Source organism: Hermetia illucens, chromosome 2, assembly GCF_905115235.1.
Source record: "Hermetia illucens chromosome 2, iHerIll2.2.curated.20191125, whole genome shotgun sequence".
NCBI classification, from domain to species: Eukaryota; Metazoa; Arthropoda; class Insecta; order Diptera; family Stratiomyidae; genus Hermetia; species Hermetia illucens.
In genome coordinates, this window is record NC_051850.1 from 156,834,347 (window position 1) to 157,411,062 (window position 576,716).

General features: G+C 41.9%; 3 protein-coding genes across 4 annotated transcripts; 2 read left to right on the forward strand and 1 right to left on the reverse strand.

The window, feature by feature from the left end:
- Window positions 1-12,960: 12,960 nt before the first annotated feature.
- On the reverse strand, window positions 12,961-325,551 carry LOC119649338 (homeobox protein araucan). 2 transcript variants are annotated; one of them, XM_038051444.1, is made up of 7 exons: window positions 324,974-325,551; window positions 159,704-160,090; window positions 101,440-101,558; window positions 57,093-57,412; window positions 35,629-37,018; window positions 35,308-35,415; window positions 12,961-15,133 (listed from the first exon to the last, which is right to left on the reverse strand). In XM_038051444.1, the coding sequence occupies exons 1-6, from the start codon at window positions 325,070-325,072 to the stop codon at window positions 35,379-35,381; spliced, it is 2,352 nt and encodes a 783-aa protein (XP_037907372.1). In that variant the 5' UTR covers window positions 325,073-325,551; the 3' UTR covers window positions 12,961-15,133; window positions 35,308-35,378. The 2 variants fall into 2 exon arrangements, with proteins under 2 accessions (XP_037907372.1, XP_037907373.1); XM_038051445.1 differs by lacking the exon at window positions 324,974-325,551 and adding an exon at window positions 207,946-209,450.
- A 69,752-nt stretch (window positions 325,552-395,303) lies between these two features.
- On the forward strand, window positions 395,304-515,599 carry LOC119648598. Its single transcript, XM_038050368.1, has 6 exons — window positions 395,304-395,471; window positions 395,587-396,245; window positions 452,778-452,813; window positions 452,877-452,981; window positions 505,558-505,590; window positions 515,429-515,599. The coding sequence occupies exons 1-6, from the start codon at window positions 395,345-395,347 to the stop codon at window positions 515,597-515,599; spliced, it is 1,131 nt and encodes a 376-aa protein (XP_037906296.1). The 5' UTR covers window positions 395,304-395,344.
- A 45,241-nt stretch (window positions 515,600-560,840) lies between these two features.
- On the forward strand, window positions 560,841-562,226 carry LOC119648599 (tigger transposable element-derived protein 6-like). Its single transcript, XM_038050369.1, has 3 exons — window positions 560,841-561,183; window positions 561,261-561,310; window positions 561,810-562,226. Exons 1-3 carry the CDS (start codon window positions 560,841-560,843, stop codon window positions 562,224-562,226), a joined length of 810 nt encoding a protein of 269 aa, XP_037906297.1.
- The last annotated feature ends 14,490 nt before the right edge of the window (window positions 562,227-576,716 follow it).

Consider the following 576,716-nt stretch of genomic DNA (forward strand, 5'->3'; position numbering starts at 1 on the left):
GTAGAAGTGCTCAGTGCACCTTTTCTACCTTTCTGAAAACTCTCCAATTAAAATTATTCAAAAGGAGATTTTCCCTCTACTTCCCATGAAGCAAGGGTGGGTCATTGTTTACCAAACCCAGCTCTTTTCCCAATCGGCGACAAAGCAGAAAACCCAACGAAAACTAACCAGATTCGTGCCGTAACTTCTTTTGAATTCACTCTCGTATGATGCATGAATATCTCATCTTAACTACCAATTTCAATTCACGATCATATTGACTCAAATAAGATACAAATTCGAAAGGAAAGAGTCGAATTGTTGGCGCCACCTGTCTCATGAGGCTATTGTTAGTGCTCACGAGTTTGCATTTATAATTCTCCATGGGTAGACAAATGGTGGAACAATCGTTTTGATTTGATGCTCCATTCCGATTTTATGTTAAGCCAAATTTTGAATTTTTATTGGCCAGAATTATTCGGTCTTTCTTGTTTGCGAAACGGCCAAATAGCAATCAAAATTTAGAGGATCAATGGGCGGAAGATAAAGGTTGCAAAATGAGCTGGTGATAAAACATGAATGTAGATTGGCTATAGCTTTTGTATTTGAAAAAAAATTTCTTTCGGGAAGATTCCGATGATATATTTAAATTTTATATTCTGGATCGTTTTGTTTTTCATCCAATATCCGCGAAAATTTGGATATTGATTAAACTTGCTCAATTCTGCCTGAATTAATGTTAGCAACAGCAATGTTATTTGTTCACGATGAAAGTGAATTATAGTCCGCTAGGTATACATTTCTGGGGATACTAGGAGAAAAAATACAGTTTATTATCCAATTGACATGGAAACATATAAAACTATAACCTTGCAAGGTTGATAAGATGTATAACCGGATATCATGAAGTTTAAGCCGGCTCCATCTTTTTTTGCTACGACCAAAGGTGTGAACTCTTTAGGTATCCACTGCTGCAGCTGAATCGGTTTGTATGAGCCCCACTCTCTAATGAAGCTCTTATCCCTCAATTGCCCCCTCCGCAAGGGTTATCCCGAGAACCTTTCTGGTCTCACATTCGCAACTCCTGCTGCCCTGCCCAGTACCCCGCAAAAACTTGTGATTTACTATGCCGCTACTTTTCGTCAGTCTATATTCCCCCTCCCTCCTCGGAAACCCTCCCTATAGTGGATGTAGCCTGCCCCGCATCGCCTACCATTCCCCTTCTTACACCTATCCTTGTCAAGTACCTCATTGGCAAACATGATGCCAATTTCAGATCTGGCCACGATGGTCTTCCAAACCTCTTTCTCTTCGAAACTGGCAAGTCCATCTCTCTTCCCCTACCTCTTATTTTCAACAACTTTGTCGCCAAATGTCCAAATTTACGGCAAGAAGTGGAATTTGCGGACAAAATTTTCCGGTGATAGAATGTTACGTATGCAAAAACTGGGCGCCAACTCTGCTACGATGAGAGTCCAGCATTGTATCATCTCGACACCAACATGGTCACCAAGGTTGTTAACCAACAAAACTGCCCTAACAGGTTTACCCGTCGTGAGTGCCGACTGCGCGAGATAATATAAGGAACAGGACGCACATGCTGAAGCTAACCCGAATGCTAGCAGTTTGGCGAGATGGAGGCCGATGAGGTTCTTGGTTCTCAAATATTACCTCCCTGTCAGCACATAAAGATTTTATCACGTGCTCCCGGGGTAAACTACTCTAATATGGACGTGAAGTCTCGAGGTGGATTGATATCACCGAAGACTTCAATCCCAAAGAAGCTAAACTGTCAAACGGCCTAAACTGCCAAACGTGAGGGGATTAAATCACAAAAACCTAACGCGCGTGGGATGGACGGGGAAGGATCAGCTTTGAGCCGATCTTGACATCTACGCGACGAGCGGCCCCCGTTTTCCATTCCTCTTCATGGGAGAGGGGGCAAAGGATATTATTTTTAAAATTATTTTAAACTATCAACCATTACCTGTTAATTACCGCGGCGAGTCTAATTAATTTTGAGGGGCAGCTCCCTGAATCTGTGTTTAACAATCGCGTCGCGTCTCCTCTCAAAATTTCTAAACTTTCCCGACCGTCCAAGGCTGTCGTTCGGTTTGTATGACTCCAGAGGTCCCAAAAAATTCCGCAACGTGAACGATCGACTCGAACTTACGACTAGTTGAAACGTTTTTATCCAATTCCTGATGTTGTTAAATAGGTAGGAATACGGGATACTTATCCGTCTCGCATAAGGAGGCAACCCCTTGTGCTGCGAGAATGCCTATTTTGTTGCTTGATTTTCCTTACGATCAGCTTCAGAATTGGATAAAAAAGTTTCAACTGGAAGTCGTAGGTTCGAGTCGATCGTCCACCTTGCGGAATTTATAGGGAAGCGTCAAGAATCCTTTAGCAGCGGAGGAAAAAAGTGGGATTCACCGAATAACGTACAGCGATTGTAATAAGATATCCATAGGACAGACTAAACGCCTGATAACGACTAGATTTAATGAACACATCAAGGAAGCGGTAAGTAGTGTTCGGAAACAAAAGTTTTGTATAAGGTCATCAGTGGAAGCGCACATAGTCGAAGAAGCCCATACCATTCAACGGGAAAATCTTGAGCTCTTGCGTCATACAAACCGAACGCCAACCTTGGACCCTTATGAAAGTTTAGAAATTTTGAGAGAAGACGCGACGCGGTTATTAAACACAGTTTCATGGAACTGCCCCTCAAAATTAGTTAGACTCGCCGCGGTAATTAACAGGTAATTACTGAATAAGTATAAATGAAAAGTATGGCAATTCTTTTTAGTAGCTTTGTACTGATGAAGGGGGTAAGTTGCTTCAGAAATATATATTTACATTGATAACTAAAAATTGTAGTTTGGAGGAAGCTACCCCTTGTCTACCAATTTTAGGCTAGACTACAAATAGCAGACAAAAATCTAATCTCATATAAACGTTGTTAGTATTTTTTTCAAAAACCAGGACCAAAATGCATTTGCACTGACTTCGCTAAAGCCTTCGACACTGTAAATCACAAGATACTTCTATCCAAGCTCTCGTCTGTAAACGTTCCCATACCACTTGTTTTATGGCTTGCCTCCTTTCTTTCCAGCCGATCCTGCCGCATCTCTTTTGAAGGCTGTACTGCCCGCTCCATTTCCCCCTCCTCTGGCGTCCCATCTATTCTGGATCTTTTGTTATTTTTATTTTTTATTAACGACCTTGCCCCCCCCCCCCCCCCTACTTGTCCCTGTTTGCGCTATGCAGACAACCTTAAGCTGTTTTCCGTAATATCTCGCCTATGGACTGTGTTTTCCTTCAATCTAACGTGAACACTCTGGTTCATTGGTGCTTGACTAATGTTTAGCGCTAAATGTCAGAAAGTGTCACTCTATTTGCTACACCCTAAAATCCTCACCCACTTTTTTCTTCTACTCTCTTAAGGGACATTCCTTATCCTGCTTAAATTCCACTCAAGACTTCGGAGTCACTTTCGACAATAAGCTCCGCTTTGACACCCATTGCCTCGAAGTCACTATTGAGAAGTAAAATTGTCAGGCTTTATATTTCGCTCCTTCTCTGATTTTGACTCCATCCAACTCTCCTTAACTCTCTTCAATTTCCTCGTGAGGAATACCCTCCCGTAACTGTGATTGTCTTGCCCTTTAAAATGTGCAACGTAAATTCACCCGTTCCCTCTTCTTCAAGAAAACCTTCCCTCGTGTGAACTTCCCCTCCGGCCTACGCTTTCTGAATCCTTCCTTCTTTCAGCAAGGTAAATCCTTTCTGGATCTATGCACATTTTTTCAACTTTCCTCGTGCCTGATTGACTGCTTCGCCGCTGACGACATCACCTGCCGTCCTGCGGCTTATAACACACATAGCACAGGCATTTTCAACGTGCCCTTTGCAGAGCTCGCAGCCTACTTTCATTCCTAGGCTTTGCCGAAATTACAACGCAGAACAGCTTGGTTCTTTTAACTTCTGTTCTCTAAGTATTTTGAACGCAGGATAAGATTTTTGAGGATAGCGCCTTCAACCAAAAGCTCCAACATATAAATGAATTTGCCTCAGTATCGCCTCCGCGTAAAACTATCCCATTCTTGACTAGAAAAAGAAAATGCGTAGTCAGTGCATTGATCACCTTGTTAGCACCTGCGTGCTCCCAAGTGCCCACTTTACTTGCTATATTTGGATACTCTCCTGAATGAATGGTTTTTCAGATATGACGAAAATTGTGGCAAAGATCGGTAGATATCGTCGGTTTAAAGAAGCTACGAGTGGAGCGGTAAACAGTAAAAGTAAAGTCTATACAAAGCAAATTCAAATTCATGTGTTAGGCTGACACCGCGAATTCATGATCTATGAACCTATGAGCAATTTGTGCTGAAGAATACACTCTAAGTCTTCCCTGTTATTCGTAAGAGCCGAATAAAAGGCTAGCAACCTGCAAATTTCGAAACTCTGCTGCTTCCAAAACGGCGACAATGTCTCGGATAGGGGCTTACTTGGGTCCGTTTTCGACTATGGTTGGTTTTGGAATGTCTTGACGCTCCTCGACAATTTTATCAATGGTCCCCAGAATGCTCGCCTCTCCAACTCGAGTGGGAATTCCAAAGATATAAGCTGCACCTTCTGGGTACAAACGAAGTAAGATGGTGGGACTCGGGAGAGTACCCCTTTCCCTCTTGCAGTAAGGTGCTTTTGTACTCAGGAATGCCGAGTCGTGGCAGGCGTGAATCCGATATCGAATTGTTACTGACGGCGTAAGGCACACTCTCTTGACCTGGAAACAAATTTCCAATAGGATTCTAAATGCAAGATTCCGGTCCAGGTTAAGAAGCTTCACAATTATACAGTGCTTTATGGGAACTGTGTGGATCTCAGCAGGTTTCACGGTTTCGTCATTATGACACTGTTCGTGCTGAGAGCTTGCCCTAACTGACCGACACCATACAGGCAATCAGATTGACTATTTTACCATCAGCTGTAGATTTAGAAGTTGTCATCTGAATGTGCGTAACAAGAGACGGACAGACGTCCTCCTCGAAAGGATTCACCATCTGATGGTCACTTACTTTCTTGCGTGTTGCGTCCGCGGTTTCTCTCAGCGCTGGAGAGCTGCGGTTTTGAACCACCGCCTTTATGACCCAGCTGTCGCCCGACAGTGCGAAACCTACCTTGCTGGTTGGGTAACACATATCTTGATAAGCCCGTCTGAGAATTTCGGCAGCGGAAGCGGATTTTGTTATGGCGCTGGTCAAGTTAATGGAGGATGCTACAGAAAGCAATGATTTTAGAAGTGTACACCGTATCACGAACGAATTTGCATGTGGTCACAAACCTTTTGGTGGTCCTGTGAGTGACGTTAATGGTCGACTCGTCATCCATGACGATGAACTGCTGAAGTGGTGGAAGGAATGGTTCTTAACCGTATCAAATTCCGTGAAGTCCCGCTTCTTGTGGATGAAGTGTGTGGCCACAATAACATGTGGATAAGGACAGCTCCTCTAAATAGAAGACAAATCATCTCGCCGTCAATACATTCAAACAGAGTAAAACCGCTGAGCTTGACGATCTGCCTATTATTCATCGCGGAACCTGCTGTTTCTACAGATCTGCTATCTTGGAAATGGAAGACTTTTCCCAAAGAATGGAAAAAGAGAATGACTGTTATGATTTCAAAGAAGAGTGACTGTGTCAATTTTAGGGATATTTGCATTCTCATTGCTGCCCACGGAGCCTTTTGCATTAGTCACATGAACAATCTACCCATTATTCTGAAATAAAGCGCTTAGCTTAGTTCTTCTTTGCACCTGCTTTTCATCTATTTTGAGAAAGCTTTCGATAACGTGAACAGGAAGTGTGTCTGGCGTGCTCCACTCAAGAGGGGAATTCCAGAAGGCGTGGAAGAGTTCAATGGACTATGACATCTTCCCTCAAACAGTTTGACTGCGCTGATGACATCTGTTTGCTCATTTGCTGCGTCAATAAAACCAAAGTTCTCAATCCCACGGCTCATCGCACTCTCCCTATCTGCTTTGATGGGCAGAGCATCGAACACGTCAATCTGTTATTATATGTTTTTAATGGGGCAATGCTCCTTCTGTGTTAATATGATATATGGGAGTAGCTGATGGAAGGTGACCCCCACTGGCTTCGCCGACGTTTGTCTGCAGCATACTATCGGAGTACGCTGGCTTGATACTATCTCGAATCAAAAGTTTGGTCGCCGCACAGATTAGTTACACGTGGGTGATGTGATCGGAAGGCAAAAGTGGCAGCTAACAGGTCATACATTAAGTAAGGGCGACCTTACATTACTCGCTACGCCATGCGCCGAAGCGCACTCTTCTAAGATGGCCGACAAAGGGGGCGCGAAAAAGCACTTGGCGCAGAATAGTGGAGGAGGAGTACGGTCATCTCCAAAAATTATGGATGGTAGTGCAACTGGCTAGTACAAGGTGTGGCTGGCCGGCTATACCTCACCAAGGCAGAACAGCAACCATATCGTTTAAAAAAGAGCGAAGAAATATGACATTGGTTCCGACAAGATTAACGATGGAATGTTGGAAGATTTTTACGGTAGTAATAGCTATGTTCTCAGTTGGGTCTCAATTTTATTTTTAGGGGGCATAGTACGTTTACCACGTTTACGCGCCGTAGTTCACAGTTGGAAGGAATGTGCGTCAGCTCCCTCCAAGTCTTCTCGAAAAATCTACATTCCTCCTTTAGTGTTCTACACCATGTATTTCTAGATGACCCATCCGTCGGCCTCTTTCGGACAGTCTACTCCATTGCTTAGCACAGTTGAGTCTCACGCTATAAGAAGAGTGGACGCAACACGCGAGTGAAACTAGCGGCCATCAAGTGATAACCACTTTCATTCCCGTTGTTACTGCGCCTCTAGTTTTGTACATCTTGAATCTATCTGTGAGCGCAATGTGGTTAATCCGATTATTTGATCCGTGTTCGTACAGTCTGCGGCCAATGTCAAGACGGTGCAAGTTGTAAAAAGCCGCAAGCCTCCAACATAGTAATTACGGCTTCCAAGGCCGTGTTTTCCACATGTCTGAGCAAGGTTTCATCGCTATCACTCAGCACGATCCGAATGTCACCTTCAGGGAATCTCTCCTATACAACATTGAGTTGCTCATAGAAAGTAGGTTCTGGACCGGAATCTCGTAGTTAATACGTGAGAAACGCGGTATGATTAATCCAGTTCGCACTACCCTTTTATACCTTGCACCAGTCTGGGAGCAAATCAAGGAGGTGCAAGTGCAGTTTACCTTCCTTTAAGTGGCGCTAAGTGTGTGCGGTGCTTTCAATATAACCTCAGAGGTAAATGACGGATGTCCTGGCAAGTGAGTGGGCACGTGAAAAGAGAATGAAATCATCTGAAAAAAGTGGAGAATATCAAAGAGGGACAAGGAAAGAACGGTTTAGAAGGTTGTGCCAATGGTAGAACAACTGGCGACACGAGCAATATAACTCCGTAATGATCAGTCAAAGGAATAGCGCTGGGAGATACAAGTGGCTATGATACTATCTGCACTCGAACACTTTAGGAACGAAATCCAAATAACGAAAAAGGAAAGTAGGAGCAAAAGTGAAATTTGCCTGACGACTGGGCTAATACCTCGAGGCAGATATCTGTTCAAGGACATACACCATGTCTGATTCAAAAGGATGGAGTCACCTATAAAGAAATTCGCCGAAAATTGAGACAGCTTTGTACAGAAGTGGAAACAAACCTATATCTAGGTCAAGGGGACATGATTGTCTGCGAATAACGAACCTAGATTTTCTTCTGATAATATTTAAGGATTATTTCTTATGAAACTTCTTCTTTATACCTTCAGATACGATAATAATATACGCAGTACTGAAACAGTAACTGGTGGAACTGATAATAGGAGAAGTAGAAACTAGACACCAAGGCTTGGCGATATACCCGATACATATTTATGAAGTTGCTGAAAGCATGTTTGGTGGATAAGATCTTTCCTTCGTCACGGAAATATCTGAGGTCAAACCATGGTCGATATTGATCTATATGCCCTTTCGACACCATGGGAAAAACACTAGAACGAGCAACTAATAATCGACTTTTCAGTTGTGCTTCTGGGACCCTCTTCACACAGATAATTTGTCTTCAACAGAACGAGATCCCAGAAAACCGTCAACTTCCCCATATTAGTTAGAGGGAGAGGGCCACGAATATTGCGCAGTAATTACATTACAGGTTCAAAGAACTGAGACCAGCCAATTGCATCCTAATAAAGATATACCAGAGGGGAAAAGGGAAACACCAACATTTGCTAATCCATAAAACTTTTACTACCTAATCGACAGAGTTCAATCAGTCAATCTGTTTATTGAGATGCTAAACCGGGAGTAAGCAGGTTGGACGCTGAGAAAGGGCGATACATTTAATTTTAACCGATTCTCGAAATCGTACCTCACCAGCAAGGGAGACCAGTAGATCACACAATGGTGAAAAGATGAACTACAGAAGAATTACATAGTTTCCGAAATATAAAAGATGGAGATGAAGCGCATTATCAACACTAGTAGAAGGGAATAGCTGTCTATGTCGTATGAGCTTAAAGTTCCACATATTCTTGCCATTTCATAGTTTTGTCCTAAGAATTTGCATCATTTTGAAATCCAAATTACACTATATACAACGTTCGCAGTTTCTGATAAGAGACCACGTAGCTCCAGTTCTCTTGGATTCCGACAGAAAAACTGCAAAGTAGTCGTGGGAGTGGCCTATTTCCCAAGAGGCGATACCTTGATCTAAAGTTATATAGCTTATCTAAAGGTGAGCAGTGATACCAGAAATGAGGTACAATTATAAACAATGATGGGAGATCACAAAACAGTCATCATTAACGCGTATGAGGCGACTTGGGCGATAAAACGAAATTTTGAGAAAGGACAGAGCAATGTTCTCTGGCTGCCTGAAAAAGGAAGATGAGGCATTTACCGAAAATCAGGCACAGGGTGCGAACACTTTCGAAACCCATTTCCCGAGGACATAATTTAGTATGATACCCCGATAATGGACAGGAGGTGGAAAAAGGAAAACTTCAAATTGCCTAAAGAAGACTATTAGGAAGCAGAAGTAAGATGGGCAGTGGCAACTTTTAAACCACTGAAACCCAGGGAGCGAACGGTATCTTCCTAGCACTACTTCATAGGGACTTAAACCCCATTGTACATTGCCTCCTTAGGGTAGCAAGTAGCAGTGTCATCTTGGGGTACATACCAAGAGCCTGGACGCGGGCAAAGTGGTTGATATTTTGAAACTGGGAAAAAATAATACCTTTTAGACTAAATTGACATTCTTCATCCTGAAAACAGTGGAGACGGTGGATAACTACTCTAGAACTAACGTTCTAAGACGTAACTCCCTCAATCCGGTCCAACGTGCTTGCCTAACAGAATGATCAGCAGAAACTATCTTGTAAGTATTGACAAATTTATAACACATCACATTCAAAATTACAGAATGCTCTTTTCTGCAAAGGAGTCAGAAGCATCCTGGCAAACTGCTAGAAAACAGGTTAGTAGAAATATTATATCTGGGAGAAGCAAAAGGGAAATGTACCCAAGAAGTTAACGGCGTCCCTGGAGTCCTTCCCTGGATTGACTTCTCTTCTTCTTCTTACATGCAGATGCAGGGAAGAAGGGCAGCCTTGACAATGTCTTGAGAAATAAGTGAAGCGAAAAGATGCCTAAACTGCAAAAAGATTGACTTTCGTGAAGTATCATTTAAATCAGAAATTTCAACCAAGAACAACAGAGTGGACTGGGGAAGTATACCAGTGACCAACTCCTTTAATCAGTAAATGATTACACCGACTGGTCCCTCAAGGCAGAGGTAGTGGTTGCTGTGGCCAAGGTGGTCCAAAGAAAAATTAATAATAATCGTTGACGCATCAATCAATATTCGATCAGGGCCTTGAAGTGTGTTAGAGCACTTCATTCAAGACCGTAACGGTACACTACAGTACACTGTAGGAGGCAATGTGGTCAGCATTGCGCTCGCCCGAGATTATTACCCTGATTTGACTCAGGTACTCATTCACAGCTGAGTCGACTGGTATCCGACGTTAAATCACGATACAAATTCCGCTGCCACCAGTGAGATTTGAACCGCGACCTTCCGTACGATAGCCTTGTGCTCTAACCATTATTCGGATGCAAAAAGGAAAAATTACTTTGATTAAATAGAAAGCTATATCAGTATATCTCAGACAGAAATATATGCATGCTATAGATAGGTACGCCTACTCTAATACCCAAAGAAGATATGGGGTCGATTCTACGACCAGGTGGCTAATAAGGCTCTCATTTTCAACTAGGTGATCTTTAAACTCTAAACAGGCCTAGACCACCCGTTGTTGCGCCGTGGATGACCTGTGCAAGTAAAAAAACACACTTGGGAGAATGCTTAATATCTGACGCGAAAGCTTGGTAAAGTAACCAGAAGCAGAAAATATCCTAAAATTCTTGTGGGTTATAAGATTGATCGATACACTATAGTTTATAGATACCAAATAGTCACCATAAGGGATTTTGTGGATTTGCTAAACCTTCCATCAGATGCGTCCCTTTGTGCGGATAAGCAAACGTTTGGAAGACGTCTTATGAGCATGCACATGTATGCATTACAAGATGCGCAAATATGCTCATGCTTACGTTGGGTAGGTGCAAGAAAAACACCTAAACGTTGATAAAAAGTGGTTCTGGGATGGAGATGCTGAGAATAAACCAAATATGGAGGAGGCGAAAGCAATCTTCCCTTACAGTGTAGAGCTGTGAAACCCAATTCCGATTTCCAGCGATTGCAGTGCCTCAGTGGTGGAAACCTCGCCTACTGTAGCATCTAATGCCCCGAAAGCTAATAGTGGAGGAAAAACGTGATTCACCTGAGATCCTTTTTACAAGAACTTGAAGCTTGAAAGGCCACAACTAAGGACAATGTCGTCGAGGAACTCGGAAAGGAATTCGGATAGATCTTGGATCGAGACCAACGCAACTGGACACCGGAAGAGTGTGTCTTCCACTGTTAGAACACATAAATGAATCAAGGAGAATACCCAGGGAGAGGCAGAATACCAAGCAAAAATTCACAGTTCTGACAAGGGCATCAAGTTTTCCAATATACGGGCATTACAGGGAAAAATCGTGAAAGCGTCAAGCGACAGTTTCACAAGTGAAACGCAGATGATATCCCTTCAAAATAGGAAGGGTGAGAGAAGAAAGAAGCCTCTTTACCGACGAAAGTTACACTAGAGAAAATTCGGTGGAAAGTTAGTAGTTTTTCGATTCCTCATCGCTGGGGAAAAAGGAAGAATCGAGGACTTATAAATCCTATCAGTGGATAAAGGTGGGCAGGAAAGAAAGAAGATATGTTCTACGCTGATTTCCGTCGAAAAGTGAAAGTGGATCGGGACTTGACAGACTTGAGCAATAGTGTCGGCCGAATTAAGCGAATGCAAGAAACCAATATCTGTGTTTACAATCGGTAAGTACTGAAGACGGTAGCAACTGGCTCCTAAAATATCGATATATGCTAATAGAAACAATAAGGTTGTCTCAATCAAAAAACAGTCTTTTCATATAGTTCAAACACAGGACAAACAAAAAAGTTCGACGCAATAAACCACACAACCCACTATTGTTACAATATCGCGGCGTTGGCAAAAGGCAAGGGAGAATTCAGGACACTAGTAGCTGGAAGAATACTACCGAAATTTTCCAAGAAGGTTTAAAAGGACCATTCGATGAAGCAGACAGTAATGCTTTGAGAGAAACACGAATCCATGTAGCAGGTTGTACTTGTATCGCAAGTAACGTTTCCGCGGCTCTTGTTCGAAGTAATCAAAACTCGTTTTCCGCAAGAAGGAAACCTCCGACCTCGGCCAACCGTTCGACAAGATGTATTTTCTGATTTCTGGGGGGAGAGGGGGAATGGAAAACTTGTGGACGTAATGCGGGTAACAGGAAGCAGAGATTGGACGGGTGGTTCAAAGACATATTTGAATCGTGTTTGGTGAAAGGAGTATTTTCCGGCCAGTAGAAAAGGCAAAAGTTAGTTCTCCTACTGAGGCTCCAAAATTCCTTTTTCATATCGCCCTATCTGTCATTTAAACACTATGCGAAAAATGTTAGAGGGTCATATGTAACCGCTCTTGATCATCGAGTTAGTGAGGGGTCTATCGGAACGGCAATATGGAATTCGATGAACCCGTTCTTAGGGCGACGCTAGCAATGGTCCTGGGTGTCGTTCGAGGGGCGTAAGCTGTTGGTAAGTTTTAAGCAGAGGTGATACTGATATGATATTATAAATGCCTTTGATTCGGCCAATAAAGGTGGGACTAATGTCACCTTGGCTAAACTGAGTGTCCTTGGTTACTTAACGCAGTTGTTGACCAGTTAACTTGCAAGAGATGCTTCTCTGGTATAAAATGAATGATCCCCCTTCGCTCTTCTAGAGAATCAAGCTCAATGCCTCTACCAGAGAACTAAGGCGAATTTGTCCAGGATGATTGTGGTGGATTTTCAAAAAGGTACACCAAATGGCAGCGCCGGGAGGGCCGCTGGGCCCATGCACTCACCCCGTGGTAATTCCTTATGCGCACGAAGTTTACAGGCGGGGGTAGGTTTTAATTGATGAGGACTTCACATGCGTGGAACCTAGTGCTGTAAAGCCTTTGAAAGTTTTCACCTAATTCCTTGCTTCATCTCATAAAAATTGCTGTTGTATAACTTTATGTCTTTGATAAATTCGATAACAGAACTGGCTTTCTATCTTTAATTTTCAAACAATAGAAATCAAAAAAGTAATAAACATAAAACGAATAATAGGGGCCATGGGAAGAGGAATTGAAAATAAAGGTAATTTCATAATAAAAACAAAACAAATTATCTCATTTTTTCATAAATTAAATTCTATTTACTATTAGTTTTGTATCTTGTGTGTGTGAATACGCATTTTCTTTTACTTTTACATATATATATCTCTTACTTAAATCAATTTACCGGTACATTTTTACCTTTATACAATTTCAATATTTTTTATAATTAATCTTATTATATGAAATATACGCTTTATATATAGATTTCTTTCCTATACTTTTATTATGATAATAATTTATCATTAGATTATATGCAAAGTGAAAAAAATAAGAATGAAAAACAACATAAAAGGTCATATCGTTTTACACTTCATTTCCTTATCTTTCTTTTCATAATTAATTCGCTTTCTTTTTTCTTCCTCTTTTATAAGTAGATTGCTTGATACATGGTTTTAATGTACTTTTTAAGTGTTTCAAAACTGATTTTGAAGTTCTTTCCTGGTATATAACAACAGAACATTTACAATGACTTGTTTCTAATTCTCTTGAGCAAACATGATATATGTATATTAAGTACTCGCCAGCTATCTTGCCAGAAAAATATTTACAGGGATTTTTTTGATACTTGCATAAAAGGATTTTGAAATTGTTACTACTGCGGTCGAATCATGGGTGCCATATTATCTTCAAGATACTCAAATCGGAAAGCATTAAATCTAAACAAGTAAGCTTTGATGTGGTCGTTCGTTAAATTAAATTTAGAAATCTAATTTCACCTTATAACGGGAGATGTGAATTTTGAAAGTATACACAAAAGTTTTGTAACATTATCATTTACTACTTAACAATACTTTGGATTTTATTCTATCCATTTTTAATTACTGCTTAAAACACATGGATCCCATTCGCATCTTATTTTATTTGCGCTTTCATTGATTTTCTCTCGTGATAGTTTAGTTTTTTTTTATTTTGTCTCTCATTTTACAAAATATTAATTTTATGATTTTCCTTGTTTCCTTTTTAAAGTATTTTATCACAGATTATAAATGCTCTTACATAAGACAGTTATCAATGGTTCAGTGTCGCTTATGTAATAACCATACTAAGTACAATTATTTTATTTAAATGTGATCTTTCCTTCTTGTAGTGCATCGATAAAGAATACGCAAAATATGTCAATTGTGTATAGATATTGCACCGTTTATTTTTACACTGTTTCAGATGTACAAAATTAGGAGAAAACAACACGGAGTTAATTTACCTTAGTGTCGGATGCGTGGCTAACAAAGATAATTCACAACATTAAACAAATAGGCAATATTTCACTACATTAAACATAAAAGCGAATCAATTTATCTTTTAATAAATAAAAATTGTAAAGACTTTATCCGTAAAAATACGAAACTTGGTAGGCAGTTTCTACCGATTGCAGATTTCTTGCACTCGTCCCAATGTTTGGTGTGGCGTGTGGAGTGATCATTTAAGCAAATGGGAAAGGAAGGGAGCGAATTAATAAATCTGGAAGGTAAAATCCTATCTAGACAACGAGTTTTCTGAGAAGGGTGCTACTGACAATGAAGAATTGAACTAAGGGAAATATAATTTAGATCTTCTTGAAGAAAAGATTGTTTTTATTGCCGTCGTTAGAAAAAACTGTCAATAGTTCCATAATTTTTGTTGATTGATTTGTTCCAGAAATTATAAAACAAAGTATGCAATTCTATGAATTTTATTTCGTACTTTCATTTAATCACTCTAAATTAAAAATAGTGAATCCTCTGATTAAGAAAAGTTTTGTTTAAAGCAGATAATAATTTTAATTTTTTATCTTAAATTTTTGATACTTTTCTATACCTATCCATACTTTTTTTTACAGAAATATACGATAACTGCTTGTTTTTTCAACTATATTTACAAAAATGTTCAAGTTTCTACAATTACATAGTAAATTATTTTTTTTTGCGCTTTTTGTGTTTTACATTTTCCTTGCATTCATTTTTTTATACAATTTTTCTCGTATACATTCTCTGGTGTGTATCAAATTGAAATTTTACGAATCTGGGTGAGACTTGTATGTGTTCAAGCTTTTAAAAATTGGAAATAGATAAAAGTGATTACTGATACACAAAACATTCCTTTGCAGGGCGACTTTGAAATTAACATTTAACATTTTTGTATAATTTCTGTTAAGTGATTTTTTCTGTTTTGCTTAGCAAAATGTCGCTAAACTACATATTGCAAATCGGGCCTATGTTGTCAGCATTTATACATGTAACCTGAAAATAGAAAAGGAAAATATGGTTATAATTGGAAGAAATAACATTTTCTATTTATAATAATAATTTCTATTTATAATAATTAATTAAGTAAGGGGTGTTCATTCAAAACCGACAATCCTACTACGAAATCCCACTTCTATCCGTATGAAAAATATGGTTACAGAAAGTGGATAATGAACCTGAATCCTGGAATCTTGGCTGTTTGTTCGGAACTAGGATCTTCAGGGAACTAATTGAACAGGTCCAAAATACACAATGATGTTTGGCAATCCAGGAAATAAAGTTAATAGAAATACAGTATTTGACTTTCAAGCATACACTCTTTTCAAAATCGAAAAAAAAACATATAGGAGCGAGAATGTAGTGCCATTTTTGTCGAAAAAAAATTGCTATTTGCAACATCACAATGTGCTCCGAGGGATCCAAAAATTCTGTGGTGCGCCATTTTGATGCTCTCGTGATCAAGATTTCTTGTAGAGTGGGCCACATCTTTATTTACTTAGTCCAGGTAGTAAGCCTTTATCATCTGGATCAAGTAGTCTGAATAAAGTCCACCCTTCACAGTCGCCAACGGGTTGTTGACTGCGCTCACGGTGGAACTGTCAAAAATTGAGCCCCGCCTGGTCACTTAATCGGCCCACTTCATCCTCGTTATATTGGCATGATCAAGAACGCAAAGAAGGTCTACTCCGAGCGTATCAAACACACTGTTTGCCGCGACTATGCATTGCCTCACCAGCTTGGAGGATGTCGTCAGAGTTTACAGCTTGGATCTTAGCCAGAAGAACTGTGATATGTTTGGGCACGCATCATGCCGACAGGCTTCCTACTTCTCAAATACTGGAAGGCTGTACAAATCGAGTACACAGCGTGCATTCGAGACTATTCTCGCTGCGGCTCCATAGACAATTCGGAATCCATCAGTAAAGCACACATTACTGGTCTTCCACTCTGTCTTGATTGGAGACCCCACCGCAAAATTTCTCTTGAAGTTCGTTTTGGATGCGGGGTAGTTGGTCCAGGCCCAGATATCTCGAGGTATTTCGGAGTCTGACAGCACTGCATGATACAATTTAGTATGTAAGTTCATGGCGAAAGGTGTAGGAGTCCATTAACATCATCTACAGGGTACTTCACAGCTTTCAAAGCACATGCAAATGTGATTCATTGAACTCTAATAAGCTTGACTGGACTGTGTTTCCTGCTCACCGCCGGTCACCAATCAATAGAATTGTACATTACGATAGGACGGATCACGACTGTGTATATCCAAAGAACCATCCTTGGCCAGAGGCTCCATTTCCTGTAGAAGTCTTCCTTGCATATGTAGAAGGCCTCCAAACTGTCTTATGGTACTTAGTGACTTGATCACTAAACTTGGAACATAATAGGTACGCCATCAACGCGGGGGAGCCGCCACTTCGACAACATAAACATTGCTCCTCCTTTGAATACCGGTGGTGATGGTTGATCTGCTTGTCCAACTCCTATAAAATTATGGCTTGTACAACGTTAATTGTGATGGTAATAAAACTAAAGCACAGTCTCTTTGAAAAAAAAATGGGGCGGTGAGCGGCTTTACCATGGCCAAGAACTTCCTAAGGTCTTTGACCAGCTGGTGGAGAAATTTGCATTTGTCAACGGTAAGAATTAGGCCATTTTCAAGGAGGCGTTGAAAAATGCACTGGAGATATGCGAAATGCTTGGACTTAGTGGAAGATACGACCAGAAAGACACCCAAGTAGACGTATCAGAAGTCAAAGTTTCGTAGTACAGACTAGATCTGGAAGTTTTACGCCGCATTGCACAGGCCAAAAGTCATGCGTGGGAAGTCGATGAGTTCAAAAGTCATGCGTATGAGCTCGAAGAGTCCAAAAGGTGTGCAAATTGCTGCCTTCGGGATATCTTTGGGCGCTGTAGGGATTTGATGGTAAGTCTTGGTGAGATCCAAGGCCGAGAAAACTTTGTTTTGCCACGTCAGCAGACTCGCGAGACACCTCTGTGACCACGGGGCGAGCGTGTACCTCGTGTATCTTATCTGCAGCCAAGACCAGCACCACCAGATTGCCGCCGTTGGCACACGCTAGGATGACCTGCGTGCCCTAAGGCTCTTGCCGAAGCCACAAGGACTTCAGTAGCTCCGAGTTAACATTGTCCCCGGCCAGTTGCTTCATCTCTGAGCTGGGTTTGTGGTCGCCAAGCGTTAGATCCGATAGTAAGTGATTTAGCTTGGCAATCTCACTTGCCGACGGGAGCCTGAAAAGTTGTGATGCCCGCAAGTGCGAATGGCGCTTCAAACTGGAGGAAGCACGCTTCCAAGTCCCGCCACCAAAACGATGGCACCATAACCGAAACGGCAGTTAGAGCGGGAGAGGGCCCCGCGACATCCTTGCTCTCGCGTTACATTATCAACCAATTTTTCAGTAGAATATTGCAGCGGAGCAAAAACTTACCAACTCACCTCAGAAGAAACCCGAAAGAGAGCGGATGCAAAAACAACAAAGACCACGAAGCTGGTCAAAAGAAAGCGGTAGCGCCGACTCTTGCGGCTTGGCGTGTTTTACATAAATAATGATATAGTAAATGAATGAAATAACAGAAAAAATGAAATTCAAATTTTAACTACGCTTAAACTCGTTATTGCCTTCTCGTCGTCACTGAGTGCAGAACGAACCCAATTTTGACCGTTCATAATCCACAAGAAGCGAGCGGGCGGCACTGTGAATGCGTAACAAGGTCAAGGAAGCCATGGAGTTTTAGCTGGGCTGGATAGATAAAACCAAAATGCCGGTCGAATTGGCTCGCACAAACTTTGGTCAAACTTGAATAATATTTTTTATGATTTGTAGATATAAATCTAAAGATGAATAAAGTAGCACCACCACCAAAAAAGCACGCATTTAGTGTGGATGTCCGTGGCAAGCACAGGACGATCTGTTTTGACAGGCTGAAGCTTTTCTTCTAGAAAGCAGACGGCACTGGAAGGACGCGAGAGCATCGCGCTCGTTTTGATGTCCGTCACATATGTACGATCTTCTTCAGCCTTGATAGCCAGGCTACTCCCAAAGATCAACATCTGAAAAATGATCCAAAAATTGGTCACGGAGAATGCTCTGCAGATGCAGCTAATTAATTCTGCCCCGGGATAAGGTGATGTAATAAGAAGTGTCGTTGATGATAACCCTTCCAAGCCGACCCCGCTTGTGAACGGGACAAAGGCTGAAGAAAAAAAAGTTGATGATAACCCTTCATTACGTAGAGTTGATCTTTCTACGGAAAATTTATCCGGTCTTTTGAGAGTTCCCTAGAGGTGCGCCGATTTGTCATACGTTGCAATACCTTCTTCAGCAATAAACTCATCTGAAATTGGAATAGGAATTCCAGATAAGAAACAGATGGAATAATGGGTGACTCGATAGATAGTTGCTCCCATCCTTTCATATGGTAACAGGGTAAAGGAGTTGAGTCATGGATGACGGCAACAGCAGCCAGGTACCACTTTTCTTGTCATGTATCGAGCCTGTTTGCTACTCCAACCTTTGATTCTCCATAGACGGTTCAAAGCTTGTTTGAAAAAGGAGGGGAGAGGACGTCACTAGAATTAGTTTTAGGGAGTTACTAGGGAGCATATTAGGTGATGTTCGTAATGCTCACGGTTAACTCAATGAGGCCTATATCTCTACTAGGATAGTGACTTCCCTCTGGACAGCCAATTAGGAAATTCCTGAAAGCATTCCCTACTTACCGGAAAAGGTGACTAAAAGGGGTGTCTGATGTGGTAAGTAATTGTTATTTTAGCTTTCGATAAGGGCGGACATATTGACTACGATCTTCTGCAATCGGATATGGGCAAGAACTAGTTTTTAGAATGGATGATATTACGAGGTTACGCCAAGTAAGATGAAGGAGCTCTGGGTAGTACTCCTCTTCAACATGCGTAAAATTGTACTCTAGAAAACCTGAATCTGATGTGAGACCAATGCTAACGGCTGGCGTTATTTGGAAACCGACTTCAAAAAAGTTGAGTGGAAACCACACTTATGGAGGAGACATGAGAAACTGAATGTAGAGGCTTTCTTAAGGTCACATGATGACCGTGATAATTTGAAAATTAGGATGGCGATAACAATTTATTTAAGTAATGAGGGAACATGATTTTGGGGGCATTAAAGAAAATTGTAAAGGGTTTTGCATTTCGCGTCATTACTGGTACACGACTCAGGCATAAAGCTTGTATAAGATTATTTGGGTTTCAATTGATTCATACCGAGCATCTAATTAGATCCATTTATCGCCCACAACACGGGGGTCTCGATAGCGACCTACTTTTTGATTTTTGAATCTCATAATGAAGTTGCCGGAGTAAGCTACTTTTTACAGGTGTGTGAATTTCTGGCCCAGCGTTAGGTGAAACTTTTAACGGACATAGTTGAATTATTTGAATGAAGAAACGTTACTTTTAATTCGTTCGACTAATAAAATTCATTATTGCCAAGGCGCTCTCATACTTTATAGCTGGAAGATGTCGAAGTATGATGAGAATCCCATAGGACGTATCTAAATGACACCTGAGATATCAGATGGGGATGTTATCCATAGTGGTTCTTTGGTTTTAGATACTGGCCTTGAACGAATAATTTTCACCATTTGTCTGTTCTTTTTGACAGTTGACAGAAGTGGACGGATCACTTTATCATGATTACCAGTTATATAATATCCGATGAAGCTTTACCACGGAATAGAAGTTGAATCATCTCGGTAAAGCCCTTAAGCAGATTAAATTTACTGGAACAGTTCTGTGATTCCTGTAGTCCATTGAAGTCTCTGCAATTTCTGCAGAGCTGAACTGAGAATCTGGAAGCTTCTCAAGGGAGGGGAAAAGACGATGATCAATAGATGGAGAAGAATAGCACCTGCCCTAAGTGCAACAGTATGAGATATTTGACTGTGCGCTGCTGTGACAAAGATAACAATCAAAATAATCTTGGAAATATCAAAAAACATTTTGAGAGCTTGATGGACAAAGGGTTTTGACTCTGGATTACCTTGTTCTGAAGATAGGAATACTTTTGGGATCAACTAATACATTTGGATCATGTGATTTATTACAGCGTAATCACGAATGATTTAAAGTTCCAAATATTCTCCGATAATACTTTTTGATGTCGGTAATTTCCTCATGATACCTTGGCGGGAAGACTTAAGCAAGTTCAGTGTACTATTAAAACAATAATAAAAAAGAACAATTCGATTGCCGGTTATGTCATACATGGAATTCACTAATTCAGAGTGACTGCCGAGTGCGTTTAGCCGACTGGGTATCAGACTGACAGGAAAAAATGGCAAATTTTGATTGTTTAAACTGTCAGAAAGTAGGCCACACACCCCACATGCTTCCTTTCCCCCTTGCTTGTCTAAAGAGTGGGTTGTATTATTTAATATTTCGGTTCCTCATACGATTCAGATATAGTGTTAGAATAGAAAGCAGGCCGCGAATGGGTCAAGCCGAATGTCACGATTGAGGGAGTTTACATCTTCATCAAATATGATGCTTGATCCTCCTTATTTGTTATCCTTGTTGCGATCCTTACTAAGTGTTGGGAAGACAAGAATAAAATAACCCTTAAAATAAAAAACTTAAACTTAGACACCATTATAATACAAGTAGTTCTGCTCTCGTGGCTTCATCAATATGACTGGACAGATTCTAAGTTTGTAATGCCAGTGGAAAAGTGGCACACGTGAAGCTGTACTTAGTAATATTGACGTTATACCTTAAACTTTTCCTTTAGTTGGATAATTTCTGGCTGGAACCAACAGAAGGAAGACCGGAGGTGAAAAATCGGACCCTGACGAACTACCAAAAAAGATTCACAGTCCAGTTGCTATTTGCCGAAAAAAACCGTGGGAAGTTAAGGATTGCCAGGTTGAGATGACGAGGTCAGTATCTCAAAGCATCATCAGGTGACATATAGCCTCTTTCTACTAGTTCTTAGTGATAGTAGGGCCACTTAGGGAATACCCATCCATTTCTCTGGAATTATGAAAAGATGGTCAGCATGACGTGTACATTGTTAAGTTTCTGTCTGGCTTTTAGACCACGCAAATTTTGCATCCTTCTGTTAGGATGACTGAAACTCGACTCATCATCATTGACAACTGTGCTGAAAAACTTGGGAACGCTGTTCATAGTCTCCAATATATTATTTGTGGAAAAACAAACCGGCCAATCAAGGAATTTTAGTGGTAGGAAAATACAGATCCATAAAATAACAAAACAATATCTTTGATGTCCTTCTTCATCTAGTTTACTCCCACCAGTTCGAACGCTTTTATGGAAAGCTATAAATTATCATATCACAAACTCTGCTAATACTATTGGCGCAGCTCTCTTCATTCCCTTCCTCGATACCATCAGAACTCCTTTGTCATCCATAAACAAATATTCCAGATGTTTAGAGTCAAGTAATAACCACGCATTAAACTTATTTATGCATTCATAAATCATGTTATCCTTGTCATGTGGCTGATATCGTCATTTTTGCGATGTAGTCAGACACTGCGTATAGTTTTTCAGCAGTAAAAGTCAACTTCATGCGGAGTTGTCTGAGAATCCTAACGTATCAGGACACATTAAAATGAATCGTTCACACATTACAGCTCACACGTCCCATAACCTCTGAAATACTCCCAAAGGGATATCATGTCTTTAAGTAACTGATTCGAAGGATTCGATAAATTGATGATTAAATGCCTTTCTTAACTTCCTGCTAACGATGTGTTCTGGAGGAACTGTTCAATGTTGCAACGAGAAAAAATCTACGAGAACCATCTTGATGTGAATTAGGGAAAGCCCACAAGGGGGTGAAAAGCAGCACACCGTCGAAAAAGCCACCACTTAAAGATCGAAGGACGTTGCCATCAACATCATTAAGGACTTCTCCCTCTTGATAGCAAACATTAACTTGACGCTCAGTTATAGTGAGTGGAGGAATCAAGTTGCCGCCGACTTCCCAACGAGGAATTATTGGCTCAATGAAGTCTTCTCCAAAGGTACATCCGATGTCTTAGTCATCGCACGGCATGTTGTTTACCGCAACACTCCTGCTTCTCGAATTCGTCTGCCGGAGTCTATCTGAAACGGCACCTTTCGCTCTCCTTCCAACTAAATAAACTGTTTAATTCACTCCCTGGCTCATTGCGTCCGCAGGCATCAGCCCCCCAAAATGCCAGGCAGTCAGCTCAGATTCAAGTTAATCTTAATGGATTCTGATTGAGATTTAATTATTTTATTCAATTTTCTAGATGACTTCGCCTCCGTTTTCTCCCCCGTTTGACGGAACGGACGAATTAGGCGGGGGAGACCCACAGCAGGCGGCACGAGGAAAGTTAATGAAGTGGGTAATTCGTCAGCTGAATAAGTGGTGAAGATTGAGAGGGCATGGAAAGCACCCCAGTCTCATTTGGTCCTGTCAGGCGTTCAAAGGGAATATGCTACTCTCGAATTGAACTCACAATTTGAAGGATACTCCCGTTGGGCTTTGAGGGGAGTCAATGCACGCGAATGGAAAAATAAATAACTTTTGGCAAAATGTAGGCACACGGAATTTTATGGGAAGGAAAATTCTGTCACGGGGTGGATATATTAGCAAGGACGATACCGTGAAGTACGGTGACTGTATTTATGTGGCTTTTTGTATCTAATGTGTATCTAAAGATAAGTAGGAGTGATGTAGCGGAGCGTGAAGTGGAATAAGTGAGGAAATTTTAGAATAATAAATGACTGGATGGGGGTAATTAATGAAGGTGAACAGTTGAGGTGAGCGGGTAGTTCTTGGGGGTGGTAGAAGATGGTTTCAGAAAGTGTGGAAGGTCTAGTCATTGCTATATTGATAAGCGTTTTTTAGAACTTCCGTTTTCTTCAAAATATCCACATGCCTCCTATTTCAGTAAAAATCTAAAACAAAAATTGGGATTTAGGCTTTTCCCCAAATAGGATGACTGATAAAATGATGAATAACAAATGTTCTGCTCTCAGAATACAAATGCGAATGATTTAGTTCAATCCGGTACCTAATAAATGATTCTCGCGCTATCTAAGCTTGGCATGCTTCTCTAATAGCTCCTTCAAACTTGACCTTCACATCTATTCAACCTTCCGAATGATTGCTCATTTATTTGTGGGGTCTTGGGCGGCTGCATCATATTTCATGAAAAATCAATGGTATCCTATCCCATCCACTTTATGTAACATTAACCCAAAAAGATATCGAGGATGATAACAACCGACAGACAACAGCAAGAGGAGACAACTTATTGTTATTACTCCATCCATTTCAGATTGGGAGAAGAGACAATAATTCGACAAACAAACTGCCGTCACTAGTTTCCATGACAATTAATCAAAGAGTTTGGCTTAGAAGTTTACCGCTGGAATGGGCACGGGCTGCATATGTACGTTACGTATCGTTCTGTTGAAATCGAAATAAAACTCCCACGCATCTATCGACGAACGATCGATAAGTTCGTTGAAACCGCAAACAACGAGAAGAGATGCGAAATTCATTCATATATGTTTCACTTGCCGTAAGTTGGATGCTGGGAGTTGAGGAGATGGTTTGGAAACGAGATTCGGTGGTAGATTTAAAGGGGTTGGCGAGGATTGAGATTGAATTATATCTGAAATTTTTTCCTGGGATAAAATTGGATGTTTTTAGAAACTTTTTGGATGGAGCTCCTGGATATTTAGTCAGTTCCTCCCTTCATCTTTTTAGCGGGTTTAACATCCCTCGTTCCCAAGTTTTTAGATGTACTATCGCATTAGGCACTTTTCGATTGACCACCTTTTTAAAAAATATTCCTGGACCAATTTTTAACATGCAGGGCACCTTCTAGCCCCTTAAAACGATGAGTACCGCCAAACACAAATTGTATCTCCAAAAATAACCTGAGGTCTGTAATAAATAAATAAATTCTAGAAATGTTCAGAGAGGTTGAAAGAAATCACATAAAGGTTGTCTTATTTCAGCATTGTGGCCGGTATAGCTTTGCACTCGAGGCAGACTCGGCTACGTGAAATCCCAAACGGGTCTCGTGTTGGGCCTCTTTTGCATATTTCAACCATCATTAGCGACAGTGATCGACGAGCTGTTGATGTAATCATTCTTAGCATTTTTCTTTCTTTTTCTCATTTTATGTCGATTTTTATACTTTTATTCATATGGACATTTTTACAGATATTGTATTTACCCTCTGTTGCTGGGAGTTGTGAATGGAGGATGCGATTCATCAGAGTGGAATCCTCGATGCACGGATGGTATTCTCAGTCGAGGTATATGGTTGGGATAGTGTGACCAGAAACTTGGTTTGAATAGAGAATTTAAATTTGGAATTACTAACCGTTTATAAAAGTCTGGTGGTCCTGCAATCTGAGCTCCATTAAAGCTTTGGTCGAATGAATTCTGACCCTTACAAGAAGCCGGGGAGGTGCGAGCCGTAAGTTGAAAACACAGTTTTGATAGGAAGATACAAGACCAAGTAATCTCCAGTGCCATCCTTCCTATGGTAACACCAAATTTTCGCATATGGCACAACTACGATTTGGGTTTCTACTGCTACAACCAAAGCGTATCTGATTGGAGAGTATGAAACCCTCACTTAATAATAAAGTCTAAAAAGGCCAACATGAGAAAGCAGATTGTCGTCAACTCATCCGGCTTTCAATGAAATAATGAATTGATCCGGTGATCGTGCTTTACGTACTCATACCCTGGTCGTCGTCCGTCTTCCACCCAATTGTATTTTCGCGATCTGCACCTCTTTGTTTACCTTTTTCCTTCTGACTTAACTCTCGATTTGCATCACCCTCACCTCAACGATAGGCGAGACACTCCCAAAAGTCAAAACCTCGTCCAGGTAAAATAACACTCAGTGTGAATGGAGAAGAAAGAAATAACATAAATAAAATATAGTGAAAGGTGCGGCTTGGACGATCTTACCTTAGAAGGTGTCTCTTATTCCAATCTGTCCTCTCCGATTACCGCGTGCAGGTTGTGCAAAGTTCGAAATCGGATTGGAAGTAGATTTACCTGAAGATATTTTTTCTTATTTCGTGATTTGTTTTTGATTTTTTATTCACTTCCAAGTCGTTCAGGTGATTCAGGTGATTACAGTCCAGGGAAAGACTCACCAGACTATTTATGGTGCAGAGGTGCAACCAAACGGGCCGATACGTACCCAGGCCAGGCTCATTTGCCTAGTTCTCACAAAGAATACAAATCAATCGACAATCAGCTTGAAGGAGTTAATGAAGTGTATTAGTATCTTCTTCTAAAATTTTCTTTCACTTTTTTTTCCTTTAAGTCGTACACCGCCTCCAGTCCATTAGTGAATCTGACAATCTTTTTTCCAGAGGTTTTCTTTGTGATGGGGTCCATATTCCAAGAGGGTCTGCCTTTAGATCACTGGTTTCTTCGGTTTTTTTTCCCAATCGCACGAGAAACAATCTCAAATCAAGCAGCAACAAAAAATATATTATCGAAAAAGATAAAAAATCTTGTGGTGTCCTTCTTTGATTCTCGCTTTCGGTTCCCCGTCCGTTCCTTATTTATTCAAATCGAATTCAAAAGTCTATCGGGCATAAGTGAGTAGATAAATTTTGTCAACTTGCATCAGTTTTATAATTTTCATTATCTCAATGGTTTTCACTTTTTTTTGAATTCATTGTGATGAATATCATTTTGTGGTTTCACCTTTGTTTGGGCCAAGAGAAGGATCATTTGGTGATTATTTTTTCTGGAAACATTTCAAGGGTTTCGATATTCATTGATTTAAATTATCATTATAGGTGAGGAGAGATGATAGTGATGAAGCCGAGAATCAGGCTCTGTGTATCTTGCACGCAAGCCACAAAGTAGTTTAGTATTTATATTTTGAAATAGTCACATAAATATCCCTAGTTTTGTCTTTCCATGGGAGACATAATAATTTTTGGGAAAATCTTGGCTAATGAGATGAAGATTCGAAAAGCCTGGCTAGACAACATGGCTTCAGTTTTTAAATCTTCATTGGGTAAACTTTACCTGAGTTTGTTTGCTTAGCTCAGAAATGTCCAAGAAAACCGGCTTTCCTATTTGAGCTTGGTGTCGGTATTTCTTTTCATGAATGAATTAGTAAAAACGAGAATTCTTCTGGGACTTTTTTTTGGTTTCATGCTAACTTTCGATGATTTTGAGCCATTATTGATATTTTGAGACTAAATATAAAAATATGTGCATGTATGTAAATACTTTTTTTTATAATACCACAAGGTCGTATATTCTCATAAAATTTATGTTTCCTTTTGTTAATGGTAATTTTTAAATTTTGAATGAATTTTATCTTATCAGATAATAGTATCTTTTTAGATACTTTGTTGAAAACGGTTTTAGATAAAACGAGGTGGAAGAGTGCTATTAACAGGGTATTATATTGTAAGCTGGATAAACGCTTGGCAAATAATTTATATCATAGGCGAACGTGTCCAGTAACAAATCGAATAAGTTTAGATAGAGATCTTTATTGAGAAAATAGGAGTAAAAAAATAATTTAAATTCATAAGTTTTGCAGGCAATGGTGAGTATTTTATTTCTATACGTGGCTAGGGACTCGTGAGTTTAATTACACTTTTGTAACTATGCAAACGAGGTATGTTCAAAAAGTATCCGACATCTACTCATAACGTCGGCATTTATTAAGACTTAGTATTGCCACTTCTTGGCTGAAAATCCTACTTTTGTATGTCGAGCTTAATAAGCGTGCGAAATAGCTTCTTTGATCTGCTTAATGTCTTCTTTGGTCCTTTCAACATTTTCATTTTGGAGTAAAAGTTGAGAGTTAAGGAGGTGGAGGGTAGGAGGATACGAAAACTAATGATCTACTGAAATGTTCTGTAACTACGACGACCACAAAACCTCTTTTTAGTAATCCTAAGTACTAATAATGTCTTGTGGGGGGTGCATACTCATGTTAAACCATTTCCTTAGAATCCAAAGGGAGGGTCAGTAAACTTTTTAGGTCTCGCACGCCTCCATTGTGTGAATGAAACTTTGTTTCCGGGTCACACTCGTGACTACTGTGTCGAGAAAGTTGCGAACACTATCCACGTCTGTAGATTGTGTTGCGCTACTTACAAACGAGTGACGACCCAAAATGAGGACGCTGATGCATCTAACAACTGACCACTGTCCTCTAAGAAAAGTTGCCAAGTTAATAAAAATACACATTTTGGACTGACTTTATACACAACCGCAAAAACAATTTCCGTCGCTACAGGGTGCACTGAAGAAGAGAACCAGTTGTTCCCCAAATTTTGGAATATGTAGAATAAAAAACAATTGCCTAGCGACGGAAACGGTATTTGCAATTGTATTTACTTTCACTAGAAGCACCGAAAATATACACAAGTGGAAGAAGAGTTCCATAACCTAGCCAAAAAGTTGGGATTAATTTGGCTTCCCATCACCTACTACTAAAGCCAGTTCCTATCGTGTCGCTGTATTTGACGTGGGATTTGCTTTGATTTTTTTACGTTGTAGTCTCAGTGATGATGACGCCCACCTCACTATACTGACCTAGATGGGCAAGCGAAACTAAAACCACTTAGTTCAGTGCAAAATACTGAACTGTACTGAACTTAGACCCCAAAGACGCGAAAGTGCTACCCCAATTTACCCATCTATTGATGTTAGACTTGTGGGGTCGCGGCCTATGTTGTACGTAAGCCCTTTGAGTCTCAAAATCAAAAAATTCGCATAGCGAATTGGCGAACCCGATCTAGATGAGACGACCCTAATATCGAACAGGACAGCATATGAACCATGGACAATTTTGAGAAAACTTCATGCAGTTTGATATCTAAATTTCCTAATTCCAGGACTATCTCTATATTACAAAACCAAGAAGCCTAGTTTGTTGGGTCCTTTATTCTTATTTTTTAGGAATAGGACTAATTATTTGAAATAATTAAAAACTTTTTTTCTATTCGGTAATGTTATTTATTGGTCTTGCAATTCCGGAACTTGGATTTCGGGAACCACTTGTTCCCTTCATCAGTTGCAGAAAGTCAGAGGCGGAAACTTAGCACCCCGCAATTCTTAAAAAAAAATAGTATGTATTATGTCAGTTTACAGAATCAATCGAAGCAGTTACGGATGCCTGCTAAAATCAACACTTACCCGATTTTCGTGCATATACTTTCTTGCTTACAAATAATCATCATTATCATTATTATATATCATTATTAACACAAAGATATCACCTTGACTTGCAGATATGATCTATAGACATAGTCTTGGTCGATTTCGAAACGCACCATCCTTTGAAGGTGTCAAAGCTGCTCGACTACGCAATGAAAAGGATGTGGTTTGCTGTGAAAAGCTTGCCAGGTGGAAGGCAATGCACATGGTACAAAATAAATCTTACGAGCGTTAATTCAAGAGCAAGTGTCATTTGTAAGATAACAAAAATTTGGTGCCGCCATTTTTTATATTAAGCATGAATAATTTACATTGTTTGAAATATTTTGCGTTTCTAATAGGATCAAGAATACCAATCGTTTCAATAAGAGACCGATTATTCCCCGTATATGACATAGCAAAGAAAAGCTATGATTTGGAGTAGGATGCGTTTATTGGCTTTTCTTTGTGCGTCATTTTGGGAGATTCCGGAAATTTGATGGCTTCAATAATAAATTTTTTGGTAATAGTTCTTCTCACAGTTATATTCTAGTTGCATTTCTAGCCGTTTGGGAAGCCCACACAAAATCAAAATAGAGGCGCGAAAAATGGATCAAAAGGACTAAGAGCTGACCGCCTCAGAGGGTTTTTCTTTGTAGAAAGAAGGGTTGTAAAGGAACTAATTTTTTGTTTTTCGGAGCACATCCACTGCAATGGACATTTTTCGATATTTCTAGAACAGCCTAGTTTTGTGTTTTGTCAAATTAGATGCCTAAGAAAGGCTGAAGCCAACTGTGACCATAAATTTAGTGATTGTGTCTACAATGAATCAATCATCATGGTGGGTCACCGGAAATAAAAAGAAAAATTAGACAATTTGAGAAGGACATTTTTCTTATTCAATGGGGCCGTTTCTTTCAGAACCCATCGTCCCCCATCATCACGATGCAACGTTCGTCTCAAATCTTTAGCTTCCAAATTGGTGGTTTGTCTTGTGCTTGCCTTCTTTTACCTTTCTCCGAGTGTGTGCACGGAAGTTCTCATATGATCAATCCTTGGTATGGTATCCATCGCATGTTGAGCAACTTTATTATAATGGGTGCAGTTGGGTCACCAAAGGAGCTGTAAATAGTTGTACCAAGCTCTTCAGTCTGGTATATCTCGCAGTGATCCGAGTATTGAACCCAAACGCGCTGATTTGGTTTTCCAGTGCTCTACAGAAGTAACAAATGCTTCATTATTATCTTGTGTGTGTAAAATGTGACTTGAAAACCACCATTGCCAGAAAGGAGATGACAAGCTACTAGCTGATTATCGAGTTCCGATTATTGACCTACTGAAAAAAATTCCACGATTAACAGTCACCGGCTTTTTCCAAGAAGCTCCCTTATTTATTGGAAGTACAATAGAAGCTTAAGGACAACGAGTGTGACCCAGTTTTTTACCATTAGTTGCCATTTGGAAATAGTTTGAACAATTCGTGGACGTAACTGTGGAGTAAATTGCATATCCTCAAACGCTTCGTGCTGTTATTGGGCAACAGCAAAAGAAATCTTTTGCTCAGTTATTCCTGAAGTATCGATTAAAAGGTTTTAACTTTCTATTGGAAGATGGATGATTTCGTAGCTTATATAGCAAGGATAGAATTTGCTTCAGCAGGTTGCGGTGGGCAGATCACTCAGTTCATATAGATGAGGATAATCCAGCACGGAAAGAAGACTCATATCTTTAATAGAAAAGGAAGACGTGCCTGAGAAGGAGCGATAGGTTAGGACGGCGAACAGATTTTAGGGATATCGAATTGATCGACTTGTGTGAGGTTCCTTACTAAGGCAAGCTTAGACCGGATACCGGTTGTTGTGCCAGTACTTACTGTAAATGGAATATTCAAATCTGAAAGTCTATATTTCCTGTGGATATCGGCGCGAAAGTAAGAATGTAGGAATGGTAATGGGTTGGCCATGAAGAGAAATCAATGGTCGTCTTATAGAAGTATCTAGTAAAGGCAATTTGAAAGGGGAGACTGGTAGACCCGAGGTGGTAGACTGATGGTATCCAACAAGCCGTGGCCAAATTGTATTATCGGCTGGCATAAAATAGGCCGAAATGGGAAAATTGAAGACCGTCCTTCGTCCGCTGCTTTAGATGGAGATTCGATTAAATATTCCTCCTGTTTTCTATCTTGTTAGATAGATTTATATTTTGTTGTTATCAAACTCAATGCTGTCCAAGTGATAAGATATTGAAAACACCATGTCTTCCCAGAAACAATGCTGTACTTGAAGTTTGGGTCCTTTTCAACTGTTTTTGATAAATTCATTGCGATGGTGAGTTCGTAGCTATTTTCGGCCGTCAGTCAATTTATGTTCCACGAGAACAAAGCGAGCACAAACCTGCCTGAGCCCTCATTTTTCGGCCAAAATGTGATAAAGTGAACCTTTTGATATGTTTAATTTTATCCCCATGTATCGCAACCGAGATCGTTTCAATGTCTATCTGTCTTACGTGATTTACTCGGAAACTGAGGCTAGAGAATTTTTTTCGCACAATATGGTCACCTGGGCTATCAAACGAAAGGGCTCAATTAGTACTTTTTGATATTGGGTGAAATACTGGAGAGTGAGGACTCAAAATGTGTGGCACAAAAAATGAAACAGGTCTCGTTTTTCAAACTTATCCAATCGAACAATCTAAAAAAAATCGCAGTGATGCACTTGTACAAAATCTAGGGCCCAAAATACATCTCATTTCGCTACTTGCTCAAATAAAGTTAATAATAGCATATTGCTATATTTTAGAAATTTATGCGAAAACCTCCTAAGTTCATTCTAGAAGTACGAAATTAGTATCAGTATAAGTGATAATGTACGACACAATTCTGGAAAGTTTGAATGCAACCTAACTATTTCCAACAAAACTATAGAAGGTCAAAGTTTTTTATTCCACGTGAATTCATTGTACTCGAAGGCATATGTAATGTGATCATCATATAAAGTGAACTCACATCACACTCCATCTACTGAATGGCGGCCGCAATCATTTGAGTAGCAACTCGCCCTTCAGTAGATAGTAGATTCAAGACCACTTATCCCTGTATTAGCTGAAACCAGTCGAATTAAACAAAAATAGAGCAAAATGCCATCTGTAGCCGGTTTGGGTTACGCTTCTCCTCAGGGTGTGGGCGCCAGACAGCGTCTGGTGAGATCGCCTCCACCTTGTGATCGAAACCACCCAGCAATTATTTGCGGGTAGTGCTCCATCCAGATGGATATACTCGTATATCTACGTTAGTGCCAGCGATTTTATCAACTTTAAAACCAAACTTAATATTCGCTCTTTGTTGATTGGTTGGTTATGAAATTTCGACAAAATGTCACTGAAACATGTACCTTTCCAACTCTAATGCCGGCTAAAGGATAGCATCATTTTAAATAGTGATTTTGAAAAAGTCTCGTTTACTTTGCGATAGACCTTGCATGACTGTCTATCTCAGCTAGTGCCACGACGTCTGGTGAAGCTGCAAACAACAAAGAACCTAATATTATGATAGATTTCATTTTGAAACCTGGGCGTGGATCTCTACGACGACTCGCCTTTTTCCAATATACGATTCAGCCCGGCTTTGCCCCAGTGTCCATGAAACAGAGCAGGAACAAAAATTCGGCTGGCCTGGCAAAATTTCAGTCATTATTTTAAGAAAATATTCTTCTCCTATTAGGGTTATCTTGCCGTCTCAAGGTGACAACTCAGCTTCTTAGTCTTTTCGATAGAGAAGGTAAGTAGTTTTCTGTAAAATTTGGCACTCGCTCACTCATACAGAACATTAAACCAAAGGACTCCCCGGACTTCCCGCCCCAAATCCCTATCCGATCTTTCAACGTTCTTATCCCTTTCATATCATTCCCAAGATTTCGATTGTAGAGATTTTTCTAAATTTTCCCCCAGATCATTGCGGAATCTGTATTAGTTTGTGACCGGCCAAATTGATTATACTAAAAGTCACCATCCACCACCAGGCCCGCCTGTCAGTTACGCCTGAACAGCCCGCAGTAAACCGGCGTCAGGAACGTGGACCCGAACGTCGGCGATCAAATGAAAAACAATTCGACCATAAGGTAGTTGATACGCCCTGCAAGAATTGTATGTGTGTTTAGGCAGTCAGCCAAAATTTTACGCGTATTTTCATCACTGGTAAAAATGTTTCATAAAAAGACAAAAAAAATATCTCTGATTTGCGCCTTACGAACCTTTCACGAACGAAGTTGAACAAACAAACAAAAATTAAATTGCCATATTCAATTGGACTTTTAGAATATTTGGCATTATTTTGCGTTCCTGTTCCGAGTTTATTATGAATCACTTCTCCTTGACATATTTCAACTTCTTTGTTATGAATATTTTTAAATATTCTTCTGAAATGCAATAATTCTGTAATTAAAACTGTTGCGAATTTAAAGATCCTTAGGCTATTCATCTGCTCACCCTCTATCTTTCTTACCAACAAAAATGAGACAGCTTTTTTGATATCCATATTTTCTAAGGTATGCATTAGCCTGATTAGCTACTCCGTCTATACTAACATTCTATCGCATAATGGTAAACGATCTTTAGGCCAATCGAAACAGGGATGATTCTATATAACACGTGGTGATTTAGAAACTTTTTGACTCCACCGTAACCAAACCTACGACGAGAAAATTGGCGAAACCCATCTAAAAGAGATGACGCTAATACCGAACGGGAGAGCATGTGAACTATAGGCAATTTTGAGGAAACCTTCGTGCAGTTTGATATCTAAATTTCAATTCACGATTCCAGGACTATATCGATTTACAACACCAAGAAGCTTAGGTTCTTCGATCCTTTCTATCCTCTGCTTTATGTATGGGACTAGCTTTCTATTTTAACTTCTCTCTGAAGATAATATGTGTGTTCTTATATTATTTTAAAAATAAATAAAATAAACAAATAAATACTGCTGTAGTCAGTAGTCAGATGGCCCATAATAATTATATACAAAAATGAGGATATGGAGGAAGTTTTCTCTACTTGACGTGGGCTGCAGTAGTTGGATGCGAACAAACAACTACAATTCAGTACTAAGTAAAAATGATGACAGCAACACAATGGGCAATTCTAATTTTGTTTAGTTGAACCATGTTCTACTCATTATACAACTCGATCCCTGGTTATCTGAAGACTGATTGTAAGGGAACCACATTGTCAATACGGCAAGCTAGTAGGACTGGATAAGCTGTACCCTTGGTGCGTACCGGATGAGCCGCCGCGTTGGTCAAATAATAACACGATTGCTAGGTTTTGATTTTATTATGGTTGCTTTGGTCCTTGGTAAGTCCTTGTTAAAATAATACCAACAGCCTAAAAGCGTCTTTGAGGCTCGCGTTCTTCCGCTTTCACTTTATATCAAAACCAGTTTAACGAATTTTTAGCCTTTTGGCGAAAATTTGTTCTATTTTGGCATTATTAGATGTTCCTCGATGCTTCTTTTCATTATTAGGTAGTCTCGAACGTCTCCCACGGAGGGCAATAGCACTTTCCAACTGTATTTTGCAGTAGCAGTTATAAAGCATGATTTCAGCAAATGGAATGATATACCCTCTTGTTTTTCGTTGCAGGAGTCATCCAAAAAAAAACAATGGCCAATTTTCGTTAGTGTTTATCCTTAGAATCATGCACAATTCGCTCAGTATGATATCGCCTTTCAATAAAAAGAATGAATTGTCATACGAGCGGCAACAGTATAAGTACTCCCAATACTGGAATATCAAGTTTGTTCAATCCAAAAGGACAAGGTTTTTTCCACAGTTTATTAGCAACATCAGAATCTTCGTAAGTAGCCACTAGCAACCACGGGCGTTCTAGTCCAGTCGATGTTTAGTTGGTAATACAGCAGCCTAAGATTTCAATAGTTGTTTCAGGGACTTCAATATCTCTTGGAGTCAAAAATGTTGCTGGTATCCGATGACGCGTATTATCCAAACCTGTTCTCTGATTTTCGAAGGATTGTCAAGAGGAATTGCCATCTTGTGGAATTGAACAGAGGTCAGAAGTTGTTTTTGTATCACTAGATAGTGTCAAATTTGTGTTAGACGACGAAGGATTATGTAGGCAAACCACAATTCTTTTTATAGTCGCTTTGGACACTGACAATCATATTTTGTTAAAAGAATAGTTTGGCTTTTGAGTGGATACTAGTTTTTTTAAATCTTTTTAAACTTTTCCAGATTGTTGGTAACAAGGTTTGTCTTCAGAAATCCCCCTTGGGATCAAAAATACGAGTATCACCCAAAGACCGGAATTCTCCTTACCCCCTAGCAAAATCTACTACCAAGTCCTTCAGGAAACCTGGCATGGTATCTTTAATAGATATTTACTTTAATGGTAATGTTTCCGGAAAAAATCCGTGAATAGATTCATCTTGAATGTAGATCTTTGGAAAGGGATATTATTCTCAAATGTAGGGGTGGGTAGGGTCGTCCTCTTTCTATATTTCTCTTAAAGGTTTAATCTGCTTCAAATTTATGATATTAAGGCCATTAGCAGGTTATGGGAAGGACCAATTCACTGACTTTTTTGGTTTTGCTACTCTTGGCCTAAAGTAAAAAAATAGTTTCAGAGGTTTCTCATGGAAATTAAAGCGAAAGTTAATTTGGAGATGGTGGGATATTTTCAAAAAGTAACAATTCCGTGCTTCAATGGGTTCTTGCAAAATATCTAGCAATAAGGATCCATCGAACGGATCAAACTAAAGGGCCAATAATTAAACTTTTCAGCACGAATATCCATTTGGGTTCGTTTTCATTGATAAATCTTTTTGTATAGCTCCAATGCATTTGAAATTAAATCATCAGAGAAACCGATACGATACATACATATTTTGTAATTTAATCTATCGGTAATTCCAATTTCGTTTCATAAAATATAAACTGGACTTACCTTATGCAGGTGAAAAACCCCCCGGGGGAAAATACTAGCATGGCAGCTCACTAATGCTACGCTACAAAACCTCATACTGGCGACACGAACCCATTGCTAATTTGCTGACTGCAAAAGAGGAATCAAAGAAAAAATACTCAAGTCAGAATCAGTCGAACATGCCATGACCAAAAATTATATATACAACATTTTTTTTTACATTTTCCTTAAGGGTAGCAAATTTTCGAACGTCTCTTTTGCTTTTGCGTTTATGGCCTAATTTTCATAGGATCAATTCTCTGAAGGAGTTCTATTTTGAAAGCAGATAAAAATGATATTCACCTTTTAAAGAATGGTTTAAAGGCCGCTACTGAGCTGTCCTGATGCGGACTGTCCAACAACTGTTGATCCTGTATCCGCGTGAAATTTCCCACATAGCTCCCGTTGCTACTTGGGGAGGATTCACCATTGTACCCACCACCGCTCAGATTATTGTTTGTCGCATTCGCGTTGTTATTATTGGCTAAATTGCTAGAGTTATTGTTATTGATGCTACTATTGTTGTTATTGTTATTGCTTGTCCCGTTATTGGTGTTGGTATTATAGCAGGTACCGGTCGTAGGGGTTGTTGAACCGGTAAGCAGACTCCCCGCCACGCTCGGCAGCTTCAAATTCGGAGGGGTCTGAGGTGGTGTATCGGTTTGGACCTCGGGAAACCCCATCGGCTGCTGCGGTTGCTGATGTTGGTGTTGCTGTTGGTGAGTCGTTTGTTGGTGTTGTTGATGTTGTTGGTGAATAGTTGTAGTAGGGGTGATAGGCGTATTTGGATTGCTGGTGGGGCTGGTGGTGGTGGTGGAACCGATCATATTGTTCGAATGATACATTTGATGAGCCGTGGTGGGGATAGAATTGTTGGTGTTGGTAGCTCCCCCTAGAAACCCCCCGTAACGGGAATATTGTGAATTTCCGAAGGTGTTCATCATATTCATTTGATGAGTGTTGCTGTTGGGGTTGTTGTTGGTGAGCTGCTGCTGACGATGATGTTGCTGCTGTTGCTGGTGATTCGGCGATAGGGTTTGCTGATTGTTGCTGTTGTTGGTGAGGTGTTGTTGCTGTTGGTGAGTCATACCAGCCCCCATATTCATATGGCCGGACATATTCATCATGCCGACTGTGGTACCGTTTCCACCATTGTTGCTGTGGTTGTTGGTATTGTGCTGTTGTTGATGAATCTGCTGTTGCTGCTGATGGGACTGCGGATAGTTTCCCATCCAGCCTTGATGTTGCGCTTGATTGTTGTTGTTGTTGTTGTGATGCAGAGAGGCCTGTTGCAATTGGTGTAATTGATGTTGTTGCTGTTGTTGTTGAGATTGATGATGATGACCCAGAAGGTGATGATGATGTCCAGCTACTGAGGGTGGTGGGGTTTTGCAAGCGGCTGTGTCTGCCAGACTCCAGATTTTCGGTTTTGTTGCTGGAATCGGGACACCACAGTCGCTGCTTGTCTGGTTTTTTGGACCGCCACTGATTTCCTCTTTGATACCTGGATAACCGCCAAGCATACTGTGATGCTGATGATGTTGATATGCTGGATGATGTGAATGTGGGTGATGGGACATGGAATGACCATGTCCCGTCATTAATCCTAAAGTTTCAGGTTTTCGATCATCGTCGGTTAGATCGTCATCATCGTCATCTTTATCATGTTCGGATTTAACGTGATGTAGGGGATCTAAAATAATCAGTTATGCGTTTTTGTATAGTTTGTAACGAACAATTAGATATTATCAGGGTCGTAGGTAAGGGAGGAAAGGGTAATCAACTATATTTACTTCACTTAGGGACGTGGTGACCAATAAAAGTAAGCAGTAGAAACCGGACGGGGCAATTTGAAAAATCAAAGTTGATAACAAGCACATCTTGAGGGGTTATCCTACAAGAAAACTCCTTCCCCTGTAGACATTTTTGCGATAGGCAAAACTTTTCTGGTATTCATTGATGAAATGTGAAAGGTATGTGGTCTTATTATTAATTTTGCATATAGCTTGGTTGTTGCTGTCATATCGAACGATATACGAAATACCCTCTCCTGCGAGCAGTGCAATACATAAGGAACGTCCCCAGCACATAAAGAACTCAATTTACTCACCTGTCCCGATACGTATCGTTAAAGATTCATCGAAAACCTTCCCAACTATCTATTTATTACTAGAAGATACCTTCCTTTGATATATTATATTTCTAAGCACGATCATTCCAACCATAATTCCTTTCGCCATATTATGCAAGCAAACATGTCGTTTCTGTGTGTACGTTTACTTGTTTCATAAATATGCAAGTATCTAACCAAGAGCAAGTAAACTCCCAGTTTCGTCGTCGTCCGCACTAAATAGATTAAATATTTACATATGCATCTCGAGATTTGAAATTTCCTGAATTTCTCCTTCGTGTATTACATAGAACAAGGAAGGTATTGTTGACTGCTCCCCAGCCACTTTCTACTCCGACTGCTGCTCTAAATGAGGTAGTGGTACAGAGCCTGTAGTCTGGACGGAGTGTATGACTACATATCTATGTACCCGGCTCGCTATAATTTCAAGTTGCTACCAGATTCGCCTATATATGTTTGCGGCGGACATTATGTGGGGAGTGTAGTTTTGTATTATGGAAATTATCTACATTGGCCCCCAAGGTGGGTGTTACAAATGGTACTTTGCCGGCATGCAGAGTGCACACAACATCACACAGTCTGCGGTATACTCCGGTTATCGTGGTTTTGTATGGAGCTTAGACATTTCAGAGACAATGGTCTACACGTTTGTATCCTCTCGTTTCTCAGCAGAAACATTCATCTGATGATGATGCTGATGATGGTGATGCTAAAGCTTTTATATATTTTCTGGGCACGAATTAAACTGACAGACTGGAGAGCTAACGAAAAAGGAGTTTTTGGTTCGTTTGTTGTACCACAAGGAGGATATGAAGACATACTGCCTTCAAGGAGTATGACCTTAAGCTACTTTTATTAAGAATATTCAATGAGCATTTTATCAACTCCCTTCAACAATTGAACGACAATTAAAGCATCCTTTAATCCGGTCCTATCTCCCTTTAACTAAAATACTTCATCCCCTTAATTCTCTGTAAAACGACTCATCCTTATCCGACCATCATTCATCACATTCCCCAACTGACTTTCACTCTCTCTTCACGTTCCATATTCCTGTTGACAAATCCCTTCAGGAAGGAGGCACCGATAACGCAACAAACGCAAGGAAGAAATAACGAATATGTCACAGTGATTATATTTCTCGTCAAAAAGCATAAGACTGTGAAATGATCGTAATCACAATAGCGCCTAGCACAATTGTCACACATGTACACAACAATAACAATTTTTTTCCTTCCTGGCAAGGATTTTTACTTTCATATCTTGCCGCGGACGTGTATCCTTGATACTTTGTGTCTATGTCTCTCAATATGGATTTGAGTTTATATCTATGGGGGCGGAAGGTGTTTAGTATGCCCTTCAGCACTTCTGTTGATATCCCAACCCATCTTTATTTTTTGGAGTTCAGAGATAGACATTTTTCGCGCCTTTGGTTAGGCCTGAAGTAACTCAATCTAACTTTCTTGTTTCGATTGAGTGCGATGAAAATCTTTGAAAGGAAGAAAAATGATACTTTGAGGGAGGATATTGTATCAAAATGGAAGAGTTTGATATAGGCAGAGTGAATAGAATGTCTCCTTTTCGTTCAAAATGTGCTTGGAACGAGGATGAACTCTGTTTGATTGACATGAGCGATTAATTGGGTGTAACTTTAGTCGGCCCTGCATTAGGACTTAGAAGACCCCAAGGTCATAGAAAAAGTAAAAAGATGTAGCCTTTGAAATTCTAAAAACGAATTTAGGATGGGAAAGTCCTGAGTAGAGATCTACATGTTTAAATTCCGGAAAGAATTTTCTCAAATATTAAAAGTAGCGTTAAAAAATTATAAGAAACTGAAGGGAACCGGAAGAAAAGAGCTAATTAATAGGCCATGGGAACTGAGAAAAAGCCTGACGCGAGGCCAGATTAAAGTTGGAAACATTTGCAACGAAAGCAGGCGAACAATACTTGGAAGGTTATATAACGATGATGAACAAAAGAAAGTGGAGCACACAAGTAACCATAGTAAGAGGTGTGTAAAAATAGTCGAAGAGATTAGACAACGAAGTTGACGCGATGCCCACAGGGAAATGGTTTGGCCCTATTTTGAGAGAATTCAAACTATTCCAGTTTTTGCTCCATACCAGGTTTCAAACTGAAAAATTATAGTTGAATAGCGGAACAAAAGGATAATATTGAAGTGAAAATTAGGACTAATCGGTGTTCATGGATAAAATCAAATTCATCATGCAGCGATGAGCGAGTCGCTTGATCCGAATTGATGAGAAGGATCCTATCCGAAAAGTCTATTAGGCAATATTTATGGTAACAGACGACGTAGGTCCAGCCGTCGGTGGGGAACAACGAATTGGTTGATCCCGGTACGAGACTGGGGATTTGAGTTGAATTGAATTATAAGCAATGACTAGACTTGCTGCTCGGGACGTTCAACGCCAGCTTGAAGGAGGACATTTTTCCTTATCGCTGGAAGGTAGCGAAACTCGCGCTGATCAGCAAGGCAAAATGAAATCCGGAACTTCCGTCTGCATACCAACCGCTTTGTATGCCTGACATGGTCGGGAAAGTGCTCGAAAAGCTCATCGGGAGTAGACTCGTTGAAGTCATCCGCGCTGTTGGTTGGTATTGTCGTTATCCCTAAAGTAGTTCGGGTTCAGAACAAGGAGATCCACGATGGATGGTGTTATGGAGGTCGTGGGTGCGGTTCATCGAACCGAGGCACACGGTCGCCGATCTCGCCAGATAGTGCTCTTCATAACGCTTGACAGATACGCTAGGCACATTAGAAAACTCATTCCACATGCCAGACAATCTCTTGCGGATATTGACGGATTATCTGAAAGATAGCTTCCTGCTCTATGAGACGCTAGAGCGCCAAAGGAAAATAGAGATCACGTCGGGAGTAGCGTAGGGATCCATCCTAAGGCCGGACCTCTGGAGCGCTTCTTACGATAGTCTGCTCAGACTCGATACGCCCGAAGAGTCGCGCCTGGTCGGTTATACAGGCGGCACTTGTTGCCGAACGAATTGTTGAAGAGGCGCAAAGCAAACTTGCGGATTGATTCGACGGGTAAGCGGGTGGATGACTTCTCATGGTTTCAGCCTTTCGCTGGAAAAAATCGAGGCAGCCATCTTGACCAGAAAGACAATCCCCACCCTGCATCCCATATCGATTGGCGAGTTGATTATAAAGTGAAAACCATCCGCTAAATACCTTGGTTTAATGCTCTACTCAATCAAAGCAGCAGCGGATAGACCTGCAATTGGAGTCACGGTCTTGAATCGGCTAATGGCGAATATTGCGGGCCCTATGTCTACTAGGAGACGCCTTATTATGGAAGCAACGCAGTCCGTACTGCTCTGTGGTGCGAAGGTATGGCCTGATGCCCTTGACAAGGAGGTAAGCGCTTTTCTCAAATGCAGAGATGGGGAGCTTTGCGAATGGCGTCTGCTTATCGCACTGTCTCAGAACCGCCGGTGATGGTGATGACGGGAGTGATCCTCGTTGCCCTCTTTGTCAAGGAGCGTAAAGCTATCACCAGCCATACGGGCAAAAAATTGAAAAAGGTAGTTGCCCGTGAAGAACGTTAACGCACCCTTACCCAGTGGCAACTCTCTTGGCAAAATGAGCCAAGAGGTAGATGGACTGCGCGGCTCATCGATAGTTTAGAGCCGTGGTTGAATCGAACTCACGGTGAGAGTGATTACTTCTTTACCCAAATTCTAAGTGGGCATGGAGGTTTTCAGTCTTACTTGCATAAGATTAGGAAGGCGCGATCTCCTGATTGTGTGTTCTGCAAAAGAGTGGCGGACGAAGCTGAAGACACCTTTTTCTCTTGTGAAAGGTAGGACGGCTTTCGTCAGAAACCTTATGCAAACACAGAGGAGCTCTTTCCAGACAACATTGTCAGAGAGATGCTGAAGCGCGCTAGCAGATAGAGTCGTGTTCCGCATTACGTTCGGACAGGGAGGTGTTTAATTGGTAATCCGACAGTATACTGATGCGGGAGTCTAAAACTCTGTGCGTAAACGCAATCATCTACCCTACTCCCAAAAAAAAGCTGTCGTGCTGTAATTTAGACCAGCACTTTATGCTACCACCATCAAAAAAGTTATGTTGTCCTCTTAGGTAAGAAAATGCCTCTTGTCCTTGGCTTTTGGCATCTGCGGTCGTTGTTGCCGTATGCCAATATTAAGATTATATAGTGAACATCCAAGGCAGGCCGCTTTCTCATACTACACTCCGACCCAGGAAAATATCGAACAAAGGGCATTGCCGGGTCAGTTATCGATGGACGTATCGATTAAATGGAGAAAAACGTAGTGGGAAGGTCACAGATTAAGAAAGGATGACAATTCAATTGCTAGCTATTCAATGCAGTAAAATCTACTACTACTCACCACATCACCATCCCAATATGGGCGAAGGGTGGGTCGCTCTAAAAACGTAGGCTTCTCGGGAAAACTTAGAGGAAGTTGACTAATTTCCGAAAACTAACAAGGAATAAGTGTGGTTTATGAGCTAGGCCCCATTTGGGAGATTATTCTTCCAAAGATAGTAAGATTCAGTCATGAAAATGGGATCAGTTTCGAGGGCGTTTTCAGAAAACCTGTTATTGGAATTGGCCAAATTCCAGGAAAAGCGACGATAATATTTCAAGTGTATATATATTCTGTTGACATGAAAATGTCTGCGATAAACTTCCGGGGTTTCAACATTAAGACTGTATTTTCTGTATTTAAGATACATGGTTGCCATTTACCCCCGAATAGGGTACAGCACGTCAACCACGCCTATGTGCCATCATTAATGGTTTGCTGCATCTCTCTCCTTAATAGTATTCATTAATGCTAAAGAAAGAGGGTATTGTGAGTTAAGTCAACCCTAAAAACGCACATGCAATGGATGTCAAGACAACTGATAAAAATTGTTTCAGTAGGAGTGTTTGTTGAAGCCTTCAAATAATGGATACTGTCCTCGGGTTGACGAGGGAGGTTGAAATTGGAATTGATGATATCAGGTACGACTTGATTCCACCTTAAGTCTTCAAAATAAGTGTTGGACTCGTTTCGCGTGCATATGGTTCCGTTCGGTTTGGTTCATTTTCGGTTCAGTTTTGGTCGCTGCCGACAAGTGTGATGCGGTGTTTCGACTTCAATTCGTTGTCCTTTTGGTAATTAATTGAAACCACACAGGACCGAATATAAGGTTTCAACACGGTTCGAATTCGTGTGCAGAGAACAAAAAGCAATCAAGGTTTCCACACACGCCCGGTTCAGTTTGAGTTTTCAGCTCACATCGAGTGGATTTTCATGATAGGTTGTTAAAAGTTTTTGGGTTTTATTTGGGTAACAGGAACCGTGTGAAAAACGTACATGTGAGGAGAAGTTTAATTTGGTTCGGTTCGTTTTCGAAAACGACCGAACCGTAGACGTGTGAAATGAATCTTACGGAGGGAGCAGTTGCAATTAAGAAGTAGGGAGCGATCCAAAAATACGATGGCGTTATTTTTTGAGTCACTAGCCAGATATGACCGTCTTAATGAAATGTTTTCATCACGGCCGAAACTGGCATTCAGGCTAATATTTGTTTTTTGAACACACAACCAAAGGTATAACTACAAAGCCAAAACTAGGGGCGCCAATTTCAAAAGACGGGATCTCTTCTTCTTGTGGCTCTTGAGACTTTGCAACGTATTAGTGGGACCATCTCGATTACTACATTCTTCATTACAAGGAAATTACGTTTTTATCTTCATAGAACTTTAGAGAACGCTTCTTATTAACATGAAGCTTTCTTTCTTCACCTTCATCAAGGTCAGTTTATCTCTTATAAGACGGTTGCAGAGAAAAATGTTTATACCTTTAGTTCGCCGCTCTAGGAAAAGGAATGAAAGTTTAAAAAGATATCCCGATTACAGTAGGATCAAGAGCGATGATCACGATGCTTCAAACGAACTATAGTTATAATATGTGGGTCCGTTTAGGTTTCATTTCGGTACCTAAGTGAAACCGCACAGGACCGGCATAAGGTTTTTCTACAGTTTGAAACAAACTATACTTTAGCCAAAAAAATAAGACAAATAGTCTTTCCCCTGGGTTTCCCTAAAACCACTGGTGATCCACTCGTCAGATCCCAGAACAAGAAACATTGTGAAAGCTTGACAGCCTTATGATGAATATCATGAATTAAATTGGATACAGCAATTAGTTTTATGTGCAAGAGATCTTATTTCAACAATTATCTAGAAGTGTTCCCAACCACATGATTACAACACAAACGTCGTTCCCTAACATTGGTCAAAGTCGAAGAAGCCATCAGAAGTCCAAATTCAAAAGAAGTGCCACCAGCTCATTCAGCACGTTTGAGTTGAGGAAAGATTATGTTAGTTGATGTAATGAGCCGGAGGTCTCCGCCTTAATTGAATTATTAAAGCCTCGAAGGACCGGTCATAATCAAGCCATGGATGAAAAAGGAATACCCTCAGAAACAATTTTTGGAAAAGCTGAATGACAACGTACCTACGATTCGACTGTTATCCTTTAGGTGCCGATTTTTAAATCTATTCTTGATAACAGAATTCAGGACATCGTTCAAATCCCGGCGAATCAAGCCAAAAACTGTCAAAAACTGTGGATCTATTGACGCACTTCACGCTGCGCGATTGCTCATAGAGCGACATTGGGGGTAGCGTCATTCATGATCAGTATGGCTTTACACCTAAAGTGAGGAAGTTGGGATAGAAGCCTCGCAGTGATGAGAATTACCCAACTAAGGTTAGCCATACATCCAAGTGGATGAAAAAACCCAACAGTCAACCGAAATAGCGACAACTTGACATGGTGTATGGTACTTTGACAGCCCCTGGGCCCCACTCAGACTAAGACTGAGAGATGTAGCGAACCTGATTTTGATGAGACGACGCTAATTACAGAGCCTAAAAAAGAAGAAGAAAAATATGCTTTGAAAGTGTAAAGTTGGCCTTGGTCCCAATAACAACACAACACACAAACAACGTCCTTATTAGTTGAAAACTTCGCATATATTGGGCAACAGTAACATCATATTTCGAACATTCTTATACTCCCAAGAGACTCACAGACTAAGCACAAAAGTCAACGAGTTGGGTAGAATCCGATAACTAACTTGTGTAAGCATTACTTGGGCCATGACAGCATTCCCATCCTTAGAGGTCTTCTTCGGACTGGTCGCTCTTCATATCCAAATAGTAGTGAAGATAATAATCGTCAGTCATAGTGAGTGGAAATATGGCCTAAATCAAAGCAAACCCGATATTCTCCTAGGCAACATCCGCAGAAACTAATATGAAGAGATTAGATGCCAACATAAGAAGTTTTGTATGAGAAAACGGAACGTATGGTTAAAACCTAGTATTTAGGTGATTATCTTACAGAAAAAAGAAAGAGTGTAGTTGATCCTGGACTAGGTAAAAAGTACCAACGTCAGTGAGTAAACACACCGGTATATTTCAGACGGAAATATACGCCAAATGAACTATCACAAGTGGAACATTCCAAATCTAGTCGCCAGCCATGCCTCATCAGGGCATTCAAAACCAACTAAGTAAACTTCAAACTGACATGAAAGTATGCATTTTCATGAGGTAAATACCCTCGGTGTGTGCAATAAAGTTCAGAAACTCTGAGTTTCAGGCCATAATAAGCAATCAGGTAATGAAGCAAAAGGCGAACTAGTGAAGTTCCATAGACCAGAGCTCTTCAGTGGATTAATAATTTAGGGATCAGGGATATCTTTTAAAATGTTAGGCTTAGGACAAGTAAAAAAGCTCATGCTACTTCAGTTCATATATCCATGATAGTGGATTGAGTTACATGAAGGTCCTGTGGGTTTAACGTCAGTACCCGCTATGTGGGTATAACCTTACGGTCCTCTTCAGACGCGGACTAATTTGAAGTCCACAATCAGGGTACGTCATGGCCGGCACAGCGGTACTGCAGACTTAGCGGTACTGCAGGCCCAGCATTCATACTAGTGAATGCCAGACTTATGTTATACCTCTCCCACAACTAAAGGGTTCGGCACCCGAGTTGTACAACGCAACTGCACGCTTGAGCCCACGAGAAGCTTTGCCCGTGATATGGGCACAACCAAAACTACCATGAAATTCCCACAAGGAGGCAAATAATTGAAGCGAGAAAAGACTCTACAGAAATTCTCCTGCAACATATGTTTTCGGAGAGCCATCCCAGCTCCCATGACACCAGATAACCTCCGGTGAGGTGCCCACTTATCAGATTCAGCACAGATTAATCCCGCACGTGAACTAACTAATATCAAAGGAAAGCAGTGAAGATGATAAGAAATACACATGGAAAGAAAGGAAGATTCAACCAAAGATTTCAGCAAATTAGGTAAAATTTTGAATTAGTTCTGTTTCTCAGGAATATAGTGCAAAAATTTGCAACAGAGATGCAAGATCGCCTAATATAAACCAACCCTTATTTTCAGTTTTCATTTCCAAGGAAATTTATGTCACTGATTCATTTCGTAATGAAACGTTTCCGTATAAACATAATAACCAAATTATCAATCTTGTATCGAATTTCAATCAACTCCATTACCATAACAAGCTTCCACGTTAAGCTAATCTCGGCGGATTCTTTTCACTTTAATTTAATTAGACCTATCAAAACATATCAATTTCTTATCACCCTCACTTTGACTCATACGAAATAATCAACCCCACAAAATTCCAATGACCCTTTTACCATATAACTGCTCAAACCCATCTCAAATTTTCACCCTCATTTATATTTATACTAGTTAAAAGGTCCATGCGCTATAATAAACCATCTGATCCGATTATTGACAAAATGCGTCTACCAAAACCGCCCGAGGACGAATTCCTCGCTCATCCGAATAGCACTTGCAGCTCTATCCTAGTTCAATGTTCCCTCATATGAATATCACCCTCAGGAAGTATCGTGGTCCCTCGGGGAGTGTGGAGTGAGTGTGTGTATAATGAAATCATAGTGCTATTTTACCCTTCAAGACCTTCAACAGCATCCCCATAATTCAGTGATGCCGAGTAGAAGCGCTACTAGCAATATCCTGAGGAAAAATGAGTAAATCTTTTTCGGGGAGAATGTTGAGTGGTTTTCTATTATCATCATCATTCTCAGGGTCAACTTAACAGAACGGCACTTTCCCCTTGATTCAAAGGGTATGTGGTGTAAATATCATTTTTCTTAGGCGTTGAAGCGTGCAACCCTCACTGACAAAAAGGCAATCAGCATTGCCACATTCTGGTGACCGCCCAGCGTTTTTCTCTCTTGCAACCCCTTGGAGTATTAATATGCTCGCATATGTTTGCTACCCGAGAGTTTTTAGTTGAAACCCACGCATAATACCTACATGGGGAGTTGATACCCTTTCCGCTTCCTGACGGGACGAAATGAATATATTTTGAACCTTTAGCCTTTTTGCGCGGAATATTATGGTGCGAATTGAGTAATGACTTTTCACTCAAAGCGAAATCATTTCAGAAGCGTAACTTTTCCACCTCCTGCCCAGAAGAGAATCCTTTCGCTTTCTTCGGAGAATGGGTGGCGAGATTGTTTAGAGGGTTTATATTCCTTCGGATATCTACACGCGTATGACACTAGGCGATTTGTCTTCATTGTTGACTTTAAGTTCAATCTTTTCCTTAACACTAGCGTTGATGTTGGCGGGGGATAGATAGTCAACGAGGTTTGGTAGCTAACGAAAGTTCGCCTGCTCGGGGATGGAGAAGGGAAAGGACGTTTTGATGATTGCTTGCAAGCTAGCCTTTTCGTTTGAGTTTGTCAAGGGGTTGCTGCCTTTCGTCCATGGTACATTACGAGTGGTGCGTTTGTATGCAAAATGGAATGGCAGAAGGGTGGATGCAGCAAGCATATCGTGGGGCGACGTTATGGGGTTGCGATACTAAGATGCTTGTGTTTATGAGTTTCATGAAAGCACGGAGAGGCTTAAAGACGAGTTAATTGAAACTGAAAAGATGAATAATTGCGGTCTAAATAATAAATTAAATGCAGCATCTTTTTGGAATTAATTGTAGTTTATTATGATTGGTAGCGGAGTTTGGAAAGTTTTTGTTTTGAGAAAGTTGTTGGAATTGCTTTGTTGGGTCTTTAATTTATGATTGCGTTGTATTGAAATTTCCGTATTAAATTCAATCTTATTTTGCAAATTTAAGTAAGCCTGACCCTAACTTTACAGCTTCTGCATCAATAATTCCATTAAATTTCTTCCGAAAAAGATACTTTCAAAAGTTAAAATGATTATTTTCAACTGGACGCAATAATTCCCATACACTTCCCCGGAGGCTGATTTACTTAGGAAATGCTAATCAGGGAAAACTTAGTGACTTCTCTCGAAAAGTTTCTTTAAGACAAAAGAACGACACCAGCTGACATGGTAATTGTGCTCGTACGACACGCACTTGGAAAACTTCACAACTTCTGTGTCAACTTTCGAACAAGCCATCCGCCTTGTCTCCTACCGGATATATAAAATCAAGAGAGATCGTCCTGTACACTTATTTATTTTCGAGGACTGGGCTGCAAATTGTGGGTCTCATCGTACTCAGAGGCTGTCGTCGTCCCTCTACGTCATGAGTCCAATCAACAAGAAGTAACTTAAACTTAAAGTGACTTTTTGGAAAAGTGGAAAACTTTCCTATTCTTGCCGTCGTGACATCCTGTCGCATCTTTTCCATCATTGTAGACGTTGTCATGTGCGCCCTTTATTGTCTAGAGGTGTTAGAATAGATTTAGTGTGTGCAGTGAAAGTGTTTCAATTCAAGTTGTGAGAATTGTCTAAAGAGTTTTGAACTTTAATGGCAATACGTCCTGGAATAGTGCAGGAAATTGCATTGAATAGGACTTCAAGTGGTGCGAATCACATCAGGTTTTACTGCATTCTTGAAGTTAAAGGAAGCTTATTCTGAAAAGAACTGACTTTCTTTTCTGTGCAGACTATGTCCTTTTCGAAAATGTAGTGGCTTTCCGTCTATCACACAATATACGTACAATATATCTCGATATACAGTTACTACCCTCTAAACTTCCAGCACGGCCATCACGCGCTTCTTATCAGCGCTGGTAAGAGTTATTGCTGGAGCTGCTATGTCCTCACAATGGACGACGCTAGGAATTCGCATTCCTTTGGTCGTCCGTCTCGTTAGCTTTATTTATTAAGTGTCACACACAAGTTAACTTTCCCTTTCTGTTCGTCTGGTTTTAATATGGCTGTCGTGATAGGGGCGGAAGAGGGCGGAAAAGAAAGTTACCACTTTTGAGTGATGACTTGTGAGTGCGTGTCAGTATTATATAAATAAATAAATAAGGAAGTTTTAGATCATTATTGCCCAGAAGTTGAGGGGAGAAAGTTTTGGAAATGTGAGCGATTGCTAGGAAATGGCATAGGAAACTTCCTGAATCAATGTTTTCAGATAAGTGGACCGATGGAAATGGGGTAATTAGAGTGAGATTCATTCATGAAAAATTAGATACCGACAGGCAACTTATATTTTAGGGAATTATTCCATTTTGTATTCTTTAAGTTTTAAATCAAATAAACAATTATATTCGAAAATAATTTGCCTAAAAGAGGCCCTAAAGTTATGTGAGCTTGGTATATCCACTTTCGTTAGGCACCGAGGAGAGATGTTTTACCAGGATTTCTATATATTTGACGATTTTGTTCAATCTATGTTTGATGCTTTCAATTGCAAAAGAAATTCCTTTTACCACCGTTTGTTTTGACGATAATGTTGCGATTTACACTAAATTTTCCAGTTTTTGAGTTCACTATTTATAGGTAAAAAGTCGTATCCATTCATAGTTGAAAATATTATGAATTTAATTGAAAGATGAGATTGACTTGTATTTTGAGAACGTAAAAGCGTTACCAGTTTCTTTCAAAATATTAGTTTCACATTTTTAGAGGTTTCTGAGGATTTGTGGGCATTGCAACAACGAAGCCCGTAGATGTGGTGGACGCGCTGAACCCCACATGAACATTATTATATAACTATATAAATTTTGCAGTATGTGCTTTTTCATACTTCGAGCCCCCTCTTTTAGATGTCAAAACTATCCAACACCATTACCATCTAAGATTATTATATTTCCTGTTCACTCCACAGAAGTATAGAGTCTGCAGTTTATCTGTTGGTTATTATTCACATTTTTCTCTCTATTTTATTTTCAATGAGACCGTGCTCAGTGTTATTTTCATCCTATTTCATGTAGGGGGGCAGCACAGAGACGAACATAAACATCCCTGATGACTGTGATTCGAACCCGTTTCAACTATATAAAGGGGCTGACACTCAACCAACTCAACCATTGTTCCGTCAAACAATACTAGTTTATGGTTATTAAAAAAATTAGCTTTTTCTACACGTGTAGTGATATTCAATGGATAGCGTTTGGTAATTCTTATGCTACCACCAAATTTTGGAAAAAATAGGGTTAACTAAACAGAATACCTAAAAAACTTCGGCAATGTTCATGATAGAATCACTAAATTAGAGTGTGTCAATCAAATTATTTCAAAAGTATGCATTTAGTTTGCGAACTGCACAGCTGCGTCAATTTTTTGAGCTTCGGAACTCGAGGACTCGGATATAGGAAAATGTAATCCAAAGGAAATTTCTGGCAACTTCGATATATAAGCTATAAAGATCGTATGGAAGTCTTTGCATAGTCGGACATATTTCTTGATAACGAAAGTGAAGTAAATAGGGTTCTGAGCTGTCGCGTGAGATGTTTGGCCGATTATTGAAAATATGTCCAAGATGACCATCAGGCTGTCAAATTCAGAAGAACTGCGTATTCAAACCTAAACAACACGTCAAGCTAGTTTTCAAAAGAAAAGCAGATGAAGGCGGGCCAAATAGGATTGATCAGTAACAAATGAATACGCCTAGAAGCAAACTCACGGAAACCTCAGGCAAACTGTTCAATGAAACATAAAACATCAACTTATGCAATTCTGAGCAAGATTTAAATACGTACAAAGGGTTTTAAAGAAAATTTATGGAATGATGCAGATGACATCCACCTTCACGGATACGGTGACTCCACCTTTTGCTGAAAATATCCTCGAAGGTAGAACTGTCCCATTTTATGAGAGGGTGGGTGAGAACAAAGTGAGATTTCAAAGGTATTCCACATTTCACAGGGTATTTTACATTGTGTACATGGCAACAGGGAGCATTTGTATATATATCAAGAATCAATGTACTGAAACACATATAAAATTGGCTGCATCCACTTCTTTTCCTTTTTTCACAGCAATTTATGATTTTCACCAAAAATTCTAAATTCTTTTACTTCACACCTGAATCAAAAAAATACTACTTTCCTTATATAAGTTTCAAAGATTTTATCCTAAAAATGTACTTAAGAGCTTCTCTACACCTTAGTTAGTCCTCATTCTATGAAAAAGGATTGCAGCAATTTTCCTTTACCGTCTGTTATGGTTGTGCTATTGTTGGCAATGTGTTCAATTGGAGGTTCCATTCTGACATGGGCTTGTTAATGATTGATGGCATCTAAGAAGTAGATAATTGCGTTAAAGACCTAAATAGCAGACGTTAAACCAAATCATGGTGGCAACAGCCGATTCTGCCCAAAGTCGATGACTGGATGAAAGGATGCTTCGTCGACTTCAATGTTGGAGTAAATATAGATGACCGAATTTACCACACGTGATTTTTATCAATCACTTGTGCGGAAATGAAGCATTAAGGTCGCTTCCTGGATTGGTGGCAAAAAAGAAGCTACAGTTAAGGACTATTTAGGTTGATTGTGCACTCAGTATAGACTGGTACCGTTTTGCTTCTCTAAGAAGGGTTCTGATTGTGATCACAAAATCAATTCGTCTCTTAAGAAGACCTAATCCCACGGTCCATATGACAGGTACTCATGTTAAACCACCAGGACGTAGCTGTCTGTTCATTTCAAATGTAAGTAATTACCATATTTTATAATATTCGTTGTTCCAAACGATGCTATTTGATCCATGCTTTCAAATATATGTATTTCCAAATATGCTGTTGAGTAGCTCCAGCAATATGAGTTAAAAGTGGCTGTGGCGGCTCAGTAAGTACTGCTTTATGGTAATCGATATTCAATATTGATTAAACCTGTCGTGAACGTTCAGTTTCACCGCGTTGTGTATCTTGCTTTTTGAGAATTGCAGCAGCTGGGAAATTAGACATTTTGCTCTTAGATTTTACAAATCGTACACCATGTTGCGAAGATATTTCGACACCTCTTAAAGTGAAAGCTGAAATTGGCAGTTTGTTAAATCATGCATATCGCTTTTTCATGCTTCAACAGGTACTGGTTAGCCCCCTCTCTAACTTCCCTTGCACATTGGGACGATTATGGCCCTACCAATAAATTCATTAATGTTACGAGAGTAGCCCCTCTTCGGGGCGCCATAAATTCTCAATAGGGATGACTTCCAGAATTCTTCGACGAAGTTAGAAAGGGAGGCCCTCTTCTTTCTTTCGTATACTCGCATTATCTTTTCGTTCTCCAGGGGTGGTGCTGACAAATAGTTTGAAGGGCTATTACCTTTTAAGGGAAGGGGGCCGCTGCGATTTTTAACGGGTCTTAAGAGAGTATATCTCCCTCTCCCTTCTTCATACTCTCCTTTCCACCTCGGGGGATGGGGATCAAAGTTAAACCCCACCCTTTTCACATGAAAATGGCCTCAATTTGGAGTGCCATGCCTTTTTCAGCAGGGATAATCGTCCTTCCTTCCTTCCCCTTTCTTTCATGTATATCTCCCCCTCGCCCTCATCTTTTCTTCTTAAAGCGGTAGGGTTGAAAATTAAAATATTACCATGATAACATACCGAAAATTTCTTTGAAAGGCTATAACTCTTCAAGGGGGGGACTACCATGAGTTTTAATCAGAATTGAAGAGGGAGTGACGCTTTCCCCCTACATAAGCTTCTCACTCCCATAGGGATGGTTGATGGAAATTCAACTCTTGCTTCAATTTTCATGGCGATCGAGTGATCTGTCGTAGCACCATCCAACGACGAGCCACAATAATGAGTCCGGAATATTTTCCATGGAAATATACATATATATATCAATTTTCATAACGGTTTGGGAGTCTATCGCTCACAAACGGCGTATATACCAACTCCTTCCATTTTAATATAGCTGATAATTAAATAATCTGTGACGTAGTTTTTAATGAAGAAGAGGATGGGAAGGAGGGAATTCTGTCTCCCCCTGTCATTTACTTGAAGGTAAAAAGAAAAGCATCGAACAGTGTACACAAAGTTGGCACCATTGGCATGATAAAGCTGGTTTAGTTTCATCCTTCTGATTGGATTTGTCAGCACTGAATCGTAATATCATATCAAACTCGATGGTGTTGAACTGCCACAACTTGCTGGTTAAACTCAGTTGCCTGAACGAAAAATTCTTGATGTGCACGACAGGGCATTCAACCATCATTTGCAAGGAAGGGGCCGGAAAATAGTTACACAAAGGGTCTAGCCCCCTTAAAAAAGGGGACTTGAGAACTCTAGTAGGACTTCTAACTGGAGGCAATGTCGATGGTCAACTCGGCAATTTGCAGCGTCTTCAGATTTAAATTGAAGATTGCTTCAAAAGATTTTCTTCAGTAAATGTCTCGCACACTCTCTTCTTTGTTAGATGCCAAATTAGCAAAAGCTTGAGGAATTAAAGTATTAAATGGCAGTCCTACCAGAGTAAAAATCTGTCCACATGCTTGACGATAGGGAATGGGGAAGGGGGAGTTGTTTTTCGTAGGTTAAGAATGAAAATCTCAATGAAGAAAAGGGAAAAGATGCGATATTTTTGAGGGATGCCAAGGATGGCCAACATTTGAAGTATATACCAAACTATTCATAACTGTACAGGTATTCCGTCTTTGTGAACTCTTTGATAGTTAACCTTATAACCTTATTTAGTTTGCTAAGTATACAATACATTGAGATATATTTAAATAAGAACAGCGGTCCCCTGTATTCGATTTCCAATTTCTTTTCTATAATTTTCCTCCAATCATCAGGACTCGATCGAGACTTTGTTGAGGTAGAAAATAGTGTCTGCATAAGCAACATAAAAGAATTTTTAAGATTTGCTGTGACCAGAGTTTTCGGAATTTTTTCCGGCGAAAATGATTGAAATTCATCACGTCGGGGATTATTAACATTTACTACTAAAAGAGTCATCGGGATGCATTGGGAGGAACACCTGTTATGAAATTTTCAAGGATATTATTATAATGGACAGGTCGGAAAACCAACAAGGTTTGGTAAAGCTATCAAAAAGGTGGAAAAGAAGTGTAAATATGCGATAAAAGCGAGAATAATAAGGAAGAAAAGGATCACAGTTTTAGCTTTAATTTGCGTCATTGATTCGCACGAAGCACGACAGGATTCCAGAATTATTTCCAAGTATATGTGCTAGATTTACTATGCCTCCAGGCGCTATTGTTGCTTAAAACTAACTATACATGTTCCGGTAGGCTTGCTGATTATGCCAGAATAGCCCACAATCCATCCGACCGCCGCTTGAGGTGAAAACTCAGTTGAATGATATGGTGAACAAAACCCTCACTACCTAGATGGCCTATTCGACGATTAGCGGTTTAGTGTCTCATTCCATTCAAGTATTAGCTTGTCTGAACTCTCTTTAGATCAGCTGGCTGACCGGATAGTTTTTCAGTCTATCTCCGGCCGCCTGTACAGTCAGAACTTCAAAGAGAAAATATTTTTTTTGAGAATTGTGGGGTCCTAAGTCCGTATCAACTTAATGACGGACCGGATCAAATGAGGAGCAACTTACTCCCTCTTTTTTTGGTCCACGGGTCTCTCGTTTAGGGCTTAGCACCAAAACTATACAAAAAATGTCAGGCTTTACGGTTTCTTACCGCAGTTAAAATTCTAGTGAAAAAGTTAAAAAAAGCCACCAAGCTGATCAGAAATGCGATGAATTTTTTAAAGAAATTGTATCTAGATGTTAAGGAAAAAGTCTAGCCCAGATGCATTGATTTTTCCGTTCGTTTCTACACTTTAAATAATACCTCATCCTATCCCGCCTATTATTTTTCAATAGAATTCAACCATCAACTTTACTCAAGGAGATATCTTAATGGTTCCCTTTAAAAGATTTTAATTCTATACAAGGATACTAGCTTTTATTTTGTTTTTTTTTTTTTAATTAGTTTGAGAGAAAGAGATCTGCTAGAATCTCTGGCTATGCTACTCTAGCTTTGCACTGATGAAGGGTGTAAGTTGCTCCCGAAATATATATTTACATTGAAAACTAAAAATTGTAGTTTGGAGGAAGCTACTTGTCTATAAATATCTGTAACTTGCTCAATATAAAGAAAAAGAGCTAACTTTTTGTCAAAAATGTGGACAAAAAAGATAAGTTATAATAAATGAAAAGCTTCTACGTATCCTGTTCAATCGTTTGTCGAGTACAGGGCATCCGTTTAAATTTAATTTTCAATAAGATTGTCTTTTATATTTAAGAAGTTATTGTTCCAGTGTTACTGTTATCACATCTAATACTGTATAAGTGATAAGCCCTCAGCAGCGGAATAGAGCAAAGATGAACACAAACATCCATGACGGTATTCGAACCAAGAGCAACGAGATCGAGAAACTGACACACATTGAGGACTGTCTAACTTATTGGCACTTTCCGGGAAGTAGAGCTGCTTTTTGGCGTTTAGGGTAAAGTAGGAAATATCAATGAAAACTTCGAAGAAATCAACCCAAGTGTTCAGAGAACCAAACCATGAAATTAACTGTCTTGCTTCTTTCCCCTAAAGCGAAACCTTTCATGAGCTAAAATTGTTTATCTAATTTAAGGCACCATTTGGATTGAGCTAGAACCATTGAGATCGATCTATCTTTAGTAATATCTAGAAAAGAGTGAAACAATTACGGCCAATATTCAGCGCTCAGGAGAAACATTCATACGCGGCATTTTCTCTAACAGGGCCGCAACTAATTGATTAAAGCATTGGTCATTGGTCCTTGCTATTCAAACGAACAAATAGCCACAAAACTATCTTCAGAAGGGACACTCAACCTCTCAACTAAAAATAATAATGATCGATCTAACCTGGGTCTTTTGGCACACCAAGCGACTTTGTTTAGATACCTAATGGCACGGTAAGAAGTATTGCACTAACCTGGAATTTATAGCCTGATTTGGTCTTTAATAAGTGCAAGGAACTTAAACCTATATGGTGGCAACGTCAGCACCGAAAACCAACCAATGAACAACATCGAACCGTACTGGTCAAACGGGAAGAATAAGGATAGGAGAATACAACTTTGAGATCGTTGATAATTTCCCCTATCTAGGATCGAAAATCACAACCGATAACAACTACGATGAGGAACTCCGCGCACGGTTGTCGTCAGCCAACAGAGCCTATTTCAGCTTGCAAAAACTGTTCCGCTCGAAACGTCCCACCATAGGGTCAAAGCTCTTACTGTTCAAAACAATGATCTCACCAGGCCTCATGTATTCCTCGGAGACTTGGGTTCTTAGCAAAAAAAATTGCGAACTCTTGGTCGCGTTCGAGAGAAGAATCCTTCGAAGAATTTTTGGCCCCCTACATGAGGATGAACGGTTCCGTAGTCTATATAACGACGAAATCTATGAGCGATACCATGACCGTCAGGTTGTGGATAAAATCTGGCTGAATAGGTTATGGTGGGCGGGTCACTTAATCCGTATGGATGAGGATGATCCCGCTCGGAAAGTCTATACGGGCAATATCTATGGTAGAAAAAGAAGATGAGGCAGAGCCTGCCTAAGATGGAGCGATGGCGTAGGCCAGGACGCCAGACAGCTTTTAGAGATATCGAATTGGTGGACCTTCACGCAAAACCGGGATGTCTGGAGTTATTAAGGCAGGCCTAGACCGGATACTTGTTGTTGCGCCGTTGATGATGATGAAGGAACTTAAGTGCATTCAAATGTATTTCCTCCGATTTTGGGGAAGCTGTAATCTATTCGGTTGTAATTAAAGTAATTGAAGTATCCATAGCAGCTTCTAATTAGGATTCAGATAAGACTTGGAGCAAACAAAAGATAGTCCTAGTATCCTATCTTAACCTAGCCCTAGTACCCAACCCAAATTCGAATTAAACTCTGAGTCAATTCATCATTAAATTAATTATCCAAGAAAAAAAAATTCCCAACATATATACGGAAATACCTTCAATTGTTTTCATTTCAAGACCAACTAAAAGGCATACGTATCTTATACTCAACAATGCTTCTAAAATTCTTTTAATTAAATTCGGTGCAGATAATAATTATTCAAAGAGGCTTAATTAATAAAATATTTGAAGAAACCAAGGAAGTTTGTAGATAAAATCCTTTCTCAACAAATGGTATTTTAATGCTGCCGCTCAAAATGGAAACAATGTAAATACACGTAAACTCAAAAGAAAATTTTTTGAAATATCTCCAAAGCAAAGACCTAAAATGGAATCCAACAATCTTTTCTTGATTCATATTGTCTTCAAACTGATGCTACTGAGCACCCACATCCACCGAAAATTAAATCATTCAATCTTACCTTTATGATCACGATTCTTATCTGCATCCATATCATCTTTATCTTTTTCATCGTCTGAAACCATTGCATCATCATCATCGTCCGTTTTATTTTTCGGCTCCCACGTCATTTTATTTTCCTTTTTCAGTCTTCGGCGTGCATTTGCAAACCACGTGGATACTTGTGTCAATGTCATTTTCGTAATAATAGCCAACATGATTTTTTCACCCTTTGTCGGATAAGGGTTCTTCTTGTGCTCATTGAGCCACGCTTTGAGCGTTGCCGTCGATTCTCGGGTGGCGTTCTTACGGCGAGCGGCCAAATCATATCCGGCGCCATATCTGAAAGATACAAATCACAATGCGAGAGAAATGTAAATTAAAATGTTTAAAATGTAAATTCAAGCCAAGATTATGTTTTATTTGAGTTTCGGGAAAAATTGAAAGATTTAAGGCAGCAACTAATTTGAAATTATGTCGGGTGGAGCCGCGATCTGAGAGAGCATGTTGAGTGTGAGCCGGAGATGAGTTAGCATGTGAGATGTAAGGGTACCTGTGCTATGTGAATCGATGTTTTTCGAACATTTTAGAAGAGAGAAATAAGAGATACATTCAGTAAATGGTAATAAGCAGTTTCGTGCTAGAACCATTCCTTGTTTTCAATTTAAGGATCTATGTGAAATGTTTGACTCAAATTTTCCATTCGTTAAAACTTCGCATACTCCACGATCCATCAAGTAGCAGTCCAATTCCTTTCAAAACCCCTCATAACTAAAAACAATACAAAACAACCCCTGTGAGACTAAATCCATACATTTCCAAATAAAGTTATCGCAGACCATTTCGTAAGGTCCAGATAACTTTAAACCATAAGGGCATTGTACCCAACAAGAGGCACTTTGTTTGCGGTCTCACCCTCACCGTTGGAGATTTGATAAATTATCACGCTGGGAATAATTTATATGTCTCAAGCACACTTGACTTAGGAAGACACTCTTAATTTCTACGCCGACTATCACACATTCATTATTACGAAAGTTAGGAATTTTAAATCTTCACATGAGCTGCAGGTTTTCTACTTGTTTGTTGTTTTTGTTTCGGGAATTTTGAATTTTCACTTTCTGCACATGTCGCAAATAGTAAATGATACAAAACGATAAAGACAAGCAGGCATTTGAAGATTTTAACGAATTTATTAGTTGACCTCAGGTCAGAGTCGTGACTAAGAAGATGCATATATCATTCGCATGGAGGTGCAACTAAGTTTCTCACTTTAAACGTTTAAACAGTTAACAAGGTAACATAGCAACGATAGGGAAGATGGAGAACATCCTGAATCACAATTTCGGGGCTAAAAATTTAACCAGTTTTCAGTGAAGCAAGTAATAGTATTGAATTGAAATATATTATATAAGGGAAGATCGATCATTGGTGCTTTCGCTTGGTAAGGACAACTTCTTCCTCTAATAGAAGCTAGGGTTGAAATGAGGAAGAACTAAACTGGGAAATCTAGGGAATCTAACCAGTATTTTCTGAACCGATTATAATGAGGAAATCTAGACTAGAAACTGGGATGTGAGGGATCCTAAGTCCACATTCACTTGATGTTGGACCGGATCAAATGGAGAGCAACTTACTCCCACGTTTTTTGGTACATGGACCCCTCATTTGGGGCATAGCACCCAAGTATTCAAAAAGAGGGACTAACGGTGTTGTCGCGGTCAGGGTCAGTGAAATATAAACGGAAATTTGGTTATCATAGAGAGTCAAAAGGATCTGAATTTTCATAGGTGTCCCTACTCCACTCCCGCACCCACTACCAACATTATTCCTATTCTGTCTATATCAGAGCAAAGACCAAGCAAGTAATTCCCACCTTTATTGGGCAACAGATTATTATTAAATTGTTGACGCATGAATGAGTGGAACCTTTAGAAATTTAAACACGAAGGACGCGTCGGAAAATCAAGTTTTGAAGCAAGACCAACGCCTCATCGGCAAAGAAATTGCTTTTCTAGTAGATGTAAGTCACGGAAGTGTACATTATATCATCTGAAAGGAGCTTGTATGCGAAAAGTTTTCAGCACGATGAGTTCGAATCCACGTGACTACCATCTGTGTGGCCCTTGAAGGAAGCTCTTAGAGGTCAAGGTTCAATCACGATGGAGAAGGATGAACTCTTCGTGCGCAATTGAATAACAACTTGGCCTTCAATTTTTTTTTTGACAATGGAATCAGGGAATTTCCAATATGGTGAGAAAAATGTGTTTGAGTACAACGAAGCTATGTAAAAACATAAAAAAAAGACTTGACGCTATTTCGTACTGAGGAGAATCATTAAGAAAAAACCCGTTTATATTTGACTGACCCTCTTAGAAAGTAACTTCATTCAAAATAAACTTCTTGGTTTGCCAGAACATCCTGCTATCGATCGCAGAAGTTAAGATTGCGTCCTAGAAGAAAGGCTCTTGTTTGAAGCCAACCCATGAATTCATTGTTCGGTTGCTTATATGTGCGAAAACAAGGAGTAGTCGGGGAGGACAAAATCCGAGGAGTAAAGCGATTGGTGCAACAGCTCTGAGCCAAAAACGTCACTGGTATTTTTTACCAAAGTCGCTAATTGGGCTAAGGCTGCCAAATGGCCTTAACAGTCGTCGTATCCACTCCAGCTTTATAAATTTTTATATGACACAAAACTTTATTAAAATCTGATGGCTATCTGTCGGCCCGTCCGTCTGTTTGTCTGTCAGTTTGTCACACCCATTTCGTCAGGAATGGTTACTCCTATTGATACGAAATTTGGTCAAAAAGTGGGACCTGAATCTGAACTGAACTTTTTTCACCGAATATGGTGGTATCGACTGGTACTTTCCAAAGCTGACGTTTGATACAAGAGGGGAGTAGGTGGGGACGGGAAAGTGAAAATTTCTTATTCTTGAAAAAAATCACGCAGCTTCCATGGTTCCTGTTGACGAGTTGCTATCGGTAGTGATTAGTTGTAACCATCAATTCAGATTTCAGCAGTTTCTGGTACATTTCCTTTCGGTCCCACCAGATGTACGGTCTTAGTGACGATGGAAGTTTACCAGGTGTTCATTTTCTTGGAGTGGATCCATTTTTCGCCCCTATTCATAATTCGATTGTAAAAGTAACTCCCTCTTGAAGCGAAGAATCCATAACTCACAGATTGTTTCCCGCCTTCTCATCTGTAGTTGACTCTGGTTCTCCCCCATAATACATAAACGATCGGAAATGGTTTGCTTGCTGACACCGGACTTGTTTGCCAGTTTTTGCTAACTTCGTGTCGAATTCCCGTCCAATATACGCTTGAAAGGCGGTGTTTTCAAACTTTTTCGGTTGGCGTGAGTGCTATTTGTCCTTTAATTTGAAGCCGCTCCCTTGAAATCAGTGCACATTAGTGTCCGGCGTTCGAGCAGCATCGCAATAGGTTGCCAAGCGCATCTGATGCTTTCACTGGTGCTATCTCCTTGACTAAAGAGGAACAGTAGCATTTGCTGCCAATGCTCTTTAGTTTGCTCGAAAGTTGTGGAATTAATACGATGGTGGTAAGCAAATATTTGCACAGATGTAGTTTTTGGAAGACTTCCGTTACAGCTGCTCATGGACACGTCAGTTATTCCTACCAACCACTTTGATCTTACACGGTCATTCCGTAGCAAAATCCTAATTCATTAATCGGTACACTTGGTAAGCTGTATTTCCCGACAATATTAATTGCGAAGTAAACTTATGGCGAAGTCTATCTGACGTTTTGCTTCAATTTTTCATCAACTTTTCAAAAAGTTCGAATTTCTTTATTGGTTGATAGCTGGCCTCTGGCTAAGGAGTTAAGGAGAGAAGTCAGTTTGCCTTTTACTTTACTATTTGTAATCAGGTCAGAAGATCCTTAATTGTAGCAATTTTGAGGTCTTTCTAGACGCTTATGTTTTTTATATACTGAGGTGCACTGATGATCATTCGTAGTATTTTGCATTGCGCTCTGGGTAACAACTTGACATTGGATCTGCACGCTGAACCACAGAGCTGAATTCCTTAAAAACAGGGTGGCATTATGAAGACATCGTAAAGAGGGGCCTCTACTCGAGTCCTAGCTTGGAGTGAATTTTACCTCATTTTCTTGAAGGAGCATTATATCGTTAACTGACACCTTTGTGCAATTTTGTCGCTTCACAATGAAAGTGAGGTGACATCACCTTGTTTTGCTGACGCGAATTTTCTGCTTTATAAACTAGTTTTCAATTTATCCTAAGTGGATACATAGATCTTTTTTGTATCCCATGGCAACCGAGGTGGGTACTCCAAGTGACAGTAATATCTGTAAACATTGAGGTTGTTATGTTAGTGCCAGTTCATAGATCCCACATGTTGGTCTTAGGACCCCAGCTTGAGCCAATCCAGCTTGTTTCATGGCAATTGCAAAATTGAATTCTTCACCTCGAATTCGCGCTTTAATATGAAGTTTCCTAAATTTCATTTGATTGCACTGGGAGCAAACCATTTGTTTTGAAGATCAGAACTGCATCCTGTTGAACTCTTGTGCCTGAAGTGGTTAGACTTCCCAACCAAGAGAATCTGAACCAAGACTTTCTGAACGATACTTTCTAACTTATGGAGCAGTCTTTATCTTTGAGAGAATTTTGTGAAATTGCTCGATCCCTGTGCAGAGAGGATAGGGAACATGCTTAAGAGTCTGTAGGATTATTCTTATGTCTGATAATTCCCGCATTTGGGAGTCATTGTAATATTTAGAATTCAAACACTTTAGTAATGGGTGAATCACAAAATTGCTTTGAATATGTGGCCCACGTGAATAATTGCGAAAGAACCAGATGACTTGCGATTTCGTCCAGGGGAGAAACAACTCATCAGGCACAGTTTTACCTCTGTTGCGGGAGCAGTTTCACCGAAGTAGTTAGAAGGTGTTATTTGCCTGCTTACATAAATTCAGATCTGGACAAAACCACAAGTGGTCTTTTTTTGAAAAATTGAGTGCTGGTCCAACAGGGCGGGAAAGTCTCTCCAAAATTAATCCTGTTCACTATCACACGGCTGAGGTTTCCCTCGATCCCTAATGAAAAATTTAGACAAGATCATGCCATGGAACTTCTTTTAAGTCCACCTACACATGAAGGAATTTGTTTGGCTCGGAAGGAGAAGATCTTCTTTGGTATAAAGATATTTTGACAGGCAGTGCAATTTGTGGCCTAGCGTATCGTACCTTTACCTCCATCTGATGCAAATGGGAGAGTGCCGCATTTTCGAGGTATTTCACAACTTATCATCATTATCAACAGGGTAACGATTAGGTGCAGTTTAGGCCCGTTTTATTAAGAAACTTCAAAAACCTCGGTTTTGCGCCGCGGTCCACAAATTCAATGTCAATGCTGTCACCCCCTCCCTTCTCTTCACTACTTTGTGGTTCCATCTTAGGCACGGTCCGCCACTTCACTTCTTCAATCATCATAGATATAGATCTTCTCGGGCGGATCATCCTCATACCCTCCATATGGGTTAGGTGTTCCGACCCTTGGAGGCAGGTTTTATCCAAAGGGATCCTCGTGCAGGAAAGAAACAATTCCTGGGACGATTCTTCTCTAGAAAAAGGCAAGAGTTCGCAATTTGTCCTGCTAAGAACCGATGTATACATGGCCACTGGCAAGATCATTGTTCTGTAGAGTAGGGACTTTAACCCCAGGGTAAGACGTCTCGAGCGGAACAGTTTTTATATTTTGAAACGTCACGTGAATCACCTGGTTGCTTTTTTCTGGCATCACACGTTGATTAGAGCCAATCTAGTCAGTTCAATTAATTTTGTAGTTGATCCAATTCTTTCGTAGACAGTTTTACCTTGGCTTTGTTGTTAGAGGCGACCATCAACTTGATGAAAAGATAGTGCAGTGTCCACATTCCAACAATTTTTCGGGGGGGAGGGATGCATGGTCTTGCAAGGTAGCGGATCCTGCTCGGCAACCTGTATAATTGCTGCACTGAGTGATATGTTCTTTGCCAATTACCAGGACAATATGAGCATCGAGGTAAATATGACTTCATCTTGACTTAGTGCGATTTCTCTCCGTTCTCGTTAAGTTTGCAGACTTGATTTTCCCGGGCTTTCTTTTTCTGTATGTAAAGCCGATTCTCAGCACAACTGAGTTCATGGTGCGTCTTTGGGTTTGTTGCGACGTGTGAGTTTGCAGCATTGGCCGGTATGCAGCATTCATCCGTTCCATTGATAACCAGTTGACCAGCGACCAGTCGTCCCACTTCTTTCGAGCTCCCTCTTTTCGATGTCACTTCTTGTCCATCTGTAGTCTACTGATCCTGGAAGCGGTTCACAATGAACAGCTGACTTCATTTTTTTTCAAAGGAAAAGTTAATTGATACACTAGCTTTTATGCTTTTGAATTCCAGTCCTTTCTGATCTTTGCTGCTTCATTGTTTGAGTCAATACCAGGAAAAGCTATTCCAGATTGTGAGGTGGAAAACCTGTATTTACTTGACTTTGAGGTATGGATTTCTAAACGTCAACTTAACTTACACCTTGACGGTGGGGTCTTATTGCGCAGATGTGTTGCTAGGAACGGTGTTAGTCTCGCCGCTATTAAGGTTTAATTTCTGCTTAACCTTACGCCGCCACAATTGTGAGTGCTTTTAACATTATCGTCCTTTCCATTCTTATTATAGTTAGCTGCTCTGCGGGAGATTGCAACATGCCTGTGTGGAACAAAATTCTTGGCAAGTCTAAGGCTCTAAAATGTTAGTTTTTTATGTGGTTCCTTTACGCCGATTCTTTGGCGGAGTAGGTAGCTTAGGCTGTATATTGTGTACATTTTTTTTAGAACAAATTTCAATAAGGATTCACTACCATCTAATAATTTGCTGGAATCATACTATGTTTTACGGTCGGAAAAACTGTTCTGGTAACACCGGAGATGAACTGCTAGACATTTTCCCAAAAGTTAATTCCCTATTATTTCCTAATGATTGGGGAATGGCTAGATTTCCCAAAAAAATTAAGTTCAACTATGTCCTTTTTTGTCACAATGCGCCCTCTTCTCATTCACCAACAATTACAGGATGGTGGCGCCACGAAATCAAACTGTCGGTCACACCACTTGAAAAGTCGTGATCAAAAATAGGCATAATGCAATATATTGTCCATTTTCCAACTTAGTTACGGATACATAAAGCTCTTTATTGTTTATTATTGCATCAGAGGAGACACATTATGGCCAATACATCGTGTGCACGCAGGCATGATGTTGTTGCTGCTGATGATGAGAGGCAAGGGTCCGTAGGAAAGTCTGCAACTTGAAAATTCGCAATATACCCGCAAATGCATAATAATGCAGTGGATGCTATGGCAATGGCACAGCAAATCCGACGTGGTGTGTGGCGAACGCGACAGACGGACGCTTTGCAATTTATTCGATCATCATTTTGCACAAACAACCGATTCGTTTCAATTTTACGCCATGCTACCGATTCTTTATGCTTCACTAGCTTCAATCGACATGTACGTATGCACCATGAAGGTTGCATGCTATGACCTATTTTCTTTTGGGGAATGGTCATATGCAAGCATGCATTCTGTAATCGGAGATGTTCCTTTTAAAGCATTTAAGGAGGATTAGATAATCCCAGCGGATCAGCAATCTGTATTGCATTAGCCACTAGTTTTGCAAAATTTTATGCATCCAGAGTCCTTGTTGTTAGGAACTTACCTAAACAATTTCTTCTTCCTTCAGCCTTTTTCCCGTTCACAAGCGTGGTATGCATGTTAAAATGGTATAAAGAAAACATGAAACAGCTCCTTTTGAAACCTATGAAAGTTCAAAAGGCTTCATTCCCTGTCATCCCTACAGGCAGCCAACTTTCAAAATTTTCTCCCCAAAACTACCAGCATCAATTGATTCATCCTGTCGCCAGACGGAAATAGAAATGACTATCCCAGCAATAAATAATTTGACTGAAATGTTAATTAGTATTCCACGGGTCCAGAGGGCCCATATATAATCGGAGCAATAATAAGCCAACGTAGAATGAGTCTTCGTTTTCCAAACAAAAGCCGTAGGCTGCGCAACCTAGATCTCCCATTTATAATTTATTTATCCACTTTTTTCCAATTCTTTTCCGTGATTGATTCACTTTTGATGTAAATGAGTAATACAAGATCGCGCCGATACCGCCACTCACCCTTGGTGAGGTGATTTGTCTTCCTTCAAGCGTTCCGTACCAACAAAATCGGTTTCTAAGATCATGTTTCGTGATTAGCCAATTTTTATGCAAAGATTGCCTTTTTTTCTTATTATCGGGTTTGCATACATTTACAAACGCAAGATTATTGTGAAAAACTGTTAGACAAGGAAAACTATAAAGTTAAGAATGAAAAAATTGACGAGAAAAATATGCAGAAAAGACTCGAATTTGGCTAGAAACATATTCCTCTCTTTTTGAACTAGTTCTGAGTATCTTAGACTTTCCTCTGTACTTTATTTAACCTTCTTTTACTTTGAAGCAGAAATATCTACTTAGGGAAGCGTACCCCATCCTGGGTAGTCAAACTTCATTATTAATTACGAAAAGCAACAGTGCGGCATGGCAACAAAGAACCCCATTCTATCAAGTCTCATTTGCTTAATTGAAAAAAGTACTCAGTTTTTCACCGAGTAGAACTACGCAGGACTAGACCCTATAGCAAAGGTGCGACGAAGTAGCTCACTGAGCATAAAAGAAGGTAATAAGGTAGCCAATGTTATGTATTTATGTCGGCTCGCTGGGCTATGCTCTGGGTTAACATTGCATTACTAGACAAGTCCTCATAAGACCTCTCCATAGTTGCCGCTGGAAACTGCGTTTTGACAGGCTCGGAATGTTTTGAACTAGGTTGGGAGGGGGACTAGCGGATAGATGAACTGAACCAACAGCTTGAGTACTCTCCTCTTTGCACTTGTGAAAAGTGGTGAAAGGATTCGAAGGGAAAGGAGGACATTATGCGCGGAGAGCTGTATAGCTGGGGGACGCTTAGTTTTTAAGTCATTGAAGTTCGAATACCCTTCAGTTTCAAATAAGGTCTTTTCTTGGTGGCTGCCTCTCTCGTGAGACCAAGCATGCATGTTACTTAAACTGAAACACGAAAAGATGTTAGATAGGGAAGTGATCCCAAGCGCATGATTGGAGGACGAGCTGTTCAGTCAGGAGATAATGGCTCTTGATAGCAGCACAGCGATTACCAGCCATATCGGATGAAACGGAAGACTGATTGCTGGTTTTTAGTCCAAAAACTACTGTTGTCAAAATAGATGTAATTCTTAGTCGTAGTGTATCTACCCGGCTTGGCGGCTTCCTGCGAAGCCAACATATTAAATGACGCCACTAAAGCCCTTCTCAGAAGCCAGTACCAAAAAGCTAATCGAAATTGAAGAAAAATAGAAGGATGAATCTGAATATCAGGCGGTTGACAGTGAATATAACAGCAAGCGCTTGAAAAGGAAGCAGTAGTTACGGCCCACAGCTAGTTGTGCCCGTTTTAAGAAGAAGGTTGGTTACGTTAGCGAAAGGAGTAAGGGGTGCAATATTATGGAAGGCAACGAAAATTATTCTACAAAGTACGTTTGTCAAAGTCCTTCAACGAGGTTGTCAGGCATCATCAGCAGGTAGTGCTGAAGAAACGAAATCTCATTAGTGCAAACTGTTGCGAAATGTGTGGAATAGTGTGAAGGCGAAGCTGTTTGGTCATCAAACACATCGGACTATGGAATATTGACCCCACGCTTCGATTTCTTCCAGTTTAATCGTGGATACTGTGATGTAACATGTAAGGAACAGTTGGTGTTATCTTAATACAGGAGCCTTGGATTGTAGGAGATATAATAATGAAAGTAAAACATGGATGTCCATTGGGAGAGGCTTAGAGGTTGTATCCTTGCAAAAAGGGATAATATGCTTTTCTGTGCCCTAAACCAGTTTAAAGCGATTTGGCCATGATTAAACTGGAACCGGTGGGGGCAAACAACTTTTATCTTTCCCGAGTGTAGATGGCTCACGACCAATCGGGATCGCTGAAGAAGCTACAGTATTTAGTTTTTTTTTATAACGGCAAGGATGTGAGGAAGGTGTAATCTGTTAACATTTCCTTTTTCAAGTCCATAGATTTGTAAAGCCCGGGAAGAAGTCTTTACTGATAATGCGTTCCTCATGGTGGAAAACTGGAGAAATTATTCTCAAATTACAAGTAGATACTCATTAATCCGAATCTTGTGATAGTCCCCTCCTAAATTATTCAGGAACTAGAGGAGGACCGTTTGAAAGAATTTTGGTCGGGTTATTTAGGCTAAACTTCCCAGAACTCGATTCGAACCATAGATGACTAGCCGATCATTGACAAATTGCAGCTAAAGGTTGAGACTTTAGAGAAGGCAACGTAAGCCGCCTTTAAGTGTTCTTACCCAATAAAGCATGCTGCAAAAATACCATTATTAGAGAATGAAGGCCTACCTAACCTCAGGAATATTAATACGACTTTCAATTTAAGCATAAAAATTAATGGCCAAGTCAGCACCATCTGGATTCGTAAAGGAGTGCCATCAGGACAAGAGGTGGTCCTGGTCGGACTACTATCAAAATATTGGAAGTATCACTGCGTCTGCATGGCATACCAAGATTTTTTAATACTTTCTTAAAAAACTGGACTGTGTCTGGATGGAATCATCTGAAATTTTGGAGCTATTAGTTGATATAGGGTATTCCATAACTTTGGATCAAAGCCCCGTTCAGAGATGCAGTTCCGGTTCACGAAGGAAAAAATCAGCTGGACAGTAAACGCCTTCTCGTCTTGTACACCTCTTAGTCTAGATGGGATGGTATCAGTTATACCGTAGAAACGGCGGAGTAGGATGGTTCCGTGGCTGGTGGAACCCTACCGCACTTGTATTGGACTCGGCCACGTATCACGCATCTTGAAAATACGTTCAGGTAGTTTTCAGACCGAAGACGGGTGCACATAACCCGCAGGTTTCGAAAGATTTCAGGCCTAATAGCACTAGCTCCTTTGTGTTGAAAATCCCAGACTGTGTCCTAGACATCCATTTAAGAACAATCGCAGAGAGATTGTCTTTTTGCAAATCTCAAAACGTCCATATGAAAAAAAATGTCTAAGGCGACTGGTTTAATTAATACAATTGAACAGTATAACAAGCAATGCTCCTTAGGTGTCTATGCGGAAATAGAAAGCGAATTTGACGATATCAGTATTAAAGCTGTGCAGGAGGATCTTCCAAAATAGGGTGACATGATAATCTAATCTGATGATGATATTAGTATCAAGGATATTTCTAAAAGTCATTGTTGAAATTTTGGAGGGAGTGCTGGGCGGCAGGATACGGAGTTGGCAAAAATGCAATGAAAGTTGATGTGATCCTATTCACCACTAAAACAAAAGCATTCGAGTTCCATCACTTGCGGAAACTAAAGGGAAAAATAATGTTACTTCCAACGTAAAGTGCTTTCCTGTGATCCTCGATCTGAAGTGAAATTAGAGACACCATAGAGAACGGCGGATTAAGAAAGTCTGTCGAGTTTTTAATGCTTGTAAAAATATGCGGATTTCACTGGTAGCTGGTCCTGTGAACACAAATATCCTGAATAAGTTCGATGTCAATGGTATGGTGTGCCTGTGCTGCGCAGAGAGTATATTTTAATCAAGCATAGCACGATTTAAAGAACCACCACTATTGCCAAGCAGTTTTGCCAGACGGATACTATTTTGTAGTTGCAGGTATAATCTTTTCTACTCAATTTCCAAATCATTATATCGTGCAGAGCAGTCAGGCTGCGCGAATCAAGATACTGAACAGCAGTATCCTACGAGCAGGCAAGGTTATCACACTGCTTTTTCATCGACGGCTCTGGAGTTACAGCCGGAGTTTTCTCGGATGTAAAAAATGTCTTTGAACTATAGAGTCTTGTAGGTTTCGCCAACGTCTTTAAGATGGAAATATTACCGATAGGAAAGGCTTGTCGCTGGATGGCATATAATCTTCAAAGACTTTGTAGCTATTTTGACCGACAGATAAACGGCCATTCAAACTTTAGAGTCAATGATGGCATCCTCCAAGCTGAACAAAAGCCTCTCTACTCTCGGTTCCCAGACACATGAATTTAGAGGCAAACACGCAGACCGATGATTTGGTCAGAAAGGTTTTCGCTATTGACTGCACCGACTGCCTCCAGCTGGCCGTAATGAAAATCAACTGGCACTACAGATTTTAATCATCCTACGACAAAGCGGGTCTGTAGAGACCACATGTAAATGTTTACACTATCAAAGCGATCTTCACAGGTTATAATAAAGGGTCATGTTTCTAGTCTCAAAATACTTTGCAATACACATTTCTGACATTTGTATGAAGAAAGGGAGACCCTCGTACAGTTCATTTGCGTTCCTTCACGAGCTGATTCTAAAGATCAGAGTCTGGCCGATTTTACTCCTTTCCCCTTTCAACGATCATGGACCTGGATGTCGTGGTCAAAATAGCCTAATGCAGCAATTGTGTTGTGCCACGGCTTTTACCTGTCAACCCCAGTGGAAAGCGCAGCTTCATTTCTAACTATCAGTTTGGTTCCAGGATCGAACACTTAACGATAGATTAAGTGCACCTTGTTCTCATAGATATTAAGGATAGCTAGAGTGACAATCCGGACTAACTGCAGTCACGAGAGCAGAGCCATCCCAAAAACGCAGGTCTGACAGCACCTAAGTACCGCTTCGCTGAAGTGTCCCGCGACCATCCCGCGTGCATGTCTTTTGCTTACCTGGCTTGCGAGTCTAGGTGGATCTTTTTGGACAAAACGAGACTATCCGTGTCGTACACATGATGCGTTGCGATTGCAGTATTGCATCTATAATTGAGAAGATTTGCGAAAAGTTATAGGAATAGTGGAAAATTGGAACAAAAAAAATGCAGGCTGGACGCAAGTGCAGGAAACTGAAAATATTTCTGTTGCGACCTAGAAGGGAAGATCCATGGTGGATCACATCTTCGTCTGATGCTTCTTTTGCGTCAGGTACCGATTAGCCGTGGACTATGGGGTTCCACCTACTTATTTGTCTTGAATGCTTTTTTTGCTCCCTTTCCTCTTGGAATCTAATGCACTTTACGGAAATCGATAGAAAAGTAGATCCTGGTACACTTGACAATTAAAATTATGAAACCCCGAGAATATGAATTTTAGCACGATCCCGAGTCGATCGGAACGAAACCTAATTATGAAAGTATGTAAAAAGTGTAATTGTATTCTTTTTTCTATCTACTAGGTCCCAAGGCAACCTCAAGATACGCACCTGATATTGCCTGAGCCAGCCCGAATTGCACACATCATTGTAACGCCAGAATATCTAAAGGACAACGACTGTCTTTGTTTTGACTGTAGTAATTTGCATATGATACGATATTTAAGGTTGAAAAAGAACAGTAGATTAAATTGGTTAAAAATTTGATAAGACGTCAGTGGGACAAATTGAATATTTAATGGTATCGTCAATTTTAACATTCGGGATTCGGTTACAGCAAATAAGAAATGGAGTCATGAAAATGATGAAAATCGAAGAAACACCGAATGTTCTCATAAGAAAATGGATTCTCCCGCCAGCCCAGCACAAGACTATAAAGCCCTGAATCAGGTACATTACGAAAAATTAACACCTGAACATTTTTTGGGGCAAGTTTCCGTGGAAATTGTGGGAAAAAATCACCTAAGGTGATTTTCTAAACTCACATGATGCTGAATCCGAAAAAAAGTCCTGAGTCGATCTCTGTTAGATTGGTCGTTGTTTAGTGTGATTAAGGTTTTATGTTGGTACGAATCCCATACTTCCCAGTAGAATGTTAGGTGCCTTCTTAAAGATTTCTTCAACTTCATCATCATCATCATCATCAACGGCGCAACAACCGGTATCCGGTCTAGGCTTGCCTTAATAAGGAACTCCAGACATCCCAGTCTTGCGCCGAGGTCCACCAATTCTATATCCCTAAAAGCTGTCTGGCGTCCTGACCTACGCCATCACTCCATCTTAGGCAGGGTCTGCCTCGTCTTCTTTTTCTACCATAGATATTGCCCTTATAGACTTTCCGGGTGGGATCATCTTCATCCATACGGATTAAGTGACCCGCCCATCGTAACCCATTGAGCCGGATTTTATCCACAACCTGATGGTAATGGTATTGCTCATAGATTTCGTCATTGTGTAGGCTACGGAATTGTCCATCCTCATGAAGGGGGCCAAAAGTTCTTCGGAGGATTCTTCTCTCGAACGCGGCCAAGAGTTTGCAATTTTTCTTGCTAAGAACCTAAGTTTCCGAGGAATACATGAGGACTGGCAAGATGAAAGTCTTGTACAGTAAGAGCTTTGACCCTATGGTGAGAAGTTTCGAGCGGAACAGTTTTTGTAAGCTGAAATACGCTCTGTTGGCTGAGAAAAACCGGGCGCGGATTTCATCATCGTAGCTGTTATCGGTTGTGATTTTCGAGACTAGATAGGAGAAATTTTCAACGGTCTCAAAGTTGTATTCTCTTATCCTTATTCTTCTTCGTGTTTGACCAGTGCGGTTTGATGTTGTTGGTTGATTCGTCTTCGGTGCTGACGTAGCCACCATATATTTTGTCTTGCCTTCATTGATGTGCAGCCCAAGATCTAGCGCTAATCGCCGCCTGCTCGATCTGGATGAAGGCAGTTTGTACATCTCGGGTGGTTCTTCCCATGATGTCGATATTGTCAGCATAGGCCAGTAGTTGGGTGGACTTGAAGAGGATCATACCTCTTGCATTAACCTCAGCATCACGGATCACTTTCTCGAGGGCCAGGTTAAAGAGGACGCATGATAGCGCATCCCCTTGTCGTAGACCGTTGTTGATGTCGAAAGGTCTTGAGAGTGATCCTGCTGCTTTTATCTGGCCTCGCACATTGGTCAGGGTCAGCCTAGTCAGTCTTATTAATTTCGTCGGGATACCGAATTCTCTCATGGCCGTGTACAGTTTTACCCTGGCTATGCTATCATAGGCGGCTTTAAAGTCGATGAACAGATGGTACAACCGTTGTCCATATTCCAACAGTTTTTCCATCGCTTACCGCAGAGAGAAAATCTGATCTGTTGCTGATTTGCCAGGAGTGAAGCCTCTTTGGTATGAGCCAATGATGTTCTGGGCGTATGGGGCTATACGGCCTAGCAAGATAGCGGAGAATATCTTATAGATGGTACTCTGCAACGTGATACCTCTATAATTGCTGCACTGTCTGATATCTCCCTTTTTATGTATGAGACAGATAATGTCTCGTTGCCAATCGTCAGGAATTGATTCGCTGTCCCATACCATGAGCGCAAATTGATGAACCCCTTGGTGTAACTAGTCGGCTCCATATTTAACCAATTCGGCTGTAATTCCATCGGCTCCTTGCGACTTATGATTTTTAAGCCGGTGAATTTTCCCTCTTTGTCTAGGCAGGATGAGCATCTAGGTGTATAAAGTTTCATCCTGCTGATTTGTTGGTAAAACTTCCGCGCCTGGAGCGGTTGCTCCCTGTACTGTTCTAGTTCACAGACTTGTCGGTTCTCCCAGGCTTCCTTTTTCCGCCTGTGAAATCGCTTCTCCGCTCGACGGAGTTCGTGATAAGTCTCTGCACATGCCCGCGTTCTCTTAGAATGTAACATTCCTCGGTATGCGGCATTCTTCCGTTGCGTTGCTAGCTTACATTCATCGTCAAACCAGCCATTCCGACTCCTTTTGCGACTGGGGCCAAGTAAGTTTGTGGCCGTATCCATGATAACGTTCTTCAGGTGGTTGTGAAGATCATTTGTTGATGCTTCATCTCCAGGTCCTCTATTGACTGCAGTTATTGCGGCATCTATTTCCCTCTTATAGGTGTCGCGGAGGGTTGTGTTGTGGATGGCTTCAGTGTTCACTCTCGCCTCATTGTCAGAGGGGATTCTAGGTGGTATTGTTTTTCGAGCTCGGAGCACCATGCCAACGAGATAGTCATCTGAGTCTATATTGGCCCCCCCCTATATGTTCTGACATTCATCAAGGCTGAGAGGTGGCGGCGTTCGATCAACACGTCGTCAATTTGGCTGAAAGCGGCCCCGTCTGGAGAGGCCCACGTTTGTTTGTGGACTACTTTCCGCACAAATCAAGTACTTCCAATAACCATTTCGTGTGACCCTGCTAATTGAATAGTCCGCAGTCCGTTATCATTTGTTTTTTCGTGTAAGCTATGGGAGCCAACGTATCGCCTGAATACGGGCTCCTTCCCTACTTGGCTGTTAAAATCCCCAAGTATGATTTTGATATCATATCTGGGACAGGCTTCGAGGGTTCGTTCTACTGCCTCGTTGAAGGTATCCTTCTCCGACTCTGCAGTCTCCTCTGTAGGGGCGTGAACATTAATGAGGCTTATATTTCTAGACTTGCCTCGCAGACTATAACAGCAGGTTTTATTTTTTGGCTGACTAAGAAACCTACTCCGAGCACATGATTTACTGGATGACCGCTATAATATATGGTGTAGCGGCTCTTCTCAAAGGAACCGGTCCCTGTCCATCGTATCTCTTGTAACGCTGTTATTTCAGCCCTATATTGGGACAGGGTATCGGCTAGCTGCTCATCAGTTTTCTCTGTACAGGGAGCGCACGTTTTATGAGAAAATGCGCAAATCGTTAATCCGTTGTCGTTGCCGGGTTCATCGTTGTAAAGTCCATCCTGTCCGAGACTCCTTTCGTGGCTCCGTAATATCGGTTATCCGTGTAGGGTTGTCAGCCCTACCCAAACCCCAACTTGGAGGACCAGTTGGTACAGTTTGTCTCGTTTTTAGGCGCGGGAGACTCGCCTTCATCCTTCTCCATCTGCAGCTTAGTAGCTTTCAAATGTGTCAATGTCAACCGTTTGAAAACAGGAATCATTTTTATTATTCCTTTGTGATTTGACGCTAGAATGAATATCTATGCATATTATTCATTCAATATCAACACGCTCTTGTGAATAACATGCAAATGAAAATCACATAGATCTTCCCATAGCTTTCTGCAGCTCATTTAAAATCATCAGGTGCCAGCATCAGCACAGCTTCAAATTCCTGGAGCATTCCTCAAGCTGAATACTTGGAATTCCCTGCCACGTTATTGAGCCATCAGAATATTCAATCAGAGACATTATCTCCCACCTTGCGGAGCCGAAATCATATCTAGAACGCACAGAAATAGTCAGGAAAATTCCTTGACAACACAACAATCATCATATCGCTCATCTCTGGTTTCATAAACTTTTCACTTGAATTTTTTTCCGCCAATATAATTTTATTTTTTCATCATCAACATTTTATTTTTGTTTTCCAACTCTCCGCAGCCGAAAACGAGGGAAAATTTAATAATTCCTTTCGTTCAATGGCATTCTGATTGCAATACGTGAGTTTATTCTCCCATAAACGAAGGGAAATGAAATCTATTCACAAACTTTTCAACGCACACACACCCACCTCTGGGGATGAAGTGGCGAGGATCGTTTCAGAATTTTTCCTTTTGACTTTCCACGACGCGCATTCACTTTAAAAGTCCTTAAGAGATTTTTTTTGCAAAGCCTCACAACGTGCTACGATATGGTGTTTTCACTCTCAATATGTATGTGAAAACATATTCTGTGAAGCCATTTAGAGTAGAGCCTTTTTATGGGGGATGTACTCCGAGGCGGGGGACCGCCGGCAGACTTGCACCTTCTTCTCACTTGCCGCCAGGGAAAGCGAGCAAGGCAAGAGATTTTCTACTGCTTTTTTATTATTTTCAAGGATACAGCTATTCAGCACACAATACCCTAGTGGGATGTACTTTAATGTCGCTCTATGAATATCACACGGTTGAGGGGAGTTCCGCTCTTTTTTTACGGATAGCTAGGATTAATTTTGATAAATTACTCTTTTCAAAGGACCTTGAAAAGTGGACACAGTTTGTTGCCGCCTAATAAAATATTGGAGCTGAGTCGTATTGATTTTCTATATATAGGATACGATAATGGAAAGTCGCCATTTTAGGGGTTAATTCATATAACAACCGTGCAAGATGCCTGTATCAAGCGTGTATATTACATAGAGACTTTTGGCAACCCCTATTATGTACCGAAACTCTAGGCAAGTTTTCGTCTACTTGCCGGAGGCTAATATCCTTCGATAGATATTACAGCCGACTAGATACTACGCATAGTTCACTCAAGTGGTTGTATAGCGATTTCCCTACAAGCCATCTCTATGAAAGATACACGAGATGAGATAAAGTATCTTCGGGCAGATACAAACTGAAGAGGTTTGTAGTTGTGCTGAACAGAATTTTGTTATCTTCGCTGGTCCTTCAAGGAGACTTACACGTAAAAATTTAGAGTTTGACTTTCGCTGAGATCAGGCACTTTAGTAGTAATAAATTCAAGATTCTAGGAGGATTCGCTCCGTAGCGTAGATGCAAAGATTTTCGTCCTTTAGAAGAGTCTTCTGAAAAATGAATTCTTTCCCATCTTATCTGAAATATAAATCCTCAGAAAAATAGTTACTCTTCCACTGTATCCCTGAAACACTTACCTTACCAAATCTGGTAATATAAAATCCTCCATTCCATGTATAATTCCCTTTAGTCTCGTGTATCAATGTCGACTTGGCCTCACATCACCACCTTCATTCCTCTGAAACCCGAAATTCCCGTCGTCGTCGTCGCCGCCGGAAAACTTTTTGGCACAGTACTTAACTACACTTGTATACATGAAAATGGGACCTAGACTATCCGAACGGACGATTTGTGGGATATTCACCCCTCCTACCACCAATTCTACATAGAATGTGGCAAGAATGACAACTAGAATGGCGCATGACTGCTCTAACTTTGAAGGAAATTCATTTTACTGGATTTTATGGTTGTCCCTGGCCTATCCACCTCCAATGAAAATCTCTAAAGTAGTGTATGTTTGTATGTGTTTGTGGTACATTTTTGGGGGATAAACTTTAGTTTGAGATTGAATGGATGGCAGAAAATTGAATCTTGACGAGTTTTCACCTCAAGGTAAGGCTATTTTTTGGTAAGGATGATGAGATAGTTTTACTACCAGATTGAGTGGTATAAGTAGTTGAGGAGATATTGGAATCACAGTGAATGAGATATGGAAAACCCAGAAATAGGTGATCAAAATTAAAGGTTTATAAAAAGGATTTGCTTTTGGATCTGCTAAGGAAATTTCAGGTGAACAAACCTCCTAAAATTGGGCTTAGACACAAAAATCTTCTCTGTGAATCATAAAGATAAAATTCTGTCTCAAATAATAGTTTGCCTGCGAGTGGCAATAGCCTTAACGACTTTTCTGTAATAAAGTTCGGAAAAGGCCTTCAAAAAAGGAGTGGATAAGACTCAGACTGCCCCCAAATATTCCAAAAGCTTCTTTCCTCGTTAAGTGTCCGTAAGTGCCAATGATGCTTGCCTTTCTCCGCGTGAATGATATTGCGACCTTGCTCCTGTGGGATCCGGAATCCAACACTTCCTCAGACAAACCAATTTACCGAAGGCAGTGAACCTCAGCCTAGCAAAACACCCAAATTAGTAAAACTGAAAGGGTAGACATACAGGCAATTGGAGGCGATCTTCCGGTGGGGGATGAAAGAGGAAAAGATTGCGATTGCCGCCTTGAACGCGAACCAGTATCTGCGTTTAAGGCAAATAGCCAGTATTTTCTACTGATGATGTAATGGTAATCCCATCAGTTGATGGTTCGCTACCACAAGACGGTCGATATCCGCAAATTCAGTCCTCAGTCGAGAGGGAGACTTGCCTACTGTAGCATTCAATTCTACTAGAGAAGAAAAGCAGCGAGAGAGGGATGTCTCCAAAGAAAGCTCACTGATGTTAAGATCGTCACCTATTAAGTCGGCTTTAGAGAACCAACTGGACCAACGAGCCAGCATTCTTTATCAGGTTCATTGTCAACAATATATTTCAGCACAGGTCTGGTTAGAAGTGATGGAAATTGACCTCAAAGCGTCTGGGATATTCCGCTGAGTGAAGAGGACAGTATTGTTTTGAACATTTTGTTCAAAAAACCATTATCGGAAACAGGAAGGAAGATGCGTGGTGTCAACCCCTTGGCAACAGGAAAGTCTGGGGCCAGATAATTATTACAGTAAAGCTGCCCAATACTACTTAGCACAGAAGAAGTGGTGGGGCAAAAATAAGGGGTTCAAGATGAAGCCGGACGAATTCATGCCTAAGTATCTCAACTTAGGACACATATAGGAGATGCCCACAGACTTTTAAGGGGATACAAGTGGAAATGTTTATTTTATTCCTAATCTAAACTTGATAATGTACATCTATCACGTAAGACCCAAACCGATCTCAGCCGACTATGCCTATCGTGGGATACACCATGAAAAACTGCGGGTGACAATTCTTGGTTCGCTGGGCCAAAGTTTCTCCAAGATGAGTTTTTAGTTCCAGAGGAGAATCCATCGGACACACATCAACTAATAACCTTTCAGGTTAGGGGAACAACCAAGTGAAGTGGGGAAAGAAGTAGCAATAGGAATAAATTGGTTCGTTTATTGATATGCCTGACACCCTGCCAACGATAGAAATAGCAAACATATATGACCCCAGAAACATAGCTGTGGTATTAGGTCGAGGTTAGGACGCACACATATGAAATATTCGTCAAGTGCAGGTAGATAGGCACGGCCATGAAGAAGACAGTCATATGGGCTACATTGGAGGACGAGTCTGCCTTAAGCCACGTTCAGTTCAGTCTGTTAGTTACATTGGAAGAGCCCGTAGTGCACCCGACTGCCAGTTGAGCTTAAAGCGCTATCCACGTACCGAGAAGCCGCAACATCATTCGTTCAACTTTGGACGCGGAGAGCCTTGAGACGAGAATTTGATATATATTTATGTGCGAGGATTTATCAAAAATGCTAGTCAGCGATAAAGATGCCCATGAAATTCTCGCTCCTAGCCTGAACAAGTATGTCTGGCTGTAAACGATGTTTCAGATGCCTCAAGTACTAGCATGTAAGTGGGACAAGATAGGTCAAGAAAATGCAAGAGGTGCAGAAATTGATTGATGAGGAGAGTAACCGTAATGCGAAAATGAGGTTGAACCGTATCAGGCTCAACCATGCTGTCGCAAAATATATTTGAAACAATTTTCAGGCATGGCAGTGGTCTGGGCTTGCTGTCTAATACAAGAGACAATGGCGTGTACAGAAGTAAGAATTGTAAGAGTGAATATCGACGAAATCCGGATCTAAAGCTGCTATGACCCACACGGAGCAACAATGACACTTTTTGGACATATCCTAAACAATTTGGCAACGCATACGAAATTCAAACATTAAACCCAGAAACGTTTTTGCTTGGGCTAAAAATGCGACAGCTGTTGATTGCAAGAGACTATGCCCTACATACCCTTTCTGGAGCGAGGTGTAATACTGGCCAATATCGTAAGCAAACCCACTTCTTGGGGAAGGGATTTAAGTGCTACCATTGATATAACTTACATGGGAGTTAAGTTACTAGCATACATGGATTGGCATGTTAGCGAGCGATGCAATCATATCGAAAGTTGAAGAAGATTTAGAGAGCGGAAGGTACACTGACTAGAGGTCAAATGGTACTAGTTGGACCGAAAGGATTTTTAATGGAAATACGTTCGTTAAAAAGCTGTCATCTGTTTTCGAACGATGAGGCTCTATGATGATGCAGAATAAAAGCGAATTATGGGGAACCTGAAAACGGCCATAAATAACTCTGGAGGTCATCGTAAGCACCTTAAATGAAACAGGGAGAGTTCCCCAAACTGCGTTTAGAAGGGGGCATAAAACGTTGCGTTATGAAGAAAATAAGAGAATACAACTTTACCAAACAAAGTATATGAGGTTACGGATTTGCGGAAGGATCCCCGACAGCAATGCCTCGGACTTAGATGGCATTCCCAATAAAGCGTTTAATCTGTCCGCTAAAATTCTACTGGAAATATTCGCTGGAACGGTTGTCACATACATGGATGAAGGTATACTTCTTCATCTTTGAAAGAGTAAGGTTTGATTTTACTACCGAGGCCTAATAGAAGGTAGGAAGAGCTTTGTTGGTATCGCCTGATAGGCGTTCACGATAGGATGACAAAAACCTAGGAGGTTCCGTTTTTCCTTGAACTTTACCTACAAATATAGCTATCACACTGATCGATTTAACCAGACATTGCTATTTAACCAAACATTCTTTGTTATGAGATGGACGAAGGAAGAAGAAAAACAACTTATCATTACGACAGTAGTTCCACAAAGCTTTATACTGCGATGTCTGCTGTGAAATGTCGGGTTTTCTGGCGGAGAGGAGATCACTACGATGCACGTTGAAGTATACACGAATGAAACTTCCGTGTAGTAAAATCATGGCTAGAAGGGTTCTGACTGATAAGTTAATCCAAATCACTAAACGGAGGAAGAAATAATTCAAATTTGGATTCGCGCGTTATCAAATAAAATAGAATCCTGATAATTCGTATGGTTAAGGGACTGACGATTTCTTCTTCTTTTTCTTCAGCCTTTGTCCCGTTCACAAGCGGGGTCGGCTCGTCGTGATCGGCTTCGCCATTTGGCTCTATCAAATGCCTGATCTGGGTAAGGGACTGACGATTTGATACCAAATATCAGAATTACTAATAGTCGGGAGTCCAAAATAAAGAAGTTGACTCTGGAGACCGGCGAGTTTGTAGGAATTAGCCGGGAGTACAAATAATCGATGTATAAATTATCGGGATTTGACTGTGTCCGGATATTAAAATATATTCAAAACTGAACCCGAAAACCAGCCACGAATGCCATACATCATTTGCAATAATGAGGTGGATAAAAACGTAGTCCTATGCACATTCTCTTCTGCTATATTCAATGCCGATTTAGGCGGAAACATTAGACACGTAGACAAATTGCAAGATGTTGAACTCAGCATGTTGCTTAACTTCGCTGAAAATCTACTGCTCCTTGAAAACCACGTCACAAGAGGCATTCAATGTTAAAGAAAAAAATATCTACTCATTTATTTGCATAAGACCAGAGGACAAATTCTACTAAAAAAACTGGTAGAACAGCTAGCAAAACTGCCGAAGCTGGGAGGATACCTAACATATAGAGGGTGGTAGCAAATTCAAAAGGAGTTTCGGGAGGATCCGAGAATCCACACATTCCCTTCCAATGTCGAGGAATGGACTGGAAAGTGACATAAAGAGGTGAGTTGCCGTTCGGTACTAGAGAACTTATTCGCACAGGTTTGCGCTTTATGTTTCCCCAAATTGATTCAATGCGGCAACAAGCATGAGGTATTAGGTATCCTCCTATCCCGTACTGATATATTGCCCAAAATTCCAAGGGAAGAGGCAGACTATGTAAAGTACGCTAAATGCGGTGATTACTCCCATCATCTTAATTCGAAGGATGCTGAAGCGAGAGGAAGGCTGGTTGGTAATAAACTTGTCAATTAAAGTGATACAGGGTGACTTTGGAAAGGAGACGCTGGTGTAAAATTGGCGAAGATCTGATGATATATAAACTCTGGGATAAACTGGCCAACCCCCCGATGTTGTACCTAACGGCGGTCTCTCAAGGCACCTCTAGTGACCCTAATTTCTAACTAGGTGAGAAAAGTTACACAATATGGGCCAGTTCGGATAGCTCGATAGCTTTAGGTTAATTACATCTACATAGTTAAGGGTACCATTTACATATTGTCCAAAAGGAGTCTCGGCCCATACTTCTTGCCATTACGGTGCTTAAAATTTTCCACTATCAACTGTAGAAAATTATCCAAACTTGTAGTTCCCACCGGATGGAGCAACAATGTACACTCCAAGGAAGTCAATAGCTCGGTTAAGGACCATACTTTTTCGGACAAAGGCAATTTCGACTGGTTCACGGAATCCAACCGCTCCTGGCATCTGCCTTCGGGGATATTTGGCGAGGAAGAAGATGGGTTTCTAGAGGGGTGGCTTCGCAAACACCGTGGCACTTGTGTGTAGCCTAAGATTTTCTCACACATGCAAAAACTATGCTAAAACTAAGCGGTAACCTTAGTCCGGTTTGCACATAGGCAACTGAGAGAACAATCTTACAAAAAGACTTTGCTTTCAGGAGATGTTGAAGGGCCCAATAGTGTTTGGCAGAACCCTAACTTGTCATGATTTTCTACAGTACCATCTTCCTTGACATGCGCCCAGAGAACTCTGGCCGTTTGACTTTCATATACACAATGCTACCTAGTTTGGAAAAGTCTTGTACGGTCATCGACTTATTAAGTCTTTTAAGCTAGTCATCAGAGAAACTAATACCAAAGTGGACTAACCCTGTAATGTTCCTTTACTTGTTTAAATTAGATTGCAAATATGGCATTGGCATACCTTTTGACCTCCTCAAATGCTTACCAGGAAGTAAATATAGAGGATGGCTTCCTGGTAAACAAAAAACTTGGGAAATTTCAACTTGTTCTATTTTTGCTGGATATATCATAGATTTACTATCAAATTTCCGCAGTAGTATCTTTTCAATGTTCACGCTACTAATCCAGTTGACGTGTCTAATTGTAGTTTTGTTCTTCGCTTCGAATTACAATATTTAAACTTAATATAAACCAGAGCAACCATCCAACTTGAAGGAGAACTAGTTAACAATGCATTGTCGTGTTTGCCTAGACGAATGCACTTAAATTGCATCTGAGTGCAAAGCTTCTAAAACTGCTAGTCAGAACCGTTCACAGCAACATGCCACTGCGATACCGTAAGTAATTTGAGACAATTTAGACTAATATATGATTTTCCTGTCCCGGACCTTCTACCCCCTCCCCCTTCCTTCATTCTTCTCACAGCTTAGAACAGAAGCCGCCGATTTTCCGTGTATAATATCTTTCATGGTTGGAGGAGTGTTCATAGGTTTTACGAACGTAAAATCGCTATTTACATTAAAGCACAAGCTGCGTTATTATCGATGATATTATGAGCTTGTCACATTAATTACGAGCAGATACTATGACAAAAAGCTTCACTTAAAAGACCACAACAGGATAATTTAGCATCTAGAAAACCGATAGTGGTGGTTTCTAGATGTGTGGAGTTCCCGGTAAACAAAGAAATTGCGTGATGGTCGTTCACGAAATAGTGTGACTTGGTGCAGTAAAAAAACCGTGGAGAACTCAGGTGCACGGAGATATATGAGTGCTACCTGACGTGCACGTATGCGAATGGAAATATTTGTCACTGGGGGGAGGTTTGCAATCGCAAATTTAAACAGTGGAAAGTAATGTGACATGAAATGTTTAGAAAAAGCAACACCAGCCAACATGGAGCTGCTATGCCGAAGTATGTTCGACATGTGCTAAGCATTGTTATTGATAACAATAAAAAAATGGAGTCGGATCTACATGGTTGAATGCATTTTTACATGAATGTGAACATGCAATTTAAAGTTGGAAGATTGGAAATGTTCGCGAACAAATCGAAACAATGTTCTAATCAATGTACATACGTTTGCTGAGTCGGCCTTATGATAGACATGTGGACATATTTATGATTAAAGGAGCACCATTATAGAAAATACAAAAAAGAATGGAACAATGCACCAATATATCGTACATATTTACTTGTATACTTTCTTCTAGAAACATAACAAAAAGTAACCATTTCAAGTGTAATAAAGGAGTTTATGCATTCTTGGCAGTTTATTATTCAAAAGGCTGCCTTAGGAAGCGCTACTTTTAATTTAAGGATAAATTAGAGAAACATCTCATATCCCAGGGGCTTTAAAATTAAGCTCCCAAGATGACTTGAACCAACCCCATTCTCACCCGTCAAAAACTGGTTCATTGTGAAGGGTGTACAGTGTCTAGATCTCTCGTTTCATACTGTCTTGATTTGAGGACATGGGGGTTAATGGACGATGTTATTTTTCATCAAATACCTTCTCTCTGTTCTGCTACGCAAGAGTAGCAGATGGATGGTGACTGCCACTTTTACTCGAATGCACTACTCCTGCCTGAGTCGTATCGCACTCTAACATGAGGCAATACCAAATGTGGAACTTGCATGCAATAAGTTCTGAACTGATTATGGGTTTCTTACAGTGCAATCAAGAAGACTAAATACAGAGATTCATGCCAGTGCATTGTTGGAAATTGTATCATCATCACCAACGGCGCAACAACCGGTATCCGGTCTAGGCCTGCCTTAATAAGAAGCTCCAGATATCCCGGTTTTGCGCCGAGGTCCACCAATTCGATATCCTTAAAAGCTGTCTGGCGTCCTAACCTACGCCATCCCTCCATCTTAGGCAGGGTCTGTCTCGTCTTCTTTTTCTACCATAGTATTGCCCTTATAGACTTTCCGGGTGGGATCATCCTTATCCATACGGATTAAGTGACCCGCCCAGCGTAACCTATTGAGCCGGATTTTCTTCACAACCGGACGGTCATGGTATCGCTCATAGCTTTCGTCATTGTGTAGGCTACGGAATTGTATGATGGGAAAAAATCATTGCGCATGTTTAAACTTCTACGATATATGCGCGAGAAAAAATCCGCGCACTAGGTCTGGTGTTAGTGCCGTATAGGCGATGCAATGCATTGGTATGTGCCCGCGGCCAAGTTGTTACGCGCTCATGAATGCGAGAATGTCACGTTGCACAGCGGCTCACAGCTTGTCACGTGGGATGGGGAAATACAAGCAAGAAAACCAAGGTACTATTGGCATACCGACACACCAATGCATGAACCAAAAGGGCCACGGGCCAGTAAGCTACCTCGTCCTTACTCCACGGATACCCAAGTCGTAAAGTACCCGAATGACATTTTCCACGAGTTCTAGGGAATGAGAATATCATTTTGATTAGGAGGAATTTCACTTTCGTGACTAAAGTGTAGTGGAGAAGAAAACTTGAGCGCTTCTCGCTGGTAAAATTTATTGAAGCCGAAACAAACGTGGCTTGACACGGTGGATGTTGACCTTTGACAGAAGAAAATGGCGAAACCGACCAAGTCGAGTCGACTATGCTTTTGAACGGGGTAAAGACTGGATTTACCTGCACGACCGCTGTGAGATTCCAGAAGGAAAAAGTTGAAAGAGGGAAATTTTCGCGAGAGTCCACCTTACTTGTTCTTTGAGAGTAGATCCGCTATTGGTGTCAATTTTAAATAATTAAGACTTGCTTTTTCTTTTGCTCGTGTTATTTGTTAACTTTGCAAATACCGATATTTCGGGAACCACTTATTCCTTTCATCAGTGCCTCATGCCCTGTAGCACTGATGAAAGGAACAAGTGGTTTCCGGAATATTTTTAGTTGGCTTATTTGGAAAAGAGGATGCGCCACCTTTGTAGACGTAAGAGCATTTCGAATAAGATAATTAATTTAAAACCACTAAAATGTGAACCTTGTTTTCTTGTAAATCAATTCAGACAGCTCTAGGGATGGGTAAACGGATTTCTTTTGTTTTATGACGATTTCTCACTTTATTATTCTCTAATTTATATTTTACTTCAATTTGTTTTAATCCATTCACCTTGATTACTGTTTTTTCTTTCTTTATTTATTTTTCTTTTCTTTTATATTGGAATAGAATTGAACTAAAACCTTTAATTTAAGGACTCTCTTTTCCCTTCCTCTTCTCTAACCACGAGGTGTCGATGCCCACATTAAAGCAAAAGGAGCATCTTCCATCGATTCATGGCTTGAGGAAGGCAAGGCAGGGTGGCGAACCAAAAAGCGTCATGAAGCAGTAGAAGCATCGATCGAGAGTGTGACCCATCGTGGATTTTTCCTCTCGATCGGGCATTCGGGTCTCTCGAGTTTTGGGAGAGCTCTCCCTTCTTGGTCGGTTCAGTCCACCCATGACATTACAGCACATTTAGCTTTTTTACAACAGTGCATAAATGATCCCCAGTTGCTTGCGCCGATCCGCTAAGTAAAAATGTATTTGCCAACACAGCAGCATGTTCACGGCAATGGCAGAACAATGGAATTTATGGGGGAGGTAAAAAAAAACTAATAATCATTTCAATGTTTGAAAATTTATGTAATGAAACAATGGTTAAATGGGTTTCAGGGTTTTGGGAAATTTAAAGGAGAGAGGATTTCGTGATGGCACTTTTCAGAAAATAGATTGATCATTTATCAGTCGACGGCTGAAATATGGGATTTGACAGGAGAATAAACGGTTGAAATATGGGATTTGACAGAAGAATAATGGAGGCCCTAAACGATGCCATATATGTGGGGAGGGGAAAATGCTATATACAAGCAGGAGAAAGCCGAAACGGAATAGTTTATATGCTGCGAAGCCATAAATACTACAACCATCGATTTTTTTTTAGCGAAAATATCTCAATTCTTATAATTACACCGTGTCTATTCTTTCCATTCAAAAAAACATTTTGAACTCTGAAATCCGTTTCATATTTGTTGTTGTTGCTGATTTTTGTTTGCTCCTTGGGACTCCAGTCCAAAATAGGGACCTGATACCACCCACTAAGTGCACCAACAGGACTAATGGCAGGCGCTTAGCCTATGTTGCCAGAAACGCACTATCGTTCTTGGCCAAAAAAAGGCCAAACACGCATTCGTTAAGACCGTAACGATGCACTACAGTATATTGTAGGAGACAATGTGGTCAGCATTGCGTTCGCCCGAGATTATAACCCTGATTTGACACAGGTACTCATTCACAGCTGAGTCGACTGGTATCCAAGCTTGACAAAGTTAGTCATTAATGTTTTAAGTTATGAACGTTTAGTCGTTAATGAGTTGATAAATTAATTTGCGTTTGACAATATTTGATTAAGGGCTTGATATAGGTTAGTGCCTTAAGCCATTCTAGTATACGAAGTGTTGAGATTTTCGGAGGATGTATTGTGGAATCCAGGGTATACGAATGTTGAGATCCAGAAAACCTGGACTGCGGTTTCCATTTAAAATGGCCGAACTGGCTGCCTACAGCTTCCATTCAAACGGGTTTCCGCCCAAACATCAGAAAGCTAGTAGAAACTTGATGCACGAACATGTGAGGCTGGTCGGTAGACAAAAGATAGCTGACACGGCGCCGGTAGGACACTTGCAACGTGGAGGAATACGGAGAGATCAATGCAGGAAAAAGGGAGAAAAGAACCCATATGTGTCATAATCTGACTCTAGCCTCCTTAAAGAAATATAAATGGTCATCAATCATGCAGGGATCTCTGCTCAGGAAAATTTGTTTAAGGTTAAGAAACGTTCTTTACCATCTACACACCTGAAACCGGACATAATCCTTACACCAAAAAATTATGTGTTCGTTGGTTTCCTTAACCTTGAAGTATTAGTTGCGTGAATGTTAGAAAAAAATAGTCCTTTGACCGATGATTTTGCCAGAAAATCATCGTCCCCTTCTCTATAGCAGTGTGTTCCTGAATTGCTTTAAGAGCATCCTCAGGGGAGGCTTCAACCAATCTTGTAGGACCAGGCCCCAGAGCCTCACGAGCCTCAACATGGGCTAGTTGGTTTAGTGGATATCTCGCATGAGCCGGGCGCCATAGAATTTTCAGTGACTTAGAAAGGGGGTTAGAGGCAAAGGTATGTATTTTACCCTCTAGGTGATGCGATAGAGCAGTTCGCCTGAGTAATTTACAGGTATGGAGAGAGTCTGTAATGATGACAACTTTTTTCGCACACATTCTGAAGGTCACATTTATGGCCTGAAGAACGGCAAAAAGTTCAGGAACCAAACTGTACTCACTTTCAAAACGTGAGACATGCGACCCCTCAGGACCAACTATAGCGCATGCAGACCGGTTTTTTTGAGTACAAGAAGGTTCTGAATGAATACGGATTCAGGGTTCCCTCCATCAACTGAAAGCGAATGATTCAGCTTGGATCAGGTTAGGTCGGAATCATGCGGTTTCATTGCCGTCATAATTCTCATGTTTGCGAATTAACAAAAGGAATTAAGCAACATTTAGTTATTATATGCGGTCATGCTGTTCCCAGAAAAGAGATGAGGTACCATATGAGGAGTTTTTTCTGCGCTTGGTGGAATCGTTGAAATATTGAAATTACCCAACATACAGATTATAAGCTTTTCCTGACATAAAAGCATGCGAAGTATTTGATGACTGTAAGGGGGTTGTATATTTGGGCGTGGAAAAGACACCTTCAGCTTCCGAGGAAGAGAAAAGTACCCCTTATTGCTCATAGTCTCACTTTCCTAAAACATCTCCATTTTAAAAAGCGCTGAAAATTGCCATCAGAGAAAATTTAAAGTTCAGGAGTGACAATCTGAATCTAAAATATGAAAGACGAACCCCCAAACTCCCAAAACCTGCTCTATGTCAACCACGAAGATATACAATTGGAACTGCGGTACTTTTTGATTTAAATCACAACACAGCCTAGATATATCCTGGTGGTGTCATTTATATACCAAATAAATGCGCGCCAGATGGTGCTATTTAAATTTGTCAGAATGACGGGTAACGAGAACGCTGTGATTGATACGCAACTGTCACGCAGTCTCGCATGTCGATTGAAATATATTCGCCAGCTAAGTTTTATAGCGTATTACCACCTCTCAGCTATCATCCCCCTCAATTTCTCATACATAAAATTTCTTCACTGCCAGCTTGCTTTCAGAGGGTGCCTGACTGCTGAATGAGCGCGACGGAAATGAAATCCTACCTCACTTTGATGCTCTATCACTTCTCATCCAAATGAAGCGATACCATCACTGTCACGTAGATTCACGCAACCCCTTTTTTGGTGCTATCGCTTCAGTCATGCATAAATGGCGCGAGATGTACGCATAGCGCGCTAGCAATCGCGACGTATCAGTCCAATGCAAATAAAATGACTAGGATAAAGCAGGGAATGATAGTTGCTACGTGGAGCAGGGATATTATGGAGACGTCTCGTTTAATGCTTCCTCACGTATAGTACATGTGTGGTGCTCGGATGTGCGGAAAGAGACAAACCTGGCCGTGCACCTGACTCCATCTTCTAGGCCCTCCATTACGCTAACCTCCCTCGAACAAATATATTCCGGCTCATCTCGAATGCCTCGCTTTGCCCAACTCCTTGGGTGTCGGGGCGTTCTGTAGAGATTTATCACACACGCTCTTGAATCAATTTAATTGACATTTCTCAATCCGTAAAAGCCACAGATTGTTACAGATGAGCATCTATTTTCATTTTCATCAGGTGAATGGATGGATTGATGCTCATCTTGAATTACGGGCATAGTTGAGGTGGCGGGAAATGTTTTGATGTCGTCTTTCTTTCTTGCTCCTTTTCTGAAGGATAGCAACGTGAAGGTGAGGAGAAGGTGTCTACCACATATTGATGGAGTAATGTAGAGTTTGTAGCAATATCTGATTGATGTGATACGGATTGGATGGAATCGATAGATTGGTCTATTTCGTTCGGAATTTAAGCTTTAAGTGATGGAAATCTATTTCATTTTAGTAGAATAAAAACTTTTATCCTAAGTTGGACTAAAGCGAGATTACCCAGACTACCTGTTTTATCTGTTGCTGGGAATGTCACTTTTAAACTTTCTCTTTAACTGTCGCAAAGGAGTTCATGTATGCTCCGAAGAGTTGCTTTTGTAGAAATTTACATTTTCAACATATACTCCCTCCGAAAACTGGACAGGAGACCAATATCAAACTTTAAATTCATAAAATGTTCAATTTAGTGACAAAGTCAAAGAACTTTGATCCTTTCCGACGCTTTGCCTAGAACATTCCAAGCGAAAAATACCCATGTATCCTTCTAGCAAAATTCAAGGAGATGACCACTGAATTCGGTTTGCATGGTGAGAGAAAACCACTTAGTCGCAGCCATGTTTTCTAACCAGCAAACTAGTTCCCCCATCACTGTCATCCTCCTCCTTCATATACAGTAGAAAAAAATCTCCACTGGCGGTGAGTGAGCATGTTCATGCGATTTTTCATTACCGCACAGCCACAGAATAACTTTCACACTTAAATCGACCACGAAAGCAGCCAGCCAGGTCTGTGTGAGCTACTGGTCCCCTTGAATCCTTGCAACTGTACTCATCCGTATCTAGACTTAAGCGGATTCTACGCGAGATGAATACCAAATAGAGTGGCAATGTGGCGGTGCACACGTTATCCTGAACTAAGCATTCATGCGCCATTTTTTAAAGTAAGTCTTAAAGGATGCCGAGTACAAAGAGCTTTTTGTGCACCATCGAACAAATGCTGGGAAAAAGGACAAGTTATATGGAAAGGCGTGCTGATGGTTGCACGCTTTCCAGCATTTTCTTTTCGTCCTTTGCAAATTGAGCCGTTACGGTCGGTAGTGGTGGTGTTTTTTGGGTGATGCGGTTAACCCAGAAGTATAAAGAGAGCCGGTGCTGTGAAGGGACGCGGAAAATTTAATTTTTCCACAATATTCATGTTTTTCTAATGGATACTGTGCACCATTTTATTATAATATATCTGCTTGCAGGCTTCATTGGAAGATATAACTTTAAAATCATAACAACCAACTACAGTAAATCGAATGCGAATCCGGACGGATTACTAAGCTTCCAGCAACTTCCCTTAACTCTGGTCAAACGAACGGCACCTGACTTTCTCAATAGTGAATTAAATGCTTGTAGAGAGTTGCAAAACTATAAAGAACTATAATTTAGAGGAATTTACTTTTGGCGAAAAGGACAAAATTTCGCAAGCAACTCTCTCGAGACCTTCGAATATGGGTTAAATTCCCCACCCCGCAAAAACCAGCTTCGATATCATCGAATCTCGCACTATACACTGCCAGAAACTATAATGCTTCCGTGGCAATTTCACTGCCTTTGCACCGTTTCGAAACTTCTCGCGACCGCCTTTCCGGTGTTCCAAGCCGCACAGGAACCACCCCAAATCAATGACACAAATCAAGAAAAAAAAAATCAAAATCTAATTCTTAGACTTTCCCTTGAATTTTCCTTTATCCATTCCTTCCTTCCTCGTCCAGTGCAAGCACCACCGCGATCTTTAGTTTCTACATGCCCTCGTTTTCCCTCGAGTCCGTTTAACAACGTGGAAAATCTTCTCACATCCTACCCTTGTTTTCGATAAATCAGCGTCCTTTTTATTCAATCAATGGGATAACATTAAAATAAGAAAAGACGATGACGAGAAATTGATAGAGAAATATCGAAGAAAAATTCAGGAAAAGTACAAGTGCGAGCAATGAACATAAAACATTGTGGGGAAGGAATCTGAGTAGAAAGTACAAAAAAAAAAAATCGAAAGCAGCAATTGTCATCGTTTGTCCGCCTGGTTAAGTCCTGCTGTTGTTGGCCGAATAGCAAGGTTCTGACAAGGATGAGTTTTCAAAAGGCATATGCAAGCGGGGTTGTGAACGGGAGCGGGGCTTAAAGATAGAGAGCTCAATGCTCGACGCTATGTTGAAAGGAAGTAGGAAGCAAGGACACCGCAAAACGACATTCCGGAAAAGGACTTTTATCCAATTCGTTTATGGCCATTTGAACGACGAATAGGGTGCTTAACGGGGGGAGGCAGAGGGCTCGTTGTTATGCTATTACTGCTATGGCTCTTATTTCCGGTAGTATTGAGGATACTATAAGTTTCATGCTTACGAGATGAAAACGGCTGTCTTACACCTTCTACAAAGATTACAGGGTGGTCTGGTCGCCAGTACATAGATCTTTTTTGTCCATGCCATAATATCCAATCTCGCCACTTCTCTATTTCTCTCCCGTATGGCGCAGAGTACCGGGAACGTAGTGCTTAACTGGAGGAAATTGGGTTGATATAAATATTTTCTTCTTAGGTTTTTTCTCCACGTCACATCTCTTCGGTTTCCTTTGGATCCGGAGAAAAAAACATTTTTATTCGTTTATCATTATTGCAGAAGGGATGAAGGAATGGGGTTGCAAAGATTTATTTCGATTGCGGCTACTTGTTGAGCTCCTCATGGGCAAGTGCCTAAAGTGTGCACTAAGTAAAGGGCAATTGTCTTGAAAAGGATAGGGAATGAATACTGAGTGAGTAGACGAGGTGATCTCATTGATATGCTATTGAGTTAAGTATTACGGGTGTATTATTTGGGGTTACTTTTCCAATATGTTTGAGGGAAGTGGATTGTTTTCCTTTTTCTTGTTGCCTTCCTTCTTATGGAAGCTGGGGATATGGAATTGATTTATATAGGGACGGGTGAAAGTGATATTTTTCATGAGAATGAAATGATTAGTCCGTTATTCCACCTGTAGGATACGATGCAGGAAGTACGATATATTTGGAGCCCGCTTTGCTTTACTGAATAAGATTTATCAGGTCAGTGCGCCCCAATATGCCATTATGTCATTTGTCATTTCAGTGATTTTATTGACTTATGAGATATTCCGATAGGAGGATGCCTTACATCCTCTTGACTTTAATGGGGATGTAAACAAGTCATAAAAGTAAAATGCTTTTCGGAAAAGAAAATGAACGCTTTTATGTACCCATGTAAAGTTCAGAAATTTAGCTCTAATTTTTGCCTCCCTCTAGACACGTCTAGGAAATGCGTGGATTCTAAATTATTCAGCGTCACAGAACTTTGGCAAAGAAAGGGCGATTCCAGCATGTTGCTCCTCTCTCTCTCCACTTTTAACGTTTTGTCCCAAGCAGTAACAACGTGAGCCCTAACATACGGCATGATTTAGCGAAGTTTGGTACAAACCTCATTGTTATTAACGAAGTTGGAGACTAGTTGCCCGATTCAATAAATCAAATGCATTTGGAAGAAACAACTAATAATAATAATCGTTGGCGCAACAATCCATGTTGGATCAGGGCCTTGAAGTGTGTTAGAGCACTTCATTCAAGACCGTAACGGTACACTAGGAGGCAATGTGGTCAGCATTGCGCTCGCCCGAGATTATTACCCTGATTTGACTCAGGTACTCATTCACAGCTGAGTCGACTGGTATCCGACGTCAAATCACGATACAAATTCCACTGCCACCAGGGAGATTTGAACCGCGACCTTCCGTACGACAGCCTTGTGCTCTAACCACTCAGCTATCCGGACACACAGAAACAACTGCCAAGCCAAAATTAATATAATCCAAGAGTTCCCAGTATTTCCATGGGAAGAGTTTTGGGAATTGAACATTGGCCTGCCCGGAAGTATTGGTCCCTGATTTTCGTGGATTTCTAATTAGCACAGTATATGTGGACCATAAGATATTGAACAAAAGAATGTTTTGCGTTGGCATGGCATGAGTAACCATGAAGACGAAACATTAGGTTATAATTTTATTTGATGTCAAAAGTTACACGGCATAGCTAGAATTTTCTCAACCGACTTGGGAAAAACGCGAGGGGATGCTCTCATGCTCTTGGATATTCCGCTGGAATTGACATCAATAGCACTATACGAGTTAAATTCACTTGAACAATAGCGTTCATGGATGACGGATGACGCAAAAATAGCGGCAGGAAGTATAGTAGACGCAAGGGGCGTTTTTATGTTTGGAGTCTAAAACACCAGCTAATCGGTCAATAAAAAGGGGACCAAATTTAATAATAATAATAATAGACGTGAGATCATAGCGAGGAGTAAGCTGTGACTGCGACCACTACACGGTAAAAAGCAAGTGCCGAGTTTTAAAGTCCCGCAGAATAGAAACTAACCCACTTCGAAAATATGAGATGGGAACCTAAAAAATGATTTAATAGGGGAGGGGAGAATATAAGGTAAGGTAAGGAAGATTAATTAGGTCCTATTCTCAAGAGTCTGACGGCGAAGTCTAGAGATGACATCTTGTATGACTTAAAACGAGCTATCAAAACAACAACAGTTGGAAGTGAATCCCGGCGACGGAGGAATGATTGGTTTGACGATGAATGCCAGGAAGCGCTAGACAAGAAAAATGAGGCTGAAGTACAATAGAATGAAACACAACCGCGAAGAAAAAAAATTGAGAAAATCTCGGACGATCAATTAATTGGCAAAACAGAACATTGGAAGTAATCGCACAAGGGAAGCCTACAAAGTAGTGAAGAGCTAGAGGCGTGTATCGATCAAAGCAAAACCATCCTTTGCGAAAGTAAAAACGATGCAATCATAGAGGAAGAACGTGAATAAAGTGAGAGATGGACATCATATTTCAAAGAACTTTTCAACCCCTCACACACAACTCAATTACCAGAACTCACGAGAATTATGGTCGAGCACCGGGAACACTGAACCGCCAACAAGTTGACATAAGTTGGCATGTAACAATTTCAGAGGCATCTGATTACTTTGCACGATCTATAAAATCTTCACAAAAATTCTAGAGGGAAGAATTATGCTGTACTTCGATAAGGTAGTTGGTGAATACCAAGGAGGCTTTCGGAGCAGAAGATCGACCGTTGACCAGCTATTTACTGTCAAATAGGTTCAAGAAATAAGCTGGAAATTCAAAATCGCTGTCCACCAAATGTTCAAGGACTTCAAGCAGGTATATGACAGAATTATTGCTGAAAGTGTAATGTACAAAGAAAATGAAGCCAACTATTTAAAATATAACGATTGACGAGTACAGCTTGGAAAATGTATGTGTCATGGAATAGTTGTGAAACATGCACCCTAACATAAACTTCGGAAAATCTCGTCAACGCCTTCAAAAGAAAGGTCTAAAGGATTAAAATAGAACTAAAAGAGAGGGTGCCCAATGACGACGAGAGACAATTATGAGTTGTACTGATTTAATAAAACTTGGGAAGTCGCAATGGGTTGCCTAATTTAAGTGCACGGATGACACCCGGATACCTAAAGGAATATTCGAAGTAAGGCAGAAGGATGAAAATCAACAAGAAAACCCCGGAAACTCATTTCATTCATCTTTCAAAATTAGCGGACGCGATCGATGGATCGAGATGGTTGGGGAAAGGACATCCTAAAGGCCAAGGCTCGAAATGAGCTGTAGAGCCTACACACGGGAAAAACCACTCTTGTATCCTTTAAACTCTTTTCATGTAGGTGGACGTTTACACAAAACTTTGTAGAGTTTACGACGTATTGAAGTGAGAAATTCTACAGAAAGTTGTGTAGCCTGACAAGGAAGGGGCAGAGCGGTGAATTTTTTTACAACGGTGCAGTAAATATGGCAAACCATCTGTGTTGAAATTAATCAAAACTGGAGAGCTGCATATCCGCGACACCTTAAAAATGTGGAACGGAAAACGATGCTCAAACGAATACATAAAGCAATTAAACATGGATAAAGCCTAAGGGAAATCCAAGCAAGCATTCGGAAGATCCAGTTGATGTTGACGCAGTTGACAACTGAAGAGCTCCATCGGAATAATTTCAGATAATCGGAGAAAGGCGTGACGAGTGGTCGAGATACGGTTTGGATCCGTTGCGCATTGATGATGATAACTATAACGTACGACACAGAAACTTTCAAACAAAGATCCTCACAACTGCCTTACTCTATCTAATCTTAAATGATTTAAAATAAAAGTAGAGAATAGAGTCTGTAAGCATTAGATACTAAGTCGATCTTCTTTTTATGTCATTACCCTATTCGGTAAAGGGGTTGGTCCAGATGGAGCTTACCAGAGTAGTGAAAAACATAACTACATACTGAGTGGCTGCCTTAGGTAGATTGGTACATATAGTCGGCTTCAAAACTAGAGTCGAAAGAGACAATCAATGCTGTTATTGGAATTGGGTATGAATACTTAGTTAGGTAATGGCCTGTCGCAGGGACAATACGGGTTTCGACGCAACCACTCTCCGGTAGATACAATAAGCATGGTGGTGAACCTGGCAAAAGACGCATCGAATGCTGGTGGTTGCTGTGTGTGGTGGCGTTGGATGTCAAAAACGCATTCAATTCCGCCAACTGGGACCGAATTAAAAGCGCATTGGTGACATAGGTGTTTCTGGATATTTAGGGTGTTTGGTACAGAATTACCTCTCAGAGAGCTCTCTGGTACGGGAGGAATGAGGGTCCCAAAGAATACATCGTCGCAGCGGGGGTACCACAGGGCTCGGTTCTGGGTCACTTGCTGTGGAATGTCATGTATAATGAATGAGTGCTTGTGCTTCCCGTTCCATAGGAGGCTACGATAAAGAAAGAGTATAAAGACCTAGCTGGAAAGGACCTTGAATATAATTCGCACTACTGTCGTGTTAGCGATTATATCTACGTTAAATGGAGCGGTTACCACTTGAAGCCATTTTGGATCACGCTATCCCCAGGGTAGAGGTGAGGCAACGTCTTATGAGTTGCCTCTGCCCTGGACGAAACCGTCAGCCATCTTAAGGTAATAGTGGTGGCACAGAATGTTGGAGTATTAACTATTTCTTTCTGGAGAGTTTTAATTAGTTCTAAAGCAGATATCAGAAATCGAAGCTAGATAACAATGGAGAACGCCGCGAGTTCGCTAATTGGGCACTGGAAATACTGACCGGAGATTTGGGTTTTTGGCCAAAAAACGATCTTCTCTGACAAAGTCAATTTTTGACTCAGCGGCTATATAAACAAGCAAAATTGATCAAATATCAATGCAACCACAAAGATTGACAATCCGATGGGGGGTATGGCATTACGGCATCATGGTTCCTCATTTCTTTCAAAACGAAGAAGAAACACTTCTACTCAATGGTCCTGTGATTAAAGCGAATTCACAGACTTTCTATGGCCAGAGTTTGACAACACCGATATTTGCGAGCAGTGATTCCAACAAGACGGCTCTACATGCCATATTAGAGACGGAACCCTACAAAAAAATTCGCGACTAGATTATCTCATTGCGAATTGTTCATCAATTGGTCGCCACGATCATGTGACTTGACACTCTCGATGATTGTCTTTGAGGTTACGTGAAGTCCTTAGCTTATGCATTTCAGACGCTCTTGATGCAATAATACATATTGGATCGTACCACCAAAAGTCGGGCCTCAAACGACCAGTGCTTCGAATTCGGGGCATGGTTGATGGACTAGGACTCTCCCTGTTCAACCACCGCGTCGTCATACATATCTTGTTAGGTAGAAATTTTCTCACCTGATCATCACTCTAATAATGGGCGAATACCCTCAGGTGTGATCAGTTCATTCTGAGGAATATTTCCACAAGGTGACAATGATAGAAGTGACGCATATCCCCAGAAAAACATGTGAAAGTCTTTCACCACTACTCACTGTTTCGTTATTGGTTTTTTTGGGATCCACTGCCGAAATATTTCTTGTTTTGAAAGCAGTGCGCAGGAAATAGAACTACACAAGCCTTCTTCTTCTGTAGCCTTTGTCCCGTTTAGCGGAGTCGACTCATCTTGATCCGTTCTGTCAAAAACGTGAATTAGAGTCAATTACGAGGACCCACCGTATCAAGCCATTGTTGTTTCGGAGGGCCGTCACAAAATCAAATCAGGGCGGAAAATACAACCATAATATAGCAGAAATTCGCAAAACGTTGAAAACTACATTGCGGCAATCGCTTTGAGTAGGCATGCCTACTGGCATCGCTGAAGGGCAAGATCTGTAAAGCCGAACTAATCGGGTGCCTTACATAATAAAATGCGAACTTTGAATGGTAAAATCCTTTGTTCCAATTTTTGTGTATATTTCCCTGGAACCCCAAGAGTTTTTTGGGCAGGCTCATCAGCTTTCAAAAAATGTTCGAAGATGCACTTTTTCAAAGCATAAACAAAATTGGGTAATAAATTCGTCTTAAAGATGTAACAGTATCTTTACGCCTTGCTTCAAAAAATTGACCATGGGTTTGTTAAACTGTTAATTTACTATTCGGACTGGTCCCTTAGTTTAAAACACGAAAACCAAGTGAAAATTGAATTTGACTCCCTTTAGGTCCCGAAAATATCAACCGACAAGAGTTTTGTTTGGCCCAGCTAGACCTACAATTTTGAAGAATCATATCTTATCTGTGATAACTCTTAGGTTCCAAACTGAATACTGTTTCCCATTTACGGAATCTATAAGGTTCCTTAATGAATATTAGGGCTGAAGGTACTATAATATGTAAGCACAGTCAAAGCCAAATAAGAGAACTCTAAACGCTATTTAAACTAGCCCAAGTTCTACATACAAAAAGTCAACTGCTCAAAATTAAAGAAATAATACTCCTCGAATTTAAATAAATAACTGCCTTTAAGATTTTATTTCCATTCTTTTTATGAAGTTTGTGCCCGAAAGACTCAGCAATTTCAGCCAAACTAGAGGTGTAACTTCCGATCAAAAACGCCGAAAAATTTATGAGAAAAATGGAGGAAATAAAAGTAGTTTCCAAAAATACTTTGCATAGTAATGACGTATGATCCGTTGGAATTATAGGCCTTTCTGTATCTTTCAGAAGAAGATAGAATTCTTTGGGACTCTAGCAAAATTACCCTCCAATTCTAATTCTCGCAGTGAAATTACGAACCATAATAACCGCGAACATGGCTCCAAAGTTAGCGTGCATCCTGAGAAAATTTCTTCTAATTACCGCGAAACATTCCGCATTAGCAATACAGAAGAACAATTGACATCAACAAACGCGACAATAACACTAACTACAACCGCAATAACAATAACAGAAAAAAAGACTCCTTAAAAAACCATTGAAAGTCATAAAACAACTCTAAATTACAATCCAACCCAGGCGTTTGTCGTTTGGCAGTCATCGGTGTAATAATTCGTATATCATACTCGTACCGTTAGCAGTTAATATGGACGGATACCTCCATACAGGTGGAAGTACACCAAGTACACCTTGCTTCGTTATGCTCAAAATCTCGCTCGCGACAAGAACGATTTCACAGTGTTGACAGAACAAATCAAAAAGACATTCCGGGCACAAGGCAAACAATAAGAGAAATGACGATGGAAGGTGGTAATAGGCGGCGAAAGGGTGAGTGAGGGTGATAAAGGGTGAAAGGAGAAAATGAAAAGTGTTTTCTTGTGGGAAATTTAAGGGGAGGCGTAACGAAATATCATTTAATATTTTAGGATTGAGTGGTTTGCTACTTTACGAGCCTTGACTCCCGAGTATCGACCAGAAGTGAAGAAAGAAATTCGAAAGATTATATCTTTTTGATATAAGATTGATAAAAAAGTTTGTAAGGCTAGTTACGGATTAAATTAATAACTTCAAGTGTATGTCAGTTCAAAAATTAAGTTAAAGAAATCCTCCCTTCACCGCGGAAACTTCGAATATTTTTTAAGAACTATCCAGTAAGCTCCCAAAAAATATCTCCCCCAAAAAGAACCCCTTAAAGAAACTTTAAGAAAACCCAGGAAAAATATAGAATAACATTTGAAAGTTCGACTTTTAAAACATTCTTGAACTAATGCCAGATTTTATAGCAGATTACCTACCCTTAACAAATCGGCGCCCAACATGGGTAAATCAAAACAAAAGAAAATTGCGTGATTCTGTCAAGTTAGATTTCTTCACTTTGTTTTTGGCTCGAATGTTGTGGAAAGGAGGAAATGGTCTGGTCATGCTTTAATAGTTTCATTTCGGATATTACTTTTTATTCTTACTCTACCACTTACAATGTAATATGTAAAAAAGTGGGAAAAACTAGCGTGTAAACGGGACTTCATTACAATATTTTTCCACCCGATTTTCCGCATGATTCAATTGGAAATAAAATTTCGCTGATGTTTGGTGTTTGTTGTGATTGATATCAAGGGTTAGAATATCATATTTTGAAATAAATTAAAGATGAGAGATGTCGCAGGAAGCTTCTGAGTGAATGCCAATGTCGAGGTGGAATGGTTGGTGACAACTAACTGTAATGGCTATTTAATGTTGAGAATGGTCAAAGTGATATTTCTGGATGGCAATGATCAACCACAAGAGCAGAGTTATCCCAAAATCTAAAGATAATTGGTGAAATTGACCGGACAGGTACGTCACTTAGAAGCAGCTTTACAGATTCACTTGGTTGAAACTGAACAAATATACGAGTCCCACGTTGGGCGCCATTTTGATTAAGTTGTTAATTGAGGCCGTTAAAAATTTCTCCTATCTAGGGTCGAAAATCACAACCGATAACAACTACGATGATGAAATCCGCGCACGGTTTTTGTCAGCCAACAGAGCGTATTTCAGCTTACAAAGACTGTTCCGCTCGAAACGTCTCACCATAGGGTCAAAGCTCTTACTGTACAAGACTATGATCTTGCCAGTCCTCATGTATTCCTCGGAGACTTGGGTTCTTAGCAAGAAAAATTGCGAACTCTTGGCCGCGTTCGAGAGAAGAATCCTCCGAAGAATTTTTGGCTCCCTACATGAGGATGGACGGTTCCGTAGCCTACACAATGCCGAAATCTATGAGCGATACCATGACCGTCGTGTGGATAAAATCCGGCTCAATAGGTTACGGTGGGCGGGTCACTTATTCCGTATGGATGAGGATGATCCAGCCCATAAAGTCTATAAGGGCAATATCTATGGTAGAAAAAGAAGACGAGGCAGACCCTGCCTAAGATGGAGCGATGGCGTGGGCCAGGACGCCAGACAGCTTTTAGGGATATCGAATTGGTGGACCTTGGCGCAAAACCGTGATGTCTGGAGTTCCTTATTAAGGCAGGCCTAGACTGGATACCGGTTGTTGAGCCGTTGATGATGATGATGTTAATTGAAGGGTAGCCAAAAAGAAGATCCAAGTGGTTTCTCCACGTAAAATATAAGGGCAATGAACATTTATATCGCTCGACGAGCTGAAGGATTGGTTCCAGCGCCATTGACTGACCTTCAATATTCGAACACGCCTGCACCTAGTGCATCAAGTCAAGAAAACGTCAGTCTTTATCATCTTCTGCGGCGCATTTAACTAACAAACGAGAGAGCGACTGAAGTATCCTAGAAGAACCCCCCTCTCTATATTCCCGAACTTGGACAGCAGAGTACAAGCGCGTATCGATGAGCTATACTATGATATATCTAGATGATGGTAGAACTGCGCGGCCAAACTAGCCACTTTTCATTAGGTTTCGGTTTAGCTCTGCCCTCGTGGTTGAACTAGATAAATTCAGATGATCATTTTAACCATTTCTCAACTACCAAATGATTAAAGCACTCGGAATCAGAAAAAAAAGTAACATTTTAACATTAAACTTCACATTCTATTTTTTATTTCATAAAATAAAATTCCAGACGGTCCGGAAACACGACGATCTACAAATCGTTGATACGGAGTTAGTTGTGAATAGTAAAATCGAAACGATGTTCAATATCCAAAAAAATCCATGCAAGAAATAGATATCGAATTGCATGTTGCCATCTATAAGTTTCTTGTTGATTGATTTCTAGCTAACTTCAGAGAGCCCTAGAATTCACAGGCCGGCACCGAGCTCCTTTCACAAGTACTTGCCCTTCCTTTCTGATCTCCGCCTTCCCATTCCTAGGCCCCCACTCATATGCTCAATATTCAGATAATGATTTATGACTAAATCTGGCGAGTCGTTATCATTCATAAATCATTACATTCTCTATACGTGCGCCCATTACACAGCCTCATAATGCCAACATTCACGCACCTTAAATCAAAAATAGTCTATCTGCCAAGCGTACCGTTCTCTTGGCCTATCAAAGGGAGCCTCCGCTCTATCTAGACTAGATATCGACATAAATCCACCAGATAACGCTGGCGATACTATTCAATAGTCCGAATGGACGATTGCTAGTGTGAGTCGTCCGAACTCTTAGTTGTAGGCTTTTCGGATTAATAATTATTTAATCGATGTGATTTATGATATTTCGGGTTGGCCTGATAAAAGAGGAAGCGCGACGTGGACGTAGCATAGCCCGGCTCTCTCATGCTCTGCGTGTTATTTGTGGTGGCGTGCCAACTTTGCCAACCTATAAAAACGTGTCTGAATATAAAGCAAACAACGAACAGTCCTCCCAGCCGCGCCATAACGAGATAGTTACAGGACAATTATGGCATGTCAGTAGCAATCGGGAACTAATGTTTTGTCGATTGTTTTTACCGTTGTGCGGAACGCTTATATTTTATGCGGCACTAGTGTAATTGTTGTTTGTACAGTGTTATGGTCAGTTGTAATGGCCGCGCTGCATAGTCATTGTGATTTCGTGTTGAATAGTTGAATAAATGAATGAAACTAGTGGACAGATATAGAGGACACATCTGCATGTGCAAACGAGAATTATGAGTTTGACTAGTCAGAGTGTAGGTTTCAATAATGCAGATGGTATTTTGTTAAATTTGTGTCATATATAGCCCTCCGCAATTCTACTAGATGATTAACGAGAGCTAAACTGTTGAAATTAAATTACACTTACCCATAAGCCGCTAATGTGGGATCATAGGGATAGTATCCTGTTGTTGGCTGGAGCCCAGCTGACGTCCACGCACTCATGTCCGTCGTTGGTCCACTTTCTTTTAAACCATAGGGATTACTCTGTAAAATACGAAAGTATATACTGACATTAACCTAGCCTGGTCACAAAAAATAATTAATTAATTTGATAAGCAATAACCTAGGAAAAATTTCTATCCTTTTTTCAAAATTATTTACTTAAAGGTAAGTGCAAGGACTAAGTAGTCAATCCTGCACTACAAGAATAAAAAGTTCTTCTCCAGCTGCCTTTTTAGGGAGGGTGAGTAAAAACCTTCATGCGTTGAATGTCGGGCAGTGCTAAGCCGTCGAACCAACAGTTAAGTGCCTCCATGTTATCAAAAAACTACCTTGGAAGCGTTTGACAAATTACTTCTGACTGACCCTCGCGCTCCCCGGCTTTAGGGATGAATGTAATAAATTCTTTAATTCTTTTCACCAATAGGAAGGGAATTTATCAGTTCGAAGACCCCCTACCATCTGGTCCCTTCACCAGTCGAGCACAGTTTTTATCAGGACAAGAAGACCCCTAAGTTATTTTCAGCAGAGCTCCATCCGTCAGCACTCCTTAGCGTCTTTCTGTCAATGTTGACCATCAGAAGCTGCCCTGTGCTTGCATAAGTTGCTGACAAATCCGATCCCAACTTCCACAAGAAAAAAGCTGTAATCTGGATCGCAGATTAGCCCATTGCAAAATATCTAGTCAGGGGGTCACATGGGACTTGTACAGGCAGAGCAAAGTAAGGAAATAGTTTTCAAATCAGCCACTGACCTAAATTTCCGATGTGCTACCCAATCTCGGCTCATTTGCCAAATCTTATGACTTGGCTTTCACTCAGAGTATGGTGCCATTTTTGTCCTCCCCTTGTCTAGGCATCAGCCCAGATCCTTACGCCTTAGATCAGAATTGGCTCCGACACCATGACACGCATGAGAAGATCTGGTGAAAGTAAAGTCCTCAATGTTTGCTTTGGCCGACTTAAGGCCAAGATTCCTACTGCAGCTTTGTTCGACGCTACTTGTATGTGCTTGGAAAAACCCAGCTTGTCGGTTTTGACTCTAAAATTTTCGCACAGATCACCGCGGGATACAGTTTGGCGATTCCTTTTTTAGTCAAAATAAGCTAAAATACTCGATTTTTCCCAGCACACCCCAGCTTATTCATCAGAGCAATATTCAAATTCAAGCACGGTGCAGAATCTGCAGAACCACCCAGGCGTCACTCTTTCAGCATGTCAAATTTTCGTGGACGGTTGAAGGAAGCGTATCAGAGATTCATTTCTAGGACTGACGCTTGTGCTACCTACGGTTACTACCTGATCTAGTTAGGTAACTTTGTCACTTAGTGGCAACACATATGGGTATCATAAGCAAAGACATAAAGGTTGTTTTTCAAAACAGCGGCAGTAAGTTTTCAGAATAGTAAGATCGATAATCGCACCGAAGCTAGTCCAGCTAGGTTACCAACGAGGGCCAGGTAAAAATCCAAAAGGAACTGACACAAAGCTTTCCTACAGTGGAAGGACTTAAGCAAGGGGATGGTCACCCCCCCCCCCTCTTTTTACTTGGTGCTCGAATACCTCGCCAGAGATACGTTACTGGTAAAATCCGCGCAAATGGTGGCATACGCAGACAACGTGGATATTCTTGTGCGATCGATGATTCGTGCGAAGGAGCAGTTCCAGTCAGCAGCAAGTGAAGTGGGGCTGAGGACCAATGAATCCAAAATAAAATGCATAACTTAAACTCGAAAGGCGGCTGATACTATGCAGAACATTGCAATGGGTGAGCATGATTTCGAACAGGTGGACCAGCTCGTTTTCCTAGGAGCCATCATTTCAAACAATGGAAATGAAAAACGCGAAATACAAAGACAGATTACTACTGCTCTTAAAGCATTTCATGCGGTTCTCACCATAATAAGATAGAGGAAAGTATATAGACGCAATAAACTACGCATCTATATTACAAGATTCGTCCAGCTGCATTCCATATGGATGCGAGACGTGGACCTTGACGCAGAGAGAAACGTCCTCCGAAAAATTTTCGGAACCGTAAAGGAAGAGGATCCACATCGAATGAATGCACAAGGGAACAACTCCAAATCGAGAAGGGAAGCCAAGAAAACGTTGGGAGGGCAAAGTGGACGTTGATTGCAGCCCAATCCTAAGATTAAAAGGACGTGGTCTTTGGATCAAGATAATAGAGGGCGATGCATCCGGGAGGCCAAGGATTGATTAGTGCTATATCGCCATCGAAGTAAACGTCACTTTCGTTAGCTATCCGCTTGTCGAGGACCTGTAATGATATGTCAATGAGAAGTGGATAAACAATTATCATCAGGCTGTCATCTTCCAAACCTCGTCCGGGGCTGACATAAAGTACCCCAAAATTGCACTGAGTATCCGATGCCTTTTTGCCCCGGAGTATCGATTTTCAAAAACGAAAGCTCAACCTCTGGGAATTCGGAAATTATGGAACATCGGAGAGAGAGAGAGAGTCCCAAGAATAGAAGGTACTCTCAGCGTAGAAGAAGCCGATCTGAATTCTAGGGAAAGGGAAAATTGAACATTTTAAACAGATGTGCAAAGAAGCCAGATTTCAGAAAATAGTAAAAACTCGCTGAAAATTAGACCCCGCAACTGGAATCCCTCATATTTCCCTGGAAATTGCTTCAGGACAAAACTAGGGAGGTTTGCCCAGAATTTTACTACATTCCCTTAAGCAGGAGTATTTCCTATGAAATAGAAGCAGGCAAACCATTGTGTGATTCCTTCCATACAGACCATATGTCCGCTGAATACCATCGGCATCGGACTATCGAATGGATAGTATTTTATAGATCACTTCCGATCACAACAAAAATGGAAGCATTTCTGAAAAGCTGTCATTTTATGCGTATTTTTCGATGCAAAATTTCAGACGGCTGAACTCATCCGTAGTGCCTGTTAACTGGGCTTCTAGCCAGATCTCTTTCACATGTTACTAAGCGGTTGACACCTTTCTTACAATTCTATCTAGCTTGTTTCTTGTTATGGCCCTTGCTATCCCAAATCCTTGCGGTCTTGTTCACCGCTGAGATTCGTAAAAATCACAGTTTAAATTGCGCAAAAAAGGAAACCAGGCTGATTTCACTCGTTTGAAACCTCCTCTCCCTCCTCCCAAATGCAAATCCTCTCCTCTTCAGGTCCACCCAACTGCTGACCTACGCTGACGATATTCACATTATGGGAAGAACAACCCGAGGTGAACAGTCTACCTTCATCCAGATCGAGCAGGTGGCCCGAGGTCTCGGGCTGAACATTAACGAAGGCAAGACGAAGTACATGATGACAACGTCAGCGTTAAAAACCAAAGAACAAACAATATCGAATTGCACTGGTCAAACGAAAACAATGAAAGTAGGAGACGACAACTTTGAGATCGTTGAAAATGTCTCCTATCTAGAGTCGAAAATTACAACCGCGCAGGGTTGTCGGCTGCCAACAGAGCCTATTTCAGCTTACAAAAACTGTTTCGCTCGAGACGCCTCACCATAGGGTCAAGGCTTGAATACATCCTTTCTGCGAAAAGTTCCACTTGACAGCCACTGCTTCGATTTCCCCAAACGTACTTGTAGAATATTGGGCTTTATATTGAGTTCCTCTCCTGATTTTGGCTCTCGCCAACCCCCGTGAACCAAGGAACATTATGAAGTATTCCTTCGTGATTTCGTCTTCTTCCTGCAATTGTGGTACACGCGCTACTGAGCAAATTTACCCGTTCCCTTTTCTTTTAGGAAAACTTTTTCTGTGTACATTACCCTAGCACTCCCTTACCAACAACAATGCAGAACCTTTCCTTTCCTTATTCCCTTCACACTCTACGCGGGTTTGATGGACTACTCAGCTTTAAAAAAACATTTTCAGGGTGTCCTTTGTGGAACTTAAACTCTATTTCTACTCTTCAGCTGTGAGGCTATGCTGATCTTTCATTGTACTGGAGCTTGGTCTCTTCAACTCGTTTCTCCATATTTTTAAGCGTAGTCTCCACTTCTTACTTTTTTTCTCCCTGCTGCTTACTCTGGCTATTGCCTCCCCCCTAAATAAGTATATCATCCAATACCGTCTGACATCAAAGCAGTTTACGACCTCGACTGACTAAAAATGATGGATGCTAGTAAACTGATCAATGTGTTGAACAGCTAGAATTGTTTGACGCACTATCGCAAATCAGGGATTTTTGGATTGATAGAAGGTTGTTTGACCGATGAGGTTGAATTGTCGCTGCGTAGAGCATCGGCGAACGATAAAGATGCCTAAATGTGCCAAGGAGTGCTCATCATGTGTGGTCTGATTTTTGTTATGGGATTGGTCTAGGGTAGACGGATCCGCTTTTAGACGTTTTCCTTCGCCATAACTCTCAAGAAGAAAAATAAAAGTCGGAAACTACAACTTTGAGACCGTTGATAATTTCTCTTATCTAGGATCAAAAATCACAACCGATAACAGCTATGACCATGAAATCCGCGCACGTTTATTGGCAGCCAACAAAGCATATTTCAGTTTATAAAAACTGTTCCGCTCGAAATGTCTCACTATAGGGTCAAAGCTCTTACTGTAGAAGACAATCATCTTGCCAGTCCTTATGCATTTCTCGGAGACGTGGGTTCTTAGCAAGAAAAATTGCAAACTGTTGGCCGCGAACGAAATCTATGAGCGATACCATGATCGTCAGGTTGTGGATAAAATCCGACTCAATAGGTTGCAATGGGGGGGGGAGGTCACTTAATCCGTATGAATGAGGATGATCCAGTCCGGAAAGTCTATAAGGGCAACATCGATGGTAGAATAAGGAGCCGAGGCAGACCCTGCCTGATATAGAACGATGACGTAGGTCAGGACCCCAGACAGCTTTTAGGGATATCGAATTGGTGGACCTCGGCGCAAAACCGGGATGTTTGGAGTTCCTTATTAAGGCAGGCCTAGACCGGATACCGGTTGTTGCGCCCTTGATGATGATGATAATTCTCAAGGGAGGAGAGACACTTCATGGCAATACGTTGTTGATATCTTTGGACTTTAGATCCCTGGCGGGACTTTGGATCTTCAGGTATAAGGGGCGACTGTATAGCTTGGTTTATTCTTCCCGAGAAGGTTCTTGGTTGCTGAGAAGACTTCCTTGTTGTCGAGAAGGATTTAGTAACTGAAACGTGCTATTTTGATTAGTATGTTTTTGATAGCCAATAGCAAAACTATTCCCTTAGTGGCCTTGAAATTTTCGGAAGAGTCAACATAGCAGATTTGATCTTTTGGAGCATTAATGTAGCATTTATCCAAAAACATCAAATTTCATGATAACAAGTCATAAACTATTATGAAATAAGATTCCATTCAACTGTTTAAATTTTCATTCATTTGAATAATGTTTAACTATTTAAAGCTCAAATTACACCTACGAACCGAATTCGGCCAATTTGATATTCTTTCGCTAAACAGCTCGTGTTACTGATCTTTATCAATTTATAATACAGTCATTGAATTTTCGATACAAATTTATGATTCTGGATAAGCGAATATTTGAATACTGATTGAAAAACTTTGCTACATTAAATCAGAAAGTGCTTCAAGGCTGAATAAGTATAAGATCTTTTATAATATAGGCTTTGGGCTGAAACCATCAATACAAATTTATTACCTCCAAATTTTCAAAAGTTGTTGACACTATAATTGGAATTAGATGCAACTAATTTTTCAAATTAGATTAAATAAGGATTATATTAGAATACGAGAGGTTATGTAATTCAATACGTTGCAGATGACTTTACCAAATTGAGCCTTGATATCTATTCTCAACATATGAATACTAGATTCATTTATATGTCATAACCACATTTATATTTATCTTTCTTTGTGGAAAATTGAGATACATTCGGAAAAAATTGTTTAGAGCTTCGATGATATCCCTCAGCAGTTTCATTAAAATATTCCTCATAAAAGTCTGGGAGATAAAAAGATATTATTGAACAATCGAAAGACCGTTACAAAAAGGCACCTAACTTCTTACTAATTTACCCATTTTATTCGGATTTAAGGAAGCGGATTGGCGGGAGTTTAATTATAGTGCTGATATTATATATCCCCCATTTGAAATGACAGGATTTCACGCCTACCACGGAAAATAGCATCACAACTGTTAGTAGATCGATCCGGAAAAAACTACTTCAAAGCTGATACTGCAAGTAGTCACTACAATTTTATCATTGATATGAATTTATGATTAGATAATATCCACTTTTCTTTTCAATTAGCTAGTACTAAATGATATGAGATACATATGGTGTAAAAGTAGCAAGAGGAACTGATTATAGTAGAAAAATTGTAAACAGCAAGTCCAGAAAGCGGAAGCTGGATACCTCTGGCATGAAAGGTTTTATGTTTTCCTGATATAAGAGACTTGGCGTGCATGCTTTTTCATTTGTGTTATAATTTTAATTTAATTTAGTAGTAATGCCTTACGCTAACTCATCTTTATTTAAATAGCAATTCACTTATTAATAATTACGTACAAATTCATATATTAATTTATTAATTTAGCAATGCTTACTGGGACTGCCAGTCCACACTGATTTTTTATTTTCATTCAAAAATCGGGAAAACAATTTCCGATGTCAAGGTCTCCTAAACGCCATATGTTCATTTCGCCACAGCAGTTCGCACTCAGCTTTAACCAAGGGGTTTAGATGAGATAACCCAGACTTCTCGGCCGCGGCCGAATGGTGGACGTAAAAACATGCGCGGTGTTCACGCTTACCTTTAGTACCCTCTGCCTCCTAGAAGAAAGACTTCAGCCTCACTAAGGAGACGCACATGGACTTACCACCGATGTCTAAACTGAACTCGTGGTCTCCACGCTCAAGGACCTTATAGGGACCCTCGTATGATGGCTGAAGTGGGCTCCGAATAACATCAATCTTTACCTGAACCTAGATGCAGAATTAGAGCTCCCAAAGCGTGTGAACTTCTCTTCACAGATGGCTGTATGGAGGCCAAGCAGAACGAAATGCAAGATCTGCAACTAGGACGGCTCGTCGCGCACCATAATGGCTGCCTTTAGTGTCCGATACCGATGTTCTAGCATCTCGTTGGGCTGTGTTTGAATCCCAAGAGCTTTCCGAGCTTCGAAAAGAGAGTAGACTCAAATTACATTGCCTGGTTTGTCGTGATTACAGCGGTAACACCAAAGCGCAAAATCCACCCATGATAGGGGGCCTCAGCACATGACTGTGTCGTTATATCCTTCAGAGGTATTACCTCAGGGCACCGACTAAATCGATCAATGCTCATGAGACAATACTTGTAGCCATGCGAGATTCGCAAAAGGCCTATAATATCAAGGTTAGGCGCTTAGTCGTGACTTTACGCTTTTGGCGTGCGATGCACTCTCTGGTCCAAAAAGTCATGTCCTTGTTTATGGATGGCCAAAAATCTTTACTGGAGACTAATCGGTTCGTTGTCGGAATGACAGGGTTCGGAAGATCTTGCACGGAATATCGGAGGTATTTGATGCTCCGATATACGGCTAGTAATTCACGATCGTAGGCGCTGTAATTCTGTTAAGCGAGATTCAACTGCTTCGAGATCCCAACGGTTGCTTTGATTCACTAATTTATAAAGAGCAGCACTACTGCCATGTCTGAGGGATCGGTGAACATGGCTAGGGACGCATCCTGTTGAAGGAATACCAAAAGAGTAGCGTCTACCGGCTGTTCCTTGATGGTTTCAAATATTTAGAAGATTTCTAGAGACCACGCAACCTTCCACGAATCTTTGGTCTTTGGACCATGCAGGAAGGCGTTAAGTAATGCCTGATGATGACCGAATTTGGGCAGAAAATGACGGTAGAGATATATCATTCCCAAGAACCTCTTTGGCGACGGAAAGTTCATGATCGTTTGCACCTGGTCTGGGTCGGGTTAAATGCCGTTAGAGGTGATGGAATGACTTAAAAATTACGCCTGCTGCTGGAAAAACTTATATTTGTCAACATTGAGAATTAGGCCACTATCAAAGAGGGGTTTAAAAATACACTCGAGATGTGCCAAATGCTCGGTCTGAATGGAAGATGCGACCAGAACATCATCCAAGTAGACGAAACAAAAATCTAAGCTTCGTAGTTCAGGATGGATGAATTTCTGGAAGGTTTGTGCCGCACTGCATAGCCAAAAGTCATCCGTGTGAATTCAACGAATCCAAAAAGTGTGAAAATCGCTCTCTTTGGAATATCTTCGGAAGTGACAGGGATTTGGTGGTACGCATTGACAAGATTCAGAGAGAAGAAAACAAGACAGCTTGCTAAATAATGCGCAATCCTGGATGAGGAGAATGGGGTGCCGGTCCGGAATCGTTTGAGCATTCAGTAGTCTATAATCTGCACACGATGGCCATTCGTCATTAGGCTTGAGAACCACATGGACTGGAGATGATCAACTGCTGTTAGAAAGTCTGCATATATCCTGTTTGATTAGTTTGTTGAATTGTTTCCGCGCAACAGCGAGCTTCTGGAGTGATAGAAAACCTACCTTCGAGAGCCAGTATTGTTAAGGTGATACTGGACACCACAGTTAACTGCCTGGGAGATACTATATTCGGTAGTAATGTTGGGATATTTTTGGAGGAATGCGCGTATGCGTGGATCGACAACAAATGAGTATGCTTACGTCAAACGTACCGGCATGACGTTTTCCACACGATTCCTGACTGTAAACCGGTCTAGCTTTTTTCAATCGACCTCGTAGCCGGCCGCGCTCTTTTCGCCGATGGCCCACCTGACGGGCACATTAGCCTAGTTGATAGCGAGTCCGCCGGAAACGTGTGCTTGGTATTGCTCCGCCACACTCTTTTGCTGACTCCTCAATATTCATATAATCACCAACATGCTCTGCCCCAATCAATTTAGAATTGCCATTTTGAAGAAGCGATCCGTCATTAACAGCATAATCACCGATGGTAACGCCGTTTTATATTTTAAGTCGGCTCAGGGACGGTAAATTTTCAAAACAAAATCTAGTTTTGTTTCGTCCGGCTTTATTAGGTATTTTTGGGCTGGTTATAGTTCATACACATATCGTATTTTCGAATTTACATAAGGAAGCAAATACCACCTTGCAGCTATTTTGGTACCCCAGTGGCGGAGAAGGGAAGGTCTCTCATTAAAAATATTATGCAACAATACAGCAAAAGGGCAAATAAACACGATAAGCAAAGGCGGATCATTAAGGAACTAAACCAGAAACCAGTTTTTTACCTCAGAGTGACCTGCGAAGACCTGGCACTCCAAATACTAAATAACGGTAACTTCTTCAAGCAAAGCACAAATCCACTACCAAAGTCGATTAAAAGAGTGGAGAAAAAACTAAGGGAATGTGTTGACCTTATCAAGAACATAGCCGCATTACGCATGCCTAATTCCTCTTACACAAGATTCAGAATACAATCCAAAGTACATAAAAATGGTAACGAAACACGGCAAATTATCGCTGACACTAATTCCCCACCTAAAATATTGCAAAATGGTTACTACAAGAAGTAAACGCTATCGGTGACTATCGTAGCAAATATTCTGTAAAAAAACAGCTTCCAGATGGTCGAGAAGCTGAAAGATGCTAAAATTAGGGAACATGAAATCCCAGTTTCGTTTGATGTGAAAGCAGTTTTTTGGAATGTCAAACAGGCCCTACACATTTTGGAATCATGGCTGGCAAACACCGCACTTCAACCAAGGAAATGAGGGAGATATTGGTCACCGTGGGATAATGGTCACTTTTTGGGTTAGATATGATGATGATGTGCTAGGCATCGTGCACAAATCCCTGCTGAATGGATTGCTAAAAAAATCAATCAGCTCCATAAAAATATAATATTCACCATGGAGACTGAACAAATGGGAAAAATACCATTCCTGAACATCAAAATAGTTAGAAACGGGGTAGACTTCGAATCCGATATATTCAGGAAGCCCACAACTACCCAACGAGTTTCCATTCATACTAACATCAATTTGCGGTTTTCCACAGCATGATACATAGAATACTAAACATGCCCCTAACCAGATCGAGATATATTAAAAAACTGACTTATATAAAAGACACCGCGAAAAAATGGATACAACACCGACATTATAGACGCAATAATAAAGAAGAAATAAGCTGTCAATAACAGGAAACAGTGGACGTCGTTACGAGGCACTAATGACAGGCAACAGTGAGATCGAGCATGACATATAAGTCGTTGTGGCACGGCAGTAATGCCCTTAAAAAATTGAAAATAGAAGCTGTCTCAACAAGCAGCTATGCGCGGCTGAAACTCGACTTAGGAGCTTAAAGGACGCGAAATCCAAGCAGAAAGAGAGCGGAATCTATCAGATCACATGCCGGGAATGAACCAGTATATATACGGGGCACACTAAGCGGTTGGTAAAAATACGATTCGCGGAACATACCAAAGAAGCGGAACTAGCAGTAAAAACCCACTATAGAGGCAGCTTCATGATTTTCTTTAGATTTTTCGGTGGGATAGTTTCAGCGAATGGGTCCCTTAAAGAAATCATCCACCCCTCCCACTCCCCGCCTTTCCAACAAATATTAAAAATAAGGCAGGCATCGAACAGTATTTTTTTTTGTGCGTACACGGAGGTGGAAAATCTTAGGAAGACACGTCCGCGTCCACCCCCGGTCTCTCCAGTCCCAGCCCCGTGGGACCACCATTGAGGTATTACTTCGCGGGGTAGGTTTGCTCTTAGGCACTCATCCTTCTCCTATTTGCAGCTTTCCTCCTTCTTTGTTCCTTCAGCAACTCCTCCTGCATTTGGATGATTGCGGAGCTAACCGCAAGCCACTTCTCCTCGGACACCAGTATCTCAGTAACCAAGCTCTCCGGGGTCCTGCTCCTGCCCAGCACCTGGTTTAAGCTCCTTCTCGCCATCGCAAATCGTGGGCAGTGAAACATCACATGCTCTGGATCCTCCGGTATGCCATCACAGCTGGGACAGTTCGGAGAATCATCCAACCCAAAACGGTGCAAATACAGCCTGTAGCAACCACCGTGTCCCGTGAGGAACTGAGTAAGGTGGTAGTTGGTATCCCCATGTTTTCGCTCAAGCCACACCCTAATGTTGGGAATGAGCCTGTGCGTCCACCGACCTTTCGTAAACTCGTCCCATCTGCGTTGCCAGGGATCAAGCAACTCTGACCTTGCCGCATTTCTACGCTGTGCATGCCCCTCAATATGTCTTGCATTGTACAGGACACTCATTTCTTTGGCCAGAATGTTAACCGGGATAATGCCTGCCACCACCAATACTGCCTCATCTGATGTGGTTCTAAAAGCACTGCAAACCCTCAAAGCCATCCGCCGGTAAACCGAGTTCACCTGCTTCCGTCTCTGAGAGTTTGCAAGCGCCTCTGCCCACACAGGCGACGAGTAGGGCAGGATGGAGCGCACCACTCCGGCTAGCACCAACCTCCAGCAATGTTTCGGTCCACCAATATTTGGCAACATTTTTGCAAGTGCCGTGGTGGCACTGGCTGCCTTTTGGCAAGCATACTCTAGGTGTTCCCTAAAACTCAATTTGGTGTCAATTATTACCCCCAGGTATTTGATAGCCGGCTTTGATACGACCGTATGTCCACCGACCTCCGCTTTTACAGTGTTATTTGTCCTGCGTTATTAAGGCCGCTTCCGTTTTCGCGTCCGCCAAGGTCAGCCCGGCCTTTTCTAGCCAGGACTTTACCGCTCTCACTGTTTCCGTTGCGTAAACCTCCACATCTTCTGGGTGTTTTGCTGCAACAACCATAGCTAGGTCATCAGCAAAGCCGACAATCGTAGTCCCCTCTGGGACGGGAAGAACAAGCAGTCCATTATACATGATATTCCAGAACAGGGGACCAAGTACCGATCCCTGTGGTACCCCGGCTGTGACAATGTACTCTCTGGGGCCCTCATCCGTCCCGTACTAGAGAGTTCTCTCTGAGAGGTAGTTTTCCACCAAATTCGCTAAGTATCCGAGGACGCCTATGCCAGCCAACGCCCCTTTAATTCTATTCCAGTTGGCCGAGTTGAATGTGTTTTTGACATTCAACGCCACCACGGCACAGCAGCCGCCAGAAATCAGTGCACCTTTTGCCAGGTTTACCACCATGCCAATTGCGTCCACCGTAGATTGGGCGCGCCGGAAACCAAACTGGCATTCCGATAAACCATTGCTGGCTTCGACGATGGGCAAGAGTCTGTTGTAGATGAATCTCTCCATCATCTTCCCCATCGAACAGTATTAATCGAAACCTTTCATTTGATACCCAACGTGACTACATTCGGTGAAAAACAATTTTACACCCCCCTTTTGCATGTATGAGGACTCCCCTCTTAAAATCACGTTCACAGCTTCCACCTTCTCACCAAATTTCGTGTGGCCGATTTGAGAAACGAAACCTTAAAAATGCATAAAGTCCACAAACTAGACGCCGCAGAAGTCTGGAAATATTTAAACAGAATAACGCCTGGTTGTTGATATGGGCAACTGTTCATCTGGCTTATTCCAGATAATTAGGGTAAGCAATTAAGGGAGTATTACAATTTCAGAAAAAAATTAAATAAATAGTAGTTTTCAGGTTAATTGCTTTAATACGTGATATATAAGGCTATAGAATTAAGTGAAATAAATTATCACAAAACACTAGTCACCGAATGGATACATTATTACCCCACCATGGACTCACCGAGAACTTATCCCCTGGCTCCATTAAATTTTCATATTTAGAACGTATAGAAGAAGATTTTCGAGCAGTACCACCAGTTTTACTGTGAAGTAGGTGCTGATTTTCCATATGCCAGACACTGGTGTAAATACATAAAGCCATTCTCAATTGCCTTAATATGTGGAATCACGAGAAGTCTAAGAAAGTAGGAACCACATTATCAAAACTCCCCTTTAATCTATCGTTTTATCAAATTCACCATTAGAAAATGTGTTAATTACCAATTACAACTTTTTTCACGTAAATCATCCCACTATCGTGAAGCGCTACCACTGTAACCTCTCCACAGTAACTTCTTTATCTTTTTAACGACCCCTCTCATATCAAAGAAAAATTCAGAGCATTTTCAACAAATTAACAGCAGCTTGTCCATATAAACGTAACTAGCATTTAAGACCTGGTGTCACCATGTCTTTTACAGCAGGTCGAATGGAATGACAGAAAAGAAGCAGCAGCAGCTCCTTGTCAGCACAACACCACCAGCAACGGCAGCACCAGTACAACTTCAAATACCTCAGCTCTCCCGTTCGCATTGCATTATCGAGGAAATGAAGAAAAGAACATAAGCACCTGCTTGATAATTGCCTCATTAATTTCACGTTAAATGCTTTCCAAATGCACCTTCTTATACGCCAGCTCGTCCGCCCTCCCGAGTCCGAAGAGCGACCGACTTCGCCCCCAGATAGCCTGCCCGCTTGAAGTTTAGTTCCTATCACGTCTACTTAATATGCAACATACGAACATACGTTTTACACGACAATTTGTGATATCATTACATGTTGCACTTCAATTTCAATAATTTCCCTATATGCAGTTGATGCAGTCGAGCTGGACGGGGGCCTGAGGCGACCGGGGGGAAGATCGAAATGACCGGCGACTAACTGAAAACTAACACAAATTTCTTATCTACACCTTGTAAAATGTCGCGGCGTTTTCGATAACGGGACAAAAACAAGTCTTGGATGGAAATTTAGAGGAATTTCAAGAAGGAAAGGTTCTAAGGTGGTCGTACGACAGGAATGCACTGAATGGCTTTGAGTTATTCGTGGGGAATCTGAGACTACATACTGTGAAGCCACCGTAGGGGTAGACTCGCTATTACAAGAGTGCAGAAATCACCTTAAAGCTAAAACTAAAGTAATGAATCTACGCTGGACTGAATTCAAAATGACTCACTCTACGAATTCTAACAGCCATTGCGAACCCCTCAGAGGAGCTAAAACTAATTCATGACCAACAGAAACATCAGCGAAAACACTCATCACATTTCTAGTGCTAGAATCATTCCTGCAAATGGCGTGGAGTCTAGTAAAGCTTGTTATAAAAACGGGGATGATATTAAACATTTAAAAGTGCTCCAAGCGAAAATTTAACAACCCTTTTTTTGATGTGCATCGGAACGGAGCCGAGCTGCATGCAGTGGAGCTTCATACCTACAAGCACAATAAACTGTCGCGTTGGATAAGGGATCGATAGCGATTCCATATTGGAGTTTTTACTGATGTCAGTGCCCCTTTTTTGTCGTCTCCGGGTTTTTGTATACAATTTGGTATGTATGAAGGTTTTCCTCGGATTTCGTACAGCTAGGAAGGAGTAACAGAGTTTTTGTGAGTACTTTTGGGAGGTGTTTATGCATTGGAACTTTAAATTTGCGAGAACTTTAAAGAAGAGTGCTTGCAAGCTCAATAACTATAACATTTATCTGAAAAGAGTAGTCAGAATTTAAAGGAAAGATTCTTTGAATGTTTTAAGACGAAACCAGGCTTCAATAATTTGAATTTGAGTATAATATTCAAATTTAATTCACTAAATATGACGATTATAGCTGCCGACAAGGAGGACTCATATGGAATGTGCTACTGGATAATTTTTAAATTAAATTAATGGCACATTATTACGATTTTCAAAAGGAGCTCGAAGAAAAAAGTTGAAAAAAATATTCCCCTTGGAAGCAAGAGATATTGGAACGAGAACATAGGTTGACCTCAATCTATACCTCTCAGCCACCAGCCACTTTAAAGTCTGACTCGAAATTTGAGATTACAGTGCGGACCTTTTTTAGAATTTTCTAGAGTTTCGGTAGATTTTATTGACGCTTGAAGAAAATCCACTAGAGAAACGTGAAATTTGTCCTGTGGCGTTGGTTCCTGCTTCGAATAATCTTTTGTCGAAAACGGACAAACGTGGGGCACTGAAAAATGCAAAAAAAAGGAAAACCGAAGGAAAGCAGAAAGCTTTCGCAAAACGGAAACATGGATCTAATACGATAAAGTTAGATAGTAAATTTTTGTAGAAAACTCCAAACACAAGTCATCTTAAACATCAGTTCCTTGGAACTTCAGAAGGGTAGTAGAATCAACACCACTACACCCATAAAACCATGCAGCACATTTGAACCAGAGACAATATTTATATCGAATGATACATTCCTATGAATCAAGGTGGATTGTATGATCATTTTGTAGACGACAGAAAGGAAAACAAAAAGTCCGTTGATCGCTGCTGGTGTAGTCCTCATTAACATGCCAGGGCATGGCACGTGCCAGTGCAGGGTTGACAAAGGTCAGGGCTACAATTGAGGAAGACCCCCTCTGCGAACGGTGCTTGCATCTACTTCATTGACCAAAACTAAATGCAACTAGGCAAAGGGTTCTAATAGACTTCGTCATCTTGCGCGTTTGAGTCAGCGCAATCACCTTTGGACTTCGTACCTTGCATCGAGAATAAGGTTGTCTAATATGTCTTCAAATTCGGACAATGTGAGACTGGGTGGGGCGCGGCAGCTGTGCACGTACACCCCGCTTATTTTTGCACACACACGAAACCACTCGTCAACTGACTCATGGGGCATTATATAGCTTGGTAACCGCACGCCCATATCGCCGTTCTACCAGTCGAGTCAGTGACACGTACACCGCCGTCATGATTTCAATAGGGTTCACTTATGATGCCAATTTACATCTGAGATTCATAAGTGGTCTGCTCAAGTAAGTCCCAAGCGACCCTGCAATGATTAAGGTTCATTTCAATAAACCCCATTTTTAAATTGCAGTCAGTGCCTTCTTGAACTCCAGACTGGACTCAGTACAGACCCTCCTGGAAGTACACCACCCGGGAGAACGGGTGAGAGAAGTGGTAGGGGGAGAGTTGACGGTTCTTGCAACCCCTTCAGCACGCTAGTGTTGCAAGGGGAACTGGAACACTGCGAAAGCGGTTGTTACCCATGAAAAGGTGAGAGCTGCCATACTGTCCTTAGAACATTTCAAAGCACCTGGCATGGATGGCATCTATTCGGCAATGCTAAAGGAGGGTATGGAGCATTTAGGTCGCTCTAAATGCTCCATACCCTCCTCTAAGAAATATTTTTCGAGGATGTCTTGCTCTGGGCTACGTGCCTTCTTCTTGGCAACAGGTTGAGGTAGTTTTCATACCGAAACCTGGGAAAGATGATTATTCTAATCCAAAGAACTTCAGACAAATCAGCTTGACTTCATTCTTGCTGAAAGGTTTGGAGAGATTGGTGGAGCGTCACATTCGTGGAAACGCACTTAGATCACACCCACTTAGTGAAAACCAACATGCTTACCAACGTGGAAAGTCCTGTGAGTCTGCTCTTCATTCTTTGGTCACAAAGATAGAGGATGCAACTTTGAATGGTGAGTACGCGATGGGGTGTTCGTGGACATTGAAGGGGCTTTTGACTGTGCGCTTTTTCAAAAACTTTGTGATGCCGCCAGAGCGCATGGTGTTGATGATGCTTTAATTAAGTGGATCCATGCTATGCTAACGCAAAGATTGTTGTGCGCTGAGGTAGGGGTTCATCGCTACCTGACTACGGAGGCGATGAAGGGCTGCCCCCAAGGAGGTGTGCTTTCGCCGCTTCTGTGGAGTATGCTGATCGACTCACTGCTATGCGAACTGCAAAATTTGCCAATACACGCTCAAGCTTATGCTGATGACATGGCTGTACTTGCTGTTGATCGGGATCTTGGAACGGTGTGTAGGAATATACAGCGTGCCGTTGATTTGATAGACAGCTGGTGCCTTAGACATGGTTTGTCAGTTAATCCAAATAAAACCATAATGGTTTTATTCACAAAAAGGAGAAAACTGGAGGGACTTTGTCTCCCTGAGATGAGGGGTACTACCCTTCAACTCTCCGAAGAAGTGAAATATCTGGGGGTCACTCTAGATAAAAAACTTCTTTGGAATAAACATGGGCTGTGCAGACGGACCTTTGCCTCGACATGGGGACTCAGGCTTCATGTGTTAATGTGGATATACGTTGCCATCATTAGACCGATGTTCGTATATGCATCCGTAGTGTGGTGAATTAAGGTGAGACAAAAAGTTTTTCACCGTAAATTAGCCGCACTGCAAAGAACTGTTTGTCTGGGTATCACTGGTGCCATGAGCACGACATCCGGCGCAGCTCTGAATGCACTACTCAGTTTGCAGCCACTGGATATATTCATTCAAAGCACTGCAATGAGAGCAGCTCATAGGCTAATTCGATTAGATATATGGGAAAACAACGGATGTGGGGGGCACAGAGCATTGGAAGAGTTACTGGGAGGACTGAATGCAGTTCTTACAATGCCTTCCGATTCTCGTGCCCCCATACATTTGTTTGGTAGAAGATATGTAGTTACCCTGAAGCGTAGAGAGGACTGGGAAGACCCAGAGGAATGCGTGGCGGGATATACGAAAGTCTTCTACACCGATGGCTCAAAAACAGAAGTGGGTTCTGGAGCCGGAGTCTACCTCTCGAATAAAACCGGGAAGTGGGCTTTTCTTTTGGGACAATATGCAACGGTTTTTCAAGCCGAAGTTTATGCGATCCTAAGGGTGGCAAACTGGGTGATTGACGAGCGTTGAAGGGCAGGCGCATCACAATCTGCAGTGACAGTCAAGCTGCACTGAGGGCATTGAGCAGTCCTTTGATCACCTCGAAAATCGTTCAGGAATGCAGCAACCATTTGAACTCAATGTCTAGATTCAATACGGTGGAACTACTCTGGGTACCTGGTCACTGTGGCATAGAAGGAAATGAAATCTCGGACGCTTTAGCGAAAGAGGGGTCAATCTCCCCTATGCCGGGACCGGAGCCAGCAATTGGGGTATCAGTAGCATTGGCAAAATCTGTTTTCAAAAACTGGGAACAAATTTCCCATAATGACAGGTGGCAGAGCCTAAATGCTGCTCGACACACCAAACTTTTCCTGCCAGAACCCAACATACGTACCGCAAAGTTTATCCTGTCGAAAAGCAGGAGGACTTGCAGGTGTATTGTGGACATTCTGACAGGCCATAATTCACTAGCTGGGCATATGTTCAGAATAGGAATTACCGAAGATGATACGTGTCTCTCCTGTAATGAGGAAGCGGAACCCATGGAGCATTTCCTGGCATCAGATCTTTGGTGCCGATGTTCTCCAATTGCGACGGGTAGCATCACATCCACTAACGGAAATCCTGCGATACGTTAACGAATCCGGAATATTCCGTTAGACGGGGATGGCGAGTACAATGGGCCAACACGGCCTGAGTGCTCAGAAGCTGTAGCTTCTCCCCCACCATACACACACACACACACGCCTTCTTGAACTGCGGGCATTTACCACTTCCTGCATTGTTCCAGTTTTCGATTCCTTCCTTTCTTTCGCACAATAAGCATTTGAGGTTCCTATTGCACTCCTCGGCAATATGCCCTTTATCCCCACGCCGTCTGCTTTGATCGGATCGCTGGTAGTTGAAGCACCTCTTTAATGAAACCTGCTCTCGCCAACGGCAGATAATCCATCCAATTCAAACCTTTCCGGCTGATAATAATTTCTACGCTGCCTTCACTGACGTTTGAGTATTACCATAGACCTTTCTCAAGCTCACAATAGATTATTCTTATCCAGTTCTTCCAACTTAAATTGTCCTTTTAATGCAGGCCATAGTTCTTTTCTGAATGTCACCTCGTCAAGATTCTTGCACTGTATGCAATTCTCATGCTTTTGGGTCGGAGCTATGACATCCTTCCCAAGCGGGTTCTTCACTTGAGTGCGAAAGCCTTCGGCTTTGCTCAAGCCGAATTTTTTCAGATCAAACATGAGATCGTCTTTCTGGGTCCTTCAGGTCATGTAGACAATTCCACCCAGATACTTTAGGGATTAGATTTCATCCTTTTTAGAATCTCCGCGTACGACAAATCGCCCCTAGTGGAGGAAACAATTGCTTCTGGGCAAAATCGCACTTTTGCTTCCTTCTTAGCTTTTTTATTAATGACCATCTACCATTTGCGCCCCGCTTAAGTTTCCCTTCGATTGCTCATTCCCGCACTTGGGGCATCTCCCTTCTTCGGAACTGCTGGTGTACTTTTTTCTTCTTACGCGCCTGTTGATTTTCTAGAAGATCTTTCTCTTTTCTTTGCTGGCAGGTCGGCAACACTACGGTTTGGTGTTGCTTGGGTCGCCTGTAACGCTGAATGAATTTCAGGTTTCGACTTTCCCTTGGGACCTCTTTTCTCCGCGTGTGATCTATTATAATAATAATAATAATCGTGGCGCAACAATCCTTTTTGGATCAAGGCCTTGAAGGCCTTTATTCAAGGCCGTAACGGTAGACTACAGTACACTGTAGGAGGCAATGTGGTCAGCATTGCACTCGCCCGAGATTATTACCCTGATTTGGCTCAGGTACTCATTCACAGCTGAGTCGACTGGTATCCAACGTCAAACCGCGATACGAACTCCACTGCCACCAGTGAAATTTGAACCGCGACCTTCCATACGACGGCCTTGTGCTTTAACCACTCAGCTATCTGGACACTGATTTATTATAGAGGACCCTAATGGCTCTCACCATGTTTTTAATAGCTTGGTGCACGTTGTGCTTGTCCTGGATGAATTCGGATAGCTCAATTAATTTTGCTTCAACCTACTTGAAAGGTAGTTCCTCCGAATCAGGGCTCTGTTCTGTATGAGTATTGGTCGGAATCTTTCCTTCTGAATGGGTCAATTTCATGGTCTCGGAGTATCTCCTGTGGTCGTCCCTCTTGGACAAATGCGATGCGTGTCGAAATCGTTTTAGTCAGGCAACGACCTCCTTTCGACCCATCATTTTTTGCCTTCCTTATTGGTGTGCAGTCTCTTTATTGTTGCCATATGACCATTGGTATTTGATGTTATTCCTTCTTTGGTTTTTGGTACTGACGTTGTCATCATATGCAGGTTTCGCAAGTACGATTCAGAGTTTCCCCAACCACTTAAAAGTTTTCTAAACTAATTTTAGATTTTTACAAATCAACTTCAGACTTTTCCAAATCAATTTCATAATTTTCCATTTCAAATTCAAACTTTTCCATTCCAAAGTCAAAATTTTCTAACTTCAAAGAAAATAATTTCTTCAATATTTTACTTTTATACTAACTTTTGACCACTAGCTAAGAATGAGCTGCCAATTTTCTATTACTATTTGTTTTAAGGCACCATGGTATTCGGTCTGATAATAAGTGGAATCCTCTCATTTTTTGCTGCTTTTTTCATCATTGCTAGATATAAAATCCTGTACTTGTGACTACGATTAATTCCGTCCTTTCGTCTAGAATCTCATTAATGTTCACTGACAATCGAGCGGGCTTTCTAAGTATTAAGCAGTTTAAATGGTAGGCTTGCTAATTACTTCCCAATATTTACGCGGAGCAAGCGAGGAGTCGGGAGCCATTTTAACTGCTTTTATTACTTTATTTTCTACCGAAGTTCTTTCACCTAGAAGTTGCTTATTTACTTAATTAAGCTGGGCATAGACACAAGGAGGCGACCGCAAATTATGGGTTGAATCCAAAATATTGCTTTTCAAAAAGTATAGACAGTTGACAGAGGACTCCATTCCAAACCGAATACAAAATAGTTCATTAAAGCAAATAATGATAGAAAAGGAATCCCAGCTCTATCGTTATTCAGTGGTGAAAAGTTGGTATAAAAGTTGAATATTGAAAAAAATTCTAAAATTGAAACGAAGAATCCTTATTTCGGAATGGAAAAGTCTGAATTTGAAATAAAAAACCTGAAATTAGTTTGGAAAATTCTGAATTAGACTTCCAAAACTTATATTTCGTCGCGTCTTCATTGATGTGCAGCTCTAGATCTTTCTCCGCTAGCTCGATCCTAAAAATTTCAGGGAGTTTAAAATACGATATGACAGTAACACACTTCAATGGGAACCACAGATCTAGAACATTTCCTTTTTTCCGGTTATCGATCATGCAATTTTCGACCACTCCCTTAACACAAATGGGAGCCAAGGAGATATCTTCATAAGTTACTTGTCGTGAGTTCGAAGAAGACCTAACTACTGTAACTGTAAACGTGAAATGCAAGTGCAAAGTGATTGTGACATGGATGTTTGTGCTCGTCCTGCTCGTCCTGGGTTAAATGAGACTGAGCCACCACGTCCTTGAAATGAAAATTGCGTGATAATACGGACTTTTTTTCATCCTTCTAGAACAGCCGTGTGGCGAGATTTGATGATTTCAAAGAATGGAGTTAATAATAATCATCCCCCATACCTATGTTAGCTTCCGTGTATCCAGTGGGAAACAATTCAATTCTTGTAACGGTACCAGACAGTGGGCTGAGGAATTGTTCAGATTATAGGAATTTAATGGTGAATTTACCAACTACATTATGGAAGAAACGATTCAACTAATCAGCTTAAATGCGGCCTATTTTGTATTTTAACATTAAATTGAATGACAAACTTTACTCTACTAGGGTGGAAACTTATTCTCACCCCTCCAGGTAGAAATCCTGATTACCATTCTCATTTGCAAATAATCCCTGATTAGACAACAATTCTTGCATGCGTACCCGAACAAGTGGAATTTATGTAATATTACCAATAATCCTCACTTTGCAAACAAGCTGACGATGTATATATATTTTTTTCTTTTTTTTTAAATTAAAGACAAACATGTAAAGAAAGCATATGTAAGAAATACACGACGATATGCCCCGTTGTAAACTTAGAAGTTCACCTGCAATGCAAGCTTGTACGCGGATATATTCAGAAGTTCATATCGATTTTGGATTTAGAAAAAAAAATGCTATTTCAAAGTGGTAATCGCCACTCGCCTCCGTTATCCATTTTGTGATTTAGGTATGCGCCTGGAGAATGTGCTTGCTTATGTGGGTGAATATACTTGCGAAACTAAATCAGGCTATCCACATCGAACTTTGTTATTGGAAAGTCTGTTGAACTGCCTTTCAGTAAATACATTTTATAACGATACCATATATACACAATAGTGCTGCGTGCTACCCTAATTTGCCCGGCACAGAAAAACTATCCCCAAAACTGAATGAGTAAAGATAGATAAAAATTAATAAACCATTTTTAAAATTCCTTGCTTACATTTATAGTACCCAAAAAGTCAAATCATCATCATCATCAATGGCGCAATAACCGGTATCCGGTCTAGGCCTGCATTAATAAGGTTAATAAGGAACTCAAGACATTCCGGTTTTGCGCCGAGGTGCACCAATTCGATATCCCGAAAAGCTGTGTGGCGTCCTGACCTACGCCATCGCTCCATCTCAGGCAGGGTCTGCCTCGTCTTCTTTTTCTACCGTAGATATTGCCCTTATAGACTTTCCCGGCTGGATCATCCTCATCCTATTGACCGACATCAGGAACAATCTTTCTTTGTTTAATTTTTGCATGAGGCATCGGAGGTTACCCCATAAGAGTATATTGTACTAGAAGGAACCTTTGCAGTGAAATCCTTTAATGTCATCCGATTGCAACTACTACTTGTCATGAATTCTTTCAGATCTTCCAAAATAATATTTGTATATAGTATAACTAAAAATCTAAAACTGCACAGTTTCAGGTAGCTTTAAGACTCCTTTCAAGAACAGTTTTGAAGACGACTATCCGAAATTATCATATCTGATGGATCAGAAGCAGTTCTTCTAGTTATGAAATATCAGGAAGGGGCCGGAGGGTACTGCCTCCGAGAACAAAAACGAAACTAGATCTTACAGTATTACAGAGGTTTCGCGTAGTAATTTGTAGAATCTGCGGTGGATCAGACAAAATAAGCCATCTTAAAGTATCTGTTGCTTTCAGGACTCGAGCTCGTAGAGAAATTCATTTGAGTGCTTGCAGTTTTTCCTTATTGTTATTATATAGTATTTTTATTATATTATAATCGCCAACTTATTTCCACTTTCCTATATTCCATTCCCACGTCAGAATATTATGCATAACATAAACGTCCTCTTAATATTTTTTTCTTTAAATGATCGAGTAACTTTGCTTCAAAATTTTTAATTGGTGAATAAGCTCCTTTCAATATATTTGGTAATACCATGATGTGTAAATTTTCATTCTAACGTACAATTAAATGCATTTTGCCATATATTACAAAAATATTTAAGAACGTAATGTTGTGGAAGTATTTTGATCAGAAAGGGGATTGAGTTTTAGGGACTTCAACTGATGAAGTTGGCTCAAACCGCCCGTTGATCTGGTAATAGCACACTATGGCTTTGCTTCCTGCCTTTCGTGCGTAGATCCAATTTCGACAACAATTATTTAATTGCATTTTGTTAGATTTTAAGGCATTTTCTTACCATTTTTCGTTCATCCACATTTACTGTTTGTAATAATTCCAAAACTACTCAGGACAAGGGAGTTAGTTTTTCGAAGGCGACGAAGGTCGACCGGGAAAAATTACCAAATATCGTTCGCACATGCGAGATTACTTCCCTTTCGGTAGTTTCAGTTTTTTCAAGAATAGAATTTGGAGGCAACAGGAAGCGACTGTGAAAAGACGTGAGTCTAACCGTTTGTATTCACTTACACCTGGAGAGAAATCCAGGGCTTGAGACGAGAGGTGTCACATTAAGGACTTAGTCTCACCGGACATTTTTTGTTCCTTTTATACGCGTCAAAAATTTGCACGAAATAATATCGATAAATGTGATAATTAGAGAAATGCAGTTTTTTACCCGAAGGTACATAACCTGACAAAAAAAAAGAGAAAATCCCAGATAATCCACTGAACCACGCTACAAATCGTGTGCTGGGAAAATGGAGTTCCTTTGGCTTCCTTTTGGTCCGGTTTCATACGCATTTGAAGTTACGGCTGCAGATTTATCGAGTAAATTGCTCCAGGGAATGTGAATCATCAATGTAGGGCCGTCTTCGTAGTAAGCCCTAGACATAAATTTATGAAGAAAAGGAAACATTTGGATCCGGTTTTGTCTTTTATATTGTTATTTAAATTAATTCCTCTTGTAACTTTCAGTGCAAAGCAACACCTTGTTAGAATCGGTTCGGTTGTTTGTCTGCTTATCTGTCTGTCACACGCACATTTCCTCAAAACCGTTACATCGATTCAAATAAAATTTTGTGGACATATGATTCTATTATTATTTACGCTACCATTTATTTAAATTTTCTATTTAATCTTATTTTCTTTAACTTTCTCATCCTATTTTTACTTTTTAACTTTTCCCTTGCCTCTAAATGGCTAACTTACCATTTGATTTTTCGTTTGATTCTGTGAAATCATTGAAACCTCAGTAATGAATTCACGCCATTATTCTTTTGGTTTGAGGATCCTCCGTCATCGCGTTTCGTCTTAGCGCACAGTAAATATCACATCATAGGGGCATTTTAATTTAAAATCTCCGGGGCAGCGCCTCATTGACATTTGAGGTAGAAGAGACATTAGATGGGGATTTCTGGATTTTCTTTCCTAATTAGGTCACGTGTATTTTCTGTGAATTTTCTCGATTTATTTAAAATAGCATTTCAGACTAAGGCACGGTCCCAACATGATACGTTGGGACATGTGAAGCTTTATATAAGGCTTGAAACGGACCGAATCACCCAAAAGAACCGCCCCCCTTGCAACATTTCCGAGTGAGGATAGCCCAGGGTCGTGACGCATTTTGACCAGACGCTTCTAACATGTGCAATCAACTTTCGCCACTTTTTCTATGTTTGGGATAGCTCTTCCCTCGTGGTTGACCATATTCAATCCGAGTGGAAATTTGGATCATCTGTTACCACTACGTTCACAACTGGTCCATAAAAGCAGATTCGCAGTCGAATGCAGGGGTAAAAAAGTCCTTCAGAGACTATCACCGAAATATTAATGAAATTATTGGGCACCTGTAACATCTGTTGCGAGAAGCAAGATTAGTAGAAACGATGTAGATTTTGTCTTAATTTTAAATGTACCCTGTTCTTCGTTTACACTGCCACAGTGAGAAATTTGTGTTGATTGAGATTTGTATTGACCGATAAAGACCGTCTTTAGTGGGCTATCCAAGAATTGCCAGCAGCTTGGTAGTTGCTGCAAGATTGAGGAAATAGAGTGCCTTCTACTATGGGTATGGCGTACTTAACTTCTTGAAGCCACAATGAACTTTTTTATGTCTGGGGGATATTTTTGTCCTCGCGATTGGGTATAGCCAATCCGAGTAGTAATTTTCACCCTCTCAAATTTCAATGTTTATTACATATCCATGAGGGTAATGCAGTATTCTTCTAGGGCAAAAGAAAAATAGAACCAAATGTTCCTCCAAAAGCCTGAGAGATGCCTAGGCACTAGGACTTCACAATCGTGGTTTCATTCATTATCATGAGATAATCTGCTAGGATTTGATTCTTGAATTTAGTCAATACCGGAAAGTTTAGGGAAAGTGTTGACTCACCCCAGGCCTCACGAAAGGAGGGTGAAAGGTGGGGATTCCCCCGGGCTCGGAGTTCTCCAGAGGGCTTGGAATAGAAGTTTCAATGGAAAAAAGAGATAATAGGGGGGCTCGCATAGTTTTCACTCCAGATCCACATAATCTTCACCCCTGGATTTTCTCTCTACATCCCTACCCCGTCCCAGTTGCTGCATTTTAGTACTCTACTCTCACTTGTGCAGGAAAAATTGCAGGATTTCTGGCACCTCCCTCTCTGCTTTGGTGCTAGTCCTTGTTTCTTCTTCATTCAAAGAGGTTGGCCGAGTTGTTCCCGTAGCACCTCTCAAATATAAGGACCATAGTGAGCTACGGTGATAAAACGTTTTGTTGATAGACTCGGTGTCTTGAGAATGTGAGGTTGAGACTATATGCAAAAGGGGATACTAGAACACTACCAGCGTACAGTCTTCTAAAGATTGATACTTTTTCATGTATATACGCATGTTTCATGGGTTATATATCTACTTATATATAAGATACGTTACCTGCACTACCATGGAATATTAGCACGTGGTAAAAGTTGCCATTCCATTGTCAATCCATTGTATATAAGTTCTGGTAGCCCGGGGATAAGCCAATTTGCCATCACTTATCGAAACATGTGATGAGAAAAAGAGATTGAGGTCTGAAAATAATTTCACTACGGAAACGGTTACTGGCATGACTTTCGATGTATTTGAAGTCGCAGGTTATGCTATGCAAGACTAGACTCCCCTGAGAGATTAGATTTTTGTCTCCTATTTGTAGTCTAGCCTAAAATTGATAGACACGGGATAGATTCCTCCAAACTACAATTTTTAGTTTTCAATGTTAATATATATTTCGGGAGCAACTTACCCCCAGTGCTGTTTTACGGAAACTGGAGAGTGGAATCTTCTTCGAATTGCGCAACAACGCGCTTCCTGAATCTATCAAAAGGGTCGATCGAACGTTGAAGGAAGCTAGTGCGATATTTCGAACATTGGGCGACTCCGAATGCCTAATTCTACGCTTTCAAGAATCAGATGCCAACCGAAAATCCACAAGGAGGGGGACGAGATGCGAGAAATCATTGCGGACTGGAACTCACCGACGTACAATATCGCCAAGTGGTTGATCAATGAATGCCAGGCCCTCGGGACGACGAATAGTAAGTATTCAGTGACCAACTCCCATGAACTAATACAGGAGCTGCAACGCATTGAGGGGATGAGTGAGGATGAGGTGATGGTGTTGTTCGACGTGAAGGCATTGTTTCCCAACACGCCAGTGAAAGAGTCAATTTTCGAGCTCGAGAGATGGCTGAGCCAGTTTGGATCTGGCCCGGAATGAAGAAGAAAAGCTCGAATCTATGTAAACCTTGCGAGGCTCTGCATGAACGAAGAATATTTTACGTTTCGGGATAGATTCTACAAAACTACTTCGGGAGTAGCGATTGCATGATTCACCGACTGATCATACACTCTCCTTCGGAATATGGCTTCAATAAGGAACGGCAGCATATTATTGACACCGCTATTAAGAATGGCTATAAACCTCAGACTATTGAGAAGCTGATCATAAGGAAAATCGAGCAACATAATAGGCATGCCTATACAACACTATTCCCGCAGCATAAGGAGACAAACACGTGACGGAAAAGCATCCCGTATTTCGACCTATTTAACAACATCAGGAATTAGATAAAAAAGTTTCAACTGGAAGTTGTAGGTTCGAGTCGATCGTCCACTTTGCGGAATTTACTGTGAAGCGTCAAAGGTCCTTTGGCAGCTGAGGAAAAAAGCAGGATCTACCGAATAACGTACAGGGAGTGTAACAGGATATACATAGGACAGACTAAACGTCTGATAAGGACTAGATTTAATGAACACATCAAGGAAGCGGTAAGTGGTGTTCGGAAACAAAAGTGGTGCATAAGATCATCAGTGGCAGCGCACATAGTCGAGGAAGCCCACACCATTCAACAGAAGAATCTTGAGCTCTTGCGTCATACAAACCGAACGACACCTTGGACCCTTGGGAAAGTTTAGAAATTTTGAGAGAAGACGCGACGCGGTTATCAACAGGTAATTAGGTTGATAGTTTAAAAAAATGTTTAAAAGTAATTTACGTAGTTAGTGAATAAGTACAAAAGAACGGTATAACCCCAAATGTTTTTAGTAGCTTTGTACTGATGAAGGGGGTAAGTTGCTCCCGAAATATATTTTTACATTGAAAACTAAAAATTGTAGTTTAGAGGAAGCTACCCCGTGTCTATCAATTTTATACTCGTCTGATAACTTATTTAATAGATGAATAAAAAAGTGTTGGGAAACAAAGGCACTGATTGGACAGGAAACGTTATGCTTCCGGAAAATACTATATTTGCCCGCGAAAACCATAGTGCCAAGGATAGCTGGGATTATTCTAACCTGTACATTTTGTTTAACAATATTCAATTCAATGGCTCATATAGCGTTGTGTCTAAAGTTAATATTATTGACAAATTGAATACAAATTAGCCATGTTCTGTACACCAAAAGAGGCAACCAGTCTACTTCGTAGAAACTTCTAAAATAACCTGAACGACTTCTTATTTTGTTCAGAAAACTAATTGAAAACTGATTAACAATTTAAAAATTGTTTTCTAAATGAACTCCGTGTACCAAAAGCTAAATTTGTACGAGCAGAACTACATGCATTCCTCACTGAAAAATATCTTTCATCGACCAAGCAATGCAATCTTCAAGTTTTCCCTCTCCGATCCATTCACCTAAAAGGACAAATCAAGTCAAATATTCAGACATTCTCAAGAATAAACAAATCTCAAATGAAATTCTCCATACCAGAACCGCCATAAGGCACATAACTGGGTACAGCAAACACTTCATTCCCGAACCCATCAGCGACGACATTATGAGCACATTCACATGTCAGTTATTACTTTCCAAGTCATATCGGTGCTCACATATCACAGTCCTTACTGCTATCTGCACTATCGTGTAGCCCATGTTCGGAAGGTTCCTGGAAAGCCATCCACGGACCGGGTAAGGTTCGAGCAGACATGATGATGTTCCCGTCATGCAGAATACTCGTAGAATGCTGGCTGCGTCAATGGCAATACGAAAAAGTTATAACCTGGGGTTTTATTGCATCCAAACTGCATACGAAGGCGGGAATAAGCCATTAGGTGATTGTTAAATGCCATTTTAATTGTTACGACATGGAGCATCTAGAAGTGGTGGATGTAAATTATATTGTTCGCAGTGATGAGGTTTTCCGAGCCGTGCTTCAATGCGACTGCATTTACATAAATAGACAATAAACAATTTCGAGTTGATCGCATAGACATGGCTGCAATATATTTTTAAATTTTAATTCATAAAAATCATACACCGCCATTGCGGCGAGCGAAGACTCGGCCGGGTCTTATTCGCCTTCATCGTTGGCTTGAACTCAGTGACTTGCTACTCCAGTCTAATTGAAGGTGGATAAGGTTACCATTCACAGATGGTAATGCAACCAGTTGCGCTTGTTTCAAGGATATCATGATGAATTCTTGCGCGACGGATCTTTGTTAGATCCGACTCAGGGTTTTCCGCGTTATAAGGCTGAGATCAAAGAAATTTTGCGGTGCTTTGAGTTCGGTGGCTTTGCGCTTTCCTCCACTCTCAACAATGAATTATGCCATTTCAATTCACGCTTTCTTTCCATATATCTATTTCGTCCTACTTTATCGACGCTAGTACACATATGATGTGTATTCCACGCAAAAATTGCATAAATCTGATGGTCATTTAAAACATGACTTAACATAAGCATTACCACAGTTTACCGCGTAACCCAATACTTTTAGGTGGTATTTGCACTTCTCAGTCGACGGCATGGGGAGAAAAAAGGGAAATTTAAGAAGAAAAATAAAATCCGGGCTTGTATGCATATGCACATATGCAATATGTATATGACTCGAACAGCATGTCGTAAGCCTTCAATACGTTGCTCTGCATGTTTACAAGCATGGAGAAGCTTAGAGCACTCGCAATCAGGTAAGGTAACATGACATTGTCCACTATAGGTTAGTTAGCTTCATTTGGTCCGTATTTAGAACCAAACATTGTTAACATCATGTTTAACAAATTTTATAACAATACTGTCAACATAAGGTGGTCGTTCTGTACAGCCAACTGTAAGCACACCTCAGGGAATCATTTCTCCGGTATTTTGGTCACCGTTCTATTAGAAATTGTATAAAATGATAAACAATTACCAATCGATAGCGAATGCCATCTTTTGAAGATTCATTCAAGAAGTCCTGGAAAAGTCGTATCTTAAAAAGGCCACTTAGTTCTTCCATAATACTTCAGTCCCTGCCCTTCAAAATATCAACTTATTTTTCTTCGGAGAGTCCTGGATGTGGTTGTTCCAGTTGCAGATATTCGAGTAGGTAGGTACCCGATCCGTTTAAGCCACTGGTTAGCTTCTTGCTCATATTGTCTTATTTTGCCTCCCATTCATGGAAATGAAATTTTAGATCTGAAACGAGTACGTTTCGAATGGAACTCGACACCTTTAAACCGATTTTCCCAGCCTTAACCTACCAAGTCTTAGTGAACTTTTAAACGTTAACACGATCGTCTGATTAAACATGAGAAATACATACGTACATATTATGATGATACAGTAACTATTATTTCTAGAGGCTATTAGCGGCTCCCGATTGCATTTTTCCGGGTAGTTGTTAGAGCAATCTTGATATTTCTGAAAATTAATCCATTAATCGCGAGGGATAAATATAATCGTGGGTAAATATTTTTACCGGGTTTATATTTAGCAGCTCCTGTGATTTTTACAACCGATTGTCATACTGGCATCTGTAAATGCAAGGATAACGAGCAGAACTAAGCATCTTCCTTGCGCTTGAAAGTACGCCAAGAAAAGATTCCCGAGGCGAAGAGGAAACCTTGCAAAAACGATGTTGGAACCTGCAGGCTAAATAATTCCTAAAATAAGGGTCGAAGTGTTGCCTTCTTCTTCTTGTTTCTTCCGTTCAACTCTAAGTAGATCAAGCTTATAACCTATAGAAGTAACAAACTCAATCCACATGAGTCAGTCCCGCTGCCGAGTGAAATTTGAAGAAAGGAAAGGTAATTTTTTGGCATCTCCTAGCGAGCCTGAACAGACTAGAAAAAAAATGTATGGCTACCGTAATCTTCCAAAGGGAATGAAAAATCCAAACAGTATATTACCTTTAGAAATATAACTGGAATCTGGAAACTTGGTTTACTAATTCCTTATTTGTGCTAATAATGACTAGACTAAATAGCTTCCTTACTTTTCAACATCGTTCAAAATTGTTGAAATGACTCTGATAACTTTGTCCATAATAGCGTTGCTTCTGAGGGCTCGTCGGTGATGTCGCTACTTTATCTAGTTGTGCTGCTCAAGATATTGGTTGTCTGCCTATAGGTTCCAGAATTAATTGCTGGTATCATCGGAGGATCTGTGGCAAGCAGTCAGAATATCCCAAATAATTGGATCGATCCGTCTTTTACTTATGCTTTCCAACCAGGCTTAATCTGAGCTAAAAATCAAGTCGCGTTCAATTTGAGATGCGGAGTCATAATTTTAACAAAATCATCACCTATAATACCTGCTTACAGTTGGTGTAAAGGTGGTTTTAGACCCTCGTCCCCCTTTGCAGGGGGTCCGTTGATTCAACAGATACGTCAGATGATGTTGATCGATTTACGAGGTAACTGGAGTCTGGCTAGGGGTTAGCAGCAAGCAAGGAATAAAGCCGGATCCGCTCAAAGTACGCTATGGAACAGGAGACCCCGGTGACCCCAATGAGATTTCCATAAATGGAACGAAGCTTTCGATGTATATCATTCAGTAAGGGCGCAAATCCCGTACTCACGGATATTTTTCTTCATCCCGGTCAATATATTATATATAATCCAACCTGTATCTTTATTTTAAAGATACGTTTATGAGCTTTCTGAAGTTCATTCCGGAAGTATTGATAATTGAGAATGGCTTCAGAAAGAGTGAATTCGAAGTCGCATGTCCACTTTTGAAGGTTTCTTCTTTGTTTGGTAGCTGCGAGGGGTGACAGAAAATAAATGAGACTGATTTGTTATGTCCCCAAGTTTAGATTTTTTTCAGACATCAATGTTATTCCCTTCGAAGTAGTTCCTTTGGGCAGCTGAACATCGATGAAGACTTTGTTCCTAGTTTTGGCAGCAGAGCTGGAAGTATCCACTCTTTTGAATGTTTTTCTGATGTTTTGAAATGACGTCCTTGAGGGCTTTCTTCAAAAAAAGGAAAAAGTTACAGGGACTGAGGTCCAATGAATAGGGAGGCTGGGATACCACAGGAATACCTTTAAAGGTTAAAAATTCCGTGACAAAGGTGCACCTGTTTGCAATGTCTGGCCCCATGCGAATGGTCCCTTTTCTAGGGCTTTCTAGGACGTCTTTATAGAAAACTTGGTTCGTAATGGAGGAACAAATTTTCTTGTGGACGATTCCCCTTCTATCAAAAAACAAAAAAAAAGAACAAATCAGCATTCATTTCATCTTCCATTTGCTCATTCGAGCTTTTTTGATCGAGGAGAGCTTGCAGTTTGCCACTCCTCACATTGCCTCTTGATCTCAGGACCGTATTTACAAAACCATGGGTTTTCCGCATTATTTTGGCACAGACCTTTCATAGGTGCAATGTTACAACAATCTCGTAGCTAACTGAGCTAACGTAGCTAACCGTGTAAGTTATCTGACAACAGCACTGCGTTGCCAGCACACTTCATAGTCGCTAGAGATTTGGAAAGTCAACTGCCAGCAAAAGGGTTTCAACTTTTCACTAATGAAATGCGGTACCATCAAATCGGTTACCCCCCACTATACACAAGATGCAACTTTGGGTAGAACATTGTAATTATCTTATCGCAACAGAGTTCTTGTTTGAAGTGCTTAACAGCTCCTCCCCGAGTTGATGGCCGATGCTCTTTGACTCCTTTGCATAAAATGGATCAAAAGCGATGAATAAGCGTTGAGGAATCTGAGAAAAAATGATGTAGATGGACTGGTTGGAGATTTACTAACCTTGCTGTGTTGAACGATATAGCGAAGGAGGCAGATTTCAATATAGCGTAACTTTTAAGGATCATGCTCTTTTGAATTTTAAAGTAGATTCCAAAATTTGTGCTTTTGTCTCATTAGGAACGACAATGCCCTACACCTTTGATGATTAAATAGATTTTTTCATTGACAGCTTTATCTTTTACCACAAAATTAAAGAATAGCAGACAAAATCCACGCCAGTGAGTGATTATTGTCTGGATTATGCTGCTTTCTTCTAGAGCACTGAAGTTAAAACTTTTTGTTGAAGGGGTCCACCAGTGGACTGTAGGATAGACTAAAGCTAATATTGGTAGAATTCTCTTGCAGCTGTAGGATCACACCTACTGGAAGCGTAAGTGCATCGCAATTTTACGCATGGGATTTTACGCGGGCCGTGCCTACTAGCGGTTTTATGAAGCTTTCTAACCAAAACATATCCAGAATTGATACTCTGTCGTATCAGGGGACAATCGAGAAACTCATTGCCGAGTAAATATGTAATGGATGAAATACCAATCTTTTGAACAATGACATATGCTTTAAACCAAGTTTACCACTAATCGTGCCTACAATAAAGAAGACAGAGGAGTTCCTAAACCTGATTGTCAAAAATGAAGGTCTCCACATGCGGCTGTAGGAAATAAGTCGCATACCAATGCAGATTTGGTAACATCCTAATGCACATGCATAAAGAGAAACCGAAGCAAGGCGGTGGGTCTATTGCCTGTCGTTGTAGAAGTTGGGCGTTCTTTACTTTGACCTTTTAAGGGCCATGGCGGACAACAAGGCACAGACGAATGCCATGTGAGCACTTCAATAGAATGAACGATCAGCACCTCAACCACCACATCGCCCAGCGATGTTTTGATGCTAGGAGAAATCTCTCTTTTTGGTCGCTTCTGCCATATATTGTTCCGCAAATGTTGTAGTAGGCTCTTGTAATATTCTGAGTTTACAGTCATTTCCGTCAGTATGAACTACGGGCTACACTATACATTCACTGTCAAGAAGAAAAATGAGCAGAGCCTTCACTTTCGACTAAAATTGTATGTGATTTCTTGGGGGTAAGAGAAGCACTAGTTTTCAATTGCGAACCGGAAACCGAGTTACAGGGAGTAATTTATAATATTTTAGCTGGGAATGTCCATCTTTAAGGTCCAGGCTATGGGGCTGACTAGCTCAAATCAGTGTAACGTCAGCAGTTACTACGAGGCACACCTTGCATATAAATTCCTGACCAGCGTTCTCGCAGCAATCAAAAGTTCATTGTGGGTCGGCTTAACACTCGCGAAGCGGTCATGGCATATCTAGAGTAAGTTCATTGACTAGTAAAGCGAAAGGAATACCCTCGGAGTAGGCACACATCAGCTAAAGAGGTGTGTGTACTTTATTGAATTCAGTCCTAGTACTTGGTTAGAAATATACAATGTAGGAAGTATGTTAACATTCGCCATTATTACTGTGAGAGAGGATCTAGACTAGGACTAAATAAGAAATAGAGAGTGTTGAATTTGCCTTTCTTTTTGGTCATATGTTTCAGCAAACAAAGGGTTATCCGACAGATAGGGATGGATTTCAGAAAATTATAACTTCGTTGTTCAGCATATAAAATTTTTATTGATCTTAAATAATTCCTAAAAATAAGGATTTTCACTACATACTCAACCCTGAAACCATACTTTGAGTAGATTGCTTGAATACAATTATACAGTCTTTTGTTTGCATTTCGCAAAAGGCGCTGGTAAATTTTTTAAATGCGAAATTCTGCACCGGATCCAGACCTGGACCCTTCCAGTTCTTCAAGCTGTTTATGGCTCGTCGAACTTCCTCTCCGGTAACATCCGCAAAATTCATGCCAGGCGTATTGGCATGGCGGATGCCTTCGATGGTGATTCACTCAGCATGCTGGGCGAGTAACAGCCAAAGTACACCTCAATACTCTTTCGCTTCCGTCACCGAAAACTGTATTGTCTGGAATCTCTGTTGGGATTCGTTGAGAGATCTGAAAAAGCTCCGCTGGTTCCTCGCGTATGTTGTCTGAAATGTCCTGCCTTAGTGAGCCCCACCGACGTTCCAGACGAATTTTCCATGGTGGATCTATTTGGTCACTCAAACCAATAACACGAAAGCAAATCTTTTGACCATCCAATCTGATAGCCGCAACTGCACCACAATACACAAGTGATTGTAGTTGCAGCAGCGACATAGCAGCACACAGCCGAGATGCAATCTCATCATTGATTTGAGATAGAATTCCCGGAGTTGCTAGAGGTGCATAGAGGCTAGGAATATCTTGTCTATACAAAGCATCCATATCCGAGAATTCAATACACGCTCTTTGGAATTCGTCCTGAACCTCAGCGGAAACCTCAGCTGGACGGTGGAGAAGAGTGCTTGGGCGAGTACTGAAACTGTTGCCTGCAGTGCGGCGTGGCTGTTGATGCCGTCGCCTCTGCCCCCATCGACTCTCGGTCGCCAGTTTTCCCGATGACCTCAACTCGAACATGCTCCCTGATGGGGGCCGAGATTGTGTCGACGCGAGTAACAAAGCGGTACTGGTCTGCGACTCGATGCACAGGCACTTGCGCGAACTGCGGTAAACGTAAGGGGCGGTAAGATTTTGAACGCGCCCCGCTTCCTCAGTGAGTAATCTGCAGGACTGCAAAGTTCTTGCACTTTTCTCACCTACCCCCTCAGACGCTGCAGTGGCGTACAGCCTTTTAAACTGAGGCTATCCACCCCTCCTCCTTTCACAAACGGGTTTGGGACCGGCTAGGGAGTATTATGACATTATTATTGTCGGATAATAGGTAGCTCTTCTCTGGTTACCGTGCATACTTTTATTATCCCGTAAGTCCTTTATGGTAGTCGCAACCCCCCCCCCCCCCCGCTGGTGTTGAAGAAATAACCACGAAATGGTGATGGAATGAACGCACGTCATACGAAGGACCAGTATGACACCCAAAAATGTATGTTCATCTGTCAGCAGAGCTCTCTCAAGAGTGTTCCTTACCGGGGTTGTTTAGGCTTCTTCAGAAGTCAGACAGTTTACTATTTCACCAAAAGATAAGGTTTCTGCTGGAGAATATGCGTAATCTCAACATTAAATCGTGCTCTCTCTGTGCGGGTGCTTGATTTAAACACACCTCTACAAAAATTTGTTCAAGCATTATTTTTACTGCCGGCTTTATGGCTTTTTTCTTCTTAGCCTAGCTTCGTAAGTTGTCTAGGAATCCCCGATTCTTCAAAGATTGAGGTCAGTTAATATTCTTTTTCCATTTCAAATAAATTCTGTATCAGTTTTGGGTTACTTCGGGCTAATCGGATATAAACCCTTCGCATAATATGGATTTGAGGATGTGTAGCAATGGCAATGTGTACTTTATCCCCAAAATGTCTGTATTGAATGAACCAATTGATACCAATTTTCATATTTTCACCAAGAGTTCATTCGGCAGCAGGACCCAAAAACAAAATCCACTATCCAGTGTGAATAAGCCCTTTTCTATTTTGGCAGAATATGCAATATGCAATCAAATTTTCTCTCATATGTTTTTCCGCTGACAAAATCATCGTTACGACTGATCTAGAGATACCCCCCCCCCCTCACTGGGAACAAAATAGGACTACCCCACCTTTTTGAATTTGAATTCCATTTACTTTACTCCAGAAACAATATCGCAATTACTATATAATAAATGCATTACGTATTGACAACTAACTTCTAACTGCGGTATACCCTCTTCTGCCATTTTTGAATTAGTTTAACCTTCAATGTCACAATTGATTTCCGAATCACATTCATACTCCTAATATTCCATTAAAAAGCAAATTTCCATAACGACCCTTTCCGACATCTAGTCCATTACAAAAGCTAAAATTCCAACATATTCAATGTCGCACGGAGGAAATTCTTTTCCATAATCTTTTATAAGGATTAAGTATTCTGCTGCCACTTAATAAAGCCTGTCGCAATCCTACAAAAAATTCAGCATATTGTGACAGGAAAAATGAATCCAGTAGGTATGAGTGAGCCAAAAAAAGACGAGAAAATACGAAAAATGAACAGAAATGAATTTTATCCTAAGTGGTCATCACCATATCCACTCCATGCGAAGTCCGTACATAGAAAGTGGCAAGTCTTCCGGCTTACATTAGGCGCACTTGAAGCCCATAAACGATCCCACTCGAAGGTACAGTCATACTTAATTTCGTATTCATCCGACGTTTCAAGTGGATTGGTATCATTTTTCAGCGCATTTAACACTCACTCACCCTATTAGGGACACCACCACCAGCACTTGGCAACACTGGTCATCATCTCTCTAGTCACCTTCATATTAATGTTTCATCCGCATAATTTGTCTTTAGTCAAGTGAAATTTTCCGAATGATATTACTTAGGTGGTAGGGTTGGTGCTGTAACTTTGGGGAGACACCATGGATTGCGTCCTTCATTGCCGAAAGGTATTTACTTGACTTTGAAATGAGAATGATAGTCTCTTGTAGATTGGTTCGCTTTAGCAGTCAGGAATATGACCATAGTCCTTACAGAGGCATACAAGACGACCATGAGCTTTGAATCCAAATAGGACAGATATAATATCTTGAATGTTAAAGAACGCATTTTATGTACAAATCTAGACAGATAAGAATCGGAAGGAATCGCAAAAAGCCCCGATATATAAAACATATCCCCATCTAAGCAACATCGCTCCAGTCACAAAAACAAGCCTGCCTTCTTCATGAATGTAATATTTTCGATTGCTTCCTTCCCATGTCACCATGATACTATGTCTACTATGCGATAGCCGTCATCATCTCTCATCGTGTCGCTAAGGACATCATTCCCAATGGAATGAATCTTCTATGATATTTTCTTCTTCCGTTTTTTCACGCCATCGTGTGACATTATAAATGTTTCTCTCCCTTACCTCGGCCTATCCAAACGTGGCCGGCCATCATTTCCTCCGGTCCCGGAATACATAGAAGCTTAGCCCACTATGGAAGAAGCTCTCTAGAATATAACCACTTAGCGATGATTATTACTCATAGCCGTAATAGGCAAGATTCGTCGCATATTCCTTTTTTTCTTGGTTCTCCACAATTGCTGGATGGACGACTACAACCACTGGATGTGGACAGAATCCGAAAGGTATTCATTTCGTGAAAGAAGTGTGTAGTTGTGGTCACAATGAATTAGTAGCTCGCTGACAATAGTTCTTTGCATTGAGTGGTTTTTCTCCTTATTGAAGGGCTTTCCTTTATTGAGACTTTTCATAGCTTTTTGTAGACTTCCAGATGGAATAAAAAATTATCCATATACGATAGGCGTATAATTAGTTAATTTATTTCCATGGGAAAGTGCAGGAGATGGAAATGATAGAAGAGATCTCAATGCCTCAATGTCTGCTAATACCATAAAATTATGCAAAGGTAATCATAAAAATGCGAAACTTTTTAGGTCTTATGTGTAAAAGGAAAGGAATTGCATATCATAAAAATCCAGTGGAAATGAATTAAGTGCAAACATTCGCTACTGTAAGAGGCGATATCTATTGTAGCCCAGTTTTTATGCCCTCCGAGATGATATCACTATTCTCCTGCAGAACACAGAATTAGTATAAACAGATACTAAAAACCTACAGATTTTATAAGATGATTATAGGTTTTCTCATCAAAGGAATAATTATTCCGAATGTTAATAAGATACTAAAGTATCTTCATGTAGGGTCGTAGCATGGAATGCGTTAATTGATCCACAACGATTAACACTTTTTCCTAGCAAACATGAAGGAGTGCTAAAGGCTTCAAGATTTAAGTGCTATTCAAAAATTTTCTAAGGTGTAGGTAGAAAACAGTTAAGAAGCAAAGATAAGATATTTCTATATACGGTTAATACAAAATTGAAAACTCTAATGCATTCCTCCACTTGTTTTCGATCGAAAAAGGAGTAAACTCTACTTTTGGGGTTAACTACCATATATGGTTGTTATTATCCTTCAAAGTAGGGAATAACGGATCTATTACACCTACGTAATAATTCTGCCGGTTCATTCAGCTCCCTCCAGGCCGTTCTGAGAAGCTTACACAATTCTGTTCTGCGCCATGTTTTCTAGGGCGTAGGCATGAAAATCGATCGGCCCCTTCGGTGTTCTGTCTGTTAATGCGGAACCCGCGACCTTGGTTTTGTTGGTATTGATCTGCAGTTCAACTTTTTCTTCTCCTTTTCCTTAAATCCAGAGAAATTTTGGCATAGTCCTAAGCTCAGTGATCGAGTAGGAAGATATCACCAGCGTAGTCGAGGTTATTGAAGGAGGACAGAATGGCCCATTCCCCCCTTTCACGACCTGCAAAAACAAGGAAACGTGAGGAGCGTAACTTTATGTCCGCTCGAGAATTAACCATTTGCTTCTTTGTGCATTATATTTACTGAAACTTGCCTATTTGAAAATTGCATAACAAGCTGAATAAATAAGGTTCTTAATTAATATCAGATAAAGCAGTTTTCTCAAAACTAGTACCTCTTCATTTGTCAGATTTCAGTGATTCTTCAATATCTGCTTTTGATTTTTCGCTTTATCTTTTGGACTGATTACCGAATCACTGACATACATCCAATGAACTGACTAATTTACAGCATGAGCTGTTCCGAAACCTTGTCTACCATTGAAATCGTTGAAGGCAAAGCCATAGGTACCAAGTTCATTGGGTCCTGGAGAAAACTCCGCTTCCGAGAGAACTCCCCTTTGCTACCCTTCCCTCGTGAGGCCTTATCGATGGCAACTAAAAGCCGCTAACAAACCTTCATAAATGATTGCTTCGAGCATCTTTGAAAACACAACACATAGCATATTGGAACGATGGGTTGAGTATTTTGATGAACTGCTCAACTACCAAAACATCGGCGAGTTGGAGATCCCGACAGTTGAAGACAATGGAAAAATGCTGCCACCACCACTGCCACTGTCCATACAATCCACCGGCTTAAAAACCTAAGTCACCAGGAGCCGATGGAATTACAGCCGAATTGGTTAAAAATGGAGGCGACTAACTACACCATGTGGTTCATCAACATATGCTCAAGTTGTGGGACAACAAATCAATGCCTGACGACTGGCAAAGAGGCATTATCTGTCCCATATATAAAAAGGGGGAAACCCACAGTGAAGCAATTATAGAGATATCATGTTGCTGAGTATCTATAAGATATTCTCCACTATTTTCCTAGACCGGATAGCCCCATACGCCCAGAACATCATTGGCCTATACCAAAGAGGCTTCACTCCAGGTAAATCAGCAACAGATCAGATTTTCTCTGTGCGGCAAGCGAAGGAACCGTTGACTTTGAGACCGTTAATAATTTCTCCTATCTGGGGTCGAATTGGCGGACCTCGGCGCAAAACCGGGATGACTGGATTTCCTTATTAAGGCAGGCCTAGACCTAATACCGGTTGTTGCGCCGTTGATGATGATGATGACCTTGGGTCGAAAATCACAACCGATAACAGTTGCAACGATGAATTCCGTGCACGGTTGATGTCTGCTAACAGAGCCTATTTCAGCTTACAAAAACTGTTCCGCTCGAAACGTCTCACCATAGAGTCAAAGCTCTTACTTTACAAGACAATGATTTTGCCAGTCTTTATGTATTCCTGGAAGACCTTGGTTCCTAGTAAAAAAAACTGCGGCCAAGAGGCCGCGTTTGAGAGAAGAATCCTCCGAAGAATCTTTGGCCCTCTACATGAGGATGAACGATCCCGTAGCCTACATAACGACAAAACCTATGAGCGATATCACGACCATTTGGATCTTGGATTAAATCCGGCTCAAGAGGTTGCGGTGGGAAGGTCTTTTATTCCGTATGGATGAGGATGATCCAGTCCGGAAAGTCTATAAGGGCAATATCTATGGTAGAAAAAGAAGACGAGACAGACCCTGCCTGAGATAGAACGATGGTGTAGGTGAAGATGCCAGCCAGCTTTTAGTGACATCGAGTTGGTGAACCTCGGCGCAAAACCGGCTACCGCTTGTTGCGCCGTTGATAATGATGATGAATCAGTCACTCAGAAGGGAAATCATCCCGGTCATCAATGTTTTCGAACGAGCTTGACGGTCCCCCAGGGAGTGGTTATCATTAAGACTAAGTTTCGAAGATATTCAGGTGTTCCTGCTGTCATAAAGATAATAGCGAAAATAATCCTAGAACGCATTAAGAAACGCCTCGCTGATCGGCAGAAAACAAACTATTATAGTTTCTGTTCTCCGTCCTCCTTTACGTCAATACCCTGCGGATAATTTGGAAACAGTATTTGAAATCTACATGCCCGCTTTAATTGCTCTACATGAACAAGGAGCGTAGACTGCTTCACGCAGTAGGATTCCGGAGCTATTATCAGAGCCACATACAGTGGCGCAAAATGCTAAGTCCCCATCCAGGGATAGTTTCAAAACGAGTTAAACAAGGTTGCTTTCTGTCGTCGATATTATCCCTTCTTGTTACACATCTATGACGTTCTGTATACTAGATTGCCTGCAGAACGTGGATGCCTTCAATGGACCATGGCATCTCTCCTCAAACAGATCATCTACAATGATGACGTATATTTGGTCTCCCGCCGAGTCTTGGACCTTGGGGAAATGCTGAAAGAGAAGCAAATAGAGTTGGACTGAAAATAAACACCAACAAAACTGAATTTCTCGGACAGACTTCATACTACTCTTATTTATATTAATGGACAAAACCTCGACAGCATGTCTATCTTGATGGGGTTCTTCCTGCTGACGATAGCACCAAAGAGGTGGAAAAATGCGTGTTTGCGAGGTTTGAGTAAACCACCAACAATTTCAATACTGGAGCGGTAAGAAAATGTGGTAACCGAAGTGCGCGGTCAACTAGTCGTTAACGTATCTCTCCAAGATTTTGGAGCAAGAGGAGAGAGGAGAAATGGGGCAGTAGTTCGCAGCAAAAGAAGGGTCTCCGCTCTTGAGGATAGGGATGATAAGGGACTCTTTCCAGAAATGGGGAAAGTAGCATTCTTCCAGACTTTTGTTGTAGATTATGCTCGGGGGGAGAGAAATGTGTTTTCTACAGTTAAGGAGGAAGAGGTTAGGAAGCCCATCGGGGCCAGGTCCGATATTGGGGTCAAGATTACCAATGAGGAAGTCAGCCAAGGTAGGCGTAAGGAGAGGAATGGCCAGAGATTCGGTAGAGTCTGCAGTTATGAAAGGTGTAGAGGGTGGAGGGCTCGAGGTAGAAAACACTGAAGAGAAGTAGGTGCAGAGAAGGTCAATGACAATGGAGTCAGTAAAACTGCTAAAGGAAGGGAGAAATTCAGTGGGATTACGAGAATTGCGAGCGTGAGATCAAAAGGGTTTTAAGTTATCGCGGGCAAGGGCGACTTCGACGCTCAATTAGTACCTTTTACGCGCTTCTCTGACTATTGACTTTTCAGTAGAGCGTATAGCCTCAAAGTGGGCAAGGTCGGCGTCAGACTTAGAAGTCCGAAACTTTTTCCGCAGTGTAAGTTTCAGACCAATGTAAATAAGAATTTCCGTTATGAACCAATTTGGGTATGAACGTAGGCAGGCAGAGGAAGAAGGGACATAACAGGAGAGGAGATGGTAGTTTAGAGCTTGATCACACGATGAGTTCAGACCGTCAAAATTGGCTTTGCGGAAATAGAACTTAGTAGATTTACGCTTGGCTTTGGGTTTTGAACGAGGGAGCTCCGCTTCAAATTCAACAGCGGGGTGGTGAGCATCAGTTTTGACAAACGGGGGTGAGCAAGGAAATAAAGAGAGTTTTTGGTGGTATTGTAATTCAGGGCAGAGCAAGTGTTCATAAAGGAAGAAAGTAGAAGGAAAATGGGAGAGGTTGTTGGAAGGAATTGGAAGGCTAGAATGATTAGACCAGTGGAGCATGGGAGGTTAAAATCTCCACAAAGGAAGAAAGGGAGGGAAGGGAATCTGACAATAAGGACTTCAGACAAACTGTCAAACAATTCTTCATATAGGTGAGAAGGGCAAGCACAGGGGATATACACACAAGACAAGGAAGTTGGGCAGAGAGACACGAAGAGCAACGCCGTCAAAAGGTAAGTCGGAGGAAGAGAAGACGAGTTCAGCGGGGAGTGTATCTATTATTGCAATTAGGACCCCACCGCCGGTGGACTTACGAGATGCATCCCGATCCCTGTCACAGCGGAAAGTGGAGTACCCTTCGGGGAGATCGGAGTTTAATATGGCATCCCAGTTCAGGCCAGGTTTCGGAGATACAGATGGCATGATGACATAGTGTTGCTGAGCCAGCGCGCGAGGATGTCAACTTCGTGTGGCTAACTCACCTTGAAAGATGCGTCGGTGCGTCGGTGTTGTTGTCTTTTGTGAGTTTGACGCAGGACAGAGGAGTAAGTAAACCAACTTTGTTGTTTATAGGAGAGTTTATGGAGATAAAGAGCTGTATTGCACTGTAATCAACTGTTCTGTGGCACTTACTTCTAGGGCGACTCAGTTGTTAGCAGCTCTGGGATAGCGAATTCAATTGGACCTAATAAAAAGCGCATACTCCGGGAAAATTTTATTCCTTCAGATCACACCATTATTGAAGCCAATTTTCGATTTCTACAATATTTTTAAAATGCTAATTCGTAAGTGCATGCTCTATTGAAGAACAATGATAGCCGGAGGGAGCCAAGTTGATTGAATGTGGCTTGCAGGGTAACGTGTCAAGAGCTTCCAACTGACTTTTGACACGCTTTGACGTACATGCCTTTTTTTCTCCGATTTTTGAATTTCCTTTTTCTTATTCTAAAAATTTTCCTGAATTCAGGAGTGCTATTTCAGGGCTCTCGTTTCTATGCATTACCTTCTCAATTTCTTAGTTTCGTTAGATAACGTCCTGCTGTTTTGAACCATACACTTTGCAGTGATGGCTCAGATGCAGATTAGACGTACCTAACATCGTTGGCTATTGACCTCAAATCCAAAAGGAACATCATCGTTCAAGAAGTTTTGATGAAGTACTATAAATGCAATCCTTAGATAATATTAGCCCGAAAAGGGATAGGCAGTTTTCTAAGCAGAAAACTCTCTGAATTTAAAACTGCCACATTGGAATCTATTCTTCTTCTTTTCAGTCTTTGATCCGTTCGATAAGGGATCGGCTAGTCTAAATTGGGCTAGTTTCTTTTCTCTGCCAGAGGCTTGGTACGGATGAAGTAGAAAAGCCCCCAAATCACCATCTAATGAATGATGTCGCCGTTGTTCCGGTCAACCTTTGGGTCATTTCTCAATGCAACTTCAATGTTCAAGCCACTTACGAGGGTTACACACCAACAGTGGCAGTACTATCGAGATACCTCTCTGGAAATTTCTTCAGCGCCAATCACGGATGCCCTTATTTCGGAAGTAATCATAGCGTGTTACACCTATGGTCCAGCGCAACATTTTCGTCTCTATTCCCGCGAGGCGGAGTTCATTGTCTTTGGTAGCTGAACATCATTCAGAACCATAGTCCCCGATCTTGAATTTGATATAAGGTGAGAAAGCGTTTTCACTTTATGGTGGAGGGACCGAAATCAGGAAACCTCAAAAGATTCAAGATTTTTTGGTAGCTTGTTAATCGTCACAGCAAGTATACCGATAAGAGCGGTCGAATGAAAACTGACATAAGAAGAAAAGGAACTAATATTCTAGGAAGTATTTATAAAGTTGATGAAAGTACCGAACTATTCTAACATTTTAAAGTTCTAAACATTTCTCTTTGAAGAAAAAAGCCGTAATCAGAATGTCTTTCGTCTTAGGCTTGCCCCGTCCATAGTGAAAAATCCAATGGATTAGTTCACTTTCCATACTAGAAGGGTGCATTTCCCTCTAATATCGGACTTGGCGCTAGAGCCACTTCACTTTATTGCTATAATTGCTTATTTCTCCGTTCTCCAGAGACATTTGAACCCACAAACTGAACTCGCGATACCATAGTAATTAACGACCGCAGCACCACATTAATTTCTCTTGTATGCAAATATTGTTGACATGCTAACAATAAGGTGTAATTGATTTATTTGTTTAAATCACAGTAACTAAAGTGAAACAAAACAGTTGTGCTGCATATTTACATCTAATTACGCTCATTCCTTGCCACAATACCCACTAGCTCCACTGCTCCCCGAGTGCGGTTAATAAAAATTCCGTAAGGAAATTACAAAAGACCTCTCCATATGGAGCACTGTTATTCACATCCAAGACGTGCAAACTCTCAAGTTCCTAGGTATGTGCCTACATACTTATATGTGGAAACTTTCAAAATTAACTAATTAAATCAGTTACCAGCAATTCTGCTCCGTATACAATTATGTTTTAATTAATTGCACAACATACGGGAGTCACACTAGAAGTTCGATGTGTGCTGCAGTACGTACGCTTCCAGCTGAGCGGAATTTAGTATGGTTTGGAAAATTGTCCATGTCCATGGCATTGCAATGCTCATCATTGCAACAGAAAAGGGGCTCCAGATGCGTGCACAATGAATGCACACCGTGAGTTGGTTATGCATTTTTGCAGGTGGCACAGTACCGCAAAAATAGGTATGCGCCGTAGCAAAAAAAATTATATTAAAATTGATCTAGATCTGCAGCAGAACTATGTATGTATATCCACAAGAAAATATGTTTTATAGCGTGTCACATATGCACGAATCATATGTGCGTGCAATAGTGCAGGGCGTTGTGTGCATATGCAGTCGAGTCCGTTCAATGCAATTACGCTGCTTTAACCTTCCTGGAGAAGTACGTTTTGCTTCAGTTTCGAGTTCTATGTGGGCGAACCTGGCTAATTTGCGAGGGTATTAATATATTTTTAATGCAAATTAAAACGCCTGTGACTGAATTGTATCTGAAAATGACATTAGAAACCATCCAGGCGCTAAAATATCAGTCGACATATATGGTGATGAGATAGCTGCCACGCCAACGCCTCCTTCAGATTTCAGGAAAAATCGGTTAACCAGATAATTTATCTCAATGTCTTTCACAAATATGTGAGAGCAGTGCTATCGTGCCCCACAATTACTGAACAAATCATGATAATCTAATCTACATTTTCATACCAAAAAACCAACTAACCGTCAGAACCGACAAACAATATCTCTGTATGAAGTAATTTTTCCGACTCCCGTAACACTCTCGTTTAATTTACCCCGTCTAACGGCAAAGTAACCATTCAATGAACTTGCAATTTCCGATTTAATTAAACCCTAAGCAACCTGCTCACATAACATTTTGTAATATCACCTCTCCAGCATAATTATAGGTGGAAAAACATAGCAAAAACTATTTTAAAATGGTGCTAAAAGTACAAAATTACACAAAAAGATACACATAATAAAACCGCTTAATAAAAATGTGATTCGGTAATTAAACTTTATGACGGTAAATTAAAAATTTTCACCTGACTGTCTCAGTCAATTCGCTATGCTAGGCAACTAGGCGCAGCGTAGTAAATGCGTTAATGGCCGTACTAGCAACAATTGTTGTATTTATTTCACGATTGTGTAGTAATAAAAATCATGTAATTAGCAATAATTGTTGGATTATTTGTCAAACATTGCTGTCAATAAATGCAAGCTTTGATAGTAGAATATTCTGCATGATAGCATAGAAGTGCTGCGAAAAGTATGACTGCAAAATGACATAGACACTGCCACGGCACATTTTAAACATAACGTGCGCTCACACGGATTCTGTGTTCAAGCCAAGGAAGCGTACATTATTCTAATTGACCAGGGAAGTGGCTATGGTTCCCGATTTGGGTCATTTTTCCGGCTTTTCGACCTTTGGCACAAAACCGAATAGTACTACGACGACCGCTACATTGGTGACCCCCATATCTCGATTAAAGACAAAGAAAAGCTTCTTGTTTAGGGTTTGAGGAATCCTAGGTCGGCATCCACTTGATGTCGGTTCGAACCAAGTGGCGAGCAATTTGCTTTTTTAGTCACGGACCCTCATGTACCTTTAGTGCTTAGGTATATTGAAAACAGAGACAAAGACGACTTACTGCAAATTGCTTCGGTCATGCTTCCTCAGCGTAGAGGTGAAGCAACCTCTGATTAGTTGCCTCTGCTTTGGATGAACCTATAAATCGTCTTCATCTTTTTTTCTTGACGACTTCGCCTTTGTAACACCATTCAAACCATTCATCAGTTTAGTTCCACAAGGAAGCGCTGATGTTTGACAAGATCGTCAGCGAGTTCGATCGAGAAATATTGACGCAAATCATTTGCACAACCATCTAACAAGTTGAACCAACTACTAAGCTGACTATTTTGACACACCCATTCTCCAAAATCCTCGATTACATCTCGGTAGTTAATTGATATCCAGCGAGAAGTCAGCGGATAGTTTTCACGGTCCAATGGAAAAGGCCCTAGGAACACTAAAGAACAATTTAACTTCAGCGAAATAGAACAGATTGCAATAAAGAGGATGGAAAAGTCAAATGTTTGCCGGAGGAATCAGTGAGGAGGAAGTCAGTCAATTTGCAGCAGTTGGGAAGTAGGCCATCTAATCAAAGATTGTACCGTAAATCCAGGATGTATATTGTACAAAGGGGGAGAGAGCGTAGACGGCCGGCACTTTGCAAATAGTGGCAGGTGGGTGGGATATAGGAAGGAGCTGAATGGCATGTCTAAATGAGGTTGGTAATCCACCGCCGTGCAGGACCTGCTTTCACAAACCATGGAAGAACCCACCACCGAAGAAATAATAACATTCCCGGGACCCAGTAAGAGCAAACACCAACGGTGTTCATATTGATCCTCATAGTGCAACAATAGCACAATATGAGGAAACGTTAGACAGCTTGAGTTTTTTGGTAGAAATCAGGTATGGGGAAGCCAACTGGTGAACACCAGGCCAAATTCTGCTTGAAAGTTTTGAGCTGGTTGAATGTATGCTAGAGAGTTAGGTTCGATGTTCCAGCGAGTGAGTGTTTACTATACCTATAGTGAACACCAGGCCATCCTTCTCGTCATTGGAAACGGAGGAGGCGTAACAGAAGTGAAAAAAATTAAGAGAAAAATTAAGATAGCTGGCTGGCCTACTGTGACTTTCGAAAAGGAGACATTCATAGCGGCTCTGGAAGGAAGTCACGACCCGCAGGGAATAGGGAATAGAGTATCAGTTATGTCAACGTATAACTGAGGCACGCGTAACTACAATGTCGCGTGGTGTTTCCACCACAATAGGAAACCAAACTACTGATGGAACCAGGAAATGTAATAATTGACATTAGCGAAGTCTTCGAACGAGCAGATTTTGCCGAAAACAACTAAGGAAGCCAGAGCATTCGCAATCGGGAAAGGTATATCAAAACCTTCGTAGTAGCGTTAAAAAGGCTATACGTGAATGTAAACGGATTAGTTACAGGAAGCTGCAAAAACACGTGGGGTGCTCCCTATATGATGACAAGATTCGTACGTAAAAAGCACCACAAGTGACTTTCAGGAATAAGGCTCCGGGATTGAATGGAATTCCGAGAAACGCCATGAAGTTGATTACTAAAATCAATGGTCTAGTGAAAGAGGCAGAGGTGGTTTCTGTTACTGAAACCTCAAAAAGTACTTGGCCTCCCCGTTTCATTTGTTTTTTTTTTTGACACTATGGGGAAGATATTAGAGACAGCTATATACAATAAGCTATTTCTGTTCGTTGAGCTAGCTTCAGGTCTATCGGTGCAGCGGTGTTGTTTTGGAATCTCCAGCGAATGAGGAGCATTGTCTCTAAGAGAGAAGGAGAGTTAATCCAGCTGCGAGATAACTGCCAACTCCCGAATAAGCTACTAGGGGGGCGTTTTATAGAAAATGGCAGTAACGCTGAAATAACTTCGAAAATGGTTTCTGGATGCATACACTTACTCCATGTATTGAGAGATGGATCCGGCGAATATGTTGAGAATAGAGTTACCACCTAAGACAGTTCGCATCGTTTGAATTGAATTAGCCCTCCAACTGTCCGGAACACGCCGCTACACGTGTGGGCCGGAAGCATGTTTTGTTCCATTGTTCAAGTCTTGCGGATGAAAAAGGGAGATAAAATGACACTCTCAATGTAGTCATTGGACACCTTGGACGAGATGATGTAGTCGGAATCTAATCAAAGGGCGGCAACCATAATAATAACCGCGATTCAATAAAAGCTCTAGGCACTATATCGAACCTGGAAAGCCCGCTAGATGTGAACTAATACTTTATGGTGGTATCGCGTGAATACAGTCGGAGAAGTGGGGGTAGTTTTAGTTGATGAGAATCCCACACACAGCTGGAATAGCGCGATTTCCACTTCTATCCATAATAAAAACACTGCACCTACAGTTTTTCCCGTCACAGAATGGCCAAAACTTTTAGCACGTAAAAATCAAAAGCAAAAAACAGTAGTTCCTAAAATGAACGGAACGTGCCCCTATACAACACACCAAGAATATCGCCGCTGGCCTGGTTGGCTGTCACTTTATTTTAAAAATCGACTTTCTTAGTGCATTTCGCAAAATTCCCTTCGTAGACATTGGCGTTCCAAATACAGCAGTCATTATACTATTCGGATTATTCGAGTCTACTGTTATGATGTTCCGACTCAGAAAAGGAGCTCAATAATTTCAATGATTTATGGATAAAGGATGGAGAGGTCTTGATTTTGTTACTCGAACAGTACAAGGAATACTTACGTTTAATATTTCCTAGACCCAGCGACTGTGGAGTGCAACCAAAATCTGGAAATATATCTTCGGTGTTTTTAGGATGCCAAATTAATGGACATGGTAATATTCTCCGTGGTCTCGCTTCGAAGTCATTCAAAAGTTTAAATGACCAAGAACTGTAAGAAAATTACGTCGATTTCATGGAGTTTTGGAGTAATATTGGCGATTTGTTGCAAGAACTGCCATTTTACAGGCTCCATCCACGATTGCTTGCGCCACGGCAAGAAAAGAGTTAGATGAGAAATCCAGGGGACCCAAAAAGGAGAACGAATTTTCTTGGTAAGTAGAAGCAGCTTAGCGGATGCCGTCCTTCTCACGATGGCTCAACTGAATCAATGACTATGGGTAGATGCTTCAGACGTCGTGTTTGACTTATTTCGATGAAGGCGATTCATAAAATAAGGGTCGCAAGAGAAATGTGTCAGGCGAAATTCGGCAACATTGATGAATGCAGAAACTCTCCTTCTTTCTCGCTACCCTACTGAGTGTTGGTCTAGTAGCCATCCGAAAAGAAATCTCCATTGCGGTCCCCCAGATACGAATTTGTATTGTGATAGGTTTCTTGAACGTGAAAGTGGTCCCAGCTATGTGGAAACATCCATTGTCAGTTAACCTGACATCATCTCCTTAAACGGTCTTGAGAATTTAGTGAAGGTTCTATTCTATTCTAAATTCACGGTAAAGAGCGACGAAATTGGTGAAAAAATCGAGAACATACCGCTTGAAGATCGGAAGATCACCGGTAGCGAACTTGCCGTACGAGTTCCTCAAACCTCCAGAACCAGAATTCACAAGATTTTGCTTGAAAAATTGCCCTATCACAAGATATGTGCATGGTTGGTACAGAGAATATTCGTAAAAAATACGTCAAATGTGCTTATCAGTTTTGGCAACAATGTGTAGCTAACAAGCAGGAATTGTTAGACTTCATCATTATAGGCGACAAAACGTGGTCGTATCATTTCACTCCCGAAATACTATAAAAAAACAATCGCTCGAATTACATCACTCAGCTTCGTGGAAACCAAAAACATTTAAACAGTCATAGCGACCGCCTTTTGGGACAGGAAAGGGTTATTGAAGAAAACTCACATAAGTATGCGATTCAAAACCACCGGAGAAAAAGACTGCCCAAGGGTGTGAGGCTACGTCATGGCAACGCTCGACCTTACGTCTTTGTACAAACGCGAGAACTACTGACAGATTTCGATAGGACTGTCATGAGCCGATTCCCTCACGGCCCTGACATACCCCTAAAGGATTGCTACTTATTCCCAAAATTATAGGAATACTTGGATGGAATGCAACCGCGGATGAGATTCCTCGTATTAGGAATTAAAACTCAACACATCACCGTCGCGAATAGTGATTTTTTCCTCGTCTTTTCAAAGGGTTGGTGACAGAATTGTATGATGTAGATATACAAAAATTGGAACATCGTACACGAAAATGCTTGAATAGAAACGTCTATTATGTAGAAAAATAGTCTAAGTTTTAAGCTTCAAAATGATGTATAAGAAAAGGGAAATAAGTAATGCTGTCTGTCTTTTGAAACCATTGAGAACCTTATTTTACAAACACTTGTGATTTTACTTGGCCTTAGCACCATAGTACAAGAAGATTTAAGCATTTCTTCCGCTAATATGTTGTTTGGCACTTCCCTAAAGTCATCGAGCAAGTGTTTGCTGGATGGAAATAATGACAGTGATCCGCAAGTTTTCCTCAACAAATTGTGACAACTGAGAGAGATCCTACTAAAATTAATAGTCCACTACAACAACAGGACACAGTCTGTCTACCAAGATTTCAAGTTGTGCTCGTCTCTATGGAAGAGAAATCAACATTTCCACGGCAAGACGGAAACTAGCCAATCGATCATAACATCCAGGACAATCTAAAAGTTCTTCGTGATCTTGGAAGAACTGCCACTAAATTTCCAGGCAACATCGATTCAGCCTCAAAACCATTGTCAGTCCAATTCGCCGTCGACTGTTTTCCAAATGATATGCACATTCCAGCCCGTTAAGAAGTCAGTCATCTTCGATCGACTGTGGGCAGGACTACCAAATTTCACCTCAGCGATGTCATTTTGTACCACACGACACAGCAGTCAACGAGCAACTCTCAACATTCCTGCGTGTTTACCCATCGAAGCGCCAACGTGACAATTTTAATTCACCCTTCACTGGAATGGAACCGCTGTACTTTGCCAATCTAGCGTCCTCATTTCTTTCTTGCCATGGGCCTGGAAATCATCTCCTTGTAGCTTTTTGACATACATATATTCCTAAAGTGCATTTTTCAAGGTATTATAGTTTTTGCTCCCAAATATTTACCCTTTCTAACTTGTTCAATTGATGTAGCCTGCACTTTCTAGTGAATGGTACTAAGGTGTCGCCCGCTGGATTGATAAACAGCGCCGCCCACCTGCACCATATACTAGTAATTCTCAATCTAATTTAGATTTTATTGAAGGTTCCTTATTTTCAGATTGAGCGATTGAGGTTATTGCTATAAATGGGAATGAGTTTGTGGTTAGTTTTTGACACCTCGTTTTCGCGTACATCCCAATGGCATGCTATTGTATCTGAATTTGACAAGATTATGTCAGGAACTGTGTTAGAAATTTTACCATAAGTGAAGTTATAATACTTGATCTTGACAGGATCTTCTCACCTGTGTAAATTAACCAAGAGCTCTCTTTGGATAAGAGCCAGCACATGCAAAGTCATAAACCTGTCCTCTCCCATTATCAGAGCTCCGTTTCATTGATCACAAGAATGTAGGAACCGTTTTCAAGATACAGGTTTTCCCGACAATTCCACATTTCCAATTAATTTTGCAAATTTCCTGATCCAGTTGCCATTATCCGATGAACACCCAGAATTAGACTTTTCAAATGTAATTTTGAACCTGTTAGCAGCATTACTGCCATTATCAACTTATTACACATATGCATTACTTATCCGTGGAAAATATGGCTCGTCCGGCTAATTAATTTACTGTGTCCAGCGGATATGTGTGTAAATTCACACACATACGGTTGTCGGACAGAACTCGGTCATGAATATTCATTACTGCATCGACGACAGCAACAGCAGCAGCAGCAGCAACAGCACAAAGCAAACAAACAAACAGCAAGCAACATGGTTAGATAACCTGATATCCGATATCACCATATCTCTCCAATAATAATGCATTATTATGCATGTGTGTATATCCACCACTGGCCGGTAGCTGTGGCATAATAGCATTATTATCGAAACCACTAGCTATTAGTGTTCGGTGTCTTGTTAGTGTCCATTCGCACGAAATTTCACAATTTTTCCAATGAGACAATGGCAACAGATAACGACAAGAATGATGGCGGGTATGGAGCGAAACTATTCATAGAATGACTGAATACAACAAATAATATTGTTGTCGGTGTCATTTTGAATGATTCCATCGCAAAATTCGTATGTGGGAATTATTAGCTCGACTGCGGAAACAGACATGGGAGATGAGGTGTTCGCATGATGATTGATTCACATTTTGCCTGGGAGATCATAAAAAGATTTGTTAATAATTAAAAAAGATGACCACTTGGAAAAAAAACGTTTTATTATGCTCATAAATATGATGCTTTGTTCTCTGTAGATATTTATAGACTTTAGAGTCAATGTGCTGTAGGGAAGTGTATGCCCCCTTGAAGCTTTGAAGGTAAGTTGCTACCTAAATGGCTGACGCTTCTAGAGAGCCTTAATTACTTCCTTTATATTATAAATACATAAGCTAGTGCTAAATAGCTCACCAGAACCATATACTCTAAATAGAAAGCAATTTATGAATTCACATAAAAAATTATTGGTTTGGAGTAAATTTTGAAAATTGTGAGGAGAGCTTTGGCGATAAAACAAGAACAGAAGGCTCTAATGCCTTCAGAATGGTTCCCTTCAATAATAATAATCGTTGGCGCAACAATCCAATTGGATCAGGGCCTTGAAGTCTGTAATAGCACTTCATTCAAAACCATAACGTACACTACAGGATTACAGTACCCTATAGGAGGCAACGTAGTCAATATTGCACTCACCCTGATTTGACTCAGGTACTCATTCACAGCTAAGTCGACTGGTTTCCTACCTCAAATCACGATACAAATCCCACTGCCACCAGTGAGATTTGGACCGCAACCTTCCGTATCTATCTTGTGCTCTAATCACTTAGCTATCCGGACACAAAACCTTAAAAATCAAATACTTGAGTAAATGTGAGTATGGTCAACCGGTATCTACGAGTATATAAAATTCCACGGTGGAGCAACCTGGAATACGACGCGGTTCCACGCTTGTCAGTTCAAATATTGAGCAGAATGTCAAGCATGCTCGCTCCTTGTGTCCTTGTATCACAAGACAACTACTAAAGTACAAGATAAATTAGATTTCACCACAGATTACCAGCATGAAATGTTCAGAAGAAGATATCACACCTTACCCCATTGTAGTCTATGGTCGTCGGAGAACTCCCAGAAGAACTAAATTTTCATAGGTTTGAAATATAATATATTTCTGTGGGCGGCCTTGTCATAATCGTTATGGGCAAGTGTCCTTCTCTGGGAAAAACTGCAATCAGGTCTAGAGTTCATTGAAAGTTGAAATCAACCCAAAAGAAGTCGTTTCCTTCAAGAATAGAAAGAATGTGAGCATTCAACCATGGATGGACAGTCCCATCATTTCTTTGTGATCAAGTATTAAGAACCTGGTCAAAACTCTATCTCACAAGATGTTGTAGAATAATTACATAAACAGCATTTTTAGTGGCGAAGAGGGACTAAAATCAAAGATAATATACTAACTGTACAAGACAATGATCCTGCTAGTCCTCATGTATTCCTCGGAGACTTAGGTTCATAGCAAGAAGAATTGCGAACTCTTGGCTGCGTTCGAGAATTTTTGGCCCCCTATATGAGGATGGACGATTCCGTCGCCTACATAACGACGAAATCTATGAGTGATACCATGACCGTCCAGTTGTTGATAAAATCCGGTTACGGTGGGCGGGTCACTTAATCCATATGAATGAGGATGATCCCACCCGGAAAGCCTATAAGGGCAATATCTATGGTAGAAAAAGAAGACGGGTAATTTTTTGTTGCATTCATATTGCCCTCAAAGGGAGGAGCAAGTTAGTGGCCTAACTTACATTTAAAACAAGGAAGGAGACAGACTCAAAGGCCCCAAGTTGTAGGGTGTTGAAAGACTGGCATAGTCTCAGGATCCGGGAGTAAGAGTAGGTGTCGAGATCTGCATAAGAGACTTTAAAAATGTCGGCACTATGTGTGCCAGTGGAGCTGAAACAGAAAATAATATTGGAGTTGGCAGAGCAGTCCATCAGGCTATTATAGAGTTTGAAAAGTGTATATATCAAGGAAGATGCGGCATTGTTGTAGGGAGGGGAGATTGGGGTTGTGGAGTCGTAAAGGATAGTCCACACAGAGAAGGTTCTTTCCGACAACCAAGATTGCAGATGTGGACTCAGACTACACAGCAATATTCAAGAATGTTGCTGACAAGGGAATTGAAAAATATTAAGGGCTGTATTGAGGTAAAGTCAGAGAAGGAATGTAGGATAAAATCAGACATTTTGAATGTACGATTGCGAACGAAGTGGGAATTAAAACGAAGCTTCTTAAGTCCTGAAAGGAGGTCACTATAGAAAGCTTTTGTCCACCGGGAAAATAGGAAAAGGCCGATGGAACAGTTTAAGCGAATAGCACATCTAGTGACATTTACTGACATTCAATGTTGGCTTGTCAACCGAAAACCAGCGGACCAGAGTATCAAGGTTGGGCTACAAGGGTACATTCCATTGGAGACGAAACAGAGACAAATAGTTTAAGGTCGTCTGTGTAAAGTAATCATGGGCCAGGTGAGTAAGGAGGGCAGGTCATTGATAAAAAACAGGAATAGTCTGGGGCTAAATATAGAGTGTTGGGGAACACCAGAGGAAGGAGAGAAGGAACAGGATGAGTAGCCATGAAAAGAAAGTCTGTAGAAATGGTATGATAGGTAAGAGGGGAGCTAAGAGGAGGAGGATTGGGGAGACGAGAGTATTGTGGTCAACGGTATAAAAGACTTTGGAGAAATCAGTGTAAATAGCGTGTACCTCCTGTGGTGAATGAAAACATTTAGCAACTAAGTGGGAGAAAACAAGAAGGGTTGAAGCAGTAGATGGTAGTTTTACTAAACCATGCTGCTCTTTTACAATGAAATTATCGAAGTGCGTGGTCAGCAAGTCGTTGATGTATTTCACGAGGATTTTGGAGCAAGTGAGGAAAAGAGAGGTGGAACGTTAGTTCACAGCTGGAGGAGTGTCTCCGCTCTTGAGGATGATAACAGCCTCTTTCCAAAGATGACGAAAATAGCGTTCTTCAAGATTTTTATTGAAGATTGTACACAGACGGAGAAAAATGTATTGTTTAGAGTTAACGAGGAACGGGTTTGGAAGCCCATGGGGACCAGGTCCGATATTGGTGTAAAGACTACCAATGATAAACTCAACTAAGGAAGGCATAAGGCGCTGTATGTCCAAAGATTCAGAGCACCTCTAGAAGAGATGTAGAGGGTGCATTGGTCGACGAGTAAACTCAGAACACAAGTAAGAACAAAGAAGGTTGCAGGATTATTGTAGCGATGTAGCGTGGAGTCAGCAGAATTGATGAAAAAAGGGATCTTTGGATTGAAGTGAGCTTACGGGAATGGAGAGTGTTGGAACAGTTTCACGGCATCGCGGGCAAGGGCGGCCTTGCGTTCAACGAGTATCTCTTATGCAAAGCCTTTACAGTGGAGCACATAGCCTTCAAATGAACAAGGTTGGCGTCATTTTTAGAAGCCCAAAACTTCTTGAGTAACACATGCTTCAGGCGAATGTTATAATTGATCTCCATGGTCAACCAAGTTGGGTAATGCAGACGAGTGTGAGAAGAAATGACATAAAGAAGGAAAAATCGGACAGGATATTGTAAAAGGTGCTAGGAACTTTATCACACGTTGAGTTAGGTAATACGTGATCCTAGTTGTTTGACATTAAGGCTGTGTGGAGAATGTCAAAGTTGACTTTGCAGAAGTTGAACTCAGTAAATTTACACGCAATTTTAGAGTTTGAACGGGACAGTTCCGCTTCAATTCGGGCGGAGGATGATGGCGATATATATTCTATTTGATAACAATGCTAACCTCTCTGATTCTTTAAAGTTTTACCTGCTCTAAATTACTACATGTTTTTATGCAAAGTCCTCTTGTCGGAAGAATTGTTTGCCAATATTTGAACTTGATTTTCTAGACGCTAACCGGAAAGCGGATAAACAGTAAAGGAACGTCAGCCAATAAATAGATAAATCGAGGGTAGGTCAGGAACCACATAATAGACCACAGCCTACATTGGTAGTGATAGGCACAGTTAAACTAAACTTCGCCTATAAGAGAGAAATACTCAGCTACGGACTGAGGCCAACAAAACTGTCTCCAAAAATTTGGAGGAACGATAAATCAGAAACTATTTCATCTGATATATGTAACTTCCGGTAATAATATTCCTTAAAATTGAAATATCCCTCTTCAGGAGATTTTTTGCAGACTGACAGGAAATTTTATTATTGGAAATTAAATTGATTATTGAGTACAGGACTACAGAAATATTAGTTTTATTTAAAAAAAAAAAACCCAAAAAACATATATTCATAAATCCCTTAGAAATCTTGGGCATCTACATTTTCTCGAGCATGATACCTTACTCAAACTTAGGACACCTCATTGTTGTGAAGCCAAAATCCTTCGAGACCAATCCTTTGTTATAAAAGTTTGCCAACGTCACAAAATTGGGATTGTAAGTTGGCTGAAGAAAAGTTGTCAAGTTTCCCGCAGCCATACAGAAGAGAATGACAGTGTCACGGTGGAGCACCAAACTAGCCTGGATGGGATTTCGCACCGGCGGAACCGTTTCCTGCAAAATTTTTAAATATGCCTAGATATGACCAATTTTAGAGACACAAACCCCCTGTGGACCACTTACGTAGCCAGAAGAACAGCCAGCATGGTTTTCACTGTTAGCTGCCATATTGTTGCCAGTTTTTGTATGCCTAACGTCAGAACGTTCTTTATCAACATTCAACCTAGTTATAACATTGTCTAAAAAATTGGGCTTAATTTGAGCAAAAATTTATTATGAATCCTCTCTCTCTCTCTGCGACTTTTTGACAGTCGATAACAATTTGTGGGCCAGATTGAAACGTCTGTATGTATGTCTGTGTCTACCCAATAATCCTAACACTTATTCGATTGTCAAAATTCAAATCGCACAAGTAGGTCGCATTTCTTTTAATGTCCCTGGTTTACGGCGGTCCAGATTGTTGATTATCGATCACCTTCCTAGCTCTGCTCAGAAATGTTCCATACTTTTGAAGATCAACTAATAGAATTTTTATTCTCAAGCCTATCCTACAAGAAAGGAGCTAATAGAACTTGAAACTATGATAAATAGTGAATTCATGCTTTCATGGTTTTTTTATTACATGGCACCCAGCAGAGAGTACAATGGACCACTAGAGTTAGAGTGCCCGAGGGCTGAGCCTCTCCTTCACCCCACGGCCGCAGTAAACCAGCATCGAAACGAGTCCTAAAACACATTCCCCTGCACAATATGCTCCCTCGTTTGGAACTATTTTCTTATGAAGATTCAAGTCAAGAGTTGACCTTTATTCAAAATATTTTGTCATAAATGAGGATGCTATTATAAACAATTTTCCAGTGACACTGTATTGAGCGATATTGAAATCAAAAATACTTACAAGTGGTGAATAAAACGCTGAACTATCAACTCCAATACTCGGATATGGATTTTGATCCGTTGACGGATATGGTGTTCCATAAACTCCAACTCCGGCCGTAGGTATCCTTGAATATCCCGATAGGGCTAATCGTGCCGAATCATATTGACACGAACAGACAGTTTGTCCTGATACAGGATCCGTCATAATTGGTCGACCATTTTCACAACATGATCCTGTCGCGGGTGCATTCGATGTTTGCGACATTGCGCCAGGACTTAAAGCACCGGTCGGAGCTCCAGTCGCCGACCCACCTGAGGGACTTAAAGATGGTGCATTAGCACCTGATATCGGTGATTGTGCACTCGCGGCGGTTGTTGTTGTTTGCCCGCCTCCACCGACCAGCAACTGAAAAATGAGATGAAAATAAAGAAATGTTAAAACAAACATTAACAATGGGATTAGATTAAAGCTTGGCTAAGAGAGGTCCGCTATCGCCATATCGGTTTTCACTTCATTAATTTTGAATATATCGAAAGGAATTAATGTCAATGCCGCTGGTTGATATGTCGGGGTTGCCGAATTATTATAAAAAACATTGTTTGATATCCAGAGCAAAAAAATGGTTTTATGGGCATAGTTGATTTGCCTTAAAATCATTAGAGTAAACTAGCGAGAGGGCAATAGTGATGAGCTTTTTTCAACTAAAATTCCACTCTATTCCTTTTATATTGGTCATCGCATTTACTCCAAAATATTATCCCAGATTTGTCATGACTTAGGTCTCCTTCAAAGTCAAATTTTCCTCAACTTTCCTACTTTTTTTTGGCTAGTACCGACAGACAACACTTCCCACTCAACCATGGATCCAAGAGGATCTGCTTTCCATACCAAAAATTTAAAGAAAGGCAGGTCCGCGTATATCAACAAATAAATTCATTATCTTCGAAAAAAGGTGAAGAACGCATCAATTTGTTTCTTCGATGAAAGATTCAACAATGAATTGTTCAACCGGTTTCAAGTCTGAAAACCGATGAAACATTTTTTTTTCTTGAGTGGGATTTCATCTTTTGAGTGGACAACGCTGTTGTAAGCCAGGCTTGCGTCCGTATCTTTGTCTTGTCTGATAGGATTATAAATTGTTAAACCATTGTTTTGAATACAACTCTCTCTTGGTCTTCGCCGGTTTGCAAAATAAATTCCTTTTAAGTGATTTTATTTGGCAGAGTTTTATAGGTCGACAATTAATGGTTGAAATAAGAGTATGTGATGGCCGAAATTAAACTTTTGAGCAATATTTGAAACAAAGATATCGAAATTTTATTTAAAATTGAGGATGACTAAAAGTAGCCATGACGTCTTTTGTCTGTAGGATAAGATTAATCTAGAGTTTAATTGTTGATGCAGTGCAGGCGTAACATTTCCATAATCCTTTCAGGTTCAGCTTAGTTTTGAACAAGAATAGATTTGGGGGTTTATGAAAGTATCTGTATGGAATTGAGAAAATTTAACTCCCTCTCTCCAATTCTGGACCCAGTTGTAAATATTTGCAACAATTAGATAAAAGGTTCCAGACGTAAACAAATTTCACACACTTTCTGTACCCAATCCTAAAAACAACACAAACAGGTTTACAAACAATCCGTTGAGGTCAGGATTAAACCTCACGCAGTGAATCTAAAGCACAACAGAAGAGAATAATAAGGAAGATCGAATTGTATCAAATTTCCTAATGACTGTCATTAAGCATATGCATTGCATCCAATAACCAAGTCGGTAGTATCAAGTATCCAATACCACACAGTTCTCTTCAGCCTTCGAACCCTTCAAGCCACCCCCGCACTTTGGAATCCCTCACCCGCCTTCGCAATCTTCTCACTCGAATAGGCTCAGGTTGAATGATCGATTGGATCGAATGATAAATGAACTGACCTGGTCAAGATTCAAGAATAAAGCCCAGCAAGCGACAGGGTACGTACACACGTACAGCATAAATATTTATATGAATATTTCATGAATGGAAAGGTATAATTGAAATAAGATTAGGACTCATTCGGATAGAGAAGATGACAGCTCTATTAAAATAATACATGCGTTGATTTCATTCAAGTTTTGGGGTGTGGACGGCAGACGATTGGTGGCACTTTTTGGATTATGATTAGTAAGATTTTGATTCAAAGGTGAACGAGGTAAGTGTGTGGGTTGTCTTGATGGATTTAGTAACTGAACGGGCGGGCATAGGTTTCAATGAAGTACATGGTATCGCTTCTGAAATATGTAAATTAGAGCAACAGCGAGAACAGGTCTACTTATGTATAATTAAGCCTCATTATTTGACACCCATCGAAACTTTTCAATGCGGATAAATTATCTCCTCAGTGAGCCGAACTTCCAATTATTTTGTGAAAAAAAAATTCGCCGAAATATTGAGCAGTATTTTCAAAAACCAATGAATGGTGCTTGCGTGCTCCTTATCACCGGGAAGAGCATCATCATCAACGAGGCAACAACCGGTATTCAGTCTAGGCCTGCCTTAATAAGGAACTCCGGACATCCATGTTTAGTCCCAAAGTCCACCAATTCGATATCCCTAACAGCTGTTTGGGGTCCTGGCCTAGACATCTTTCCATCTGAGGCAGGGTCTACCACGTCTTCTGTTTATATTATAGATAATAGACAAAATTATCCTGGAGCATATCAGAAACCACTTGGAATGCTCAATCGATGGACAGCAAGCTGCTTTTTACTTTGCTCTTGCACTGACTACGTCAACGCTATTCGAATCATCTTGGAGTAATCTCCGAAGTTCTGATCTCCGTTCCACTTGCAAATTATCGATTCCGAGAAGGCTTTCCACAGTGGGAACAGAAAGTGCATTTGCAATGCTCTACACATGAGGTGCAGAATATCTCGTACTGAAGATAAACACCATCAGAACGAAAGTTCTCAGTTTGACCATTCTACATATTTTACTTTACCTGCATTAACGGAAAATCTAGAAATGCAGATACCTCAGCACTAGCGCCAAGCTGAGGTCACTATCCTTCGTTCCGTGTCGGTATTCTATCTGTTCTATTGTATGGGAACGGTATATGGAAACTGGACGACAAACCTATCTCCCCGGTGTCTTCGATTTATTCTGGCCCGACATCATATCAAGCCAAGAGCTGCATCGCTGCAGGGATCAGTAATCGGTCAAGGCTGAAATAGCAGTAGATAGGTCACACACAGAAGAGTAATAAAATTCGCAATACCGTTTCTGTTCTAGATAATAATTTTTTATTCTTTCCTCTTTATGAACGGGACAAAGGCTGAAGAAAAAGAAGAAGATTAAAATTATTTAGTATAGTTTTCCTCACATTTTGTGCATTCGACTTGGCTCACCCATCAGCGATGCATATAAAGGAAAACACTATTTGCGGTGCACCTCCTGACGGACTCCACGATTGAAAACCTTACGTACTATCAGCTATTAATTTACAATTTGAAGAAGAAAAAGAATCAGATGAAAATCCAATGAAGGTGTGTGTAATATGGTAGGTCGATGTATCTTTGGGAGCCTAGAGCTTACTCTTGAGGAAAAACAGCTTACCATGGTCGTAGAGATACCACCGTAACGAGAACCACACAGGAGAACAATATTATCGGTAACAAAGGGGACATTCTTTTCAATCTTCCTGAGAGGAAAATTCACAATAATTAGTTTTCGAATTACATAGACATCCGCTGGAGGAAGAAGTGGATGATAAAAAAAAGGAGTGAATTTTTGACTTTGATGGGAAAGGCGCTTGAAAAATGTTAGAAATAAATTCGAGTAATTCAAGTAATTAGTCTGATAGTCAGGTTGGAAGATCGTCAGCCTCTCGATCCTGTGCCCTGGAGTGGAATCATCATTGTGAGCACGGATGCTTCTGAGCCATTTGCAGAATATTGAGTAGGGTGTTGGATGGAAAAGGTGCCTGGAAAATAGAGACTAACAAAATTAGATTAACTGTACAATTCTCGAAACTTGAGGGAAGGGGGCGTTAGTTCTCATCCCGCGTTCGAATTTTCTCTCTACAACCCTATAACATGGTAATGGACGTTCAAGTAAAAGTGATAAAAAATAAAATACAGAGTGAGTCTTTCAGCAACCCTTGGGCAAAAGATCTAATGAGGGGTTTACATGTGGTAGCTCCGAAAAATGTAAAGCGCAATGGTTAAAAAGTGAAACTCCAAGCCACATAACCCATAGTGGTCCATCCCTTCCAACTTGAAATTAAACAAGTCAGGAAACCGAAAGCTAGACGCTTCAGGTACGAAAGGTTATGTGTATTTTTTTTATGAAAAGATTTGAGTGTGCATTTGTCCCATTAGTACCTAGCACGTAAAATATGCATATATTATGTGACCTTATCCACTTTTAGGTGATATTGATATTTATAGTCTTGAATTTGCAGAGAAGCGACAGTTTTAACTTATTATAGCTTATATATATAAGTGCGATTTTCACCAAATTTGGCAGGATCATTTTGTGATTCTAGGGTAAACTTAAGGGGGGTTTTATAGTAATGTACTACTATTAACTTTATTTGAACAGCTATCGGTATTGAGGGCATTTCGGAGCCTAGGCACCATATAGTGGCGGTCCCTTGATTTTTGGAGCTTTTTCGGTTGGGTAGTTTCTGAGAATGGGTTCGTTAAAGAAATGATAATTTTCAACCCCCCGCACTACCCACTTTTTCAACAAGTGTCAAAACTAAGACCGGCTTTGGAAAGTACTAACCGAGACTTTTAATTTGATACCTCACATTACTATATTTGATGAAAATATTACACCCCCCTTTTGCATGTACAGGGATGCCTCCTTAAATTCGACGTAAAAGGATGTAACTCACTATATGCGTGCGCGTTCACACTTCTCACCATTCTACCAAATTTGGTGCCAATCGCTACAACCGTCTTCGAAAAAAATGCGTGTGACGGACAAACAGACAGTAAACCGCTTTTAATAAAGTTTTGTGCTTACACAAAACCCTTAAAAAGCAAAGATCTAGGATTGGAAAATACTGGGAACTGACTAGTATTAATTGTTGATTTTTTCTACAATACTCTCATGTTGAGGAGGATAGTCACTGTATATTTGCCTGCTTCTGACCATCGGTACGGAGCAATGCGCAGAGTTTCAAACACCACTACATCTGCTCTTTATCAATTCGGGGAGGGGGGAATATGAAGTCCAAAACGGGACTTGCCTCAGTTGCATTTTGCCACGAGTTCATTTTACATGTTGTTATTGGTTACTTTCTTCATGCCACCTTGCCCAAGATTGAGAAGGTTTCAAAGGACGAGTTGTCTTCCTCTTCATCTGGAAATGTATCAAGGTGAGACTGTTTGGAACCAATGTCCTCTCTCTTCCGCTATATAGGAATAGCACATAGAAGTGGTCACCATTGTTGCTCGGAAGCTCCAGGCTTTGATCAATTCATGATTAAATTGTTCCATCTAGTCATTTTGGCTTGATACAATAACATATGAAGAACTTTTTAAGCGTACCGACCCGTGAGATACCCGTGAACATGATGATCAAAAGGAAGAATTAGCAGTGGATAAGCCCACATTGAGAAATGGTGGCAATTCCATTGCGAGTTATGCCATGTAATGAAACCCTCTATTCCAAAATGGTCGACGAATAACACGGGCAAGAATTGTGGGGCAGAACAGTTGACGAGCAATGTAAGGTTTTCGGGAAATCGTGGGGTGAGCTGAAGCAGTTCACCCGAAACCAGCAGCGATGAATCGTAGGTGATCGATTTGGTAGTGTCCAGAATTTTCGCTTTCCTATTACCACTTTGACAATTGAATTCGTGAAAGTAATTATGGTAATTGCTGCACTGTCAGTATATTCGCGACAGGGGTGTTAGCTGGTAAATGGGGTTAGATAATTCCAGTTGAATTGAAAACGAAACAATGAAAATGTGAAGAGGGGAAGTTCCATCAGAATTAGATTTGAACTAGCGTTTTTTCAGGCCAGAGGCTATAATAGATATGAAAATGCGGGCCTGTAGCTTTTAAATACCCTTGGTGGTCACTATCTATACTCTGTTCCTATATAACGGAGCAGAAAGCTTCAACTTGATGTTTAATAATAATAATCGTTTGCGCAACAATCCATATTGGATCAGCGCCTTGAAGTGCGTTAGAGCAGTTCATTCAAGACCGTTACGGTACACTACAGTATATTGTAGGAGGCAATGTGGTCAGCATTGCCCTCGCCTGAGATTATTACCCTGATTTGACTCATGTACTCATTCACAGCTGAGTCGACTGGTATCCGACATCCAGTCACAGTATCAAATCCCTCTGCCACTAGTGAGATTTGAACCGCCCAGCGCTCTAACTACTTGAGCCATGATGTTTAGGTTAAGATAAATACATTTCCAAACTTTGGACAAAACAACGAAGAATGATCTAATGCTATTAGGTGCCAAATGACATCAAGTTCGGTCGCTCTGATAATGCCCATAAATTTCTTCAGAGTGTCCCTCCCGCATACGGAATCCCAGATATCTTCCCGGTTCTAGCTCTAGAAAATAATCTAGGGATAGATGAAAAGCCGGTGAAAAAGGTACATAAACTTTTGTACACTGCTCAAAATGATCGGAGGAATTTCGATATGGTCAATACAGGAGGATCCAGAGCGGATATTAACAAGCTTTTGTCGATCAGGCTTTCGAGGTGTCCTTTGGTGAGCAGTTTAACTATTAACTTTGTTATGATAGAGAGTACGCAAATAGCCTTCCAATTGTCGCATTTAAGATAGGAAAGATCTTAGCTTTTTAGGGATTTTCAAATGAAGGAAAGTGACAGTCCTTCAGAGATTGCAGTTGCTGTAAGGAATACTTTCAGAGGAAGACCGTCAAGCGTCAATGGCTTTGCTTTGGTGCATTGATTGTCTAGATAACTTGACTTCTATCTGAAGGAGTAGTCCATACCCGCATGTTATGGGAATTACTAAGCAATTATTATACGGTTAAAGTGGTGAAATATTCCTTCTATTTTCTAAGCTGCCTATCCATGAGAAGCCGACCGTTAACATCTCTGACTAGTTTTTTTGTTGAGAATACAGGGAGTCTTGAGTCCGCATCGACTTGATGGCGGGCGAGACCACTTGGGGAGGAACTTACTTCCCCTTTTGTAGTCTGATCCGCCATCAAGGGGATCCCGAATTCACTTTGGCCTGATTTAGTTCTGAACATACGATGGATTTCACTTCAATATAATTCGCACTCATGTCGTGTTTGCGATTATATATAGTATAAATGGAGCGATTACCACCTATCGCCACTTTCGGTCACGCTGCTCCCAGAGCAGAGGTGAGGCAGCGTCTGATGAGTTACCTCTACCCTGGATGAAACCGTCAGTCAATCTCTGACTAGATTAACAAAACACTTCCGACCAAGCGGTATACGATGGCAAAAGCATAATTATTTTCAGTGACTTTTGCTTCTTTGTCATGGCGCAATGCTACGCTGTACTTCCCCAGATATCTTGGCATATTGGAGCTTAAGTGCATCATTGTTGTCACATTCGCGGCGGTAATACGAGTTTTCAGTTTCTGTGCTCGCTGTTCTGTTTTCAAGTTTCAAGAGCAAGTCAAATGGCCAAAGTGGTGGTACCCACTTCGGGTGAGCGACAACTTGATTTGCAACAGTTTGTGATGACTTTGGTAGCGGCCCAATGCTCATCAATGTTCTCCGGCGAGCTGTTCAAGAAATTCACTGTGCAGTACAATAGCTTTTCCCACTGCTGAAGGATGATTCACTCCTGGAAGCGGAACGTGGAGAGTTTAGGGGCGAGACTCACTACCCCTACGAATAATCGCGGACAAAATACCTAAGCGAAGGCAAGGGACCATTAAGTGATGATTTCGCACGTTTAGAACCATAGACCATATTTTCCTTTATGATATAGAGAACCCCCACTCCTTCGTTACGTCAAGTAATCTTTGTAGTTTTCGAAAGGAAAAATTATTTATTTTCATTTATTAAGCGTGGATACGTGTATAATTAGGTAAGTGCCTGCCCAAAAGGTTCACAGAAGTCGGTTGTTTTGGACCATTTGTTGACCAGTTAGTATTAAAGTACTCCTTGGGTCAACGCTATCAGCCAATAGAGAACTGCGCTATGAAATTGTTTCACGCATTAACGCAACTTGGATGAAGTGGCGTTCCACAACTGGTTTTCTTTATGATCGACGTATCAAAAACCGTCTCAAATCTAAAATTTACCGCAATGTCGTCCGTCCCGTCGCTCTCTTTGGTTCTGAGTGTTGACCGACTATAAAAGACAATGAACGGCGTCTTGCGGTACTGGAGACGAAGACGTTGGGTTGAACTAGTGGCGTCACACGTTTTGATCACATCCAAAATGAGGATATCCGCGATCGTTATGGGTTTGGTCCAATCGTGGAAAAATTGCAAGCGAGACGTCTTCGATGGTATAGTCACGCAATTCGCGCTAACGAGAATTTACTTACCAAGATTCGTTTCAACATCGAAGTCGATGGTAAATGACCAAAAGGCATTTGAGCCGTTTCCTTTTTCTTTTTTTTTGTTTTTGCGGTTATTCTGGAAATATTTTCTTTGGGTTTCGGTAGTTTCGAAATTAAAATTGAACTGAAAAGGAGAGGGGCAGAAAATACCGAAATTCCGGCCTACATTTTTGAACTATCAAGGACACCGCTCTGATACTCTAGATACTCAGAGTATGTATAACAGGATAAGTGCATACTGTCGTTGCAGTAGCAATAGAAAATTTCCGTCCATCCAGTAATAGTCTAGTGTCCGCTTTCAATCTTTTTCAGCTCATGAAGATCGTAAAAATTTTACCTAAATTTCAAACTATCTCACGCATTCCAACTGAACATGTACCTATATAAAAGTACTCAACCGCAAGCAACAAAAAAAGGGTAAAATAATTTCATTTTAAATGAATTTCAGTAAAACAATTCAAGTCGCCTCCGCATTGCCATAAACAGAGCCATTTCCAACACTTAAAATTCGATTTAAACTTTGCTTTCTATTTTCAAACTAGCCTCCAGTCCTCCCCTTTCTCGTTCGCCATTAACCCGCCCGTAATAGAATGCATCCATCCAATGTGAGTTTGTTTGTATTAAATAAATTTCAACCCATAAAATATGAATTCAAGGAAAATATGTACTATGGATGAGGGGAATATCATGACTGAAAAATTTAGATGCTTTCCGTATTTACAGAACATGGCCCAGAGGGCGACAAACATGGGAATGGAATTAAAAGTGTAACAAGATTTTATCTTTCATGGGATCTTATCAATATCACTGAGGGTTAACTATCTGAGATCTAAATCAGAAAATGGCCAAAGTGCCTATGTAAGCGTTGTACATAGCACCAACATCTCACCCACAGGAAAAGTTTAATGTTTTGAAAGTGCAATTATACTTCATACCATAAATTACTGTACATATTCCACTATGTGAGTCCACTATCGAAAAGAAGGCTTTTCCAAAGAAAACAGATCGACCATGCCCATTGAATCGCCATAGCACAGCACGTCCGCTACTATCCAAACACTGCAGGCCCCACGATAGAGCCCATAGGTAAGCCTCGGAATCATATGCGTCAACGTAATCTCAACCGAATCATACACCAATTACCAGGTGTCGCGATATGTGGGTGTATTTTATATATAATAGGCTACAAGTAGATGGCGGCAAGCGTTACATGAGAGTCAAAAGATGGTAAGAAAACAGAATATGCGAGTATGGAAGTTGGTGTTTATGGCGGAGATCGCAGGCCGGGGCCGCGTGCGCACTCGAATGATGGACGACCACAATGCTGGTGGGTTAAATGAGCCAACGATTATGATAAAATTTATGTTTAGCCATTCGAAAGACAAACACAAACACGATTATAGATGACAATTATTGACATTATTGTCGCATTTACAGGCCCATGTGTATGCCTACATGGGTAGTTGGGCATGATTTATTTGCTTGAGGGAATGCGGTCCTATTCCAAGGGGAAAGGTAAATTTAGGAACTTTTAATGAGCCCTGGAACATGTTCGTAGCTATAGAAGTAACCAGGGCCGACTAATAGCGTAAAGATATCTTATTTCCTAAACTGAAGATATCAGATCGTGTACAGAGGAAGATAACATTCCCACTCAACACTCAATATTTCAAGTGATTCATAAAAGCTGTTGAGGAAAATTCCATAGAAATCACCAAAAAACTTTTTTTTGTCCCTCTGGAAAGTATCTCTTGAAGTGATGATACATTTAATAATCGAATTTCAACTACCATTTAACAAAATAGAATCTTTTCCCGGTACCATTATTCTACAGTCGAAATGCCGATTGCAAATCCATGGTTTCAATAGCAGATTCGCCGCATGAATCCCCAATAAAATCATCCCTAATTGCAGTGGTTCTACGCAGATCCCCATAGCGCCACCATTTTTAAAATTGATTCAATTTCCATGCACCGGTAATTAATACCACATAGGGCCGTCCACCTTCCCTTTCAAGTCACTCAATGTCAATGGATTTGTATTCTTTTTCTCAAATAGACTGCGATTTACCTCACCGTCTCACCTGAGTTCAGGGCGGTTTTGGTCGGCAATTGCGCATAGTAGGTGCACAAGTGCCACGCAAAGGTTTCGCATTAAGGCTAACACTCCGCCCTCGAATGAAATGTTCTGTCATTATATTACCGACGAGCGTTCCAGGCACCATTTATAAAATACTCTCATTCCACCTTTATTGTGGGTACTGTTGACAGCCATTGAATTGGCTGCTTGATTTTTTGCCGGTGGTTTTTCTTGTTTTCCCCTTGCAGGTGTAATTTGAGCGACGAAACGTACTCAGTTTTCGGGAAGGCGGTCGAGTCATTATTGTATGGTTTTTGTGTGTGGATATTTAGTTTGCGGGATTACAATCTTTTTTCTCTGCAGATTTATGAGAAAGATTTTCGAATATTCAGAAGAAATTGGAATTGAATTATTTGTCGATTTATTGTTGAAGGAAGCATTGTTCGGGGGAGAAAATATTGTCACGGAAAAGGTTAATAATTTTTATTGCCGGAAATTTTTGGGTCAACGACATTTTTAGGTAAATGTAAAAAAACCTGCGATTCATAACGTTGCTTTTGATTAAGTTACAGACAATGAGGCAATCTCTTTGTCACTTTAACAGATATCTCATTCTTCATTCTACATAAGGTATACCTATGCACACCCCAAAATTTGCGGGATCTAAATCGCTGAACGGCAGAACTTACGAGTCTATATATATTTGCTGCAAAACCATCAAATATGTTAAGGGGCCAATGTGCTTTTCATCAGCATTGGATAAAAACTGATTCTGCTACCCTAGATGGTTTTCGAAGTAGCATCCTTAATAGTATCTCAAAAACCCAGTGGTCGAAAGGGTACTTCCTTGTAATGTCATTGTAAAACATGTCTCCATATGTTACGTTTTCTAGGATAAGTATGCGAAAACTCTGAGGCACACCTGCACCTCAGAAATAGCAACTTGCTCAGCAAAGTATTAACATTACGCTCTGTATGACTTTGGTTATCCCAGAAGTGATAAAAAAACGAGGGTGAAGCTTCAGGCTAGTTTTTCATCTAGTGCCTCTATTGTTGAAATGGTTCGAACTTATACAAAAAGCAGTGTCTTAGGTGAAACAGTGTCACATTCTTTGCTTACTTTGTTTTGACTGATTCCTAGCATGATGAACGGGAGTGCCCTACCCACGTTCCTTGATCGGTGTCCAACGCGTCACAAATTTGTAGGTAAATTTTCCTCACCTCCCCAGCGGAAAGTCGCGATCCTACTATCTGAGCGGACAATTACGTGCTGTTACTTTTCACAACAGAGTTGCGGTGCAGTTGACGCGGTGCAGGTTAAACAAGCTTTGATTGCAGCGGTAATATTGAAGAAACTTACATTCCCTCATAAACTGGCACCTCAGTAGACTCTATCTCTATGGCATGTCTAGCCCCAACAAGGAGACAAAGAGCTCGGTCTATTGTGAAGCTTGTCATCAGAAGAGACTAAGGTAGGACTTAGATTGACGGCGATTTGAAAGCCGTTGGACTTCACCCGGCCTAAGCTATGACTGCTCGGTGGTAAATGGTATATTCCCTAAAATCAACGATATTATGAAATTACAGAGGCAATATAATATATTTCCGAAGTTTTGAACGGGGATATATTTACAGAAGTTTTGGGGACAGAACTTGGAGAGTAAAAGTAAAGGATACAGGCATGCAATATCACCTTGTAGAAAAGCGAACTCTACTAGTGAAGCAATAATCTCTCGGAGCTAAGGAAATGATATCATACCCCGCGCCATAAAAGGAGGAAGAGAACGCAACGGAAACTGGAAGAGACATTTTATTTTATTTGCTACCAAGCAGGATGGAATTCACAATTAAAAATTGTTCATCTTCTTCGTATCGAATCATACCTGGTTTTCTAGTTCCGCGTATTGCGCACAAATTAAACTGTCAAAACAGCTAATCAACCTTACACAGACAACATCTACTTCGCTCCTCTTACCACATCGAATACAGCAAGGGACTTTACTACTTTGTTAGCCAGCCAGGCAGACGAACAGAGAGACACAAGGGCAGACGGATAAACGGACAGCCGGACAGATGGGCAGATGGACAGACGGACAGCCGGACAAACGAACAGACGGACAGATTTTGTGCGAAGGAAAGGAGCGACGGAATAACCTTCATATTGCCCGAAGTGGTAAATGCCCAGAATTTAGGAAGGCGTTAACTGTAGTGAAAAAATAAACTAAATACATATAAACCTCAATCATTGCAGGGTCGCACAAGATTTGCTTGCTCAGACCACTTACGAATCTTGACGGTGGTGTATGGGTCGCAGATTTGACTGGTGCGGTCGTCAAGCCACACAATATAGCATGGGTCAGGCGGCTAGTGGTTTTGTATTGACAGAAATAAGCGGTATATTCGTATATAGCTGATATGCCCCACCGAGCCTCACACTCAGTTTGAAGACCTGTTAGACGATCTTGTTCACTACGCAAGGGGACGAGGTCCAAAAGTGATAGCCGGTGACTTTAATGCATGGGCCATCGAGTGGATTAGCAAAGAGACTAGCGCAACGGAGTGGTGCTTATTAGAAGCATTCGCCTAATTGGATGTAGTTCTGGCCAACGAAGGTGATGTAAACATTTATCGTAAAGGGGGATTTGGTTCGATTGTAGATCTGACTTTTGTCAGCCCTGCGCAAGCACATGACATGTCCTGGCAAGTTAGCGAGAACTTCGCGTACAGCGACCACCAGGCAATCACCTTTGAACTAAAGGCGGAGCCACATTTTTCCCGCACTATGGAAGCAGCAGAAGCTGGTACAGTTGCCTATGGCTGGCAAACCTCCAGGGAAACCGTCCTCCTATAGGCCCATATGTCTTCTAGACACTATAGGGAAAATGCTCGAGCGGGTAATTTATAATAGATTACTCCCAGTCGCCGAGAGCCAAAGGGCCTTTCAGATAGGCAGGCACCATTGATGCTATCAAAATGGTTACTGGCTTGGCCGAAAGTGCAATTCACGGAAGGGGTTGTACCAGTTAATATTGTGTGGTAGTGACCCTGGATGTGAGGAATGCATTCAACTCGGCCTATTGGAGCCTTATACGAAAGTCTCTGGCGACCATTGTCACCTGCCTCGCCGCTGTTGTAGATAGCTAATTGCAAGAGCGGACACTCTGATGTAATACCGATAATGGAACCAAAGAGTACATTGTTTCTGCGGGTGTCCCACAGGGCTCTGTACTAGGCCCCCCCGGAAAACTCAATTTCAAGCTGCACATAGATCATACTTTCGAAAAAGCATCAACTGCGAGTATGACTCTGGCAAGAATGATGCCGAACGTAGAAGGCCCGCGGCACACTTGCAGGCTGCTCATAGCCAGGGTGGTTAGTTACATCATGCTTTATGCAGTCCCAGTTTGGGAAAAAGCACTCTATATTTTAAGCAATACAGATAAACTTAGTATGGTTTAGAGAGGAACAATCTTAAGGGTGTGTTCTGTCTTCAGGATCGTCTCAGATGATGCAGCGTTCGTTATCTCGGGAATGATGCCGATTGGCATTGACAGGTCCATTTCTCCCACATTGCAGGTGGAAAAAGCCGCAATGGAGAGATACATAAGCAAATGGCAACAGCGATGGGACCAGTCAGAAAAGGATCGCTGGACTTACAGGTTGATCCCTTACATCGGGAAGGGGCTGGAGAGAAAGCATGTGGAGATCAATTATAATCACACCCAGTTTCTCATCGGCCATGGAGGATAACGTGCTGGTTGGTTGGATAACGTGCTGGTTGGCTGTACTGGTTTAAATTGGACACCTCACCTAATTGTCCAAACTGCAACGGTGTCCCAGAGGACCCAGCACACGCATTCTTTCAATGCGCTAGGTCCGTGGAGTGCTATCACTGGAATTTTTTGCCCGGAGAATGGTAGTTTGACAGGAAGACAGGGACGCAATCAATTTCATGATCGCATTAATCCAGGATAAACTGCGAAAAGCAGAAGAAGTGAGAAAGGCGCTGTTACGAACCCCGCGGATAGACGGAAGGAGACTCCGCCCCGTGATGTAATACCTAAAGGTTGTTCGACGGGGTTCTGGTGGGTAAAAATCCCACACTCTGACATGCCCATGCCAGAGTCTTTTGAAGATTTCCAGCCCCTTAAAAAAAAATGCGGACAGACGGAAACTAGCTAAAGAGCATGTGCAGATAAGTGCTTCGTTGGAGTTAGTACTGGCGGTATTCCGCCCTGATTGTTGCCAGCTAGAATACTCCTTTTAAACAGCCCCACACTTTCTGTTCACTATAAAAGCTATATCTCTTTCCGAGGTAGAAGGGAGGATACCTATCAAGCAGCATTTTGTGGCCGCTAACAAGAATCTTTAGTTTTAGTCTCAAACCACATGATTTTGATTAGTTACTTTTTTGAAGTAAGGAAGAAGTAAGAAGTAAGTTCCAAATTGCTACACTTAAAGATTTAGCGTTGCATATGAGGGAAGATTTTCTTCAAAATGGATTCATTGGATGTATACGTCAATAATAAAACCCATTTTGAGGTATGCGTTCATCGTCTGGTGGCCAAGACTGCACTTTGATAACAGCAAGATGCAGCAAGAAGCTTGGTTTTCTTAGTATTACTGGAGAAATGAGTAGTACGCCGGCTGTCGCACTTGAAACTATTCTAAATTTACCCCCAATATATTTGGAGGTGAAACGGAAAACAGCTAACGACGTATATAGGTTTGATACTATTGGCGGATGGAAAGGCGGCCAATCATACGGTCACGCGTCCATCTGGAAATTGCATGGCAAATACCAGGTGGCTCTAATTTCTGCCGATCATATTTGTCTTCGAAAAGACACATTTCCTCGAAATCACCAAAAGAGAAGAATGGTCGACAAATAGCACGAGTCTTTTGGGATTACAAACTCAATAATCTTCATCGATGGGTCAGTCATGGAGCACGGATCGGGCGCAAAGGTGTTCTTGGGAAATCCGATTATGGAGCTAGTTCGACTTCTCGGAAAAATAACGACCATATTACGGAGATATATGCTATTTTATTAGCAGAAGAATCTTTGCGGCAAAAGTTGAGGGGTCGTACCATTCGAATCTGTTCCGACAGTGGGGCAGCATTATCAGCACTAAACAGCAACGATATATCCAGTCAGTTGGCGTGGAGTTATCATCAGGTGCTGCGAAAACATGGTCGACTGAACGAAACATTCCTGATGTTGGTGGAGGGCACTCGCTGGTAATGAGGAAGCTAACAGACTGGCTCGCCAAGGTTCTGAACCCACGATAGTAGGGCCAGAACCAACTTTTGGCATCCGGCCATCCACTGTCAAGTCTACTCTGAAAAGGGAAATGGCAAGGATTCACGCAACCCATAATGCAAAAGCACGCGAGTCGTTGGAGCTGGGATAGTTTCTTTTGCCTCTGCTACACATTTGACTAGTGTCACTAGTGTTCCGTGCATAAACACGGGCTTCACTACCATATCCAGCATACCGTGTCGGACTCGCTAATCGTTTCTTGTAGCAGCTTTGAGATCGAGAAATTTGAACTTCTCCCGGCTGATGAAAATCTTTGAGAAGGAACCCGAGGCCGCTAGAGCGGCATTTTCATTGTCCCTTAAGAAGTGGGACATGAAAACCCTAGTAGGACTTCTAACGGGGTACTGTCTCTTAAACAAGCACATGGAAAAAGTCGTAGTGGTGGTCTTGGTCATATGCAGCCAATGCGAGGAGGAACAAGAGACCTATACGTCGTATGCAGCTGCCCGGCCTCCTTAGAACTCAGACGAAGATGGTAAGGTTTTTGTTCAGCGAAGGGTCTGCTCATATTCTGCCCTTAGAGAATGTTCTCAGATTCGCGAAAGTCTGCAAACGCCGTCGGTGAGAGGCTGATGAAGGTGTAATCTCCGGGGGTAGTACAATGGACCTAGAAAAGGTCTGATTTCTTGGAGTTGCGGCTCCCCCTAAACTAAACTAACTAATTAACTAGCGTTGTATATTCTGGACCTTGATAATCGATCGTTTGCATTTGAAAATCAGGGTTACTTCCGAAGCCTAAAAATTACAACATAGTCCCCAACATCCCTTTTAGCTAAAAATAAAGAGGCTAGGAGAAGAACTAGTATTCTTTGAATGCAGTAAGTTAAAGTGGAGAAAATTTCAGCGCGTGAAACTTTTCAAAATGAGAGATAAACGATTAGAAATTCTCTCTCCCTAGCCATTGATTATTTTCGGTATGACATATGCAAGGAGTTTTAGTAAACTTTTACCATTCATGGCGGCTTTTCACAAACTGATCTACATTGTGGACCCAAAAGTACTTCTCTTGGGAACCAGAGATACTATAAAGATAGAAGCATATTCTCAAAAACTATTAAGTCAGCATAAAACCTGAAAAAATGCATTCTGGGTCCGAGCAAATCAAAAATGCAGCATCCCGGCGTAACTTCGAAATCAGCACACCTTGCATTTTTGAAAGAGTAAATTTGGTTTATCGCAAAAAAGGTTCATAAATCCATCATATTCCATTGTTTGAAGTAAATGATAAATTTATATGTTATTCGAAACGGAAACATAAATTTGCCAGCAAGACCTGATTGTACTCTTTCGGGTCTGAATTTAATGGCTCTACTCCGATGCCAATGGGGGTTGAAAAGATATTTGGACCTTTTGGATTCTTTTGAAAACTGTTGGCATCTTCAATCCTTTTATCATGTAATTTAAATTTTCTTTTCATACACCGTGGATGTTGGGGAAGTTACATATGGGTCTATGTAGCAGGAAGGAGAGGCACAAAGGAGATATTCTCTTATCTTAAAGGAGATATTCTCTTATCTTAAATCTCATGAAATACGATTAAAGAAATTAAAATCTTAATTTGGTATTTTGAATGCATATTTTCCCTTCCTACATTTACAGATCTTATCTATTAACTAAGCAAACGATATATTTGTAAATTTTCAACAATAATCCTGAAATAATTAGCTCTCTCCCTCTATAATTGCGACGATACTCTCCACCTTAAGACTGAACAATTCCTTAAATATTCACTAACATTAAAAGTCCCATAAACATGCCTCTGTACTTGTAAAACAGGCTGTAATGACCCAGTACGATGGCCTTTACCCATTGCTTCTCGTTTCATCAGAAAATTAGATGCTTCCCGCACAGCAACTCCTTCCAGTTTTCCTTATTCAAAGAGCAATCACCTTAACACCTTTCTTTCCTGAAATTTCACCTAAAGATATGAATTATAACTCTGGTAGCAGCCAAAGAATGAATGTGCTACCACTTTGCGGAACATCCTTAAACACTTCCTACTGTTTGATACGTTCTTGCGGGAATATCTGTTATTATCAGCACGCAATGGTTTCAATACAAGAAAGTTGAGTACATTGGCTTGGCGCTTATATTTAGGGGAGGATCGGATCAATGGTTTATTAATGGGGTCCTGCATAGTGTCAGGCTTTCATTAAAATTTTTCAGGGTATCTGACCATTGTTTGTAAAAAAAATTGTTTGTTTTCCGAAAGGTGTTTATTTAGAGAAGGAATTTCCCACCTGCATTGGGAAAAAGAATGCATTCTCCTGGTATATTTTTCTCCTCAAGAGGGACGTAAAGACGATTCAAAGTATCTAAAGATAGCGTCATTAGTAAAGACTAGGTTTCGAATTAGCGTTTCACGAGCTGAAAACCAACAAACTTCATTCCAGCTTCCCCTAACTTTCCATGCGGTCCGGTAAAGGTGACTTACAGGAACTACCAGTGGCCTCTCCCTAATCTCTGATAAAAATTTTAAACAATATTCCTCGGTAGCATATACAAGATACAAAAGATTAGCATACAAGCTTAATAAAGTCAATGAGGCGTATAAACACGTAAACGAGACAAAAGTATCCACCCTGCTTGAAAATTTGAATAGTTTCGCGTTCATAGCCCAAGGGCGCGATCCCAAACAGCGCATAAGATATCTCGAAATGATTATAATTTCTGGCTAAAGATGAGGTCTGAAAAGTCCGAAAAATGCAGTCATTAACATAATTCCATGTGCTGAAAACCTCTCCAAATGCGGAACGTTGCACGGTACGGTTCCTTTTTAGCGGGACCATGGAAAAGGAGCATTTTCATGTTTTTTATGCTAAAAGTTGGAGTTTTATTCTGGAGTTGAGTTTTCGATTAAACCAGGAACGATAATAACGTTGAAAGGGCTTATAATTATAATAAATGCGTCCACCCCTTTTATCGTCGTCAGCAACCGGCAGCAACAGCTACACAACGACCATGTTGATGTTGATGATGATGATGGTGATGACGATGACGATTACCACCGACTAGACGTAGTAGTTTCAATAAAAATTTGTTCTCTTTGCCTGTTTACATACATACCGATATAATGAACGTATTAAATGCATCATGGATGTAATTAACATAATTACGTGCGCGGAGATTACCATCAATAATTACCCCGACCAGAGTTTGAACAGCGTTTGACTTGGAGACGGTAAACACTTTGTGGCACTTTGGGGAGTGCAAGAAACTTTTGAGGTTTCCTCTTTGCCTTGGGGTTAGAAAGCTGTGGAAATATGGTTATGGCCTTATTATGTATCGAACGGTGTGATCTTGGGTTGGTTTCGCAGTTCGGAAGTCGGAGTAGGAGTACGCACTTCTTATCTTTCTGAAGATAAATCCTTGGCTCCTAACCAGTAAGCAAAAGTTAGTTCACTGCTTACTAATTGGTACTTCAAATTGTTAGGTTTCGCACTAAATGACCCGGCATAATTTAAAGAACGCCAGCCAAGCCAAGAAAAAACCCAGTGGAACTCACCCTGAAACCAATATGATAATGAGACATAATTAAGTGCCACCCATTTCGCAAAGGGATCATTTCCTCATTAAAACGGTTTGTCTGTTAATTGCCCAAACAATTAAACCGGAGGCGGTCATAAATCCTTAAGAACCTTCTACACCAAGGGCAAACCAATTTTCCCGTGAAATTCTTCAATAGTAATTCAATGATTCGCCTATGTCAGCCCAGTGCCACGCTGTCTTGTTAGCTCCTCACAAATTGATGGAATTTTCCGGCACTGATGACTGGAAATGTCCAATGAGGCAGAAATTCTCCAAAGTCCTTTTTTGTTCGTATCCGTTTCCCCTGCAGGGACCCAAATGATTTTTCCGACCTATTGACAATATTGGTCATTTTAATGGTCGCCTTTCAATATTCTAATAACGAACGAAGGAGTAATTGGTTGAATGGAAGTGGTCGACATTCTTGTTGGAAGACATGAAGGCTTTTCAACTCACCGTAAATGAAACCCCCACGTCTTCTCTTCACAACGTCCTTAATTAATTTCATTGAAATCGACTAATTGCATCATCACGCAGAATAATTTGCATATCATTACGATTTGAGTTGATAGCAATGGATGCTGGTGCTATGGAGGAAGACGTAGACGATGAAGGCGAATGAGATCTATTGAAATTTTCTTAAGATGTCGTAATGGCGCGGGTTGGAATTCTTGTCCAAGAATATATTTAGGAGTATCAGTGGAGTGTGGATGGACGGAGATAAGTTTTGCAATAGCGATGATCTTAGAAAGACCTTGTGGTTTGATTCTGTGTGATTAAGAAATGAAATAAAAGGGTCGAACGACTGGAATTTTTGTAAATTTAGGCTAAATTGAAAGGGTATTGTGGGGCCTCTGAGGATTTATAGGTGCTTTGGTTGCGATTTATTGAATCGTAAATTAATTAAGAGGATTTTGTGTCTTGGGGATTTTGTTTTAAGTGGAACCTCACTTTTTGCAATCCTGTATTCACCGAGTACATCTTTTTGGACAGAAAAGGGGACAACAGGAAACAGGAAAGAACAGCCTTGGGAGAAGGTTTCAGAAATATAGCCAATTTTCCACTTGGCTAATATCTATCTATGAAAGGCCGATGCTCTTCTTTTCTTGCTCCTGGAAACCGTAGAAAACGCATGATTATTATTCTGTGTCGCACCACGTCCTCAAAGAACTATTGTACCCCTTTTACTGGTAATAGTCTACCTATTGATCATAGTATCTCAAGCAGGCCTATAACCGTCAGGAACTTCAGTATGCTCAGATCAGTATGATTCCATATCTTTCAGCTTTGCATCTGGTATTAAGTGTTCTCCCAGATGCCTCGACCTACTTTGCACAAGTGCGGGACACTGTCCCAGGATGTGATAGAGGTTTCGTCATACTTTTCACAAAACCTGCAGGCAATGTTCAAAGATATCCGTAGCTTCCCTAGATGATAGTTCAGCCGACAATGACCAGTGAGAATTCTCACTATGATTCGGAGGTTCTTTTTGGTGAAGTTTAAACAATCCTTTGGTGCGCATGGGTTCGTATCCTCCAATAAGTATCCTGGGCTGCTCCATCCCTAGTAGGCCCACCCAGTAAAGTACCCTCAACCGTTCCTCTTCATTTCTTAGAGTCGTAGCATGAAACCGTTTCCGATTCCACAGAAGGGTTCCGGCCCGTGTAATGGCATCCCTGCGCCCTTTTTGGCTAGTTCGTCTGCTGCCTCATTGCCTTCCAACCCAGCATTGCCTGGAACCCAGAGTATCCTGACCTTTTTGGATGAGCCGAGTGTATTCAGTCTCTTAAGGCATTTCCACACCAGTTTAGAGTTCACCTGGTTGGATCTGAGTGCCTTGATCGCTGCTTGGCTTTCAGTCAGAATAGCTATATTCTGCCCCCTGTAGTCCTTTCGCAGATTAAAAGCGTATATTTCCGCCTGAAATATGCTAGTGTACCTGCCCATTGGCTGAAAGTACATTTTCCTTGGACCAATGACACCGGCACCCGCTCCCTCTGCTGTGAGGTATCCGTCAGTGTACCCCTGAGACCAATGCCAAAAAGAATAAAAGGAACATGGAAGATTCAACAAAAAATGCCAACGAATTTCTGCATACAAAATTCTTGCCAATGTTGTGGTGATTCCCAGAACTCATCTACTATGTCAAATGGCAACCAAAGATCATCTTGTATGTCATCATCCTTGTACTATTCATCCAATATTTCATCCCTCCCGCACTATATCAAAATTTAATGTAAATTATGATATTAAAATTAATTTGTCATAAAAATGATTATCATCATCAAAAGACAGCGAAATTGTAAAAATAGATACATTATTTCAGGGATCCCAATAATAAATGCATCCTGATACTTTTATACGCATCAATGTCTGGAGCTAGAGATAATTATTTCATTATGAATGATATCAGAAATTGCTACACAATTATAAACTTTGTAACGGAATGAGTTTCTGGAATGTGAATAATTTCCTTGTCACGAATATATCTACGGGAAATTATCTACTCGAAAAAGATTCTTTTGATGTAAATGATTTGAGCTGAATGCTATTTCAGCAATTTAGGGGGAGGGAAGGAACTTGGGTGTTCATCATATCAATTTAGTGCCATTAAAATAGTATGAAAGGAATTTTGAGTGTAAATTGCAAAAAGTATTATATTATTTTTATCCATTTCAGCTTTTGGAACTGAACTTGCCCTCAGCAAGATTTGGTGCTAATACTTCCAGAATCAGAATGGGTAGGAGAAGTGGAAGATTTTCATTATGAATCACCATGGAATTTGGACTGTGCTACCTTCTGAAAGCAACACATGAACTACAGCATCCGCGCATTCCAATTTTTCCTAGCCCCCCCTCACCCCATCCTAAAGTCGCTTCTATTCAGCTGACGATGGTACGGATTTTATTGGCAATCGTTCGAAGGAACGGCTACACAATAGTGGGGATGACTTTTTAGAGCCAACCAGTCTGAACTCGATCAATTCATATACCTGAATGGTGTACTTCGAACGAAAAGTGACTATTACCTTGCCCTTTAGAAAGGAAAAATAGAGGCACTAGAAGGGCTTTTAAGGCGGTACCACTTCTGAAGCATTATTCCGCTGAAGAAGGCAACGAGTGCCTGCCGAAGTACGTATTCGGGGAAATAAACAAAAATCATTGAAAAAAGGAAAGTAGAATCTGTTTGTTTGTTCGGATATGAATTCTGTCAATGCAAATACGCCGGGCGCAATACGCAATACCATTGCTATTTAAAGTACTACATGGAAAAATAGGGGTGGTGGTCTCAACAACATGCAGTTAATATGAGGAAAACGAGGAGGTAGTCCCGCAGCTCATATACAATTGCCCCGCTTCTCCCATCTCTGGAGAAATCACGTCGGACATGCTTAATTCGTTAGAACCTTTAGGAGACGTCGTCAGATACTCTAAAGCTGGAGAGAGTCGCATGTGAGAGGCTGGTTATATGTATGTTTCATGGGACATATATGGAGCATAGCAGCTTGGGGTCACGGGATCCCCCATTTCCTCAACCTACTTAATATTTCCTCAATCTACCCAATCATAAACTAATTTTTTTTTATTGAGGAAGCTGGGAGCCCTGAGTCCGCATCCATTTGATGATGGACCGGACCACTTTTTAATAAGCTTGAGTGTTTAACTCAAAAAGAGGAGTCCGTGGACCACAAGAGAGGAAGTGAGTTTCTTCCCAAAAGGTCCGGTCCGTCATCAAGTGGATGCAGACTCAGGACTCCCAAAAACCAAAACAAAAGTATTCGCTTCAGTCTGATTTGGGTTTGAACTTAGGACATAAACAACAGTATTCACCTTCGGTCCCCCAAAAAACCAGTAAAAATATCTAAAAGGCCATTGATGTTGTCATTGCCTAACCTAACCTAACACGAGAGTTTACCCTCGAGAGGTAATGCTTGGTCACTTGTTTCGTTGTCAACAAAGGATCTCCTTGGTTCTACGGCTTGTTTCGTGATTTTCTGGAAAATATATTCAGCTGTTGGTATGGACAACTAGATCAGCATCGTTAACATCAGTGGACGGGTTGATATTTTCGTTAGAAGGCAGCTGTATCCAAGGTTGTAAGTGGAGTTCTATGAAAAATCGGCTTGCATGAATAGCAGTTTCGGATGTATTTTTGATTGTAACGGGCATTTTGAAAGGTAACCAAGACTATTTGAGATTTTATGTCATGAAAAGACTCTACCGTAATGACAAATATAGGGTTCTTCATTTCCAACATAGTTTTATTCGTAGATTTTCCAGGAATACTATCTCCCTCACCTCATTCCGTTACTTTATTTATTAACATGCCGCCCAAGATTTCGCTCCATCTACTTGATCTTGACAAAGGCAGTTTCTACGTTTCGGGTCGTTCTTCCCATGATGTCGATATTCTCAGCATTGGCCAGTAGTTGGGTGAACTTGAAGAGGATGGTGCCTCTCGCATTTACCTCAGCATCACGAGTCACTTTTTCCAGGGCCTGCTAGAACGGATGCTTGATGAAACACCCTTTGCCTTAATCCCTTAGTGTTAGTGAATTGCCTCGAGAGTAATCCTACTTCTTTTATCTGGCCTCTTACATTGGTCAGGGTCTGCCTAGTCAGTCCTATTAATTTCGTCGGGATACCGAATGCTGCAGCTGATAGCATAATTACAAAGGTTCTTCCATTACTTACCGCAGAGTTAAATTTGATTTGTTGCTAATTTGCTTGGACTAAAACCTCTTTGGCATGGACCGATTATGTTCTGAGCGTATGAACTATGAAGTAGCAGAGAATATGTTATTCAGCAACTTGATACCTCCTTGAGCATAAGCTGGTAACCCGCTTGGTATAATTGGTCGCCTCCATATTCAACCAATTGGGTTGTAATTCCATCGGCTCCTGGCGACTTATGATTCCCAAGGTGGTGAATCGCACGGACTATCCTTTCCATGATTGGTGGTAGTAGCATTTGTCCGTCGTCTTCAGTTGGCGGAACTTCCAACTCTAGTTTTTGAGCAGTTCATCAAAATACTCAATCCATCGGTCCAATATTCTATCCAGTATTCACTATCCAGTATTTTATCTATTCTATCGGAAATCAGGGTTTCCTCTTTGTCTCTGCAGGATGGGAGTCGAGGTGTATGGGGCTTCATCCCACTAATTTATAGTAAAATTTCCGCAACTGGCGCGGTGGCTTCCTGTACTTGCCGAGTTCACAGAGCTGTTGGTTCTATCGGGTTTCATTTTCCGTCTGTAAAGTCACTTTTTCACTCGGCAAAATTTGTAATAGATGTCTGCGCGTGTTCATGGTCTTTAAGAGTGCAGCATGGCCCGGTTGTCGTCGAACCAGCCGTTTTTTTCTGCGACTGGGGCCAAGTATGTTTGTGGTCATAAAAGTAACGTTCTTCAGATAATTGTGTCGATGCTTCATCTCCTCTGTTGACTACCATTATCTATGGCATCCATCTCCCCTTAATAGGAGAACATTCATCAAAATTGAGTAGTGACGTTCAATCAACACGTGGCAAATTTGATTAAAAGTGGTCTCAACTGGAGAAGCCCACCTTTGTTTGCCAGCCGCTTTCCGCGCAAACCAGGTACTTCCAATAACCATTTCGAGAGACGAGTCATTTTGAATTTGATTTAACCTGCATGTTGATTACTAAAAAAACTTTCACTGAATAATATACATCTGACGCCAACCAAGTGGCTACTACAAATGGACCCGGTGTGTCTATGGGGGCTTTCCTAATTAACCTGACCGTAACCATAGCCGCTTTCGGTGGAGACGCTAAGGCAGCGTCTGATTAGATGGCCTCTAGTCCGCGATCGTAACCTACCAAGCCAAAAAAACACATAATTTTTTGAAAGTATTGGGCACATGCCCAAGAAAAGGGTGGGCCTTCCACTTAACAGAGGAAGCGAGATTTTGACACGGACCCCATTTATTTATTGTCTGATAATCATTCGCTAGAGATGCAAATATTCCAAACATTAGCTGTAATGCAACGAATAGAAATTAACGATTTTAGGCTCTCAGGCCAGATAAGCACAAGTGTTTGTTAACGACAGTATAACTTTGCAGGGGCTGCGGCATACTGTTATCACCTTAGTTTCTTTCTTGCAACATTTCTGATCGATGCTAGACTTATGTACTGAACGGGACAATCAAATACAGCTGAAAAGTTTCTCAATTCCTTGAAATTGGAGACTTGACGTTGTCTCATATTACCGATGACACTAGGGATAGCCCCAGAAGAACTAGGTTTTTCTTGGTGCTGTTCCAAAGATTTTGCAAACATTTTGGCCGGAGCAGGAAATTTAGGACCAAAATTTTACAAAACCCCGGAAGGACAGCCTTCATTCATATGCCACTGGCAAACGTACAACATTGACCGAACAGTCTTGCCAAAACACCAATTGTGTAAAATTGTAGTTATAACTTTGCTAGAGTGGAACTGCGCTGAAAAGAGTTTCACACCAACAAATTTAAGACTGCAATTTTACAAAACCTTCAGGGTTTTGTAAAGGACTGCTTTCAATCATGTGCCACTAGTAAACACACAACATTGGTCGAATAGTCCGGCAGAATCACGAATAAAAGGGACTTATCACTGGCTGATATTTGATTTTACCGACTCGCTTCCAGATCCAGCAATTTAATCAGCTGCAACCGTGATCGAAGAGGCAATCCCCCCTTCCGGCGGAAACGAACATCTAGTGATTTCCCCCTCATATCTACCGCTTATGTTTTTCGGCTTCCCCTAAACTACCGTCGAATTAGATTAATCCCTTCGAAAATGGTGATTCCCGAAATCGGAAGACCATGCGGGATTTGCTAAAGATGTGTTAAACATTGTGAGAAGCACTGGCCTCTTATCCTGGTCGTGGTTTTCATTGACGCATTTTACCAGCACCAACCAACTGAAGAACTCGCCTCGGAAGTGCAACTACTCTAACAAATAATTATTAAAATCTTACTCATCGGAAAGCAACTCAAAGACTGACTAAAAAGGATATACCTCATAATATTGCACAATGGCTTTAAACGCTTCGATTTGGTTTGAGGACCTTTCGACTTTAACCGGACCAAGATTACGACCGAGAAAGATGGCAAACCTGGTCTAAAGGGGTTGAATTCACTGCTGAACGGGACAACCAAAAATAGAACCCAAAAATTGCACAATATTTTAAAGGCTCCACTATTCTACCACAGTTAGGATTTATACCGCGATTCCTCATTAAAGCGTCCTCAAGACTGAAAAGGTTACTGATATAATATCACTGACTTAGTCTTAAATATTTGGGTGATTTGACATCACCCTCCTCTTTTTATTGGACAACGGACCTTCAGTTAATTCCTTGATTTATATCTAGCCGGTTTTCTGCCATTCCAAGAGAGAAAGTGAGGGCTTTATGATGTAAGTTACCACTCACACCGATAAAAGTAAGAACCGAGTCGAAGTAAGCGATAGAGGGCCACTATCGGCCACTCGTAAAGGGTCCCAGTTCATGGTTCATTTTTCGATTTGCCGATTGTACCCTGCTACTTCTAACTTAAAACGCTTAAGCCATTGCGAGTTACGAGAAGATTGGAAGCTTATTCTTGAGTTGGCCAAAGACCTCAAAAGTTTTTCGTGTCAACAGCTTTATACAAAGGAATGTGGAATAAAATTGAGCTAGGGTCAAGGACGTTTCCTGTTAGAAGGTATGAATGCACGCATCTTCATAAAGTCCACCCTAACACAGAGCTTGGATTTGATATTCTCTCTAGAGTGGTCATCCTTTTTGCTGTTCATAGACAGGCAATAAATTAGAATGGATATTACTGCGTCTGCCAGGTGTCTTTTGGTTGTTGATTGAAAGTTTTCATCGCTATTGAATCTAATCGTACAATCGACAAGAATTCGTAGATTTGGATTTTTAGATGTTCTTCCGTACACTCCTTGGCGGAATATAGGGCATCCACAAAGTCAGATTGTATTTCAGTTTCGCTGTTATTACACTTAACGCTGTGCAAGTGATCACAGCAACGAGACAAACACAACACGAACACAGACACCCATGACGATTGGGACTCGAACCCAGAGCGAGATTGGGAGGCTGACGCTCAACCCCCTCAACCATCGCGCCGTCAAATCTCATATATGATTTTATTTTATCAATGGGAAAGTGGTAGAATCTGTGGAAATTGTTGCACAATTTGTGACGTAGGTAAAAAATACACATTTGAATACATCTTGCTATAAGCAACCCTAGTAGTAACCTATTGCCAAATTTGGAAAGAGGTAAAAAAATCAGTAGATTTAGGAAGCTGAAGCTTAGATAACAAAGTAGATAGAGTCGAATGTTAGGGGCCTGCAATCAAAGGTCCACTTTTGTTTTTTGTTTAATGATAATCAATCGATGTGCGAACAATGGTTAATAAGATACAGTTTCTTATCAGACCTTAGATGAAGCTTATTGAAATCTGAAACAAATAATCTTTCTTAAAGGAAACTAATACAATGACTATGGAAGCTGTAAAGACAAAACAACCAATTTCCTGTTTTTGCAGCTGGTTTGAATAACTAGAAGTAGATACATCATTCTGCAAAACTCAAAGTATCTTACATTAAATTTGTAGATTACATCTTCTATCTGTGTAGAACGCGTCCTAAAAGAACAATCAAAACAATCAGACAATATCCACAAAAACCAGTCAACCTACCATCTTTAAACTCTCATAATTTCATAATTATTTATTATTCATCTGACATTCGAATAATCAGTCATAAATCATAAACTTTAAACCACGTCTTGACAAGTCCTCGCCAATTTTCAACAGTAGTCCCATACCAATTGATTCACTCCATAAAGCGGTACAGAACGAAAAAATGGTTTTACCACTATGCCGGCGCTTCGTAATCATACACTTGGCATCAAATTGCTCACATCCTTTAATGCCTTTTTCGATTGCAATCAGACGTTGGTTGCGTTATAAACGATACATACTGTTATAATAATATCCCGATTTTATGGAAATCGATAAAAAAATATCTTTCTTATAATATTTCACAATCTATTGATATGATCACTGGAGTCTCGATCCACGATCGACTGATGGTCAATTGCACATTACGCATGGGAGCAAACTTGATCAGAAACATCAACAAACCAGCCAACCCCCTTGGCTGTAAGGTGCAAGGAGCTGAAGAATTCTGAACGTGCGCATCTCAGAATCTCCAAGTTTCAATCGTCATCGACATTCGCAAGATCACTGGCTAAAGTGGCAAAAACTCATCAAATGATGAAATAACTTAACGATCGGCCGGACCAAGCTAGGGAAACCTCTGGAGGCAACTCAGAGGATGCTGGCAGACCTAAAACTGAGATTTATGAATTATTAATTGCACATAACAGCCGGTAAATCCAGCATACTGCATGCGATATTTTTATAAGGCGATCTCTCAGTTGCAAGATCACTGATCGGACTTTGTATAATACACCAGAGATCATGGCAGCGATCAAGGTGGACTGTATGGCCGTTGGGCTTCAGTGCAAGGAAGTAGTTTAGAGGGCGAAGAAATCAGAATCGATCACCACAATTGATCAGTATCTTATCAATTGGTAGGAGACCAGGAGGAATCTTGTCAGCTTGTCTTGGGTCGTAGCCCGTAGTACATATCTTTCTCGTATGTGACAACATTCGAGACATTCACATGATCACCGTGAACGGAATACCTACAGATTGTCAGATCGTTTTGTCACGGTCTCTTTTTGACAAGTTCCTTGCTTCGAGTGTACAGCGTAACTACCCTTGGTTGCACAGAATAGAGCAGAGTGATGTGGAGATGATGGGAATTTTCTTGTGTGAAGTTTTTTGAAGGTTCAACTCCGAGAACACTAGAGTTCTGACAATGTTAGCTGCTTAGTGTTACCTTTTGCACTGTAGTCTTGGGGTTGGAGGTAAAGTTGAATAAGATAATGAGAGGAAGGTATACCATCGAATTGAAAAACATTTTACGAAGGTTTGCCAGGACGAACAAAGGCGGGAATTTTCCAGCTTGTAAGAGATGCAAGTAGCCTTCCAAGCCCCTTGATACTGAACTGGTCACTCGTCAGATTTCCAAAGGAGGACAGTCGCCTCATATGGTCTAAAACTTTCATACATTACTTTACAGCAACTGTGGCGATTTTTAGTATCTCAACATCTCTGATTTCGGAATGAGCAACATATTAATAAAATGCAGTAAAACTGAAATAACTACAACTGAATTCTGATACTGTTAGAGTGACCAAGAAAAAATCGCCCTGAAACACTACTGAAATTAGTCGCCTCTAATATGTTGTTTGGTGCTGGATTTTACAAGACATTGCACACCGCCAGACAACATACGAGTATGGTGCATTCATACAAAACACATGAATATTTATAAGAATTAAAAATTTTTTAAAACGATATCCAAAGTATTTCAATTTTTCTTTCTTCATTCCCTAGAATCAAGTCAGTGATAAATTAATTAGTTGGCGAATAGAATGTGGCAAGGGCGAGCAGGTTCGATATTTGCAATTGCCAGGAGACATATGAATCCAGTTGGAGATTTTACAATGTATTTCATGTTTGAATATTTGAAAATTCATTAATTAAATAAACTTTTAAACATTTTTTTTATGATGAGATAAATCCAAAGAATTTTAATTAGAAACAGAATTATTTATTATGCATCACGTGTATACATATTACAGTTGCTACTTGAATTTCGTTGTGAAGATGTGCTGTTTCTTCTAATTGTTGAAAAATGTTTGCAGATGAATTATTCAGTAAATAAAGCATTTTAAGTGGAGATAACACTGTACCAACAGATGTAAATGTAAATTGGTTTTGAACCAGGTGCCTTACGATGATGTATTTGTATTTAAAAGACAGAGCTAAGTTTTGATTTCTATATAGAAACACATTTAAAAAAAAAAGCTAACCGGACTTTGAGTTCAAATGGAAAATGGGACCCCTAAATAACATTAGAATATTTCCAACTACGCTTCGGTACTTCAATATGGGTCAAATGAGTAAGGTTTGGTAGAGTCCAGCATCTAATGCTAAGATCAAAAGTCAGTCCCCTAAATCCTCTGCTTGATGAGTAGGAACTAAAATTTTTCCGTGGAGGCGACTGAACCCCTGATATACTACCGCTTCCTGTCTAAGAACTGATAATTTACACAAAAGAAGCAAAACCGAAGAATATTTTAAGACAAAATTGTTTACATCTTCAGGGTGCTTTTTGCATGCAACACACGCTGATGAAGAGCTGGTTCCCGAAGTATAGTCTTTACGACTTTTTTCTTTTTTTTAAACACTAGAAGCAAATAAGCTCCAAACTTCAATTATTCTAGTATTGGTAGTTACTCAAGGATTATCCTTTATTGACTAAAAATTTGGGGAAAATACCGTATTTCGGGAATCAACTGCCCCCTTGTTCAGTGTTTTTTCTTTGGAAGAAGTTTTTATATTTTCACAGCCAATAAAGAAAACAATCCTCTCAACCCATTTAGCTGTGCTGTGGAGGCTACTCTACCCCTGGTATACTACCTATTTCTCTCTAAGAACTGATAATTCATAAAAAAAATAAAATAGGAACAATATTTAGGACCCAAATGTCCTCTTCATTAGAGTGCTCTTTTCGTGTAATACACACTGATGAAGGGTAGAGTTGGTTCCCGAAGTACAGGATTTGGAGCTTGGAATTTGTTTGAAATTTGGTAAAAGAATAAATACCTAATTTCAGGAATCAACTGCCCTTGTTCAATGCTTTTCTTCTGAAGAAGGGGCCAGCTTGGTATTTTTATCAAATTTCCAGCCAAAAGAAAAGCAATCTTACTGGTTTAATTTTATTTAAACCTTGGCTAACTAACCACCTCCTAAGTCCATAATAATTGAAGGTTGGGCCTTATTTGTTTCCCGTGTTAAAACAAATTCGAAATCGAAAATACTGTACTTCGGGAACCAACTGTACCCTTGATGAAGGGGACAATTGGGTTGTAAGACGTTATAATTCATTTATTATAATTTAGCTTCCCAATTAACTGTGTAAGTGTTCGACATTTCTATATTCACACTCCATCCGCAATTGACGATATGGCCCAACCCTGTTTAGGCCCAAATATTTCTATATTCTCATAAATGGCAACATATAAAAAAAATCTACTTATCTACTCAAACGAACTGAGACAATACAAGGATTTATTTTTGTAAGCATGGAAAATTCCACCTCTGTATACAGTATATTCCATTAAAGTTGATAACTGTGGTCGTCCCGACACCCTCTCTATTTTCTCAAAAAGTTAACGTATAGAGAAGTAATGGGATTTCGTAAATAAAATGGATCACACTCATATTAATCCAAATTTACTTTTTATTTAAACATTTGACCCAATCATTCATGGCGTCTTAATAAGTCGCGACCGAGTGTTCCTTTGGCGATAGATTGAATAGTCTCAAATCGAATTCCACGAAGCGTTAATTGAAGAAGATAAGATAAAACATTGAAGAAGGAGCAGTTGATCTCCGAAATACGAATTTGTACAGATTAGATACTTTTAGCCAATAGAAAGCAAAAATATTTTCCAAGGCAATCTTTCATCGTAATTGGAGTTATGCTTTCAGAAGAAAGTCACTCCAGGCGTTATCACCTGTTCTTAACTCGCGATCCCAGAAAGCATGTCTTCAAGAATTAATTTTTTATAATAATTCGTAACTTGAATGGAATGCTTGAGACGTTGTGGAAGAGTTAGCTTGACAATTTACCTTTATTCGAGCGGGTCTTAGCTCATTGAATTTATCGAATAAATTTCCTATTTATTCTCGGTGTTTCCATAAATAGTGATTTTGCCCAATTTTGCTATATTAGGAAATTTTCAAAATTCGGCCCATTTTCCATCGCTGCCAATGTTAATCCTGCTCTTACACTCGTCTTGGGAAATGTCGCTCTAGGCCTGCAAGTGCAATGGAATACAGTGCCGCAACAAAGGGAAACGCTGAAATTTTTTTGGTGTGAGCTATTCTAAACGTAAATTATGGTACCAAAGTGGTGGATTTGAGGCAACATGTAACTTTTCGCAAGTGCCTTAAGGCGGTGTAAACAGTTATTGAAACTTCCAGCCAGCAAACCATCAAACTGCCATTTTTGTAGCGAGTAGTCAGTATTTCAGAACTTCCTTTTCTAGCTGCAAGTCATCATCATCAACGGCGCAACAACCGGTATCCGGTCTAGACCTGCCTTAATAAGGAACTCCAGACATCCCGGTTTTGCGCCGAGGTTCACCAATTCGATATCCCTAAAAGCTGTCTGCCATCCTGACCTACGCCATCGCTCCATCTTAGGCAGGGTCTGCCTCGTATTCTTTTTCTACCATAGATATTGCGCTTATAGACTTTCCGGGTGGGATCATCCTCATCGATACGGATTAAGTGACCCGCCCACCGTAACCTATTGAGCCGGATTTTATACCGGATTTAGCTGCAAATGGCTCTATTTAAACAAATACCGTGGTTCGGGAATCGGTTGTTGCGTTTCTCAGTGTTAATTTCTTCCACATACTGAAGAAGGGATTTGTTTAAATAAAACAAGGTAGCCAAAATGCTAGTTCTGTTTTTTTTCTTAATAGCCAGTATCCCTGGCGATGTCCAAGCTTTCGCCGCTAACTTGGCTGTTGTTTTTGTTCGGAAAAAAAATGAGTATTTAGATTTATCATTTTCGTGGTAAACACTTGAGCAATGCCTTAAGTCCAAGGGTCCCTATCACTCTTCTGCTTTCTGCCATTATCGAATTTCTTATCGACAAGTTTGGTCCTCATGGTCTTCCCGATATTTTTGGAAAGGAATGCAAACTGTATATTTCCTTCACCTTTCGCTAATTTTCAACAAAAGTCTATATGAAGGTTTCTTCCCAGACAATTGGAAGCAGATACGTACACAAAAAAGGCGATGCCTCTTTAGCTGCAAACAACCGGCCCATATCACTTCTTTGCTCTGTGTTTAGAATTTTGGAAAAATATATGAAAGATTGTTTTTCATCTTGCTTCGGACATCCCATTGCCAAGGAGCACAATGGTTTTCAAAGGGAGCGCACGACTGTAACTAATTTATTTGGTTTGGTAATATTGCTAAATCCCTCAATGAAGGTAAAGACTTTCATTCAATTTATACTGACTTCTCCAAAGCTTTTGACTCCGTAAATCATATCCTGCTCCCCAAGAAGCTCGGTTTGTATGACTTTCGGCCATCTGTTTCAGCCTGATTAAGGTTTCACTCATGTGGTAGAGTGAGTAGGAACTCCTTCAGCAGTTGCGTTTCAACTCCTTTCCTTCCCTTGTCTGGAGTCCCACAGGGTGTGTAACTTCTTCATCCGAAATATTATTGAGTATGCTTCAGTAATATGGTACCCTTACCATTATTGCGCGTGCAGCTTAGTCCTTTGTCCTCGTGATTTGATTTATTTGTTCTGTTCATTCTATCTTGGAAACTTTCTGTTTATTGTGCATTTTGAATTAAGTAAATGAATAAATAACTGACTGAAATAAATTTTAATTTCGGCGCCTTAAGGCAAATGACCGAAAACAGAAGTCTCGTTGCAGTTATTGCCTATTGAACGCTCGATCCCGACAGGGAGGTTCTTTTTAGATCGTAAGCAGTCCAGGAGATAGCAATTTTCGATTTTTATAATGGCAGATAGCACCTTGGAAATTACATTGATGAGCTTAGAAGTTGACTCGTGGAACTTTTTCAAACCTCGTATAAATTATCTATTATATAAGACTACTGTTATTCCGGTTATATACAAGGGAACTTCAGGTGTAATTAAGAGCTCAAAATCCAAGAAAGAGTGGTAGTCATACTCCAGTGTCACATGAAGGCTAGATGCTTTCGGTCTGAATGAGATCCATCTTGCATGCACCACTCCTGGTTCACGACTTATCTTCGCGCGCGGTTCGGCCGTTATTTTTTGTTTTTTGTTTTTTACATCCCATGGTTTCCTTTGTGAATGGACCAAGTTTCCTTCATGGCGCGAATCATATTACACCTGTGATTGAAATACGCGTATGTCCAACCAACAATTTCTCGAGCCTAGTTAGCATAGAGGCATACCAAGGCATGTCATCGGAACATTTCAAGATAGATCTTTCAACTTTTAAGCGCTATTTCCCTAACTTTATCAAAGTTTTCGTTAGTTAACTGGACTGGTAAAACCACGCAAATCATTAACCATTTAACAACCATTCTTAAATGTGTTACACCGGTGATACACTTCAATTTTCGAGAAAATTAAGCCAGCCTTTTTGCTCTCTAATATTCCCAATGACTCAAAATATGAAATATACAAAACTTTAGACGAAAGAGAGTCGGAGAGTTTGAGTCTTGAGGCAACCGATTGAGGTAAACTAAAAAAATGGGTAATGCGAACAGGCAAAATCAGAGATAACGCTCGAAACCGACATAACAGTGGTCAACGATGATACCAACTTACAACCAAACATGAATTTGAAGCCACATTTACGCGGGTTCCCAAGTGTCAAATTCCGAGTAGAGAAGAAGTTTTCTTTTTTGACTTCCAATTTATTCACTGTATCAATACAGGGACGAGAAGGAGAGAAAAATTCGACAAATCATAGAGATAGAGCGAATAACGACTTTCTAGAACACAGCACTTATGAAACTAGACGTTTTAGCCACAAATGAAAATGTCAGTTTAGGTTCAGCATGTGTCATCCATTTTCAATACTGTTTCATAAAAAAAGTACTTTTCTACCCTCTGGAAACATAAGGAAATAAATATGATTTTGTTTTATGCGGTACCCTCGATATCTAATTGCGAAGAAAGAGCCCTAGACCCAGAATAGGCCAATCATTCCGAAATATTCGAATGCAATAATCAAATGACTCCACTACCTCCACGGACTTGAAAGATTTCTGTTGTTGTGATCATTCTTCTTCAATCTTCAATGTGAGTACCATATTTTTCAAATTGGTTTGCAATGTATTCAGGCCTAATGAGAGAGGGGTGGAAAGGGAGATTCCGGAGCTCTCTTGGTGGCACGGATGGATGTAGTAATTTCAATGAAAAAAAGGGACCTTTTCTCCCCTGCCGTGGTTGCATAGATGAATGACTATGGAGTGACTTTTATAACTTATCATGCTTTATTTCCATTTTCTCTCATTTTACAATAAATTCTTCAACTACCTCTCCCGAGGCCCCGTGCCCCGTACGGTTTGGAGAAGCCTATTTCGGCATACTCAGTGAAATTGTTCCCGAAATTTTGGGAAATACAAATAAAGCGCTCGAAGCACCGTTAATACATATTAAACACTCAAATTAGTTTTATTGTGCTTCGCACTGTAACTATGTGCAATGTAGAATGAACTATAGGGCGTGGCTTGATCAATCAGAAGAATATGAAACCTCCAATCTCAGGTTTATGGACTCAAACACTTCTTAGGCGCTCCTCAGAACAAGTTTGAAGAAGGGGAGAGGGAAATGGGAGATTGCATCCAAACGAAGTACTTCCTTCTAGGTTACATGTAATGGAAGTACGGCGTTTGGGGTTGCTGTTCTTCCTTAGATCATCCCCATAGATGTAGCTTAGGCGAAGTTAGCCAGTCAGAAAAGGTGGAAATAAATACAATCTCAGAGAATTTCACACATTTGCCTGACCTGGACTCAACCAAGTTCCTGTTATTATCGAAGCTAATGAAAGCGGAGCTAAGAGTAAAGTGGTCTTTCTAAAGGAAAGCGAAGACAGAGGAAAACTACATGCAGAAGAAATTCATTCAGTCAACGCTACCTTAATAACGTGATTTTTTACTGAAGAGAAGTCTCAACACGGATTTTCGCTTTAGTTTGTTACCAAGAAGAATGACAAAATCTATCTTGCTAGAAAGTGTACGCCACCAGGCAACCTAGATACACCGCATATCCTTTTCTTTAGTGGAGCAGCTAGACAATGGATGCAGTGAAAAGCCGGAATTGTCACACTTAAGGTTATAATTTCAAAGTTGCAGATGTTTCTACAGGGATAGAAACTCTACAACAAAGAAACAAAACAGACCGAGCAGTAGTACCAAGAAGTTTGGAGGCCTATGAACTATCAGGTAATTTAACTACCATTCTATACCTCTTTTACGGTAATCAAAAACCGAACCGGATACAAAGGCGATCATCTTAAAGAACTCGGAAAACCGGTTGCTGCACGCTTCAGGTATGAACGGTTTTGTGCATTTATTTTATAAAGACATAGTGGCGTCCATTTGTCCCATTAGTACGTAGTACATAATATATGCATACGCTATGTGAAAATATTTACTTTTGGGTGACACTGATATTCAAACTCTTGAAGAGACAAAGAAACGACAATTTTGACATATTATATCTCAGTTAGTAATAGTGCAATTTCCACCAAACTTAGTAAGATCATACTCTATGTTATAGCTATAATATATTGCTGCAAAATTTCGTAGTGCTAAGATGAATTTAAGGGGGGCTTTGCAGCCAATCACTAAAAATTATGGCGATATACTATTATTAACTTTATTTTAACAGATATCGGTATGAAAGGCATTTTAGAGCCCAGACATCATCTAGTGGCAACGTCTTGATTTTTTTTTAGATCTTTCGGTTGGGTAGTTTTTGAGGATGGGTCCGTTAAAGAAATGGTCACTTTGGAACCCCCGCGCTCCCCCCCTTTCCAAAAAATGTCAAAACTAAGACTGGCATTGAATAGTACTAATTGAGATTTTTCATTTGATACCCCACATGATTATATTTAGTGAAAAAAAATGTACAGTCCCGTTTTGCATGTATGGGAACCCCCACCCTTAAATTTGACCTAGAAGGATGTAACTCACTGCATGCGTGCACGTTCACAGTTCCCCCCCTTTCTAACAAATTTTGTGTCATTCGGTATAACCGTCTGCGAGAAAAATGACAATCAGACAGACGACAGACAATAAACCGATTTTAATAAGATTTTGTTTTACACAAAACCTTCAAAACTGAAAAAGCACTAGAATTCAGGATTTATTCATAAAAATTCTAAACTTATGCACAAATGTAGACCAATAGGTTGGCATCTCACTTCCAAAAACAAAGAGTAGAATGAAAATAAAGAAAAATTTTAAATTTTTGACTAAATTTTTGTTTTTTTTTTCTTTGCAAACACCGCATTTCGGGAACCAACTTTCAAAATCTTCTAAGGGATGGAAATCTTAGGGTATGTAACCAACATGTTTTATCAGCCCATCAAAATGATGACGAAAATCATTTTGTTTTTTATAAAGGAACACACCGAAATTTTGATTGTAAAATTGCAAAATAAGTTTAATTGAAACTTTTCTGTTGAAGGCCGAGCTAAAGCCATTAATGCATATCTGCAGTGTTCAGTGCAAGTGGCATTCCAGAGGAGTTCGAAACGTCAAATATCGTAGCCACCTAGTAGTACTAACCACTAATGAAAGGAGTAAGTAGCTCCCGAAATAAGTAGTTAATATATATAATAATAATAATCGTTGGAATAATAATCCAGTTGGATCAGGGCCTTGTAGTGTGTTAAAGTACTCCATTCAAGACCATATCGGTACACTACTGGATTACAGTCCCCTATAGAAGGCAATGTGGTCAGCATTGCGCCCGCCAGGGACTGTTACCCTGATTTGACTCAGGTACTCATTCACAGCTGAGTTGACTGGTATCCGACGTCAAATCACGATACATTTTATTATTTTAATTATTTGTGAAGAAGGAGAAGCTACTTGTTTAACCCCTTGCATCCGATCTACTGCGGGCATGCAGTGAAATGAGATCCGCTTCACTGACTGCTTCGCCCTTGCTTCCCGAAATACTCACATATTGGTAACAATCCAAATTGAAAGCAACAATGGAGAAAGAAGCGTCATATGCTTGATTTAGGCGCCTCAGCTTGCCTATTTGTTATCAGCAACTACATATAAGCACTGATTTCTGTCTAAAGATAAAATAGAATATCTACTTTCGCTCACCCTCAGGCAATTTTGAAACCCACCGTTTATTACAACAATGGAACATTACCCACCAATCGGGAAAACCAAAATTCTATAACCAGCCAGCCATTTTGCCGCCAAAGTGATATCGCCTATCATCCAAATCATACGATTAGTAATTTTCTTCAGATATTTGTTCATTTTGGGTGTTTTTTTCATGCTTTTTACTAGTAAATTTAGATTGAACAAATACAGATTAAACCAAAATCATCCTCCTTGTTTGGAAAAAGTTCCAAGCCATTTGCCGACACTGTTATCGAATTTTAGTCATTAGACGAACGTGTGATTGAAATTAGTTTTTTTTGGGAAAAAAAGATAAGGAAAATTTTGGCTGTAATGGAAATATGTATTAGCAAGAACGCATCCATATCTTTAGATATGTATCTAAGCTATCTTTAGCTTTTAAATTGACGGGTGTGAGGTGGAGGCGATAACTGCATTTCCGAAATAGTGACTAATGTGTACATATACAGATATTTAGCAATTTTCGTGAAGTGCTTGAAAGAAAATCCTATTAATGGGGTAGACAAAAGTTAGCAACAACACCTGAAAAACCGCCTGCAATTTATTTTTTTTTTTTAGGAACGATTTGTCTCTCAGTGCCGTGTTCATATGAATATTATTATACATATTATGTCATTCTACAAATTGATCTTGGCAAAAAAAGTAGTTTCAATGAACATTCATTTTGCAATTTGATGCTATTCATGGTAGGCTTCACTTAGTTTCAAATATTTAATTTAAAATCATGTTCTATATCACTTTATAATAACATTAACACTTTGATATCCACCTGTTTTTTTTCATTAATTATCAAACTAAGTTTTATTGTGCTTCATCTAATCGCGTTCACCGTGTGAATTAAATTTACATAATTGAAAGCTTTCTCTTGCTTTTAATGCAAATAAATAATAGCTAAGGAAATAATTAGGGTTTTATACTTGTGCCCATCTTATTATAAAATTACCTTCCCTGTCTTAGGATGGCAGCAAAATTAGTACTTATTGGAAATGAATTTCATTCTAAGTTTATTGATATTCCACGGGAAGAATATGTAGCCAATTTCAGTAGTAATCGTTACAGTAATTGTCGTGATTAAATACAAAATTATAATTTCAAACGATGATTGAAATTACAGTTTACATTGTTTTTAAATCATTCTTATTTAAGAATTAATATTAACGTCTAGACTAATTGGAAATGCATTATCATAAAATAATTGAGATTAGCATAATTATAGATCAATCAGTATTGTTTTACTCTGATTTATGCATCTTTATAGATTTTTAAGTGTTTTAAATTAGGATAATTTTGCTTTACAGTTTTGCATTGAATTAGTTACCGTCATTTTTTTATGTAACTTGCAACTTACTTTTCAACACATTGCGTTATTTATGTTTTCCATTCGACCTATGTATTTGGACAATTATTTTTCTTTGTTATTAATTATCTATGACTTGTGGAATAAATAAAATGCGAAAAGCGAACAATCGTCGTTTAGCAAAAGTACACTTATTGTCTAATCCACTTATGAAAACTGACCTTGATTTTTTCTTGCAAAAAGTTAATATTTCAGAAACGTTTCTTATGTTACGAGCAAAGCTAAGTGAAGAAATATCTAACTTCAGCCCTTCAAATTTAGATGGATTGTTTTGAATTATTTAAGTTACAAGTAAGGTAGTTAGTTCATGAAACCACAGACTAATCGACTTTTTCATCTTTATATCTTCAAATGTCAAAAAACAATCTGATCCCAGAGTTAAAGAAAGCTGGACCTAAATACTTTTTATATTTTTTAATTTTTTTTAGAGAAACCCCCAATTTAAATTGATGTTTATTATAAATTATATTTAATAAAGATTTTGAGTTAGGCGGGTGTTTCTAGATGTCAGAAGAGGATTCCATATTATTATTTAATTTTATTTATTTAATTTAATTTAATTTATTTATTATTATTAAACAATAGGTTCTTTTTATAAAATATACCCTTATCTAAGTTGCAATAGTAAAATTAATTATCGATGTATATTTATTTATTACTTTGGAAAGGTTGAATAGAAATAAAGAAAAATCTTTCACTTTGGGTTAAACGTCTTTTATTACGTAAAAAACAAACTTCGATAGCCTTCTATTCCCTTTTAATGGTAAATAGAATAGCAAATTCCCGAAATGCAGCATTTGCGTAACTCGATGAAGATTATTTCTGAAGGGAAGTGAGTGAATCAATACCAAGCCAATTCGATTGATGTGTTGAGAGATTGGGGGAGGAATCAAGATATTTGGTGGTGTAGTGTCCCCAGTTAGTAGTCTGAGTTCGACAGCTTGACAGTAGTAACCAAGTTTTGAAAGCTGAAAGTAGGGGGTAGGCTAGCGTTGTATAAATTAGAGACACACAGTGGTCTTAACAAATTATTGAGTTGCGGACAAACTGCTGTCCTAGAAACTTTTCAGTCTGGAAAAGACCAGAAACACCTCCAAATTGTACAATATGGAGGATTGCCTTGAAGGCAATGATTAGTAGAGAATACTAGAAATGACAGCTGATATTTTACCAGGCTTATTCAGTGGTAGTAAATGTGACATCTTTTATGGAGATTCTACTTATGTCAGAATGTTATCCACTCGCATGAAAAGTATAAATAAAGAAAATGGTTGCTTTGGAACTAACAAAAAAATGGAAATAAATAAAATCTTTCCCTTTTTGAGAATGAATGCTTGTGAAGCGCTAACATATGACCAGCAAAGTCAAGAGGCCATCTATTTTTTTATTTTCTATTCATTTCGAAAAGTTAAGGAAATATCTAATCTAATTCGATTTTAACTCGCTTTTCTAGGAACAGCATATTCAAAATATAGAGAGGCTCTGAGCTAGGCAAAACACCCTCTCTCTGAGACGTGCGCTCGTCTCAGTGTAGCACTGAAGAAGGGAGCAAGTGGTTCCCGAAACATCGGAACAGCCCAAATAAAACAAATATACTAGCGAAAAAAGGAATGCAAATGCAAAATGCAAAAGTTTTTCAGAATTTCGATGGATAGCAGAAATTATGAAAAGCTTATAGCCGGGGTTTGTGGATATTAGGAATTTGCTTTGGCGATAATTTACTGCCGGAAAATACATTTTCTCAGGAAAAATTGTGCTTGGTTTGTTTTTGGCTAAAAATTTTTCATTGTTTGGAAATTCTGTATTTCGGAGACTACAATGAAACGTGCCGAAAAGGGGGCAACTGGTTCCCGAAATGTAGAATTTGGAAATAATAAAATTTTTTGAAACCTACAGCGAGGTCAACTTTTTTTGTAATATAGGCTAATATGCAGCAGACTTCAACAAAGCTAGTTCTAGCAGTTGAAATCATTCGTGCATCGAGAAAGAGAAATTATCTTATTTATCTATAATGGAAACTATTCTATGATAATTGAGACAACAAAAAGGAATAACAAAATAATTGCTTTAGAGTAAAAGACATTTTACTTTGCTTTTGCCAAATACAGGTTAAGCAAATCATGGGGTCGGGCCTTGCGTTGAAACAACACTGTTAATAACGAAGTTCATCAGAGGGAACCTAAAAATATAGTACGGTGCAAAACTTGGTCCGAAAATAGTCAAAGTATAGCAAGTTATTGCTGGAATTGAAAGTATAACTGAAATCACAAAAACAAAAGCTCGTTGAAAAGTAAAGGGGTAGTTCATTATTTCCCGCTTGGTTTTATTTACTTTTTGATGTAGAAAGTCAAGTGGTCGGCAGTGATTAGGAAACCCATAATTTAGTTGCATGGAAGGAATATTTTTGGCATCAACCAAGAATTGGAAAGTTTCAAGTAAGGGATAGTCAAGCAAGTAGATGGAATAGTTTGATAGCGTGGAGCTGTTTCCCTTGAACGCACTCCAGATCAACAACAATGGAGTCCAGATAAAAAGCCGAAGTTAACAGAAGCGATGCGGTTACGGCAATTGCTATGGGCCCGCTTGCCTAAGGATTATAATTCGAGCTATTGGACAAAGGTAATTTTGGGTTTTTTTAAAATTTTTTATGGCTCATTTTTAGTGGTGAATGTCGCCTAGAGGAGGTGACTAAACCGCCGGTAACAAAATATCGAATATGAGGACATGCTGAGCTATAACAATATTACATGCAAATGTCACTCAAATAATTAAGTCATTCTGCTGTTATATATGTCGGTTCCTCCAGCTTGTTTTTTAGAAAGAAAGAAACCTAAAATAAATCAATGAATTTTTTCTTTAAATGCCGAATAAGAATTTTTATTTCCCATATTCTGATATTTCGAGGACCATTGTTTTCTTCCTCAGTGAGTTTTAATCTTAGAACAAGTTATCCTCTTCCTCAGTAAAATTTTACTCTGAAGACTAAGATAAGAGGACAACTGAACCTTGAAATACCATCCTTTATTTTAATGTTTGTTTTCTTACTAATAAAGTCATGTTTTGTAGCCTAAATTGAAAACTGTGGCTTTTATTGCTGCTTGAAGTTCACACTTTGATTATTTTCTTAGCATTTATAATTCAATGGACAGATATTGTGTTATACTTTAGTGTTACAAGAAAAAAATAAAATTTATTCACCGGATTTTGTTGAAAAATGTACTTATCGAGAAGAAGAAATTGCCTTTGGCGACATGTTCAAAAGTAACTTGGTAAAAAGCAAATTTGAACGTTAAGGGGGCTATCACAATGTACGGTTACAAATCTAATAAGCAAATTGTTGTTTATTGAAAGAAGACAATAGCAGGACTATTGGTTCCCTAAATAGCGGTATTTACAAAATTGTGCAACTTTTTTGTTTTGATTACGCCAATACAAGAAGTTATACTTTTTTTCAAAATTCATACTTTTCACAAGTAATTTCGTACGGCGTCAAAATTTAACATGTAGATAAATAAAAAGACTGTTGCAAGACAGTTTTTCGCTAATATTTTACCAAAAATTCGTTTGTGTTTCAGAAAAATGTTTTTTGTTACTTTCAAAATCCTTGCTAACACTGCATTGTAAGGTGAAAACAGTTTGAATATCACTGAATTAAAACTGAGTCCTCTTTTTCAAATTTTCCGGAAGAAATATGTAAGTCTGTCGAGTGATGTATTTAAAATTGTATGATTTGTTTTTTGACTTGAAGGTCCTGGACATAAGGATGTTTTTATAGATACCCTAACATTACATTTAAACCTCATCAAAAGTTGTGGTATTTCTGGCCGGGCGGTTAATAGGACTCCACACTGTCTCCAGTAACTCAAATCAATTCAAACTTGTAAATAAGGATTTACATGCTTAATTTCGAACAACCCATACGAGTGTAGAACCGATAGAAGAAAGGCATACATGACAAAGGACCTTCAAGTATAGAAGACCAGTCTTCTGAAAGTTATAGTCTACCATCGTTTTGCACAAAGTGATAAGATAAACTAAATGAGCCCCATGAAGACCACGATTTGAATTCGTTGAAAGCATACTTTTTTCGATTCTGTAGGATGGGTTACTCATTTTAGTTTTGAAAATGACAATTTATGTTAAATGTTTCTCTTGTTTTCTTCGCAAAGCCTACAGCACTCAATATTTTTTTTTAACATAAGGAGCCAATTAAAAGGATAACAGTAACTTAGTCACCGATGGCACGACCCTATTATAAAAAGAGGAGTCCAAATAGCCTCAACCCGTAGAACATTCCTACTGAAGACAAAATTCTATTCCATTAAAACCACTAAAGAGAGCCAGGATAAAAGCGGAATGTACAGGATTACTTGGGCAAAGTACGTCATGATATATTTATAGACAAATGGATTAAGAGATGGACTTTTTAGACAAAAAGATGGGTACACATCAGAGTCATCAAACGCACGGGATACGCAAAACTAGTTGCGCGTAAGGTCTCTAGTGACGAAACGTATTTTAAAACGAGGAAATCAAAAAACGTAATACAGTTTTACCATATTTCAAAACTACCCCTAGAAAATGGATGAATACAGAGCTGAGTAACATTTTTTCAGTCTTAATTAGATTATTATAGCAGTTCCCTCTTAAGGTAACCAAAAATAATATATTTGTAACCATCCTAGCATATAGACTTTGGGCCTATCAATTTTGAATTTCAGTAAAATATACACTAGTTCCCAAATAGTGTATATAAATACAACCATGCATAATAAAACAATCTTCAGCAGATAACCGATAACTATTCAAAAGAAGGTCAAAGAAGAATTCCTTGAGGAACACGTAGTGAGAAGGTTAATACACTTAAATCAAATTCCTTGAAAGACATAGCAAAAGTAAGACCTTTAGGTTAACAAATGGATATTGGAGAATCAAACTGCAGGAGTGCAGTAATAACCATAAAGTGGTCAATGGAGGCAAAGTTCGTGAAAATGTCTTTCCGCATTATAGGATTCGGCAATAAATAATCTAAAATTCAGTGAGCTTATGACAACAAGACGCCGGACTTGTAACTACTTACAAGTGGTAATAAAACGAGACCGACTGGACGAAAAACTTTGAATCTTTAAAAAATACAAGACCAATAAAGCCATAAGCGATGCCAGTATTAAAGGAGTTGATAAAGAATTTAAAAATTCAAGGATTTTGAAAAGTTCGGGAGTATACCGTAGATAAATTATAGATTGACTAAGAGAAAAATAAGAGGGGACCATTTCTTACGATCTTCAAATAGGTCTTTTGAAAATCGCAGGCGGCATTAGCACCTGGGCTACCGATTAAGTCATTAAGACACAGATTAACGTAAAGGGAGGAATAAGTTGCCTTGGAATAGAAACGAGACTTCTTATCAGTCTAGTAGAAGGAGCTTCTGAGACTATCAAAGCATATTTTAGTCAAGTTCACCAAATATTTCCGCCAACTCGATATCATAGTTTTGATAAAAAAGAAAAACACGAATGCGCGGTACGAGGCTAATACGGTAATCCCAACAGAATACCACTGTTGACATGTTGCCTTTCAGTATTTTAGCAAAGCCTGAAAAATAAAGTCTAGGGAACTGGTTCCCGAAATTAGAGTCTAACTTGAAAAAAGTTCTGAACCTAAAGCTAATTTTTTTCCTTTTTCTTCCAAAGTCATATGGGATATTTTTGGTTGCGAAATTACAGGAGAGATATGGAAGTTGTTAGATGACATGGTAATGCAAGACGCATTAATGTCGTAGTAGAAGTGTGATGCCATTTTCTAGGAAATGTACAACCATCGTCAACATCTATCATGTCTTCTTTTTCTACAATAGGTGCCCCAATATATTTTATTCTATTGTATGTCGATATAGTATTCCAGGACCTAGCTATTCTCTTATTCAGCGCGTCTGGCTTGCACAATGATTTTATACAATAATAGAGAATTGTTCATTAATTTTTTTTAGGTACAGTGCCTGCTCTTCTAACCGTAAGTCCCATAAAGTGTTTTTCGTCCCTAAGTAATGACAAGTCCCCTTTGTTTTATACGAATGGTCAAACCACTATCAATTAAAAATAGGCGGAATAATTAACTAATAAAATTAATCTTAAGACTCCCTTTTCCTCTTTTTAACAAATGGCGCCCAACGTGGGGCAGGTTCCTATACCAGAAAATGTATTCATTTATTTACTTATGGTAGGACTATCTTGTGAACCTAGTGGGGTCCGACTTTTGTTTTTAAATATATTTTATGTTTTATCATAATTTTAGATTTTAAAAAGATTGCGTCACTCCACTCATATAACAATAGAAAAGTCAATCTTCAAATAATTTTACCGAAAGACCCCTTGTCGATTTTCGTCCTTTAGGAAAATTACGCAGTTGGTCGAATTACTCTTTTGAATTGCTCTTGGAGATCTAGCTCAATGAAAAAGGTGGTAAACATAATACCATAGAAACAGATCAATACCAAATTGAAAATGCAATTACATGCATGGTATGCATGGTATCCAGTGATATATTATATATTGATATATTAAGGAATCCAAAAAATGCTAGTCTATAGAAAAATGAATAGTAGGTAATGTTTTTACCCAGACGGCCTATATAAAACTGCATGTGCAGAAAATCTTTTCGATTACAATCGTCAAAGGTTTAGCGTTCACAATTTCAAATTGGATTCTGTGATAAAAAGGATGTTATGTCCGAAAGTCAGGGTGCCAAAAGTTGCAACACTCATTTCTCATTATAGAATTTAATCTTTCCCAAACTGTTGAACGACAGTAAGTTGATTCTAGTGTTTAAATCATAGAAACAAATTATAGTAGAAAGGAGCTACTATGCCGAGTAGAAGGGAGAATTCTTGCTGTCATCAGTTGAACAAATGATAAAGGCTGAAAAGTACTCCAAAAAGGAATCGTTTGCTATTCAAGATTATGTCTACTTCAGTTCAAAGTATTTATAACGAGGACATTGAACGATCAGCTAAGGCTCAAGTAAGATGATTACCCTCTGATTTAAAAAATTACACCACCTAAAATTTCGATTTCAGCAAGAATTATATTCTCCCTACCTATGTTGGTGATGATCTTGAAAAAAGGCAGATACGAAACCCACCAAAAATAGGCAATTCACAACGGCAAACCGAAAAAAATGTTGGATTTACTCGGAGTCAAGAAATCCTGTCAAACCTATGATGCAATGTAGGCTGGAAAACTTCAATTCGTCATTGTTGAGTATGCGCTATGCTTCTTAGCCAATTTAAAAGAAAAAACACAAGTAGAAACACAAGAACTTGAAGAAAACAAAGGAATAAATGGTAAATCGCATATTCAGATCCTGACCACGTCTCCCTAGGAAAGTCATTTACAGTCGTTAGTTGCCTTGCAGTGGATAGAAGCAATTCCTCAAAGAATTCAGGCAACTCAGAAGCTAAAATTGGTAATCTGAGAAATGAACAAACCATGGGTCCCGGTTTGTTTGTTTATCAAGTGACATCAAATCGGACTGGCGAACGTGAAAATTGCGAAAAATTTTCCACCAACTTCAAAAATTAGTTCCACAATATTCCTTTGCATTCCATAAAATAGAGAAGAACAATTAGCAAAATTATGGGCCATTTTAGCCAAATAATATCCGCGACGAATTCATAGATCAAAGGAAATCATACCCGAGTTTTTATTTAAATCTTCTTCGAACTATTCGTCCCAGATAAGCGTGATAGATGGAGAGCTTGTTTCCCAAGCTTTTATTATTTCCACATGGCTTCATTGACTTTTGTTTTGCAAAAAGACCAATCTCAAAGGATATTTATACCCAGGCAGAATTGTGGTTTTAAAACATAAAGAGACTATTGGTTATTAAACAAGTGGATTTGTTTTTCAATCTATAAGTTAACCACTTGCATAATTGCCTATTTAATATTTATTATTTACATAAGGAAAATGGATACATGATCTCCGTCTTTTTGAAATTACAGGGAAGTTTACGCATGAAAGTTCAGCGAGGTCTCAATCCAAATAGGACGTGAACAGTAACGAATCAGAGAAGACGTTTTACATCGGACAAATCTACTAAACTGGAATGGTGCCTAGTTTTCTCAGTTAAAAGACTGGTGTAAACCTCCGGCAAGGATATTTGTGGTCCATGATAAGAAATTAGAAGCTCTAGAAAATAATTTGAAAACAAGCCTGTTTCGTACACTTCTAAATATCCTACGTGATTTGGATCTAATTTTTCGGTTAATTTTAAAGAGGTTCAAAATGAAACTACCTCCTTTAGGCCACTACTTTGTTTAAATCTGAATTCACTCGCTTACATACTAAATATCTTATCACAAAATCTCACCTGACTTGCCGTCGGATAGCCATAACCAAACTGTGCGTATGCAGCCATCGTCATTTAAATATATCACCGCGATTGTACCTTTCTGTACAATCCTCAAAACTCTTCCTTTGTAATGCTTTACTAAATTCTTTGAATTGAAACTAATCAAGCGTAAGGACTTTCATCAACTCTGAACTCCATAAACACTAAAGCCGAACATTTTGTACAAAATCTGCGAACATGTTACACTAAAATGTACATAAACAACTTCGTCATTTTTTCAGCATGAATCCTTGAACAGCCTGGATTATCGTCTTATCCTGTGCCTACTCGTGTCAGTTAAATGTTGATGTCTTATCGTAAACAAATGATCCGCACTTTTCAGTGTCACACGTTAATCCATTGGCAAATGTCTCGCAAGACAACACTTAAATATGTTTAATAGTCCTTTTGGGTTAAGCCACAATAATTCCCGAAATTACGGCAATAAAAATGCAACAGGATTTCGAACAAACAGAAAACAAAGCATAAAAAAAAATAAACAAACAAACGAATAAACTGAACGATGAAAGTATAATTCCAACGAGTGTTTGTCAAAATCAAAGAGGATAATAACAACAACAATTCAAGGGTTCGTATAAATGTCCACCCCTTCTGTGCAGAGACGTTGATGGACCAATTGGTGTATGTGTCGTTGTTGTTGGCGTTATCTTTGTCGTTGGCGTCGATGCTTCGGCAAGTCCAATTTGGTTGTACAACCACTTATCGGTGCTTATCGCTGACAATAGACAACGCACTGAATGTCGCAGAAGCCGCGGGAGTGGGCGGCGGTGGGTGGTCGACGCGAGCAAATCCACCCCTTACTGTGTCATTATACGACTAAATCTTATAAGCTCCGATGCTCGCCTCCACTCCTTCCGTACTCTCCTTCCACTGTTGCTGGTGGAGCACATAAAACCGTTCAGGATTGTATGATATTTTTCATGAATTCCGACAACGTTGAACTATAGCCGCTACAGTCGTCCTTTCTTAATTTTCATCTCATATTTTCATTCCAACAAATTTCACTTTGCATTAGATCCTTTTTGCCATGTATAATATCCCGGGAAAAAAAACAACACGGTAAAACGCAAAAATATCAAAAATAACTCAAACAGGACTCTATCAAATCCACTGGAGGACACGACAACAGAACACTAAGCCTCGAAACGAAAAAAAAAACTCAAACGGACAAACATTCACCGGAAATAGACGATGCTGACGGCGAAAAACTACACGGCTAAGAAGAAGATTACGAGCGCTGCAGGACGAAGAAGGGAAAGGAAAGATAACGGTTCACCGTCGCCAAAAACCGATCATACGATGCCAAGGAGCCGTACGAATATTTACGTTTCGCTATTGTCTCACTCGACGTTGTCGTCCTTATTTTGTCAACACGACGACGTAAAATACAGGAATCTATCCTAGGGGTAAAACTCCCGAAACATCTTCAGATACAGATTCTGCGTACGAACGATGCACACTTCTTCACGTTCGACTACTAACTGGTTTCGTTCACATTCAGAATTTTCTCCCTGCAAAAGTCCCGAACCAGTCCGGTCCGGGTGCACCTCCTCTTTTCTGTGCCAGGGGGATGAGACGATGCGTGCCTAGTACTCGACTTGGTTTCGAGAACAACCCGCCCAAATATACGTAGAAACCGGTTTTCCCGCCACACAGTACAAGTATCGCTGTGAGTTTTCCAAGCCTATATGGAACTGGAATAGGGAACGAGCACACAACCGAGAGTTGATTGCTTCCTCGCTCAGATGACTGAGAAAGACTCATGCGCACTTGAATACGCCTTCTCCCCTGTATCAGCTGAACGACTCACCCTCTCCGAAATCGCAGACTCTCTTGGATAGTTCTCTGAGTGACCGGGGCTGTCTCGATGTGAAATGGTATGCTCGCTCCTCCCCAGCACCCAAAAAGAATCCATCATACAACCAGTTAGACCCCACCTACTCGACATTCCCAGCGATATTGATTAGCACCTCACTCCGTGACTGACTGCTGTCCATTCAAATTGGCCATGATACGGGGAGCATGTCCCCAAAGGTGGAGCCAGAGACTGGTTTCTGGGCGGAGCCTAGAGCCATTATGATGTTTTGTAACCCGCCCCAAATGGATATTGTGGGGCTCATCGGAAGAGAGTGACTTTTGGAGCTCGGTTCTCTGTAGTGGGGAAGCGTATTGGAGTAATGTTGGAGTTTTGTTTTTGAGAAGGTATCGGCGATTTCCTATTCGGAATGGATGAAAATTGAAACTCAATTGTATAAAGGTTGGAATCCGAGCAAATGGGATGGGGATGGAGACGGACTGCATTGGTGGCAAGATAAAAAAGAACTCTCAGCGGGATGGAGTCGCCTCGGATAACTCCCACTTTTAAAGATATTGGGTTAATTACTACCTACTGAACAACACTTTATTTGGAGGTCTTTTGGGTTTGTTTAGTTCACTTTGATCAAGTTTATGGTTGTTTGCTAATTTTTTTCTATTGTTTTGTGGGGTAGTTCTCAGGGGATTTAGGGAAGTAAAGGATTGTTCTTATTGGGGCTGGGATAAGGGTGTTTGATTCGTGTGGGAGCGTAATTTCATTTTGTGCTTGAAAACTGCTATCTGGTATTTGATGAATTTGTAGAAACATTTAGTAAAGTAGAATTTACATTTTAAGTCAGTTTCAAGAATTATATGAAGCGTTTATTTGTAAATTATATAAATAGCTTCTGCAGATACGAAGAATTTCTGAATTATTTGTTCATCAATTTAGATAAAACACTTTTTATTATTAAACTGTGTTCAAAATAGAATCTTTTTTAAAATATTCGAACTTGTGTTGTGGTTAATGAGGCCAGAGATTAGTATTATTAAGATATGCATTGCTGATGTCGATAAAACCATCAGTCAAAATTTTAAAGTGCGGAAGCTCGGGGTCGTAAAATTTGGAGCTTTTAAAAGTGCAAATAATTATTTTCCCCGAAAAGAATGAAATGAATGCTCTTTAATAAACCACTCAGATCGTAAAATTTCAGCAATATTAATTTAATATAATTTATCATATGAAAAGTCTACTAAAAGAGAACAAAATTACAATTTAGAAAAAATTACGATTCCATTGCACTGTAAAAAGAAACTTATGGAAATTGACGGAGGTCTATGACGAATTGTACGATGAAAGCATTTTTATGACCAATATAACATTTTGAAAATTGTAAAATGAAAATTTTAATTTGTTTAATATGAATAAATTAACGTAGCACATGAGCGAGAAAATGAACATTTTATTATGCATAATGGATTCTCAGATTTGTTACACTGAGAAACGGCCATAAAGAGGAAAACACGAAATCAGATTTGAGCCCAATTGATAATTTTCTTTTTTCTTCGCGAGAGATTCATATATGATTGAAATTGCGATTTTAGTAATCAAAGACCTTTTTGTGTTTATCCTTATTTTGCAAAGGAATTCGGATTAAAACCCGATTTTATGCTGGGTGGAACTCCTTCGGACCCGGGAACCATCAGACAAAAAAATTCGTCAGAAAGGAAGGAATGTTCATTAGGCACTCTCTCGGAAGTATCTAACTTCATTTATATTGAGCAATAAGAATCTACATATTGCGGCAGAATTTGACGCACTGGATTGAACCGCTCTTTGTGGAAAACGATTTGATTTTGCTAATGACCGATAGAGCTTATTTACATTTCAATACCTTTGTGAAGGCAGAATACGTTCGGTATTATACTTTGGAAAATCGAAGGTAGTTGTGTGAAAGGCTGTATAATGACAGCCTTTCCTGTAAGATGTGTTGACTATAGGCTCACTACCCGCGCCAGTACGACTTCACCAAAAGGGGACGCGTGGTGAATAATTGGGGATGCATCTCTTCCGACCGTAGTGAAAATGTAGCCTAGCTTATGTCAGACCATAAGGCATACATCTTCATTAAAGTCAGTATCGTCTGGTGTTGTTACAGAGCTAGCGATCGAACTTTTGGTCTGACCCCGCGTTGTATCCAAAAGGGAATGCGCTCTTCTTAGGGTTATTACGCATGAGACTTTCCACACCAACCAAATCTTATCCAGCTTATCCATAGGCGGGCACACAATTTTTGCAGATGTGTCTACGTGAGTGACGAGGAACCTGCCATCCTTCTTGAATGACTTTGCTGAAGTTTTGACAGACATCGGCGTAGGATTTTCCATGCTATGTTAAAGTTACTTGAATTAAAATAAGAGTTCAGAGTGATATGATCACAGTTCAAATAGAATTCTAGTGACAGAAAAAATTAACGCTCAAAAATACCAGCTCCCTTTTTAGATTATCGATTACATTGACCGTAGAAAAAGTCTCAAAATGCAACTGACTATTGACGAATCTTGAAATCAAATCCAAATGATTTGCCGAAAGCTCTAGATAGCAGAATATTTTAATTTAAACGTCAGTTATATTATTAAGCGAGTTAAGAAAAGAATAGTTCTCTATCCCTACGAAATTTATCGATAGAAGAAAACGAATGGGAAATAATTAGATCCCCTTTTCCATAGTTTCGACTTCACCTCCTCAAACATCTCTCATTCGTTTAGCTTTTGTCCAGCAGCAGCTCAGGCGACACTCCGCACGTGTCCCTCCGACAAAACCATATAGATACAGATATAGACACGCTAAAAACAAAGATTAAAAAATGATATTCTGAAGTTAAAGTTCGCTAACAGATCATTACATATAATTTTGCAAATAGCGCCCAATGTGGGATCTACTTCCATTGCATTTCACAATAGCTAACCTATGGAAAGCAACTTTGTTTAGATTGTCGATTAAGGAAAACATCATTCTTTCAACTTTATTTCTCAGCTGAAACCCTTCCCCTCCCGCTCCCCCCCCCCCCCCTTATTATCGATTTCAACTTAAATAATTACAAGCCTCCTCTCTATGAAGCAAGTGTTCTTTGGCTCATTTCTATTACATCTGTTACTGAGAGTATCCTATTCCATCCTACGTAGTATATCACGCAACTTCATCCTGTCCTGGAACTTGGATGCCAGAGTGATTGCTTTCCAGAAATCTTATAAAATACACCTCCTAATGGTTAAACGCTGTATGGCATTTTCCGTCCGAGATTCTGTAGTGTCCACAGCTTTCCGGCATAGGCGACATTGCGTTCGCCTTGTTGAGTGACAATATGACGAGGGAATGGCATTGAATAATACGCAGCATTTCTTCTTTTTCTCATGTTTTAGCCCCTTAGCTTCTCCAATATACCATACTCCTTCCAATTTCCTAATTCCCATCTCGACATCCACTTATATCAATAATTTAATTTTTTTAAATGATCAGTTTCACTTTGTTGACACCCTACTACATTGCAATTGTCCGCAAAACTTTAAAATCCATTTCCATTTAAACGTTACAAAATTTACTGGAGTAGTTTTCTAACACAGCGAAACGATCGTCAACCTGGTTTTCTCATACTGCATATTATTAACTGTCATTCTAATGCTTGTTTCTGGCTAGAGCGAAATTCGGCTACATGCAAGTGAACATACTTAGATGTAGCGGAGCTCCTGTAGAATGAATGTCGGCTGAAGGACGGCTGAGCCGGTACTAGAACTTTGAGTTTGAAGTGGCGACAAGTGTTTGTCGTGAAAAGTCTTTTAGGAAGTGTACATTTTCGAAAAACAACCAAATTGTGATTGGTTTTGTTTATATTTTAGGAATTTATTCGTTCGTTTACTAGAGACTTTTGCAACAACACTTGCAATAACAACATTTCAATCGGAAAAACAAAAATGAATGCTCTAAACTGCTGTTTGTTACTATCTTTCACGAAGAACGACTTTATAAAAGTGGAGATTTTATTTTAGGTACTATAATCTTAAAGAAACGGGCGACATTGCATCTGGTCGCTGCCTACACAGCTAATATATTGACAATCATGATCACAGAGCCCTTTTTAAGTTGTTTGTCTGTGACGGCTGTGCGATTTGTGCATGGAAAATTGTCATCCCAATCACTTTGATGGTCTTCGATGTGCACCTTATTTCCACACCGGAAACGGCCGAGAAATTGAGGGACCATTTCTACAACGGTAACAGTGTACTCTCAACTTACAATAACTTATCTGGATTCATACACCCAAACGGAAATAGAAATAAACCACCAACCAAGTATGCTAGACAATTCGCTAAATTAATTTTAAAGTAAGTTTTTACGCCAAAATATTATTATAAAAGGAAAATCCATGCAAAATTAAATTGATGGTCTTCGTTTTTTTTCCACTTCTAGCTAGGGTGTTGATCTTTCATTAAGTTCGTACGATCTCCAATGTTTGTTTGTTTTTCAGGATCTGTGGTGTGGCCCCACGCATCGGCCCAAGCTATGTGAAGTTTTCGTAAAGTGACGTTCAAAGGACTCCCGTTCCCGAGCCAAACTACCATATAGGCAAGTAAAAGCGTGCTTTTTGCTTTTTGTTGATCTGTTTGATCTTATATCCCACGGCTTGGTGCAACTCATTTCATTCTTTTTAAAGTTAAGTACGTAACGCATACAATCATTGATTCTGTGCAAATAGTTTTGCATTGATCATTATTTTGGTTGATTATTTTTCTTAAGACCATTCAGGGATTCTTGGAAGTTTGACTCCGTCAAGCAGTAGAATTGACTACAAATTCATTTTCTTTTCTTACTGTTATTATTCATTTTTTTCTTATCGTATTTAGTTTTTCTTTTAGTGCGTATATTTAGCTTTTGGTTTTTCTTTTTGATCTCCAAAACAGAGAAAGATTCTCCGCTTGCTTTATCTTAAACGTTCGTTAGTCTCCGTCGAATCGTCATCATTTTTATTTAATTTTTCCAGTTGGTAGCGAGGAAGTACATTGTCTTGCGGAGGGACTAAAAAGATAGTTCTTACCACCAGGGTGGATTATTTTACCTAATGATACCATAAACCACATAAAATTAAATTATTTGAACTACACATCTTCAGAATCTGGTAGCGAGTTGTACATTTTTGTTATAAAAATTAAGGGATCATCTATCAATCTTTTAGCTAAGCAAAGGTAGAACCCCTATAAACTACCGCTCATAAACCATTTAATCAGGAGAAAAATAGGGCTGAGGGCGCATTTGTTCATGGATTTCTATCTCTTGAATACTCTAACCAAGTTCATGAGTGCACCGTACATGGGTGCCGTGAAGTGGCAAATTTTAATTTATTTCAGTGTATGTTTACTTTACCGACTTTTCGCGGATTCCCAAATAATTATAAATATTGGATTCATCTTAGTTCATGAGCCGATCTCGCTACTGAACGGAACAAAGGCTGAAGAAGAAAATGAAGACTAGTCTAATTGCGACCCCCAAACGAATCACCTATTACGACATGTATGTAATTTCCCATACGACACAAGAAGGACTAAAATGCTTAAAAGAACCTCCAACCTTTCTGGGTCTGACTAGCACAGAAGCATGCAAGAAGATGCTGGCGGGCTTTCACAATCAGTTTTCACCATTTTTTACGTTGTTAAAATAGTCATTCCCGCGGAAAATTGTATATCCATTATAATTATTTCTTAGCCCAAAAGTAACAGTTTGGTGTCCTGTATGTAAACCAGAAGTTGCTATTTCTAACTTTTCTCGAAGCATTATTGTGTATATGCTTCAGCACCCTTTGGAACCCGAATTTTGAAAGATGTTTTTATTTCTATCGGATGTGTGTGGTTTTATCAGTGGGAATTGAAGTATTTAAATTGCAAATATTAAATCCCTCTTAGTAAAAACCTGTCAAAGACAGCGCCAAGCATGTCTGCGAAAAGGGGAGGGACGAATTACTATAGTTTGGATGGCCGTACATACCCAAGCTAACAACCAGCAGATTTCGAATTTTTCATTTCGGTGAAATTTTGTCTATGCTTCGGATAAGAACGAACTTATCGGTCTCGAATTTTGGCAACATGAGTTGGTTTTCAGAAGGTGCATACTCTCTTCAATAACGGTGTCGAGGGCTCCCAGAATGCTGATCTTCTCCAACTTGACCAGGAGTTTCAGCGTTATAGCGTTGGATTAATGATAATAGCAGCCATAAGGTTCGCCATCATTACTTGGTAACCAGTTTCAGACAAGATGCCAACTGAAAGGTCCCTTTGTTAAATGAGGAATGTTTTAACCGCTCGGTCTTACGCACTAACGGAGATTTCCAACACAGAAAAGAAAAGGAAGCTTTTCCTCTCTCTTTTTCCCTTCAATAAAAAACAAAACCCCCACTTGTGACGGAGACGATGCTGTTAACTTTTTGTCTAGAAACACCGCACACGCATATTGCCTATAAGAAGAGGAGGTTTCTTAAAGGTGACAGTGTGATGGTGTGATGATGATACTGATGACTTGAAAGCCAGGGTAGGCTGTGATACGGTACTTGGATATATGATGAGAAAACACGGCCTTGAGGTTTATGAATTTCTCCAGGTCCTACCACCTCACCTGTTCAAGCACAAAGCTTGCTTTGTAAGGTCAATTGGATTCCAGCCGACCGGTGACGAATTCATACATTGATCACACGATCAGTTTGATCACATTGTGATCAGCGGTAGGCTGATTTGAGAGCCGTAAACCGCATGGTGAAAGAACTTCCAAGGGGTTGGAAATATTTGGATGATCTTGTCCTCGAAATTCACCCCGATGAGTACCATGGCATTCAACCGTATAACATCTAATGAAGCTTCGCCTCTAGTGGATGAAATGGCTAGTCACTATAACGTGCGGATACGAACTGATTTCCTAAATAGAGGTGAAACCATTTCGGCCATTAATACACTCAAGTGAACCGATACTTCCACTTACGCGTAAATTGTGAGTATTCGAGGCTTTCTTTAAAGAGCTAATGAGGAGAGAGGAGAGAATTACCATCAGTTTTGTGAACAACAACTGGAGAGGTATTTGCGTTCTTCTTGACGTCGCGAAGTCATTGGCTGAAATTATCCTGTTACGCCACAAAAGGGGCTTGGCAGTACAATATAATAGGACAATTTCGCTTAACTGTATCAAAAATAAACAACACTCTTAAATGAATGAGATATTGTTCAACAGTATTTTTAGATATGGCGCCCGCATTCGATAAAGGTTGATACGTTGTTTCTACTAACAAAATCAGAGGACTGTTCCCCGCGATTTTCTACAAACTTTTAATACCGTATTGACGGAACATGGTTTTCAAGTGAAATAAAAGGGTGCTCTCCCTGATATAATATAAGAGCAGAGCAGGAGTTCCCCAAGAGAGTATTTTCGGTCCTAAATGACATTGTTCATGATTCATGATACCGCGATCTTAAATTAACTTGCGGACCCGAAGCTGGCTTCTTTACAAGCAAAATGGTATTTAAAGGAAGTAAAAATCCACTTTTTGAAAAGAATACTGTCTTCTTTTTTCTTCAGCTCCTGTCCCGTTCACAAACGGAGTCGGCTGGTCGTGATCAGTTTCGCCATTTGGCTCTATCGAATGCCTGATTTAGGTGAAATCTCAAAGCTTTTAAATCCCTATTCAGCGTATCAGGCCACCGTTGTTTCGGCCTGCCTTTTGGTCGTTTACAATCGACTTCGATATTCAGACCAATCTTGGCAAGTGAATTCTCGTTAGCACGAATTGCGTGACCATACCATCGAAGACGCATCTCTCGCAATTTTTCCACGGTCGGTGCAACTCCATAACGATCGCGGATACCCTCATTTCGGATGTGATAAAAAGAATGCTGTCCTCAAGAGCAAACCAACAACATGGACACACCCAGATCAAATGGCACCAAATATCTTCAAATAAAGGCCTAACCTGGAAAAGGCTTATATGCATATAGAGACGACCAGAAACCCAAATTTGATTTCAAAAACTTTTTGTATATGCTTCCGCAAAAGTCATTATGCGCTCCGCACTCTAGGTTATTGATTCCTGATCCTTATAATTTTCTTCTTCTTCAATAAAAAAAAGCGGAGCTTCTTCTCCTGCAAAAATATAGTATGTTGCATCCAAAATACGTACACAAATTTTGCAAGTATGATTCAGATTTTTCCAAATCAAATTGCAAATTTTCCAACAATTTCCAAACTAATTTTAGACTTTTCCAAGTCAATTTCAGCATTTCCCATTTCAAATTCAGAATTTTCCACTCCGAAATTAGAATTTTCCATTTCAAATTCAGAAATTTTGCAATGTTCTACTACAAGGTTTTGTACCAACCAGCACCGGATAAGGATGCAGCTTATGGAGCGAGAGAAATCTTAACTGCACATCAGTTCTATCATTGTTTGTTTTCATGGTGTCTCCTGTCTGTTTTCCATGGCTTCTCGATATAAAATGGTGTGCTTATGACTGCAATTAATTTCGCCGTTTCATGTACTGATAATCGAGAGGTCTTACCAAGTATTTAGAAGTTTAAATTGTGAGGTTGCTAACTACCTCCAAACACTTATCCCAAGTAAGGGAAAAGTCAACCGCCACATGAACTGCTTTAATTACTTTATTTAATACTCAAGTCTTTCCCCAGAAGTTATATATTTGCCTAATTAAGGTTTAAGTACGATTAATGAGGAAATCGCAATTTCTAGATTGAATCCGAAAAGAACATACCTCATTTTCAAAAGGCATGAAACGGCTAAGAGCGTCATAGAAGGCGCCATTAGATCATTATTTCCTGACCGGATATCGTGAATCTTTGCCCTTTTTTTCATGACTTTTTCTTCTTATTTTTCACGGATGATGTCTATTCTAAAAGTTACTTACTTACTACTAAAGAGAAACGAGGAAGGCTTTGATGAGACCTTATAGTTGCAGATTGAAAAAATTCTGAATTTGAAATGGAAAATTCTGAAATTGATTTGGAAAAGTTGAAATAAGTTTGGAAAAGTTGAAATAAGTTTGGAAAAGTCTGAAGTTCTTTGGAAAATTTGGAGTTTGATTTGAATTTGAAATCATTGATGAACTTTTATAGAACCCTCATGTGAATTCGAAGAAACCGCATCAATCGACGGGTAGCTTGTTCTATTAAGATGAAGATGACCATTCAAAATATATACATTTATACAATATAGAATCAAAATCTGGACGATGTATGACTTAGCATCTTTTACTATTCAAATTTCGATGTGGGCTTTGATATGTATTTTAAATAAATCCGTAAATGAAAGTCTGCGTTTGGATTAGAGAGAAATATTAAAATGGATAATTTCTCTACTAGCATCGAGGTGACAAACCACCTTGTACAAAATGCCTTGCATTAATTGGAATGGTCTCAATGACCTTGCTAAGATGTATTCGGAGTTTTCATTTTTTTAAAGAAAAGATATTGGCATCGCACGTTCATCGATGCATCATAAATGCGCAATCTTAGCACCAGGAAAAACAATCAATTCTGTGATAACTGAATATTATGCTGATTCAATTCGCACTGGATATTGCACGTGGAGGTGATTATTTGGTAGATAGCCCATTCCCCTTTTTAAGGACCCCGCGGCCTTTAGTTCGTTTGTCTTGAGCACAACATGAGCGCCGTCGCTTACAAAGTCAGGTAAAGAAAAACGGGGACAACTGAGTCCCGAACTGCGTTATTTGTTTTAATAAAATGAGAAGCCTAATTATGAAGGAACGTATTAAATTTCAATATATTTGATATATTGGCTATCATCGTCTTAAAAATGGTAAATTTGACAATGAATAAAGAGAACATAAAAATAGCATGGAAGTCACCACTGATTTGTGCATCTGAGATGACAGAAAGAACTATAAAAAGGATTAATGAAACGTTAAGAAACTGATCCAAAATACGAGGGCTGTAGTCTTTGCTGTGCTAATGGCAACAAAAATATGACCAATTCAAAAAGTTTCAGTGAAACAAAAATTCAGAAACAGCGAAAAAAGAAAAATAAGAGCTATAGGAGAATCATAAAATCATTAACTTTTCCAAATAGTAATATCAAATATTTTTAAAGGAATTATTATTAAACTTTTGATATTTTGCTCTTAGAAGTATTTTACTATCCTTAAGAAGCCATAACCATTATAAATCAAAATACCATTTTTTAAGCAATTTTCTAATAAATAGAAAGTGGGTCTTAAGGAACCAAACCACCTTAATTCGTGTTTCATAATATCAGAAACGCTTTCTAAATAAAAACTTATGATTCGTAGTTTTTTTAACTGGGCGAACATCGAAAATAAAAAAATATTGTTTTATTTAAAATGAATGAACCCAATTACATTTAATTCTGTACATAACAATATATCGGGATCTAAATATTGCCTTCTTCGTGGCGTTTATGTGGCTCCCAAAATATTTATATGTGCGGAATAAAAAAATATTGTGTCGGCTCTTTCTTACAAAAAACAAGCCGGGAAACTGGAAGCTGGACGCTTCAGATATGAAAGGTTTTGTCTATTTCTTATATAAAGAGATTTGAGTGTGCATTTGCCTCATCAGTACGTAGCCCGCAATATGTTCGTATATTATGTGAGAGTATCCACTTTCGGGTGATATTGACTTTTATAGTCCTCTTGTCAATTACTAAAAATTATTGCACTATTATTAATTTTAGTTGAACAAATATCGGTATGTAGGATATTTCGGAGCCTAGGCACCACATGACGGCAACCTCTTGACTTCCAGATTGGGTAGTTGGGTAGTTTCCGAGAGGGGGAAAAAACCGCAGTCAGCAGAGATCCTGAAGATGAAGCATCAACAAATCACAATCACCTGAAGAACGTTATCCTAAATACGGCCACAAACATACTGGCAAAACGAGTCGGAACTGCCGGTTTGACGGTGAATGTAAGCCAGCAATGGAACGGAAGAATGCTGCATACCAAGTAATGCTGCCTCCTCAAAGGACGCGGGCACGCGCAGAGACTTATGGCGAACTCCGGCGACGGAGAAGCAACTTCACAGACAGAAAAAGGAAGCCTGGGAGAACCAACAAGTCTGTGAAGTCTGTGAAGGTATGGGGCAGCAAATCAATGCCTGACGACTGATAGAGAGGCATTATCTGTCTCATACATAAAAAGGGAAATATCACATAGTGCAGCAATTATAGAGCAGCTGCTGAGTACCATCTATAAGATAGCCCCATATGCTCAGAACATCATTGGCCCATGCCAAAGAGGCTTCACTCCAGGCAAATCAGCAACAGATCAGATTTTCTGTCTGCGGCAAGCGATGGAAAAACTGTTGGAATATGGATATCAGTTGCATCAGCTTTTCATAGATTTTAAAACCGCCTATGACAGCATAGCCAAGGTACAACTGTACACGGCCATGAGAGAATTCGGTATCCCGACGAAATTGATAAGACTGACTAGGCTGACCCTCACTAATGTGCGAGGCCAGATAAAAGCAGCAACATCACTCTCGAGACCATTCAACATCAACAACGGTCTAAGACAAGGGGTACCCTATCATGCGTCCTCTTTAGCCTGGCCCTGGAGAAAGTGATCCGTGATGCTGAGGTAAATGCGAGGGGTACCATCCTCTTTGATTCCACCCAGCTACTGGCCTAAGCAAACGATATCGATATCATGGGAAGAACGACCCAAGACGTACAAACTGCCTTCATCCAGATCGAGCAGGCGGCTTCGCGCGCGAGATCTCGGACTGCACATAAATGAAGGTCAGGCAAAATATATGGTGGCAACGTCGGTACCAAAAACCAACCAGCCAATAACATCAAACCGCACTGGTTAAACGGGAAGAATCAAGATAGGAGAATACAACTTTGAGACCGTTGAAAATTTCTCCTATCTAGGGTCGAAAATCACAACCGGTAACAACTACGATGATGAAATCCGCGCACGGTTATTGTCAGCCAACGGAGCTTACAAAAACTGTTCCGCTCGAAACGTCTCACCATACGGTCAAAGCTCTTAGTGTACAAGACTGTGACATTGCCAGTCTTCATGTATTCCTCCGAGGCTTGGGTTGTAAGCAAAACAAATTGCGAACTCTTGGTCGCGTTCGGGAGAAGAGTCCTCCGAAGAATTTTTGGCCCCCACCTGAGGATGGACGATTCCGTAGCCTGCATAACGACGAAATCTATGAGCGATGATGTCGCAGCGCTTGTTGCTGGACGCACTGTCGAACAGGCGCAAAGCAGACTCGGCATATTGATGCGACGGGTAAGCGGATGGATGACTACTCATGGTTTCAACCTTGCACTGGAAAAAACCGAAGTAGTCATCCTGACTTAAAAGAGAATTCCGACCCTGCGTCCATATCGTTCGGAGAGTCGATAATCGAGTCAAAATCAGCGGTAAAGTATTTCGGGTTGACTCTTGACTCAAAGATGAGCTTTTCTGAGCAAATCCAAGCAGCAGCGAACAAGGCTGCGGCTGGAGTTTCGGCGTTAAGTAGGCTAATGGCAAACATTAGGGGTCCTACGTCTAGTAGGCGACGTCTCCTGATGAACTCAACGCAATCTGTCCTGCTCTACGGCGCAAAGGTATGGGCTGGCGCTCTTAAAAAGGAGGTATATCGTAAACGTCTCGCGCAAGTACAGAGACGGGGAGCTTTACGGGTGGCGTCTGCGTACCGCACTGTCTCTGAACCGGCCGTGATGGTGGTCGCGGGAGTGATCCCCGTTGCCCTTCTTGCTAGAGAGCGTCAGGCCATATACAAGCGCAAGGGAGATGAGCCAAGGGAGGTGGTTGCTCGTGAAGAACGGCAACACACTCTAGACGAGTGTCAGCTCTCTTGGCAAAATGAAACTAGAGGCAGATGGACTGCGCGGCTCATCGGCAACTTAGGTGATTGGAAAGGCGCGATCTCCGGATTGTGTGTTTTGCAATGGAGTTGTAGACGACGCCCACCACACTTTTTTTTCTTGTGGAAGGTGGGATGGGGTTCGCCAGCAGCTCTATTTAAACACAGGGGATCTCTCTCCAGAAAACATTGTCGAAGAGATGCTGAAGAATGCTGACAGGTGGAACTGGACTGTGTTGACCATTACGTTCGGGCCCTTCTCGTTGCTAAGAAGATAGAACTCGACCGGTGAGGAGCCGAATAGCAGGGGGTTCCTTGAACTGACAGTTCCCTTCCTCCTCTCCCCTCCCGTTCGTGAAAGGAATTCCCTGATTTGAAGGCTCCGCAAGGCGGGTGAGTTCGAGGACTAACCCGAAGTAATGTGACAAACGGTTCCAGGCTAGCTCTCTGACGATGGGGAGGTGTTTAGTTAGTAGTCCGACGACGTACCGAATCGGGAGTCCAACATTGTGTACGTAAATGCATTCGCCTACCCTACCCCCCCAAAAAAAAATAACGACGAAATCTATGAGCGATACCATGACCGTCAGGGATATCGAATTGGTGGACCTAGGCGCGAAACCGGGATGTCTGGAGCTCCTTATTAAGGCAGGCCTAGACCGGATACCTGTGAAACATTAATGGAGTATATTTTCATAACACCGCCGACATTTTACCACCGTCACTGATTGCAAAGCCGTTCCCGACGAGATCATCTCACCTCACCACGGCCGTTTATTGCCGTGCTGCGAAAGAGCGAAACAAATCAAAGACAGGATCCACAAAGCGGCCTCTGCAACCCTCGGGATCACCAAGCTGGGTAAGCATTACATCAACCGAGATACTTGGCTTTAGAATGAAGATGTTGAAATGAAGGTCCGTGACAAGAAACGCCTTTACCACAAATTTCTGGACGATAAAACTCCTGCCAAGTTGTGACTCAACACTGTGGCTCAGTGAATTATTTAACCGGGTTATTCAGGAAGGAAAAACATCATCTGACTAGCAAGAAAATACTACAGTTCGAATATGGAAAAAGAAAAGTAGTCCAGCAAAATGTTCAAAATACCTTCCGATTCGGTTACTTTCCCATACTATGAAGAGTTTTGAACGCATTCTTGACAACCGTATTCGCGACCGTGAATTAAGCCGGATTTGTCAAGAACTGCGGAACTACTGACCCAATACACGCTGCGCAGTTGGTCATGGACACTTAGTGCCAGAAGAAGCCAGCGAATGAGCGCTGGGTTCAATTGGTCTACCACGATTCGAAAAGTAAAGTTTGAAGTGTGGCGGGTGTATCAGAACCGCTTCGTATCTCTATTGGTGTTCATCACCCTCTTACCACTCTTCTTTGTTCTTGTTATGGACATAGTGTCCACACGGTACATCCAACGTCCAGCGCCCTATTCACTGCTTCACGCAGATGATGTTTTCCTAGCATCTAATAGCAAAAATTATCTTGAGCAACTTGTCCAAAAATGGAATCCTCATGCAACACGGTCTCAGATTGAATCTGAATAAAACTGAATTTTTGACGACCCAGACCTGAACGATTCACATATCTCGGGTCGACGTTATCAGCCAATGGAGAACTGCGTTATGAAATTGCTTCACGCATTAATGCAACATGGATGAAGTGGCGTTCTACAACTGGTGTTCTTTGTGATCGACGTATCGACGAACGTCTCAAATCCAAAATTTAGCGCATTGTCGTCTGTCCTATCGCTCTCTATGGTTCTGAGTGTTGGCCGACTATAAAAGACAATGGACGGCGTCTTGCGGTAATGGGAACGAAGTTGTTACGTTGGACTAGCGGCGCGACACGTTTTAATCACATTTCAAAATGAAGATATCCGCGATCCATATGGGATTGCACTGATCGTGGAAAAATTGCGAGTGGGGCATCTTCGATGATATGATCACGTAATTGGTCTGAACATCGAAGTCGATGGTAAACGACCAAAAGGCCGGCCGAAACAATGGTGGCTTAATACGATAGATGGGGATTTAAAAGCCTTAAGATTGCATCCAGATCAGGCACTTGATAGAGCCAAATGGCGAAACCGATCATGGTGAGCTGATCCCGCTTGTGAATGGGACAAACCCTGAAGAAAAAGAAGATGCAGTGCATTAACTGGTGTCCGGTCTACACCTCCCTTAATAAGGGGCCACAAATATTCCGGCGTCGTACCTTTTTTCACCGATTCGACAACCCTTCAAGCTGCCTGGTGTCTTGGCTTACTCCATTGTTCCATTCGAGAAACATTCCGACTAGATCATCTTTTCCTATTGAATCGGATTTTATCCACAATCAAATGGTCATGATGTCGTTCGTAAATTGCTTCGTTAAGTAGGCTACGTCGTCCAGCTTCTTTTAAGGGATCAAAAATTCATCCCAGGGTTCTCCTCACAAAAGCAAAAGTACGAATATCAAAAAGTGTGGAAAGTTTCTCCCCAGTTTATTCCACCCACCATCAAACGAAAACGGACCCAGAACTCCCAGTATCCTTATACAAAAAAAAATGTTTTAGCTAAGATTAGGCCTGACCGAGACAGTTCTCGCTCTGGTTATTATCCCCACTTGCTTATGGTCTGCGAATGTATATAAAGAAGCGATCTGCAACTACAGTCAGATGACTCCCCGGGGTAAATATTGTGTGATGAGTTGCCTCTTCCATAGAAGAAACTGTCAGTCGCCCCGTTTTACAAGTTTACTGTTACTGTTAGCAACAGCAAGATCAACAACTCCTAAAAACATATCTGCAATATCAAATTTTCCGAAAAAAAGTTCGCCTTTCCCTGGTTATACCAATCTTTGTACATTTTAAGAGTTTTCTGCACCATTTTCTTCTTTATGGTGGGTTCCTTCAATTGAACCAAAATTGTTTTCAGCAGCTAAAAAAGAAAATTTTGAAATGCTGGAAAGTAGGGCTTCGTGATAGATCTTCCCTTTTCTAATTGGAAGTTCGACGTATCTCCGAAATATGCTCCTTCAAATGTTACGCGGCTGGCAATGCCTTGAAAAATTACCGGTAATATACTGAACGCGGTCACAAAAAGGACTCTCTTTTCTCTCTGCTACTCTTCCTTAGCTCTGAGTACAGCGAATAATTCCGTCCTCTCGTGGTCGGCCCTTCCGTCTTCTCTCTTGCACAACCTCATTTTCTCCACTAATTTTTACTCCTTTCCAACATAAAAAAGTAACATCCACCAAGTTCCCCAACTTCTTTCTCAGCTGTTCCTCGCCATATGACCACCGCGGAAAAAGACGAATGAGCCCACTTTCTCTACGGCAAGAATAATTTTTTCGTTTATTTGTAGCGCAACCTCGCATTTTTTCTCGTCCTCACGTTGCCCACCGCTCGTCATTGTTGCTGTCCAACCGGCATTTTTGGTTTCAATGGTTGACATTTGTTACAAGCGAAAAGGACAAATCCTCGAGTCGCCGATAATGTTTTCGGGGAATTCCCTTCCGTGTTTCAAGTGAGTTGAGGGATTGGGGGAGCGGGTAACCAGATGAGTAGGCTCCTGGAGCTTTGCATTCTGGTTCAGAGTTTCAGGTTCAGAATGTATCCTGTGTTGTCCAAATGTCGGTACGACATGGATATTAAGTCGTATGTGCGCTTATAGGGTCGTGTTTGTGTTTCATAAAAGGGATAACATGAAATAAAAGGTCCTGAAAGTCTTGTGGGTTGAGAGAAGTAACTGCGAGCAATGGGGTCGGATTGGATAAAGAGGCACATGTGGATTGGGGTTTGAGATTCTGTGCAAGCTTTTCATGAACAGGAGGCATTTTACTACAGTCGTTGATGGCAGGAAATATTCTGTGGTTTAGTCTCCAAGGGACGAAAAGTGTCCTAGAGTGGAAGTTCTTTTGCGAGGCGATTGGAGGTGGGGTTAGTTTTGTATTGGTTGACAATGCGACGATTGCATTGTCCTTCTCGCTGTGACGTTGTGCGGCAGGAGTTGGTATTTAGGTACGTTTGCATAGCCAGCTGGTTTACGTAATGGTTAGGTAGAGATATGAGGGATTTGTTAACCATAGTAAAGCTGTAGTGCAGAGCTTATTGTCAGTGGTGGTCTTCTCGATATCGATAGCCATGATTCTATTAGAATGAGGACGTCGAAAACTAAGAGGATATTGTTCGTTCTCGAGGTCCGCCGTCGTCATCGTCATTGTGATATCCTTTACAAAGCTCCCTCAGACAAGTTGTTTTCATTATGTTTGAACCCATTGATGTACCCTTCGTTGGCTTGCTCTCCAGCTCATGTTTTTCGATGATGCTTTGCTGAACTGTGTTTGGGTTGTTATTTTTTAACATCCTTACGAATGTTTTGATGTTGTTTGTGTTTTTGTATTGCTATTGTGTCGGGATATTTTTGGGTTTTCGAGATGAAGAATGTTGAGTGTGCGGTTATCGGGAGGGTGTTTATATCATCTTATTTTTGCAAATTGGGACGGTATCCTTTGTTTGATTGTAGAGGATTTGCCATTCTGAATTCGTGAATAGCATAAATACGAGGAGAGCATTTTCAACAATGAAGTAAGAAAATGATATCAAGGAAATTATATTCAGATACAATACCTAATTATTATGTTATTAAGATGCATGATAAATCAATCTACGAGGATCATTGGGCTAAAATTACTTCATTTTACAAAGGTCTAGACAAAACCTTGTTTTAAAGGTGACTAATTGGTAAAACTCTGTTTTTTTTCAGACGATCGGATACAAATATGATTTTGTTTTCTGTTGAAAAGCAGCAGCTCAAAAACCCGTTCTTCTGAGAAGAAACCAGTTGCTATAGAAATGACATCTATATCAGTAACGGTAGTTCGAGGACGCCGATCTGATTACTTACTGTTCGTGCTAAAATCATCTTGTTCAGGCCTATGCTTAAGGATCTGGGGAGACATTTTTCTCCACTTGGTCCTGGAAACAATCAAGACCTGTAGCCACCAAAAAAACACTGGATTGCATTCAGCAATGAACTGGAGAGCGTTCACTACACATCATGAAAAAGATGCTGATTGAGGTCAAAAGAGAGCATATTTGACAATCGTGCCGTGGATATATTTTAAAGGTTCTGATTCCTAAATTGGCATTCCCGCTGGTCGGTTAACGTCCAGTTGCGGAGTCGACAGGCCAATCCACCAATTGTGTTGGTAGGTTTATTTTGTATGGAGCCGAGAACGTTTTCTAATGACCTGAGTTTTGGAACGACCTTTAGTCAGCGGCATATCCGAAAGAATGGCCACGTCATCGAAAATGCTCTTCTCTCAGCTCCTCGACCACGGGTACTTTCGATTAGGACATGATCATAGCGAGTTATGCGTCTTCGTCCAGATTTCACTAATACGTAAGTACTGCCATGGGGCAGTTCTGAATTGCCTAACAAGGCCAATATTTAAAAAGGACTGTAGGTCGCTGTCTTTGACATCAATCGTGCCGATCCTAACTAAGTTGGCAACCAGAGATTCTGGTACTACTAAACTGCGCACAGGAGATTCGTCTCCCGGCGTATGGCTTAAGTTTGTATAGTGAAAAAGAAGCATTGCGCATGTTTGAAGTTGTTCGATACTTGTGCGTGAAAAATTTCTCGCATTTATAATTGTTTTGGCGCAAAACTGTGCGGCCACCTGGTTGCTGGCACATATTTGCAAGCGCAGCTGTTTATTTCGTCATCAAAAACTTGCTCTGCCCATCAAGATGAGGTTTAAGAATACGTTTCGAGTATCCTCTGCTTGCCGTAAAGTGAGATTAACAGAGATTCAATTTTAAGGGCTAATAACCTGAAAATTTGGAAACTATAGCATTCTGCTTCCGCTATGACATTCAGCTTCTAAAAAGGCCTTTAATCGATATCCAGAATATAGGCATGCTCTAAAACATTTATACAGGGCCATCAGGTGCTATGTCCTGTTCTCTAGTAAATGCTCTTGGATACGAATCTGGTGAAGGACTGATGCTAATGGGGGCATGGTGATCGTAAATGTACCCGTGAATGGTCTATATACTTTCCCAACTTTCACCGTCTCCTAATTACAGTAGACTGTCCGAATACGTCCACCATACTAACGAAACGCGGTGATGGACTGAACTATTGATGACTGTAAGCTGGGAAGGGCTGAACCTCTGAAGTCATGGCAGACTGTGGATTACACCATTGCGCAGTGGATTACACCATTGCGTGGGTCAGAGCAGAAGAAGTTGTCGAAAATATCCGTGATTCCACGTATCACACTTGTTAGTAGCAGTAAACGTTTCGGCAGCCTCATTAGTGAGTATACTTGCCATTCTCTATGCATCTTTGCATACCGGGGTATTTTGGACAAACTAATAGCCATTATTAGAACGGCATATGATAGGGCAAAGTGTTATGTCTGATACTGAAGTAAAATCTCAGTAAAATTTTAAGTCAAAAGCGGAATTCCCCAGGGTTATATTTTATAAACGATACCTTTTCTTTTCGTTATCGGAGGTATCCTCCATGCATGCTTTCTCGGTTGTGTGGTGCAGAGGAGTTCAGCGGATGATGTCACCTCCTCCCCTCGTCTACGCTCTGGATTTGGCGCCATTGTTACTTGCTTCCTTTGGGATTTGTGTCCCAAAGGAAGCAACGGACACTACCATCATCAATGGTACAACAACCGCACAACACTGCACTCGCTTCAGTAAAGAACTCCAAACATCCCAGTTTTGCCATGTGGTCCACCAATTGGATAGCCCTATTAGCTGTCCGACGTTCTGGCATTCGTCCTCACTCCATCTAAGGTGTAGCCACTGCCATGCTTTCCTTTTTTGTTCTAGATGTTGCGCCTATAGGCTAACCAAGGTGGATCATCTTAATCCAAGGGAATTAGATGAGCCCCTACCGCAACTTATTACACTGCTTTTTGATGTTCACGTTGCTGTCATTTTTGCTGCGATATTAACACCATATATTACGTTTTGCGTTCCTTGGTGCACCTGGTCGATCTGAATGAAGGGAGTTTGTCCTTCTGCGGATATTCCCACTAAATCAATATCGTCAGCATAGGCTAGTAATTAGGTGTACTTGAAGAGGGCGGTACTTCTGACACTCAAATCTGTGCAGTAGACCGCTTTTTCTATAGCCACATTAGAAATTACACATGCAGAGTATCTCATTGTATTAGACATTATTGATAGTAAAAGATCTCGGGAGTAATCGTGTTGCTTTTATCAGACTTCACAAATTGACCAGGCTTAGTCTATTCAACCTTATTAATTTTTTCGGGATCCTTATTTCTCTCATGAGGTGTATATTGACCGACTATAACCGCTGAAAAGAATAAATAATTGAATGCCTTATTACAACAGCAGAGATAAAATCTGATCTGTTGATTATTTGCATGGACTGAAATTTCTTTGGTAGTAGCAGATGATATTTCGGGACTGTGGTGCCTCCAGCGTGGAAATCTGATGCCTCTATAGTTATTGCACTGCCTGATAGCCGCTTTCTTATGTTAGGGGTCAATAAGGCTCGTAAGGACTTACGTTAACCCACGCGTGACCTCCCTGTTTGAATAAACAACCGACTGAACTTTCAAGCGGAGATAGTGGCTTGCAGCTGAGACCCAAACTGCAATCATAAGACAAATAATAAAAAGAGCCAACAACAACAAACACGATGACACAGCCGGCAATAGCCACCGCTTCTAGCAGCTAAAGTGGGAGATCCCACTGTAAATCCCTTTGCAAGAAATACGTAGTTACGAAGGCCCACTATCCCAGAAGTGAATGCGACTAGTAGCGAAAAGTGGAGCGACACCCGTAGAGGTTAAGCCCTGGCGACCGAAAAGGAGAGACGCTATCCGATTCGAGTTCGAAAAAGGGGCCACGAGAGAAGATGGCACATTCCGAGCTACGTGACACCCCTTTATCTGGAAAAAGGTGACATTCCGCCGTAGAGGATGAAGCTTATCCAAAAAGCAAGAGTAGAAGAAAAAAGGCTACTCGAGAAGTGCGAAGTAGTCCTATGGAAAATTAAGATTTTAACCATCGTCCATCTTAGGGTATATCAAGAATGGTTTAATAGAGAAGGGAAAACTGCTGGACCTTATTGCAGACAGGCGAAACTCCAGGAAGACAGCCAAAGAGGAGCTTAAAAAACACATCCCAAGTACAGCCCCCTGTTGCACAATACGCCGTGCCCTCGACCCACCAGAGGGGGAACAAACAACCAACAAGAGAAGACGAGGAAAAACAGCGTGGATCTGCCAGCAAAGGCACAACAAGAAGAATCCCGTAAGGTAGTAAACAAATGGATTGAGCAGCGTCAAAAAAAGGAGAAAATTCAACAACAATAGTTGAATATCGATGGCTCCACTGTAGAAAAATTGAAGTTGACTGTGACGGCAGCATCAGCGCTAAAGAAACAAAGAAGCGCAAACCACATTCATTCAATCAATGAACGGAGGGAAATCTTTCGCGGAAATTCTCGGAGAAATTCGCAACGACCCCAAACCAGAAGACGCTGGAGTGGATGCTAAATACATCCGGCGGACTCAAACCGGTCGATCTATTTGTCAAGCATGCTCTAACACCGATAAGAAAGGTACGTTCTGCGAGGCAATCAAGAGCATTATAGGCAGAAAAGTAGTGGTTTCGAGCTTAGAACCTATGTGCATCCTTAAAATAAGATATCTGGATTGTCTCACTAACACGGAAGAGGTAGAGGAAGCGATAAAAGGAGTATACCCAGAGCAACTTTGAGGTGGGAGTAACGTTTGTCGACTCGAGAGGAAAAAAAAATGGACATTGCCATTGACCCTAAGAAGACAGCGAGCCAAATTCTTCATTGCGGGAAATTAAAGTTCGGGTGGACCATTTGAATAATAAGGTGAAGGACGGTTTCAAGCCGTTTTTTTTAGTGATGGGCCTACGGTGATATAGCATGGACTCGCAAAGGACAGGGCAAGAACACTTTGTGTTACCAATGTGGCGACCCCTGGAAGACTTGCGAGTCAGCAAAGTGTTGTGTCCTTTGTAGGGAGCGTGGTTTGGAGAAAGGCGATGTGGCTCAAGAGTTACGGAAAGCGAAAAACCAAGCACCATGATCCACATCCTGCAAGCAAATATGCATGGGAGGGAGATTTTGGAGATGGCCGCCAAGACAAGACCTATTATGCTAAATATCTATAGCACTATGACATTCCAATGCACTGATTGCTGGGACACTATCCCCGACATAATTTTTACAACGGAATCCTTAGTGACAGCAATCCAAGGATGAGAGGTACTGAAAGATTTCACGGCTAGTATATTTCCTTCGAAGTAACAAATGGCTCCTCCCAATGTTCTGACTTCCTGCAAACACTTACCGGGTGGGACATGGGAAAAATCGACGTTGAAAAATTTTTCAAAGTTCTCTCAACGGGGGTAAATATGCAACAAGACCTTTAACATAAACAGAAGAATTGCGACTGAATCGCTAGTTCATTCAAAAATTAGCCTTATCATCACAACTTGTAATGTATCGGCTCCCAAAAGGAAAATGCGTGCCGGGAAATCATCTATGTGTTAATGGATAGCGGATTGTTCAGCTTGCGAGAGGTCAAAACGAGGTAACCCTTAGATCCGCAGAATATACGAGAGGGAAAGGGAACTCCACCACAAAATAGACAGAAGGCACGCTACTGGCATGAGCTAAACAACGACGTTAGTAGAGAGCGATTGGGCGTCGGGTATAAACTGGTTACCAAAAAACTTGGTGTCCATCGGTCACCCTGTCCCATGGAAGTAGCAAAGATGAAAGAAATCATGAAGGCCTTTTTTCTCTGTACACCCCATCCGAACTGACGCTGTCGATGACCGAAGAAGTACTGAGGAGTGCCCACTCTTCACTCGAAAGGGACAAGAAGGGCGGTCTTGTCCATGAAGGAAAAAGCACCAGGACCGGATGGTATTCCCAGCGAAGTATTGAAACTTCTATGTAAATGAAGCTGAACTTGCTACTCAGCATTTTTGATAACGAGTCTTTTTCCCTCCTGCTGGAAAGTTACGAAACTTGTGTTGATAAGGAAGGACAAAGGTGATCCCGAGGAGAAGCTGCGTTAGAAGCCCGTCAAGCCAAGATTGACTGACACAATACATGCTGCGCCAGACTACTCACCAAGACAATATGGTTTTAAAGCGGGGCGATCCACAATTAATGCAATTGAGGAGGTGGTTCAAGCAGTGAAACCGGCCAAGGCACACAGTCGCCACAGTCAGCCAGTGGTGCTCAAATGTGACCCTAGATGTAAAAAATGCCTTCAATTCAATAGTGTCATTTGCTTGAGGCACTAGGAAATCGTTTCCATACTCCACGCTACATATTGGCGGAATATTTAAAGGTACGTACTCGCAGTCTGCAGAGCTAAGGCAAATGGAGCTTAGTATTATGTTACACTCAAAGCATTCGGCGAGAAAGAGGGAGATGGATTGGAAAGATGGCAGAGTAGCTGAGGCTCCCTGAACTACGGGGTTTTGCCCTTATTCTGAATAAGCCTGGTCTGAGGTAATTTGTCAAACGGTTGCAGATTAGAGTCCTAGATGTTTCAGCGGGATGATTTAGACGGTAGTTTGTCTGAAGCCGGGATCCGACACTTTGTGCGTACATCATCTTCCGGAATTCACAATTGAGCCACTTCAACTAAATTTTATAATACCGTTCCCATCGTTCGAGTTTCATAGCCTTCCATTAAAGCAGCTTTCATCCGCGTCTTCTTATCTAGTGGCCCGTAACTGACTTTTCTCTCTCGCAGTCAGTCTTAGAGAGTTGGCTCCTCAAGTAGACTGCACTTGCTCAATATCGAAATTGCCAATGGTGTCCTTCTGGTATCTTTTTCGCGGACTCTACTAATTCTTGGAATACTTCTATAAAACTTTTGAAATTCTTGTCGTTAATATAAGCAACTGGCTAAGCAGAATTCGATTTGCAGATGTTATGTTTCGGACAAAATACTTCTATGCCAAATTAAAGAATGTGAAGTGCGAGGCTGTCATTTTGACTTTTTGATACCTGATGTTGTACTGTAATTTCTTCAATCAGAACTTGCAATTTTGTCATCGTGTCGGCTCAACGTTAGCTTGAAAGTTTCCCTAAATAATATAGTAAAGAATAAGGGTTTATTCCCATAAGAAGTAAATAAGGATTGAAGATCTCGTTTCTAAAGCAAGATACTAAAATTTGATAACGTATAGCGTAAAACCCGTGGTTATAAATAGATATTGATGTATCTGAATAACTTCGCTTTGCATGTTCACTGAAAATGACCTCAAATTGGGGTGAATCACAATGTTTGTGTTTTGGTCAAAGGAAGAGTACTCGCTGTCTAAAGTTTTGATGGGAGCCTCATATTGCGAACCAACACGCCAGACTTCTCCGCGCCTTATGTACAAACATTGTTACATTTTGAAATTTCGGATGGGGCTTATGAAATATCGGTTGGATTGTAGTGACAGAGACATATTTTTGGAATAAATGGTAAAGCACGATAGCAAAGCCATTCATGCGAAGTCTAATCACTCACTCTTTCTTCAGTAAAAACCCTGTCCTGGTCCGGCATACCTCCGCTACACTTCCAACTGCTATCCAATAAAATCACTGCAAACTACATAAAATTTGACGATAAAAGCAATTTAGATAATCTCGTTTTTGATTGCATGTTTCCGCTCTTATCAAAGTCAGATATTTCGATGACACCCAATCGTAGCCTATGAAAGCCTTTACTGGTACCAATCAAAATCTCATTTAGGTGGTATCTTTCCAAGAAAGTACTTCAAACATTCGAGCAATTACTGAGCCGACCTAATGAAACCAAGTACACAAATCTTCAAAGCTCCTAATGTGGTTTGCGCTGCTATCGGCCAGATATTAAATCCCCCGAAAATCTAAGCAATTATTCGCAATGAACAACATCGAAACTACATCTACGATGCGATAATATGTAGACGGGCATACGGGCCATTGTCATCAAAGGCTGAGCACCATGCGCCATTACTGCCACTAAAAGGTGGAAAAGCTTTGGCTGGGAAGGCATGAGAAGTATCTGAAAATAATAACAAAGTTATCTTATCACTTTTAATAGCTAATAATGCAATGGCGACTGGTCGCAATGGGGCTAGGAAAATAATAATGATTTGGCTCCGTTCAAATAACCGGCTGAGGAAAAAAGTCGACAACAAACAAAATAAACAATAATACACAAAGAGCGTCGTAATATAAATAGGAGGTTCTGTGATAATATCGCACAAACGGTAATTATACCGAACATTCTCAATTACCCGATGCCGAAAAGGAAAATTCTTGGCGTTATATTGAACTCACCTCAGTGCCAGCATAAGTTTGGAGGCCTATATTTTCGGTGTCTTATTTACACGCATGCACGCATCTACACACGTTTGAGCCATTTTTTATCGATGAGAAATCACTTATCGTTTCTAGACCGCCCCGGGGAAAATAATGTCGGCATCTTTTGATTTTAAATTCGAGGTGATAATGAAGTTATTGATGATAGGCTTCCCACTAAGTGCACAACGAAATTTGGAGTATGGTTGATCGGGCCATCTTATCTTCAGACTCGATCAGATTGAAAAATGGAATCTAATTGAGACTACGAAGGACGTGACAATATGCAGAAAATAAATGGCTATGTAGTTCGGTTTGATTCACACTTGGACATTGCTTGATATGATTCGTAGAATTGAGGTGTAATGCGGATTGGGGGGTGATTGGAAAGGCTTGATGAGATATGTCCTTGATACGACTTCAAAGTGTAATATGCCGACAAAGAGTGAATTACTCACCCAGTCACATGAGTACTTAATTTGCTACATTTTCTTTCAACAGTAACCGAATTATTCCAATGTAAGGATACCTAGCAAATCCGATATTTAAATCATTCCTTCCGTAAAAATCTAAATCATCTTTCCTTTTCAAAAACGACTTTCATTCATGGTATGAAAGATCGATCATTAGCAGTCTAGTTTGTTCCTGACCACCCCCTAGGTAAACAACACTCCTTAGCAGTTGACCCCGAAAACCCTTAAGTAACCCAGACGGTGATCCTTATCAATGGTCAGACGACAAGATCCTCACAGCAGGCGCGTCTGGACTGCGAGTGGCGCTTAGAATTTGTATTGAGAGTCATTTCACCTCAGTTTCACATCTTATTGCAAAATCTGGAAATTTCACTTTTTGATAATTTATGGGCTGGGACCGAAAATCAATGTTGTAAATCAATGTCGTCCTGGTCTTTAAAATTCCTTCCTGACTTGGTTAAGAAGTCAAATCTTTTATGACCGTACCTACTTTGATTGTACCTGAATTTTGACAAGAAAGTCTTTGAGTTGATAACAAACGTTTCCTTGACTTTATGGATTGTAGGGATTTTGTGGCTTGTGTTGTTTGTTTGGAAGCAAAATTACTTTATTTGAAGTCATAAAACCATAAAAGTAGGTCCTAGTGTAAATGTGAAAGCTATCATATATTATTCAAGTACATTTGAGAGAGGGCAAACAGAAGGAATTAGATGAAAATAACCGAATTTAGGAAAGAAATGTTTTGAGAGAAATTAAATCCTAGTACAAATACGTTGATAAGAATAACCTTTTGGGTCACTGATCATGCCAAGCTGGTGTTATAAAATCCCGAGGGTGAACTATTGCGAAAGGATCTTTCTGTTTTTCTGAAAACAAGTTATATTATAGTTGGAAAATACATAACACTACAGTAATGAGGTCAAATCAATAAACCAATAGGGTAAAGTTACTCGGGACAATACCGTCTAAAACGAGAGAGGCTTAGCTTGGAAATTAAGAGATGAGTGCTTCCTTCCCCGGAATCAATAGTTGAGCATCTACTAGGACATGTTAATTGCGATGCGTTGATCTCCTGCATTTCGTTCTTCAAAAAAATATGGGACATGAATGCAATCATAATTCTCCTGGTTACAGATAGTTGCCCTAAGAAAAAAACGTATATTATGATTTCAATAATTTCTATGTTTTGTTAATCCGTAATCAGAGTCTTGTAAAATGAAAATGGACACTAAAAAAACTATGAAGCTTTGAATCCACTGATTCGGAACAAACACCACAGCGAAATGCAGGCAACCAATGTCTCCCAGCTTTAAGTAGTTACAGAATCTTAATTATAGTGAGGAAGGAAGGCGGTGAAACAAGCACCCCCAGCCTAAGAAGATTTTTCTCTAATTTTATTGCCCTAAACACGTCTTTTGGTCTTTTGACAGGTGATATCGCCAAAAAGTCATGCTCCCATTCTCCATAGGAGTGTTCATTCAGAACATTTACAAGGAAGGGTTCGACCAAACTTGTGGGACTAGAGCCCTGAGCCTTACCGGCCTCTGCATAGGCGAGTTCTTTTAATGGGTACCCCACCTGCGCCGGGCACCATAGAACTTTTACAGACTTAAAAAAGGGTCAGAAGCAAGGGATGTACTTTATTGGCTAGGTGATGCGATGGCCTAGTTTGTTTGAGTAATTTATAAAGAGAAGGAGACCTAAAAGCCACCTTGATAACATGAAGCACTGCAAAAGTTCAACTGCTAAAACCGAACTGACATCCAAGAATCAAAGTCATACTCCGGACCAATCACCGCACAGGCAGACCCACCAAATCACAAGACAGGATAAGCTGAATCTTATTAAAGGTTGCGGGATTAACGTTGGGAATTACAGTGTCAAACAAGTGTCCGGATAGCTGAGTGGTTAGAGCACAAGGATGTCGTACGGAAGGTCGCGGTTCGAATCTCACTGGTGGCAGTGGAGTTTGTATCGTGATTTGACGTCGGATACCAGTCGACTCAGCTGTAAATGAGTACCTGAGTTAAATCAGGATAATAATCTGGGGGGGGGGGCTGCACTGCTGACCACATTGCCTCCTACAGGGTACTCTAATCCTGTAGTGTATGTCTTGAATGAAGTGCTCTAACATACTGCAAGGCCCTAATCGTATTAGATTGTTCACAATCACAATTTCCCACTCCCTCAATCATTTAATCCTATATTTGATACCATTTTCGGAAACTACCTAAAATTTCTCATAAATGGATTTTTTTCAGTTGAAAAGATCAGCATCCTTTCGGAAATATAATTGTTTAAATTTTAAAGAAATTTCGAAATCGATTTTTTATCTAAATTTCAATATGCATTATTGTAACGGTACTTTAAACTTGTTATTGTGTTTTGTTTGTCCCCTGGGACTTGGCTAACAGTCTAAAAGACCGGATACTACCCACGAAATACACCAACAGGACTGGTGGCAAGCCTTTAGCCTATGTTGCCCAGACCAGAAAGTGGGTAACAGCTTCACCCACAAGCACATAGAAGCTCCTCGGTAGTTATAGGTATCTGACGCCTTATGGATCAGGTAGCAACTCTACTAACCATTGCGAACCATTGGAGCGCCGCGGGGTAATGATAGATCAACACAAGAAAACATGGATGGGGATGGTAGAAAATACTGTACCGCAAAAAAGCTGAACCTATAGGTGTTATATTCAGACTCAAGCCTCCATAAAGAAATATAAAAGGTCATCAATCATGCAAGGATCTCTACTCAAAAAGATTTGTTGGAGGCTGAAAAACTTATTATAAGATGTACACTTAACCCGAAACCAGGCATAATCCTTACACCCGAAGATTATGTGTTCTTTAGTTTCTCCAACCATGCAAGTGTAACATTTCTCCAAATCTATGTTTCCAAAGCTTTTGAGAAAAGCTTTGTTATATGTGTGATTGGCTAGAAGACGATTCAGTAAATTTTCCTCGGAAGCTGTAAGCGTACATCGTGAATGCTAGAGAAAAATGTGGGGCTTGAGCCATACGAGCCTGCATGGGCGAGTTCATTTAACGGGTGCCCCCTGCGTCAAGCACTATAGAACTTTTAAGGACTTAAACAAGTCGAGAAACTGGAAATTTCAGGTATAAAAGGTTTTGTGTATTACTTTTATAAAGACATTTGGGTGTGCATTTGTTCCATTAGTGCGTAACACGTGATACATGCTTATGTTATGTGAGAATATCCACATTAAGGCGATATTGACATCGAAAATCTTAAATTTGCAACGAAGCGACAACTTTGACCTATTATAACTTTGTTAGTAATAGTGTGATTTTCGCCAAACTTGGTAGGATTATGCTCCATGTTATACCCTATATTGTTGATGCTAGGAAGAACTTAAGAGGGGTTTTGCAGCCAATTACTTCAAATTATAGTAATATACTATTGTTAACTTTATTTGAACAGATATCGGTATGAAAGGTATTTCGGAACCTAGGCACTATATGGTGACAGCCTCTTGTTTTTTTTCAGATTTTTCGGTTGAGTAGTTTCTCAGAATGTGTCCGTTAAAGGAATGACTACTTTCGACCCCCCGCACTCCCCACCTTTCCAACAAATGTCAAAACTAAGACCGGCTTCGAAAAGTACTAACCGAGACCATTCATTTGACATCATGAAAAAAAATTTTACATCCACCTTTTACATGTATGGAGAGCCCACTTAAAGTCAATGTAGATTTATGTAACTCACTATATGCGTGAGCATTCACAGTTCCCACCTTTCTACCAAATTTGATGGGAATCTCTACAACCATCTCCGAGGAAATCCGTATGACGGACAGACTGGCAGTGAACCGACTTTGTTTTACACAGAACCTTAAAAAGGAAGTATACAATGACCCTTCAGACTGAGAGTCTCGGTTTTATTGGTGTTTACCAATTGGCCAATGTCCATGACTTGGTGGGAAAGCAAGCAGATAACATCAACATAGTCGACGTATTTGAGGAAATATATCATGGTCCATTGAAGTCCTCCACATCTTCCACCCAAAACAGCACGAAGAACATCAAAGATAACGAGAAAAAAAGTTTCGGTGGCAAAATGTAAACTTAGCGGATTTCACCTTTGATTTAAAATTCCTCCAAGATTTTACTCCAATGCAACACGTGATATCCGATGCGGTTATTCCGAATGCTCCGGCGTAGAGCAAGGCAAATACACCATGTTCAAGCTCGCGAAACCTCTCTCAAACCCGATGAGGAGCAGAAGGAAATCTAACCTCCGGGCACCCTTTTTCAATGATTTGGAGGCTGTTAACGTGGTTGATTCATCAGCTTTCGAAGTATTGCTTGATGTGTCCCAGGATGATTCCAACTAACATATTGTAGACCGCAGGGACAAGAAAAAATATACTTCACGTGATAGCTATTTAATGGGTGACCTTCCTCGGAATCGCACGGAAACCATTAAGGTCGGGGGCTTTGTTCCACATGAGAGCGTTGGTGGTAACGATAATTTCGTTCTATTTGGTGGAGCACGCAAATGGAAATGTGCTTTTGGCCTCTGGAAACCCAATGTTAGCAGACGGGAATCCAGTGTTAGGATATTCCTGACGACTACCGCAAGGTACGATCTCTTGATCGGAGAACGGATTTCTGACAGGATTCTGATTGCAAGATTCTGATCCAGAACAAGGAGCATCACAATTTTATAATGTTCTGCACCAACGGGACCTTTCTACATAATGGAGAAGGGTGCAATCTTCGAGCAATTACAAGCAATTCAGGATAAGCTTCCTAAAGGAGATGTTGTCGTAATGGGGAAACACGGTTTTAGCAACCGTAACGATAATGGTGGGAGATTTGTGGATTTATGTACATTCCACCGGCTCGTCATTAGTAGCACATTGTTCGAGCACAAATTGTCGTACGGAAACCCATGGTTAAAATCTCACCAGTAGCTGTGGGATTTGCCGGATAGTGCCGGATACCAGTTGGCCCAGCTGTGAATGAGTACCTGATACAAATCAGGGCAACAATTACGGGCGAGATCAATGCTGACCACATTGCCTTCTACCGGGTACTGTGATCCCGCAGTGTACTGTTATGGTCTCGAATGAAGTTCTTTAACATACTTCAAGGAGAAGTTCGAATTGGATTATGGCGCTAACAATTATTATTACACCGCATAACGAAAGAACTTGCATGGGCGCAAACCTTTCAATGACCTTATGAGGGACCTTCAGAGTCGACTCTCATCCACAATGACGAGCAACTGAAGACTGGAAAAAACGCTCCACCACAGTTATTAATCGTATCACATCCGGTGAGGTTCCACCTCTTGTGGATGAAATGCCCAGTCACCATAACATAAGGGCACGGAGTTCCTCCAAACTAAAGAGAAATCCCTTCGGCCATCAATGTGTCCAAACGGAGTAAAGCCCCTGGGCTTCACCTGCGGTTACTGTAGATCTGCCGTTTCCACTGGCACGGGAATCTGCTCGACGACTTTTACTCTGGCTTTTTTTGCATGAACCACATTACCTAAAAACCATTTTGGAACAGTGGGCGGAGTTTAGATCTTCGCTGCACCCGCTATTCATAGATTTCGAGAGATCCTTCGAGAGCGTGAGCAGGTAGTGTATCTGGTAGGCTATACACAGGAGGGTCGTTTTGGAGAAATTAGTAGCTATTATTAGGGACAAGATATCACGTACTGCGCCGAGGTAAAATCTCAGAGGAATTTGAGATCTAAGTCAGCCATAGTTACATCTTGCTACTGATATTATTTCTTCTTGTTATCGGTGACGATCTTCATGTTGCCTTGTCCGGAGGACGTAGAGAACTTCACCGGACAAAATTTTTAAAGTTGATTAGAGACTGGCGAGTGCTAGTTTCACTCTCAGATCATTGTTACTTAGAATTTAGTCTGAATTTTCCGGACAAACAGCCTGTAATACAAACACGGAATCCTAGGAAAACGAATTGGACAAAATTCAATAAACTTCTTGGCGACAACGTAGGGCTCCCTAGGCGACTAAGGACTCCTTTGGCGATAGAAGATCTATTGGAAACTCTAAATTGTACACTTTCAGAGTTCTTTAAGGAGGCTTATCCTACCTACGCTGTAAAACGTTTCCATGGTGGGACCGAGCGCGTGAATATACGAAGCTCGTTCGAAACGAGACTCTTTTAGAGCATACTGTGAGGAACTGAAAGGTGAGTGGGAGACCTCAGGCTGTTCATAATAAGGATGACTCCGCCAAGTTGGACTCTCTTAGAAAACCGGATGGTACTTCACCAACTCCACAGTTGAGTCTGTACAGACTGTCTTGGAAGTACACCACCCGGGAGAACAGGTCTCAGAAGTGAGAGGAAGAGAATTGGCGGTTTCTGCAAACCTTTCAATACGAAGGTGCTGCAAGGGGAATTAGAACACTGCGAAAGTGGTTGTTACTCATGAAAAGACGAGAGCTGCTATACTATCGTTTGAACACTTCAAAGCTCCTGGCATGGATGGCATCTACTCAGCCATGCAAAAGGAGGATGCCTTGCTCTGAGCTACGTGCCATCCTCTTGGCAGAAGGTGAAGGTAGTCTTCATACCTAAGCCTGGGAAGGATGACTATTCAAACCCAAAGGACTACAGATAAATCAGATTAACATCATTTTCACATTCGCGAGAAAGTGCTAAGGTCGCATCCATCACGCTTACCAATGTGGGAAGTCCTGTGAGTCTGCTCTTCACTATTTGGTTTCAAAGGTAGAGCATGTAACTCTGAAGGGCGAGTACGCGATGGGGGTGGACATTGAAGGGGCGTTCGACTTTGCGCCTTTCCAAAAGCTTTGCGATGTCGCCAGAGAATATGGTGTTGATAAAACTTTAATAAAGTGGATCTACGCTATGCTAACGCAGAGATTGCTGTGTGCTGAATTGGGTGTTGAATGCTACCTAACCACGGTGGGGACGAAAGGCTGCCTCAAAAAGGTATGCCCTCGCCACTTCTGTGGGGTATGCTGATCGACTCAAAACTATGTGAACTGCAAAATCTGCCAATACACGTTCAAGCTTATGCGGATAACGTGACTATGCTGGTTGTTGGTCTGGATCCCGGAACGGTGTGTAGAAATAACGCGTATTATTTACAAAATGGAATGGTTGTACCCCTCCTCTCAACTGTCCAAAGAAGTGAAACATCTGAGAATTATTGTAGACAAGAAGCTTCTTTGGAATAAATATGTAGAAATAAAGATGAGATGAGCTCTCACAGCTTATGGCTATATAGGCGGACCTTCGCGTTGACTCTTCTTCTGGACATGGCCAGTACCATGAGCATAACATCCTGCGAAATTCTGGATGCATTACTTAATTTGCAGCGCTTGAATTTGTTTAGTCAGAACACTGCGATGAGAGCAGTTCATAGACTAAGTCGATTAGATCTATGGGGAAATAATGGACGTTGGGGGGATCACAGAGCATTGGCAAAAAAAAGAGAAAACTGGGACGAACCAGAAGCATCCGTGTCAGGATATACTGGCGTTTTATACATTGTTAGTTCACAATCAAAACAGGGTTCTGGAACAGGAGTCTACCTCTCGAATAAAAACGAGAAATGGGCTTTTCCCTTGGGACAATATACAATTGACTTTCAGGTTGAAGTGTATGCGATCCTAAGGGCGGCGTCCAGGTTGCTTGACGAGCGGTTGAAAGGCAGGCGCATCACAATTTGTAGCGATAGTCAAGCTGCATTTAAGGCGTTGAGCAGACCTTTGATTACTTCAAAAACCGTTCAAGAATATAGAAATCGAATGAACTCTGTTTCTAGATTCAATACAGTGGAATTACTGTGGGTACCCGGTCATTGGTTTGGTTCAATTTCCCTATGCCCGGACCGGAAGCAGCAATTGGGATGTCAGTAGCATTGGCTAATGCTGCTGTCAAAAACTGGGAAAAAACTTCCTGTAATGATAGGTGACTGAGTCTTAATGCTGCTGAACACACTACACTTTTCCTGTCAGAACCAAACAAACATACGGCAAAGTTTATCCTGTCGAAAAGCAGGAATACTAATTCACAAGCTAGACATATGTTCAGAATACGAATTCTCCACGATGATACGTGGCCATCCTGTAATAGAGAAACGGGATCCACGGAACATTTTCTATGTGAGTGCTCCGTCTATGGACGCATCAGATGTCAGATTTGGTGCTGATATACTACAACTGTAGCGGGTAGCATCACAACCACTGACGGAAATCCCGCGATACAAAAGCGAATCCGGGAGATTCCGTTAGACGGAGGAAGCGAGTACCGTGGACCACTGACAAATCATATGTCAGATATCAAGTATACCACAACAGGAAATAATTTTGGGCCAATTTAGTAAAAAAAACTTCGTAGAACACTTCTCTCCGATCACGGCATTGCTGTTAAAGCAGCGCCAGAAGAGGCATCAAGAGAGGGTAACCTTAGTACGCGGTAACCATTTGTAGTCAAAAAAGAACTTTTCAACCACTATTTCGCACCTGAAGTAAACACAATAATCGGTCGAGGCAATAAAAGTCCTTGAATTGTCTCCACAGTGAACGGGTCAGTGAACGTACGAGAAGCCAAATTTTCATAAAGTCTAAGTTCCTATAAACAAAATTTAATATTTAATGAGTAAATGTTCAACAATTAACAAAGAATGCTATTGTCCTGCCTCAATATACCAAATACATAGAAAAAGATATCAAAATCCATTCAAAAATTCTTTTCAATCCAATATCACTTTGACAATTGCTTATCTCATTTAAGTGCGAAATTTATTGTTTAAAACTGTTCGGGTGATTTCTTACAATCCCTGATAATTCTTTCTCTTAATGTGTAGTTCCAATCGGGGCAGATTTATATTTTATTTGTACATATTTCATGCCGATTCCAAGATCTTCTATGTACGTACATATTTATATTTATAGAGGAAGCATTAAAAAAGGTTGAAAGAGGTCTACATCTCAAGAAAATCTTTGTTTCTTAAGTCCTATTACACCTCGAACATGCAACAGATTATTTGAGAAATTTACCTATGCATTTCTTGCTCTGCGAACACCTAGGATCTTCGTACATAATATGTACTGATGTTCACAGACTTGCCTCATACATATATCATGTATCTTTATATATTCCATCTTTCATTCCATTTCTGTGAAGATATCCAAGTGCGACTACGCATTATATATCCCGACAAGATCATATAGTTTGCTAGATACAGTGCTTGTTCTCTCTTTGGATTCATTTATCCATTTTCATTTATTTACTCGTATTTTCTTAAGGTTTCAAGTTTTCCTTCGCTCCACCCGATCTCTAGATGATCATCGAATCAAATACAAGAAATCAATTCTGAAATTGTTGGTAATCGTTGTATGTTGCTCAGATTGTAACTAGTAATAATATCGAATGAATATCTTGTTAAGTATTTCCAATAGTCGATGTAATTGTTTTTGTGTGTGCGTGTATACGATTTTGTATTTTGATTAAGCGAAAACAGCGGGTAATTTCCTTTCGGATTGATCATTTCTTGATTGGTAGATGCTATTTTTGGACAATTTCCCTTAAATTTTTATTTATAATTAGACCGACATGTGGGAGAAAGAGATTGTATTATGTATAGATGAAGATTGGAAAGTGGAACATACGTTTTTGATCGATAGCTAAACATAGAGGTGAGGTAGGAGACTATTTTTAGGAACTTTCTCAGGTATGATTAAATTAATGCAACATCTATTCACTCGCTGTGGCTCAGAGTTAAAAATTCAAAAAGAGTATTACCTGGTCAGTATAGGCACCAATGATCCTGGATACCATCTGAACGGGAAACTCTATTTAGAAAAGAGTTGTTGGCCCGCAACCAGCAATATTACAGGAAAGGCGATAAGTCCTTAAGATCTCTTAGTTACATGCCTAGGTTACCAAATAAAAATTCAAATTGGTACTCGGAATAGTTACACTTCTTCTTTACTTACGGTCATCTTCCAATTACAGCAAGATTGCTATGGCATTCTGTGGATATTATGGGTCTAATAAAGGCTAGATTGTGCAACTTTCCGGAAACGAAAATGAATCTTCTGGAAAACTGGTAGTGAAACTAAACAAGTACTTCATATAAGGGAAGAAGGAGACATCTGTACAAGTCTAGAAGAGATTTTCCAAGCAGAAAATGCAACCACAATTGAGGATAATAACCCTTACCTTGGCCACCCTCACAGGGCTCTAGAGTATTCTCAACTTTGTCCATTTGAAATTTGCTGTTGAAACCAAATTTCTCTTTAAAATGGTATGGATTGTCCACATTTCCAGATAGATGATACGACCCATACAGCCATACGAATACTACCATGCAAGGGTCCGGTGGGATAGTGTCAAATTAGAATAATTCAAGGAGACGTCATAGCAAGTGTTGATGAGGCAAATGATGTCCTTGAGGCGACCCACCCGCGGGCATCTCGGAAGAGTGAGTTCCAATGCATTGTGTAGTCAGTATTGGAATTGCTGCCCCACCTTAGTGTGTAACCTACCCATTGTTATGGAAGGCTTGGAGCTTTTCAGTAACAGGGTAACTTTGCAACACAGAAAGAACATTAGCACAGAATAGTCTCAATTTGATCTTGATGTTAAGATAACTACTCATTAATGCAGATAGGAAGAGTGCGATGACCCGTCAAACTGAGAACCTTGGTTTTGTTAATACTTATCTTCACTTCGACTCTACTTGTCTGCCATTTGGCCAAGTTTCGTGACCCAGTGAGAGAGCAAACAGATGGCATCAACGTAGGCGAGGTGATTGAGGACAGATGTCATGGTACATTGAAGGCCTTCACATTCTGCGGCCAAAGCAATATGAAGAACGTCACGGGCAATAAAAAAGAATAGTATCGGTGCAGCCCTGGCAGACTACGTTTGAATCCAGAGTACTTGCTATTTGCCAAACAAGTTTTCGAGATGTTTGTTTGTTGATGCGTTCCAAGATTACTTTATCTATTAGGGGGCACGCAGATACGCCGGTTGCATCGAAGACGGGTTGCATTCTTTGGAATCTAAATGATCATCGCCTTCTTCCACCCGCTCTCTCTGTTTGAGTGCATTGATGCCTAAGATGATTACTTTTCTATTTGGGAGGGGGGGGGCAGTCCCTATCAGCATGTTACGATGACTGGCCATTTCATCCACAAAAGGCAGAACTTAACCGGATGAGAAACGATTAAAAACCGTGGTGAAGTGTTCTCTCCATATCTTCAGCTGCACGTCATTGTCGATGAAGAGTCGGTAATATCCGACAGAACCATCGAAAAATTTACGATACGATATTCAATTCGGAAATCATTGCCATCTGCGGCAGCTTCTACTTCTCTGACTAGTGCTATAACAAATTCCCGTTTATTACGGCGCCCGTTACGAGCGCATCATGTTCACCATCATTTGCAACGATCAATAAAGCGTCCAATCCGTTCAGTCCATCGATCCGCTTCCGTGATTCCGCAGTCAGTCAAATCTTGTGCTAAGTTCTGGGTTCGAAAAATATGCTACTAATGACGACGAAACCATTATCTTTACGGTCACCAAGGACGTATTTCCTCATCACATGTCCGAGCTAGGTGTTGCCAGAGCCTTAACATTTAGATAATCCATCACGATCACAATGTCATCTTCAGGGAGCCTTCTGAACTGCGTGTAATTGCTCACAGAAATCATTATTTTCCACTATATTGGGAATCTCCCGCTCTTTAACCTAAATCTAAATCTTGAAGTCAGAAACCGGCTACTCAAAAGGGTACTCTCCAGGTTGCAGCCATATTACTTCGCTTAGGCCCAGATTGTCTAGCTTATATTGATGGAATTCGTTATCGGGGCGTTCGTGGCCGTCACGTTTGTTTCCATCAGACGCGGTTTTGACGTTTTGATGACAGTAAAGTTTCGAAATTTGAAGGTTGCTGCACACCAATTTCTATCCCTTTTACTTGCCTTTTACGACACGACAAGGAAAACTTGGGATGTATTCTAGCCCCCACCAACATTTAAAGTGGTGAGTTAAAATGATGCAAAAGAAGCTAACCTCGTTTAAAAAAACTGTGTGTACACCGGTACAATAAGCACAACATCCGAGGCTTGTTACTCGATCCAATCATCTTATTTCTCACGACATTGGATGCATTTTCTTGGTCAGCCTGTCACCAAGAGAGATCAGGTAGGATTTAGTATAGTGGAGTAACTCTAACTACACTCTATTTATCTCTTTTCCTGATCGCAGCATTTTGTCTTTGTTTTACTGAGGATAGTACAAAGAAGGTTGCCTCAAACCCTCTTCCTTTATCTGGGCTTGTTAATAGCATGGCTGAAGAAAAAGAAGAAGAAGAATGAGCACAACATCCGAGGCAGCTCTAGATGCATTACTCAATTTGCAGCCCTGGGATACATAGATTCAAAGTATCACAATGAGCGCCACTCATAGAGCAATTTATTTAGATCTATGAGAGTTCTTGTAATGCCTTCTGATTCTCGGATCTCCATACCTCCAACATAAAGAAATCTGGGACGAACGGGAAGAATGTTTGGTGGAATATATTAACGTATTCTACACCGTTGACCCGCAAACAGAACAGTCGAATAAACAAGTCGGAATACCGGAAGCTCGCGCTTCGGGCATAAAGGTTTTGTGTTCACCTTATCTAAGAAATTTCAATTAACATTTTTCTATCCGTATACGGCTACAAAACTACGAGACATACGTACATATTACAGCCGTAGATGTTACGTTCACCCTAAACAAACAAACTGCCTATTTTCGAATACTGTACACATATAGGCACGTATATAGATTGATCGTACCCATATTTCCGATTTAGTTCTTATATCTATCTGAATTAGGCACCACCCGCAAAGTCCATTAGCACGCATATACTATATACCTACATACACACATGTCTCGTTGGAATAATTGATATTCATATACAAATGATTAAAAAACTAAAACAAAATAATTCTTTTCCACCCAATTCATACGAACTTACTTCGTTGTGGTATTGACGAATTGATATGTGATGATGACGTCATGCAGGTTGTAGAGTGCACGAAATTCACAAAAAATTGTAAAGTTTCAGCCCCTATAACTTTGTTAATAATAGTTTGATTTTCTTCAAACTTCACCATATGCATTATGTTCTTCGTTACACGCATGCCAAATTTTATACTTCTGGGATGAACATAAGGGGGTTGCCGGGTAAATTTCTAAAATGTGGAAATATGTATTATTAACTTTATTTGTACAGATATCGGAACCGGATATATTTTGAGGCCTAGATTTCGTAGAGATGCACTACTACGATTTTTTTCAGATTTTTCGGTTGGATAGGTTCTGAGAACGAGACCTGTTACACTTTTTAATGGTCATATTTTGAGCCCTCACTCCCCTACGTTTCACCCAGTATCAAATATTGAACCAGTTTCGAAAAGTACTAATTGAGACCTTTCACTTGATATCCCACATGGCTACATTCTGTGAAAAAAAAATGTTGCACCCTCCTTTCACATGTATGGGGAGCCCCCCCTTAAACTTAACACAAAATGGCGTCAGTGGCTACATGTAAAGGGAACGGCAGATCACATACTCCTACCAATTTTCATGACGATCGGTCTAGCCGTTTCCGAATAAATCGGCTGTGACAGACAGACAGACAGAGGGACAGACAGACATCGAATCGATTCTAATAAGGTTTTGTTTCACACAAAACCTTAAAAAGACATAAACAAGTCGGGAAACCGGAAGCTGGACGCTTCAGGTACGAAAGGTTTTGTGTATTTCTTAGTACGTAGCACGTAATATTTGCATATGTCCACTTTCGGGTAATATTGACATTGATAGTCTTCAATTTTCAAAGAAGCAACAACTTCAACGTATTATAAATTTGTTAGTAATAGTGCGATTTCCATCAAACTTGGCACGATCATGCTCTACGTTATAGCCTACATCACTGCAGAATTTCGTTCGGCTAGGATGAATTTAAGGGGGGTTTCCAGCCAATTACAAAAAATTGTAGTTATATACTATTATTAACTTTATTTGAACAGATATCGGTATGAAAGGTATTTCGGAGCCAAGGCACCATATAGTGGCAGCCTCCTGATTTTTTTCAGATTTTTCGGTTTGGTAGTTTCTGAGAATGGCCCCCTTAAAGAAATGATCACTTTCAACCCCCCGCACTCCCCACGTTTCCAAGAAATGTGAAAACTAAGACCGGCTTCGAAAAGTACCAATCGAGACCTTTAATTTGATACCCCACATGACTATATTTGATGAAAAAAAAATTTACACCCCCCCTTTGCATGTATGGGGACCCCCCCTTAAATTCAACGTAAAAGGATGTAACTCACTGTATGTGTGAGCGTTCACAGTTCCCACCTTTCTACCAAATTTGGTGTCAATCGCTATAACCGTCTCTGAGAAAAATGCGTGTGACGGACAGACAAACAGACAGACAGACAGACAGACAGACAGACAGACAGACGGTAAACCGATTTTAATAAGGTTTTGTGTTTGTGTCTGCAGGAGCGTGCATTATGTATGGATCAAGTAACGTTGCTACTTTTTAAAGTTTTGTGTGAAACAAAACCTTATTAGAATCGAGACGGTGTCTGTCTGTCCGTCTGTCCGTCTGTCTGTCTGTCTGTCTGTCTGTCTGTGTGTCTGTCTGTCTGTCACACCCGATTTATTCGGAAACGACTAGACCGATTGTCACGAAAATTGGTGAGAGTATGTAATCTGGTGATCCCTTTACATGCAGTAAGTGGCGCCATCTTGTGTTAAGTTTAAGGGGGGGCTCCCCGTACATGTGAATGGAGGGTGCAATTTTTTTTTTCACAGAATGTAGCCATGTGGGGTATCAAACGAAAGGTCTCAATTAGTACTTTTCGAAACTGGTTCAATATTTGATATTAGATGAAACATAGGGGAGTGAGGGTTCAAAATATGACCCACAAAAAGTGTAACAGGTCTCGTTCTCAGAACCTATCCAACCAAAAAATCTGAAAAAAATCACAGTGGTGCATCTCTACAAAATCTAGGCCTCAAAATATATCCGGTTCCGATATCTGTACAAATAAAGTTAATAATAGTATATTTCCACATTTTAGAAATTTACCCGGCACCCCCCTTATGTTCATCCCAGAAGTACAAAATTTAGCATGCCTGTAATGAAGAATATAATGCACAGTTTGGTCAAGTTTGAAGAAAATCCAACTATTATTAACAAAGTTGTAAGGGGTGAAACTTTACAATTTTTTGTGAATTTCGTGCACTCTACAACCCGCATGACATCATCATCACATATCAATTCGTCAATACCACAAAGAAATGAATTCTTATGAATTGGGTCGCAGACAATTATTTTGTTTTAGTTTTTTAGTTATTTGTCAACCAGACATGTGTGTATGTAGGTATATAATATATGCGTGCTAATGAACTTTGCGGGTAGTGCCTAATTTAGATAGATATAAGGCGTAAATCGGAAATATGGGTACGATAAATTTAGATACTTGCATATATGTGTACACTAGGTAAAAGGCAGTTTGTTTGTTTAGGGTGAGCGTGATATCTATGGCTCTAATATGTACGTATGTCTCGTAGTTTGGAAAAATATGAAGGATTATGTTGGATTTGTAGCTATATACGAACAGAAAAATGTGCGTAAGATGAACACAAAACCTTTATACCCGAAGCGCGAGCTTCCGGTATTCCGACTTGTTTGATTCTGGGATTGTGGATCCTATTCGAAACATGTTACTGATACTACTGCGCCGAAAAACATTGGTATTCTCCTAAACCTTATAGGTAGCTGTCATCACATTTTGTAAAATGATACCGAAGGTTGGAACTGTTAATTCTCTTCACGAATTTCCTAATTAGTCAGGATAGTGGCATGCGAGCACGTGACCAAAATTTTTTTCAGAGTTACACTTAAATGCGGGCGTGCCTATGTGGTCACCATTCACCATTTTCTTATGTGAAGTAGAGACTGGTCCTTGTGGCCGGCAAGAGCCATTTCTGATGACCCCGCATACTTTGGTTCATTATTGGTCTTACATACATATGTCATCGACGACTACGATTTTCTGCGCTTATTTTGCTGGGTTTTAACCGAACGGTTATATTTGGTAATGCTCAAAAAACACGGTGCTACTATGCATCTCAGAAAAGTTTGCAGATTCCTGAGTAATGAATTTAACACCCACAACCATTCTACTATATCCTGCTCTCATCTTCACGCTGGTAAGGGTGAAGGGCGAGCTGTTTGCGTCGTAAATAGAGATGTGCCCTGATCCTCCAAGTAAGGAGCTGTGCAACCGAATGGAATAGATCGAAAAGTGCAAGATTAATGTCTTGGAGGTACATAAATACAATATTTCCTAAAGGCGAAAAAACGTTGAATACGAGAATGCGACATAGTTCTTGTCGTCCACAAGCATTTCCACAACATCAATAATGAAAGAATTGGTACGGTTGGTCGGAAAAATGCTAGGGCATCCACTTCAGTCGACACTGCAGGACGGGCCCCGGCCCTGACGAGAAATTGGCAAGGGTTCTGGCGCATAGACAGCGCTAGGACGTAAGCAAGTTAGTCCGAACAAAACAAATACGTGTCTCCACGCTAAATGCTGGCACCCTAACTGGAAAGACCGAGAAACTCGCAAGAGCCCTTCGGAAAATCTGCAAGAAACCCGATGGTATGGTGCCAAACGCGAACGCGGTAAAAATGGATATAAACTGCCCGCACACTCAATATGTTGTTGGCATTGCCACTTCAGAGGGTTTCCGTGATGCCATAAAAGAAGTCGAACGATTTGATGATCGGCTGATGAAGCTCACCACTATTCACTTCTTCACCACCTACGCACCACAGACAGGTCGACCTGAGGGTACGAGGGTATAATCGATTTTGCGCACACACATGGCCTTGTACTTATGAATACATGGTTCATAAAAAGATTGTCTCATCTTCCTACATTTTATAGCGGGAACAGTAAAACGCAAATGGACTATATTCTCATAAAGCCGTTTCCTATGAGATCATCGCACCTTAACATCGCCCGTTGATTGCCGTCCTGCGAATTAAGCCACCGATAAAACAGCGTGAGAAACGTACTCGCCCGCCGCGCATTAAATGGTGGCGATTTCGTGAGAAGAAAGAAGAAATGATCTCACTCTCATGATTACCGACCATTACGAACATGAAAGAATCGTGGAAACAAATGAAAGACATGATCCGCAAAGCGGCCTCTGCTTCCCTCGGGATCACCAAGCCGGGTAAGTGGTACATCAACCGAGATATCTCACGTGATTACCAACCATTACAAATGTGGAAGAATGGTGGAAACAAATCAAAGACACGATCCACAAAGCGGCCTATGCAACCCTCAGGGTCACCAACTATCACATCAACCGAGATACTTGGCTTTGGAATGAAGATGTTGAAATGAAGGTCCGTGAAAAAAAAAGCCTCTACTACAAATTTCTCGACTATAAAGCACTGGTCAATGGGCAAATTTATAACAATGCTAACCGGGAAGCAAAGAAAGCAGTCGCTATCACCCGAGCGGACCATTACAAAAATCTTTACGATAAACTGGACACTCGGGATGGCGAGAGAGATCTGTATCGACTTGCCAAAAGCAATAACGAACGCACACAGAATATCGAATACTTCTGTTGCGTTTATGACCAAAACGGTACTTTGTCTACCAGCCGTTGAGCCGCAATGGATAGATGGCCAGCAGATTTCAACTGAAATATTTGCTCATCCTCCACTTCCACAATCGTTGCCGACATTTGGAGTAGATCCACCTGTCAACGCGACTGGTGTTCGGAGGTGACGGGGAGGAAGACGGGGCGGAAATCCTGTCGGCTGAACCAAAACCAAGTGGCCGAGGAGAACCTTTATAGTGCTGGCACCGGGAGACGCTGTATCGTATTGGTTTGTCGGCCGTGATGCAGTAGGCGAATGCTACCAAAGGCCTAATTAGGGCGATCAGACCCGAGTCCTCATGGGGACTCATGAGAATTGACGAAACCTTTCCTTTCTAGTACCATGGGAACCAGGATACCCCCTGGATTCACATTTCAGGCGAATTCCTGTTGTATATGCGTTCAGCTCGGTTGTTTGCGGTTGGCCCCCTAATAGGAGCTTCATGGGGGTTGTGGTTGCGTTCAAACGAACAGAGACTTTCGGGACTCAGCATGGTGTTTCGTTTCAACACGGGTGCCGTACTCATTTGTTCGGTACAGATTTAGGTAGGTCTTGCATCCACCAGTATAAATGCTGAGCCATGCACTCGTTATAAACTGATACCGTCGTAGCTTGTTGCGGCGGAGCTCTAATTGTGGCCCAACGTCCAGCGCCCTATACAATGCTTTATGCAGATGATGTTTTCCTAGCGTCTAGTAGACAAAGTGATCTTGAGCAATTTGTCCAAAAATGGAATGATCTCTTCATGCAACACGGTCTCGGATTGAATCTAAACAAAAGGCGTAATCACTGTCAGCGGCAGTAATCTGAACAGAACTGAGCGATTCAACGCTACCAGCCAATGGAGAACTACGTTATGAAATTGCTTCACGCATTAATACGACCTGGATAAAGTGGCGTTCCACAACTGGTGTTCTTTGTGATCGACGTAACAACGAACGTCTCAAATCTAAATTTACCGCAGTGTTATCCGTCCTGTCGCCCTCTATGGTTCTAAGTGTTCGCCAATTATAAAAGACAATGAATGGCGTCTTGTAGTAATGGAGACGAAAATTTGCGTTGGACTAGTGGGGTGACATGTTTTGATCAGTTGTTGCACTGATCGTGGAAAAATTCCGAGAGAGACATCTTGGATGGTGTGGTCACGCAATTCGTGCTAACGAAAAATCACTTGCCAAGATTGGCCTGAACATCGAAGTCGATGGTAAACGACCAAAAGGCAGGCCGAAACAACGGTGGCTTGATACGCTGGATAGGCATTTAAAAGCCTTGAGATTGCATCCAGATCAGGCATTTAATAGAGCCAAGTGACGAAACCGATCTCGACGAGCCGACCCCGCTTGTGAAGGGGGCAAAGGCTGCAGGAAAAGAAGAAGAGTGGAGATATTGGGTTACCCGTAGCTGTCTCTTTGGTCGTCTTATAAAATTTATCTCCAAAAGTAAAGTAATTTTCTGACATACATGACGCCGCTAGTTTGGTATACAGTCTGGCCTTTCTTTTATCCTCCGAAGTACTATCGTGCTATTCGGTCCATTCCTCTAGCCTTCGTAGGGATTCTTTCACCGGAATTCTAGCAAATAGTGCCTTTACATCGTATGAGACGAAGATTTCATCGTCGCCTAGACGACACCCCCTCAATTTCTCCGCGACTTCTGCTGTATTTCCTGCTATTGTGTGCTTTCTAGGAGTTTGTCCCCTATATCTAAGGGTTATAACTAAAATCATCATCAGTTTGAATCAATGCTTCAAAGAAACCTGTTATCAGGTGTTACAATAATAGACTGACTTCAGAGTATTCGATGCTTCCATGGTCCACGGGGAAAGCCAGAATTTTCTGTGATAACCCATATTTGTTTTTATTTTCTTGGAAGTACTCAAAGAAGTTCTCCCGTGCTGCCAAAAGGTGAAAAACTCAATGATACCTTGGGGTGAAATATCGTTGGTGGCAGGATGTAGATGTTATGAAAAGATTTATCGCGATTGTGGATTATCCCGTAGGATAGCCCATGGTTTTAGAAAATGCAAGAGAGCCTCCTATTTTCGAAGTACTTAATATTGCCATTACTACTAGTTGAGTCTCAAGTTTCGAATACATCTTTCGATGTTTCAAAACCGAATCTAGTTGACCTAGAACTTAAAATATTTCAATGCAATCCAGATTCCGAGCTTCATTCATTTATTCTAAAATCTACAACAAATTTCTAACGGTCAACGTGAAACGTATGTTACATAAATATTGAACTAGAAATATATATGTATAGCTTAATAGTTGTTGCATATACGCTTTGGAAAGAAAATCCTACAGAGATTAACGGCTTTGAAAAAGTTTAATTATACCCATCATCTCCAATTTGTTAGCATTTTTTCTGTTTCACTTGAAAGATAAACACACCATCGAGGGTTACCGAGCGTGTAAGCGGCTTAGATAAGTAAATGATCAAAGTGTTCCTAGAAATGAAGAAGATTCAGTCATGATGATTTTAGGTTCAGATATCTCAGAGTTCTTCGCGGAAATCTTCTATTCTTGAAAAGGACCATCCGACCCCTCGTAGAATAAGTTCCATAGAACTTAGGTAAACACCTGAGTAGAGTCAAATTTACCATTTCCCGTTGCAATTGTCTCTAGTCTAATTTAAAGTCAAAAATATACATTTTTCTGATATACTAAGATGTTTCTCCGTATCCAGCAACACTTTCCGACACCTGTCCTCCCAAACAACCCCACTCACCTTCCTCAACATTTCTGACTACATCTTTTCAACTTCTAGCAAAATCAATCTCACCAGAGTTTGTAGTTGTTTTAATAATTTCGATTTTTTATCTACAAATTTTTCTCGACAGCTACATGATGTTTCCTTAAGATTTTGAACACATTTTTAATCTTCTTATAAAGACCTGATTAAAAATGAGCAAATTTTGAATGAGAAGAAAAAATCCCATTGGGGAACTGTTTTGAACACCATGCGGCCGGGTATTAGGCTACGCAACTTTTTAATCCTCTATGTATATCTGCATTCATTTCAAAAAGATTAACGAAAACTAATTAACCCTGATCTGGAATGAGGAAAAGTTAAAGATTGTTCCCGCGCGAGCTTGACATTGGACCGAGATGAAGAGTTATGAGGAAACTAGACCAGAGCCGAAGGGGACTGATTTCGAGTTTCATAACAAATGTGAGACATTGTGAAGATCACTATCAGCGGATTTGATGAGGCTCTAGAAGCTCATTTTGGCTGCATGGAACCCCACAGGGAGGCGATGCTAGGAACAGGCTAAATGTTATTTGTCGTCTCGACTATTTTGGTGGATTTATCTTTCGCGATGAACTAATTTGTTAGAATCGCTACTTTCTAATGGAATCTTAGATGGTTTGCATTGATAATTGATTTTGTTTTTATTATAAATTAAGCTGGGATGCTGCTTCAAAACCCCATTTCAATCGCCAATCCGATCCAATCGAAACCCAGAAAACTCCAAGAAAAAGCTTTTGATCCAGATATTCCCCTTCATGCAACACGAACCACACCTCCCCCTTCCGTTAACCCAACGTGCAAAACACCTCATTTCACTAAGTACAAACACATTATTGCAAACATTCTCGATAAATTTATCCCAGCAGAGTATGGCTTGGCAATTTGTAATAAATAAATCGGGCAAGCAACAAAACTCAACTTGTGCTCGCTTCCCAGTTCCAAATCACTAGACGAAAATTTCTTGTCCAAATGTATTTCAGGTGACATGAAACAACACTTAGAAGTACCATTTTGTCGCTATTGAATATTGAATGGTGGCCTCCTCCGTGCCAGTGCGACTACGTAACGTTATCTTGTGTTTAGTGAGGAAGCTGTATTTATCTTATACAGATATCAAGCACTGATAGTAAGATTCCGATTCTCTCCACTCAGCTTTATGCAGATATATCTATTGCGTGCTTTAATGTATTTTCCACTTCCGGTGATTTAGGTTCCTTGTGTGAATATTCAGATGTGTTAAGGGCCGATAATAGGAAAATCCCCTGAGAAGTTCCACACTGTCTCCATGCACTCCTTAACGTTTAACATGTATCTTTAAGAGGTTTGCGATTAGGTAGATACGAGTATCCTTTTGGCATGGAATTGTATCAGTTTTGCACACATTAGTGCCATGTAAATTATATATAAGCCCTTCCGCATTTCCTTCAGAATTGAACAGTTAGGGGAGATAATACACTGGCAAAATTGAATAAATGGCTTCGTTTGCTGAATTATTTTCGTCACTCGGAAGCAGACTTCAAAGATATGGTTTCTATGAATGGCAATAAGGAATTTTCCTTGTTATTCCGCTTCGTTTCTGACCTAGAAGGTACAATTTATGATCCACAATAACACTTATGCTTCCAGTCCTGTCGGTGAGGAATGCTGAAGGGGTTAGTATGAAAAGCACTAAAAAGGAAAATCCTAAAAAATATACAAAACGTTGGTTTTTGAACCAAATAATATCTTACAAATGGGAAAATTACTATGCCGTATTGTATAGTACTTCTCTAACCGTAATTTACCAAAAGATTTTGAAGATAACTACTCCCTAGTTATTTGAGAAAGGAGCATTTATATCTGTGTTCATACAAAAGCCATCCTATCCTTGCAGAGAACTACTGCTCTAAATGTCTCCTCTTTTCTTGCACCAATATTCTGGGCAAATATGTCAACGACTCCACCCTACCACTACTTTGTTCCAAGAGAGCAGCGGTACCTTCGGCCTAACCTTACCTTAATTGTCGCAAAATTTCTTAATTAATGGCAGAGGATGTGCCTCATTTTCACTGATTTTTCTAATGGCTTTGATTTGCTCGAATATTAGATATTCTGGTCCAAACTAGCTTCACTCAGCTCTCCCTCATAGATAACCACATAACTCGCCTCTTACTTTTCTAACGGAATCCGCGGAGTATCTATTAAGGACTCTTCCTCGGACACCACCTCGTTGTGGTGGAATAGCCCGTGGTAGTTTACACAAACACACGAAGATGGAAACAAAGGATTGTAACTCTCCAAGTGGAAAGAAGTCATAGACTTCCAATTCAACCGTGACTTTAAAAAATCAGGTCGCGGTCGAGGCACGGATTTTGGAAATCTCACCAGCCCGATTCATGTTCCCCCACGGATCTGTAGAAGATAGACTCTCCATTTCATTGGAAAACCTCCACCCGGTCTATGTCGTGGTCAGCCAGAAATGATAGTACAGCAAGTTCTTTAATGAGAGGAAGTGGAAACCTGACTACGGCCGGCCTGTCGGTGACAATATTTCCTAACTCTTCCAAGAAAACGGGAGAGGAAGGTCTGCAGAATGAAACTTTAGCCGCACAGGAGAAGGAACTATAGGTTCGCCTGTCAGAACCTTCTCCTCTGCCCCTACCAGGAAAGGCAGAAAAAAGGGAAGCTAGTGATGTGAGCGCAACTGGTCTAATTCCGGCATGTGGAAACAGCTCCATGCAACGCGAACATCGTGAACTTGGGGGGCTCATAGCCGACGACAACGGAAGACACTGCGAAAGAAGGCGAAGTTTTCTTGGTAGTGAGGACATGGGCGTTATTACACCACCAAGTGGCACTATCTAGAAAAATCGGACGCAAGAAAGCGAGACATTCCTCGAAACCAAAAGCGTGGGTTCTGATGTCAAAATTGTTATAGGCAACTATGCTGAGACAATTCTGTTCCCAGGACCTTGTTGCGATCAATTTACAATACCAGGTTAATGGTAAGAGGAAAAACGTCGTAGCCTAGAGGAGAAAAGCTTTTTGAATTTGTCACTTCTGCTGGTCTGATGACTGCGAAAGTAGGGTGCTCCTACCTGAGGTAATTGAGCTAACAATCTGCACTTCAAAGTTGTTAGAGTTAATTAGAGACTGGCGAGTCCTTGATAAAGTCTCTCGTTACTTAGAATTTAGTCTGATTATTGAAGGTGAACAGTCTGTAATACAAGAACGGCATCCTTATGCATTTATGCAATGAACACCTTGGCGACAAAGTGGAGCTCCCTAGGCAACTAAGGAGTCCATTGGCAATAAGAAATCAATTGGAAATTCTGAATCGCACACTTTTACAGTGCTTTGAAGAGGCTTGTTCTATTTCCCAAGGCAAGCGCGGTACAGCGGTTACATGGTGGAATCAAGAACTGTAAAGACTCAGGAAATCAACCAGACGACTTCTAAATCATGCTTGCAAAAATAATAAAGATGAAGACTGTTTAAACTTTCAGAGCTGAAGGCGTGTATATAAGAGGCTCTTAAAACGTTCGAAACGAGACTCCTTTAGAACATTCTGTGAGGAACTGCAATGTGAAAGGAAAACTTCCAGGCTGTGCAGAGTCCTTAATAAAAACGAATAGGCCAAGTTGGATTCTCTTAGAAAACTGGATGGTACTTTCACGAACTCCAGAGCTGAGTCTATACAGACTCTCTTGAAAGTACACCACCCTGGGAAATGGGAGGAAGAGAATTGGCGATTTCTCCAAACCTTTCAACACGAAAGTGTTGCAAGGAGAATCGGGATACTGTGAAAACGTTTGTTACCAATGAAAATTCGAGAGTGGCCATACTATCATTTGACCACTTCAAAGCATTTGAACTGGTTGGCATCTGCCCAGCCTTGCTGGAGGAGGGTATAGAGTATTTAGAGCAACTTCTAAGAAATATTTTTCGGCGATGTCTTGCTCTGGGCTACGTGTCTTCCTCTTGGTAGAAGGTGAAGGTAGTTTTCACGATTAAGCCTGAAAAAGATGACTATTCAAATCCAAAGAAATTCAGACAAATCAGCTTAAAATAATTTTCGCTAAAATGCCTGATGAGACTGGCTACTGAAAACTAACATGCGCTCGCGGGCATCACTACTGATGCCAGTCGATTGGACTTGTCGCCGAAGTCCTGGAGGAGTCAAAATTAAAGGGCACCCTGATCAAGCGACTGCCGGTGAGTGAGTCAGCAAAGCTGAATAACTTACTGACAAAGATCACTTAAGACTACCGATCCCCAAGGCAACTGTTGCGTGTTGGGCGGAGAAGAAGCAGTTGAGCGGAGATAAAGTCAAGGTTGAGCTTCCGAAGTCATCTCGCCGGTGCGGACTCCGGATCTTTAGAAGTGTTACCAAACACTGCTGACAAAATCCACGAGATGTATGCGCGTGGGTCGCGGAAGAACACAAACCAAATTCCCGAACTTCAGCAGACTTCTACCAAGAACGCAGCTCCACACTGCCTAGAACTATATGATCCTTTGAGCAGATGCCATTACCTGGTCGACACAGGCGCAGATGCCGCAGTTCTTCCGGTATCGCAGAATCACAAACAATTTCCGCAACAACTCAAACTAGCGGCGACAAATTCCTCAAACAAACTCACTTACGGCTACAGGTAATTGGACGTAAGTCTAGGACTTCGACGAACGTTTCCATTGCGTTATGTTGTAGCGGATATCAGCAGTCCCATATTAGGCGCAGATTGCTAGTGGATCTGCAGAAAACGTCTCTTAATGACCCCACACCACATCTGCACTACTGGATTTCCTATCTTCTCGAAGGAACGTCCATTGCCAAGAGATTCAATTTTTGTATGCTATTTGTAATTTAGCTTTGGCTAGCTTTGTACTGATGAAGGGGGTAAGTTGCTTGCGAAATATATATTTACATTGTAAACTAAAAATTGTAGTTTGGAGGAAGCTACCCCGTGCCTGTCCATTACCACCCCAGAAGCTCACTGTTGCTAAGAAGGAATTTGACACCCTTTTAAAGCAAGGTATTTGCAGACCATCAAGTAGCTGCTGGTATTCTCCACTATACGTGGTCCCAAAGTCCAACGGTGAATGGAAACCATGTGGTGATTACAGACGTCTGAATGCTCAGACCATTCCTGACTGCTATCCCATACCACTCATCCACAACTTTGCGTACTACCTAACTAACTGCAATATTTTCACGGCCTTGCAGTTAGCCAAGGCGTACCATGAAATCCCTATAGTTCTAGAAAATATTCTGAAAACCGCAATATGCGCACCCTTCGGATTCGTACACGGATGCTTTTTGGTCTATGTAATGCGGCGCAAACTTGTCAGGTTCATCCACTCTGCCCTGCGAAACCTTGACTTTTGTTTCATATAGTTGCATGATATTTTGGTCTCCTCTTTTTCTGCGTCTGAGCATTTGGAGCATCTCGAATATATTTTTCAACGTCTCATTGACGCCGGTCTCGTACTTAACATTGAAAACTGCAAATTCCTTCAACAGCAGGTGAAGTTTTTAGGCCACACGATTTCCCCTGAGAGAATCCACCCGGATCCAAATAAGGTTCAAGCCATCACAGACCTCCCACAACCTAAAACAGTTACTACAGCACTTACGATCGTGAGCGGTTTGCCGCGTACATGGCAATAAAATTCATCTGATCCTCCCTAGTAGGCAGAGCGTTCGCAGTGTTCACGGACCACAAGCCTCTTATTTTCACTATTAAGCAGAAGCGTCCTCTTTCCAACGTCGGCATTTAAACATCATAGGCCAGCCACTTTAAACATCCAGCGCAAGTCCGGCAAGGACAATATAGTTGCAGACGCTTTGTCACGCGTTTCAGAGGTTAAAATCATTCATACAATAAATAGACTGGTCACAAGAAAATATTTCTGCCCCTTATTTAATAAGAATCTTAATTCCAAGGCCAGATAGTGCATCGTATGCCAGAAGTGTAAAGTCAACAAATACTTACAAAAAGAAGTAGGCTCATTTCCTCGGTCTACAAACCGCTTTCATACATCCATATCGGTATCATTGGCCCGTTGCGAGATTCGCATGGCTTCAAGTATTGCCTCGCAATCATCGATAGGTTCACGCGGTGGCCTGAGCAATCCTTCCAGTCGACATTCCCGCACAATTGTCCGCCGAGGATCTTTGTCGGGAATGGATCCCACACTTTGGGGTTCCAACCGAAGTCAGTACTGACCAGGGAATGTAGCTCGAGTCTACCATGCTCTCGGAATTGGCCAAACACCAAGGCTTCAAACGCGGATGCTGGAACGCTGGCATAAGACAATGAAGCCCGCTATAATGGCACACAACGACTCTTCATGGTCGCAAGACCTCCCTTTCGTTCTACTTGGCCAATGTACAACCATTCGTGAGGAGTTTGCCATCAACTCCGCCACAGTGATCTCCCGATCTCTTGTACACCACCGGGCTTTTACGTTTGCTCTGGGACACTATGGCTAAATTAAAATTACCCCGCCATCTCGTCATTCCTCGACGAAGGCTAACAGACCCAAGGACCTGGACGTCTGCACACACGTCTTAGTTCGCGTGAATGCTCCCCGGAAGGCCAACCACTATATGAGGGCCTATATGAAGTATTAAATAGAGGGAAGCACTTCTTTAAGCTTGAAATCAACGGCAGGCCCAAGAACATCTCCGTGCCGAGGGTAAAGCCTTTTGCCCCAGGGTCCTGGGAAATAAAGGTGCACGGTACGTGAGATTCGATCTGCGGCACTAAGATTGGCGCCTCAGGAGTTGGGTTTTGCCGCTGAAACCCACACCCAAGTAGCGAAACTCACCACGAATCGAAACTCATCTGCATGAGTGGCTCGCCTACCTTTTGATAGCAGATTGACACCCACAGGGCCGGCTGAGCAACCGGGAGAAACAAGTGGAAGTTTGAATCAATTGAACATTACCCACTATCGAAACCTTCCAAAAGCGACAATTTACAACATGCCTTCTCGCATGAAACTTCTGTTGCACTGCCACTACAAATCGCCAGTACTTGGCGGTAGCGCTGCAAGCCCCCAAAGTTGATGTTCGTCAAGCCAGTTGATCTCTTCCTCTAGGATTGGTGTCGTTCCGAACTCTTCGTCTTTTGCTTGCTTCTGATTGTCGGTTTTCTTGTATCTCATCTAGTGGCAACTTACTTGTCATATACTGCTTTAACAAAGTTTTGTTTTTCTTCCCTTCATAGCAGCTCTTCTTTCAGTGGAATAAGTTTTTAATAACCTTCACCAACCTGTTAACCTAGAATTCTTCCCTGTTGCGCTTGTAGCTACTTTCTGGTGCATAAACTTCCCCCTATCCCCAATTTTCCTTCTGGATTAGGGAGTAAAGCTTGGAGTCAAAACTTTTTATTTGTGGCAGGTCTGCCTTTTTACCTATGATGCTCCTAGAAACTGTTTTGTATGGCAAGAACGCTGCTGTCAGCACTGCATCTCCCCAGAACTGCTAGACCAGTCCCGCTTCAAACAGCATGCACTTCACTGATTCAATCAGTGTCCTCTCTTTCCATTCGTCCTTCTGCAGCAGCATGTACCCAACCACTAATTGATGCTTCACCCCTTTTTGTCGAAGAAAGTCTTGTTGTTTGCTTTCGACGTATTTTTTTTCGTTGTTAGATCTGATCTTCCAGTCAGTGCCACTGTTTGACTTCATTGACCTATTCATGCTTGCTCTAGTTCGTTCTTTCATGGCTTTGTAATATCTACAGTCCCGCTTCGAGTGACCTGATTTCCGACTGTGATAGCAAGTGCGTGTTCCCTTTTTTTTGTGTTTTCTCTCCTTTGAAGTTAGAATTTTTGTTGATATTACCCTTTCCCTGATTGGTTTGAAGGTCACATCCGAAGTTCCGCTGCTGCAACCTTGAGATTGTATCCTTCTCTGGTACTCGTCCATGATTTTTTCTGGCTTTGATCTTCCTTCGATTGTAAGGTCCTCCTCGTCACTTCACCGGCCTTTGGACGCGGTAAAGAATCCCGAGTACAAATCCGGAAAACTGACCAAGGGAATATCCAATGGCAAGACAGATCGAGATCACTAGCTCCGCTGATTATATAGGACAGCATCGCCGAACTAGCCAATTATGGAACGCACGCTCAAACCATTCCGGAAATGCTAATTTCCAACACTTACTTCACTTTCATAGTTCATTGCTTAGAATGGTTTTAGGACGTTTGGAAAAAGAAATAGATTGAGAAGAGTACTCTCTTCGAGAACTAATTGTTCCCTTCATAAGTATACTCTCGTTTCAAGGGTCACTCCGAAGAGACAGTTAGTTCCCGAAACCCAGAATTTATACTTAAACTTTGGAATTCCACTTTGTTCGTGAAGACAAACAGCTTTACATCATATTTAATGGCTGCTGTCCACTTTAATTATTTTTCTAATTTTCTTTCAGCCTCACTTTATCGCATTATTTGATTTTTTGCGTGCTAATTTTCAATAGAATTACAAATGTGAACAAATGCGTTTGCTTCACAGAGCAACCAGGACAACCCTTTCATTTTGCGCTTGAGTTGGGCTTACGTTTCTATTGTTATTCAAGCGGAAGGTGGGAAATTTATGAGGCGAAAGTGAAAATTTATGATTAATTTAAGAATTCCCTGCAGTGGAAAATATTCCGATGCACTTTTCTTACCTGCAGCGAATGTGTAAAACATATTCATTAGGTGAGCTCGCATTAACTGAAATTAATGCTCATTTACAGAAATATGAAATGATTTGTGGTAATGATATGAAATATATAATGAGAAGGGATTTAACGGAAGAGAGATATCTAGTAGGAGTTGTTTTCCTTCCTGTGCCCGACGTATATAGTAATTCAGAAATAACCACCAAAAATGTCATCACACATGATCGCATGAGCACTCACCTATGGTTTGTCTGAAAAGAATTCTATAATATCCCATTTTACTGCAAATGGTACTCGCTTAACATACCTTCCAACAAGTGTACATTTTCTCACCATCGTTGTCCGTAGGCGATTCCAATATACAGAGACGCAAACTTATTTCAATTCGAAATCATCAGGATACTATTATCCTGAAAGGCCTTTTCACTGAAATCACGCCCTGGCTAAACAGAATGCCTACATGTAGTAACCATTGTAACTCTATTTACAGAATCATATGATTGTAGACCACACAAAGCCCATCTTTGAAGTATTTGAAAAAAATTGGCCCTGAAAGTGTATTGAATCAAATGTCTCCTCTGATAATTTATGATGTGTAAACTAAGTCAGCAGGAACGATTTTACCAGAAACACTGTACTCCGTAATATCCCGGCAGATATCTGCTGTGTGTGGTTATTTTCCTGGCCCTTAAAAAAGTACAAAGGAATACTGCCTCTTTCTGAAAAAATGTCATCAAAACACATAAAACGATATTTGGGTCACAAAGTCCAGGAAACGCAATGAAGGAAGTTACCTGTCACAAAAAGAAGGACTTCACACGTTCATTTGATAGTTGACTGATGAAGTAGTAATTTTATATGTAAAATTCCGTTTAAAAAATGAAGATACTTTTCAAGCGTTTACTTAAACATAATGTATGATAATCTAAAGATAGTTCTGTAAAATTAAGCATTAAGTACTAGGTACAAGCCAACTAAAATTAGAGTCTTTTTCTTACTGCTTTGACAGCAATTAATGAGTTCTATAAAATAATAATCTCGGCAAAAAAAGGATATGCCGATATCGACTCATTTTCCCCGGTAAAACAAAACAAAAGCGGAAGTTAAATTTTGATCATAACGATCCAACCCTAAATGAATGGAGAACACTGAGCTCATCATGGAGAACCTGAGTCTAGACTCAGATTCTCCACTTGCCCAAGTGAGAACCAATCCAATTAGAACCCAGTCCTCACAGCCCGAGCCAAAGCAATCCCCTTCTGTCAACACTATTCACCTAGGGCTTCAGTTGGCGCCGAAGCCCTGCTCAAGGGTAAGCATCTACCGTCGGCAGCAAATAACCTCCGGATCAATCCCTTGATTGTGCCAATATTCAGGAGAAAGGGTCGCCGCAGCATCTGGCACTAAGGACAACCAAAACGGTCTTCTGACGATCCCCACCCTTGAACACAGATGGCTGAAAACAGGACTCGGCCGACAATGGCCAAGTTTTCATTTTCAGCCAAGGCTATCGAAGCGATGGATGGATCAGCGATGGATGGATCTTGTATAATGACGCCAATCCATCCGGTTATGATACGGAGCAGTACAAGCAGCTTAGGAAGAAACTCCTCCTAGCTATAAGGACTGCATCCTCACAAACCATTATGCTTCGCTTTGAGTCGACAAGTGTATACCGTAAAATGTTACGGCTAAATTTTGCCGACGATAACACGGACGAGTGGCTCAGACAGTACTTTTCCTCTCTCAACGATGAGAAGATGCGTGACTGACTCTGAAGAGGATCTTTGAGCTGCCATCGTACGTAAAGTGCTTTCTTTGACTTAAAGAAGTGAAGCGTAATAGTGGTGAGGTCCTGGAATAACATGGTATCAAGAATAACCTCAATACCTGGATGCTGCGGGGCAGCAAAGCAAAGCAAAGGGCCGATAAGGCAGGACCATTCCTTACTATTGACGTTCCTGAACCGCATATTAAGAATTTTCGGGAGCAAACGTGTTGCCTGCTCCCCTACAGGCATGAGACCGTCACGTTACAAGTGCCGGCTCTTGAAATCCTCAGAGAGGGCGTGCAGTCCACAGCAGCTTCATTTGAATCGTAGGTATATGGTTGCCATTCAATCCGTTGGTGGGGTATAGCGCGCCAACCACACCTAGGCACCATTGTTTCGTGGTTACCAGAAAAGCCCTTCAGCTCCCCCCACGACTTCCTAAGACGCTAGCACTCCTCCTCTACTGGTCTGCGTTAAGTCCCCTTGGGATGGCCCACTCCATCTACTCAGCCATATTCGGAGAATACATTCCACTGCATGACATTGCCCCAATGCAATTGTCGCCCCTCCTTAATGTAGAACCTGTCCACTGCTACTTCTGTCTTCCGACCAAAGCACCTACGAGGTCCAGGCATGTATGCTGACCAAGTTCCTCGTAAGAGATAGTGTCAGTTCGGCATACTTCGAAGATACGAAGCAAACACGTGTTCACGAAGGCTTGAAGTTTTAGGTAACAGTGAAGTTAACTTTCCATGGATTATTCCTATATAGCAACACTAAAAGAACACTAGCACAGAACAGTCTCAACTAGATCTTAGTGTTGGGATAACTACATTTCCAAATTTTAGACACGGCAGCGAAAGCGTCGGGCAGCATCCAGTTAATACCGCCATTGGCAGAAGCTATAATTCCTAAATATACAAATTGATTAACGCCTTCCACGCCTTCTATACCCCTCTGACTGAGAACCTTACTTTTGTTGGTGTTTACCTTCAGTTCAACTCTACTTGCCTCTCTTTCCAAATCCAGAGACATTTGGACAAGGTCCATGCCCTGGTAGAAGAGCAAACAGATGCCATCAGCGTTGATGTCATCAGCGTAGTTGAGGAAAGATGTCTTTGTTCATTGGATTCCTCCACGTTCTCCGTACAAAGCACAAGAAGAATAATATCGGTGACAGGATGCAACCCTAGGAGACTGCGATTCGGACTTCAAAATCCCCCTAGATTTTACCCCGGTGAAGCGCGTGGAATTTTGCAGAATGATATGTCACTCTGATAATGGCTATCAGTTTCTCAGGGATGCCCCGGTCCGTAGGCCACACCAAATACACTGCTTGTTCACGCAACTGAAAGCTTTTTCGAAATCAATGAAAAGCAAGTGCAGCGGAAATCTATTCTCTGTGGACTGTTCTAAAATCACCCTTGGGGTGTTGCTGTGCTCAACGCAGGAGGATCCGGAGTAAAATCCAGCCGCCTCTCTGTTGATCAAGCTTTGGAAATGTTCGTTGATGCGTTCCAGGACTATTTAAGCTATTACCTTTGCGATGGTAGGGGACACGCAGATACCCCTGCAATTGCCACACTGAAAACGGGATCCCCTTCTTACACTCTTTGAGAAAGGTTTGCGGATTCCCAAGATTTCAATACGAGTGGAAGCAGCGGATCTGTAATAACTGCAGGTGCTGCGATAAATAATTCTGCGGGTGGCCGCCAAGCCCAGCGGCTTTACGCTATTTGAGCGCATTGATTAACGAAATAATTTCTCTTCTGCTTGGGGGAACAGTCCGTATCCACATTTTGCGAGGACTAGCCATTTCATCGACAAGAGGAACCTCATCGGATGCGATACGGATAAGAACCATCTTTTCAGTTGATCATGATCCCCTTTCATCGAAATATTTGCGACCATATGCAAACTCTATCGTGAAGCGGTATACATTTCTGAAATTATTGCGGCCTGCGACATCTTCCGCTTCCTTGACTAGTGCAATAGCAAATTGTCTGCTGCCACAGTGAACACTACACTGAACTTCTCTGGAGTTCACTCGGCATGGGAGTTTGAGCGCGTCACCTCCGCCATCGATTTTCATTCATCGATTCGTTTTCACGATTCCGCAGTCAGCTTGATCTTATGACGCCCCTTGGGACTTAGTCAGAGCATTTTTGGTGGCAGTTCAATACTCATCGATAGTCTCAAACGGGTTACTTACCTGCCGTCCTATCAGCGAGTTAGGTCTCCGACTTTCGAGCGACAGTTGGGTCATACAACCAGTCGATATTGAACTCAGGGGTATACAGCTCATCAATCAAGCGGTCAGATGACGAACCCTTCCGAGGCCGATGTTACGTATATCTATAATAGAAGGCAACTCATAAATATACTGATGACCGTGAAATGGTCGATTTGATTGTTCGTACGGCGTCGGTCCTTGAAACCCATGATAAGCTCTATGCTCAAACAATGTACCGCCAATGAGGATGCTGTAGAAGTTGCAGAAATCCACGAATTTCCCACCATTACCAAAGCCGTGTTTCCCCATGACAGGTCCGAGTAAGATGTTGCCAGATCTTACTTTCGCATTCAGATCCTCCATTACGATCACAATTGTCATTTTCAGGAAACCTTCCCTACACTGCATTGAATTGCTCGTAGAAAAGATCCTTCTCTACTACTATGCCCAACGGAGGCTGGGCATAGCATGGTACAACGATGATGCCCCTTAGCCTGGACCGGAATGTTGCAGTCATCAGGTCAAGAGACCGGACCTCCCGTGGCCATCAGAAGCATCCCGACCCGGATTCGCGTCTGCTACAACTTGGCTCTCCAGAGTACAAAAGCACGTTGCCGCAAGGCGGAGAGGATTACTTTCTGCCATCTTACTTCGCTTAGGCCCAAAATATCCAGCTTATTTCGCAGGGTTTCAAACTCGAATTCGAGAAAGTGACCATCCTGCACACGTTGTCGAAGACCGTACGCACAATCCAGAAACCAATGATAGTCCGTTTTCGACAGTCCAAGATTGTTGCCATGAGGTCAATCCCTATCCGAAGCGTTGTTAACGTTTCGGTAGTGAGAAAGTTTCAAAATTTTCAGGTTGCTAGCCCACAAATTTCTATCCCTTTTAGTCGCCCCTTACGACAAGCAGGGAAGGCCTTGAGTGTATTCTTAAGTAGATGATTCAAATAAATTTGCAGTTAAAAGCAGCCACTGCACTTATCAATCGTCGGGTCAATATCTGCAAGACACATACATGTCATACAAGAGAAACTCTCGAAGAGAGTGGTCCGCTTAATTCGCCAAAAAAAGGGTAACATAACATGGCGGCACTCGGATCTGGCAAGGGTTCTTATCAATTGAGCTCTCAAGTTTGATTTTGCCGCTGGTTGGAATCAATACCGAGAGGCTCAGGAAGCAAAAAACCGGCTAAACGATTATCATGGAGACGCTTTTGCGAAGAGGATAACTCTCTCAGGACGACCCCAAAGGTGAAACGGATTATTGTCAAAAAACGTACGATTACAGAGTAGGAGGTACATAGAAAACGTTGAAAAGACTACAAATCACTTGCTTGAAGTGCACTTCCCAGGCAGCATTCCAAATCTATCTCGGCGCCGACAGATACATATAGCCCTCAATCGAAAGGTCGGACAGTGACATGCAAAGTAGTTTTCTTGAACGAGTGAAATGGGCATTTAAATCGTTTCATAGACATAAGTCTGCGGGTCTGGATGGCATTATTCCTGCGCTAGGGAATAGAGGGAATGCATACCTTGGCACTACATATTCGGAATATATACAGAACTTGCCTAGCAGTAAATTATATGATGTGAAGGTTACATTTATTCCCTAACCAGGGAAACCTTCTTACACGGATGTAAAAAGCTTCCGAATCATTGGTCCAACGTTCTTTCTACTAGAAGGACTAGAAAGAATAGTAGATCAGTTGATAAAGAATACATACATTCCTAGGTGGTCGCTTCACTGTAAATAACAGAAAGGTAAATCCATGGAGATAGCAACCCATGGGCTCACGGTGATGAGAAGACGATGTTCGACAAAGAATACGCCTTAGGCGCATTGGTGGATATCGAAAGTGTCTTGATATAACGGTGATTTGTGGCGCGGCAAGACCGCATGAAGTCGATCCACTGTTAATCAGATGGATCCCCCACATGCTAGAGTGCAGGAAGCTTCACTTACTAGGCGGACAGAAGTCTTTTGAGGTAGGATGACTTAGTTCTTTCTTCGCTGTTATAGCGCCTTCTGGGATTACACACTGACTAATCTTTCCGGACGGATTAGTCACGGAAGATGGATCGGGCGCAGAAATGCTTTGGAAATATAACGACCGTATTCCAGGTGGGTATATATGTAATTTCAATGGCAGCAGGAGAATGTTCGTGGCCAAAATACACAACAACCATGTCAGTTTGCAGCATTATCAGCCCCAAAAATCAATCCAGTTGTGTGAAGTTGCAATCAGGTACTATTGAAACTTAGGCGACTGAACGAAACATTCCTGATGTGGGAGCCAAGGCACCGGAACATTGTTGACAATGAGGAAGCTGACGGGTCGGCTCGCCAAGGATCTGAATCCACAATGGTGGGGCTAGAACCAGTTTTTGGCATTAGGTTTCACTGTCAAGTCTACTCTGAAGTACGAAATTGTAAGGATTCACCCGACCGAATGGAGAAATTTGAACTTCGAAAATCTTTATAGAAGAACCCGGAGCCCTGTTGTCCTTTAAGAAGTGGGACATAAGAAGGCTAGTAAGGCTTTTAACGGGACACTGCTCCTTAAACTACCACGTGGAAAAGAATGTAGGTGGTCTCGGCTCTATGCAGCTACTGTGAGGACGGCGTCCTCAGACCTCCGGCGAAGGTAAGGTTTTCTTCAACAAAGAGTCTACGCGTTCTCTACCTCTGGCAAATGTTATCAAATTCGCGAAAGTCTATGGACACTATAGATATGAGGCCCTTGAATAGATGGTCTCTGGAGATAGTACAAAAGGCCTGAGTGCTGCGACTCTGTCCACTAAACTAATAACCAAATGGGTCTAGATATGTGTCTTTATCGAAACATCTTTAAATAATAAATATCTTATACAGCAGATTAACCTTCAACAACCAGACTGACCACCTGGATAACGATTATAAGTGAATAATGATGGTTCCAATCAAATCTCAAACAAATGATGGATGTAAATTGACTACCTTCTGTAGTCACATTTTAAAGAAGACTTCAACCCGCTGTGATACAGACTCTAAGTCAAATCCATGGCCACATTAGACTGACCAGAAACAGTAGCCGATTCTCGAAATATCTTCCACCTGGAGGTCCATTTATCACAAACATATCCCGTATGAGTCTTAATAAAGTACGGCAATATTAAGTCTAAGCCACAAAGCAAAAAGATGGATCATAAAGACGCAAAAAAGAATATTATCTCGGGCAATTAATAAAAATATTCATCTTATAAAAAAAATGTAAATTGCAATCGAGTATGTAAGACGTCTGCATGATATATGGCGTTCGAGGGCATATGCAATACGAAATTTAAGGTCACATTTCTTGGTTTTTAATTACTCAATTTTTTCCATCTTTTCGCATTGACCTCTGAGTTTTCAAAGTACTCGATTGTGTTTCTTGGAAGGAGGTCTACAGAACGGACGGGTCGCCAGAACAACAATACCCGAAACGTTGCAAGCGCAACATTCATGTCCTTCGCCTAATGACCCCGATGAAGTGTTCGACACGAATTTTCAGCTAATCACCTACTCATATTTCGGCCATTCAGAAGCTCATATTGCTCTCTATGCATTTTAGCTAGTCCCTAGGGGCTGTAAAGGGAAAAATTGTATTTTGACCGTTTTGGGTAAGGGTGATCGATTAACATGACATTCCTGAGAAACTATCGGAAACGGAGTGTGGCGGTCGTTTTAGGGTAGAATCTTAAAGGAAATAGTGTTTGGAATTTTGGTAGATGTAAGGCGGATGTGAAAGCGACAGTTGTGGATTAGGGTCGAAATTTCATTGGAGAAAAAGCGCTTAATTTTCGTTTGAAAAAGAAATATTATACAAATGTAAAATACATATTTTGTAATGATTTTGGTAAAATATGTTATAGCCTTTCTTTAGGATAAATAGATATCAGATTCCTCGGTTTACGAACTACCATCCCAAGAAAGTCAAAAGGAACACCAAACATCGCCGTTTTACGCGAAGTACGATATTCCTAGTGGTTTTCTGATATCCTACGCCATCATCCTAACTAAAGCGAGGTCTACCAAATCTTATTTCTCGACCATGGATTTTGTCCCTATAGACTTTCTAGGCTGTATTATCTTGACCCATGCAGCCTAGATGACCCGCACACAGTAGCGTATTGAGCGGCATTTTATTCACATCTGCGCAGGCGCGATATCGTTTGTAAATTTCTTCTTCAGATAAACTACGGAATCGTTATCTTCCTAAGGGAAACCCCAAATTCTTCGAAATATTTTACCCTTTCTTAGGAATAAGCACAAAAGCAAGCATAAATATCCATGAGAGGGAATCGAGCTAAGGGAATGAGAAAAGTATATAGCAATATACACCGGGGGATCATTTAAAAGCGACAAGATCTTCGGTAAGATTTAATAATTTTGGTTTTATATGCAGCAAGGAACGATTCGGGGCTAAGGCCATCAGTACTGCACAATTGTGCTAACTGTACTAACAAAGCAAAAGTTCATTTATTTGAAGAACATTAGTACTTGACATAAACTAATAATACCAGCAAATGTGCCCTCCCTAAAAAAAGAATTTGTCTCCGATGTTATGATGCTTTAGTTACGCCTGTAGATGAATTGTAGTTAGTTTCACAATCACCTTTGCAATTGAAACTGCTTCTTCTTCAGCCCTAGCCCCGATCGGTACCGGGGTCCGGAATTCACGTCGCTCGGTTGTAGACCTGACGCAGGTAAAGCCGAGAAGTTATAAAATCCCCACTTAACTTACAAACCATCGCTGTTCAGATGAGTCTTTTCATTGTTTACCATCGGATTTCATTTTCAGGAACATTTTAGTGAGGAAGTGCCTATCAGTGCCACAAATTACAGGATCATAGCATAGAAAACACTCTTTTTTAACAATTTCTCGACAATGGATGCAACCCCATATCAATCAGAGGTGTAATCATGATCACATGATGTAATCATACCGCATAATGCCAGCGATCCAATGCAGCACCTTTGTACCGATTACCACCAAGCACCATTCATTGTCTTTGATAGTCAGCGAGCACTCAGATACATAGAAAGTGACAGCGCGGACGAGACTGTGGTAAATTTTCAAATGAGAGATGTTTCTTAATGTATGGATATCGATTTCTCAAATGTTGCGTTTGCGTTGATCGCTATTGATTCACAACATCGTCCCGACATACAATCAGTTCACTGCCACTAACAATAGTACTAATATCACCACCAATTATTTCGAGGCAGACCAGCGCCTTCCTCGCATTGTTTCAGCGACGGTTTGCTGTGCAGAAAAGAAGATGGAATAATCCCACAGGATGGGACTTTTCTACAGGAAAAAGTAGGAAGATAACCGTTTAATAAACCCTCCATTGGTTGTAAGTGTTGATGAAAATGAAGATGTGCTCTGCTCTCCATAGCGTGTACCGAAGTGTCTGCCTCCATGGCACAATTTCACCAATTTCGTCTTTTCGCCGACATGACTGACCATTGAGATCACCGACAGTAATCGGAAGGATCATTACAGGGGTTTGTGTTGAATAATTACCAATTAGCGTCCTTCTTGGAATAAATGAATCGTGTGGTTGGTTGTGATGATAGTGAGCTTTCCGAAACTGTTATCACACTGCTCCTGATCAATATTTAGCATGCAACGCGGATCTGTGTGACTGGGAATAGTTTGACCTGCCGTATCCTTGCATGAAAAGTAACGGGTCTTCTCATTTTTCAACAAGGCCCGGGTCGGCTCTGCGGCAGGAACTAAAGTAATTGGTATTTTTTGGTATTTTTAATATTTTTTTTAAAACGATATTAAATCAGGAGGAATCAAGCAGAAGTTAGTATAGTACTCTTCCCTACTCTTTCCTGGATTTCACACTCACCTACTTTACCTGGGCTTGCGACTACTGTGTTATGTGTACAATTGGAATCTTGAAAGAGACAACATCAGGATTAAGCAATAAACAAGTCGGGAAACCGGAAGCTCGACGCTTCAGGTATGGTAGGTTTTGTTTGCTTCTTCTGTGAGTATATTTGAGTGGAGAACAATCCCATTTGTACTTGAGGTACTCTAGCTTTGTTAGTGATAGTATGCTTTTAATCAAACTTGGAGATAACATGCTTTATATTATATTCTATATTACTACACATTTTTATAACTCTTGGATAAACTTAAGGGAGGTTTTTCATTCAATTTCTGCAACAATTTATGGTAATATACTATTATTAACTTAATTTGAGCAGATATCGATATGGAGAGTATTTTGACGCCAAGATACCGTATATTCAGATTTTTGAGAATGGGTTCGTTACAGAAATGATCATTTTCGACTCCTCCCATTCTCCGCCTTTTCAATGAATGCCAAAACTAATACTGGCATCGCAAAGTACTGATCAAAACTTTTCATTTAATACCCAACATGGCTATATTGGCTGAAAAAAATTTTACACCTTCGTTTTGCATGTACGGGAACACCCTTAATCTCAACGAACAAAGTTGTCACTCACTGCATGTCTGGGCGTTTACAGTTCCCACCTTCTCCTTAAACTTAATGTCAATCGGTATTGCCATTTCTGCGAAAAGTGCTTGCGGCAGACAGACAGACAGTGTGGAGTTGCCAGATCTCCCATTACGCGCGTTCAGCGGATGCATAGGAATATGCACATGTACGCATTTAGAGATCTGCGTGCATGGGCATGCGGAAGGACACCCAGAACAAGAAAGCAATATGGAAGAAGGAAAGAGAAAAAATGTTACGGTGCAGGGACTCGGAACCCCAGTACCGGCCGTTTTTGGGAGTGGGTCAGCAGGTTCCCGGCCGTCGACCCCCTCGCATCGAATACTACAAGTAGCCTGGAGAAAGTGGCATTTAAAAGGAGTACATCACTTCCGAGAATGCCAGTTCAAAATACATCGAAAGATGCCCCACAAACTGGTAGTGGGGTGACTACACCTGATCGGAACATGCCGCAGGACTTAGTGTCTTAGTCTCCTCCGAAATCAACGTTGATTTGATGCTGGAGCTGAAGAAGTCTGCCGCCAAAACGGTTGAAAATTTCCTCGACAAGGTGGAGAAGTCTTTGGGAGAAGAGTACGGAGTAAGTACGGACCAGAAAGCAGGAGATTGTTGTACAATGTAAGAAAATTGATGATATCACGACCAAGGAGGTTACCCGCGACGCCTTAGAAAGGCAGTTCGGACCACTTGGTTTGCAAGATTCCGCAATCACGGGACTGAGGAAGGCATACGGACGCACGTATACGGCAACTATAAGCTTACATATGTGAGTATCACACTGGTGAGGAAGGTGGTATGGTTTATCAATAAGCATTATACTCATAGCGACCACCAGACAATTTGCCTCCAGATCGAATATGGGACATGTGGCGATGTGCTTTCTAAAAGAACTAGTGCACCCCTTTGATATTTATAGTGAACCGATTAACTATATACTTCGTTCTATCCTAAAACTAATAGCCTGGCATTTGGTGTTCGTATTCTGTCAGGCTCATGAATCTACTTTGTATAAGTGCAGGGTATGTATATATTCAGGCTTTCTTATTCTTCTCAAAAAATCTGCAGATACTGCCCATAGATAACACTAACTTGCCCAGGTATTAGTTTAGCCCACAGTGATAGCTGAGTATTCTCACTAAAAGCCTAAAGATTCTTCTTGGTGATGATTAATCAATCCCGTACGAGATTTATTCCATATATTTCCATAAGCACTCCGGATTGTTCCATTCCTTCTGTCATGCATTCATCTTCCTTATTGTCTGTGTGACCCCTCCTCACCAGTTCAGTCGTTGTTTCATCGCCTCCTTCGAGCCAAACGTGTTCAATCTATTAAAACGTTCCCATATCTATTTTGAGCTCCCTGGGTGAACCTAAATGCATTAATAGCCACCAAGTTATCGGTTGGAATCTCAATATTCTAGGAAATCAATATGTAGCTCCACCGTGTTTCATAGTTCTATCGAAAATTCAATCCCAAAAAGACTTCCTGGCATCCTTGGAGAAGATATGTTCTCATCGCGCCACTGACACACACAGAAACCAGTCTTTGAAATTAACTAACTCCCTGATGGTTGTGCCGACTTTGGTTCAGTCTATCCAGAATCCCCAATAGATAATCATAGGCCTTACTACTGAAGTATATATCCAAAGCAGTGTTTTCAGGGTACACCCCCATTTTATTGATGCCTTGCACCTACTAGTTATCAAAACCCTTTTAGCTTTTCCTTCGTTTGTTTCCGATGTGGGTCTTCCAGAGTAGTTTTTGGTCTAGTCTAAGTCTCAAGAAATCGACTCCTATTTTCTGTTTAACTTCTATACCATGCAGTCTAATGAGTCTCAAAGAATCAAACTTGCACTTCATAGCAAATGATGCGTGATGTGGTGGTCTCAGCTTTCTGCACCAGTCACTAATAATTGTCATCGTGATTGTGGGTAACCTTGGGTTTTATTCATGACAATAGAATTATTTGTTGGTACTTCTACTTGCCAGTTCTACAACGTTTTGCCCATGTATAAAGCCAGGATATTCCTGATTCCTTGGCGGATTAGGGCATTCTTTATATCTGCATGCTACTTTTGCCCACGCCTATGACCGTGGGTTGGTGCCCCAAGGATACACTGCCGATTACCACCCTTAAAAGAGGCTACCCTGGACTAGCGCTGGGAAGATACCATCTACTCTGGATGATTTCAATGGTTTAAAAATATCCAGTACCCATTTGATTCCTGCTTCCAAACATACCTCTACATTTATAGTATCCAATTTTTCCTTCTCCTCCCTCTGTATAAAACTAAGATATCAGACTGAATGATGTTGCCCCTTGCCTTGAGGTAACACTCTGAGAAATGAGTTTTGAAATGGAAATTCACCCTGTCCTTGACCGGTATTGGATCGGAAGAATATCTCACGCAGTGGATTATATCCATGATGAGTACCAGGATAATCCAGTCGGATCTGGGAGGCAACCACTTGACCAGAGCTGTGAACAGAAGCACGCCCCAGGGTGGCGCCATCTCTACGGTGCTCTGGTTAATAGTAATGGAGAAAATTTTACGTACAATGGGCAGCAGCGAGGTGAAGGTGGTGGCGTATGCCGACGACTTGATGATATTAGTATCACGGATATTTCTGTCCATTATGAGCGACATCATGGAAGGAGCGTTGCGAAAGGTGCGCCTGTGGGCCGCAAGATGCGGAACCAGCATAAACCCAACCAAAACGCAACTGATGCTGTTCACCACCACGAGCGAAGTCCTACGGGCAGCGAAGTCCTACGACCACAGCAACATCCTAGATGAAGTACCTCGGGAAATCTGGGCATTCCCCAGGGACTATGCCACACCCAAGCTGAACTTCACGAGAAATTTTAGGTCGAACTTTCCAACCAGAGCAAAGTGGAAGACCGGCGGCGTGTTGCAAGGTTATGACACAGTATTCTTTACGGACGGATCAAAGATGGGCTGTGGAGTCGGCGCGGGGGGGGGGGGGGGGGGGTTTCTCGAATACACACGGTGTATCCAAGTCGTATGGTTTCCCAGGTTTCGCCAGTGTATTCCAGGCGGCAGTACTAGCTCTCGAATAAAAACGAGAAGTGGGCTTTTCCTTTGCGAAAATATGCAACGGTTTTTCAAGCCAAAGTTTATGCAATCCTAAGGGTGGCAAACTGGGTGATTGACGAGCGGTTGAAGGCCAGGCGCATCGCAATCTGCAGTGATAGCCAAGCTGCACTGAGGGCATTGAGCAGTCCTTTGATCACCTCGAAAATCGTTCAGGAATGCAGAAACCGTTTGAACTCTATCTCTAGATTCAATACGGTGGAATTGCTCTGGGTGCCTGGTCACTGTGGCGTAGACAGAAATGAAATCTCGGATGCTTTAGCGAAAGAGGGGTCAATCTCCCCTATGCCGGCACCGGAACCAGCAATTCGAGTATCAGTAGCATTGGCTAAGTCTGTTTTCAAAAACTGGGAACAAGCTTCCCACATTGACAGGTGGCAGAGACTAAATGCTGCTAGACACACCAAACTTTTCCTGCCAGAACCAAACATACGTACCGCAAAGTTTATCCTGTCGAAAAGCAGGAGCACTTGCAGGTGTATTTTGTGCATTCTGACAGGCCATAATTCACTAGCTGGGCATATGTTCAGAATAGGAATTACTCAAGATGATACGTGTCCCTCCTGCAATGAGGAAGCGGAATCCACGGAGCATTTCCTAGGTGAATGTCCTCCCTATGGACGCATCAGGCATCAGATATTTGGTGCCGATGTTCTCAGTTGTGACGGGTAGCATCACATCCACTAACGGAAATCCTGCGATACGTTAACGAATCCGGAATATTCCGTTAGCCGAGAGTGACGAGTACAATGGACCAATCCGCCTGAGTGCGCCGAAGCTGTAGCTTCTCCCCACCACACACACTGGCGACATTGGAAGTCTATCGATGACAGGAGCGAGATTCGAGCCCCAAGCGTAAAATAGCCATTTTGACGGACAGCCAAGCGACCATCAAGGCATTGTACTCAGCGACGACATCTTCCAGGCTTCCAGGGGCATAAGAACATAGAGGGGAATGAGCGGACTGACGGATTGTCCAGGCACCTCAGAGAGATTTCTAGCTGCAGGGTGGGAGAGCTGCTTTCTTTCGTGAATGCTACGGGCTGGCTCTGAAGATCCGGGCTGGCTGAACTCTGCCTCCTTGCTACCATAACAAGAGTCACGGTCTTAGGAGTTCGTGGCATCAAAACGGCGCACCAAAGCGCTAATTGGGCTCCTCGGAGCGGCCACTGTCCTCCTTATTATCGGCAAACGTTCCATTTTTCTTTTCCAGACAAACTTGGGATATCTCCCTATCTTTGGCTAAAGTTTTTTACTGCCCAGAAGCTTCTGTGGTTTGTTCAATTCTTTTACAGAATTTCCTGAAATTCTCGCTGCGGTTAATTTCGGTACTATTCTGTATATCGGCTTGTTCCCAGTTTTATTTCGCCCGCTTGAGAACTTTTCAGAGCTCTATTCTGATTCTTACTGGGCTCCTATTCCATTAGGATAAGTCCTTTGATGGAGTGACTATCTTAACCGGAGAACTGCATATAAAACAATGGAAATCAGCTTGTATGTAAATATGATTTGGTTTTGGTTCCTTTTTATAATTTTAATATTATATAGTATAATACTACTAAAGACACGCCAATGGAGTTTAGTATCTTGCGTAGAACGATATTCATGCTGGTAAATGTATCTTTTATTGTGGGGAAATTAATGGCAAAATCCAATTTGTCTTATAGGCGAGAAATTCATAATTTAAAAAAACAGTTCAATTTATTAAGTTTTTTTTTTCTTTTTAATGCGTCTTATTTTCATACGGATACTAAAATGATTAGATTGCACTATCTTCAACATTCCACTTCATCCCTAAATCTCTACTCTAATCAATCATATCACATCAACCGCTTACATACATTATTATACACTGCACCAGTAGCTATATTCTGATCACCGTTTATCATAGAGTTCACCTCATATTTTATGCTTCCCACCGAATATAAATATTAATCGGCATTCCCTGGCTCCTGTTGAATTTCCACTTAACATCAAACAATATCAACAACGCCAAAATCCCATTAATCTCCATACTAACACTCAAAATGACATCAATAAATCCTTGGGCAAATAAAGCTGGCGCTCCTTTAATCAAGGGACTAGCCTATAATATTCATATCTAATCCGGCATATAATAAAAATCGGACACCTGTTTAATTGCCCTCGCTTTCAGCCCAAAAGTATCTAAATGGAATAAAGCCATTGTGTTCCGAACACGAAGGTGTTAATTGCCCAATAAATGGTTTCATGTACCACTCCAGTTGGTGCATTCTACCCAGATTTGGGTATAATTTGGTTGTTTGCTCTGCTGATGTCGTAGTCGCGTGCATTATTATATTAGGTTCACTATCTTATTGCGATAGAGGCGAACGACGGTCTGATAAGGCTTTAATTAGGTTCCTTTTAATTCCCTCCGAAAATGAGCAAGTCACTGTTTGCTTTCTAAGGAAGATTGGATATGAGCTGGATTCAATCAAATCTAATTGAATCCCGGGCGTAAATAAAATACTCCGGAATAAATATAATTACCACCGTTTGATCCCCTTGAAAGAACGCGTGCAATCAGTAGCGAAAGTACTCTATCAGGAAATACCGAGACAATAATTCACAAGCAAACGTGGTTCAGATTGGCGCCAGATTAGATTATGCCACTGCAAAGGCACTTATCCTTTCACTTATTAATCCCGTGTGTTCTCAATGATTTTTAGGTCAGAATAACGATAATGTTGGGTTATAAATTTGTTACTGGTTTGATTTCATACTTTTGTTCGATCTTAGTGCCTTAGCCCAGTTGCGTATTCAGAGAGCCAGTTTGTGGCTTATTTCCATTCAAACTTAATCTGATTCTGTTGATCATGGCCTCCCTTGAAGCTTGTAGCATGCTAAATCGCTGTGAAAGTCTCATTCACTTTTCCGCCGATTTAGGTCTTGGAAAGGAGCCAATGTATGTTATAATATTGGTGGGCCATTTAGGGAGAAAAGAAGCTGATTCGGTTATATAAGAAAAAAGCTGACGTACTCGTTCGGGTGTTCATTGGTGTATTATAAATAAAGATGTCTTCAAATCTGAGAAAAAGCAGGTCCATAAATGAAGTTGTGAGCTAATTTCTACCAAATTTTCCTTCAAATTGACCCCAAATGTGTGTTCATTGATTATCATTTCATTACGTAAAAATTTAGATAAATTAGAGACAATTAAACGAGGTACATAGAGCGAAATACGTTTCTTCTTCTCTTGTCGAATATTGCAATTATATCGTAGTATAACTTGAAAATTATTGAGTGCCGTTATAAAAGTCGAAGTTTAGAATCTTCCCCCTCAAATTTCATAATTTTTAGAGCCTTGCATCTTTGCACAGCCAACTTTTAATAAAGGTTTCTCTCCCAATCTTAGAGAAAATCCATCCCCTTTTTCACTCCATGTATGGGTTTCAAAAACTCAACTCAACTACCTCGTGCTATGCTCAACATCAACGCACAGATTTGTACCGAAACCCGGACCTGCCATGGTCTTCGTGTGCATTCAATAAATTGAAGATAATTTGTTGCACATCGGGGAAGATGGCAATATCTGTTATCTCCCTATTGTTGCAATGTTTGTTTTTACTCACGGAGCTCCTCGCGTACTCCTTAATCCGATGCTTCCAGTTAATTTAATTTATTGTGGTGTTTAGATCGACGCGATATAGCTCTTGGAAACCCTCTCGCCATGCAGCCTGAGAAACTGTACTGAAAATTTGGCTCTGGGTATCTCCCTGACCCAGCAAAATACCTCGAAAAGGCCCCTTGGCCTCATCAAAAACGTTTGAAATTCAATAGTTTAATGGCTTATTAGCGGCTCCACCCAAAAGGAAAGGCGATGACGCGGAAAAATCAAATATCAAAATAATAGCACCGAACACCCCAGAATCAAGTGTTTTGATTGAAGCATTCATTTCAATTAATAACAATTTGTTGAAATCAATTTCTAGCCGATGAGAGAGGAAATGACCGCGTTGAGGTTAATAAGGTTCGTGCCTTAAGTCTTTTGTATTTTAAATGGAATCAGCTGTGAGCGCTTCATGTGATTTCTTGCAAGAAATTTAGCGGTTTTCAGTCGGAACGCGTTTGAACATCAGCAGGTGAGTGGATTAATAATTAATTGGGCGTTTTCTTGGCTCTTCAGCGAATTGTGGAAGATGCATGCCGTTTAAATCGTCACACTAGCTCGTGAGAAAATGGATTTCCGCAATGGTTTTTACCACATGCAGGTCCAATTTAATGCTACGTTAAGAATGAGATTCAATTATTTGGAAGTGGAGTCATATAATGAGGTTTATTGTTAATGTAACAGAGCAAACATGAGTTTCAGTTATATCAAACAGAGAAAGAGTCAGAACGATGACTAAATGGTTTTACTTTTGGGAACAGGATGGTATAAATTTTGGCTGTTACATTTCCTAGCGAAAGCAATAGGACTGGAACGGGAGTAGGTCTAAAAAATGAAGAACCATTTCGCCTAAATTGAGTCCTGGTATTTTAGTTAATACACACTTTTAAGATTTTGCTTAAATCGGTCATTAAACCATACAAAATTCCAGGGGTCAATTACAATTTTTCTAAGGGCAGATAATGTTTTAATAATAATGTTTGTTGAGCAAGAGTACAATATTGCCCATGGTAACGTAGTGGAACAGGACCTAGGTAATTTTTGACGAAGGCTAAGCAAAAGAATATAAGCTCTACAACAAATTGAGTTATGAAGGTTGATGCTTGACAAAATAATGCTCGAAATCTCGCCACGTGATTGAATCTCCATGAATTAAACTAGATATGACTATCGTGACGAGGGTTCAGTAGTCAATTAGAATCAGGTTGTGTGTATGGGGAACTCTGGGTACCGGTCGTTTTCAACTAGCCTTGGTGCAACAAAAAGGCGATAAAAGAAAAACTGTGACAGCTAAATATGAAACATCCAACGAAAACAAGAACTAAATTTAAAACAAAGTTTAAACTTCGATCATGAGGTGATCCGTCCCTAAGCGGTGGGCACGCCATGCCTCATTGAAAAGAACCTGAATCCTACAAAATCTCCATTTTTGCAATTGGAACTCCATCCAATTGAGGCCCTATCTTTAAGAACCAGACAAAGCTGACCTCTCCGGTCGGCACTCATGACCCTAAGAGCTTCAACTGGTGCCGATTGCTGACGAAAACTACCTTCGGATAAACTAACCTAGGACCACCTTTGGACAAGCCACTTTCAGGCAAGTCGCTATCTTCGATTAGTACCAAAGCTGAAAGGAATGACTTGCGGAGTTTCTCAGGCTAAAAGAAAACGGAACTAGAAGCGGCCCTCTGACGATTTCAATTCGTAAACCCAACTGTAAGCTTTCCTTTGCTCCCAAGATTATCGAAGCCGATAGACTGGTCTTGTATGGCAAGACCAATCCATCAGACCATGATAGTTAGCGGTGGGAACAGCTTAAAAAGAACTTCCTTTTAGTAGTAAAAGCAGAACAATCACAAGGCATCAAGCTTTTTTTAAGTGGGTGTACTCGCATAAAATGTTACGGTTAAACTCCACCTACGAGAATACGAACGATTGGCCCAGACGGTACTGTCCATCGCTCGAAGATATTAGGGAGGAAAGCTTCTCCAACTGCCGAAGGAAGATTAGAATTGCACTAAGGTTCTGAAGCAAAACAACCTCAATACCACCACTTGCCAAGTAGCAGAATAGAGAAAAGCGCTACTAGGCCGAGAACTTTCCTAACTATTAGCGATCCTGACGCAAAAGTTGGCACAGTTCCGGAACAAATAGACTACCGATCCTTTTACCGGCTTGATTTCCTCACGTTGCAAGTGTCTACCACCAAAGCCAGTGAAGAAAACGTTCAAATCAGGGTGTTCTTATATAAAGCATAAATGAGGTACAACATCGGCGGCCAAAGAGTAGTATAGGTCCCACCAGAAAACGCGGATTGGTAGCTATAATAGATAAAATCTGGGAGTCCCTTGCTGAACCAACACCAACAGGTCTACTACCAAACATTACCTCCACATATTACCTCCAAACATTACCTCCGTGGTGATCGCTGGGAGCACTTTCTGAATGAACAACTGCAGATGGAGGATAATCAAGGCGAGTTTTCCGCGCCTAAAAACGGGACAAAGTATACTAACTAGTCCTCCAGGTTGGGCGTTGGGTAGGGCTGACAACCCTACATAAAAAATCGACGTTACCAAGCCACGAAAGGAGACTCGGACAGGATGGATTTTACGACGACGAACCCGGCATCGAAAATTGAATAACGATCTGCGTAATTTCTCATCAAACGTGCGCTTCCTATACAGACCAAACGTTGGACAGCAGCTAGCCGACACCCTGTCCCAATATCAGGCTGATGTAACAGCGTTGCAAGAGACGCATTGGGCAGGGACCGTTCTCCTGGAGAAGAACCATTACATCATATATTATAGACCCCGTCCAGTAAACCATGTGCTCGGAGTAGGTTTCCTAGCCAGTTAAAAAATTAAACCTGCTGTTATCGACTTTGAAAATATAAGTGAAAGGCTACGAACTCTGCATTTGTGAGGCAAAATTAAAAACACAAGCGTCATTGACGTTTTTACAGAGCACACTGCAGAGCCGGAGAAGGCCACATTCTACGAGGCAGTTGAGCGGACCCTCGAAGCCTGTCCCAAGTATGATATCAAAATCATCCTTAGAGATTTTAACAGCCAAGTGGGGATGGAGCCATTCAGATGATACATTGGTTCCCATAGCTTACATAAGGATACCAATGATAACGGACTGCGGATTGTTCGGTTAGTGGTATCGCATGAAATGGTTGTTGGAAGTACCTGGTTCGCGTGGAAAACGGTCCACAAACATAAGTGGGCCCCTCCAAACTGGATCATTTCCAACCAAATTGACCACGTGCTGATCGAACGTCGCCACCTCTCAGCCTTGATGAATGGCAGAACATATCATCACCATCAACGGCGCAACAACCAGTATCCGGTCTAGGCCTGCCTTAATGAGGAACCTCAGACATCCCAGTTTTGCGCCGAGGTCCACCAATTCGATATCTCTAAAAGCTGTCTGGCGTCCTGACCTAACGCTCCATATCAGGCATGGTCTGCCTCGTCTTCTTTATCTGCCATGGACATACAGATTAAATGAGTCTATCGTAACATGTTAAGACGGGTTTTATCCACAACCTGACGGTCGTGGTATCGCTCATAGATTTCGTCGTTATGTAGGCTATGGAATCTTCCATCCTCATGTAGGAAGCCAAACATTCTTCGGAGGATTCTTCTCGCAAACGCGGCAGTTCCCAGTTTTTTCTGCTAAGAACCCAAGTCTCCTAGGAATACATAAGGACTGGAAAGGTCATTGTCTTGTGAAGTAAGAGCTTTGACCCTATGGTGAGATATTTTGCGCAGAACACCTTCTGTAAACAGAAATAGACTTTATTGGCAGCCAACAACGGTGCTCGGATTTCATCGTCATAGCTGTTATTAGTTGTGATTTTCGACCTTAGATAGGAGAAATTTTCAACGATCTCAAAGTTGTAGTCTCCTCCATTGTTTTCGTTTGACCAGTGCAATTCGATTTTGTTCATTTTTTTGGTTTTAGCGCTGACATTGCCACCGTGTACTTCGTCTTGCCTCCATTAATGTGCAGTCTAAGATCTCGCACCAATTGCCGCCTGGTCGATCTGGATGAAGGGAGACTGTACATCTCGGATTGTTCTTCCCATGATGTCAATATCGTCAGCGTAGCCCAGTAGTTGGGTGGACTTGCAGAGAATGGTGCCTCTCGCATTTACATCGGCATCGCGAATCACTTTTTCGAGGGCCAGGTTGTAGAGGAAGCATGTTAGGGCATCCCGTTGTCTTAGACCGTTGTTGATATTGAATGGTCTTCACAGTGATGCTGCTGCTTTTACCTGGCCTCAGACATTGGTCAGGGTCAGCCTAGTCAGTCTTATCAATTTCGTTGCGATACTAAATTCTCTCATGGGCGTGTACAGTTTTACCTTGGCTATGCTGTGATAGGCGGCTTTAAAATCGATGGAAAGATGGTGTAACTGACGTCCAAAATCTGATCTGTTACTGATTTGCTTGGAGTGAAGCCTCGCTGGTATGGGCCAATGACGTTCTGGGCGTATGGGCCTATTCGGCATAGCAAGATAGTGAAGAATATGTTATAGATGGTACTCAGTAACGTGATACCTCTATAATTGCTGATGTCTCCCTTTTTATGTATGAGACAGATGCCAGTCGTCAGGCATTGATTCGCCTTCCCATACCTTGAGCACAAATTGGTGAACCCCTTGGTGTAACTGGTCGCCTCCATATTTAACCAATTAAGCTGTAGTTCCATTGACTCCTGGCGACTTATGATTTGTAACCCGATGAATTCCACTGTGGTGGCAGTATTTGTCCGTCGTTTGCAATTGGCGGGACCTCCAACTCGCCGATGTTCTGGTTGTTTAGTAGCTCATCAAAGTACTCAACCCTTCCCTCCAATATGCTCATTCTGTCGGAAATCAGATTTCCCTCTTTGTCTCGGCAGGATGAGCGTCGAGGTGTATAAGGCTTCATCCTGCTGACTGGTTGGTAAAACTTGCGCGCCTGGTGCGGTTGGCCCCTGTACTTTTCTAGTTCACAGACTTGTTGGTTCTCCCAGGCTTCCTTTTTCCGTCTGTTCGTGATAAGTCTCTGCGCATGCCCGCGTTCTTTGAAACTGCAAAATTACGCAGTATGCAGCATTCTTCCGTTCCATAGCAAGTTTACATTCATTGCCAAACCAGTCGTTCCGACTTTTTTTGCGGCTGGGGCCAAGTATGTTTGTGGTCACAAGAATGATAACATTTTTCAGGTGGTTGGGAAGATCATTTGGTGATGATTCAGCTCGGGGATATCTGTTAACTGGTTATTGTAGCATCCATTTCCCCTTAAAGGTGTTACGGAGGGCTGTACCGTGGATGGTTTCGGTGTTAACTCTCACCTGATTTTCAGTGAGGATTCTAGGTAGTGTTGTTGTTCGAGCCGGGAATACCATGCCAACGAAATAGTGACCCGAGTCTATATTGGCTCCTCTATGTGTTTTGACACAGCAGGTTTCATTTTTTGGCTGACTAAGAAACCTACTCCGAGCACATGGCCATTATAATATATGCTGTAGTGGCTCTTCTCCAAGAAACGGGTCTCTGTCAAACGAATCTCCTGCAACGCTCTTTCATCAGTTCCATATTCGGGCAGGGTATCGGCTAGCTGCGTGGCAGCTCCTTCTCTGTACGCGGAGCGCACGTTCCATGAGAAAATGCGCAAATCGTTATTCCATTTTCGTTGCCCGGTTCGTCTTTGTGCTGTCAGTCCAGTCCGACGATCCTTTTGTGGCTTCGTAGCAGTTTGTTTTCCGTGTAGGGTTGTCAACTCTACCCAACCCCCAACCTGGAGGACCAGTTGGTACAATTTGCCCCATCTTTAGGCGCAGGAGACTCGCCTTCATCCTTCTCCGTCTGCAGTTCTTCGTTAAGAAAGAGCTCCCAGCGGTCACCACGTGAAGGTCAAGATAGGGTTTGGCAGTAGAGCTGTTGGTGTTGGTTCAGCAGGCTTTCCCAGGTTTTCTGCTCCGTCGTGGGTGCCAATACACGTTTCGTCCATGGACCTATACTACCCTTTGACCAGCCACTGTGACTTAACCCTTTTTATAAATCAGGATAGATGGCGCCCAATGTGGGGCCCAGTATTTGTTTGATTCCAAAAAAGTGAAACTTTGAAAGATAGCCTTTGTGGTTCCCCATTTCATTTTGGTGTGTCAGATAGAGGATGATTCCAGTGAACCTGTCGGAAAGTGCCGTCCCCACGCGATGGTGATAGAAGCAAAAATTTAACTTCCCGTGGATGGAATGATAAAAAAATAGAAATAGAATAGAAATAGAAGTGAAATCATTTTGGTCATTAAGCATTCGATGAGGTTCAAGCAATGGGCTTCAAAAAGACTCACGCGGAATATAGCTTCCTAACAGCAAGCCTGTCTCTATTTGAGGATCGCATGTGGCTAGGAGTCAATCTACTTCTCTTCGAGGGTGATACGTGGCTTCCCAGGAGCCAAGCTTTTCGTCTACCAAGAACATTAGTGGGTAGTGTTAACCGACTGTTAACAAAACGCTGCGGATCAAGACTGAAGAGCCTAAAAACACGCAATACTGAGAGCCACGTGATAACACTCCAAACGGGAAAAGGGAGTCAAACAGTGAAGCCAAGGTCAACATTGGCCTAGCGCGGAGACCGCAACCAACCACTACCCAAAAATTAGGGACAAGCAAAATCCCGTCTGAAATCTGTATCAGAAAGGAAACAGGACTCATTGGCGCAGGTGCTAAATAGTACCTACTTTATCTGAAGGAAGATTAAAACCAAAAAACATCCTTGAGAAGGCTCACAACAGTCCTAGGCCTTTATTAACGGAACCAAAAAAACGGGAAGCAGTGGAAATTAGCCCACATGAAGGGAATGTTCCTAGAAAACCTAAACCCGAACCCAAGAGGGTGAAAATCCCGGGTAGGTGAGGAATTAAGGCAGGAATCAGGTGACTCGCCTGGAAAGCCCCTAGATTAACTCAAATATAGTCCCTATTGACGCTGTCGAAAGCCGTCCCGAAATGAAGGAGAGGAAAGTGCTAATGCAGTTAGTACCAAAACGTCTTGGCAGGAGGGATAAGATAAGATAAGACACTTTTTGGACGCTACCTCTCCTCTGCCTAGGAGAAGCACTACCGTATGTAGTAGCCAGGTGGAAGCTGTAGTAACTTTTCATCAACAATTTGCACTTTGCCAATAGAAGGGTGGATAAATTACCACCAGTGACCACTACGAGGAGTCCAATTAGTAATATGGTGCGTCACTTGGTTACCACAGACTCCTAAGACTGTGAGGACTATGGGAACGGTATAGGGCAGCTTAGATATTCAGAGCCAACAAATAGCGGTTAAACTAAAAAAAGAAAAGCCCATGCGGCAAGGATGAGGGAAATATTTGCTCCTCAGTTACACTTATCTCCAAAATGGTTCTCCTATTTAAATGACTTGTCTTTTTCCTGCGACTTCTGGTATCTGTATTTATTACCGTAGTAATATTGTGGGGTTGTTTTGAAATCAACATTTGAAATGGACTAAAAGGATTCTGCCCAATAACCGCAACATAACCAGATGTTAATAGCTTAAAGTGCCCTAATCAGCTTCAAATACTAAACAGGATATGGTGGAGTATTTGTGATCAGATTGTTTTGGAAGAGTCGCTCTACTGGGACTAAATATATCTCACTTCGCCATGAACGCCTCAACCAGTTCTATTAATTTAATAAATGCTCGTATCATATCCATCTGAAACCCTTTGCCAATGATATAATCATATTGCTCTTATCCATTCTTCACAAGTGACCCGTAAATGACTGTTTTGACATCGCCATCAATCTCCATTCGTGACACTTTGATGCCAATTGTTATTTCGAAAATGATAGTCCAGGAATATCATGGAACATTCAGAAATCAGAGAAGACACATTATGACCAACCGAAATGGAATTGTCAAGCAATGAAAGCGGTTATTATTGTGGGTAACGTTCACATTTATTCGAACAGATGTTACGTTCAGCCCAGACGGAGGGTAACCATGACTTTATTAGATAGTGATGTCCTTTGATTGAAGTTGCCTTCTCCTGTAGTGAAAGACACTTGGTAGTTTGTATATATTTTGTATTGTCCTTTTGCTTGGTCGTCATTGAATTTAGGGTATGCAGAAAAGATAGGTAAGGAGGGAGTTGATCCTTCCATACACCTTTATGTGCCTTCGCTTTCCAGCGCTGGTGTTATCCTAGATTTTAATTTTTATTATTTCCATGAATCGTGAAGTTTAATTCCTCAGCAAAAATTTCACAAAACGAAGTAATAATAGGTTGTAATGTTCACGAAATACAAACACCTAAAAACTTGATAATTTGTTCGCTCTGTTATTCCAAAATTCAACCCCTTTGTTATTGGACCTTCTTAACTTAATATGCTTCGAAAGTGCCCATTATTTTCCACTGCCCTTTGTTCCTTTAATATTGAGACATCTCTAAAACGGAGTCGTCCCACAGTATTCCTGTTTGGAATTATAGGGTCCAGGCCAGCAAAAAACGGCTTCATTCCATTACCATCATTATGACGCACATAAATGCAAAACAACACTTCCATTCTTCCTGAAAAAATATATGTATATACTTGTACAAGTGCCAGATCCGCTATGGTAACAGCAGGGTGTAGGTCATACCATGGACGGAAAAAAATGAAAAAAATATGGTTGGAGGAAAATGAACAGTCACCGGAGTCACAAGGACACTTTGTAACTAGTCCGTTGGGGGTTGAATGTTTCCCATAGATGTGTGGAAAAAGGCATCACTCTCGGGAGGTGGCTTAAATTGCAAAACACACTTAAGTGGTTGTGCGGTTAAAGCACATACAGACTTTTTTCGTAATATTTGAACATTTAGTTCCTTCAAGGATGATGGAAGTTGTGACGTATAGTTTTGAGAGAGAACAGTGTATTTCTGGTTATTTATTTAATGGAGATACCTCCTTTAAAAATTGGCCAAATTTCTCAAAAACCACAAAACACACAAATCCTAGAATTCTAAAATTGGAGTATCTTTTAGGTAATTTGTAATAAATTATTACTTCCTTACCAGACTTAATGGATTCAGCCTTTGAACTGATTTTTGCTTGTACGTCATATTCTCGAAAAACCACTACGTCATATTGCCCAAAATGGTTATAACCCATCACGGACGCCACGCTGATTTCAAACTATACGAAAAACCTTGAAACCTTTTTTAGCACCCCACAAAAATTACGATATCAAAAATTTATTGATCCAATAAATTTGGGGTGGGTCACGCAGCAGGAGGTATGCGATTTGTTGCGGTGCGTCCACTCCCCTTTCAATTTGCCAAATTTAGTGCTACCTAAAATCAGGCGTTTTACTTTCTCACCCACTAGGACACCCCGCAACTGTAGCAATATCTTTCTAGTTCAGGATTAAGACCTTTTTGCTTTTTGTTTCACTTTTTTTACTATATTTCGATAGTGCTATAAAGTTAAAAATGTCATTGTCATGTAACCCTCGATTCCTTCGACACTTGTCCTTTCCATTATCCCTTGCTTCTGGATTCGTTTTTTGTTGAGATTTTTACCCCTGAGTAAGGATAATTGAATGCATCATGAACACCTTGCAGTGATGTAAATATGGTGGTTGTGCAGGGTTATCAGCTGGAGGATAAAATGTTGAATCCAAAAGGATATAATGATATATTCAAAAATATGACCATGACTTAAGGGTCTCAATTGGCAAAAGGGATAGAATTTGGAGTGAATTGAAAAAATGATATATTCGGGGTTATTGCATTCTTAAAATAACCAATGTGAACGTCCGCGATTAGAAAAGTCAGAACAGACATTCCCCGCAATCAGGACATCTTACCAACTAGCATCAACTTGGCCACCCTGACAAAGTGCATTTCAAACTTTTCAAGGGTGTGATTTTATGACTACCGTCGTCAGGCCACGTCTATTACCGCTGACGAAATTCCCAGATGCTCACCCGAAATCCACCCTCGAATTATCCTTACACTTAACTACCACCACTGCACCGACTCAGTACTGTCGTTGCTTCATTAAGGATTCGAATGTAAACAAATCTGTTGAGTGAGATTATACTTAATTCGAGTAGCATCGAGGACGGAATGTTAGCGGAACGACTTAATCAGGTTTTTATTTCGATCAAAGTGTTAAGTGCTTTACCCGATAAGCTGATATGAATTTAATGGTTCGATAATGGAGGTGTGATCTTCATGGTAAATATTTTAATACGATGGGAATTCGACAGATTTGTATTATACGAAGGACGTAATAATAATATGGTTTAGTTTAACAGGATTAAGGGAAATGTACACATGTAGGTGATTGGAAAAATGATGTCAATGTTCGGAAAATTATAGAAGAAGGGTCACAGAAATATTAAACTAACCAAGAATATCCCAGTAGTCGTCAGTCTGATATTTCTGGAAAGGATTCTCGATCGAACTTGAGGCAGAAAACTTCAGTGCACCATATTAGTATTCATCAATGTCTCGTATTCACTTCTTAACGGAGCGTCAGATCCTTCATTGTAATAGGTGTTTCCATCTATTTTATTTTTGAAGAAATTAAGCTCCACTGTTGTTGCCACCACATTTTAGGTGTGATGGCATGGTCTAAGCTGGTCAAGCAATACAAGGGCGCCTAATCATCTGGGTGGCACGCTCAAAATGACCCTCCTCGTGGTTCCCTGTCATAGGAACAGAAAAAGTAAATGGGCAGGTCGATGGTCTGGTAAGACAGAGCCCCTCTCAAGAGAGACCTTTGGTAAGCTCAATCGACATCCCACTGGTGACCGTGAAGGGTGAAATCTACTCGCACTATTTAACAGCCGCTGATTCCAGATTTTAAAGACTTATCACCTACCATAAGTCAAGAGAGATCCAGTCATAGCAAACCCCCATCAAGAGGACTTTTTGCCTAGAAGTGGACAAATGCGTAGAAGCTTACGGTGATTTGCACGAGACAATGGCCTATAGGAGATTAGGCCACCAGAATCGCCTCACCTTACTATGCGGAGAAGAGGAAAAAAGTCGCAGGTATTTCGTTTGCGATTACCCAGCTCTAGCTAAAGCCAGGTTAGGGGCACTATGCAAATGTTTCTTTAGGGATCTAAAAGGTAACTCTGGTTGCAAGGTGCGGATGCTGCTTCCCTTCGTAAACGCTACAAGCTGGGTCTGAAAGTTTGAGCTGGCTAAATGCTGCGCTCTTGTTCTTCCTACAGCAGTCACGGGGTTTGGATTTTGTGACACCAAAAAGGCGCACCAAACCTCATTAGCCGGAGTCAAAGTTCAAACTCAGAACTTTTTTTAATTTTATTTAGCCTTTGTCACCAGCGTCGGATCATAGCGATCGGTTCCGCCATTTTGTCCTATCTGATCTGAGTCCAGTCGCAAGGGTATTAAATCCCCATTCAGCGTATCAACTCACGATATTACTGCTAATAAGGAAGTGGTCCAAAAAAAAATGGTAGAAATCTTAGTTGAAGAAACTGTAGTGGGATAGATTGATATTTGGGTTGGATTTTGTTAGGAAGAGGTAGAGAGCATCTTCGTTTCTGTTCGAGCGTGCATCGAACCAAGACGAGTACATGGCGTTAAGGTCTCCGCTAGTAATAAGCAACCAGGCGTTCAGGTCGTGGTTGCGAAGCGTAATAGCATTAAACAAGAACGATGTCGCTGTTGTTGAGGGATTGATTGGGACAATAGACGAGGGCGTGGATGATGGAATTTAGAAGAAGACTTCAATCCCACACGTGTTGTTTATCAACATTTTACGTGCCATTCAGTCGATGCATGAAACCGCACCCGAACCTGAAAATCAAAAAGGGAATATCACGGGAACCTAACGGACAACACACGGGGAAAATAGAACTAGTGAAATAAAAAAAAAATATTCGCTCGACCGCATGCATGGATCCAAAAAACAGCAGACCAAAGTGCCGCTACCTGGAGGGAAGAGTAACAAAAGATTGCACCCTTAATCGATGTTTCCACTGCCTCAAATCTTTGGGTATCAAAATTAAGGATGCTTCTTTTGCCCACTAAATTACCTTCCAGAATCTACCCAAAAATCCAGTAAGGGTTATATGCTACCACAGCCCCAAAATGTTTACAAAGTACAACAAAGTATGCAAAAGCAAGAGAAGCATCGAAAGAATCACTTCTCGTCGTAGGATAGCAGAATACAATAAACAAAAATCAAAGGGAGAAACGCGAAAATTCATTTTTCTTTTTCTGAAATCCGGCAACGAGGTGAGACTGCACCATCGGGGACGGTCGGAGCCAGAACCTATATGTGACCCCCATTATCCAAGGAAATACTATACACCTTTCCGTTTCTTCTTCGCTATAAAGAAAGAAGATGTTGACGAAATCACGACGAAATCCCTGCCAGTCTAGTTTTCGTTGTGAGGCGAAGTATTGAACACAGCTAGACAGCAGTCTCAGGCTACATACCTCTGTTCCCAACCGAATCTTCACCAACAACCAACATTTTTCTCCCAGCAAGTATCAAAATGGCGTTTCTTTAATTCATCGTGAGGATCAAAACGCGAACACCCCCAATTCCATGTATTACACCAGGAGTGAGAAAGAGCGAAATATGGGGATGAGAGGGAGACTTAATACTTTCGGACACCAGTCCAAGTTGCCTGACTTGGATGATTTTCTGATCGGCCAACAAGGAGTCATTACAATTCTCGATCATCTTGGCCATCGACTTATATCGCAGAAATCCAGCAAAGTCCCACCATTACCGTTATGGTCGCCAAGCCCGTGCTTCTCCATCACATGTCCAAGCAAAGTGTTGTCTGTTCCCACCTTCGCCTGCAGATCACCAATCACGTTCACAATTTCACTTTTAGGAAGCTTCCCCTCAACCGCGTTTAATTACTCATAGGGAGCATCCTTCTCCACTACGCCGGAAGTCCCCACAAGTGCGTAGCATTATACAACTGTGATGCTCCTTAACCTGGACCGAAATCTAGCAGTTAGAAATTTGTCAGGAACCGGCTCCTAGGTCAAGAGAGCATGCCTTCCGATATAGCCAGAAGCAAACCCGACACCAAATTCGCGTCTGCTAACACTTGGCTTTCCAGAGTACAAAAACAAATTGCCCTAAGTGTAGCAAGAGGGAGAAGAGTATTCTCCGGAGTCCCACCTCCTTAGTTCGCTTAAGCCCAAGATGTTCAGTTTATATCGTTGGAATTCCCGCTCAAGTTTGGGAAAGCGAGCATTCTGAAGACCCTCGCTATCGTTGTTGAGGAGCGTTCGCACATTCCAGAAACCAATCATAGTCCGTTTTCGATAGCCAAAGGTCGTTGTCGTGAGGTCAGTTCTTCTCCGAGGCGTTGTTGACATTTCGGTAGCAGTAGAGTTTCAAAGTTTGCAGGTTCCTAGGCCAAAAATTCCTATCCGTCTTAGTCGCCTCTTTGTCTTAAAGGTCGACTTAAAGGGATAGAAATGGTTTCGAGTGTATTTTTAATGCCCAACTCACAGGACTAGGGCTTTGCACATTCAAATCAGGTGAACATTTTTGAAGGGATGGATTGATTATTTGGAAGAACTGCTCAACAACGAAAACGTCGGCGGGTTGGAAATCCCACCCACTGTAGGCAAGGGGCAAATGCAATTAATCGACTTAAGTATCATAAGTCGATAGGAGCCGATGGAATTCCAGCCGAGCTAGTTAAATATAGAAGCGGCCAACTACACCAAGTGGTTCATCAACTTGGGCTCAAGGCGTGGAGCAATGAATCAATGCCTGATAACTGGGGAAGAGGCATTATCTGTTCTATGTACGGTATAAAACGGGGGATACAACGCAGTGCAGTAATTATAGAGGTGAATACCATATATAAGATGTTCTCAACTGTCTTCGCCTCGCACTCCCGGAATATCATTAGCCCATACCAAACATGCTTCACCCCAGGCAAATCAGCAAAAAATCACATTTTATCTCTGCAAGTATCGAAGCAAAAGTGTCTGAAATATGAACATCCGTTGCATCATCTTTTTATCGATTTCAAAGCCACATATGCTAACATATCCAAGGTAAAATTGTACACGGATATGAGAGAATTTGACATCCCCGAAAAATTGGTATGAATAACTACGCTGACCTTGTGTGTGGTGAGATAAAAGCAGCAGGATCACTCTCGACCTTTCACTGGAAAGAACTTTTCACCATTAACAAAGTTCTAAGCCAAAGGCATAATTTTTAATCTGGCCTTAGAAAAAGTATGCAGATTCAGGCTCAACAACATCATGCAGCATTGTCAAACTGAAAATAATAAACATAAAAGAATATCTGGCGTCGAAAACCAGAACCGAAATTCACGCACCATTTTTGAGAGCCACAGAGTCTACTTAAACTTACAAAAACTGTTTCCCCCGAAAGGTCTCACCACGGGGCCAAAGGGCTTACTGTGCAAGAAAGTGATCTTACCAGTATTCCTCGGAGACTTGTGTTCTTAGCAAGCAAAACTGCGAGTCTTAGCCACGTTCGGGAGAAGAACCCTCTGAAGAATTTTTAGACCCTTACATGAGGATTGGTGATTCAGTGGTGTATATAACAACAAAATCTATTAGCAATACCGTGAACGGTGGTGGATAAAATCCAGCTCAAAATACTTGAGAATAATCCTGCCAGGATAGTCTGTAAGGGCAATATCTATTGGTAGAAAAGTAAGACGTGGCAGACTCTGCCTTATATGGAGCGACGGTATAGGCCAGGATCTAGCCAAGGCTGAGAGTACTGACGGTTTTAATTTGGATATAATTCGTACCCACATCGTATTTGCGGTTGTATAAAAAGGAGCGATTTCCATCTTTTGCCACTTTCGGTTACGCTGTTCCTAGGGCAAAGGTAAGGCAGCGTCTTTATACCTTAGACCTTAGACCTTTATAGTGGATGAAACCGTTAATCACCTTTTTTAAGGTTTTGTTTTACGCACAAATCGGTTGACTGTCTGTTTGTCTGTTGGTCTGTCTGTATGTCTATCACACTCATTTTTCTCAAAAACGGTTACAGCGATTGACACTACATTTGTGGAAAGGTCCACAAGCTCACACATCCATCGAATTTAAGGGCGTCCTCATACATGTAATAGGAGGGTATCAATTATTGTTTCACCAAATATTGTCATGTGGGGTTGATTGGTACTTTTCGAAAACGGTCTTACTTTTGGCATTTGTTGGAAAGGTCAGTTTTCGGAAGTGATGATCTCGAACCCATTCTCAGAAACCACCCAACCAAAAAATCTTGAAAAAAAGGGGCTGCCACCCTCCATACCGATGTCTGTACAAAAAGGTTAATAATAGCATAATACTATAATTTTAAGTAATTGGCTGCAAAACCCTCTTACGTTCATCCTAGAATCATGAAACACGAAACGCAACAGTGTAGGCTATTCCTTAGGGAATGATCTTACCAAGTTTGGTTGAAATCGTACTATTACTAACAAAGTTATAATACGTGAAAATTGTCATTTTTGTGCAAATTCAAAACTTTGAATGTTAGTATGACGCGAAGGTTACGTGCTAGGTATTAATGGGACAAATTCCCACTGAAATGTTTTTATAAAAGAAATACACAAAACCTTTTATACCTAAAGCGGCCAGCTTGCGGTTTCTCGATTTGCTTCTTTTTGTGAATACTTCGATACTAGGCCCAAAACAAGAGGTCTGTGGACCAAAAAAATGAATTTGTTTGGTCCGGACTGATATCAATGTGGATCAGGATGTAGACTTAGGATCCTTGCTACCCCAACCTAAAAAATAGGCCAGGAACCCAACAAAGAATTGTAAAGGATATCAAATTGTCAGACCTCTGCGCTAAACTGGTAGGTTTTCAGTTCCTTACTAAGGTAGGCCTATACCGGATACCGGTTGTTGCGGCGTTGATAATAATGATGATTTTTAGATATACAACCGAATGGAAACCACATTCTCAGCAAATCCGTCAGGTAAAAGTTGAGATAGAAGTGGAACTGAATAGCTGATGGGCTTTATTTTTCAGAAAGTCCTAATGCGTTACCGCCAAACGCCAGCAACTGGAACGCCTGTGCTTAGATAATGATAGTGGTGGCTAAGGAGAAAAGCAATAAGGATTTTCAAAAGAAGACCGCATATAAAATTTCACAGCCGAAAGAAAGATTTGTATCGTAGTCTGGATAACGAATATTCAGTGGACTCAGTTGTTAGCAAGTATATAACCCAGCAATCGTGACCACAGTGCTTTCGAATGTGTTGCTACGGTCCCGATTTGAAGTGCTCTAGCACCATTCAAATGCTAAATTGATTACTGAGTGCAACAACCACAGATAAATTCCCTAGACCGGAAGTTAATAATATCAAATAATTGTTTGCGAAAAATCAAATGCAAGGAAAACTACTAGCTCGTTATACTTTTTCTTAGAGGTAAGTATTAGGTTGTTGCACATGAAATGGCCGATTTGGTATTAACATTTGAAACGACTGTAAAACTTAGAAAATTTATTTGATTAATCAAAATAGGTGCCAGTTGATTCAAAACACTTCTCCCAGCGAGAGACAGACATACAAGAGCATGTATACCAGTTTCGTAGGAGTCCAATTTTTAGGGGTTGGTAAACTCGTCGAATGCAATTTTGATAACCTCTTCTTTTCTAAATTGTTATTCCGCCAAAAAATGATCCAAATGCTTAAAAAAGTGGTAGTCGGTTGGCGAAAGGTCCGGTGAAAATGGTGGTTGAGGCAGAGTCTCATTCTGCAATTCGTTCAACTTTTGAACCGTTCTTCTGGAAACATGAGATCGTGCATTGTCGTGAAGAAGTATCACATCATCTCTGTTGAATAATCTCGGCCGTAGAATACTCAATTTTTGGTGCATTTCCTCGAGTTCAGCACAGTATTTCTGTGCATTTCTCGTTTCTCCAGGTGCCAAGAAAGGATAGTGGATAACTCCAGCTGTAGACCACCAAGCAGTTACCATTACCATGGTAATGGATGGAGGCTCGGTTTCGGCATATGCTTCGGTGGCTCATCAGCATCTAGCCATTGTGCTGATCGGCGACGATTCTCGTATAATATCCACTTTTTATCACATGTCACTATTCTGTGCAAAAAGGGAACTGCAAATTTCCATTCGAAGCGCCATGTTTTGCTCTGTAAGGGCTTGTAGTGACCGCGGCTGCGCGACGGGAGCGTAATCTCCTTCGGCTCTTTCTTAATTAATTTGCTTAAATAATGCATTTAATAATGTGCAATTGCCCTAATGTTCGCCGCAGATTGCACATTATTGAATGCATTCGGGCGAATTGATCTTGACAAGAGGCGAATGATTTGCCGCATCCGCAGCCGCATGCGCATGTTGCCGCAACATTGCCTAGAGAGAGTTGAAGGCAATGTAGCGGCAAATGAAGCGGTGCTGGAAGAAAAACAGGAGGCGAAGCGGTGCGAAAGGAGAAGAAAACGGAAGGCAGAAGAAACGAGAGTGCTTTTGTTTTTTTGGTGACTTTATTTGTGGGAAGTTTCGAACGTTGGTGGAAAATTCCGGGAAAAATTGTCGTTCGTAGGAAACTACAGATTTTCAACTATTATAAGAAACGTGCGGATTCTAGCATAATATATTAATCGTTTCTGAAAGAATTTAAGCAATACGCCTGCTTGGTGCCAAGTGTTTCATATTTTGTTCGAGAAGGAATCGTCAGGTTATAAAAGTTACTTTTATATAGTCCGCGGTTCGCCTTTAAGGATATAGAATAATCTTGCCCGGCTATAAAGGGCGAAAAAGAGCAGGAGTCGAAGGGTGCTCGCGAGCAAGGCTAGTTCAAATCTTTGACAAAACACAACGGATAAATGTCCAGTGATTTAAGAAAAGAAAGGAAACGGGAAGTGAAGGCCGAGAAGTCTTTGTTTGGGCGTTTTTGGCAGAGAACAGCGGAAGAAAGTAAAAAAAAAGCGGCTCCAGTTGATGTGGAATTTGCGGGGAGTCTTGTCCGCAACTACACGCGGAAGGAAAATTAAGACAAGGAGAAGGGAGACCATAAGAAACAAGTCGGGAAACCGGAAGCTGGACGCTTCAGGTACGAAAGGTTTTGTGTATTTCTTAGTACGTAGCACGTAATATATCCATATATTATGTGAGAGTATCCACTTTCGGGTGATATTGACATTCATAGTCTTCAATTTTCAAAGAAGCAACAAATTTGAGGTATTATAACTTTCTTAGTAATAGTACGATTTCCACCAAACTTGGTAAGATCATGCTCTATATTATAGCCTATATCACTGCAAAATTTTATTACTAGGATGAACTTAAGGGGGGTTTCTAACCAATTACAAAAAATTGTAGTAATATACTATTATTAACTTTATTTAAACAGATATCGGCATGGAAGGTATTTCGGAGCCCAGGCACCATATAGTGGCAGCTTCCTGATTTTCTTCAGATTTTTCGGTTGGGTAGTTTCTGAGAATGGCCCCCTTAAAGAAGTGATCACTTTCAACCCCCCGCGCTCCCGACCCTTCCAACGAATGTAAAAACTAAGATCGGCTTTGAAAAGTGCTAATCAAGACCTTTAATTTGATACCCCACATGACTACATTTGATGAAAACAAATTTTACACCCCCCTTTTGCATGTATGGGGACCCCCCCCCCTTAAATTCGACGTAAAAGGATGTAATTCACTGTATGCGTGAGCGTTCACAGTTCCCAACTTTGTACCGAATTTGGTGTCAATCGCTATAACCGTCTCCGAGAAAAATGCGTGTGACGGACAGACAGACAGACAGACAGACAGACAGACGGACAGACAGACAAACAGTAAACCGATTTTAATAAGGTTTTGTGTAAACACACCCTTAAAAAGAAAAAAAAGGAATAATTTTCAATTAAAGAATTTGTTATTTTTTAGGATTATCCTCATCGTATCTAATGAAATTCATGTTCTACAGCACCATCCTTCGAGCTCGAAGTTGACGGCTTAAGTGAGTTTTTTTTAAATTTTTGTTGCATTTCTTTTCTTTTAGTTTTTTTTTTCTCTTTTTAAGGTTTTGTGTGAAACAAAACCTTATTAGAATGGTGACGGTGTCTGTCTGTCCGTCTGTCCGTCTGTCTGTCTGTCTGTCTGTCTGTCTGTCTGTCTGTCTGTCTGTCTGTCGGTCTGTCTGTCACACCCGATTTATTCGGAAACGGCTAGACCGATTGTCACGAAAATTGGTGAGAGTATGTAATCTGGTGATCCCTTTACATGCAGTAAGTGGCGCCATCTTGCGTTAAGTTTAAGGGGGGCTCTCCGTACATGTGAATGGAGGGTGCAAATTTTTTTTTCACAGAATATAGCCAAGTAGGGTATCAAATGAAAGGTCTCAATTAGTACTTTTCGAATCTGGTTCAATATTTGATATTAGATGAAACATAGGGGAGTAAGGGTTGAAAATATGACCCACAAAAAGTGTAACAGGTCTCGTTCTCAGAACCTATCCAACCGAAAAATCGGGAAAAAATCACAGCGGTGCATCTCTACGAAATCTAGGCCTCAAAATATATCCGGTTCCGATATCTGCACAAATAAAGTTAATAATAGTATATTTCCACATTTTAGAAATTTACCCGGCACCCCCCTTATGTTCATCCCAGAAATACAAAATTTGGCATGAGTGTAACGAAGAATATAATGCACAGTTTGGTCAAGTTTGAAGAAAATCCAACTATTATTAAAAAAGTTATTGGGGGTGAAACTTTACAATTTTTTGTGAATTTCGTGCACTCTACAACCCGCATGACGTCATCATCACATATCAATTCGTCAATACCACAACGAAATGAATTCTTATGAATTGGGTCGCAGACAATTATTTTGTTTTAGTTTTTTAGTTATTTGTCAACCAGACATGTGTATATGTAGGTATATAATATATGCGTGCTAATGAACTTTGCGGCTAGTGCCTAATTCAGTTAGATATAAGACGTAAATCGGAAATATGGGTACGATAAATTTAGATACGTGCATATATGTCTACAGTAGGTAATAGGCAGTTTGTTTGTTTAGGGTGAGCGTGATATCTATGGCTCTAATATGTACGTATGTCTCGTAGTTTGGAAAAATATGAAGGATTATGATGGATTTGTAGCTATATACGGACAGAAAAATGTGCGTCTCTTACATAAGATGAACACAAAACCTTTATACCCGAAGCGCGAGCTTCCGGTATTCCGACTTGTTTTATATTGCATTTCGTTATTTAAGTTAATTTTTTTTTTGCTCTATTTCTTTGCCCTATTACATATTTGTAATTTATTTTTCTTTTAATATAAGATGAATATAGAATAAATCAAGCGTAATTTGAGGACTTCCTTCCTCTTTTTCCTCCGTGCTCCCGCAGAACCTCTATTTGAAGGGACATCCTCAAACATGACAAACTGGCCAGAGGATGTGAAGGAAGGGTGGTAGCCTGAAGGGCCGCGCCTCATACAAGATCTGTGGCGGAAGAGGCAATAATTGAGACTGTGATCCGTCGTGGATCTTCCCCTCCTTGATCGCGGCACTCGGGTCCGGAGGCTTACGGCTCCACGCGCGAGGTCGAGCCGTTTTTTTTTTCTATTTCCCAATTTTAGTTCGCGTTGTGATTATCATTCGATAGGCCGTCGCGAAGTCCCTATTAATGTCTATTTTGGAATCCGGTCCGGACCCACGCATCGGAATAGACACGTTGATTTGTAGTAATGAAGCGTGAGGGATCAAAGCGCTCAATGGACCCCCCCCCCCCCCCCCCACATTCCCGAGCCTGGCTAACAGAGGCGTGCAAGAACGTGTCGACCGAGCACTTTGATGGAGCTTCAATCTTTGCGGGCGGACCTTCACGGTCAACTTAGCCAATTTGTTTAGGTTTCTGGGATAGCTCTGCCCTCTAGGTCGATATCGGCCACTTAGGATGATCAGTCTGATTATCCTATCCACCTAAAAACATTACAGAATCCATTCGTCGCGCCTTTTCACCTTTCCAAGTTGTTGCAAGTGCCGGGAAACTGTCGAATAGTGTACGTCCAGTTTCTATGCAATGTCCCTCACAGACTGACGTGTGTCAGATTCCACTGAGAAACGAAGCTCGTCGTTATCAATCGATGGTCCTGGATGTCCACGTGGCTCACTTTGAAGGTTTACATCACCAGACCGGAATTTTTCGAACCACCGCCGTCTGGTTCGTCCGTTTATCAGCGTATCAGCTCCAAATGCGCTGTTAATGTTCCTGGTCGCCTCCGCCGCTTTATGACCGAGTTTGAACTCATACAGAAAAAGGATATGTTCTTGGCTCTTTTCCATCCTTTTTTCTTTTTAATTCACTGTTATCACAACGTTGGTCATTATCCGACACCAACAGCGCCAACTGATGCTGGTTTGATACAGCAAAATCGCAACCAACTTCACTTGATTGCCAAATCAGCCATTTCATATGCAACAACCTAATAATTTTAACCTGTTTAATTTTAGATGACGTTTATGATTTCCTCACTTTAATCACTTTCATAGCCTAGATTTTTGGAGTTTTTCGATAATGGATAGCTTTCACGGTCTTCCTACTGAAGACTTACGTAATCATTAAACATCAAATTGAATGGTTGGCATTCCCCTGGCATGATTCTCGCAAATAAACATCAATGAATATATAGTATTCATGTGGTATAAATCGTGAACAACGCAGATAACTTCCTTCGAACCTAATTAGTTAAAAGGGTTGAGGGTTACGCACTAATATTTTGCTATTTCAATTTTAAAACCCCCTTCAAACGTCGAGTAAAATGCGTGACTATACGCACCTCTATTCATTTGTTTACTCATTACTTCGCAAATCTTCTTTTCACAAATTTAAGCATTATCTCGGTTTTCCTAAGATTTTCAACGCAAGCACGAGGACTATGCCTTCTGTATTTTGTTTTCCTCCAAATTACGGAAATAGTCATATAATTAATAGTTTGCTTCCATTAGGCTCTGCTTTCAAGTCTATTTGGGGTAATGAAAATTTGACGTCATCCCTGCTCCAGCACACATCCTCCCAGCGCTTCGTCATATATTTAAAATCTTTCCATACACGCGCTTATTCCTACCCAAAAACTTTTCGGGGTATTTTAATATATTTAAATGTGTTTTACAAAAAGGGATGGATGCCTCATCCACCCAACAGAAGAGTATACGAAGTACAACATTCATGTCTATCGTGTTTTGCTATTTTCACTTTTAAAAGGGTTCATCGACGAATATCAACGCAGGCGAAGGGGGCCGCAACATCCTCGTACATATTCCGCATAAAATATGAAGGTAACGTACGGAAATCCCGAAACACCACCATACCACATCGCATTCATACACATATGCCTCCATTTTTCCATTCTATTAATTTAAATTAACTGCCAGTTACGAATGATCTTTAATTATCATCCTCGTGACATGGTACAATGTAAAGTAGCTGAAAAACAGGAGCTGAAACATACTTTAGAGGGTTACAAACGGCAATGGCCAGAGAGGCAAACAAACAAATTGGCAGCAGGAAAAAATTATATTTCATGTTGAATAAATGTAAAATGGTATTTTCGACAAAATTCTTCGAAATTATTACCGCCACCAAATAAAATGGGCAATTTAATTATGTACAATTCACAAGATCCACCGTCTCGCGAGTGCACTTATAAATCACTCAATTAATCGTCGTCATCCTCAGAAATTCTAATTGCATCGCGAGAATTAGTCGCGGACAACATCAGCTTTGCATAGTGCATCTAGAGGAGGAAGGGGTTGTTTGTACGCGATAATAAATTATAGTTTCTTACAGATTCTGTGAATGGACCAAGATCAGTTAGGGGAGGTATTGTTATTCTAAAATTTTTTTGTAAATTGATAAAGGCTCGGAAAGAACTCAAATGAAACAGAACTCACGATATCAAAGGAGGGGGGAGGGGGGTTATTAACTCAACCTTCTAACCCGAAAGACTTATTATCAGGGAAGTTACAGACAATTTTTCATATTTATTAATAGTTTAGTAACCTTTATGGATCCAAAAAGGGACCAAAAGGAACTTTCGTCCGCGAATTTTCATCCCTTGGAACAAACAATTGTTGCCCGGACCTCCGCTTCGATCACTGTGCCCATTCGGTATCCTACATAGATTACAGCTTCCCTAGCTGTCTCCTGCCTCCGACAAGTGTCACATACAAATGAATTGGTAATTACACAATTAAAAGTTTTAGATACTTGTCTTCTATCTGTACCTTTCCCAAGTTGGAATTCGATTCGCGCTGTGTGACCTCCGTCAAACCCCTGCAAGAGCATTTCTTAGGAAAAATGTCACACTAACGTCATGCAAACATGAAAATTTCAATGTTTTTTGTTGCTCGGAATCAGAAATTGTTTGTTTGTTTGTTTGATAAAAACAAAATGAAAATGGATAAAAAACGACAAGAAATATTTTAGAATTAAAGCCCGGTAGCAAAGTACCATTGCAGCATGTGCTCATGCTGTGAGAATATGAGATACAAAAGTGTTGGATGGCTACTGAAACTGGGCGATACAATATCTACATACGCGCACTATGTACGTCTCCTAATCGGGACCAAGATGAAGCCAGTCGAAATCAGCCCCTTAATTAATCTTGGATTATGGCCAAGATATTCACTAATGCGCCCGCAGTCACACATAGTGCGGATCATCGGCATGAATACGTGGAAAATGATGATTCGTAATCGTTTGGAAAATTTTTCATATTATGCTCAATTTATTTTAAATGATGTACGTCACAGATGAGATGCTAGTTCACTGGGACGTTGATGAAGACACCGCAGATTAGAAGATAAATTGTTTTGGACGCGATCGGATTCAGGGAGATTTATTTGATTTGTTAATGAGAAATTATATTTTAGAGGTTTATCGTTTTGTGGATTGATCGGTTTTTGTCGCTTTTTTCGGGGAAAATTAGTCATTTTGTTTTCCAAAGTTCAAGTCCTAGGTCTCGGTGTCTCCGAATGTAACTTTATATCTTAACTTTCCTGGAATTGAATATTAGAGAAAAGATTGTAATGGAGGATAGGCCTATACAAACAAAACCATAAAAGTTCCGTTAGTAAGTCCACAGAGAGCTGTAATAGTGGCAAGCCACATATCCTTGTGGACACCTTGCCTTCTTCAACACGTTTTCGTTTAAATTTTTTGTATTACTCAGTCCTGAAGTCTATTTTATATCGGAGCTATTTTACAAATAAACGGCGCCCAACGTGGGGCCCAGATTAGTTTTTAATGCCAACTGTCAGAACGACACACTTTGAGCCTTTAAGGTCCTCACAAACTGCGAGGAAAAAAACCCTCCATACGAAAGAAGATTAAACTACTGAAACTACTCGCAAAAGATAGTAGTTTCCCGATGTTGGCCACAGCACTTGGAAAGATGGAAGAATCCAACATTACTTAGTGATGGATGAAGGTGAAAAACAAGCCTGGAAACCGGAAGCTCGGCGCTTCAGGTATGAAAGGTTTTGTTTGTTCCTTCTGTGTGTATATTCAAGTACAGAACTATCCCATTTGTCTGTAGCCCGTTATGTATATGCATTTAGCATGTTAGACTACTCACTTTACTGTGATATTGATATTTAGTTGCAGTAAATTTACACGGTAAAGTCAGTTTTGAGCTACTGTAACTTTGTTAGTAATAGTATGATTTTGATCAAACTTGGAAGTAATATGACTCATTTTATATTCTATGCTACTACCACTACTTTTATAACTCTGGGATAAACTTAAGGGGGGTTTCACTCAATTTCCCCAAACAATATTGTAATATACTATTATTAACTTAATTTGAGCAGATAATGATGTGGAGGGTATTTTGAGGCCTGGACACCATATATAGGCAGATTCATGATTTTTTTCAGATTTTTCGGTTGGGTAGCTTCTGAGAATGGGTCCATTGAAGAAATCATCACTTTCCACCCCTCCCACTCCCCACCTTTCCAACTAATCTCAAAACTAATACCGGCTTCGAAAAGTACTAATCGAAGCCTTTCATTTGGTACCCAACACGACTATATTTGGTGAAAAAAATTGTACACCCCTCTTTTGCATGTATGAGGACCGCCCCTAAATCTCAACGTAAGAGGATATCAGCCGCTGCATGTCTGGGGCTCTACAGTTCCCACCTTCTCACCAAATTTTGTGCCAATCGGTATAGCTGTTTCTGAGAAAAGTGCTTGTGGCAAACAGACAGCTAGATAGACAGACGGGTGGCAGAAACGGTGGGACGAGCCGCAGAGGAGTTGCTGGGCCCACAGTTTGATTCCCCATGTTGAGGAGTGGATCCAGCGACGACACGGCGAGATTAACTACCATCTAACGCAATTCCTGTCAGGGCATGGTGGTTACAGGAAGTACCGGCTGGATGATTCTCCCTTGTGTCCTGAATGTGGTGGTTGCACACCTGAGGACTCGGAGCATGTTATGTTCCACTGTCCACGATTTTTCTCAGAAAAGAGGAGTTTGGAAGATTCCCTGAAAACCAACCTAAGCCCGCAGAACATCGTCGGGGAAATGTTGAAATCGGAGGGAAACTGGTGTGCGGTGATTTCCGCAATCAAAACAATGCAAGAAGAACTTGCAAGATAGGAGCGCGTAAGGAGGACGCGAAGAACGGAAGGCTTGGTCGCCTAAAGTACGAAGTAATGCTTTGCAGCGGTCCCGCGGGGAAGGAAAAAGGAGAAAGGGGGGAGTGGTTTTAGTGGGTGAGAATCCTACACGCCTGGCGCGGCAATGTCTTTGTAAGATTTCCACCTCCATTCATAAAAAAAGACGGACAGACAGATAGACAGACATTGAACCGATTTTAATAAGGTTTTGTTTTGCAAACAAAACCTTAAAAAAGGAAAAGGACGAAAAGAATATTCGCATGGAAATAACACTTCATTTAAAGAAAGGACATCAATCCAATAAGAAGTCAACTGGCAGCTCTCAGTGCAAGGTAACAAATGTTGGGAGAACAAGCTGAGGGTGGAGCCCGAAAGCAAGGGATTATAATAAAATTCAAGGACCTAGCTTAGGTAACTTTACGAGAAAATATGCGTCATGAGCTAAATTACCAATTTAATCCTAGGCATATGGTGGCATACAGATCACTATTAATAGTGGAAGTTATTACAAGCAAAGTAAAAATATACTAGGTCATATGTGGCCTAAAGGAGCAGGTATCATGGTTTAATTTTCTCCATTTTGGCGCAGCATACACCAACCAACATGATAGGTCGAAAAAATGCAGAAACAAGTAGAGGGGGGCTACCCTAAGAAAGATTGCACCAGAGATCAGCGATGCGCATTGTGCCCGGAGTAAAAAGCATCGACTACAGACACGTTTTTAGTAGCAAATCTACGGCATATGGAAGTGAACTATCCTGGCCTGAACTAAAAGTAACCACCACTCCTACACAAAAGTTCCAAGCTTGATCAAAAAGCAAAAGTGACAGTGGATGGATGAAACATTAAAACAAGTCGGGAAACTGGAAGCTAGACGCTTTAGATATGAAAGGTTTTGTGTTTCATATATCGCAGTTTTCCATTGGCTGATAGTATTGACTCAAGATATTTATCATCATCATCATCAACGGCGCAACAACCGGTATCCGGTCTAGGCCTACCTTAATAAGGAACTCCAGATATCCCGGTTTTGCGCCGAGGTCCACCAATTCGATATTTCCAAAATCTGTCTGCTCTCCTGGCCTACGCCATCGCTCCATGTTAGGCAGGGTCTGCCTCGTCTTCTTTTTCTACCATAGATATTGCCCTTACAGACTTTCCGGGTGGGATCATCCTCATCCATTCGAATAAAGTGACCCGCCCACCGTAACCTATTGAGCCAGATTTTATCCGCAACCGAACGGTCAAGGTATCGCTCATAGATTTCATCCTTGTGTAGGCTACGGAATCGTTCATCCTCATGTAGGGAGCCAAAAATTCTTCGGAGGATTCTTCTCTTGAACACGGCCAAGAGTTCGCAATTTTTCTTGCTAAGAACCAAGTTTCCGAGGAATACATGAGGACTGGCAAGATCATAGTCTTGTAGAGTAAGAGCTTTGACCCTATGGTGATGTTTCGAGCGGAACAGTTTTTGTAAGCTGAAATAGGCTCTGTTGGCTGACAATGACCGTGCGCGGATTTCATCATCGTAGCTGTTATCGGTTGTGATTTTCGACCCTAGATAGGAGAAATTATCAACGGTCTCAAAGTTGTATTCTCCTATCTTTATTCTTCTTCTTGTCCATATTCCAACAATTTTTCCATCGCTTGCCGCACAGAGAAAATCCGATCTGTTGCTGATTTGCCTAGAGTGAAGCCTCTTTGGTATGGGCCAATGACGTTCTGGGCGTATGGGGCTATCCGGCCTAGGAAGATAGCGGAGAATATCTTATAGTTGGTACTCAGCAACGTGATACCTCTATAATTTCTGCACTGTGTGATATCTCCCTTTTTATGTATGAGGCAGACAATGCCTCGTTGCCAATCGTCAGGCATTGATTGCTGTCCCATACCTTGAGCACAAGTTGATGAACCACTTGGTGTAACTGGTCGCCTCCATATTTAACCAATCCGGCTGTAATTCCATCAGCTCCTGGCGACTAATGATTTTTTAGCCGATGAATTGCACGGACTATTTCTCCTAAACTTGGTGGTGTCAGTATATACCTGCCCAGAACTGAGCGATCTAAATACCTCGGGTCAACGCTATCAGGCAATGGAGAACTGCGTATTGAAATAGCTTCACACATTCGCGCAACCTGAATGAAGTGGTGTTCCACAACTGGTTTCGTTTGTGATATCCACCAAAACATCAGGACTCTGACACGGGACAGGGGAAAAAACTTCCAAACGTCATGTAGTAAAGTCACGCGATAAACACAGGTGACGCCTCCTCAACATAAAGTAAGTGAAAACGCGAACAAACGAAGTAAAGATAGAATAAGAGAACCCCTAGGTGTCCAACAAGCAGCTAAGAAGATAAAAGCTTGTTCGCACCAGCGAAAGTTTCCGGTTAGTTTTTCGATTACGGCTCTAACTTTGACAAAAGGGATAGAGTCTACAGATCTTACGCTCGAAGAAAGGATAAAGGGGAGTAGGAAAAAACGGCACAAGGAGAAAAACGATGATTTATTGGGAAATAATCGTTATTTTCAAGAAAGGAGATATATCCTACGCCGGATGGCTAGTTTTCGCGGTCAGGAGCAGAAGGTGCTAGGTGAGCAAGCAAACGTGAATGCTCGAAAGCAACATGTAGTAATCGACTGCAAAGACTTAAATGAGGTCACATCACGGGAGGATATCTATGCTACGCTAAAAGAACAATTCAACATTAGCAGAATAGAAGAAAGTTCCATCAAAAGAATGAAGCAGGCATATGGAGGCACACAGACCGCTATTATTAGCTTGCCAGTTGAATTAGGGATTAAACTGATTACCGCGAACAAAGTGAGAACTAGTTGGATCTTTGTGCCGACCTAGGGACCTAGTATCTCTCAAGAGATGCTACAGATGCCTCAATTTCGGTCACTTTGCAGCAGCATAGGCTAGTGAGCACGATAGGTCTAGAAGACGCAGGATGTGTGGAGAAGACTGCACGAAAGATCCACGATGCATATTGTGCAAAGAGAAAAGGGAGTGGACGACCGGCACGTTGCAGGTGGTGACAGGTTCTCGGCATACAAAAGGGAACTGAATCCTGGGGTTAAATGAAGTTGATACAAATCAACCTCAAATATTACGAGGCAGCACAAGACTTCCCGCCGCAAACCATTCAAGAGTCGAATGTGGACTTAGCGGCAATATGTAAACCTTACTTTACCTTACCGTTAGTGCTACAAGGGCAAGAAACTCATCCGAAAACGCGGCGATATTGACATGTGGACCGCAAGCCACTGAAGAAACCATGGAGCCGCCTTTGTACAGGCAAAAGTCAACGGCGTTCATATTTACATATGTTACGCTCTTCCTAGTACTACATTAGCGCAATATGAGAAGGTGCTAGACAACTTCGTTTTAGGCGCTAGAAACCGCAGCCTCAAAATCATTGCTGACGTAAGCCTTAGACTGAAACTTACGCGGAGCTGGACATCGTACTAGCCAACGTTGGATGCGTGCCCACCTTCCGAGGCAGAGGGCTAGGCTCAATCGTCGGTCTGACTTACCTCAGTACCTCGTTGACGAGAGGAATGGTCTGGCGGGTGAGTGAGCACTACAACCACAGCGACCACCAGACCATCTTTGTCAACATCAGGAATGAGGGAGGCGACAATCGAGTGAACAACAGAAATGGAAAAGCCAGGATAACTGGGTGGTCGACTGGAGCTTTCGAGAAAAAGGCATTCTTGGCGGCTTGAAAAGGAGGTCACGACCCGAAGGAAACGGCGCGGGAAAAATTGTGTCAGTTATGTCAGCAAGTATCTGAGGTATGTGAGTCTACAACGCCGCGACGCAAGCTCCATCACAGTAGGAAACCAAATTACTGGTGGAACCAAGAAATCTCGCTGTTGAGAGCATCGTATCTGCTAGCAAGGATGCTTTACCAAAGGACCGGAGCGAAGTCAGAATATCGAACATAGATAGTCGGAAAAATAAGCGGAAAAGCGACAAGCAGTTATACCTTCAGGCAAATACGAACTCGTAGGGCGCTGCTTGCAAGGTTGCAAGATTTCGATGAACAAGATTCGTGGATAAAAAGCACCCCAAGTGCTCACGAGTCTTGTTCACAATAATCGCAATCCTGTTCCCACAACAGGAAGAAAATGGACCTCATACAATGATTCAATGGTTCAGCAGGAAGTCTTCTTAATCCCCAGGGCGACCAAGAACAAATTACGGAACGAATTGAGGAAAATAAGGCTCCGGGATTGGACGGAATTCCGAACAAAGTGCTGAAGTTCGCTGCTAAAATTAGGCCCGCACAGATCATAAGTGCGTTTGAATCGTACATGTAAAAGGCGCAGGCTGGTTCTGCTACCGAAGGCTTAAAAACCACCTGGCGCACTATTTTCATATCACCCTATCTGTTTTTAAGACACTATAAGGTAGATGTTGGGCAGGGTAACATACTACTGGTTACTTCCCTTCATCAAATTAGCGGGTGGTCCATTGGAGCGGCAGTATGGGTTTCGTAGAGCGCAGTTCACGTCGATGCCATTGCAACCATCGTAGATCTCGGCCGCTGATAAGTGCTACACGGTGGTGGATGTCAACAATGCCTTCAAATCGACCAACTAGGGTTGGATTAAGAGCACCCTAGCTAAACTGTGTGCTCGCGGTTACTTAGCTCGGATAATCGAGAGTTACCTCTCGGAGGGATTTCTCTGGTACGAGCCCGACTACAAGCCGAAGGAATATGTTGTGTCAGCCGGTGTTCCCGAAGGCTCCGCATTAGAGCCCTTACTGTGGAACATAATATATGACCCGTACCAAGGGGGGTATCGTTGGTTGGTTTTGCAGACGATCAGGCGGTAGTAGGCGCCACCAAGACTTGGAACTGTATGGAAGCGAAACCATTCATGCTATCAAAACATGGTTTCAAATGGTAAAACAGAACGTAGTCGAAGACAAGACGAAGGCGAGCCTTATTACAAATCGCAAGAAAAATAATATTGTCAAAGTCCGGGTTGGTAATCACGAGGTCGTTTCAAAATCGATCATTAGATACGTCGGGGTAATGATCGATGCCAAGTTGAGCTTCAAGCACTTGGATTATGCGCTCGAAAAGACAGCAAAGGCTAGCTAATCTGTAGCAAGGATGATGCTAAATATTGGAGCGCCAAAATCTAGTCACCGCCTGCTTATCCCAGGGGTGGTCAAATCCACCCTGCTATACGGGGCTCCTGTCTGGGCGTGTGCACTGATAACACAGTGAGCTAGGGAAGGGTAAGTTCGGTATACTGGTCAATCGCCCTGAGGGTGCGCAGTGCATATAGGATAGTATCTGGGAAGGCAGTGTGTGTCATCGCGAGGATGATTTCCTTGAATCTTCTAGTGAATGAGGCACACTGCCTCTGCCGGAGGAGGAGTTCGACTGAAATGACTGGGGGCGGCAGCAAGGTGAATGAAAGGAGCTGTACAGGAGATGGCAGTAACGGTAGGATAATTCCAAAAAGACCGAAAAAGACACACAAATCCCGTGTATTGAGACATAGGTCGAGGCGAAAACATGGAGAATTGAATTGCCACCTAACACAGTTCCGTACGGGACACGGTGGATACAGGAAGTCCTTGCATCGCTTCGGATCGGATTAGTCCCCAGCCTGTCCCGAATGCGTCGCTACACCAGAGGACCCGGAGCATGTTATGTTCCACTGTCCGAGATTCGTATTGAAAGAGGGAGGTTGAACGACGCCCTCAACGCAGTTATCGGACCTCATAATTTCGTGGAGGAGATACTCAGGTCAGCAACAAATTGGAGTGCGATAAATGCAACAGTAACTGTGATATAGGAAAAGCTGCAGGAACTGGAACGAGCTCAGAAAGGACGCGTGACTTACTAGACTAGACTTCAACTAGAAAACAAATACTAACTAGGCAAAATATTAGAATTGGTCGATATAATTTAAAGAACGTTGATGACTTTACATATTCGGAAAGTAAGCTATCGAATCACGCATACGAAGCACATGAAGTGAAAAGGAAAAGCTCGTCTCCATTACAGGAAGGCGAAGCTCCATGACTATAAAACTATAACCAGACCTATGTTATGTTACAGAAGGGAAGCTTGGAATTCGACTCCAGTTTTTGAAAAATTTCTAAACGCAATTCAAAGGGATGATGGATGGCAAACCAGATATAGCAGAGAGAGAGCCTCAAAAATTATAAAATTGCGAGGGAACAATATGCGAGCCACGTTCAACTAAGGGTGCCTCAAAAACACTCAAAAGGATATTCAAAGAAAAATCGATGGCTCGAAACAGGCTGTAGCGGTGTGAAAAACAACGAAGACAAGTTCGAAAGTTGCAAATCAACGGGTTAGTCAGAAAAATGGCGAAGCAAGATGGTCTTAGGACACTTGAATCTAATCTCTACTTTTTAACTTCAACTATATAAATAAGGAGAATACGACTCTGGAGGAGGCGTCATTCAATGCTCAGAGCATTACAATTGGTGATTATTACATTTAAGACTCTTCAACTTTTATCGGTCCAAAAAAAGAAGTATTCAACTATAAATCTTTTAAAAACCGCATCCATTTGCAGCGTCATCCACAACATTCTATCAAACCCCACAGGCAAATAATTCACATCTAAGAACTCCACGAAATTCGCAAATTCAGTAATTTCAGCAAAAATCCCAAGGCATTGACTCAACTTCTTGGACTTATTCTAACTGCATTGAAAACGAGAAAAAGGTGGTAGTAGTCTGTGCAATGAAATTTACGAGCATTCCTAAGGACTGTCAGTCAGAGCCAATCTTTTCTTGCCAGCTCCGTGCCAGACTATCACAATGTGTTTTTGTGATAGGAAAAAAAGACGGCAGACAAGATACGAAGACATTTTCAGGTGTGATCAATCTTTTTCCCTCATATCTGTTCATCTCTGGCGCCACATCGTAAGGGTCATTTCGCCAGTAAGTTCGTCTTTAAGATAGAGATACGAGTACAAATACAATCAACGGTACGAGGAATAGAAATTCTACTGTGAGCTCATTGTGCACCTAATAAAGAGTTTTAGTCTCTATTTTACTTTTTATGGTAACGAAAAAAAAGATATTTATTGTCTAAAGCAGCACAATCGGAGGATGGTGAATAGATGGTACTTTACCTGTAACGAGCATGTAATAAAACGACATTTTTTATTGCGTCATATGGACTGATGATGACTGGACTATTTGCTGAAATATGGCTTTTCTAATTAAGAGGATTTTTGTTCGAACTCACTAACCACAACCATATAACTCCTTCCAAGATAAAATGCAAACTAAGTGATCCCCATCTTTGTATCTTTAAGGTGACTTGTAATGGTTATAATTACTAGAACTTATGTTCATACTAAAAAGCAGATAAACTTGTATGTCACGCCATTTCGCACTTATCCTGTTCCTTTTAAAACAGCCACGGCCTAAATCTTTAAAAAAAAATCTGACTTTTGGCAACAATAAACTAAATATTAAAAACACTTCAGCACCCGCACCAGATAAAAACCGTTTTATGGCCGTTCTAAAATAATAACGTTGTAGACTTTGCAAATATTGTAGTAGTAATAAAAATGTAAATTAAATTAAAAGCACGAAAGTGGAATTGCCTACCCACAAACATTCTCTAATTTCACGCGTTTTATGCTTACAGGTTTGATTTTAATTGATTTATTTAAAAATGTTTTAACGTGTGTAATTTGAATGTTACTCCTAATCGTAACGCGTGTAGGTATGTAATTATGATTTGTACGTATTTTGCTTTCTATGTGAAATTTATGTTTGGCGACCAGGTGTGGGTTTTAACTGTTATTAGAATTTTGTAGTAATATAATGAACTAATTTTCAGGGAAATTAGATTTGTCAGACGTGCAAAAGGAAGATATATTGAATTTGCTCATAAAACATATGTGACGTATGTGTATTTTTAGTTTTTTACAATTTCGCCTTTAGAAGTTTATGGTTTGTTGATATACTGCCTTTCTCTTGCGAGGAGACGGTTCTTTTTTACCATCTTCTTTTTCTTCAGCCTTTGTCCTGTTCACAAGCGGAGTCGGCTCGTCGTGATCGGTTTCGCCATTTGGCCCTATCAAATGCCTGATCTGGAAGCAATTTCGAGGCTTTTAAATCTCCATCCAGCGGTCCATCCACGCGGTTCCTTTTCATCATATTTCTAATATTTTACACTGCAATTGGGAAAAGAAAGAACCCTTTCGAAAACAGGCAGGCAAGATAATATGACTGGGATGACAATCTTCTATTGTATTGGTCATCCCCCAGAATGTCTCCTGGGGTTTCGACCACTTAAGATGCATCACAAGAGAATTCTGCTAGAGTAGCTAGTAGTCTTGGAATTGTTGTTTGTTACGAAAATTTAAACTGTTATACCGGAGAAAATCACAGAAACACCCAACAACGTCAAGCAACCACAGCCTAATTAAAACAGGCCGGACCGCTTCAGATAAAAAACCCCCTTTAAGCAGCGAAAACCAGTTTTTTGTTCTTCAAAATTCATTGTTTTGGGCGAAACTCTAGAATGGTCGCCCAGTAGGTCACAGCTAACACAATAGTTCCACAATGTACATATTTGTCAGACTATTCCCTTTAAAGTGATACTGAAACCATGGTGCCTTAGCATGATCAGATTCACACAAAAGCACAACTTTAATCTAATATAACTTAGCTAGTGATAGTGAGGCTTGCACCACAATTTCCTGCATTGTGCTCTATACCACGTCTTCTATTCCTGGAAAATTGGATACTCTGAGGATGAGCTCTTGAAACGAGATATACTCAAAAAGTATATTGCCTCCTCAGATGTTCTGCAAGGTTTTATGCTGAACGCACTGCTATGAAACATCAAATAGAATAATGTCCTTAACGTCACAATTGCCAAGGAAGACACAATTTTGAGATTGAGTTGTTTTGCAAACTATTCTACAGATATTTGAACAGTGGTACTTCTCCGTAGCAATCACTACTACAAATTCTCACATAGGAGCAGGTGGTCAAAGGGTAGTATAGGTCCGAGGGCGGAACGTCAATTGGTACCCACGATGGAGCATAAAACATGGGAAACGCCTACTGAACTAACAACAATAACTGTACTATCCAACTCTATCTCTACCTCCACGTGATGACCGCTGGGAGTTCTTTCTTAATGAAAAACTGCAGACGGAGAAGGGAAAAAACGAGTCTACCGCGCCTAAAAACGGGACAAATTGTACCAACTGGTCCTCCAGGTTGAGGGATGGGTAGGGCTGATAACCCTACGCGGAAAATCTAAGTTACGAAGCCACAGAAGGAGCCTCGGACAGAAAGGACTTTACAACGACGAACCCGGCAAGAATGTGCGCTCCATGTATAGAAATGGAGCTGCCAAGCAGCTAGCCGATACCCTGTCCCAATATAGGGCTGACGTAATATCTTTGCAGGAGAGGATACGTCGGCTCCCATAGCTTACATAGGAATACCAATGATAACGAACTGCGGATTATTCAGTTAGCAGTGTCACACGAAATGGTTGTTAGATGTACCTGGTTTGTGCGGAAAGCGGTCTCTCCAGACAGGACCACTTTCAATCAAATTAATCACGTGCTGATTGAACGCCGCCACCTTTCAGCCTTGATGAATGTCAGAACAAATACAGGGGCTAATATAGACTCGGATCACTATCTCGTGGTAGGCTCGAATTGCAACAACACCTACAATCCCCTCTGACAGGTAAGAGTTAACACTGGAACCATCCACAACACAGCCCCCCGTAACACCTATAAGTGGGAGATAAGCACAGCAATAATTGCAGCTAGCAGATGCCCTGGAGACGAAGCATCGACAAATGATCTCCACAACCACGGGAAGAGCGTTATCATTGATACGGCCACAAAGATACTTGGCCTCAGCCGCAAGGAAAGTCGGAACGCTGGTTCGACGATGAATATAAGCTAGCAACTGAAAGGAAGAATGCTACATACCGAGTAATATTGCAATCTCAAAGAACGCGGGCACGCGCAGATACCTACCAAGAACGCCGTCGAACGGAGAAGCGACTTCACAGACGGAACAAGGAAGCCTGGGAGAACCAACAGGTCTGTAAAGTCGAAAAGTAGAGGGAACAACCGCACCAAGCGCGCAAGTTTTACCAACAAGTCAGCAGGATGAAGCCTTACACACCTCGATTTTCATCCTGCCGAGACTAAGAGGGAAATCTGATTTCCGACAGAATGGAAATATTTGAGCGATGGGTTGAGTACTTTTATAAACTATTGAATAACCAGAACATCAACGAGTTGGAGATCCCGCAAACTGAAGACGACGGACAAATACTGCCACCACCAAGTTTCGGAGATCGAGATTCATCGGCTAAAAAATCAAAAGTCGCCTGGGCCGATGGAATTACAGCCGATTAACTATGGAGACGACCATTTACACCAAGTGGTTCATCAACTTGTGCTGAAGGTATGGGACAGCGAATCAATGCCTGACGATTGACAACGAGGCATTATCTGTCTCATATAGGGCCTACAAATAAGTTCTGTCGGTTTTCACAATAGATGGGGTAGCTTGTTTTTTATTCCATTGATCCACATTTCCAAACATTCATCGGAAAGCTACTGTTAATAGACACAAACGTCAGTATAAATTATTTAATTGAAGTGTAAACAACCTGTACCAAATAATGTGTTTTTGCGGGGAGTTCTACTTCATTATTTCAATATGACGAAAAAAACAACCGAAAGTCATCGCATTTTGGTGGAAGTTTATGGTAACCATACTCTATCTGAGCGAACGTGTCAGAGGTGGTTTGGACGGTTTAAAAATGGCAATTTTGACTTGGAAGACGAAGAGCGCCCCGGAGTCACTCAGCAAGCCATTTCCCATCGTTTAAAAGCAAAGGGAATGATCCGAAAGGTCGGAAATTAGGTTCCGTATGAACTGAAGCCAAGAGACGTCGAACGCCGTTTTTTCACGTGCGAATAACTGCTCCAGCGACAAGAAAGGAAGGGTTTTCTGCATCGAATAGTTACTGGCGATGAAAAGTGGATCCATTACGATAATCCCAAGTGTCGGGCAACGTGGGGATACCCGCCCATGCCTCATCATCGACGGCCAAAGCGAATATTCATGGTGAGAAGATCATGCTGTGTATATGGTGGGACCAGCTGGGTGTGGTATACTATGAGCTGCTAAAACCGAACGAAACGGTAACGGGCAAACTCTACCGACGTCAAATGATGCGTTTGAGCCGCGAACTCAAGAGAAAACGGCCGCAATACCAGCAAAGGCATGATAAAGTTATTTTGCAACATGACAATGCTCGTCCACATGTTGCACAGCCCGTTAAAACATATCTAGAAACGTTAAAATGGGAAGTCCTATCCCACCCGCTGTACTCTCCAGACATTGCTCCTTCTGACTACTATTTGTTCCGGTCGATGCAGCATGCCTTGGCTGACCAGCACTTCTCCAATTACGACGAACTCAAAAAATGGCTCGATGAGTGGATAGCGGCCAAACCGGCCAATTTTTGGCGCGATGGCATCTATGAATTGGCTGAAAGATGGAAGAAAGTTGTGGCTAGCGATGGGCAATACTTTGAACAATGAATGTATAACCAATTTTTCACAATAAAGCTTCAAATTTAACAAAAAAACCGACAGAACTTATTTGTAGACCGTATACATAAAAAGGGAGATATCACACAGTGCAGCAATTATAGAGGTATCACGTTGCTGAGTACCATCTATAAGATATTCTCCACTATCTTGGTAGGCCGGATAGCTCCATGCGCCCAGAACATCAGTGGCCCATACCAAAGAAGCTTCACTCCAGGCAAATCAGCAACAGATCAGATTTTCTCTCTGCGGCAAGCGATGGAAAAACTGTTGGAATATGGAGATCAGTTTCACTATCTTTTCATCGACTTTAAAGCCACCTATGATAGCATAGCCAGGCAAAAATTGTACACGGCCATGAGAGGATTGGGTATCCCAACGAAATTGATAAGACTGACTAAGCTGACCCTGACCAATGTGCGCGGTCAGATAAAAGCAGCAGGATCACTCTCGAGACCATTCAACATCAACAATGGTCTAAGAAAAGGGGATGCCCTATCATGCGTCCTTTTCAACCTGGCCCTCGAGAAAGTGATCTGCAATGCAGACATAAATGCGGGAGGCACTACCCTCTTCCAGTCCACCCAGCAACTGGTCTGCGCTGGCGATATTGACATTATGGGAAGAACCACTCGAGATGTACAGTCTTCTTTCATCCAGATCGAGCAAGCGGCGCGAGATCTCGGGCTGCACATAAATGAAGGTAAGAGGAAGTACATGATGGAGACGTCAGCGCCAAATACAAAGGAACGAACAGCATTAAACCGCACTGGTCAAACGGGAAGAATAAAGATAGGAGCATACAACTTTGATACCGTTGAAAATTTCTCCTATCTAGGGTCGAAAATCACAACCGATAACATGAATGATGATGAAGCCCACGCACGGTTGTTGTCAGCCAACAGAGCCTATTTCAGCTTACAAAAACCATTTCGCCGGAAACGTTTCACCATCGGGTCGAAGCTCTTACTTCATAAGACAATGATCTTGCCAGTCCTTATGTATTCCTCGGAGACTTGGGTTCTTAGCAAGAAAAATTGCGAACTATTGATCGCGTGCGAGAGAAAAATGCTTCGAAGAATTTTTGTCCCCTACATGAGGATGGACTATTCCGTAGCCTACGTAACGACGAAATCTATGAGCGATACCATGACCATCAGGTTATGGATAAAATTCGGTTCAACAGGTTGCGGTGGGCGGGTCACTTAATCCGTATGGATAAGAATGATCCAGCCCGAAAAGTCTATAAGGGCAATATCTATGGAAGAGAAAGAAGACGAGGCAGACCCTGCCTGAGATGGAGCGATGGCGTAGGTCAGGATGGCAGACAACTTTTAGAATTATCGAATTGGTGGACCTCGACGCAAAACTGGGGAGCTAATAGACACTAGGCTAAATTTCAACCAACATGTGCAATATTGCAATATGCAAGGATAAAGCCACATATCAGATACCCACGACATACTCATTAGCTGCTTATACTTAGCTAACCATATTTTTTTAAGGATTGCGGGGTTCTAGGTCCGCATCCACTTGATGTCGGACTGGGAAGTTTAAGTGCTAAACCCTAAACGAGGGGTCCGTGGACCAAAAAAAGAGGGAGTAAGTTGCTCCCCATTTGGTCCGGTCCAACATCAAGTATATGCAGAATTAGGACCCCGCAATTCTTAAAAAATATATTCAATTCTAGCCAAGCTTTGGCCCAAAGTATGGGCGGATTTATGCTCAATACAATTCGCAGTCTTATCGTGTTCTACGAATTATATAAAGGAGCACTTAATATCTGCGAACCGCTTCGGTCACGCTGCTCCCAGGGCAGAGGTGAGGCAGCGTCAGACGATTTGCCTCTTCCCAGGTAAGAAGCTGCATAGCTTGCGCTTGGGCCGCTGTACTCCATATTGAATACCCCTTAAATGTTTACTGTTTCAGCACCATGTCGACTGATGCAGCACACGACATTACGAGAGTGATCCCGATCAACATTCTGGCAGATAAGATAACAAACACCCATGATGGACCCAATTCCCCAATCAGTATGTGAAGAAGGCCGAAAGGGAGAAATCGCTAAAAATATTAAACGACAATAAGGACGATCAAAGTTACTCCTACAGACTGTTTCCAAATACCATGCATGCAGATAATTGTAGTTACAGGTTACTAACACTGCGTAATAATACGGGAAAGGAGTAGATGATCACAGGTTTAATTTTTGACTTTTTGAAGAGGAATTGTGTAGTATTCTTCTGATGTGGACAAGTGTTGACATCTTCTACCTGTTTATCTCACCTAGTTATTGAAGATAGCACTGCTTCTATTGGTCGTACGAACGCTGCAAGCACAGAACCGTATAATTTGAAACCGTTGAATCGTGTAGGTCACAGACAATACACCCCAATAGTGCCCAATGCTTTCCTTCGCGGGAATACGAAGGATTTTCCCTACACTGTATCTTGCCAATAAAACACTTTTGCATGCCCCTCAGAATCTTTTCTATTAATATAAAAACATTAAGTCGCCTAGATACTACAGTTTTCGTTCAATAATATTCATCTAATTTTTTAGGTTCAGGTTTTCTTATGTTATACGTCTACTCGGGTTCGCTAGAAGGACGATTGGACAGGGATTTTGGTGCTCGGATAACCAGCCCTTCATGTGGTCCTCTATCTAAGTACCAACCATTCCCAGACAGCGCTTAACCAGGGCGATCACGAGTGAAGTTCACAATTGATTAGACAACATAATCGGCGATTTGGACGTTGAAATAAACGAATTTTACTGGAGCGGTGTTCTAGTGTAATTATCCAATAATGTGTTAGAGCACTTTATTCAAGATCGACAATTAAAAATAACAGGCAATGTCAGCATTACTTACACATATGCTAAATTTCGTACCTCCATGATATAATATAGTAGGAATACACCATTATTTGCTTTATTTAAGCGGATATTAAGACGGGATGTATTTTGAGATTTAAATTTTTTGTTTGATAGGCTCTAAGAAGGATACCTGCTTGCATGCAATTATGGTGCGTAAATTTCGACTCCTAACTCCTTTCTTTTTCAACTGGTATTAATAGTTGGGTTAGTCTTAAAAGATACTGATTGGATCCTTAAACTCAACACCAAATCATGACATTCGTTTTATACAAAAGCTTAAAAGACTGTGTGTAGTAGACAGATGAGTGGACAAACGAACAGGGAGACATTGAACCGGTTTTAATAAGATTTCGTTTTTCATAAAACTCTGAAAAATGGCCCCGTAGCACTTCGAGAAGATCCATTGGCAATGTTACTTGATTCTTCTATTTTTTTATATGTGACGCTTTCACTTATTAAGCATAGCCCACGAAAACGTTGCAAGTCATTTCTTGCTAAAAGGATGCGATATCCTTACATCAATATAGATTGTAGTCCAGCAAAGCTCTACTCCTATATTCTGGTATTCGTAAATAGTTTTAACGATAGGGAAAGGAAGTACTTAGGTGTGGTAAGTTGGTTTCAGGTTAAATACGATCAGTACAATTCCTCTGGAAGCACCTGGCTACCTGATGAAGAAGACATGAAGCCAAATATGAAGTTTTAATCATACTCTGTCTTTCGCAACAACGCAGGTACCACCACCCACTTTCTAGCATTATAATTACCGAAACAAGCCAGCTTATTTATGTAGCGGAAGACCCTTAGAGTGTTCTTATGGAAATCAGGGGAGAATATAAGGTAAAAAGAAAAGTCGAAAGCATCCCACTGGTTGGAACTGCACTGCGGTAGCGGATTGATGATAGGAATTATGATTAACGCTCTCTCTTTCTGATATACTACCTAAAATCAAATAATTTCTCGTTTCATCAGCGTTTATTGTCTGTTATAAATACGGGAGTTTATCGTTACTTCTGGTCACGAGGCTTGCGAAATGAATCCGGGTTCAGCTTTGGGAACAGGGTATGGCCTCGGGTATTTAACGAAATTAGATTGATTAAGAAACTTCCAGCGAACCCCGCATAATTTTCATAACAACCCCGAATTTTCCTCCCTTGCTTCCTCAACTCCTGCAAACTCCCAATGAGACTCTAGCCTTATATACTTATATAAATGGGCATCTCAATTATTTTAGACCATAAAACTCCAAAGAAGGGTGAAGAATCCATGCCTTGATAACCACTGAGGCTGAGAATTTAATAAGCTTGAATTTTTCCTTCCTCAATGGTGCATCTGGGTTACTCAGCTCCACGCGAACGACCGAGCCTTCGCTTTCCTGAATTAATCACTAAAGATGCAAGCAGAGTCGTTTGGCTTGTTGGGGGTGCATTTAAGTGCGACGTACCTGAACGTTCGAAATTTACCACTTTTTGGGGTTTATTATAAGCTTTCTCCTGGTGGTGGACAAAAACCATTGCAAAGTAGATAGCAATTGGAAGTACGTTGTTATCAAAGGAATAACATCACATGTTCCATTCGTCACACGTTTGGATCACATCCGAAATGAATCCGATCGTGGAAAATTTGCGAGAGAGGCATCTTCCATGGTAGAATCAGCAATTCGTGCTAACGAGAATTCACTTGCAAAGATTGGTCTGAACTTCGAAGTCGATGGTAAATGACCAAAAGGCAGACCCAAACAGCGGTGGCTTGATACACTGGATGGGGATTTAAAAGCCTCGAGATTGCACCCAGATCAGGCATTCGATAGAGCCAAATGGCGAAAACGATCACGACGAGCCGACCCCGCTTTTGAACGTGACAAAGGCTGAAGAAAAAGAAGAAGAAGAAGAACATCACATGTTCCATTATATCGTGTAACTAGTATTGAAATGATTTTAAACTTCTGAAGTTAACTAGATTGTCCTGTGCCAGCCAGAAAAACTAGAATCTTTGTCGATTGAAAACCACTTTGCTGGTATTCATCCCCAAAATCATCAAGGTCATTTGTTATTTTGTCTTGAAAGTAGCTCTCTGTTCAGGGGCTCCCTATTTTAATGTAATAAACATGGGTTTAGATAAATCCATCGTGCCTACCTTTGAATATCACTTTACATATGCCAACTATTTACAAAAGATTTAAAAATCGGTTATTGTACCATTGTTCAATCTGACGTTATCTAGGTCTATCAAAATTTGCGTTTTCTATGCGTCAAGAAAGTTATGTTTTTCAAAATCCTTCGGCTCCGTAACAGGAAACTTGAGTGTCATATAGACTGACAGATTAGCTTGTACACTTGATTTGATGAAGGTTCTAGAATGTGCCAAAACAGTACCTATTGGAAGTCCTTCGAAATATTAAAATTCTAGATACCAGAATAGTTTTCTAACTATTCAAGGATCGCATTTGCAGGAAACCATTGAATCCTCAGCATTTCAGATTGAAGTCTGTTCTACTCAAATAGGATTTGGTTGTTAAAAATCAGATACAAAAACTGGAACAATCTTAACTACTCGGAGGACCGCATTTCTTTGGTGTCATCTCAAAAGTTAGAAGTTTATGAAACGTAGAGCATAAACCACTATTTACAAATAATGCCCTGAGGAAACAACAAATCCTAAGTCAAATCAGTTTGAATATTTATTAATTTATTGATCTCGACTAATATTTTTTCCAAGTTCGTGCATGACTGTGACATAGGTCATGTTTTCTACTTTCTCCTAAAACAATTGAAAATGTAAACACTTACTTCTTGAGGAGTGAAGAACTCTTCTTCGCAGCTATTCATATCCGGCAGAAACGCAGACACTTGGTGTTCCCAGTCTTCAGTTGAGCTTGGTAAGTCCATCGTGAAGCCTAGGAATCCTCTGTGTGCAGTAATATTCGTAGCAACACCAACGTTCACCTTGAAAAATTGTATCTAATAACAAATCACAGCTCTAACAAGCGAAAAGATACACACTCAATTGAGAAACACTACTTGAGTTCCAAATGAAGAAGCTCTTGAATCCAAACTAATACTAGGCACCAGCAATTTTTGCGAATCAAAAACAAGTTAACCCACAGTTTTCATATCCAGTACTACTTCACTATCAACTAACAACAGATTCGCCATAAACTACCCGCCAAAAATTCATCCCTTACACTAGAAATTCAGTCTCCACCAATTCACCAAGTCAGCACTAAACAACCGGAACTAGTGGCAAACACACGTTAGGGGTCAATTTTAATGACTTACTTAATTTTACACCCTTTCCGTTCTGCGTACACTAACGGAACTGATTGTTTTTTGGGGGGCTGAACACCTGAGTTGAAGCCAACAACGAATTCGATGACGAGCTGCACGAGAGCTTTCCGGATTTGATAGAAACGCGACAAGACGCCATCGAACGTACGCTACACTATCAAAAATGAAAAGCTCGCGCTTCCACTGATAATAATGTTCCTCCTCATTTGGCAGTCACTTTTCATTTATCTTGGACGTGTCACAGTTGTGGCGGGCACTGTATCTGATTTATCGGACGATATGCAACAAAGTAAAAAAAAGTAAAAAAAAAAACTCGGGGAAATACGACGCAGAAAAAATCCGTTAAGAAAGTGTAGCTTTGGGAACAAAAACTGAAGCAGATACTGAGCAGAGAACCTCAGGTTTTCCGCAAAAGTTATTCGTCACTATCTTTAACGAATTTTCCGTACAAAGTTTCACTTATTTATGAAGTAAGCAGCGTTGCACTTATCTCCTCGGAAAGGTCTAGGTTAGCGTTGGACCACTATTGACTTAGATGCATTTAGTTTATTTCTTGCAGCCCTTAGATACTTACAATGCATGGGAGCTAACAACCTTCTAACGGTTTTCACTCGAACTATTCACTAAAGATGGCGTTTTGGCGCTTACGTCACGACCCAAAACGATAATTTAAGGACGAGCCTGAAGTCCTTGGATAGCATGTCTATCAAATCAAATACTTCCTAGGTTCTTGTCACAATGCACCCGAATCAGATTGGAAGGAAGGAACAGCCCTTAAAACTGCAATTAAAGTTTCGGACTCCTTTCGGAAGTAACGGTTATGTGTTTGAGTACTGACCAGCCATCAACTTTCTCACATTCGCACACTCTTTAGGGACTTTTAGGCAAATCATTACACACACTATCCGCGTTTCTACCACTGTTGGTTGTCTGCAGAAATTCAAACTATAGAACAGTCTGTTTACCGCCAACCTGTGATTTAACTTTGTTCTGGCGGTCCGTTCAAGAAACGACCACCCGACCAACTATATCCGCATATCACCATATCTAGATACACCTCCACATTCGCGTGTGGCATACCGATACGTATAGGAGTATATCATGGACATATAGGACAGTCAGCATGGAATACGTTGTGCGAATATTCGGCGCAACTGTGCGCACTATGCCCCAAACCCCCAGCTTGCTCGTATTACAGCAACATGCCGCCCATTGTGCCATGCTTCCAATGTTCTTGGAGCGTTGCTGAAGCGTTCTTGGAGCCGAACATGCTTCGGATTCGGAGCGCCAATGTAACGTTCCACAAACACACAGAGGGTGCAGGTATCATCTACTTTGAGAAATTCAAAATGTGGATAGATACACGAATGCGCCTATTGAATCGAATGGAGCATGGCATGACTCGTGTTTGCAGCCAGGCATGTCATCTGGTCGACTCCACCACCCAATGGGGGTTGTAAGTCGCCAATGGATGAGACTCTCCCATTTCTGAAATGATGATGGGTCCTATTCGATATGTGGACTTGTTGTTTCTACAACATATTCTGGAAATAGTGAATTTGTCGTGAATGCTTACGTGGAAGTGCAGCATCGTTTCCCAGACCCACTGCTCCTGTGCTTGGTTCATGCAAATTTTGTTGTGCAGTTGCCTGTTGATGAAGACATGGCCAGTGAAGGGTTAATTGAAACTAGGCGATGTTTGCTTAAATTGGTTACCGGTTGTTCTTGTGCATCTTTGCAAAAAGCTAGGCTGGAGGAAGTATTCTTGCTTTATGTGTTGTGCAGTGGAAGGCAGAAAACGAGCCATAGCTAAGCTTCCAGCGAAATTGTCGTTACAGATATTGTCAGTTTCAGGAGCAATTTTACTGAGATCTTGTGTTCAGAAATCTTTATTGCAGAAACTTCGCATCTTAAAGATAAACGAAACTAAGTCGTGTTTAAATATTTGGGCTAACTCCTTCGTAAGATTTTTTTTCAACCAACGACATGCCCACATTGGGCGCCAAATTTTGAAAGTTAGAAAATTAGAAAAACATTTGATACCAATCTCCCAAAAGCTTAATCCTGAGAATAAGATATGAAGTAGGCTCAGATGTAATGCTGCAAGATAAAGCTTGGTGTCGCATTGTAGGATTCAGTCATACAGTCTAACGCTGGTCGTACGACACGACCAGCTTAGGATATCACCTATGCAAAATAAACAAGTCGGGAAACCGGAAGCTAGACGCTTCAGGTATGAAAGGTTTTGTGTATTTCTTTTATAAAGAGATTTGGGTGTGCCTTTGTCCCATTAGCATGTATCACGTAAAATATGCATATATTATGTGAAAATAGCCACTTTCAAGTGATATTGACATTCATAGTCTTGAATTTGCAGAGAAGCGCAGATTTGATCTAGTATAACTTTGTTAGTAACAGTGCGATTTTCACCAAATTTGGCAGGATCATGAACTATACTGGTGCCTACATTGCTGCAAAATTGTGTGATTCTAGGGTGAACTTAAGGGGGGTTTTCCTGTCAATTACTAAAAATTATAGTAATATACTATTATTAACTTTATTTGAACAGGTATCGATATGGAGGGTATTTCGGAGCCTAGGCACCATATAGTGGCAGCCCTCTGATTTTTTCCAGATTTTTCGGTTTGGTAGTTCCTGAGAATGGGTTCGCTAAAAAAATGACCACTTTCAACCCCCCGCACTCCCCGCCTTTTCAGCAAAAGTCAAAACTAACACCGGCTTCGAAAAGTACTAACCGAGACCTTTAATTTGATACCCCACATGACTATATTTGATGAAAAAAAAATTTACACCTCCCTTTTGCATGTATGGGGACCCCCCCTTAAATTCATCGTAAGAGGATGTAACTCACTATATGCGTGAGCGTTCACAGTTCCCACCTTTTTACCAAATTTGGTGTCAATCGCTACAACCATCTCCGAGAAAAATGCTTGTGACGGACAGACAGACAGACAGACAGACAGACAGACGGACAGACAGACAGACGGTAAACCGATTTTAATAAGGTTTTGTTTTACAAACAAAACCTTAAAAAGTCCCCATCCGATCTCGGAATTTATTTAAATGTTCGTCCCTTCTATGTCTCCGCTGTACTTCTGCTGCTTTTAGCTGCTGGTGGATCCGTTTCACCATTGCAACTACCGCGTCCCATGCTATATTTGATTGCACCACGTACTTTATCAGATTTTCCACCGTTAAACGGGTCTTTAGCTCTGTTTCAAGCTTTCTCCTTGACCAGGCGAAGAAAACGTTTTCTGCATTTTCGGCTGCACCTTCACACGTAGGACAATCGGGCGATTCATCCAGACCGAACCTATAGAGGTAATTCCTGTATCCACCGTATCCGGTTAAGAACTAAGTCAGATCGTAACTCGTCTCACCGTAATTCCGAGTAGTCTACATACTTATGTCTATGTGTCGACCGGCCATTCTTCGCCTGGCTCCATGCTGTTTGCCATGCAGCCAAAGACCGCATACGCTCACTTTGCTTGTTTAGGCTCGCTTCCTGATTTTCGTACAGACGACATGCCTCATCAGTTAGAATATCTACTGGAATCATCCCTGCAACCACCCATGTCGCTTCATAATAACTTGTTCGGTAGGCGCAACATGTTCGCAACATGATAGTCGCCGCTTTCTGCCCAGTAAGCTTTAAGTGGGGGTTTAAACTCAACTTGGAGTCGAATATTACTTCCAGGTATTTCAGCGATGGCTGAGAGCTAACAACCTGCGTTTCGATGCAAATTTCAACAGGTTCCTGTTTTCGCCGCTTTATAAAGAGCACCAACCCGCCTTGTGTTCGGCAAGCTCCAGTCCATGGTCTTTAAGTCAAGACTTGATCGTCCGTGTAGTCTCGTTTGCATGTATCTATACTTCGTCGGGGTGATTGGATGTTATGACCGCTCCAACGTCATCTGCGAATCCAACGATAACGACTTATTTAGCTACTGAAAGCTATCAAACGCCATTATACATTAAGTTCCATAGCAGAGGACCCAGAACAGACCCCTGCAGAACTCCTGCCGTTATTACATACATCTTCGACCCTTCGTCCGTATCATAAAGTAGCTTCCGCTGTCGGAAGTAATCGAAGATTATATTTAATATATATTTTGGTGTTTGTGGTGCAATGAACGCTTCGATGGTTCCATCTGGCAGAATTGAACGCGTTCTTGATGTCAAGGATCACCAGTTCACAGTATTTCCCTTCGTCGTACGCTTTTCTGACTAGTTCAAAAACAAATTTGGTAGCATCAGCCGCTAACCGAGCCTTCCGGAACTGCCTATTTGACAAATAATCTCCACTATCAATTAATGGATATAGCCGGTTATAGATTACCCGCTCGAGGGCTTTGCCTATTGTATTTAGAAGACAGATAGTTCTATAGGATATTGGTTCACATATCGGCTCACTTATCTTCGGGATCAATACAAGCTTTTGTATTTTCCACTCTGTGGGGAAGGACCCTGCTTTTAGGCAGTCTGTAAATATCCGTGCGAACATGCTTGGTGCCATCCTCATTGCCAGTTTCAGCGCCACAATAATCTAGGACACAAAATAAGAGGGGACGTTTTGCCTTTTATTGCTGACATAACCAACTTGTACGCTCCTTCCCATGGATCTAAGTCTGCCTCATCACAGAGTAGCTTGAAGCAACAATTTTTACTTTTCGTGATGGCCCACTGCAACTTTTTTCGTGCCTGTTTATATTCGAGGTACCGTTGTTCATACTCTGGCGTGTTTCTTCGACATTGACTCTGCCTTCTGGCCTTCAAGCATTCCGTACGACACTTCGCTATTTCAGCGTTCGACCAGTAGTTAGGGTTACGCTTCCGAGAGTGTGCACGCCTTGGAAGCATCGCCTGTTCAGTATATCTGTTGGGACAGCAGCGATGCTTTTTCTATGGCGTTCTAGTAAACTCGGTGTTTTACTGCAATACCTCGAGAAATGTATCCACATCAAGTGCTCTTGATGACCAACCTGTTTCTGATTTCTTCAGGTGAGGATTTATTGTTCTGGGTCCCTTATCAATAGTAATATATATCGCCCGGTGTTCGCTATGCGTGTATTCTTCGCTAAGAGTAAGATCTACAACGGAGCCTAGCTCTCCACGCCTAACAGTGTTTATGCTTCCGATGTTAGCCAGGGTGACATTTAGGCAGGAGAAAATCTCGAGTAGGATTCTTCCCCTTTCATTTGTTTTCTTGCTTCCCCACTCCATTGCCTGAGCGTTGAAGTCGCCAGCAATAATTTTGGGGTTACGATCTTTGCCGTCCCTCGCCAGTCTACCTAGCATGTTGCAATACTCTGTTATTGTAATACTTGGGGCAGCATAACAGCTGTATATGTGGCGGTCATCGATATTAACCCGTAACCCCTGTCGATCAGTCCATCTGTCTGTCTGTCTGTCATATGCAATTTTCTCAGAAACGGCTATACCGATCCACAGGAAATTTGGCGGGAAAGTGGAAACTGTGAACGCCCAAACATGTAGTGAGTGATACCTTTTTACGTTGACTTTCGCGGAGGAGGGTCCTCATACATGCAAAACATCAAATATAGTCATGTTGGGTATCAAATGAAAGCTCTTGGTTATTACTTTTCGATGCCGGTCTTATTTTTGACATTTGTTGGAAAGGCGAAAAGTGAAACATGTTATACCCAAGTTTGGTCAAAATTATACTATATACTCGCAGAAGAAACAAACAAAACTTTTCATACCTAAAGTTTCCCGACTTGTTATTTTTTCCATTTAATGGTGATCTTCTATGTTTTCCTGAAGATTGTGGTATCATCGGGGCTTTTTCGAATGTCCTTGAGTCGGCTATACTTTTTAATTTTCTAGAACACAAAGATGAAAAGAAGTTGCAGGCGAATGGGTTGGATACTCTGCTGTTTTAATTAACCGAGCTTGTGGCAGTGCCACTTCTTCCCAATCTAAACAGTATGGAAATGGATTTACTGTTCAAATCGAAAATGATGCTTATCGCACTTATTGCAATAATTGACAAAAATAGCTTTCGGAATAAAAAAAAAAATCGGAATACCAATCGAAATTGAATAAAAAGTACCAAGTACCTCAAAGAATAGAATCTAGACACTTTCAAGTGAAACAGTTGAATTGAGATATTCTACGATCCTGAAAGGGAAGTAAACATTGAAAGTTGATGAATCCTTCAAAGAGTATGAACATTATTAGTTGAAGCACATAGCCAGCAACTGGGTAACGCACGCTTACAGCGTGGAAAGAACACTGAAAAGGCTAACCAGTCGATTAAAGCGTACTTTCTACACAACATCCTAAATTTCTAGCTTCCGGTCGGTAGGGGTTTACTATCCCGGACTTTCCTTTGATATGCAAAATAGTGTCCTGAGAATAAGTTAAACGAACATGTAACTCCTTCCATAGATAGAAATGCCTGATAACATCATTCCCAGCACAATGACAAAGGGGGCGGTTGTTCCGCGTCTGCACATTGCATATACCGATACTCTCAGGCGGCCGCTTCATTATAGGTAACATGCCCACCAGAGAAGCACCCATGGAAGTAGCATTCGAGGGGCTGACAGAAAAATGTGAGTAATCTGAGACACCGGCCATATCAGAAAAGGAGTTTGGTTTGGATATAGAAGGTAGTTTCAACTATGCCCCATTCGGAATGATTTGTGTGTCGACTAGATCCCATCATTCCATTGTCATTTATAAAAAAAGCTAAGAATGCATATTTAACATACCACCCACCACCATTGGTACGGTTATGCATCCATTTGTAAATGCGTGGGTAAATATCAGGTGGCTAATGTGACCGCGGAACAAATAATTTTTTGGGAATCCATATATAATGGTATTCACCAGAGGATCAGTCATTGAAGAAGGATCAGTCTCAGGGAGTGTTCAGCAAACTAAATTATGCAGGGCTTGCTGGTTTTCATCAAAACGGATTCATTAGATATGCATATTTATTTTTTTTGCTTAGGCGTAATGTGGGTTAAAGCGTTTTGGCACAAAGTGCTGAACTCCCACAACAGTACACCACGAGCTACCAACTAAACACCTACCCGTCGTCAGATAACTAGCTTGGAACCGTTTATCAAATTACTTTGAGGTAGTCCCCCGCTCTCTTACCTTGGGGGCCATCAAATCTAGGAATTCCTTCCGCCAATGGGATGAAAAGGAACTCTATCTTCTATAACAAAAGAAACTCGAACGCAATGCCCAACAAAGTTCCATCTGGAGAGAGCTCCCTTGTGTTTAAATTAAATTGTTGACGAATCCCATTCAACCTTCCACAAAAAAAGTGTGCCTTCAGCCGCAACCCCATTGTCTTCTTCTTTCGTTGTGCCAAGAGTATTGCCATTCATTTAGTGCGCATTGCCGTTCTTTACAATCAACTAGCTTGAGTCTTCTCTCTTGCGTTTATACTATATATGGCGCTCATTGGCAAGAAGGACAACGCAGATCACTCCTGCCGTCGCCATCACGGCCAGTTCAAAGACGCTGCGATAGACAGCAACCACCCGCAAAACTTCACGTCTCTTTACTTGCACAAGGCACTTACGGCAAATCTCCTGGTGTTCATTCCTTACAAAGAGCATCAGCCGACATCCCCGATCTGTAGAGAAAAAAAAGACTGTGCTAATTAAATTTGTCGCCTGATATATGTGAGACCCCCAATGTTTGCCATTTGCCTACTTAAGGCCGAAAGTCCAGCTGCAAACTTGTCCGCTGTTGCTGTGATTTGGTTAAAAAGAAGCGCATCCTTGAGTCAAGCGTCAATTTGAGGTACTTAACGATTGGTTTTGACTAGGTTATGGCCTCACAGATTAATATGAGACACAAAGTCGTTATCTCCATCCTGCTCTGAGCCTCTAGCGTCTCGTAGAGCAGAGAGTGCTGTCTCAGATAATCCCCTAATATCCGTAAGAGATAGCTCGGCACGTGCAATTTATTGTCTAGTGTTCCTAGAATATTTTACCATCTTATGGAATTAAAGACATTTCCGACATCAAACATTACAAGGATCACCACTTTGCATCTGTGTGCCTCCGCTTGATGAAACGCATCCACGAAATGCATGGCAGTATCCACTGTGGATTTCCCTGTTCTAAAACCGAACTCTCATGGGGATAAATCTCCGGTGGCACGTATCGCTTCACCGAGTCTACTTTTAGTAAGCATTCCGAGCATTCGCTTTCCGCTGTCAAGCATACAAAGTGGCCGGTATGCAGATGGCAGCTAAGGGTCAGCGTTTCTTCATCAGTATAAGCCCCGTCACCTTTCAGCCTGAAGGAAAAATGCCCACCATCAAGCAAACGTTGCATGCGCCGAGCAGTAGGTCTAACCGATGTCAAAACACCAGGTTTATACCTCTGACGGGATACCATCGGGTCCTGGCGCCTTATTTGTTTAATAGGGAGGACTGTCCTTTCCAAAGCTTTTATAGAGAATAGTGCGCAGTCCTCAGCGCCTCCTATGCTGGTATCATCAGCCCGTACGAGATCAACAGAGACTAGTGCCCGTAAAATACAGTCCATCTAATAATAATAATTGTTGGCGCAAGAATCCATATTGCATCAGGGCCTTGACCGTAACGATACACTGCAGTACTCTGTAGGAGACAATATGGTCAGCATTACGCTCGCCGAGATTATTATCCTGATTAGACTCAGGTGCTCCTTCACACCTAACAAATCCCTCTCCCACCAGTGAGATTTGAACGGCAACCTTCCGCTACGACAGTCCAGCGGTCTAAACATTAATCTATGCGAATACGGTCCATCTGCTCGGCTTAAGTGGGCACAGTTTCCACAGAGTTCGGCAGCGCCTTTAATTCTCGTTATTATGCTGCAATGACTTGGTTGATCTCTCTATCTCGCTATCATTATGTTACAAGCGTTAGACACTTCTTCCGGAGTTTGGCAATTTCCGCCGTCCAAAAATTCCTAGAACGTTTGCTACGTCTCGATGCCTTCCTAGACATGGAAGCTCCGTAGGCTGCCATTATCAGGATCATAACTGAATCTACAACAGTGTCAGCTGCAGCGCACCACCCGCAAGAGTGCCATCCGAGGCAGGTGGAGCTGCCCCAAGAATTTCGGCAAATCGGTGTTTAATTTTACGACATTCCATGTACAAGGAGAGCAGCGGGTTGGTGCATACCGAGAAAAGACACTTCAACCATCATGTATTGATGGCCGCCTGTGAGAAGTCTTCCAAAATTCGCCAACCGTCCCGCGAAGACACCATTGATTACGACGCGAAAGTTACGCTATGAACACTTTCTTCGAGACCTGGACGCCGGAACGGTTCATATCCACAATAAATCATCCTTTTCATCTTGAAATTCATATATACCATATCATCCGCCATTAATACAGGAAATGCCACCAACCATATGGTCATGCGCTCATTGTTAAATCATCATCATCATTAAAGGGGCAACAACCGATAATCGGTCTAGGCCTGCCTTAGTACGGAACTCCAGACATCCCGGTTTTGCGCCGAGGTCCACCAATTGGATATCCAACTTTTAGAAGTTGTCTGGCGTCCTGACATACGCCGTCGCTCCATCTCAGGCGGGGTCAGCCTTATCTTCTTTTTCTACCAAGGACATTGCCCTTATAGACTTTCCGGGCTGGATCATCCTCATCCATACGAACTATGTGACCCGCCCACTGCAACCGATTGAGCCAGATTTTATCCACAATCTGACGGTCGTGGTATGTCTCATAGTTTTCGTCGTTATGTAGGCTATGGAGTCGTCCATTCTCATGTAGGGGGCCAAAAATACTTCAGAGGATTTTTCTCTCGAACGCGGCCAACAGTTCGCAATTTTTTTTGCTAAGAACACATATCTCCAAGGAATACATGAAGACTGGCAAGATCATTGTCTTGTACAGTAAGAGCTTTGACCCTATGATGAGACGTTTCGAGCGGAACGGTGTTTGTAAGCTGAAATAGGTTCTGTTGGCTGCCAACAACCGTGCGCGGATTTCATCATCGTAGCTGTTAACGGTTGTGATTTTCGATCCTAGATAGGAGAAATTTTCAACGGCCTCAAAGTTGTAGTCTCCTATCTTCATTGTTTCCGTTTGACCAGTGGCTTTCGTTGTTGTTCGTTCTTTTGTTTTTGGCGTTGACGTTGCCATCATGTACTTCATCCCGCCTTCATTAATGTCCAGACGAAGTTAGATTGTACATCTCGGGTTTTTCTTTCTATAATGTCAATATCGTCAGCATAGGCCAGTAGTTGGGTGCACTTAAATAGGGTGGTGCCTCTCGCATTCACATCTGCATCGCGAATCACTTTCTCCTGGGTCAGGTTAAAAAGGACGCATGATAGGGCATCCCCTTGTCTTAGACCGTTGTTAATGTCGAATGGTCTTGAGAGTGATCCTGCTGCTTTTATCTGACCTCGCACATTAGTCAGGATCAGCCTAGTCAGTCTTATCAATTTCGTCGGAATACCGAATTCTCTCATGGCCACGTGGTTGACCATGGGCAACCCAGATGGTCATTCAGGCTGTCTCTAATTACAACAGACATTGCACACCAATGACCTGAGAAGTTAAATAATTTCGAGGAACGTCCTGTGAATTCAGGCTTCATATAAAGCTACATACAAAGCAAATAAGTACACCTCCTCTCCCCTTTGAAGCCCAAGAAAAGAGAAATCTTTTAATATTATTCACTCACTTATGATGTGAATTTTGTTGCTCAAGATCTACACCTTACAGCCGGAGCTGATAGACTGGAAATTGACAATCTACAAACATCAAACTTGGAGCCGATTTAAATGCAATTATGACATTTTGTTTGTTTTCTTTTCACTGCCGATCGGAATTTATTCTTGAATGAGAACTGCTAGCATAAAATAAATTAATTACATTTTATTTCTTCAATATGCAGCTTTTAATGCCACATTTTGGATCATTCAGAACTATCTCGTAATCTTCATCATATCACGTTGCTCGCAATTGGATGATTAAGGTTCTGATACGATAAAAACAACCAAAAATATCAGTCCAAGCCAATAAATCCGCCATCGATTACCACAATAAATCCTCCACTGTTTTCTGTATCTTCAACCCCTCAAATGGTTACTGTGAAAATAAATAATTTCTCAATACTTTAATTGGCATTCATCAGTGTCGACATCAGAGGCATCATCCTGACATTCTGCAGTTTTATGATGTCTATATCAGCTCAAAAGGTCCCTAAGTATCTTCTCCTTCACTTCAGATACTCGTCTCAGTTCAGTACTTTTTTGTGGGGCTATAACTTGATTTTGTGAAGTAAACGATTACACCATATTTCCCTTTGCTCCGTTTAGGTAAATTGTTGTGAGATTCACGTAATAAATTTCATTATGGATCGTTAATGTATTTACAAGCCATTTGCCATTTTATTTAACTAATTTTATAGCGGCATCATTTAATCTGGTCATATTTTAGGTTTGCCAAGTTGTTCGATATCAGTGTCGTAAATTATTTTCGCAATGGCAATCACGACGGTTAATTGTCCTTCCGAATGAATGGATTGTTTTATTGAACGACGGAGGTCTGAGGTGGTTTTGAGGTATTGAGATGTACAAGGGATCAATAATGGGTACGATTTCGAATGATGTCCGCTTTGAAGGCTTGATGCATGGTAGTTGATCATTTTACCTTACTGAAATGCTGGGAATAATCTATTTGATTAAAGCTATGAAAGGCTTCTCAATGAATACACATAAATAAGTAATCGCTGTAGATTTTGAACAATAAATGTCCATTGAATAGTTGGGAAAAAGTTATAATCAAAGGGATTGCGATAGTTAAAGGTTAATTTATGGCTTTTTGCAATGCACAGACAAAACATTTGAATATATTTACCTTTTAACATATTTATTTAGCAAGGGAAGATTTTAAAGGCTTAAAACGAAGCACAAAATGGAGCATTGATTTTGACAATATTTTTTCCGTTTGCTAAGTGCAATAAGTATTTTACCTACCAAGAAAGATTAACACTAACAGTCTCATATCCTTAAAACCATGAATCGGGCCAGCTTTTCTGAGATTTGACTAATAAGTCGAGATTTTCAGGATGTCGGTTTTCCACGATTTCTCCTCTTTCCGAAATTGAATCGCTTATCATTCGTGATGATGAAAGTGTAACATCACATTATTATCACCGAGTGCATTCCTAACATTACCTAAAATTACATTTTCAAACATTACAACACCATCTAGCATCACCCCATTACCTAACAATACCGCATCACCATATTACCTAACTAGTGATGTTGTAATGTGATGTAGCATTTCAAAATATCACCTAACATTACCGCTATTCGTGGTACAAACCGCCGGGTTATTTCGATCCTGACGCTGAATATCGGGCTGGCTTTGAGGTTGCTTTAATCTATGTTCGCGCCAGTTTTGGGCTGGCTTCGAGCTGGTTTATACTGGCTTTGGGCTGGAAAATTATATCGAGATCATATGAATATTTGGATGCAGATTCTCGGCTTTAAGTACTTGATTGATCGGCTACTGGTTGATGTGGGGATGGCGTCGGTGTATACCATATTTTCTAGTACAAGCGGCGAGGCGACGGTCGCATGCTGATATCAACTATTGGTTGTAAATCTGTTCTCCAGCTGGCTTTGATGGGAAAAGATGATCTCGACAAGCTTCAATTATGCTAAGCAAAGATTGCTTCTAAGGGAAGTAATACTCGATCACAAAAACCAGTATCCCAAATTTTTTGCATGTAAAAATATTATACTATTTATTATCTTAGGTCCTTATGGGATCTTTTGTTTTTTTCCCTCTCTTGCATGAAAGGTCCATTCATTCCTCCTGCCTATTTGATGCTTTCGTATACTTTACGTTATGAATGTAGTAAATGCTGAGCAAATTATTCTACTATTAAGTAATATTTGGTACTACCGGCTGCCGAGTGTTAATATTTGATGTTGATGATATAACATCATGTCTGCAGTTCGGCTAACGAAAGGTGATGTTTGTGATATTCTTCTTTTTCTTCAGCCTTTGTCCCGTTCACAAGCGGGGTCGGCTCGTCGTAATCGGCTTCGCCATTTGTCTCTATTGAATTCCTGATCTGGGTGCAATCTCGAGACTTTCAGATCCCCATCCAGCGTATCAAGCCACCGTTGTTTAGGTCTGCCATTTGGTCGTTTACCATCGACTTCGATGTTCAGACCAATCTTGGCACGTGAATTCTCGCTCGCACGAATTGCGTGACCATACCATCGAAGACGCCTCTCCCGCAACTTTTTCACGATCGGTGCAACTCGATAACGATCGCGGATATCCTCATTTCGGATGTGATCTATACGTGTGACGCCACTAGTCCAACGTAGCATCTTCGTCTCCATTACCACAAGACGCCGTTCATTGCCTTTTATGGTCGGCCAACACTTAGAACCATAGAGAGCGGCAGGACGGACGACATTGCGGTAACTTTTAGATTTGAGACGTTCGTTGATACGTCGATCACAAGGAACACTAGTTGTGGAACGCCACTTCATCCAGGTTGCGTTAATGTGTGAAGCAATTTCATAACGCAGTTTCCCATTGGCTGATAGCGTTGACCCGAGGTATTTAAATCCCTCAGTTCTGGGCAAATCACTGCCGCTGACAGTAATTTTGCCTGTTTCATGGGGATTGGTCATCAAAAATTCATTTTTGTTTCAATTCAATCTGAGACTGTGTTGCATGAGGCGATCATTCCATTTTTCGACAAGTTGCTCGAGATCATTTTTGCTATTAGATGATAGGAAAACATCACCTGCATAAAACAGTGTAGAGGGCGCTGGACGTTAGATGTCCCGTGTGACGGTGCCCAGAAACAAGAACAAAGAGGGGTGATGAGAGGGCGCTTCCTTGATGAAGACCAACAGACACATGAAGCGGTTTTGATACACCCGCCATACTTCGAACTTTACTTTTTGGATCGTGGTAGAGCAATTGAACCCAGCGCACGAGTTCTTCTGGCACTAAGTGTTGTCGTAGAGCATACCAGATGAGTTCGTGTGGCACACGGTCAAACGCTTTCTCTAGATCCAGAAAGGCAATGTAAAGAGGGCGATGCTTCTCACGGTGTTTCTCCATGAGTAACCGCGCAGCGTGTATTGCATCAGTAGTTCCGCAGTTCTTGACAAATCCGGCTTGATTCACGGTTATTTCAACAATTTCGCGAATACGGTTGTCAAGAATGCGTTCAAAAATTTTCATGGTATGAGAAAGTAACCGGATCGGACGGTAATTTGAACATTCTGCTGGGCTACCTTTCTTTTTCCATATTGGAACAGTGGTCCTTTCTTGCCAGTCAGATGGCGTTCTTCCTTCCTGAATAAGCCGGTTAAAGAATTCACTGAGCCATAGTGTTAGGTCCTAGCTCTTCGCTTTCCAGAGCTCAGATACGAAGTCGTCAGGTCCTGTTGCTTTCCCCGATTTCATTTGTTTTATTGCCTCCTTGACTTCAGTTGCGCTGACGGGTGGAACTGCTCGAAATGTCGGCAATGATTGTGGAAGTGGAGGATGAGCAAATTCTTCAGTTGAAATCTGCTCGAAGTATTCTCGCCATCTATCCGTTGCGGCTCGACGGTTGGTAAGCAAAGTACCGTTCTTGTCATTAACACAACAGAAGTGTCCGATATCCTGTGTGCGTTCATTACGGTTTTTAGCAAGTCGATACAGATCTCTCTCGCCATCCCGAGTGTCCAGTTTATCGTAAAGATTTTTGAAATCGTTCGCTCGGTTGACAGCGACCGCTTTCTTTGCTTCCCGGTTGGCATTCTTATAAATTTGCCAATTAGCAGGCGTTTTATCGTCGAGAAGAGAGAGAGAGGCGTTTCTTTTCACGGACCTTCATTTCAACATCATCATTCCAAAGCCAAGTATCTCGGATGATGTACCGCTTACCCCGAGGGTTGCACAGGCCGCCTTGTGGATCGTGTCTTTCATTTGGTTCCATGATTCTTCCACATTCGTAATGGTTGGCAATCGTACGAGTGAGACCGTTTCTTCTTTCTTGTCACCAAATAGCCAGCATTTAATGCGCAGCGGGCCAGTGCGTTCCTCACGCTGTTTCATCGGTGGCTTAATTCGCAGGACGGCAATCAACGGCCGATGTTGAGGTTCGTTGGTCTCATAGGGAACGACTTTGCAATCAGTGACAGTGGTAAAATGTTGGTATCTTATGAGAATATAGTCGATTTGCGTTTTATTGTTCCCACTTTAAAATGTGGGAAGATGGGACAATCGTTTGATGAACCATGTATTCATTAGTACAAGGTCATGGGTGTCCGCAAAATCGATTATACGCTCGCCACCTACATTGCGCGCTCCGAACCCCTTTCCTCCATGGCACCTGTTACCGTCTGCCCTTTCACCCACATCACCATTAAGGTCGCCGGCAATGATTATGTAATCGTCAGCAGGCACATGACAAGTCTTTTCATCGAGAAGTTGCCAGAAGGCATCTTTCTCGGCATCAGGTCGACCTGTCTGTGGTGTATACGCGGTGAAGAAGTGAATAGTGCGATCAGCTGATATAATGGTGAGTTTCATCAGCTGATCATCAAATTGTTCGACTTCTTTAATGGCATTAATGAAACCCTCTGAGGCAGCTTTTGGCACCAGACCTACGGATTTCTTGCAGAGCGCAGATATCAATGCGCCTTTTCCGAAGGGCTCTTGCGAGTTCCTCCGTCTTTCCAGTTAGGGTACCAACAGTCCGCGTACAGACACGTCTTTGTTTTGTTCGTTATGTACGGACTAACTTGCGTACGTCCTAACGCCGTCCATGCGTCAAGGACCCTTGCCCATTTCTCGACAGTACCGGGGCCCGTCCTGCCGCGTCGACTGAGGTGGACGCCCTAGCATTTCTCCGAGGCTTGTGACTCAATCCGATCGTCATGTTTGTAACGACATTATATGCATTTTCTTGGTCGACCTGTCGCGGTGCCTGTCACCAAGAGAGATCAGGTAGGATTTAGCATAGTAGAATAACTCCAACTATACTCTATTTATTTCTTTCTCTAATCTCAGCATTTTATTTTTGTTTTACTGAGGAGAGTACAGAGTACGTTGCCTCAAACCCTCCTCCTTTACCTGCGCTTGGGACCAGCATACTATGTGAATAGCATGGCGAAGTTATATTATAATATTACCTTTTTCAAAAAGTGATGTCATACCATATTACATTGCCTACTAAGATGATTTTTGCGCATCTCTACTCTGGTTATCATTAAGTTTATGTACCGTTATATATTGTTATGACTCCATATTCATTCATTGTTCCATTGTTGTTTTTTGTTTGAGAATCGTTGAAATTAAACCCTGTAAGAGACCGTCTGCTGACAAACATTTTCTAGAATATCCTTAAGAGTATTCTTCTTAATTTTTAAGTTTTTATCCTGTCCAGTATTGTGATCGTCCAGATCGCGTTTGCCACCTCTTTTGGTGGTAAGTTTAATCCCATGTCGCTAAAAGGTTTGAAGAGGAATTATGGTTGCCCTCTTCGGATCACAATTCTTGAGCTAGTGTAAGTGTAAGTTTCGACATCTCTTCTTGCTATCGAAGCTTTATTCACGCTTCAGATAAGAAAAGACCTATCGATTAGTACATTTAGGTCTCGTAAAAGAACATGGATTAATTCTTGGAATGTGCATACACTTCTTGACAACAGTACCGAGGACCTCTGGAACGTTGACTTTCTCGAACTTAGCCGATATTCTTGGGCTGAGATTAGAAGGTTCGACCCTGTCTGTGTTATTGCACCCCGGAAAGCCAATGGAAATAAGCATTAATTCGGTTTCGGCCAAATACTTCCGGCAACCACAAAGAGCGCCCTCGTCTCCTGGTTTCAGACAGGATACTGACTCTGAAATACTGGGTTAAATTAGAAACATCTCAATTGTGTAGTCCTACGAATTATCGAAGATGTCCGGTACAGAGGACAGGAGACTTTCTGCAAGTAACTGAAAACAGTCCAGAGGAGGTTTTCTAAAATTGATATTGTAATCTTGGTTGGTAATTTGAGTGTCCAGGCGGACCCTGACATCTCCTTGTTTAGGCATGGGATCGACAATCCCTAACTTGATGATCATAACGATAGCGGTGAGTGGTTTGTAGGTTTCTACAGCTTCCGTCATTAGGGCAGGTTGTTCGAGCCTTTTTGATAGCTCCCAAGTAACTTTGAATAATATGGGCGCCATTGAAAATCTCTTTGCTTGGGTACTATTCAGAACACCGGTTACGTTCCGCAGATGTGTAGCAAAATTTGACTAACTAACTGAATCTATGATTATAAAAAAACTATCACGGCGAGTAGTGGCGAATGTGACGACACCCTCCGTTTGCCGTGAAAAATGTTCAAGAAGTGGAGAGTAGCGGGCACCGTGACAAAAAAATATTAGCATTGCGGCGGTCAGGGAAGTAGAGCACAAACGACAACAATTTCTCAACCGTATTCCGCATCATGAAAGAAAAGAAGTGGTAACAAATCACTCGACAGTCTGATTAAGGATGTTTGCTGTAGGCTCATCATCCATGACGTAAAGCTGCTGAAAAGGTGAAAAGAGCACTTCAACCGGATACTTAATCATATAACATTCGGTGAAATTCCCCTTCCTGTGGATGAAATGGTTAGTCACCACAAGAGGTCTTGACATAAGTGCTGCCAGTGCCTTCAAGCCGAATAAAATTGCGAGCACTCTGTGGTAGTTTCTGCAAATCTGTGCAAAAATCAGGGGAATCTGATATCTTTCCTAGGGAGTGGAACAAGTGAATAATCTTTACATTTTGAAGTAAGCCTTGAGTGTGATAATTCAATCACAAAAATTATAGCATCTAGAAGTCATCAAGAACAGGTTTCCTTTTTAGACTCCCTGCACTGACGAAATTCACATACTTTAGATCATTATGAAGCAATGTGAACTGGCAGTGCATCAGGAATGCACTACGCGCAGGAGGTGAGTTTCGGAGAAGGTAGGCAAGTAGGCATCCGTGGCCGGTCCGAGGAGCCCAATTTTGATGCCAAAAACTTTGAAGTCTTCAAAGAATGATTTACCTTGTGCCCGCAGCTTAGCTCTAGCTAGATTTAGGTAATCGCAAAGGAAGTGCCTGTGGGTTTCCCTCTCCTCTCATCATCTTTGACAATGCGAATTGTAGGGTAGTCGAGTGTGGCTGCATAGCCCACTGCAGACCGCCGTAAACTTATCGTCTGACCTAAAAGCTCCTGCGATCTTATTACAGGAGGGAAAAATCCTCCTTCACTTGGCGCAGGTAGAAAACCTTCGAAATCTGAAGTCAGTGGCAGCTAAGTAATGCAAGTATATTTAGCCTCTGACAGTCGCTCGAAGACCACCAACCACACTAATTGCCACTTGAGAGGCGTTTCCTGTGGATTTGCTTTGAAGTAAGCGTGCTTTTCAGATTCACAAAAACCTGCAACCAAGAAGCCGTTTAATAGATGGTTTTAGGGAATACTGCAGTGGGGCTAATAAAAGGCCCGAGCACTTAAGCTTCTTCAACCCTCGCCAATAGCCTGGCTTAATCTAATGATGCAAGTAGCTGAAATTATATTCGAAATGAACGCGAATAAAACAGTTAAAACAGGAACTCAACTTGTGAATAAAATTATCTTTATTCCTCCTGTCCTAGAGCCAGAATAAATAAACCCAAAAAGTAAGCTTCTCATTGATAAAATTGACACCCTGAGATATGGGCGTTTGAACTTGCCGATTTGTAGCAGCTACTTTTAAGACACAAAACAGTAATTAGCCATGAAACAGTTTGTTGAATCTTTTTGTACACATGTAACCAAATTAATTAATTTCTCTGACTGCTTGTTTAATCATTTTAAAATCCCAAATCCAAGAATATTTATAATTCCAGGTGTTTGAAGCAAAGTATCTAAAAAGCCACCCATGCCCTGCTTGTACTCGTAGTTTAACCACTTGATCGTTATTCTAAGTAACATATGTACGGTATATACAACATGCAAAACTTATTTCAAACACTTGGAACATGTGTATGAACATACTTACTAGCACAACTAGGAATCTTATTAGTTTCACTGATGAAATACCGCTAACTCAAATTTTACTAACAGATACAAGACGATAAGTTTGCCAAAAATTCGCTTAAATCTTCGGCAAAAATGATTGCTATGAGATTACATATAGCATTAAAATCTAAATTGACAAGAAGCATGTGCCGCCTACCATGCTGAATCAATTCGTTCTCAAGAAATAATTTAGTAATTAGTCATTGAATAGGAACCTTATTCAAATAGGTACTACGTTTTGTATACATGGTTGCCTTTCACCCCTTGGGGGATATAGCGCGACAACCCCACCTACGCGCCATCGCTCGTGGTTACCTGAAATACGCTTCAGCTCCCCCACTACTTGCCGAGACACTCGCACTCCTCCTCTACTGTTCTGCGCCAAGTGCCCCTGGAGCGACCCACTCGTCGGCCATGGAAGAGTGGATTCCACTATATGGCATAGGCAGCAATGCAATTGTCGCCCCTCCTTAAAGTGTGACCTATCGACTGCCATTTCCGTCTTCCTATCACATCGCATACGAGTGCCAAGCCTGTGCGCTGACCAAGTTCTTTGCTTGAGGTAGTTTCAGGTCAGTATCCTCCGATGATTCGACGCAGAAAAGTATTGACGAAAGCTTGAAGCTTTTGAGTAAAAGTGAGAGATCTTTTGAGTAACTTACTTTCGGAATAAAGACTACTTTTGCCCGCCTCCATGCCCTTGGTATATATCCACACAGCTAAACTGCCCCTTACCACCCTCAGATGATTTTTAGGTATGATTTCGGATGATTTTTAGGTATCTCTTGATTAGTGCTCGGAATATGCCACCTACGCCCGTTGATTTCCGTGATTTAAAAAGTTCCCCTCTTTTACTAGTTTCCAGTTTTCCTTTCTATCCCTTTTATTCGCTGCTGGGGGTCCAGGTCGTGGGATAGGACGTCGGGAAATGAGTTCTGAGAAGCAGGTATACTCAGTCCTCCTCATTCTCAGTGAATGTAACATTCTCTCATCCGATATCCTCCAATTCCTGACAATCCTGTTCATTAGAGTATTTCCCAGAGTTATGTCTAGCACCTCATGTCTAGTGCTGGTCGCGAATATTGGAGTGTGCCCTACGTTATATATTTCTAACTTATTGCTAAGAATAAATTCAAGAAGGTACTCACCTCTTTGATTGGTGTCGCTGCTTCCCCAGACATCGTGTTGGGCATTGGCATCGTAGCCGAAGAGAAGTGGTAACGCCCTATTCTCACAGTTCTTTGTCAGTATAGCGACGAGCTCCGGTGGAACCCGAACATCGTCTCCTGGAAAATAGTCCAATGCAAGACCGCCTCTCGAGTAGTTTCCCCGGCTTCCAGTGAGATTAGATAGCCAGAAGGCTCCCTGTCAGGAACTCTGAAAAATATATATTTTAAATTACGGTGTAGAATTATGCAATTATGGTTTTTCGCAAGAGGGGTTCCAAATTACCTGTATGCTTCCTCCTTGCAAATCGCAAGTCTGCCCTCCGTACACCGAGGGCTCCTGAGCCAGTACTATCCCAATGTTCTCCTTGGAGTTTGCCTTGCAATTACCACAGATGCAGCTTTCGCATGGTGCAGGTTTATCTTATTGTTTAGAGGGTGATACTCCTCTTCTCAATTGTTAGAGTATCACCCTCCTCCTCCGACATGGCGTTTTCTGCGTGTCGCTGTCCACCCTAAGGCCTAGAAGATCTAGATCTAGGTCTTCCAACTTCTAATATGACAACTACGACGTTTGATTGCACTCAAGGATAGGTCATCTATCCCGATCGTGGGGAGCCCACCACCTTACTTCTGAAGACTCTCTGTAATCGCGTATGGAGATTCTCATTCTGAGCGATTACTCGGTCCATGGGATCTCCCATCTCTATTCTTGCGGCTTTCAAGAGAAACATTGTCAACATGTGTGCTCCTGGTATATCATTCCCAGCACATGTCAACAATTCTGCTCTTTCCCAGCCTGGCAATTAAGGAACTATGGTCTTAAACCACTTTGCAGTGTCTTCCGTCGCGTATTCCACCAGTATGTGACCTGGTCGAATGCGTATCCCGGTGAACACAAGTTTCGCAGTCCATTCCTTGCACATCTGCCTAACGGCAAAGTCACGAGTGAATATTTGCTCGGGTGACATTTTCGACAGTATGGCCAGTCAGATGCCTTGACTACCAACTAAACACCCCCCAGTCATCAGAGAATTAGCCTAATCAATATCCGCAAGAGATAGTTTGGCACATGAAATGAGTTTTCTAATGTGCCTAGCATATCTGTCTATCTTACAAATTTGAAGGTGTTTCTGACATCAAGCGTTATGAGGAACACTATCCGTCTAGATCGGCGGCTGTGTGCCTCGGGTCGATAAACCGCATCGACGACCTCCCTAATAGCATCCACTGTGGATCTCCCTGTTCTGAAACCGAACTGCCTTAGGGATAAGTCCCTGACAGGGCGGATCCCTTCTGCGAGTCTACTCCTGATGAGCTTCTCAAACAGTTTACCCGCCATGTCAAGCGCACACAGCAGCCGGTATGCATACAGGAGCTCCTGGCTTCCTTTTCCCCTGGTGATCAGCGCGAGTCTGGCCGGTTTCCAGCGTCAAGAAAACATGTCCTCCTTCAAGCAAGCGTTGACCCCCTCAAGCTGCAATTCTGGCCATTCACGGAACACCAGTTAGCAAACTTACGCCGGGATGCCATCAGGACCTGGTGCCTTCTTGCTTTTCATGATGAGAACTGCTTATTCGAGCTCTCTCATTGTGAAAAGGAGGTAATCCTCGACGGTTTCCGCGCTATTGACATCAAGCCCTACAAAATATCTGGGGAACAATGCCCGTATGCGGGCCATCTGGTCGGTGCTTAGTATGCAGGGCCTCGCAGAGACCCAATTTTCCGGTTGACAAGCTTATAGCCAAATCCCCACGGGCCCTCATTCACTTCGTTGGCAAGGTTCTGCCTACCGCGAGGTTTGCTTTGTTTATAGCGCTGCGGAATCTCCTTTTTGCTGATCTATACTGTGCCTTTATGACGCATGCCTCCTCGTTGTCGTCCAAACGTTGTGCCAAATGGCAAAGCTTATAACACTCCCTCTGTGGGTCGGCAATTTCTGCTGTCCACCAGTACATGGAAGGCTTGTCGCACCGGGGGCATAAAAGCCTCACACGCCCCCCACGCGACTCTGCCTGCTCCAACAGGCAGGGGGTGCGTCGTGTTGGTGCTCGCCGGCAAGTTGCGTCAACCACTTCGAACGCGATGTACTGGTGATCACACAGAGAAGTCTTCTAGGACTCGCGTAAACCGAAGTGGGTGGCAAAAGTGATGTCAGGAATGTTTCCTTCACAGCCTGGGCACCGAAACTTTGGCGTGGATCCGGTGTTTAAAACAACGAGCCCAGTTCTCGCCGCCATTTCCAGAATCCGTTTCCCTCTGGAGTCCGACTGAGGCATGCCCCACTCAAGGGCCCTGGCATTAAAATCACCGCCTACCAGGATTCGTCGCTCCGTGCTCGAAACGGCGTCCTCGAGAGCATCAAGCCGACGCCGAAAGTCCGGCATCGTCTCGTTCGGCGTCTGGTAAACGCTAAAAAACGTTATCCTTAAACACCGGATCCAGACAAACCCGTTACCTCAGCCTTCGGAAAGAACACGAAGTCGAACGTCGTCCCGAACTCAGATGGCAACGGTGCTCGATAAGTCGAAATGCCATGAGGACGGGTCTCTTGTTTCGATATTGTTCGCTAATTAGCACTAGGTCAGCATTTACTTCCACAGCGAACTGTGCTAGCAACTGGTGAGCGGTTGCACTCCGGTGCGTGTTACTTTGTAAAATGAGGATCATGCCATTCGCATCTTAGCCCTTTCCAATTCCGCCCTGAAGATTGGACACCGTTCCGAGTCCGCAATGTGTGCGACGCTCTCACTAGATGCGCTACGAACCCTGCAGAAAACGCAACTCTTGCTTTCATTGCAGGTGCTCGCTTGATGACCTACCTAGCCACATCCCCGACATGCTGCCCTCCAGATACCTGTAGCACTTGGAGCGGACTATCTGCATTCGTACCCTGCGTACTATTCATCCAATTTTGATTCTCCCGCTGCTAAGGAGTTTCCTCGCATATTGCTCGGGGACTTCCACCCCGTCGAGTTTTTGGCCTCGAGCATTTACAGAGATGATACCTATCCGGGCATTGGTTATCTCTGGACATTCACACTTTATCGCCTCCTCCAGCTGGACCTTTTCTGTGAGGCAGTCATGATCTCGGATTTCTCGAAAGCACATGGGCTCTTGGCTGGAAACAAGAGCCTTCTCCCCCAATAACCCCTTGACCACTTCGCAGAACGTACTCTTGAAAGTCGTCTTTGGGCCTAGTTCGACGGGGACTCCGCCACCCCTAGTTTTCCGTATGGAAGACACCTCTGCTCCCTTGTCTTCGGGTTTCATCCTGTAGCGGATTTCACTAACGACTAGCGATTCTGACTGGGCTTTCTTTCGGACCAGAGGCACTACAATGTATTGGAGTTGCCACGGCCGCACGGTCAGTCACGCCACTTGGCAGAGCTATGCTCACATCGCCCCATCGACGTCGGCAGAGAGCTGTCGACGGATCCGGCCGAGAGAATTCGGTATCCCGACGAAATTAATAAGACTGACTAGGCTGACCCTGACCAATGTGCGAGGCCAGATAAAAGCAGCAGGATCACTCTCAATACCATTCGACATCAACAACGGTCTACGACAAGGGGATGCGCTATCATGCGTCCTCTTTAACCTGGCCCTCGAGAAAGTGATCCGTGATGCTGATGTAAATGCAAGAAATACGATCCTCTTCAAGTCCACCCAACTACTGTCCTATGCTGACGATATCGACATCATGGGAAGAACCACTCGAGACGTACAAACTGCTTTCATCTAGATCGAGCAGGTGGTGCACATCAATGAAGGCAAGACAAAATATATGGTGGCAACGTCAGCACCGAAGACGAATCAACCAACAACATCAAACCGCAGTCGTCAAACACGAAGAAGAATAAGGATAGGAGAATACAACTCTGAGGCCGTTGACAATTTCTCCTATCTAGGGTTGAAAATCACAACCGATAACAACTATGATGATGAAATCCGCGCACGGTTGTTGTCAGCCAACAGAGCCTATTTCAGCTTACAAAGACTGTTCCGCTCGAAACGTCTCACCATAGGATCAAAGCTCTTACTGTACAAGACTATGATCTTGCCAGTCGTCATGTATTCCTCGGAAACTTGGGTTCTTAACAAGAAAAATTGCGAACTCTTGGCCGCGTTCGAGAGAAGAATCCTCCGAAGAATTTTTGGCCGACTACATGAGGATGGACGATTCCGTAGCCTACACAATGACGAAATCTATGAGCGATACCATGACCGTGCGGTTGTGGATAAAATCCGGCTCAATAGGTTATGGTGGGCGGGTCACTCAATCCTTATGGATGAGGATGATCCCACCCGGAAAGTCTATAAGGGCAATATCTATGGTAGAAAAAGAAGACGAGGCAAACCCTGCCTAAAATGGAGCGATGGCGTAGGTCAGGACGCCAGACAGCTTTTAGGGATATCGAATTAGTAGACCTCGGCGCAAAACCGGGATGTCTGGAGTTCCTTATTAAGGCAGGCCTAGACCGGATACCGGTTGTTGCGCCGTTGATGATGATGATGAAGCCTACAAACACCGCTCCAATTGAGGCTGAAAGAGAGAATGCATCGTGCCACAGTTCTTCTCGTTTCAATCGTACTTTCCTCCTATAAACAGCCAGTTTTTTTTTCTCATTTTCCAGTATTCCAGTTTTTAAGGTCCATCCTGACGCAAATTTAGACGCGACGAGATGGCATACGCCAATTTTCGTGAATTATCATGTAAGGAAAGCAAGTAGTAAGGGTTCTTACTTCATAGGGGTTATTTTTTTTTTTGCGGACCAGGCCAATGGAGGAAACACTTTTTCTCACTGGTTTTGGTCGTCACAAAAGTTATCTGCAAAATGAACGTAAAAATGGCAGCAAAGCAGTCATTGGCTGCTACTTTTGTAAATTTAAGTTGATTCCTCCTTTCATCATTTTTAATACAGACTGAATTGGCAACGTCTTAGGGGATTCCATCTAGATAATAAAGACTTGAATCTAATCATCTGTGATTTGGCTGAAAATATGTCCCTCATTTAACCCCCGCCACTTCAATTAGACGAAGAAGCTCCTGGCAAAGTATTTACAGGCTGGGCGACTGCCTGCTCAGTGCATGTTAAATTAAACACTAATTCCTCTGCAATTAGTCGTGTCGGATCGTTTATCATGCGGCTATAAATATCATTCGAATTCGCAACAAAATAGTTAAATTCATAGCTCGTGTTAATTGCTTGCTTCATTCATTCTCTTGGCTGGCTTAACAGCTTTGTCTCGGTATCCGGGAAAGTAGAGGAGGTGGGAAGTACATAGGTGCAGCTTTCTATTTACTTATTGATTGGAAAGTCTCGAAATTATGATTTTGGGTAATAGCTTTGATATGAGAATGCATCAAAATGGTTAAGATACGTATGGTATCGCGGCCACAAATCCGAAAAAATTTTGAAAAATGGCAGTGAGTATCGCTAAAGTTCCTGTTTTCCATTTGGCCTTCTCATTATATTCACTTAAAATTACGATAATCAATATTTTGGTTTAAAATTAGTAGCGTATAAAAAGTGTAGAACGTGAGGCTCAGCTAAATTGAACTTGAAGCATTGGCTAAATGAATGTCCTTTAGTAGCCATTTTAGGGGACAATAGTTAGACGATTACTACGTACGATTCATTCAACAGGAAACATATGCACGTTTGTGCATCTTTTACATTCAGTTGACAACATTAAGATAAGTTGCACATACAGACTTGCATAAGACTGTTTAAGAGAGTCAAAAATGAGGTCAAACTGTCTACGTCTTTCGGCAACATGCAAATTTTCACTTTTCTCAACTCTGAACATAAAAGACAATGTTATGACTTTATTATAAATAAGATTAAAACTGTAAAGTCACATAGTGACTCAGTGACCCAAGAGCATCAGTGGAATTTAGTGCCTGTTGCATTCTGGTGGTCTTCTCATAGTTTCACCGTGTCTGCACTTTTTCCATGTCACTCACTGAATTTTGCGGGTAATTACTCACCGTATTTTTGGATGCACTGACACAGTACATCTAGTAAAGTGTCATGTTTTCCCATGTAACAATAACCCACTAGAAAAATGACTAGTTTGCAGATAATGTAAAGTTGCAAGTTTTGAATGTTTGGGGAGGGGATTACTTGAATGTTGAAGTTGTTTCTTTGTGCGAAAGGATGACGCGGTTATATCAGATGATATTTCACCTAGAATGTCAGACAAAGGAAAATACTTTATTGCTTCATTGGATATTACTTACCAAGGATAACTTATCTTTATTTATTAGATAAACAGCATTTACAATTCCTCAATCTGTAAGACTAAAGCAAGTTAAAAAAGGTGAATTTATCGAATCCATTGACAATTATTTTTGTGAGTAAGGGCCCTATTGGGAGCCTGTTAGATCGCATATTCCGAATTCATGGTTGGTAGACCAAGTAAAAGCGAACTATTAATCGGAAAAAAAGAACAAATAGGATCAACCTTCCTGTGACATCTTATAGGTATTATCATCATCAACGGCACCACAACTAGTATCTTGTCTAGGGCTGCCTTAAAAGACTTCAAACATCCCGGTATTGTTTAGTTTTTTGTCCTGCCTCCATAGATATTGCCCTTATAGGCTTTCTGGGGTGGATCATCTTCACCGATACGGATTAAGTGACCCGCCCACATCCACAACCAGACTGCCGTGGTATCCCTCATAAATGCCGTCGTTAAAAAAGCTGCGGAATTGTCAATCCTCATTTAGGGGGCTAAAAATTCTTCGTTACCAACAGTTCGTTGTTAAGAACCCAAGTCTCTGAGGAATACATGAGGGCTGGCAAGATCATTGTCTTGTACAGAAACAGAGGTCGGGGTATGTTTTCAAGTAAAACAGTCTAACAAAAGTGAAGGTTTGCGAGAGCCAATGAGCATCTTGAGTTAATAATTGCCAACTACCAGGGCAGGGCTGCACCTCAATCTAAATCCAAAATATGACTGAAACCTCCGTAAAACCTCAAATGACTAAATTGCTGAAATGGAAAACGGCGAATAAGTGAGCAGTTTGACCCAACGCATGGCCTTACCTTAAAAAATATGTTTTTTTATTCTGAAGTTCTAATCTCTCTATGGTACAAATATATACATTTTCATTAAGTCCAATCAATATTTACAACTTTGGTGGTGTTAGATTCTTACCCACTGAAACCATCCGCGACTCCCCCGAGCCCCGTGGAACCGTCATAAGGTAAGGAGTCATCTCACTTTAGCTAGGTCACCTTTCGTCTCTACGGGGCGTACGTAACCACGTTTTTCTAATTTTTTTGCCTTTCGCAGTTTGCTCTGGATAGATGCGAACATGGAGTGGGTCACTTCCCAGTCTTCCTGACATGCTAGCATTCTTCGCACTAGACTTTCTGGTACTGGTAACTCCCCTAGAGTCTCCTCTAGGTTCTCTCTTTCCTCCACAAACCTTGGAAAGTGGAAGAATACATGCTCTGGGTCCTCTGGGAGTCCATTGCAGTTTGGACAATAGAGTGAGGTATCTAGTTTAAACCTGAACAGGTACTGGCGACATCCTCCATGCCCCGAGAGAAACTCGGAAAGATTATAATTAATCCCACCATGCCATCCCTCCAACCACTCCTTGATGGTAGAAATGAGTCTATGTGTCCACCGATTCTTTCCCAAGCATTCCCTACGCTCTTTCCAACTCTCAACTGCAGAGATCTCTCAATTTCGGCTTAGTCTGCGATAAAGGAGAGATAGACTCTCCTTTGTATATGTTCGTCATCTGCACTGCCAAGATGTCAACGGACATCATTCCCGATTTGACGAATTCCACATCATCTGAGACAGTCCTGAATGCTGAGCACACCCTTAGGGCTGTTCTTCAGTAGGTTGCACTCAGTTTGATAGCGTTAAAAGTGCCCTGCAATGCCTTTCCCCAAACTAAGACTGCGTAGAGCAGGATCGAACTCACTATCCTAGCTATAAGCAACCTGGAAGCATGCCGCACCCCCCCTCCCCCCCCCAACGTTCGGCATCATCCTTCCCAGGACGACACTTGCGGCGGATGCTTTGTCATAAGCATACTGTACATGTTGCTTTTAGCTGAGCTTTCCGTCTTTCATCACTCCCAAGTATTTGTTGGCAGGCTTAAAAGTGATAATATGATTCCCAATTTGAAAGCGGGCATAATTTCTTTTACCGCGCCTGGTGATGAGGACCGTTTCCGTTTTTTCCTCCGGAAGTGTCAGACTAGAACTCTCTAATCAATCCTTAATAGCACTTATTGCTTCGCATGAGTGTAACTCAGCATCTTCGAGATCCTTTGCTACCGGAACCAGCGCTATATCGTCGGCGTAACCCACCAGAGTAGAGCCCCCTTGGATTTGTCTCTTCGTAACCCCACTCTCGGGCCCAAGGATTGAAGTAACCAGCAATCACTTAGATTACGAACCCTTGCGTCGAGAACAAGACTGTCAAGCATTGCCTCGAATTCAGACAGTGTCAGACTTAGTGGGGCGTAACAGCTGCACACATATATCCTGTTTATTTTCGCCCACATATAGCCATAGGCTGTCTGACTCCCAATACATTGGATAGCTTGTCGACCGTATGCTCATATCGCCGCTCCATCAGTCGAATTTGTAACCCGTACACCACCGTTACGGTTTCTATAGGGTTCACTAATGATGGCAATTTCCACCTCGGATAAGTAGGTGGTTTGCTCGAGTAAATCCACAGCGACCCTGCAATGATTGAAGTTTATTTGAATAAACCTCAACCTCAACAACTCAATGAAGTCAGCGCCTTCCTAAATTCCGGACATTTAGCACTTCCGGTAATATACCGGTAATCCCGTCCCTCCCTTGCTTCGCACAATAAACATTTAGGATCCCTCTTGTACTCTTTGGCAATATGGCTTTTCTCCCCACACCTTCTGCATCCATTGAACCAAGCAATGCCGCTGGTGCATGCGTCCGCGAAATGACCAAACGCGAGGCATTTGAAGCACCTCTTTAGAGAAATCTGCTTTCTTAAACGGCAAACAACCCATCCGATTCGAATCTTCCCAGCCGCCAATAACTTCTGCATTGCGTCCACTGGTAATCGCAATGTAGCCGTTTCAGTATTTCCATAGGCTCTCCGCATACTCACAATGGACTCCTCGGCAAGTTCTTCCAACTTGAACTGTTCCACCAAGGATCATCGAGATCCTTGCAGTGTATATAGACCTCATATTTTTGAGTCCGTACTGTGACATTCTCCCTAAGTGAGTTTTTTATTCGCTTTTTTACTTTGGTCCTCCATCAACGATTTTCATTCCCCTTGGGTTTTTCCGATTCGATTGCTGAGTTCGGGGGCTCGCTTTCTCTTTTCGGTTCTTTTAATTCCGTTTTTCGGAACTATTTGCATGGCCTCTTTCCTCTTAGGCGCCTGCTGATTTCCCAGAGGATCCACATCTTTTTCCCGCACTCTCTTGTTTGGTCGCAGGTTGATTGCAATACGATTAGGTATCACTTGGGTCGCCTGTGACACCGTTGAGGCAGCAGATTTCGACTTGTCCTTGGAATTTCGTTCCTCCTGCTTCGATTTATTGTAGAGCACTCTAATACCTCTCACCATTTTTTTTATGGCTTAGTGCACGTTGTGATTGCCCTTGATGAACTCAGACAGCTAAATTATTTTTGCACCAAGCTGTGTGAAGGATAATTCCTCTGGATCAGGGGTCTCCCCTCTATGAGTCCTAACCTGATTACTACTTTTAAATACTTCTTCACATTTGGCATTCATTAACCCTCGCTCTGGTTTATCTTTCATGATGTTTGACATTGGCAGAGATCTCGAACTTCTTCTGAATGGATCCTTTTCCTGGTCCTGGAGTACCTCCTGCTGTCGCTCCCCTTGAATATGTACGGTCAATGTTGGTGCTGGTTTTGTCGTCCAGCGATCTTGTTTCAACTCATCTTTCTTCGATTTTGCTACTGGTATTCTCAGTAGAGTAGTACTTTGCTTAAATACCACCTTTTCCAAATCTAAAATACTTGTATCATTAGATACCACCACCGAGGCATACCGACGACCGAGAGCCCTCTTGCTCACTTCCGAAAGCCGCCGGTACTGGGATTCGGAACCCCTACACCGTAAGTTTCCTCCTTCTCTTGTCTTCCATAATGGCTTTATGTTCTGGGTATCCTTTCCATGACCATTTTGGTCCGCGCACCAGAGATGAGCAAACACTAGTCCACGCACAGTTAGAAAAGAAAAATGCATGAACACATATTTACCCATTATTTACACATCAAAAGGTATGCCCGAATCCGCCAGCTGGAGTCGCGCCTGATGGGAGATCTGGCCTCTCCTGTCTGTATGTCTTTCCGTCATACGCAATTTGCTCGAAGACCGTTGTGGCGATCCACACGTGAAAAGGTGGAAACTGTGAACACTCACGCATAGAGTGAGTTACATAATTCTACATCGAATTTAAGGGGTCCCCATACATGCAAAAGGGAATGTAAATTTTTTTCACCAAATATAGTCTGGTGGGGTATCAAATGAAAGGTATCGGTTAATACTTTCCGAAGCTGATCTTAGTTTTGACATTTACTGGAAAGTTTGGGAGTGCGAAAGTGATCGTTTCTTTCACGGACACATTCTCAAATAAAATTAATGATAGCCCGCCGTAGCTCGACCCAAGCCCGGTTGTGAAAGGAGGGGGATGGATAGCTTCAGTCTGGATGGCTGTACGCCACCGCAGCGTCTCAGATTATAGGTGAGGAAACTGCAGGAACTTTGAAGTCTTGTAGATTACTCACTGAGGAAGCTATCCCCACACCTGGCAGTTAGGTATAAAATGGAAATCCATTCAATGAGAATAAGGAAAAACTTGAGGTCCGGTACGGATAACTGGCGGGAGTCGTCTGACTTGCTGACTGGATCGGGCTCCCGTAATGGACAGCACGGCGTCGAAACCGCTAGTCGTGGGGCGGTTCGACGTTTAGGTTCCACGACGACCAACAGCATTGCTCCGCCTGCTGCAGCTGTTTCGCCACAATCTATGGCGACCACTTCAGCAGGTTCGTGTAGGCAGCGGATGAAGTGGACTGAAGAAATGAACCTCTTCATCATCCATTCCTACTACGAAATAACGGCGGGGGTGGGTACAACATGTTACCGCCCCTTGGTGTACCAGTTTAGTTAGTCTAGTTACTTATTTTAATTCCCACGAGTATGAGGGCTAGGACGATTGCCGTGCCGTAGCCACCTGTAGGTAAGTCAAGCTTATGCACAGAAGTGAACATGCATGTATAAGCGAACCTAGAAAATGTCCTTTTTTCGAGAATTTTATAGGGGCAAAGTCGGCCCTGATGGCTCAGTCTTACGGATTTATCCCCAGGATTTTATTTCTTTAAGAAATCACCAAATTCTTCCATTTATTATAGTTTGAAAACATTTCGCACAGGATGAAACCGAAAGTTAATTGACTAAACGAGAAGAATTTACATTAATAAGAAGCGCAACTGGTTGCCGAGATACGGTTTTATCATAATGAAGATCATTTGAGTCCAAAAAAACTTCTCCTATTTTCCTTTTCAACTCTAAATTTACTCAGACGGAAAACTTAATCAAAGAAAGCAAGTAATCGAATATGAAGTTGCTTCGAACAACCTCTTTTGCAAGATACAATAGATAACTTTGTATCTGAAAGTAATAAAATAAACTCCGAGATTTAGACCAGAGAATCAACGCTCAAAAAAGCCAAGTTATGGTTTCATCACATCATTTCAAACTTCAATTCTCACGCAAACAACAAACACGCTTCCACATGACTTGTAAGTTATTTGTTCCTTGTTTGTTTCCATCCAATGAACATTGCATTCTCTGTTTCCCAACCCTCATAATCGGGCTCATTTGTTAATTTGTTCCATTTAAGACCCTCATTGACTCCACCGGCTACAACCTGCACGAAAGGAATCTCGCAGGAATGGTCGGCCCATTAAACAAGTGTTTTGCAATTAAGGCACTTAATAAAAGAATGAATGCACCTGTCTATTGCTGCGGAGTCCGATAGTGCCGAGCAGCCTGAACTCACCTCCCCCGGCCATGATATCGTCACATATCCAATGTAACTCTTGACTGCCTTCAAACAATGCGACATTTACGAATCATCTCTAAGTGAATTTTGTGATCATTGCTGGCCTTCATTTGGCTGATTGTTGGCTCCGTGGACAATGCCATTCAAATTGAGTGGTTGCATTAGTATTGCAATTTCAATGAGCTTGGAATGCCACCGCCAGCATCATAATTACCAGCGTCGTCTTAAGGAGTGCTGGAGGCACTTTGGTCTATTAACTAGCGTTTCCTTCACTAGCCCCTATTCTCGGTGAGTATGGGAGAAGACAGTGTTACAAGAAATTAACATTTTAAATCGTTTGGTTGGAAGCCAAGTAGAAACTCCCATTGCCTACTTTGAAGGGGTCAAAACTTGTTATCCCTCGAATATCAGCAAATTGCGAAGTCCACGTTACTTTCTATGATTTTTCTTGGTGTTGAAAAAAGCATTCAAAGCGTAAAACTTTCAGCGGCCCAAATTCAGTCCATTATTTGACTAAAAATTGCACCAACCCACTGTTAACTCCAAGTAGCCAAGCGCACTTTTTTTACAAAACCTTCATTTCTTCACTCTCTAGATTAATTACCAACATAAAATTTCTTGTAGAAAGATATGTATGTACGCCCATCCGTGGGTATTCCACATACGCACGCATTATTTCAATATTATTGTAAAATGGCCTGTAAGACTTCCGTTTCCAGAACATGCGAAATCATTTAGGAAAAGAGGAAGAACTGTTTGGTGTAACACAGAAAAGTTGGGCTCGTTAAGACTTTGAACGCCACCGAAATTGAAGTTTGTTAAAAGACAGGTAAATCTAACAGGGTGGATGTAAGGCAAGGAGAATTCACCATATATGTTGGATAATGAGAAGGTTTTTTAAAAGGGGTTGTCGATTTTGGGATTTTTGGTAAATGTTGGGTGCAGCTTGGGATATGTTGCTTCGTTGTTTCCACAGAGAAGAGAGTTGATGCTTCTTCCGTCTCAGATACACTTGAGGTACTGCTTTTGCAGTTCCTATCCTGTGTTAGAGACGTCAGACCTTCATATTGGAGAATGGCCTCGAAAACGATAACCGTGGGGTGTTCGACCTGCCAAGAGTATTGCTCCGCCTTCTGCAGCTGTTTCGCCCGAATCTATGACGATCACTTCCGCAGGTTCGGGTAGGCAGCGGATGAAGTAGACTGAGGAGATGAACCTCTTTATCATCCGCTACGAAATAACGGCAGAGGCGGGTACAACATCTTACCGCCCCTTGTTGCACCAGAAGTTCATCGAACGTTTCCCGCAATTCGGGCACGTGACTATGCAGGGAGTCACAGACCGGTACCGCTTTATTACTCGCAGTGACACAATCCCGGCCGTCATCAGGAAGCGTGCTCGACTAGAGGTCATCCCCGAAACTGGTGACCAAGAGTCGATGAGGCAGAGGCAGCTGCATCAACAACCCCACACCGCACTGCAGGCAACAGTTTCAGTACTCGCCGTCCAGCTGAAATCTCTGCTGAAGTTCAGGACGAATTCCAAAGAGCGTGTGGATTCGTTGCATAGACCAGATATTTCCAGGCTCTATGCATCTCCAGCAACTCCGAGAATTTGATCTCAAATGATGAGATTGTATCTGTGTGCTAATATGTCGCTACTGCAAACACAGTTACTTGTGTATTGTGGTGCAGTTACGGCTGTCAAATTGCGCGGTCAGAAAATTCGCTTTTGCGTTATTGGCTTGAGTGATCGAAGAGAACCACCATGGAAAATTCGTCTGGATCGTCGACGGGAGTCACTAAGGCAGGGCATTGCTAAGCTGATTCAAATCAGCACTGGCAATTCCAGCAGGCTGGTGAGAATAAAGTGCATAGAGTTTACAGGAAGTATGCCCTCTCCAGTGAAACACTCGTAGTTGACATTCTGGACACAATAAAGAAGAAACTTTCTGTCATATGTAGTCGATTACGACGATATGGCGAAAGTCATTCCAGACGTGTCCAGAATGCATCATACGCGAGGAATCAGCGGAGCTTTTGATGTCTCTCAACGAATCCCAACAGAGCGTGCAGACAGTACAGTTTTCGGTGACAGAAGTGAAAGAGTATTGGGATAGATTTTGGTGATTACCCGCCCAGCATGTTAAGCATGCCGAGTGGATCACTGCTGCAGGCACCCGCCATGTCACAAAATCTAGCATGAATTCCGTGGATGCTACCGAAAAAGAAGTTCGACGATAAATAATTCGAAGAACTGGAAGAGCCCTGGTCTGGATCGGGCGCGGAACTTCTGGTACAAAAAGTTCACTAGTATACATGGTCGGTTGGCACACAGCATAAATCAGGTCATTAGTCGGCCGGAGAAATTTGCACCCTTCCTCACTGTGGGAATTACCTACCTTATCCCTAAGAAGGACACGCTGGATGACCCCGTAGTTACAAGACCGATTACTTGCTTACCAAATTCATAACATCCACTCTTAGTGGAAGGGTCAATGCGCACCTCGAAACCAACAACATTCCGCCCGAGGAGCAGAACGGCTGTCGAGTTGGTTCAAGGGGCCGCAAAGACCGACTCGGTAGTTGTAGGACAAGAAACTAGAGGCTAAAGAAACCTGTTTAGTTACTATATGGATTATGTCAAGGCATTCAACAACAACCCTCGGATATCTCAGGTGGTTAGAGCGCTAGGCTATCGTAGCGGAAGGTCGCGGTTCAAATCTCACTGGTAACGGAGAGGAGGCTTAACCTAAGCCCGCCGTTAATATATATCTGGGAGCAGACGCCCCCCCCCCCCCCAACCGCTGAAAAATCACGAAGCTGGTCCTGATAAACCATCAAAATAGAGGAGACTGAGAGTTGCCGAAAACACGCCGATATGGTGTACGTAGCGGGAAAGCTACTCAAAAAGGTATTCAAACCAATACTGGCTGCCATCAATCAAATATGACTTCAAGGCGAAGGGATCTACAATTGATGCGAAAAATATCTAAGCCGTCAGTCGAACTGGGAAACATAACGTTTGATGGCGAAGGAGATAAGGAATGCCTTCGGTTCTGCAAGGTGGACCAACATGCTTAAGACGTTGGAAAATCGTTTTCACGCTCCAGAATACAACTTACTGATGTTGAGGGATTGCTTAACCGAGCACGCCCTACGTAGAATATCCAGAGGAAAATAACGAGACATGAAAATCCGCGTATTACTTCGCGAAGGGGGCTCTGGTTTACACCAGCACAACGAAATCACGCGTCCGTCGTCTTCAGCTTCTCCTGCATCGCAGTTACTGTTCCGTTTATCGACCTCTAATTTGCTGCGGTCCTCAGCATCTCCTCCACAAAATTATGAGGTCCTCTAGTGGCGCATTTGGGATAGTCTGGGGACTCATCCAATCATCTATCAATACACGGGATCAGTGTATGGGTCCAGCGGCTTTTTTCGGAATTATTCCACTGTTGCTGCCATCTCCCATACAGCTCCATCCTCCTTCCGGTAGAAACAGTGTACCTTATTCGCTAAAAGATGCAAGGCAATATTGCCCCCCATAGAGATAGATTTCACCACTTCTGCGATAAGCAGCCGGCGACTAGATTTTGATCCTCCAACAGTTGGTATCATCCTTGCTAGAGATGAATTAGCCTTTGCTACCGCTTCGCGCCTCTAGAATCTCAACTTTGCATCGATCATTACCCCCAGGTATCTAATGATCGATTTTGAAACGACCTCGTGAATACCAACCCGGATTTTGACAGTGTTGTTTCTACTGCGATTCTTAATAAGGACCGTCTCCATATTATCTTCCGCCAGGTCCAATTTCACCATTTCGAGCCGTGCTTTGATGACATGAATAGTTGCACTTACGATTACATACAGTTCCACGTCCTGGTGGTGTTTCGCAGCTAGTACCATTACCAGGACGTTTGCCAAACCAATCAATGTTGCTTCCCTTGGCCCGCGAAAGTCGACCACTATGTCAAAAATTATGTTCCACAGCAGGGTCCCCAGTACGGAACCTTGGGGAGCACCTGGCTTCACAACATATTCCTTTGGCCCGTCGTCCGCCTCGTGCCAAAGAAGTCTCTCCGAAAAATAACTCTCGATTATCCGGGCTACGTAACCAAAAACACCCAGTTTAGCCTGGATCCCCTTAATTCAACTCCAGTTGGCTTAGTTAAAGGCATTCCTTACATCCAGCATTACCACCGCGCAACACTTACCAGCGGTCGATGCCTCCCGGGCCAGGCCCCCGACCGTTGCAATGGCATCAACCGTGTACCGCGCTATACGAATTCCATACTGGCGCTCCGATAGGTCCCAAGCTACCTCGACGAAAGGGAGCAGACTGTTGTATATCACCCTCCTCTTCCCCACACTGTCTAAAAGACAAATAGGGCGATATGAAGAGGGTGCGCCAGATGGTTTTTAAGGCTTCATTAGCAGAATCAGCCTCTGCCTCTTCCACTGAGCGGGAAACACTCCTTCAACCATGCATGATTCAAATGTACTTATGAACTATGCGGGCCTAATTTTAGCAACCAATTTCAGAGCTTTGTTAGGAATTCCGTCCAATCCCATAGCCTCATTGTCCTCAATTCGGCTACACATCTCCCATACTTCCTCCTCGGTTTCCCTGGTGATTGAGAAGACATCCTGTTGAACCATTGGGTGAGGTCCACTTTCTTCTTGCGATTATTTTGAACAAGAATCGCGGGTACGTCACTTGGAGTGATTTTTATCCACGAATGCTGTTCATTACAACCTTGTAAGCAGCGACCCACGAGTTCGTATTTGCTTCAAGGCACAACTGCTTGTAGCAATTCCGCTTCCTTTCCCGTATAGCCTTCTTAAAGAGACTTCGAAGATCGCGGTATTCCTTCTCCGGCTGCCGATGTTCTGGATTCTCTCTAGTCCTTTGGAAAAGCCTCCTCGCTTGCAGATACGATGCTCTCAACAGCACGATTTCTTAGTTCCATCAGTAGTTTGGTTTCCTACTGTGATGGAACTTACGTTACGGCATTGTAGAGTCGCATGCCTCAGTTATCCGTTGATATAACTAGCTCACTTTTTCCAGCACCGTTCCCTTCGGATTGTAACCTCTTTCTAAAGCCGCCAGGAATGTCTCCGGTGGACCACCGAACTGTCCTGGTTTTCCCGCTTTTGTTGCTCACTCGACTGTCGCCTCCTTCGTTCCTAATGTCGTTCACTCACCCGCCAGACCATCCCTCTCACTAACGAAGTACTGAGGAAAGTCAGATCAACAATTGAGCCTAGCCCTCTGCTTCGGAAAGTGGGCACGCATTGAGCGTTGACTAGTAGTTCCGCGAAGATACCGCTGCATTAGACCATCATATAAGGCCCAGATATTTAGGAAGCCTTATATGGTGGTCAAATGTGCCTTGAGATGCTCGATACTCCTGGTCGGATACACGAATAATGCTGTGATCCTTGTTGGCGCACTTTCGGTTAAACGATGATGTAGCGGTTATACTGATTCTCACTATCCTAAGATAAAACCGAATTCGATTCAACGATGAAATATCCCAACAAAATGACATACTCGAAAATAGTTTCTTCGAACAGATTCGAAGCATCTGAAGCCGGAATATTTGAGATTATCTGGTTGATGGCCAATATCCAAGGTCTCGGGTTGTTTAAGTGCCTTTTGCCAATAAAAGCGGTTCAATCTGTTCCTCTCTACGGTGGTGAAATGTGGGCTGGTGCGCTTAGCAAGCAATCTGCCTACCGCAATGTTTCCAAGCCAGCGGTATTGGTGATAGCTAGAGTGAGCCCAATTGCTCTGCACGCTGTAAAACGAAAATCTGTAAACCCCAACAATGAAATCGGAAACGGTTTCATGGCTATGAATCTAAGAAACGAAGAGAAACGGTTGAGGGAATTATATTGGGCGGGCCTACCAGGGATGGAGCAGTCCAGAGTGCTTATTGGGGGATACGAACCCATGCGTACAAAGGATTGCTTAAACCTCACCAAAAAGAACCTCCGAATCATAGTGGGAATTCTCACTGGTCATTGTCGGCTGAACTACCACCTAGGGAAGCTAGGGATATCTACGGACACTGCCTGCAGGTTTTGTGAGGAGGAGGACGAAACCTCTATGCACGTCCTGGGACAGTGTCCGGCACTTGTGCAAAGTAGGTCGATACATCTGGGAGAACACTTAATACCAAATGCAAAACTGAAACATCTGGAAGTGGGGAACATACTAAAGTTCCTAACGGTTACAGACCTGCTTGAGATACTATGATCAACAGGTACACTGTAACCAGTAAAAGGGGCACAATAGTTCTTCAAGGACGCGGTGCGACTTTCCCTTAACAGAATAATAATAAAACCCCAACAAGGTTAAAGGTAACGTAAAGAGAAAGCTTTTAGCGCACGGCAGCAATTACAAAAGAACGGATCATGGAGACCATGGTTTAACTAGAGGCACGAGGAGGTTAATTATTGTCTATTTTCCGTATTGTCGGTTTTACCTGCACGAAATTGAGAAATCGCGATTAGCCTGCTACTACACTTACTCTGTGGAAGGAAGGAGCGCCATCACCAAATTTTCTTTGTATGGTTCTCTCAGACACCTTGATTAAGACCATGCGACAAAGTTGGATATGTGGAGTCGGGTACCTAACTCCATTCAAATCTTTGTGAAGACGAGAAAGATGAAGATACATAGAAGCTAAAGCTGCCTAAGCCATGGGTAATATGCTCCTGAATTGATTTCTAGCGAGTAGTCCGTCCCAGAGTAGAAAGCCGGTACTCTATGCGTATATGCATTTTACTTCGCTACCCAAAAACCATGAATAGATAGTTTTATTAAAAAGGATACAGAAATGAATTTATACTCTCTTCTCTACATTTTTCTTACTTGAATACCATCGAAGGTAACACTGTGCAAGGAATTACCTAATAAGTTAACCCCCTTCCTCTCTACTATCCACTGAACTTTATAGCTAGCGGTCGTGTACGGCTGGCACTTTAAATGGTTGTGCGGTTTTCATTAAGGCGCGCACTCCTTCACTGAATTAAGTTATATATGTCCCTGTGGGCTTATTTTCCATCGGAAAATTTTCATGTAGCGAAACATGCCAAAAATGGCATATGTGTAGCGAATGCTGAAAGTTGAAAGGATGCTCCCTTCGCTCTTGGCGCTTACCTTTACCTGTCTTCATCCCTGCAACAACTCCTGCATTGATACATCACATACCTTCGTTACGTTGAAATGTATGTCGGTGGTTGGTGAACTTCTGAACATGAACAAAAGCCTTTTGCGGGAACGTAGCATGCAATCCTCTTTGCTGAACTGAAGGAACAAACTTTTACTCAATACGATACGATGCAAAGTTCGAAACCGAAAAAACCTCAAGCAAGAGTTTAGAGAATTTTTGAGGGCCTTTTTCGTCCTGACGTGGAAGATGTTGGTTGGATTGCTCCAGGTAGGACGTACTGCCTAGGCGGTGAGTTAATGAACCTATAGAAAAGTTGGGAGCTGGAAATTGTTTCCAGAGAGTTTTTTCGTCAGAATTGAAACAATTCTATATGATGAAGTTGTTAATTAGCTTCTCATGTAATGTGAGAAAGTTAAGGTGAGTTTTCAGGGTGCGGAGATGGTTCCATTCGCATGCATAGGTCCGGTTTAACAGCTGCCTGTAACTTCATTTTGGCCAACAAACTACATTATTAGTGGTTTATATGCTGGGTCCATACTTGCTAAGTATCTAATGGCTTTTCTGTAGATAATTCCCTCCGCATGTCACTTAATTAATTCGCATCCATACCAGAGAACTCTAACCAACAATGAGAGGTCTCCGTGTGTAAATGATTTGTAACATGTCACAATTGTTGGTAATAACCATCTTAATTATATTTCCGTTCCCAAATCCACGCACGGCACTTCGTCGAGTGTAGTCTCACCGAGGAACGTATGAAGCTATTATCGGAAAAATCAATTTCGTTGTCATCAATTTTGAATGATAAACACGAAACAAACATTGATCGCACAGCGATTAGCCATCACATTGTTGATCGATCATGCCATCATTCTCGGTTGATCGCGGGAAGTCAGACCTTTTTCATCTGAGTTCTCGCACGTGGGATAATCCTCCATTCATACAAACGCGTTCCGAGGGTCAACAGTCATTCATTATTTCACCGGAGGCTTTGTGTGAAGCATCGATGCGAGAGGTGGATGGGGCTCTGTTTGTTAAAGATGAATTTGGACAGGTTATACACAGTACAATAAATAGCCATGGATATTTGGCTGCGGTCCTCGTATCTTTTGGGTCTGTTCCTTCTTAATTCTTTCCCGTTTCAATTTTACCACACTCTTCAGGCTAACTGGCGTAATATGTGATCGAAGTGCAGCAGTCACACCCGCTCTACCCAATTATTTAGAAAACGAAACGAATATCCTCAGCAATTAGAACGTTCATGACATCTTTTATCTCAAGACCGGACCACTCAGATTTAATTTTTTATCCATTTCTTTGGCCGATGACGATTCCAGGAATTATCGTGGCATGTGTGTAGGTTGTATATGACGGTCAGGCGAGAATTTCACATTCCAATCCTGCACCGAAAAATTGTAAGCAGCCTCCGTCCGAAAACGTCCGCTTTCCAAACACATTCATTAGTCATTTGTAGATGGCATTTATCAAATTTGATATCTGCCACACCTATCAACCATTTGGTTAGTGTTAAGTGTCATTTGGAAGTCCTTGGGTAATCATTCATAGGGTTCTAAAGTCTCTTGAGGAGACAGAGAGTGTACCGCATGGGTTCAGCTCGGCTATCATTCAAGCGAAGCGAGAGCGGTCCCCGGCCCATAGGCAGGCAAGTGGATATCAGAGATTTCATGGTGACTTGGAAATTATTTCGGGAGTGATGACATAACAATGCAACAACATGCACATGACCAGGACATAACTGGCCCCAATTGTCGGCCGGTTATTCTGTGCACAATGTTCGGAAAATGTTACGCTGACACATAACAAAATGCAACTCATGTCCTTTATGTCAGGACTAAGGGTTTAGATATTCTAATATCCAATGCTGTTGTTGGCTGGCTTCTTCAAGAAAAGCTCGGACGCAAGCTAAGGACCGGTTTAGACGAAATTTTCTTCATTCTTATGCAAAAGAGAAGGTAAAACAACTTCTTCTTTTGATAATTTGGGGCTACAAAAGCGGTGCCAATGTCACTTAATCACTGCCGGACTATGTGCGATTTTAGAGAAAGAACGTCAACTTTAACGAATAAATGTCCTCACATCTAAACACTCCACAAACTTGGTAAACATCTTCACTTAAATATTCTCCCCAAGTTACAATACATTTTAAGCTTGTATAGATCCTAAGGACATCATCTGAATTCCAACATGGTTGGCAATTATTATTGAACTGGACGGAACTACCACCCAATGCATATGGCCTTTCTCGAAGGAGGCAATTCCGAGTCCGGCCTGAATCTTACATTGACTTGACATATCAGAGATATTTGCCTATGACCGTTATTGTTAGCCAATATGACCACCACTGAACAGTCTTCCGCCCATCGCGTCAGTAACTCCCAGCCAAGGACCTTAGAAGACATCAAGAAGGAAGGATGAGCTACGGAATTTCCGCATCGTTAGTGCATTGTAGAAGCGACAAATCTACGGTATTATAATCGAAATCCATAAATTAGATTGTGTCCGGTTGGTGCCAAATCCTGTGTAAAGGATTGCTGCTCCCAGACCACCAGACGTTGTATGCGTGCGAATTGTATTTTATGCATAATATGATAATGACGGCAAATACACTTGGGCTTTCGTTGGACCGTAAAGGGAGTGAGGAACGGATGAGATGCTTTGGCAACTGAAGGCATCTTACGATTTGTATAAGAGGGAGTTATGGTAATCAAAATTTGCAAGGATCAGACAAATGACAAATTGGATGGGGATGGTTTTAATGAAATTTTATGTTGTACTGTGTACACAAGTAAATGGTCAAGTGAGTTGGTCGGGATTGGGGGGAGGTAGATAGAGCAGGAGTCTTGGCAGCCAAGAAAATGTTATGTCATGAAAATGGATAGCTAAACTAAATTTTTGAGAAACATTGAAACTTTTTTCAATGAACGGTTCAACATTGAAGAGACAACATGTAATGCACTCATATTATCAGAGACAAGCTTAGATAACATTGCATGCCACTGTTCTGTAGGAGATTTTCTATTCTTGGGGCGATGGATAAATAGGGTCTTATTGCTCGCATCCTGGCTTACTATATCATCTACCAAAGTTCAAAGTTCTTTAAGCTGAGACCTTGCAACCTGCGCGCTGGAAAACTCGGCTCCAACTTCAGTACAAGGTTCAAAGGTGACAATTGCAGCAGTCGCTGCAGGGCGCGGGTAGGTGTGTTTTCCATGCTGCCACCATGCAAAAGCAGGGGTTGAATTGAAACTAGAGTAGTTTATTCATAATTTCCTCTGGTCCATCATTGGCCACCATACTAGGACTCTATACATAGGTAAACACGACTTCGTCACCATACCCAACGTACCATGTGTAGTTTCAAACCCAATATAGCAGGTACACTTTATTGTCAGTTATTTTGGAAATTCTCCCCGTTCTTTGCGATTTTCCTTTTGTCAGAAACTACTACACTTTTCTCATCGCTTTGGGCACGATTAGACGAAATTAGCACACCTCTCTGTCCGTAACGAATGTATTGAAAGTTAGTCCATGTAACCAGGAAACGCGAGCTAAACTCAAAAATAAATCGTTATTTAACTTCAGATTCTCAAGCGGCCATTAAGGCCTTGCTCTCAGCGACGAGATCCTCCAGGCGCCACGCTCAAGATCACCCTCCTCTGGCTTCCCGGTCATAGGCACATAGAAAGAAATGGGCGGGCTAACGGATTGGCCAGGCGGGGCTCTGCTCTTGGCACTCTTCCGGCGGGTACAGTCGGTGACTCGCTGCGACTGTAAACGGCGGAATCTACTCACACTACTTAGCACCCGCGGGCCTTAGATGGCGAAGGCTTACCACCTGTGCCAAGTCAAGGAGGATTTGGCCCGCTTATAGTGGTCAAGGGGTAGTATAGGTCCCGGGGCGAAACGTGGATTGGTACCCACGATGGAGCATAAAACCTGGGAAATGCCTGCTGAACCAACACCAACAGCTCTACTACCAAACCCTATCTCCACCTCCACGTGGTGACCGCTGGGAGCTCTTTCTTGACGAAAAGCTGCAGACGGAGAAGGATGAAGGCGAGTCTCCCGCGCCTAAAAACGGGACAAATTGTACCAACTGGTCCTCCAGGTTGGGGGTTGGGTAGGGCCGACAACCCTACACGGAAAACAACCGTTACGAAGCCACAACAGGAGCCTCGGATAGGACGGATATTAAAACGACGGACCCGGCAACGACAAAGGAACAACGATTTGCGCATTTTCTCATGGAACGTGCACTCCCTGTACAGAGATGAAGCTGATAAGCAGCTAGCCGATACCCTGTCCCAATATAGGGCTGATGTAACAGCGTTGCAAGAGATACGATGGACAGGGACCGGTTTCCTGGAGAAGAGCCACTACACCATATATTATAGCGGCCATCCAGTAAACCATGTGCTCGGAGTAGGTTTCTTAGTCAGCCAAAAAATTAAACCTGCTGTTATCGGCTTTGAAAGTATAAGCGAACGGCTATGCACTCTGCGCTTGCGAGGCAAGTTTAGAAATATAAGCCTCATAAACGTTCACGCCCCTACAGAGGAGACTGCAGAGTCGGAGAAGGATACCTTCTACGAGGCAGTAGAAAGAACCCTCGAAGCCTGTCCCAGATATGATATCAAAATCATACTTGGGGATTTTAACAGCCAAGTAGGGAAGGAGCCCGTATTCAGGCGATACGTTGGCTCCCATAGCTTACACGAAAAAACAAATGATAACGGACTGCGGACTATTCAATTAGCAGGGTCACACGAAATGGTTGTTGGAAGTACCTGGTTTGCGCGGAAAGCGGTCCACAAACATACGTGGGCCTCTCCAGACGGGACCACTTTCAACCAAATTGACCACGTGTTGATCGAACGTCGCCACCTCTCAGCCTTGATGAATGTCAGAACATATAGGGGGGCCAATATAGACTCGGATCACTATCTCGTTGGCATGGTGCTCCGAGCTCGAATAACAATACCACCTAGAATCCCCTCTGACAATCAGGTGAGAGTGAACACTGAAGCCATCCACAACACAACCCTCCGCGACACCTATAAGAGGGAAATGGATGCCGCAATAACTGCAGTCAATAGAGGACCTGGAGATGAAGCATCAACTAATGATCTTCACAACCACCTGAAGAACGTTATCATGGATACGGCCACAAATATACTTGGCCCCAGCCGCAAAAGGAGTCGGAACGGCTGGTTTGACGATGAATGTAAGCTAGCAACGGAACGGAAGAATGCCGCATACCGAGTAATGTTGCATTCTCAAAGAACGCGGGCACGCGCAGAGACTTATCACGAACTCCGTCGAGCGGAGAAGCGACTTCACAGACGGAAAAAGGAAGCCTGGGAGAACCAACAAGTCTGTGAACTAGAAAAGTACAGGGAGCAACCGCACCAGGCGCGGAAGTTTTACCAACAAGTCAGCAGGATGAAGCCTTATACACCTCGATGCTCATCCTGCCGAGACAAAGAGGGAAATCTGATTTCCGACAGAATGGGCATATTAGAGCGATGGGTTGAGTACTTTGATGAGCTACTGAACAACCAGAACATCGGCGAGTTGGAGGTCCCGCCAACTGAAGACGACGGACAAATACTGCCACCACCAAGTTTAGGAGAAACAGTCCGTGCAATTCATCGGCTAAAAAATCATAAGTCGCCAGGAGCCGATGGAATTACAGCCGAATTGGTTAAATATGGAGGCGACCAGTTACACCAAGTGGTTCATCAACTTGTGCTCAAGGTATGGGACAGCGAATCAATGCCTGACGATTGGCAGCGAGGCATAATCTGTCTCATACATAAAAAGGGAGATATCACACAGTGCAGCAATTATAGAGGTATCACGTTGCTGAGTACCATCTATAAGATATTCTCCACTATCTTGCTAGGCCGGATAGCCCCATACGCCCAGAACATCATTGGCCCATACCAAAGAGGCTTCACTCCAGGCAAATCAGCAACAGATCAGATTTTCTCTCTGCGGCAGGCGATGGAAAAACTGTTGGAATATGGACAACAGTTGCACCATCTGTTCATCGACTTTAAAGCCGCCTATGATAGCATAGCCAGGGTAAAACTGTACACGGCCATGAGGGAATTCGGTATCCCGACGAAATTAATAAGACTGACTAGGCTGACCCTGACCAATGTGCGAGGCCAGATAAAAGCAGCAGGATCACTCTCAAGACCATTCGACATCAACAACGGTCTACGACAAGGGGATGCGCTATCATGCGTCCTCTTTAACCTGGCCCTCGAGAAGGTGATCCGTGATGCTGAGGTGAATGCAAGAGGTACGATCCTCTTCAAGTCCACCCAACTACTGGCCTATGCTGACGATATCGACATCATGGGAAGAACCACCCGAGACGTTCAAACTGCCTTCATTCAGATCGAGCAGGCGGCGCGAGATCTTGGGCTGCACATCAATGAAGGCAAGACGAAATACATGGTGGCAACGTCAGCACCGAAGACGAATCAACCAACAACATCAAACCGCACTGGTCAAACACAAGCACGAACAAGAATAAGGATAGGGGAATACAACTTTGAGACCGTTGACAATTTCTCCTATCTAGGGTCGAAAATCACAACCGATAACAACTACGATGATGAAATCCGCGCACGGTTGTTGTCAGCCAACAGAGCCTACTTCACCTTACAAAGACTGTTCCGCTCGAAACGTCTCACCATAGGGTCAAAGCTCTTACTGTACAAGACTATGATCTTGCCAGTCCTCATGTATTCCTCGGAAACTTGGGTTCTTAGCAAGAAAAATTGCGAACTCTTGGCCGCGTTCGAGAGAAGAATCCTCCGAAGAATTTTTGGCCCCCTACATGAGGATGGACGATTCCGTAGCCTCCACAATGACGAAATCTATGAGCGATACCATGACCGTCCGGTTGTGGATAAAATCCGGCTCAATAGGTTACGGTGGGCGGGTCACTTAATCCGTATGGATGAAGATGATCCCACCCGGAAAGTCTATAAGGGCAATATCTATGGTAGGAAAAGAAGACGAGGCAGACCCTGCCTAAGATGGAGCGATGGCGTGGGCCAGGACGCCAGACAGCTTTTAGGGATATCGAATTGGTGGACCTCGGCGCAAAACCGGGATGTCTGGAGTTCCTTATTAAGGCAGGCCTAGACCGGATACCGGTTGTTGCGCCGTTGATGATGATGATAGCAAAACCCGATCACGCGAGCTCCTGTGCCTAACACATGCAAATACATACAAAGTTACAGCGGTCTGCACGGGGCACTGGCCCATTGAGAACCATGCGGCCAGTCTCGGAATACCCAACAATTCGCATTTCCCAAGCTGCGGAAAACAGGGGGAAACTCTCAGTCACTTCCTTACTGATTGCCCAGCTCTAGCTGGAGTCAGGCTACGGACACTGAGTAAACCATTTTTTGGGGTCCTCAGAGAGATTTCTAGCTGCAGAGTGGGAGAGCTGCTTTCCTTCATGAATGCTAAGGGCTGGCTCTGAAGATCTGAGCCGGCTGGACTCTGCCCCCTTGCTCTCATAACAGCGAGAGCGGGAAGAAGAGGCGACCAAAACATCACCCTTGTAGACAAAACAGAAGTGTAAGTTTTGTAAGACAGAGTTGATGAACCTCTGAAATGTCTGCGATGCGTTGCCCACGTCAAAGGTCATCCTAGTGAATTCGAAGAGTCCTAAAGGTGTGCAGATAACCGTTTTCGGTATGCCTTCGGGAGCAACAGGGTGATAAGTCTTGGCCAGATCCAAGGTCGTGAAAACACGGCAGTTTGTCAGTGAATGCGCAAAGTCATGGATGAGTGGAATAGAATACCGGTCGGGAATTGTTTAAGCATTCAGATGTCTGTAATCCTCCATTAGCTAGAAGGTCTACAAATTCCTTGTTTCATAAGATCTTCGGACTCTTTCTTTGCAGCAGCTAGCTTCTGCGGTGATAGGCAACGCACTTTAAGAAGATCGGGGAGCCGGTTGTGTTGATGTGCTGCTGCACATCGTGGTTAACCAGCTGGAAGAAACTACTTTCAGTAATGTTGCCATATTTTCGGAGAAGTGTACAAATGCGATGGACGGCAATGTCCTTGCAAACAATCGAAAAAGTGTCGCTTGCGCAGGTGAAAATTTTTCCTGAAAACCTTAAAAAGGATGCGGGGTCTATCTAGTCACTGGAGAGAGAAGAAAAGCAAAGAGTGAAATCATGCTCCTCGACACAACAAAACCACCACAGCCACACAGAAAACAGAAATAAAGAAAAATTATGTTCAGTATATATTGAGGTTAATGAAATGAGAAAAAAAATGACGTGTTTGCTGCCTCCCAATTTGTAGTGCATCTTGGCATCTCCTTCACAAGATTATGGGGTCCGATAAATAGGTTAAATTTATCGCTAAACCTCTATTTCTTTTCCAAGAACCAAGGATGTTCCAGGTATTTCGGTGCAATTGATCGGTATATCGAATTTACTCTTCTCTGGTCCACAAAGTTGTTCACTGCTCTCGGCCAGATAGGAGCGGCGTAAAGCAAGACGGATTTCTGCACTCTTCTGAAAAACACTTTTGTCCCATTGTTACGTTCTCTCACCTATTATTAATCTCAACTTAGTATCAGTCATTACTTCCAGGTATCTAATGACTGGTTTTAATTAATTACTGAACCGAATATTGGCAATGAGATTGGTAATAGGGACCGCTTTCTTTTTTTTGTCCCCCACATCCAATTCGTCCATCGGTAACCATAATACTTACCAATGCACTTACACACCCTTGGGTTGCTTCACAACTACGACCGTTGACAGGTCGCCTGCAAAGCCAATCAACATTGCCTCCTCTGGTACGCTACGGTTAAACAATCCAGCTTTGGGAACTATCACAATGTATTCTTTCGGCCAATTATTGCATACCAGAGAACCTTTCGAATAGCCGAGTTAAACAGACAAGCGTACCCACTATAGATATATATGTCAATAGTTGCTATGCCTGAATTCGGGAACATATTGGACAGATTGGCCTTGGATGCAAAAGGACGATGACCAAAAGTCATCGCCGGTGACTCCAATCCATGGGCCACAGAATAGGCAAGCTTATTGGGAAATGTTTTGGACGTTTTGCTCAGCTAGACGACATATTGACTAACGATGCTCAGGTTAATATTTACCGGAAAGGGGAGCCGATTCGGTTGTGGATCTAACTTTTGTTAGTCCTTCATTAGCACGCGATTTATCCCAGAACTTCGGTAAATACTATATCCACAGTGACTTTCCCCAGTAGAAGGCGCAACTACTGGTGGAATATTGAATTGTCTAATCTTGGCTGGCATGTCATCGGGCCAGATGAACTGCCCAGAAAATAATGGCTAGGATTGACAAGGAGGTGAAACAGCGAAAGAAACCTGAAGCGGATATAGACACCTATAGGGAAATGCCTACAGGGTTTTAATGTATAGATTCATTGGTCAGGCAGCTCCGCAAATTATATGTCCTGATCTACTGGCCGGAGGTCTTTGATGACAATTGGTGACAATTGGTGACGACAGCTGACAGCTGGTACAACACCGCCCATGGACCCAGAGTATACATTGTTTTCGCAGGTATTCCACAGGGCTTTGTTCTGGACCGCTATTACGGAACATTATGTATATTGCTAGGGAGGCCATAAAAGTAGGTTACGCTGATGACGTAGCGGAAATTGTATCCATCACTGCTGTAAAGAAGTGGCTGAAAGATGCAAATTTTGCACTTGAGAGGATAAATCAGAGCCGATGCTTATCCCGAAGTGGCATAAGGAAACCATTGCTCGTATCAGAATGGGCATCACTTCCAAATCAGCAAATCAATACCTTGAGGACCAAGGCAAGTTGGGAGCCCGGGATGTACTCGTAGCTTGCTTATAGCTAGAATGGTGAGCTCTATACTGCTTTATGCAGCGACAATTTGGGCAAGTGCCTTGTGTACCACATGCAATACTCATAAGTTGAGCGCGGTTTATAGAAAGACCGCCTTAAGAGTGTGCGGTGATTTTAGAACCATCTCAGACAAAGCTGTTTACGCGGTAGCCGGAATGATGCCGATTAGCATTGACATCAACATCGATGAGACGACGTGCATTTATGATGGACTTGATTCTTCCTCTGATCGGCATGTGAAAAATGTCAAAAGAGAGAAATCGTTAAACAGGTCGCAACAACGGTGGGACCAGGCGGAAAAGGGTCGATGGACCCATAGATTAATTCCCAGCATCACGATGTGGACACAGAGAACGCATGGTGAAATAAACTTTGGTCTCACGAAGTTTGTCAAAGGACATGGCGGATACCTCTATAAACAGCTCACCCGACCGCCCCACCTGCGACGGGATTCCGGTGGACCCGGAGCAAGTTTTCTTGTTATTGTCCCTGATTCACCGACGAAAGGAGACATGAGGAGGACCAGTAGCACCTATAACTATAATTGGGGAAAATGTATGCGTGCCAGGAGGACTGGAGTGCATGTCAGGGTGGACCCAGCACAGGTCGAGAAAAGCAGAGGAGGCGAGAAAGACATTGTTTCGAATGCAATTGATGGACGAAGAGAGAGGCTAGAGCGGTGATTCGGCGGGGAAGTGGGTAGGAGTTAGGGAGTGGTTATAATCAGTAAAAATTCAACACGCTAGCACATGTGTGTCTTTGGAAGGTGTCCACCTCCGAAAAAAAAGATAAATCGTGACTCAATATCTCATGTTTAAGTCGTCCTTCTTATAAAGTAGTAATCACTTTCATTCAGTGACTTCTGAACCTCTGATTTGAGACCTGATGAAGTTTTCAAAAATTATGGGCACCCAAATCAGTACAGGTTGTACCTTTTTATAGTTTTTGCACATTGGTGCCTCACTTTTTCCGCTATTGACAATAAAGAACTCCAACACGACGTATTTGGGGAGCTATCGTTGTTAATACCACCCTCAGCCGGGTTTCCCCAGACAGGGGTCCAACTGGATCTTGCGAAAGCATGCCCCCTATTATGCCTTGCTCAGCAAAAACAAAAATTACATCAAATTTTTGACGTTCCGAAAATGGCAACGCCCCATCCAAAAACAAACGATTGTTGGTTGCACGTACAATAAGCAGCTTAAGCAAGCTTATGTGTATGCAAACGATCAACGATCATTTGCAGCATTATGAAATTGGAATGGTAAAATTTGAAGTAATGAAAATGAAAATGAAGAAAAGTACGATTTGGTCGGTTTTACAAACAATATTAACATAACAAAATGAAAATTCAGTTGGTCATTTAAAATTTAATTTTTTTTATACAAATGGATGTCGGGACGCAGATTAGGAAATTGAAAAAGCAGAAGGATGCTGCACTGTGAGGAAAGAAAAATCAAAAAATGCTGCATAATCGCTGCACTCCCTCAGTCAGTTGCAGATATCGCAAAGAGGAGGCACTACACATTGTTCAATCCAAAAAATTACCTCTGAGCATCAATCAAAATAGTAAAAGGCTCTCTACCTGTTGGGGCTCGTTCAAAATCTCTCACGCAATGTCTGAACGATGCATCCAGTTGACCGTAATATATAAACAACACGACAATGGCACTGAAAATGAAAAATTGGAAGTTGAAGTTAATTTTTCTTAATAAGGGGGGGGGGGGGAGGAATTTGAAGAACAGTAAGGCTAGGAAGTTAGAACAAAGAGAATTCGCAAAATGCTATGTTGGAGGAAAAGAAGAGATGAAATCAGAGCAGAATTATCTTCCTCCTACCCATATGGGCTGAAAAAGAGGCAAACACTAGACATACTACTTTCCATTTTCCGGAATATAATTTAACTGAAGGCGAAATTGTGAGAATCATTTCATCGAAATTGGGTCCAAATTCCTCAAACTGAAGTCTTCTTCTTTAATTAAGCGCACCCCCGACCGTCAGTTAAATGCAAAGACACCATCCTATGCCTTATAAGGAATGGAAACCTGCCCAGTTTTTTCCAGGATAAATTTTTCCAAAGTATCGAATTGATTTGATGAAGGAAAGACAACACCACTTATAAGTTTCGACCCTGGTAGGACCAAAAAAGTAGTTAAGGATGCCATCGATGTTGAATAGCTTTGCACCAAATAATTTATTCTTAAAAAATTAAATAATAACATCCATTAATGGACACATCCTCTGCTTCCAGGAGAGGTATCATAATAAACTCATTTCGAGTCAAATCCAGGCAACCAACTGCTGACATCCAAGTCAGGTTCCACTTTCAACAACTATCAGAACTGCTCCGTGCACTAATAGCAAACTTGCAAATTGTTTTCAAAAGAATCGCATCCGCCTTTTTCGAATCCAAACCAGCTAAGCGTTCTCCTGCTCTCAATACGACAAGCTTTAATGATTTTCATTAACCGCCATTCGTGTCCTGCCATTACATACATATAAAAGGGTCAATGAAGTTCATCAATTATGTCTGCCTCATCTGTTTACATGAACTGCAATGCAACTTGCATATTATGGCTGACTAAGCGGCCGGTCAACTAATCCATAAATGCAACAACCGTTAGGGTAACAGCCCTTATAGAGTAAAACGGCTCCGTTCCGCAAAGAATGAATTGTAGTAAATTCTGCTGGTTTGCCTACAGGGGATTAACCTTCGCCTCTCGGTTCCCTACGCTCTGCTTCCCATTTGCCCTCCTCCTTTCGATGCATTATTTTGAAGTAGCAGTGGTCAAACGTTTTATAGAAATTTTCATGCATAAATTATGGACAATTGTAGTGTAACCCCAAAATCGAATAAATATTCCAGGACTGCTCGCCTGCCCAGCTACCACCAAAGGGACTCGGGGCAAATGAAATGCACAACTAGTTCCATGCTCGATACAAGAACAAGCTCCACTTTTATAACTTGCTAGCAAATGGGAACCAGCACTCGATAGAGAGTCCTCTGCACACTCAGCCAACTTTCCACGCGAGGAGCAGGACTAGGGTACCAAAAGTCCAACGTACCTCCTATGAAAAATTATAACACTAATTCAGTGTTTTGTTCCTAAATCCAATTTCAAATTGACCGACTATGTTTTTAGCCATTTGCAGGACTACGGAGGACTGGGAAGCAGGCAGGCAGCATGCATTGCAAAGGTCCCACCCCGTGGCAGTTGAAGAGAAATGTTTTGATGGCGTTCGTATGCTGAGTAGGTAACTTCGGAAGCCAGTCTAGGTGGATCCACTCGGATATTTTGTGTGCAAATACATTTTCCTATTTCGGCATCTAACATAGTTTGAAAATATATTGCAGGTACATATATTGCTATGAGGGAGTAAAAACCAGCACGCCCAGAGCGCTCTGCTGTTGGGACGTTTGCAGGCCAAACATTTATAGGTGCTTCAGCGAAGTGGTTTATGGGAGCAGCGAGAGTTCGGATTAGCTGATTGAAAACATTGTTTAGTGCCCGTCATAGTTTGGAATACTCATCCCGAGTAGACATTGCTCCCTGGAATATCGAAAAATTCAATTAAGGACTCCGGAAGATTAAAAATTGACCATCCAGGGCAGCCTTCCCATTTCTTCAAACGTACAAACAGCAATGAAGTAATGAAACAGGGAATGGCTGTAATAATTCATCGATGGCCAAACTGTCCAATTGTTCAAGAGTCCTTAATTGAATCGCGAGCCAGCAAAGTGATTCCGGGTGGCTAGTGGATAGGAAGTAATTCCCCATTTGACAGGAGGGAAAAGTTGACTCCCCACAAATAACTCTACACTCTAACAGTTCTCGGTATCGATCATTGCACCTTTAACCCAGAAGCGAAGTCTGTATTCCCTTTATTTCAATTGCTGGAAATATTTGCATAACATGTCCTTTGAAAATCTTTAACAAGTTCCGATAGTAGTCAATCCCTTTAAGGCGGACGATGATAAAAAAAAATATTGGACGAGAAAACCAAGAAATTGCCAGCATCTGGTCATATACCACACACATAGTGACCGCGATATGTTTTGTGGTTCCGGTAGGACATGATGTCGAACATAAATTCGATGTTGGTTTGGACGGTTTTTCAGAAGCGCTTTTTAGAGTGTCCTTTAGAATCATGTTCGAGTGAGTATTTATTAAATAATTTGGCGACCGCAATGATATGGCTACGGGGCTGCGGCTACTTGTTGGCTGTTATTTATTTTTCACCTGGCAGGATGTGTAAGGAGTTGTTTTATTGAAGGTGGACGTAGTATTCCACGAAGTAATGATAACACGAAACTAAGAATCAGATTTTTGTCCTTGGAATTCGGTGAGCCGATTCAGATTACTGTTCATTGAGTTTTTCAAGTACAACTAATTCTTCTACCACGAATACCTTTCTTGGGATTAATCTAAACTTCCTGGAACCCAAAATTTTCCAAGCGATTCATAATTATTTTAGGGGTCTAGAAATGAGCTGTAGGATAGACTATTCTGGAAGCAACCCTATCGCTCCGCGGGGTCGTCTTGACCTAACGCTACTACAAAAGGGCTGTGGTTCTTAACTCCATACTCGTGAAACCTCTTAACTCCCAGAAACCTACAAAATAGTGAAGCTCATCGTGAAGGTCCGCCCGCAAATACGGAAGTTCCATGAAAGTGTCCCGTCGACAGATGCTTCTACATCGTTGTGTAAGCCAGCCTCGGGATGTGGGGGGTTTGGACACGTCACACTCACATGTATCATTACCCAAAATTTAACGTCAAATTCGACCAATGCGTAGGATCAGACCAGAATACCAAAAAGAGTTCAATATCGCGAAAATGACAGCTAGAGAAATAGGCCCGGCTGCAGGCGTGTAGTCATAAAACTGGAGCCTTGAGTGCGGCGATCGCGGGGAGGATCTGCAATTGATGTTTCCCTGTCCTCAGGTAATCAGGAGACGTTTCCTTCGGAGTTTTCTCTTTTCCTTGGCATCCTAACGCCACCTATCCCTGCTTTCAACCGAATATGGGCCACCAACCAACAGCCTTGTCCCCACAACAAAAAAAGGTGTCACCTCGATTCCATGTATGACGTCAGAAGTGAGAAAGAGTGAAAACCTCTCTACAATCCTCCACTTCCAACCTCAGAAGTAGAAGCTTTCTTTCACTTTTCTTCCTTACTTAGATTCAAAAAGCTAACTGAATTCAAAATTTGGGAAAGACTAGGCAGTTCCCAGATTCCAACCAAAAGTCCCCAGGCTATTAGCTTCTTCCTCATCACAAGAGAAAAAAGATCAGTAACCATATGTCGAAAACTTAAAAAAAATTGTCATTCTTATAAAGACAGCGAAAGATAATTCTCAGAATTTCGGATGGCTGAGCCTTCTAGTCGACAAGACCTGTATTCCAGAAACCCAAGCATGCTCACTTGCAAGACCAAAAACCTCAAGCACAGCACAAACGAAAGCCGGATCAAGATACTTCTCAGGGTCTGGCCGCATCACTAACGGTACCTGAGAGGCTTCCCTTTTGAAATCCAGACCCCAACCTTAAGAGGTACAAACGACATTCACAACAATGACTTAACTTTCATTGTATACTATCTCGGGGGAATGGAAAACTCTGCTCTACAAGAAGGGACGGAAAGAGAGGCTTAGACTTGCTGCTAACCCACAGTTTGAAAAACGAAGTCAAGTATACGGTTAATGGTGACCGCAAGCTCAACATTAATACCAGTGGATGCGAAGCCTATCCAACAATTGTACCGCAATTAAGGGGTTCGGCCCCCGAATTATACACCGCGACTCCATACTTGAGCCCACAAGAAGCCCTGACCGCATTAAAAAATCCAAAGTTCAGAGAAGAAAAGCAGCAATATCAAACAAGTGAGATCCCGTACCGTACATCCCCGTGATAGTAACAACTAGGTAATAGCACCCAAGAAGGGAGAATATGTAAAGCTAAGCGATGGAATCATGCTCAACATTGGCCTGCCGCAAAGACCGCACGCAACTAAGGTCCATGAGCAGAAGGCAGGGACCAGCAAAAATATGTCTGAAGCCATAAGTGCGACATCAATTCCAGATTTTGCAACATAATCGCGCATGTGCCCAAGTGAAAACCGAGAAAAGATACTGCAGAAAACGCCGACATCGGACATCGGGTGAGCAGTCTGCGGAGATCATCGAAGGAATAGCAAAAGCGATAGAGGCCGAAAGGGCAGGATCGAGCAGCTGAGCGACCTAGACGTTTAGAATAGTTTGGAAATAACTTCGGACTTCCCTTATGAAAAACAAAGGGCTTGCATCATTATTAAATCCTAACTGCTTCAAATATGAGTTTCAGAGTTCTTAATTGGACACCAAAGTTCCATTGGAAGTCGGCGGGAGATGATACCCAGATCCCACTTGAACTAATTGATTTTGTTAAGGGAAGGCGCTGCTACTTCTCCTCGACTGCGATGCATACACAGAGAATAAAATCTGAGGAAACAGCAATCTAAGAGGTGAGTACCTAGACTATCCTAAGAAGCGTTGCAGACGTCCGACCATAGGATGGATCCCTGTGCTACCCCCGACGTGATTGCTATCGTCCTCTGACCCTATGGCGCCTTATAATCCAGGGAGCGGTCTTGCAGATAATCCCTCAATATGGTGACATGGGAAGGATTTTGTAGTGAACTTAACATATCTGCCCCTATCACGGAATTGAAGGAATTTCTGTGATCCACCGCAGATACCCCGCTCTAGCACTGAACTGTCCTGGCGATAGCCTCCAACAGCACGTATCGTTTCAGGAAATCTACTTCTTACAACCTTTTCGAGCAGTTTCCCAGCCATGTCAAGAATAGAGAGCGGTCGGAATGCAGATGGCAACTGATCTCCTTTCGCTTTGCTGATCAGTGTAAGCCTAGCAACCTTTCAGCCGGAAGGAAAACTACCCTGCTTCAAGCAGGCATTAAATGCTGTGAGGAGTAAGTCTGGCCGATGGTGGAACACCAGTTTATTTATTTCTATCGGCATATTTGACGCTTTCTTATTTTTTTTAGTGAGAACTGCCTCTTCAAGCTTTTTAATGAAGGGCAATCCGCCGGGCTATCCACGCTGTTGCCATCAACCCTTACATACTTACGACCTGGATCTGGTCGGCGTTAAGTATGTAGCATTTGCGCAAAGCCCCGATTTTCCGGGTGACAAGTTTATAACCAAGTTCCCACCAATCCCCATTCACCTCGTCGACTACATCCTAGCAGCAACGATTTTTGCTTTTGTTTATAACATGGGGGGGGGGGGGGGGGTCCCTTTTAAGAGGATCTGTAATGTAATATTATAGTGCCTACTTCCCCCTTAAACGTTATATCAAACGGCGGAGCCTATGAAACTTCGTTCGTGGGTCAGTACTTTTCGCCGCCCACCAATACATAGAGGATTTATCAAGGCTGGGTGCCCTCCGGAGTAAACAAGCGCAGCAGCTGTCGACAGACCGGTTCATCACTGAGCTTAGGACATTGTCAACTGCAACACCATCACCCCCCGAAGTGCCCCCCATCGAGGCTCCGCCTTCTCCAAGAGCTCCGGCGGATATCCCAATGTTCACTTTCGCCACGTTCCAATCGCCGACAAATTGCGTAAACCCTTCGAATATGAAGTAATGTGTAATTGGTGGTCACTTGCCGACTTGCCACCCATCCACCGAGGTCGCCAAAAATTTCCACACAAAGGTTGATTGATTTTCTTCGCAGTATGGGAAACTGCAAGCTCGGTTCTCGCCGCCATTTCCAGGATCCTCGTCCCTTTGATATCTGAGTGAGGCAAACCCCATTCAAGCACCATTGCATCGAAGTCACGGCCATCCAACGGGCATCAACGTTCTTAAGAGCATCTAGTCCGGCTCATTCGGTGTTAGATAAATGCTAAAGAAAGTTATCCTAAAACTCCAATACTGATTAGCGCTAAAGACTGGACAGAATCCCTACAAATAATGTAACTCTCTTTTTTGTTGCGACCTACCTGGCTGGGTTGTCACCTACCTGACAGAATCTCCTTCATGCTCCCCCCCTGTCAGATCTCGGGCAGGTTGTGAACATATGCCCATTGTCCAAGCAGCGTTCCACGAGTTTTTCCAGTTCCATCAGCCCAGTTTTCACGACAGAATAGCTTTGGGCACATCTGAAGGACATGGAGGCGGGAAAAAGTAGTATTCACTCCCTTAATCTCTCAGACAAATTTGCAAAACATCATTTGAACTAAAAGCAATGGAGAAAATCCTGGACATCAGCATTGGAACTAGCGTTTCTAATCCTTAACGCATGCATAATCCATGCAGATCCAATGAGACCGCCCTATATCAGCTGACAGATGAATAACGCCATTCAATAGATGCTTTCGACAACAATTCACATGCAGAAATACGAAATGCCCTAACGCGCAAATGAGTCGGAGACCCCCGGAAAGCTCGGAAACCAATTCCAGGACTGCGCTTACGATATTATATGAATCTGTAGTGTTTGTAGGTAGGATAAATGAATCCAATTATGCACATATAGTTGGATTCCTGCAACGATAAGTCGTCAAACTACTTACTAAACACCTCCACGTTATCTGAGAAATAGCCTGGAATTTTTTCACCTATCCCTCCCGCTCTACTGACCTAGGGAGCATTCAAGCTAGGGAATTTCTTCCAACAATGGAAAGCTACAAGAGGAAGAGAATTGTTAGTTCAAATAATTCCCTGCCATCCGATCTCTCCACTGGTCGACCTCAATCTTTTTTGCTGGAAAAGTTACCCGCTTTCCCCCCAAACCAGGTAATTCCAACAATCATTTCGTGCGATACTACTAACTGAATAATCCGCAGTCCGTTATCATTGGTATCCCTATGTAAGCTATAGGAGCCGACGTGTCGCCAGAATACGGGCTCCGTCCCTACTTGACTGTTAAAATCTCCAAGTATGATTTTGATATCATACTTGGGACAGGCTTCGAGGGTCCGCTCAACAGTCTTGTAGAAGGTATCCTTCTCCGACTCTGCAGTCTCCTCTGTGGGGGCGTGGACGTTAATGAGGCTTATATTTCTAAATTTGCCTCGCAAACGCAGAGTGCATAGCCTTTGGCTTATATTTTCAAAACCGATAACAGCAGGTTTCATTTTTTGGCTGACTAAGAAACCTATTCCGAGCACATGGTTTACTGGATGGTCACTATAATACTGTCCATCGCTCCTCCTGCAATGCTGTTACATCAGCCTTATATTGGGACAGGGTATCGGCTAGCTGCTCAGCAGCATTCGGTCTGTACAAAGAGCGCACGTTCCATGAGAAAATGTGCAAATCGTTTATCCGTTGTCGTTGCCGGGTTCGTCGCTGTAAAATCCATCCTGTCCGAGGCTCCTTTCGTGGCTTCGTAACTTCGGTTTTCCGTGTAGGGTTGCCAGCCCTACCCAACCTCCAACCTAGAGGACCACTTGGTACATTTTGTCCCGTTCTTAGGCGCGCCTTCATCCTTCTCCGTCTGCAACTTTCCATAAAGGAAGATCTCTCAGCGATATCACCACGTGGAGGAGGAGATAAGGTTTGGTAGTAGAGCTGTTGTTGTTGGTTAAGCAGGCGTTTCCCAGGTTTTATGCTCCATCGTGGGTACCAATCCACGTTTCGCCCTGGGACCTATACTACCCGTTGACCGTCAGAGTGTATTTTGGAGAGAAATATATGCCTTAGATAGGTGTACTTACTGTAAGCTACAAATTAACTATAGAGGCTGAATATCGCGATTTTAATCGATAGGCAGGGGACTGTCAAAGCCAGGTACAACCAGGTGAACCCTAAGCTGGTATGGAAAAATCTTAATTAACTGACTACCATGGCCCGCGCAATAAGGTCTGTGGAGCCAGCTATTTTGGATTAGATGGCGCTGAGACAGTAAATGAACTGGCCAGGAATAGAGCAAAAACGCCGCTTAATGGACTAGAACGCTTTTATGAAATCGGAGCCATGAAGAAGAGGAACGGTTCCGGGAACTATATTGGGCGAACTTACAAGGAATGGAACAGTCCAGAAAGTTTATAGTTTGGTACAAACCCAGGCACTCGCAGGGTTGTCTAAACTTCATCAAAAGGAGCCTTAGGATCTTAGTGGGAATATTCACAGGTCATTGAGGGCTAAATTTCCTTCTGGTGGAGCGGGAGATATCTGACGACAATATCTGCATATTCTCCATATTCTCTGTCAAAACGCAGTGCAAATTCCGTTAATACCAAAATTTTTATTATCACTATCTTGATAAATTGGATCGAACCTCAATTTCGACACTTCCAGAATTAAGATACTTTCACAGCACGCCCCTCTTAGCTCCCACAACCACGTTAGCAGGCTAGACAAAGTGGAAAAAGAAGAACGTTTCCTCTATCTCGGCAATGAAACTATTAGCACCATGTTTTCCCCTTGTCTGATGATAACAAGTGATAGGATTGCAAATTTCACAAAGAACACGATCTGATCAGAAATCAATTAAAATTGTGATGAAATGATACAATCGTTACATAAATGCTTGATTAGAGCTCTTCAAGGAAAGGTTAAAAATAGCTCGACACATTTTCGGGGCTGCATAGTTCTAGTTTAGCTTTCTTTCCCAGGTGTGGAGCTCGGTTGAGAGAGGTAAACGCTGATATCAGTTTTGAATTATCTTCCAAGATTGTTTGAATGAGTAAAAATTGTGTCTTCTTCAAATTAATAAAGATGACACATTGTTACAATTGGAGATAGGAAGATACGACTTGGTGCGTAAGGGGGTTTTTATCATTCCATAATTGTGAAGCTAGGTCGAATTCAAACACCCAAGTCTAGCGGAAGAGGGGCGGAAAGAGTGATTCCCTCTGAGACCGAAGTTTTTTACATAAATTTAAAAAAATATTAACAGAGTGGGCCGTAAAAATGCTCCCCCAAATCAAATCGAATTCTAGATAATCTTTGTATAGTTTTCCAGAACCTTTCTTCGTATCTGAGATTGTAAAATTTCAGAATAACTTTAGTAACTATGGCAGACTAGAAATATCTTGACCTCTTAGAAAAAGTTCAATCAATTTGCCTACGTTAATCTTTCCGAAATTTCAGATAAATGACGCAAGATAGTGAAACGTTCTTCTACCTAGAAATTTGTAGTTTCAACGTTAGAAGGAAGTGTCACTTTCCGTATGAAACCTTTCAACTTATCAAGAGTTTGTACAACTTCCCAACTGGCTCAACATGATATGCCTTGATAACTCCCAGCCAAAAAGCAAAATATCTGCTGTCATGCGTCGTTGAGTATGCAACAGATACCATTCGATAAAGTCCAACTTCAGCGTCAGATTGGGGTATGGAGTTCTGGTTTTTGTCCTTCATGGATGACTGCTCTCCCTTCAAGTACAGCAAATAGAGGACAGTTTCCTATTTCTGCTCAGAAAGTGCAACCTGAAAGAATGGAGGAATCTGTTATTATCGACTCTATTGAATGAGATGATTGGAGCACAGCCAACGTCAGGATAAGCAGCTTCTTTCTAGGTCATGGACGTTCAGTGATACTCTTTTAATCTACATACATACATATGTCGCCAGGAAAATATCGTCAAATCTACTTAAGTTGACCTTTCAAGTATTTCAAATGCAAGCAATGTATCAGGATGCTGCTCACTTTTAGGTATCCCGGAAGAAAACTGGCTGTCCTGCGAGGACTCTTTGTTTCTATACCTACAATTCTGATGGAAAATTTCGCTTCAGCTGACATACCTGCTTTCCGCAAGAACCAGACTGAGGCATGCGGCCTTCAAAGGCTCATATTTTCAAGTGTCTCCTAGCAAGGACGTACCCCTCGACATTTCAAGCTTTATCTTTCAGAACCTAAACTTTACTACACAAGGCAGAGGAAACTATTTCGACAAGCGTTTGTGTGCCACAACAAGATCATTAGGACAAATGTCGACTGTCCTGAACCTAATTTTGTTCAAGTCTCTACTCAGCCCTCTCTCCAGTAGGAAACTTTGGCCCCGGAATTAATCGTCCCTCCTCTTCCTCTCTCATCATCAGGCCTAGTCAAGTGAATCAACCTGAGGCATCCTACGTTCAACAAAAAGGAGATGCTCCAACGAGAAATGACCGATAGGTTTCGCTGCCAGGTGTAATAAGTATTAGGACAGCCAACTGAAGTTAAAGACGGGAAGCATGAAATTGCAATCGAACACAAAAATCTAGAGTGCCAAAAAATGAGGAAGACATATGGAGGTACACACACCGCTGTTGTTAGCTTGTCGGTGGAAACTCTGGTTAAATTGATTACCCCGGCTAGGTAAAAATGAGAAAGAGTTATGTGCCGGCTTAGGGACCAGAGGCTTTAGATGGCTCGATTAGGATAATTTTACAGTAGCATGCACCAGGCATAGAAGGGGGTGCTGATTAATCTCAAGCAGTACGAGGTTCCTTAAAACCTGCTCACTTTAACCTTTCGAGACACGAATGTTGATGTAATACAGGCATACCGAGGAACCATCCCGTAAAGGCAAACATCAACGGCATTCATATTTACAGGTGCTTCGCTCTTCCTAATGCAACAAGAGTAGAATACGAGTATGGGGCGATACTAGCGATTTTGCCAAGTGGGCCTTCGATTGGAAAAGCCAGCTGATGATCACCAGAGTCCAAATCCTGCTGAAACCTTTGCAGAGCTGGAGATCTTGCTAGACAACTTTGGATGTGTATCCAACTAGGATGATTTGGTCTAACGGACCCTTTGAAGAGGAGATATATCTTCTAATTGAGGTATGTGACGCACTGTAACAATGGCGTCCACAGCTGAACTACTGGTGGAACCAGAAAATATCGCTGTGAAAATCACGTTACCTGCGAGAAAGAAAAAAGGAACACCAGGAGTTGGAGGGGTTTTCCGAACTGCCTTTGGCAGCTAAGACTAATACCCGCCTGTAAGTCGCCGCCTTTAAATTGGTACTGGACAAGGTTTATGACAACAATTGTTGTTGATGTCGAATGGCCTCGAGAGTGATCCTGCTGCTTTTATCTGGCCCCGCACATTGGTCAGGGTCAGCCTAGTCAGTCTAATTAATTTCGTTGGGATACCGAATTCTCCCATGGTCGTGTATAGTTTTACCCTGGCTATGCTATCATAGGCTTATTTAAAGTCGATGAAAAAATGGTGCAACTGATGTCCATATTCCAACAGTTTTCCATCGCTTGCCGCAAAGAGAAAATCTGATCTGTTGCTGGTTTGCCTGGAATGAAGCCTCTTTGGTATGGGCCAATGATGTTCTGGGCGTATGGGGCTATCCGACCTAGCAAGATAGCGAAAAATATCTTATAGATGGTACTCAGCAACGACTTATGATTTTTGACATAATGAATTCCAAGGATTGCTTCTCCTATACTTTGTGTGTGGAAGTATTTGTTCGTCGTCTTCGGTTGGTCGGACCTTCAACTCGCCAATATTCTGGTTATTGAGCAGTTCATCAAAATACTCAACCATCTCTCCAATATGCTCATTCTGTCGGCAATCAGATTTTCCTCCCTGTGTCGGCAGGATGAGCATTGGGGTGTATAAGACTTCATCCTTCTGACTTGTTGGTAAAACGCACCTGGTGCGATTGCTCCCTGTACTTGTCAAGTTCATAAACCTGTTGGTTCTCTCAGGATTCCTTTTTCCGTTTGTGAAGTCGCTTCTACGCTCGACGGAGTTCATGATAAGTCTCCGCGCGTGCTTGCGTCCTTTGAGAATAATCGGTACGCGGCATTCTTTCGTTCCGTTGCTAGCTTACATCATCCTCAAACCAGTCGTTCCCACTTTTTTGCGACTGGAGCCAAGTCTGTTTGTGGCCGTGTTTATGATAACTTTCTTCAGGTAATTGTGAAGATCATTTGTTAATGCAGAACATCTGTTAGCTGCGGTTATTTCGGTATCCATTTCCTCCTTATAGGTGTTACGGAGGACTGCGCTGTGGATGGCTTCAGTGTTAACTCTCACCTGATTGTCAAAGGAATTTGGTTGAAAGTTGTTCCTTCTGGAGAGGCTCATGTTTGTTTGTGGACCACTTTCCGCACAAAACAGGTACTTTCAACAACCATTTCATGTGACACTGCTAATTGAATAATCCGTAGTCCGTTATCATTCGTATTTTGATGTAAGCTATGGGAGCCAACGTATCGCCTGAAAACGGGCTCCGTCCCAACTTGACTGTTAAAATCGCCAAGTATGATTTTGATGTCACACCTAGGACAGGCCTTGAGGGTTCGTTCTACTGCCTCGTAGAAGGTATCCTTCCCCGACTCTGCAGTCTCCTCTGTAGGGGCGTGAACAGGCTTGTGAGGCTTATATTTGCCTCGCAAGCGCAGAGTGCATAGCCGTTCGCTTATGTTTTCAAAGCCCGTAGCAGTAGGTTTCATTTTTTAGCTGACTATGGAACCTACCCCTGGGAGCATACAGTTCATGATAAAATGCGCAAATAGTTATTTCGTTTTCGTTGCCGGGTTTGTCGTTGTGTTGCCAATCCCGTCCGAGGGTTGTCAGTCCTACCCAACCCCCACCCTGGAGGACCAGTTGGTACAATTTGTTCCGTGTTTAGGCGGAGGAGGCTCGCCTCCATCCTTCACCGTCTGCTGCTTTTCGTTAAGAAAGAGCTCCGAGCGGTCACCACCTGGAGGTGGAAATAGGGTTTGGTAGTAGAGCTGTTGGTGTTGGTTCAGCAGACGTTACTTCCTTCAATGACTTAATGCGTTTTTCAGGAATCAATTCAATGCTAGTTTACACATTGACCAGTCTGTTTTCCGCGAGTTTTGAAATTGAGCAGTCCGGAATGGTTCTATATTTATAACAAATTTTATAAGTCGGGGGTTCAAAAATCTGTGCGGAAATTTAGGACTTTAATTTCTGTGCAAATAATAGTTTATAGCAATTAATTTGGCCAATGACAAGGGCAGTTTCCGATTTACAAATATGTGTCTAGGGTTGCATTATAATAACATGGAGCTTCAAGCTAACCTGCGAGCATCGATAGCGGTTTCAGGCGATATACATCAGCTTTTCCCAGAGCTTCCCGAGCCGCAGTCTTCTTGTACTGTTCTATACTACATAGTTCTAAGTTGAGCGACTCGTCGACCGTACTAATACTGTGAACTCCACTGTATGGTATAGCCAGAACCGGAATTGTCGCCCTTTCTCAATGTGTGATCTCTGCACTGCCATTTCCAACTTCTAATTAATGCGTCTACAAGTATCAGCCCCCATTCGAGTTCTTCAATTGATTTTGTTCCAACCTGGAGCAACTAGCAACACAGCTCCCCCTATCAACGCTCCACAGCGTCTTCTCGACAATGTAGTGTGGAGAGAGATCCACTGTGTAAATAGCGCTGCTGAGAAGTTTCATCCCACCTTCCACAAGAAAAAAAGTTGTGATGGGCGTCGCCCACAACTCCATTGCAAAAGACACAATCCGAAGATCGTAGCTTTCCAATCTTGTGAAGATAATACTGAAAACCTCCGTATCCACTTAAGAACTGGGTAAGGAAATAGTCAGTCTCACTATGGTTCCAATTCAGTCACGCACCTAAGTTACCAATGAGCCGCGCAGTCCATCTGCCTCTAGTTTTATTTTGCCAAGAGAGTTGCCACTCATCTAGGGCGCTGTTCTTGACAAGCAACCATCTCCCTTGGCTCTTCTCCCTTTCGCCTGTACGATATAGGAAGTAGGGTAGGAATTCTCTTTTTAGTCAGGAAGACTATTTCGATTTTTTCCATCCGCTTACCCTTCGCATTAGTATGTCAAGTCTGCGCTGCGCCTGTTCGACCAGCAACAAGCCCCGCAACATTACCTGCATAACCGAACAGGCTCCACTCTTCTAGCATGTCAAGTTTAAGTAGACTATCATAGGAAGCGTTCCAGAGCTCCGCCCCTAGGACGAATCCCTCCGACTTGCCTTGAAAAAAAGCGTTTTGGTCCATTGAACTCTTCCACACCCTGCGGCCAATACACCATGAAAAGCGTGAGCTTCCCACTAGTGCTTCCTATACGACTTTAGCTAGTTGATATAATGGATGAGAAGCCTCCGGTACACTTTTAGTGAATTGTTAATCCTCGACTCAAGGGGAAGTTACTATGTCATTGGAACTCCCTGAAATGCCTAGGTATTACATGCCATTTAGAATATAATGACTCTACTATCCTGCTTTCACCAATGGGGATGGAACCGTTTTTGCTGGAGTTAAAATCGAAGCCAGAAACGTTCATTGTGTAACTCCTCGAAGATGGAGAGAATACGCCAAGAACCGCGGATTCGAATCTCAAGAGCGGGTGATATGCCGACTTAATTTTACCTGCCAATCGTGAATCCAAGGCCGACTCAGTGATGTGGTCCATTTTGCCATCACTTCCATAATGTGCTTGGAGCTGTTTGAAAGCTGTCGATTACACTCTTTCGTCTCCTAACAATGGCATTTACAGGGCAATCCTTTGGTTGATCTTATATTTTTCTTTCGATTTTTTTAGATCCTTGAAAACATCTTCGAACCTTTTGAAAGCTTTGCTTTCTGTCAGCAAGTTTTGTTTAAAATTAAGTACAGGGTTGCCTCATCAATCCCGGTGGTGGACTTGATGTGCATTCCAGAGAAAACAATGAATGGCGTCACTGGTGATCTTCAAAACCTCACAACCAGCGAACCGCTTCGTAACGAACAAAAGCGTAAAATCCCTGGGCTACAAACCTTTTATACCGTTCAACGCAACATGCCACTACGCAATTATTAAACAACTCTTAGCTGGGATGAGGAAAAGATATCAAGTCGATCGGAGTCATCTGTTAAAATTCTGAAACCTCAGAGGTTTAGGAGAACAGACAAAGAAAACAAACATTTCCCAACGGGTACGGTTAAGCTGACTTTCCGGGAGAAACTCTCCCTACGTATGTAATCTTAGGAAAAATTACTTCAAAGTAGATCATTTTGAACAGCGAGAGCGACAGTGCTACAACTGCGGGTAACTGAGGCACATTACCAAACTATGCAAAACTACAAAACCGGAATGCCTGAACTGTGGAAGCAGTGAAAACTGCGATGGCACGTCATGCTCCAAGAAATTGATACTATGCAATAGCACAGAGCATGATGCTCGAAATGAAGAATGTCCTAGATGGGCTGAATATTAAAAAGCGATTGAAATTACAGCAGTCAAAAATATGACAATTAAGGAAGCCACAAGAAATGTTAGGAATTATTATCATGCAATTGACAATGAGATTGAGTACGAAAGGGAGTTCCCACCTATAAGGAACAACAACCAAAAATCCGTCGACGACAGAAACACCAATGTAGAGTTAAATTATATCCTGAGGGGCCCGAGCAGTTACAGTACAGTGTTGAAATAAACTCAACCCAAAATAACTCCCAGAAATTTTTCGCAGGTTGAGCAATACAATGATACAGTCAAGAATAGTCCGGCAATCAATAGCCGTGCATACCACAGTGTGTTTGTAATTCTGGCTTTCGAGCACTAAATAAGGGTCATAAGACCTTTGCAGAAACAACCCTAACAGGGACCAAGTCAACATCTTTCTTAACAAACGTGGTGCGCTTAGGTGACCGGTTAATCCGGACAAGTTCAGCGTAATCACTTTCAAAAAAAGCAGAATCGCACCATGTCACATTTTAGTTAATCGAACCCTGCTTAGGCAAAATAAGGAAATCGCTTTTCTGGGTAGGACAATAACTGGTTCTCTGTCAATTAAAAATCACATCAGCAATATGATCAGAAAGGCAATAAGAGCTGGATCACCCAAATATCTAGACAATAAAAAAGACTCTGTAGTTGCCACCCAGCTCAAAAGGTGCCTGGAGCTAACCAAATCAGCAGCTTTCCATGTTACCTATGCTCTTGCTAATGAACCCCCTTGCAGCCAAGAGAACTTCACCATTCTATTATAATCTAGTGACAGAAAACCCGTCTGCCAACAATGGCCTCTCGAAAATATATAACTGTTTCGTGGAAGTCTTTGACCTCATGGTATCTCATGAGGGTCATTGTTCAACTGGGAGGCTGGAAGTCTGCGATAAGCCGAACAGGATAGCTGGGGAAAAAAACAAGAATGGATGGTAAAACTGCTCTGGAAGAAATGGCTTCGCGGTTTATGCCACCGACGAAACAACAAGAAAAGAAGACACGAATTGTACTAAGGTCTCAGTATCTCCCCATATAACAATATGGCTATAGAATGAGAGCGATGACGGTCCTCTCTGCGCAACTCGTGGATATCAAGCAGGCTACACTGCTAGCCAGTCAAGAGAAAGTAGTCATTATAGCGGACTCTCAAAAAGCATGCACCCTGCTCAAAAACTAAAAGTCCAATCGTATGGGAGATCGTCAGCGAAATTGAGCGTCCGAACATCCAAGACGTAAAAGTCATATGGGTTCGGGCAAAAAAGTAGAATCCACCTAAATAGAATGGCGCACCATGCGGCTAAAGAGGCCATCTAAGTGAGTTCCAACTATCAACCACACTCGCTAAGAATGATATAATATGGCACGTTCAAAACAGGATCAACGTGGACTGGCAATTAGAATCATAATCATCAACGGCGCAACAACCGATTTTCGGTTTAGGCCTGCCTTAATAAAAAACTCCAGACATCCCGGTTTTGCGCCGAGTACCACCAATTCGATATTCCTAAAAGCTGTCTGGCGTCCTGACCTACGCCATCGCTCGATATTAGGCAGGGTCTGCTTCGTCTTCTTTTTCTACCATAGATATTGCCCTTATAGACTTTCCGGGTTGGATCATCCTCCTCCATAAGGATTAAGTGATCCGCCCACTGTAATCTATTGAGCCGGATTTTATCCACAACTGGACGATCATGGTATCGCTCATAGATTTCATCGTTATGTAGGCTACGGAAATTGACCATCCTCATGTACGGGGCCAAAAATTCTCCAGAGGATTCTTCTCTGGAACGCGGGCAAGAGTTCGCAATTCTTCTTTCGAGGAACACATGAAGACTGGCAAGATCATTGTCTTGTACAGTAAAAGCTTTGACTTTGAGCGGAACAGTTTTTGTAAGCTGAAATAGGCTCTGTTGGCTGACAACAACCGTGCGCGGATTTCCTCATCGTAACTGTTATCGGTTGTGATTTTCGACCTTAGATTGGAGAAATTATTAACGGTCTCGGCAATTAGAATGCCAAGAAATATTCAGACGAAAAGGCAGGGTTTTACTGGCTTCTTCCCCACACAGCCTGTCAAACTACCAGAATTCATTGATTTCAAAACAGCTCCCACAATCAAGACCCTCAATAAACTCTATTCCGGTCATGTATACTCCAAATCTTTTCTCTTTGGAATTGGCACACTAAGCAATGACTTATATGACTTATGTCACACCTGCGGAGTTTCAGAGACAGTTGATCACATATTCTCCTCATTTCAGGTCTGTAAACATGTTGCTTAGAAATGGAAGCAAGAACCACATTGAAGACTTAATAGACTTTATTAAGAAACCAAGAATCAAACTGTAAAAACACTTATATTCTCACTGCTTTAACGTTTACATTACGATACACGATTCTTTATTATATATGCACATTAGAAATCACACTAGTGTCCAGCAACGTAATCCACACTGCACATCCATCCCCTAGCCAAGCCATTTTTCGTCTTCACGTGTGATCTTCGTAAGCCGAACCAGAAGACTTAGCTCTTTTTGCTGTAATTTAGTGAGACATCTTGGGACAACTAAAAACACAACAACAACGACAATAACAATTTGATCTTATTTTCCCGCACAACTTGACAACAAGATGTCCGATACTCTATTATGACGATCGTTAGTGGTGTACGTAAAACATTATATGAAACCATCCTACGCTAAGTGACATTTTAATATGTGGATGCCCCATATTTCACAAAAAGGTGATCAATCGACATATGAGGGCACAATTCATGCGTCAATAATCATGGTAACTTTTGTTCGCACCTTCTCATCAACTTTTCGTTTGTCTATGTCGGAAATGAAATATGTTGTTTTTCGACAATTACTTTCTCCACCAATGAGATGACTTCCATTCAGGAGCAATAACCGCAAAGGAGCCTATGGTAGTTGAGGTTTAATGGTTGAATTTGTGGAAGGAATTAGCTATCACCGAACTGTAGTAATTTTATACTCCTGGATAATTTTGCTTCAACTTTTTGCAACACTATTCTTTTGCAATATCATTTCTCCAGAAATTTTATTTCTTATTCAAAAACCATTTCCCGCCAATAATTTCCTCAAATTTCCCCTAGGTAAATTTACGTAGAGACACACATGTGATAATTGACAATTCGAACGACAGCCGCTTCGCACCCAACTGACATCATACACGAACTGTCAAGTGGGATTTGTCAAGATAAAAACAATGGATGGGCCTAATGAGTTATCGTTATCGGAAATCCGCGAATATATGCTCCAAAACGGTTGCAAAGTAACCAATCACGCTCTCGTTAAGCATTTCAAGCGATTTCTCACCAATCCTGATACTCAAAGTGAGTATTTCTGTGTAATTAAGCGTAGAAAGTGCTTTGTTTTGATTACTCATCGCCCGAAAAACCACTTGTTGCGCTTCGATTTACATATCATTTCTCCTTCTTTCTCCAACAGACGAAGCACGAAAACAATTCAAAACTTATGTGAACATCTTGGCCACTATCAAGAATGAAAACAACCAGAAATACTTAATATTGCGTAAGAAATACATTAACGAATGCCCATCCGAAGACATGGCTGAATCATCGAATCCGGGTACACCCATGAGTCCTGGCGGTGCTTCCTTGAATTTCGAACCAGAAGGCTCTCCTTTGCGTCAGCCTCCTCCGTACAAGCCTCCGCCGCAAGTGTCACCCGCGCATCAAGTGAAAATCCCCGTTCTCGAGTCGGAAACGAAAGAAAACTACAAAGATTGCATCAACGAATTCCAGGCGGCCGTGAGTAAAATTGACCCGAGTCGTTTCAAGTCCTCCGAATCGGTGGAGGAAGGAAGTGTATCCTCACAGTCGGGGTCATCCCAAACACCACCCTCGGTTCCGCCGCGTAAACGACAAAGTGCCGAACGTTCAATGTCGCGCGAAAGTTCAATTGACGAAAATAAGGAAAATTACGAGAAAAATGATGCAAGTGAAAGTGTGGACAGTGATAAGAGGAAGGACTCTGAGAACTCGATAAGTGTGAAGGAGGCGACCAGGAAGTTCAACCGCTTGGCTTCCGAAGAGGAAGCCAAGGTGTTGTCGCCGTCGCCTAAGAAGAAGCCGGAAAAAGAGAAGGTGAGTATTGACAGTAGTTTGGGCCAATTTGCGCGCGAGAAATGCTTCGATAGTCATTATGTCATCGATATATCTGCAATCTATACTCATCAATTTTATCAGTGAATTCATGTAGATTTGATGTGAACTTCCGCTGGGAATTGTGACTTCCCCAGTAGATTGAAGTGTCAAGTAACTACTCAGTAGAAAACCAAGGAGTTCGGAGCTAAATTATTCGCAATTTACATTTTAATTTGCTTAAAGAGTTGCGACATTCCACCCAAACATTCCTAACCTACCGACAACGGTATGGATGGTCCCCAGAATGTTCGTTTTCCCTTATTGTGTATTCAATGGGGACGCACGATCTTGGTGACCGTCACAACTTCCCCCGCGTCGACATCGACGTGACTGTTCGAGCACAGGACCTGCGGTAAGATCAGTTGAATTTCGACGGACCAGCAACGAATATCTAATCATTCCAACCATATCGCAATCAGCAGTAGAGTTAGGAGGCACATTTTGAAGGTAGCTAACAAAACAGGTGCTGACATCGACTTAAAAATAAATCATCATCTAATTGTCGCCTACCTTCGTTCGCGTGTCGCTATTGCTTCTGTATATTCATTATGGACATTTAAAATCTTAGAAAAACACGTCCATTCCAACTCTGCCGCGGGAATTTCGGAGTTAGAGTGGGCAGATCTGACTTCCCCCGGTCTCTCCAGCCCCAGCTACCATTTAGGTATTACTTGGCGCGGTGGGGTGACAATTATCGGCCCTTAGTCACTCGTGTTTCTGCTCCTTTCTGCTTTCTTCTTTCGTTGAGGAAACCGGAAGACAATTTTCCTGCGGCCTCAGCATCTCCGCAACTATACTCTCCGAGCTCACATTGCCTCCCAGCGCTTCGTTAAGATTTCTCCTCTCCATTGCGAACTTTGGGCAGAAAGCAGGTAGGTAGGTAATGTCTCCCCATGTTTCCGTTCAAGCCACAGCCTAATGTTGGCAATGCTACTCTTCCTACACTCGTCTCCTGCCCCTTCCAGATCTCACCACAATGTCGATCGGGATCGTGCAAGCCATCACAAATACTGCCTCCGTAAACTCAGAGCTATCAGCTGGTAAACCAAATTCACCTGCTTCCGTCTCTGAGAGCGTCTCCGCACACACAGATAACGCGTAATGCAGAATGCATTGCACCACTCCGGCTAGAAGCAGCCTCCGATAGTGTCGCGGCTCGGCAACATTTTCACATGTATATCAGGTGTACGAGCTTAAAACCCCTGTGTTTTTCAAGAAAAACACATTTTTTTTATAAGAACCATAAATAAAATTTTATTCAAAATACTGCCCTTTTCTATCTACATATTTTTTCCATTTCCTGGATAATTTATAGATACCATGCCAATAAAATTGTTGTTGTAGAAGAGCAAAACGGACACAGAGCTCTATGCCGAGTTATTGATCCGATTGGACGCCAAATTGCGGAAAAAGAGGCCCATTTGGCGAAGAAAAAAGTGCTATTCCACCATCACAAAGCACCTGCTCATACCCCCAGCGCCATTACGTCCCAGTTGGTCGAATTGGGCTACAAACTGCGATCCCATTCACCGTATTCTCCAAATCCTCGTACTTGGCCCAATCAGAAAAAAGCCGGAATGATTGGTTCGACGATTAATGTAAGCTAGTAACGAAGCGGAGCAGTGCTACATTCTCAAAGAACGCGGGCACGTGCAGAGACTTCATAGACACAAACGTGAAGCCTGGGAGAAGCGAGAAACCTGCGAACCCGGAAAGTACAGAGAGCAACCGTACCAGGCACGAAAGCTTTTCCAGCAAGTCAGCAGCAGGTTGAATACCTTGATGCACTGCTCAACAATCAAAATATCGGCGAGTTGAAAGTCCCGCCAACTGAAGACGACCGACAAATTCTGCAACCGCTAAGTATTTCGAGGCAAACCACTCATCAAGTCATTTTCGGACGTTTGCGTTAGAATCGAAGTGCTGCTCAGCGAGCGAGTGGTCCATCGAAAAAAACAGATGACAGTCGGATGGGGCCAGGTCTGGTGAATAACCGGGGTGGGGTAGTATCTCCTAGTTCAGCGTTTCTAAGTAGTTTCGAACTTTTTTCGACATGTGTGACGAAGCATTATTATGTAGGAAAATCAGCTTTTCATGTCTTTCCTGATATTCCGGCCGTTTTTGATTCAGAACTCGATGCGATTTGATGAGTTGTTGGTGATAACGGTGGGTGTCGACAGTTCCACCAGGTTTCAACAGTTCATAGTAGACAATACCCCGCTAATCCCACCACACGCACAACATCGTCTTCGCGCTATTTGGTCTTGCAGAAGATTTCGCTGGTTGGTTCGCGGCATCAACCCACGATTTTTTTCGTTAAGGAGTCTCGAAATAAATCTATTTTTCGTCGCCAGTCACAATCTGATGCAAAAACATCTTTCTTTTGAGTCTGGCAAATAAGATTTCGCATGTGTTTTGGCGCCGCTCCATCTGCCAATCGTTCAATTCATGCTGCACTCATTTTCCTATCTTTTCAACCTTACCCATTGCATGTAGACGCATGGAAACGGCCTATTGAAAAACACCTAATTGCTTGGCGAGCTTTTCTGCATTTGAGTATCGTCCTCGTCCAAAAGAACTTCCAAATCGTGGGCCTTAACTTTCCTGGGTCGATTTTTACGCTCCTTGTCGCTCAGATCGAAATCGTGCGATCGTGCGACTCGCGATTCAGCGGCTGATTTCTTCAAATTGCTTCAAATTGCAAAGGCTTTTTCCGGGAACATAACTGGACATGATTATTGAAGAGAAAAATATGTTTTTGTATGAAATTGCTGATGATATGGACTGACCATTGTTGACAAATAGCAGCTTGATACGCTCACTGACACCATCTGTGAGCAATCAGCGGATTTAAGCTTGTACAGGTCTTCCCTAAAACTCGATTTGGCATCAACCATCACACCCAGGTATTTGATAGCCGACTATCGACCATACGTCTACCGACTTTCACTTTTACAGTCTTCTTTCTACGTTCGTTATTAAAACCGCTTCCCTTTTCTCATTCGCCAAGGTAAATCTGGTTCCTTCCAGCCACTGTTTTCGACGCGTAAACTTCCATATCCTCTGTGTGCTCTGCTGTAATAACTATAGTCAGGTCGTTCGCAAAGCTGACAATTCATGAAATGCCATATCAGGAGACCCAGACCAAGCTCTGTGGTATCGCCGCTGTGGCGGAGCACTCTTTGTAACCCTCACCCATCCTGTACCAGGGAGTTCTCTCAAAGAAGAGCGATAAAATACTGGATCTCCAGGAAAGGAGCCTTCACAGCCAGTTATCACGCACACTATTTCCGTTGTTTTTATAGTGAAGAAACAGGGCGACAATAATCTTATCATTACCACTCTGTAGGCCCAACTACCAGGGTTTATTTCGGTATGGTCGCACAATTGTTTAAAGCACCTTTTGAGTGCGGGTGATCTGACTGCGGAAGCGTAGAGGCGAATCGATGAACAAAAGGAGTTAATAGTTTTGTAGATCGCTGCAAACAGAGTGCTGGAGCTTCAGTATCGTGAAAAAGTACGAGATTTTCAGTATAGTTCCCGCCATGACAAAAGAAATTCCAGCATTGCGTTGGTGAGGGAAGCAGAAGGTGCCGAAACAATAACGGTTTCAGTACCGTAAACCCCATACGAAAGGGCAGGTGATCGTAAGTGTAAGCGAAAAAAGTTGAAAGAACACTTTACTACGATTTTCAGCCGCATGGCATTCGGTTAAGTTCCACTTCATCGCAACAAATGGACCCGGACTTCCTCTCAGATAGAAATGAAATTATTTTGTCCTCAAAAGCTCAAACGGATGAGATGTGCTACTTTCACTAATTCGTAAATACTGGAAATCCAAGATCCTTCACAGTGAGTGGAAGGAAGGGATTAGAATTAGGATTTCGAGAAAAGGCACCCGTTTTAAGTGCGCCAATCATATGCTTTCTGCTGTTGCAAAGGTAACAACTAAAGTAATCTTGGGAAACATCAACGAACACTTCGAAGGTTTGATCGAAAAAAGGCAGGCTGATTTCCGCACTTCGGATCACCATTCAGCAGTGTGTGGAGTTTAGATTATCGTTCCACTTGCTTTGCGTCGATTTTCAAAAGCCAGGGAGTGTTTCTGCAAGCTGAATGCACATTGCCAGGAATTTACAACGATCGTGCATAGGTATCCGCGTAATAAGTAGTCGTTGACAGACAAAGCATTTCCTTTCGTTTTTATTTTCCTTTATCCATTCTTCCTTTCCAACGAAGCAATTCTTAAAAAAAAATCCGTAATCCGGGTTGGGAGCTACGAAGACATACCGTCCACTGTTGAGGCCCACACAACATCAGACTGAACCACTAGGGACGAAAAACCTATTCGTCGTATGTAAAGCAATCAATTAATTAATTAACGTAGTTACCGTCAATGTCTACTACCGTATCACGCATTTGGAACGAAATCCCGCATTATATAGACATCGATTCCATGATGTGTTCATAACCCATTTCTCAGAATTCAGTGAGGTTCCGGAACAGAACCCAGTGATAGTGAAAAGTAATCGAATTGCTAGTAAGAAACTCAATTGAAGCCGGAGATGGCCCAAGTTTTAAAAGTTCGCATATTAATAACCAAGCATTCGCTCGGGCATATGCAGTTTCAGCTTGGGTTTCATTTTCTCGATGCAAGGCGGGACAGTCCCCGAGCTGTTGCTTCGACTGAGAGAGGTGACCCCTCGTCAGGCTTTGCACACCTCTCTAAGGGGCTTCAGGAAAGTAGTATCACTCCATGAACTCACGGCAAAAATTGAAAAGGCGATGTTCGAAACAGAATACGTCTTAGGCGCACTCATGGACATCCAAGGTGCCTTCAATAATGCCTCATTCGCGGCAGTTAGTGATGCGGCAAGACAGCATGGAATCGAACCGCTGTTAATCAGTTGGATCCTTCACATGCTGGAGTGGAGAAAAATCTACATATTGGTCGGCTAGAAATCTATTGAGGCGGGATGTGTTAGGGGCTGCCCACAAGAAATGGTTCTTTCCCCGCTGTTATGGCTGTTATGGTGCTGTGGCTCTTGGAAGACAATGAAGTCTCCGCGCAAGCATTTACGGAAGATCTAGCCGTAATAATTACCGGCAAGTTTGCGGACACAGTATGCGACCACTTAAATGCAACTCTGGATGAAATCCATAGTTGGTGCCTCCGCAATGGACTCACGGTGAACGCTAGGAAGACTGGACTAGTTACGTTGACCAGGACAGGGGCAGCTATACGCTATACTCCAAGTTAACGTGGAAGCACCATATCCAGGAACAGTATCCGCAATCCTGCAGATTGCTCTGGTGCTGTAGGAATGTGATAGGTAACACCTAGGGACTGTCACCAAAATGGATACATTGGATATGTATATCCATAATAAAACCCATTTTGGTGTATGCATGCGTCATCATTATTCCTTATTAAAGGAGGCCTAGACCGGATACCGGTTGTGTTGTGGCGCCGTTGATGATGATGCCTCATTGGCCAATCATACGGTGAATGGAAATTCCTTGACAAAGATTCGGTCGTCCCCCGTCCACCAGTGACACCAGTGAAGGTTACGCCTGGAATGCTTTCCTCACAGCCTGGTCGCCGGAACGTTGAGGTGGATCCGGTGTTTAGAACTACTAGTCCTGTTCTCGTCGCCGTTTCGAGAATTCGTTTCTCTCTGGAGCCTGAGTGAGGGGCATGCTCCATTCAAGTGTCCTGGCATTCAAGTCATCCCTGAACAGGATCCGCCTTTTCGTGCCTAAGATAGCGTCCTCCAAAGCATCAAACCAGCGTCGAAAGTCCAGCATCGTCTTATTCAGCGTAAGATATACACTGAAAAACGTTATCCCTGAACACCGAATCAAGACTAAGCCGAGTCTCCGGCCTTGGGTAAGAGCCCTAAGAAGGGTACCGTCCCGAACCCATATGGCAGCGATATCTGATATGTCAGGGTACCATGAAACTGTGCCTTTGCTAATGAGTACTAAATGAGCTTTGGTCTCCGCAGCGAACTGCGCTAGTAACTCTTGAGCGGTTGCACTCCGGTGCATATTGATTTATAGGATGTGTATCATGTTGACCGGGTCCTAGCTCTTTCCAGTTCTGCTCTGAAGATTGGACATCAGATCTCATCAGACGTGCCACGATTCCTGCATAGGACGCACCTTTCCTTTTCATTGTAGGTGTTCCCTTTACGGCCTTTTCCCGCTGTTTAGAAGCTTCCTCGCGAATTACTCGGCAATTTTCACCGCAGCGAATTTTTCGCTTCGGGAGTTCGCAGGGGAGGTACCAATCCGTCCAGATACTTGTAGCACTTGGTGGGAATTCGTACACTGCATACTTCTCATCCAATTTTGATTCTGCCGCTACTAAGGAGCTTCCTCGCATATTGCTCGTGGACTTCCACCATGGCGAATTTTTGACCTCGAGCATTTACAGAGGTGATACCTATCCGGGTATTGGTTACCTCCGGACATTCGCGTTTGATGGCCTCTTCTACTTCGTTCTTTTCTGTGAGGCAGTCAAGGTCAAGGCTGGAAACCAAAGTTTTCTCTCCCAGAAGCCCCTTGACTGCTTCACAGAACGTAACTTTATTTGTTGTCCTTGAGCCTAGTTTGACTAGGACTCCACCACCGTTCGTTTTACGAATGGAAGACACTTATGCTTTTAGTGGATGCGAATGCCATAGGTATTGACGAATGGTTGGTATAAGTCCGCGGTTTGCAAAGAAGGCAACGACTATACATCCTTTCTCTTTTCACTGCACATGAGTGCCAAGACTTCTGGTATGAATATGGACTACACAAAATACATAAGTTGCAGTGGCCCTTCTGGCTTATTATATACCTAATATTCCGTGTCTATATAGTTGCATGCAAAGTTGAAATGACAGCTGACTAAGCAGCGGGCGAACGCTTCTGATCATGGTGACATTTGGAGAAAGCTCCATTTGTATTGTAATTACCTTATTTTAAGTACCAGAATCCAATTCAGCTACCAAACTGGGTGAGGCTTCCCATCAGTTACTCGCATCTGACCAAGGATTCGATTTTCGTTTGATGCGTTCATATTATATCTGGCTATCATATGAAAGTATTCCTAAAAATACGTTATAGGATTCGGAACTCCTGATTCAACCTCTTTCTGAGATGCGTCAGCTTTGAACACTCAATACAAAGTTATCTCATCTTGAATTTGAGTCTAGCTGCTGTTGGAATTCTTGATGTGAGCGTGCTTTAATACCACTCGGGCAACTGGCAATGCTGTATATGCTGTGCAGCTATAAACTCGGTTCCGTCTACTCCACTTCCTGTCGGGGAGAAGATCGAAATCGGGGTAGAATGTATTTGACAGTGCCAACCAGTGTCAACGTGGGGGCTCCCGCGAGCTTGATCACAATATCCAAATCCTATAAGAAGAAAAGAGGAGTCTATTGACAGCCTACTCTACTCTACTGCATTTATCCCTTCATGGTAAGGTCCCAGCTTTCTGCTGCAGATGGGTTTGCCACACACGAGAGATTCACAGTTCGCCGGGAGGACCCGGGGGGACGAAAATCTTTGTAATTTTCAGATTTGAGTTAGTCCTTTCTCATAGGTTTGCTACTATTCTGTACACATCGCTTTTGGTGCTTTGAAGTAGATACATTTATCTATACTAAGTTTGTTCAATCTTTGACGGTTTAAGAATTGAAGTGTTTCCACAGATTTCGCATTTCTTTGATGCTCATAAACAGTCGAGGACATGCTTTTTCGATTTGCTATTTCAAGACGAAACTCTGTAGTTTTTTCGTTTGTTTTTTAATTTATTGTTTGAAAAATGCTCATAATTTTTAATAACGCATTTATTAATTTCCATAATGCATTTATCTTGCGTTTACCATCTTAAAAAATCCGAACAAGTTTCATAAATCAATTCAAAGGCAGTGTGGGAATTTTTATTATCTTAAGTTATGGGTCCACGAAGCAGATTCCTCCACTTAAATAAACACAAAAGAACAACATACTCATAAGCGCATTCCTTAAAATCTCCGTGTTTTCACTCAACCGCATCAAAGTCATCCATTAAATCATTAAAATGATTTAAATCGAGGCTTGTACACGTAAATTTTGATGAATTCCCCTCAAAATTTCTGAAAATTACAAAAAGATATTCCGAGATGTATCCGCGCGCTTTGATGATTCGTTGAGTACAGCTTGCGACATCAATCTGACCCCTGAATGACATCAGGATCACAGTTGACTTGAACAGTGAAAATCGCTTCGCTTGAAATATCACGCTATATATGAATAGGGGTAATGTGTGCATCTTGAGGGTCGCTTTGTTACTTACCCTGCAAGATGCGTGTCGATTGGGTGTCAAAAATAGAAAGGAATACGAAATCGTGGACCACTACTCCCGGCAAGAGCGCGCAGCCACTGCAAGCACTCAGTGAGCCAGTCATTCGTGTAGAACGTGAGGATTTTTGAGTTATAGCTCCTTTTGTCGCGCGTAATTGTAGCGTTGACATCCTTGAAATGTTGTCATCCGTTTTGATTGACATGTTTGGGTGTCGAGTGCAGTGATATGACCAACTATGTAGGCTTTATGAAAAATGGATGCGTGCCTCGCGATAGTGTCGATTTTATTTTTAGGATTTGTACATTCAGGGGAGTAGCAGTTAATGCGCTACTCAAAGTCAAAATTGCTTTACTTAGAGACTCTGATTTTAAGTGGTGTTTAAAATCCTTGCCATATCCTTGGAGATTTGCAAATGCTTTGAATAGATTCATTGGCTCTTATGACTTTTTTGGAAATCCTCATCATTTCGAGTATATCTTCCCGACGAATTCACTTAAAATCATTCAGAATCAAATCTTCCCTCACGTCAAATAAGTGATGGTCCAAACTGGCTTTCAGTAAACCCGCCCTACTGTGAATTTTCCTTTTCAATGAACACGCGTTTTCGATAATCTTCGGCGTAATACCTTGTCCCGCATATCTGAAAAAAAATCCGCTTCATATGCAGCAGGAAAAATCGGAACATGGAAAAATCGTGTTTATCGAGTTTTCGCTTGTAACCAAATAAGTTTTATGGAATCACTCGTATGTTGACATGGTCACGGATCAAGTGATGTCCTCGTCTTCGTTGCAGCTCAGCTGGATATATTTTTCACCTTGTCTTGTTCTGAAAAGCAAAATATTTTCGGAATATGTTCAAAAAACAGGAATTCACCCTGGCTTCCATCACATCTGTGCCTCGACTTCACACGAAGCCAACGAGCACTTTCCTTTTCGGGGGTGTAAAGCACAAACTAATAGTCCTACTTACAGGCTCGACTATCATCAAAGCACTTAGACATTTTACTTGTAAGAAAGTTGCAGTTCTCCTTTTCGACTCACTATTGTCGTTAAGACTTTGGAAACTTAAAGACACGTACAACTTGTAAAACAGTTATTGGACATACTCAGTGGGGAAGAGCACCCGGAAAGGTAGTGCCTTTTTGGCCCCAGCCGCCATTGAATTCCATTCGAATTCGAGAAGTCGCCACGCCGCCAAATTGGGAGTTTGTAGTTTTGGGAGATGCCGTCGCCATAAATGTAATGGAAATGTCGAATCTTTATAATAATGGGTTTTGGAATTAAATACGATGATAGTGAGGACAAATTTTATAGACAATGTTGTCAACACAAAACGATTTTATGTTCTGACCCGACTCGAACTACTTACTTGCTTTTGGGGAACGTGCTTTGGATAGAACATGTGCTGTACATATAAGTTCATATGTTCACATGTGTTTGGAGATGATTCTGGGAAGATGGGAGGTAGTCGCTTTACCATTGTTGAAAGTTAAAACAATGACAATTTCAATGAACCCATTTCAACTGCTAAATATTTGCCAGTTTTGAATAACATAGAAATGACATCGTTATCTAAATTACGTACAAGTTTCCGGATTGAAAATGCTTTTTTTTAGAAATAAGGAGGTGAAAGTTATGAGCAGTTGAACGCGGGCAGGGGTGGGGGACAAGCAGAAGTTACTAAGTTACCTTAACGTGGATTGGTGTCCACGATGCAGTGTAAAACCTGAGGAACGTCTGTTAAACCAACACCAGCAGTTCTACTACCAAATCCTATTTCATCCTTCACGTGGTGATCGTTGGGACTTCTTTCTTAAAGGAAAACTGCAGACAAAGAAGGATGGAGGAGGGTCTTCCGGACCCTAAAGCGGGACAAACTGTACCCACTGGTCCTTCAGGTTGGAAGTCCGGAAGGGCTGACAACGCTACACAAAAAACCGAAGTTGTGAAGCCGCGAAAGGAGCCTCGCACTGGACGAGTTTTAGAACGATGAACTTGGCAAGGAAAACGCACTAATGATTTGCGCTTTTCCTCATGGAATGTTCGCTCCCTATACAAACCGAATGCTGCCCAACAGCTGGCCGATTTCCTATCTCAATATAAGGCTGGTGATCTTGATCTTCATAGCTAGCTGAAAAAAATGCGGGCACGCGCAGAGAGCTATTACGAACTCTCGAAGCGACTTCACAGACAAAAAAATGAAGCCTGGGGGAACCAACAGCTTTGTGATCTTGAGAAGTACAGGGAGCTATTGCAGCAGGCGCGCAAGTTTTACTAACGGTGCACTTCTCCATTTGGAGTGCCCTGATGAGGCTGCCTTAAAGTGGCTCCAGGAGGCAATCCCGGCTTTCAGTTCCGGCGGTCGGCCCAAGTTCACTATTGTGAACACTGAGCTACGCAGGACAGAACATATTGATAGTTGGTTACCGGGCCCTCGAAGGAAGGCAGAGGATATCATCCGCATGCTGGGTGAACAAAACCCGGCCATGGACTTTAGATACTACAAACGTGGAGGGTTTTAACTTGGCATTCGAACTGGACCAAAAGAGTCTGAATGTGCTCAGGGGAAGTCACCATTCAGTCAGTGCTCCATTTTTCCTAAATAGACTGAAATTCAGTCATATCAAGAAACTGTAGAGCATCATCTCCTTTTTGAAAGCGAAGAACGATGATGTCCTTCACCTCACACAATATAGAGCAAATTGCAGCATCTTCGGTGCGCTCTCCCACAATGGAGCTGCGCGCGGAGGATAGTGCATGTAGTGGCGGAACCCACGTATGAAAGTTCACACTGGCGAAGAGACTACAGAGTGAATCCTACCTGCTAGTAACTTCCCCTACACCTTCCAAGGAACAGGCGGAAGAAAGTGAAGCCAGAGACGTAAACGGAACTGACTTGATGATCGAATCTATGCAAACCGGACACTGCAAACCAGTCAAGGTGCTAAGTGAAAAACGGACGAATGCTCTGCGGGATGAAATGAGATTTTTCATGGATGAGGACATGGGAACTGCGGTACCTCCAAGTGCAGTTTTTCTCAGAGAAATCAAACACGTGGTAATCGAGTCTCTGGCGGTATGGTGTGGGGAACCCCTGTCACACGCGGACTGCGGCATATCCTTCTAACTGTTTTCCAAAACATATTAGACTAAGTTTATGCTGAATAACATAAAAATTGATCAAATCAACCTGCAGCATGCCAAAGCCTCCTCCTATCTGTTGGCAGCGAGGCTGACAAAGCTGTAGGACTTCCCCTACATTTTTCTGATGCAAGAGCCGTGGGTTCGATTTAACAGAAGCTGTGGCATTGGGTCAGTAAAGGGGGCTAGGATGTTCTACGATGAAAGATCCATAAGACCGAGACCTTGTGTCCTGATGTCAAGACGGTTAGAGGCAACCATGCTGAGGCAGTTCTGTTCCCAGGACTTAGTTGCGGTCATCGTCCAATATTAGATAAATGACGAGAGGAAAAACATAGTTGCCTCCGCTTATTTACCCTATGATTCTTTGTATCCTCCACCGACGCAAGAGATGAGGGATCTGGTAGCGTATGTAGAATCAAGTGGTCTCGAACTCTTAATAGGTTGCGATGCGAATGCTCAACATATTTGTTGGGGCAGTAGCAAATGCAATTCAAGAGGAGAGAAGCTATTTGATTTCATCACTTCAGTTGGTCTCATGATTGCAAACGTAGGGTGCGCCCCTATGTTCGTGGGACCGAGAGGAAGTAAAGTAATTGACCTAACAATCTGTACCTCAAAAGTGTTAGAGTTGATTACACATTGGCGAGTGCTTGACGAGGTCTCACTCTCAGATTACCGATACCTAGAATTTAATCTGACTATTGCGGGCGAACAGTCTGCAGTAGAAAGACGGAACCCTAGGAAAACGGATGGGACAAAGTTTAATGAACTTCTTGGCAATAATGTTCCCAAGGCGACTAAGAACTTCTTTGGCGCTGGAAGATGAATTGGAAACTTTGAACTGCACAGTCTTAGAGTGCTAAAAAGAGGCTCGTCCTATTTCCCGAGGCCAAAACGGCAAAACAGATCCTTGGTGGAACCGGGAACTGCAGAAACTCAGGAAATTAACTAGGCGCTTTCTGAACCGTGCTTGCAAAAGTTATAAGCACGAAGACTGGTTAAGTTTGACGAACTCATAACGTGAATATAAGAGGCTCGTTAGGTGTTTCCAAACGCGACTCTTTTATAGCGTACTGTGAGGAACTGGAAGGCAAAGAGAGACTTCAAGGCTGTGCAGAGTCCTTAAAATGGATGAATCAGCCAAATTAGACTTTCTTAGAAAACCCGAAGGTACTTTCACGAGCTCCAGGCTGGAATGAGTACAGACCCTCCCGGAAGTACACCACCCAGGAGAACAGGTGAAAGAAGTGACAGGGAGAGAGTTGACGGTTCTTGCAACACTATCCAACACGCAAGTACACGGCCTTGAGAGAATTCAGTATCCGGACGAAATTGGTAAATCAGCAGGATTACTCTCGAGACCTTTCGACATCAACATAGGTCTAAGATAAGGGGATGCTCTATCATTCAACTTCTTTAACCTTGCGTTGGAAAAGTGATTCGCGATGCTGATGTTAATGCAAGAGTTATCATCCTCTTTAAGTCCACCCAACTACTAGCCTATGCTGACGATATTGACATTATAGGAAGAACAACCAGGCTGCCTTCATCTAGACTGAGCAGGTGGTGTACATTTATGAAGGCAAGACCAAGTACATGGTGGCCACGCCAGCACCAAATACCAACCAATAACATCAACTGGCACTGGCTAAAAGTGAACAATAAAGATAAGAGACTACAATTTTGAGACTGTTCATGATTTTCCTATCTAGAGTCGAAAGTCAGAACCGCTAACAGCTTCGACGATGAAATCCAAACACGGTTTGTGGCTGCAACAGAGCCTATTTCAGCTTACAAAAACTGTTTCATTCGAAACGTTTCACCATAGGGCAAAAGCTCTAACTGTACAGGACAATGAACTTGCTGGTTCTAATGTATTCCTCGGAGACTTGGGTTCTCAGCAAGAATAAAAATTGCAAACTCTTGGCCGCGTCCGAAAGAAGAATCCTCCGTAGAATTGTTGGCACCCTACATGAGGATGGATGATTCCGTAACCTACATAACGACAAAATCTATGAGTGTTACCATTACCTGGTTGTGGATAAAATCTGGCACAATGGGTTGCGGTGGGTGGGATTCGGATGAGGATGATCCAGCCCGGAAAGTCTATAAGGGCCTTTATATGAAAGTGTGTGACAAAAAGGTGGACAGCTCGACAGACGACTGACGTCCAGATAGATAGATCGATGGGTGAACAGATAGAAAGAGGCAGAATAGTTGGGTGGCGATATGAGCATGTGGTCGTCAGACTATGCATTGATTTAGGCATCCAGTGGATTTGTGGGCATGGGGTTAATGGTCAATCCTTTCAAGGACCCTGTCTCACAAATTACGAAAATTATACTTCATCAAAATTGCGTCAAGTCACTGCTTCCTGTTCGTACCGCAACGAATTGAATATCGTATATTCAACGTATACACATCGAGCTATGAATTTTTATATAAAAAATCAACAAAATCTGCTAGGGCAAGGAACCAGTTTCCTCACAATTGACAAGGATGTTAGGTTAGGGTGCAAAACCTTTGGATGAGCAAACTTTCATAGAGGCGCCTCCACGGGAGGAACCGTTCATGTGATGCGATACATATCAAAAGCATATGATAGGCCAATGCTGAGAGATGGACATTCCCCAATAGAGACCCAACAACTGGTGTAATGGTGAACTGGCCAGCGATTCGATCAAGTTGTCACCAAATCAAGCAAACGGCTCAGGGGTTGGTAGGTATGATCGATCAAGGGCAAAAAAGCAAAACCCCCCAAAAACCCTGAACGTCTCACGGTATTCCTGTTGGTTGCTCTACGCAGTACCGTTTTTTGGGATAGTTACTTCAAATCTCATTTAACGCACATTATATTATTCTGTTAAGGGGAGCTGTATTACTGGTTATAGTGTACCTATTAATCATAGTATCTCAAACAAGCCTATAACCGTTTGGAATTTTAGTATATTCCCTACTTCCAAATCTTTCAACTTTGCATCTGGTATTAAGTGTTCTCCCAGATGCCTCGACCTATAATATTTTTCACAAGATCCGGACACTGTCCCAAAACGTCTATAAAGGTTTCATCACACTCCGCACAGAACCTGCAGGCAATGTCCGGAGATATCCATAGGTTCCCTGGTGATAGTTTAGCCGGCAGTGACCGGTGAGAATTTCCACTATGATTCGGAGCTTCTTCTTGATAAGGTTTAAACAATCCTTTGCGCGCTTGGGTTCGTATCCCCTAATAAGTACCCTGGACTACTCTATTCCTCTTAGGCCCGCCCAGTATAATTCCCTCAATCGTTCCTCTTCATTTTTTAATGTCATAGCCATGAATCCGATTCCATAGAAGGATTCTGGCCCTTGTAAAGGCGTCCTTGCTCTTTTCTTGGCCAGTGAGTCCGCTGCCTCATTGCCTTCCAACCCAATATGGCCTGGAACCCAGAGTATATCCAGACCTTATTGAACGAGCCGAGCGTTTAGAGCTCACCTGGTTGAACCTAAGTGCCTTGATCGCTGTTTGCTGGTCAGTTAGAATAGCAATGTTCTGCCCCCTGTAGTTCCTTTGGAGATTAAAGTAGGCGCATCTGTCCATGGCGTATATTTCCGCGTATATTCGCTGCAAATACATTTTCCTTGGACCAATGACATCGGCACCCGCTCCCTCTGTTGTAAGGGATCAATCAGTGTATCAGTAATCAGTTGCTGGTTTAAGCCGTATGTCACAGCCACGCTTTCCCAGTTTACGTTATTACTCCAACGTGTTTCAAACTTCTTATTGAAGTGAATCCTCTTCGTCATGCTATCCCTTGGTATCAATAATTTGAGATATCGCCTAGAAAGAATATCAATCTTCCTACGATTTAGGCAGCTCCCCGCTTCACTGTTCTTCCGACCATCCTGAAGATTGCCCTCCTTACCTGCATCTGTATGTGCAGATGGAGGGGAATAATGCCAAAAGTACCTCCAGGGGTGCCATTGGGCATGTCCTCATTGCCCGACTGATACACATACAAGCCAGTCTTTGAAGTTTGTGTGACTGGCTTCTGCGCTGAGTTCAGTTCTTTCTGCCCATACTACCGCCTCATAGGTAATCATTGGCCTTACTATTGCAGTGTATATCCAAAGTAGTATCTTCGGGGTACAACCCCATTTTTTTCTGCTATGGATCTTCAAGTCGTCACTGCCCTTGTAGTTTTCCAACAAGTGTTTCCTACATGCGTCTTCCAGAGTTCCTAGTGAATGGTACTATGGTAGTTTTAGCTGGATTGATACCCAGCCCCGCCTTCCTACATTAGGCACTAGTAATCCTTAATTCAGTTTGGATTCTATCACATAGGGTATCCCCATATTGCCCATCCAGAAAACCAGGGTGTTTCCCACTCCCTTGCGGATCAGGGCATCTTGCAACTCTGTGTAAGATGTGTTATGGAATGCTCCTTCAATGTCCAAAAACGCACACAGTGCTATTTCTTTTATTTCTATGGCATCCCGTAGCACATCCGTCATCTGATGCAGAGCAGTTTGGGTTGACCGTCCTGCCCGGTAAGCATGTTGATACTGACGTAGGAAATTATCCTTTAGAACGTTAGTTCTAATATAGTTGTCTATGACCTTCTCCATCGTTTTGAGTACGAACGATGTTAGGTTGTGGCGCGGCAGGATTCGCGGCATTCGAAATTTATTTCGAATGTCGCGAATACCAGCGGACAAATGACGCCACCGGCGGCGCTCCACTCAGTTCAGACCTCGCTACAAGAGTGAGGAGCAGAGTAGGTGGCGAGAAACGTCAGATAAAAAATAATAATAAAAAAACAAAAAGTTAAGATAGTTGGCAGTTATTGTGAAAAGAACGAGTTTTGTGAAGAAAGAAAATAGTTACGGACGGAAATCAGTATAAATTCTAATATCCCTGAATTATAATAGGAGTACTTTTTTGAAATTGTGTATTGTTAAATACAAGCTCCTAAAAGGTAAATTGATCTGAAAGATTTAGCGTGAAAAGGATCCTTTTTACCCGCTTTCGGACTAAAGACCATTTTTGCTTGCCTCCATGCCCTTGGTGTATATTCCAGGACAATGCTCGCCCTTACCACTCTCAGTAGAGGCTCTTAACATGATTCCTAGGCCTCTCTGGATTAGTGCTGGGAAGATGCCAGCTATTCCGAGCGATTTCAGTGGATTAAAAGTTCCCACTGCCCACCTTAGCCTAGCTTTCGAGCATAACTCTTTTGTTCGTTTTCGGTTCTCTTTTCTTCCCCTTTTTTTCGTTGTTGGAGTGTCAGGCACAATGTTGTCGCCTGCCGCCATAGCGCAGGGCCCCGGGAAATAAATTTTGAGAAGTATACTCTGTCCTCCTCATTCTCGGTAAACGCACATTGACTGCAGTTTATAGAATGGGAGAGATCTATAAATTCAGGAAAGTGTCGATACATGCCTGATCCCTGCTATCAAGGAGAGGTTGGAGAGACAGCACTTATAATCTCGCCCGATTTCTCACGGGGCATGGTGAATGTAGCTAGTACCTCTACAGGTTTAAATTAGACACTTCACCTGATGAAGTCTCAAAAGACCTAGCGTGCGTATTTCTCGACTGTTCGAGATTCGTGGACAAGAGGAACTTCTAGATGAGGAGCTGATACTGGAAAATCTAGTGTCTGGATTGTCAGCGTAGGCGGAGGATGCGTGATGCGATCAACTCCATGATCGGATCTATCTATACAACGTGAACTGGAAAGGTGGAAGATAGCAGGAAAGTACGGTTACGATCGGCTCGTATAGAAGAAAAGGACCAAGCTAGAGTGAGCTTACTGTCCATCAAGTAATATCTTACCATGGTTCCACGGAATAATGGGAAGAGTTCAGGATGGTTTTCTTGGGTAAAAGTCCCCCACACTCTCTTGTCTACGAAATTGTATTTCGTTGGATCTCTTTAAAAAAAAGCGACTTTAATGAGGTTTTTGAGATACATAGATGCATCTTTTTGTTCCCGAATTTGTCTTGTATCTAATTTTTTTATTTCTTTTGTGTCCTCGAAGATTCAAGAGTTGGAATAGTTAAAGGAAACGCTCATTTGGCCCTAACGGCCACAGTGTGTTCAACAGAAAAGCCTCAAACATCTTAAATTGTTGAAAAGTCAGTACATCTGGTCTAATTTCTTATATCGGGGTGAACAAAATATGGTTTTAAGGCGGTGTATTGCTAGCTCTAATTGCGTTCTATTTGTTCACCAAGTGCGCCATTATCACGCAGTAATTAACAGATATCATTCATCCTATTCCATGAATATCAAACTTACTGTGATAAATCCAGAAGTTTCTATAAATTTAAATCGTAAAGATATCCTTCCTCGTATCTAACCCAACTCATCAACTTTAGAATTGATTTGCATATTTTATGAAACACCTTTTAGGTTCCCTTCCATATCTAATTCCCTCGCACCTTCCTGGTAGAAACTTTATTAATTATTCCAATAGAAATTTCCGTGAAATGAACCAAACAATTCCTCAAAATAATTTTATGCAAAACAATTTCAGAAATCTGTTGTGTTTAAAAACTGATGCCAACGGGTTCTTGCACTTGGGAATAGGCAAATCAAAGGACACATCTTTGATTTGTTGATATAAGGGATTGCGGGTGACTTTCAGGGTGGTTTAGGAGGACGAGTGGAAAACTTGTTTCAGTGTAGTTTATGAGAGAGGAAATTGAGGCCCACTCCTTTTTTGGTTGATTTTTTGACTGGGTTGATTGTGGATCAGCGATCCAGAATTTTTGAGCCTCAATTGTTTTACTACTAAAATTCAGGGTAAGCAGCCTCATTTGTCTTAAACTACTTTCCATATTCGAAGTGAGCTAGCCTTCTTAGTTCCTGCTTCACATATAGCAATCCAACTCCACAGTCTTCAATGACTGAATTCCTTCCCAGAATTAGAAATGAGAAATCGTCATCATTGCCATTATCCCATTATCAACATCATCATCATCGCCGTCTTTACCGTGAACATCTGATTCTGAAACTCTTTAACGTGCCAGCTGTTGCTGTCAACTTTTCAAGTGAAACTTTCCCTGATTTTCAACTACTGTACGAACATAACGAAATAATTGTATATGCCATTGAGCTATACGAGCAGAGCACATCGGGGCTGGGATGTAATATTCAAGTTTCTTCTTTTCCAGCTCCATATCTAATTTTCGCCTTTCAGTTTGATTCCAGTTGAAATAGATATCAAGATGATGAGAAGTAATTTTAGTTGGCGTTAAATTGAAGTAATTTTCTATGTGAAACGAACGATGATGGGATAATTAAAGATTAAGGAATGAAAACAAGGTTGGTGTGAATGGTGAATGGTTTGGGTTATGAAGGCGTTTCATAATATAAAAGCTGAGTAGTTGAGGGACCGGGGAAATCGGTGAATGCCTGTTAAGGGGTTACGAAAACATAGCCTAGTTGTGGTTATATCATTGTTATAGGCTTACATGTCGATTTACTGAATGGAATCACGTCAATTTGGTATTCTGTAGCCGAAAGCGCACCACCCTCGTAACTCCAGTCGAAGTGCTTTGATGGATAATCAAATCACGCCGCATTCCATTCAAATCACTGAACCGTACAGGACAATCGCGGGGTCCTCTCAACCAGCAAATGCCTGCAGATCGCTCTGCGTTCAGATCACTCTATAAATCATATCTGACCCCAAGTGCTGTCTCCATCCATCATCGACATCACACTGCAGTGGTTCCTTGGATTTCCTTCATCCACCTCCTGATCACATTCGGGCTTCACCCAACCGTCAGTTCAGCAGATTTGATTTTCTGCTCGGCAGTAAGTCAACACATTTCAATTTCGCGAAACTTAACGACGTGTGGCACTAAGTGCGATAATTGCTGACCGTATTGCATTACGATCACACCTTCCGCTTTTCATTGAGTGACTGGGTCTCAACAAAGCCGAGATTTTCATGAAAATCCGCTCAAGACACGGCGCGATTTAAGATCGAAAGCCTCCAGGAGTAGCTCATGAGTGGCATGAATGGATGATAAATGAATATTTCAAAGTGAAAACGACAAGTTTCTGACATACTTTGAAACGATCAGATCGCTTGAATCCTATTTCGCTTTGGATGCGATTCACAATGCATTTAGGTCTTGAGAGGAAAAAATCTGATTTGCATATCGTTTTTGCAAGACGACTTCAACTGCTGAAGATTGCAATGCTAATGAAGACGATGATGGATAAAAACCGGAGTAATGAGTACGATAAGCGTGGAACAATGAGTCGTTCAAATGATGTATCTTCTTTGCGGTTGAAATTTATTTGCGAAAATAGATACTCTAGTTTTAGTTTTTTAGTTAGAAATGGTAATGCTTCTGTAACCTCATTTTCGAGCGGCGAAGAAATAAAGTATTGAAAGTGTTATTACGTTATAAGACTTGTAGATAAATCTGGTATGTTTAAAAAACTTTTAATTGTCTTTCAATTCGATTGATCCATGCTGCCTCGCTCAATCATATTTAAATATTTAGCTTAGGGAAGGTCTAGCATAACCTTCCTTTCTTTTTTTCTTTAACAACATCAAAATTTCTAAATATTCATTGCATTCAAAACTGAGGTTCGTTTACTGCTTTTGGTTCTGCAGTTGCTTTGCTTTTGCTTTTCATTCTAATTAAGAAATGCTTCTTAAGCTGTCCTACTAAGCTTCGAAAGTGGTTAGAGTAATAGGTACGCGGTTTCTGAAAAGTCAAGGGTGGAAAAAAGAGTCTAGGATCAGTTTGGCTGGACAATGTTGATCATGGTGCGCAATTGTAAAGTAGGACTTCGTCGACTCAGTGGTGACTAGGGTAAAACCTGAATAATATAGACTAGGCGCTCAAACAGGAGGTATATCCCGGCTTTTATGATCTTATCATCGGTAACGAAAAGGATTTTAAGAAAACAACTAATTCTGACTTCATGAAAAGCCAATAAGCATATAAGCACATAAGGAAAAAAGGATATCTTAGAGGAGCCATTCTCTTCTTCAACGCTTACTTTCCGCTCGATATTTAAAACACGCGGCTACTCTGAAGAGAATTTGCGCAGCTGTGACTTTATAATTATTTTCATTGATTCCATCCACTATTTTTCCTTGTTTGTTCTTCAAGGCATCTCAAGCAAGCAAGCAAGCTTGAATATAGAAAGATCAGAATTTCAGTCCGAATCCATTTCTACCTCCATTTCATAGAGAAGGACGAAGGACGTCTAAGCAAAGTGATTTTTAAAGTTTAGTTTTCTAAACGAAACCAGTTTCAGAGGTTAACATGTGGTCCACGATATTCTCGGGTGTTAACCGTGCCCCGGCGTCAATTTCCGCCTCCGCTCTGTGTGCGGCGAACCGCGGACATGCTCCGCATTCTTCGGAATCATCACGCATGTCGGGCAATACGGGGGGTTGTCACGCCTTAAGCGATAAAGGTATGCACGGTGCCCTCCGTGACGGCTTAGGAATTGAGTTAGATGATAGTTAACCTTATCGTGCCTTCGTTTGATCCATTTAGAGACATCTGGAATAATCCTGTGTGTCCAGCGTCCTTTAGGTGAATCATATCATCTCTTTTGCCATTCCAAGATAGATTCACTTCGTGCCAATTGCCGACGATAGGTATAGGTCTCGCCGATTGCATATGATGGCTCATATAGGCGTCGACCCTGGTCCGCCAAGATGCCGATGGGGATCATGCCTGCTAGCACACAAGCTGCTTCGTCTGATTTTGTACGGTAAGTGCACGACGTACGCAATGCACTAAATCGGTAGGGGGCTGCGATTTTTCTTCTATTTGCTTCCAACTTCAAAGACGGTGCCCAGACTTGAGCTGCATAAAGCAAAATGGAGTTGACAACTCTCGAGATCAGGAGCCGACGACTTTGCCTAGGACCACCTATATTTGGTAACATTCTTGTCAACAATGTAGCCATTCCGGAACTTTGGTTGCTAAATTTTCAAAATGTGGCTTGAATTTCAGTCGTTAGCTGCGACTGTATGATGTGTTCACCAATCCTGATCTTTATCGACGTTTGCTTTCTTCGTTTGGTAATCAAAACTACCTCGATTTTATGCTCCGCGAGGGTTAGACCAGCTTCCTATAGCCAATTCCTGATTTCAAAAATTGCCTCGTTTGTGAGTACCTCGATCTCATCAATATCTTGTGCCACGATAGTCAATGGATAGTTTACGTAGCCAATGATTGTTACTACTTTGGGTAGTTGTAACTTTAAAATTCCGTCATACATTATTATCCATAGGAGAGGACTGAGGACTGATCCTTGTGGAACCCCGCAGGTTGTTGTATACGTTTTAGGTCCATCGTCCGAATCGTAACACAATATCCCCTTCTCGAGAAATTCCGTCATTATGTCCATCAGGTATTTAGGAGTGCCCAAGTTGGCTAAAGCCACAGTTATTTTGCTCCATATTGCCGTATTGAAGGTATTTTTCACGTCGAGAGTAACTACCGCGCAAGATTTATTAGCCTCCATTGCTTTTCCCGAAATTTCTGTCACCGTGTTGATCGCACTGACAGTAGATCTTGCCTTTCTGAGTGCGAACTGCCTGTCTGAGAGACCATCATTCTTTTCTGTGATTGGTACAACCCTATTGAAGATGACCCGTTCGAAAAGTTTTCCGATGCCGTGGTTGTGTCTTCTTGCTTTAAGGCAAACTTTTTGGATTTTGGCATTCCACCAGAAGTTGGGTATTCGTTTCTTGAGTACCTGTCGTACACTCCATATGGAAGATGATAGCCTGTTGGTCACTGTGCGTATATTCCTTGCTCAACTGCCATTGGAGATCCTTAGATAATGTACCGCTAACAAACGTAAGGTCTATCATCGATCTCATATCCCGTTTCCGAAAGTATTAACGCCGCCAGTATTTGCAGAACGACATTCAGACGTGAAAATACTTCAAGCAATATGCGGCCTCTAGCATTTGCTTCGCGACTACCTCAATCTTCGGCCCAAGCGTTAAAATCGCCAGCTATTATTATTGGGTTATCATCAGTACGAATTCATCTAGGCTCGGCGCAGCGTAGCAGTTGAATATGTGAATGCCTTAGCTCGTGTGAATCCGTCTTCTGGCCTATTACTTGTATTTTCGATCCCTCGGTTTCCGCAAGTCAAGATTGCCGCTTTGCCGCTTCTGTCTTCACTGTGGAAGCCTTTGTAATATTCGCATATAATGGCAACGTCAATTTCATTTTCAAGCACGCTTTGAGAGAGCATTTCCTGGGCTGCCTGGCAATGGTTTAAATTCAGCTGTAGGAATTTCATTCACGAAAAGCTGAAATCGCCTTCTTAAACGCCGGACAGTATGTTAGCACATACAGTATGTTACATAAGAACGTGGTCACTGTTAAATAATAACAACAATTGATTTTTCGAAAATTCGCAAATTTATTGATAATTTGGTCGTCAATACTCAATGCAAATACCTCAGTAGCAAGTCCAATCTCCTGCATTGTCAATTATGGCCTGGCACCGTCGGGGCATACTTTCCACTAGTTTTTCTGCATATTCTACCGGAAAAGACCTCCAAATTTTTCGAATTTGTCGAGAAAGTTGATCTAAATTACATGGCTTGCGTCTGCGAAGCTGCATTTTCATCAGAGCCCACACATTTTCCATGGGATTTGTATCCGGTGACTGAGATGGCCAATCTAAAGTGACAACTCCGTTTTGCGCCTTCCACTCGCTACACGCTCGACTCCGATGTTTCGGATCGTTATCCTCTTGAAGGATCCAGCTTTCATTTTTCTTGATATACCATTGCTTAGCAGATGGTAACAAAGCCTTTTGATATATTTTATTAATTTTTTCGGCATTTAAATTCTCGGTAAATAAGAACAAAGTACCGAAACTTTTGTTTGAGAAGCACCCTCAAATATGGACCTTGACGGAGTGTTTAACAGTCCGTTGAAGCATCCTACTGGTGGAGGTTGTCCAGGCGTGTTTGATGCTCGGAAATGCCCAGAAGGAGGATTCATCAGAAAAAATTACGTTGCTCCAATCGCGGTCCAAGTTTTCCTTCGCCCATTCCACTCGTTTTTCAACGTGTTTTGCACTCAACATTGGTTTTTCCAAAGTACTGCGATATTTCAGTTTATTGGCAAGCAAGTGCCTGCGAATCGTTCCGTAAGATATGTCAACACCTTTTGCTTTCAATTTCACAGCAGCTCCACGTAAAGTCAAAGTTGGATCTTTCGAGAACAATACGAGAATCTTTTTTTCGTCTTTTTTTGAGACTTTGCTTGCACTTCCGCGATCAGGAAAATCATCAACGTTACCGACCTTTTTGTAGCGATCTATCCACTTGCTAACGAACTGCGCTGCAATATATCTACATATTATGTGAGAGTATCCACTTTCGGGTGATATTGACATTCATAGTCTTCAATTTTCAAAGAAGCAACAAATTTGAGGTATTATAACTTTGTTAGTAATAGTGCGATTTCCACCAAACTTGGTAGGATCATGCTCTATATTCTAGCCTATATTACTGCAGAATTTCATGGTACTAGGATGAACTTAAGGGGGGTTTCTAACCAATTACAAAAAATTGTAGTATTATACTATTATTAACTTTATTTAAACAGATATCGGCATCGAAGGTATTTCGGAGCCCAGGCACCATATAGTGGCAGCCTCCTGATTTTTTTCAGATTTTTCGGTTTGGTAGTTTCTGAGAATGGCCCCCTTAAAGAAGTGATCACTTTCAACCCCCCGCGCTCCCCACCCTTCCAACGGATGTCAAAACTAAGATCGACTTTGAAAAGTACTAATCGAGACCTTTAATTTGATATCCCACATGACTATATTTGATGAAAAAAAATTTTACACCCCCCTTTTGCATGTATGGGGACCCCCCCTTAAATTCGACCTAAAAGGATGTAATTCACTGTATGCGTGAGCGTTCACAGTTCCCACCTTTCTACCAAATTTGGTGTCAATCGCTATAACCGTCTCCGAGAAAAATGCGTGTGACGGACAGACAGACAGACAGACAGACGGACAGACAGACAGACAGACAGTAAACCGATTTTAATAAGGTTTTGTGTTTACACAAAACCTTAAAAACAATCCAGTAAAAAGTATTCCCGAAACGACCTCATGGTATAAAAGCCGAATTTTCTAGTTATCTTGAATTGTGTGGCAGCCCAAAATAATTTGCTAGCAAAAAGGAATTTACTCATATCTTAACCAGTTCTTTTTTCTAGACGAAATGTCCTAGAATTTCTGCAATCTACGTTACTTATCCCCAGTAAGAAATACGGCGAAAACCAACCAACCAACAACATCAAACCGCACTGGTCAAGTGGGAAGAATAAAGATAGGAGAATACAACTTTGAGACCATTGATAATTTCTCCTATCTAGGGTCGAAAATCACAACAAGTGGCAGCTACGAAGATGAAATCCGCGCACGGTTGTTGGCAGCCAACAGAGCCTATTTCAGCTTACGAAAACTGTTCCGCTCGAAACATGGTGAGGGTCAAAGCTCTTACTGTACAAGACAATGACCTTGCCAGTCCTCATGTATTCCTCGGAGACTTGGGTTCGTAGCAAGAGGAAGTGCGAACTCTTGGCCGTGTTCGAGAGAAGAATCCTCCGAAGAATTTTTGGTCCCCTACATGAGGATGGACGATTCCGTAGCCTACACAATGACGAAATCTCTGACAATCAGGTTGTGGATAAAATCCGGCTCAATAGATTGCGGTGTGCGGGGCACTTAATCCGTTGGGATGAGGATGATCCAGCGCGGAAAGTCTATAAAGGCAATATCTCTGGTAGAAAAAGAAGACGAGACAGACCCTACCTGAAATGGAACGATGGCGTGGGTCAGGACGCCAGGCCGCTTTTAGGGATATCGAATTGGTAGACCTCGGCACAAAACCGGGATGTCTGGAGTTCCTTATTAAGGCAGGCCTAGACCGGATACTGGTTGTTGCGCCGTTGATGATGATGATGAAGTCATACGGCGAGTTTACAATTTGTTCGGAATGCATTGCAAAAATATCGGTAAAATTGCTTTGCCGAACGCCCCTTTTAACATTAACACAATTAATTACTCCCAGTATTCGCGCAAACATGGTCGAATTTCAAAAGCCTTCAGACATTTTAAACAACTGACTAGATCTCCACTTATCTATCAATAAGGGAATCACGTCGCCTGTTCTTTTGAATCTATCAAGTGTTTATCACTTCCAGGTCGTTCGTAGTTCACCCACTGGAAGGATTGCATGCATGATGCAATTACTCCTATTTAGATTACAGAATTCTCTAGGAATTTGAGGAGTCAGTGTCACAATAACATTTAATCTATTAATGCAAAGATTCTATAATGGGAAAAATAAAACGGTAGTTTTTACCGTTTCTCATAAAAGTTCATTTGGCGTCCTTTCGTTAAGATTTTGGACGGCAGAAACCTCGTCCATGTGAGAATCCACCTAACGAAAAAGTCCATTAATCCGTGTGAATTTCATTCAATTGGAAGTTCTGCCTTATGAATTGGAGCTTAAGAATGCACTCACAGCCTTCTCTAATTGTCGTAAGAGGCGACTAAAAGGGATAGGAATTTGTGATCTAGCAACCTGCAAATTTTGAAACTCTGCTCCTATCGGAACGTCGACAATGCCTTGGATAGGTACTGACCTCACCGTAACGACCTTTGACTATCGAAAACGGACTAGGATTGGGTTTTGGAATGTGCGCACGTTCCTCGACAACAGTAGCGAGGGTCCTCAGAATGCTTCTTTCTCCAATTTGTGCAGGAATTCTAGCTATATAAATTGGATATCTTGGGTCTAAACGAAATAAGATGGTGGAACTCTGAAGGGTTCTCCTCCTTTTCTTGCCACAATTATGGCAATGTGCTTTCGCACTCTGGAAAGCCCAATGGTATCAGACGCGAATCCGGTGTCGAGTTACTTCTGACGGCTACCGCAAGGTACGCTCTGCTGACGTGGATGCTACGCACCAACGGAAAGTTTCGATGTAGTGGAGAAGGATGGTCTCTATGATCAATTAAACGCGATTCAGGGGAAGCTTCCTAAAGGTGGCATTATGATCGTGATTTGTGATCTGAATGCTAAGGTGGGGTCTGTCAACAGCTTGCTCGAAGATTTGATGGGGAAGCACGGTCTTGGGGATCGTAACAATAACGGTGGGAAGTTCTTGGATTTCTGTAACTTCCACTGCTTTGTCATTGGTAGCACATTGTTCGAGCATTGAACCTGCCATAAGGTCAATTGGGTTTCGACTAACCGACGCCGTGCGAGCAATCAGATCGACCACTTCGCGATCAGCAGTAGATTTAGGAGTTGTCTTCTGGATGTGCGTAATAAATGAGGCTCTGACATCCGCCTCGAAGGAGATCACCATCGCTTACCTTCGCTTGCGTGTTGCGTCCGACACTTCTCGCAGGATTGTGGAGCTGCGACCCCGTAAGTTCAACATCGACCGCCTGTACGACCCAGCTGTCGCTCGACAGTGGGAACGCTATCTTGCTGATCGAACGGCAGAGTAATGCGCCTGATAATAGCATTGGGCTCTTTTCCAGGGTGCTTCACAGGTCATCGGGCACGTCCCGAAAGGGCTAACTGACTTTCCCTTGGTTTGGATTTGGAAAGAGAGGCAAGTAGAGTCGGACTGGAGATAAACACTAACAAAACCAAGGTTTTCAGTCTGACGGGTCATCTGCATTAATGGACAGACCATCGAAGGCCTCAATCAATTTGTATATCTAGGAAGCGTGGTTTCTGCCGACGGCGGCACCGAACTATATGTTGCCCGACGCACACAACACTAGATCCGCTTTCGCTGCCCTGTCTAAAATCTGGAAATGCAGTTATCTCCATGCCAAAATCAAGTTGAGTCTGTTCCGCGCTATTGTTCTTTCTGTGTTGTTATAGGGAAGTATCACATGGAAAGTGAACTCCACCGTTATTGAAAAGCTCCAAGTTTTCATCAATGCCTGTCTGGGTTGTATCATCGGAGTACGCTGGCCTGACGCTATCTCAAACGAACGAACGAATTTGGTGGACGCACAGGCTTGGCACTCGTATATGATGTGATAGGAAGATGGAAGTGGCAGTGGATAGGTCAGACATTAAGTAAGACCGACGATTGCATTCCGTGCTATGCCATGCAGTGAAATCCACTCTCCCAAGATGGCTGACGAGTATGTCGCCCCAAGGGCACTTGGCGCAGAACAGTAGAGGATAAATTCGAGCGTCTCGGGAAGTCGTGGGGGAACTGAAGCGCATTTCAGGTAACCGCGAGCGATGGCGCGTAGGTCTGGTTTACGCGCTATACCCCAGCAAGGGGTAAAAGGCAATCATTTTACTTTGGAGGCCTGTGCAGAGCAGCTTACTACATCATTCAGATAGTTCACAAAATAAGCAAAAAGCTGCTTCATTTTCGGCTTTGATTATTGACTATAATGAAAAAACTATATTTAATTAAGTTTCAATTAAAAGACTAAAGTTTAATCTAAATAAGTAATTCGGCAAGAAGATATTCCAGTTAATTTTTTTTTCGCAGGTAAAAATCGGATGGAAACAAGGGCTCTAGCTTCTTTAAAGATACAAACTATTTATCTGTGCTTGGAAGATGTCAGCTAGAAGAATTCCCTTATTTCTTCGTTAGAAAGTGCAATCTTTGACCGTTCAAATGTTCAAAAATAATTTTCTGTGACAGTTTCCTAGTATTAGAGCCATTTATCTTCATTACTTTCCTAAACATCCCTTCCTTGTTTATTTCTTCTGATTGAAAGTTGAAAATAAACAAAATTATCAGATTCACCATGTTTAATGGCATGTTAAGCACTTTTTTCTGCATTATCTCCTCAACTGACATACCTAGATCTAAATTAAATCCAAACATCCATTAAACAATGTAAAACATTCCACAGAATGTTACTTTTTCTCAAAATTGCATTAAAAAAAATACCTTATACCGTGGATGTATGATAACTTGCCTAGGGCCAAACTATCCCCGCCACTCCATCCTGGTGGAATTATGCAAATATTGGAAACGATAATAATTATTCATTTACCGCCACGTCCTCTTTAAAAAATCTGGATGTAGGTAGTACTTGTATCTGTGTACAAAAAGATGGTAGAGTTCTGGAAGACTTTCTAGTCAAGATTGTCCTCTCTCTTTCAACCAGAACATGCGTTGGGCTAGAATTGAAGACAAAGCGATCAAAACATGTCGAACATAATTGGTATCATTAAATTTACAATTCAAAAGTGATGCACAACATTCATGTTTGCATTTATAAGTTGATCATTCTCCTCGGCACTGTCTTAGGAGAGTTTAATTATGTATTCAAGGTTTTTGTTAATTCTTTGTAATTGTGCTTTTGCAATTATCTTTACGAATGTAAGACTTTGCGGAACATTGTATGCACCCGGCAATTTGGTTAATTGCGATAATTGTTACATTTCGGAGACAGCGAAATGATGGATCGAAGCTAGTCTAACTCTTAATGATTGATAGCGATCTTATCCTTCTCATTTATCTTAAAAGCAAAATGATTCGGAGCTACAATGTGCAACTAATCACTGGGTTGAAAATAAAACAATTTGTCCCGAAACCTGACCCGAAAAACATGGTTATTCTCACCTAGTCCGATGGGTCCTCTGATACTGTTAATAACTTCATCGCGCTAATCTGTCTGCATACCCCATCGATTCGTTCATTTATCTCTGGATCTGATTAAAAATGCATTCCCCAATCATAGCATTTATCAATACTCGCTATCTGCACTAATCCAATTACATCCTTCGGAGCAGGCAGATCGAATTAATGAATCTTAGTCGATACAACTTGCGTACAACGAGAAACAGTTGTTCAACCGATATCAGGTGGTTTGTGTTGTCATTGTCCGTTCCCGTATTCACTGGGTTCAGTTTATTTTGGTTAACTAGAACCCTGAGTACGCTATTTGCTGCAATTATGTCACACGGGATCATATTCCAACGTTGCATTATTGGTTTCTTTGCGTGTGGTTTTGTTAGCGGGTCATGTTGAACTTTGTGTTTATTTTAATTTTCTGAGCAGCTAATCAATGAGCACAATGAATGGTGGCTGGCAAATTGTTAGTTGTAGGAATTACACTGACGGGTTACGAACTCAAATGTTTCGTGATTTCGGTACTGTTCAATATCTGATTTGTTAACCTTTGAAAGGTGTTTGAATCCCCTTCGCGACCCTATGCCGTTATGGTGAGAAAAGTACGTTGGTTTGTTTTTCGTGTAGAGATAGTAGTCGATGTGGTGCTAATTTCCCGAAGACGTTTGTCAATTAAATTTTGATAAGACAATACCTTAACTTATCTAATATTTCATTTTGTTTGAGAGTGATCAATCCGCTTGTCATTCGAACGAAGTTACGGAAATCTCATTCAGAACACGAGTGCCGCGATGATATCCCTATCCGTTCTCTCTTCTGTTGTCCATGAGGTGCGGCTTATGGAGTTTCCTCCCTGCTTTGGCGTCTTTCGAGATCTAGGGAAGAAAGATCATTAAGCTGAAGATATGTTTCAGAGTTTATTTATTCATGTAAAAAATACAGTCATTTTACGTCCTGATGGTTTAATATGAGCACCTGTCTCGTAATCTCACGGTCTTCTTAATATACGGATTGACTTTGTGACCATAATGAGAGCCTCGCTGAGACAATCACAGTGGTACCAATCTATACTCAGTGTATGGCTTAGTTTATTCATACCAGGGGATGAAAACCTACTTAAATCTCTATTTCATTTTGGAGTACGGCTCCTGTCTTCAAACGCAGCACCACGTAGGAGGTCCCCATGAAACCCCACGGCTTCGTGGCAAGAGGCACTTCAGATGAGTCCCTTGCAGATTGGGGTCTGATCACCCTCTTCGAGTACTTGGGAACGGCACTCCCCAACGGGTATATAAAAAGTATAGTTCAATTAATAGTGTGTAGATCAATTAACTTCATAATTCTGTGCCGATAGAATGACCTCTCATTAGAAGCGAAAAACTGAAAGGGCCGATATATTATCTCATCGGAATCGATTGTTTTACCATTCGAAAAGTTTTGCTGGGAGCGAAATAAATGGTAGTCTGAAGACGCAAGGTAAGGCAGACATAGTGGATGAGGCAACACCTGCCAGCTAAGCTCCAACTCTTTTGGCGGATTACCAGACTAGCGTGTGATTCACGTTGCTGTGATGGGACACATATTGTTGTGTTTGGCAAACTATGGACGTTTTTCTTTGATCACATTATCCAGTTTGTCCAAGTTGACGCAGTACATGTAAGTATTGGATCGAAACGCATGGTACCTTTGAAATTGCAGCGAACTGGCAGCAGGTGATGGTGAATGTTTGCTTTCGACGTTGATTGGTCTTCCTTAAAGAAGAGCGTTGTTCACATCAAAACCATTAGCATTTCGCAAACCAGCGTCCGTGTTAACATATGGCTGTTATTATATTTTATTTTTCAAAACTCTTACTATTTTATTTTTAATTTATTATTAACCACTATTCTCTCAAATTTGAATAAATTTGCCGATCGTGGAGGTCCGTCCGTCCCTATTATTTGCTTGACACCTTCGCCAAAACTATTTTTTCGTTATTTAGAAGTTATAGTGATTCTTCTCAAAGTGTTCACAATTCTTTGCATTCGCCCCCCAAATTGCTCGCTTCGCCATAGCACTCCACGCTCAGCGGAAAGAAGACAGGTTACATTGAGGAATCAACCAGCATGGGACCACCAGTTCGGTTGCGGTCAGTAAAAATGGAAGCGTCGTGCGGTTTTCTTCCCGACTGCACTTTCTTCGAGAAAAAAAGGTTAGGCGGTTCAGGGAAACAAAGGTGGAGTCCTCGCTCGTGGACCCCGAAGGGGCCTTCGTAAGGTAGCTGCAGTGGATTTTCAGCTTCCGCATTTGCATTCTTAAGCAGATCCTTAACCATCCGATGGTGTTAAGTCTCGGCCTAATATCAAATACAGGGTCGTTGGAGAGGGTCCGGTTCTCCTTGTGTATCAGGCTATCCAGAAGCTGAATCGACTGAGTAGCAGAACTTTCCACCAAGAAGGGTTGTATTGCGCCATTATAGTGAAAAATTTGACTTTGAAGATAGTTTCCTTTATTGGCTATTTGTATTTTGAAATGTATACAAATATATATTTCGGGGACCAACTGTCCCCTTCTTCTGTGTTTCTTACAACAAAATAATATTAGCCAATAAAGGAAAATAACTTCAAAGTTGAATCGTTTGCTCAAAATTTTGGCTAACTAACTACCTCCTAATTTAAACCGTTATAGTGTCTTTCATTGTCCTGTGTCATCTTTCAGTCATTCCCTCCAATTGTGGGTAGTGCGCTCATTCCCTGCATTTCCTGGTCGGCACTAGATTGTGCAGAAATGTGTGAATCTAACGATGGTTGTGAACCAATACCTGAAATCGTGCGACTTTCATGAAGAGCTAATTAAGTCAGTATAGATTATGTGAAAGCGCTTGGTGGACCGAGGGAACACGCCTACTTCTCTCCTGACATATTTTGTAGCTGTGTACTTCTGCGGTATGGTGCACTGCCTGATCTAAAAATTAATGTTTTGCGGTGAGTAACAAATTCATTGTTCCGATGCCTGAGTATTCTAGATCTTGAACGGCGTGAACTATTTCCTTACGAAAATCGGCCTGCATAAATGGCCTCGGTTCATTGCCTGAAGTCTTGCAATATCTACTTGATGTTGAGTCGATATACTGTTGCCATTCGCCCCTTCGTGGGTATAGCGGGTCAACCATAAAATGCTCTTCAAGTGCCAAGTCTCCTTGGGTTGACCCACTCGTCGGCCATCTTGGGAGAGTGGGTTGCACTGCATGGCGTAGCCCACAATGCAATTGTCGCGCCTCCTTAAAATGCGACCTATCCGCTGCCACTTCCGTCTTTCGATTACAATGCGTAGGAGTAGCCAAAGCGGATCTAACGCTGTTAATGCGTCGGACAACATTCGGTTCGGTGGTAGCCGGCAAACCCCATGCTTCATAGATATACAGATCGATCAACGTATTCGATGCTCTGCCCATTGATGTAGGGGCAGTGCGCTGATCACTCAGACTGAGAACCTTGGTTGTGTTGGCTTTATCTTCGGTCCAACTCTACTTAACTCTCTTTCCAAATTTAGAGTCGTTTGGCCAAGATCCATGACCCGGTGAGAACGGTGAGAGAGTAAAAAGATGTCATCAGCGTAGTCCAGGCGTTTGAATTATTCCTTGTCCGGACAAGACAGCATGAAGGACGTCACCGATAACAAGGAGAAATAATATCGGTGACACGGTGCAGTTTTGACCGACTTCGCTTTGGACCTCCAAATCCTCCGAGATTTTACCTCGATGCAGCACTTGACATTTTGCGTCATCATTTGTCGCTCTAATAATAGCTATTAGTTTCTCTGGAATGCTCCTCCTGCGTAGAGCACTCCAAATACACTTTCTGTTCACGCTATCGAAAGCTTTCTTGAAATCGATGAAGAACAGGTGCAGTGAAAAAATATCTAAACTCCGTGCACTGTTCCAGAATAATCCGGAGCGGAAACCAGCCTGCTGTCTGTGGATCAAGTCTGCGCCCTGTCGATCAAACTTTCGAGATGTAATTCATTTCAGCTATTATCTTCGCGCTGGCAGATACCCTTGTAATTGTTACACTCAAAACGGATGCCCTTCTTTGGTATGTTGACCATCATCCTCATCCTTCAAGGTCTGGAATTCGCTGCAGGTGCAGCGATAAATAAATCTGCGGGGAGACCGTAGTGCCCAGCGACTTTACTCCGTTTGAGTGCATTGATGGCCGAAATTATGTTTCTTCTGCTTAGAGGAATAGTCTCTATTCGCATGTTACGGTGACTAGCCATTTCGTACACAAGATGAGGAACTTTATCGGATGTGATATGGTTAAGAAGCGTGCTGAAGTGTTCTTTTCAATGTTTTCAGTTGTCCATCCGTCGTCCGTTGGCGACCTTCACAGGACCATTGAAAGATTTGCGACCACAGGCAGGCTCTTTTATGATGCTCTATACATTCTTAAAATTACTACGTTCTGCGACATTTTCCGCTTCGCTCATCAGCCAAATAGCAAATTCTCTCTTGTCACTGTGTACACTACGCTAAACTTCTTGAGATGTCATTCGGTGTCGGAGTTCGAGCGCGTCACGCCCGCCATCACTCGCAGCGGTCAATAGAACCTTCAATCCCTTCCGTTCTTCAATCTACTTCCACGATTCCGCAGTCAGTCCGATCTTATCATGCCCCTTCGGGACGTGGCCGACGACCTATGGCGTGCCCGAAAAAAGAACATTTTTGATGACGGCCCAAAGCTCATCGATATTGTCAGGCGCGTAAATCTGCCGCTCGATGAGGAAGATAGCTCCTCTCACTGTCGAGCGGCATTTGGGTCATACAAACGGTCGATGTTGAACTTAGGGGGTCGCAGCCCTGCGAGAAGTGGCGAACGTATTTTTCAAGCGCACGTAAGCGACCATCAGATATCAAATGTCAACGGCTCTCTTGTTACGCATATCCAGAAGACAACTCCTAAATCTACTGCTGATCACGAAGTGATCGATCTGATTGCTTGTACGGAGTCGGCTAGTTGAAACCCATAGGTTCGGTGGGATTTCAACTGACCCACGCTGTACGGCAAGTTCTGTGCTCGAACAGTGTGCCACCAATGACGAGGCGGTGGAAGTTAATAAATCGAGACATCACCTTTTCCTTTCTCCGTACTCAACCTAAAGGAATTGAACTACACCTCTATGAAATTTAATCGAGAAAATCTCACATCGTATGTCCAAAAATGCCCCTTTTAGAAAGCATTCGGAACATCGAATTTCGGGACAAACATGAAAATCTTTATGGTGTTCATCTATAAAGCGGATTCGAAGATGTACCGTAGGAACATTTGCTTCATGGATTCAAGCACTCGCACTATCCCCGAAGATCATCTGTCTGTAAAACCACTATAATTTAAGCCTAAGTTAGGCCGAGGCCTAAATTTTGGTTTGAGAATTGAGGAATCATAAGTCCGCATGCGCTTGATGCCGGTTTGAACCAAATGAATGTATAATTATGACGTCGATTATACTTCATAAAACAATTTTAATTTAATTTTTAATTAATAGAATGAACATTATAAAGCAGTCATATGTATTTACAAAACAACCTTTGATTTCCCCCTTTCGTCATCCTACTTCCCTAAAAATTCAGCCTTGATTAAAAGAACGCATCCCGCATTTTGTAGGTCATGAAATGTCAAATCAGAAGGATATGGGGTGGAATTGCAACTCCTAGTGAATTTTCCCTCCCTTGACCATGACCATTCAAGGTTACAGAGCTTTTCGGCCCCGCGGTAGCCCTGTAGAATTTTTTTCTGCGTTTTTGCATATTTTATCGGTTCGTATTTGTTCACCAATATTGCCGACGGAATTAGTTTTCTGGGCATTCCGGTGCTAGCAGTTGAAATGAATCGAGGACGGGTGATTTCTGTTGATTACTTGTGGGGAAACGAAGTACTAAGGGCTTGACCAACCTTCCCGGAATGTCTAGTAAAGAGGCAAACAAGTGTAGGTCGACGATGCTTCATTGGACCTGCCCTTATTCACCACTTTTTCGGTATGTAGTACAACCTTGTCTTTGTAATTGACAGTAGTGAACTTAGACGTTCATTTTGACCATTCACAACTCTCATGCTCATTGCTCATTTTTACTTCCGATTGTCTTGTTTATTCCTTGCGACACAAACGTGGCATTCCTAAATATTGATACAAAAATTAAGGTCAAAACATTTTCAGCTTCTTATTACCAAGCTCTACAAACAGCTGAATGATAAATGACTCACGGCTACCGCTATCAGCTGAGAAGTTCCTGGTGATCTCAGTCGTTCTGGTAGCTGATATCGCTTTAAATGTTTTGATTTGAAATAATAAAACTCGTGTTTCCTATTCGCTATTGTTGACTTTTATTTTGCAAATACCGATATTTCGGGAACCACTTGTTCCCTTCATCAGTGCTAACAAGTCAAGTTTTGATCTGTCAATATTTAACTCAATTCTATAATTTTGGTCAATGGATTGAGAGGAACTAAATATCATTGACAAATTAAAGCTATTTTAAGTTGATGTATCTCATCGGTTACAGATGAATCCTGGTTAGCTGTTGGACTTCTTCGGGAAATACATCCCCATATCGTATTGGGCATTGCTTCATGAATGAAATGTTTTCATTCACCACCTATCTTTTATCACTCTTTGAAAACATGACTCTCCATAAAGGAAGTAACTCTGCATGTCGAAAGTACAATAATTTTATGTTAACCAGCATTTACCGTTTCACATACTCAGTATTTCCCCTTTTATAACGTTTTTCTCTACACATACTCCTGTCTTCAATAATAAGATAATTCAGCATGTGGTCCTCACAATATTTTACAAATATGCTGACAGTTCCACTATCCAAATCATATATGTTAACATTACAGAGATGTTAAGCCAGGCATCGGAAAGGTCAACGCCAAAAACCCAGTAGAATCGTTGCCAGAATCAAAACAGAAAAATTGAATTTCTCGCACCATCATACCAGATAGATCATCGTATCTATTCTGTGCTCATTCAATGGATGATCGATGACATGGTAATCTATAATAGAAAGCAGCGAAACATATTTTTTTGCTATTGAGCTACTTTGGGCCGCCTGCTAAAGCCAAGCCATTTTTTCTGAGGCCATTCACAGAAGAATCTTCTCCGGAGATGAGATTTTGGAAGAAGGGTTACTTCTAGAAATCACCAACGTTTAATAGTACAATATAAACAATCATGTTGAAAAACAATTTCAGGAGAATTGATCGATTTGTAGCTGTTTAGGAAAATGTAGGTAATACAAGTGTACGGTCGCCTGCTGTACGTAGGAGGGACAGGAAAGAACGCAATGAGCCAGCAGTGGTCCAGCTGAGTAGACAGTCGAGCGTTAGGAAATGTGTTAAGTCACTGCTAACATGACGCTGTCGAAACGCCACTTGTCTCGATGGGAACAGGGAATCTCCAGTCGAGCCTAGAATGGATTTGAAGTTTTAAGGTTGATGGTTAACCCATGAACTCTGTTGTATAAACATCAGGGAAAATTTCCATCCCTGGCGCAGCGTATTCGCTTCTGGGAGTATTCATATCTTCCGGGATTACCAAAAGGGATACAATTGGTGTCAATGAGAACCACAACGGTCTCAGCTGTGTTTATTGAAGCTTTGCTTATATTAATCTGGGCTAGGGTTGTTTTTCGTAGAGCTTCATGGTTCTCTCTCTTCAAGGGTTAACTGGGCCCACTGCAGAGCCTACCCTATACAAAATTGATATTCCGCTGGTCTAACAACAATTTCTCAACTCACCTACTCAATTCGATCATGGCTAATACAAAAAATCTATTTTGAAACTTTGGCAGCTAATTTTGTGATGACGATCCCGTAATCTACAAATCGTAAGACAGACTAAATGAATTGGCCAAATTACGTTTTAGTTGGTCATGAATTAAATTCAGTCCAACATGGGTGCCCAGTGTAGGGTGCCTTGCTGGTGGAATCATTATTATTTGATGATTAGCATTGCGATGAGATAGTATTTACGATGATGACGATGATGATGATCGAGACAACCATGACTTGGTTGATTTTGTGTGATGAAGATCATCATGGGTCATCCATTGTAGTCTATCCCGAGGTTTGACGATGCATAACTGTGGCGACGACCTCGTCATTTTTAACTAGGAACAGTGAATTTAACGCCAAGGAAAAAAGTCCTTGCTTCAGGGGAAAATTTGAAATTGATTGATTGATTGTTTTGAGTTTGAAATTTGAATTTTTCTGATCTATGCGATCGATTATTGTTAATTTGTTCCAATAATTGGTTTCTTTGTTGTTTCAGCATGAGTTTATGAGGTGCGGATACACCTTGTTCATTTCATTTTGTTCAGTACGTGATGCGAATTCGTTAATTTAAAATGAATTACGGCGTTTACTTTCCAGTGGTGAATATGGGGTCTGCCAAAATTTGATGAAGAAATAGATTATAAAAATCTTAGATATTGATCTCGGACTTTTTGGCCTTCGCATTTTTACGCGTGCAGTAAAATTAAGAAATCCACAAATATTACAGTAAAAGAGAGTAATCAATAATTGGAGGGAGGACTTTCATTTCCTCTCACAAAAAAGCACGCATCGCTGAAATAGAAAGCCACCAATTACGCAAATTTGTCTAATCTGGAACTAACCCAGAGGCCCAAAAAGATACTTAAATCATACAAAAAGGTTTCACAATTTTCTGACGCCTTCCAGGGGAATTTCCTCTATTTTGGTTTAACTTTTCTGCTACCTGAAGAATTCTATTTGTTATAACAAAATGTTGTACCGTTTTTGTCTTGTTTCTCGTTTTGTCAAGAGAAAAAAGACATTGGAAAAGAAATTAATTTTGCAAAGTTCTCTACGTGATACGAAAATTGAATTAATCGAATAGCGTGATCACACGCTGTGAATGGGCTGAATTTAATCGAGATTCTTGTGCGGAACATGTTAAAAACCGTAAAATTGCTGAATATAATAGGTCAAAAGGTGTTCTGCGGAAGTCGAAGACATGTTGGAAAATTTGGAAGCGAAAAGATGTTCAATAACCTTTTTGAAGAATAAGAAAACTTTCCTAGCATTTTTGTGTTGGTACATTTATCTATGTAGTCATCAATTTGTGTTTTTTTGATTTACTTTTGCTGAATATGTGTAGTAAAATTTGATAGCAATAGTAATAGTAAGGTGGATAATTTTCATAAAATCACAATACTGGAAAAACAAAAATTGTGTATAAACCATGCGGACCTATAAACTGCCAGATGTAACCATCGATTTTCCAACGTGTTACCTACTCACTGCCACTTTGGTCTTCAACTGACATTTGCTCGCAAACATCTGTCCAGCGAGAATTTTCGGATTGAATTCCTATTCTTTAGGCTCTTTTTCCAGTCTCATTTGCTTAAGGGTCATAGCTGGGTAACATAGCAAGCAGACAGCACATCTGCTTGCTGTCTAAGAAAGGATGTAATTATCCCCTGAATTCCTCCATGTTTTCAATATACCCACGTACTCGAGGAGGGCGATCAGACCCGAGTCTGCAAGGGACTCATCTGAAGTGGCTCTGCCACGAAGCCTCACCGGAGGTTATCTGGTACCATGGGAACCGGGGTGGCCCTCTGAGATCATATGCTCCAGGAGAATTCCTGGAGGATGTGTTCTCGGCCCGGTTATTTGCGGTTGGCCCCATAGTGGGAGTTTCATGGTGGTTGTGGTTATGCCTACATCGCGGGCAGAGCTCCTCGGAGCTCGAGCGTGGAGTTGCGCTGTGGAACTCGGTTGTCGTACTCCTTAGTTGCGGCAGAGGTGTTAGATAGGCCTCGCATCCACTGGTATGAATACTGAGCCTGCACTCAGTATAAACCAGGATTGCTGTGCTTGCATGACGGAGCTCTGATTGTGGTCCGAACATCAATCCGTGTCCGAAAAGGACCGTGGGATTATGCCTTCACGGCAGGTACTCACGTTAAACTCCCCAGGACTTTCATGTCTTCAATATAAGGCAAACTGAGGCTAATCACTGATCACACGGATAATAGTATCGGAGATAGTATATATTTTTAATGAACTCAAAATTTCTTTGATACTACTGGATGCACCTCGATTATATTATTTTCTGAATATTCCTCGTATACCGGGCGCAATGTTGAACGTTCCCTCAAAATCAATGACCCATATGATGTCGAAGTCAGTTCGGGAAATATGTTTATCTTTGCACTGGCAGGGACTACACCATTTGTTGCACTGAGGTCGACGTCTTTTTCGGGGTCCTATTACCATACTTATCCGCTATATCAGCTTCCCAAAATTTGAAAATGAATGAAATGAGAGAGTCTAATTTATCGCAAATAGAACAGGCTGATCATGGGTGTGATGTTGGAAAAAAGTTGGTTTGATTGCAATGCACAACAATAAAGGTGAAACAAGAGATTCATCCTTTACGAATTTAGTCTCATCCTGATAAAATCCTCGTTGAAGTTTTCTCTACGGCATTGAAACCTGATTTGGCGGTTCAACAAAAAAGTTGCAAAAAAGGGAGCATATAGACAAGCTATCGGAGCACGCACTCTTCATGGCTGAATCTAAGAAAAACGGCCGAAGGCTTATCAGGAAGAATATAGCTGTAACTTCAGCATACACTTTATATTCCTGAATCCATAAAATACCTACTTTATCCGGGAAAGGACTGTTTTGGCAATTATAGATGTGAAGTCCCTTCGTAGTGCCTCCTGTGATATCCCAAAATTAAAGCTATTTTAAACAATGTGGACTCCGAAGTTTCACGTCAGGAAATTGAATAAGAGATAAGTGAAGGCAAAATGCTTCTCTATGTCAAAATAAACATTTGAAGACCTCGTTCTGGTCGAAGAGTCTTAACTTAACAAATACGCCAGAGTATTAAACGTGGCATCATCGTAGCCGTTATCCGCGCACGGTTGTTGTTAGCCAACAGAGCCTATTTCAGCTTACAAAAGCTCTCACCATAGGGCCAAAACTCTTACTGTACAAGACAATGATCTTACCAGTCCTGATGTATTCCTCGGAGACTTGGGTACTTCGCGAGAAGAATTGCGAACTCTTGGCCACGTTCGAGAGAAGAGGAGGATGGACGATTCCATAGCCTACTTAACGACGAAATGTATGAGCGATACCATTACCGTCAAGTTGTGGATAAAATCCGGCTCAATAGGTTACGGTAGGCGAGTCACTTAATCCGTATGGATGAGGATGATCCGGCCCGGAAAGTCTATATTTATGGTAGAAAAAGAAGACGAGGCAGACCCTGCCTAAGATGAAACAGCTTCTGGGGATATCGAATTGGTGGACCTCGGCACAAAACCGGGATGTCTGGAGTTCATTATTAATGCAGCTCTGGATCGGATATTAATTGTTGTGCTTGTTTGTCAGAAAATTGAGTATTAGTAAAGTGAAGACAAAATGCACGGTGGAATTTCGATATTTGGTATTTCGATTATTCGTAATCGCCAATTAGTACCATTCAGCCCTGGAAGCTGAAACTTAAGAATACACACGGAGTTGTCCCGGCTTGTCGTAAGAGACGACTAAAAGGGATAGAAATTTGTCGGCCAGCAACCTGTAAATTTTCAAACTTTACTGCTACCGAAACGACAACAACGCCTCCAATAGGGGCTGACCTTACTGCTACGACTTTGGATGGAATGTGCATACGCTCATCGATAATGATAGCGAGTATCCATAGAATACTTGCTTTCTCCACCTCGAACAGGAATTTCAACGATATAAGTTGGATATTCCAGACGTAATAAGACAGTGAAGTAAGGTAATGGGACTCCTCTCCCTCTTACCACACTAATAGCATGTGTTTTTGTACTCTGTGGTAGTAGACGCGAATCTATTCTTTCTGGCGGCTGGCGGAAGGTGTACTCTCGACCTGGAAGTCGGTTTCCGACAAACTTCTGACGGCAAGATTTCTGGACATGCGATGGGGAAGTACCCTCTTGGCAACCACAAACATAATGGTGGGAGGTTCGCGAATTTCTGCAACTTCCCCTGTCACATTGTTCAAACACAGAGTCTGCCATATGGTCAGTTCGATTTCAACTGACCGACATCGTCCGAGCAATCAGATGGAACAATTCGCGATCGTCGGTAGCTTTAGAAGTTGTCTTCTCGATGTTCGTAAGAAAAGAGGCGCTGACATTGGCCTCGAAAGGGATCACCATCTGATGGTCGATTACGTTTGCCTACGTGTTGTGTTCGCCACTTCTCGCAAGGCTGGGGAGCTGCAGCCCCCTAAGTTGAACATCCATTTGTACGACCCAGCCGACGCTCGACAGTGAGAGAGCTATCTTGCTGATTAGACGGTGGATATACTGAGTAACCCGCCTGAGCATATTGATGAGCATTGGGGGGCCCTCAAATATGCTCGTTTCTCCAATACTACGCAGGTCGCCGGCCAAGTCCCGAACGGGCGTCATAAGATGTGGCTGACTACGGAATCGTGAAAGAGGATCGATGAACAGAAGGGGTTGTAGGCTCTACTGACCGCTGCAAGTAATGACGGACATGACGCCCTCGATCTACGATACCGAGCGAAAACCGACAAGCGTAGTGTCCGCCATGACAAGAGAGAATTTGCTATTTCGCTGGTCAGGGAATCAGAAAATGCTGCAGATCGTAATGAATTCATAACATGCGGATACGGATTGTCCCTTCAAGGAGAAGAAATGTCATTTCGGCCATCAATGCCCTCAAACTGAGTACCGCAGAATTATTTATCGCTGCTCCGGCAGTTAGAGTAGTAGATCTGCTGCGTCTACCCGTACGAAAATCTGAGACCTTTCCCAGAATGTGGAAGAGAGGGATGATCGTCAAGATCCCAAAGAAGGGGGCTCACTTTGATTGTGACAATTGTATCTACCTGCTCTCTGTCGGAAAGGTAATAATATAATAATAATCGTTGTGTGCAACAATCCAATTGGATCAGAGCCTTGAAGTTAGAGCAGAATGTTGAAATTGCCGTCCGATCCGGTTAGCATCCCATTCCATGAAGGTTTTTGAACGCACTCTTCACAACCGTATTCGCAAAATCGTTGAAATAACCGTGAATCAAACGCGATTTGTCAAGAACTGTGGAACTACTGACGCAATACACCCTGCGCAGTCACTTATGGAGAAACACCATGAGGAGCATCGCCCTCTTTACATTGCATTTCTGGATCTAGAGAAAGCGTTTGATCGTGTGCCGAACGAACTCATCTGGTATACTCTACGGCAACACTTAGTGCCAGAAGAAGTGGTCCCATTTGAAAAGGCCCACGTATGTTTGTGAACTGCTTTCCGCGCAAAGCAGGTACTTCCAACAACCATTTTGTATGACACTGCTAACTGAATAATCCGCAGTGCGTTATCATTGGCATCCTTATGTAAGCTATGGTAGCCAATGCATCGCCTGAATACGTCCTCCGACCCTACTTGACTGTTGAAATCTCCAAGTATGATTTTGATATCATAGAAGGTATCCTTCTCTGACTCTACCGTCTCCTCTGTAGGGACCTGAACTGTTATGAGGCTTATATTTCTAAATTTCTCTCGCAAACGCAGAGTGCATAGTCTTTCGCTTATATTTTCAAAGCCGATAAACTTTTTTAATCATTTTTTTGCTGACTAAGAAACCTACTCCGAGCATATGATTTACTGGATGGCCGCTATAGTATATGGTGTAGTGGCGCTTCTCCGGGAAATCGGTCCCTGTCCAGCGCATCCCCTCCAGCGCTGTTACATCAGCCTTATATTAGGACAGGGTATCTGCTAGCTGCTGGGAGCACACGTTCCATGAGAAAATGCGCAAATCGAGTTTCCGTTGTCGGGTTCGTCGTTTTAAAGTTCATCCTATCTGAGGCTCCTCCTTTAACTGCAGCTTCGGCAACGCGAATTGTGGATTATGCCGAGGTTGGCAGCATGTTTTCCTATAGGCCAGTGCCCCGTGCATACTGCTTTAATCTTGTACGTATTTCCACGTGTCTCGCACAAGAGCTCTTGTGATTTTCTTCTTCCTATTGTGATATAGTGTGATAAGCCTTCGGCATCCGAGATCCGCGGCTGCTAAGTAGTGTGAGTAGATTCTACTCTTGATGGTTGCCAGCGGGGGAGAAACTGTACACGCCGAAGGACTATCAATAGTAGGGCCCCACCTGGCCAGTATGTCAGCCTGCTCTTTATGTTCCTATAACGCGAACCCAGAGGAGGGTGACATTGAGCGTGCCACCTAGACTGTTCAGCACGTTTTTGCACTAATACTAACCCGCCTAGCCTGCAGGATGTCGCGGCTGAGTCCAAGGTCTTAATGGCCGCTTAGCTGTCGGTCAGAATGGCTATGTTATGCTTGGGGCTCGGATCATATCCCAGCCATCGACAGAATTCCAGTGTCGCCAGTACTTCCGCTTGAAATGCACTGGCGGAACTTGAGAGGTTGTACTACTGGAACATGGATATTATAATAATAATAATAATCATTGGCGCAACAATCCATGTTGGATCAGGGCCTTGAAGTGTGTTAGAGCACTTCATTCAAGACCGTGACGGTACACTAGGAGGCAATGTGGTCAGCATTGCGCTCGACCGAGATTATTACCCTGATTTGACTCAGGTACTCATTCACAGCTGAGTCGACTGGTGTCCAACGTCAAATCACGATACAAATCCCACTGCCACCAGCGAGATTTGAACCGCGACCTTCCGTACGACAGCCTTGCGCTCTAACCACTCAGCTATCCGGACCACATATTATACAACGCCTAAAATACCCTTCCAATCCAATGCTGGTGAAGGCTTCCTTGATGGCGTTGGTACTAGCATTGTAGAATGTTCCCTCTATATTCAAGGAGGCAACGGGAGTTTTCTGTTTGTACTGCAGTGACTGCTCAACCGTGTCAATTACTTGGTGGACAGCGGTTTCTGTGAAGTGCTGCGACGTACACAAATGCGTTCTTTCCATTCTCGTCCTTAAGTGGATGTCCTAGCTGTGCTCTAAGATCTTCGACACGAAAGTGGCTGATTGGTCGAAAGTCCTTTACGGACTCATGGTGGCACCTGCCCGCTTTTGGTATGAAAACTACCCGTGCGCGCCTCCAAGACTCTGACACAACCCCTTCTTGGTGCTTCTGTTTCATGAATGGCATTATTCGATTTTAGCCCGGGGATTTATATGCGGAGAAGCTGTTTGTAATCCAGGCGATTTTATCCTCGGTAATTACCGATTTGATAGTTTCGCACGGCCGGGGTGGCTGCATATCCTCTAAACAAGGCTCCGACTCACAGCTCTCCCCATTAGCGAGGAAGTGCGTGTTAACCAGCAGCTACGAGGTTTCATCGGAAAATTCCGTCCAGGGGCTTTCCATCTTTTTAAGAAAGGATAGGCTCATATGCTCCTTAGACTTTGCTGATGCTTTCAATGTTCTGACAATAGGCTAATCTTGGCATGATCGATGACTCCTTGCTTTTATGCCAAGCAATGCATCCTAGACTGTCAAAATAGACCTGTTGTGGATTATGTAGGGAGTTGTTCGACCTGTTACCTAAAAGCGTTATTTGAGTTTTCATTAACCATTTTGAAATATGACCAATTTCAAGTACCCGCAAATAAATAAGGAACCACCAGAAAAATGTCTTAAGTCAAAAACCAAAAAGGAAATTTGTTTTGAAGAAAAATTCATTCCTGCGCCATAATTTGTCTGATCTTTTTAGTTCACTATAAGAATCTACTCTCATTAAGCACATTCAACTAAAGACATGTTACGCGCCCGTAAGTGTACTTAACGACTCCACGTGTTATAATTAGTAAAAAACATAAATAACAACCACACGTGTGTTCAGCGTATTTATTAGCTAACTCCTGGCATTCACACGTTCTCATGTGCTTATTTTCAAAACTTAGTCCGCCGCCCAAGTACACTTAAAGTCGTTACTCCTTTTGCGAAAAAAGGAAGGGCCAATAATAATGCTGATTTTCACTATGTATGAGCAGTGCTTTATGTAATCTTGAAGCGTGGATAGAAGAAGGATATCAGTTATAAAAAAAAACTATAAATGCCTTTTACCTAGGCTCAATAATTTGCCTTGACTAATAAATGTATCCCGCACGAGGCCATCCAAACAAAGGCCGACGTTCACCTCAAAGAGTCCTTGAACATTATTTTTTACTTCCCTTGGAGGAAATATCCCTTTGTATTTATTTATACTAATTATGGGGCGACATACGCCACAATGTAACTCCAAAAAAGTTGTTTAATAGACATTTATTTTTGAGGCATTATAAGAGGGAGGATCCCTTCTCCCTTCTATGATACATTTTTTTGTGGTTTTTCCATTATTTTGAAGAGTTGAAGTTAATGGCGAAGCGTGTCAGTTGGTTCTCGCATGGGTTGACTTTTTTAACCTAAGGACCTCCGAATATGTATCTTTTACTGTAACGTGATTAAGATGATTCTCGTGTGCCCACTTGATAAGGTTTATTTGAACTTGCATCTTTCCATTATGAGAGAAAATGTTCGAACAACGGCCAAATTCTTGGAAGTAGCCTTAAAATTTGGGTAGAAAATAATTTTGCAAACAACATCCCTTTATATTTGCAGTAGTAATTATTTGATCCTTCATGCAATATGAAGGAAGCGGGTACAAGAGTAAGAATGGAATCATGCACTTCAATGATTTTTCGCACGCAGGGTGCATTTTAGAACATTAAATTTGGCGAAACTTTTGTAGTAATTTTTCGCCTCCATATCAAATAGGGTAACAAAAAGCAGCAAAAAGTTGGCTGCAAAATTGACTGATTCCTGAAATAGTGGAATTTTCATGAGACACCTAATTAATTGTATTTTTCCTGGGGCACAAATTCAACTTTTACCCTTGTGCAGTCTAGCATACACCAAGGGTCATTATACAACGTAATGCATTGACAAAAGATGGTAGAATGTTGTTATTAAACAAATTTTGCGGTTGTTACAAAAGGATCAAGGAGAATACCATTATAGGATTTCATGTTTGTTCTTTCGATTATCCTGAAGGCATTTCATCTTTTTTCTCGTCCTTCTAACAAGCTTCATCCTCGAATTGGATCGTTTTCATTACACCGTACCATGAAATATGTATCTGTGAGTCATACAAAGACTCCACTCTATACACAGATACAGTATTCTACATGGTGGACATTATTGCGAATATCCTGTGTACAAAACATTTGATATAGAAGTAACGTAGTGCTTGGCAGTTTTAGATGGCTTATATGTACATGCATCTCTGTATAATAAAGCACACCCCCAGAGCCATAAAATCAACCGCAAAACGAATCATGTTCCTTGTTATCCTTTTGTCCTTTCTGGGTTTTGTTCATTGCGGACATTTTCAGGTGGGTTTGGCATTGCTTAGCGCTATCTATGGCTTCATTTTTGCTTTGTTGTTGGATGCGTAGAAAATAGAATGTGTAGCGATGAAGAGTTTATTGGCCCGGAGGTATACACTCGAAAATAAATGACTACTCTTAAAGCTATACATGCAGAAAGTAAACTTTCTTCACCTCGTTATCGGTTAATTACCTTAGAGAGTCACAAATTTTATTACAATTCGACTTAGAAGGGGGAGACTTCTACTAACGCCGGACGAATTGAAAACTATCTTTATTGTGAAATAAATTAAAAAGAAAGAGATGTCCCATCAGAAGGATATATGAAATTGGACAGCCGCAAAAAGGTACGAGGCTACATTAGAATGGGGGTGCCCGGTGCCAACCAACACAGGTCTCCAATGGGGAAGAAGCAAATGATACATCAAACTTCGCGGCAAATGCGTCCTGAGAAATTTGGTTTTATTAACCGATCCATGAACAACCTAAAAGATTTGATATTCAACCCGAGCTGCAAATATCAGTAATTTCCAAATTATTCGGCCAATGGTTCCTGATGTTATTAAGAACCATCTCTTTTTAAATTCATGCAATTGGGTAACGCGTGTGTGTTTTATTACCTATACCGATTCATAAGGCAAAAGGGCATCTAATTGCACATTAAAATGAGCAGGTACATAGCAATACGATGCAGCTTGCGAGAAAAAGCACATAAGATTGCTAGAAATTGTTAGGTTGATCGGTTTCGGTAACATAGTTTGATGTGAATCTAATTTGATCATTTGGATTTTTTTTTATATTTTGGTATCGGAATTCAGGAAATAGGAAATGGAGTAGCGAAGGGAATGAACGAAGTGCTAGTCATTTCTGCGTAAGTGCACAGAGGTCCAGCGGGTCAAATTTACAGGGTGCGTGCCAAAAATAATGCGATTGAATTTCCTGCGCCGCTCCTATTGGTTGGAGTGAGATCGAATCGCTTGGAGTAGGTGGAGCGGACGCTAACCTTTGCCATGGAACTCTAAGTGCTCTTCAAGCTTTTGTGTCCATTATTTAAACATTTCAGCGCTTCATTTTCACGCTTTATTAATACTTAAAACCAAAATTTTATTCTAAAAAGATGACAAGGCGACGGTAACTAAAATGAACGCAACATTGTATATGATTGAAGCCGCTCCTTTTTAAAGTTTTGTGTAAAACAAAACCTTATTAAAATCGGCTTACTGTTTGTCTGTCCGGCACACGCTTTTTTCTCGGAGACGATTATAGCGATTGACACTAAATTTGGTAGAAACGTGGAAACTATGAACGCTCATGGATACAAAGAGGGTCCCCATATATGCAAGAAATAAAAAATTTTTTTTTCATCAAAAATAGTCATGTGGGGTATCAAATAAAAGGTCTCGGTTAATGTTTTTCTAGCCGGTCTTAGTTTAGACATTTGTTGGGAAGGTGGGGAGTGCAGCGGGTTGAAAGTGATTATTTCTTTAAAGGGGTCATTCTCAGAAACAACCCAACCGAAAATTCTGGAAAAAATCAGGAGGCTGACAATATATGGTACCTGGGTTCCGAAATACCTCCCATACCGATATCTGTTCAAATAAAGTTAATAATAGTATATTACTATAATTTTTAATCACTGGCTGCAAACCCCCCTTAAGTTCATCCTAGTACCACAAAATTTTGCAGTTATGTAAACATGATCTTACCAAGTTTGGTGGAAATTGCACTATTACTACGACGTACTAAGAAATACACAAAACCTTTCGAACCTGAAGCGTCCAGCTTCCGGTTTCCCGACTTGTTTTTGTTTTTCACCGATCGGCGGACGTGAACTGACTTTTCATCTAGAAGAATGAAGAGAATGACATTTGTCACCCCAGTCTCATGTCAAACCGTCAACTGTTTGTGCGACCATTGAATGCAGCCGTGTCCGGATAGCTGAGGGGTTAGAGCGCAAGGCTGTCGTACGGAAGGTCGCGGTTCAAATCTCACTGGTGACAGTGGAATTTGTATCGTGATTTGACGTCGGATACCAGTCGACTCAGCTGTGAATGAGTGCCTAAGTCAAATCAGAGTAATAATTTCGGGCGAGCGCAATGCTGACCACATTGCCTCCTAGTGTACCGTTACGGTCTTGAATGAAGTGCTCTAACACACTTCAATTCCCTGATCCAACATGGATTGTTGCGCCAACGATTATTATTATTATTGAATGCAGCGGCGGAGGCGAATTCATATTGGCGCCTAGGTTCGCGCCTCCGATGTCCCGCCACAAAGCCGTGGAAGTGACAAGATGCCAGTTATTGTAAACCTCTGTGTCACGAAAAAATGGAATCAACGATTTCAAGTGAACTTTTGCAACGTACTGAAATCAGACCTGATTGTTTGGACAACATCATCACTTGTGATGAAACCTGGGCTTTTCAATACGACCTACAAATAACACGAAAAAGTTCTGACTGGTACACCGGTCAGTCTCCCAAGCCGAAAAAGGGAACAGTGAGCAAATTAAAAATGAAGGGAATGCTCATTGTATTTTTCGACAGTAAAGAAGTGGTCCATAAGGTGTTTGTTCCTGAAGGGCAGACAGTTAACGCTGCCTACTACGTGAATATGCTGGAAGACTCCGAAAAGTGTCATCACGACGAGAAAAGACATCTCAGCTCCCTGGTAACTCCATCACAACGCATTACCAGTCCGCGAGCTTCTGGCTAAAAACTGGGTGCCAACATTGCCTAATTCCCCCTATAACCCTGACGTTGCCCCAACAGACTTCTTTTCGTTCTCAGATTAATGCGGCCCTAAGATGAGCACGATTTTCGTTCATAGAAGAGAACCAATCAGCTGTGACGAAGACTTTGTGAGAGGTCCCCGAAGATGCCTTCCAGGGCACGTACCGATCATGGTATAATCGTTGGAAAAAATGTGTAGAACCACAAAGACAAAGAGAATTTTAACTGGTCGTGCATATCTGTTCAATAAATTTCTTTAAAAAACAATGACTGCATTAGTTTAAGAATGCATACTGTGAATCTGCCATAAGCCATCGGTTGCAAATCCGCTTAAAATCACCATCATCAGTCTGCGCTAATTAGTGCACTACGGATAAGAAGACCAGGATTAATTTGAATTGTGCAATTCTTCAAAATTACGAAAATATCAGTATTATATTTTTGCGGACGATTTCATCATTTTTCGTCGAATTTTCCAGGATGTTTGTGTTCGTCTTTGTGCTTATCCTGCTGATGTGACCTTATCACTTGTACTGCATTCATTGTGATGGAAGCGAAATTCAAGCCAAAACTCGGGAGAGAAAAACTACCTTCCAAAAAAAGAGACAGTGTGTAGGTCCTGTACTTCAGAACGGAATTAACGAGAGATATATAAATTGAGCTTAAGGAAAATTTTCTAAAATGGCTGTCCTGAACAAGCACAAATTTGGGGAAATGGGATTGCTAACCTAATTTCATTTTAGATTAGATTTATTAATGACATGTAATTAATTATCAGTCTAATTAATGGGAATGTATGGAATGAGGTAGAAATTGCCCAGAATATTGAGGATAATAAGATATTATAATTGTCATCCTTTTGACACCACCACCAGACTATATAAGAACTGCCCATTTTCATATTTCTATAATCCTGGTTTGGCAAACCGAAAGCGGCACAGCCCAAATTAACGAAGTTAATATTACTTATTATTACTTACTAAAAAACGAACATGGAATCCTTTTTACCAGAATCTACTTCAAACTTCCTAAAGGACCTTTTCAATAAAAACATTGCAAATCTTCAGGAGTCAATTCAACAATGTTTGGAGGAGAAGGATCATTTTCAACGTAGCTTGGCCAAATGTTCCATTCCAGGCTACTATGTCAGACAGGATCCCGTTTTGATGAAAATTCTTGACATTCTCTCTGAAGGTGACATTCGCCGTTATGAATCTGAATACGATGAAGTCATTGAAACTCTCAGACAAGGCATTCTCGACTTCCAGAACCAAATTATTGTCTGCGATGCAGAAATTGATAGAAACAGTAAGATTCGAACGGATTCTAGAACTCCAGCAACAAGCGAAGGATCCTTGTGCGGTAGGAATTCCGCGTCAACTGATAGCTTCACCGAATTCGAGTCCCCGGTCACGAACATCGGCGGAGCAAGGGACTTTGTACCTGTGCCATTTTTCTCAACAGAACATAATACTGTGATGTTTCATCTTATCAGCGTAGATGGTAAGCATTATGTTGATAATGCGATGAAGGATAGTTGTTTCTTACCTGAACGATGTCATGTCGCGGATTTTGGCAATTAATATGAGATCGATTTTTTAGTTAAATATTTTATAAAAGTTTATGTATTATGTTAAACGATTTTCTAAGGTCACCCCGTGTGAAGGCCGATTTTTCGCTTTTTTTCAGAAATTTTTTGTGAAGAACTGAATGAAGGTACAAATGTCAGCAATGATATCTTGAGCATGCGTAGTAATTTTTCCAGCCCGATATCATAGTTCGTATTGTTGAAATACAGAACAACCTATCTCCAAAAAAGATACTTTTCTTCTGCCATGCTAGATGGCGCTGTGATCATTTCAAAGAAAAAATGAAAACGGCATTTTAGCGTACGGACTTAACCACCGCCTATTAACAGGAATTAAAACTTCTCCATTCGGATTCAACCCCAGAGAGCCAGTCGGCGTCCTCATTACTAGCAAAGTTCAAGTGCCTTAGAGTCCATTTTAGGAATGCTTTTTCTGTGGACCAAGTTTCAGCAACACGTTGCTTGATATTGTTTTGCTATTTAGTGCTAATAACGGCGGGGCAGATTCGAACGTCCCGACCTAGCTTTTTCTGTAGACATTCATCTGTTGCCAACAATCCCGCTTGGAACATGGTCCCAATTTTTAGAACGTTACATGCAAACAATCATGAACCTGATCCACCTTCCATGACTGACTGGCTGATTATATTTATAATTTCAAAGGAGCCATTTGTCGACCATTCATATGTTATGATGATTGCGATGCAGTATGTTTTCTCAAAGACGAATCTGAACAGGTTCCAGGGCCATATGATGCTTCCCCATATATTCCCAACTAAAGACTGAGCAGCTAGCTGTCCCAATATAAGGCTGATGTAACAGCGTTGTAAGAGATGCGATGGACAGGGACCGGTTTCCTGGAGAAGAGCCCCTACACCATATATTATAGTGGCCATCCAAAAAACCATGTGCTCGGAGTAGGTTTCCTAGTCAGCCAAAAAATGAAACCTGCTGTTATCGGCTTTGAAAATATAAGGGAAAGCTATGTATTCTGCGTTTGCGTGGCAAGTTTAGAAATACGAACCTCATGAACGTTCACGTCCCTACAGAGGAGACTGCAGAGTCGGAGAAGGTCAACCAAATTGACCACGTACTTATAGAACGCCGCCACCTCTCAGCCTTGATGAATGTCAGAACATATAGGGGGGCCAATATAAACTAGGACCACTATCTCGTTGGCATGGTGCTCCGAGCTCGAATTACGATACCACCTACAATCCCCCCTGACCATCAAGTGCGAACAAATACTGAAGCTGTCCACAACGCAGCCCTGCGCAACACCTATAATAGGGAAATACATGCCGCAATAACTGCAGTCAACAGAGATCCTGGAGATGAAGCATCAACAAATGATCTTCACAACCACCTAAAGAACGTTATCGTTGATATGGCAACAAACAAACTTGGCCTCACCTGCAAAACAAATCGGAACGGCTAGTTTGACGATGAATGTAAGTAAGCAACGGAACGGAACAATGCCGTATACCGAGTAAGTACATTCCTAGAGAACGGGGGCACTTATCATGAACTCCGTCGAGCGGAGAAGCGACTTCAGCAGACGGAAAAAGGAAGCCTGGGAGAACCAGCAAGTCTGTTCGCAAGTAGAAGTTTTACCAACAAGTCAGCAGGATGAAACCTTATACACCTCGATGCGCATCCTGCCAAGACAAAAAGGGAAATCTGATTTCCGAGAGAATGGGCATATTGGAGCGATGGGTTGAGTACTTTGATGAACTACTGAACAACCGGAACATCGGCGAGTTGGAAGTCTTGGCAACTGAAGACGACGGATAAATACTGCCACCACCAAATATAGAAGAAACAGTACGTGCAATCCATCGGCCTAAAAATGATAAGTCGCCAGGGACCGATGGAATTACAGCCGACTTGGTTAAATATAGAGGCGACCAATTACACCAAGAGTTTCGTCAACTTGTGCTCACGATGTGGAGCAGCGAATCAATTCCTAACGACTGGCAACGAGGCATTATCTGTCTCATATATAAAAAGGTAGATATCAGGCAATCTAGCAATTATAGAGGTATCACGTTACTGAGTACCATCTATAAGATATTCTCCGCTATCTTGCTAGACCATCAACAACAGCCTACGACAAGGGGATGCCATATCATGCGTCCACTTTAACCTGGCCCTGGAGAAAGTGTCACGGATGAGGTAAATGCGAGGGGTATGATCCTTTTTAAGTCCATCCAACTACTGACCTATGCTGACGATATCGACATCATGTGAAGTTGCGCTCGAAACCACTCACCATAGGGTCAAAGGTCTTACCGTACAAGGCAATGATATTGCCAGTCCTGATGTATTCCTCTTAGCAAGAAAAAATGCGAACTATTGGCCGCGTTCGAGAGGAGGAAAAAATCCGGCTCAATAGGTTACGGTGGGCGGGTCACTTAATCCGTATGGATGAGGATGATCCCACCCGGAAAGTCTATAAGGGCAATATCTATGGTAGAAAAAAAAGACGAGGCAGACCCTGCCCAAGATCGAGCGATGGCGTAGGTCAAGACGCCAGACAGCTTTTAGGGAATCGAATTGGTGGACCTCGGCGCAAAACCGGGATGTCTGGAGTTTGTTATTAAGGCAGGCCTAGACCGGATACCGGTTGTTGCACCGTTGATGATGATGATTGTCATTAAGGTTAATGGAGTCGTCATTTAGTACGAGGGAGAAACGTTTATCCTGGCTAATTGGGATGGATTGGAGATGCTACGCTAGGCTGGAGATGTCGGCTGGGTTGAGAGATTGAGCGGGACAGTAGAAGGTACCTAGGTGGATGGTAATGGAGACGACGGAAAGCGGTTGAGAATAGAAAACCTATAGTAAATATTTAGTTTAGATTCGGTGAGAAGGAGTAGATTATGGTATGTTTGTGGATTCTAAAGAAATTTGACAATTCATGACATTTCTGTCCACTAATTACTGAATTGATGGTCAGCAATATCATTTAAGTTGATATATAATAGTTAGGAGACACTTGGCAAAGGGAGGAGGGTAGAGCTAGCCTCTTCTCCATTGGCGAAAAAGTTGTTGGAAGTGTTCAATAACGTATCGATCTCAGAGTTAAGATCGTATTAGGGTTGTTACGTAAAAACCATTCCTGCGGAGGAAAATGTTTGGAACTATGTGTTTTGGATAGGAGAAAAGTGGTGGGTTTTACTTGGGGGCGGGTTTAGTGGGAATAATTGGGTTAGGCTTTGTGTGAAGGGCAGATTGTGTTTGACGGGTACAACCTTGCACAAGTATGGGACAGGTGTGGTTCAAGGAGGGCATTTTTCCTGACTCACCTGGTTTTTTCTTGTACAATAGACCAACACGGCCTGAGTGCTCGAAGCTATAGCTTCTCCCCACCATTATTATTATTCTGTTAAGGGAAAGTCGCACCGCGTCCTTGAAGAACTATTGTGCCCGTTTTACTGGTTATAGTGTACCTATTGATCATAGTATCTCAAGCAGGCCTGTAACAGGAACTTTAGTATGTTCCCCACTTCCAGCTGTTTCAGCTTTGCATCTGATATTAAGTGTTCTCCCAGATGTCTCGACCTACTTTGCACAAGTGCCGGACACTGTCCCCGGACGTGTATAGAGGTTTCGTCCTCCTCCTCACAAAACCTGCAGGCAGTGTCCGCAGATATCCCTAGCTTCCCTAGGTGATAGTTCAGCCGACAATGATCAGTGAGAATTCCCACTATGATTCGGAGGTTCTTTTTGGTGAGGTTTAAGCAATCCTTTGTGCGCATGGGTTCGTATCCCCCAATAAGCACCCTGGACTGCTCCATCCCTGGTAGGCCCGCCTAATATAGTTCCCTCAACCTTTTCTCTTCATTTCTTAGATTCATAGCCATGAAACCGTTTCCGATTCCACAGAAGGGTTCTGGCCCGTGTAAAGGCGACCCTGCTTCCTTCTTGGCTATTTCGTCCGCTGCCTCGTTGCCTTCCAACCCAGCATGGCCGGGAACCCAAAGTATCCAAACCTTGTTGGACGAGCCGATTCAGTATTCAGTCTCTCAAGGTATTTCCATACCACCTGGTTGGACCTAAGTGCCTTGATCGCTGCTTGGCTATCGGTGAGAATAGCTATGTTCTGCCCCCTGTAGTTCCTTTTCAGATTAAAGGAGGCACATTTGTCTATGGTGTATATTTCCGCCTGGAAAATTCTAGTGTACCTGGCCATTGGCTCAAAGTACAGTTTCGTTGGACCAATGACACCGGCACCCGCTCTCTCTGCTGTGAGGGATCCGTCAGTGTACCAAGTAATCAGTTGCTGGTTTAAACCGTATGTCGCAGCCATGCTCTCCCAGTTTGCCTTGTTACTCCAACGTGTTTCAAACTTCTTATCGAAGTGAAACCTCGTTGTCATGTAGTCCCTCGGTATCAGTAATTCGGGATACCGCCTAGAAAGGATATCAATCTTCCTTCGATTTAGGCAGCTCCCCGCCTCACTCATACTACCGGCCATCCTGAATATTGATCTCCTTGCCTACATCTCACACACCTGATTTTAATTTGTAAGGGATGGTCGGACGGCTTCAATGTTGCTTGAAGCTATTTTCCTCGTGGGATAAATGGACGGCTGATGAATCTGGGAGGTAGGGTTCCTAGTGGTCATTGTTGTTGAAGTGGCCGGTGGGAATAGGCTCGCTGCTCAAATTTATTGTTTTCCGGGCTCAAATGCATAGGCAGGGGTTGCTCTTTCAGCTTTTCTTAGGGAACGTCTCGGATACGTTGTGCCACGCATTCGAATTCGTGGGGGTCAGTTGCAGGCATGTCGGTAACACCAAAAAAAAAATAGCGAACCGGACGTAGCAACGCGTCATTCTCCTCAGAGTTGCGGTAAGCTCGTGAACTTGCCTAAATATACTTCCATTCGCGACCATATCGAAATCGTTGCCCGGGGCCGCTATTGAGCCTCACTCTCGCAGTCCCCAATGGGGCGGATCCTTGGAGGGTCAGTGACCTGTTGTCAGCTTGGCGTTTCGACATAGGTCATCAGACAAACTGTCTTGGTCCTTGAACACGTGGAACACTTAGCCTTGATTTCGATTTTACTATATTTTATAGGTCGAGAGACTTTTCAGATACATTGCTGACACTCTGAATTCTGCAAGTGAGAAACCAATGTCAACTCTAGAATGTTTCAATGACAGATTTTAAAGTGTGGGAAGACAGGACGTTCAGCTTTTGGCACTGTAGTCTACTACGCGAAAGGAGCTATCTTTTTTCAGGAAATGATCGATTTCTAGTAGATTCTAATCCTCAGGTTGGGTGACTCCGAAGTCTTATAATTGACACACCTTCGTTGAAGAACAAGAGAGCGATAAATACTCGGTTATGAATAAGCTGCTCACGTCTTGGCGAAGTTACTACCTGGATGACGAATTGCAGCAGTATGTTACCGAATAGAACTTTTAAAAAGAAAAGCTTTCTTTACTGTTATTCAATTAGGCCTGAAAGTTAAATTGATCCTATATCAGTTCTATCAGCTTGTACACTTTTTTACACAGCTTTGACCCTTTTCATACATGACAAATTCTGACAGGGCCAAGCCTTGAGACAAAATCCTATTTCTAACAAATTTTGATGGTATGAATTTCTTTTTTTAATTTCAGACTATCGCGGAAGACAAACCACCTGCAGAAGTCACTGTAAGTGTTTTTACTCGTCGTCAAAGAAAAGATCATCTTATCTGTATTATTTATTCCACGCAGCTTGCTCACCCGAAAGCGAAAGAATGGATTGTGTCTGCCGCTAAAGCCAACTATCAAGATTTAGCCAAATTAGCATCAGATTATCCGGACCTTGTCAAATTACAGGTAAGTTTGAAAATATGGGGATAATTTCAAGAAAAAGATATATAACTGCCTTCCCGTCTTATCTAAAGACATTTTACCAAACTTACCTTATCTTGGAAGTTCCGAGCTGGGCCCCAACATAATCGCTGTAAGTATTTAGTAATTAGGCTAGAGTTTCTGTCATATCTCCCATCTGAAAGGTACACAATTAGCTGATTACCAAGGCGCTTGGGACCCTGTTACTTCTCACAAAACACATTGCTTGACTAGCATTCTTCGGGGAAAATTAGCAGCTAAAGAACTTAATTATCGGAATAATCACTTCTAAAATAGACCCTTTTGCTTCCATGTACTTCCCTTGCACTTCTAACCTTTCTTTTGGGCACGCATATCCAACCAATGGAGTACGCTTGCAGGCCTATCCTCTGAAACTCTTTGTGTTCTCTGTAAATCTTATCATATGGTATCCATATCATAATTTAAATCATGTATGTCACATATCTTTTAAGATTTTATTGCTCTTGTTCGACATTCGGTGCGACAGAACGAGGTACCTTCGTTGTGGCGTTAAGTGTTGTAAGATGACGATTTACTAGAACGATAAGAACATTTTTGGGTCTTGGTATGATGAAATTGGGAAACATGAAAAAGAAAGAGCTGAAGAAAGAAAAGATATTACGCTCATTCTGTCGAGGTCGGCCGAAAGGATTTCTTTTGAATTTGATTCAAATTAGGATTTCTGTAAGAAAATGTCGGAGGTGACATAAGTGATTTTTGGAATGGGAATGGCAGTAATTTGTGGTGCATGATGGCCCATGAGGCTGACGGCAAGGGAAAATATGATGGAATAATTGTGTCTCCTTCGTATTATCTGTGGGAATTCCATGGGACTGAATGCAGAACTGACAGACTATGCACTTCTGAGTGTGTCTCACAAACTGTTTTACGGCAGCCTATTAACGTTATTATCATGAGGAACGAAAAACTTTTATTTGGTTCTCAGATGAAAGGTGACTTAGGCGTAATTAAAAGCGTGATAAAGGGCTCAATTAACAGACCGAGTATAGTATGGGAAGTAGTGAAACGCCTGAAAGAAAAGTTTTTATTGCTTTACACTTTTACTCTCAAGGCGACTTTACTGTCCCCTTTTGACTCACTTTCAGTTTCTAATATCAATGCTTCCCGCTATGAAGTCACCTTTTCTAAGTAACAAATCCTCAAATCCTCTCTAACTCACGAAAACTATCCACTCCATTATCTTCACTAAAATCATACTCAAGGAGCACTTGTAATGTGACACTTTCATATTCAGATCTCTTACAAACATCTTGCCTACAAACACGGACCTAAGGAAAGTATCTGTTTTCAATAATGCAACCTGATGTCAGAGGTCCTGAAATAAACCTCTCTGAAGATAAAAAATAACCAAAAACCATACATACTTTACGGATCCTTTTTCATCCATTATTTATGATCGGATCTAGGCAAAGTAGCAGCGATCCTCGTACAGAAAAAAAACTCAAAATTAATCTTGTACTGTTGTACAAAGATTTGTTTGTTTGCGCAATGCAGTATCTTTAACTATAATCTCGGTGTCGGCTGTTATAGTGACAAGGATCTGTTCAAAATTATATGGTACAACATGCCGATCCATAAGTATCCACTTAAATGGTCATAAAGTGGTCGATCAGCAACGAACTAGTGTAGATACGGATACCTAGTTACAAGAGTAACAGCAAGTATCTGTTACAGTTGAGAGTGCTACTTGTTAATACTCATATCGATGATATTAAATCGTTTTCACGTTTCGAGTACTTCGAGGAAAGACAGATTTTTGTGACGGGATAGGTTGGAGTGTGTAGGATTTACTTTATTTCGGAAATGGGAGTATTTCTGGTGAGCACTCAAGGCGCCTCTTATGATATGCGTGGTTAGAAAGATATTATCCGCTGTGGGGTAACTTTTTTAAAGGTGCATTCCACCCAAATAATAAATCAAAAACTGGTCCAAAAACAATCAAGCAGGTCTGACACATCAGGGGCTAAGTCGGTGGTGAGTGATGTCTCTTCACTTCACTTAAATAGCAATATTCCTAGCTGAGATTCTGGGTCGATCACGGATATTTGTATGTATTTCTTTCAAAGTTCATAGTTTAATTGTATCAATACATTGCAATAAAGTAAATATGCTAAAAAAAATTGAATGAAAAACATTCATTTTTCCGAGTGAGCCAATTTCTAAGGATAGCTTGCATTTGGTGTATAGTCCACAAAACCGCTAGAATACTACGACAGTTTGGAAACTGGGCAAGTCCTGGGCACTCCGAATCGGGAGATACTCCGGACGGATCGGCGCTAACCAAAAAGCAATAGCTCCCTATTATCTCAACTAAATTCAACTAATGGAAAAATAGAGAAAAGTTTCGGAACTCTAAAGCTCTGAATGAGGAATTAGGTAGTATTTTTCTGAGCTGAAAAGCTACTGGATCTTGGAATCACCTTAGTAAGTTATTTCATTAGGAAAGGATGAATGTTACCAATTACTTAGATACAGACGTGGTATTACATAAAATTACACTATATAATATTAAATTAGCAACTACTGAAAAAAATAAGTTAACTGGAAAGAAGATGAAGGGAAAAACTGTCGGCGTCCGATCGCCAAGGTTAAGCCATAAAGAGACTGGTTGGTTTTTAGGTGGGAGACCAAATGGGGACATTTAATTTTTAATTTTGTTGAGTTTGTTTTTAAGAGCTATAATTCAAATCTAGTCAGTTAGTCGATAATGATAATATAATTGCTTTTATATAGGAATAGTTTTGAGGAGCAGCCTGAAATTTGGAGAGATGGGAACTTAAAAGCGAGTGTTCTGGTGATTGTTGATATTATTATTGATCGTCTGCGGCGGGTGGCATCAAGCAGAGTTGTCATTTCACCCCACAATATCGAGTAAGGCTATTTGCTCTGAGTTGAAAATAAGGTTCTTTCTGGAGCTTCGCTGGCAATGTAGAGTTCCCTTTTTGTTTTTCAATGCAGCAAACAGCTCTGCGCTGATATATGCTGATTTTGAAATCAGAAATTGATCATCAGAAAAGTTTTGCGCCGAGGTCCACCAATTCGATATCCCTTGAAGCTGTCTGGCGTCCTGAGCTACGCCATCGCTCCATTTCAGGCAGGGTCTGCCTCGTCTTTTTTAAGGTTTTGTTTGCAGAACAAAACCTTATTAAAATCGGTTCGGTCTGTCTCTCTTTTCTTTTCTTCAGTAGGTGGAAATCTTCCCAAGACACTGGTCTGGACACATCAGCGTATGGGATTTTTGCCCACTAAAACCACCATAAGGTATTACATCACGGGGCGGAGTCAGCTCATTCTAGCTTCTATATGCGGCGCATGCGCATGCATCCTCTCCTCTGCCTTTCGCAGTTTGGTTTGGATAGATGCGATCATGGAGTTGACCACGTCCCAATTTTCTTGATGTGCTGCCATTTTCGGTACCAGATTTTCTAATACCAGCACCTCTCCTAGAGTCTCCTCTAGATTCCCCTTTTCTTCCACAAATTTCGGACAGTGCAAGAATACATGCTCTGGGTCCTCTGGGACTCCATCGCAATTTCGACAGTTGGGTGAGGTCTCCAATTTAAACCTGTGCAGGTATTGGCGATATCCTCCATGCCCCGTGAGAAACTGGGTGAGATTATAATTAATCAGCACTGATTGCCACTCCTTGATGGCAGGAATGAGCCTGTGATTCCACCGACCCTTTCCCGAGCATTCCCAACGCTCTTGCCATCTATTTATGGATTTCTCCCTCTCAGCGTTCTTTATCTGCAATAAGAGAGAGATTGGCTTCGCATTGTATATATTCGCCATCTCATCTGCCAAAATGCCAATCGGTATCATTTCAGAGATGACGAATGCTGCGTCATCTGAGACAGTCCTGAAGGCAGAGCATAAACTCAGAGCTGTCCTCCTGTAGACTGCATTCAGTTTGCTAGTATTAACTGACATCCGCAACGCCTCGCTCCAAACTGGGGTCGCATAGAGCATGATTGGGGTCACCACCCTGGCTATAAGCAACCTGGAAGTATGCCGTGGGCTTCCCACGTTCGGCATCATCCTCGCCAGGGCCATACCAGCAGTGGATAATTTTTCGCAAACATACTGTACGTGTTGCTTATAGTTGAGCTTCCTGTCTATCACCACCTCCAAGTATTTGATGGTCGGCTTGAAAGTAATGATATGATTCCCGACTCTAATACAGGCGTAACTTCTCTTCCGGCGTGTAGTGATGAGGATCGGTTCTGTTTTTTCCTCCGCAAGTGTCAGACCAGAGCTCTCTAGCCAAATTTTAACAGCACTGATTGCCTCGCTTGAGTATAACTCAGCATCTTCGAGATGCTTTGCGACAACAACGAGCGCTATGGCGTCAGCGTAACCCACCACTGTGGCTTCCTCCGGAAGGGGAAGATTAACTACATCGTTGTACATGATGTTCCACAGTAGTGAGCCTAATACGGTTTCCTGCGGGACACCTGCGGAAACAACGTATTCCTGGGGTCTGTCATTAGTGTGATACCGGAGCCTCCTTTCAGTTAAATAACTATCAACGATAGCAGCGAGATAGGCGGGAATACCAACCTTCGCTAGGGATTCCCGTATTAGATTCCAATTGGCCGAATTCAATGCATTTTTCACATCCAGGGTTACTACCATGCAATATTGGCTGGTACTACCCTTTCCGTGAATTGCATCTTCGGCCAAGCCAGTAACCAATTTGATGGCATCAATGGTTGATCTGGCTTTACAGAACCCATACTCCCGATCTGAAAGGCCGCCTTGGCTCTCAACAACCGGGAGTAATCTATTATTGATTACCCGATCTAAAATTTTCCCTACCGTATCCAGAAGACTTATGGGTCGGTATGAGGATGGTTCATCTAGAGGTTTACCAGGCTTAGGCAGAAGTACCAACTTCTGCCGCTTCCATGCCGCTGGAAATATTCTCTCGGAAATGTACACTTCGAACAACCCAGCGAACATGTCCGGCCTGGATTTCACGGCAAGCTTAATGGCCTTATTCGGTACTCCGTCCAGGCCTGGTGCTTTATTGTCTCCTATTCTACGGCAGATTTCCAGAAGCTCGTCTGTGGTGACTGGGGAAATTGTCGTCACATTCAGAGGTGGTTGGAATGTGTTGGTGCTCTCCTCTTGCTGGGGGAATAACCCCTGGATGATTTTCAGCAAGAGGGACACGTGATCTGCGGAGATGAACGGCCTCTGAATCGTCCCGTCACGATTCTATAAGCACTCCCCCACGGGTTTAAGTCCGTTTCTGAGCAAAGCTCTTTAAAGCATTTCTTCTTGCTTCCCTGGATGGCGAGCTTGAGGGTTTTGCGGGCTGTCTTATAGCCGCACTCTTTTTGCCCCTGATCGACTCTACCTACCGCCTTCTGAGCCGCTCTTCTAGTTCGGTGGCAGACTGATTGAATGCCGGTCAGTTCATCATTCCACCAGCAGTTTGATTTTCTAGTGGGGAATGCGCACGTCCTAGGCATGGATACGTCACATGCTTTGGCGATGTATTGAGCCAGATGGACGGCTCTTTCCGTAGAGGCGCCTGCTTAATCAGGTTGATCTAACCACACCTCTATGAAGGTCTGCTCATCCAAAGATTTTGCAGACCAGCTTAAAAACTTTTTCAGTTTCGAGCATGATAGCTCTTTGCCCTGTGGCTCGACACGTGGCTCAAAGAAGATTGCCTGGTGATCGCTGTGGGTGTAGCGTTTGCTGACGCCCCAGGACATAACACGCGGCAACACAGGACTGACAAAGGTCAGGTCTACAACCGAGCCTGACTCCCCTTTCTGAAAGGTGTTTACAGCACCTTCGTTAGTCAAAACTATGTCCATCTGCACAATAGCTTCTAATAAACTGCGCCCCCTAGCATTTGATTCTCTGCTACCCCACTCTAGGGCCTAAGCATTGAAATCTCCAGCATTTGCTCGAATTCAGACAGTGTCAAACTTGGTGGGGCGTAGTACACCACTTATTTTCACCCACACAAAGCCACTGGCTGCCTGACTTACAGTACATTGTATTGCCTCTCGACCGCAAGCCCATATCGCCCTCCACCAGTCGAATCTGTGACCCATATGCCATCGTGACGGTTTTTATACGGTTCACTTATGATGACAATTTCCATCTCAGATTCGAACGTGATCCGCTCAAGTAAATTCTGAGCGAACCTGCAATGATTCAAGTTTATTTGAATAAACCTCATTTTCTCATTGTAGTGAGCGCCTGCCTAAATTCCGGGCATTTGCCACTTCCGGCAATGTGCCGGTTATCCTGTCCCTCTTTTACTTCACGCAATAGGCATTTGGGCTCCCTATTGCACTCTCTGGTAATATGGCCTTTCTCCCCACACCTTCTGTATCGATCGGATCGATCAATGCTGCTGGTGCATGCCTTCGCGAAGTGCCCAAATATGAGGCATTTAAAGCACCTCTTTAGTGAAGTTTGTTGTCTTAAACGGCAGACAATCCATCCAATCGGAACCCTTCCGGCAGCTAACATCTGCGCTGCCTCTGCTGGTATTCGTATTGTGGCCGTTTGAGTGTCACCATAGGCTTTTCGTTAGTCCACAATAGACTCCTCTGTAAGTTCTTTCAACTTGAATTGCTCCTTCAGAACAGTACAAATTTCTCCTTTCGATGTCACTTCATCGAGATCCTTACATTGTATATAGATCTCATGTTTCTGGGCACGCACTGCGTCATTCTCCCCAAGTGAGTTTTCCACTTGAGTGCGAAAGTCATCAATTTTACCCACGCTAGATCTTTTCAGCTCGAACATGAAATCCCCTTTCTGGGTTCTTCGGATTCTGTTCACATTTTCGCTCAGATTTTTTAGGTTGGGATCAGCTTTGACCTTTTTGAGTATCTCCGCGCAGAGCAGATTGCTCTTACTGGAGGTAATAATCGCTTCTGGACGAGTTCGCACTTTTGCTTTTCATTTCACTTTTTTGTTGGTAACTTTAGTCCATCCATCGTTTTCGTTCGTCTTGGGGTTCGCAACGCTGTACGCTTTCCTCCTTCTGAGCTGTTGGTGTTGGTTTTAAGAATGTCCTATCCGCCTTTTTTCTCTTAAGCGCCTGCTGATTATTTAGAGGATCTCCTTCTTTTTCGCGTACTCTTTTATTTTGCCGTGATTCGATAATAGTGCGGATAGGCGTCATTTGGGTCGCTTGTGACACTGTTGGTGCAGCGAGTTCGGCGTATCCTTGGTATTCTTTTCCTCCATCTGCGATCTATTATAGAGGGCTGTAATAGCCCTAACCATGTTCTTTATGGCTTGGTGCACATTGTGCTTGTCCTTGATAAACTCGGAGAGCTCAACTATTTTTGCCCCAAGTTGGGTGAAGGGCAATTCCTCTGGATCGTTCCCCCTGTTCCCTATAAGCCCCGGCAGGGTTATTCCTTTTATACGCTCCTTCACTTTTGGCGTTTATTGACCTTGCCTGTACTGTTTCCTTCATTATCTTTGGCATTGGTGGAGATCTCAAAGTTGACGAGCTTCTTTTGATTGGATCCCTTCCTTGTTCCTGGAGCATCTCCTGCTGTCGCGCAACTTGAACATATGTGGTGGGTGTTATTACGGTTTTTGTCGTCCAACAATCTCCCTTCTCCATTCATCTTTCTTTGGTCTTGTTACTGGTGTTCTCGGTAAGGTCTTACTTCGCTTGAACACTTCCTTCTTCAGATCCAAATCACTTGTAACGAATATAGTCATGTGGGGCATCAAGTAAAAGGCCTCAATTAGTACTTTTCGAAGCGATTTGAGATTTATTAGAAAGGTGGGGAGTGGGAGGGGTGGAAAGTGATGATTTCATTAACGGACCATTCTCAGAAACCACCCAACCGAAAAATCTGCAAAAAATTCATGAAGCTGCCTCTATATATATATGCCCAGGCCTCAAAATACTCTCCATATCGATATCTGTTCAAATTAAGTTAATAATAGTATATTGCCATATTTTTTCGATAAGGAAGCTCTCGTAGGCATCCGATTTACCTTTTAGGCATCATTGTCGCCTTCCTTTTGTAACCTAGTTCCACGATGTGGCATGCGACCGCATTATTGATGTGAGTTTTTCCCCCCGTTTTGCTAACTCAGCTTCTTTTAAGCGCTCCTTGACCCGAGTGCAGACTAGGGATGTGGTTTGCCCTATGTAGGGCCATCCTTTTCTTTTATGTATTGCATACTGTCACACAGGACTCAATTGTTACCCAGTCGGTTTGATTATTTAACGCCAGAACCAAGGTAAAGCTCTGGAAGCGAACTCCTGCCGAAGTTCTCTGTTGGCCCGGTTATTCTTGGTTTACCCCTTGTGTTTCTGTGCGAATTGCGGGAGATAACTTTTTCAATCGGGCGTGGAGTTGATGCTTCCCGCCATATGTCGGTCATACGACGACAGAGCTACCCCGCATCCACTAATATGAATATCAAAATCAAATATGTGGTTGGTTGAATAGGCTTGGCTGTTAGTATGAGCAGTAGATTTTTGACCTTTGTGCCTACTGTAACGGTTCATTCGTCATGCCTAGTTGCAGCACAGTTTTGACACATATGAAAGGGGTAATGACCTTAAAGTGGACTGATAGCCTACTTTCTTGATGAACACTATATATCAGCAAGCAAATATTGGTTCTCATTGAGTCCATTTCGAATTGATATGAGGTCTATGTTCCAAATTCCGTTCTATTTCAAATGGACATGAAAACAGTCAGAGAAGATATAAATGCATTCTTCTCTCATCTGCCACAACTAATTTGCTAATCACACCATCCTCTGTGATCGATGTCTAACACCGTAATCCAACATCGATATTCAGTGGGAAACATGAAAGCAACACTGGCCAAATAAATATCTCGCCAATCTAAGAGCAAAGAATGTAACAGTTTCAATTAGATGGATCTAGATTTTAAGTGTATCTACCAGATATTTAGTATTATAACAAACACAGAACATGGAAAACACATGTGAGCTACATCCATAATACACTCAGTGGACAATCACAAACGGGCCAAGTGATATGGTAAAAGGAAAGGAGAGCCAGGGAAAAAACAAATTGCCTACAAAACAGTAGCCGAGATATTATAAAAAGGCGTACGGCGTAGCAAGAAGCCACACAAAAAGTTGCCACCGGTGTCTATGTGTGTAGTGTGCACGGACAAATTTCCGTCAATTTCAAAGAAATTTGCTAACAAAATATTAACATAATGTTGAACATGGTTTTGAACAAGTTGTTATTAGGCCATCGTTAAGTCAATGTCGCGTTCGCGTCGGTCGTGTCGCTTTACTCAAGCCGGTCGACGCGACACTGCCCCTTTTGTATGATGCTCTGACATTGTATGTGATGCCATTTTGTTGTATGGTCTAGTGGTAGCTATTAAAAGCTTCTTGTTAGCCTGGGTATAATAGGGTGGGGGGAAACACTAAACTACCAAGATTTTTAATCACCCATCGAACTCGGACTATATACCCTTTGCTGAATGCGAGGAGTTGGAATTTATATGTTAGCCCTTACCAAAGGCAGTGCTATATTTCTGGTGGTGATTCAGATGCATCTCAAGGAACTTGAGGCGGATAGAACCCCTGACCACATTCATTCGTCACCACCCTGTTTTCAACCTTCATTTGCTAAATTAAAAACCTGTCCATCATTCAAGTTTATATTTATTAACTAGATTTGCATTACGCCGCGATTTATGCCACTTGACTTGAGTGCTAAACTTACACTCTGTCCTCTTGGCTATGACTTCGCATCATCTGATTTATCAATGTCAGAGTGAGATCAAAAACGGCTCTCGAGAAGAGAAATGCAATGATTTCATAGTCTATAATTAGAATGGAGGGGGAAAGCATTCAGAGGCGGATCCACTGGCTAGATAGGATAGATTCAGTGCTTGATAGGAACATAGAAAGCAGTCCATTTTGTTTTTAGTAACCAATCCATTAAGAGAAATTAATTGTTTATACAAAGTAGCCGATCCCGTGATACGAATGAGAGAACTCAGAGGCAAATATAGGACTACCTTTTAGCTGTTCAGTGATTCCTGTGACAGTGAAATTGACAATATTGGACAAATAAAGGTCCAAACCCGATAGTCCTCTTCAGACATTGGATTAATTTTGAGACCACATTCAGAGCCCTGCCATGACTAGGACATCGGTACTGGCTTATACTGAGTGCAGGCTCAGCATTCATACCAGTGCATACAATGCCTATCTAACACCTCTACCGCAACTATGGGATACGGCCCCCGAGTTGTAAAACGCAACTCCACGCTTGAGCCCACAAGGAGCTCGGCCCGTGATATCAGCATGTCGATAACCACCATGAAATTCCTACAAAGGAGTTAACCGCAAATAATTGGTCCGCGAGCATAGCCTCCAGAAAATGTCTGGAACATATGCTCTCGGAGCACTATCCCGGTTCCTATGGTACCCGATAAACTCCGGTGAAACTTCGTGGCACAAGCAACTTGAAATGAGTTCGTTGCAAACTCGGGGCACTCCCTAGTTTAATGTGAGTTTCTGTTAGCTAGCTCCACGATTTGATTTTGTAACCACAATCAGACCCCTGATGAGAGATTCAGAACGGTACCAGTTTACACTAAGTGCTTGGCTTAGTATTCATGTTGGTGGATGCAAGACCTACCTTAATCTTTATCGAATTGCAGAGTACGGCACCCAAGTTGAAACGCAACTCCACGTTTGAGGCCTGAAGATCTCTATTTCCCCAACCACAACCCCCATGAAACTCCCGCTACCAACCGCTACAACCGAGTTGAAAATACATGAACCCGATATTCTCCTGATAGATGTAAATTCCCAATAGACCTCTGGTAAGGTTTCGTAATCAAAACCACTTTAGAAAAGCCTCCGTGCAAGCTCGAGTCTGATCGTCTGTATAAGGCTTTGGGCATTCCCCTACTGCATCACAACTAACAATTTCTAGTGATAATCTTATCCTCTGCTTAAAATTACTTAAAGAAGAGAAGTTAAAAGGACCAAGGTGTTGTGCTTTGTAACTTCGGCAAAGCCTAGGGATCGGGGAAGGGAAGTAGACTTCGAGTTCTGCAAAGGGCATGTTGAAAATGTCTCTGTTACGTGTGTTATAAGACGCAGGACAGCAGGTGATGTCGTTAGGGGCGAAGCAGTCCATCAGACCTGAGGAAAGTTCAAAAAATGTGCATAAATCCAGATAGGATCTACGCTGTTGTAGGAAGAGAAGTTTTGGAAAGTGGAGGCGGGATTGGTAGTCCGCACGAGGGAAGTTTTCTTCAGAGAAGAGGGAACGGGTGAATTTACGTTGCGCATTTTTAAAGGTAAGACAATCACAGTTACGAGATGGTGATCAGATCACAGAGGAGTACTTGAGGGTATTCCTCACGAGGGAATTGAAGAGAGCTAAGGAGGGTTGGAAGGAGTCAAAATCAGGGAAAGGGCGAAGTATAAAGCCTGACAACTTTGCTGCTCGATTGGTACTCATAGACAATAGGTGTCGAAGCAGAGCTTACTGTCGAAAGTGACTCCGAGGTCTTGGGTGGAATTTAGGTATGATAAGAAGTGGGTGAGGATTTAAGCGAGTAGTACATAGAATGACAATTTCTGATATTTAGCGCTAAACTGGCAAAATGATTCTTTTCGAGGCTTTGTTGAAAATAAGGGATAGGAGAAGGGAGATGGACTGGCCGGTGTTAAGCAGAAAAAGATTAGGAAGACCATCGTGGCCAGGGCCGCCATTGGCATCAAGTCTGTCAATGAGGTACTCGACAAGGAGAGGAGTAAGAATGGGAGTGCTAGGCGATGGGGGCAAGCTACATCCACTAGCGGGAAGAAAGAGGAAGTAGAAGGAACATAGACTGACGAAAAGTAGCGGCAGAGTGAATCACAAGATAATTAGGGATAGTTAGCTGAAGACCCAGAGAATTTAATGGACGGAGGGGATAGCTGGGCAGGACAGCGGGAGCTGCGAGGTTTTCGCGCTTTAGGATTTATTAAATATTAAGGATTTGACCGAGGAACGCAGCTTTTAAGTCAACGTAGGACAGGAACTTTTTTCTCGAAGTGTGTTTTTTACAAAGTTTTTTATGAACTTTAGCGGTGAATCAAACAGGGTGAGAGCGTAAGCCCTTAGGAGAGGAGGGGACGTAACAGGGAAGAAAATCAGATAAAATGGTATAGAGGATGTTGAATGCTTAGTTAATGGAGAGAGAAGGGAAACGTAGTTGATTGCCGCCAGGACTGAGTTCAGACCTTCGAGGTTCTAAAAATCTGAACATCGAACTCGAGAGCATGATGATGTGCGTCGGGGGCAACGTAAGAGGCGACATGAGGAGATGGGGAAAGTGACGCACAGGAAGGTTGGAGAGGACAAGATCAAGAGTGGAATCTAAGTGGTTTGGTTGGCACCGGTTTACATGAAAGTGAATAAAAGAAGGGAAGGGTGGGTGGAGTTGTTAGGGAGGGAGGGAGTAATAGCCCAGGAGAGCATAAGAAGGTTAAATCCGCCACAGAGGATGGAAGAAAGTGAGGGGAACAAAACGATTAGGACTTATAATTGTCAAAGAAATTTTCGTACACAGAAGGGGGCTGAGGCAGGGAAAATATACACAGGATTTGATGAAGGGGCATACGTTTGACGGAATGACTCGTATGGTGATAGAATCGTAGGTGAAGGAGGAGGAGGCACAGCTTGACCTTTGACTCCTTACATTTTGATGAAGCAGTGTAAAGTTATGAGAATCATTTAAGATTGGCGGCGGGCGAGCCGGAAATTTTCACGAAGCTTAGTCCTTAGTCGTTAGGTTTTCCTCAGCCACTTGGTTTTGGTCTAGCCGACAAGGTTGCTGCCTCGTCTTCCTCGCCGCCAGCTCAGAGCTCCGCTATACTAAGAACAGAAAAAGTGGCGAAAGTTAATGGTGCAGGTCCGTCAAAACTTAAGTGTAGCTCCGCTCTAGAGACTCACCGAGACGCGTTTGCACGCCTCTTTGCTAGTTAGGCTCGGGAATGGCAGAGCAGTTCGGATATTTCAGTTCCTCCCAAAGCATCTGCTCACCTCTTGTCCAGACTCAAAATAAAAACTCTGCAGTTGATTAGAAAGAACGCTTGAGAGGCGTTGCTCTAAATCTTTTCCATGCAGCACTAAATTAAGCAGCTCGCGAGCCGAAGTAGGCAAACTGTCTCTGCACGTCAGGTAGTAACCCACAACAGAGCAACTGTTCCAATGTTTTTTCCGTTAAGGAAAGCATAGCTTCATGGTAACTGCCGATATCCTCGTAAAGACCTCCTCGCCGATCAACTCAAGATTACTGCATTGTCTAATGGATATCTAATATACCTTTGAAAAGAATATGTGCAGAAGTACACAGTCTTAAATCCCCCTGATAATGTTGTAGATCTACTAAGATAGGATTTAGTGCTCGTGTCTGGCGTCCTAGAGGCTTATCCTCACCGTCCAGGTCGTCACGCTTGCGCAAGTCGGCAAGTTCAAATCTGTCGTCCAGCCAGTAAAAAATGTGAGATTTGGACTCGTCGTTACGTCTATAAATGTTATAAAGAATCCGTTTCATATCTGCAAAATAGCTGTTGCATTCACTGCGTGTTCAAGATCCCGGTCGAACCAGATCTTCAAATTGTGAAGCATCCTGCGTGGAAGAATCATCCCAACTATAGCATCTTTCTTCGTGATCGAGTGTCATCGTCAATCAGCGCTGTGCTTTAATTTGGTACATCTAATACCGTGCAAATGATAAGCCTTCAGCAGTGGAACTACACAAAGACCAACATAAACATCCATGACAAATCGGGATTCGAACTTGAGGCAACTAGGTCCATAGGCTGGCACTCAACCGTCGCTCTATCCTCCTATCATTCATGTTTTGCTATTTAGTCGGCATCAAGATAACACGCTTTGCAATAACATAGGCAGTATTTTCTATTAGTCGGCTAAATGGGTAGTCCATAATCTAGCTAGATCTATTATGAGAGATGGATCAAATAAAACACGCGATAAACAGTGCATGTGAAATTGGGACAGGCTGGTTGTTCATTTTATTCTCCTAAAAGAGGTTTCTCTTCGAGTGACAGTGAATGGAACAAGTACATGAGATGTATTTGAAGTAGGGGTAGGACATGTCAATTTTCCCATACCCTGAAGATTTTTGAACGCATTATTGACAACCGTATTCGCGAAATCGTTGAAATAACCGTGAATCAAGCCGGATTTGTCAAGAACTGTGGAACTACTGGCGCAATACACTCTGCGCGGTTATTCATAGAGGAACACCGTATGCCACAAAAACCCGGTCTGGTATGCTCTACGACAGCACTTAGTACCAGAAGAACTCGCGCGCTGAGTTCAGTTGCTCTACCACGATCCGAAAAGTAAAGTTCGAACTGTGGTGGGTGTATCAAAACCTTCTTCGTGTCTCTTTTGGTGTTCATCAAGGTTTCGCCCTTTCACCACTTCTCTTTGTGTTTATTATGGGCACTGCCACAAGAGACATCGAACGTCCAGCGCCTTATACTTCTGCATTATGCAGATGATGTTTTCTTAGCGTCTAATAGCAAAACTGACCTTGAGTAACTTATCAAAAAATGGAATCAAGAAATGGAATGAATAAAACCGAATTTTTGACGATCATTTTCCATGAAACAAGCGAAATTACTCTCAGCGGCAGTGACCTGCCCAGAACTGAGCGATTTAAATAGCTTGGGTTAGTGCTATCAGCCAATGGAGAACTACGTTATAAAATTGCTTCATGCATTAACGCAACATGGATGAAGTGGCTTTTCACAGCTGGTCTTGTTTGTGATCGATGTATCAACGAACGTCTCAAATCTAAAATTTACCGCAATGTCGTCCGCCCTGTAGTTCTCTGTGGTTCTGAGTGTTGGTCTACTATAAAAGACAATGAACGACGTTTTGCGGTAATGGAGACGAAGATGTTACGTTGGACGAGTGGCGTGACACGTTTTGATCACTTCCGAAAAGAGGATTTCTGCGACCGATCGTAGAAAAATTGTAATTCGCGCTAACGAGAATTTATTTGCCAAGATTGGTCTGAACATCGAAGTCAGTGGTAAGTGATTAGAAAGCCGGCCAAGAAAACGGTGGCTTGATACGTTGGATAGGGATTTAAAAGCCGCGCGATTACATCTAGACCAGGCATTTAATAGAACCAAATGGCGAAACCGACCACGACGAGCTTGTGGACGGGACAAAGACTGAAGAAAAGGAAGAAGGTGTTACGGAGGGCTGTCTTGTGAGTGGCTTTAGTGTTAATTAGCACGTAGTCAATATGGTTGAAAGTGGTTCCGTCTGGAGAGGCCCACATATATTTGTGGACCGCTTTCTGCGCAAACCAGTTACTTCCAGCAACTATTTCGTGTGACACTGCTAATTGAATAATCCACAGTCCGTTGCCATTGGTATCCTTATGTAAGCTATGGGAAAGAACGTATCGTCTGAATATGGGCTGTTACAATCCCCAAGTATGATTTTAATATCATATCTGGGACAGGTTCGAGGGTCCCCTCAACTGCCTAGTAGAAGGTATTCTCCGATTCTGCAGTCTCCTCTGTAGGGACGTGAACGTTAATTAGTCTTATATTTCTAAATATACTAGCAAATGCAGAGTGCATAAGCTTTCGCTTATGCTTTCGATTCTACTCCTAGAACAGGGTTTATTGGGTGGTCGCTATAATATATGTTGTAGTGGCTCTCCTCTAGGAAACCGGTACCTGTCCAGCGCATCTCTTGTAATGCTGTTACGTCAGCTTTATATTAGGACAGACTATCGGTTAGCTGCTCAGCAGCATTCGGTCTGTCCAGGGAGCGCACAGTCTACGGGAAAATGCGCAAATCGCAAATGCGCAATCCTTCCTTCGTTGCCGGGTTCGTCGTTGTATTCTCCATCCAGTTCAAGGCGCCTTTTGTGGCTTCGTAACAAGTTGTTGTCCATGTAGGGTTGTCAGTCCTAACCAAACCCCAGCACGGAAGACCAGTTGATACAATTTGTTCCGTTTTTAGTTACGGGAGACTCGCCTTCATCCTTCTCCGTCTGCAGTTTTTTATTAAGAAAGAACTCCCAGCGGCTACCACGTGGAGGTGGAGATGGGTTTTGGTAGTAGAGCTGTTGATGTTGGTCCAGCAGAAGTTTCCCAGGTTTTATGCTCTATCGTGGTTACCAATCCATATTTCGCACTGGAATCTATACTACCCTTTTGACCCTCTGATGGAAATTGGGGAACAACAAATAGAAAGGTAGAAAGCGCTCAATTTGGGAATACACGTGGAAGAAGGAATGCAAACATGTCAGAAAATAGCATCTTATGTTATGTTGAATGCCTTCCGATCTGTCGCGCTCTCAAATCCTACTCCCTTGAAGGGACATTTTTTTTTCATGCCTAAGCTCTAGTGGAGACCTCAATGTGTGGCAAATGCTGCTTTGTACAGTTTCCGGAATATCTGGGTGTACATTGCGTATCTCTTCTAATTTTGAAATGGTTTAACCTTCTTTAGTCCGGATAGCTGAGGTGTTAGAACACAAGGTTGTCGTACGGAAGGTCGCGATTCAAATTCCACTGGTGGGAGTAGAATTTGTATCGTGATTTGACGTTGGAAACCAATCGACTCAGTTGTGAATGAGTACCTGAGTCGAATCAGGGTAACAACTGCGGGCATGCGCAATGCTGACTATATTGCGTCCTATAAGGTAGTGTAATCCTGTAGTGTACCGGTACGGTCTTGAATGAAGTGCTCTAACACACTTCAAGGCCTTGATCCAGTTGGATTGCTGCACCAACGATTATTACTATTATTAACCTTCTTTAATATTCTTCAACTCCTTGTGGTTTAGTCATCTTCTCGCAGCTGTGATTGTGTTGTCCTTCAATAAGTTGAATGCTATTTCACCCGATCCCTCTTCGTTAAAAAGAAGTGACTCCGCCTCCGTAAATTTTCATTACTGGAATTTTTTCATCGAGGAAAACTGATTCCTCCCACTTTCAACGACGCCCGACTTATTTACAACCAACACAATTTCTCAGAACTAGTTTACCTCAACGGTATTAGCATGTCCTCTGGGCTATGAGACTTGCATTACAAGCGCGGTTCAATGCATAACTTGAGGAAAAGTTTCGCTAGTAATACCAATCCATTTTAATTGCATGTTTGCAAGAAATCATTCAAACCAAGACGTTTTATGTCAGTTGCGAGTACAAATAATGAGGACTAGGTCAATAGTCCTGAACTCGCACTGGTTTCAAACAACTTATTAGCATGTAATTTCTGAAATGTCATAACCGGAAAGGCTACTTTACACTTACCTATGGAGGTACTCGCAGACCTTCCTTCTTCAATGCATTATTTTCCGCGTTTAGACCATTGTGAAATTCATTGTGGACTGATTGATAAACTAGGTAACTAAAAAACTCGCCAAGATTCCTTTCCAAGCCAGTGAAATGGTCAGAGGTATCCACAATTTATCGCATTTCGCCGCCAAATCTCAATTGTAGGTATTCCACTCTAAATCTCCCATAATGATCTTATATCAGTCACCACAACTATTGATTCTAAACATCCATCATCCATCTATGATAATTGTCCATAGGAGCAACGGTACATAGCAAATGTAAATATAATACATAGTTTTACGGTCTGTTGCTGTGATTTTCTAGGCGACCCCAAAGCTACCCGAAAGGAAGGGAATGATTCCAATGTCGGCTAGGTTTGCGTTTGTATCACACCCGTTAAAAGCAAATGGAACTCGCTCAAAAATAGATATGTAAATAATGATTTCCGCAACCAAATCATAACCCTTCTAGAAAAACTGTAGGTTATGAAGTCTGATCAAAGCAAACTCTTAAAGATATATGCGGCAAACTCATGTGAAAAACGCATCCTCAGAATTTCTTCAACGCCTAAACATGACACTTTTTCCAACAGATACGTCATCAATTTAAAATTATCGAACAAATGTCCCTAAGTGTCAACTTCCGATGGCGCTAAATAGTTCGACCCGTGCATAAATCCTTCTCATAGAAAAGTTGTAAATTTCATACTCAAAGGAGTTCCAGTGTCATTCAAAACCTTAAACATGTGCTCATCATCACTTCATAACTGAGCAGTTCAAGTAACTGAAAATTCGATGTTTCCTAATTGTTTTCTTGTGTTCTCCGCGGAAGAGTAGTCAGCCTACAACGGACGAAGGACGATTAATCCCATTCTGTATTCGTATCCTTTTTGTGTAAAGATGATGTTTTTGCAGCCACGGACTGAGAAGCTTGGAGACACATCTTGCAAGTCACATCAGAACCTGGCTCTGGACCAGCCCACAGTGACACTAAGAATCTTCTCCGAAATAACCCATTGACTGCATCCAACTGCAAGTTTAAACTAAATTCTAATTTGTTCAGCGCGTATGATGCAGATAAATTGCCACAATCCCTAGATGCATTCATCTCATGTCGGGCATCGTCCAAATCCCTGAAGAGCAGAACTAGCGTCAATTTTCAAGTGTTGTCTTCTCAACTATTCACTGAGTGATGTTAGCCAGCAAATGGACAATTTGTCATATGATCAGAGCGACCAAGTGCAGCAGCATTTATCCACTCGAAAAACCGTGCGGAATGGATCGCTGTACCGCTGTACCACGACGTACAAAACAGTTGTTCGAAATCATTCAAAGTCTCGTCGAATTCGTACAAAATGGATGTTTTGTTAGTTGTGCTGGCAAAGATGAAAGTCAACGAGAAATTGTCGCTTGCAAACCATGACTGAACGATAGATTCGGAAAGCATCGCGACAAGATGTTTAATTTGTTGTGACATTTAAAAAAATTTTCTCAGCTTAAAATGTGAAGTAGGATAATATCTTTCCTACGCATGAAGATGCCAAATTTACTAAGTAAATCATCGATTTTCGAATTTTAAGTAATTGGGGGATGTTTTTAAAGTACAACGGGTCGTTGTCCACAAGAAAATGCGAGATATCATTCAGTCCTAAAAATCCAAATAATTTATATTTAAAACTGAATCACAACAGAAAAAAGTGAGTCCGAACACTATAGTTTCTGGCAAAGTCGAATAGTTATTAACACCTATATAAGGACAGAAAGCCGAGTAAATAAGGACGCGAAGAGTCAACGAAAGGTATCAAGCTACTTAGATATTTTGCCAAATTTGTTGCCTCTAATGGAAACAGACTATTATTATTATTCTGTTAAGGAAAAGTCGCACCGCGTCCTTAAAGAACTATTGTGCCCCTTTTACTGGTTAGAGTGTACCTATTAATCATAGTATCTAAAGCAAGCCTATAACCGTCAGGACCTTTAGTATATTCTCTACTTCCAGATTTTTTGACTTTGCATCTGGTATTAAGTATTCTCCCAGATGCATTGGCCTACTTTGCACAAGTGCCGGACACTGTCCCAGGACGTGTATAGAGGTTTCACCATCCTCTGGACATAACCTACAGGCAGCCTCCGTAGATATCCCTAGGTTCCCTAGGTGATAGTTTAGCCGACAGTGACCAGTGAGACTTCCCACTATGATTCGGAGGTTGTTTTTGGTAAGGTTTAAGCAATCCTTTGTGCGCATGGGTTCGTATACCCCAATAAGCACCCTGGACTGCTCCATCCCTGGTAGGCCCAATCAGTATAGTCCCCCCAACTGTTCCTCTTCATTTCTTATATTCATAGCCATGAAACCGTTTCCGATTCCACAGAAGGGTTCTGAACCGTGTAAAGGCGTTCCTGCGCCCTTCTTGGCTAGTTCGGCCGCTGCCTCGTTGCCTTCCAACCCAGCATGGCCGGGAACCCAAAGTATCCAGACCTTGTTGGACGAGCTGAGTGAATGCAGTCTCTCAAGGCATTCCCACACCAGTTTAGAGTTCACCTGGTTGCACCTAAGTGCCTTGCTTGCTTGGCTATCGGTGAGAATAGCTATGTTCTGCTCCCTGTAGTTCCTTTGCAGATTAAAGGAGGCACATTTGTATATAGCGTATATTTCCGCCTGGAATATGCTAGTGTACCTGCCCATTGGCTCAAAGTACATTTTCCTTGCTCCAATGATACCGGCACCCGCTCTCTCTGCTGTGAGGGATCCGTCAGTGTACCAAGTAATCAGTTGCTGGTTCAAGCCGTATGTCGCAGCCACGCTCTCCCAGTTTGTCTTGTTACTCCAACGTGTTTCAAACTACTTATCGAAATGAAAGCTCTTTGTCATGTTATCCCTTGGTATCAGTAATTCGGGATACCGCCTGGAAAGAATATCAATGTTTCTTCGGTTTAGGCAGCTCGCCACGTCACTGATACTCCCGGCCATCCTGAATATTGCCCTCCTTGCCTGCATTTGTATGTGCAGATGGAGAGGGGTTAATCCCAGAAGGACCTCCAGGGATGCCATTGGGCATGTCCTCATTGCCCTACTGATACACACGCAAGGCAGTCTTTGGAGCTTATGTAATTCCCTGCCTTGTGTGTTGAGTTCGGTTCTTTCTGCCCAGATTACCGCTCCATAGGTAATCATTGGCCTCACTATTGCAGTATATATCCAAAGTAGTATCTTCGGGCTACAACCCCATTTTTTTCTGCTATGAATCTACAAGTCATCAGAGCCCTCGTGGCTTTCCGACCAGTTTTTCCGACATGTGTCTTCCAGAGTAATTTTTGGTCTAGCGTAATTTCCAAATATGTGACCTCTGTTTCACATAGTGTATGTTCATATTTGCCCCTACGGATTAAAACAATGTCGTCCGCGTAACCCTGGACTTGTATTCTAGTATTTGTTAGCACGTCCAGGAGTTCATCCACTACCATAGTCCACATCGGCGGCGATAGTACTCCAGCCTGTGGAGAGCCTTGAGTGGTGTTCATGACAATAGAATTTGTACCTGTCGGTACTTCTATTTGCCAGCTTTCTAGCATATTGCCCATCCAGAATGCCAGAGTGTTTCCCACTCCTTTGCGGCTCAGGGCATCTTGCATCTCTGTGTGCGATGTGTTGTCGAATGTTCCTTGCTCCTTGCTCCATGCCCTTGGTATATATCCTAGAGCTATGTGGCTCACTACCACACTCAGAGGAGACTCTAAGAAGATTTCTAGGCCTCTGTGGATTAGTGGAAAATGCCATCTGCTCCGAGTGATTTTAGTGGTTAAAAGTTCCTACTGCTCACCTTACCCTAGCTTCCTGGCGTACCCCATTTGCAAGTTTCCCATTCTCCTTTTTTCCCCTTTTATTCGTTGGTGAGATATCAGGTAGAATGTTGTCGCCTGCCACCGTGGGGTGGCGGGAAATGAGCTCTGAGAAGAAGTCCTCCTCATTCTCTGTAAATGTTTTATCTTCCTTCTTCAAACAGACAGAGATGTTCCCCCGTCTTTGGGTACAACCTTGTACAGCCTGGTTGCTTCTGTGATCTGTTCGATGCCTTCACAGAATTCCCTGAAGCTGTTCCGTTTCGCTTCCCTGATCGCGTTGCTATACGCAGTCAGTGCATTTTTGTACCTCTGCCAGTCCCCGGTTTGTTTTGCACGGTTGAAGAGTTTCCGTGCCTCTGTTCTCATTCTTGCCAGGTTCTTGTTCCATCAGGGTATATCCCTTGATGACTTAACTCGCTTAGCCGGACAGCTGCCCTCGTATGCGTCAATGACGACTGTGTTGTGCTTTTCCACCACTGTTTGTAGTTCCAGTTCGCTCCTGACGTCACCGCCCCCTTTAAGGTGGATGTTGTTGCTCAAGTGCGTTACGTAGGGGTCCCAATCTGTTCTCCTGGGATTCTTTATTATTCTTCCTATTTCGGAGTTACCATCAATGTGGAATCTGATTATCCTGTGATCAGACATAGAGGGTTCATCCGACACCCTTCAATTCCTGACCATTCCGTTCATTAGAGTATTTCCTCGAGTTATGTCTAGTACCTCCTGTCTAGTGCTGGTCAGCCAGTTGTATATTTCTAACTTATTGCTAAGAATAAATTCAAGAAGGTATCTACGATTGGTGTCGCTGCTTCCCCAGACTACTTGGTGGGTGTTGACATTGCAGCCGAGGAGAAGTGGTAACGCCCACTTCTCACAATATTTCGTCAGTTTTGCGACTTGTTCCGGTGGAACCCGGATTTCGTGGGAAGTAGTCCGATGCCACAACTGCCTCTCAAGTGTTCCTCCCGGCTTCCAATGAAATTTGGATAGCCACAAGGTCCCCGGTTAAGAACTCTGAAAGTCATATGTAGTTTAAATTGCGTTTAAGAATCATGCAAGCTCTTGGTTTTTCACGAGAGGAGTCCCAAACTACCTGCATGCTTCCTCTTTGCAGACCGCGAATCTGTCCCCGATACACCCAGGGCTTCTGAGCCAACACTATTATAATTTTCTCCTTGGAACTTGCCCTTGCAATTACTGCAGATGCAGCTTTCTTTATCTGGGCTACCTTAGTGCTGGCCATTGGCTCCGTTATTGTTTGGAGCTCTTCTCCACTGTCGGAGTGTCGTCCAGCTTCTGCTCTTCACTGGGCAGCAGGTCCACTTCCCTAGTTGATCCAGTCTTTTCTGCTTCTACGGCTTTCGACTCTTCTTCGGGGATCTCGGTATGTTTTTCATCCGGTGTCTCCTCCGAAGTATCTTTCCTCGGTTTTTCCCTGTGCACATGCACGGGTATGTTGCCAAATCGATAGTTGATATGGCAACTTCGACGTTTGATTGCCTCCAGGGATCGATCATCTACCCCGATCTTGAAGAGTTTACCCTTGCCTCTGAAGACTCTCCCTAGTCGGGAATGGAGATCTTCATTCTGAGCGAATAGGAAGCCCATAAGGTCTTCCGTTTCTACTATCGCGGCTTTTAGCAGAAAAACTGTCACCATGTGGGCTCCTGGTATATCATCCCCAGCACGTGTTGACAGTTCCACCCTTTCCCAGCCTGGCAATCTAGGAATTATGGTTCTAATCCATTTTGCGGTGTCCTCCGTCGCGCAGTCCACTAGTATAAGGCCTGATCGAAAGCGTATCCCTGTGAACACCAGTTTCGAAGTCCAACCCTTGATCATCTGCTCCTAACGAGTGAGTATTTGTTCGGGAAACAGTATGGCAGTATGGCCAGTCGAATGCCATTGACCGCACTAGCATAGCTAATGGCGGGCTTCCTGGGTCCTGCCTTCACCCCTGACCTGCCCGGGTTTTCTTCCCCCTTGGGTTCAGGTTTGGATGTTTTGGGAGCATTCCCTTCATGCGGCTCTCAGTAATTCGGAGATGTGCCTCCGCCTGATTAACCAATTTTTGTGCGGTATGGAGCCCCGCTTTATTAGTTTTCGTTTTGGTTTCTTTCTTTGTACTCATTCGATTCCCACAAGTATGGGGGTTAGGAGGTCCGCCGTGCCATAGCCCGCCGTAGCACGACAAGGTCTAACTTGCTCACTGAGGCAACCAGGTATCAGTGAGGCTCCGTTCGAATACAGTCAGTTACCCCCGACTGCAAACTATCCAATGGACACGGTTCGCATAACACCCTGGATTGGGGAAGGTGTTTTTCGACTCACCAGTCTAGATCCGTAGCGTTTTGGTAATAATAGGGTCACCTCGTTCAGGGTGTCGCTACTACCACTCACTAATAGTCTTGGTAGACGAGAGGCTTGACCCCAGAAAAGCCACGCATCGCCCCAGAGGAGCGACAGTTCATCCTCAGAGAGAGATAGGTTGGCCTCAGGCAACTATGTTCCGCGTCAGTCTATCCTGCAGTGCACTGCTTGACCCCTCCTCAGTCCTTTGTTCAGTTCGGTAAGTTGATGACTCCGAACCGAGCTCAAGTAAAACTTCCTGGAAAATTTGTTGGTAGGGCAACTCGATTATTTTTCACTATCACATCACATCACATTGATTGACAACGTTCTGCTTCGGAACATGACTTAATTCCGGGAGGCGGGTTATGAACACGTCATGGAGTCGGTGCCTGTACCCTCATGGATTCCGTTCCAAATCCGTGACACGGTAATAGGCGCGGATAATAAATTCATTGAGTTGATTCGTCTAAACCATAGAACGCCTAAGTCTTCCGTCCCTGATGGTTGACGGCATACCCGCGAGAACATCCAAGGGCGAAGAGCTGCTCAGGCGTTGTTGAGCGACTCTTACCCGTGTTGGGTCTTCGTGTCCCTGGGGTCCTATTGAAAGAATTTAAACAGATGTCCCCAATTTTATTCCCACGAGTAATGAGAAACCAGTCAGCCCTGCAACAGAGCCCCAATATTGCAATGCCGCATGGTTACCTCCAAAGATAGGGAAGGTATTTGGAGGGGAGCCGCTGAAATACAGTGTAACGTCACAGGTTTACTCCTCCAGAAAGGGAAGAATAGGTTAGGGAAAACGAACACAAATGGAAACGTTCTGCTTGTCCGCGGCTACTTATTTACAAGATCATCTTGCGATATTCGTAGCTGACCCGGTGGGTCATGTCATTATCCGCAATCCATGACACACGCCTGGTCGCATTCTGCCTCATCCACCGTATAGACCCGTTGCCCAGCGATTACTACTTTAAGCAAAGCCTTTAAAAACCAACGTTTTAGAATTTTATGCAGCTGGAAATGCTTGTTGCGCGGTGGTGAAAATATTCCTTTTAGTTTCAATCTGGATTGGTGAAATTTTTTTTGATTTGATAAGTGCAATTTGAAGATTGAAATCCGCACTATTGTCGTGTGAGGATCAGACTGAAGCCACTATTCTAGGTCAAAATGCTCAAGAGTGGAGAAATGATACCTCGGGCGCAAGTCTTCAAGACTATGAGGACAGTCGTTCATTTCGAACAAATTTTTATTCCAAAAATGTTTTTTAATTGGATTAAGATTCATCCGACGGAAACCACAATGTACTCTTGGCAGGGCGGATCTACTCAGAACAGACCAAACTACAAAAAACGAAAATTTAAATCTTCTGTTTACATATGTAAATGGATGCCCATGAATCTAACTCATATTGCAGCCAGATTTATTGAAGGTCCTACGTATTTCCCAAACTTTGCTAATACAGACACAGAACAGCAGGCGCCACCAAGACGCCTCTTTATTAGTACGCATATATTGTCTAATTAGGATTTCTTGGACAGCACCTTGCTCACGCAGTGATTTATTACTCCGTACACGACGTATGAGATGACGATTTAGTTCGTACGTTTTTTTTGATCGTTTTTGCTTAATTGTTGTAACTCAAACACTCTCACACAGACATATGTACGTTCATTCATTTGGGTGAATTCTGTAGACAGGAAAGATATTTTTTCCATTTTTCTGAGGAGAACGGGAAAAGATGGAAAAATTCCTTTAATGTCGTTAAATCATTTAAAAACATCAAAAATTTTACAGCCTGCCACAAGATCTAAGCTCTATCCTTTATCTCCGATCCGGACATGATAGTATCTTTAGTATCGCATCGTCCTCCAACAATATTCTAAACCCAAAGGGAAAATTAACAGATCAACCTCAAAAGTTGAAATATCATAAAAATTCCGAAAATCATCCTAAAAAGTATTATAAATTTTTTTCAAGTGCCTCTAAAACTCTCGAAGATGCATCTTGAAAGTATCTCCGAAAGTGTTATTTTCCTCTCGAAGATATGCACGTCGTGGTGCTACCATGAAGAAGATGCTGGGTCTTCGCGGCATGGATCACCCTTTACCTAACACTTTTTAATTGTTGTTGACGACAACGATGACAGATTTGTGTGCGATTTTCAGATGCACTTCAAGTTTTTTGAATGACGCTGCAGTTAAAATGTCTGTTGCATTACGGGCGAATGAAATGATCTGGGTTTTTGTGTACATGAGGCGTGTCGTGTCAATTATGTCATAATTAAGGAAAGGCGAACAATGGAAGGTGACGAGTGAAATGAAATTGCATTATACAGTAGAGAGTTTATTTCTGCAGCGAGCGCTGATGTTTTGTACCACAAATTTAATGATTTCTGGTCCTAACATTGTAGATTCATGTAGACGTTTTTAAAAATTAGCTTTTAATGAATAACAGGGTCTCGACGAGTCGGGAACATTGTAAATTTGTCGGCAGCAAATAGGTAGAAACTCGCAACGAGATCATATTTTCGAATGAGTATCTCCCACATACCAGCTTCTTGCCATCACAAAAAACTTCCACACCTTCCTGAAAAAACTACAAAATCATTCATTTGCCTCCAATATTTCACGGCACTGATGCTCTAAATTAGAAAGAATTATAATGCAAATCACCGTAACCGATTCAAATAATGGATTCGATTGGAGTCCATTTATCGAGTTTTAGTAGGTGTAGCCCGGCGCTAAATAAAACACAGGTATTTCGTCAAAATCATTTATCTGTGAGCCCCCCTGGCGGGGTCTACCAATCACTTTTCTGAACTCGAATTAATCGATTGGTGAATGAAAATCTTAAATCAAAATATTTAAGAGAGATTCCGATAAAGATCATGTCAAGTCATTCTATAATATCTAATGCACAGTTGTGATGTGGCGCTTTCAAATTCACGCACATACCTTCAGGTGATTTCGAAAAGAAAGACTATTCTAATCATTTTCATTAGTTTGGTAGGGGAGAGACGGGTGATGGGGTAATGCTTTTCAGGTCAGGTTTTGGGATGGTATTGCCACTGGGTTAATGCATCTATATAACACATCTTCGTATGTGCCAGGCTAATTTAAACAACCGCTTTTGATTGGAGACTAGCCATGAACGACGTATGAACTGTCACGCAAAGTTTTGACTCTTTTTGGGACTACTTTGGAAAATATGTGGACGAAGCCTCTGCAGATTTTTTCCTCACCTTATTTCGATCAGAACTTTCGTGGAATGTGATCTCTAAAGAATTGCTAGAGACAAAGGCTTCTCTACGTCGTCCCCAAGTCATAAATAGCTCTGCTTGAGAGACTATTCGGAAGTGCCTTCTTTACAGAGAAAATTGTAAGCAAAGGTGAAAATTATGAACAAAACGAAACCTCTTTAAAGGCTTCTAGGTTTCTTATTGTTCTTGTCTTATACAAATACTTAGCGCTGAGAACCAAAACTTATAATTTAGGCCGTGTATGATCCCGGACCTGTGGTCTTTATCACTCAAAGTTTAGCCATATCGATGAGGTCCAAGTGACAGCACTGTCAAATTGTTAAGAATAGTTTAAATTGTGGAATCCTCAGTTCTCATCACCTATCCTTCACATATAATGTTTCCCAATATTTTCCCTAAAATCCGTTAGTTGTCTTTAATTTAAAATTCCATTTAGAACCTCTCCTTATGTTTAGCTTGTTATAGACGTTAAAACTGAAATTCCAGCTACAATGAAAAGATAAAATACTGAATGATTGTATGTCTAGTTTCGCGAAATTGGTTCTCGCGTCTTAGCCCCGAATTCGGATGACTCCAGCCGAAAATACGAGCAAAGTTAAACCCATGCCATCCCCCTCAAGATAATTGGAATTCCGTACTTTCAAAATTGTTACCGTTTCGCCGCTTAAGTATAGACGCAAATATCTTCCTGTGAATTTATCGTTCGATTCCTATATCTTCGTCACCAGCCAAGTGTTAGCAGGTCTTACAAATCCTGAATTTTGCCGTCCTTAGAAACCAGTCTCTATAAATGGTAGTGACGTTTTGTCGTCCTTATATATTTCTTCACATGAGTTCTGTATTATTTTTGTTGACTCTCAATTTTTACATCGACCGCTTGTATGATTCAGCTGTCGCTCGACAGTGGGAAAGCTATCCTGTTTATCGAACGGCGAATCTACTAAGTGACACGCCCGAGAATACCGATAAGAATTGGGCCGCCATTAAAAGTGGCAGGTCATACTTTAAGGAGGGGCGACAATTGCATTTCGGGCTACGACGAGAGGGTCCCCCCAAAGACACTTGGTGCAGAGCAGGGGAGAGGGCGTGCGGGCGTCTTGGGAAGTCATGGAGAGCCATGGGGAGCTGAAGCGCATTTCAAGTAACCGAGAACGATGGCGCGTGGATGTGTTTCAAGCGCTATATCCCACCAAGGGGCGAATGGCAATAATATATAAACTTCTTGTTACCTACATCATCAGCACACGATTCAGCCTCAGGAGGAGCACTGCACTACGATCTCCAACCGTACAACATCCAGGTAATACTTACCTATAATGAAATGCCACGCCACCGTAATATGCGAATAGGGAGTGCTGAAGCAGGGCAAAGCCGCTGAGCTCCCCATGGAAATGTTCCGTGTAGCCCCTACAGTTCCTGAAGGGTTGCTGCTTCCAGGTATACGTAAATCTGAATGAAAAAAGGTAATGATTGTTAAGATTCCGAGAAAGTGTCGTCTTTAATGCGACGTCTGTAAGAGTATTTACGTACTAATAGCTAAAATAATTCTAGAATGCACCATAGAAGGTATATTCGACAGAAGCTACGTTGGTTTTCGCTCTGTATCCCTTCACGCTCACTATGTAAACTCCATGTTGGTTATTTTCAATAAATGTGCTGAGTTCAGGTCTCCAATTGACCAGTTCTTCGTTGATTTCATGTGTAGACGGTAACGTAGACAGAGGGTGTATATAAAATGCTTTACGCAGCAGAGGTGTTCCAGAGGAACTAATAGCTATTATTAGAAGACATCACGTGCTGCATCGAGGAAAAATTTGAAGTCCAAAACAATGTCCGGTTGGATTCCATTCTATTCCTTCTTGCCATCGATCACGTCCTTCATACTACCTTTCTAGAGGACATGGAGGGCTTCAGTGAGTCTTCAGATTATGCTTCAAACAACTAGACTATACTGATAGCATCTGCTTTCTCTCTCCCCGAGTCATGCATCTTGAAGAAATGTTTCTGCATTTGAGGAAGAAGGCAGGCAGAGTTGAACTGAAGATTAAAATCAACGAAATTAAGATTCTCAGCCTCACGGATCGGACGAAAAGTTGGTTTTCTCAGGAGCACGTAGCACAGAATTGTAAAGGAGAAGGGTAAGCTTCCCGGAAAGATCTAAACGGCGCTGCCTCGCTTGGTAAATGATGAACCGACAGCGTTTATGCGTACTCATAGGTGTGGTGATAATCTCAACCATATTATTACGTAATTGATACAATAGTGGGCTTCACTTGCATACCAAGACTTTCGTACTCGGTCCTTTTGACCTCCGCGGAACGTTTCAAAAAGGAATGCAAATGCTTTACTAGAAAACTAATTTGCGACTTTGGAAGGATGTCCATAGTGACATCCTTCATCGCCCTACTTTCCAAGTGATTTTCGTCCCAATATAAATTCGACCTTTGAGGTTCTTCTTCGCCTTGAAAATGTAGTGTTTTCTAACCAACCGCATTCAGGGAACATAACAATAAGAAGGCTAGGAAAAACATTGGACGAGCTTGAATCTTGAAATTTACGGAAGTTTTTTACCGTCGAGATGTATTCATTTCGGGAATCTTTAAATTTTAGCATTGGCACCCAGTGACTCTAAATAAAAAATGTTACGTGCTGCACCGCGGTGAAATGTCATAGGAGTTTCAGGTCCAAAGCGAGGTTAGCCAGGGTTGCATATTGTCACCAATATTATTTCTTCTTGTTATCGGTGACGTTTTTGATGCTATCCTGCCCGGAGGAAGTCGAGGAATTCAATGGACGATGGCATCTTTTTACAAACAATTGGACTACGTTGATGCCATCTGTTTGTTCTCTTAACGGGTTACGGACCTTGGCCAAATGGATTTGGATTTGGAAAAGGAAGCAAGTCCAGTCTGGAGATAAACACCAACAAAACTAAGTTTTTCAGTCTGCCGGGTCATCAAACTCTCCCTGCATTTATGGGTAAAGCATCCAAGACATCGATGAATTTGTATATCTAGGAAGCGCCGTTTCTGCCGACGGTGCACGAAACTTGATGTTGCCCGACGCATTAACAGCGCTAGATCCGCTTTCGCTGTCCCGTCTAAAACCTGCAAATGCAGTTATCTCAACACCAAGATCAAGTTGAGACTGTTCCGCACTGGTGTTATTTCTGTGTTGCTTTATGGGAGTAGCATATGGAAAGTGAACTCCACTGTTACTCAAAAACTCCAAGCCTTTGAGATAATTAAGACTCGCCTTTTCTTTTCGCTAGTAATATCCATATCCGAACTTGAAGCACTGATGAAGGGAACAAGTGGTTCCCGAAATATCGATATTTGCAAAGTTAAGAAATATTTCTAGCGAAAAGAAAAGCTAATTGCTTGAAATAACTTAATCGCTAGACACACCGGACACTACACTTATATCCAGGCCTTTTTCAACACCTGTCTGTGTCTGTTCGAGAAACGCTTCAAAAATAATATCTGAAAAACGCGTTCTCAGAAAATACTGGGACCGGACTTCTTTCGACATTCAACCAAATTCACGGTTAGGTGAGAACGAGTTGATATAAAAAAAAACACAAAGATTAATTTTGATTAGTTTTATTGCCCGCACAAAGCAGGATGAGAAAAAAGAAAACGAGAAAACAGTAAACAGCAATTGCGCGTGAAAGATGATCTGATAAACGTCAAGCGGAGATGTAGAAAGAGAACCGCTGTAAATTTACACACACAGTCAGCGCTAACGCAGAGATAAGATGAGATGAGAAGCGGGAGATTTGAGCAGTGTCCTATCATCGGAGTACGCTGATCTGACACTGCTCAAACGACGCCCTGTGATCGGTAGGCGGAAGTAGCAGTGGATAAGTCACACATTAAGGAGAGGCCATACTTGCTTTGCAGGCTACGCCATGCAATGGAATCCACTCTACCAAGATGGTCGATGAGTGGGAACGCCCCGAGGGCACTTGGCACAGAACAGCGAAAGCGGAGTGCCTCCCGAAACCGTGGAGGCAGCTGAAGAGTATTTCAGGTAACCGCCAGCGATGGCGCGCAGGTGTGGGTGACAAGCCGTACCCCACTACGGAGTAAATGGCAACCGTATATGTCACCAGAAAACTGATAAGGCTTCTCATTCGTATTATTTATTTCTGAGTGTACAACGGGGATCGCCTACGTCGTCTATAAGCCGTACATCATTGTCGGTGCTTTGCACAGAATAGACTCGATTTCCCTGCCATCGAATGTCGACGTTTAGTTTCCAGCGGTCGAACAAACCAAAAAATTTAAGTTAAAAGATCAAACTCAACACGTGCCAAACCGTTTGTTCCGAGGGACTGGCATGCGGATTGTAGCCAAACCACCTGCTGAAAACTGTCATCCTGGAAATATATTCGGAAGGCATACTAGAAATAGCAGTTTTGGGTGCCCAGTGAATGTTTCAGAGTTTCTGGTACTGACTGACCATTCTGGACCGGCTCTTTCGTGGATCAGAACCAATACGCTGCCGGATCAAGCAACCGAGACAGTCGCTTGCGCATTCCACACGAACTGGATATCGCGCTGCGAAACAGCTTTGTCCGTCACTACTGAAACTGTTCAAGGCTCGTGTTTCGAGTCAGCTTTGTTTAAAGCATTGAGCTCGCTCGCTGACGGGTACTACGCTTCGGTACCACGTCGCCTTACAATTGCCAACCCTCTGAGCAAATGTTGCTTTCTGGTCGACAAGGACGCGGAGGTGTTGGTTCTCCCCATACGCTGTCGAAACACACTAGTACCGCAAAACTTGCGATTAGCTGCCGTGAACTCCTCTCCGATCCGGGCATACGGCTACAGGCAGTTGGACGTGAGTCTAGGATTACTTCGAACGTTTTTGTGGCGATTCGTTTTGGCGAATATTAGTATCCCCACTCTAGGCATAGACATCGTGTGTCACTATGGGCTGCTTGTAAACCTGCAGAAGAAAGCCTTGGTAGACCTCGCAACGGTAAAGGAAGATGTGCAGCACCACATCACACTATCAGCTCCCCTTGCTTCAAAAAGGTGAGTCCCCTATCACCCTAGAAGCTGGGTGTTGCAAAGAAAGAGTTCGATGATCTTATGAAACAGGGTACATGTAGACCTACCAATAGCTGCTGGTCATCTCCACTCCACATGGCCCCTAAGCCAAGCGGCGAATGGAGGCCTTGTGGAAATTACAGGCGTCCGAATGCTCGGACGATTCCCGACCGATACACTATGAATTAGTGGACCATGGATCCGGCCAAAGCGTATCATCAAATCCCTGTAGCTTCCGAAGACATTCCCAAAACGGCACACCTTTCGGACACTTCGAGTTCACCAGGATCACATTTGACTTGTGCAACGCAGAGCAGACATTGCAGTGATCCATTCGCTCTGTCGTACGAAACGTCGTCGACATGAATGTTTTGTCTCTTCTCCCAAATCGGAGAATTTGGATAGTCTCGAATGCATTTTTCAATGTCTCCTTGAGGCCCAGGCACCCAGGCAAGGTGAAAACGATCAAAAACTGTCCCGCCAACCACGGCGTTGTTTCCTGCACAAGGCCGCTCATCATCAAGCGATCCTTAGCGCTTACATGTCTGGGCCCGAAATAGCGCGTTTGCAACTGTCAAAGAACAGCTAGTTGATGGTACACTTGTGGCATTTCCTCAACCAGATGCACCCCTAGTAGACAGAGCGGTAGGCGCAACTTTTCACCAACGGGTGAATCGAATCTGGCAACCATTGAATTTCTTTTCTAAACAACTCAACGCAGTTCAACGCAACTACGGCGCCTACGATCGCGTACCTCTCCATTAAATCCTTCCGTTTCTCGCTTGAGGACTATACGGCTTCAGAGCCAAACAAACTCAAAACACAAGTTCAAGGGGTTTCCTATCTTCAGCTGAAACTCCTGCTTATTCTGCGAGATCTTGGACAAGGAACCTAGGCCATTTATTCCGGCCAATTTTCGCAAGGAAGTATTCCACCCAATACACGATCTGGCGCACCAAGGCATGAGGACGACGAACCGACTAGCCACCGGAAAATACTTCTAGCCGTCCATGAAAAAGGACGTAAACGCTTAGGCCAGACAGTGCATCGCGTGCCAGAAGTGGAAGATCAACAAGCACCTAGAAAAGGAAGTAGGCGTATTCGCCCGATACACCAAGCGCTTCCACACCATCTACTTCGATATCATTAGCCCTTTGCGAGACTTGCACGGATACAAGTAATGCTTCAAAATCATCGACAGGTTTACGCGGTGGCCTGAAGCAATACCTGTGACTAGCATTATGGCAAAATCATGTGCCGAGGCCCTCTGTCGAGAATAAATCCCGCGCTTTGGGATACCAGCCGTAATCATCATGGACCAGTTGGGCAAGCTCCTGGGTTTTAAATTCAATTGGATGCTGGAAAGTTGGCACCGGACGCTGAAGGCCGCCTTAATGGCTCGTGACGATCCGTCGTGGTCATAGACCTTACCTTTCGTCCTCCTCGGCCAGCCCCAGGAAAATGGTATGCGGGGGAAATTCGTGGCTTCCCGCCAAACCTGCATTGGATATCAGAGCAGGGTTAAACGACTCGACTACGTCTACTCAGGGATGCGGTTTTGGAACTGCGATCGACACCGTTCTCCCGACATACGACGTCGGAGGTCAACACCTTCAAGGACAAGGACTCGCGGGTCCTTATTAGGGTGGTCCGGAACGGACAGCGGTTGTTGAACGAAACTTTTCTTTTCATCTTTACCTTAGAATCCTCTTTCCAAAAAAGCCAAATCAAATGACCCAAATCGCTTGCAAACGTTGATCTAGTTAACCCCTGCCTACTCTATCGCTGATACCTGCAGAAACTCATCTACTTCATTCCGCATCATCCTACATAAGCCTCAGGTTACTTGTTGTAAACTCCATAAACAAACTAGAAGAGAATTTTTAATTAACCGAAAACATTGCACTCCAAGTAGATACCATGCCGGTGTTCCTAATACCACAGCGCCAGCAACCACACTCCTCGTCCTAGGACTGAAGTAAATGAAATAAAGCGGACGAAAAAAATGCTTAACGAACAGAATTCGAGACAATGATGTAGCAAACGTATCCACAGAATTATCATGAGATAGGGAAATTGAAATTCAATTACTTTCTGTGTTGGTGATAACTCCTCTTGCTTTGTTATGAGCTAAGCGAGCACAAGGAAGATGGCCAGAAGCAAGGGACCGAAGAGAGGTGGATGATGAAGCTGTCGGAATAGAAACTAAGTCGAAACTGGAAAATTAATTTCTATGCAAATATGTCGACAGGATGAATGGGATATAAGGATATATTGTAATACCGGCTTGAAGGTAGATCAAGAGTTCCGTGTTACACCTCTTTCGAGCCAGGAGGGTTGTTATTGCTGTACTTGGAGTGTAGGGTCGAGAGGATTTGGTATGAATAAAGGTTCAATGAATTATGTATCTGCATACGCGCTAAGTGGTTATGCTTCGTATAAATTTGAGGACATTTCGCTCAAAGGATTGCAGAAAATTTCGGTGTATATTCCTGAGAACTGATAAGGAAAATCGCCAGAATTCGATTTTGTTTGTAAGAAATCGAACGATGTCAACTGGAAAGAGTTTGAAGTAAATTATGTTCCCATTCAACCAAAAACAGAAGCGGTTAATTAGCCAATTAGATGATTTTCCATTTGACTAAGCAAACTGCAAAAAGGAGCAACTACCCTTTAAAAAGGTTATTCTACGAAGTGTGATGCTTTCATAAACTTCCGCGTTGTTCTCTTTACAAAAATGAACCAAAACAAAGGAAGAATATCCCTGGGACAAAGCACTTCTTTCCAACAACAATCCCCAGAACTATTATCCTTTCATATTTAAAAACCACATTTTACAGCTTGCCATTGGTCAAATGAAATCCCACCGAAACCTATTATTTCACGAAATCCTTCAGCCATTATAGCCTTCCCACTGGCGGCCACCTATTGTAAATTTAGTTTTCTGCCACATCCCAAGGATCGAATACGGAGGGTATACGAAGATTAGAACAATAAGTGAAGCTCATCATAGAGACCACTACCGTCACATTATCTAAGGACCACAAATGCATTAATACCGAAATATATTTTAATTAATGAAATGTACAAATGTTTGAAATGGACAAGGGATACCCGAAACATTAGCTATACTGTCCGAATAGAGACACATTATTAGAGACAGGACATTCTCTCTGCTTCAGATACGAATGTATTGTATTGTATTTATACAAATTATATAATTCCCTCCTGTTGGTACTGCACCGCCCCCGGCTCCCGCTTTTGTTCGCCTACCTCCGTCAGTACACAGTTCGCTGTAATACAGATGCGGTTTCAGCCTCAATTTGTTTCCATCAGATTATTATTACTGTTTGGAGCATTGAATTTGCCAAAGGATTAAGGCTAATATCGTTTGTATAGATGATGTTTGTGCCTTATCTATCTATTGTATCTCAGTTTATCTGGACGTGTATCTGTGTGTATGCATAAATAATCTTTAACTTGTGTAACTTGACCAGAGGGTATCATCTTCTGTTTAAATCATGGCAGAGCTGAAATTCATGAATTCGGTGGAATTTCAAGTAAATCAGAAGCACAGGGTTCGGGAGAATCTTCTGAGGATTGGAAACCAAAGGTGCGTGCCCTATGAATTATATTTGCTAACAAAAGAAGTTATTCGCTGTCTAGTGCTGAAAAGGGTTTTCAGAAACACGAAGATGATTAAGACCCTTGGGGCAATTTGTTTTGTGACCAAAAAGTTGGTTTATCCCACATGCTTGCCGATTGTTTGAGAATGGTTCTCGCAGAAAAATATAAAATACTCGAAGAGTCGGAATAACATTCTGAAATGGATTTATGTACTTCTTTATTTGGGGGGAGATTCAGGAGACTGAGTAGCCGCCTCTTTTTTCAGCTGGGCATTCACCTACCTCGGACACCACCTCGTTGTAGTGGGGGAGCCTGTGGTAGTTTACTACGACACTAAGGATGTCCAAAAACACATGAAGATGGATACAAAGGATTGTAACTCTCCAAGTGGTAAGAAGTCACATACTTGGAATCCACCCGCGAATTTGAGAAATTAGGTCGTGGTCAAGGCACGAAATTTGGAGGCCTCATCTAATTCATGTTCCCCCACCGAGAAATCCTTGGAAGCTCTTCATTGTGGAAAACGTACACCCGGTGTCTACGGCGCGGTCAGCCAGAAAGGATAGTACAGCAACTCCCTTAATAAGAGGAACTGGAAACCTAACTACGGCTGGCCTGTCGGTGACACTGTTACCTAGCCCTTCCAAAAAACGGGAGACGAAGGCTCGACAGAAGGAAACTTCAGCCGCAAAGGAGAATTGACTAAAGGCTTGCCTGTCAGAAACTTCTCCTCCGCTTCTACCAGAAAAAACGGAAGGAAGGGAAGCTGGTGATGTGGACCCAACTGGTCTAATTCCCGTATGTAGAAACAGATCCATAGAGCCCGAACGTCGTGAACCTGGACGGGCTCCCAGCCGACGACAACGGAAAACACTGCGAAAGAAAGCGAATTTTCTTGGGAATGAAGTTAGTCAAACTAACCTGCAGCATGGCAAAGCTTTTTCCTATCTACTGGCGGCAGGGCTGGCAAAGTTGCAGGACTGTCCTTATATATAATATTTATGGTTCAAGAGCTATGGGTTCCTTTTAACAGAATCTGTAGTACTGGATCAGTCAAGGGGACTAGGATCTTCTTCGATGAAAGATCCTCAAGCCCGAGGGCCTACGTTCTGATGTTAGAATTTGTAAAGGTAATCATGTTGAGACAATTCTGTTCCCAGGACCTTGTTGCGGTCAACTTACAATACCAGGTTAATGGTAAGAGGAGAAACGTCATAGTTGCCTGTGTTTACTTACACTATGATTCTTTGTGTTCTCCGAATCCTAAGCAAACAGATAGGACTTCTTGTCGACAAAGTGAAGCTCCCTGGGATATTAAGCACTCCTTTTTCGATAGAATATCAATTGGAACCTCTGAATCGCACACTTTTAGAGTGCTTTGAAGGGGCTTGTTCTATTTCCCGAGGCTAGCGCGGCAAACGGTTTCATGGTGGAATTAAGAGGACTGCACACTTAGACGTTACACTCACATCTAACACCCTTTTGACTGCAAGCGGTCCTAGACCCTCCACCTGATCTGCGCTTACTAAATTTATTTGCAGCAAAGCTACGCCCCTCCTGATCCTGTAGGCCGTGGCACGCCGGACTAACTCCAGATCAAAAGGAGGAACACCCAACAAGACCTGCATGGCGTCGGTCGATACATGACGACAAGGCCACTCGCTGACAAGCGTAGAGCAGTTTCCTGCCCTGTGCCGTCATCGCAAAATCATACAGCATGGTTGACCCGTACGTACAACATGCAAGGAAGAGTCTCACATAAATGGATCTAACAGCTCTCCTGCTTAGACCCCATTCACACCTCATCACACGCCTCAACATACACACTAATTTAGTCAATCGTGGCTTGAGCTCGCGCAGGTACGGACCGAAGGACATGTGTTCCGCGATCGCGTATATCGAGTATGTCACTTTCTGGCGGTATTTCAATGAAACTCCATTGAGTTTAACCAAGGGCGGGCGGCGCAGCCTTTCAGCATCATCGGGACGGCTTTTTCCGTTGAGACCCCGACACCGACTTTCAGAGACCATCGGAAGAGAGATAGAAAAGCAGGGTTGATAACAAACCATATGAGAAATAACTTCGCAGAAGCTCACATGCAGAAGTATGGGGGTATGAAATGTAATCGCCAATGTTGACAAAGAAAGGAAAATTCAGACATGACACTAGATGGGGTTAAACCCCTGTTTGGACTAGAGAGGCTTTTTGATATCTGATAAACATTCGGAATAAGCGCTCCTGATTAAGGTTTTTGTAGATGAATATAGGGCGTTAATGTTGACTTGATTAGCTACGCTTCCTGCACTGCTTCATTCCTTTGTAAAATTCACTTTGCTTAGAACGAAATCCTCATTCGCCTCGTGTTTTGAGTGACAATAACACCACACTCGTGACAACTACAAGTATCCAAAGAGATCTATATCTTCTGCTCTGGAGGGTGATTAAGATTGCTCTTCATGAAACCATGGATAAATGGTAGCACATTGAGGCAGTTAAGCCAAGACAAGGTCTATGTTCGTAGGATAAATCCTAAGCGATCGGTTCTCTATGTAGCTTTCAGTATGGAGGTAAGTAGTTATAGGCGGCCCAATAAAATCTGTGGTGCGCCATTATGATGCCACAAACTTGTAAAACCACCACTGCTGTGCAAAAAACAAGGGAGAAGGGGAGCGAATCTAGCAGATCTTTATCGCCAACCCACCCAAGGTTTCTTCTCTACTATCCTACAAGAAGGGACCTCTTTAAAGTCCCCAAAGCATTATTTATCTAGTGCCCGCATCCTGGCTCTGGAACTAGGCATTCACAAAGAAAGTGCCTGAGGATTTCGCCCACCTCTCCACAACTTTGAAAATGCGAAACTGTAAAATGCGCCGAGTAAGGCCGCATAGTTTCCTATGAACCATTGCCACGTACAAACGGATGTTTTATACGTTTGTGCGCGTCTCTGCCGAAAGCTCTCGCGATCGAGTTTTGTTATATAAGGGATCTTCCAAAGAACTTCATGCAAATCAGCCTAACATCCTTTTTGCTAAAATGTCTGGTGAGACTGGTTGAGCGTCACATTCGTAAGAAGGCGTTAAGGTTACACCGCCGAAATGAAAACCAACATGCTTACCAACGTGAAAAGTCCTGCGAGTCTGCTCTTTATTATTTGGTTTCAAAGATAAAGGATGCAACTCTGAACAGTGAGTACGCGTTGGGTTAGGCCCATTGTACTATCCCTGTAAATCGCCTATTCAATTGCTTCTCGCCTACGGCGTTCGCAGACTTAAGCGAATTCTCCAGAGGAAGAAAGTGTGCATATTCTTCATTGAAGAGAACCTTGCCAAGGTGTCTTGTCTGAGGTCTGAGGAGGCCGGGCAGCTTCATAAAATGTGCAGGGTCGTCTCCTCCTCCTCCTCACATTGGCCGCACATAGCCGAAACCACTACCCTAATCTTTTCCATATAGTAGTTTAAGGAGCAGTGTCCCGTTAAAAGCCCTACTAGGGTTTTCATGTCCCACTTCTTAAGGGACAACAAAATTCCACTCTAGTGGCCCTAGATTCTTTCACAAGGCCTTTCGCCTGCCGGCAAGAGTCCAAATTTCTCCATTTGGCTGCGTGAATCCTTGCAATTTCACCCTACAGAGTAGACTTGACAGTAGATGGTTAGATTCCAAGAGCTGGTTCTGCCCCACCATTGTGAATCCAGACCCTCGGCGAGCCAGTCTGTCAGCCTCCTCATTACCAGCGATGTTAGAATGTCCCGGCACCCACATCAGGAATGCTTCATTCAGTCGGCCAAGTTTCAACAGCACATGATGACAACTCCACACGAACTGGCTTCATATGTCGTTGCTGTTTAGTGCTGATAATGCCGCCCGACTGTCGGAACAGATACGAATGGTGCGACCCCTCCATTTTTGTCGCAGACATTCTTCTGCTGCCAATGAAATGGCATATATCTCTGCCTGGAGAACATCGCTGCGCCCGATCCACCCTCCATGCCTGACCCGTCGGTGAAGATTATTAAGTCTGTAATCTGAAAAGACTCATAGCCATTTGTCGATCTTTCTTCTCTTTCGGTGATTACGACAGTGTATGTCTCTTCAAAGACGAAACCATATGATCGGTCGGCATCAGGGCTACCGGACGTTTGTTAAGGAATTTCCAGATAGACGCATGACCGTGTGATTGGCTACCTTTCCACGCCCCAAAGGTATCGAGCCTATATGCGTCATTGGCTGCTTTCCGTTTCGCCTCCAAGTGAATGAGGGGTAAACTTAGGATAGCTTCAAGTACCGCAGTCGGCGTAGTACTCATTGTTCCAGTAATACTTAGGTAACCAAGTCTCTGAATCTGCGTTAGGAGCTTCCTGCTCTTAGCAAAGTTCAGTCTTGGCCACCAGACGATGTATGCATACATTAAAATGGGTTTTATTATCGACGTATACATCCAGTGTATCCGTTTGGGTGAAAGTCCCCAGGTCTTACCTATCGCATTCCTACAGCACCAGAACATTCGCAAATGCTTGCGCGAAGACTTTTTTTGGGCTTCTGGAACCACAGTAGGGTATCCATTACCAAGAGCCATAACAGTGGAGAAAGAATCCCTCCCAGTGGGCAGCCCCTAAGACATCCTGCTTCAATAGACTTCTGAGCGATCGATATGTGGATTTTTCTCCACTCTGGCATGGGAAGGATTCAACTGATTAGCAGCGGTTCGATTCCATGCTGTCTAGCCGCGAATGAGGCATAATTGAAGGCATCTTCGATGTCCATGCACCTAAGGCGTGTTCTTTTTCGAACATCGCCTTTTCAATTTTTGTCGTAAGCTCATGGAGCGCTGTCTCCGTGGATTTACCTTTCCGGTAGCCGTTTTGCCCATGGTGAAGTGGCCACTTAGCAATGGGTGTATCCCTTGTGAACCGATCTACTAGTCTTCCTAGTCCTTTTAGTAGAGAAGACGTTCGATTGATCGGTCTGTGTAGGTGGGTTTCCCTGGTTTGGGAATGAATAACACCTTCACATCGCGCCATTTAATTGGAATATAAGCGTGTGCTAAGCATGGATGATATATATTCCGAATATGTAGACCCCGGGCATCCATTCCTTCTATTACTAGCGCAGGATTGATGTCTTCCGAACTTGCAGACTTGCATCTATGGAACAAGTAAATTGTCATTTTACTCGTCCCAGTGATACTACTTTGCATGCCAGATTTCAGTCCCACGGTTGAGGGCTGTATGCACCTGTTGGCCCCTATATTAGATTTTGAATGCTGCCTGAGAACTGCACTTCAAGCAAATGGTTTGCCGTTTCTTCTTCGCTTTCTGTGTACCTCCCGTTCTGTAAACGTAAATAACCCAGCTTCTGGCTACACTCTTTAACCAGAATCCGCTTGAGGTTGCCTCAAGAGAGTTAGTCTCTTCGCAAAGGCGTCTCCATGATGATCGTCTTATGCTCTTCTTTGGAGCCTTCTATGCCTCTTTATAGCGCCTGAATCACACTGCAGAGCACGCATCCTTGTCGTTCTCCTCTGTTTTGCCAAATCCGAGTTCCACCATGTTATTTTACCCTTCTTTGGCATCTTAAGTGAACAGCTTTTTTCAAAAGCTTCTCTCATGCCAGTTGTGATCATTTCGGTTGCCTTCTCAATTCGAGCAATGGATTTGATGCGCTTCCCAGAGATCGTGATTTGGGCGCTCAAGCTCAAGCTCCGAGCAGAGCCGCGATGTCAGAAGATGCCACCGTGATGACCTCTCGCCTGACTACGTTGAAGAAAGTAGGTTCATTACCCAAATTAAGGATCTGCAAATCGGTTCCTACTAGATACTCCAGTAGTCTCGATCCTCTTGCATTGATGTTGGAACTTCCCCAACATATGTGGTGAGCGTTGACATCACATCCTGCTATTACCCCCATGCCTCTACTTTTGGCATATTGGATAGCTCTGTTGAAAGTTCCACTGGGAACGTCTTCTGCGTCATAAGGGAAATATGCGGAGCACCATAGTATCTCTTTATCTCCCTGTTGACTTTTTATGGTTAGTTTAGCCGCTGTGGTGTCGCCATCACATTGGTCGTTAATCAAATTAGCCTGGAAGTCTTTTGAGACTACCATACAGGAGCGGGGTCGATCACTTCCATTTGCATACAGCAGGTCAGCATGTTGGAAGTTTAGGATCTTGACTACCCCACCAACAACCAACGGTTCTTGTATGAGGCATATCTATGGTGTACTGACCCCTTAACCTTATTTCAAAAGTTCTCTATCAAGTGTGAGAGAAATGGCTTGTGGCGAATGCTTGGAATATTCATGAATTGCAAAAAAGTCAAGTATCTTGGTTGAAATGCTGACCAACTCGGTAGCCCCAAACAGGAGCTTTTACAATATGAAAACACAAATTAAATCAAAAACAAATCGATTTCTCATTCTATTGGTCAAAATAAACAATTTTCTCGGAAATTAATCAAATTCCAATCAGCTTCGAAGACACACCAACAAATAACACGATTAAATCCAGCTTCCCAATTTATTACCCCTGAACCATCAATAAGTCAATAACTCCTTGAATGCCTGGCGTTTCTTTTATCAAAATTCATAATCCACCTACTCAGAATGCCTGCATCATCCGCCGTCCCCCTTTCCACCGCTGTACTGCAGTTCTAGAAATCGGCAGAAGATTCATAATAAATTTCCCATCCAAATGAAAACCAAGGAGTCAACTTGGACGAGAACGGTTCAGTGGAAAAGGCGAATTGTAATCGTCTTGTAGTCATCTTAAAAGTCACTTACAGATAAATTATCCAAACCATGTGCCAAGATAACCAGCGCAGCCCAGAACAGCACAAGCATCCGCGTATGCACCAGCTATCTTGCAAGTTGTCCCCGTCGGGTGGAACGGACCACCAAAAACAATTACACGAGGATGATGACTTTTTAAATGGATTCCCACCCGTATATGTGCACCATCACCTTCACCTTTCCGCTATGTTGCGAATGCAATGTGGAGAATTCGTAGCACAACGCGGTTTATCAGGTAAAAAATTAATAATGAACAGATTTACAACTTTGAAGTAGTGAAAAAATAATGGAAAAGACATGAACGTAAGACATATGATCGTAGGGGAGACGGAGGGAGAGTTGGGGCTGGTTTTACGTGACTTGTCTTCCTTAGGTTCGAGAATAATTGCAACCAAAGGTTAGCCCAATTTAGGCTCCACAGCTATCGAGAGCGAAAACTTTTTTGTGAAAACTTCAGAGAGTCCTTCGAGGTCCTAATAAAAATGAAAAATTTGAGTCAGTTTCGGCACTTGCCATTTACTCATTCAATTAAGCTGTCGAAAGTGTATTAGATATCATTTGGCTGCCAGGATTTTCTCATTCAACCTCGACCCTCGTCATCTCCTACACCTTCCCTGCTAAGCTACTGCCAAATGGCTTTTATCTGCAATATATGACCGCCTTATTATCATTATCAGAAGCAGGAGCGCGATCACGGCACCAGCAGCAATAGCACCGACCATATTTCTTTCAAAGCACAACGATTGAGAACAAATAGACAGACGGAGAGCCGGAGCTGCATAATCCTTGACCAAAGGCAACAGAAGCAACACAATGTCCGCTTCATGTGTGTGGCTAACAAACAACAAATTTATTGACTTGTCGACAAGTGATATGATTTATGATTAGTTAACACGACGCTCCAGCATCCAAGATTTACCTTTTACAGCTTGCCAAGATTCGCAACGTATCACAGAGATGCTTCTGGGAGAGCTGGAATCAGCGTCGTGGCAGGGAAGACCTGTCCGGATGCCTTTTCCTCTTCAGCGCTATAAACATTTCTTTTATTAATTTGCTTCCTATGGACGTCTTGGGTGGAACCAGCAAACCAACATAAATTACATGACGATTTACTATAGAGAGAAAATTGAGTTTTAAATGATTGTACTTATCATGTTTGTTTGCTAAGGGTGGATAAAGACGGTGGAATAATGGATAGTGTCGAAACGAAAGATTGGGCCGGAGAGAGTGGTGGCTGTCCCTTAGGAATCATGGAGCAGTCGTTTCATTTAGTATCCAATAATCGTTTGATTTCTTTGCCAGATGATAGTAGATTTGGGTGGTTATTATCCGCGAAGGTCACACAGCTCCTAAGCTTTAAACTCGGCAAATGAAAGCACCATTTCTCTCAAAACTCTAATCAGATCTATGAGTCACATAAATATCATACTTTCATTCGGCTCTGTTCAGCGCCTACGTACAACATGCCCCATCGATCACCTAATTACCACCCCATAAATTAGGCTTTCGAACATGAAATTTGGCACAGATCTGAAAACATGTTCGTTCTTTAATTGCAAACACCTTCGACGACAACCTGAATGATGCGCATTGCCATAAATTCCACTCGAATTAGATTTACGCGATTATAATGATCCAGAGCGATCACAACAACCCAAATTTAAATGAATTTTCACAAAATGATCAATGATTTTAGGATCCCTTGGATAGGCAAAAAGCAGATAGTTTTTTTTTGGGCTGGTCAGTATGTGGGAAGATACATTTGCAAAACTTAATTAGCAATGTGGAAACTAATTTGGGAAAATGCCCTTTTGTGGAGCTCAAATCCAATTAGTACGTATGCCACTTAATTTGCGAAGATTTCATTGGCACCCACTCATCTTACTCATAATATGCTCAAGCAAGATAAATATCTTCCGCTTCAAATAGATATAAAAGCAGACTTACTCGTAGATCAAACTTTCGGTCATTACACCTGCAAATTTGCATCTTCGCCCCCTTCTATGACACCCTCTACTGCATCGAAATGCGCCCGTCTCCCCGATCAATTCACTCTGCAATATCCGTAACGGCCACCGAGGCTACCTAACAATTTATTATCCCTTAAATAACCGATGAAAATCGTTTACGAATTCACCGAAAATTTCAGGGAGGACCAGAACTCATTGAGTATTTGTTTTATTGACGGCGCTCATTTCATTAACTGAACCTTCTGCTCCTGGTCCATTATTATATATTGCTTGGATGTTTCACGGCTCTTGAGCATTGTGGTCCGGCTCATTGTTGTTGGGTTTTTATGTATTTGACGATAATTTTCCACGCTCACCAATGTGCATATGTGAAATTATTCGGAATTTATTATGAACGATTTTCGCGAATGGATACAATGGTGCTGTTTAATGGGGAACAGAAGGTGAAAATGAAAATTTTACAGAAGGAAAATTAGGTACTTTTTGGTGATGATATTCAGTAGTGAATAGTGCATGTATCCTAAAAAGCCTCTAGGTGAAATATGCAAACGCATAGTTCACCTACTCTTGGGAAATTCTATTTTTTGCGGGGACGAAGATGGAATTCTTCAACAAAGAACCGCTGTGATAACAATACTTAAAAAATAAAGGCCCCGCATTGTTGTTTTTAGGACCAAAATTTCCCATACTTTCAACCGTGTTAAAGAAACACGTTCTGTTGAAAACGGGAACAACAGCAATAATCAACTCGGCCCAAGTCCAGCCTTTATGGGCAGCACGGACAGGTTTTTCATGCTACGCCAGGTTGCATCCCCATTTCTTCGCTCATATCCCCACGTGGCCCCCGATCTTCTTTGTAGGAAGGGCTCTGGTTTACACCAACATAATTAGGTCACGCATTCGTCGCTCTTTCCAGGCTCGATCCAATTCCTGCAGTTTTCGTGCATCACAGTTGTTGTTGCCTTTACTGTTCTTATATTTACTCCCAACCTCAGCATCTCCTCCAAGAGATTATGGTGTCAGATAACTACATTGAGACTATCGTTTAACCTTCCTCTTTCATTCCCAAATCTCGGGCAATGGAACGTAACATGCTCTGGGTCCTCGGGTGTAGCGGCGCATTCGGGACAGTCTGGGGGCTCGGCCAATTCGAAGCGATGCAAGTGGTTCCTGTATCCACCATATCCTGTAAGTATTAATTCAATTTTTTGCGTTTTTGCCTGACCCCCTCACAATCTCCCAATACACGAAGTCAATGTAGGAGTCCAGCGGCCTTTTCCAGAATTATCCCATCGTTGCTGCCATCATCGGCTTGATTCACCATCCTTCTCTAGTGAAAACAGCGTGCTTTATTCGCTAGAATATCCAAGGGAATCTTTCCCGCGATGACACGCACTGCCTCACTCTATACTATCCTATCTACGCTGCACACCCTCAGCGCGATTGGCCAATATGTCGAACTTATCGTTATCCGATTCGGTGTGTTCTCCGGTGATCCCGCCCAAACAGTAACCGTGTATAGTTGGATTGATTTCGCTCCCCCTGCGATAAACAGCCAGCGACTAGATCTTGGTCCTCCATTATTAGGCATCATCCTTGCTAGATATGAACTAACCTTTGCTGCCCTTTCTCGCGTATAGTTTATATATCCCTTGAAGTTAAAGTAGTAGTACTGTTTCTCTTACGATTGGTAATCAGGATCGTCTCCGTCTTTTCGTTCGTCAGACCAGGTATAACCACTCGTGATCATGCTTTGGTGGTTTCAATTCCATAAAGTTCCTTCCTCGGCGGCTTCGAACGTGCCACCACTAGGCCGTTTGCAAAACCAATTAACGTTGTCTCCTTTGCCACGCGACTTGCAAGAGTTCTGTCATACATTATGCTCCACATCAGAGGACCCAATACAGAGCTTTGGTGGTCAGCTGCGTAACATTGCATATCCGAGGTAAGTAAACAGGAACACCCAGTTTAACGAGGATGCCTTTAATTCAACCTCAATTGGCCGATTTAAAGACGTCACTACCTCACAGCCCTTAAGGACGGCCGACGCCTCCCTAATCAGATTTACGATCATCATGTCGCTCTAATTGGCAACCCGCTAGCTCAACGAACAGAAGAAGCCTCTTGTATATCACACTGAGCTATCCTGACACTTCGAACTTGCATGATTCAAATGTGCTTGTGAACCATGTGGGGTTTTTGTTCGAAATCCCGTCGAAATCCCGATTCTTATTATCCCCAAATCATCCACAGATACTTTGTATTTCCTCCTCGGTCACTCCGAGGATCGGGAAGATGTCCTATTGCCCCGTAGGCTGAGATTCACTCTTCTCCTTTCAAATAATAAAAAACTTGTTGTTTCTTTTTCGTTGGTGCAGATATTTATTCTTGTAAATACCAATATTTCGGGAACCACTTGTTCCCTTCATCAGTGCCAACAAGTCAGTTGGTTTGTTAGTTGTATTTATACTAGTCTAAATCTATACTATACTATTATAATTATGGCTAAATTAGAAGGTGTGGTGTTCACTCCCTCGTCAGATCATGTCTCGTCAATGAGGTACTGAGGTAAGTCAGATCGATGATCGTGCCTAACCGTCTGCCTCGAACGATAGACACACATGCAACGTTGGCTTGGACGATGTCCAACAACGCGAAGGTTTCAAGCAGGATTTGGCCCCTAGTGTTTTTCACTGAGCTGCCTCAGTTCTAGGCCCACGCGTTTAAATAATTTTAGGGCTGTAGTCTCTAACGTCCAAAACCAAGTTACCCTCTCTTATTGCGCTGATGTTGCATTAGGAGGGGTGCAACAGCTGTAGATGTGGATGCCGTTGACTTTTGCCTTTACGAAGCCGGTTCCCAGAAGTGTTTTTTGTATGTCTTTCCTTCCGCATATCCATATTGCCGTGCTACCAAATGAATATTTCACGTAGCACAACCGTATTTTCGATAAGGTTTGCAGATTGCCGCCACGTCCACATTCGACGTTCGAGTGGTTTGCGAGAGCAGGCTTTAAGCTTCGGGGCAGCTGAATTGAATTGTCTCCTTAATGCAACACAGATATCCTCATGTAAAGGAATCTGATTTATTTCTTTGCACTCGCTTACTATTCCCTGCCTTCTAGCTTTCACTTCGGCTTGCTCATCTAGCACCTTTTTCACCTGGCTGCTAAAACCATCCGCCGTCTTCTCGCTGGATTTGTTTAGATCTAACATCAGATTCCCTTTCTGCGTATGACTGATGAGACTAAGACCGCGCAAGTGAATACCTGATCGACTTTGACTTTCCCAAAAATATCAGCGTAAGACATTTTTCTTTTCTCGGAAATAATGATTATCTCCAAACAAATCTTCTTTTTCTCCTTTCACTACTTCATGGTGCCCTGCTTTGTCCGTTGTTAAGGTTTACGAACTGATTCTTCTCTTTTTGTCAAAATTGAGGCACTATCGAAGAATTATCAACTTTCCCCACAATTTTTGCCGGCGCAGCTTTTTTCGGCGAAGAGGCTTTTCTCTTCTTGACAGCTTGCTGGACACTATGGGCTTCACTAATTCCGTCCCTACTCCGTATTCCCGCATTATCTACCTTATGTTGAGGAGGTATCATCTGTGTTTCTACCGTGACTTTGTCGTATGACGCTTCGCTGTTTTTCTCCACTACTGCCCTAATATAGGGCGGCTTAATGTTCCGTGTCAGAGCCCAGATATTTTGGTGGATATTCCCCCTTTTTTTGTTGAACTCCCAATTTTGATCGAAACACAAACATCGCCTGATGCGTAGATGATGATGCCCATAACGCATCCTCCGAACCTTTCTTATCCGCACGAAAGAACGTGCCTGACTGGAAATTTGGCAATTCCATACTGGTATCTAGCAGGCGGTCGTACTTTGCGTTAATCCCATCAGGATTTGATCAGAACATTCCAGAAATGCTGCCTCGGAAGCTACCACCGCTATTTCGTGGAACACTCCTAATTTTCTAGGAAATGGGTGTTCTGGAACATGCCTCACTGTAAATGTACCGACATTTCCTTTGAAATAAAAGTCTGACTCCTATCTTCGCCCCTGATTACCCAAGACTTCTTACCTGTTGAGTTTGGCGTTGGGTTTCTTAGGAGTATTCCCTTCTTGTGGTCTTAAGGCTCTGCAGAGACTGAGGCTTCTTGATGGCTTCGTCTAGCTTCTGCGCCATCGACATCTGTTTTTTTCGCACTCTCTCAAACATACTCTTGCTACTTCCTGCTTGTTGAAAACTGGTCCTTACTGTTTGTATTCTCCGTTGCAGGTATTGGCAGTATTAAGCTAGGTTCCGCCGCTTGATTTCTCGACTTCTCCCTTCTTAGATGTTATCATCTAATTATCAACGTTGCGTCGATGTACCTCATCTGAGTTACTAGTGTCCAGTAGGTGGTCCTAATTATTTGCTACTTTTACCTTCTCCAAAAACCTGGTCCAAAAATTTACCGTACCATAGCCCTAGTAGAACTATAAAGTTAGACATTGAGACGACTAATCCTCAATGAGACTTCGTTTGAATTCAGCCAGTTACCCCCGAGTGCAACCTAAGTGCACGATTTGCGAGTAAGGTGCTTTCCAAGTCTAGATCTGTAGCGTTTTTCTAAAATTGTTGTACAAGATATTGAATATTGCCCATGGCTACGCACTAACAATCTTAATAGACAAGCAGCTTTGACTCTCATGGAGGTATATTTCGCATCTGTCTCCACTGTAGTCCACAGTGCTTGTCGTTTAAATCATGTATGAATTTGAAAAACTGATTTGCACCGTTTTAACTTCTATTCTAGTCTCACCATAGGGTCAAAGCTCTTACTGTACAACACAATGATCTTGCCAGTCCTCATGTTTTCCTCGGAGACCTCGGTTCTTAGCAAGAAAAATTGCGAACTCTTGGCCGCGTTCGAACGAAGAATCCTCCGAGGGATTTTTGGCTCCCTACAGGAGGATGGACAATTCCATAGCCTACATAACAACGAAATCTATGAGCGATACTATGACCGTCAGGTTGTGGATAAAATCCGGCTCAATAAGTTACGGTAGGCGCGTCACTTAATCCGTATGGATGAGGATGATCCAGCCCGGAAAGTCTATAAGGGCAATATCTTTGGTAGAAAAAGAAGACGAGGCAGACCCTGCCTGAGATGGGGCGATTGCTTAGATCAGGACTCTAGACAGCTTTTAGGGATATCGAATTAGTGGATCTCGGCGCAAAACCGGGATGTCTGGAATTCCTTATTAAGGCAGGCCTGTTCCGTATACCGGTTCATGCGCCGTTGATGATGATGATGATGAATTCTTCACTTTTTACCGCGTAATGCAACTACACTCGGTAAATAACTTTAACAATACAACTTAACCACCCTATACAGCTATCGAGCACCAAGACTAAATGTTTATCCACAAGCAAGCCAGTGGAGGCGGCTTTGCCACAATCTATTCTTGGAAAACAGTTTTCCTCACTCTGCTACCATTGAAAGAAAGTTGAGTGTTCCAGGCCATTTTGTTTTATTCCTTTATAAATCACGCTTTGTGTGAAATGCACGCTATCGCCCTACGTGGTGATTAGGATTACTCTTCATGAAACCAGTCGTCTAGTTTGCATTCGTAAGAGTACCGTAGATGCTGACGACTTGAGACAGCTGAAGCAAGGGAGTATCTGTGTTAATTTCTGGTACAAACCCTAAGCTTTTTAGCTTAACCACGTAAAAATTTGCTCTCTCTGATAGGATAGGAATTTACGGGTGCCTGTGGTACACCTTTTCGATGCCTGTGGTACGCCGTTTCGATGCCACAATTTAATGCGCGGCGGGCCAGTGGGTTGCTCACGCTGCTTTATTGGTGGTTTAATTCGCAGGACGGTAATCAACGGCCGATGTTGAGGTGCGATGGTCTCATAGGGAATGGCTTTGCAATCAGTGACAGTACTAAAATATCGGCGTCTTATGAGAATATAGTCGATTTGTGTTTTACTATTTCCACTATAAAATGTAAGAAGATTAGACAATCGTTTGATGAACCATGTATTCATATTCGATTATACGGTCGCCACCCTCATTGCGCGCTCCGAACCCATTTTCCTAATGGCACCTTTTCCCGTCTGATTTTTCACCCACATGACCCTTAAGGTCGCCAGCAATGATGATATAGTCGTCAGCAGGCACGTGACAAGTCTTTTCATTTAGAAGTTGCCAGAAGGCATCTTTCTCGGCATCAGGTCGACCTGCCTGTGGTGCGTCCACGGTGAGGAAGTGAATAGTGCGATCAGCTGTTATAATGGTGAGCTTCATCATCAAATCGTTCGACTGTTTTAGTGGTGTCACGGAAACCGTCTGAGATGGCAATGCTGGCAGCATATTGAATGTGTGGGCTACCAAAATAGAGAAGTTTATAGCTACTTTTACCGCGTTCGCGTTCAATGTCGCAGCTTTGGCACCAGATCATCGGGTTTCTTGGAGAGCGGGTTTCTTTTCCGAAGGGCTCTTGCGAGTTCCTCGTCTTTCCAGTTAGGGTGCCAACATTTAGCGTGCAGACACGTATCTGTTTTGTTAACTTACTTACGTCCTGACGGTGTTTGACACAAAATCTCCTACGGCTTGGTTTTTCTCGTGGGAAGGTCAGATACTCATTGACTAAGCGCAGGTAATGTGGCTAGGTTTCGCCTTACACAGTCGCCCACGGAACGCAGTCTACATTCACGGAAGGACTGTCAAAATCGGAACTATCCCTGGGCAGTTCGTCGGCTTATTGATTCCCTTTGTATTTCTATGACTGAGAACTCTAAGGAGGGACACTTTGAACGTGTCGCCCATACTGTTACAAGCTTCAAGGATATCGCCGCTAAGTACAAGGTCTCGATGGCAGAATGACAATGTTAAGCTTGGGGCTCGGATGATGCTCCAACAATCGGCGGACCTTCAATATCACCAGTGTCTCCGCTCGGAAGGAACTGTCTTGTCCTGGAAGATGGTACGCCTCGGTTACACTCTGCGAATCGGAAAATACCCCCGCTTCAACTCCGCAAATCATCTTTGATCACTCAACAATCGTTGGTCATCCGCAGTAAAATTCCTCTTGAACTTGGTGCTTGTAGAATGCCCAGAATTCCTGAAGTACTTCTTTTCGGATATTCCTATAGCCGCAGGGCTTTGCTCAGCATCAGAACTCATCGAGTCCTGGCGGAACTCCACGATAGAGCGTATTTACGAGGGGGACCGATAAGTTCCGGGAATTACGCTGTGGTGGGGAGGGAGAGTGGAGGAACCTATTGTTTGATCACATGTCCTTTAGTGTTACGCCACCTGCGTCAGTGTGCGAAGTTGTGTCGCTGTGAGTGCATCGGTTCGCCTGTGAGATTTATTTTAGTAAAACAACTTTCTACATTTCTCGCGAAAACGTAATGTCGAGAAAAACGCGCGGCTGTGAAAGTTTGTTTCCTGTTGGAAAAATCGGCTGAGGAAACTATTGTAATGCTTAAGACTGCTTATGGGGATGCTGGCTTAAGTAAAACCACAGTTTACGATTGGTTTTCACGTTTTTAAAAAAGAGAAATATCTGTTGATGTCGACAAAATCAATGCCCGCGTTCGTGAAGACCGTCGCCGAACCATTGATCAACTCTGTGAAGTGTCGGGATGTCATGGAGTTCAATTCAGAGAATTTTATCCGAAGATTTGCACATGAGAAGGGTTGCAGCCAGATTCGTCCCGCGCCTTCTCACAGATGAACAAAGGGAGCGTCGACTTCAGGCATGTTTTGAGCTTCAAAATCAGCTCGAAGGGGATCCTGCATTTTTTTCCAAGGTGACTACAGGTGATGAATCGTGGTGCTATGGATACGACTCGAAAGGAATATAAAAGGAAAGCGTTTTGCCACTGTGGAGAAGGTGAAACAAAAATCGCTGGCAGGCTTAAAGGACATCCCGATGAGTGAATTTAAAAAATGTTTTGACCAATGGAAGAATCGTTTAGAGAAGTGCGTTGTAGTCAAAGGCGAATACTTTGAAGTTATGACAAAATTCTCGTTTTTATTGGGTCCCCCTCGTATCTTTTACAATACTGATGACTGCATCTACATCTCGGAAGCATTCTCAAGTTGAATATATGGTCTTCCTTTTAGCAGATGTGTTTTACCAAGTTTTCCATTCAAATTGCTGATCTCATTGGATAAACAAAGTGATTTTTTGAGCTTGCGAACTACAGTGAAAGTTAACTTATTTCGAATGATAGTCTAAGATTAATTTTTTCCTTCTCTTTTCAGGTAAGCAATAACATAGGATTACATAGCCTGATCGTAAGTACACTTGACCTCTTTTTCACAAATTGCCCATGAATAGTGAAGACAGATAGTAATGAATATGTGAAGAACGTGAAGGCTTTATTCTCATTTCAAATCAGTGAATCTTTCACAATATTCGACTTGTATTAATTGTTATTGTGTAATTTTGTATTTATTCCACTTTTGAACTATCCAATTCTTATTCCTTACCACTATACATTCCCCAAAGTAAACCGCGAGCCGATATATATCGAATTCAATTTTTCAGTGGGTGGAGGATATCATCAACCTCCAATGCACACAATGGCCGCCAGCGATACCGAACCAGGAGAGAAAGGGATTGGCACAAATTGTAGTAGCCACGTACCAAAATTAGCCATAAATTTATTTATTTTTTATTTCGCATTTTAATTAATTTTCGAGGGTACCTCAGGCGGCCTATACGCGTACCATTCAACTGTAGGATCCTGGGCGGCCCAGGCTAGGACCACGAACCATAACCGGGCAATTGGAGAAGATATCGCGCGTCAATTATTTGTGGCCGAAATAAATTTCGTACGGTTCCAAATTAAATGGCTCGTTTTGCGGTAATTGGTTTTAATGGTCCGTGGAATTTATAAGTGTACTCCTGACAGGGCCACAATTAATGCGTTTTGTTTAACTGCTTGAGCGTTTTCGCTGCGTGATTTATATTGAATGGAAAACTGGGATATTCCCTGCTTTTTGTGGCGTTCAATCAATAAAGGACGTAGTGTGTAATAAATAGCATTATTTTCCTTTTCTACTTAAAGTTTATAAAGTATTGCTCAATGATGAGTGGGACTCATATATCTCGGCAGGTCCCAGTTTCACAAAAAAGTATATAAATCTCCTCTCGTTAGTTAATAAATATATTACCGACGACCAAATGAGCAATAATTCACAGCCCAGAATTTATATTGCCATTCGTATTTTCTCTCCTCGCTCACTTGCCCAATTTAATTTTCCCGCGCGGTTTCGTCCCAATTAGAACAATTTCCAATCCCAATAAATTAATCAGCATCACCTTTATCGAAATCCCATGTCATAGACTAAATGCCAACGCATAAATTTTCAAATGGCTTCTTCGTCTACATCTCACATGAATATTGCTGCCTCGCACGGTCTACGTCGCTCCGCAGCATCTTATATGCAATCCTTAAGATAACGACAATTTTTGGGATCTTGAATTCCCGACGCAGCTAAAACACTTTATCGTTCTCCTCAATTTGGAAGCATATTCTTTCAGCGAGGGTGAAAAGAGAACCAAATTGTGAAGAAGGCAAAAGGACCATGGTGGCAGTTTGAACGTCTCTTCTACTAATTGGGCAACAAATCTGTCATTCCCGGAAATACCTAAAATCAAAACAAGAAGATTTTGGGGGATTATTTCCTCCCCCGAAATGGTTATAAATAATAAAGTCTGGAAGTGAGTGGGAAAATCCATTTGAGACTTAAGGCTAGTCCCGTTGGCGAGAAAAACGCATAAGGTCGAGGCCGCCCTATTTGAGATGTCGTGGGTAAGAAAAAGTGCTTTGTGAACGACAGGAAAATTCTCAAGAGATGATGGCACTGGAGCAGCACCACAAGAATCTCCATGGTCATATATAAAAGTGCATAGTGGCAGTGCTTCTTTCGGTAAACCATGATGGGATATAAATCATTTACTCGAAGATTTTTTCAAATAAGGATCAGAGAAACGTTTCCTCCTTCGTTAGTTAGAAGGGAAGCCTCGTGTTGATAGTAATCAGGATATGAATTAGAAAAGCTTTTTCTGGGTTGTGAATAGTCTGGCTCCTAACGCGAAACAGTTGAAATTACTTTTTAATTTATTCCGAAATACAACGAATCCATTTATTTCTGACAAAAAATCCTTTGTCCTGAAAAATTAAAAGTTGGTTTCCCTTTTCGCAGTCAAATTGCATTTCATCAAATCCTTGATTAGGGTACGTCATAAACCAAAGTCCTCCATGCACGGTACACCTGTTGGCCCTAACAAAACCAATCGACAACCAAATTGTTTTCATCTAAACTCCCTTCTAAACGATGTTCATCCATTAAAGTTTACTAGGACTCTCACAAAAGCGAAAATTTCAAGTTGACTGACTTCGAACAAAACTGCAAATTCCAGAATATACTTCATCAAACTTTGGTGCCCTGTGTCGTATATAAAATGGCCTCTTGGAAGCATTAGCGAACACTTTGCACACACTAACAACGAACCTGGTGAGTGGAGATCCTTTATGAAGACTCTGTCGAAAGGACGACAAAATCACTCCTTTTGTTTCGACATCAACAGTCCACATTGTTATTGTGGAGTGAATTGTTGGGAAGCTAGTAAACATCGAAGAGAATAGAACAAGATACATTTTCTGTGGTAACTTATGCTTCTAGCAAAATTGGAGTTGAATGGGTGTGAGGGCGATTTTCAAACTATCTATGGGAAAATCCTGTGGAAGGTAACCACCAAGGAGAAGTTAATTAGTTTGAGATTTGATGGAATCCAAGATGGGATGAATTCATTGATTTTGAAAAGAAGTATCCATGTCAATATTGTGTACTGATTCGCTTATTTGAAGGCTTTCATTAGCTCCTTTTTATAATATCAAACACTAATCAGGGTCGCTTAGAAGGTGATACCTAGAAAAGAGACAGAAAGGATAATGTTTCCATATGAATGGGGTTCATCTCATACTAGAAACAAAGGTAAAGGTAAGTGACTGCCCTATATTACAAATGTTGGAGATTAAAAAGAATTGGTATAGTTCCTGCCAAATGTTATATCGGGTTATCCCTTTTTCGATCGAATAGCCCACCAATGATAAGTACAATGACTGAGATGATTGAGCATCGGCCACTCGATTTCGTACTTTGCGTTCTGTATCTATGGCTGTCATCGTGCTCGTCTCTCCGATATACGGTTATCATTTGTACAGCATTGAATGATTGAAGCAGCGTTTCATTGAAAAATGAAATAGGACAAAAGAAACAGGCGAAGGAGGAGACTGCGTAGATATCTTATATTGATGCATCATCCATATTTATTCGAATCGTTGGGTTTTACCACTTTGTTACTTTAATTGAACTCTATTAATTTCCTTTCATCTGGTTTCAAATTTTCAAGGGAACACGAGAAGTTACATAGCAATTTACGTTAACAATAAAACGACGATACGAAGCGATTACACTAATCATCGAATACTCAGATTCAGATTTTTGGAAAGCCCCATAACCTTGGTCCTGTTTTATTGCCTTCCCACTGGCGATCCTATTATTGCATTTCGATCACCGAGCCTATTAAATTAGTCTAGAGTCTATTGAGATCCTAGACAATAGAACCGCGTTCCTCGACTCGCCGACGCTGTCAGTTTCCGGCATTACGCCTCAATTCCCTTCACGATTTTCCGAGAAGCTTGCATTTCTTTTCCACTATTTTGCGCCACGTAGTTCTAAGGCGACTCACTGGTCGGCCGTCCTGGGATAGCGGTTTGCATTATAATGCGTTTGTCACCCTTCCTTAATGTGTGGCCTAACAATTGCCACATTCGCTTCCCGATCAACACGTTCACGAAAATCTTAGCCGTACCGCAAACAAGTTTTTCGTTACGTGACTGCCTTTGGCAAAAATTCTTCAATGACACGACGGAGACATGAAGCCTCTAAGTATCACTGGCTGTCACTTTTCATGCATCATTCCTAGCATTCCCAAATTTTGAACAATAGACCGAAGACGGATTTAGCACTGTTTGTAGGTGGGGTAACATCAACCTCGGTGCCGCCATCAGAAGAAACAACAATTCCTAGATACTTAAATTGATCAAGGCATTCGATGCTCTGCCCGTTAATGCAAATAAAAAAAATGTAATGATAATTCAGACTGAGGATCTTGCAGGAACCACGTAAATATCCCTCCAATTGTCGCATCCAAGCCATATGAACTTTTTCACTTGTGTTTGAAGGAGCGGTCCATATCCGCAAGTAACGGTGACTTGGTATATCATCCATGGGCAGTGCAGTTTTATTCAGGTAATACAGTTCAGAACCTTGGTAAAGTGCTCCATCCTCCTCCTCAGCTGTTCATCATCGTGGATGAGAAACCTAGCATTGACTTCCATCAAGGACCATGAAACGATTTCATGTTTGGGAGTTCCTTCGTGATGTAGTGTGCAGTGGCAAAATGGTTGTCATCTACGGCCATAGTCTTCAATCCCTTCCGTTTATCCGGTAGATATCACAAATAACCGGTCAGTTGAAACCCAACGGATCTTATGGCAAACTCTGTATTTGACGAATGTCCCACCAATGATGAGGAAGTGAAAGCTACAGAAATCAATTAATGGTAAAAAGAAACCAAAATAATTTGATTTCGCATTGGACAATTTCAAAAATCATGACCGAATTGAAAATAAAATCTGGTGCTCTTTCAAAATACAACCGACCGACCGACCTGCATAATGAACGTGGGTAGGCAGGTATTAATGACCGCTGCGAGGAGCCAATTAGTCCGTCATTTTAATACCACAAATGTGGGTTCAGCCAGCTCAAATCTTCAGAGTCAACTTTTTGCACCGCCGAAGAGCAACGGCTCCTCCACTTCGCAACTAAAGATCTCCTTGAGGTCCTCAGAGAATGATTTACCTAGTATCCGTACCTGACTCTAGCTAGAACTGGGCAATCGCAAAAGAAGTGCCTAACATATCCTCCTTCCCGTTACAGCTTCGGCAATCACGAGTCTAGCGGCAGGGACTAACCTCGTACAGACCACCGTAATCTTGTATGCGTTTGCACACGTTTGGCACAAGACCTCTTGCGATCAGTTCTTGCCAACGGCGGTCCGATTTCTTATTGGCTTAGCATTGATGATGAGCCTCCGCCATATGAAGTCAGCGACTGCTAAATAATGTGAGTAGATTCCGTTCCTGACAGTCGCCAGCAAGACGCAGACTATGCGCATTGAGGGAAACCTTTACCGCGAGATTTGAATCGAAATGTATCCAAATGTGATATGAAGAAGATGGATCTCTGGCCAGACACTCTCCAATTCTCCACCCTAAAAGTCTCATTGTCGGTAAGTACGGTGATATCAAGGACCTCCCAACTGTCACAATTCTTTAAGCTGGGGAAATGGAAGGGTGGTGCACTGCCCCTGTTACACACTGATAGGTTTGCGTTAATAACAAAATCAAACATACATTCACTTCTTTCGTTGATTCCCAAGCTGCCCTAAAGCGTATGCAATGCATTGGCCTCACAGTTTATCAACAGATTGGCTTTCTTTGTTGCGATGATGGACATTAAATGTCGTAAGCCATGTAAACCGGGGAAATGTACACATTCTCCACTCCCGCCTGCTCTGGTTTGACCACGACCATGTTGCTGGAACTCAGGTGCGGACACAGAAAAGCGCGTACCCTCCCTGGCGGGGACACGTGGTCTAGGTCTGTCGCGATCAGTACTCTTTTGTTGTGGAATAAATTGTAATGTCTGCTTTGGCGCCCTTGATTTGTTCGGTCTCCTCCGCTCTAGCCCTTGTATTAATACGTCACCGATGTGCACCAACCAAAATATCTCTGAAGAATTGCTCCTCGCTTGCTATGACATGGAACGCACGAACCATCTGGGAGGAATCATCCCCCTATACCTTTTTGTTGTACAGCAGATGCCCGATGACCATCACCGAAAGCCTGGCCTCAGCGCTAGTCCACAACACTGGCAATAGTTTGCCGCTAGCGGAAATACCATCTGCCAGCGCCACGCGTAAGTGGCTCCTGGCAACGTCGGAGCCAGGAGCAGATCCTCTTTGTTAACTTCCAATGGCGGACATTCTTGTCAACCCTTGCTTTTAGCCTGAGTCTCGATATCAACGGTTTCAGGTTAGTAGTATTATGCTGTTTGCTACGTCCAGTTCGACGATAGTGGTTTCTAAGCTTTCACAAAAATGTGCACAGTAGGATCGTCATGCACTGAAATATTTTGATATGAGAAATCCACAGAATGCTCCATACCTAAATTGCTGAGCCTGCGGTTTCCGACTTGTAGGTTAATTAGGGTGATCGGGATTTTCGACCCTAGCTGGGAGAAATTTTCATCGGTTTTAAAATTGTTCCTTTCACCTAGGTGCTAATGTTTCCACCACGGATTTGGTCTTGTCTCCATTAATATACAGTTTCTACATCTCGAGTTTATCTCCCTTTATGTCAGTATCATCAGCGTAGGGCAGCAGTTGAGTGGATTGACCCACTTAACCGATCGTGACGGGATTGTTGGAATTTTGTAATGCTGTGTCAAATTCCCTACATATCACATCTCCATACTCCACGTCCAAAATCAAGTGAATTAATGGTACTCTTTCGGCTGATTTGCATCTTGTTTTACGGATGCTCCGGACCTCGTACCACATGGGGTCCTTGGATGCTTTTGTGAGATTTGAGCGAGATCAACAATTGTTTGAATCTCTTTTTCTATAGATACACGCCGACTTCTATATTGTCGGTGCAGCAGATCTCAGGCTTGAGTATAATTTTCCCCGTAGTCTCCTAAGTGGTCTGCCACTTGTCTCGCGTCGCCCTTCAATTAACTTCGGAGGATTATCAGACACTTTGCGACACCAATGTCGGAGTTATCATAAACGGTGTTAAATAGTCTGCTAAACGGCTCATAGTAGCTAATAGCTTCTTGTAATACAGGGCTTTTTACAACTGGAAGACTGGGTCGTGTCCAATAGCCTCAACCCCAGGAAAACTAATTTTCCATTACGTGGTGTACATTTATAGCATACCTTCAGGATTCAAAGGCAGCGGTCTTCCAATTCCTAATGGAAAGTTGCTACCCTTTCGCCCCCAAATCCTCGTTCGCTGGACTCATGCTTCCGACGACCTGCTCAATCAGAAGTCTAGCCTCTGGTTCATTTCGTCCTCCATCATGATCCACCCCCATCGCCTGTCCTGCATTATCAACCAGCCCCTTGAAATTTGACGATTCGTCCATTCTCGGGAACATCCAATACTCGAGAAGTGAATCCCGTAACTCTGGCTGGATTTCTAACCAGTGGTCTCGGAATTTTTAATAGCTCTGCTTTCCAAAGAGATTCTCTCTTGTTTCTTATGCTCGTCAATTATCTATTGACAAAGCTAGATTCTGAAAACACAACCCAGAAGTCGGGATTCCTGAAGAAAAGACTCAAAATCAAACAAAGAGATTTGCGCAAGTTGCAGAACACAGCACTATTAAAATTTACTTACTTGCCGCCTGGCTCGACGGTCCAATAATGTGGACAGACTCGTATTTCTAACTAGAGACCATTGACAACCAGTTGATATTACCTCTTCTGAGAAGCACCGGAAGCTTTTCACTCTATAAATGTTTTATGCTACCCTCTGTCGGCTTGTGAAAATTACAATAGTTCATATGATCACCTGCTGTTGGCTCTAGGCGTTATGCTTCGTTGTGAAGCGCATGTTTTCCTGAAGACACAAGCGGAAATATTCCCATTTTACCAAATATGGTATCTCGATTTTTTTGTTTTGGTACTAGGGATTGATCGATGGTCAAAATGTTATTCTGAGTGGCCGCAGTTTCCCACAAATACTGAAGCTCCACTGAAGGGTTCCGTCAACATGCTCTTGCTAGCCTGTTTTTCCTAGCCAGAACTGGAAATGTGGAATGTCCTTTGAAAACCTCGGTCCTTCACATGTCATTTTACAAAACTTCACGTGTATTTAAGCTGGAAATTGAAAACCAAAGGAACATGGGACATCGCGCGGATCTGTCGGAAGTAAAGACTGAAATTCCACTATCAATAGCACTAGATTTCTATTTTTGTAAATTTATGGGAAAAATCATCACTCATAACGCAAACCTTCAAGTTCCGCTATTCTTTTGTGTAAAGTGCACTCGCGGCTATTTCTAACTTACCTCTAAAGCATCAGCTCAGTCGTCCACCCAATAGGAACCTCTTTATATCCCATCATTTGCATGCACAAAATTCCGACTTAGCCAGAACTAAGCATTGGTAATGCATTTCGTAATATGCAGCATAATTAAATTTATGTGCAAAGAGCAATAATAAAGGTTAATTATCGCTCGGAATGTTTCTATGTTGATGTTGAAATATTGAAATGAATTTTAGGACTTTGTGGGAAAGTAAAAGGTGAAAGAGTTTTGTAATTAAAATTGAAATAAAAATTATCATTTTAAAATCAATGTTTTGAAAAAAGCGGATGTTTGGATGATGAATAGGAAGGTGTGCAATGGAGACGCCAGAGGGGTAAAATGTGAAAAAGGATTATGCTGCATACTAGCAAGTGAATTTTTACGTCCGCTTGTCATCTGACAAAGTAAATCAAATGATGCGAATTCTGAGAAGTCGCACCGTCTCAATTAAATTAGATCGTTAAATTGTAGCTAAATAGATCAACAGATCAGCCATCGTAACTGTTAAACCCTCAATTTTCAGAATATGCAACATATCTAAACCTAGCTTGAATACGTCTTCTTTACGGTGTAATTCACAATCGCTGATTTTCTATTCCAATTTCATTAGATGCATCAAAATTCGCACAGAGTGATTAATACCTAAGATTTAGGTCCTAAAGGGTATTGACCCGAAATGCCAGCCCATTGCATAGCGATCACATGCATCCACTCAATCTCCGCCAAGAAAAAAGCCCAATTAATCAAAGAAAATTAAGTATAAATATTATTGAGAAAACATTTCCAAATGTTCCATGCGACACATCTGTCTCTTCCAAGATCGCCCAAAACTTCCAAAAGAATAAAGTTAAAGCCATACACATCCGGCAGTCAGTGCAGTTGGCGCTAACCCGTACCTCACATATTGTGAAAAGAATACGAGCTACTGTGACTAAATACATCATCTCAAGCATATCCGAAATATACTCGGTCTAATTAGACAAATAATTTCACTGATTTATATGCTGCCATTGAATCTTGGAGCTGAATTCAGTGGCCGTGAAAAATGCACCATTAAAACGCTGCCAACCGTTTCACAGTCGAAATGTCTTTTACGAGTATATTTTCCTCGAATCCAATGGTACGTGAAGCATTTCTAACGCCACTGTGAAACTGCCCTCTTAGGTTGCATCTTAATTTTGATGATGCAGATGACGCGAGCGGCTTCCGTTTTGGATAGTTCGTTATGATCTCCTGTCTCAGGTATGGAGTCCAATGGTTATCATTCAGTGCTTTAAGGGATTAATAGCCATTTGTGGACTTTGGGTGGTCCCAGAATTTATTAGTTTAAAGCCCCATGAGCCACTCCTTTGGCAACTGCAGGTAGTCGGGATCTCCACGTATCTTTCTTATTGTTTAAAGATAAAAATTGAATTTAAATTGACATGATCGGAAGTTGTTTCCGGGACGATTATAGTTTTATTTTCGGATTGATGATCTAGATAACAGCCACCCCATCTTCTTTGAAAATACATTCCCAAAGCGTCCGCTACTTGACATTTGAATGCGGTATCTACGTTTCAATAAAAAATGGACCATCATCACGCATTCTCACGCAAAACTCCATTCCCACCAGCCGCAAACATCCTGCCAACAAAAACATAATATCCTTCAACATTAATAACATCATGTCCCACATCTATTAGCACGTTGTCCAATATTTCATACCACCGAAAAAAACCGCATGTTTTCCGGGAATCCTCATGTTATCATGAATAATTGAGGTCCAGTCTGTGTCTCGCGCGAAGGGATATCTCCATAACAAAGTGTTTTTTATCAACACCGAAAAATGAAAGTCGCAACTAAATTGATTGCAACCATCAACTATTTAGAATATCAGAATTAATCGTTATGGATTTCTCAGCTTGGAGTTCATGACAAAAGCTTTTTAGTTGCTACCATTCCATTGCAACAATACCAAAATGTCTACAACAATCGCCACGGAGATGATGATGAAGGCAATGGGGACGACAACCACGACGACGACCTAGTCTTTGTGGTTAAAATTTATTTATTTCTGTCACAAAACTTTTAAAAGTAATGACGCATTTTAAATGGATAAATGTAATCCAAGCAACACCTCAGGAAAAAAAATTAAAAGATACGGAGGAAAAGTTAAGACGATACGTACTCTTATATGGGAGATTGTCTTCTAGAAGAATATCAGAGATGCGTCCAGATAAGATCTATTAATCATTCGACGAATGGATTAAAGTTTTTAGGGTCGTCGCTGTGAACCTTCTTTCGATAGTATTTTATGCGTGGCTTAAGCTCATTCAGATTTTCATTCTCATGTCATGATCACTCAGAACATCTGGTTGGAGCTGTTTCTATAAGGAAACTTGGAGATATTCGTGGAAATTAAACCTCGTGAAGAGGGTTGCCGTAGTGATTATTGGTTCAAAACGTTGAGCCGTTAAAGACAGATTTCCAGCCGTAGCTATGTATGTATGCAATATTTGTTGACGGTACAACGGCTGAGATTGCTGAACCCCAGCTCCTTGTTCTCGTTGCCCCAGATTCGAATCTCATTTGATGCTGTTTGTCTTCATCTCTGTGCTTGCTCCTCTGCTACAGGCTGACCACTTCCAAAGCTTCAAGTGTTATAACGATGAGAAAGTCGCACCACGTCCTTAAAGAACTATTGTGTCCCTTTTACTGGTTATAATGTAGCTATTGATCACAGTATCTGAAGCAGGCCTAAAACCGTCAGGAACTTTAGTATGTTCCCTACTTTCAGATCTTTCAGCTTTACATCTGGTGTTAAGTGTTCTCTCAGATGCCTCAATCTACTTTGCACAACTGCCGGACACTGTCCCAGGACGTGTATAGAGGTTTTGTCATACTCCTCAGGCAATGTCCGTAGATATCCCTAGCTTCCCCAGGTGATAGTTCAGCCGACAATGACCAGTGCGAATTCCCACTATGATTCGGAGCTTCTTTTTGGTGAAGTTTAAGCAATCCTGTGTGCGCATAGGCTTGTACTCCCAATAACCACCCTGGACTGCTCCACCCCTGGTAGGCCCGCCCAGTGCAGTTCCCTCAACCGTTCCTCTTCATTTCTTAGATTCATAGCCATGAAACTGTTTCCAATTCCACAGAAGGGTTCTGGCCCTTGTAAAGGCATCCCTGCTCCCTTCTTGACTAGTTCGTCCGCTACTTCGTTGTCTCCCAACCCAGCATGGCCTGGAACCCAGGCCTTGTTGGACGAATCAAGTGTGTTCAGTCTCTCAAGGCATTCCCACATCAGTTTAGATTGGCTCAAAGTACATTTTGACACCTGCACCAGCTCCCTCTGCTGTGAGGAATCCGTCAGAAGTTGCTGAGTTAAGCCTTATGTCGCAACCACGCTCTCCCAGTTTGTCTTGTTACTCCAACGTGTTTCAAACTTCTTATCGAAGTGAAACCTCGTTGTCATGTTATCCCTTGGTATCAGTAATTCGAAATACCGCCTAGAAAGAATATCAATCTTCCTTCGGTTTAGACAGCATCCCGCCTCACTGATATTCCCGGCCATCCTGAATATTGCCCTCCTTACCTGCATCTGTATGTGCAGATGGAGAGGGGTTAATCCCAGAAGGACCTCCAGGGATGCCGTTGGGCATGTCCTCATTGCCCCATTAACACCACGAACACCCTCATCTCATACTCATCCTTCGGAGTTGCATCCTCTATCTTTGAAACAAAAAATGAAGAGCAGACTCACAGGACTTTCCACGCTGGTAACCATGTTGGTTTTCATTAACCAATCTCTCCAAACCTTTCAGCAAGAATGAGGTCGAGGGGATCTGTCTGAAGTTCTTTACATTAGAATAGTCATCTCTCCCAGAGCAAGACTTGTCAGAAAAATATTTCTTAGCAGTCGCTCTAAGTGCTCCATACCCTCCTTTAGCATTGCTGGATAGATGCCATCCATACCAGGTGCTTTGAAATGTTCAAAGGACAGTATGGCAGCTCTCACCTTTTGATAGGTAACCACCAGGTTGCAACAACCGTCAACTCTCCCCCTACCACTTCTCTCATTCGTTTTCCCTGAACGTGTACTTCCAGGAGGTTCTGGACCGACTTCAGTCTGGAGCTCGTGAAAGTACCATCGGGTTTTCTAAGAGAATCCAACTTAGCTGACCCATCCTTTTTAAGAACTCTGCACAGCCTGGAAGTCTCTCTTTCGCCTTCCAGTTCCTCACAGTACGCTTTAAACTAGTCTCGTTTCGAACACCTAACGGGCCCGGTATGTGAGTTCCGGAAGTTTAGCCAGTCTTCGTTCCTATTGCTTTTGCAAGCACGGTTCAACCAGGCGACTTCTGAACCTGATTTGATTCGCCAAATCAGTCCTTATTCGACTAGGAACCTCTACTTTATTGCCAAGAAGTTCATTGAACTTTGTCCAATTCGTTTTCCTAGGATTCCGTCTTTGCATTGCAGTCAGATTGGATTCTAGGTATCGGTGATCTAACAGTGAGACTCGTCTAGCACCCAGTGTATAATCAACTCTTAACACTTTGGAAGTACAGATTGTTAGGTCTTCACTTCTTCTCCGTCCCACGAACGTAGGGACGCGCCCTACATTCGCAGTCATAAGACCAGCTAAAGTGATGAATTCAACTAGCTTCTCTCCTCATCGCAACCTATTAAGAGTTCGAGACCACTTGATTCAGCATATGCTTCCAGATCCCTTAGTAATTATGTCAGTGGAGGATACAAAGAATCATAGGGTAAATAAGCGGAGGCAACTATTTTGTGTTCCCTGTCGATCGTTAATCTGATATTGCATGATGACCGTAACTAAGTCCTGACAACATGACACTAGCTGTCGGTCTTATGGATCTTTCATCGTAGAAGATCTTAGCCCTCTTTACTGACCCAATGCCACAGATTCTTTTAAATCGAACCCTTGGCCCTTGTTCCAGAAAAATGTAGGGGCAGTCCTACAGCTCTGTGAGCTTTGCTTCCAGCAGATAGGAGGAGGATTTGGCATGCTGCAGGTTAATGTTACCAATCATAACTTAGTCAAATATGTAATTCAAAACTTAGATGCGTATGCCGCGGTCCTTGTGTGATGGGGTTTCTGCCACACCATACAATCGATTCCCTCGTCCTCGTCCGTGAAAGGTGTCATCTCATCCCGCAGAACATTCGTCTGTTTTCCACTTAGCACCACGACCGTCCGGTTTGCATAGATTAGATTACGTCCCTGGCGTCCCTTTCTTCCGCCTGTTCCATACAATGTGTAGGTAAAGTTACTAGCAGGTAGGATTCACTCTGTAGTCCCTTCGGGGGTTCCGCCACTATATGCACTATCTTCCGCGCGCAGCTCCATTGTGGGAGAGCGCATCGAAGATGCTGCAATTTGCGCTATATTGCGTGAGACGGAGGCCATCATTGTTCTTCGCTCTCAAAATGGAGATGATGCTCTACAGTTTCCCGATATGATTGAATTTCAATCTATCTAGGAAAAAGTGAAGTGATTTCCTCTGAACACTCCAAGCCGGGATTACCTGCTGGAGCCACTTTATGGCAATCTCGTCAGTGTACTCCAAATGGAGAAGGCCATAGCGAAAACCTTGTTTGTTGAATCTTGACTTCGTCCCAGGCTTCAGCATTTTTTTCCACAGTCATTCTTGGAGGATGGTAAATTGTCCCTCTGACATTTTGCCATCCTTGGAGGAAACTCCGTGGCAGCTGTCAGAATTGAGGCTGCAGTTTGCGCATATTTCCTGGACGCACTTGATTTATGACGACCTTGGAAATCCCTTCATCGTCCTGTCAACAGTAGGCACTGCATCCCTGACGCAATTATGAAAATTTAAGTTGCTCGGTACAACTCGGTCGCCAGTTACTTAGTGTTTCTTAATATTATCAAATCGCCGTGTCACTGTTCTGGTCCTGTCCCAATCAAATATTGGTCATCGTGCTGTGCTAAGATATTAGTTTCCACTTTCAAATAAAGCACTATAGCCGATAACGGTACGTTTTTTCCGCGCATTTCGCGGAAACCAAGTATGTCCCACATCAACATCAGGTAAATTCCGCGGTTACAATAATAATGATAATCGTTGACGCAACAATCCATATTAGATCAGGGCCTTGAAGTGTGTTAAAGCACTTCATTCAAGATCGAAACGGTACACTACAGTATACTGTAGGAGGCAATGTGGTCAGCATTGCGCTCGCCCGAGATTATTACCCTGATTTGACTCAGGTATTCATTCACAGCTGAATCGACTGGTATCTGACGTCAAATCACCATACAAATCCCACTGCCACCAGTGACGTTTGAACCGCGACCTTCCGTACGATAGCCTTGTGCTCTAAACACTTAGCTATTCGGACACTTCAGCTCCCCGCAGTTACAATGGAAGGCATTAATTGGACCAGGGTTTGCTCTGGAAGTTAAGTGGGCTCTGGAAAAAATAGAAAATGATCCAAATGTGCATGAAAGAGTTTTGCTCGTAAATAGGCTGAAGTAATTGCTAGTTAAGCGAATACGCGGATACTAACAACTAACAACAAGTTACACTTGTCCTAAAAGAACTGTTGTGCCCCTTTTACTGGGTATAGTATACCTATCAACTTTAGTATGCCAAGCAAGCCTATAACGGTCAGCAATTTTTAGTGTATTCCCTATTTCAAGTATTTCAACTTAGCATCTGGTATTAAGTATTCTGCCAGATTCCTGGAGCTCCTTTGCACTAGAGTCGGACGTCCCAGAACGTGTATGGAGGTTTTGTCGCCGGTTTTGTGTCCGTAGATATCTCTAACTTTACCAGGTGATAGTTTAGTCATCAGTGAGTATTCCCACTATGATCCGGTGGTTTTTTGGTGAGATTTAAACAGTTCTTTGAGCGCTTGGGTTCGTATCCCCCCATAAACAGCCTGGACTGCTCCATTCCTGCCAACTTCTCCCAGAATATGTCCCCTCTCCGTTTCTCCTCATTTTCCAATGATATAGACTCGTTTCCGTAGAGGCATCCCTGCTCTCTTCCTGGCCAGTTCAACATGAATTATCGACACCTTATTGTATAAGCCGAGCCTGTTCAGTCTCTCAATGCATTGCCATACCAGTTTGGAGTTCATCTGGTTAGAACTATGTGGCTTGATGCATTCGCTGTGTGTCTGAATAGCAATGTTCTGTGGCCTATAGTTCCTTTGAAAGTTGAAGGAGGCGCATCTGTCCATGACATACATTTCCGCCTGAATATGTTATTGTGCTTACCCATTGGTACAAAGTACGTCTACCTTGAAAAAGAGCTTTGAGACTTATCCCAAGGCTACACTATCCTTGTCGACTGTCTCTCAAGTTCTCCCCCAGTTTCTAGTGAGACTTGCACTGCCACGGGTCACAGGTCAGGAACGCTATATATATATATTTTAAATTACGTTTAAGAATTATGCAAGCTCTGCATTTTTCGCAGGAGTAGTCTCAAATTATCTACATGTTTCCTCCTTGCAGATTGCGAATCTGCCCTCAGTACACACAAGTTTCTTGGGCCAGGACTATTCAAATGTTATCCTTGCCCTGCAAATGCAGCTTTTGCATAGTGCAGGTTTACTTGGCCCCATTGGCCCCGTTAGGGTTTGAAGCTCGTCTCCACTGTCGGAGTATCACACTCTTCCTCCGACATGGCGCTTTCTTGCAAGTTCGTTACCCTCCCTAAGCCCTCGAAGATTTAAATCTAGGTCATCCAGGGCAGCAGGTCGGCTTCCTTGCTTGATCCAGCCCTTCAAGCTTCTATGGCCTCCGAGACTCCTTCGGGCACCTCGGTATGTTTTCCACCCGATTTCTCCTCCGAAGCCGAAGAAAGATGGCTTTTCCTTGTGCACGTGCACAGGTATGTTGCCAAATGGAATTTTGCCGTTTGATTGCCTCAGGGATGGGTTATCTACCCCGATGGTGAGGAGTTTACCTTTGCCTTTCTATTTGCTTCTAAAGACTCTCCATTATAGCGTATATAGAAAATCATTTTGAGCAATTAGAAGCCGAATAAGAACCTTCGTTTCTAGGACTGCGGCTTGAGGATATCATCCCCAACACATGTCGACAGTTCTGCTCCTTTCCAATCTGGCAATTTAGGGACTATAGTCCTAGACCATTCCGCAGTGTACTCTATCGTGCAGTTCATCGGTTTATGACCTGATCGAAAGCGTATCCCAGTGAATACAAACTTCGTACTTCATTTCTTCCACAACTGCGTGACGACAAGGTTTTCGATAGTTTCCTGCTCCTCACGAGTGAGTATTTGCTCCGAAAACATTTTTGGTAGTATTATCAGCCGAATGCGCTTAATCGCACCAGCATAGCTAGTAGCAGGTTTTCTATCTACTTCCTTCACCTCTGACCCACCGGGATGTCTCCGCTCTTGAGTTCAGTTTTAGGGTTTTTAAGAACATTCTCCTGTGGGGTTATCTTTCGAAATTCGCCAGGCTAGATTCGTCGCGTTTTGTTACTAGTAGAGTCACCTTGTACAGGGTGTTGCTATCACCATTCACGAATAGTCTTAGTATAGGGAAAGCTTGGCTCCTGGAAAGCCACATATAAAAAAACCAGGTCGGCTCCCAGGGAGCTATGTTCCACCTCACTCTATCCTGCAGTCCACTTGACCCCAGAGTTGGTGTTACAGATATGACCAAGAAATCAAACAAGCGCCAAACCACTAGAAAACTCCCAAGGCCAAGGGAAGAAAGGTAAGTGAGATCGAACGTGTGGACGGTTACCATGGTTTTTTTATGTAAATGGAATTGTGCATCAGAAATTTTCCCCCTGCCCGGATTGCTAACTAATACCTTTTCTGAAAGTTTTAAGTATGTCTACGGGACGATGTGCGGAAAACTGGTTCCTTCATCAGGATAATGTCCCGTGAACCACTATTTGGCCTCTTAGGAGGGCTATTTACAACTATATCCTCATGAAACCAAAGATTCCGAACTTGCCAACCCCGATAATCAAAATCCATAACCAACTTGAATCATCCAAACGTAAACCAGCAAACCAGCTCCAAATGACCTTCTTCTCTGTAAATTTCAACACGACGAATTCTTCACGATGCAAACGAAGAACCTAACATATGACTTACCTTGAGAAGAAGACATAGCCTTTATATGATAAACGTAGGCATAAAAGTCCACTTGTTCACTTGAAAATCCACTTATGGGCTTGTTAGCTGGTTGTCTTATCAGTGGAAATGTGTAAATAACTGCTGCTATTAATTTCGTCGACTGATAAAAACCAGCTAAAACAGAACGAAATGATTCCCGCAGGGAGAGACTCTTAGACGACAACCACGACTATGGTCATGGATCGGATCATGATGATGATGACGATCATGATGGTCACAACCATCAGAATGAGGAAGATATGTCGAAGGCTTTTATGTTGGAGGTTGCTTTTGAAAAATGATAATGGTGTTTTGATGCGGCTCCCATTAGTCTGTTAGTGACAGTGGAGCTCCGAGTGTGAAGGATTTTGAGAGTGGATGGATAGGTGATAGTTGACAAACGACATTATTTTCTCCACTAGTGAAAGGTGGACCTGTTTTCAGGTACACATCTCTCTACGTAATGTATCAGTCAAAGAAAAGTGAAACGATGAGATTTACTACACTTAGATAAACTCGTGAATTTCATTATGATATAACCGAGAATTAGTTCCCGATTCAGAGGCCCAAAGAATCAAATCAAATGGTTTCGTCATTGATCAACAAACTTAAACCTTTGAATCCCTCCGGATGTAAGCAAAATTAAAAGGAACAACACGTGGCTGGGTTTTTTTCGGCCCTCATCATCTGTCTTCGTATGCCTTTGTATAGTCCCACTATTTCGGGTTTTAATGACAATCTCCCAATAATTACCTTTCTCATAAAAATCATTCACAATTACGCCCTTCCATTTTCCCTATTTTCCAAATTACTCCTGAAAGGGCTTTCTAAATCGGATACCCTAAAAATAGCCGCCTATGTCGCCTACAATCCAATCCAACATCAAAATTGTATCTAAATGGAGAACTGACGCCCATCAGATGATCGTTCAAATTGACACATTTCACCGCACTAAATTAGGGTTAACACTTTTCTTAACTCCTTAAATGACTCGGAAATTTTCATCTTCATTTCTTCCCTTGGGTTTAGTCTCCGATACCAGTTTCACTGTCAAAACGAGCCATCAAAGTCACATTTAGCGGAAGATCGAGACTTTGGAAAAGTGATCTCTTTTTTGTGCTCTACAGCTTAGTCCCCCTTTCCTTTCTGAGATATCACAAATGGTGTGGAAAGTGAGAAAGGGGCGATTTGAAGGTATTATAAGATGATAAACATATCTTGAGATAAATTATGACACCGTAAGCATCAATTAGCCAGTCAATTGAAAATAATTGAAGTGACTTTGGGTAATTAGGACAAAAACATGTGTTAATAATTATGAAATATGGATCCCGATCTTCATTTAAATATGGGGGGATTTTCACCTTATCATGATACAGGAATGACATGCCTTCAACTTTGGAGAGAGTTAGTTAAATGTGCAAAGTCGGGATTTAGAAAACCTCTTACTTTTTATGCAATAATTTCGGGAAAGAAATGCCTCACAGTTAGAGATTTCCTTAAAGTCCTCAAATAATGGGTCATGTCGCAAAGTAAAGGCATAAGGGTCTCGCCTTCCTTTCCACAGCTTCGATTTATTAAAAAGCAAGCTTGGCATCAAGGTCCTCTATTGGCCAGTGTTCCAGGCAGCGGAAATGTACGCTCGTACCTATCGGGCCCATAAGCTTAAGTCCGCCATGCACATTCACACACAGATATTTTTCGGAATAAAAATGCCTATAAACTTCTCGCTCACAGCCTAAACAAACATGAAATCCGGGGTAGTGAATCTGCGTCTGAATCTGGTGTCAGAAACTAACAAATCATGCCGGAAGGCCGTCATTAGTGAAATTTGACCTAGCCAGTTCGTCAATCCGTCCATTCCATTCCCCTATATTTATTCTTATGTTCCCGAACCTAGTGACTAGAGCCTTTCAGTGAGCCATCTACACTGTTCAGTTCATCCTGCACTAACTCATCAGCTTAAAGATGAAATCCCACGACTTCAAGATTCTGATGATGACTTAACTATCAGCCGAGAGTCGGTTCACACCTTAACTGACAAGGTTCGCCTATCGCCCCGTACAATAAGTACACCTGGAATCATTATCATCATCAACGGCGTACCAACCGGTATCCGGTCAAGGCCTGCCTTAGTGAGGAACTCCAGACATCCCGGTTTTGCGCCGAGGGCCACCAATTTAATATCCCTAAAAGCTGGCGCCCTGACCTACGCCATCGCTCCATCTAAGGTAGGGTCTGCCTCGTCTTCTTTTTCCACCGTAGATATTGCCATTAAAGACTTTCCAGGTGGGATCATCCTCACCCATACGGATTAAGTGACGCACCCACCATAACCTATTGAGACGGTCAATCTATCGCTCATAGATTTCGTCGTTATGTAGCCTACGGAATCGTCCATCCTCATGTAGGGGGCCAGAAATTCTTCTGAGGATTCTTCTCTCGAATGCGATGAAGAGTTCGCAATTTTTCTTGCTAAGAACCCAAGTCTCCGAGCAATAGATGAGGAGTGGCAAGATCATTGTCTTGTACAGTAAGAGTCGTCGTAGTTGTTATCGGTTTTGATTTTCGACCCTAGATATGAGAAATTATCAACGGTCTCAAAGTTGTAGTCTGTGCTGATGTTGCTGGTTGATTGGTTTCCGGTGCTGACGTTGCCACCATATATTTTGTCTTGCCTTCATTGATGTGCAGCCCAAGATCTCGCGCTAATCGCCGCCTGCTCGATATGGATGAAGGCAATTTGTACGTCTCGGGTAGTTCTTCCCATGCTGTCGATATACGTGGAATACTCTAGGAACATGTACGATTTGGTTATGTTGTGTGTGTGCTTCTGAGAAAGCTCCTGCTTAAACTCCGTGGCCCTTTTTTCAGCTCAGCTTAGCGGCAGCACTCCAGGACAGTATGTGATGATCGGGCAAACTGGGGCTGTGTGAATCCATGTTCGGACAAAGCTCTACTTTATCCCGAGCTCCGCGACGTGGTACCAGTTATGGAAAAACTCCTGATCAATTTTAGAAGAGATGTCATCTGTTTACGGGTACTCCTGACCAGGGAAAATCAAGGCTTACAAGTTTGGTTTTCTACGAGTGCAGAAAATATTGAAAACATTAAAAGAACCCCGTTTTAACAATGAATGCAATCCTGCATATTGACATGCCCGAGGCCTGCGTAAAGTTGCTATCAAAAATGCTCATACTGCGCCCGAAGCAGCGCCGAATTATATTTTGCCAAGTTTTTCAACCCCACTATCGAAAGCAGGGACGAAATTTGGACTGCTTTGTCACTGGAGATGAAACTTGGATTCAAGATTATGAGCCTAAGTTTAAAAAAGACTTCATCCAATGGTACAAAAAGAGCACACCACCCCCAAAGATATTCAAAGTGTCTCAATTAGCTAGAAAATTCATGACTTCAGTTTTGAAGATTCACAAGAAATTGTGCACACGGTGTGTGTTGCGCAGACTGCATTTCAAAAATTTTGGCTTGAAACGCTGAATGGTCCTTCATGCAGCGCTGGTTTCACTACGATTGACTTCTTGAAAATGCAAAAGAGTTTGAAGGAAAGAACTTTTCACGGGACGCTGAAGTAAAAGTCGCGCCTTCTAGTTATTTTCGAGACAAATATATTTTCCGGAGGGGTAAATAAACTTATTGAAAGATCCGTAAACCGAATTACAGTTGCAGGGGAATATTTTGAATGATTGTTATTTCCTTCTTGTATATCGTCTATTTAACGGCGTCAAATCGACTTTCGTTGGTTTTTATTTAGGGGGGCGATCTTCTCGCGAATGTGACGCTTAATCTGTCCCTCCAGGCATTTCAGCGAAAATGATTTTAATTGGATTTGTAGAAATCCTTCCCAGGCTTCGGTATGAGAACTGCCTTAACCTTCTGCTAAAAGGTAGGCACGTAGCCCAGAGCAAAACGTCCTTGAAAAATATTCCTTAGAAATTCTCTAAGTGCCAGCCAAATGCTTTGAGGTGTTCGAAAGATGCTCCTGCATTGGTAACCACGACTTTCACAGTATTCCAATTTCCTTTGCAACACTTTCATGCTAAGAGGTTTGCAGAAACTGGCAATCCCCCCTCCTTCCACTTCTGCCAACTTGTCTACAGGATGGTGAACCCCCACTCTGGGAGTTCAGGAAAGTTCCATCTGGTTTTCTGAAAGAGTCCAACTTGGCGGCTCATACCTTTTAAGGACTCCGCGCACCCTAAAGTCTCTCTATCGTCTTCCACTTCATGTGTAAGTTAAAGGAAGCTCCAATTTTACGTTTTACAAGCCTCTTCATTCTTATTGCTTTTACAAGGGCGATTCAGAAATCGTCTGATGGATTTTTTGAGTCTCTGCAGTTCTCGGTTTCGATGGTAGCGTTTTTCATATTTTACTAGGCATAAGCCTCTGAACGTGACTTCCAATTGACATGCACTGCCATAACAGCCCATCACCATGTCTGTCTTTTTTTAATATGATACTGGACAGTCAATGTTTTGGCTCCACTGCCAATCAACGTAAGACATGTGAGCTCAGGCGTTCTGCTTCCGCAGGCTGCAGTTTACCTTTGATTAAATTGCTATAAATAAATCGGTATAAAAACTAAGATAGAGTCTTTAAACCTTCCCCGTAAACATTTCTTGGGTTGTAAATTCTGTTGTTTGTCTTAATAATAATCGTTGGCGCAACAGTCCATATTGGATCAGGGCCTTGAAGTGTGTTAGAACACTGAGCTTCAAAATGTTATATAGGTCATGCTCTAACCACTCAGCTATCCGGTTTGTCTTGGCCCCCTTTTATAGTAAAATCTCCAAATTAAACTCCTGTATTAGTCAAACGTCGATTTTCTTCTTCCTGGGGAAGGCTAACAAGTGAACCAAAGCGCTCCTCGAGTGCTTGCACCACCCTAAGCATTGCTTGGCTTCATAAGGTTAAACTTCTCATTAAGGTCGTCCATTTCCATGTCTTTCATCATCTCTTAACGTTGTCGACTTGATCTAAATCATTGCCGGATTGGAGGGGCAGAAGACTTCAAAATTTGTGTTTGTAATGCCAAACGCCGGTTTGTAGTCCGCTTTTTCCAGTGCCTCCAGACGCTCTTCATTTATTGGGTATATGAAAGCTAAGCTTTTCTTCTTCAAATATCCCTCCTCAACATTCAGTCGCCCATGTGGATTGATTGTGAACGCGCAGATACTGGAGCAGTTTTTCCTTTAATTAGGACATTTGGCAACCAGTTATGAGTAATCGATGTGTTTGGAATCTCGTGAGCCGGGAATAGCTTTGACTCAAGGGGCCGCTGATTATATGAGATACCATGAGCAATGGTCCTCTCATGCTACGATGCATTACCCGCAAATCACTTAGGAGCAATCAAAACATGAGTTAGGACTGCACCAGTTCAACGCACTTTCAAGGAAATATCTGCTGACCATTTCCGGTAGCTTGACCTTCCCACACCTTTGCAAACAATTTCCCGGTAGTGGAAGTATTATCCATCAGCGCTACCTGCAAATGACTCCTGACCAGCTCGCTGAAAGGCTTCTACGAGCAAGTGCTATTCAATTGCCGCTGTTGTCTCGCCTTTTGCAAAAGGTTCTTAAAGTCAATGATGGACCTCGTCCTGGAATCTTTTAGATTTAACTACGATAGGTTGTGTTTTGTTCTTGTTACTGTACTCATTGACATTCACATTGTCCTTTGTTTCGGTGTTCTCATCTCGTTCCCTGGCAGTTCTAGTAGTCAAAAGCAGCAGAAACTGTCTGACCACCCAGAAAATCAAAAATTATTTGATCCTGGAAAACAATCAGGTGAGACGACAATGCCCACCTGAAGGCATTAACAAAATATATGCGAAGAACGCTATATAAAAGTAATTTTCAAGCGATCTCTCTCAAGAAACCCACACATGTGCAGAGGAGAAGGGAGCCAGAAATCTATGTCCTACTATTGAAGTTCTATAGCCACGAATGAGGAACCCTTTTCGCGATAACAATATGAATTATGAACAATTTCAGTATATCTGGGCTATGCTCTTTTCAGTTTAAACTTGAATTCTTCATCCTTCAAAATATAGAGTTTCTCTAATAAGGCGCTGCCATTAGTCTATTAAACATTATCACCGCTGCAATTATAGGGTTGCCCTAAACCCCGCTGGATAGCAAAGCGCGTCAACCACAGCTACGCACCATGGTTGTCGGTTCCTGACAATATGCTTTCGCTCCCCATCATTTCCGAGGAATCTCTACCCTTGCGCGTCACATGACTCTAGACCAACTAATTCATCAAGCATCCTGAGGTTGAGTTGTTCCAGATGGCATAACCCACCATGGAATTATCGTCACTTCCACCTTCTGATCAACACATAAACCGGTAAATGGCTCATAAATCAAAGAAGTTTTTCATTTGTTATCAAATCAGAATACCTCTATGAAGCACCGCAGGCATGAGTTGACGAAGGCTTCCGTGTAACAGTGGTAGTCATTTTCAACGTGCTACTCCCGTTTATCCCCAAGAGTGGAAACAACACTTCCAAACAGAACGACGCCCTCAGGGTTTTGCCCATTAATACAAATAAAAAGAAATCGAAGGCTTGGCAAACCTAAAACTCTATCACTCTAAATCGCCTTTTACTCGCAAACTCAGTGGTTAAAGGGTGAGACTGGCTAGAGTTGTTCGATGAAAATTATAACCTCCAAGGTAAAATGGAATAGCCGATTAAACGAAATCATTATAATTAGCGGAGCCTAGTGCAAATGTAGAAAGTCAGAGTGAATCGAGGGGTTGGGGATGGTCAAGGCGAGCATCTCAGAGGTCGCAAAATTTGCAACTAAATATGTCTACTAGACATAAAATTATGCCCGTCTTCCATATCTTCTAAAACATTTACAGGGAATCGAAAATGACGCCATGTCCATATTAAAAATATCTACATACTAAGCGTAATCAGTTATGAACCGTTTAGTACTCACTACATCCTTCTACTGCTTTTTCTGCCGAATTCACCTGGACTGCTCTCAAACGAAAATGAAATTCCAAGAAAATGTACCAGGCCTCTGTCAACTTCACACAAAACTTCAGCTTATGCCATTCTCTTTGTTAGATGTTCTTGCAGCTCACACAAAATAATTACTGCAAACAATGTGTCAAACTGAACATTCAGCTGTTTTGATGATAACAATAGCACAATAATAATTTCAATGGATTTCTAATTCTAATCAGAAAAATTTTCATAAACATTTTACAGAAGAAATTGTTAGAAAACAAGTTGAATAATTGAGAATGAAGGTATAGAATGTAGACATTGGGAATTCGGGCTAAAGGGAATCTGAAAAATTATATGCTATGGAATGCAATACGATAAGGACGGTTGGAGGCATTTTCTAGACGGCTGTCGCACCCAGGAAATATCGCAAAGCCTCGGTTGGTTGTGAAGGCGGCGGGTACAAATTAGAATGCAAAGGACAAAGAAATCTCATAGGTGTCCAATATCTTCCTTTAGGCGCATATGTATAAGAGCTCAGGACTTCTATAGTATCTACTACTTAAGAAAAGGGCATGAAAACACTGTTAGGATTTTTAACGGGAAACTACTCTTAAAACTACTGCATAGAGAAATGGAGATCCTGCATTTCATATGCAGTTGTCCGGCTTCTTCACACCCTAGGCGAAGATACTTCAGAAATGGTTTTCTTTGGCAACAAATCTGAGCACTCTATGCCTCTACATAGAAGACTACTTATGCATAAACAATTATATTTCAACGCAATAGAAGATTAATCTCAACGTTCGATTCAGTCTTTTAAAGACCAGTGATTGACATTTCAGAAGCCAAATTTCTTAAGAACGAACCTAGAATAATTCCCATTTTGTCATATATCAGATAACGTGTCGCGTCAACATTCCCAGAATACGCTTATTTTCCAAACACATTCCTTCGGATATTTCGACTCGGATTAAATCAAATAAGATACGTCCTACCAAACCGCTGATATTATTCATTCAACTATAAAAATAGCGATCACCTAACTATAGAAGTGAAGATGAAAATAACTTTTCCAGACATAGACCCCTGGCAGGATGTGTCAAATCAGATATTGAAAAGCGAAACCAAGAAGTAACTTTGTCTTTGCTTGCCAGCAAACAAACTTCTAAGGCCCTTAACTAACTATTACGGACTTCCTTCCTTCCGGTCTTGTCCTGTGGAGTAGAGCCTGCAGTAGTAACCGAAGACAAGATTATTGCTTTCAGTGTCCTGGAAAACTTGGACTTAGTAACCGAGGTCTATTTGGAAGCATAAAAACTTGAGTAGTTGTCATGATGGCCCAGCTGTAGACCCTCCAATTTTGCTAAGTCTAGACAATTTCAGTGGTTCACGGCGATCAATTGTGGATTCCTTAGGGAGGCAGGTTATCACCTTCGTAAGCCAATAATATCATCAATTGAACCTTGCACGTGTTGAAAATTTCGCTATTTCTTAGCTAATAATAAAATGAAGGCCATTTAGATGACCCCGCTTTTGAAAGGGATAAAGGCTAAAAAGAGAAAATGAAGATCATCTAATAAATGCTGGCTGAGCCTTCTATTTGATACCTCAGGTGATAACACACCTTTTCGGGGATATTCACCTCTGCAGTGCCCATCGAATTACTATACCCGACTAGATATTCCATCAGAGTCAAGAGTTTTATTGAATCGATTTCAATAGGGTAGTATTTTTGGCAGAGCCTTGAAAACTGATTCTCATAATTCGTAATAAGCTCGCCATTCAATTAGGCTCCAAAAATCACCCTATCCATACGTGAAATAAAAATACACATATCCCAATGCCACATGTCCATAAAAAGCGGGTGGAAACTGAAGAATAAGATACGATGGGAATGTTGAATTTAGACATGCCATAAATATACTAAGCGAACTCTTGAGTCAGTGCCGTCGGAGCGATCCTCCTCAAGAATGAACGACCCCAAACATTTCAACATCACAAGCCTCTAAACGTATTTATTTACATTTTATGAATCTATGAATGTCAAACAATTTTAGATAAATGGCATTTGGAACGGATCGGGCGACCAACCGAAGATCATCTCTCCACCACACAACCACCAAAGAGATACGAAAAATGAGAATGGAATGAAACTGTTCGTGCTTTAAGATTTTAATTTATTGGTTAGGAGCTCGTATTCCAGAAAAAAGTCTTCGAATTTCAGGATAGTTTCTTATCTTTTTCTAGACAGTACCCAGAAGACTTTCAAAATCTACAAAATGATTGATTTCGGTTAAGGGACATTGCACTCTTTTTTGAGCGTTTGCTCTCTCATAAAATATAATAAAAAATGGAAAATTAATTGGATTAATGAGTTGTCATTTGGACAAAAAATTACGTTTAATTTTGGTGTTTGCAATTATATTTATTTGTGTTTGAATGTATATATTTTGATGTTGGGACATTAGTTATTCGCTAGTTGTATCGGTTTGACATAGTCTGGGAAATATTCGAGTTCATTTCGCTTTTCTCAGGCGAATGAAGTACGATTAATTTATCTGTCGCTATCCGAGAATCGTACACATGCAGAAAAAATTGTGAGAATACCGTAGGATTGGAAAATAATCTTGATTAATTTAACGGAGACGATTTCTTATTTCACAGCAATTTGTGAGGCCCGAAATCTTGTTATTATTTTAACTGTCGCGTGATGATGACTCAAATATTTGAATATTTAGCGCGCTCATATTCATATAAAAATTAGAGATACACGCATGTTCAATTCCGTGTAGAGCATGAGATATTCACACAGTCTCTTTCATAACGTTTTGATGTTGCACATATACGAAATCTGGGTCTTAAACTCCCTTCCCATTTTGACATCTACTTTTTACTAATTCCCTTTACCTTAAATTCCTAGTTTTGCACTTCATACCTGAAACATAAAGTGCACAGTTAAGTTTTTCTTTGAAAATTATTTCCGAAAACTTTCTCCATTTTCACTACCCACCTAAATAAATTAATCCGGAATTGAAATTGGTGCTGTTGTTGTTGTGCTATTGCTGCTATTCTCGGCAGCTAAATGGGCTAATCTGTGGAATAAATCGGAAGCACCTGGTGATCGAAAGTCATTTAACTTTTACTCTGAAATAAAGGATTAAAGTTCATATGACTGGAGATATCCAAATATATAATAGTAAGCAATAGGCTCAAAGCAGTCGGTACTATGCTCTGCAATCGCTTTGGTTATATTGAAAAGGCTTTTGGATCATATTGTCTTAAGATTTTGTTCGTTGAGCCCTTTAAATTATGCCGTATTTTTGCCTAATACTGCACCGAATAATCATCAAAGAGGATTATTAAGTAAATCACCAATCAACGAGATCACCAGGAAGTTTTGGGAATCTGAAAACTTCGGTAAGAATTTCCTCTGAGTGGGAGAACCTAATTTTCCGCTTCAGTCATAATCTCCGGATATGAGGAAAAAATAAGAATTATTTCAGAAGGTTACATTCACGACTTGGAGACGGGGCCGATACCTTGGTTAAACGACGTGGCTGAACGATTTGGATCCAAGTTGGCACTGCTTTATAAGGTTTCGTTTTGAAAACATAACCTTATTAAAATCGGTCCAATGTCTGTCTGTTCGTCCGTCTGTCTGTTACACGCACTTTTCTTAGAAACGGCTATATCGATTGGCAAGAAATTTGGTGAGCAGGTAGGAACTATAAGCCCCCACACATGTAGTGAGTTGAAAAAGAGAGGTGTCAATTTTTTTCACCGAATATAGCCATGTTGGGTATCAAATGAAAGATTTCGATTAGTACCTTTTTGACATTTTGTTGGAAAGGCGGGCAGTGCGGGGGGTCGAAAGTGATTCTTTCTATAATGGACCCATTCTCAGACTCTACCCAATCGAAAAATCTGATAAAAGTCGTGAAGCTGCCTCTATACTGCCTCTATGTTTTTGGTGGCGAAATCGACTAGAAACCCCTCTTAAGTTTATTCTAGCGTTTATAGTAATATAGAATATAGCATGTAGCATGTTATCCGTGGTGCATTTCCGGTTGTGTCGTCATCATTTTTGTTGCGGTTGTTGTCTTTACACTGCGTGAGCGAGCAGGAGGATGACGCGTGAATTGCCACAAATTCTTATTGAGGCTTGTGTTCAATGCCGGGATTAGGCGCTACAGCCCATCTCAACTGAGCCAGCGCTGCCAACTTAACTCAACCTTAGCTAAGTTTATTATCGGAACAGACGAAACTATAGCATTAACCTGAAAGTTGTTTCCATGGGGTGTCTGGTATAGTATTGTAACAGAATGGGACGGTTATAATCAATACTCCGAATTGTTTACCAATCCATAAGTCCATGCAATGCCGAGTCGTTATCGTCACCGCCGCTCATGTTAGTTTACCATCAAGCAGACTGCTGATTTTTCGGAGCTACCATCAGTCGACTTGGTTCGAAAATAACAAGAATTGCTACCACCCAGCAACTTTGCCTTGTCTGTCCAACCCTATTTGACCCCGTGTATTGTTCCTTAAATAAATAAATGAATACTGCGGCCGAAAGTTTTTCTCCCACATTGACGATCTCCCAACCATTGATTGCCCTCCTGTGAATTAAGTGACCGGCAAAACAGTGTGAGGAATGCAATGGCCCGCGGCACATTAAATGGTGGCAATTTGGTGAGAAGAAAGAAGAAACGATCTCACTTACACGATTACCGACCATTATGAATGTGGAAGAATCGCGGAACCAAATGAAAGATACCATCCACAAAGCGACCTCTCCAACCCTCGGGGTTACCAAGCCGGGTAAGCGGTACATCAATCGAGATACTTGGCTTTGGAATGATGATGTTGAAATGAAGGTCCGTGAAAAGAAACACCTCTACCACAAATTTCCCGACGATAAAACACTGGCCAAATTTATAAGAATGCCAACCGGGAAGCAAAGAAAGCGGTCGCTGTCACCCGAGCGAACCATTACATTACATTACCATCGTCAAGATTTGACGATAAACTTGACACTCGGGATGACGAGAAAAATCTGTACCGACTTGCTAAAAGCCGTAACGAACGTACACAAGATACACTTCTGTTGCGTTAATGACAAGAACAGTACTTTGCTTAGCAACCGTCGAGCCGCAACGGATAGATGGCGGGAATACTTCGAGCAGATTTCAACTGAAGAATTCGCTCATCCTCCAATTCCACAATCACTGCCGACATTTGGGCCAGTTCCTCCTGTCAGCGCAACTGGTGCTCAGAGGTGGCGGTGAGGAAGATGGGGCGGCAACCCTATCGGCCAAACCAAAACCAAGTGGTCGAGGAGAACCTCCATAGTGGTGGCACCGGGATACGCTGTAATTACTTTGGCTTGCCGGCCGTGATTCAGTAGGCGAATGCTCCAAAGACCTAATTAGGGCGATCAGACCCGAGTCTGAAGTGGCAAATTGGTCACGAAACCTTACCAGGGGTATACTGGTACCATGGGAACCGGGAAAGCCCCTGGACTCACATACTTCGGGTGAACTCCTGTTGTATGTGAGGACAGCTCGGTTATTTGCGGTTGGCCCCCCTAGTGGGAGTTTCATGGTGGTTGTGGTTGTGCTCAAGCGAGAAGAGACCTTCGGGCCTCGACGTGGTGTTGCGTATCAACACGGGTGCCGTACTCCATAGTTCGGTAGAGATTTAGGTAATTCTTGCATCCACCAGTATGAATGCTAAACCATGCACTTGGTATAGACTGGTACCGTTGTGACTTGTCTCAGCGGGGCTCTGATTGTGGTCACAAAATCAATCCGTGTCTGAAGAGGACCGTAGGATTAAGTCTCACGACAGGTGCCTACGTAAAACACTATGGGCTTCACTGTCAGCGCAACTAGTGCTCAGAGGTGGCGGTGAGGAAGACGGGGCAGCAACCCTGTCGGCCAAACCAAAACCAAGTGGTCGAGGAGAACCTTCATAGTGGTGGCACCGGGAGACGCTGTACTCACTTTGGTTTGCCGGCCATGATGCAGTAGGCGAATGCCCAAAGGCCTAATTAAGGCGATTAGACCCGAGTCTGCACGGGGACTCATCTGAAGTGGCAAATTGGTCACGAAATCTTACCAGGGGTATACTGGTACCATAGGAACCGGGATAGCCCCTGGACTCTCATACTTTGGTTGTTTGCGTTTGGTCCCCCTAGTGGGAGTTTCATGGTGGTTGTGGTTGTGCTCAAGCGAGAAGAGACCTTCGGACCTCGACGTGGTGTTGCGTTTCAACACGGGTGCCGTACTCCTTAGTTCCGTAGAGATTTAAGTAATTCTTGCATCCACCAGTATGAATGCTAAGCCATGCACTTGGTATAGACTGGTACCGTTGTTGCTTGTCTCAGCGGGGCTCTGATTGTGGTCACAAAATCAATCCGTGTCGGAAGAGGATCGTAGGATTAAATCTCCACGACAGGTACCTACGTTCAACACCAAAGGGCTTAACTGTCAGCGCAACTGAAGTGGAGGAAGCAATAAAACGAATGAAATCGCGGAAAATCACAGGACCTGACGACATCGCCTCTGAGCTCTTGAAAGTGAACAGCTGGGACCCAACACTGTGGCTCAGTGAATTCTTTGATCGGGCTATTCAGGAAGGAAGAACACCATCTGACTGGCAAGAAAGTACCACTGTTCCAATATGAAGAAAGAAAGGTAGTCCAGCAGAATGTTCAAATTACCGTCGATCCGGTTACTTTCCCATACTATGAAGATTTTTGAACGCATTCTTCACAACCGTATTCGCGAAATCGTTGAAATAACCGTGAATCAAGCCGGATTTGTCAAAAACTGCGGAACTACTGGCGCAATACACTGTGCGCGGTTGGCCATGGAGAAACACCGTGAGAAGCATCGTCCTCTTTAAATTGCATTTCTGGATCTAGAGAAAGTGTCTGATCGTGTCCCACACGAACTCATCTGGTATGCTTTACGACAACACTTCGTGCCAGAAGAACTCGTGCGCTGGGTTCACTTGCTCTACCACGATCCGAAAAGTAAAGTTCGAAGTGTGGCGGGTGTATCAAAACCGGTTCGTGTCTCTGTTGCTGTTCATTAAGGAGGCGCCCTCTCACCACTCCTCTTTGTTCTTGTTATGGACACACTGCTTTATACAGATGATGTTTTCCTAGCATCTTAGCAAAAATGATCTCGAGTAACTTGTCCAAAAACGGAATGATCGCCTCATGCAATCCGGTCTCAGATTGGATCTAAACAAAACTGAATTTTTAACGACCGATCCCCATGATACAGGCACAATCACTATCAGCGGCAGCGAGCTGCCCAGAATTGAGCGATTCAAATACCTCAGGTCAACGCTATCAGCCAATGGAGAAGTGCGTTATAAAATTGCTTCACGCATTAACGCAACCTAGATAAAGTGGCGTTCCACAACTGGTGTTCTTTGTGATCGACGTATCAACGAACGTCTCAAATCTAAAATTTACCGCGATGTCATCCGCCCTGTCGCTCTCTATTGTCTTGAGTGTTGGACGACTATAAAAAACAATGAACGGCATCTTGCAATAATGTAGACGAAGATGTTGTGTTGGACTAGTGGCGTGACACGGTTTGATCATATCCGAAATGAGGATATCCGCGATCGTTATGGGTTTGCACCGATCGTGGAAAAGTTGCGAGAGAGTCACGCAATTCGTGCCAACGAGAATTCACTTGCCAAGATTGGTCTAAACATCGAAGTCGATGGTAAACGACCAAAAGGCAGACCTAAAGAACGGTGGCTTGATACGCTAGATGGGGATTTAAAAGCCTCGAGATTGCACCCAGATCATTCATTCTTTCATTCATTCATTCGCTTGTGAACGGGGCAAAGGCTGAAGAAAAAGAAGAAGAAATGTAGATATTCTTCCCCTCCGCGATCAATTATAATATTTTGTCACGAAGTAAGGTATTCTGGTATCTGGGCAATATTGCTTCGACTTCCTCTACTAATTTCTCAGTGCTTTGGGACATATTTTAAATAGCAGGGGGTGTTCTCCTTCACTTCGTCTGGTGAAGTTGTCTCTGCTCTGTTTGACACCGTGGGTCATCTGTTTTTAACACCTATATGCTCATCCAAGACAGATAGATCCGTGATGAATCAAAAATATTGAGAGAGAAACCCAATTGTAAGGAGTAGCAAAGTTTCCCACTTCTGCCGCTGGGTATCCACGACCTCAACACTGGTTGATGCATTCTCGAACGGTGCATGACGGATAAGGGTTTTCCTCCATGGTTAGTTTCCTTCCTCGGATATTTGCCGGACATTCTTTTATTTCATAAAAGATACCTTTTATGATGGGAGATGTATTATCTCCGCACAAATCCCTAGGGCCATACATATACCAAAATGAGTAAACATTTATCTGTGGAATTTATCTTTGATTTTCACTTTTCTGAACAATCTTCAAAATTTGAATATAAAATTATCCTAAAATGTAGAATGTTTGCATAACATAAATCCAAGCGTCTGCTTACGAATTTCTGCTAATCTAAAATATCATTTTCCCAGAAAATACTATCATATTGCGTATTTATAAAACAATTTAGACTTTATCAAATTAGTATCAATTTCGCATAAAATTTGTAATCGTTTCCGCTGAAGAGTTTTTTTAATTAATTGGCAACTTGGCTATTTTATCAGCTATCAGCGCTATTTTTTACATTCGTTCTCGTGCGCTGGTATGATAGCTGCCATTCGTTTATTAAAAGTGTGAACATACACAATGTATAACCAACCCGAACACGATAGCGACCGCCATGATGTCGCTTGGCTATCATGTCTCATGGTCATCTTATAAAATTTTCAAAGAAATCTACGAAAAATCCGGCTAATTAGCTACCAGTTGAAATTGCTGATAATATCTGAAAAATCGCCATCAGTTTGGAATTTTTTCTCTTAATTCAGAAGAATTGGCCGCTCCTGGGTTGATGTATAATTTTTATTATGTCCCTAGATTGAAAGTTATGACTTGTTAGATTTTTACACATAAATACAGGTAGGAAGGTTGGAAGGAGCACGCCATCATGATCTAGAGTCGAAATCGGACTCATTAGCCAACTAGTTCAGAAGCGGCTGGCCGCACCCGGGGTTGCTCGTTGTCGGGCCGCGCTATCGCTGTCCAATAATCAGCACAAATCAGTAAATTTTTCAATTTTTCTGAAATTGGGTTTGTGTTGAACAGCAGGAAACTAAGCTACCGGACTTTCTTAATTACTCCGGCTGCTTCTGGTCTTAGGGATTTCCATTTGAAATTGATACGATAGCAATCATGAATTATAACTCTTGAATTTTATCGTAGGAGCAGTTGCTCGTATAGGAATGAAACACCGGCAGTTGTAGAGTGGGAATGATGCTGAGATCCAAGACTGGCCTGGCAACTTCAGATTCGAAAACAGATTGCTGGTACGAATAATCCAATTCCTGGTTTCCGATGTTTTGTCGCTCGGGAATATTTTTGCCTAAAGATAAATGCATTTGCAATCAGATGTGATTGCATTTACTTACCTCCAGTGCTATCACTTTTTGTGCTAGTTACAGTGCGACGCTGGTGAGGTTGATCCTCGTCTGAGACATGAGAAAATCCTGAGAATATACTTGCCTAATTTAACCAGTCAATTTGGAAAAAAAGATGAAGTCAAGCATCTTTAATTCGTTCGATCCCATTGTAGTGAAAAGATTGCAGATATAAGGATCAATATTCATGGATAGTAGTCACTATTCCTGCTAATAAAGCAATCCAAAGAATTCCATCACCCATTATATAACCAACTGAAAAACCATATATCTTCAGAACGCCGTCTTGTTGAAAAGTCTCAGACTTTTGTTTATCATTGATAACAATCTAAAAATTATGAAATCCTCACTGATATTCGCAACTGCAACAGGTTCACTACTCTACTGAACTAAAATCACGGTGGCATCAGCCAGACCGCTTTGCTGATGCTTCCAACTTGTGAAGTCTCGGGTTGATCCTCATTCCGCTGATGACAATGATGACGACGACGACAACGATGATGATGATGGCAAAAATTCACATAATAAATATTGATGATTTACATCGCCGCCAGACAAACCGTATCTGAAATCTAGATGAACAAAATGATGCTACCGATATGAAACCTTCCCTGCACTCACCGCTCCTATCCTCAAACCATCATTTCGTCTTATCCGCGCTTTTTTCGCCTATGAGATATTTACATTTATTTATATGAGCGCCAATTTCGCAAAGATCACAATTGCTGATATCGCAGGATTTATTCCATAAATAGGAAAGAATGTCATTGTAATACTTCATCGCTGGCTAGTTTTTCTGCCTAAAATACATATAATATCTGAGCAAGAAGAATCTCTGTCGGGAGGTGCTGGTCGTTATGGAAATTTAATGAGGAAACAAAACGATGGGATCTAAGTCGAGACGCCAGAAATAAAACACATTTTGCATTAGATAAATTACGAGAGGGAATTTATGATGACAGTGTTTTTAGTCTGAAATGAGGTAGTTACAAGGGCATGTTACGGTATGTGCAATAACATGAATTAATGTGCGCGAATTCGAGAATCAGAGCAAGAAATGCCCTTGGAATGCAGATGAAAAACGAAAGACTTGGATGCATCGCCTAACACAGTAACCTTTTTTTAAATGAAGTCTTCTATTTGCATGCGTTTCTTTTTATTAAATTTTCTGTAATAGTAATTCAGAGTTGCAGATACAGATTATAAGACGTTGTACTGCGTATGTAATTAGTTTGGGTGTGTTCTGAATCTAGTATTCTTACGTGAAAAGGGACTGAAGGAGCTGCTATTCTCCTTTGTTTTATAATCTGCTCAGATCATCAAGATGTGACGAGATGATCTTCAAGTAGATTTACGAATTAATTTTCAGTCTTGGTTGGGCAACAATTCTCCAAACCTCTATCAACCAGTAGTAATCCACCCCATTCTTGGATAGAGTTAATGGTAAAAGAGAGCTGCTGCGCATGATGAACCTAAGTAGCCTTTTTCTCATTTCTCTCCACCTGTCAGGCTGCATCAAACGAATCAGAATTTTCGGCCTCATTCACTGCACCGCAATGAGATCGTTCTTGGTCAGGTGAATTGACGAACTTGCGCCAACATAGACGCTAGGCCTGCGATAAAAAGAGAATCGTTGATTGATCTGTTCGCATTAACTAAACAGTAGCAGCTGCTTCCCTGCAGCTCTCTTGATTTGCTGGAGCAATTTTCGAGTAGCTTAGTAGTTGGTGGAATCAGTGTGTTAATCGCGAAATACCCGAAGAACTCCTTTCCATTGCAGTGCAGTTTCCGTAGAGAACATGGCTTTGAGGCGACATGTTGCCATTTTATATCAGGTAGAACAGATGATGTTGGTGGCACTAGAGAGTAAAAAGAGCTTCCATTTCCAGTGATGATCTTCAAACCAATTCAGTACCATTCCAGAATCCTAGTTCATTCGAAGCAAACTTAGTACAAACAATTACTAAGCCTGGCCACCGCAAGAGGCCGAACATCGTGTGACAAAAGTGTTTTCATAATACTGAAGTAATGATGGCTCTCCTGACCGGGTGATAGCTTTCTTCAAAGTGACATATCCCCACGACTTCAATGCTATTGTCCAATCTTCCTTCTGACCACAGTCTTCGTCAAGCCTTATCAGAGAGCTAAGCTTCGTGAAAATTTCCGGCCCGCCCGTCTGCCTCGCTAAACTTAAATGATTCCGACAATCATACACTCTTTTATCAAAATGTAATGGGTCTCAGGACCAAGCTGTCGGATTTCAAGCTGTTTGCCTTAGCATTCCAACGTCATGTCATCTGCATTTTTGAAACCTGGCTGGATAATAGGATTTTAGATTCCGAGCTCTCCAAGGTTGTTCTGTCTTTCGTTGTAACAAAGACTGCGCTGCACTTGGCACGAAAACCGGCGGAGGTGCCCGGAGGTGCCATCATACGAGTCGTTGCGCCAAACATATGCCTCTTTATCATATCGTATGTATAATATATTTTCCCTGCCTCAGAACGCCTTCTCGATACGAAGATTTCTTCGACAGATTATCAGAGGTCCTAATCGTTTTGTTTCCCTCACTTCCTTTCATCCTCTGGCGACTTTAGTCTTCCCATGCTGGCCCACTACCCCTGGCCTTCCCTTCTTTGCTAATAACTCCACCCACACTTCCCTTCTTCTATCCAGCTTCATGTACACCTGTGGCGTCCTCCAGTTTAACCTTTCCAGAAACCACTTAGATCGCACTCTTGATCTTGTCCTCTCCAACCTTTTTGTGGGTTGCTTTCCCCATCCTCTCATGCCCCCTCTTACGTTGCCCCTGACGCCCATCATCCTGCTCTCGAGTTCGATGCTCGGATATCTCGACTCCACTCTACTGCCGCACGCAAGCCTACCAAGTTCAACTTCGAAGGTCTGAACTCAGCCCTGGCGGCATTCAACTGGGTCCCCCTCCTCTCTCTACTTACGTGTGATCAAACACTCAACACTTCCATGCCATTTTATCTGATCTTCTTCCTTGTTACGTTCCCTCCTCTTCTGAATGCTTACGCTCTTACCCCGTCTGGTTCACCATTGAAGCTCACAAGAAACTACGTCAAAAAGAGACTGCGCGGAAGAAGTTCCTGTCTTCTAAAACCTATGCTGACTTAGTTTTTTTTCAAATCTCAACGCTCCTCGCTCAAATCCTTAATACTTAAGTCCAGGAACGAATATTTGACCAGTATTGAAGACTCACTAAAACGCGGAAACCTCAAACCTTTCTGGTACCCCATTCGCAACTCCCGCTGCCCAGTTATCCCCTCCGTCCATTAAATTCTCTAACTCCTCAACTAACTTCTCCCAACTATCTTGTGATTTAGTCTGCCTCTACTTTTCCTCAATCTATGTTCCCCCTCCTTCCTCCGAATCTCTCCCGATAGTGGACGTAGTCTGCCCCGCATCGCCTACCATTCCCTTTCTTACTCCTATCCTTGTCGAATACCTCATTGACAGACTTGATGTCAATATCGGACCTGGCTACTATGGTCTTTGAGACCTCTTTTTGTTCAAAATTGGTAAGTTCATCTCTCTTCCGGCTTGTAGAAAAAGGCTCTCATCATCGTCATACACAAAAGTGGCGATCGTACCCTTGCCGAGAATTACCGTCCCATTTCCCTCCTCTACTCCTGTTCCAAAATCTTGGAAATATATGCCAGGGACTGGTTTTCCGCCCACTTTAGCCACCACATAGGGAAAGAGCAACACAGATTCGTTAAGCATAGGTCCACCGTCTCCGACCTGCTTGAATTTACCAACTTTGTCGCCAAATGTCTAAATTCACGGCAAGAAGTACATACCATTTACACTGATTTCGCTAAAGCCTTCGACACTGTAAATCGCAAGATACCAAGATACTTCTATCCAAAATCTCGTCTCTAAACGTTTCCATTGCTACTTGTTGTATGGCTTGCCTCTTACGTTTCCAACCGATCCTGCGGCGTCTCTTTTGACGGCCGCACTTCCCGCTCCTTCTCTCCCGCCTCTGGCGTCCCATAGGGATTTATTCTGGGCTCTTTGTTATTTTTGTTTTTTATTAACAACCTCCCCCCACCCTTCTTACTTGCCCCTTTTTGCTCTATATAGACGATCTTAAACTGTTTTCCGCTACATCGTCATCTATGGACTGTGTTTCACTTCAATCTAACCTCGACTAATGGTTTAGCGCTGAACGTCACTCTATGTGCTACTCCCTAAAATCCTCACCCACTTCTTTCTCCTAATCTCTTAACGGACATTCCTTATCCTGCTTAAATTCCACTCAAGACCTCGGAGTCACTTTCGACAATAAGTTCCGATTTGACACTCATCGCCTCGAAGTCGCCAATCGAGCAGCAAAATTGTCAGGCTTAATATTTCGCTCTTGCTCTAATTTTGACTCCATCCAACCCTCCTTAGCTCTCTTCAACTCCCTGGTGAGGAATACCCTCGAGTGCTGCTCCGTGATCTGGTCACCCTCCCGTAACTGTGATTGTCTTGCCCTTGAAAATGTGCAAAGTAAATTCAGCCGTTCCCTCTTCTTTAAGAAAAGCTTCCCTCGTGTGGACTAACCCTCCCGCCTCCGCTTTCTGAACCTTCCCTTCCTACAACAGTGTAAATCCTATCTGGATCTATGCACATTTTTAAGGTTTTGTTTGCAAAACAAACCCTTATTAAAATCGGTTCAATGTCTGTCTGTTTGTCTGTCTTCCGCCGGGATGGCATTAGCACCTGGCGCCTTCTTGTTTTTCACAGTGAGAACCGCTCCTTCGAGCTCTTTCATTGTGCTTCCGCACTATTGACATCAACCCGTACAGGATGTTTAGGAAAAAATGCCTGTACAATGCAGTCCATTTGGTCGGTACTTAATATGCGGGGCCTCCGCAGTGCCCCGATTTTTCGGGTGACAAGCTTATAGCCAAGTCCCCACGGGTCCTCATTCACCTCGTTGAAAAGGTTCTGCCAGCCGCGAGCTTTTTTGCTGATCTATACTGTGCCTTTATAGCGCACCCCTCCTCGTTGGCGTGTAAACGTTGTGCCAAACGGCGGAACTTGTGACACTCCCTCCGTAGGTCGACAATTTCTGCCGTCCACCAGTTATGGAAGGCTTGTCGTGCCTGGGGCCCCTCCGGGCACAGAATCCTCACATGCCGTCGTTATCAGGTTCATCACTGAATTTACGGTGTCAGCTGCAACGCTTCTACCCCCTGAAACGTCCTCCAGCGCGGCTCTGCCTGCTCCAAGAGCTTCGATGAACATCCCGATGTTCACTCTCAAGACATTCCGCAGGGAGGAAGAGTTTCGGGTTGGTGCTGGCCGGCGAGCTACGTCAACCACTCCGAACGCGATGTAGCGGTGATCACTTGCCGCGAAGTCTTCTAGGACTCGCCACCCGTCCACCGATGATGTCAGAGGTGACGAAGCAAAAGTGATGTCAGGAATGCTTCCTTCACAACCTGGACGCCGAAACGTTGGCGTAGATCCGGTGTTCAAAACTACGATCCCAGTTTGCGAAGCCACTTCCATAATTCGTTTCCCTCTGGAGTTTGACTGAGACATGCCCCATTCGAGGGCCTTGGCATTAAAATCACCGCCTACTAGGATTCGTCTCTCCATACTCGAACGGAATCCCTCAGAACATCAAGCCGGCGCCGAAAGTCCGGCATCGTCTCGTTCGGCGTCTGGTAAACGCTAAAAAACGTTATCCCTAAACACCGGATCCAGACAAATCCGCTCCCTAGGCCTTCGGAAGAACACGCAGTCGAATGTCGTCCCGAACCCAGATGGCAGCGGTGCCCGATAAGTCGAGATGCCTTGAGGCCGGGTCCTTGTTTCAGTATTGCTCGCTAATTAGCACTAGATCAGCATTTGCTTCCGCAGCGAACTGTGCTAGCAATTGGTGAGCGGTTGCACTCCAGTGCAAGTTAATTTGTAAAATGCGGATCATGCCATTCGCACCCTAGCCCTTGCCAATTCCGCCCTGAAGATTGGACACCGTCCCAAGCTCGCAGACGCACCACGATCCCTGCAGAGAACGCTTTCATTGTAGGTCATATATTACGATAGCGGAGACCGGTCATTAAATTACTTGTACCGAGGATACTCTAAAAACTTTCTCCATCAGAATGAATTAGTTTTAAGAAGAACTTCATAATCATAATCCTAGACTTCAACCGTTCGCAGAATATACAAAAACTAATGACGTACAATTGCCTACAGCGATCCGCTAGCAGAAAGCATTTTCTTGCACATCAGCTTGGGCATGTACACAGGGGTAATTTTAAAACGAAAGGAAAGTGATCATTTATTAATGAATCTTTACAATAGGTTAATATATTAGTTTGTTGTGGAGTCTGGATGAGATTTAGGAATACGAAAGGAGGATAATAGTGTTGTTGGCGTTTCAACCGCTAAGTAGCTTGAAATTTCCAGTCTAGTCTATGCCTTTAAGTCGCCGCAAAGGGCGACAAACAGGAAATACTTAATCGTCAGCTCACAGGGTAGATAAGAAGATTATAAATTCTGAAGGACAGAGTTTTGAGTTTGGAGAGACAATCGCCTGACATTTTTGATGGTTGAGCGTAAATTTCCTCTTGGCGAAGTATCGGTAAAACTCGTCAAAATCTGAAGTTAGCCAAGTTTCTCCGCAAATTATGAAGACAAGCTTATGAACGAATTCGTCGTATGGGGTCTCTTTAAGTCAAAGATGCCGGCGTTGTAATTGTAACAAGTGAGAGTTCTGATTCTCTTCTCGGTTGGATTTGAATTGTGGTTTGTTAGAGAGGACAGAAGGGGCTATTAGACTCTGAGGATTTTTTAGGATAGGATAGTTGGAATTTTGTCAAACCCAGTCGACTTTCTATTCTTGTTCTGCGCGAGAAAATTAGTTGTACCTAAAAATAGTAGTTATCTACAGGAGGGCGACTGTCATAGTTTTTGTTGGAAGTAGGTGTCAGTAGTAAAACTCCCTCCGCTCCTATTGAAAATCCTTGCCTTGCATGACAACTAGGAGGCGGTTAATTCATTTGGTGTTGTGGATGAATCCTACTTTCGTTACAACATTAATGGAGCGTTACAAGGTCAATAAAAGTGAATTTCGTTCCATTCAATGCATTAAGAATTTGGACACCTTTTTCCATCATTCATACTTTGTATTGTGTCCACTGACCGCTAAATATGTCCGAGTGAACTTCCCTTAACACTAATAAAAGTAAAGAAACGAAAAACATACTCAAGTTCTCCGACAAAATGGTAGATACATGGCTAAAGAAAAAAAAAGATTTAATTACAATTCGCACAGGTCAATAATTATTGTCTTGACGGTCAGCGTCGACAGTGCGGAATTTAATTCTCGATCGGCACCTAAAGTGAACATGTACATAAGTTCCTTTCGAAGAAGCGAGTTTATTCCACATAGCAGCAATGGTCGTCGTGGAATTCACCGCCATCGAATGTTCAATTATTCGCCTTTCTGTTGTTTATGGCTTACAATTTATTTCAGTTCGCCAAATGTGCAACGTACCACTTCAAGGAGACATTCATATAACGTTAAGTACCCTATCGGCGCTATATTCGTATTTGTGGTGCATCTTGGAATAGTCGGTACAAAGCTGGGTGGCGTCAACGGCGCCAACAGGCATCACATTCTCACAGCCAAGCCTGGAATTTACACCATCTGCAAGCTACGACGATGAGTTCTCCTCACTGGAATCGTCCTCGCTTCACAGGTAATCCCTTGAATGGAGCTGAAGATAAATTGCGCGAATCGAACCGACAGTGGCATATAGAAGATAATCAATGTCAAAAGAAATGGCCACTGGTCAATCACAATGCACTCTGTCTGCGCCTTGGTGGATTTTCTCGTCACAAGGATCATCAGATTAGACACAGATCGTTCAAATCGTCAGAACATGGAGGAGTGAGGTTGAAGACATTCATACATTGTGCGATCTGGATGTTTGCCTGGTGGAATTTTCAAAAAGGAGAATCAGATTTACAAAATGAGCCCTTTTGAATCTCCGCCGTAATTCAAGTTATGATAATTGTGCACTCCGGGCGAATTTATAGCATTTAGTCTCAATGATGAACCCTCGAAGGCCACCCTCACTTACTTACAGTTTCCTTAAATCACCATTTACATTGGGTACATTTTCCATATACGTAGATCCTTTAAGCAGTAATCCAACGCGACGAATTCGTTAAGTGATTTATTCACATCTTGAATCGAATTGGTTTACGCGCCCAAAAGGAATTCGATCCGGGCTCAAGGAAGGTCCCAGCTCTTTTGACATGGACTTAAAAAGCGAGCGACAGCTCTTTCGGGTCGATTTGATCGCCTGATTGATGTCTCCAGTGCGACAGTGCACCCTGGGATCGTTAGCAGAGGGCGCCATGTAAAAACTGCTGCATATTTATTCGTGTATTTGTTGGTCAATTGTCTGGCCAGAGGAGCCCTTTTTCGCAACTTCAACGTTCCTATTATTGCCGACTTGTGATTTTTTCGAAGTTTGTTCCTCTTTTGTATTTTTACTATGCGATTTCTCTTCGTTGGATAGAATGACAAAATTCCGTACCAGGGAGGCAATCACTGCCGATATTTTAATAATTTTACGGAAAGAACGTTGAATTTGAAATTCCTAAGGGGTGCATACTATTTAAAAATCATCTCTGGATCATCCACAAAGTGCTATATTTGTCCCTTTCAGTATCATGTCCTTGATTCAAATTTTATGCCCAACATTCTGTTGATCATTTTTTTAGATCAAAACACCCCTGTCCAAATCGTCTCCTTTTCTGTTAAATATTTTTCCTAACATCCAAAACAATATAGTCTACCCTGCTCCAGTACCCTTAAAATAGGAAAATCTTGCGATCGTTCTGAATCCGTCGGTTCACTGTCGGAAGGATGAAAACAATGATGGACAGAAGCGGCAATCGATTGACTGTAAAGACAAGACGAAGACATTTAATGGAAGATACTGTGGAGCGGTCACTCAGTTGCGTCGTTGAATTCATTATTGACGGTGAATTTCGACAAATTAATGCCATCCTTAGAGTGATGAATTGGAATCGCGTCAATGAAGATGGCGTCTTGGGGCGATAGTATTTAAGTGAGAATATTAAGATATTTCGACTGTCAGTGGACAAATTTTTGAGAATAAATGAGTTCCGTTGGATCTTGGGGGTTTAGATGTTTATTTCTTTTGATTCTTTATACTCTATAGATAAAGTAATCGATTCGTTAGTTTGAAAGAAGCGGATCACATTTCGATCAATATTCGCTCAGAAAAAGTAAGTCTCGTAAGTTAGCCAGCAGGTGTCCAACCAGTCTCTGGTTGAAGGATGCATCCTATCGTCCTCTGTGTTGAAACTTAAGATATTTATAATATGAATAAAGTGTTTTCTAGTGTGTTCCAATGAAGAAGGCTACAAGATTTAACAAATAAAAGGGGTCTGTTTAAAATTGCCGTAGCGACATCCGCCAGCTTGCATCTACCTACGCGAAAGGGTTCAATAGCCTATGCCATCTCTCCTTAAACACTTCGACTAAGCCGATGACATCTAGTTCGATTTTCATCCAGTTGTGGACCTTAATCAAATGACAGATCCGGGGAAGGAGGCACGCAGAATTGGGTTGAAGATAAACACTAAAAAAACCAAGGTTGTCAGTCTCACTGGCCATCACACTATTGGATATATTAGGTTGTTGCACATGAAATGGCCGTTTTGGTACTAAAATTTGGAATGACTTTAAAGCTTACAAAAATTTATTTAATTAATCAAAATAGGTGCCAGTCGAACATTTCTCCCAGCGAGATACAAGAGCATGTATGCCAGTTTCGTAGAAGTCCAATTTTCAGGTGTTGGTAAACTCGTCGAAGGCAATTTTGACAGCCTCTTCTTTCCTAAATTGTTTCTCCGCGAAAAAACGATCCAAATGCTTAAAAAAGTGTTAGTCGATTGGCGAAAGGTCCGGTGAATATGGTGGATAAAGCAGAGTCTAATACTGCAATTCGTTCAACTTTTGAACCGTTGTTCTGGATACATCAGGTCGTGCATTGTCGTGAAGGAGTACCACACCATCTTTGTTGACTAATCTCGGCCGTTGTGTACTCAATTTTTGCTGCATTTCCTCGAGTTGGGCACAGTATTTCTTTGCATTTATCGTTTCGCCTGGTGCCAAAAAAAAATAGTGCCAACTCCAGCTGTAGACCACCAAACAGTCACCATTGCCTTCTTCGGATGGAGGCTCGGTTTCGGCATATGCTTCGGTAGCTCATCAGTATCTAGCATGTGTGCTGATCGGCAACGATTGCCGTATAATATCCATTTTGTCATCACATGTCACTATTCTGCGCAAAAAGGGACCGCTTCTGTTGCGGGAGAGAAAAGAACTGGATGTCCACGTGGCTCATTTTGAAAGTTTACGTCGCCTGACCGGAATTATCCATCCTTTTTTTCCTTTTTATTTACTGTTATCACAATGATGGTCAAAACTGAAATGACTCCTTGATTAAATGTAATAGTACTTCATTATCCGACACCAACAGCGCCAACTGGTGATGGTTTGATACAACAAAATCGCATCTAACTTCACTTGATTGGCAAATCGGCCATTTCATATGCAAGAACCTACTAGTTGCATCAATGGCCAAGCCATCGCAGACGTTGCTCATTTTGTATATCTAGGAAGCATTGTTCCTGCGGAACTTGATGTCACTCGGTGCATTAACAACGCTAAATTCACTTTCCCCATTTTGTCCAAAATTTTGGAATGGCGCTATCTCAACATTACCATCAAGTTGAGGTGTTCTTTCTATGCTACTGAATGAAAGTAAAGCATGAAAAGTGAACGCCACTGTTACTCGAAAGCTTCATTCATATTTGCGTCGTATCATCAGGTATTCTGACCTAAGACAATAACTAATAAATCTAGTCGTCAAACGAGCCTGCTTCTCGCGGTCGTGATGATGAGTGGGAGCGGGAGTGGCAGTAGAAAAGTCATACATCGAGGAACATCAGCCACTTACTTCACTACCAGTTATGCCATTTAATGGAGCCTATTATCCCGAGATGGCCGACGAGTGGGTAACCCTAGAACTACGTGGCGTAGAACAGTGGAGCAAACGTTCAAATTCCGCGGAAAATCATGAAGACAGCTGAACCTCATTGCCAGGAACCAAAAGCGATATTGTGCATGTGTGGCTTACACGCTAGCCGACATTAGCTTATGCCAGCCATATATATCAAAATATATTTTTTTTCATTCTGCAACTCTGAAAACATCCAAATACACAGGAGCTTTTGGTTTAGGCATTGCAGGAGGTCAGAAGTCCACTCGTTGCAATCGTCGTATCGTCGAAGTGACATAGCTTTCAGGAACAAAGAAAGAAACAAAGAAAGGAACAAAGAAAGAAAGAAGAAAGAAATCGGAGTGAAACCTTTCCACCTGGAGACTTCGTAAGATCAAGACAGAGTGAACTGGAATTCACATTGAATTCATTCGGAGCCAGGTGCCGGTTGTCAGTTGACCTTTGCTAGCCACAATACAGGTAGGATTGACTCATCCATCAAATATGGTTGCATATGGTGCCTAAAAAGAATAACGAGTAAAGGTTATCGCGCACTCAACGCCCGGACTTCCACCGACAAGTACCCAGTTCGAAACATCCAGGATTTCGCCAAAACGTTTAGGTAAAACTGCCTTTTTAACAATAGACCTGGTAAAAGTATTTAACCAGATCCCGATAGCTGAAGAAGACTGCCATTACAACACCGTTCGGCCTTTACGAGTTTCCGTTTATGACATTGGACCTACGGAATGCGGCGCAGACGTTCCAACGATTCATCGACAAGGCTTTCCGAGGTTTCGACTTCTGCTATGTCTACATCGATGACATATAGCTGCTTCATCTTTACGTAAAGAGCACGCCAGCACTTAAGAACTCTGTTCCGCTTTTGGTCAGCGCAAAGTCAATTTCTTAAGATACCTTGACCACTTTCAGCCAAATTGACCACGTGTCTATCGAACGCCGCCAACTCTCAACCTTGGTGAATGTAAAAATAAAATATACGGGGGCGAATATAGACTCGGATTACTACCTCGTTGGCATAATGCTCCGGGCTCGAATTACAACAACACCTACAATCCCCTCTGACAATCCGGTGAGAGTGAATACTGACGCCATTCACAACACAGCCCTCCGCAACACCTATCACGGAGAAATGGATACCGCAAAAACCGCATCTAACAGATGTTCTGGAGATGAAGCATCAAAAAATGATCTTCACAATCAACTAAATACTTGGCCCCAGCCGCAAGGAAAGTCGGAACGGCTGGTTCAACGATGAATATAAACCAGCAACGGAACCGAAGCCCTCCGCAACACCTATCACGGAGAAATGGATACCGCAAAAACCGCATCTAACAGATGTTCTGGAGATGAAGCATCAAAAAATGATCTTCACAATCAACTAAATACTTGGCCCCAGCCGCAAGGAAAGTCGGAACGGCTGGTTCAACGATGAATATAAACCAGCAACGGAACCGAAGATACATGCATGCATACCGAGTAGTGTTGCATTCTCAAAGAACGCGGGCACGCGCGGAGACCTACCAAGAACTTCGTCGAGCGGAAAAGCGACTTCTCAGACGGAAAAAGGGAGCCTGGGAGAACCAACAGGTCTGTGAACTCGAAACCGCACCAGGCCTGAAGTTTTAACAAAAAGTCAGCAGGATGAAGCCTTATTCACCTCCCTACTCATCCTGCCGAGACAAAGAGGGAAATCTGATTTCCGAGAGAATGGATATATTGAAGCGATGGATCGAGTATTTTGATGAACTGCTGAACAGCCAAAATATCGCCGAGTTGGAGGTCGCGTCAACTGAAGACGACGGACAAATACTGCCACCACCAAGCACAGAAGAAGCAGTCCGTGCAAGTCATCGGCTTAAAAATCATAAGTCCCCAGGAGCCGATGGAATTACAGCCAAATTAGTTAAATATGGAGGCAACCAACTACACCAAGCGGTTCATCATCTGATGCTCAAGGTGTGGGACAGCGAATCAATGCCTGGCGACTGACAACGAGGCATTATCTGTCCCATACATAAAAAGGTAGATATCACGTAGTGCAGCAATTATAGAGATAACGTTGCTGAGTACCACCTATAAGATATTATCCGCTATCCTGCTAGACCGGATAGCCTCATACGCCCATATCAAAGAGGCTTGACTTCAGGCAAATCAGCAACAGATCAGATTTTCTCTCTGCGACAAGCGATGGAAAAACTGCTGGAATGTGGCCATCAGTTGCACCATCTTCTCATCGATTTTAAAGCCGCCTATGACGCATCGCCAGGGTAAAACTTTACACGGAGAGACACATGAGAGAATTCGGTATCCCGACGATATTTATAAGGCTGACTAGACTGACCTTGGCCAAAGTACGAGGCCAGATAACAGCAGGATCACTCTCGAGACCATTCAACATCCACAACGGTCTACGACAAGCGGATACCCTGTCATGCGTCCTCTTCAACCAGGCCCTGGAGAAAGTAATTGGCAATACAGATATAAATGCGAGAGGCATCATCCTCTTCAAGTCCACCGGACTACTGGCCTATGCTGACGATGTTGACATCATGGGAAGAACAACCCGAGATGTACAGTCATCCTTCATCCCGATCGAGCAGGCGGCGTGAAATCTTCGGCTGCACTTTAATGAAGACAAGGCGAAGTAGCAAAAAAACTGCCAACTCTTGATTGCGCTCGAGAAAAAAAAAACACCGAAGAATTTTGGCGCCCCTACATAAGAATGGACGATTCCGTAGCCTACATAACGACAAAATCTATGAGCAATACCACGGCCTTCTGGTTGTGGATCAAATCCGACTCCACAGATCGCGGTGGGCGCATCTCCTAATCCGTGTGGATGGGGATGATCCAGCCGGGAAAGTCTATGATTGAAAAAGAAGACGAAGATGGCCCTGCCTGAGATGGAGCGACGGCGTAGGTCAGAACGCCAGACAGCTTTTAGGGATATCGAATTGGTGTACCTCGGCGCAAAACCGGGGTGCCTGGCGTTCCTTATTAATGCAGGCCTACACTGGATACGGGTTGTTGCGCCGTTGATGAGGATGGCGAAAATTTCGTCCGCTTCAAACAATTCCCAATTCTCCTTTCCTACCAAAGTAACTGTCTTTTTGGCAGAGAACGTGAAGTAGTCCTCTACGCATGTCCCCACTTTCACGCCCACTACCTTACTTCACATAGAAGAAAACGGGTCACCCCGTTAAAATAAAACAAAACCAGCTATCTACTGTAAAGCCGTGAAAAGCAGCCCTGTTTTAGGAAACCAACGTGTGGACATGCAAAGTTTGAAAATTGTATTTTAAAAAAACAGAGTTCTCTTTAATGAGGTGCTCCTCCTTTTATTGTACAACCTCTGATATTCTTTTAGGCAAGCTTTTATATATATATATAATTTCGGCGTCTCTTGTCAGTAAGGTCCTAGACGCATTTGTATTGCCTGGCACCGAAAAAAACCAGATCATGGCAAATTACTCCAAGCACTTCCGATTATGTTGAAGTCGTGTCGGCCACTCCACTATTAAATAATTCCTTCACAATCCATGCTATACGATTTGCTGCATTATCTTTGTATTTAAAGAGTCTAAAGTCTGGGATAATCACTTCAAGCTCAAACCATTACAAAACCCTGCTGCGGCACATCACTCCGCCCCCTAAGAGTTTCAGCGACTGAACCTGGAACTGCGTATCCCATCATTCGGCGAAGCGAACGCGACGTTGATTTGGGGCCCAAACGGGCTTCAGCCTGGACAAGGAGACAGTCTTCCTATGTCCACCGATCTCGAGCTGCAAGAAATTTTCTCCCCGCTCGAGAAGACGGTACGGGCCTTCGTATGGAGGCTGCAGCGGCTTCCGGACAGCACCCGTCCTGACGAGGATGTGCGTGCAGGAGTCCAGTTCCTTGCGCAGGCAGGTGCGGATGTGTGTCGGGCGGGAGGTGCGGTTTTAAGGCGGTGGAGGTTGTCTCTCAGCAGACGTAGCAATCCAGAGTCTCTTTTCGAAGACCGGGTCACTTAGGAGCCTTGGGTTCTCCCCATATACAAGCTCCGCGGGGCTGGAAGTAAATTTGGAATAATAAAAAACTTGTTTTTTCTTTTTTCGCTGGTGTAGATATTTATTCTTGCAAATACCAATATTTCGGGAACCACTTGTTCCCTTCATCGGTGCTAACAAGTCTTCTCCTCAGTAGGTTTATTAGTTGTATTTATACTAATCTAAATCTATACTACATACTATACTATTGTAATTATGGCTAAATGAGAAGTCGAGATTTCGCAGGACCGAGTGAATGAACCTTTGAAAAGTTTGCGTCACATTGCACAACCCGAAACTCATCCGCGTGAACTCGAAGCTCTTCTGGAGCTACAGCTGTCTGAAGGTCTGCGGATACCCTGTTGCATAAGTTGTTCGATTGTTTTCCATACAATAGCCAGCTTCTGGGGTGGTAGGGGACGCACATTCGTGAAGATAGGAGAATCAATGATGTTAATGTGGTACTGCACATTGTGCTTCACTGGCTTAGAGAAAGTACATTCGGTAGTAATCTGGCTAAACTTTTGGAGGAGTGCCAGAACACGAGAGTCAGTAATGTCCTCCAAAAATACGGAAAGATTGTTTGTCCCCTAAAACGGGGAAGCCGACATCCGCAAGATGAATTGCCATGGGAACGTCCTACGAAAGCCAAGATCCACATCCACTTACCTGTAACCGTATGTGTTAATGCGCGAGGCATTTGCCGCCGCAAGTTTCAAAGATTGTGGCAATAGCCGGTGGTGCGGGCACACCAGTGTCAATAAAATAACTACGCCTGCTGAGAGGATCATAAATTGTTAGGCGACGAGGCGCTGCGTTCTGGGTGGCCGTCGGCAGGAACCCCCACGGACCTAGGTTTTTGAGGTAGACGCGAATTTACACGGGAGCGTACATCTGGTAACTTTTCGCCGAATCTACGATGATACCAACAAATGCTTGGGTCCGTAGGTTGTCCTGATGACCTGCTACCCGATCGTCCTTTTCGGGCGGTAGACCGCGAGTGAGCTCACGACCCGCTGCCCGAACGCTGAGCGTCCAACGTGGCCCTCATTTCCGCCATGCAGGCCACAAAAGCGACAACTTCGCGCTTCAGCTCGGCTATTTCTTCTGAAGGCTGCTGAACGGCTGCTATTGTGGGACGCGCGTGCACCTCTGTCAGTCGAATTAAGAACATTCGAAATAAATTTCGAATGTAGCTAACCCTGCTGCGCCATAATACTGTAACCTTTGACAATTGATGCATCTTGATTGCTAACATTTATGTGGGGCTTACTTTCCCCTGCTTAACCTCTTCGCTCGAAATCCTTCAACTGATTATTTTGAGAGGATCCACTACAATAGGGAGGTGCAGTGACAACTTACACATTAGTTCATGTCACCTCATCTGCCAAACTCATTTTATCTCAAAAAGATATCGCAAAATCCCTAAATCGTTGGATTTTTTCAAAGCCGATCAAATTTAATTAAAATATTATTTTTTTATTATTCCTATCTTTGCAAGAAAGCTTCAAAATTAGTCACAATTGCATGTTCTTTCTCTTCATTAAAATACCGAAAAGCTCAGTTCAACATCTACGTAATTGGACCTTTAAACTGTGTTAATCTAACAATCTATAATTGCCGAAAATTCCAACCAAAGAATGTATTTTCACATAATTTATTATTTATGGATGAATTTCAAATTAACCAACATTCACAGAAACATAGTGAATGGCCACAATTGCATACTGCACTCTTCTAGCCCTGCTATAGAGGTGTTAAGGGTAACCCTTATTATGTTCTTAGTAAATGATAATTTCCAAATTTAATCCATCAGATAAAAGATATCCAGCTAATCACAGCAAAGATACCTCATAGTCCGGTAGCTCTCGAATAGCCCAATAGCAGCAAATCCCATAAAAAGGCAAAGACCAACAAACAACTCTAGCACTGAGTATCGCAAAGACAGGGAACAAGAACACCTAAGAGGCCGCAGTCTAACTGGTCTGAGGGGTCTCGTAAAGTTAAAGCGAGCAAATCGCCGCAAGAAAGATAAACAAACAACGTCCAATAAACTCCACCCATGGTCGTTCCCCTGGCACTAGCATTAGTAACTCATTACTAGATCTGGGGGGAGCACTTCTTGAAGCCCCACACCAATCCTCCACCATTTCACTCCGTCGTCGGCGGCCACGTTCAGGTGAATGAGGGAAGGCATGAACGTACGTAGAAGGCGTGCGCGTCGAAATTTCTTGTTTGCGTGACTTGATGGCTTCTGCTAATGCTAACTAAATCCGTTTTAACATAATTTCACTCCCAGCCCAGCACTTTTAGGCAGAGCCGAGGAAGCGGTGGAATCGCTTGCACTTGGCGTCGAAGGTTTGAATTCGTGCATGATTGAACCACGATATTGTGCATGGCATAAAAATGATATATGCATTGATAGTACTTGTGAAGCGTGTTGCTTCCACAATGTTGTTGCAGATGGTTTGCTTTTTGATCCGAAAGATGACCGACAGTGTGATGGAGACAGGCCCAATGACTCCCGATATATACACCCACGAAAACTTTTGTTTGGAGTTGCCTCTTTTCGACCCCCAAAGTCAGTCTGCACGAAACTAGAAAATGGAAGTGGTTACTGAATTGCATTGCTTTGTCCTAATGTTACTTCACTTTCATCTACTCCACATAGATTTCACGCCAACATTATAAATGCATGCATCATTGCCCAGTCCGTGCTATGGGAGGTTTGCAATACAACATTTACTATGGTTGAATTGTTGGTCCAGACGCCTTTGATTGATAAGACCGTAAGAATTCCAATGGAATAATTGCATTCAATTTATTCCCATGAAAGAACTTAACACGAACCTTGAATTTAACTTTCCGAAAGCGTATCAACTGCTTTATGATCCACTAGTTCCCAACGTACCTCGATCGACAGCCGACCATTTTCCCATATTACACGGGAAGGAATAATTGAAATCACGACCCTTCAGCGAGCCTCTACCTTCTTTGCCAACCATCATGTTCCACTTCAATTGCACATTTTATTAGCAATAAATTACAAAGTCGAATGGCTGAGCATATCAACTACAACTTCTAATGTCTGCCAGGTTGGCTTGAGCTTCCAGAAAGTCGGGTCGAAATAGCTCCGCGATTGGTTACCGCCATCCGCAACTCCTTGGTTACATTGGGTGCAGAGGTACCTTCTACTACGACGATATAAATGGTAATGCCATTTGTTAGGTACCAGTAGTATGGCATGCATCGAAATAAATGTGCTTCAATTTGTTCCATGACTTTGTTAGATCATCAAAGTTCAACTCGGGAAGCCACCATTTTCGAGCCAGTCTGCCAACGATCAGGCTCTGCCGCTGAGTACGTAGATTTCAATTATTTAAGATTCAGGTCGCCATTTGCCACGTTCGGATCGATTACCGCAAAATGTCGTGATTTGTTCGAAACGGAGTCACTTGCATTGGTGGAATATTTAAACGATGGTTAAGGTAAATTCTTTGGGAATGAATTAGATCGCTGAATAGTGTTTGTGGCTCATTATGAATGAATAATTGTTTTCTGTTATTGCTTTGCTTTGGATTTTCCAGGCAAGTATATTCGTAGACTATGCATACTTTACGATTCGCAAAAGTGCTAAAAAATTATTATTCCGAGCACTAAAGATGCCTCCACCAAAATTTTGATAATGGTTTCCCAGAATTTTATTACGGGTTCAATAGGAGGTCAAATTATTTGCCCATACAAAACATTTCCTGGAATGGTATCGACATTTGGGTTCGATTTGAAATTCATGCAGAAGTTATTGATACGTTCTTACGTGCCACTTTGGAAAGGTTATTGCCCCCTCTAACCCCTGAATCATTTTTATCGTCGTCGAGGCGTTAAAGCCCATTTCGGGCCTTGGCCTTCAGGATGTTCTTCCTTCAACTATCTCGATCCATAGACCGCATCCTCCTATTTTGAAATCCGAGCAGTCATGTGCTATTTTCGTCAACAGAACCTGCCCAGCGCTTTCGGGGTTTTCCTACCAGTCTTTGTCCTTCTGTCCTCTCTTCGAATATCCCTTCAGGTCTCCGAATGTCGTCCATGCCCTGAACGTGGCCAGCCCATGACAACTTGCAAAGTTTTATTAATTTGGAACCTTTAGGGTCGTCAAATATTTGGTACAACTCATGGTTTTATTTGATTCGCCATTGGTCGTCCTCTAGTTTAGCTCCTATTATTATTTTTAGGACCCTCCTCTCGAGGGTATCACTAGTTTTTCGGAAATTTATGTTAGGGTCCATGTTTCACATCCGTAGCCTAGCATGGATCTTATTATCGTTTTGTATACTCGAAGCTTTGCTGTCCTATATGTCCGGCTAGCTTTTCAAATCGGTAGGACCGAATAGAAAGCTCTATTTGCGAGCTGGATTTGTCCTTTTATTTCGTCAAGTTCATTTCCATCAGTTGTACGCTTAACTATACAAAGGTGTCCACATTTTCCCCATTATACTCGTCAATCGTTATATTTTTTCAATCTATCTGGTAGACCAACTTCGTGTGCTCATCTGTCGAGGTTTATAAAAATCCTCTTTGTTGATATGCAAGATCACGCCATCATCTTTATATCGTTCGCATATGTGAAGGTTTGACTGGATTTATAGAGCAGCGCGCCTTTTGTGTCCACCCGCAACTTTCGCATAACCGGCTCCAGCGCCAGATTGAACAGTAGATGTACCAGCTCATCTTCATGTTTTAAACCGACGTTTGTCTCAAACGCATATGTCATGCTAATAGTGACTCTGACTTGCGCTGTGTGTGGGATTTTTACCCACTAAAACCACCCCCGACTCCCTCCCTCACCGTCAGAACCACCATTACATCACGGGACGGAGTCAGCTCACTCTAGCTTTGTCACCTTTCTTCTATACGCGGCGCACGTGACCGCGCTTTTCTCCTCTCCTCTCCTGTGTCTTTCGCAGTTTGTTTTGGATAGATGTGATTAAGGAGTAGACCGCATCCCAATTCTCTTGATGTGTTACCATTTTCAGCACCAGATTTTCTGATGCCAGTATCTCTCCTAGAGATTGGCTTTGCATAGTCTATGTTCGCCATCTCATCTGCCAAGATATCAATCAGCATCATTCTAGAGATGACGAATGCTGCATCATCTACGGCAGTCCTGAAGGCAGAGCATACCCTCAGGGCTGTCATTTTGTAGACTGCACTCAGTTTTTTAGCGTTAATTTATAACCGCAACACCTTCCTTCAAAAGCATAATTGAGGTTACCACCCTGCCCTAGAGGTATACCGTAGCCCTCCCATGTTCAACATCATCCATACCAGGGCCATAATTGCAATGGATGATTTGTCGCAAACATATTGCACGTGTTGTCTATAACTGAACATCCTGTCTATCATCACCCCCAGGTATTTGATGGTCGGCTTAGAAGTGATGATGATGATATTATTTTAATGTAGGCGTAATTTCTCTTCCGGCGCTTAGTGATGAGGACCGCTTCCGTTTTTTTCCTCCACAAGTGTCAGACCAGAGCTCTCTAGCCAACTTTTAACAGCGCTGATTACCTCGTCTGAGTAGGAGCATCTTCGAGAGGCTTTGCGGCAATAACCAGTGCTATGCCGCCAGCGTAATCCACCTTCGTGGCTTCCCCCGGGGGCAGAGGAGGATAAAGTATGTACATCGTTGCACATGATGTCCCATAGAAATCGGCCCAATACGGAGCTCTACGAGACATTCGCGGAAACAACGTACTCCTGTGGTCCACCATCGGTGTCATACCAGAGCCTCCATTCGGCTAAATAACTATCAACGATAGCAGCGAGATAGGCCGATTATCCTATATATTCGGTATTCCTTCTAGGCCTGGCAACTGCAGATTTAGGTTTCTCTCATTTACATTCTTACGAGTTCGGCTTCAGAGTATTTCATTACAATATTTCTCGGTTAATTGCGTCCCTTTTAATTGATTTTCCCTTTTTATTGCATTAAAGGTAAGAGCAAATTTTTGTCCCTAAGAAAATGTCCACATGTCTTCCCGCTTAAATGCACAGCTAAAAATTGGTTGAAGAAATCGTAATAGACTTAAATGAATATTAGTTGTAATACAGAAAACCCAACAAATGTATATGGCATCACTGAAATGTTGTTTTCTTTCTGTCAAATGTGTCACTTAAGCTTCCAGCGTTTATAAAGATTCTGCAAGTTCATAAAGCAAGTTAAGTGTTTAAATTTCTTGTGAAATAACGGAAAAATCTAAAGTAGGTACGCATTTAAGAAATGTACACATGGTGATAATATCTAAAGTGCAAAACTTTGCATTATTCAGAAACGAATGAGTCCTAATAGACACGTAACCGTATCTTTAAAACATCTTTTGTTGTGTGCAAATCATTAAGGAAATCAAGTGTAAGGAAAAAACCAAACAGGAAGTGTGTGTCAAATACAAATGCTCAATGTCTACGATCAATAGAATTATCCAAAATGAAAAAAACATTTTAGAAAACTCCAAAATGCATAACCTGTCAAGCAAGCGAATTAGAAATGGTGCATGTTACGATGTTGACCGAGCTGTTTCAATTTGGTTTGATCAAATGAGAGCATCGGGTGCAATCATTTCAACAAATATGATTTTGGAAAAATCAAAACAGTTTGCTGTGACATTGAATAAGGATTTTAATCCCACTACCGGCTGGCTGTGGCGCTGGCAGAAACGTGAGGGAATATCCTTGAAAAAAATTCATGGAGAAGCTGCATCTGCCGATTCGGGAAGTGCAAATAATTTCATCAACACACTTTTCCCGAATTTGATTGAAGGTTACAAATCATCAGATATATTTGACGCCGACGAGAGTGGTCTGTTTTTAAAGCTTTACCGGTATCAACCCTAAGCAGAAAAGAAAGTCATAATAATGGATTTAAATCGTCAAAAGATCGTTTAACTTTGCTTTTCATATGTAATGCCACCGGTGATTATAAAAAAGTAATTATCATAGGTAAACCGAAAAATCCACGCTGTTTTAAAAATAAAATTGTGCCTCTTAAATACTATCCCCACCAAAAAGCGTGGATGACGAGGGAAATCTGGGAAAGTATTCTAATCTCTATAGACGAGGAGATGGCCAAACAAAACCGTAAGATTATTCTGTTCGTGGATAATGCTGCATCTCACAAAACAACAAAAATTCTGAAAAACATTAATATTCAGTATCTACCGGCCAATACTACCTCCTTGATCCAACCATTGGATCAAGGGATAATACACTCTTTTAAAGCGTATTATAGGCAAATTATAATACGAAAACAGATTTCTGCTATTGAAAGTGGAAAGACTATTGGAGAATTTGCGAAATCTATAAATATTGCATATAATTAAACATGCTTGGTGGTTAGTCAGACCATTGTCTATAACAAGGTGTTTCCAAAAGGTAAATAATTTCAGTAAGTTGTGCGTTTGAATTAGCTAAGTATTATATTTTCAGGCTAAATTCATTTCCGAATGTGACGCAGCACCATCTGCAAAAAATGAGCAGGAGGATATCACTGAAACCATCAGTGACTTATCAGGGGATGAATTCGACAACTACATCCGTTGTGACGATAATTTGGTGTGCTGTGGACAACTTACAGATGAAGAGATAGTTAAAGAAATTTCATTGGAAAAGGAAGATAATGAAGACTACTCCGATAGTGATGCAGAGGATGAAATTCCTGATGAAATTCCTAGTCTTTCGAATGTGCTAAATTCCCTAACAACCGTCCGAAAGTTTTTATTGCCTCAAAATGAGTTCATACAGGAGCTGGAAAACATTGAGGAATATGTTTATAAAAACTATTTGAAAAAAATTACTCAGTCGAAAATTACTGATTATTTTAAAGAAACTCCTGCCTCAGAATGAAATTTTTGACGCATTCTCCTTTATTTTATTAAATCTTCATATCCATTTCTGTGATTTTTGAGTTCCTTTATTTAATATGAATTTTTATGTCTTTGAGTTTTTAAATTTTTTAGTTTAAAATTAATGATTTGTTATTGGATTTCTTTCCTTTTTGTTTATGTTAATTTTTTTCATTAAATAAAATAAAACACAGGTAGTAAAGAAGTGAGTTTACTTCAAATCCAGTGACCTTATTGAAAATGTTGTTTATTGCGTTAGACACGCAATTAACGAGGATTTCCATAATTGCGTCAGGTACGCAATTAACCAGGATTTCCGTAATTGCGTTAGGTACGCAATTAACCGGGATTTCCGTAATTGCGTTCCCCGCTTAAGAGGGTTGAAATTAGTGAAATTTTGCACGCTCAATTAACCGGGAAATACTGTATTTGTCTTTCTTCTGCTCACCCATCACGAGGGGCCTGTTTTGTTTTCCACCCACATGCCACCTGCACAAATTCGTTAATTAGGTCACGGCCATCCATCTCGTCTACGATCTGCTTTGCTATATATGTTTCTTTTCTTTTTTAGGGATGATAATCATCGTCAGTTGTCTCACACCGCTTCCTTTCTTTTTTCTGAGAAACCACCTTCGTTAGAGGTTCAGAAGAGCCAGAATTTTTTGCCTGACGCAAATAAATTTAGACCCAATTTTCGCCCGTTCTGTTTTCTCTTCAATTTCTTTTTTATTTTGCCTTTTGAGAGGCTGTTGTACGATTCATAGATTATTTTTTAAAGGTTCAATCTTCAACCTGATCCCTAAAGGAGGTGGAGATGGAGGGGCAGGTCTTCTCTCATTACTCTCTCATACACCCCTTTGTGGCGAGCACCCTCCCTTGAAAAGTTGTGCCGCCCCCAAGTGGTTTCCTTCGACATCGTCATTGTAAAGTTATTTTTTCAACCCTACCCCCGGAGGATGAGGAGGCACGGAGGGAATGCAGAACGAAGTAGAAAGTGGTTCTTCTTTAATCCCGTTGAAGGGTTGTGGCGGTCGCCGCATTTGGAAAAAATAAGGCGGGTCAAAATGGGCCTTTTTATGGGAAGCCGGTCCCGGAGGAGGTAGAAGGTGAATGGAGGAATGAGGTGCATTTTCTTTGCAACACCATTAAAAATTGAGGCTATCCTCTCCCCTCAGAAAGTGATGGCACGTCAAACAAGGCATTTCGTTATGATCATAATGCTGATTTACTAACACCACCTCTAGAGGGGCAAGAATAAGAAAAGAGAATGGTTTCCCCTCTCTATCTCCGCTAAAAGCTTCCACCAATCAATTCTCCTTAAAAAGTTACGGTAATTTACCTATTGATAAGACAATTATCCGAATACGAAGTAGCCTCATCAATAAGCTTAACATGTTATGAAGACAGCCCCTTTCTGTTGCACCATGACTTTTAGAGGGGGAAATGACCACAATTCTTCCTTCCGTGTACCCTCCTCACCTCCCCACTTCCGGGTGTAGGGTTCGAAAATCAAACTTAACCTCCTCTGAGGCGTCATGATAGCCTTCCCAATTTTTGGTTGGTTTTGAAGAAGAAAGTCTTCCACTTCGCCCTCCAGATCTCCCCTGTCCTCTTCGGGAGTTCGAAATTAAAATCCTACCGTTTTGACATCCAGGTAGTCCAATTTCGAAAAATCAATACTTTCCGTAGTTTTTCAAGGGATTTTTCTCTTCCTCTCACATACCCTCCTTATCATCCTCCATCCGGTGAATAGTGTTGGAAATTCAAGCTTCACCACGATAATGCCAAACTCCATTTTGAGCCACCATAATTTTTAACGGGGGTAATTCTCCGGGGGAGGAATTGACAATTCCACCTTTACCACTTATTTATGTTTCTCCTTGTTCAATTTCAGTTTTGCTTGGATCCTCCAGGTGATCTTCTCTCTTAACTCTTCCACTTTCCTTTCATTCTGGGTTTCCTCTTGTGCCCAGGGCTCACTTTGGCCAACATCGCCTAAGTAATAATAATAAAGTGAATTAAGCAATATGTACTATCCTCAGAAAAAGGAGCAAGCAAAACCTTAACCTAAGCTTTAAACTACTATAGGAAGAATAGTTTCACGGACCAAGCAATAGTGCGTTCTTACATCCACATAATCTTAGGATCGGGAATTGTAAATTGATTTCTTGCTACGCGAAGGGCACATTGTACGTGTCTGCCTTGCGTGTTTGAAGGGGTGATGCGGCAAATGTCGTCAGGAGCAGAGCAGGATCCATAAAAAGTTTGAAAAGATACATAAATCGAGGCAAGTACGTTGTTAAAGGACCGGAGGCGAAGGCGTCTTCATGGGGAAGACTTTTTTAAAGAAGAAGGAGCGGGTAGTTTCTAGTGTAAAACAATCACAGTTCTGGGAGAGTAACCAGATAATCGATCAGTGTTCAAATATACTTCTAACGAGGGAGTTCAAAAGATTTAATGAGGGTTGCAAGTATTCAAAATCAGAGAAAGAGCCGGATACAAAGACCGTCAATTTAGTATTGGTGACTTCCAGGCAGCGGGTATCGAAGGATAGCTTATTTTCGAAAACAGTTTAAGATCGTGGTCATAAAACAATCAGAAACGAGTAAGGGAGGAGGAAGGTCCTTGTTAAAGAATCAAAATAATATAGACGCAAGGGGAGGGGGAAATGGACCAGGATGCGCAGAATCATTTGGAAAGGTGAGGGGCAAGCCATGTTGCAAGTGGAATTGGAACGCTGGGAAAGATGAGTTTGGACAAAAATACCTTGTGGTTCACAGTGTCGAAGACTTCAGAAAAATCAGTGTATGCACTTCCAATTGAAACCTCAGAAACTCGGCCACAAAGTTTGTGAAATCGGGCAACTTGGAGGCAGTGGATCTACATTTAACAAAGCCCTGTTCCCCTTTCATTAGGATGCAGCCAAAATAAGCAGACAATCAGTCGCCGATATAACTTCCCAAGATTTTAGAATAGAAGAAGAAGAGTGAAATGAGGCGATAGTTCTCAGCAAGAGTGAGCTCGCCACATTTGTGAATGGAGATGATGACAGTCTCTTTTCATAGGCTAGGCAAGTGGTTTTCTTCGAAGTACTTGCTGAAAATTGTGGAAGGAGGAAGGGAAACAGATTGACCAGTTCTAATCAAAAAGAGGTTAGGAAAACCGTTGTGGCCAGGCTAACCTCGGCATCAAGGTTACCAATGAGGCACTCGACTAGGAAAGGGATAAACAAAGATGTGAGCGCAGGATACGCGCAGGCTTCAATCATTCGTGAGAGAGAAGAAGAAGAAGGAGAGAAAACCCAGTTTGAGGAAGGGTAGCGGCAGAGAAATCACAAGATAGTTGGAGGAGTTAGCAGAGGAGCTAGCGAATTTCATGAAAGGAGGTCAGAGTTTGGCGGAATTGCAGCCGCTCCGATTGAGAGGCCAGAATGGTTTGAGGTTTCCGCGTTCTAGTAGGGCTTCACCACTAGCCAGACATTCCTTTCTGGATCTAGCTATTCAAGATGAGGGTGCATGAGGGTGTTAGGAAAAACAATGTACAGGAACATTGAAAAAGACAAGATCAAGAATGCAATTTACGTAAAGGTTGAATTGGAGAGCGGTGCAGATCTTCATGAAAGTGTATAAAGGAAAAGAAAGGTAGGAGTTGTCTGCGAAGGGTCGAAGGCCAGTAGTATTAGGTCAAAGGAGCATAGCAAAAGTCAAGTCACCACAGAGGATGAAAAGAAGAAGGGGGCCGGCAGCAGAAATAAATGCAGGATATGATAAAGAGAGTTACGTTTGATGGAATAGTTCGTAATGTGGTAGACTTATACGCGGGTAGGGGAGGAGGAAAAGATGATTTCAGCACGAAAAGGAGACTTCAAAGCTATCAGGGCATCTCTGCCAGTTGACTTACGAAGTGCAGCTCAGTCTACGTCAGAACGAAAGACGGAGTAACCTTCCAACTCGAAGTCTTAAATCCTATCATCCAACCAGGTTTCAGTAACGTATATGACATGTTGTTTAAAACCTAAGGCTGATGAGTTGAAACTCGGCAACTTGATCCTTAAGACCCTTATCAATAAAGGTCGGCGTGACAGTCAGGTGGGCTGGAAATTTTCTCGTAGTTTGGCCCCTTGTTAAGGCTTGATAAAGGCCCTTTGAGGTCAAAAAGAAGTTGTGAGAATATGTCACTTTGAAGAATGCTATCACTCGTTTGGGAGAGCCATATTTCGTCAGCTTCACACACAAGAGGGGTCACGGAGTGGGAGGGATGTATGGTAAGGCAACGATTAGCAAAGAGTGACAAAAGCCCGGGATGACGGCAGGTGTAGCGTATAGCTCAGCGGTAGCAGGCATATACATATACAATCACATATTTATACATATACAATCCCTAAGGTCATGTTATCGTTCGTGGCTTGACTCAACTGAAGGAAAAAGTATGTCTTTTCCTTTAGAATTGTTCCTTTTTTAGGATTTGTGTTATAATTTATGTCAATAAAATTATTTAGACTTCTATTCTAGAAGGAGGGTACTATATTTATGTAGATCGTCAAATAGATATATTTATATGTGACTTTTTTAAATGATGTTTGATCAGCCTAGTTGATTGACTAATTGTCCGAATATTATTTCTCCGCGAACGTATTACTAAAAGAGAAAAAATAGCTATCAAAATGTTTGTAGGTGTTCTGAATACACCCTTGTTGCAGAAGCAAGCCTTCCTCCAATATATACGTCTTAAATTCATACAATAGATGCATACTGTAATTAAGTAAAGTTTTAATCCTAGAACTGTAACATTTTTGCTCTTCAACTTTCCCTTTACATTCACCATCATCCCCAACTTCCTTGTTAACATCTCAGGGCCGAGTCTTGCTGAATGCATTTCGATTTTACCTTTGCCATTCCATAATATAAATCATGTAATCTGGCATCAGGAGAATATCTACAGGGGCTCATAATTAACTGCATGTCCATAAATGCAACACAGCGGCTAAATCTGCATATTGAAGAAAAAACACGACGATGATGATGATGATGACGACGATGATGGTACTGCTGCAGACAAAAAAGTAGCAAAAAGTCAAGCTAGCCCTTGCACTGACCGGGGTGACTTCTTGGCGCATCGAACGGAGGAAATTGTTTAATTCGCCAAAGTATCAAGGGATAGAAGATGAGGAGAATTAACACGGTCCTCGTGAATCAAGGCAGGCACGGCAGGCAGCCCTGCGAAAATCCATCGCAATAATTTACCACAAGAAAACGGAAAATATGACGTCCTCTCGCGTTTTTTTCTTTGTGCGCCTTCTGGTACTCCGGCTCATTGGCTTGAAGTAAGACACAGCGGAAAACTTAGATACATCGGACTAAATATTATAATGTACAAAGCATCAACAAAAGTATAAATTAATGAAATTTATGTACAATAAAATTGAAAGGGAATTATTAATGTTGCCGTTCACGCGTTATAAGTGCCATAAATCAATGAAATTATTGATATGGCATCATCTCACGGAGCATGCAAATGATCCAAGCGAATTGGGTAGTGGCGTCTTGTTATCCTTCTTGGCGCTTCTTGTCGATCCTTTCCAATTGAGTTGAAGGAATAATTTGAAAGTGAGAGTGGGTAGGTCTCAAAAGGGCTTTGCTTCCAGGGAACTGATTATGGATGCTTTTCTTGGTCCCCGTTCGGACTTATCACTAACCTTTCTCTACGTAATCGAATAAAAGATAGAATTCCGTAGATACGTTCGAGTGCATCTTTTTTCCTGGAATGTTTTGCGCAGGCATATCTACCGACCCTTATTTTACTACCACTTTTGCTACTTGATCGCGCCTTTTGCGCAAAATTCAAAACCTACCCTTGTAAACTGGAACTCACTAACAAGGGTTAAACTAGGCTGAGCAGAAACAACGCCAATCTAAAAATTATTCAGATAATTGTTCCGAGTGCATCTTAAGCGCCCCGCTAAGAACTAATAGTTGCCCAGGTCGTATAAATTATGACTGATGTTCAAGTCTCCGAGATGCAATCCACGCAACATCCGAAGGATCTTCATTGAGAAACAACAAGCGCAACAACAACATGCGCGAACCTCTTCCTTTTTGCTGAATATGTTTTGCATAAAGATTATCATCCGCCAACATGTTGCGCCCGTACCACTTGCGATTGGCTTAAACAATTTTATTTCAGGTGTGTATCAAAAATTATGAATTCTCGCAGAATTTATGTTGAAGCAATTGTTGCAATTATGATGGCGATGATGATGACAACGCAGTAAAAATGGAAGACTCGTAAAAATAAGCGGAACATGGATCTAGATAGTAATAGTAACGTTGTTTGAGTGAAATTGATGCGATTGTAAGAGCGAGGAGCTGTAAGAGTCTTAAATTTACTTTTGACTTATCAATCGAAATAGTTTACTCCTTCTTACTGCGATCGTAGATAACAGATACTTTCTGTCGCAGCGCTGTACTTTGATTATGCAATCTTTGCACAATTTCAAAGGCTTGGCTATCAATTATCCTTTCTAATCGCTTCATTGACGGAGACAATCAAACGCATAATTATTGTAGATCGGCTCTTACGTCAGAGTCAGATTTTCCATGCAGATGAAGCGCAGACATCTAACATGTCCCAACTTACAAGACGACCAGAGTTTGGGGCATAGCCTAACGATGCAAGACGTGATAACAATGTTTATGCAGATTGCATGTTAATTGCGACATACACGGACCCATGAATGCACTCCCGCGTATTCTTCCGAGATGTAACCCTCATGCTGGAAAGGCTCACAAATCTGCCAGAAATTCTGGCATCAAACAGTTGATATAACAGCTTCGCTAGGGGGCTGTTCTACATAGCGCGATACCTTTGAGGAACACCTGGGGAGAGTACGTCTATAAATTGATTTTTCAAAGAGCGAATACTCTGAGGTTCATGTCAACACTTGGAAACAGGTTCAGAAAACTAGTATCTAAACGAATCAAAACTGAAACTATGAAGTCTGCTCATGGCTCCTATAATTACACAGGCACTACTAAATCAATTAAAATCCAACTGTCCAATCCTTATAAATCCATCATCACTCCACCTATCTTAATCGCACCTTAAGCAGGCAACCTAGTAGGAGGAGATCTCCGACTACGAACTACGATGATGAAACGCCGTAACTAAATCAAAGACCTGGCTTCAATGTTGCAGTAGGCAGTTGCGGGAGGATAGATAGATTATCTGGTACTTTCTATACTCACTGAAATATCGCTTCTTTCGGCGATATAAATCAAACATTGCACAGATGAAATTGTCTGTCCAACTAGCAAATTTATGGTGGCTAAGCTTGGAGATCGCCAAAAGGGTTAACCAGATTCGCTCAAAAAATGAGGGTGTCGATGATTGAAGGTGTGCCTCGGTTTTTCGCATATGTAGGTCGGACAGTTTTGACTTGACTTGCATAAGTGAAATATTGAAATATGCCTGAATGGATGAAATGCGATTAAATGTCGGCAGATTTATTGGATTAGTTGGAAATTGAACTTTCGATTGGATTATAGAAAGCATTGCCGGGGGCAGAGTAGGGTTACATGAAATTCGCTCAAAACGTGCAAAATATTATTTATCTAAAAATCGAACTTTGATTTTATCTTTTCTTAATTCTAAGCAACAATAAAGTATCTAAAGAACTGAGCAATTGAAAAATATTTGAAATAACTTTATAAATTTACTTTTCAGGTAAGACGAATTTTGCCCCCATACCATTGGTCGTAAGCACTTAATTGGGCCACATTGCGGTAAGCGTTTTTGTTTGGTTTTTTTTTAAGGTGGACCTTAAGAGCCACAAAAGGATAATTAGTGTGTATAATGCAGTTGGTTGAACCATATTTCGTTAAACAGTTGTATAAAAAAGTATGAATAGTACCAGGAAGGGAACTTGCTCCTCTCATAATCTTTGAAATCAGTACGTCCATTTCAATCTTGAACCTTACTATATCTTCCAAAATGTCGACTTTTTTACGGACAGATAGAGAAATCCTAGAAAAACGCTGTAAGGCGAAATTCCAGCTGTATATGAGTTCCATACCAACTACAATCAACTCCCATTTTTATGCCCGTATCCCCACGAGACCATATGGAGCTCGATAACTATTTTAAAGCCGTTGCTCAACCTCTTTCTATCATCTCTAAACCTCGGACAATGGAACATGATGTTCCTAGGTCCTCGAGTGTGGTGGCGTATTCGGGATACCACCATCCCTGATAGAGTTGAACTAGTTTTTGCTGCCCCATGAAATTTAACTTGGCATTGATCAAGGTGAACAGAAAACCCTTGTTGACAAGGTGCGTTCCTCCCTTTTCTAGATGAACTGTTTGCAAAATACGAGCTTTCGGTGTCTCCTGACGATCGCGATGAAGGGGTTGAAGAAACTCCCCTGAAGTGGTGTGATCGAGGAGAGCATAGCGAGACTCAGGTCTCAGAATTCTTCTGTCTGGGATGGGATGGCTGGCGAGATGTACAAAGCCGTCTGGTGGGTCGTCCCAACTCATGTCCAACGTCTGTATAATTGGCGCCTACGGGAGGGTGAGAGTTGTTGTGTGAGAGAATAATAAGAGTAGCTCTCGGTCGTATAGGATCATATCTCTTGCCCCAACCCTTGGTAATGTCCTGGAGAATATTATAGTCCAGCGACTGGGGGTGTGAACATCCCACCTGGTATTCAACAGACAACTTGGCTTCCGAACTTTCAGGCCCACCGACAACGGCTTAATGCAGGTGAAAAGCTTTGTTATCCGTTGTGTTATAGCAAATACGTCCTTGAAATCTTCGTAGTTCCCAAAGACGCATTTCATTACCTGAGTTTATCATCTCTGTTGCCAAAGCTTTGTCAGTATGCCTATCACGAATTGGCTCTGTAAAAGAGCTACTTCCATCTAACGCAATATCCCGGATTCGTTAACTTATCGTAGGATTTCCGTTAGTGGATGTGATGCTACCCGTCGCAAATGAAGAGCATCGGCACCGAAGATCTGATTCCTAATGCGTCTATGGGGGGGGGGCATTCACATAGGAAATGCTCCTTGAATTCCGCTTCCTCATTAAAGGAGGGACATGTATCATCTTGGATAATTCCTATTCTAAACATATGTCCAGCTAGTGAATATGGCCTGTCAGAATGCCCACATTACTTCTGCAAGACCTCCTGCTTTTCAACAGGATAAACTTTGTGGTACGCATGTCCGGTTCTGACAAGAAAATTTTGATGTATCTAGGAGCATTTAGGCTCTACCATTTGTCATTGTAGGAAGCTTGTTCCCAGTTTTTGAAGACAACCTTAACAAAGCCACAGTGACCAGGTACCTAGAATAGTTCCACCGTATTGAATCAAGAGATAGAGTTCAAACGGTTTCTGAATTCCTGAACGATTTTCGAGATGATCAAAGGACTACTCAACGCCCTCAATTTAGCCTGGCTATCACTGCAGTTTGCGATGCGCCTGTCCTTCAACCGCTCGCGAATTATCCAGTTTGCCGCCTTTAGGATCGCATATACTTCGGCTGAAAGACCGTTGCATATTGTCCCAAAGGAAAAGCCCGCTTCTCATTTTTATTTGAGAGGTAACCTCCATCTCCAGAACCCTGTTCTGTTTCTGAGGCATCGGTGTAGGAGATTTCCATATATCCCGCCATGTATTCCTCTGGGACTTCCCAGTTCTCCATATGTTTCAGGATAACTTCATATGTTCTACCAAACAGATGTATGGGGACCCGAGAATTGGAAGGCATTGTAAGGACTGGATTCAGTACTCCCAGTATCTCTTCCAAAGCTCTGTGTCCCCCTAATCCCTTGTTTCTCCATAAATCTAATGGAATTCGTCTATGAGCTGCTCTCATTTCAATGCTTTGGATAAATATATCCAAGGGCTGCAAATTGAGTAATGCGTTCAGAGTTGCGCCGGATGTCGTGCTCGTGGCACCGGTAATACCCAGCCACACAGTTGTTTACAGCGCGGCTAATTTACGCCGAAAACCTTTTTGTCTCACCTTACCCCACCAAACTACGGATGCATAAGCGAACATCGGCCTAATGATAACAACGTATATCCACATTACTATCTGAGGCCTAAGTCCCCATGTCGAGGCACATGTCCGTCTGCACAGCTCGTTTCAATTTTACCTCTACATGTTTGTTCCAAAGAAGCCTTTTATCTAGAGTGAATCCCGAATATTTCACTTCTTCGGAGAGTTAAAGGGTTGCAACCTTCATCTCTGCAAGGCAAAGTCCATCCAGTTTTCTCCTTTTTGTGAATAATACTATTATGGTTTTATTTTGATTTGCTGAAAGACCATACCTGCGGCATCAATTGTCTATCAAATCAACGGCACGTTGTATATTTCTACACACCATTCCAAAATCCCTATCAACAGCAAGCGCAGCCACGTCAACAGCATAAGCTTAAGCGTGTATTGGCAATTTTTTTCAGTACGCATAGTAGTGAGTCGATCAGCATACTCCACAGAAATGGCGACTGCACACCTCCTTGAGGGCAGCCTTTCATCGCTTCTGCAGTTAAGCATCGATCGGCACCGACTTCAGCTCACAGCAATTTCTGCATTAGCATAGCATGGATCGACTTTATTAAAGCATCATCAACCATGCGCTCTGGCGGCATCACAAAGCTTTTCAAAAGGCGCGCAGTCAAAAGCTCCTTCAATGACCACGAACACCCCCATCGCGTACTCACCCTTCAGAATTGCATCCTCTATCTTTTAAACCAAAGAATGTAGAGCAGACTCACAGGACTTTCCACGTTGGTAAACATGATGGTTTTCACTAAGTGGGTGCGACATAAGTGCGTTACCACAAATGTGACGTTCAACCAGTCTCTTCAAGCCTTTCAGCAAGATTGAAGTCAAGCTGATCTGTCTGAAGTTGTTTCCCAAGCTTCGGTATAAAAACTACCTTAACCTTCTGCTAAGAAGAAGAACCGTCAACTCTTCCCCGTCTATTGCAGGTCCATTTATATGGAACTTGTCGATGTCGCGAGCTCAACGAAGAAACTGTCACGATTTTACCGAAAACAATCTACATCTTAGCGAGAGAGCTACGAGATGGATAAATATTCTACGTACGAGTCTCCAACGAGTGGCGGTGTTTACATCTTTTCCTGTATGTCGCTCAGTTTTGACCGACGCCGTGCTGGTTTTGTTGGGTGTTCCTCCTTTTGATCTATTGGTAGTGTGACGTATCATGGCCTACAGGAGCGGCATACTTTTGCTGCAAACTGATTTAGTTAGTGCGGATCAGATGGGGGGGTTGATGTCAAAAGGTTGTTAGACGAGATTTAAATATCAAAGTGGCAGGTCTGGTATTCGTACGCACTGTGATCGGAAGAGGAAATGGAGAGGTCATACATTAAGAATGGACGACAATTTCTCTCCCAAGATTATCTATAGGTGCGTCGCCCCAAGGGCGCTTGGCGCAGAACAGTAGATGAGGAGTGCGGATGCTTTGGGAAGTCGTGGCGGAAGTTGAAGCGCATTTAAGGTAACCGCGAATGATGGCGTGTAGATGAGGTTGACGTACTCCCCCGAGGAGTAAATGGCAATCCTATTTGTGGCATATTCTGTGTGGCTCAGGCTCAGAATGTTGGTTTAAAATTCTTCGTGTCTGTCTGGTTTCAAATTCTTTGTGTCTGTCCAGCGTATTATGACGTCCTCAATCTAGACGATATAAGCGTTCTCGTAGTGGACGATATCTTCGATTTTAGCCAGTGCCTTACTACTAATGAACTTCAATACACTAATACATACATGGACAACTGCCAGTTCTTTGTGTGTTATGTTAGTGAAGTCTTGTGTCGTCTTATATGTTTTATTGTGCGGAGAGCGAGTTCCAATCAAAACCTTGGAGAGTACCGTCCCCACCTACTCGAAGAAGACAAACAGACCCGAATCGGCATGGGACTCATTTGAAGTGTCTCTTGCCACGAAACCCCACCGGAGTTTATCTGGTGCCATGGGAACCGGAATAGCCCGCTGAGCGTATATTTTCCAGGAGAATTCTTGTTGTTTGCGGTTGGAGCTTCATGGTGGTGGTGGTTGTCCCCAGATCGCAGGCAAGCCTCCTTGTGTGCACAAGCGTGGAGTTGCATTGTACAACTCGGGCGCCACACCCTCGCATCCACTGGTATGAATACTGAGCCTACACTCAAAATAAACCAGTACCGCTGTCCGTGTCATGGCGGGTTGTGGTCTCAAAATCAATCCGTATCCGTGTCCGAAGAGGGCCATGGGATTATATCTCCACGGCAGATACTCACGTTGAAACTCCAGGCCTTTCATGTGATAGGTAATAAAGATCGTCTACGTCTTTTCGTATGCCATCTTCAGTTTAGCCATTCGTAAACAAGGTTTGATGGCATGGAGAATTACACCTTCATAAAGTTCCACGTCATCCAGATTTTAGTAGCAGATCGTCTGCAAAATAAATCAACTTTTCCTGTTTTGTCTTTCGATCTCATTATACATGGTTTTCCACACTAGGAGTTCCAATACAGAACGTTGAGTTAAATCTGCTTCGACAATGTTCTTTTCGGCCCCTCGTCCATTAAAGAAGCGCCTCCGAGAACTTTCGATTAACTGAGGTAAATAGTCTTTAACTCATAATTTATCCAGAGTGGCTTCAATCAAACCCCATTTGACCGAGTTAGCGTCACCACCATTGCTGTTCCATTTACCGCACTAGCCGAAAGACATACTGTCGTTCCGATAGACTACCCGCTAGCTTGATGAACGGGAGCAGAATGAATGTTGTATTTCATTCTTATCAATACCTCGTTCAAAGACAGATAAGAAAAAATGAAAAAGGCACGCAGCATGGCTTTTGGAGCTCCGGTAGAAGTAATTTCTTCCTCTTCCATTGAACAGATGGCATTCTTTCCACCAAGCACGATTCAAATGTGTTTACTAATCACTCGTGCCTGGCCCTACCAGCCAACTGAAGAGTTTTGATTGGAATTCCGTCCAAGCCTGGATACCTCCAATACATTTAACGGTTCTCTCGTAGTTCCTCGTCAGCAACCCCGGGGAAGTTGCCTTAGGTCCAATCGCCTCCTACTAAGTAAACTGAGCTGTAATTATTTTCAACAAGAGTCACGGGGACGCCGATTGAGGTGGCTTTTGCCCACAAATGTTCTTTCTTAGAACCATGTAGGTACCGCCCGACAGATGTCTGTAGCAAGCCGTTTGCTTTTCCTTATGACATTTTTAAGGTTTCTTCGAAGATTTTGGTATTTTTCTTCCAGTTCCTGGTGTACGGGCTTTCCATTTGCACTATCTCAATGTTCGAAGTTTCCTGGTTTTAACTGTAGTTTGGCTTCCTACTTAGATGCAAAAGCTGCCTCGGCATTGTAGCGTCACATACCTCCATTATACACTAAGACAGCTATCTCCATTTTCACATACCACTTTTCTTCGGGTCACACCTCCTAGAGCCGGCACGAAGAACCTAAGAAGCCACAATTTTTTAAATTTCAGTAGGTCTTTAGTCCCTGGATGGCTTCTTGTCACCATACTTACCCGCTAGGGCATTTACTTCCTTAACGTGATGCACGGATCGAATTCAATTCTTTGCCTCGGCTCGCGTACAATGTTGGCCAGTTGGATTTGACCCCCCATACTACTCACTCGAAATTCGCATTCCAAAACCTACCTTTTGAAATCACTAGCATTTATTTTAGGACTGCCGTTTTTAAGATCTTACATGAAACTGTCAAGCACCTCCTCATATTATGCTCTTAAGGGGGTCATCCCGTGTGTCGGGTTGGAGAAATCGATTTTTTTTTGGCATGAATTGTATCTATATATAGTGGAGAATATGTGGGCAAAGGGATTTTCCGATATTCCGAGTCCTTCAGAAATTACAGGGTTAAACAGGTAAGGAGTTTGCAGCCGCGGCTAGAGTACTCGATGAGAAAGAGCATCGAATCTTTTTTTACCGGTTAGTTTTTTACCTGAGCCTTACAAATTCGAACACAGGTATAAATATAAAAAGATGGAAAACCAATCAATTGTCTAAACTTATTTGCTGTTTGGAATAAAAAGGATAATCCAGTCTAGAGTGAGCACTGAAAGACGTTCAAGTTATACTCAGTTATATTTTGTTTTAAGTATTGTGCTGTTTGTGTGTTCAGTGATTTTTTTAAATGGATCGTACGAAAGGAGATCGCTTTAACGTTCAACGTCATGCTCGCACTAACAAACGAATATTTCATGGGAATCGATAGTTGACAGAGAAGAAAAAGGACCTCGCATCAACATCAGCAAAGAAACTTTTAGCAAGCATGAGCATGGATGTTCCAATTGCGACAAGTTTTGTATATTGTATATTGGATTTTGCTGGAGTTTTCTCCGGTATTTCTGCAAATTTCTGCAAATCATAAAATATAGGTAGTAGTAAAAAAGGAATGCGTAGTACATGTCAAGAAAAGAATGGGAACGTGGC

Excerpts from the sequence above, each read along its gene's own strand:
- LOC119649338 (XM_038051444.1), bottom strand. The coding sequence starts at position 325,072 with ATGGACTTACCAAGCTCAACTGAAGACTGGGAACACCAAGTGTCTGCG. Across the intron at positions 101,559-159,703 it reads CAGCGTTTTATTCACCACTT|AGTAATCCCTATGGTTTAAA; the intron begins GTAAGTATTTTT and ends CGTATTTTACAG. Across the intron at positions 57,413-101,439 it reads CCCACATTAGCGGCTTATGG|ATATGGCGCCGGATATGATT; the intron begins GTAAGTGTAATT and ends TGTATCTTTCAG.
- LOC119648598 (XM_038050368.1), top strand. The coding sequence starts at position 395,345 with ATGGATGGGCCTAATGAGTTATCGTTATCGGAAATCCGCGAATATATG. Across the intron at positions 396,246-452,777 it reads AGAAGCCGGAAAAAGAGAAG|ACTATCGCGGAAGACAAACC; the intron begins GTGAGTATTGAC and ends TTTTAATTTCAG. Across the intron at positions 452,814-452,876 it reads AACCACCTGCAGAAGTCACT|CTTGCTCACCCGAAAGCGAA; the intron begins GTAAGTGTTTTT and ends TATTCCACGCAG.
- LOC119648599 (XM_038050369.1), top strand. The coding sequence starts at position 560,841 with ATGCATAACCTGTCAAGCAAGCGAATTAGAAATGGTGCATGTTACGAT. Across the intron at positions 561,184-561,260 it reads ATTTGACGCCGACGAGAGTG|ATCGTTTAACTTTGCTTTTC; the intron begins GTCTGTTTTTAA and ends AATCGTCAAAAG. Across the intron at positions 561,311-561,809 it reads CCACCGGTGATTATAAAAAA|GCTAAATTCATTTCCGAATG; the intron begins GTAATTATCATA and ends TTATATTTTCAG.